Raw genomic sequence first — 472,982 nt, forward strand, 5'->3', positions numbered from 1 at the left:
ACCTGTTGGAGCAGGGATTAGGACACAGACTTCATTCTGACTGGAGCAGGAAATGTTAATGCCAGAAAGTAATTTCTCTAGTTATTACCTAATATACAGTCTTAATGTTTTTTCCTACTCAGAAGTAATGAAGACACCACTACAGCTACTAATACAGTTTATCAACTACTTGGTGCTACATTTCTCAAATATTTTTGCAGATACTATTTTTTATGCCTGCATGAAAGCATGTAAACTTTACTGTCACTATAAAAAGCACTTGTCTGACCTATTCTAAAGTACCAGAAAAGGGATAAATAACTGCAGCACTTTTTCTGTTACAACGCCAGAGTCTTAATTAAATCTGGTCTTCAGGTTATGAGGTATTTTAAACGTACAATCTAGGATCGTTAACAGCTTTTCAGGTCAGATTACAAGTTCTCTTGGGATACTAATCTGTCTTTTAAAGAGTAGTATGACAAAATATTCTGAAGTTCAGGCAGGGGATGTATACATGCCTGATATTTTTAACTGATCATTTCAGGAGGCCATTTCAGGGCTTGACATTTGGAATCTGGGATGATGGGTAGGGAAAGGGAAGTTTCCCAAACTGAAAAATCATTTTTGGACCATTGTTTAATGTTCAGTTTGTAAAAATATATCACAAGAAAAATGGGTAGGGATTCTTTCTCCCTTATGCCTTCAGGGAATGAGTAGTATTTAGAATCTCTGGCTGAAATTCAAGCCTTTTTACCATGTAAATTTTTAATATAAACTCATTGACATGCTTTTTACATCTGAGGACTGAAAATGGATCTTAATGTTTAAGTTGTGGAATGGTATATTTCTTAAATGAAGGGGGAACATTAAAAAAAATAGATTAGAATACCAGCATTAGTGAGCTTAAGGGATTTTAGTATGTAATAGCAAAGTATAGCAAAGTATTTGATTAAAAAAAAAATTAATCTTGAATTGCTAGTCTGTAACTAGGTGCATTCTAATTTAGCAGGTGAATATTCTTTACTTATCGATATATGATGGGCTTTTTGCAAATAGAAACCTTTATCTGAGTCCCACGTGTTGCTTGTACTGATGGGATGTATGCTTACAGCAGCTTACTGCTGCTTTAAAATGTATAAAATATGTTTTGAGTGTTTGCTCATAACTCTTTCTAACCTCCACTTGTTAAATTGTCAGACATTGGTATTTTATCAGTCCGCAATGTAAGTTTAAACTAATGTTCTTAGGAATCCAACTTGTACACACACTGTTTAAAAACCCTCAGGGACAGTTTACACACTATCCTCACTCAATTCAGGTACTTGTACTCTCTTCTTAAACCTAGCAGTGACTTGTATTTTGTTTTGCTTTTCTTTTGACGTGCTGATAGCACATCCTTGATGAATGTCAACTTAAAACTCAGTTCAGGTATCCAGGTATAACTCAGCCAAACGGATTTTAAAGCTGCATATTTACTCTCCAGCACACAGTGCCTCAGACACTTATAGTGGCATTCTGTATATTCAGTTATTACTACTGAGCAGATCGCGTGGGGGTTCCTGGTATGTATTGTAAGAAATTCCTATGTATATTATATAATATGTATTATATTATATACATATATAGTATATATGTTATCTTAAACTTATATATTTTAAAATGCCACTACTAGCCAGCGCAGCTAAAAAAGAAATACATTCCCAGCTGCTTCTGTAACCGGCAGAGGCAGCTTCTTAACGTGGCTCTTGCTTCTCTCTCACCATAACTACTTCTAACCTCAAGCACGGGTCCTTGGCTGTCTGACCTCTACACTCTAGTTATGCAATGTCCTTAGAGAATTCTGTGCACTGGCCACTGTGATGGAAACCAATGGGCCGGGAGTGCTTTGAGTTTATTAGTAATTGTTCTGCCAAAGTTGGTGTTTGTATGACAAGCGTGTAAACCTGTCAGATAATCAGCAGAGGTCCGAGTTGGTAACGGTGCACGTAATCGCTTCCACCTAATTGGTAGGACCGGGCCCTCAGCAGGTGTCTCCTCTCTGATGCTGAGCGCTAATTCCGAACGTGTTGGCACTGAACATCTGTAGTGATGGGCCTCCGTGCTGCGCTCGCAGGGAGGTGAAACTTCAAAATAAAATCTGCTGCTCTGCTCTCGCAGGAATCTGTTGGCAGTCGCAAGTCAGCAACACCTCTGCTTTATTATTTGACACTTTACATCTAAAAAGTCTTCTCTTTCTATTTATGTAACCCATAGTCTTTGAAGAGTATGGAAAATGGCATTTCTCTCTGACCTCTAGAAGTTCAAGTGTCATGGGAAAAAAACAGGAACCCCCCCCTTTACTCTTATGGACCTCATTTCAATATACTGTTTACAGTTTGACGGAATTGTATAATTTAATATTTCTCTTGTACTGTAGTTTATATTTATTTACAGATTTTTTTGTACTGTGTGATTTGAATTTTTTGTTCCTTGCTATGATCAATGTTTTATGTAGTAGAGCACTTATGATCACAAATTAAGGTTTTTGGTTTGATTGCACTACATTAATTTTTTTAATGCAGTTCTGATTTTTTGACTGGACTAAATAAGCTGTGTCTTAATGTATGTGATAAGTACTTTTAAATTTTTATTTCATGTGGTCCATTTATTTTTTTGCATTGTATGTCAAAGCGCTAATTCTCTTGTTGTGCATGTGTAAGATTTAATGGCTCCATTGTATTATTTGACCATGTCATTTTGGAAACACATTCCCAGCTGTAACGTTGTGTATGGTAGTTTTCACTGGATGCTAGACTTTTCAAAACCACTATTCTTCTAATAAATTTTGTTGTGAAAAACTTGAAGGGGTTCCCATTCTCTTGTTTCTAGCGTGCTTCCTAAACGCTTGCACTAGTAAATCGGAGGTTTTTGAAATGCAAATTACTGCAAATAAAGGACCAGGGGAGGAAGTGAAAATAGCAGGTGAAACAAATTCTGGCTGGAGGCTCAAGCTTTGGGGTTGGTGTGCTCCCTTCGTGCCTTGTCAGTGATTAGGATGGGCGAGGAAGCTGCTTGAGCAGCTGGGCAGGGAACGCGGGCGAGAGCTGAAATGTCGCCTCGCAGCAGCCTGCTCTCGTGAACTCCCCTACTCTAATTCACTCTTCCCTACTGGCCACCTTAATTTCTCTCATGGTAAATAATTTATTTGATGAAGAATGAACAGTGTCTCGGGAGGGGAGGGGGGGGAAAAGTAGCCTTGTTCATTGAGCACTTAGTAATGAGCCAAGGTAGAAACCCTGCGAATAAAAGCCTAGCTGGGAACCCTTACCGTTGCCTTGCACGGCTCGATTTGGCTCGCTTGCCATCTCCCAAATAACCCTGTTCCCCTGGGAGCAGCGCCTTGCTTACCGGAGGAGCTTGGACCAAGCTCACGCTATCTGCCTGCTTGCACAGCAGTGCTCTGCTTGCCTGCAGCCCCAGCTCCCCCTGCAAGCAGGGGCACAGCCCCGGCTCCTGGTTATTGGGGAAGGCTCCAGCCCCAAAGGCTCCAGCCCCGCTGTCCTACACGGGTCCCGGGGCAGGCTGAGCGGTGCCACCACGCTCCAGCTGCTGCCTGCTGCAGCCCCCCTTCCCTTTCTGCCCACCCCACTTGGTGTTGGGCTGAACTACTTTTAACGTCATGCATTATTGATACCTAAATGCTGAATGCTAAAAAGTAGGTTACAGGAAGCGGTGTGTAATGGAGGCCACGTGGGTTTGGGCATTTCTGCTAACCTGCGGGCTCAGTCCTGGGGTGATTTTGAGAGCAGCACGGAGGAATCTCCTGGCTTCAGGAGCATTCACGTAGTGCTGCAGCCTGTCTGCTCCAGGCTTCTCTTTTTCCTGACAAGTGTTTTCCTCAGCTTGTGCTGCTGAAATGTAGGTAGGGTTTGCATTTACTAACATCATCTCCAATTCCATTTTTTGGTAAAGATACCTGATTATTACACTACAGACTGACTATTGTATTCCTCGTATACTAATCCTGGTATTAAAAAGTGAAATGCTAAGGTAGCCTCATACTGTCGCTGGCTTAGCTTTCCTTGGCAAATATCATCTAAATAAAAACTTGGTATGATTAGAGGCTACATCTTACACTAGTTTGGGAATAGTAAGTCTTTGTGTAAATAACTCGAAAGCTTGGTGCTGTAAACTAGCATTTATCATATCTTTTCTGTATGTCTGAATGCATCTGTCAAATCTTTGAAAATAGCCTCTGAAAGTGATGAACCATATTCCCATCTGCCATTCTTTGGTGTGTATTACACATTGCAAGCTCTTCCCAGAACATTTTTAATCGACACTTTTAGTCCTGTGACTATCAGAAATACCAAGGGTTTTTTTTGTTGTTGTTTGCCTGGAGGACTGGCTGATGGTCTCACACTTAAGATGAAGTTGTTCAGCTTAAAGGAACGAAGCCTCAAATTAATTTTAAAGTTTTCTCTAGCACAGATATGTGTAATGACGAGAAGGCACAGGATGTTGCAGAAAGAAGCATCCATGCTGTATGCTAGAAGTAGAAAATAAGCATAATTAGCTTATTTCCCTCGGCTTGGTTTGGTTCAGGATGGGTTTTGAGCTGCTCCGTTTTGCTCTTGAAGAGGCATCCACCTCTTCCAAACTTGCCAGAGCCTTCTGAAATAACAAACCCTTCAGATTCAGGTCATTTTCTGCCATCCAGCTATGCCAGCATATGGGAGATGAGAGGCTCTGCTGCTTTCCTCCTTGTGAAGCTGTGCTCCTGGGCTGGGAAGAGCAGAAAGCTTCAGGTCTCTACCCATGGGCACTGGGATTAACCCTAGCTGGTGAGGCCCTTCACCCTAAGGACCCCAAACCCTCGCAGAACCACAGGATAGCCCGAGGTGGAAGGGACCCACAAGGCTCATGGAGTCCAGCTCTCCACTTGGGTTGTGCGAGTGAAGCTGCTTTAATGAAGGAAATTGCCGAGTATCACAACTTCACCTCCTTGGACAAACAGAAGAGAGTCCTCAGTCTGAGCTCAGAGAGCTGCAGTGCGAGGGTTTCTTCGGTTTCTTTAGTGAGACCGATCACGCCGAGCTGTTTCATGTCCCCGAGGCACGACAAAAGTGGGCCTGGGGGGGAGGGAGGATTTAAATCCTCATTCAGCAAGACGTTTCAGCAAGTCACTGATTTCTTAATCGACCGGTTGCAAACTGCTGCACGCCCTTTGGCACGAGCCCAGGAATGAGTATTTGCTAAATTGGGGCTTTTAGTGAGGGGTGAGCAGTAGTTTTGGGGACCTGCTTAGGAATGTGATTCACACATGGGAGAAGGTCACTGAAAAAACTTCTTGATGCTGTCATTGCTGGCGTAAAGGTTAAGCGAAGGTATAGTGACAGGGAAAGTAATTCCAACAGGCAGAGCTCGTAATGGTAGAGGCAAATCTGGGAATATACGGTTTGAAACAAAGATAGCAAAGGGATTAAAATAAAAGACGATCTTTTTAATATAGTTATTCTCAAGGCACCTGGAAAGATGTTAACGCTGCTGGAAGGATCTCAGATAATACCATGTGTGGGAGCACTGCTGTTCCCCTGCTCTGCTTCCCTAGCTGCAGCCTCTGTGATTTAAGATCCAACACATCCTCAGTTGTCTAGTGGGAAACGCAGAAGAAATCTGAATGACTTCACAACCGTGAATTAATTCATAAGTTTCTTCTCACCCAACTCCCTCCCCCCCAAATAAAAAACAACAGACAAGATAACCTTTGAAAGCTGACTTCAGATATCACGAGGAGGGAGCACACAACAATTGCATCTCATCTTCACAAGTCGCTTTTGAAGCAGCAAAATTTACAGATGGCATTCAAAAACTTCTCTAAAATCTCTTGCTTCTTCACCTGCAGCTGTGCTGCAGTTCCGCAGGGGTGCTGCTGGGTGCGCGTTACAAAAAAAGGCAGATTTCTGTGCGAGATGGCTACGGCTCAAATCTCCAGGAATCGTTTAAAAGCTCAGCTAAAATTAGGAACGCTTACGGTATGTTTCAGAGTGCAGAAATATAAGTGTGGCTGCCTAAAAGTGCAAGGTTGCTTGTGCCAAGACACAGCTGCAGGTCCCACGGGACCAGCCGGAGTCCCAGGCCGTATCCTGCTGGAGCAGCACGGCGAAGGACACGGCGGAGGTGCCAGCGGCCACCTGCACGAGCCTGTTGCCAATCTGGCACCGTGCTCCCGGCTCGTGCCAGGGCTCCTGCCTTATCACCGCTGCTGCTGCTGCCTCCAGGCTGGCCAGGTCAGAGCTGGTGCTTGCATCGCTTCTCCTTGCCATGCTGCTGCCCCCAGGTGCAGGTTAGGCAGCCCCATGCTGAAAAGAGGGGCGGTTTGCCTCTATGGGGTTATCAGCAAACTGCCTGTAAAGAGCTGCAGTGCTAAATGGGCGGTTTTGTGCAACCCGCCGCGGTTTGTTTTTTTGGCTGGCGTGCCCCCAGATCCCATCATCACGTGTCCCAAATCCCTCCTGCCCAGCGCACAAAGCGAGGGGCTCGCCCGACTTGTTTTGGAATGGCATTCTTGACTTTGAAAGGGGCTTTTGTGATTTCCTTTCTTAATACCAAACCTTTGGCTGTGCTTTTCTTGTCACTGAGCTTTAGATGAAGGCTTTGACACCGATTGTTAAAAGTTATTCTGACTGCGCGGGGGAAAAATATCGAGGCTAGGAGAAGCTGAGCAGCTTCCCTGTGATGAGTGCATGCGTGGAGTGGCTTCCACGCGTACCACTGGTGTGTGCCGGGAGCTGTGACCCAAACCTGGTGCTTGCTGGCAAATGCCATACCCCCGGGTGAGGCTGTGCTGCTGGTAGCCTCATCCCTGGCTGTGCAAAAAAGCTGGCACCGCGCGATGCTGCTCCTGCTGTTGGCAGAGGTGACCCCATGTCCGTGGTGTCCCCTCACCAGGCGGTGGGACCCTCGCAGAGGGTATGGTTTAATCCCTTTTTTGACTTGCTCGGCATACTATCGAGTCTTTCTGCATTTATAAGTGTTTTTTTTTCCTCGAGTTAAACACATCTCATAGCTAACAGCATGCGGCGAGCAGGACTCAGTTTGGTGTTTCCATCACGTTCCCCTTTTAGGTGAAGGTGGTGCTGTGTTTTCTCTGGTTTTTCTGTGTTTTTTTTTTTTTTTTTCTGGTGTTGTGCTGTGGTCAGGTGTGGTATTTCTGTGAGATGCCTTTCAGGACTTTAAAGCAAGTGGCCGTGTTTGAGGTGTTAGCAGTGGTTTTAAACAAATTACTTGACTTTAAAGGAGACGCTAGAAAAAGACCCTGTAGGATTCTGGTTTTTCATAAGAACCTGTCAAAACAAACGTGCTCTGTTTGTACGTCAGTGCAAGTTTTCTTTTCATTTCTCACCATCAAACATAAGCCTGAGAGCTGAAAGCTAAGCTGGCTTGCTGTGTAATGGGGGTTGTTCGCCAACAGCAAAGGTCTCGTTGGACCATGGTGACAGCCACGTGCCCTCACTGCTAGCTAGAGCTTTAGGAGGCTGTGATTCAGTACTGACACCCAAAAAGCAGTAGATTTTTGCTCCTGTTTCAGGACCTGTGCTGGCTTCTTTCTAACTGGCACCCACAAGCGTGTAAAGTAGCTGTGCCTGCTTGGCTGCTCGTTAGTTCTAGCCTCCGTTCCTATACCCACTGAAATCCTTCTGTTGGTGCCTTTACTTGTGTTTGAGTGTAGAGCGGGTTACAGGAAAAAAAAAAAAAAGGCAAAAATAGCACAACCCTGGATTTAAAATAAATATGCCGTGCAGCGCCTTTACTGATTTAATTCCTAAATTAGGAATAATAATTGGTGCTAAAGCTGCACGTCTGTAACCTAGCATGAAGCGACAAAAGCGGTGGCTCCAACTTGGTGCTGGCAAAGCGCAGATGGATGAGGTGTGGGATTTGGCTCTTTTGTCCATTTTCTTATAGCTGCCTCGTGAAAAAAAAAAAAAAAAAAAAAAAAGGACATTCCCTGTGGGATTGATAGGGACAGTGAGGCCTCAGCAGGACCATCAGAGGGTCAAAACTCCCCAGGGAGTGTGAAGTTGCTGCCGGAGTGCCCAGGTCACCACGAGGAGGGTTTTGCTGCAGTGGTTTTGCCATGTTTTCTGGTGATGGTCTCATTCTGTATTTTCCTGGTCGCTTACAGTGAAGCCGTAGTAAAAACGCCGACATCCTGTTAGCATTGTGGTCTGCACCATCATTACCGCCGTGTGGTTAAGTGCGAGTTCATTTCTCCGAGCTTTCAGGGCTCGTGTAGTGCACTTACTGTTAATACGATAAAAAAAAACGCCTACGGTAGAAGGGATCTGCGAGTGCTTGACGGGCAGCGTGTGCTAATGGGTCAGCATCACTTCAGTTCACCGCGTGAAGGTTAGGGAATTATTGGCCTGCCGGTGGGAGCCGTGGCACCGGCGAGGCGCAAAAGCCGCAGGGACACAAGTGGCGAAGGCACCTCAGGGGTTTTGGCTTTCCGCGGGTCTCACTCCGTCCTCGTGTGCGTGAGGAGTGATGAGTCACCTCGGGTTTTTCCAGAGGATCTGTTCCTTTGGAGGCATAAGTTGTTGATAGATGCATTTTTCCTTTTTAATTTATTTTATTTTCTCTTTATGGCAAACAAGCAATTGATGGTTTGCCATCCTTTGACGGAGAAACAAGCGGTACCTATCATTATGCTGCAGGGAGGAAAATTGCAGAGATAAAGTACGTTTTAACTGCGGCATCCAATTACAAAGGGTGAACTGCCAAAATCGAGGGGGCTTTAAATATGATAAATAACCGTGAAGAAAGCTTGGTACGTTTGCAGTGATAGCCCATTGCATGCTAAACAAGGTGTGCTTCCCTGCCTCAGTTTGCCCTGGAGCTGGATAAATCTCAGCTGCACGGGGGAGATGGGGCCTTTTTGTCCAGCCACTAGCTATGGTTGGACAAGGTTTGGATTTTAGGCTTCCTCTAGCACTGGGATGTGTGAAGAGAGAAATGAAGGAGAAAAATAACCGTGAGCCAGGATACCGGATACCAAGATGAACTTTTAGGAGGCAAACAGACTCCGAAGGAGGGGAATAAGGGAGAGGAATTGCACTAGTGGGTAATAGCAAGGGTTAAAAAAAAAAAAAGGAGATAATGTGAGGGATGTGCAGAGTTTGAAGGGAAGGCTGGAAGGCTGGAGCTGCAGGGGAAGGGGGACACATTAGTGCAGAGGAAGCCTCTCCCCGCTGGAACGCGGCAGAGACATTTCCTGCCGCATGTTTTGGTTTCTTAATAGTTATCTGACTATAAAATTAACCTACATCGTTTAACGGGAGCTGAATGGCAGCTAAATTAACCCACTTTCAAAATAGAACTTGCCGAGCCCATCAGCTCTGCGACAGCCTCGTCCCCCGGGCGTCCCGGGGGTGAAATCCGCTTTCTGTGCCTTAACCTATTTCCCAAGCAGCGATCCAAAGTGTTGCATCAGCCCCAGAGCTGGCCGCTCGGGCCGGAGCTGGCAGATCAGAGGTATCACAGCGCTCCTTCCCCTTTTGCTAGGCATTTTTTGCATGGCACGGTGGGCGCAGCACCGGCACGGGGGGAGCGCTGCTGTTAGGAGTCATGACACCGGTTCTGGCAACAGCGCGGCCTCGATTATCCAAGGCCCAATTAGCTGCATCTCCAGGTTATCTGAAATGGGGTCATATCCCCCAACGTCTGTTAATTGCACCCAAGGCACCCTCTGCTCTCCAGATGCATCCCACCAAGCTCTGGCGGTGCTGAGCACTTTTAGCCCCAGCGCTCTACCTAGCTGCTGCATTTGCTTTTCCACATCCAGGCTGGGGGAGAAAAAGCATGTATCCTGGCTATTTGCAGCCTTAAAGACCCTTGCAGGTTTCTAGAAGCAGACAGTGCCTGTGCATAGCCGTGTGTGTCTGCCAGAGCCGGTGCTGGTGGTGTCTGTGGAGGGGGCAGCAGCTGTATTTGGGGTTTCTGCTTGCTCGCTGCCACTCCACAGGTGCAGCCGAACCCCCACTACATGTGCAGAGCAGTAAGGTGAGATGGAATTTATCCCAGGGCAGCATATCCTGCTTACAAGCCTTAATTTGCAATGGGCTTGGAAGCAGGGAGGAGGCAATACACCTTCCTAATACCGGCTTCAGAGCCAGTGTGTATTCAGGAGCCATACCTGTGGTTCATTCTTCCCTGCCTTAACTGGGTGCTGCTGTCCTTAAAGCATGTGCAAAGCTGTGAAAAACCTTGTGGGAACTCTTTCTGCCCGGCACGCTTTTGTTATCTGTCTCCTGGTGCTGTCTTCTTTTGGCGTGCCTAGCTCAGGGAGGATGCTGCGAGTGCTGCCTCGGAGAGAAACACTCATGGTAATTTTTTTTTCCTTAAAGGGAAGATCCCAGATGTCCTTGGTAATTAGAAAAACGAGCAAGGACAATTCTGGAAAGTCTTTTAAAGCTAGTAGGTAGAATAATGTTTCCAACGTGATAAATTTCCCTTGGTTTTAAAGCAATAGTTGAATGGTAAGGTTTTTAATTAGTCATTAAATATTGTATTAGGAGTATCACCAGTGATGATGAACTACTGCAGAATACGGTTGGATTAGTTACTTGGGAAAGCTGGGAGTGGAGGAAGCAATGACAGGAAAATAAAATTAGACTTATTTGAGTTTTGTTTTTTTTTTTTTTAATGTAAAACGAACTTTGCTTTGTTTGATTTTTATTTGGCTGCAGGTGGAGAGAAGGTTATTTTAAATGTTGAAATGCTTAAAAAAAAAAAAAAAGACACTACTCTGAAGGGTTAAAAGTCTGAATCTGTAATGGAGGTCTGTTGTTTATCCAGTCAGTTGGCTTATTGTACAACCTGGATACACTGACGAATACGTGCAGCTGACAAAAACCCAACCAAACAAAACCCATCTATAACTTCTTACTTCCTGCTTTTCAGCTGAAGCGCAAGCTTTATAAATCCCCAAGCACGTCACCAAGGACAGCGTAAATTCAGGGGCCTTGAAAACTCCGCAGCGATATTTCCATAGTTATTTTGGCTGTGCTTTGCACAACTTAAGCTTTTAATTTAGAGAAGAAGAATGCTTTTCTCTTCGCTAGCTGTTGTGTGGAGCCTCGGCTCTTCCCGTGCTGCTTTTCTATTTTTTTCCAGTGCAGCAAGAATTCCTGTAGCACCCGCAGAGGTGTGAAGGGACTCATTCATCTGTGTGGGGAGTGTTAGGTGCCAGGCATATTTCTGCTGATCGAAATACCGTCATTTAAACCGGTGCATCCAGTATCAGCCTTTAACTGGGGCTTTGAGGGGTGAGCTCCAGCAAACCCTGCTGCAGCAGCATGACGTGCTGCGCCCGGCCCCTGCGAGGGACGGCTGCATGGCAGAGCAGTGCCAGCAGAAGACAACACGTCCCCCCCTCCACCTTTCAAGGCACGAGGCCTTGGTGCAGCTCAGCGTGGCAATGGTTTGAGCAAGATGCTGAGACAGAGCAGGGGAGATGCAGCATGGGTTGCCATTCACCACCCTGCCTTGGGATGCTGATTTGGGGCAGCCCCCTGGCTCAGTGTCGCTGCTCGAGGATGCAGTGCCATCCTCAGCGCCTTTCCCTGCTGGTGCTGGTGCTCCTGCCAGCTCTGCAGGGCTCAGCACTGAGCGAGCTGCTCTCAAGGGGCTGCTCCTCCTCAGCCATCCCTCCTAACAGCCTTCCCACCACAAGAGATGGAGCTCCCACCAAGGCAGCTGAACGCACTGTCTTGGGCATGGGGTCACACCAAAGGGGCATTTTGGAGTCCAGCTGATGGTGAGCATTGCTCACAAGTTCGGCTTCCTCCGTAGTCACCCACATTTCCCAGATCCCACATTTCCCCCATTTCTCAGATCCCACATTTCCAGGCCCCCGCTGGTTTGGGGTGGTGCAAGGCTCGGCCGGCTGGCGCTGCGTCAGCTGTGTGACGGCAGGAGAGGGAGGGGAGAGGTCATCCCAGTAAAAACACTAAATTGGATTTTATAAGTTTATAGCTACGTTTTGTTTCTTTTACAGAACTATAATCCTGGTGCTTAGAGTGGTCTGAAAGGAACAGAAACACTTAGCCTTGAACTTTTGTTCTGCTGCTGCTTCTTGTGCCTCTGAGGTACAAAACATACCTGTAAACTTATAATCCATCAAACTGACGTTCAAGGGCTAAAAAAAGAAACCCAAAAAGGGCACAGGCTTCATGTTCAATAGTGAGAAACTTGGGGTGGGCAAACCAGAAGATTGCAGTTGGCAATTGACAGGTTTTCGGAGACCGGCGTTCCAGGTAGGTTGGTGTGAAACAGCTGCTTTCTTTCTCCCTCTCTTTCTCCCTCTTCCTCTCCTTCCTTCCCCTGAAAATACACTCTGGAATCACAGGCAGGGCACCCGCAGGGCTTTAAAAGGGAGAGGGGAGGAGAGGTAACCCCATGAGTGGGTTGGGAACGCAGCAGGAGCTGGCCCCATAATGGGGGCAGACCCGTTGGGCAGCGCAGGCTGAAATCCAGATGTCTTGGTGTCCCCCCGTCCTCCAGGGCTGCAAATCCCATACCTGCGTGTGCTGCAGGTGTCACGGCAGGCAAACCCGGGGCCCCGTCACCCACAGCCTTTGTGGGGAGCCCTGGGTGCCCCCCAGCAGGGGCTGGGGGAGGGCTGGCTTGCAGCTCCGCTACACAGAGGCGGCACAATGCAAACAGACGTACTGCAGCACGCAGCTATGCAAATAGCTTCAGAGCACAGCACGTTTTCCGAGCGTTAATTGCTGCACCGCGACGGTCGCGTAGCAACAGCCCCGTGTGTCTCTGTGACAGCTTCTGCCCCTTGATTCCTCTGACACCTCCATGACAGGCAGGGAAGGAGCAGGGAGTGGGGCAGCCCTGGAAAAGCTGGGTCTGGGGGGTGGCTCGGGTGCTGGGATGCCCTTGGGACACCGAGGTGTGTCCTGCTGGTGATGGGAGACCAGGCAGCCAGGCCGAACCTGGCTGGTGTGGTGCAGCTCGAGTGGGAGCTCCCCTCACGACAGCCTGGTGTAGGCAGCGTGTGAGGCCGGTGGCTGCAAAGGGCAAGGCCTGCCACCTCGCAGGCTCTGTGGGAAAAGCTGCAGACTGGGGTGCAATTTTTCTCCCTCTTTCAAAGCACGTCCCCATTTCCCATCCTCTGTGTTTCCCTGTTGCTCTTCGGTTCCCTCTGTGCCTCCATCAGCAGGACTGAGGGGCTGGTTGGGGCCTGGGGAGGCACCTCAGGGCTGTGCTTGGTGTACCTCTGATACCCCAAAAAACAAGGCAGCCACATAGGGACAGGCTGAGGAGGGAGCAGATGAGCTCAGGGTGAGGGATCCTGGTCCGCATTTGGGCCCAGTGAGACAAACACAGAAAGCCCTGCAGGTAATGAGACTGCAGACCTGGCGAACGGTGTCGCTGAGGGCGAGATGGGTCTTCTAAGGACAAAGGGCATTGAGTCTTAATGGAGGCACCTCCTTTATCAAGCAGGAAAGATATTTATCTCTGTTTTTCAAATTTACAGCTTAACAAGCTGCGTGTATCTCAGATTAACTCCTTGGAGCACGGCAGGGCAATAGGGTGGCGGTGAGAGCAAGGGGGCAATGCACGCTGAGGCCCTGGGAGCGGGGAGCGCAGGTCCCCGCCGTGGTGTGAGCGGGATGCGGGTCTCCCCCAGCCCCACACACCTTGTCGCCTTCTCTCCTGGGAGAAGGGACTCGATGTACAGACAGCAACCACTTCCCCGTCCTCCGGCATCCCTGCGAGGCGGCGGGGGGGCCGGGCAGGGCCGCACCTCGGCGGCCGCGGCTATAAATGCAGGCTGGCGGGGAAGATGGCTGCCACTCCCCGGAGCTGGGATTTGGGGCAGGTAAGGGGAAACCTGCCGCCATGCACCCGCGGGGGGAAGGAGCCGAGCGGCGACCTGCCTCCGAGCCCTTCCTCTTCGCCTTCCTGGTGGCGCGGGGAAAGTTTTATCTCCATTGTTATCCCGCGGGGCGAGGGGAGGAGCTGGGCTGTGCGGGGATCCTCTCTGGCACAACCCTTCCCACGCAGGGCTCTGGAGAGGGGCTGGGGTGTACCTGGGTGTTTTTATTTTAAATTCACCCCGGGCGTTGCGAGCTGGCAGCGCCAGGCAGGAGCAGTTGTGGCGGCTCCAGCGGGCACGCTTGCCAGCTTGCAGCAGTGAAGGGAGCTGGCTTGTTGCTGACCCAGCACCACGTTCAGGAGGTGCTGGAGCACGTTCGCCAAGCGTAATTTGCTTGGCCTTTCTGGGCACTTTGGGGAAAACCCTGCCCAAGAGGCCTGAAGGGTAAAGCTTGAATTTGGGCAGACTGGAAAGCGCAGGGCTGGCTAGCAGATGCTCGGAGCAGGTTGTTGGCGACAGCCTGGCATTTCTGGGTGAAGAGGAGGCCAAGTGGCCATGCCCAGAGCCATCCACAGAAGCCTTCTCCTGGCCTTTGCTGAGTTTGGGAGCAGCCCCCAGGTTGCTGGAGGTGCCTCCAAGGCAGTGCCAGTCCCCAGCCAGCAGCGAGCCAGCACTGAGCAAGCAGCAGGGGAAGACCTCTCAAAGGCTGGTTCCAGCACAGAGGCTGCCACCTAGCATGGCCATCCCACGTCCCTGGCCTTCTCTCCTCCCTCTCTGTTGTCAGCCTCAGCCGGTCTCCAGCAGGGATGGCAGCCGACACGGCTGCCCACCTCCCGCTGGATTTTTGGTCGCCAGTGCTGGGCGAGATGTGCAGCCTGCCAGCCATCCGCGGGAGCTGCAGCACCTCGCCAAAATCCTCCTTGAAATGCCACACAGTAGCTGGCAGGGGTGATTCACCAGCAGGGGTCAATGAGCCTTGTCAGCCTCCCTTCCTGTGTGTGGGAGCTGTGAATCATCCCGTTGAGGGGAGCAGGGGGAACTGCTTCGCTCCTCGGAGGGCAGCGAGGTGCAAAGTGCAGCTGTTAGTCCCAAACCGGGCTGGCAGAGGTCCCGCAGGGATGGGGAGGGAACTGCCTGTGCTGCTGCTGGGAATGGGCACGGTTTGGGGAGCAGAGCCTGGCGCTGCGCTCCTAATAAGTTTGTGCAAACACTGGGTAATTATCCCTTAACCTCTCCACCAAGAAGTCCTAATTGCCTGTGCCAAGCAGGTAAATGATAATCATCTTTTTAAAGAGGTAGCAAGAGGCAGCGATACTGTATCCAGCAGTGCTGTAGAGCTGCACTTTCTGGGTGACCACTGCAAGCTGCCAGTCAGACCCTCAGCTGCAGAGCAAGTTCATTAAATGGCAGCAAAGCAAAGGTCGGTGCAAATGGCAAGGCACTGCAGCACGGGAAGGTGCATTGCTGCATGCATGTCCTGCAGTCTGGGAACTCTCCAAATTTTGTTCTCTGATTACAGAGGAGGCTCAGGTCTGCTCAGTTTGCCACAGACTCTTCCTTCTGCTGCCTAGAAGGAAGCAGAATTTGCAGATGTAACAGCAGCTCAAGGTGTCTGGCTGCCCAGCTGGGCTGCTGCGCTGCTCCCACAGATCCTCGGTGTGCAGATGGAGCATGCAGATGCCTGCAGTTGTTCCAGTGCGCCCCAGAAGTGTTGGGCCTGTGCATGTTGCAAATCTGATCCTCACCAGGAAGTTCAGGTCTGCTCGGAGCGTGTCACATGGCGCCTACACACTAGTGCTGCCTAGGGAGCCCTCGGCAGAAGTGCAGTTACGGGTCTCGTAGCAGTGGGAGACGAATGGAAGTGCAGTTTGTGTCCTGCCAGCAGTGTGCATTCATGTGTGTGTGTGTGTGCTGGGAACCAAAGGGGTAGCTGCCAACCTCCTGACAACGGGGTGCTTGATCTCACCTGGAGATCAGGCGCGTGGTACGCCTGGGTGGGAGGAGAAGGCTTGCTCTGGTTTTGCAGCATAAACTTCTGTTCCTGGGGACGTGTTACTGATTGCTTCTCTCTTTGTCTCTCTAGTGAGGATGCAGCAGAGACAATAGCAATAGACTCTAACAATCAGCCGAAGTCTCCACTGGAAAAGTTTATGGTCAGACTGTGTACACACCACCAGAAGCAATTCATTCGCGTGCTAAACGACATATACACTGAAGTACAACCGGACTCTGAAGGCCAGCAGTCGTCCGAATCCGAAAGCATGGAGGCCTCCACTTGTGGCTCTGGTTGTAGCCAGCGAAGCACTGAAAATCAGGATAAGGGTGCTACTTGTACTGAATCAAGGCCCCCTTCTTCCTCAGAGCCGGGACACTCGGGGTCTGATGGCTCCCTGCATGTCGCAGGACAAGCCCCGAAGCAGCCCACAGAGCTGAAATCCACGGACAGAGCGGAGAGCCCCAGCCCTGCTTTGAGAAGAGACTTCTCTGACCCTCCCGTTGCTCGGCTTCGTTCTGCCAGCCCAAAGGACAGCTCCACCCAAGGATACCTCAGCACGTTGAACTCTTCCTCCTTGAATTTCCATCACGCTGCAAAGAGCCTGGAAGGGCAGGTTGCTGGACACGAGCAAGAAGCCGGTGTCAGAAAGTGCGAGGACAATAAAGAGCAGATGGCAGGTAAGGCCCTAGTGGAAGGCTATATCTCTGTCAAAGTGGCGAATGTGAATGGCAGCGAGGACAGCTTAGACGGCTGTCTGGGCTCCCAGAAGAGCTCCTTCAGAGCTTTGCCAGAAGAGCCCTGGGATCCCGGCTTCGCAGTGAGCCCCCCTCGCCGAGCTGACAAGGAGAACACTTTGCAGTGCGGCTCGAAAGCATCTTTGCACCAGGACCTAGACGCGAAAGAACAAGACGTGAGACCAAAGCCAGAAAACCACCTGCACGCCGTGGCCAAGGGCAAGGCAGGCTGCCACCTGCACCCGGCCGACAAGGGCCCGCTCGACAAATCCAAAGAGGGCTGGCTGCCCGCCGGCACCGCGCCAGCCGCCCACCGGGCCCCCGGCGGGCACCCCCGCGCCAAGGCGGCCTCCCTCAGGTCCTCCCGCAAGAGCAAAAAGGCCTCGGGGCTGAGGATCAACGACTACGACAACCAGTGCGACGTGGTCTACATCAGCCAGCCCATCACCGAGTGCCACTTCGAGAGCCAGCGCTCGGTGTCGTCGCGCAGGACGGCGAGGAAGAGCACGCGGGGGTATTTCTTCAACGGGGAGTGCTGCGAGCTCCCGACCGTCCGCACCCTGGTGAAAAGCTCGCGGGTGGAGGAGCGGGGCGGCAGCCCGGCACTGCGAACAGAGGCGCTCGTAAGCACGAAGCCGGCTCTGGTGCTCTCAGGGGGTGGGTCGTCGGGGACGGGACGGGACGGGGAGAAAAGGGTTTCGCTCAGGCTCCTGGCCAAAGGAGCGCCGGCCAGCAGAGAGACGAAAGCGAGAGGCGACCTGGGCTGCGTCCAGCGGGAGCCGCGGGACATGCGGGTGCTGCGCTCGCGGGAAGCTGCCGTGGCCGTGCCCTTGTTCTCCCTCTCCGCTCCTCCCAGCCCGCAGAAGGAGGACAGTGTGGCTGGCTCGCCACCCCCAGGCTCCCCCCACAGCGAAGGGGCCGGGGACACAGCCACCCCGGAGGCTGGCGTGGATTCCTCCGGGGACAGCGGCTCCAAAGACGGCGGTGCCGTGCAGGCTGTGAGCTTTGCTGCCCTTCCTGCTGCTGAAGCAGCCATCAGGGAGGAAGATTCCCCAAGCTCGGGCGTGCAAACTATTCCAGACCTCCCTGCCAGCCCAGAGCCGGGGTCTCCCCTGCAGCCCTCTGCTGCTCCGGACGCAGCACCCCTGGCCGATGCTGGCCCGAGGGACCCTGCTGAGCTTCCAGACGCTGGTGGTGCAGAGCCCTGCGGGGTACGTCCCACAGAGCCCTCCCCGCCCTCTCCAGACCTGCAGGCTCCCGAGCAGCCCCCTGCCACCGAGGGCGGGGATTGTCCCCCAGAGCTCCCTGCCGCCTTCCAGTGCGTGGATGTGAAGAAAAGTGTCGATGCTGAACCAGAAGCTGAATTGCTGGGCGTGTTGGGTGACAGCTCCCTCGAGGAAGAGGAGGCTGTGCCAGCCAGCACAGCCCTCCCTGCGGTCTCAGAAGGGGAGGCAGTGCAGAACAACAGCCCGGCGGGTGAAAAAGAGCCTGCTGAAGGGGAAATGCTGCCTGAACCCGATGGCTTGGAAACAGCAGACAAAGACTCTGTCTCTTCCAAAGACAGCCTAGACAAGAAGCGAAAGAAAGGAAGGAGAACGCTCGTGGTGTCCGACCGGCGTCTCCGAAGCCAGCAGTCCCAGTCACCTGTCGAGGGCAGCGCTGAGGACGCTGGTTCTTCCAGCTCCGTGCAGCTTCCTTGCCTTCACATCAAACTCTCCAAGAGTCCCAGCGCCAAGCGGTTCAAGAGAGAAGTGCAGCTGGACGGGGCAGCATCCGTGCACTTCCCAAACGACTGCTTCCATACCACACTGCTCAAAACCAGCGAGGGGCCGAGCACCGGCCAGGCTCCGGAGAGCATCACTGAGCAGCAGCCAGGTGAGGAGAACGGTGTCACTACCAGACAGACCTATAAGAGCATCTTAGCGAAAGAGACTGTGGCAGAGGGAGAAAATTCCTCTGAAGACGACCCCCCTGCTAAAGGTGGCCAGAGTCAACCAGGCGAGACGCTGGAGATGTGTGTCCAGGCTGATGCTGAGAAAACAAACATCCTCCTCCCCGCAGAAAGCAGCGTGCATGCAGACGATGCAGAGCAAGCAGAGGTGAAGCCAGGTGGTACCAGAGCAAAGGAGGAGGAGAGCTCTGACAGCGCCATGGACACGGGAACGCTGGAGAGCTACGAGCCAGCGGCCAGCTCGCCTCCGTGTCCCAGCAGCAGGGCCAGTGGAAGCAAGCATCTTCCAGCGAAGGCTGTGAAGCCCAAAAAGTCAGCCCTGCAGTTTTATAACTTAAGACACACGCCCGCACCCACCGACACTGCAAAAAAGAGCACACCAGGGAAGGAGTCTATGCAAGCAATCCCCAAACCGCGGGACGAGTGCAGTTCAGGGAATGACGACTCCCTGGCGCTGGAGGACGCAGACCTGGCTGACAGCAAACCAAAGTTCATGGAGTGGTGTGCCGAAGAGGAGAACCAGGAGCTGATTGCCGAGTTCAATGCCCAGTACATGAAAGTTCAGAAGGGCTGGATTCAGCTGGAGAAGGAAGTGCAGCCAACCCCCAAGGTGAAGAACAAAGCCGACAAGCTGAAGGAGATTTGGAAAAGCAAGAAGAGGACACGGAAAAGTCGAGGGTCGCTGGAAGTTCAGAAGCTGTCTCCCGTCCAGATGCTGTTTATGAAGGCCTTCAAGCTGTCCGACATCTGCCAGTGGTTCCTGGAGACGACGGAGACCAGGTCTCTGGTGATCGTGAAGAAACTCAACACCCGTCTCCCGGGGGAGATCCCCCCCATCAAGGTCCCCATGCAGAAGTACTCCTCCTCCAGCCTCTACCCCAGCTCGCTGCAGGCCGAACGCTTGAAAAAACACCTCAAGAAATTCGCCGCCGCTACCCCGGCCCGCAACAACCTGAAGAACCAAAAGCTGTGGGCCAAAATCCGCGAGAACGCGGACAGAGCCGAGGCCGAAGAAGCCGTCGGGGCCGGCCAGCCGCCTCCCTCGGAAGCCGGCCCCGAGGAGGCGAGCCAGGACCGGAGCGTGGCGCCCACCCCCAGCCTGCCCACGCAGGCCAGCACCCGCATCCTGCGGAAATACTCCAACCTGCGGGGCAAGCTGCGGGCCCAGCACCGCGCCGCGAGGGCCGAGCGGAGGAGCGACGTCCCCGGGGAGCAGCCGGCCCTGGAGAGCAAGCCCAGCCGCAAGAGCGTGTGCATCAACCCGCTGATGTCTCCCAAGCTGGCCCTGCAGATCAAAGCTGACGCCTTCCCGGCTCGATCCCCGGCGATGGACGGAGCGGGGAAGGGGAGGAAAGGGAAGGGAAGGTGCCTGGAGGAGCCCTCGCCCCGGGCCGACCCGCAGCTCAGCAGGAAGAAGAGGACGCTGAAGGAGAGCGGGGGCACCCAGGAGCGCTCCAGCTCCACCGGTAAGGACAAGCTGCCGGCCAAGAAGGCCGGTAAAATAAAACATTCGGAGGTCAGCGCCAAAGCCCCCGCCACCCGAAAGCAAGCCGCCGTGGAGAGGAGCAGCAAGCTTGCCAAGAAAATGTCTCTGAAAGAGAAGAGAGCCCCGAAAAGGCAGCTGGAGAAGGTGCGGCTCCCCGTGCGGAAGGGCAAGGAGAACACGAGCCGGCGGGCCGTGCTGCCCCCCGGCCATGAGGAGCTGGCCAAGTCCCCGCGGCAGAAGCCCCTCGGGGAATCCTCGACGCGGTCACAGAAGATGGCCAACAAGAAGCCCGGCGCTGGGAAAACCCTGACGAGGTCCATGAAGAAGATGCAGGAGAGCAGCGGGGCGCAGGGCAAGAGGAAGCTGCGGGCGAAAGTTGACTGTTCGCACAGCAAGCGCTCGCGCCTGGACACGAAATAGCGAAGAACCGGTAGCCATGTACAAAACTGTTGTATAGTAGTAACCCTTTACCATGCATTAACTAAAGCTGCTTTTATAAGCTGTAGCAAGCCTTTAAAAATCCGCAGTTACAGGATAACGCCCGTGATTTTAGGCATCAGGAGATGTGTCTCGGACAGAGAAGAGGTCAGCCTGTCTGTCTCTGCTGTTCAGAAGGAAGTTTCTGCAGTTTGAACGTTCCCTGGGTTTTTGACCTCGGAACCAGGCAGTTTTAGTTAAAAGTACAGTGCCTTATTTATCACTTTAAAAATAAAAATAAGAAGCTCGTCTGTGTGATTTGGAGGCTTGCGTTTTATACTTGAGGCACAAGCACTTGTACTGTAGCAGAAAGAAAACCACCTTTGTGCACATGAAGTAGCTTTCGGCAGCCTTTCGGTGCACGCAAACATTTCCCTTTCCTTCAGCGTCCTGCTTCTGTCTGTCTTCTTAGTGGCATTTCAAGCAAAACCAAAACTCATTTTCCATCAGTGAGGGAGAGAAAGGTGAACCTGTCAGCCGTCGGTTCGTTCGTGGCAGCTGCTGGTGTCCCGTCCTGTTACCTGCAGACAAGCATTACCCACTGACTCTGCTGCTGGCCCCCGGCCCGGTCCCCCCGCACCATGGGGCAGGGAGGTCCCGGTCACAGCGCGGTGGCAGAGGTGCTGCCCGGTCCCCGGGGCACACGGGGCGTGCTGGGCTGTATCCGTCTCCGTTTCTGCTGGCTTTGGCACAGGTTGGCCCCGCAGTGCCCTGCTGCTGGGCAGAAATCCTTCCCCATCAGCACCGTGCTGTGCTCGGGTTGGTTTCGTGGTCTCTAGCAGCGTGCTCGGTGCTCGGCTGAAGGCTGGACCTTGCTGCAGACCCACATCCTTCTGGTGCTGGTGCCCTGCAGAAGGGGAGCCCTGCCCCTGGCAGCACATCCACGTGCACCGGTTGCGCAGCGCCCTCCTAAGCCGGGATTCGCAGCCTTTGGAGCGGGGCTGAGAGAAAGGGGCTGGCGTGAGTGTAGTCCTTCCTGTAGTTTGCCTTTCATCCTTGTAGGAACAAGGTGTGGTCGCTTCGCCCTTGCTCGTGTCTCGGGGCTGTGCAGTGTGGAGGTGCTCAGCCCGGCTGAGCCGGTCCCTGTCCTGCACACTCCTCGCTGGGCTCCTCTGCAAACCTGTGCAGCGGGTGTAGGAGCCAGCGGGGTGTCTGGCGTGGAGGAACAGGGTCAACGGTGCCCGGCACCTCGGGGGAAAGCTGGTTCACAATGCACAGTGCTCAGCAGCTGGGGCTGCTTCAGTTTTGATGGCTTTGCCTGCACCTTGCTGCTGCACAAGGTCTCTACGTGAATCCCATCGTCAGCCTCCTGTGCAGAGAGCAGCAAGGCCCGAGGTGGCACCGCTGCAAGGGGCATTGCTTTTCACGTTTCACACTGCTCCCAAATCCTGTGGAAAGCAGCTAATTGTCTTCAAATCTTTCGTGGTACCCACGTAGTACAGAGGACAGAGCGAGGCGTTGGAGATGCGCACCCCCTTTGCTGAGCACCCCGGGTCCCTTACAGGCGTTCCCTTCCCCCAGCGCTGGCATGCACGAGTCTGCTGCACGTTCTTCTCTTTCTATGAAATGGCTGATATAAAAAAAAAAAATCCTTTACCTTTCCTTTGAATCATGAAAGAGTGAGTTAACTCTCCGAACAGTGATGAAGTGATTAAATCTAGCCTGTCAGTCCCTGTACAGATTAATGCAAAGCTATCTATTACTTTAATTTTTACTGCATGGATTATGTATGTCAAACATTCCATCAGAAAAGGTTTAAAAGCGTTTCAGGAGAGGTGTGAGGCAGGAGGGCACTGCTGGCAGTCAGATGACTGCTCCGTACCTTTCCCACAGGTTCTCTCTCCCTCTCGCTTCTCTGCCTGCATCCGCATCTTCCTCTTTCTCTGCTGGGGCAGCTGCTGCACAGACCCGCGGCTCTGGCGTGCCTGAGCCCCCCGTTCTCCCTCGGAATTTCCTCCCTCGCGTGCTGGATTTAATTTCTCACTGCCTTCCACTGGCACGTGCGGGCGTCCTGCTCTCTGTCGTCTGCGCTGCTGGGAGCAGGAGCCGTGCTAGGATGAGAGCTCCACAAAGCTGTCAGAGTGAGGTGGTGCTGGCCTGGCTTTGGTCACACTGGGCACCACGTAGGCATCGTGGTCGGAGCCCCAGCAGCTCGGCCCAGCTCTGGTGGCCTTGACCCAGCAGCTCTGCCCGTCCCTGGGGATGTTGGAGGGCTCGGCAAGATGAGGCTTTCCCATTTGAAGGGTAACGCTCCCAAAATCTGTGCGAAGATGCTACTGAGTTGTAACAGGAGCTGGGCTGTGCCTAGGAGGTGTAAATCTGAATTTCTGTACCTCTTGCTGAGGAAACAGAGGTGTGTGATTTGTGTGTGTGTGCTGCACATCTTGGTTATGCTGGGGACTGGGAGCAGCCCGGGCCACACAGCACCTGGTGAGGCGGCAGGAGGCTGGCTCTTCCTTTTAATTTCAAAATTACGGCTTTTGACTTGAGGAAGGGGTGGGTGACGTGCAGCCATTGCCTGTGGCTGGGTTATTGCAGCCAGCACTGTGGCCGTGCCCCAGCCCAGGTTGAGGTGGGCACACCGGTGCTGTATCGCAAGCTCTGTGAATTGCAGGTTGGTGCAGTCGCTTGGGTTAGCAAGCCACAGATGCTCCCCATCTCTAGAAAAGCATCTTAAGGCTTCCTGCTCGGAGGAAACTCCAGCTCCATGCCAGCCTGCCTTCCTTGCTGCCTCTGCCCTCGGGAGATGCTGTCCCCAGCCCTTCTTCGCCTCCTGTGCACGTTCTCATGCTGACACCAGTTGTAGCTTCCAGGTCTTGCAGGCAGTGAGACTTGCTTTTAACACGCTTCGCGCCTGCTTCTGTGAGTGCTGTGTTTTGGGGCAGGAAGGAGCGATGCTTTAATTTCCTAACAGATCAAAGGGTCTGCGTGCGAGGCGGCCACCCGGCAGGCTGGCATTGCCTGGGTAGCTCCATTCTCTTCATCAGTGCTCAGACGTGAACTGTTGCTCCTTTTCTTCCCAACAGCCTTCGTCTTGCAGCCGGTTGCCCCTGGCCGTGGCTGAGGCCGTGCACTGCTGGTTTCTCTCCGTCCCGCGGTGAGGCACGCGGTGAGCAGCGCTGCTGAGGCGTGGCCCCTGCCTTACAGCAGCGCCTTGCCAGTAAGTGCAGCTTTTACGCAACGAAATGGATGCACGGGGAGTTGCAGACGATCTTAATGAATGGAAGGAAGTGAGCAGCGTGATTTATTGCCTTATTTCACGCGGGCAGCCGCTGCGTCCTGGCTTGCTCAGGTGCAGAGCTGCCCGCGGGCACCGCCGCAGTGCCCTCCTCAGCCCCACGGCCTCACTGCACTCCCACTCCGTGCCACCCTGCTTGCTCCCTCATTCAGGAGGAGCCAAGTGCTGTTACCTCTGCTGCCCCTTTGGCTTCTGATCATGTTCTTGAAACTCTTTTCCATCCCAGCACCTCAGTCCGTAGATCAGGAGCAGCATCTTTGTAGCCCTGCATCTCCACAGGCATCCTTGGTGTCCCTCTTCTGCCGGGTCCCCTCTTTCCTTTGCTCGGTCATCTTCTCCCTCACCGTGTCCTTGGCAGCTCTGGGTCTTCATGCTTCACGTGGCTGGGAGCTCTTCTCACGCGGCCTCCAGAAAGGGCTGGCCTGACTAGGTTTGCTGTGCTGAGTCAAAATTTATTTACCAGGCATGTGTCCATGATGCTCGAGGGCTGCATCCAGAGCAGCTCGAGCCCAGGACGGCTCCTTCCACCTGTTAGACGTCCAGCAGGGACATCCCTGCAGTCAGTTTCTCTGCTGTGGGGTGCGTGCTGTATATCCCAGATGTGCGGTGTTTGTATTCCTCACTAATGAGCTCGTTTTCACACGGGTGCAGCGTGTGGCCGTGTTGCTCTGCAAGCGCTGCCGTGCTACGAGCTCGCAGCACACGTTCTCCCAGGAGCTACCTAGCAGAAGCTGACTCTTTCAAGCAAACTCTGCTGCGTCACTGGTCGTCCCCTTGGGCCAGGACAGCAAGGTGACCCCGTCCCCGTGGCGGGGAGCAGCTCAGCCTCCTGCCTGCGTGCAGCGAGCAGAGCACAGCCTGGCCCGTGTCCCAGCCGCTCGCCGGCACCTCCGCAAACCTCCGCCGGTGTTTCCAAAAGCTCTGCCAGCTCCCGGGAACCCCCCGGGAACCGGAGAGGCAGTCTCAGAAGGACACGGATTTACTGCTGCCCTGCTCTTAAGACTTGCTAATGGACAGTTTCTCTCTCCAGCTCGTGTTCTTGCAGCCTGGCAGCTGCAGTCCCGCTTCAAGGAGACTGAAAGCCGTGTGGTGGGAGGCAGCGGGGGGGGGGCTCTGCCCTTCCCATCGCCCGAGGCCACCAGCTTGGTCCCGGGGGTCCTGCAGCTCAGGTCCTGCCTTCGGAGGGTGCACGAGCGAGGCAGGGGCAGGCCGGTTTCCCCCCCCAGGGAATGCCCTTGACGCTTTTCTTGTAGCTGTAGGTTTTTGAGCAAACCATGAGGGTATGGTTCCCCGGCATCGCGCGCGTCCCCCGTGTGTTGTAGCGTCCGTTCAGCCCATCCTTTAGCTCGGTGGTTGTGAAATGAATCCATCTGTTCTAAGATGTTCTCAGGAGTTCTTGTTTGTATTAAGATCACCCCTAGGCTTAGCGGAAATCACGGTCCCCGGCTCTCCTCGTCCCCTCCCTCCCCCTGGACCCCTCTCCGGTTCGAGAGCACTTCCACCCCTCCCCGGGGGCCGCGGGGGCAGCTGGCGGTTTTGATTCAGGGCACGTTGGCAGCTTCGGGGCGGCCGGAGACGTCGAGAGGCACCCGGGCGGCTTTCGCGGCGTTGGCTCGCCCGCCGGTCCCTCGGACCGCATTGCTAGCCAATGTTTTCTAAGTCTGTTTGTAAGAGTACCTAATTTTAAAATGAAATGTGAATATATATTATGTGTAGGTGCCATGTAAGATAGTGTTGTGCTAGGCGGCAGGATGCTAACCTACTTTTTAAGCTTTTGGGGCAGGAAAAAAAAAAAAAAAAAAAAAGCGTTTTTCTCTCACTTCTCACAGATCTAATATTGTAAATAGTTGTTTTTTTTATATATATTTATTTCATGGGCTTTCCACAGGTTCTTGTTCTGACTGGTGTTGGTTGGCGGGGGGGGTCTCCCAGCTCGTGCCGGGGGGCGCAGCTTGCCGCGACCAGAGGGCTGGCTTATGGCGGGGGGTGGGATGGGGGGGACGGGGTTTTGGGGGGGGAGAACGGGACGGTGGAGGTGTTGGGTTGGTTTTTGTGTCGCATCAGCGTTGAAGCATTAACTCTTCATCTCAGTTTTGATGATGTCAGAGCCGGCCGGAGGCCACGGGGAGGCGGCGAGCTGCCGTGGCCAGCCGGGAGGGCCGGGGGTCCCCGGGGCGGGGGGCGCTGCAAGCAATAAGATTTGTAGTAATAATGTCTGCTTGGATGACCGGGGGGCTCGGGGAGGTTGTGGGGGTCTCTGATGGGCGAGACGGGGGTCTCGAGGAGCGAGAGGCAGCTACCTGACCCCCGGAGCCCCCCGGACGGCCGGGGCAGAGCGGGCAGTTGCCGACAGCCGAGCCAGCTCCGTCAGGCCTTTTGCCTGCCTGCTTGCCGTTCTGCAGTTTTTATTCTCCTTCTAGGGGGGTTGAGGTCGTTTGCGTGTTCGTTTTTTTCCCCCAAGTGTGCGTGGATTTTTTTCTTGCTGTTTTCTGTGTGTGTGTGTGTTTTTTAGCCCCGTTTGTCTGGGCGTGTGCCCTGGCTGCGCCCCGGCCCGTGAGCGGGGTCAGCCCCGTGTTTGTGGTGGCAGGTTCCTAATTTCGGGGGGCAGGGTGGGCTGTACACTGGGCTCCTGGCCCTGCAGGGCTCCCACGAACCCCAAGCATCCTTCGCCCTTGGAACAGTTATGTGGAAAAAGAAAAAAAAAAGAAAAAAAAAGAGTAATAAAATAAAATAAACCCCCCAACCCAGTGCGTTTTTTTCTCTTTAAGATACTCAGCGTTTAAATATTAGTTCCACCCCGATAGCAAACGTTTTTCCTTCACCTGTGTCTGCTTCCCTGGGAGAGTCTTGTCCCTCTGTTTGTCCCTGTATGAATTTTAGACACTGATCTGAAAAGTCCTCCTGTCCGGTACTGTATGTTTGAGCCTAACCAATGTGAACTTGACAGAACAGCGATGGGAGATGGCAGCTGGTGACTGTGCGGGGACCGCGTCCCCGTGCGCTGCGGGTATGGGGAAGTTCTGCGTCTTGCTCGGAGAAAATGAACTGTCTGCTGTGAATTATTGGTTGGAAATGTTGAGAGGGGTTTCCATTAGATAATGTTTACATACCTCACCTGACGAACCTTTGAAAGTGTATATATAAAAAAAAAAATAAAATAAAATTATATTAAGTTGCTTTAAATCAATATGTATAGCTATAAGAGCTGGGTCATTTGAACTTTGACTATGTATCAACTCTCTAAATGTTGACATTTTGTGAACTCTGTGCTCCTGTCTTTTATTTCAGACTAGACTATCGAGGAAGCTGTGTTCTTGTTACAGGTAAAAGGTCCCTGACTCAGATTTGAACTCCTCAAGGACTCCCACCACCTTGTTTTCTTTTATTCCTCCATTGTTGATATTCACCCTATGAGCTTTCTAAAGGTCCGTATTTTATTGCAGCTTATTAAACGTTTCTTTGATATCAAAGTCGCTTTGCTGTGATAACTGGGCGAAGGAGCGGGGCGGCGTGCTCCGGCTCGCCACGAGCAGTGCGAGCCCCTGGCGCCTGCCTGGTGGCACGGCCGTGTGCTGTGGGGCTGGGTGTTTGTACAAATAACCCCAGCTGTCCCCAGAGAAGGGGGACAGCCCCAAAACCGGGACCAGGGCTGCTCCAGGAGCTGCAAGGCCTCATTGTGCCCGTGCTGTCCCCACGCCGTGCCACCGCCTCGCGTGCCCGGCCCGTGGTGCCCCCCCGAAAGATGAGGCCGGGGCTCTGAATGAATCAATGTCATGTTCACGTGGAAGACAACATAGACAATACCGAACATCTCCTAAAAACAATACAGCCTCTGCCAGCGAAAGGATGCTCAGCGCCGCCCTCCCCAGCCTAGTACAAACCAGCGTCTTCAACAGTGACACACACAAACCCCACGGGCCAAACAAAGCCACCGTCATTTTCCTGCCCAGTAGCATCTGTAAACAAAAAGAAAACAGCATTTGTTGACCCCGAACATATAAAAATACTATAACAAAATGAAATACAAATATATATTAGAATCTGTAAGTATTCTGTATAAAGAGATACTTTAGCGGTTAGCTTACAGCAAGAACAAAAACACAACACAACCAAGCCCCGGCAGGGCCACGGGCAAAATGAGAGGCGCCCCGGCTCCGCCGTGCAGCAGAGGGGTGCTGGTGGCAGCGCTGTCCCCGCAGGGCTTGTCCTGGAGGCCAGTGGTGAGCGGGGACGGCGACGGCACCCATCGGCCGGCTGCACCCCGTGCGGATCCGAGGCCAAGGCGCTGGTGTGATGTGGTGGAGAGAATCGGGGCTGCAGCCCTGGGAGGGGTTGGTCCTCCGGGGTGACGTGGTGATGTCCTGCCGTGGAGGTGTGTGGGGTCCCAAGTCGGGCTCGCATCATCCTTGGTCCCCACGGCCATAGAAGCAAGGCTGCTGCAGAGGTTGGGGTGTGCACGGTGCCCCTGGTGCCATGCCAACCCAGCGTGTCCTCCGGCACCACTGGCTGCTGCCGGCAGCTCCCACCTGAGTCCTGGTGGGACCTGTGCCAGCAGCTGGGGCACCTCCAGGCTTACCACGGCCTCAGGCACCTTCAGCATCCGTAAGGCTCGGGCCCTGGCAATCAGCATTACAAACCTGTGTGCCAGCAGCCTCCGAAGGGACGTCCACCAAAGGTCCCCCTGGCACTAAGGGCGCAGTGCTGGCCTGGCTCACAGCCTGCCCCAGCAGGTAGGGCTGGGGACGTGGGGTAGGGGCAGCACCGCCTCCCCCTACACACAGAGCAGCAGGGAGAGGGTCCCGGTGCCCTGTGCCCCCCCAGTGTGCATGGGGCAGGGTGTCAGTGCGCACCAGGCACTGCACAGCGGGGCCAGGACCCCCATGGGTGTCTGCACCCTGCTGCCCGTGCCCCTGCTCAGTGCTCCTGGGTCCATCCTGCTCGTGTCCCCAGCGCTACTGAGCCACCCACCCCCAGGAACCGCAGGGTGTCTGCCTGTCCCTAGGGGCTGCTACTGTGGAGTTGGGAGCACCCTGGGCTCCAGCACCCCAGCCCTAGTGCCATGGAGGGCTGCTGGGACCCAGGGGTGCTGGCTGTGGTGCATGGGCCCCCTGCCAGCCCTGGCTTGCCGTGGCTCACGAGGCTCTGCAGCACCAGGTCCAGCACAAAGTGTTGGAAAGCCCCCAGCTGGACACAAGGGACTGGGCTGCTCGGGGGGACACGCAGAGGGGACACATGCTCCTCTCCGCAGGGGAACAGGCAGCGACAAGGGGAGATCAGGCACAGGGGCAGAGCAGCCAGGCACAGCTCCCACTTGTGTAGCTGCAGTTCTTAAAAAATTCTCTATCTACACATTTGTTTTGTTTGTGTTTTTTTTTTTTTTTTTCTTTTTTCTTTTTTTTTCCAACCCTCTAGATGCAACACATCTACCCTCCTCCGGGCCCGCCAGGCCGGCCGGGCTCCTCCAAGAAACACGGACGGGGCTGCGGAAACGTCCTGGCCCGTGGCCGCGGGGCAAAGCAAGGTCCTGGCATCGGGGGCTCCCCGCCGGCCCCCCCGGTGTCCGCAGCAGCCCCGGCGCTCACAGGCACTGGCTGCAGCCGCACTTGCTGGGCTTCTCCACCTCCTCCACGAAGGTCGCGCCGTTGCTGCACTCGAAGGCGTATTTTCGGCGCCGCGGCCGCAGCCCGGTGCAGCAGCCGGCACCGGCGTCACCGCCGCAGGCACCCCGGCACTGCACCCAGGCCACCGGCCGTGTGGTCTGGCAGATGGCGTAGCCCCGCTGCACCTGGTGGTAGTCCCGCACCGGCTCCCCCCGGCACTCCAGCTCTGCAGGACAGCGGGACTCAGCGGGGTCTCAGGGGGACTCAGCGGTCCCCCCGGCACCCCCACCCTGGCGCCCGCTGCCCCACCACCTACCTTGGTCGCACAGGGTCCCGGTGTAGCCGCTGTGGCACTCGCAGGTGGGTTGTCCCCCTGGGGCGAGGCGGCAGCGGCCGTGGCGGCAGGGCAGGAGGCGGCAGGGGTCGGGCGGCGCGGCGGGCTGGTTGCACAGGGCTCCCTGGTAGCCCTGGTGGCACTGGCAGCTGTAGGAGAGGGCGTCGAGGGGCAGGCACAGCCCGTGCACACACCTGCGGGCACCCACAGCCATCAGGTGCCTGCTGCGTGGCACCGAGACGCACGGCACGGTGGCACCGGCACGGGTATGGCACGGCACGGGTGTGACACGGCACGGCCAAAGGGCAGCCGGCAGGGTGGGGGCACTCACTTGTGCCCCTGGCAGGGGCCGCCGCGGGGCTGGTCGCAGTGGGGCCCGTCCCAGCCGGGCTCGCAGTGGCAGACGGGGCCGTGCGCGCCGGCGGGCTGGCAGATGCCGTGCAGGCAGTAGAGCTTGCGGCAGGGCTCGCAGCCCGGCACCACGCCGGGCGTCATCCGCGTCTTGGTGAAGTCCTGCAGCTCGTTGTTGATGTAGAGGTTGCGGATGCAGCCGTGGAAGCTGGTGCCGTTGAGGAGCTGCCAGAGGCGGAAGGCGGCCGAGTTGACGTCCACGGGCATCCCTGGGGAGAGCGGGGCTGTCACCGTGTGCCCGGCCACCCCCTGCCACCCGCACCGCCCCGCCGACCCCGTACCTCCCACGTAGAGCGGCGCCTCGCTGTTCAGCGTGTAGTGCTTGCCCGAGTTGTCCATGGTCATGGGGCTGCCGCCGTCGATGGAGAGGTTCACCATCTGGTCGAAGGTCACCAGCTCCACGGTGTGGAACTGCCCGTCGTTGATGGTCTCGGCGCTGGCAGGAGGGCTGTGTCACCCCTGTCCCCCCCGGTGTGGCACCGTGCCCGTGCAACGGGGTCAGGGCTGTGGGGATCAGGGGCTGGTACCTGTATATGGCCGAGCTGGGGTGGGTGCCAGGGTCGTAGCTGACCCTGACGTGGCCCTGGTACAGCTCCACGGCCATGTGGTCGCTGTCGCCGTTGTACAGCAGGATGCCGTTGCCCTCAGCCGTGGAGACCTGGGGGTGGGAGAGGTGGGACCCCGCGCCCCGGAGCTTCCCCCCGACACCCTGCGCAGCCACAAGCCCTCACCTGCAGGGTGATGTTGGCCCGGGGCCAGTCCTGCAGGTCGGTGAACTGCAGGTACGTGTCGCGGTCCACGAAGTTGACGCTCAGCAGCTTCTCGCACTTGGGGCCGCCGAAGCCGGGCAGGCACTGGCAGAGGGCGCGGGCGCCCCGCTCCACGCAGGCGGCCCCGTTCTGGCACTCGGCTCGCTCGCAGGGGCCGGGCTGGCCGGCGGCACGGGGCGGCATCTCGCACAGCTGCCCGCTGCGGGGCCGAGGGCGCGCTGGGCACGGGGCTGGGAAAGCTCCCTCCCCGGCACCCCCCACCCCACAGGGTGCTGGCACCACCTCGGGGTTCCCCCCCGCCCTGCCAGCAGCACCAGGGGGACGTGAAGGTGCCAAGCCCTGCCCTGGGGTCCCCGCTGGGGACCACACCACGGGGACGGGGATGGCCTCTCCCCCTACGCTGCAGGGCTGGCTGGCTGTGGTGGCCAGGGCTGGTCCCTCCTGCGCGGTGACACCCCCGTTACCCCCCCGGCGGTACCTGTAGCCCTCGGTGCAGAGGCAGGAGTAGCCGTTCACCTCGTCCACACAGCGGGCGTTGTTCTGGCACCGGTGGTCCTGGCAGTCGTCGAAGTCCTCGCTGCAGTTGCTCCCCACGTAGCCGGGCACACACTCGCACCTGGGGCAGGACGGGGATCACAGCAGCCCCAACCCTACTGAGACTCCCTAGCATCCCTCCCCGGTGCCCCCCACCACCCTGCAAGCTGCAGCCCCCCCCAAAATAAACCCTGATGCAGGCCAGGGCTCACCTGGGCCCCTGGCTGGTGGAGATGCACGTGGAGCCGTGCTGGCAGGGGCTGAGCTCGGCCGAGCAGAAATCGGGTGGCTGCTCGCAGAAATCCCCTGTGGGGCAGAAAGGGGGTGCCGGGGGGTACCCAGACGGGTCCCCACACAGCTCCAGGCCTCGGGGGGCAGCCTCAGACCCCAGAAAAACATAGGGCATGTCTCGTTGATGGGATGGCGAGGCTGTGGGGCCAGCTGGCTCCCTCACCAGTTACCTGTGTAGCGGGCAGGGCACAGGCAGGTGTAGTTGGTGGCCCCGGGCACGCAGGAGCCCCCGTTCTCACAGCTGTGCTCCTTGCAGGGGTCACTGATGGCGTGGCAGCTCGGGCCCTCAAAACCCGCTGCACACAGGCACCTACAAGGCAGAAACCAGCATTTTTGGGGGTGATCCCCCCAAAACCACCAGCACATGACCTTGGCACAGAGCACACGTGTGCATGGGGGCTCCGGGGAGCAGGGCCCTGCACACCCCTGCCCTGCAGCTGCCTGGGGAGCGGCACGGTGCAGCCCAGCTGGGTGCTCGGTGAGGATGCTGAGTTGCCAAGACAACGGGCTGAGAGAGGCCATTTAGCACGGGAGGCCAGGAGGCTGCACGGCCCTCCTCCACCTGCAGCCCAGCGGCTATTTTCGGCTGCTAATTGTGCCCCAGTTCCCAGAAAAGCCTCAAGCATTCGGGGTAGCAAGGGTTAGGCAGGGGCATGGCTGCGGGACCAGGGCCGCATCCTGCCCTGTGCCACAACTGCAACCAGTGCCTGGCAGAGGGACAGAGGTGCTGGGTCTCCAGGAGCGATGTCCCAGAGGAAGGAAGCACCTCGCATGTCCCTGGGCTGCTGGAGCTCCATGCTGCTGCCCCAACACCCAAATTTCAAGGCTCCCCATCCAGCACTCACCTGAACCCGGCTCCTTCCCCCTCCTGGGGCTGGCAGGTGCCGCCGTTGGCGCAGGGTTTGGAGGAGCAGCCGTCGAGAGCCACCTCGCAGTCCCTGCCCTGGGGACGGAGGGAGCGGTGGGAGCGAGGAGGGGGCCGTGGCACTGCGCCCTGTCCCCCCCCGGCTGCTGCAGGCGTGCAGAGCCCCCGTGCTGTGACCCCACACGGCGCAGGGACGTGTCCCCCCCCCAGCTGGGGACCCCAGGGCCATGCTACCTTGTAGCCGGCGGGGCAGGCGCAGCGGTAGGAGCTGAGCGGGTCGTTGTGGCAGGTGCCCTGGTTCTGGCAAGGGCTGGAGAGGCAGGGGTTGCACTTGGCCTGGATGCTCAGGGCTGGGGGCCCTGCGGGGAGGGAAGCGGGGATGTGGCCGTGCTTGTCGGTCACCAGGGATTTGCCCCCAGCAAGGGGACAGAAGCAGCCCTATCGGATGAAATCCTCCACGCGCCGGTGTCCCTCGTGCCCACGGCGCATCGCTGCCGTGCAGGGAGCAGGAGGCAGCCCGGCTCGCCCACGGAGGGCACAGATGGACAGACAGACAGACAGACAGACAGGCAGCCCAGGCGCTGCTCACCCTGGCACTCAAACTTCTTGGCGGGGGTGGTGAGCAGCAGCTTCCCTTCCATGTCGGGGGGCCCGGCGCAGCGGGCGATGCCCGGCTCCTTGTACCCGGTCTTGACCCAGCTGGAGAGCCAGCGCAGGTTGCAGCTGCAGTACAGGGGGTTGGCCCCGATGGCTCTGCAGGGGAAGCAAGGGCAAAGCTGGGGGCCCCGAGGGCTGTGGTGCCTCCCCCCCAGCCCACGTCCCCAGTCCTGGTGCTAAAACACCCTGAGCCCCCATCCCGCTGCAGGGAAGGGCACTTTGTCTGCCACGCCTGGAAAATGCAGGGGGAAATCTCCCAGCGCTGCAGCACGGGCATGCAGTGGGGGCAGAGAAGCAGGGCGGGCGTGAGGCGGTGGGGACGGCGCACACTGTGCTCAGGAGAGGTGCCAGGCCTTGAGGAGGCAGCAGCGGCACGAGCCGGCGGCAGCGGGGCTGTGCAGGGCTGTGGCTGCCGGCGGACGGCGAGGAGGAGGGAAAGGCAGAGGGGAAGGGGTGGCGAGGGCAGGGGGTCTTCCTGAGGGCACCCCAGGCACTGAGATGCTCTCAGCATCTGCAGGAGCAGCTCCTGCAATCTGGAGCAGGACCAGCTGCTGGCACAGAGAGCGGCAAACACATTGCCACGGCACAGCAGATGTGGCACGAGCACGCCTGGACCAGGGCTCTCAGTGCGGGGAGGGCTGGCACAGCGCTGGTACGCCCTGCGAACGCTGCCCTCAGCACCAGCCCAAGGGGAAAGGGAAGCAGCACGACCCCGAGACAGCCCTTTTGCAGGTCTCCCAAGCCTGTGTTCAGCCCTCTGCCTGGAGCAGGAGATACTCACAGGTGGGACAGGGAGGTGACGTCCGCGAAGATGCCCTCGGGCAGGCTGGAGATGTCATTGCCGTGGAGAGACCTGCGGAGAGCAGGGGGCCCCGTGATCCCAGCGCCTCCGGGTCCCCTGCGAGGGACAGGGGGACGTGGGGACAGTGTGGGGCGGCGAGCAGGGCTGGGGCAGGCACTTACAGCAGGCGCAGGGAGCGCAGCCCCTCGAAGGCCAGCGGCGGGATGCACTGCAGGGAGTTGTAGCTCAGGATCCTGCGCAAGGGAAGGAGGAGGCCACACAGCACGGCGGGCACCACGAGAAGCCGCTGCAAGCTGCACGCCAGCCACCCCACATCCTGCCCCCCGGCACCCCCGGCAGCTCGGCCACCCCTTTATCCAGGTGGAGGGGGAGATCCTGGTGTCCCCCAGCACTTTTGGGGTCCCCTGGGGACATCCCCCCGCAGCCCGGGGAGCGCACTTACAGGGTGGTGAGCTGGCTCATGTTGGTGAAGGAGGAGTTGCTGAGGGAGCTGATCCTGTTGTTGCTCAGGTCGCTGCAAAACACAGAGCCCAGGGGCTGGGGCCAGCCCTGCCTCGTCCCCGCCGGCTGCCCACCCACCCGCACGGCTCCGATGTCTGTAGGGTGCTGGGGTGCCCCCAGCCAGCCGTGTCCCCGTGTGGTGGGCAGAGCACAGGGTCCCCGCGCACATCCCTGCCCTCCTGGGGGTGGCACGGCATGGGGACAGCCTGCTGGGGCTCCTGCCCCTGGCTACTTACACAAGCTGCAGGTACTTGAAGGTGGAGAGCTGCCCCGGCACCTGGGTGAACTGGTTTCCATCCAGGTAGCTGTAGGGAGGAGGGAAGCACCTTGGGGTGGCCGAGGAGCACCCTCTGCCCTCCCACTTCTGCGCCGAGCCCCCCACGGGCTTTGGGCTGCAGGAGTAACCCCAGCATCACCTCCCTCCCTGCACCCACGGGGATCTCAGGACCCTCCCAGCTGCCGGGGAGCCAGGACGCACACCCATTTGCACACCCACGGGCCCCACACGGGGGTCCCCGGGGGCAGCTCCCCGGCAGTGTGTGTGAGGCAGACATGTGCTGCCTTTACGCACCCGCCGCCGGCGTGGGCGGCCGCAACCACTCGCAAGGCAAGTGTGAGAGAGGAGGATGTGGGGAGAGGAGGGGGGTGCGAGACGGAGCAGGGGTGTGAGGGGGTGCCATGCATATGCATGTGCACAGCCCGTGCACGGGGCAGGCTGCCGGGGACCCTGCGCTGTGACAGCAGCCCCTGCACACCAGCCCTGGGGGCTCTGAGGCTGCAGAGGGCTCAGCCCCGTGCTGGGGTAGCATTTGGCACGGTCCCCTTGCCCCCAGGCAGGACAGGGGTGCACCCCGACCCCAGAAACCCTGCAGCAGAGTGGTGGAGGAGGAAGGGAGCCCCTCGACGCGGCACTCACAGCTCCGTGACGTTCTTGGGGATGCCCCTGGGCAGGGCCTTGAGGTGCTTGTTGCTGCAGCGGACCACGGTGTCGAGGCAGGTGCACTCCTGAGGGCACTGGGGCCGCGGGATGCAGCTCGTCTCCTCCTGACCTGCACAGGACACAAGGGCCACAGTGTCACCAGGGCACGGCGCGGCACCCTGCAGGCACCCCGCGAGGCTGGGCTGGGTGCCTGGCACCTGCAGCACCCACACCCATCATCTCCCCTCGCCCCAGAGCAAGGGTGCAGCACCGGGGTGCATGCAGTCCTGCTCCTGCACCCGAACTGGGATGGGTGTGTACAGACAGCTCAAGGCTGCCCTGATTTTTGCCATTTTCAGGCAAAATTGCAGTCACAGAGACTGCAGAGAGAAGGGCAAGCAGCAGCCCCAGGACAGCCCTGTGTTATCTAACCCCGCCAGGCAAGGCGCAGGATGCAACCCTGTGGGCTGTGACGAGTTGGAGGAGGATGATTTGTTGTAAATATTCTCCAGAGGGCTGAAAAGCTGGTCTAATTTTTCTTTAAAAAGGGGCTTTTCTCTCAACAAGCACGTTCCCTGCCCAGCTCTGGGGCATCGTTAGGGGAGGGCACTGAGGGGTGGGGGGCCCCCAGCTCGCCATGGGGTCTGGTGGCTGGCATGGGACCAAGGACGGCGCTGGGGCGGGGGGCTGTGAGTTACCTTCCTCACACCTGAAGTCGGGGAAGGCCACGTCCTGCAGCGGGATCTGCCGGAGGAAGTCGGGGTTTTGGCACCGCGGGTTCCCCGTCACGATCTTCCTCTTGCGCAGCCAGTCCCCCAGCCAGGCCAGCTGGCAGTTGCAGTTGAAGGGGTTGGCGAGCAGGTTCCTGCACATGGGACGGAGCCGGGGGGGCACAGCCTGAGACCAGGGGCAGCCCCCCAGGTCTGCTGCACCCCCTGCGCCCCCGGTGTGACAGGGAGAGCCGAGGGGCCGGGACTCCCATCCGCCTCCACCTCCCACCAAGCGGTCTGTGAGCACCCCCGGGGAGGGGGCAGCGCCCCGGGGCCCCCGACGTACAGCGTGGAGAGGGACTGCAGCGTGTCGAAGGCGCCGGGCGCGATGGTGCTGATCTGGTTGTCGTACAGCGAGAGCAGGCGCACGTTGCGCAGCCCCGTGAAGCTGTCGTTGTGGATGCAGCTGATGCGGTTGTTCCTCAGCATCCTGCGGGGGATCAGGGCACCTAACAACCATGCCCGGGCTGTGCACACCGCAGGAAGGACCTGGGTGGCTGGAGAAGCCTTTGCCCACCCCCGAGGGCTGCAGCTGAGCCCAGCCCCAGCTCTGGATACAGCCAGGGGCTCCCGAGCTGGCCCCACAGCGATGCCGACAGCACCAGCCCGGTGGCACGGGCAAAAGGAGCTGGGACACCCCTGTCCCCGTGGTGGAGGGAGACTCACAGGGTCCTCAGCCCGTCCAGGCCCCTGAACATGCCGCTGCGCACCGACTCCAGCTGGTTGACGGTGAGGTGCAGCTCGCTAACGGACGCGGCCCCCTCGAAGGCCCCGTCCTCGATCTCCGACACCTTGTTGTTGCTGAGGTTGCTGCAGGGAGGAGCAAGCAGCAGGCTGGGACAGGGGGGCTCTGCCCTGCCACTGTGAGTCCCACTGAGCACCCCATGAGAGCAGGGGTCCCCCAGGGGGGATGTGTCCCCAATTTCGCACCCCGACATCAGGACCCCATGCGCCTTCCCACCCCCAGGTGGTCCCAGCAGGGCGGTGCCTGCCCGATCCTCACATTTTCTTCAGATGAGGGAGCTTCTTGAAGATGCCGGTGGCCTCCAGGACGGAGATTTCGTTGTTGTTCAAGCGCCTGGGGTGGGCAGCAGGGAAAAGAGCTCAGGAGGTGGCTGCGAAGAGCCTGGCACAAACCGAACCCTCAGCGAAACCCGGAGCCCGTGAGGCTGCGGCCGCGGGAGGGGAGGGCAGCGGCTCTTACAGCTCGGCCGTGGACTGCGGGATGCGCTCGGGGATCTTGGTGAGCTTCAGGTTGGAGCACTCGACCACGCCGGACTCGCAGCGGCACTTCGGGGGGCAGCCCACGTCGCTGTTGCACTCGCTGTTCAGCTGGTAGTCCTCCGTCCCTGCGCAAGGGCAGGGGCTTGGGGGCTGCACCCAGCCGGGTGCTGCTCCGCTCCCCCCGCACCCCAGCCAGCCCAAAATGTGCACCTACGGCCCCCTGTGTGCCCGACGGGGGGGCACAGGGGGCATTATCCGCAGGGATATTTGTCCTGGGAGTGTGGGGTGCTGCACACAGAGCCTGTCTGCACCATTTGTGCCCACAGGGTAATGGCACGATTGAGGCTCCCAGCACCCAGTGCTTCTGGTACCGCAGCACCCAGACCCCAGCAACCAGAAAATATGGGAAAAGCAGGGCCAGGCCTCCGGGTCCTGCACCAGCACCCCTGCCTCTTACCTGGGATGAAATACTGCTCCTTGGCTGCAGAGAGAAAAAGCACATCAGCACCACCGAGTGCACGGCAGGGGGCGGGGGGCTGCGGGAGGGGGGACGAGGACGCCTCTCACCCGAGCAGCGAAACTTCTTGCTCTTGATCTGCCCAATGCGCTTGTTGGCCAGGCGCCGGGGGCTGGCGCAGCGGGCGCCGCTGGTCTCGATGGGGTTGGCGCGGAGGAAATCCGCCAGCCACTTCAGGTTGCAGTCGCAGACGAAGGGGTTCTGGGCCAGGTGCCTGCGCCGAGGGCAGCGGGTGACCGGCAGCCACCTCCTGGTGGCTCCTGCTGCCACCACAAAGGGACCCCGCCGCAGCATCCCCCGGGGTGCCGCCCCGCAGCCCCGCGGGCACTCACAGGGTCTGGATGGCCCGCAGGGAGGTGAAGGTGCCCTTGGCCAGGCTCTGGATCTTGTTGTCGTAGAGCGAGAGCAGCGAGAGGTTCTGCAGGTCCTGGAAGGCGTCCGCCCGCACGCAGTTGATCTTGTTGGCGTTGAGGAGCCTGGCGGGGAAGGCGGGAGGTGAGGCTGGGGGACGTGGCAAACCCCAAAACCCTGTGCCATGCCCCGGCCGATGGCACTGACAGCCCCAGTGTCCCCGCGGAGCATCCCACCGGAGCCTTACAGCAGCTGCAGGGCAAAAAGTCCCCCAAAAACGCCCTTGGGGAGGTCCGTGATCTTGTTGCCGTACAGCACCCTGAAGAAAAGGGGGGCGTGAGGGGTCGGGTGGGGGCGGCACGGGGCAGCACCCAGGGGTGCCACCTCCACCCTGCGCCCGTGCCCCCGGTGCGGGCACTCACAGCGAGTTCAGCGAGCGCAGCCCCTGGAAGGCGTCGGGGGCGATCTCGGAGATCTGGTTGTTGCTCAGGTCTCTGAAACCCAAAGGGACAAGGTGGCCTCACCCTGTTTTTCTTTCATCCCACATCCCCATCCTCCTGCTGGGGTCCTCCCAGCAGTGGCCTGTGGGGTTTGGGGTGCTGGCTGTTTGGGGGCACGCTTACATCCTCCGCAGCTTCTTGTAGGGGGAGAAGGCGCCGGGGGGGATGGACTTGATGCCGTTGAGCTCCAGGCGTCTGCAATAGGAAAGAGGAGAGGTGAGGGCTGCGGGGCTGGCTGAGCCCCAGCACCCCGTGGACGGGCTGGGGGGGCTGCAAGACCCCAGGCTCACAATAAACCACCCCACCGGAGCAGCCCTGGGGACAACTTGCTGCTCGTGGGCAGGGCTTTCTCCAGCAGGGAGGGTGACGTGGGGGGGACCACAATGTGGGGGGAGCACAGAGGGCAGGGGGCAGCACGGGGGGCCGGGGCAGCACCTCCTCCCCCCAGCAGCCTGGGTCTGGGGGCGTCGGCTGCCTCACACGCCTCGCATCCCAGCAGGGGCTTTGCGCCGTAATTGGATTCCCCTAAGGAGATTATTTCTCTATTTACATGTTTAATGCAGCTAAATCCAGGGCTGAACCTGGGCAGTGTGAGAGAAGGGCAAGGCCCTCTGCCCCATAGGGGCACTCTGTCCCCGTGTCCCCCCCGCCTGGAGCCACCCCGTGCTCGCAGTGACTGCAGGGTCCCCATACCCACGGCCCCACACTCACATCTCCGTCATGGTCTCGGGCAGGTTGGCGGGGATGGCCGTCAGCCCCTTGCCCCGACAGTCCACGATGCCGTTGCTGCAGGTGCACATGGCCGGGCAGGAGCCGGAGGACAAGCTGCAGAGCTGGGCATGTGCCCCCTCCGTTTGTCCTGGGGGGGGAAGCAAAGGGGATTGCAAAGGGCTGGGACAGGAGGGTGGCACCTCCCCAAGGAAGGGAGCCCGGTGGCACGGAGCTACGGGTGCACAAGGTCCCGACCCCATACAAAGGGCACGCAGCCCCGAGGGCATGGATTTACACCCCCTTGTCACAGCGACAGGGTGCGGGTGTCCCCGTGGTGTCCCCACACCAGGGCTGGAGCCCGTGGCGCGCAGCTGAGCCCAGGCTGCAGAGATGGGCTGAATCCATGGGGCAGACTTTGTGACCCCATCCGTGTCCCCACCCCGGTGCCCGCCGCCTCCCCGACCCCCTCACCGGAGCAGCTGAACTCATTCTTCTGGATCTCGGCCACGTTGAGGCCGCGGAGCTGGGCTGGAGCCGCGCACTGGGTGAAGAGCCCGATGGTGGGGCGCTGGCGGAGCCACTGCGACAGCCAGGCCAGGTGGCAGTCGCAGAAGAGGTGGTTGGAGTGCAGGCGGCTGCGGGCGGACGGGGGGTCAGCGGCCGTGGGATGCCCCCTGCCCACCACCCCGAGCTCTGGCGGCCCCAATTTCCCCGACCCAAAGGCCACAGGCACATGGAGAGGGTGCGGAGGCAGTCATGGGGAACCTGAGGGCACCTCCCCGCGTTGCCAAGGCCACCTCGCTTGGGGGACGGCAGGGGTGTCCCCTCCAACCCCTCCGTCCCCTCCTGCTCCCCCAGCCCCCCCACTCACAAGGTCCGCAGCTTGGGCATGTGGTTGAAGCTGGACACGGGGATGGACGTGATGTTGTTGTTGTTCAGGGTCCTGCGGAAGGCAGAGGGGGGCAGCTCAGGGGGGGTGAGATGGTCCAGGCGGCACCAACCCCTGGGGGCAGCGGCACCCACCCACTCCCCACTTTTGGGTGGATGGATGGAGAGGAGAGGGAGGGCATGTGGGCTGGGGACTGCAGCTGCCCCCTGGCCACTTACAGGACCTCCAGGCCCCGCAGGGCACGGAAAGCACCATCCTCAATGCAGCTGATCTGGTTCTTGTCCAGTTGCCTACGGGAGAAAGCAGCAGGAGCGTTGCTGGGACAGTGCAGGGCCGCCGGCTGGCTCCCCGTACTGCCCGCTGCCCAGCCGACCCCAAACTCCTCCGTGCCAGCCCGTGCCCGGCCCTGCTGCCACTCACAGGTTCTTGAGGTCGGTGGCCCCGCGGAAAGCTTTCCTGGGGATGGCCTGGATGAAGTTCTCGCTCAGGTCCCTGCGGGAGAAGGAAAATGAGCAGTGCCTGCACGACACGATGCTGTGTGGGATCAGTGTGTCCCCAGGCAGGGTCACAGCACCAGGGATGCCCCAGGGGCTCTGCACAACCATAATTTGGCCCCCAGGGACCTGCAGCCCCACTGGCCACACCGAGGTGACCCTGGGTCCATCCAAGGGGGCTGCACGTGGCTGGGGTCCCTGGCACTGGTGTCCCCTGGCTCCGATGAGCAGAGCAGCAGGGCACAGCTCTGGGAAAACCCTCAGCACTTAAATACCCTGTGACTGCTATAATTACAGGTCCCTGCTGATTAACCGGTAATTACACTCGGTGGCTCCAGCGGGCATTCCCATGGAGCCTGCCCCGCGCTTCAGAGGGCACCCATAATCAGGTCAGTAATTTATCACCGTCCGTGCAATCACCCGCGCTGCGCACCAGGGGGTTGGATGCCCTGCGTGCACCCAGCCTGGCTTTTAACAACCGTGATGACCAAAACTCTCAAAAAGTGGGCTCGGGGGGCACCAGCTCAGCCCACCCCAACCTCAGGGTCCATGGCCACAGTGGTCAGGGGGGACCTGGCCACTGGGGAGTAGATCTGAGCCCTGTGCTGCCATTCCCTCTGCCACCCCGGGGTCCAGGAGCCCCTCTGAGCTCAGCAGACACCGGCACTGCCTGCTCCCAGCCCCACACCCCCAGAGCCCTGCTCCAGCATCCTTTAGGGCAGGAGGCTGAAACCTCGCTCGTGTTTCTCCACTCGCAGCCCTGGTGTGCCCGGGGAGCAAATCCCAGTGCCTGCCTGCAGGCTGCTCGCTTCCAGCTCCTGAGGCACACGCGGCGAGGAGGTTGCAAAACTTACTCCGCGAGGCTTCTCCCCTTCACAGCTTTTCGTGGCAGGCACCGATGAGGTGCTGCCGTTCGGGGTACCGAAGCCAAGAGGGACAGACGCTGGATGCGAGGGTTTCAGCAAGGCCCCGGTGCCGCGCGCACGCTGCCGGCACGGTTACCCAGCTGACAACAACAGGACAAACACATGCTTTGCCTGCGGGATCCTCAGTCCCCGGCGTTAGAACAAGGCCCGGCCCCTTCCCTCCTGGTGTTTCGTCGCTCCCAGCTATGTTTGCTTTACACTTTGGCGCCGAGGAAACAGCAGATGGCACGGCTTCTCCTCGCTCCGCCGCACGGCTCCCCGCACCCTCGGCGGCTGTGCCAGCGCCACCTCGCACCCCTCCAAACACCCTGGCTGTCCTTTCTGGTTTCGCTTCTAGGTTTTTTCCTAAGACCTCAAGTTCAGGAGCTCCTGGTTGCTGAACCCAGAAAATGCCCAAGCAGCTGGCTCATCCACAGCTCCTCCATCCACAGGGACCACGAGGCTCCCTGCACGGTGAGGGCGCAGAGGGCTCCGATCATCCTGGGGGTGTGAAGGGGGAGGATGAGGAGGGGAGAGCAGGCTGTGGGGCTGTGCAGCCTCCCTCCTGTGAGGGCCAGAGGGCAGAGCTGGATGCCTGCACTGCCCACAGCCCGGGTGAGCCCTCTGGGGGGGCTGCAGCCACCCGCTTGCCCGAATTGAGAAGCTCGCACCTCCTACGCTCAGCGGGCACAGTCTGGCTCAGGCTCTCCGCAGCCCGTCTGCAAAGCAGGGCCCCCGCTTGCTCCCCAGGAACATTTCCACCCCTTCCTGGCCCGGCCCCATCGCAGACACCTTCTGTCCCCGCTCTCACCTCCTGGAGGGCTTTCTGGCCCAGCAGATGCCTGCTAATTAGCAGCCACCGTCCCCAGCCCACGGCTGCGAGATGGGGAGGGCGCATGCTTCAATTCCCCATCTCCCAGCGCCTTACGGACGGGCTCTTGAGCCATGTGCTGGCAAGACATCGGTGTTTGAGCACCTGATGCAGCAGGTTGGGGTTTTGGACACTCACCTACTTGGATCTCATCCCCCAAAATGTGACACAGACCCCGTTGTGTGCACGGTGCTGGCCGGTGTGACACGAGGACGTGCCGCGGAGCAGGCGGTGCCCTCGCAGCAGGGCACGGTGGGGGACGAGCTGGGAGCCCCGGCGCGGTGCCAGGCAGGGGGCACGGCCCCCTCGGTGCTGGCAGGGGCTCGGCAGCGGGAGCCAACCCCCCGGCGTGCCGCCCTGCCCGGCGCTTAGCGGGGCGCCCGAGCAAAAAGTGTTCGACATCACTTCCCAGTGGGGAGCCCACTCAGGCAAACAAACCCCGGCAGCCTTAATCTCCGCCGCCAGAGCCCGGCGGGCGGGAGGGGGCCGCAGCGGCCAGGCGGGGAGGCCGGGGCTGTCACCACGCTCCCATTCTCCCGGCTAATCCCGACTTCACACTTTAACCTGATTGAGCCTTGTTCGGAGAGCTGGCTCCCCGTGCGCCGCGAGGGGATTAGGGCCGGGCGCAGCGGGGAGGTAATCGCTTCCTAGTGGGGTCGGCCCCGTGTCCTCCGAGCCCCCCGCTGCCTGCCAAGCGTGCTGGCAGGGCCTGGCAGCCCCCGACACGGTGCTCCCCGTGCTGCAGCTCCCTGCAGCGGGCAGCCCGGCTTGGCAGCATCCTCCAGGGTGAGTTGGGGTAAATGCCGTGGGGTGCTGTGCTGGGTGAGACCTTGCCGGAGGAATCAAGTGAGGGCCACGGCACTATTGAGCAAGGCGGTGTCCTGGTCCCCCCAGGGAGCTGCTGCTGCTGGGGGCAGATGTCCTGCAGCTGCACCAGCGTGGAGCTGGGGGACCGAGGCAGGGTTTTGCCCACCGTGCCACCCAGCCCTGTCCCCACCTCGGGTTCGTGCTCCCGCAGTGTGAGCATTACGTCAGGCTCTTCGATTTTTAATGGGCTCCGCCAGCCCAGCTGCCACGCTGGCCGAGGGGGACGGGGCAGACCGCCCTCCTGCATCGTCCCTGCCTCAAAGTGCCACCCCCGAGGTCACCAGGAGCCTGTGCACCGCCTGCTGCCACCAAGCAGGGCGAGTCCCCCAGGAATGACAGCGGAGGGACAGCGATCCCGGGGTCACCCCGATGCTGGCTCTCCCCGCCCAGCCGCAGCAGGGTCCCCGCTCCGATCTCTGCCTGTCCCTGCCCCTGCTGGGGTCCCAGGGGCTGCTCCTGCCGCGGTTCAAGGGCGAGCAGCTGCGAGGAGCATCCAGCCTGCGCGCCGCGGCACAGCCCTCCCGCGAGCCGGCCCCGCTGGCAGCCGGAGCGAGCGCTTCATCAGGCGGCCCCAGCCGCCAACAATTACGTGCTGAGTAAATCGATGGGATATAATTGGACTATTAAGATCTCATTATCCTCCTGGCTCCCGGTGCCGCAGCTCGCGGCGCGCTGGGGAGACCGTGACCTGCAGCCAGAGAGGCTGCAGCCGGAGGGGCAGCGGGGACGGGGCGCACGGTGACACTTCCATCACCTGCTCCTGTGCCGCCTCTGGGGGTGATCCCTGCACCCCAACACAGGGTCCTGCTGCCCCGGGAGCCAGGCAGATCTGGGTTAAAGGAAAGTCCTTGCAGAGGGACAAGAGGATGGCACATGTTGGTGGCACAGCACAGGGAAGAGCGGGTCCCGCGTGGGCTGCACATCCAGAGCCACGGGGCTCTGCTCGGTGGGGAGGGAGATTGTGGGAACAGGAGGAGCTGGCCGAGGAAAAGAGGGGAGGGTGGGCGGGAGGGGGAATAAAGCATCTGCCACCCACCCTGGAGCCACTTCAGAGAGGGAAACAAGTTAAAAGCAGCAGCTCTAATGGCAGCACAAGTGCAATAACGAGCTGCAAACCCTGCGTGCCTGTCGCCGCCCCCTCCCCACGCCGTCCCTTTGTTCCTGCAACTCGTTAGCTGCGGGAAGGGGAGCGGACGCCAGGCCCAGGCATCGCCACCCACTCCCTGGCACACCAAAACAACTCGAGGGAGTGACAGCGCCTGCCCCAGCCCCGCTGCCTGCAGAGGGACCTGCTGCGTGGCCGAGACTCCCTGGGCTCCAGCAGACGGATGGATCCATCAGGGCTTTTCACCACCTGCACGTCCCTTGCACCCTGCAAGCTTGCTCTCCTCCCTCCTTCCATGCTTTTCCTTCCGCCTTGTCCTCTAGAAGCAGGAACCCCCTGCAAAAACCCCCACAGAGGTGTGGTTTTTCTTCCACTTTCCCTGCAGCCTGCCCCCCCGGAGCAGCGCATTTCACGTCTGCATCGCCTGCTGCTGGGTCACACGAGGCTCTTCCATGAGTGAGAGGGCAGCTGCAGCATGCACAGCGTGACCCCCGTCACTGCCAGGGGGCAGAGAGGGGCGCGGGCAGCAGCTGAAGCACCCGCACAGCCCTGCGGTGGTCAGCACGGGGTCAGTCCCTCCTCATCCCATCATGACCCCGTGCACCGAGGCCAGCTGGACCTGCTGGGTGCCGGTGTCGTGCCATGCCAGGAGCAGTGCCGGGCTCCAGCAGGATGGGAAAGTTGCATCCAGCAGCTCACAGCAGCAGAAACACCCCGACTCCATGCGGCAACGCTCCTCCAAAGTGCAAATGGAAAAGCAAATAGCTCTCCTGCCCAGCCAGCCCCGGCGCTGCGGGGAGCTGGCTGCACCTCTCATTAGCGGGCTTGTCCCGAGGTTTGCTGAGCTCAGAGCTAATTGACTCCCAGCCTCTGAGGGTTTTAATTGCTAATAAGTGTGAAGCCAGCCCTGCCGGCCCTCCTGGATTCCTCCCAGGTGCGAATGAGGCTGAACCAAGCCAAGATCCACGTCCTGGCTGTCCCAGCCTGGCCAGGAGAGGTGCGAGGCTGCCCAGGGGCTCGCATCCTGCAGCTCCTGGGATGGGATGGCAGCTCCAAACCCTGCTCCCAGCTCCAGCATGGGCTGAAGCAAACCCTCTGCCCTGGAGGGTGCTCTGGAACCAATGTTGATCTCCACAAGATCCAGCTGGAGTTATGTGCTGAGATGCCCTGCAAGTCGGCAGTCAGGGGCTGGCTCCCTGTGGAGGAGCGCTCCGTGAAGCCCCTGGCACAGAAACACCACGAGAAAGCCTCTGCCTGCTGCAGGCAGCACAGCTGCAGCCCTCCGGCCACAAAACATTCCTACCCACGAACCTCCTCCTGCGTCCAACCCCTCCTCCTCGTTTTGGGGAAACAAACGAGGTGCCAGGAGCACGCCTGGGTGCTCGCCTCATCCCCACACGTGGAGCGGGCACAGCAGCACCCTGCAGGGCACAGAGCCCCCTGCATGGAGCCCACGGGTGCCTGGGGGGCTCGCACAGCCCGTCAGCCTCAGAGCAATGGAGCAGCCCCTGTCCCTCTCTAAGCTGCCAGGTTAGTTAGTTTTGGGGTTAGTTAGCTTTGAGGCTAGCAATGCGTGGCCTGTCTCTGCTCCAAACGCATCTCATGTCAAGTCCAGGCACCCCAAGAGCCCGCGGCTGGCTGCGAGGTGGGGCACAGCCTCAGACGTGCCTGGATGGCCAGCTTCCAGGTTATCCGTGCGTCCAGTTTGCTCTGACAGCCCCCCAGGAAGCTGACAAGCAGAGGCTGTGGGTTCCCCAGGAGGTCTCTACAATTGCAGGCGCTTCACAGCGGCTGAGCAGCTCGCTGCCGTCACCTGCGCTGTGCCAGAGCACGCAGCTCTCAGGGGGGCCCAGAGAAAGAAGCACACACACTGCTACCGCTGCTCCCCCGTGCCCATCTCTGCCACGTCACGCATCCCTGGCCGCATTTCAAGCAGCTCAAGCAGGGATCGCAGTGCAGGTTCCAGCTGAGAGAAGGGGAATGGGGTGTGCAGGATGGGAGCTAGCACCAGAGAGATGTGCTGGCCCAGGCTGTGCGTGCAGGTATCGCCACCAGCACCCAGCACGGTGGCCCCGGTCTCCTCGGCACGCTGGTGGCTCGCTGCCCGTGGCTCTAGGACCCAGGGAGAGGAGGCATCGAGGCTGATTACCCCTGACAGAGGGGGTCTGGCGGGTTTATTTTTAACAGTTCTGATTGAAGCTGGTTTCCTGCTGGCATTAACACTCCCGCATCATTATCGGCTCCCCGGCTCCCAGCCACCAGGATGAAAGCGGGGATGAAGTCCCCGAGCAGCGGGGTCCTGGCCGCTTACCCTGCAGAGGGAGGATGCCCACACGGACACTTCTGGCAGCTGTCGAGAGAGAGATGAGGGGCATCGGTGGCAGGCTGTGGGGCTGGCACCAGGGGATGCACGCCAGGCAGTGCTCATGCACATGGGAACACTCCCTGTGCAGCCTTGGGACAGTGACACCCTCTCTGCGTGTTGCCAGCAGCCAGGTCCTGGTTCCAGGCACAATCCCATTCCAGCACCCCCCAGCTCCTGGAGGGGGGCACAGGGCAGGGGTGGCAGCCCCTTTATTTTCAGGCTGGGCAATGCAATGCGGAGCGGGTACTGGGGATCCCTGGGGGGCAGAGCTGGGTGCTCAGGGCTGAAATCCTTTTTTTTTTTTTTTTTTTTTTCCCCTAAGAAACAGTCAAATTCCAATGCATGCAGGCTAAAAATACACCCCAGTCTGCCAAGGGCTCTGCCCGCTCCTACATCTCTCGGATGATTCACATTTTGTCGGATTCCAAGATTAAAAATACCAGGGTTTGGAGACCAGCGCGTCTCAAGGAGGTGTCAGAGCCTGGCGGGAAGCAGCAGCAGCCCCAAGCTGCGAGGGGGCACGGCCAGATCCTGGCATGGCCAGATCCTGACATGGCCTGATCCTGGCACAGCTGGATCCTGCCAAAGGGGCCGGGTGCCTATGTGGGAGCTTGCCTCCAGCTTGTACCTCGCGTAATTACGTTCCCGGGTATAAAATCACCAGTAACTAATTAGACGGACCCGTTCCCGCCTAATACGCCGAAAGCCGCCTCCTAATTAAATATTATAGGGCTTTAAAAGCATTTCTGACAACATATTAGGTATGTAAAACACTGCAAATTAGCCGGCGCTCCCACTGAAATCCTGCCAGGGAACAATGCGTCTTGCTGGCCGGGAAGGGATGCGGGACACGGCTCCATGTGAATTGGGAGAAGGGCCCTTTCTGCTGCCTGAGCTCTTCATTAGGGTGTGGGATTCGCAGAGCACAAAGGCTGCAGCCCAGAAACTCCGAGCCCCTGGGCAAAAAGCCCCCGGTATGATCACGGCAGCAGAGGCAGAGGGGATGCCAGGGAGCCCCGAGCTGGTTAAGTGAGCATCGATGCACATTGTCCACGAGCACAGAGATGAGGTCCCAGACACCGCAGCTCGGAGGGGAAGGGGTGTTTTATCCATTATCAGCTCATCCAGCACCACGGGCAGGCACGAGGAGATAGCGGGGAGCTGCTCAGATGCTCGGAGAGGCAATTTCCACCCAGCTGCAGCGCATTTGATGTCGTGTGAAGCCCATTTCACACACGCCACCTGCCTCTGCTTTGCACAGGACACGAGGATAGGGCCAGCCCCTGCACAGCCCCAGCCATACACGAGCACCCCACAGTGCCCCAGCCATCCCGCGGGGCACCCGGAGGTCCCCATTGCACCCATTGCACCCCTCTGGCCAGCAAACAGCTGGGTTTGGTCTCGTCCTCCTGAGAGCCCAGTGGGGATGGAGCTGGGGGCTGTGGAGCTGGGATGCTGAGGGGCTGCAGCATCTCCCCTCCTGCACGCAGCAGCAGCACCGTGGCTGCTCCAGGGCCGGGCCCTTCCCCTAAAAGCAGAGCAGAGAGCAGGAGGCTTGCAAGGGAGAGGGCTGGGAGCGAAGGTAGGGAAAAAAACACCGGGTAATTGCCCACAGACTCGCAGGGTGTTTGAAATTCACACTTCAAAGTTGGTGTCTGAGGGGCCCGGCCTGCCTTTGCGGCACACCGGGGGCGAGTCGGGGAGCAGGAAGGGCAGTGGGGAGAGGAGACCGCTCGCGCTCCCATGGCTCCAGTGCCAGCACCAGGCACGCACTGGGCTGCGCTCACCCTCCCCTGCTGCGGCTGCCAGCAGTGCCCCTGCCTGTCCCTGGCACTCCCAGCCGAGGGATGCAGACCTGAGACCCCAAACCGGGCCAGGCTGTGCACACTAATGCTCCGGCTCTCTGCTAAACACGACAGGATTGAGGGGCTAAGTGCATCAAAGCCAGGCTTTGGACTGGCTTAAAAAGGCACCCGGATTTTAATCTGCCCACACCAGCGACGAGGAGACCCCCCCAAGCCATCTGCAGCCCCCCGAGCAGCATCCCAGCACCTCGCACAAGGCAGCCAGACGCGGCAGGGCTGGCCGAGCAGCTCTCCGGGACAAATTGTCCCCTGTGCACCTCAGGGACAGCCACCCCAAGCCCCTCTGCTCAGCCCCAGAGCACAGGACCCATCCCTCCCAGGGCTGCAGCCCACACCACTGCTTTCCAGGGGATCAGCAGCCTCATCCCCTTTATCCAGGGACAGATTGGGGACAGCGTGTGTCCGTGGCCACAGATCCAGGCACCACTCTCCCTCCTCCAGCCCCGAGACCTCCTGAGCCCCCCTGAGCCTCGCCAGCTGGAAGGCTCCCCCTGCAAAACCCCATCTGCAGGGCTGGGAGATGCCTTCTCCCGAGGCAGCAGGGGGCATGGGGAGGGTGCAGGTCACCGAGAGGGGACAGGACCCACGCAGGGACAGGGGCTGCCATGCACAAAGGCAAGCACAGCAGCAGGGAAGGGGTCCCGCTGCCCGTTTTGCAGCAGGAGGAGGATTTGTGCCGCAAACAGCCCCTGCCCCTCGTTGTTTTGTGTGACTATCTTATCCCTTATCAATAATTCACAGGTACAAACGATAACGTTAGCTGCCACGGGCTGGGAGCCACATGTCCCCGGCGAGGGGGAAGGGGCCGGGGCGGTCGCTATTGTTAATGCGTGTTGCGGGGGGGGGTGGAGGCGGCTTGGATAAATATTTAACAACGTGTCTCCGAGCAAATGTCCATGACCGAGGGCTGAACATGGGTTTTACACAGAGCTGCTCCTGCCCTGCAGAGGGTCATTAGCATGTTAAAAGCCGTCAGAGCGGGATGATGGAAGCCCCTCATGGGAGGACCCCCCCCAGCACTCAGCCTCGGGGGGCTGCTGGCACACGGCAGGGCTTTCCCTGCCAAATTCCCCTCTCCCCAGCACAAAGGACGGGGCTGTGCCCTGGGTGGTGCAGGGGAGCATCCCAAAATCCCGTAGCGAGGGCAGGATGCGGGTGTCTGCCCCTCCGAGGGGGCATTTTGGGTGCCTGGGGTCTGGTGGGTGGCCGTGGCCGCGCATTGTGCAGCGGCGTGACAAAGGGCAGACAAAGAGCCACACACCGCACTGGGGCGAGCTTCCTCTGCCGGCCTTTCTTTCGCCGTGCGGAGGGTGAGCTTTCCGTGTAAATCCCCGGGGCGCGAGGGGAGAATGAGTGTCTTTGTTGGAGAGGCTGGAGGGGTGGAAAAAAAAAAAAAAAAAGAGAAAAGGCACAAAACCCAACCGGCAGCACAAAGATTCGCAGGGCGTGCAAAGAAATTCCGACAGGCACAGGACCAGGGCTGCACCCATGTGCTGGGAGCTTTCCCTCTGCACCCCTCCTTCTGCACACGCTGTCCCCAGAGGACCCCAGGGTGACAATAATCCAGGGGCAGGCTCCCAGCGACAGCCCCAGAGCACGCAGCCACCAAGTCACCCAGACCGTGCACTCCTGTGTCACCCAGGGCAGGGGACATCCAGCCGCTGCGACGCCCCTGCCCACGCAGCCCAGGCACAGAGCTGGCCCTAGGGACCTGCTCCAGGTCTGTCCCTTCCCGTTTTGACCACGGGGGAAAGCAGCACGCTCTCCTTTGGTGCTTCAAAGGGCATCACGTCCATCTCTCCCCCGCTGAGTCTTCAGTGGTTAACAGCGCTGAAAAAGCCAAGTTTATTTCTAGTCTGAATTTGTCTGGTTTCAGCCTCCAGCTACCGAACAATTTTATGCTTTTTCTCTTTATCTTCCGTTAAAAAAAATTAATGAGGTGTGTACAATCAGGCTTCTCCCCATGCAGGTATGCAGAGGCGGTGAGCAAATCCCCTCTCACCTCCTCTCGCACGCACTAAATAGGCCGAGCACTTCATTCTTTGCACGGGGAGGCAGGTTTTCCACACCTCCCATGACACTGCACTTCCTCTCCGAGCACTTTCTAATTTCCCAGTCCCTGTCCCGTGGGCCCTGAGGCAGCAGCACGGTTCGGGGGAGCCCTCCCGCATGGTGACCCCCAGCCCTGTTCTGCTCATCCTCACCCCCGAAGCTGCAACGAGCAACAAGCGGGCTGCGAGCTGCCTGCTAAGTCCTTTTCGGTGTAACCAGGTCCCCAGACGCCGCTCGCGGTCTCGTAGCCGTGACCTACATTTTTTTCCCAGATGCGAGCCCTCGCATGCGGCTGTTTGCCAGCGCAGGTGTTTCGGCAGAGCCGCGTGCCCCCGGCTGCTCCGTGCGCCCCGTGTCCCACCGGCAGCCCCAGCCCCGCTCCCTTCGCCCATCAGCACGCCATCCCTTCCAAACCCAGCCGCAATATCCCACTCCGTGTCGCTGCAGGTGGCTTCTTCCCCAGCTGCATCGCTCACACGGCGCTCACCTTGTGCCCGCACGCAGGCACAGTGTGAGAAACGGAGGTGAGGAGCAGACAAAGCGTTGGCAAAAATCAGTTTTACCACCCAGGAATTATGGTGGGGCAGGAGCAGAGCCCCCCAGCACACTGCCACCGCCACGATTTCCCCGTGAAGTCTGCCAGTGAATCACGTTGTCAGAGATGCTACACTGATTTTGCAGAATATTAATGTTTTCATGGCAATCTCCTTCAGGCAAGAGTAAAATGACTTGCCGAAGTCTCGGTATATCATGTCAGCGCAGTCGCTACTTATCAACCCAATTTGTCAGCTCATCAAAAAAAATGATATCGGGTTTGTTTGACGAGAGCAATTTTCCGTGTGGATTGGCATTAATTATCCCTTAATTCCTCCCTGATTGCCGCCCGTGCCGGTGCTGTAGCTGGGATCGGTGTCGTGCCGGAGGCAGCTCCGTGTCGCGGGGACATGCTGCCGCTCACCACGGCGCTGTCACCACCGGGGTGACAAAGTGCCTGACGTACAAAGCTTGGTGCCCCCGGGCACTGCTCCTGGTCAGGGTCACACCGGGTCCGGGGACCTCGTGCCACCCCAGCACAGAGCCTGGTTTGTGCATCCCAGCCAGGGCTGGGGACCTTTCCACCCCTCCAGCCCCATTTCTTGGGCAGCGTGTGCTGGGGAGGCCCCCGGCAGAGCCAGGATTTGCTTTCTCTCCGGTCAGCCCTCGGGCTGAGGAATGCGGGGTCAGCACCCGCGGGGCTCTGCGGAGAGGCGCTTGTGTGGCGGGGACGCGGGAACGTCCCCTCGCGGCCACGCTATTTATTCTCTCAATATTTGGAGAAGGAAACAAGAGGCGGGGGACCAGGGCTGGGCCAGGATGGGGGGCAGACGGCGTGTCGGCACAAAGCACCCCGCGGGGCTCCTTCCCCTTAGCCCTGAGGGGCTCTTCTGCAGCCCGCCCCCCTAAGAAGCTCAAAGCCTGCTGTTAGCTGTCCTGTGGCACGGGAGGTGTCCCCAGCAGCCAGGAGATCGCGTCACTGCTCCCAGCCATAAAAAAACCCAGAAGCAGTGACCCTGCCCACGGCCCTCGGGGTCCCCATGGGTGACAGCACCCACTTAGCGCTGCCCTTTGCTGGTGCACACCTCATCTCTTCTGTGACCGACGTGCTTCCCATCCCTGCTTTGCAACCGGGGTGACTGAGCCCCAAGGTACCCCCAGAGCCCAGGCGGGGGTGCAAAAGGCTAAATATCATCGATCCTCATGTTATAACCAAGCCTTCCCAGCACAAATTGCTGCCTCGGTGGTGCTGCCGCGGTTGTATTTGCACTGTCAGCTCACCATGGAGCTGTGGCACCTCCAAAAGCCGGACCCACACGCTGTGTTTATCCCCAGCCCAGCGTGCCCGGAGCCTTGTGACCCCTAAAAGGCTCCTGGTGCATCTGCGGGCTGGCCCCGGGCACCGAGAGGCAGCCGGCAGCCCAGGGGACCCTGTCCCCACAGGCACAAGCTCAGAGCATCCACTTGCTACAGCATCACGGCTCCCAGCCCCGGCCGCCTCGCCCCCAGCTGGGGTTGGGGTTGTGAGGCTGTTTCCCAGCCCGGGATGCCCATCTGGAAGCCATTAGGCACCTTTAATCCCCCTCATCCATTCTGGTGCTGTCTGAGCTCCCCCCCACCAACACACACAAACGCTGCCATTCAAGCAGTTAATTTAAACAAATTCTGCCCAGCCGCCACCTCGAGGAGCGATGAAAAAGCCAAACGAAGCAGCTCAAAGCCAAGGGGGGAGAAAAAAAAAAAAAAAAAAAAAAAACTGAAAGAAAAGAAAGAAAAGAAAGGAAACCACTCGGCACGGCGGGGCTGATACCCAGAAAGACCAGCTGCATCCTCCTGTCCCAGCCAGCCACAGTTCCTCCCCTCTCGCAGGCAATCAGATACCATGCGGGCTGTGTAATTGGATGGCGAAGGATGGAGAGAGACATCTTAAAGCTGGGCTCTAATCTCATTAACACCCGGCTGCGGGGATGCTGTGAAATCGCGGGGATGCAGGAATGAGCCGCACGCTGCTGCGCCCACGGGGAAGAGAGCGAGTGAGCCGGAGCGCCCGGAGAAGGAAAATGCCTCTGTACGCACGGTGCCCCGGTTCCGTCCCCACCACGCTGATTAGTAATTAATAGTGCTGGTGGTAATTGCGCTCTTGCTTTAATAGCCACTGCCGCAGACCGGCACGGACCCAGCAAAACGCGCGGCCGCGCGTTTTGCTGGGTCCGTGCCGGTCTGCGGCTAGCGGGGACCACGAGCCCCCTTGGCAAATCCCCCAGTAGGGTCTCGCGATGGATCCAGCCCCCAAAAAATGCATCCCCAGGCCCCCGTTGCCTGGGTGACCCCGCAAGCCCGCATCGCAACACAGTGGCCCCTGGGAAAAAGCATCCCAAGCCCGGGATTTGGATAGAGGGGGGGGAAGCGCCCACCCACCTGTGGGGCTTGGAGCAGGACAAAAGCCCCTTTGAGCGCCGTGCAGAAGCCCCCACAGGGATGGGAGGGCTCTGGGGATGCGGGGCCAGGATTTCTGGGTCCCAGATTGGTGTGGGAGGGGTCTGGGGATGGAGATTCCCCTCCCAGCTCGGAGGTGAGGGGGTATTTTGGGGCTGGAAGCAGCGTTTCCTGTGCTTTCCATCAAAGTGTAATTTAATTCTCTGCTCATCCTCCATAGGATCCCGGAGCCATCATTTCCCAAGCACTCGGAGGATGGCCACGCTCGTCTCACCAGCACCTCCTGGAGCAACTCCTTTGCTCCCCGAGCAGCTCTGCCCCAAACTCCTTCTCCCACCAGAGGGAGAAGGGGGGGCAAGGAACCCACTGCAACCCCCCAGCTGCATCCTGCTGCCCCGTTTGCAGACCAGAAGACAGCGAGACGTCTTCGGTTACAAACAGCTCCCCCGGGAGCAGTAAAAATTAATCCAGCTTTTCCTGTCCTGAAGGGAAGTACAAACGGGGACCAGAGCCTCAGGGGGCAAAGGGGGGGTGCAAAAACCACGGAGAGGGGGGGGAGGCCATGGGGAAGACCCTGTAATCCCCAGGCTGCTGCGGGGCGGTGGGGGTCCCGACCCCAGATGTCTGTGTCTCGCTGGTTAAGTGGGGATAAGCCCGGGATGATAATTAGTTTAACACAGAGGAGGAGCTGGGAGATGAGCCCCCACCTCCCTAAACCCCCAGAGAGGGGCTCCCCAACCCCGTGCTGGGACCCCTCAGCGGTGGGGGCAGCTTCCCCTCGGCAGTGCCCCCAGCCCCCTCCGTGCTGGGAAACGCCACCCGAGGGAACCGCGGGTTAATTAGGCAGCTCTGCACATTGCCACGTCTGGGGGATACGTGTGCGGGGGTACCGAGCTACAATTTGCTTTAAAACCACCACCTCAGACTTCTTTCCCTCATGTCCTGGAAATCAAATTACCGGAGGATGAGTCTGCTCACGATTCTTTGAAATTACTTTGAACCTTTCTCCTAACCGAGCCGTAAAAACAGGAGGAAGGAAATGTTTTTATTCCGCCACCAAAATATACAGACAAAGGGAGCTCTTCTTCCAGTGCTTTTTTAACTCTTTCAGAGGAACAAAAGTGGTTGGGGGGCCGGATAGGGCATATTGGTGATAAACTGGGATGGAGAGGTTGAAATATGTCATTGTGCCGTGCAATTAGCACCGCTGCCCAGCATTAGGAAGATCAGCCCTTGATTTTTGGGTTGTGTTTCAATGCAGGTTGCAAATCCCCTTTTGCTGGAGCAGGGAGGTGAGCAGTGATGCTCTGCAGGGGACAATGATACAAAGAGGGGGCAGCAGCTGGAAACAGCCCCTCGCTTCAGCCCTAAACCCTATGCCTTAATAACTTTAGGAAAGTCAAATCCAAGCCGTGCACCCAAAGCAGGGATGAGGGCGCACGGGGCAGGTGTCCCACACAGCAGCGGCCGGAGGGGGGTCCCAGAGGCAGGCAGGAGAGGGGCGAGCGTGGCGAGGGTGGGAATCTCTGGAGAAATGCCCTGGTGCAGCCGCAGCCCCCCGGCCGCCCGCCTGGCAGCGTCTCCTGCACGGTCACCTCCCCACCTATTAGTGGTGCATTTGTTTCCCCGCGTTTCCTTAGAGCTGTCACGAGCCACACTGACTCTTTGTTCCCGGGGGCTGCGGTGGGGCCTCTCTTCCCCCTCCCCAATCCCCCCTATCCAGCTGGGGGGGGTCTCGCCTCGCACAGACCCCTCAGCCCCCCACTCCTGATTGGTATTCGGGGGGACACGTCCCAGCCCAGCCCCCCCAGCCCCGCGCTGCCTTGCTCCATCCCCGACAGAAGGGTCTTTGTCGGGGAGCGCGAGGGGGTCCGGCACCCGGAGTCGCGGGGACAACAGCCGCGGGGACAACTTGGGCACAGTGACAGCGGGGACGCGGTGCCCGAGGGGAGGGGGATGCTCCCGAAAGGGGCTCCGCATCCAGGCATTGGGGACGGAGGGGGTGACTGCTGCGGGACCCCAGAAGGGGTGCAGGGCATCCACATCTGTGTGCAAAGCGCCATGCGCGTGGGGTGCCGACGCCAGCACCGCGCCGTGCCCGCGGGCCCCTTCCCACGCAGCGGTTCCCAGGCACACGCCGAGCTCCCGGCTGCAGAGCGAGGCGTGGAGCACAAAACCTCACCGGAGGCACCGAGCCTCAGCCAAAGCCCCAGCAGGAGCGGTGTGGGAGGACGGGGCGGGTGTCTGGCACGGGAGAGCCGGCACGCAGCCAGAGCCAGCCCACCGCCTCGGCAGGATTGCCAGCGAGCAGCAAGCACGAAGGAAACATCCCCGGGGTGCTGTGCCGGGGGAAAAGCACCCCCTGTGCACCCCGACCTGCCCGTGCACACGTTTGGCACCAGCACCAGGGCACAGGACCGCTCATCCACCCACCCAGTAATCCCCTAGCCCATGTTCCCATCCCACCCAGTGCTTCTCCATCTCTCCTGCTCCCACCCGGGGCTTTCCCCGAGCAGCGCCGCGAGGAGCGGTCACTGGCACAGTCTCGCAGGCAACACCTCCCACGCGCAGCCAGCCCCATCTGAGCGGGGCCTGCTTTGTTATTCCTTCCCCCGACAGCTCCTTTTTCACTTGTCACCCTGTTTTGCTACTATGCAGCTCACAGCTTCCTCCCGCGTGCTTGTGGTCCTCTCCTTCTGAAGGATGTCATTTGCATTTTCTCGAGTTATTTAACACCACTCAATTTTTTTTTTTCTGCCTGCCTTTAGAGAGGCAATGGGGCTGCTTGGGCCAGATGCAGGGGTGGCAGCGAGGAACCTTGCCCCAGAGCTCGCTGTAATGCAGCCCCCCGTACCTGAGCACCCCGTGGCGGTGCTGGGGACTCAGGTCAGAGCTCCCCTATCGCCCAGAGCTTCAAACACGCCTGGTGCAGGGAGGGATGCCTCACCCCTGCTGTCACTCCCAGCCCCCAGATGGGACCAAAGGGACAGCATCGCTTCTTTCTGCAGGCTCCGGCCACCAGAGGAACACCTTGCTAGGAGCAGGCACCCCCAGCTCCCACAGCATCCCTCATGTCCCCAGCTCTGCCTCGGGAAGCCACCGGTGCTGATTGAGATGTTAACGCTGCTTCCAAGGAGCCCCAGGAGGCTGGCTGCTGCCCTGACAGACGGACAGGGAGCAGGACTGCCAGCCCTTTCTTCCCCCCCGGCCTTGGCGGCGAGCACGGACGCAGCACCAGCTCCTCCACCGTTTTTGCTGGCAGGGGTCTGACGAGCCGTGGCCGGCATCCGAAATGCTCAGAGCTGCCCGTGCTGAGCGCTGCTCCTCTCCTCCCTTGTGCCAGCTCGGCTTCCCTGGGAGGAAACTCGTTATTTATAGCCGTCCTGGCTGCTGGCAGCACGTTGCCACAGCCCACGGCTTTGCCTCCCTGACGATGCACCCGCAGCATCTCCATTCTCACCCTGCTGCCTCAGCCACCCCGGGCTCCTCTCTCCTCATCTCCCCGCCCAGCACCCCCAAAGGGGCTTAAATAGAGATTCAGGGGAAATATTTGAAGGGAGCAGGGAGAAACCCGAGGGCTTGGCTTTTCCCAAGGGAAAACCAGCTCCCACCAGCTCAGGAGAAGGGCAGAAGCGAGCGGGGCTGAGCGGAGATGCGCACGGCTGCCGGGAGCAGCGCGATAGCAGAGGTCACCTTCGTGCCTGGCCGATTCCCCCGGTGCAAGGCGAGATGCATTTTTTATCAGCTCACCACTTCACAGGAGACGTGCCCTTCCCCAGCCCGCCGCGGGGGCAGCCGAGCCCCCCCCCCTGGGCCCACCACGCTTTGTTCTTCCGTCCGGCGCTGACAGTTTAATTAAACCCAGTTTGAGATGGGGTCGCCTGGGTCAGGCGCGCCCCGGCAAAGCCTCAGATCAGCGCCATTTCCAGCCACCGGCGCTGCTTAATGAGTTACCCGCTCGTTACGGCGGGTGTCAACAAGGGAGGCCGTGCAGCCCCCCCTTGCCATCCCGCTGTGGGTCCGGCTCAGCCCCTTCGCTGCCTCCTGCCCCCAGGCTCAGCCCCAGGGCACCCAGGGCAGGATGCAGCCCCCAGACCCAGCCCTTATGCATCCAAATGGGGACGGAGTGGCATGTCCATCCCAATGGCAAACTGGATGGCAGGAAGGGAACTCAGTGTGCACTGAAATCTCAAATTTTCAGGCAGTTTCTGAGCCCACAGGCTGTGGCAGCAGCAGCCCCAGGTGCTATCCTTCCCTTGAGGAGGGGGCACCAGCTCTGGCTGCATTTACTGCAGCCGCCCCTGGCTGAGACAGGCTCTGGGCAGGCGTCAGCCCAATATGCCCAAGTAGCAAGAGAAAACATTCCTCTCCAGGCATCTCACCTCCCCCACGGCCTCATTTGAGGCTCGTTTTCCACTGGCCCTCTCCTGCCATTCCCCAGCTTATTTGTGCCCCGGCGGATCAGGTTTACCCCCAGCCCATTCCATTATCCTGATGCACAAATGCTCTTTGCAGCCTGGATCTGAGTAACTAATTGCAGCTTGCGCGGGGCCAGGAGACCGCAGAGCACCACTGGAGTGGATTAGGTTTTGACACTTGGACCCAGGAGGCGGAAAAGGCCTCTCTCGATCCTGACCCGAGCCAAGGTCCTCCTCCGCGTGCCCGCGAGAGATCTCTGCGAATGCAAGACCATCGCATGGCTGTCACCCACCGCACATTCAACAGATTTGCCCCAACTTCTGCTGCCACGTAACCACGGTGCTGCTGAAGATGCAGCGAGAGGAAGGCTGGAGGATGCTGCAGCACCCAGGCCAGCGCCCAGGCACCCATCCGAGCAGCCCCCTCTGGCTCCCGCACCCATCTCTGTCTGCTTGAGCTGCCGCCCGCCTGCTGGACCTGGGAGCCCCAGCAGCCCCGCAGCTGGAGATGCACACCAGGGCTGGATGTGGTGGGCAGGGCACGGGGAAGCTGGCACAGACACCGGGTGCTGGGAATGGTCTGGGGACAGCGCCCTGTAAGAGCTCTCAATTCCCGTCCCATCCCGCACGGTGTCCCGGCCAGCCGCTGGGGCAGGAAGGGGGCACTGGCCACCCCAGATCCCTTTCAGCAGTTAAATAAGCACGAAGCCTGGTGGAGAGGCTCCGATTTCAGCTCGAGCAGAGCTGATTTCAATTTAGCTTAAACCTGTTCCCCACTGACTCATATCCCTGTAGCCCGAGCCGGCTTTGCCGCAATTTAAGAGTGTCCTTGTGACCTCCCGCACCGCCGCACCAGCAAGGTTTCAGATCTCACCTCCTGCTAAGCCAGCGTGACGGGGCGTCTAGACAAGGTCTGCACTGGCACCCCTTTCCCTGCCATCCCCCCAAATTGTCCTGGGGAACCTCAGGAGAAGGGAGCCACGAGGAGAGTTGGAGGCAGGTCCCTGACGGTCCCCAAGCGCAGCAGCCGGTGCTCTGAGGGACTGGCACCACCTTTTGCTGGGGGGCTGCAGGACCCAAGCCTGCTCAGATTGCAAAAAATAAAAATAAAAAATAAAAAAACATCTACAGGTGCTGTACCAGCAGAGATGGCCAGAAAACAGCTCGAAGGTGGAACAGAAGAGGTTTGACACCACCAAACCATGGGGTGGGAAACGACAGCGGAGCAAAAGGGGGGGCCTGGTGTGTGCCCACCCGCACGGAGGGGTGCGAGGGGCACATCCCCAGCTCCATGATGAGCCACTTTTTGAAAGAGCCCAGTGCTAAAATCCAGGGAAGATGAAAAGGGAAGCATGTCTGTTTGTAAAATAACTCTCTCCACTGTGTTCTTGTTGCGCAACGGGCGGCTGGAGGAGGATGGGCCTTTGCTGGCGCCACGCTACGGCACAGCTGAGCTCAACAAATGCCATTTGATAATTAATTGAACGCCTGTGCTATCAGCTGCCATTACCTAGGCCCATCGCTGGCGCCCGTCCACCATTTCACACATCCCACGCTGGCAACCCACCCGGCGCTTTAACCCTTCATTAAACACCGCGACCGACTCCTGGCACCCGCAGCACCCCCCCGGGGCAGAGCAGCTCCAGAGCCTGCCCCAGGCACTGCCGTGCCTCTCCTGGCAGCATGCTGGCCCATTCGCTTATTTTACCCCCCTCCTGCCTCAGTGGGGACCTGACGTCCTCAGTTCCCAGCTGGGAAGCGGAGATGGAGGATGCCACACGCACAGACCTCGCGTCCTGGCCCCAAATGCCCTGCTCCTGCGTGGTGCAAGCGTCCTCTCCGCGTGGTGCAGAGCACCCAGCCCGAACCACCAGCACTTACAGGACATTGTTAAACACCAACACAACCCCTGAGCCCCCCAGGGGACACCCCTGCCCCTCCAGCCCCCCAGCAGCCCCACGCACAGCCGGGCAGGGGACCCAGGAGGTACTCACAGCCGCGACAGAGCCTGGTTGTGCTGGAAGAGGAGCTCGGGCAGGGCGTGCAGCTGGTTGCGGTTCAGCCGTCTGCGGGGAAGGAGGAAAGGGTCACGGGCTGGGGAGGAGAGCTGCCAGCCCCACCCCGGGCACAGTTTTGGCTCGCTCCGGCGCGCACGCTTCCAGGTGATGGGAGCCAACTGGGCATTAATAGATTTACTCACAATATTGCAATTATATGCAGACAGGGCTCCAAGCTGTTAGCTGCTGATTGCTGCTTAACTGCGCTGTTAACCTGCTGCTCGCTCGGCTCCTAATGTTTGCTCGAGCAGCTCGGGGGTTTTAAGCTGCTGAGCTGTTTTATTGAGTACTGAACTGTAGCTCAAGGCTCCCTGGCTCACACACAGGACACAGCTGATAACAGCGGTAGTGATTTGTGTTTAACCTGCCCCTCACCTCAAAGCATCACAAAGGGCTTTGAGATCTGTAGGAACAGCAATGGGTTTGCTTCCCAAGCCGCTGTGAAGCAGCGATGCTGTTTGAAGCCACGCAGCACCGATGTGCTATGGGTTAAGGCAGAAAGTGCCCGCGGGGAGCAGAACTGCCACCCCGTGCCACCCCCTGCGCGCCCACCACTCACAGCCGCTCCAGCTCCTTCAGGTCATCGAACGCCCCGCGCTCCACCATGCTGATCTGGTTTTCCATCAGCTGCCTGCGGAGAGGGACACAGGGAGAAGGGGTTGGCTTTTGGAGGAGTGGTCTCCAACCCAACCCAACCCAACCCAACCTGACCTGACCCAACCCAACCCAACCCAACCCAAGCTCTTTCTCCCCGCTGGAAGCCCACCATATGCTCCAGCCCAATGTGGGTGCCCGCCAGCCCCACCAGCAGGTGCCCACCAAAGGGCTCAGCACCATCCTTAGCCCCCCAGAGGGGCTGCACGCTGAGCGTGCCACTTGCTGGGGACTCACAGGACACGGAGCTGCTTCAGCCCGGAGAAATCGTTCTTGTGGATGCGTGTGATGTTGTTGCCGTTGAGCTCCCTGGGGAGAGAAGAGGCAGAGGTCAGGGGGAAAGCTCTCAGGAGCCAGCTGGGCACTGTGGCCCCAGAGTCCCCAGAAAGGCATAGCCCAAAGGACAGCAGTGGCCACTGCATTTCTGTGCCCTCAGTGCACCAGCTGGCATCGCTCAGGGTCCACGAAGCAGCACGGGACTGCCCTGCTCCCCATCCTGCCAAACCCACGCATCCCTGCCTGCCCAACTGCACATCATCCTGCAGGGGAATGCAGCAAATGTCTGACGGGCTCATCCCAAATTCACTGAGCCACTTAGAGAGGGCAGGGGCAATAAGAAAGCCGACAACTGGCCCCTGGAGAAGCAGGATGCCTCCGAGCACTCCGCTGCAGGTCACCCACATGCATGAGGACTGGTTTGGTGCTCAGCCACCTCACACCTCTACAGCACATGCCTGTAGGACGAGCACACTTCAAGGGCTTCTGTAACCCTTCTGCGAGCCAGGTCAGTCCCTATAACCCACCTCTTAGGAGAAATAAGGAAAATCCTGCTCCCTCCATGGCTGCTGCCCTGTCCAGGGCCTGCTCGGCACCAGGACACGGTGCACCCTGCTGGCCCGAAGCCCACTGCACCCATCCCTAGCCGAAGTCTGCCTCTGTGGCCATAGCAGGGTACGGGGTCAGTGTCGGGATGGCCCCAGAGGCGTCGAGCAGCGTGTAGGGCCGCCCGGTACAGCCCGCGCAGCCGCGCACCCCGGGGTGCTGCCATTGTCCCGGTGAAGCGGCTGATAATGGCTAATGAGTTCCAGCTCGCCGTTATAGCCCCATAATTACACAGCTATTCAGCGGCTGAGATTGCCGGGCTCCTGCCATTATCCAGCCGTGTGTGTGCCTGCGTCGGGAGGGAGCTGGGGGGGCACGTTACTAGGACACAGATGAATGCAAGTGGGGAATGAATAGAGGCTCCCCAGCCCCGGCGATTAAACCGAGACCCACGCTCGGGCTCCGCAGCCCCCCCGGCTCGCCCTGCCTGCGCCGCATGGCACCGGGCTCCAGCAGGGCTGGGGATGCACGTCAGGGGGCTGCCACCTCCGGGGACTGCTCTGTGCCTCTGTGTGGGTGCCCATTTCCCCACAGATCCCATCCGTGGGGCCAGCCGAGGGAAGGGGGGAACCCCTGCTTCAAGTGTGATTTTCCTCAAATGTCCAAAAGGGTCCGTGCCGAAGCAGATGGCCTCGGGGAGGTCCCCAGGGCTGCATCAGAGGCCAAGAAGAGGTGACAGCATGAGCATGAGCTCCTGGAGAGGGCAATTTCCCAGCAGGACCTCACATCACCTTCTTTTAGATGTATGTTAAACCATAGGCTGCGGTGTGTACGTGGAATTTGGGACATCCCTGGTACCGCAGACGGAGCAGAGCAGAGCCTCGATACGAACACTGCCCAGCCTGCACAGCCCAGGGATGAGTCCCAGCACCAGCACTCCCGGGCAGGAGCAGCAGCCGGAGAGGCAGGGCACACAAAGCAGAGCACAGACAGGCAGAAACATCCAACAGCCATGGACGGGCCCCTCCACGTGCCAAAACCAGCACCTGCCCTCTGCCAGGATAAAGCCTCCTGAACCCAAAGACTCTCCAGCACACGCAGGCACAGGCAGGGACGCAGCATGCTGCTGCCCACCCAGCCCGCAGCATCCTCCCTGGGTGCCCCCGAGCACCCTGGGGTGCCCTGGGCATGGGGTTGGTGGCCATCCCCAAGGCCACAGTGTCCCACGGCCCCTGCACAGCCCCGCTGCCTCGGGGGCTCGCCCTGCGCGCTCCCTGACAACTGCTCTCGGCATCTCCCCATGCCTTTGTTCGGGTAAATGATGGCCTCTGCAGCCGAGATGGGAACGAACAGCAGGTACAGCTTATTTGTAAGGATGCCGAGGCAACCCTGCTATTTAACTTCGGGCCATTTTTTTCCCCCTCCAAATCCCCCTCGGCTCCTCACGGAGATAAATCACGCTCTGCTGTGCCCAGACCCCGGCTCCCTGCGGCTCAGCTGCCGCCGCCGAGCCCTTCCCAGCGAAGCAAACCCCTGCCCTGCCCCATGCAGCAGAGCCTCTGAGGGCTGGTGTGGCTGGGGACCCGCCTGGTACTGCTTCTGGGCTGTGATTTGAAAGCCCAGATGCAGGGCACGCTCATCCCCCTGCAGCGGGGAGCATGTCTGGATGCTGCAGGGGGCTTCCTTGCACCACATCCGCATAGTCTGGGCTGAAATTCGGTTCCCGTCTCCGGACGGCTCGTTCCTCTCCCAGGAATGTGTCCTTTCCCTCTCCGGGGTGGGAGCTACACCAACTCTGTAACAAACTTGCCGAGTGCAAAGGCTGCGGGGTAATTTATGAACCGCAGCCGACACGAGCGGTATTTCCCTGGGCGCTGATTTATCAGGAGCAGGGGAGGGGAACGCTGTGGGGGCAGCGCAGCCCGTTTGTGCTCCGTTACAAAGCAGCAGCTTTTTGGCACGCACACGGCTCCCGCCCTTGCACTCGTCTGCTGAGCCTTGCTCCCCCACCGAGGCAGAGAAGAAAACTGTGGTGCTCCCAGGACAGCCCGAGGCATCTCCAGCATCTCACCCCTCCTGCCACGAAGACCATTGCCAAATTCTGACCCCCTCTCGCTGCAGGTGGGCCCCATCCGTGGCCACCACGCTGCTCCCGTGCCCATGCAGCTCCCCTCTTCCAGCCCCAGCAACCCCCTGGCACATGCAGCCCCCATCCTCTCCATTTTTCCAGGGTAGGACCCACCAGGTCGTGCTCCAGCCGCATCCCTGCTGCTGGCTGCTGCCTCCCACCCGACACCTCCCTCCAGCCCCCAGGCTCCTGCATCCTTTTGGCCAGACCGCTCCTCCTGTTCCCCAAGCCCACTCTGAAACCTCAGCCCGTCCCCCAGCATGCTCGCATCTCTCCCAGCCTGGTGTCATCTGCAAATGTGGCAGGCAGCTCCCCTTCCATCACGGTCCTGCTAATGGAAACGCCGAAGAGGAGCAGACCCCGGACTGACCCCTGTGCTCGGCACTGGGGCACAGAGCAGCTGCAACCTTTCATCCTGTACTTTTACTGCATTTCTCAAGTCTTCTCCAGATTTCACTCAGCTGCTTGAATGCGACGGAGTCCCAGAACAGGCCTGGAGCTTCACAGCCCTGGGGATTTGGTGCTTCTGGTGCACGGAGGGGAGCTCACCACATCTAGAGCCCGAGGAGCGTGTTTGGGGTAACCCCATCCCTGCAAGGTGCAGGAGGGGATCCGGGATGCTGCTGCCTCTGTTTGGGGAGAGGCGCTGGGCACCCACACCGACACAGCGGCACAAGGGGCTCAGCACCTTCTCCTCCTTTTCCTCCCCACCCTGGCCTTGAACTACCCTACAAGGAGGAGCCCACGGGGTTCACCCCCCTAAGCCCCTCAGGGGACGCAGCACACCTCAGCACAAACACCCTCCTAGGAGCCTGCAGGGCCATGTGGCCAAAAAGGGGAGCCCCAGGAGCAGCTGTGTGCTCTCTGTGCTCCTCGCAGGGTGACCACCCCTTGCTGGAGGGGAAACCAAGCCCGAGCGCGGCGCTGGCCCCCAGAGCACAGGGCACTCTGTAAGCCTTTACGAGGTACTAAAGCAGGTTAGCATCACGATAAATTTTTAAGTGCTACAAACAGCATTGATCGTGCCAGGGGCACTGCGGAGCGGGAAGGCTTTTTCTGTTCCTCCTAAGTTCTCTCCGGGGCTTTCATGCCACAGCCATTAGCTGCCAGCAGTCAGGCAGCGCCTGCCCCTCGCACAGCACCGTGGTGTCCCCTTCGGACGAGCCATCCTTCCCCTTTCAGCAGAGCAAGGTCCAACCCAGCCCGACCCTCAGCAAAGCCTCTGCTCACCCCTCCCGGAGCAGCTCGCAGCGGAGGCACCAGGATGAGCACACCCCAGCTGCTGGGTTTTGGGATGGCGACCCCAGTGCCTGCTCAACCCAGCTCCAGGTCCCCTGGAGCACCCCATGCTGGAGCTGGGGCTTCCTCCCTCCATGAACTATCTGGGGCACGGGGGTGCTGCCCGGTGCCCCCCCAGCTCCCTGCTCAGTGGGCTCCCCCCGCCGGGGCCGGCAGCTCGCATCTCTCCCACTCGCAGTGCCGAGGGCTGCTCCTCGGCTGCATCGCTTGAAAAATTAATCTTCCCTTTTCTCTGTTCTTCCTCCTCCTAGCAGCTTCTCTCCCCCATAGGACACTCGCCTCTGCTATTTTGAGCGGCAAGTGCATCCAAAATGCACACCAGGAAAGCAGAAATTCAGCAAAGCTTCGGAGGCTGGAGCCCCGAGATGGACCCGGAGGGACCGGCCCTGCGCCCTGCACTGACGCCACCGAGGTCACCTCACCCGTGCCGCAGACCTAATAACCACCTTGTCACCTAACCAGCTCCTGCCCACGCTGCTAATTGTGGCCTCGTGCTCTGGGCAGGAAAACCTCAGCTCCTGCCACCGCCGCCTCCTGCGCAGGGCCGGCCACCAGCCGCGGGAGCTGGCACCGGGGCCAGCAGCAGAGTGGGAACGTGGGGCTGGTGCCCCACGAGACAGGGCCACTGTTAATGCACAGCTGCTTTTATAGCCCTTCAGACAACACACAGAGAAATGGTTTTCCCTTTTGGGTTCTACGGAAGGTTATTTTGGTAGCGGGGAACATAAAGGGGCTCGCAGACGCAGCGCTAAGCACCACCGGAGCGGGCAGGGAACCATGAAGGACGTGGATGTAAGACAAAGGCAGGGCTTCCTTCACCCACCTCACCTCTCCTGGAGAGCAAACCGGAGGAAGCCCCGCCACAGACAAAGCCCCTCTCAGCACGGGGTGGCGGGCTTGTCCACCTTTCCCCCACGGGACACCCTTCCCCTGCCTGCGCCACCTCGGTGGCACCACGGATCCCCTCTGCTCCGCCGTGCCGCTGGCCGTGCTCCCCGCGGGGTCCCTCGAGCATCCTCAGCCCTTCCATTTTACACAGCGCTGGCTGCCCCACGCTGCTGCTGGCTGAGGATTCATTAAGAAAAGGAAGGGAACAATGAAGTGGGCAGCGTGAAACTCGGGGGAAATGCAGGTGCCACGACGAGCCAGCTGGAGGGGGCGCGTGGTGTACACAGGGTGCTGTGCCATGGCCACCCCACCGCGGTGTCCAGCGCACCGGGGCACAGCCGAGGCATTTGCAAGTGCACGGCAGGGAGTGAGGCTTAGGGCCAGGAGCTGCTTCCCTGCTCGCTCCCACCCCGGCGCAGAGGAGTCGCCGGCAGCACAATGCATCGCCCCGGAGGAGCAAAGTGGCAGCGCATTGAAGGCAAAAATATCTGTTTTAAAGGATGCAATAAAACAGAGCCGCGGAAGGGTTTATAGGGAAGCAATTGCTGTGCAGGGTGAGAAGTGGTCACCAGAGGCCAATCCGACGGGCTTTATTGCCTGTTACCGGTGACTTTCCCCAACCGGGGGACAATAGATCCTGCGCTATCAGCCTCAGCCCCAGTCAATACAAACACGACATAGTTTTTTAAACTAATATTTTTCCAGCATGCAATTCCACGGAGAGCGAGAACGCAGCGTTACCATGGCGATATATAGACAGCATCTGCCTTGGACGTAGCTGAAGGGAGAAATTGGAATAGAATTGCAAATTTCCTCTGTCCGGGAAGGCTCCCAAGGAAGCCACCGCGCTGGGCTGGGCGGGCTGGGCTCCCTCCCCCGGTGAGCCCGCACCCGCCTTGTGCCATCCCGGCCATCCAGGCACGGTGAGGGCTGTGGGGTCATCCCAGCACTGCCCCGGCTGGAAATCAGTCCCGCATCTTGTGCTGGGGCTCTGCAGCCTGCCCGCTCCCCCACACCTGCAGCCAGCCCCCTGTGCGCTCAGAGGAACAGCAAAACCTCAGCCGGCACCCTGGGGAAGGAGGGGTTGGCCCCCCCAAGGTGTTTCCTAAAGGAGCCTTCCCGAAGCACCCCAAGGAGACGTGGAGCGAGGGCTGGTGCCCAACACACGAGCGCTGCGGCCATGCACCAGCCCGGCTGCCGCAAGACATTTTGCTCAGGCAGCTCGGGGAGAGGTGCGTGCATGAATTAAGCGCTCTCCAAACAAGAGCTCGCTGCTGTAATTTCGGCAGCAGATGGGCACGCAGCGCACCAGCCTCGCAGCCGCAGCCACCCTGGCAGCACGCGCGCCCGTTCCCGAAGGCTGGAGCTCAGCTCCCTTTCTCTTTGCCAGCGATCTGGATGCAAAAGCCCCCAGCTGCAGCAGGGGGGTGCATTTCCAGATGGGGCCCGTTTCGGCACGGGCAGGTCCTGAGCTGGGGGAGCAATTCAGCCAGGAGCCCCACGCCAGGCTCCGAGGGGCAGCCACGGGGGCGCAGCAATGGGGCGCTGGTGCTGCCGGAGCCCCCCAGCACACAGGGAGGTGGTGACAGGGGTGAGCGGGGCAATTCTCAGCTGTCAGCTGAAAACTTCAGGAGCCTTGCAAGTGCAAGGCAATCAGGCAGCATTCAGGCCCCATTAGCAAATAGCCGCGCTGGAAGCAGCCATTTGCCGGCGGTGAATTTGCACTGATCCTGCTGGCACGGGGAGAATTACCCAGCTCCCCGACAGGGGAGTCTGCTCCTCAGAGGCGCTTTCAAAGAAAGAAAGAAAAGCAAGCGAGCAGGCAGGGAAGGGAAGCGTGCCCTTCTCCCACGGCTCTCCCCCCGCAGCTGAGACTCGGGGGGCTGCCAGGGGCAGATAGCCCCCAGGGGAGCGTGGGGGGCCGGGACCTGATCCCCGGTGCCACACGCAGCATTTCCAGGTGGGTTTCCCAGGGACAAAGTAGCCTGGAGGATTGTCACCCGTCCTGCCCACCATGCCCCCAGGAGCTGCTCTATCTATCCTGCTTGCCAGAGGCACAGGCACTGTGCCGAGCTCCCAGAGGTTTTGCTGCTTCCCCCCTTGCTGCAGCACAAACCTCTCTGCTCCGTGCCTGCTGCAGGTGCACCTGGGGGTGCGGGCACCACTTGGCTGCCCCGGTGCAGGGAAGCCTCACCTCCACCCTCTGGAGCACTGCTAGGTGGGCACATCACCTTGGGGAGCTGTCCCCACCTCCGTATCTCACTAGAAAAGACCTTTGACAGTTTCTCTCTGGTGTGCGATTCTCCCCTATTGCAGAGCTGCAAAACCTGGGAGAGCTTTGCCTGGGACAGGAGCTTACCCCTTACCCTGGGGTACGGCTACACCGGAGCCCACGGTCACCTCCCCTGAGGAGGGAGTGCTGCCATGTGCCAAGTGCTCAGTGCTTGCAGGAAACAGACAGACTAGTGAGCCTACGAGGCAAATAATCCCTGTTCTTCGAAGGAAAGGGGTGTGTGTGTGTTTCAAAGGCTCAGACCTCATCACTGGGCTCTGCTGCCCCAGCCCATAGAGCAGTGCCTGCAGGTTGTGCACCATCCCCTCCGGGTCTCAGCCAGCTGTGGGGCACTGCAGGATGGCCGGGAGGAAGCCTGGTGCCTCCAAACACTGCGTAAGGCTGCGGCCGTGCAACAGGCAGGCAGCACGAGAGCAGAGACACCGCTGCCCCTTGCCAGGTTGGCACCGCTCCCGCCGCACATCCCAGGGCTGGGAAAGAGCCAGGCAGGGAGGGCACGGGGGAAGGCTCGCTGGTTTCCCAAAGCAAGCCAGCCCTCGGGGACAGAGAGAGCCGTGCCCGGTCCGTGCCGTGGGCTCCCCTGCAGCTGCTAGCTGCCCCTGCTCTGTTAAGCAGGGAAAACTTGGAGGCAAGATTGCAGCTTTATGGAGAACCTGAACTCGCTTACGAGCTGTTCCAGCATGAACGCGCTGCTTGGGGATGGGACCTGCTGCGCGCAGACACCCTCCAGCACCTGCGAGGGCGTGCAACAAAGCTGGAAGTAGTTATCCAGCAGACAACACCCACGAGGGAGCAGCACGTCTGCCTCAGCCCCGCCGGCAGATCCTGCAGCAGCAGCTGCGTGAACGTGCAGGGAACCCGGCGTCACCCGGGGGGACGGGCACGCAGCACTGGGCAGGCGAGGCAGGGTGGTGGACAGCGACTGGGACCAGCTGCCGGAGGGCAGAGATGCCCCGTGGGGCACTAGTGAAGACCCCCCCAGGGGTCTGTCCCCTCCAGCAGCAGGATCACCAGCTCGTCTGAGCGATGCTGAGGTGGGGGCTCACTGCCCACCTCCCCAAAACCTCCTGGAGCAGCTGCTGCGGGGCACACGGTGCTCCCCAAAGGGCAGAAAATGCTGCTGTGCAGACCTTCCCCTAGCTCTGGGAATGCAGGGGAGGGTGCCACGGCCCTAGAGCTCACAAACCAGCAGCCCGCAGCCGCCTGGTTGTTGTTGTGTGCAGTAATTGCTTGGAGGAGGATAATTATGGCGGGAGAAGAGAAAACTCCATGAAAGCGGTGCCCCGCAGAGCTCCCCGCGCGGCGCGCTGGGTGCAGCCCAGGCAGCTGCCACCCTGCCAGGCTGCCTGCTGTCCCTGCCTGCTGTCCCCAGCCGCAAGCAAAGGGCACGTTCACACCCCAATAACCAGGTGAGGCACGGCACTGGGGCAGGAGGAGCGCCGTGTGCCCAGGACACATCCCATGGCAGGCACAGTGCCAGCAGGCTGCAGGGCAGCCCCTGGGCGATGCACCCCCTGCCCCCGAGCAGAGGGGAGAGGCTGGGGACAGCTCTGCTGCCCTGCTGGCAGCAGGGACACCTGCACACCGCGTCTGTGCCCCACGGGAGGAGAGTTCTCCCCATGGGGGTCCAGCCTAGGGACCCAGAGCCCACCCCGGAGGGGCTGATGAGCAGGGAGATGGTGGCACAGGGCTGGGGGCTGGTCTCACTGCGGGGTCCCCAGGGGAGAGCGGGGGGACAGGAGCTGATTCCTGGAACCCAAGCAGCATTTCCAGGCGGGTTTCCCAGGGACAAAGGGGTGCCCAGCACGGCTACGGGCTGGGGAGGGGAGGGGAGGCACCCCCAGGCAGCCCCTCCAGCTGCATGGGTGCCCCGTGGGGACAGCCCCACGCCTCGCGGGCTGCCCGGGGTCCCTCACACCTCCCACCCATGGCCACCAGCACAAACGCCCCCTGCAGCACCCCCCCCCCAGCTCTGCTCCCCCAGCTCACACACGGGGGCTCTCCCACGAGCCGGACCCCCCGCACATCCCTCCCACGGCTGGGGGGGCGGCACACACACCCCGCTCCCCACCTCGACGGGGCGCACCCCACGGCGGAGGGGACAGCAGGGGGGCACCCCACTGCGGGATGCTGCCCACGCCCCCCGGCCGGACCCCAGCAGCAGGACGCACCCCCCGACGGGTTCCCACACCCGAGCCCCCCGGCAATTTGCACAAGCGCTGCCCTCCCCAGACGCCCCCAAACCCTCCCCAACCTCCCCGGGGCCGCTCTCCGGGCTCCCGCACCTCCATCCCCGACGTGCTCCGTGCCCCCCCCGGGTAATGCCCCCCCGGACAAAGGCTGCCGGAGCCCCCGCGGCTACTCACAGGCGCTCGGTGCCTCGGGGGATGCTTTTGGGCACGGCTCGCAGGGCCGTGCCGTGGCAATCCACCGTGGTGCCGCTGCAGGCGCAGAGCGGCGGGCAGGCGGCGGCGGGGGGGCCCCGGCAGAGCGCGGCGCAAGCCAGGAGCCAGGCGGCGACCCGCAGCCCCGCCGGGACCCCCGCCGCCCCCCCGGGGGTCGGGGCCGCCGCCATGGCAGCGGGAATAGGGGCGCTAAGCGGCGGGGCCGCTCAGCATCACCGGGGGGAGCTCGGCACGGCTGGGCAAGGCTCGGCACGGCGCGGCTGCGGGGCGAGAGCCCCGTCGGCGGCACTCCTCACTGCCGCCCCATCCCGCAGCCAGGCTCAGCCTCCGCGCTGGCTCCTCCTTCCCCATCGCCCTGCCCGCCCCGCAGCAGCCCCCGCCTCTCACGGAGCCCCCCTCCCCGGTACCCAGCCCGGCCCCCGAGCGCGGAGCCGTCGGGGGTCTGAGCCCCGAGGGGAGGAATGAGCGCTGGGCTGGGCTGGGTGGGAGAGGCAGGGGGCTGGTATGGGGTGGGGGCATCCTTCTTGTCCCCCCCGTGAGCTCTGAGCACCGTGATCCGGCTCCTTTCCCACCCCAAGGGAGCAGCTCAGGAAATAAAGTAGTGTGAATGTGGCTGTGGCTGATCCTCCAGGATCAAAGAGGCAAAATGTACCTGTTTCGAGGCAAAACATGAGCAAACCCAAGAAATCTTGTGAGCTTGGCCCCAGGCTGCTGACATCCCAGAAATGAGAGTGTTGCATTCGCTCTGGTGCCACCCATTTTCTCCTCTGAGGTCTCCAAATGAAAAGCAGGAGTGCAACCAGGAGGGCCAGGCACCTGCTTTATTAGTGGCACCCGAAACGCTGCCATAACCCCATGACACCAGGAGCTGAGTCGTGGAGGGACACAGCAAAGCTTTCCGAGCTGCCCACAGAGACCTGGCTGCTGGAGCAACCCTGCAGATTTTGTCCTTGGAGAGGAAACCCGTTGAAGGAAGGGATGTGGGAACCGCCGGGTTGCTCCAGCAGCAGGAGATGAGGTGTGTGAGCACGGACACCCCACCGCACACCCCTTCCCCCGGCCAGCAGGGTGTTTGCAGGGCTGGCAGCAGGTCCTGGGGCCAGGAGCAGCTCTTAAATCAGTGGGGTGGTCCACAGCTCCTCACCCAGAGCCAGAGAGGTGCCTGCTGGGGGTCCCCCTGCAGCAAGGACCCCCTCGCACACACAGGACTGGGCGTCTTGGCGCGGATCAGCAGCCCTTCCCCGTCCCAAATGCCGGCTCCCATCATCTGTCTGCATTGTCCTGACATCTCCTTCCTCTGGCCCCAGTCCCGGGAGGAAGCAGCGGCGGGGACGCATGAAAGGGGCTTGTTCCCTGTTGCTACACAGCAGCCCTGACAGCGAGGAAGATGAGCAGCTTCCCGGGGGCTGGGAGCTGACCCCGCGCTGGCACGGCTCTGGCAGGGGCTCCCGCGGGGACCCTGGTGGCAATGGCACCGCAGAGCACCCACAGGGCCCTTGGTCAACCTCGGCTGAATTCCTGGGGGTGCAGGCTGTTTCCTCGCAGCTCTGTGCTCCCCAGAGCTCCCGCTCCTTCCCTCCCAAAATCCCCATTGCCCCGGGGGCTGTGCAGCCAGGCAGAGTCCCCCCAAGGGGACATGGTGTCCCTGCAGGCGCTGTGCCGGCTCTCCCTAAGCTGCCCTTTGCCTCTAACACTGCAGGAAGGCAGGGCAGGACAAGGGATCTTGTTTCCCATCTCTTGCAGCCCCTTGCCCGGGGCAATTCCCAGGGATGTTGCTGGGCTCGCTTACAGCAGGGTCGTGGTCCTGGCAGGGTCGTTATCCTGAGGGTACCCTGGCTCCTCTCCTCGTGCCGGAGCTTCTCGCTCCCTCCTGCCATGCAGCGAGCACCCGGCTCCACAGAGCATCCTGCTGAGCTGTGCTGACAGCCGCAGACAACCCCTCTGCAGCTGCTCTGGTTACAAAAACAATCCCCTTCCCAGGCTGCAAGCACAGCGAGGGCTGAGCAAGCCTTGAGAGGCAGGGGGTGGGCTTTGCACCGAGCCCCCCTCCAAAAACCTCAGCCTGTGGTGCTTTGGCTGCAGCCTGTGTGGTGGGGAGCAGCCCCAGCACAGGCTGAGGCTGGTGAGGAGGAGAGGGAGGCGGCACCGCTGCGAAACGGGCCCAGATGAAGATTTGGGAGGCGATGCTGCAGGCTCCCGAGCACGCTGCATGGGCTGGTGTTAGCCTCGGAGAGCAACAGCTGCCTGGGAAAGGCCCAGGGTGCCGCTGAATATGGATGAGGAGCAGGGAGAAAAATAAAAACCAAACTTTTCTTTATCAGGGGAGGCCTGGTCCTGCCGTCTGCCACCGGGATCCGGGCCAAACTGCTTGATAGAGAGAGAGACCATCTGGATCGTCTGATGGGCTCTGGGTTTGGTTAAAATGAAGCAGAAGCTTTTTTTGCAGGAGAGGAGTTTCCATGGGAAGATCTGGGGAAGGATTCCAGGGTACGCGCCAGACCTGTCGTGCAAAGAGATGCGAAGCAGCTACAAAGCTTCAAACAAAAACTGCTGCCAGCTTTACGCCAACCCCCCCAGGGCAGCACCCGGGCACCACTTCCATCCACCCGGGACGGGCCACGGCACGCTGCTGACCCGCCTGGCCCCTCTGCGTGCTGGGCACGGACAGAGCTGCAGACAGCCAGGATCCGCCGCTCCCGGCCTTCCCATGCGCGCAGCAGCCCCCGGGTGGCTCTTCCAGCAAGCGGGATTTGCTCAGGGTAGGACCAAGCACTGGTGCATGTAAAACAGCCTCTGTGCCTGCCCAGAGCCTGCTCCCACTCCCTGCATCACCACCAGAAGTTCTGCACCGGGGCTGTGCTTTGAGCTCTTCCACCAGCCCAAACGCACCCAGTGTGGGAGCGGCTGCAGGACCCGGCTGGAGACGTGCCGGGACCCCCGGCTGCCCCACGTCCCCCAGGGACCTCTCTGCCATCCGTGGCCACAGCTGTCACAGCCAGCCGGCTCGTGCTGGGAGGGCAGGCTGCCTTTGTCGCTTGGCTTCAGAGGATGAGGCATTGTTTGGAGCGGGCGGCGTGTCGGCCCCGCCACGGCACCTGTTGGGCGTGCGCAGCCGACAATGCCCTTGATGGGTCTATTATGGAGTGGGGCGGGCAGCCGGGGGCCGCTGGGATCACAGTAAATCTCGCCTGGTTAGCAGCAGCAGCAGGCAGGGCTGGGCGTGCTGAGGAGGCACTTTCTGGTGAGTCTCCAGGGATAAGACCCGGCTCCCTGGCAGACACCATCGGCGTCACCCTGCAAACGTGGCCAGCATTGTCCCCGAGACACTGCCAACACCTTCCTGCGAGCGCTGCCAGCATCACCCTGCAAACCCTGCCAGCATCTCTCCGTGAGTGTGGCCCCGCTGACTGCAGGAGGGGGCCGAGCCCCGCAGCCTGGCTTTCTGAAACCACTTCTAGCCCACAAGGAAAACATTCACGCCGAGCAGCCCAGATGCAGCTGGAGAATGCTGTTCCCAGCGCGGCTGGACACACCAGCAGGCTGGGAGCAAGCTGGTTCGAATAAACCACACGCGAGGAGGTGCTTGCGAGGCGCCTCGCACATGGGAGCACTATTGTTCGTGCAGCGTGGGACCGGGGGCTCGGGGTCCCCAGATGCAGGGGTTGTTCCACATCCGTGCAGCGCATGCACACGCGCTCTGCCCTGCTCGCTCTGCCTGGAGCCATCCCTCAGCCCTCCTCAGTGAAGATGCGTTGGAGGGATAATTTACTGCTTAATAGAGTAACTTGCTATTTGCTTTTGCCAAGCGCATCCAGCGTGTTTCTCCGCGGTGCCATAAACTGCAACGCCTCTGCCATAAAACCCTGTCTCCCCGTAGGAGCAGGTGGGCTTTCAGCTGATGACCCCGGCCACAGGGTAAGCAGAGATGCTCAGCTTTGTTTTTGGAGGAAGAAGGCTTGTTCCCACCGATCCCTTCTGCTTTGTTGCGATCCCCCTCCGCACTGACACCCCTGAGCTGGGAAACCATCTAACCTGAAAATAACGAGTGTCTCAGCCTGATGGATGAGGGAGGCAGCAGCTCTGTCCTGATCTTATTAATGAAGACACCCTGGGTGCAGACGAGCTTCCCTCTGCTCCATATTTATGGCTAGCTGGCAGCTGGGCCCACGCTGGGATGCAATCAATAAGCTGCGTGCCCGCGCGGGCTCGTTGTGCTGCCGCAGTGGCAGGCAGCCTCTGCTTTGCTGATCCCAGTGTTCCTCTGCGTCCTCCCCAGCCCTTGCAGAGGCAGAAGCCACAGCTCCCAGAGCCCTGCACACGGTCAGATCGTGCAGGACAGCGTCGCTCAAATCCGCACCCGGTGGAGGAGGCGCTTCAGGGAGCTGCTGCTGCAAAAAGGAGCTGCAGACCCAGAGGTATGAGCCCAAGGGACTGCGCGCCTGGGTCTGGCCCTGAAGGATGACAAGAGGATGCCAGGAGCCAGAAATAACTTGAAAAGCAGAGGGAAAGGGTTTAGCCTGTCTCGTGGCAGCTCTGCTCGGCTGCAGATGAGTGCAGGGCTGTCACAGGGGCTGGAGGCCCCCCTAGGGGCTACCTGCAGAGCTTTGTCCTTAGGGTGCATCTCTCCCCAGCACCCCAAGTGCTGCTCACTCTCTTCTCCCTGCCCTCCCTGTTCTTGTTTGCCTTATTCTTAGCCCCAGCTCCCTCCCTGCTGGGCCCCCAGATGTAGGCAGGGAGGAGAGCAGGTCCCCAAGAACACAGGGTCCATGCCAGCCCCAGGGCGTGCAGGGGTCTGTCCTGCTCCACATGCTGCCAGCCCCCTCTCGCTCTGCTGCAAACAGCCCTGGTGGGGCACAGCAGAGCAGGGCTGGAGGAGAAGCACCCCAGGACACCCCCACATCCCAAACGTGTGCAGGATGGGGCCCGAGAGCTGGTCCAGAGATCCCACATCTACTCGCCTACACAATTTATGAGCTCCAGCACGGAGCTCTCACAGGGGAGATGAGCAAACAGAACTAAACATGGTAATTTATTCACTCCGTGAAAAAATATTAGTTAATCCAAGCCGATGAGATTGTGAAGCCTGATAACTGGCCTGGCTGGTGCCAACATCTATCGCTAGCAGCGCTTGTGTTTTGTGTCTACATCATTGCCCTAGGCAGTGAGATACAGCAGCAGCATGACAGCTCCCAGCCACACATGATAATTTAAGAGAAAAAAACATCTTATTCCATCTCCGAACCAGGGCAGAACAGTTTAAAAAAGAAAATCAAGACAACTTGCAAAAATTGATGTAGATAGCAGTGACAGTCTGCAGAACTTATTTGCAAGTCTGGGCAGTGCACTTGAAGATAAAAACTGTTTAATGAAAGGAAGGATGAGTGCTGCTTGTTTGCTTTGTAATGTCACTGCTGTGCAGGAGCGGTGACAGGCCAAGCCAAACACCCTGAAAGCTGAGAGATCCCCTTCCAAGGATGCACCTTCACCCAGCGTTTGGTCCCGATGACTGCAGCCAAGTGCTGGGGCTGTGGTTTCAGGGACTGAGAACTGTTCACTTTCAGAACTGTGTAAGCAGGCTGACGCTGTCGCTTTGAATCACAGCTGCCTCGGTGCTGTCAGGGAGGCGATATTTGGATTCGCAGCTTTCAAAGCAGCTCCTGTGAGTTTTTGCATCCCTTTGTTCGGCACTTTCAAAACCAGAACTGTCTCCCCAGACTCCCAGCCCTGCTTCCCAGCGCGGAGAAGTCCACCTGCTGCTGCTCCCCGCGCCGCAGGGAGATGGGACACGCCAGTCCCTCGCCACCCGAGCGCAGCCCCAGAGGAGAGCACGCTGTGCTGGAAGCTCACCCCGCAGGAAGGCAGCGCTGCTTTCAAACGGACCGCGCCGCTCGCTTCTCCTGCTTCATTTTCAATTGCATGGCGAGGATGCTAATGAGCGTCTGAGCCACGGCAGGCAAGCCCAGGGCATTTCGAATGTGGAAGAACTTCACAGAGAAATAATCTGCATAAAAATCTGAGCCACCATTATTAAGGAGGAAGCAAAAATGCAAGCAGAAACCATCCTCCCTCAGCAGCCAAGAAAGGAAGGGTTCTACAGAGAAAAATGTATTCATTTGATCCATTATTTATATAAAGTGCTCTTTGTAAACCTGATTTCCCATCACCCTGGATGACAGCAGGGGGGAAGACAGGAAAGGAAGAGGCCCAACTTTCAACCTCCAGGGGAGGACGGTCTGCCCGGGCACCCTGCATCGCGCTCACATCCCGCCTGGGGAACAAACACCAGTGCCAGGGGGGCACAGAGCTGCAGGCAGGCGGCGTCTCCGCACTCCAGGGACAGCAGCGAGGGGGTTTCTGAGCAGACACTGCCTGCCTTTTGAAGGCGGAGGCACCGCCAGGTCCTCACGGTCCCAGAGAAACCGCTTAAGCCACTCAACAAAACCATTAAAAATAAAAGCATTTAATATGGGGTTTTCACATGAACACACCGAAAGGCAGCAGTCTGAAAGGGAACGCACACGGCATGTATAAATAAGAAGAAAGATTACAAGTACTTTGGAAATGACAGACTCTGGGAACGGTTAGTGGCTGCTCTGGGAGGAAGCATCCTTGTGAGGCACCACGGCGCGGGGCAGACAGATGGGGCGCATCCAGACACGACAAAACCCCCCCGGCTGTTGGGCAGTGCGAGCAGTGGGGCTGCTACAACCAAGGGGCCTCGAGGCCAGGGCCCTGCCAGCCACCTCGTGCTCAGCACAGGCTAAAGGCAGGGCTCTGACCCCAGCACCTTCTGTTCTGAGCCTCCTGGGGACGGCCCCGTCTGCAGGCTGCGCCCAGCCCTTTGCAAGGGAAGGCATCCAAGGCGGGCAGAAGGCTTGGCTGATGCACCAGGGATAGTTTATCTCAGGGCTAAGCAGGTCTCAGCTGTGCCAGAAGCCAGCAGGCTCTGAGCTGGAGCTATCCGTGAGGGGTGGCACTGAAGAGGGGAGCTACTTCCCTCCCCTCTGTACAGGAGCGGTGTATTTAGCTTTAGGAGCAAGATTGCTTTGCCAAGCCAACGTCCTCAGAAACAAATACGGCCAAATGTGCCCAGGACAAGGGGGAGAGGAGGGGTGGGGTGAATAAAAGCTTCACCCCACGACTGCCTTTATGGTCTCTGCTAACAGAGCGCTGCTGGGGGCTGCAGGAGCAGGGCTTTGGCTCAGCCAAACACACCGTGCCCTTCGGAGAGGAGCACAAAGACAGCCTGAGCCTCTGGAGGGAACGATTACAGACACATCCGAACAGCACGTACGGCTACCACAGCAAACAGCCTCTGCCTTTCCTGACAGCATCCTTGCCTGCCCAGTCCCTGAAGAACCAGAGCTCTTTCCTTGCTGTGACAGAGGCTCCTAACACCAGCAACTCACAATCCCACACCTACAGCCCCACTAACCCCTACGTTCTCAAGGCAGCTGCTCCACTCCGGGGTCAGGCTGGGGACAGGCACCCCGATAAAACACCAGCAACATCCCTCTAGACATTGCAGCATGAGGCATGTGGCTTTGTAGCTCTTTAAAAAAAATAAAAATCTGAGTACAAACCCATGAATAACTCCAGCTAAGCTGCTCAGGGCTCCAACAGCCCCCTCTGACAGCTCTAGTCATTCAGACTGAAGTCCCTGCTTGCATCCCGATGTTCACACCTCCTGCCACCAGTTGTCTGGGAGAGCTGTCAAGGACAGAGCTCTAACTCCTGCCGGCTGCTGGTTCTTAAAGATTAGAAGACAATTATAATTGGATTCCAAAGATTATTTGCTTCACCAAGAAGGGCTGAGAAGCATTTAGACGGTTCCCTGACTGATTAAATCTGTATTTCACAGCAGTGACCCTGTGTGTCTCCTCCCAGAGAGCTTGCAGACAGGTACTTGGCAGGACTGGCTTACTGGAGCACTCCAGCTTATAACCCCACAGCTGACACCGGCCAGCTGTGGTGGGGGGGTTATCCTGGATCTAGATGGTGTCAGCTCATTTCTGCAGCTCAGGGCAAAAAGCCCAACCTGGCTCCAGCCCTTTCTCCCCACTTAATGACTAATCAGCCAGGCACCTGACCAGCCATCCAAATATCTGAGCCAAAGCCTTTGGCACCATTTGCAGCACATCACAAACAGTTGGAGCCCTCCCACACCTCTCACTGCTGTGCTCTGCAGACAACCACCAGACTGCCTGCCCCAGCCACCCAGAGGCTGTCCTGTCCCAACAGCTTCTGCCAGCCTCCTGTCCCCAAAAATAAGCCCTGCTCCTCTCAGCCTCCCTGGGGAACACGAAGCAGAGCCACCCCTTGCTCACCGGGCAGAGCCAGCAGCGTGGCACTGCAGAAACACGAAGGCAGTGAGCAAGGGCTGCCTCCACCTCAATGTGAAACAGTGATGAGAAAATGAGCCTCTCCTCTTCAATCTGGCCCCTCCTGTGCTCGGGATCATTTGTGCGCTCCGGCCCTGCAGGGACAAGGCCAGAGGGACCCCGCAGGAAGCAGAGATCCCAGCAAGCACAGAGGGCACGGCTCCAGAGGGGCACGGTGAAATGTCAGGATGTGGGTAAAGGCTGGAGTCTGCTGCTCACACTGCTAACAGAGGGAGGGAAGCGAAACCAAGCCAGTGCGTTAAACACCCAGAGCAGAAAGAGCAAAGAACACGATCTCACAGCATTGCAGAGAAAGCTGGGAGTAAAACAGGGCCCCACAATGCACAGGGCTCCCCTTGTAAGCAGCTCTTCCCAGAGCCGGTAGGTCAGACATGCTGCACAGGTTTTGGTTAGATAGTGGTTTGCCCCAGAGTAGAACGAAATACGATTTATGTACAGAACGAAACAAGTCCCTGCAGCCTCTGCCAAGGTCCGGTTTCACGGGCGCTGGAGTGTTGGTAAGGGCTGCAGGCTCCCCGCTCAGTGCAGCACAGTATTCACAGCTTGCGAGGCCGGGCACTCCCCACCCGTGCGTCGGCGCGAAGCCCTTCAGAGGGACGAGGAGTCCTTGGAAAGCAGGTGGGCTCGCATGCGCCTACAGGAGTCCTGGAGCAAAGAACGACAGCCTGAGACACAGAACGCCATGCAGGAAGAGGGGGACACGCTATTATCCCCCTCAGGCACACAGCCCAGCAGGCCAGGTTCTTCCCTCACGGGAAAAACGTGTATTTGTCTCTCTCACCTCTTTCCGGCCCTCCAAAGATTTCAGTTTTGCTTGGGACGTGTGAGCTGGAGATCCACATTTCTGTAACTGGATGAGATAGGGGAATGGGAGCAGAGAGAGGAAATGAAGCATCATCCACAGCCTTCTCTGGGAGCTACCTGTACCACCAGAGAGCAGCTGCCACCCAAATCTACTCTTGGCTTTTCTGGCTCAGGGGACAGCCCTACCCACAGGCAGCTGGCTGTGTGCAACGTGTGAGGGAGGATGTGAGGAGTAAGTGGGCACAAGGCGATGCCCCAGAGCAGCAGTGCAGATAAACCCAGAGGGACAACTCTAGAGGCGAGGCCCAGAGCTGCCACCCACGCCATGGTGGTGCCCTCGTTAGCCCTGCACTGCTCTCCCCACAGCAGCTTCCCAAGGCCTTATCTGATCACACTGAAGAAACTTGGAAACCTTGTCTTGAACAGAGAACAGTGAGCAGTCCCCCGGATCACTCAGATGGCTGCCCGAGTTGCATCCAAACTCCCTTCCACAACTTGAGCAGTTCTTACCAGGTGGATGTTCTCTTTGCTGGCTCGTTTGGGCTCCGGGGTGGTGTCCCTGCTCTTCCTCTCCACAATAACTGGGGTTCCCAAAACCTTCCTCTGCCGTAAGAAGAGAGGGCCGTTGGCTAGGGCTTAGAGTGCAGAGAGGAAAAGAAAAGGAAGGAGCAGGATGCATTGCAGATAAGCAGCTGGATGCTGGGAAAAAAAACAGGAAGCCAGGCTGGAACAAAGACTGCAAAGCAGAACCACCTGAAACACCATGCCACCAGGCTGAGCCTGCCTGGTCCTAGAGAGTCTGGGAGCCGACAGAAGGGCTGGCCAGGAGCCCAGGTTGTCAGAAGCAGGTACATGCTGCTGCAGGGCAGCCCGCAGTGTGCTCACACCTATGCTAACAAGCTAGACTGCATGACCAGCTCCCTGTCGGTCCTCATCTCATCTCAGGAAGCAACCGAGCTCTCAGAAAGATGCACAGTTCCTACAGCCAAGTGTTTCAGCAGAGCATCTCATGGATGATTACGCTTTATACTAGCAAGGCTTATTCTCACCGTGCTGCCTTTTCTCTCCTCAGTGGACCTGTGTTCTCTAGCAGCCAATACTTTGAACAGTCCCTACCTTCGAGGGCATCATTCAAGCCAGGGCAAGGCAAAAGCAGAGAGCAACATCAGAAACTCAGAGCAGAAAGCAGGGCTCAGAGGCTGCCTTTACCTTAATGAGGCCGCTGAAGGAGCGCGAGCGGGTACGTCGTGGTGCCGGGGGTGTGGCCGCTTCGGAGCCAGGAGTGAGAGCTGAAGGATGCTTATTAAACTAGGAGGAAACACGAGGGCAGCATCTTAGTACAGTTACTGTCACAGCTAAGCCAGCCCCTTGCTGCTGCATGCTGCCCTCTGGCTAAACCTCTGCCTGGCTTTTCCACAGCCCAAAATGGAGGAGCAGCTCGTAGGTGCTGGGAGAAGAAAAAGGAAGGTTACGCCTCCCACACAGGACTACAGGGAGCCTGGGTGCAAGGCTGCTTTATGCTCACTACCAGGTTAGCCGTTGAAGCAAAAAGGAGCTGGAGGCCAGCAGCCAGGACAGGTGCTGGCCATGTCACCCAGTCTCTGGAGCAGCAGGTTGGCTGGGAATGCTCACCTGAAACCAGTTCATCCCACTCTCTGCAGGCAAAAGAGGAAGGAACTTCTCCCTTCCCAAGGCAGGAAGCTCAACAAGGCCATGATCAGGACTGGGGAGCTGCTGGCTGGCATATCCCTGGCTCAAAAAGCAGCTCACAGCACAACCTGGTGCAGCAAGCTCCACTGTCAGCCACATCCAGGATAGCCTTCCTCCTCCCCTGCCTTCACAGAGGTCACACTGCCCCTTACACAGCCCAGAACCCATCTCCCCAGCCTGCCCAGGACTAGGAGTAGCTCTCAAGCAGGTCCTACACGCAGAATTGTGCTGACAGGCACACCCCAAAGAGATCTTTCCTCCCCGTGCTACCTGCCGAATGAGCTTTTTCTTCTTTGCAGAGTCAGGCATATTGTGGACATGGCGAAAGAGCTCCCTCAGAGCCGCCTCCGTGCGCTGCTGGGTCTCCTCCTGATGGCAGGAGTCCAGGCGGCCTCGCTTCTGAGACTTGAGGGGCTGCAGCTCCTTGGAGCCAGGAGATGTGAGCAAATCCAGGTCATCCTGGGAAAGAGGAGACAGCAGTCGCTTGCCATGCTTTAATCCAAGTGAGCCACCCATCTGAGTCAGGCTGGGCAGAGTCTCGTGAGCTGCCTCACCCCAGTGAACGCACAGGGCTGTGCTTTCCCTACCCCTCTGCAGCAGCACTGCACCAGCAGGCCCCGTGCCAGGAAGAGGTGACAGCAATACAAAGGTGACCCCATTGCTTCTTCCCTCCCTTCCCGGATGCCAGCTGCAGGAGCCCTTCCAGGCCTGAGCAGAGTCAGTGCAGCTCCTGGCGACACCTTGTCCCTCTCCTGCAGCTATCAGGGACAGAAGCACTTGCTGGAGAGGCGCAGCCACCCCGTGTCCCAGTGGCAGCAGGTAGCCTTTATCCCAGCCCCTCTACCGAGCAGCCTGGCCGTGGCAGCAGATGCATCTGTCTGGAAGGCAGAGCCCTGTGAAGGAGCAGGTGCTGCACGTACTGGGCACAGGGAGCAGGTTTGCTGCTAAAGAGGTGCTGGTAGCGTTCCCCGTGCTTTTGATTAACAGATGCTCCAACTCTGCCCAATTTCCCTAATGCAGTTGCCTGCTCTACCACACCATATGGCTCCCTCCGTCCTGTTCTCTAGCAGATCCTCTTGCACAACTTGGTTTGCTTTCAGTCTCTTTCACTCACAAAGACCCCTTTGTAGCACCACAGCCTTTGCCCTTTCACAGAGGGCACAACTGCTGGCCTTACCTTGGATGTGTGGGCTCTGGACCCCAGGTAGTGCAGCCTGGCACACTCCCGGATGTACGCTGGGGCCTGCAACCACGAGCAAATACCATATGTATGTTTAGTGTGCTGGGCTGTGGGGCAAGGGCAGCCCCACAAAGAGCTGCTCTGCAACCACACCACACATGTACACTGCTGCTTAGGGCAAACAAGACAATGGGATTTCATATCCTCAGTGGAGTCCCTGCTCACAGTTTCCCCTTGATGCATGCAGCCAACACAAGAGGAAAACAGAACAAGAGCTGGGTTCTACGGAAGCTTTGTCCAAGCAATGCCCCCAGCTCTGAGCTGGACAACGAGGGCAGAAGGGAAGCTTTCTCTGGGAAGTCTCTCTGCAGAGGGTAGATGCCTACAGTGACCAGGAAGTCAGGAAACTGTTGCAGAAACACCTCCTTGGAGGACCTACAGACAGCCCCACGGTCCTGTCCTACCACAGCATCCCACTCTGGGCTAGGCTGAGATGCCCGAGACTGCAGACTGTGCCTGTAACACCAACAGGTTGACTGCCACTCGCAGAGAAGTCCACAACAAAGTGACCCGTTGTATTAGGGATGCAGCTCTAGGCAGCACTCATCCAGGACAAGCCCCTTCAGTTTCCCTTCCCTCTCAGAACTCAGAGGGAGCCTGGTCACCAACTGCCCCAAGGAGCCAGGTTTCCCAGGCGGGAAGCAGGTGCTGGGTGTCCAGCAGAGGGTGGTATTACACTGCACCGTGCTGCTGACCTGCCAAGGCACAAAGACCACCTCCCAGCTGGCTGCCTTCTCCTGAAGCCCAGCAAAGGCTCCCTCTCACTAAAGGAACAGCTTCTTGCAGGAATCCTGCTCTCACTTCAGAAGAGAGCACCCAGAATATACCCAGACAGATCCCAGGGGGCAGGGGTAAGGGGCATTCAGTCTCACACAGAAGGTGCACGGAGAGCAAGACCCCAAAGCACACTTACCTTGAAGAGTTTCTGCGAGTGTTTGATCATGAAGGTCACTCCATTGTTTAGCTTTGTGATATTCTCTTGCAGGTCATTTGCTGTCACCTGGCAAGGGGACACAAAGGCACAGCTGTCAGGAGGAAAGCAGGAACTGTCTCTGCTGCCGCCCTTGTTGATTCTGGGGTACAGACACAGACAGTGTCTCAGCAGGAGAGGGGCAGGCAGGGCTCACAGCACACCAGTGAGCAGAGCTCAGAGAGCCAACACTGCTCTGAGAGGAAAGCTCACCATACACCTCAGCCACCCAGACAACTTGGGGGCCACACAGTGCACCCACAGCACAAGCAACCATGCAGAGAGATATCCGCAAGGTTTGTGCAGAGCTGTTACTCGTAACAGCAGGTTTGTGCTGTGCTTTAAGTTTTACTGAAAAAAAGACAAAACAACAACTGTAAAATGAAACCTGCGGTGGGTCTGGACTGAACACGAGGACCGCGTCCTGGCAGACAGCACCACCTCACCATCCCAGCCTCCAGCCCTCACACCACTGATGGTATCAGCACAACCTGCCCATCCTGGTTCCTCCCCTGTAGGCCTGACAAGCCTCTGCTTTCTACCTTGCAAGATCCCACCACCAGATACCGAGGTTCTGCTCACATTTCTGGGCCACAGGATGTGGGGCGCGAACATGAGGGCAAGATTGTGGGCAGACATCTTGTTCTTGTCCTGCTTCTTGGCGGTCTGGTAGAGCAAATCCAGCAGCAGTTTGAGTAGGCTGCGGTTGGGTGCAGGAAGGATCAAGAAGAGCAACTGGAGGGCTTCAATTTGGCGCTCTTTGTCCGGAGTGCTGGTCTTATTTCCCTTCTCATCAAACAGCGTCAAGTCTGCCAAATCACAGGGCTGAACATGAAGGACATGCATTCCCCCTCCGACGGCAGGCTTGTTGCAACCAGTTACCCTTCCCTCTTCACATGCAGGTCTCCTTTGAACTCCTGCACAGCTCTTCGCCCTTTGTATCCCTCCCCAGCTCCCAAACTCCCCACCTGACATCTCAATCTCCCCAAAAAACCCACAGTTGCTAAGAATTTTGATGAGTTGAAGGCACGATGGAGGTTGTTCACATAAGGCAGAATCACAGAATACCCTGGTTTGGCAAGGACCACAAGGAACACTGAGTCCAGCTCCTGGCTCCACATAGGACCACCCAAAAATCAAGGTAGTTCAATAATGTACATGCTCAGTTATTAAGTTATATTAGCCATTAAGTAATAATGGTTTTTAAGTACTCCCTAATTCAGGAAACCCCAGGTTTTAAACAGATGGAGACCCAGGTAACCCATGCAGGCTCTGCTCTTGAAGACATCTTATGCTGGAGAAGGAAGGCTGGGCTAGGCAGGCCTGGTCTGATTCCTTAGGGTGTTCAGCCCCAGTCCTTCCAGCATCAGGTGGAGATGGCAGGAAGATTCCTTCTTACCCTGCATGTAGGATTTGCATTTTAGGATCTCCCACAGCCTAGCATGCAGCTCTTGATCACTACCAGTTTCCTAGCAGGCTGGCTCCATCCCCTCTGCTCATCACTCTTCTGTTGCTCACTCACCTGCAATTTTGAGGTGGGCATGGAAGTGCTTGTGTGTCAGCAGGGGCTCCGGTAATTCACCCAGGAACATCTTAAGCAGGGTGGCCACATCGTTGGAATGAAACTCGCCAGAGTCCAGGTCAATATCTGTACCGCTGTTCAGAGCATCCTTCAGCATCTGCTGCCTGATGCTGTTGCCTGGCACCCGAAACAAACCTTCTGCTCGTAGATCTGTTCAACAGAGGGGAGGAAAAAAGGCTACCAGTTATTCAGAGGCTGATTCCCATCCTCTTACTACACCAGTTCTCTTTCCAGAGCTTGACAGCAAACCTCAGTGAGCTGTATTAAGAGCCACGACTTCAAGCTGACTCCCATAAGCAAAAAGAATACGTGCAGAGGGCGAAATAAATCAGCTTATCTGCTAGGCAATTCTGGGGAACAGGCACCTAGTCCTGCCCACAACTCCTGCTGCTGGAGAACTCGGAGCTTTCCACCCTGCCTGCACCAGAGACCTGAGGTGGGCCAGATACCCCTTGGGACAGGAAGAGAGCAAAACAGAAGCACTCACTTTTGTGCAGATACTCGATTAACTGGGAGACCTGCGCGATGCCTTCTTCCGTCAGCGGTGAGCCGAACACCACCCCTTTCTCTGCGGAACAAAAGATGAGATGTTCAAGCAGCACAGAGCACAGCAGTCACAGATTGGTCCCCACAGAACAGGATCTCAGCATGCAAAGACCACTGCCCCAAAATACTAAGGGTGAAGGTCACAAGGACCCCCCCCAGGCGTTATTTCACAAGCACTCCCAGTTAAGTCACTTTATCTCACCATGCTGTACTTACAAGAGCTTCATCATCCTGCTTCTTACCTCAGCTTAATTACAGTTTTTATCAGCTAAGGCAAACATTCTCTAGCTCCTGAAAAGAAAACAACACCAGAACAGATGCTTCAGTTTTAAAGGGCATATCATCCGCAAGCCTGGGCCCTATGGAAGCAGCAGCGTGGGAAGTGTAGGTGTGACAGCCTGGGCTGCCCAGGTGCCTGACACATTGGCAAACTCCACACTTGGGAAGCAAAGCCCAGCTGAATCCTCACCGTGACTTCTCATGGAGCAGAGCAGAGAACCATGAGACTACAGGAGAGGGGAACAGGCACGATCCAGCTGGCTCATGCTGGCCTCCTTTACAGGGATGGGCAATCCCCACAATTCCTAAATCTGGTGAATCTTTTCAATATTAGCTGCCCCAAGTAAAGTGCAAAGTATCAGTAGGGTGAGCAAGGAAGAACTAGAAAAAAGGGAGAGTAGCAAAGCAATGAGCTGGGCCCTGCTCCATAAGGAGCACCAGCAGCTCCTCTCACTCCCCAGGATTGCTGGAGCTGGCACGGATCAGCTCCACAGCTCCAGTAGGGGCAGGCTCCAGCCCCAAAGGAAGAGAACAGCAACTGAGCTGAAAGGAAGGAGACTTGCATGGGAGGAAGCACTAGATGAGAAGCACGTTTAACTGACAGGTACTTGCTGAACTAGTGCAGAAAACTGCTCTGTCCAGAGGGGGACTTCCCAGTAAGTGTTTATCAAGCAGGATATTTTTTTTCTAACAAATGGAGTCTTGCTGGTGAAAGGCTTTGTCCACCAGATGCACACAGCCGGCTCTGTCCCTCTGAAAGCTCAGCTAACTCCTACAGGCTTCACCAGGAGCAGCCACAGCCCCGTGCACCACTCCTTCCCTCCCATGCACAAAGTTTTTGGCTGCAGGCAGCCAAAGAGCTGCACAGAACACACCATACGTGCTGCCTGGCACTGAGAACTTCACCCAGGTACACAGCTGGTTTGTCCTGCCCTCACGCTTAGGCCTCAAAGAGCCTGCAGATTAAAGAAAAGAATGTTCCTCCCATCTCCACCGCCAGCCTGGCAGCACTGGCCACTTCCAAGGGCTGGCTGGGTGCTTCCACCCCAGCTTTCTGTGGCTGAGAACTTTCCTGCTTGTAGTTGCAACTGACAGGCAAGCTATCCATGCAGCGCGTTGGCTGGGCTGACAGAAGTTCTCCCCCCACCAGCTTTGCCTTGTTTTTTTTCCCCCTCATAGCACATTGGGATGTGACTTGCCTTTGGTCTGCTGTACTTCAGATCTTACTGTTCGGTGGTGTTGATGTTCACAGCATGTGGGAACGACCTGGTTAACACCGTGCACTTCTCCAGCAGCCGTCCTGCACAACTAAATTTATTCCGCCTAAAGAATGTTCCACTTTCTTCCAGGACTTCTGAAATACCTGGTAAGTCACCAGGAACTCCAGCCTCCCGTTAAATCAAGAACTTTCTGACCTCCCTCTGATAAAGCACATGCTCCAGTCTTGCAGGAGAAAGGACAATGTGACCTCCTGATCCACACGTAGGATTTGAAAGGCTTGAGTGCAAAGGGAGAGAACAGTTGGCAAAAAGGTTCTTGTCCTTGAAGAAAACTAAACTCATTAGACATTCAACAGATAGAATCAATAGTGGCCAGGAAGAGGAGAGGAAAATACATCTTCTTGAGACAAGCCTGACAGATTCGATTTACTTTTGAAGTCAGAAGCTGATATCTGAATGAGAATTTGATTCTCAAAGAAACTTGAAAGAAGCGCCTGGAGAATGGATGCTGAGTTACAAAGGCTTAGATGTTATGGCACGACTGCTTCTGAAGCTAAGCAGCAGCATGAGATTGAGTTGCCTGATGCCCAAAGAAGTCGTATTTGCAGTTTGATCAGCTCTGAGCAGTATGGTCCTTGGCCTCTGGCTTTGAAGAAATAAAACCTGTTTGTTCTAGCTGGTCTATAACACGAAGGAAAACAAATGATAGCTCAAAGATGAAACACACAGTACACGAAATTGATTTTCTCCGTAGGCACAAACTCCCTTTTTTCTCAGAGTTTGGCCAGGGAGTTCGCAGACAGAGCTGTCAATGGAGGGAGACACTGCCACTGCAGCCTGGGAGCGCAGCCAGCAGGCTTGGAAACATCTGCTAGCTGTGGCTGCAGGGACACATGGCCAGGGCATGCTCTGAGTGGGGAAAGGCACAGCTCCTGGAGGGAGAGGGCGAGCAGGAGGCGTCAGGTCTGAAAGTAGGCACCAGCAGTGCTCCAGCAGAGTACAGGTAATTAAAAAAAGCTAGAGAAGGCTCACAAACCGCTGCTAGGAGGTTTTGACAAGATCAGGGAAGTTTTCACATGCCCTAAGAAAACCATTCGGCTCAGGTACTTGCTTGCTCCAAGTAACGAGTGTCTGACCATCAGGTGTCCTGCTCTCTCCTGGAACAGGGGCAGGAGCAGCACAGGTACGAGCACAGTCTAACTGCAGTCTGGGGGCAGCATACAGACCTGTTATTCTGGAGCAGCAAGGCAGATCGTGGCCATACTCACTAATTCTCACCTAAGTATGCTGAAGTACTTGATTTACAATGCTTGATTTTCCCCTGCAGTGCTGCCCAGCCCAGGGTGAGCGCTCCCGCTGGGTGCAGGGCAGAAGTCAGCACCAGAAAATTCGGCCTGAGCAATGGAGCTGCAGGGCTTGTCCTGATAAAACAAGATGGAAACTATACAAAGGACAAAAAAAAAAAGACAAAAGAGGCCATACGCAGACACAGTGGTACCCTTCTCAGAGATCCTCACAGTAGCAGAACTGCTCAAAGGAATTAGAAATGTCCAACCCCAGGCTGCCAGCATTTGAAGGCAGCTACCCACAGCTTCTCTGCCAGCAGCCAGTTGGTCTAGCTAGGAAACCACGGCAGACAGAAGGATGTGAGAGGTGCCCAGATGGAGGCAGTTTGTCTAGATGAGAGAGGTTTCACTGAACCTACAAGGAGAACCAGCATCCCCTTGGAGCGTGGGCAGAGGTGGGAGAAGGCACATACACACCTCGAACACCCTGTAAGATGTAACAAAACCAAGCAGGAACGCGAGCCAGTGAACGGGAGAGGATCCAAACACAACTGTGCTGCTCAAAAGCGAAGCTCAGACTTCTGACAAGGAGGCATGCCTCAGAAGCATGATCTCCCAAGGCTGAACCTGGGCTTGAGCAGAGCCAGGCAGCAGAGCTTTGCCACTGGCAGCTGGGACTGAGATGTGGATCGGAGCTGCATTTGGAGAGGCTCTTACCTGTTTTATAGATTTGAGCTGTACAGAAAAGACCTTCAAGACAGCTTTTACAGCAACTGAAGGAGACAGCAGGCACCAAGTAAAGTCAGTGGACTGGAAAACCTGGACATTAATGTTCTTCACAGAACCTGATGTTCTCAACCTTTATTAATACTCATGAAGAGTTATTAATACTCACTCATGAAGAAAGCTAACGAGCTAAGGAAAACAGAGCAGGGACTGCCACAGACAAAGTCAAGCACGCTGCATGCAGAGACAAAGCCACCTTGGCATGCCGTGGAAGAACCTGCAGTTTGTTCAGACACACCTCTCCAGCTCTGCACTATCCACACCAGGAGCACGCAGGGACACAAACACCTCTGTGGTTTGTGCTGGAATCCCCAGGGATCACCACCAGCAGTATCAGGCTCAGAAGAACAGGTCTCTGCTGGGAGTTATGTAAACTATGGGTAACAGAGGATAACTGTCAGCATCACCCTGAAGGTGGGTGCCAGATGTCACATCATGCTCACCTTTGCGTTTCAAAGACATCAAGGAACGAAAGAATCCCGAAGCTGTGCTGTTTGCCCCAGGCAGCTTTGGGTCTTCCTCTCCCATCAGCTGGGCCAGCTCTGCCCCAGGCAGGTCGATGAGCCTGGTGATGTTGCTGACAACCAGCTCTGTGAACACCTCCGGCTTCTCATGGCGCAGCTTTTCCACGAAGAAGTCAGGATTGAAGATGATGGGCTGGCTGCGGAGGGAGGAGTCATTGCAAATGACAAGGTTGCAGATGGCATCACTAGGAAACAAAAAAAAGAGAAGGAGAAAAAAATAAAGCAACTCATCACTTGTACAGCCAGCTGGTGTGCCCCAGAGGAGACATCTGCTGACACAGGAGCTACCAGTCTATACCACCAGCACTGTCTGTCTTTGGTGAGCGTTCAGCACCATGAGATTACGTTTCCCTTTGGAGCTAAAACATTTCTGGGCTGTTTGCACAACGCAGCCATGCCTGGCACTCCACGGTGTGATGGCCAAATACAACGCCCAACCAAAGAAACTCACTGCATCCACATCCTCCTAGCTCAGGCAGCAATGACATCCAACATTTTACATCAAATTACCACTCTTGGTCATAAATAAGTTTGGTGCTGCCTCCTTTCCTCCCAGAAATTCACTCCCAGTGGCCTGAAATTCTAAATCCCAATCTAAATATGTTCCTGGCCAGCTCACACCCAGCAGTTCCCGTTGCTGTCCCAACCTCACTACCTTTCTAGCGACAAATAGGAAGTCGCCTTGCCCTGGGACTCTTTTTAGGACCATGATTTTGTCACAGCACTGGCTCACAGTACTGCTAGGGATCCAGGTGACAAGCTGCCAACATTTTTGCTGTCCACCAGCCACCGTAACTACCCAGCTGTGCACTCCCAGCCTGGAGCAAGCGTGAACCCATCAGTGCTAGGACAAGCCACTTGAGATCAGTTCTGTAGGATCTTCTCTCTGGGAAGAGCCTGGCCCCATCCCCTTGACACCCTCCGTTCAGATACACACTGAGCAGTCCCCCTGAGCCTCCTCTTCTCCGTGCCAGCTCCGTCAGCCCTTCCCCATATGGGATGCCCCCATTCCTTAGCCATTTTAGCAGCCCTTCACTGAACTCGCCCCAGGAGCTCCACGTCTCTCTTGCCTTTTCTTCAGGCTGTTTTTAATCTGACCTCCCAGTTCTCTGCTGCCACCCACCTTCTCCAGCTTGACAGCTTTTCACGTGGCATGGGAAAAGGGATGCACCCGAGACGCTGCTCTGCCGAGGGTTATCTGCAACAGGTACTTAGCCCTGGCAGAGGTTAGGCAAAGCACATTGCCCATGTCTAAAAATAAAGCTATCAAAGAGATCCCGGTTTAATCAGCACTTCACCATGCTCACGCTGAACTCAGCCCGATTTCCACCTACCTCTAGGTCTTTCATCACCACCTTCCCACCACTTTCTCAAAGGCTCGCACACTTCTGAAGCCGTGCCCAGAGGCTGGCACCTCCCTTGCCTCTCCTCTCCCTCTTTTAAGTAAAAGTGAGGATTGGTGTCACGAATCCCCAGTCACAAGCTCCTGCCACGATGCCCCACTTGGCTGCAAAGCCTCCCTGTCCCAGGAGGCTGCCCACTGCCCGGCTCACACACACTGCCTGCTTTCACTCGCTGACATTTCCAGTCCCACCAGCTTTTTCCTTCGAGTTAGAAATGCGCTGAAATCACGGGACACCGGGTGCTCAGCAGCACTTGCGCCGTGAGAACCCCCCCAAACCCTTCTCCCCCCGCCAGCGCTCCCCGCGGATGCCTGAGGCTCCTTCGGGAGGCTGGAGGGGAGGAAGGTCTGCGAGGCAGACGGCGCGGCAGGCTGCCAGGCCAGCCAGCGTTTCGGAGAGCTCCGCAAGGTTCCCAGCTGCACCGCTCGCAGCGGCCTGGGGAGCACGCTGCCGACTCCAACTGGGGGCCACATTTTCCCCAGCACCTCCCAGCGCGTTTTTCAGCACTTTGTTCGACGCCATAAATCAGGACCGAAAACGCATCGGCTCGATCCCCGCTGCCAAAAAGCGGCCGTCCATCAACCCGACCATCCCCGCGTGTCATCACGAGGGGCTGTGACACACCAGCAGTGCCAGCCCTGAGCCCCACCACCCCTCCTCCCGTGGCACCGCAGCCCCCGAGCGGGGTCAGTAGCGGGTGGACAGGCCCAGAGACCCCGCCAGCAGCGATCCCGCTCGCTGTCTCCCCCCAGGGAGGATTTGCAAATACCCCGCAGCGGTTACATGGAGCAGCACGGACGGTCTGCGCCCCCCGGCCATCAGACAGCTCGGTTCGGAGGAAGGAAATCAAACAATGTCATCAGCTAGAGCTGACCGGCGGGACTCCTCTGCGCAGCCGGCGTTCGGGCTGCTCAAGGTTTAGCGACGTTTACTGCGAGAAAAGAAATAGAAAAAAAGTAAATTTCTTACATGAGTGCTGAGAGCTTTTGGAGAGGCATTAGGAAGCAGAGACAGGGGAAAGAACTTGCTCCTTGTTTGCAGCAACAAAAGAAACCTGCCTGTCCCAGCACAGCCTATGCAAATCCCACGCATGCTACGAGACACAAGGGCGCATTATTGGGGCTGAAAGGCCCCCTTGGCACACACTGGGCATCAGCCTTCACGCAGAGACAAAACAGAACAGAAAAGCTGGACAAATTGATTCATGTCTCTTGCCAAAGGCTGCGTAGCTGGAGTTTAACGGCAAATAACTCCTACATGGAAACCGGGGCTCTGAATCAGGAGCGGAGGGCATTAAGTGCTCTCCACCTGTATCTAAGAGGGGTCCACAAAGCAGCCCCAAACCTACGGGTTTGCCGTGAGGAAAGCCGTGCAAACACGTTCCCAGCAGCGGCACCAGCGGGACAATACCGACGTCCCCTACCCGCACAGCCCCGTGCCCAGGAGCCTTGCTCGAGACGCTCCCAGCCCCTGCCTCTCCCACTTTTAGGTCATTTCAAAGGTTAAACACAGCCTGCGAGCTGGGAACAGCCCCGTCCCTTGCCGCTTGCCACAATGGCTGTGCCACCATGTGCCGCTCTCCCGCTCCCGTTCCGCCCGCCGCAGCTGGGACCAGCCCCGTGCGCCCCCATTGTGGCGCTGCGAGGAGCCACTTCGTTCTGAGAGGTCACTTTATTAGCACGGAAAATTTGCCTTTGTGCCGTTATTGCTAATCAAAATGGAAATGCGGAGCACGCCCCCCAGTTTCTGAAGCCCCCACCGGCTCCCCGCACAATAACCCTGCCAATCCTCGGTGCCGCACACACCACAACCTTCGGAGAGCCGTGTGCCCCATCTGCTGCTTTCCCCTTAAAAAAGGAAGATGGATGCACTCTGCCTACACTCAGTTTATGTAACAGCAGCAAAGGGGAGACAAACAGTTATTCAGGGAGGTTTTTCGCTATTTTTTGTCCTTTAGCTCGCAAGTGGAGATGTATTTTTAGCCGCCGTGAGCTCGGATCACTTTCCGACACGTCGAAAGGCAAAATAAAGGGCTAAATACATGTAGCTTCCTCTCTGATCCCATGAATAAAGTCAAATCCCAATGAATAATAAAACCTTGTACTAATAGGGTTGTGATTAAGACAGCAGATTAAAAAAAATGGGCCCTACATTGTGCCGAGCTTCTTGCCATTCTCGCATCTTTCCGGAGCGAAGCCTGTGATCCCGGGCGAGCCACAAAGCAAGCTGTCTGTCACCGCCGGCCTTCTGCCTTCAGGCATGACAGCCCCATCATTTCATGGGGAGCGGATGGCGCAGGAGGTCAAAATCGTGATGGATCAATTAATCCCTAAGGTAACTAGAGCCCATCCGGGGAAATGTCTTGGAAACGAGGACAAAAATGAGGTTTTAAGTGGCAAAACCTGGTGGCTGAACCTGCGGGTAGGAGCCTTGCAAGCAGGCAAATTAGCTCGCGTGGAAGCAAGCTTGCGTTCGGCTAGGTGAGACCTGCTGTTTTAGCAGCTTTTGCAGGTTTTTTTTTTAATTGTTCCGACTCCACGCATGTGAAGGCAGAACCAGATGCAAGCAGCATGAAATAGAGCATAAAGAGAACATGAGCCAGGAAAGGGAAGGAAGGGGTACCTCTGGGGCAAGCATTAGCCGTGTCTGCCTAGCTGGGGAAGAGCTGCACGCTGCTGATGTGCCGAATTGGGTGGGCACAATCATCCCCAGTGCCATTTTGTGCACCTCGCACGGTGTCACCAAAAAGCGAACACCTCCCTCACACCACAGCACAGCCTCACCACGGAGGAGTAACGGGATTAAGGAGCTGCTGAGAATAAGGCAGATAATGGAGGAAAATCTCCCCGTATAATAACCACACCTTTGGGCTGAGAAACAGGCAGGCTACCGCCGAGCAGCGAGCGCGGCGCGATAAGCAGCCGGGGAGCGCGGGGAGCGAGAGCCTCTTCGGCTGGCTGAGCACAAAGGGAGCCGGGATGGATGCAGGCTCGTGGTTCCCCGGGGAGGGAGCAGGAGCATCGCTCCCGCGCCCTGCCGGGGTAAGGAATCAATTACTGAGGCTGGCTGAAGGCCGTGCTCCGGAGCCCGAGAGGAGCCAGCCCAGATTCCGCCACGAGATGAAAGAAGCAGAGTGGAGCTATGCGGAGTCGCTTTCAGAACAAAAGGAAGAGCAGACAAATTATTTCCTACATTAAAAAAAATAAATAAATAAAAATTAAAAGATCCCTAAAGGGAACAGACTGCGGGGCCATGAGAAGTGACTCCGCAGTTCGGGGTGTTTTGAGGACTGCACTTCAGGCTGACATTCTCGCAGGGCAGCCTAACAAAGATCGCATTCAGCCCTCCCATTCAGCGCGGCAGCTCTTCCCGGGGTGACCGATTCTCCTCCGAGAAATGTCAAGAAAAACACGCCACGGTTTCTGCCTCGGGTTGTGCTCGTAAGGCCCGTGAGGGCAAAGAGCCCTTTGTGATGGGCGCAGAGCGCGCAGCACAGCGGGTGCCAAGCCTTGACCGCTGTTCCTAGACTTAATCCGAGCGAGCCATAATAGCAGACACCGCCTGCTTTAATTGCTGCTTTGCTTTCTTCACCCCCAAACAGCTAACACGGAGCGAATCAGCCTTTTGGCTACGGGAATCAGATAATAATATACAATTTAAACAGCAGGGAGGCGGGGAACAAAGCTGCTATTATGCGCCAGCAGCCTGTGCTGGACAACCTGCAACTAAGGCGACGCCCGGCCATCTTTCGGACATCGGGTAAATTGGCCGTCCACATCCCTGCTGCAACCCACAAATTCAAATCCTGCCTCAGCAAAGGCCTTGGCAACATCAGCTGCACATCTGTGGTGCGCAGCCGAGGCAGGCAGACCTACCTGGGGGGATAAAAGGGCTTTGGGGAGTGTGCCTTGGAAGAAGCTGGGAGTGCAACGCGGTACGAGCCAGGCTGCAGCGGCCAGACAGCTTTGTACATGGGAAGCGTTGGGAAATTTACATTTCAGTGTGATTTTCTCCGAGTTTGACCTCAGTGAATTCTTTTATGGCATTTTTCAGAAGGTCCACAGGAAGATCGTGATGTGGCCGAAGCAGTACTTCAATCGGCCGCCGGCACAACATCAGAGCACCCGGATGCCTTCTGGTCCTAAAAGGAGACAAACTGAAAGGGAAGACAAACTCAAAGGCACCCCGGAGGAGCTGCAGGCTCATCACAGCGCTCCTCACCCAGCAGGTGATCCCGCAGCGCGCCCAGGGCTCCGCAGACACACCGAAACCCCGCGATTTTGCATGAGGGATTTGCGAGTTGGTGCGTCTGCCCTAGCGCAGCCTTAAATAAATAACAACCCCGTCCTCCTGCCTCTCGACGCGGCACCAAGTTTGTAAATGTCTTTATTTTAATGTAAGCCCCTCCAGGAAGCAGCTCGAAAGGAGCAGCCTCAGATCCAATCACGGTTTCAGTGAAGCCGGCACCAAAACGGAGCCTTTTCAGGCGGCAGCTGCCTCGCCTCATTACTGCTCCTTTCACTTTTATCGCTGGGGCACCGGGAACCTCAGTCACAGCTGGGGACTCCGCTGTGCTCCGTGCTGTACAAACACAGAACAAAGGCACTACCCCGTCTTCAGAGGGCTAGAGCTGAAATGAATGCTGGAGGGACGGAAGAGAGGAGGAATCCCAAGAGGAGAGGCAGTGCTATCAGTCAGCGTGACTGATAACTCAACTCCGCCAGCTTTTCTGAAGGCACTGTTAAAAAGGAGGGCGAGGAAGGACGGGGGAAATAATCAGGTCACGCTGCAGACGTTTAGAGAAAAGCCAGCTTGTGCACGAGGGCGGCGTGGGGCTGCGCACAAAGCAGCGGGTCCGAGACACATCGTGCAGGGTGCTGGGATGCGGGCAGCGAGCCGAGGCAGCCTGAGAGCCCCCTGCAGCCCCTTCCCATCGCCCGGAGGCATCCTGCCCGCCTTGGAGAAGGTCACCAGGTCCTGGGGCTGGGGGCTGTCACCAGAGGGTGAACACCAGCCAGGCCCACCTAGCATGGTACGTACCCACACGTGCTGCAGGTGCTGCTCCTTGGAAGAGCTGAAATTAGCTTGATTGTTCTTTTAATGCCTCCAGCATTTAAATTGCACAAATTTGTTTAAAAAAAAAAAAAAAAAAAAAAAAAAAAAAAAAAAAAAGGTTAAGTCGCTTTGATACACTTTAAAACACCCATGACCAGTGCCAGCTCCCACCTCAGGTGGGAAGGGTTTGTACAAGCAGAAGCTGGTGCAGCTTTCTCTGTGTAGCTATAACCGTGACACAACGCTGCATCTCTTTTGTTGTTTCCCTTTCCTGACGTGCCATTTGCTTTGGGAACACCGCCCCGCAGACCTGAGTTTTTCAGCAGACCACTTGGCACCACGGCAGGGACCTGCCAGGGCTGCTGCCTCCCACAGCCAGCGCAGGATGTCAAAGCCCTTCTCACCAGAAAGCCCCCGCAGACACCACGGAGCAGGGCAAGGGCCGCGTCCCAGGTTCCAGATGTGTAAAATCCCACAAGCTGGAGCGGCGACGAGGCTCACCTGGATACGTGCCAGCCCTCCAGTAAGCCGCTGACATCTGGCCGGGGCTACGAGGCGCACAGAGAGGCAGGAGCTGCGCCAATAAACCAACTCCCCCAGCCCAGCAGAGCAGGAGCCTGCCAGGGGGGATTTGGGGCAGGCTAGGATGTCAGAAGCTGGATGCAGCCCGCTCCTCCACAGCTCGCAGGGCTGCAGAATGCCCGTGTGGAAGCCCCAAGGAGTCATTCCAGCATCCTGTCTGAACTCCAGCTAAAACAAAACGGGAAACCAATGCTGGCTCCCCCGAGAACACGCAGCCTCTGCAAAATCAGCGCTGCCACGCTACCGCTCGAGAAGAAAGGATGTTTCTGGATGGACTCCAAATTATTAGAGGTTTACAGGCCAAAAGCAAACATATTAGAAGTTTTTGTTAGCCAGCTGGCAGGCAATTATTTAAGCAGCTTATCGCATTCCCCGCTATCTGCAGTTTCTGAACAGCAAAAAATATTTGCGAGGAAACTCTAGATAGCTTTATGTGATTACCTAGCGCAGGGGTGAGAAAGGCCAAGAGCCAGGGAGCGAGGCTGGGACCCTGCAGCCGTGTTTGTACCCATGGCCTCAGCACTGCCCAGGCTCTACACCACATGTTCCCAAGAGGAACATGACTTTGGTGCGAGCACTAAGCACGAGCCATCGCTCCCACCCTGCCGTCTCCTTCCCGTCTGCCTGTGCCTCTTGTGAAAGCCCCACACGCTGCAGCCCGCTGCCCTTTGGGACAAGGGATTCAGCTTCCAGCATCCCGGCTGCACCGAGGCACCTTTCAGCAGCGCTGGTGAAGCCCAGGGGCATTTCCATATGCATGTGAATGCGCACACAGCGCCCAGGCGATGAGTAGGCTGGCAAGGAGACCCAGACGCTGCTCTGGGAGATGTGGGCAAGCCGCTCTCCCCCTTCAGACAAACACACAATCGACTGAAGTGCAGCAGAACAAGGATCCCGTTGTCTGAGCCCATCCCAGGCCCTGGATGGGAACAGGAGGGGGTGTCACATGCAAACATACAGAAATACTGCAAGGGCAAGGCGGCCTTGTGTCGGGGTCGGGGTGCGTGGCTACGAGGGCTGGATTAAACGCAAGGCTGAGCCTCGCCAATTTGAGCGAGGGCTGCGGGGAAGGGAACGTCTGAATAAGCTGCTCCCTGCCTGTGGATGAAAGCAGCCGTGTGTTTGGGCTCGGCTTTCACAGCCAGCCCAGCCCTTCCTCCGTGACCCTCAGCAAGTCGCTTCGACTTTTTGCCATGAAGTCAGGCTTCCAGCGAACATATTCCGCTCTGCAGCAGGACACAGAGGGCAATTGTCCCCTCTCTCAGGGCCTGTTTACGACGTGAGCTGTGCTCCAGCTGCTGTGGGACGCTGCCCAGAGGCTTTTTTCCAGGACAGCCCGCATCCAGGCGGGGGGCTGGACACCTCCCCGCTCAGCCACCCCTGCCACACGGGATGGGTGACACAAGCACTGCGTTGGGCTTTAAATGTACTCCTTGAACCCTAGATGTACTCGTTGAGTTTTAGGTGTATTTCACAGGAGGGCTGATGTGGGAAGAGCCCTCTGAAGGGTCCTGCCCAGCAGGATCACCTACAGCACGTTGCACAGGATGGCACCCAGGCGGGTTTTGGGTATCTGCAGGGAAGAAGACCCCCAAAATCTCTCCGGCAGCCTGCCCAGCGCTCGGTAAGGCGGCGTTAGCACTGCTTGTGTGGAGCTGGAGCCTCCCGTCCTGATGCTGGGCAATGCTGAGCAGAGACGGGGCGCATCCCCTGGGCGTTTTAGGCACTTATATACGCCCCTAAACGCTTATATACATGCCCGGACACCCTGTAAGCCCTCAGGACATTGACCCCGCAGCAGCCGGGGCTGCAGACAGACGGACGGACAGACCGACAGACGGACGGACACCGCCTCTCGTCTCCCGTCCGTGCCAGCTGCCGCCCGCCCTTCCCGCAGGACGAAGCAAAACGGGGAACAAAACGTAAAAAATTTGAGGAAAAAAAACCCCGAAAGCAGCGGCCGCTCTGCCCCCCCCCCCCCCCCTGCTCCTACCTGCGGCCGCCCCGCCCGCCGGCTGCCGGCGCTCCCGCCGCCATTTCAGCTCATACCTGCCGCCCCGCCTCCCCATTGGCCCGCCGCAGCACCCGCGGGCCCGCCCCCTTCCTGGATCCCGCTCTGTCATTGGCTGCGAGCGGAGGCGCCCCGCCGCCGTTGGTCGGTTCGAACGAGCACCGGGCCAACGAACGCGCACGACGGGCTAACGGATACCGCCCCCCCGCGCGCGGGGCACGCTGGGAGTTGTAGGCGGGAGGGAGGTGGAGGGGCGAGAAAGCTGAGGGCCATTTTGCCTGGGGCCGAGCAGCCCCTGGGGCTGGGATGCGGGGGGAGCCCGCACGGCGCCAGGAAGCGGCCAGGAGGCTGCTCGCTGCCTGCAGGGCCGCCACCTGCCAGCCTGGGGCTGTGCGCGGAGCACACAGTACCCGCACACCCGACAGCCCAAGTTTTAGCATTCAGTATAAAAATGTACACGGCTGCCCTCCTAAGGGAACTTTAAAACGTGGTTTATAAGCAAATTGTGCAGCAGGACCTGCCCCGGCCTGCAGAGACAACATGGTGCTGCAGAAGCACCCATAAACCCCAATGCCTACCCCCATAAACCCCACCTCCTGTCTCTGCAGGAATGTTTTATAATAATTGTTCGCCAGCGAGGAGAAATACAAGGACAAAAAAACAACAGACAAGCACTTTTCTTCCTTTTTTCCATTCTGCATGGAAGCACCTGCCTTGCCCCTAGCCACAGTCCCCATTCCCCTGCACACTCGGTACACACAGGTTTGCACGCAGCATTCAGGTAGCTTTTGGTTAAGAAAAAAACACTTTTTAGAAACAGTAAGTGAAAGGGTAGATCAGAACGCTGAGGGGACTGGAAATTAATCTGACAGTTTTTTTTTTTAATTGACTAGATTTCAGCTGGAGTGGTCCCTTGGCATCTTAAACCTCCGCACTTAATTATCTCGCTGCCACTCATTTTGGCATAAACACCAAGTTCCTCTTATGCTACCGCCCCCAGGAGGGTTTCTCCCGTCCCTGCACCTCGGTGTGTGCCAAATCTTTGCACTGCGGAGGCCCAGGTGTGCCAGCAAGGAGCCCCAAGGGCACTGCAGTGTGCTCAGAGGTGGCGAGGGCCCAGCCCTGCAGGATGCAGGAGGGGACAGCCCACAGGGCACATTTGTCCCTCGCAGGGGGACGTGTCACCCCTTGCCCTGCCCCACAGCAGGGCTGCCCTAGGGCTCCCTTGGGACACAGCTCTGCTCCCTGCCAGGGGCAGCTGCTGCTGGGGAGGGGGCTTGAGTCAGAGCCAGCCCCCCCGGGCAGGATGACGTCTCCTCTTCCAGGGTTTCTATTGCATTACATGATTAATTAGCTGATTAACAAGATGTTGTTGTGGAAGAATCTGTTCTCTGGACACCGGCTCAGGCAACACCATCCTCTGTGCTAATGAAACTCTTCTGTTCCACGCAGGCGTGCACTAATTTAAGCAACAACATGCAAATGAAGAACAATACAGTGAGTAATCTGGAGCTTTTAAATGAATTAGCTACAGCCTTCTCCAGGCTCTGTCTCCAAGGAGAGAAGAGAGAGCAGGAAGATAGATGGCTCTGACGGGCCCAGAGCCACATGGTACAGATGCTGGCTGGCTTGGAAGGTGACCCCCTGTCTGTCCCACCATGTCCTGCCCTCAGGGGATGGAGGAGCCAGGCCTCCCCCTCAAGCTTTTAAAGGGATCATGAAACAACAAAAAGCAGAGAAGAGCCACAAAACTGGATTTGCAGCCTCCAGCAAGCAGCCTGCAGTAAGAGGCTGAACAAGCACAATCCGTTTAGCTTGTTAGAGTCTGAAAAGCATTGCAATTCCAGAACATAAGCTACCACAACATGAAATAACAAAAGACTAAAGGCTTCTTAACACAGAAGAGGAAAGGGAAGCCAGATCTGTTCACAAATGCGTGTTCTTTGCGCCATGAGCCATGGGACCTGTACTCCTCCAGCCACTGTCCTCACTTCCATTCTTTTCTTCAGCATGCTTTGGCCAAACCCCATCTTTTGGGCTCGGTGCAGAAGTAACTGAGTGAAAACTGATACTTAAGCCAACCTGAGATGTCTGGGGCACCTGAAGGTTCGGGGTTATTGGTGCTGCTTGGGTGCAGCTGGTGGGGAGGTGGTGAGAGCAGGGGAAAGGCCCACTCAGCTCTCACAGGTAAGACAAAGGGCCAGCCAGTGAGGTTAGCAGCAGCTTTTCAGCCAATTAGAATAAAAATGCAACAAACTCTTCCTGCCTTGCACCCAGGCCTGGCTGAACTGATCAAAGCAGAGGCAGAAACCTGTGACAGCCAAAGAGCAGGCACAGTGCCTGTGTCACAGAGCCCACAGCTGAGGGATCACCCAGAAAAGTCACCCCGTGCTGAGCGAAGGGGGTTATACAAGGAAACGGGCTGCAGCAGAGCACTTTCCACCAGCTCTGGCTTCTCTTCCCAGCCAGCCCCCTCGCCGCTTTCCATGCCACAGTGTTGCTGCTGGCAGCCCCCAGCCCCACCGTGCTGGTGCCCTGTGTGGTCCCATCACCAGGACCAGCTGGGGACGCTGCACCGCAGGGGACGTGCTGAGGGCACTGTTCACAGGAAGGAGAAGATAAATCAAGGCCGGGTGTGAACAAGGGGTGTTTATCAATACAGGGAACTCATTACATTACTTGCTCTCACACACACACAGCTGCACCAGGCAACCCAGCACCTTCCTCCAGGGCAGGGCTCAGGCCATGAGTCCATAGGGTGGCATCCCAAGGGGTCTCCGCTCACGAAGTCCTTGTCCCACGGCTCCTTGATGTCGCAGGGTGTTATCAGGCCTTGGCAGGTGCAGGCAAAGCCTCCAAAACCTCCTCAGGGGCGCCGGTTCTTCAGGTGGCTCTTGCGGCCGGCCTTGGCCCCGCGCTGGGCACCCTTCATCAGGCCCTTGAACTGGCCCTGCATTTTTGCCTGCTTCCTGGGGGGAGAAAGGGGACAAAGGCCATGTTAACGTGGGCACGGGGCACAGCCAGCTCCTCCACAAGGTTGCTCCAAGCTCTGCAAGGAGCAGTGCTGGCAGGGAGCCCCCAAACCCACAAAAAATGACAACAACGAGCAGCATCAGGCCCAGGTTTGACCCCGTTCCCCACCCCGTGCCCTTCCCGGCCAGTCCCACCTTTTGTTGAGCTTAGCCCTGTTCAGGGGGATGTAGGCATAGGGGTCGAGCTGGCCCTTCTTCTTCACATCACCTTTGCCTTTCTGTGGGAGATATCGACGTGGAGGAAGATGAAGCACAAAGGGAGATGCCTACGTCCCCTTCTGGACAACCCCAGCACACGGTCACCCCAAAAACAATATTGTGTAGCCCCTGGGACTGATCTCCCACCCAGGTGATGCTGCAGCACCAGCCACCTGCCTTGAGTGCTGAGCAGGAACTGGCCACCAAGGGCCATGATTTTTTTTTTAGAGGTACCGTGTGTTGGCAGCTCCTCTTGAAGCAGAGATGCCCCCAGTGGTTCCTGTCCCCAGACCTGCAGCAATCCTGCCCCAGCAGAGCCCAAGGCTCCCCTCCCCAGGCCCTGCCACCCCTGGGGCCCTCACCTTGGCTCTGTACTCTGCACCGAAGGCTGGCTCCTTGCCCAGCTGCCGGTGGATCCCAGAGCCTCCAGCTGGAAAAGAAGGAGCGTGTGTGTTGGCAGGGTCTGCCTGGGCATGGCTCCCCCCTCCCCAGCTCCCATGCTGGGATAAACCAGGGCTGGGGGAGCTGCTGCTGACTCCTGCTCCTGGCTGCAAGGGCAGGAGAGCAGCACAGAACCATGACAACTTCATCTGAGCAAAGACCTCTGCTCCAGCTGGCTTGGAGCAGCCCAGCACGGAGGGTACATGGTTAGGGCCCCTGCAGAGCAGGGATGTGATGTGCAATTACCTCTGTACTGAGGGTAGCTCCCAGCCTCTGGTTCCTCATCGTCTGCCTCCTCTCTGAACCGACGCTTCTGGCTCTTCTTCTGCAGGAGGAGGACACGGGGTCCCTGCAGCTGCCTTGTCCTTGCAGCGCTGCCCCCCACGGACCCACGACCTCCTGCTTCCTCCCACAGGCCTTCCACAACCCCCACGCACGCCCCTTGTCCCAAGCCAGCCTCCTGTCCCCTCCAAGCAGCTGGTGTGTGCCCTGTGTTCCCTCTGGCCTCTCGGGCAGCTCAGAGCTGCAGCTCGGGCACCCCCCCGCCTCCCCAGGACCACGCGCCCCACACTCACAGTGCGAAGGCCCACGTCTTGCAGCACATCTGCCACCTCCTCATCCACACCTACAGCACGAGACAAGGGGGTCAGGGCAAGGCACAGGGCAGCTCCTGCACCGTGTCAGCCTCCAGGGCAGGGAGCTCCTGCCGAACCATCACAGGTGGCCGTGTTCCCCCCCAGTCACCCTCTTGATGATGGAGGATGCTTCCACTCATTCCCCCAAACTCCCGTGGATGCACAGATAGGATTAAAAAACCACAGGGAGTGCCAGAGGAGGTTGAGCATAGTTTCTGCCAGCCCACACGGTACCTTTAGCTCCATCATTCTCCATCTCCTCCTCCTCGTCGTGGATGATCAGACGCCCATCCTCAGCCACCTGGAAGTCGTGCTTCACTTTTCTGGACCTCTTGGGGGCTGGCTCAGTGGCTACACATGGAGAGATGGGTCAGGGGCTGCGGAAGGGCTCACTTCCAGAGCAGCCGGACCCCAGGGTCCCCGTGCAATGCACCACCCCCTGCCCCAGCCACCCCAAGGGCTCTGCTCCTCACCCAGCACCCGCTGGGACACATTGGGGTCCAGGAAGTTGAGGGGCTCATCCTCTTCCCCTTCCTTCAGCCACGCCTGCCCCTTCTGCCGTGCTTGCTTCTTCCGCGCCTTGCCTCGCTGCCGTTCCTCCTCTTCCTCCTCCGAGTCCTCTGAGTCTGCCAGGATCTCCTCCATGCTGGGCACACGGCAGAGAGGACGATGGAAATGGCACAAGCCGGGGTGCAGACCCCAGCCCACCCCACAGCACAGCAACCCTAATGCCTGAGCACCTCCAGAGGCATCAGCCGAGCAGATCCAGCAGCATTCCCTGCGTTGGGGCTGCTTCTAATTCACGCCCAGCCCGTCTTTACCTGTCTCCTCGGGGCTGGGCTGCTTCCTCCTCCTCCTCCTCCTCTGTCTCTGCAGCCGCCTGCCTCAGGGCTCGCTGCTTGCGGCTGCGGGCTTCAGCCTTGCGGATGTTGACCAGCACCTTGTGGTACTCGGCCGGCAGCAGCCCCTGCACCAGCTCGAAGCTGCGGGGAGCGCACAGAGCCCTCAGCACCCACGGCGCAGCACCCAGGCCTCCTATGATGCTTCCCGGCAGCCCTCCCACTGCCCCGGGAGCCACCGTGCGCCCGACTCACCCGAACTTGCGGATGAACTTGGTGAAGAGGTTTCGCAGCTTCATGCGGAAGTGGCGCCTCATGTCATCCGAGAGGGCCCCCACGGCTTCCAGCTGCCGACAGACACCCCTGAGATCACAGCCCCCAGCCTCACACCCTTCTGCCCCTCCCTGCATCCCCGCGTGCCGCAGGCAGGGCTGCGGGGAGGTCTCCCTGCTTGGTTTGTGGGCAAATCCGTGCCAATATTTGGGAGAGGAGCCTCCTCGCTGCCCTCTCTGCCACCAGGACCAAGGCTGTGCCCCCTCGGCTCCCAGGCAGGAGCAGGGTATGGCCCCCAAGGCAGCTCTGCCCTGCCACCCCTCGCTCTGGGCTCTCACCATGGTCTGGACGTGCTTGGCCAGCAGCTTGGTGTCCACCAGCAGCAGCACGACCTTGAGGAAGCCCAGGGCAGCCTTCACCACGTCGCGCGTGCGGGAGCCCAGCAGCAGGCAGACGTTCTGCAGGAGCTGCTCCACCACGCTCAGCCCCATGTGATCTGCGACCGCAGCAGGGCTCAGCCCGTGCCCGGCCCCGCTGCGCCCCACACCCCGTGCCCCACACGTCCTCCCCTCACCTTTAAACTCGAAGAAGAGGCGGGTGAGCGCCAGCACGGTGCAGCTGATCATGGTGACCGAGCCCGTGAGCCCCGCGTACACCAGGAGCAGGAACCGCTCCATGGCCTCTGCGAGAGAGGAGCGACTCAGGAGCTGCTCCCCTCGTGCCCCGCAGCTCTCCTGGCCCGTTTTGGCCAGGAAGGGGCCAGCATCGGGGCCAGGCACGGGTCTGACTGCCAAGATCAGAGGGCTGAGGCAGCTGCTCACCTTGGGGAGTGGGCCCGAAGCGGATGAAGGCGTTCCCCATCTCCACCAGCAGCACGAAGGCGTTCTTGCGGGCCCCCGCCGACACCTCCTTGGTGCAGAGGATGACCTGGAGGCACAGCGGGGGGTCACAGCCCCGCTCACACACACCACAGCCGCAAGCCCCCGGGGTCCCACGCTCACCTCTGGGACCAGGGCGGTGACGAAGGGCTCGTGCTCAGCCGAGAGCTGCTTCACGATGTGGAACAGGCACTTCAGCCGCGGCTGGGGAGAGAAACAGCCCGGTGCTGAGACCCAGGGAGGCAGCCCCGTCCCCCGCCCGCAGCAGCTCTCGTTCTCACCCTCTTGGCCGGGGATGCCGCGCTCTTGAGCGAGTCCAGCAGCGCTGCCTGCAGCTCCTCCAGGTGCGAGCGGACGAAGGCCTGGCAGGGGGCATGGGGAGCGGCACACACCTCCTCCAGCACCCGGTACGCCTTCTTCTGCATGCTGCGCTCCTTGCTCTGCGGGGACAGCCAGCGGCACTGTCAGGGTGGCCCCTTGGCACGGCGTCACCCTGCGCCCCCGTCCTGCAGGACGGACACAAGCAGAAGGCGCCCCCCTGCTGACCTGCAGGGAAGGCTGGATGGTGCTGTACAGGGAGCCCAGGGACTGCTCGTCGGCGTAGGGAGCCATTGCCACCACCAGGTCCAGGAGGGAGAGCCTGGAGCAGAGAGCGGTGAGCAGGTAGCTGCAGGGTCCCCAGCCACGCTGGGACTCTGCTTTCGAGTCCCATTTGATGCACGGGAGCGGCAGGTCCTACACGGGACAGCCTGGGTGCCCCCAGTGCTGCAGCATCCCCTGGTAGCACCATTCCCGAGCGTTACCTGGCAAACTCTGAGCTCTCAGGGCTGGTCAGCTTCTCGCTGGCTTTCTGCAGGAACCCGCACACCATCTGCAGGGCAGGCACACGGTCAGGACTCCCCCTCCTGCTCCCCGCAGGCACCGGGGCTCAGGATTGCAGCCCTCACCCGCGCTACATCAGGGCCCTGGCCCCATCCCTCCCCTGCTGCGGGCTCCCTCGCAGAGCCTCCCCGTTTCCCCATGAAACGAGGCAAACCACGAGGTGCCCCTGCCCTCACCTGCGGGTCGGTGATGGTCAGGTAGGCGCGCACGGTGTCCAGCACGGAGCGGCGCTGCGTGCTGCTGCTGCCCTCCTCCTGGGGCTGGCTGTACACGTTGAAGAGGATGGGCAGGAAGTTTTTGGCAAAGCGACCCACTTCTGCTCGCTCCGCGTCTGGGGGTGAGAAGGACGGGGGGGGCGTGGATCAGCGGGGCCGTCAGCCCCCACGCCCCTGCCCTCAGCGGGTCGCTGCAGGGCACAGGACCCCCCGTTACCCCAGCAGAGCCCCCGACCTGTCTCGCAGCCCCGGTGGATGAGGGTGCGCAGGGCCTGGCACACGGTGGGGCGGAGGTCCGGGCGCTCGCTGATGGCCATGCCCAGGGTGCGCGCCAGCCCCTTGAAGGCCCCCAGCACGTCCGTGGGGTGGGTGCAGAAGCCGGGCAGCAGGCTCCAGACCTGGAAGGTGCAGGAAGGAGGGGGAGGCGGGCAGCCTTCGGCTGGGACACCGCTGCCCAGCCTGGCACCGTGGATACACCACGGCAGGTGGGGGGAGGCACCTCTCGTTACCTGCCACTGCAGCGTGTCGTAGATCTTGGACTCCAGGCTCTTCCCAGCCTGGGAAAATTCCAGGGCTGCGAAAGAAGAGGGAGGGATGAGCAGGGAGGCAGAGGTGGCAGAGCCCTGCACTGCCCCAAGGAAAGGAGGGCCTGCAGAGCACCCAGCACCGCACCCCTGCAGCCCCCCCACGCCGCCCCTCCTCACCTCTGCTCTTCAGGGTGGCCGCTAAAGGCAAGAAGTAGCTGGTGAAGAAGCCGAGCCGCGCGCCCTGCACGTAGTCCCGCAGCACGGGCAGCAGCCAGCTGCGGGGGAAATCCAGGTTCTCCCTGGGGAGGGAGCGCACAGGTCAGGGGGAGCACGGGGTGCTGCCAGCACCAGCCCCAGAGCTTGTGCCCAGCACCGTGGGGAGGCAGCGGGGCTGGAAACCAGCAGCCGTGGTGCCCCCAATCCCTGGCTAAGGGGAAGGCAGGCTTGTTTCCCACTGCTGGGGGCTGCACTCACTCCTTGCCATCAATCTGCAGGGGCACAGCTTCCAGCAGCACCTCGGGGCCCATGGCAGCCACTGCGGCCCCCACTGCCTGGTCCACTTCGGCCGTGTAGGGGAAGTGCGGGGAGAGACGCAGGTCACACAGCGACTGCAGGCACTGCGGGGACAGAGCAGGAGGTGACCGAGGGGCCGCAGAGGCCGGCTGGCCCCGCACAGCCTCCCTGCCAGGCTCACCTTCCTCATGATGGGGTGGCACTGCTTCCCGCACGACTCGAAGAAGATCTCCAGCACCTGCAGCACCTCGTCCCACGCCGCGTGGAAGCGATACGTCAGCCCGTCCTCCACCGACCTGCAGGGAAGGGACAGCGATGGGGACGTGCCCAGCACTGTGCCACACGGCCTGCCAGCCCCTCTGGGGACCAGGCAGCGGCTGGAGCCTCGGGACGGCCTCTCCCAAAACCCACAGCCCCCACCTGAACATCTTGCAGAGATAGGAGGCAGGGGCTGGGGCTGACGCGGTGACGGTGCCCAGCTCGTCCATGTGGGGAGCCACGCACTCGGTCAGGAGGTTCTGCAGGAGCAAACGTGGTAAAAAACGGGTTGGTGGTGGGCTGCGATGGGCCAGCCCTGGGCAGAGACCCCAGCAAGGACCAGGGCAGCTCGGCACCAGCAAAACAGGCTGGGAGAGGGGTCCCCAGTCGGTACCTCGAGGGTCTGCGCCGCAGCTGACACCACCTGCGAGTGCGGGGACAGGAAGCAGTTCATGGCAGCCGAGAAGAGACGGGGCAGGTGAGCCCAGCACAGGTCCTTCTGCAGCCTGGGGAAGGACGGGAGGCCGGTGAGACGGAGCTCGGCCTCTCCCCTGCCCGGCCCCGGCCCCAGCCCCAGCCCCGGCCTCTCCCCACCTGCCCAGGTTGACGTGCGCCCTCTCCATGGTGGACAGCCAGGTGAGCAGCGGCTGCAGGTCGCTGGCGCTGGGCACGTAGTCGTACAGCGCCTGGGGGAGCAGAGGGGCGCTGGGAAGGGCGGCGGTGGCAGCAGCCCCGTCCCTCCCCGCCGCAGCACCCCGCACTCACGGTGATGATCTGGGCGTTGAGCTGGGCCGGCAGGCAGGAGGGGCCGGGCTGGGCGCTGAAGAGGCTGTAGAAGGCCTGCATGGCGCAGGCGGTCACCAGCTGCAAGGACACGGGGTCAGGAAGGGCAGCTCCAGGGCAGATCCTTTGTGCTCCGTGCCCCAAAACGGGCCCTGCCCTACCCAGCCCCACGGGAAAGCCCCATCTCCAGCGGGGCAGCCTCCCTCTTCCACAGCAGCCAGGCCAGCGAGCCCCGGCTCTCCCTGGGGTGCTCCACGCTCAGATCTTGCCATTTCCAGGTCCAGCCAGGGGAGTCTGAGCCCCTCCAGGACCGAGCTGGTGGAGCTGGGACTGGGAGAGGGGCTGTCCTGGCAGCCCGGCACAGCTCCAGGCACGGGGACACAGGGACACTCACCACGTGGCTGAGGGTCATGACTCTGAGCAGGGTCTCGCAGCACGTCTTCACCGTGGCTGCAGGGCAGCAGGGCAGCACGTCCCGCAGCAGGGACAGGACGTGCAGGGTGGTGGTGGCCTCCTTGGCACCTGGGGGAGCGGAGCAGCACCCGTGCTTGTGACCACAGCTCTGCCCGATGCAGGGACCCCACGGCAGAGCTGGGGCTGACCCACAGACGTGGAGTGAACTGACGCCCTCCCCCAAACGCTTCTGAGCAGAACAGAACAGACAGAGGGCTCTGCAAACACCTTGAACATCCAACGTCATCTCACGCGCCCTGCAGCTCCTCTCACAGCAACACAGAGCACTGTGCATTGTGCTGTTTCCTTTCATTCCCTGTTCTCTCGTGCTGCAGGGCCCTTGCTCTCAGCCACACACCCCTCATCCCGTACCTCCAGCTTTTTCAATCTCCTGCACGCAGAACTTGGCTGTGGAGGGTGCCGCCGGGTGATGCTCGGGGGCTGCATCTCCAAACATGAACTCACTGCCCCTCAGGACAGAGCACACGCCGTACTGAGCTGCTTTCCGCACCTGGGGAAGTTTGAATAGAGGTGTGTAGGAACCCCGGGCACTGGGAAAAGTGTCAGCCCCTGAAACGAGCCCAGGAGGCAGCTCAGGCACAGCCCAGGGCGCTGGGGACTCACCTTGGGCTTGGTGTGGACGCAGAAGCTCAGCAGGCCGTGGTAGACCTGGAGGGTGACAGGGTAGCTCCAGGCTGCCAGGTCCTGCTTGCGCAGCAGCGTGGCCAGGCAGGACAGGACCTACAGGAGGGACAGGAACATCAGCACCACCCCGCAGAGACCCCCTCACCACCCACCTAACCCCACAGAGCTGCTGCTGCTGCCTCTCCGATACTCACCCACCGCAGGGCAGAGGTGGAGCCGCTGCAGGCCTGCGAGGACACGATGCCCATGAAGGCTTTGGAGGTGTCCGAAAACTTCTTGATGAGCACCGGGCTCGGGACCCTGCAGGGAGAAGGGGCGCAGGGTTGGCAGACCCGCGGGGAACCACGCACCCGGCCTGCTGAGGGGGCAGTGCCAGCCCTCTGCCGGGACAGGGGCAGCTCTCCCCGCTCACCGCTTCAGCACCAGGTTGAGCAGGTAGGAAACAGCAGCCAGCGACTCCGGGGTGTCCACCGCCTCCAGTGTGGTCATCTAGGAACAGAAATAGGGTTTGCACCGGCCCAGCCCTTCCCAAAGCCTGGGGGAAGGGGACAGGGAATCCAGGAGCAGCCCGACAGCACCTCGGCAGGAGAAGGATGCCCGGTGCACGTGTGGGGAGCACGTCACCCCTGCGGGCACTCACCAGCGCAGCAAAGTACTCCGTCTCCGTCTCCTTGCCCCCCTGTGCTCGGATCACCTCCGTCACGGCCGCCAGCACCGCACAGATCTGTCAGGGCGTTACTGTCAGTGCCCGGGGTGTAACGGGCACCCCCGGGCCCCCCAGTACCCCCAGTACCTCCTTGTGCGCGGCGGAGCTGGACTCCCAGAAGCGCTGCACCTTGCTGAAGGTGGCGTTGGAGCAGTCGCTCAGCCCGCTCAGGAAGGTGCCCGAGGACCTCTCCGTGGCGGCTTCACCCCCACCTCCCTCCTCCTCCTCCTCCTCCTCCATGGGCAGGGCCCCCGCCTGCAGCTCATTGTGCAGCTTCACCGCGTCCACCGTCAGGCGGCTCTTCTCTGCCGGGACACGGCACGGGACGGGGTCAGCCCGGTACAACCGAGCCCCGCGCCTCCTTCATCCTCATCCTCATCATCTTCATCACCTTCCTCTTCATCATTGTGCCCCTCCTCATCCTCATCCTCACCTTCCTCCTCCTCCTCCTCCTCCCTCCAGGGGCCCCACGCAGCCCCCTTTCTGTGCCCCCCCCCCACCCTCCCGGTACCCTCCCGTTGCCCCCCCGGTCCCCGCAGACCCCCCAGCCCCTTCAGCACCCTCCCGGTGCCCCTCCGGTGCCCTCCCCGGTGCCCCCCAGTGCCGGTACCCGCCGGGTCCCAGCATCACCCCCAGCTCCCCACAGCACCCCCAGGTCCCCGCAGCACCCCCAGGTCCCAGCAGTGCCCCCCCCCTCCCCGTAGCACCCCCCACCCCCTCCCGGTGCCTCCCGGTGCCCCCAGTCCCGGTCCCCCCCCGGTGCCGGTGCCTCCCCCAGTGCCCGCTCTCACCGTCGGGCCGGCTGCAGAAGCGGCTCCTGGCGGCCAGGCGGTGTCGGCGGGTGTCGGGGTTGCAGTCGCTGCTGTGCCCCTTCCGCCAGCGCCGCAGCTTGGCGGCCGCCCCGGGCCGCAGCCGGCCGCAGCGCGCCATGCTGCCCCGCGCCATGCCGCCCCGCCGCCGGCCCGCTCCCGCTTCCGCTTCCGGCGCCCGCCGCCATTTTGAGGCAGCGCCGGGTTGCCCGCGGGCGGGCCGCGTGTGAGAAGCTAAGCAGGGCGGAGCCCGGCTGCGGCGCGGATGGGTGACCTAATGGGTAGTGCAGGCAAAGGGCGCCGCCCGCTATCGCCGCACCGGGGGGTGAAACATGGACGGCTCCGCACCCCGAGGAGCTCGCTACGCGTTTTGCAGGGCTCGCCTTTCCCGTTCAGCCCCTTCCAACTACGCTCCTCCACTGCGGGGGGGATTTCAGCGTGCGCCTCTACTCGCGTCACTACGGCCGGCCGCGCGCCGCGCCTCGCGGCATTACGGCGCGTGACGTCACCGCGCGAAGGTCGCGCCGCCCTTCGCGGGCTCGCCATGCGCTACGTGCGGCCGGGCCCGGCCGCCCCGCCGGGCTGCGCATGCGCGCGGGGCACTGCCCGGGGCGGGGCGGGGCGGCGCGGGGCAGTCGCGGGCGGGCGGCGGCGGCGGCAGGAGGGGGAGGCGGCGGCGCCATGGCGGCATACCGGCTGGTGCTCGTGCGGCACGGCGAGAGCGCATGGAACCTGGAGAACCGCTTCAGCGGCTGGTACGACGCCGACCTCAGCCCCGCCGGGCAGCAGGAGGCCAGGCGCGGCGGGGAGGCGCTCAGAGGTAACGGCAACGGCGGCCGGTAACGGCGGCGGGGCCCTCCCGTCAGCACGGGGCCGGTAACGGGGCCCGCGGGGGCCGCGCCGTGCAGGCCTCAGCCGGCCGCGCACCCCCTCCGGGCGGCGGGCAGGGCCCCGGTGTCCTCCCCATGTCCCCGGTACCCCCCCCCACCCCCTCCCGGTACCCCTCCGGTGCCCCCCCCGCTCCCCGTTATCCCCCCCGGTTCCGCTATCCCCTTCCCAGTCCCCGTTATCCCCTCACAGTCCCCAATATCCCCCCCCAGGCCCCGTTCCCCCCGTACAGCCCATCCCGGTGCCCCCCCCCCATCCCTTCCTGTTACGCAACCGTCCCGGTGCCCGGTCCCTGCCCCCCAGGTGCCCGGTTCCCGGCCCCCCCCCCCGCCCCGTTAACCCCCGGGTGCCTTGCAGATGCCGGCTATGAGTTCGACATCTGCTTCACGTCGGTGCAGAAGCGGGCCATCCGCACCCTCTGGACCGTGCTGGACGCCATCGACCAGATGTGGCTGCCGGTGGTGCGGACGTGGCGCCTGAACGAGCGGCACTACGGGGCCCTCACTGGCCTCAACAAGGCCGAGACAGCCGCCAAGCACGGCGAGGCGCAGGTGAAGATCTGGCGCCGCTCCTACGACATCCCCCCGCCGCCCATGCAGTCCGACCACCCCTTCTACAGCACCATCAGCAAGGTGAGACACCGTGCCCTCCCCTTCCCTGCCCGGGGAGGATGAACCCAGGGCACGGCCCCGAGGCGAGGGGAGCTGTTAATTATTAGCCCCGTGATCAGCGCTCTGCTGTTTGCTCTGGGTAGAGAGGCTGCAGTGAGTGTCCCCCAGCTGGGCTTGTAGCCACGCAGTCTGGAGGCAGATCCCAAAGGTGCTTTCTCCTGGGCACGTAGCTGCAAGCCAGCTCTGTGCATGCACAGCAGGTCCTCGAGCCAAGAGCTGCTGCACAAGGCCCTGCTGCCACCTTCCCGTGCTGCCCTGCCCCCGGTGTTGCCCCTCGTTGCCTGGGGGTGCGGGGCCATGGTGTGAGCGCGGTGTTTCTGCAGGACCGGCGCTACGCTGACCTGACGGAGGACCAGCTGCCCACGTGCGAGAGCCTGAAGGACACCATCGCCCGCGCCCTGCCCTTCTGGAACGAGGAAATCGTCCCGCAGATCAAAGAGGGCAAGCGAGTGCTCATCGCAGCCCACGGCAACAGCCTGCGGGGGATCGTCAAACACCTGGAAGGTAGGGCAGCCCCCGCTCTGTGCACGCAGGGCTCTCTCTCCCTTGCACTCCCCGTGGGTGACCTGGCCCTGTGTCCGCAGGCATGTCGGAGGAGGCCATCATGGAGCTGAACCTGCCCACCGGCATCCCCATCGTCTACGAACTGGACAAGAACCTGAAGCCCATCAAGCCCATGCAGTTCCTGGGGGACGAGGAGACGGTGCGCAAGGCCATGGAGGCCGTGGCCGCTCAGGGCAAGGTCAAGAAGTGAGGCCAGGCGCGCAGGCTAGCGAGTTAGTAGAGTTGTCCCCCCCCTCTGTCCCCACCCCTCTGTGCACACCCCACAGCCGTAGGAACTTGGAGCTGCAGAGCTGGAGCGGGGAGCAGCTCCCCAGGACTTGGCCCCTTCCCTTTGGACCAGGCTCCCCTCTGCGGGCAGCCTGGGGGTGAGGGGCTGCGTGCACGGGGGTCTGGTGTGAAAGGGAGCCCTCACTCTGCCAGGCAGCACCTGCACCCCTCTATGTTCTGTTCCCAGCCCCTGGGGGATGCTCTGCGCGATTCCTTGCCGTGCCTGGCTTCTCTGCTTTGTTTCCCTGCAGTTCTTGTCACTGTTACTGTAGTTCTGTTGCTTGATTTAGTTATTCCAGGGGCCCGACAGGAGCAGTGGGGGGGAGTGCAGCACGGGCAGTGAGCGGGATGGGTGCCCTCTCCCCCTGCGGGAGCGTGGTGTGAAAACCAATTTGTTTAATACTGCACGGGTGGTTTTGTGGCACGTGCCCCACTGTGCTCCTGTGTGGGACGGCACCCAGCACTGGTACTTGCGAACCTGGGCCTAGCTCTGCCAGCCCATGCTTTAATTTATTGCCTTTGGACAAAGGAGGGAGCGCGTTGTCTGGGAGTTTGTATCTGCCACGTGCTTCCCGCTGCCAAAGCCAACCCTCGCCCTGCTGCCTCGTGGTGGTGGCGTAGATGCCATTGTGCCCCCTCCCACAGCCGTGTACTTGGCACCGTCACTGTGGCCTCCCCTGCTGCTGGTGTAGTGAGCCTGGCCGTGCCCTGGGTCAATGTAACTGTCCAACAGTAGCAGCTGTCTTGTTCCGGTTCAATAAAAGATTAATATGCAATAAATGGTGGTGATTTCTGCTCACGCCGCGCGCTGCTGGGCCACGCGGGGCTCCTGCCTTGCCCCCCCGCCTCCTTTCCGGCTCCACCACGTGGCTGCGGTGCGGCAGTTGCTGGGGCCTTGCAGCTGCAGAGGGTGCTCGGGGAGCAAAGCAGGGCTCTGCAATCACAGGAGAGTGATTCACCGCTGCTCAGCTGGGCTTCACTGGCTCTGGGGTGTGGTGCTCCCCGAGCCCCACAGGCATGTGAGGCAGGCATGGCCTGAGGTGATAACAGCCCTGGGATGAGCGCAGCCGCAGCCTGTGCTGTTAGCACAGGCCTCAAATCCTCTTGGTGCCCCCTTCCCCTGCCACAGGCTGGTTAGCAGCCATTTCCTGACCACTGCACCCCACAGGACATGGCAGCAGCCAAATCAGCGGGGCTGCTGGCAGCCAGAGCAACCCCTCTGGACAAAAACCAAGCAGAGCTCTCAGAAAAAGATTTATTACCTACAGCAGAAATATAAAACCCACCCTGCCCGCCCAGCCTCTCACGCATGGAGCTGCCCAGAGGAGCCCTCTGGCCGCAGCCCAGCCCCTGCAGGGCCCCCGCAGCCCCCGGGGGTGCAGGCTGGGGGCCGAGGGGCCCGCTAGGTCTGCAGGAACTGGGGCTGCACGCGGGCCACCTTGCGGAAGTCCTTGGTGTGCGTCTGGGGGCACTGCATCTCGCACCAGCTGATGGGCACCATCTGCACCCCTACGGACATCACCCATCAGGGGGCTGCTCGCCTTCCCCTGGTGTTTCTCATCCCCGGCAGCCCCGGGCCTCCTCCCACGGCTCGGCAGGATGAGGCAGGGAGGAGGCTGCTGGCTCTGGGAGCCGCCTCAGCAGCTGCTGGTCCCTACCTGCCTCGCTGCGAGCCACCACCACGCCCAGCTCGTTCTCCGCCGTGCTCAGCAGGTAGTTGGACTGCGCGTCCCCCAGGGAGATCTGGGCGGGGGCGGGTTAAGGGAAAGGCCTCCCTGCACGGCCCCCGCGTCCCCCAGCACCGATCCCAGGGCAAATAAAGGATACCACCTTGGCCAGGACGATGTCACCGGGGCGGAAACTCTTGTACACCTCCACCTGTGTGCGACAGAGGGGACACGAGCGGGTGGAGCGCGAGGGCGCCGCTCGCCCCAGGGCAGGCTGAGCGCCAGCAGGGCTGGAAGGGAGGCGGCTGGGATCCCGGCAGCCCCGCTGACCTTATCCTTCTCGGTGGCTCGGATATCTTCCCTCCTGGAAAAGGCGAGAGGGCAAATCCAACACCCGGCCGGCCTCCGCCCGGACCCCTCCCGGCACGGCTCCCGCCCCGCTCTCACCGGATGGTGCCGCGGAAGGCGGAGCGCAGCGGCGTGGAGCCCACGTAGAGGATGTGCACCTTGGCGAAGCGCGAGTTGATGCTGCACACCTGAGGGGGCGACAAGAGGGCCGCGGGGGGGGGGGGGTGGCGGCGGGGCCCGGCCCCGTTCCCCCCCGTTCCCCCCGTTCCCACCCGGTTCCCCCTCAGCCGTACCCTGCAGGTGACCACGGCGCCCACATCGGGCAGCAGCTGCGCCTCGGCGTCCCTCAGCACCGCCACCTGCGGCACCCCGCCGGCCCCGCCGCCCCTCCGCAGGCAGCCGGCCAGCGCCGCGCACACGGCCCCGCGCCGCGTGTAGGTGCCGCTGCCCGCCGCCGCCTCGGCCGCGCTGCACAGCCGCTCCCCCGGCACGCAGTACCGCCGCGCCGCCGCCATCTTGCCGCTGCCCGCACAGAGGCCCCGCGCTATTGGCCGCGGGGGGGAGGGGGGGATGAAACGAGCGCGGCCATTGGGTGGAGGGGGAACGGGGGAGCGCGGTGCTCGCTGGGAGTTGTAGTTCGGAGAGGGTGTGGGGGGGGGAGGGAAATGGCGGGGCCCGGCGCGCAGGCGCCGCTGGTGGGGCCGTGAGGGAGGCATGGCGGCGGCAGGCGGGGACGGGGCGGCAGGTGGGCGGCTGGGGGAACACGGGGCTGGGGGGGGCACGGGGAGGCCCCATGGGGCCTGTGGGTGCCGGGGGGGGCATGGGGATGGGGGCCTGGGGCGACCCCATGGGGATGGGGAGGGGCTGAAGGGGCCTGGGGAGGGCCCAAGGGTGCTGGGGGGGCCCAAGGGTGCTGAGCGCCCATGGGGCTGGGGGTGCTGGGGAGGCCCATGGGGCAGGGGGGGGGCTGAGGGGGCCTGGGGGGGCCCATGGGTGCTGGGGGTGTCCCATGGTGCTGGGGGTGCTGGGGGGTTATGGGGCTAGGGGAGCAGGGGGACCCATGGGTGCCCCATAGGGCTGGGGGTGCCCCATGGTGCTGGGCGGCCCCCATGGGTGCTGGGCTGCAGGAGGCGGGGGGCAGGCAGGGGCCCGGCCGCTCTCAGGTACCCCCTCGGTGGCTGCGGGGGGTCCCGGCCGTGCTGGGTGCCCCGCCGGGTGCTGGGCTGGAGCAGGGGGGCGCTGCCCTGTCCCCGGTGTGCTCCCCCCCTGGGACTCAGCCCCCTTCCCCCAAGTGGGGCGCAGGAGCTGTGGAAGCCTGGGCAGCAGCGGTGCATGTGGGCTGCCGTCCTCGTGTCCGGCCCCGCATGGCTCACGGGGCACAGACACAGCTGACAGGGGTGGTTTTGGGGCTGGGGGCTGCCTCCAGGCGTGCTCCATGGTGCAGCGCTGCCACTGGCACCACGCCGAGATGAGCGCTCGGCCCCAGCCTGGAGCGTGCCTTGGCAGCACCCCGGGGCAGTTGTGCTGGTTAATATTGATGGCCCTGCCTGCGCCGAGCCTGGGGTCCCGACCCAGCAGATCGTTTGCCTCATTTCTGGGCCGGCTCGGGTTCCTCCTGGCTGCAGCACGGCTCCTGAGCAGGATGAGGGGCTGAGCAGGAAGGCGAGCACTGGGTGTGCAGCCTCGCCTCGCCAGGGTCTGCCCACGGGGCTCTCCTTCGCTGGCCTTATCCCAGTTGAGATTCTTGGAGTGGGGCTGTGAGGTTGGGATGAGTGTGGGGCGGCCTCTATGGCTTGGCCCAGAGGTCGAGGCAAAGGGAAGCAGCGTGCAGGTGACACCTTTTGGGGTGAGGAGAGGGCTCCCCTGTTCCCGAGCCAGTGGGGACGTGCTGGGGCTGGGATCACCCCGCTCTGCCAGCATCCCTGCTGCTCCCCTGCCCTGGAACGGGCCCAGCACCCCGGGTGCCCGCGCCGTCTCCGGTTTCCCCTGAGTCAGCCTCTCCGTGTCGCTCCCCGGCCCCCTCTCCTCCGGGAAAGATGAGATGGGACCGGGGAGCAGCTGAGGTCAGGCACGTCGGGCTGGGAGACCCACGGCCCCCACTCTGCGCCTGGAACCATCCCAGGGACGCAGCCTCGCAGCCTGGCCAGGCAGAGCTGGGGCTCAGCTCCCCCTGCTGCTGCTCTGCGCCCTCCCCGAGGCCGGCAGGTGAGGGGCAGCCTGCCCACGCCCAGCCTCTCCTCACAGGCACGGCGTGGCGGGGATGAGGAGCCGGCAGCGGCTGCTGGCAGCGGTGATGCGCCTGCTCCTCAAGTGCCTGCGGCTGGGCCGGCGGCGGCGGCTGGGGCTGCTGCGGCAGGCGGGGCAGCTCTGGCACTACGGGCGCCTCTGCCTCCGCTCCCTGCTCTACAACTCCTTCACCAACAGCGACGTGGTGCTCGACTCCCTCTTCGAGCCGGTCTACTGGCTGGTGGACCACGTCACCCGCTGGTTCGGCGTGGTGAGTGCTGGGGGTGCTGGGGGTGATGGGTCTGTGGGCTGGGCGTGAGCTGTGCTGCTCCAGGAAAGGAGGAGCAGGGGCCTTGGTGTGGGTCCTGCTTTGTTCCTGTGCCTGCATTCTGTCTCCTGAGCAGCGTGGGGCAGATGCTGCCTGCTCTGCTGACCCAGGCCCCTTTCCCTCAGGTGTTCGTGGCGCTGGTGATCGGGCTGACGAGCTCCATCGTGGCCATCGTGTACATCTGCCTGCTGCCCCTCATCCTGCAGACCTACACGCCTGCCTGGATCTGCTGGCACCTCACCTACGGGCACTGGAACCTCATCATGATCGTCTTCCACTACTACAAGGCCATCACCACCTCACCCGGCCACCCCCCGCAGGTGGGCACCGGCAGGCACCAGCTACAGCTGGGCCCTGGGAGCACCTCGAGCACCTTGAGGGCTCCTGGAGGCTGGGCAGTGCTGGCAGGGGAGGCGTGGAACATGAGGAGTAGGGGACAGCGTGGTGATATCCCCTCTTCTGACCTGTGTGCAGGCCAAGAACGATGTCACCGGCGTCTCCATCTGCAGGAAATGCATCGCCCCCAAGCCGGCTCGCACCCACCACTGCAGCATCTGCAACAGGTAGGGCTGCCCGGGCCAGCACCCCTCTCCTTCCCTGCCGCGTGCTGGGCGGGCTGAGCCCCTTCCCCTCTGCTCTGCTGGCTTCTCGCCTGGCCCTGGCACAGCGTGAGGGGCCGGGGGGTGGCTGCCCCTTCCCCAGCACGGTGCTGGTGTTGGTGCTGATGCTTGTGCTGCTCTCCTCCCTCCCAGGTGCGTGCTGAAGATGGACCACCACTGCCGTATCCTTCTGCACTGCCACCCAGCTCCTGGGCAGCCAGCCCCGCTTCCTCCCCCTCTCCCTGCCCCACTCCCCTCCCCAAACCCCAGCCCGGGGCAGGAAGGGTGCTGGGAGCCTGATCCCTGCGGGGAGGGTTTGGACTGGCCGTCCCGCAGCAGTTACAGACCTTTAACCCCAGGGGCAGCCTGGCTGAATAACTGCGTGGGGCACTACAACCACCGCTACTTCTTCTCCTTCTGCCTCTTCATGACCATGGGCTGCATCTACTGCAGCATCAGCGCCTGGGACATGTTCCGGGACGCCTACGCAGCCATCGAGGTGAGCGGGCAGCCCCAGCCCCTGCCCTGCCCCAGCAGACGAAGCGCTAGCGTGCACAGAGGCTGCCTGGGCCCCCCGGGCTGAGCTTGCAGAACAGGGCTGGAGCAGCCCCGGGGGCGTAGTGACTTTGCTCCCCTTCTCCCTCCTCCTGCGAGGCCCGCGCCGCCCTGCTCTGGTGAGGTTTGAGGGGAAAGAGCCCTCTCCTCGGAGCCACGTAACTGGTGCCCTGTTTTCCATCCCCCTAGAGAATGAAACTGCTTGAGAAGGACAGACTGCAGGTGGCTGCCAACCAGGTGGGACATCCCTGCTGCAGGCAGCGCGGAGCAGAGCTGCCCTGCAGCCTGGGTCCTGCTCTCGAGGTGCAGCTCATGGCCAGCGTCAGCCCCCGTGCTCGTCCCGTGGGTCCCAGAGCCGGGCTGGCCGGGCAGCTCCGCTGCAGCGCTGCCTCCAGCAGTCAGGGGGCTGCTTCCCCACGCACTGAGCTTCCAGGGGCTTCGGCTGGTGGCAGCAGCTGCTTGGCATGTGCTGCTCAGGCCCTGCTCTCCTGGGGAAGCAGCAGCACGTACACCTCTCCCCCGAGCATCCCCGCTGCGTGGTGCAGGGACCTGCCCCCTGCCTCCACCCCCTGCTTGTCACTCCCGTGCCAGCTCTGGGGTGGTGTCTGCGTCTCGTGGCTGTTCTGGGCTGCCTCCCCATGGCCCTGGCTGTTGTGTTGGTCCTGGCTCCAGCCCTCTCCAGCTGCCTGATCCCTGCATCAGTAAAGGGTACAGCCACCCCTGCCCGGCTTCGGGCCATCGAGCAGTTTGGGTGACCGTCCCGCTCTGTCCTGTTGCAGACATACTACCAGACCCCACCGCCCACCTTCTCCTTCCGCCAGCGAGCCTTCCACAAGAGCGTGGTGTACCTCTGGGTGCTGTGCAGGTAACGGGGCGCGGGCTGGGCGCGAGGGGGCTGCAGGAAGCAGAGGGCAGCCTGCTCGGTGCTGCCCTGCACCCCACCTCCCCTGGGCCACGCTGGGCTCTAGCACAGCCTGCCCTGCTGCCTCGCGGGCCTCAGGAGGAGACTGAGGAAGGCAGCCCCAGCCCCTGACAGCAGTGAAGGCGTTAGGTGCAACCCGCTGTGCCTTGCTGTTCCCAGCTCTGTAGCACTGGCCCTGGGTGCCCTCACGCTGTGGCACGCTGCCCTCATCACCCGCGGGGAAACCAGCATCGAGAGGCACATCAACAAGAAGGAGAGGCAGCGGCTGCAAAAGAAAGGCAAGGTGAGCGCAGCCCCCGGGGCGGGAGGGCCAGCTGGGCAGAGCCGGGCTTGATGTGCATCTCCCCAACGTGCAGGTGTTCAGAAACCCCTACAGTTACGGCAGCTGGGACAACTGGAAGGTGTTTCTGGGAGTGGACGTGCCCAGGTAAAGCCCCAGGGGAACCCCTGTTGGGGAAGGGGGTGGCACAGTAGCAGGTGAGGGTGCTGAGGGTGAGCAGGACAGAGCTGTCACAGCACCCGAGGGACACAGGCTCATGCTCCTCGCTGCTGCTGTGCTCCCCAGTGCTGAGCCCTCAGCTTTCTCTCCCCACAGGCACTGGCTCACCCGTGTCCTGCTGCCCTCTCCTCACCCGCCCCACGGAACGGGGCTGAGCTGGGAGCTGCCCCCCTGCGTGCGCGAGCAGCGCGTGCCGCTCCTGGCCATCTGAGGGCTGGGTGCCGCAGACACGGCCCTCCCCGCCGGCAGGGGAGCACGAGGGGACCCAAACCCAGCACCCTGGCCCTGTTCCGGCCCGGGGGGCTGCTGGCATGCACTGCTGAGCCTGAGCAGAGACAGAGCCCCGGGAAGCTCTTTGCACTTGGTCGGTGCCTGAACGCCTGCTCTGCAGCACCTCGGGGGCTGCGGGCGGCCCCGGGGAAGGGGCAGAGCTGCTGCTCCCCGCTGGAGCTGGAGGCGCAGCCCTTGCTCTGCACGAGGGGCCCAGCTCGGCTTCCAGCAGGCTTGGGGGCAGACGATGGCCGACCTGCTCCCCAGGCGGACTTTTTAAGACCATCCAATAAATGTGGTTTTGTTTGTTTTGTTTTTAAGGAGCCCAGCTCTTCTCTGTGGTGGGGGGCACAGCAGTCTGGGAGCAGGAGGATGATGATTCCCCACCAGGAGTTAGGGTGTGCAGGGAAGGGGAAGGGCACTGGAGGCCCAGCCCGGGCTGCACCGAGATCCCTCACAGCGTTACCAAACCAGCTCTTTATTCCTCTTGCAGAGGGGCCGCTGCGCACTGTACCCGTGTGCACAGGCCGGCCCTCTCCCTTCACGCAGGGCGAGTCTGTCCAGCACTGTCCCTGGCTGCAGGCAAGCCACGAGCAGCACAAATCCTTCCCTCCCGTGGGTGCAGGGAAGTTGGGGGGTGCCAGGGTGCTGCTGTCTGCTGGCCCCCACGCTCCAGGCAGTACCAGCTCCTGGGGAGGCTGTGCCCGTGGTGTCAGTTGCGTGGCTTGGCAGGGCGGCAGCAGGCCCGTCAGGTTGTCAGCCAGCACGGGGAGGGCATGCGGGGCGCTCACCTGCCCGGGCTCCCCACCAGGAACCTGTGGGGACAGAGACGGTGCTGAGCCACCTCCCCACCACCCCAGCTCCTTCCCAGCTCCAGCAGCAGCCACTCACCATTCCCCCCGTGCTGCCACCGCCTCCTTCCGCACCAGCCTCTTCTTGTCATCCAGGGGCTTGGCCAGCGCCCGGATCACTCTGGCTTTGTAGGGGAGCAGCTGTAGGACAGAAACTGCTCTTAGTGAGAGTGCCGGGGTGCTGGGTGCCCCCCGGGAGCCCCCTGCATGCAGGGGCAGGCAGGAGGAGCACTTACCACGACGGTGGGCAGGCTGGTGAGCGCGTGGGCGCAGCGCAGGGCGGCGATGCGGACAGCCTGCAACACACAGGGGTGAGGGGACGGAGGGGAGAGGGGCGCAGGAACGGGGAGCACGGTGCAGGGGAGGGGCGCACGCACCATGGCGGGGCTGGAGGTGAGGCTGAGGAACTTGGTGACCAGTGTGTCGACGTGAAGGCTCATGATCTGCGGAGCTTCGAGCAGCAGCGGCTGGAGGCAGCTGAGGGTGGAGAGCTGCACCACGCGGTCCGAGCAGGACAAGGCCTCGAGCAGGAGGGAAAGCAGCTGCAGGGGGGAGGACACAGATGTGAGCAGCTCCCAGCCCTGCGGTCTGGGCACCGCCACGGTCCCCCTGCTGGGGCCAGCTCTCACCGTGGGTAGCTCCGTCACCAGCACGGGCTTGGGGAGGTGGTTGAGCACGTGGGACAGGCCCTTCAGGTAGTTGGCCTTCACGTCTGCGGAGGGCAGAGACGGTTACGGGCAGGAAGGAGAGGACGCCGGCTCCGAGCCCCTGGGGGAGGGGGCAGGGGGTGGCGGGGCCGGGGCCGGGGCCAGCTCTCACCGGGGCCAGCCCCGTGGAAGCCCTGCACCAGCTTGGGCACGTTGTCGGTGAAGAAGCGCTGGCGGAACATGATGCGCACGTCGGCGTGGCAGCCCTTGTGCAGCACGTCCGGGGACTCGGCCATGAGCAGGGAGAAGCCGTCGGCCGCGGCGGGGCCCAGCTCCATGTCGCCCAGCAGGCCCAGCAGCTGCGAGGGACAGAGCGCTGGGACGGGGTGCCCGCGGCCGGGAGGCTCCTCAGGGAGCACCCGGCCTCCCCGCTGCCTACCTTGTCCGTCAGCTGGGAGCTCAGCGGGTGGTAGCGCAGCACCAGGGCTTTGGTCACCTGTGTGGGCAGAGCGGAGTCAGCGCCACGCTGCCCCGTGGAGGGGGGAGCCCAGAGGGGGGAACCCCGCTTACCCAGAGCAGCAGGGTGAGCGCCTGCTCTCGGCGCGGCCCCTCTGCGAGGCCGGGCTCCATCCTGTTCACCGCAAGCTGCAGGATCTCATCCAGCTGCTGCCCTGGGGACGCGGAAGGGACAGGCTGAGCCCTTTCCCTGCCACCCCCGTGCCGGGACCCCCAGGCCCTGCCCGGCTCCCTTACCCGCCGGGTGCTTGTTCAGCAGCCCCGCGAAGCACTTGGCGGCCGTGGTGGCTGTGAAGGGGCAGTTGCAGGAGCAGCTCAGCGCCAGCAGCTCCCGGAGCAAGCGTTCCTGCTGGGGGATCGCCACCTGAGAGGGACACAGAGCGTGTCACAGCCTGGGGACACAGCTTGTCCCTGCCTCTGCCCACGGAGCTTGCTGCGGAGCTGGGCGGGACGGTGCTCAGGCAGGACCCTTCTCTCCCCCAACTTACGTCACGAGGCAAGGAGCAGACAAAGGCCATGAGGAGGGCGACCAGGCGCCTCTGTGCCTCCAAGCACTCCCCCTCCTGCGGGGGAAAAACAGCTCCCACATCAACCACGGCCCCTGCTGGCAGCCTGCGCCCACATCCTCACTTCCTGCCCCTGTTCAGTGCCCCCTACGCACCGCAAAGGGCTGGAAGGAGCAAGGGAAACTGTTCTGGGGCAGGAAGGAAACCTCTCCATCCAGGAAGAGGGGCACCACGTGGGCCACGCTCTGGGCAGCCAGCCTAGGAGAAAGGAGACGCTGCAAAGTGCTGCTCTGGGAGCATCGCCACAGAACTCCCCGGAGGCACGGGGCCACCCCCGGGGAGCAGCAGAAGGGAACGCAGCCTGCGCCGTGCCCCACGCCAGCAGTACTCACTCAGGGCTAAGGTGGGTGGTGGCAGCGCTGATCACGGGGACCATGGCAGCCAGCACGTCCTCCTCCAGCAGCGCCTTGCCCAGGAGCGGCTGGGTGCTCTCTGCAGGCAGCAGGAGGGCAGGGATTTGGTGCTGCAAATTTGCAGCTCTGCCCCTGGCAGGGGGCAGCAGGGCCCGCAGTGCCCGCGCCTGCCGGCGGGTGGCAGCAGCAGCGCTCTGCAGAGCCCCAGGAGCTCAGGGAGCCGCTGCCGGCCCCTCCTGGGCTCCAGCCCCGCACCTACCCTGCATGGCAGCCTGCACGGCCATGGCCAGCAGACAGGGCACCACGGCCTGGTGGAAGTACCAGCAGCCCTCCGCGTCCTGCTGGCACTGCAGGGCCACGCGGTGCAGGCTCTGGCACACGGAGATCACCTCTTGGGCACTGCCAGCCTCGCTCCCTGCAGGGCACAGGCACTGTCACACCACCCCATCGGCGCCAGCAGCGTCCCGGGGCTGCCACCATGAGCAAGAAACCCAGCTCCTGCCCGGACACACGGTGCCCTGCTGCCCATTCCAGGCTGCGTTACCTTTCTGCACCTTCCGGAGATGCTGCAGCAGGACGGGGACGGTCTCCCTCACGATGCTGGCGTGCGTGGACACGGCTGCCAGGGCCTGCAGGCAGCGCTGCCGCAGGGAGCGGAGGTCCCAGGATCTCTCCTCCTCCCGCTCTGAGGGGAAAACACACCCCAGGGGGGTGTTAGGGTGGCACCCAGGCCATTCAGGACCCAGCCCGTACCAGGGTAGATGGGGTGCAGAAGCACAGGACTACCCCAAGCCAAGCCCAAGGCTCCCTGCCATGGCTGGGCAGCTCCTCGAGGGCAATTCCAGCTGCAGTCCCTAGCCGCAGCCCTCCCGGTGCCAGCACCGCATTGTGCTGGGAATTCCCCACCAAGGACAGCCACAGACCCGTGCCGTGTGGCACAGCCTCCCTGCTGCACCCCAGCACCAGAGTCATTCCCTTCCCACCACCACCCCTACCTGACTGCAGCTCCTCCCCGAGCCTGGGCACCATGCGCCCGGAGAAGACCTTTGGGTAGATGGGGGCCAGACACCCAGCTGCCTCCATCGCTGCTTCGCTGCCAGGAGGGAAGAGCAGAGAGGGGGGAACGTAAGCAATGCAAACCCTGAGCTGCTGGTGCAGCAGCTGCAAAGATCTGGGCCAGAAGGTGTCTCCAGAAACCCATTTCTCAGCAATCTGCCTTTTTCACGCTACCGGCTAGCAGTGCAGAGCCCCCTGCGTTGCAGGCCCAGGCTTTCTGATTTACAGACCACAAACTACTGGTTCACCCCTTTGCTTTTACACCCATGCCTCCACCCAGAGGCCTCTACAGCCCCTCTCTGCAGCAAAGATGAGTTCTGTTCCTCCTCCCAGAGCGTGGGTGACTGGAGTGCAGCCCTCACCTGCTCTGGGAATCCTCCTCATGCAGGGCGAGCCGAATGAGGTGATCCACAACCAGCTCCAGGTCAGAGGGAGACAGGAAGCCTGGAACAAGAGCCCCAGAGGAATCATGCCCTCGGCCAAAGACAAAGATCCCGGTGTGCTGGCCAGCATCCTCCCCCCTTGTCTGGGATATCAGCAACACTGCAGTACAGACTCCAGAGACAGAAGGAGCCCAATATGAACAGGTGAGAGTGAAATTGAGTGTCCCTAGAGATCATGGCCTGGGTAGGAAGTGCTGCCACTGCTCCTGTGTGCCTACGTGCAGCACGGGTGGCCAGCCAGGGTGTCCCACGGCTCCCAGAACGGGGTGACACCTCCCCCTGCCTCCCCAGGAGAAGTGAGGCACCAACCTTGCAGGGAGCCCAGGACGGTCAGCGCCCTGATCCCAACCAGCTGCAGCTGCACGCTGGGGTCCGTCAACGCTGAGAACACCACAGAGCAGACTGGGGCTCGCAGGGACAGCACAGCGCTCTCATCTGCAGACAGAGGCACAGACAGAGTCATTGCTGGCAGCTGGCTGTCACAGCAAAGCCACCCCCATGGCACTGGACAGACTTTTCACACCCACCCACGCAGGATCCCTGGCACAGGCAGGCGGGCTGCACAACAGCTGCCCCCAAGTCAGTGAGCTTTTGTTCTCCATCAGGGTAGGGGAAGGCGAGGGCAGTGCCAGAAGCCCCCAGGGACACAGCAGGGGTATGTGGGTACCTCCGGAGGGACCAGCAGCCTCACCTTCTTCCACATGTCCCCATTTCTGCTGCAGCTCCAGGAAGCCCAGCAGCATTTCCAGGATTGTCCTCCTCTGGCTGCTCTGCAGGGGCACAAAGGCACATCCCAGCTCACCGTGACTGCTGGGACCCAGCTGCATCTCAGCCCAGTGCCACGAGGCCGGGGTGCCCCTCACCTGCGAGTGCTTGTTGTACTGCTCCAGCAGCAGGGGCAGCACGCTGTGGGTGAGGCGGTGGTAGGAGCGCAGGGAGGCACCCGCTGCTGCCTGCAGGAGTTTGGCACTCGGCCACACCAGCTTCATATCGGGCTCGCACAGATGGTGCCTGCAATCTGAGATGTGCTGCGTGTCAGCCACCCCGGCAGGACCGCCCCTGCCTCGCGTGCAGGGCACAGCTGGTAGCTGGGCTGGGACTCGCTGCTGGGGCACAGCTCTGAGCTGCAGCACGGCCTCCTTGGCAGAGCTGCTGCCTCCAGCTCCAGGCACGCAGCTCTGGGCTCCCCAGTCCCAGCTGGGAGGGAAGCAACTCAATCCAATTTGTATGCCCTACTGTATCCTCTTCTCCTCCCTCCTACTGCCAATTCCCTCGAGAGAATTCCCTCAGAAGCCAATGCTAGCTGGGAGACTCAGAAAGAGAAGAAACAGACTTCAAAGAGAACACGGGGGCAGACATCTCTGGCTAGGAGGATGCTTGCAGGCCTGGCAGCACCCGCAGGCCTGGCTGCTCAGGGCAAGGTAGGTCTCCAAGCCAGCTACCTTGCAGGATGCTGCTAAGGAAGGAGTCCAGGAGGTCCTCGGCGTCTGAGCTGAGCACGGAGCGGGAGAGGCAGGCGGAGAGGGCGTGCAGTGCAGCCAGGCACTCTGCCTCCACCTTCTCGCTTGCTGTCTGGAACACCTGCAGGAGACACGTGGGGTGAGCTGCGTGCAGTGCTGACCCCGGCCGCAGGCTTCACGTTCCCAACACGGGGCTGAAGGGCTCAGGCTGCAGCACGCAGGAAGCGGTGCTTCTAACACAGCCAACAAGCCCCGTGACACACCGGGAGGGGTGGCCTGTCCCCCCGGCCCTGTTTTTCAGCTGGGCTGTCCAAAGCCACTGGCAGGGGTTGGTAGGAGATATGGGGCCCCGTGGATTGCCTTTGTTAGGGGCCCTGCAGCACTCACCTCCCTGCGCAGGGATGACCAGAGGCTGGGGAGGAATTCCTGCAGCTCCTTCTGCCCGTAGATGGCACAACAGGCAGTCTGCAAGAGAGAGAGATAGGAGAGAGGATCAGAGAGAAGTCAGGACCAGTAGGACACAGAGCAAAAACACTGTGAGACAGGAAAATGTGGACCAGGCTCTGCAAGGAAGAGCCTTTGGCTGCCAGACACAGGAGAGGAGCTGCTGCTGGCACAGGCCAGCTGTGGGCAGTGGGGGATCCCTCCTTACCAGAGTCTGCAGGGCATCGAGCTTGGCACTTTGCAGGTCTGAGTCCATCTTCTCAATGAGCAGAGGGAGCAGGAACTACAGAAAGAGGTGGTTAAGGCAGCCCGCTCTGTGCCACACTGTCCCTGGCCCTGCAGGGCTGCAAGCTCAGCCTCTGCCAGGAGAGCACAGCTAGAGAGAGATGTGCAACAGGCAGCCCCTTCCCAGGGTGTCACCCTCCACGTGCCCAGCCCCAGGGACAGGCAGGACACAAGGGCTGCCGGCAGGCTCCTGGTCCCAGTTGTTCCCTTCCCACAGAGCTGCTCTGGGAGCAGCAGAACCAGGAACTGCAGCCTGTGCTCAGGCATGGTGCTCAGGAGCCCGAGGAGCCACCTACCTCAGCAAACTGGGGCGTGGAGGCCAGCACGGCCCGGAGGCTGAGGATCAGGTCCTCTCTCTGGATGCCGTGAGGGTCGTTGGGGGGCTGGAAGCACAGAGAGAAGGTCATGAAACATCAGCCAAGGCTGCATCACCTCATCTCCAGCAAGGCAGCAGCAAGGCCAGCCTACAGGCAGCTTGGCACTGGCCTGGGTGCCAGAGCTGGCAGCACAGCACTGCCCAGCTCAGACTCTTGCCCATCCTCTCCTCCCAGTCCCTGGAGGGGACACGAGACCCTAGGAAAACACCAGGAGGAAGGGGTTATGGCACGGGGCAGACTCACTCACTGGAGTAAAATCAATGGGGAAGTAGCAGGATGTCACTTCAAACAGCTCCTCCACAAAGGGACCTGCGGGGAGAGGTCAGCGTTAGCAGAGCTGCTGAGCAAGGGAGGCACAGCTCTGCCCAGCAGCCGTGACGGGTTGGCTCTGCAGCTCCTAAATCACGTCAGGGACACCGAGCCCTGCTCAGACCTAAGAGCCATCCCTCCAGCAGTTCAAGGAGAATTGATTCCGCCCCCCAACTGGCTCTGCAGAGCAGGCCCAGGCTCACCCAGGGCATAGTTCTTGGCAATGAGATCGCGCACAATCTGGAAGGCCACCAGCAGGTTGCGGGGATCCTTCTCCCCATCCATCACCTGGATGAAGCCAAAGGTGAAGTCAGCCCCCAGGCCCTTCAGCTCTGCAGAAAGAAGGTGCAGGACACGAGACCTCACCAACACAGCACGGAATCAGCCCAGCTTCCCCAGTCCCACGGCCCGTCCAGCTCTCCTCAAGCAGTGCCGCAGAGCCCTCTGAGCAGAAAGCAAGCCACGTTCCCGGCCCAGACAACCCCAGAGTGCTTCTGGCGTCTGCCCCCTCACCTTCCTCCCTGGTGCCCATGAAGTTGGTGATGATGCTGTAGACTGTGTGGCGGTCCAGCTGCAGCAGGGACTGGAGGGAGGAGCAGAGGAATCAAAACAAGCCCCCGTACAGGCAGCACTGCTACCCAGCACCCAGGGGCATGCACAGGCAGCACCCTCACAGCTCTGCTGCTGCTTTGGGGCCTGCAGACCCCACGTACCACGTGCAGAGCGTGCACATGCTTGTGCAACTGCACCTGAACGCGACCATCACTAAATGGGCACACTACCACAGTCACACCTGGGCTCATACACTGCCCAAGGCCTGCCAGCATAAACAGCCTTAAGATGGAGAATTTGGGAGCTGGAGCCACTTAAACACTGCCTGGAGAATGGAAAAAAAGGAAACGATCCCCCTAGGGCTGGTAGAGGAGAGGACAAGGGCCAAACAGGAATCTCAGCTGCCTTCTGCCTCTCGCTCTGCAGCAAGCCATGCTGCCTGAGCTCTGCAGGAGCACTGCTGCTGCTGGATGTGCTACGCTGCACTGCTGCTGCAGGTGCTCGGTCCTAAAGCAGGCGGGCTGTCCCCAGGCACACACAGAGAACAGGGACAGGAGGAAGGAAATGACATTGCTCACCTGCACGTGCACCTCCTGGAAGATGGCTCTGAGCACGGATACTGCTAGCCCTGGGGCTAGTACCTCACACATGCTCTGGAAACAGGAAGAGAAAAGCAATAGGAAGGATGACTCTGTACTTGCAGGACCCTCTCCTGCCCTGGGGGAGCTTGTCACCCTCACAGAGGAGGAAGGACAGGATATCTGTCATCTGTGCTGTCCCCAGGGCACGCAGGGTGTCCTTGCCCCAATACCAGCAGAAATTCACAGCATTCCCCACCCCCTGCGAGGGGACAGCAGGAACAGGAGACAGGGCAATGCTGCGGGGCAGGAGCTGATGGCCCAGCTGGTCTCTGCCCGACACTGCTTCAGCTCGTACCCGTGAGCTGCACCCCCAGCACCCCCCGGAGCCATCCTCGTGCTGTGGGACAGGAGCTCACCAGCGCACGGAGTCCCTGCAGCACCGAGGGGATCACGAGGTGATGATCTTGCAGCCGGTGCTCGTAGAACAGGACCAGGTGCAGCGCTGTCAGAAACAGACCCCGCGGTGCGTTAACCCTGGCGGGAGCTGCTGGGCGAGCAGCGAGAACGTCTCTGCGTTCCCTTGGTGCTGACACTTTCTCCCTCCCCCCTGAGGGACCACAGCTGGCCGCGGCGGGGCAGCACCCGCCTCCGGAGGTGCTGCAGCCACCGGGGCCATGTGCAGCCTGCCCAGACACGTGGCTGCAGCCCCGGGCAGGGAAGCGGCGGCCGCCCGCTTGGCCCAGGCTGCAGGATGTCACGGGGTGGGGCAGGAGCCCCGGCTCCCCCGCGCTCAGCTCCACAACACGTTCCTGGGGCCTGAGTCACGGCCACGGGCGCCTGCACGGCCCGGCCCTGGGAGCGGCGGCAGGAAGCGGACTGGAAGAGCCGGCTGGCAGCATCCTGCGCCCACGGCCGCCGCACAGAGTCCCCCCCCCGGCACGCAGCCTGACGCAGCGCCCAAGAAATGAGCTGCGTGACGAGGGCCACGAAGGGAGACGGGCTGGCGGCCGTGCCGCGGCAGCTCCTCTCCTGGGATGCTCCTCTCCCAGCATGTTCTAATTCCATCCTTCCTTTCCTCTGCCTCTCCTACTACTCCCCTGCCCTCCTGCCAGCCTGCTGGTGTGGGATCAGCGACCCACCAGCAAGGCCCCCAGTCCAGCTCAAGGCCTGGCAGCACTTTTTTGGGTTTCCCTGCTGCCAGCCAGCTGCTCTGAGGTCTTTACCACAGCCAAACCTTCTCCTCACCTCCACGAGTGGGGCATCTTCCCCTCCCACCCCCATCCTCTTCTCTGCTCTCGCCCTCACGCTGATCTCCCCTCCTCCCCAGGCCACAGAGGTCCCCCAGAGCCAACCCGTGCAGCCCGAGGGCTGCGGCGTGACCGGCTGTGTGAGCGATGGCTTTCCTGCAGTGAATCACCACGCGGGGATCCTGACGTGCAGATGTGTCCCCGAGGCCTCCCACCTGGCGCTGAGCACGCCCGGGTACGCGACACCCACACGCTGCCAGGGGCACCAGCTGCAGAGCCAGGCCCAAATCGTGTCGGGAGGGTGGCACACAGGCTGCAGCGTGAGGTCCCGTGTCCCCCTTGGACTTTGATCCTTGAGAGATGCACGCAGAGCTGCCACGGTGCTAAACCAACCCGTCTGCTGAGTGCAGGACAGGCTCTCAGGGCCCCCAGCCCGCCAGCAGCCGGTGTGGGGCGCAGAGCAGCCCTTACCTTCCTTCTCCTGCAGCAGGGAGTGACACTCGAGCAGGACCTGTGACAGCAGCTGGATGCCTCGCCCTCGCGTCCGAGGATCTGTGTTCTCCAAGCAGAACCTGCCCCACGCACGGCAAAAACCCCAGAGAGCTGGTGTGAGCGGGGACACGAGCAGGAGGCATGGCCCAAACAAGCACGTTACAAGCTGAAGGGTGCTGCTCACCAGGCACAGCCCTGCCGATGGCACTCGGGGGGAGCTGATTCCTCCTCCTCCTCCCCAGCCAGGCTGTCCCCAGCAGGAGCTGTCCCAGCTGGGACGTGTTCTGGGGCTCGCTGCCCGCCACAACACCTTCCCTCCGCCCCGGGAGAGCCTCGTGGGCTGCTCCAGCCCTGTCTGTTCCCAAATGGCTCCCCTGTCCTGCGAGGGCACTGATTGCAGCCAGCCTGCCCTGCACGAGCTGGCAGCTCGCACACTGCTCCTGCTCGAGGGAATGTCCCCTGAGGTCTCCTTACCCCAGTGCCTCCACGAGCTGCAGCACAGTCCAGCTTCCATCTTTCACCCCTGCAGAAAAGAGGCAAAGGGAGTGAGCCTGCGACTCCCTGACCCTCCCTTAGGCACAGGGCTGGGGCCAGGGGCTGGGAAATGCACCACGGGCAAACCAGGAGGTGGCACAGAGCTACCCCCCCAGTGCTCCCCAAGTAATCAGACCGTTCACAAGGCAGCGGCCAAACCAAATGGCCCGGCCACTCCCGAACACCCAGCTGCCACGGCTCTGCGCTGAGCAACACCTGCACAAACTCCCTGCAGGCTGGGGGCACGGAGAAACACGGCTTTGTGGTCGCAGCAAGGCAGCGCCGGGACTCCTGGAGCCTGTTTCCAGCTCTGACTCAGACAGCCCGGCCAGGTTGCTTCACTCCCCTCCTGCCCCAACGCTCCTGCAGCTGAACTGGGGGAAGAGTCACTCCCCGGGAGGCTTTGCTAAGGCCTGGCTGCATCCTAGGGGAGCCCTGGAGAAGGGCAGGGTCTCTCCTGCCACCCACAGCCTCGTGCTCGGGCACGGTGCAGCTCTGCCCAGCCCCCTAACCCACACCCCAGGTGGCCGGGGACACTGCTCGTGCCTCATCCCTCGAGCACCCCGCAGGAGGTCCGAGCACAGAGCTGCCTTTTCGAAGCAGCACCTCCACCGAGCTGCCCGTGACCTCAACAGGAAGGAGCGAAGCGTGAGCTCTGCCCGCAGCCGGCTCTTTGTGCTCCTGCGGGCTGGAGCCCCTCGCTCTGCTGCAGCGGGCGGGCTCACCCTGCTCTCGGGGAGCGGGAGGCCGCGGGGCTTTGCCTCTCACGAGGCGACCACAGCAGCCCCAGCAGCAGCACCGCTGCCGGCTCGCGGGGACCCGTGTCCTCCCTGACACCTCCCCCGCCCTTCCACACGCCACACACCATTTCTGCACCTTTTCTGTTCCTCCCGTCTCCCCCAGCCCCTTACAACGTGATGGATCCCTGCTACAGCACCTCCCCTCTCCCTGCTGTTTAATACCAACAACCTCAGCCTCCTCTGATTCTTGTGCATCCCCAGCTGCCCGTGACAGCACTGCAGCCCTTCTCCCAAACTCACACCTAATGCAGTGCTCAGCAGCACACGCGAGCAGCTCGCCGTGCCTCTGCCAACAACTGCACAGAGCCCACGAGGTCAGAAAAACCTCCCCTCTCGCTCAAGGACAGGGGATGCAATGCAATACTCTCTGGCGTGCGTTCTGTGTGAGGTCAGCAGGGCCCGAGGTGCGGGCTCGTCAAGGTCGGTGTGCCCCAGGTGCCATACGGCGGGCGGGAGCTGGGGACAGCTCCTCTCTGCGTGGCTCTGAGCAGACAAAGCCTTCCCCAGGCACTTCTGTAACATGACCAGGGGCGACAACAGCAGCTGTAAGGTTATCTGCCCTTGCCTCTGTTTCCCCCCTCTGTCTCAAATGTGTCAGGGGCTTTGTGCAACTCTTGTGCATGTCACCCAGCTTAGTGAATTTCCTTTCATTTCCTCCAATTTCCTTCCATTTCCCACCACCGGTCAGTTCACAATCCAGCATCTCGGGGTGGGCCAACAAGCTGCTCCTCTCTGTAAGGCAGCCGATGCAGCCCTTCCCTCTCAAACCCTTTCCACAAAGTACCAAAGCCACTGGAAGGCAGACAAGGAAGACAAACGTGCTGCCTTATCCTTAAAAAGCCATCCTCCCGCAGCTACACATTCCTCAGCGTAACGAAGTCACCACACCGCTGCTCCGAGCAGAAAGAAAATTATCCCAGGAAACCAAACGCCCCAAGCCCTGCCCAGAGAGGAGAAACCACAGAAGCACAGCACGAGCCTCGCGCTCCCCTCAGCTCACCCACCCTGCGCCCCAACCTCCCATTCCCTGACCCAGAGCAGCCCTGGCACCGCTGCCAAACCCCACAGCTCCAGCCCCACCCCGTGCTCTGGACCAATCCTATAGAATCCTGCCCCACAGCCCTGCAGCTCTGCTTCCACCCCATCCCCAGCATCCCCGCACCCCTCCCCGTGCTGCTGCCCCACAGGTGCCCCGCAGACCCCAACCCCTCACCCTCAGGCTGTGGCTCCCACCTCACCCTCTGCTGCACACCCCCTGTGCTGCTGCTCCGTCCCCCCCAGCCCCTGTTGCTCAGCACCCCACGGCCACCACCCCAGGGCCTCAGCTCGCCCCCAGCCCCAGGGCCCCCCCCCAACCCCACAGGGCCCAGCCCCAGCCCCAGGCCCTGCCCCAGCCCCAGGCGGTGCCCGCAGCCCCCCCCCACCCCCCTCCCCGCCCCCCCCAGCCCCTTCACCGCCCCCCGCGCCCCGCCCGGTACCCGCCGCCAGCTGCGCGGCCCCGTCCTGCTGCCCTCCCGCGGCGCCCCTCACGATTCCCTGCAGCCGCTCCGCTCCCGGCCCCCCGCCGGCGGCCGCCATGACACCCGCACGCAGCCCGCCGCTCCCGCCGCGCGCATGCGCAGCCTCCCTCCCTCCCCCTCCCCTCGGCCAGCCGCGGCGCGTGCGCACTGAGACCCCGCGCCGCTCTTTCCCTCCCCGCCCGCCCTCCTTCCGCCAGGAGCACGGCGGCCCGCGAGGGACACAAAGCGCCGGGAGGGGGCGGCTTCGCGCACGAGGGCGGCGCCGGTGGCGGCGGCGGCGGCGGCGGCGGGGCGGGCACATGCGCACCTGTGGGGGCGGGGCGGCGGTGGCCCCGGCGCTCAGAGCCGGGCGGAGGCGGCTGCAGGGCGCCGGGGCCCCGCGGGTCGGGAGCAGAGCGGAGCCGGCCCGGCCCCATGCCGAGCCGCCCGCCCCGTCGCCGCCGCCGCCGTCGAGCCCCGCCATGGGCGGCTGCGTGGGGCGGCAGCGCCGGGAGCGGGCCCCCGCCGGGAGCACCCGCAAGAGAGCAGGTGAGCGGGGCTCCGGGCACCGGGGGGACCCCGTGCCGTGCCCCCGGGGCGGCTCCGCTGCCGGTGTCCCCTCGGTGGGGCCGCCCCGCCGGTACCGGGAGGGGTTTTCGCAGCGCCCCGGTGCCGCCCGGTTACGGGAGCCGGGCCCCGGGCAGGGCGGGCGGGCGGCAGCGGGTCCCGCAGGGCTCCTGCCCCGTGCGCCCCGTCGGGGCCGGCCGGGAACGGGAGCCCCGGGGTGCACCGGGGGGGGGCTGCCGGTGTCCGCGGAGGGGCACCGGGGGGCTGTGCTGGCCCTGCTGCCCTGTGCCGGTGTCTGGGGGGACGTGGGATGCTCGGGGGGCACCGGGAGATGCAACCGGAGGGTCTCCGGGGTCGTGCCGGGACGGAGCCCGGTGCGTGGATGCCCCCGCCCGGGAGCGGAGAGCCCCGCGGTGCGCCTCGGGGGGGGCTCCGGGCACCTCGGGGCGGTGCTGGGGACCCCAAAGAGACCCCAAAGAGACCCCAAAGGGCCCCCACGTCGGGGCACGAGGCGCTGGGAGCAGCCCCGCCGCGGGGGTGCCGGTGCCGGTGCCGTCGGGGTGCGGCTGCCGGCCCGGCCCCACCTGCCCCGCGTGGGCGGCCGGACACGTCCCGACCCCCCCGGGCCCCCCGCGGGCAGCGGGTTGCACAACGGGCCGGGAGTAGCGCGGCACGGGGCGATGACGGGCAGGGCCCCGGCTGGGCGGCAGCAATAAGGAGCAGAGCCTCAGCCGGGGACCCCCAGCCCCCCAGTCCTGCTGCCCCCCCTGGGCTGGGCTCTGTCCAGTCCTGGGTGCCGGGAGCCCTGCTGCAGCCCCGCTGCTCGTCCCAAAGGAGCCCGGCCCCATGGGATCCTCCTTCCCCAGCAGCAGTTGGATTGGTGTCTGCCGTGCCAGCCGCCGGGGCGGTGAAGGTGGCAGCGCCAGGGTTGAGCCGTGGGGCACGGGAGGACCTTCAGACCTCCGTCACCCTTAATCCCGGTGTGTCCTTGTCCGCCGCACCCGGCTGGGGACGGTCCTCCCCGGCCCCGGCCACCTGCAGCAGCCGTGGTGCCGGCGGCTCCTGCGCCCTTCAGGCGGGTGCTGCCCGGTGCCCGGGGCAGGTGCCGTCCCTGACCTTGCCGTGCCACGCTGCAAATCCCAACGGCCCCGTGCTGGGACTGCTGAATCGGCACCGCAGGCTGCAGCCGCCTGCCCTCGCTCCTCGGGGATGCGAGCACAGGCAGGGCGCTGCCCGACCCTGCGCGGGGATGCTCAGCGCCCTAAAACAGCCCTCGGGGGCACTGCGCTGTCCCGTGCCCTATGGGGACCCTGTGCCACGTGTCCTGGATGGAGAAAACAGTCGTGTAGTGCTTCGTGTCGCCCCCACAAGCCTCCCGGGGGTGGTGGCTGTCCCCAGCAGCCACGGGTGGCATCGCCCTGCCCCATGGTGGGTGCTCAGCATCCTTCCTGCGCAGCCGGGATCCCAGCTTCCCCCCTTCCCCCCGCAGGAGCGGTGCCGGCTGGCGGCCCCGCAGGAAGGAGCTGTTGTCACTCATTGTCCCCAGCTCGGCTGGGAGTGACACCAGCTCCTTCCTGCCCCACGCGTCCGGCCGTGCCGTGGGGCTGGCAGCACGGGGCCGTTCCCACGGGGACACAGCCTGGCGTGGGGCTGCCCCACAGCTCCAGCCTGCCCGGTGCCCCATCCTGGGGGTCCCGTGGGTGGTGGCACCCGTGTCCCCCGCCACAACAGGGTGCTGCTGGCCTGGGAAGGGGCTTTTGCCACCACCTGGGGTGACATCCCGGTGTGCTCGCCCCAGAAGTCATGCCCCCCCCCTCTGCGGGCTGCAGCTCAGCCCCCGTAATCCTGTTCCCACTCCGGCACACCGGCTTATTTGCTGGCTAATTCCCCAAGCTATAAATACTGCCCTGCCTCGAAGGGCCCTGCAGCCGCCCTGCTGGCCCCCGGCCCATCCTCCCCTGTCCCCAAAATGTGAGGGGGGAGAGCCCTGCACCCTGCTGGGGGCGAGGGATGCTGCTGGGGGGCAGCTGCTGTGCCGGGGGCTGGGACAGACACTGCTGTGTGTGCGGTCCCCACCAGCCCATGGGGCAGGGTGCCCTTCCCAGGCATTAGGGGCTGGATTTTGGGGTTTCAGAGCCCCTCCCTGAGCTGCCGCTGCCCCCCCAGGCCGCAATGAGCCCCTGAAGAAGGAGCGCCCCAAGTGGAAGAGCGACTACCCGATGACGGACGGGCAGCTGCGCAGCAAGCGGGACGAGTTTTGGGACACGGCGCCCGCCTTCGAGGGCCGCAAGGAGATCTGGGACGCCCTGAAGGCGGCCGCCTACGCCGTGGAGGCCAACGACCACAGCCTGGCACAGGCCATCCTGGACGGAGCCAGCATCACCCTGCCCCACGGTGAGGCCGCATCGGGCTGCGGAGCCGGGGAGGTTTGGGGAGCTCGGGGAGGTGACGGGGAGGCTCTGTGGGGCACGCTCGCTCACCCCGCCGTCCCTAGGGTCGCTGACGGAGTGCTACGACGAGCTGGGCAACCGGTACCAGCTGCCCGTGTACTGCCTGGCGCCCCCCGTCAACCTGATCCTGGAGCGGGGCGAGGAGGAGGCGGCGGAGGCGGCCGAGCCCCTGCCCAGCGCCCGGCGCGAGTTCGCCCTCAAGGTGCGGCTGTCCACCGGCAAGGACCTGCGGCTCAGCGCCAGCATGGGCGACACCATCGGGCAGCTGAAGAAGCAGCTGCAGGCGCAGGAGGGCATCGAGCTGGGCTGGCAGCGCTGGTTCTTCTCGGGCAAGCTGCTGACCGACCGCACGCGGCTGCAGGAGACCAAGATCCAGAAGGATTTCGTGGTGCAGGTGATCGTCAACCAGCCCCTGCCGCCCAGGAACTGAGCTCTCCGGCAGGGAGGCCCCGTCCCGCAGTGGAGCACGGGGGCACCTCAGGGATGTCCCAGCCCTGCCGGAGCCACCGGGTCCCCTCCCCGGGGCCGTGGCGCCGCGGTGGCCCCGCCGGGCTGGAGGCACGGGCACAAGTTTGCTGTGGATGGTGTGGGACCGACGTGTGCCGGGGGGCCCCGCTGTGGGGCTGCCCCTCGGGGAGAGGCTGTGACCCGCCAGCCCCGGCCACGAGGCCGGGATCCCGCTGCCGGGGGGCCACGGGGCTGCGCGGAGATGTCTCCCCTCTGTACATAGCCTGTGTATTTATCAATAAAGCCTTTTCATCCTTCAGCCAGGCGGGGGCTGTCCCCAGGCATCCTCGTGTAACGGGCGCCTTCCTTTGTGCAGCCTGAGGCTGTGGCACCCGGGGGTGGCCCTGTGTCCTGTCTGTGAGGGTGCCCTGTCCCCGGCTGTCCCTCCCCTGTCCTCAGCCCGGTCCCCTGGCCAGGTCCCGGCGCATTAACTGTCCCAGCACGGGGCACGCTGGCCTCATCTTACAAAAAGGGAAAGCAAAATCCCGGGGGGCTGAGCAATGTCCCCGGCAGCGGGAACAGCTGCGGGCTCTGCCTGCCGGCCCCACAGCCCCGCGTGCGGGGGGCAGACCAGGTGGTGCTCGGGATGCTCCGGCCCTGAGGTCATCCTCCAAAGCAGCACGGAGCCGCCGCGAGCATCCTGACTGCCCGGGATGGGTGGCACGGGCTCAGGACCCGCGGGTTAACGCACACCACGAGCCAGCTCCATCCAGCCTCCGGAGCACCTCCGAGGGCTCCACGCACCCCAGGTCCCCCCCAGCCCGGCGTGGGGGTCCTGGGCGGCCGGCTGGGTGGGCCGTGGGTTGCTTTAAGAGCTGGCAGGAGGTGAGCCAGGGGCACCAGAAAGCAGCAGGGTGAGCTCATGGCTAAGCTGCCCCAGTCATGTGGAGCAGGCACAGCTGTCGGTGCCCTTGGGCAGCGGGACGGAGGGGCCGGCGGCATAAAGCCCCGCCGCCAGCCCAGCCGCCGGCAGCACCGGGAGCCAGCACCCGCAGTGCCGAAGAGGAGGAAGAGGAGGAGGAGGAGAGGCCGTATCCTGCCAGGCACTGCGCACGGAGCTGCCATGGAGCTGGACGTGGAAAAGGCCAAGGAGCTCATCGACCAGAAGCTGGCGGAGGAGGAGGAGGAGGAGAAGGTGGGTGCCGCGGGCTGCCGGCCACCCCGGGGACCTCAGCGGTGCCCGGGGGTGGCTGCCGGGGCTGCCCCAGGCTCCCAGGGCTCTGCAGCCCCCCCGTGTTCCTGCAGAGGATGAAGGGCGATGGCCCGCGGGAGCCGCCGGCCGTGGAGAGGATGAGCACCCCGGAGCTGGAGGAGGAGAAGCGGCAGGGCCCCCGCAACAGGGGCATCGAGGCCATCAAGGTGAGGGCTGGGAGCGGGGAGCGGGGTGCGGGAGGGAACGGCGGGGGCGAGCAGGGCGCTGCGTGTCCCCACAGGGCCAGGAGCGGGTGCGGAGGAGCTCGGTGGACCTGCGTCGGGAGATCATCGACGTGGGGAGCATCCAGCGCCTCATCGAGCTGCGCAAGCAGCGCCGCAAGCGCCGGGAGGAGCGGGCGGCCACCCCCGAGCCCCCGCCGCCGCCGGAGCCCCTGGAGATCGTACGTGAAGGGGGGCCCCGAAAAGCCGGGGTGCCCTGGAGGAGCAGCACGCGGGGCCCCCTCGTTGTCCCCGCTGCCCCAGCCCTGCCCTGCCCTGCCCTCAGGAGGGTCCCGTGGAGCCGGAGACCTTCCTGCGAGCCGCCGTGCAGGGCAAGATCCGCGTCATCGAGAAGTTCCTGGCGGATGGTGGCTCCCCGGACACGTGTGACGAGGTAGCGCGGGGCGTCCCGGTGCGCTTCGGGTCATGGGGGGGGGGCACGGCCAGCCACCAAGGCGGCACCTCGCCCCCCAGTTCCACCGCACCGCCCTGCACCGCTCCTCGCTGGAGGGCCACACGGACATCCTGCAGAAGCTGCTGGACAGCGGGGCCACCGTCGACTTCAGGGACCGGGTGAGCCTCTGGGCACGGGGCGGAGGTGGGGGTCCCAGGGGGGACACGGGGTGGCGGTGTCCCCCCCGGTGACACCGGCTCTGGGTGCCCAGCTGGACTGCACCGCCGTGCACTGGGCCTGCCGGGGGGGGCACCTGGAGGCCGTGAAGCTGCTGCAGGACCGTGGGGCAGACCTCAACCTGAAGGACAAGGTGAGGGGAGTGCAGCCCGGGGAGGGGGCTGTGCTGGGGGCACGGCAGGGAGGGGGGTGCTGATCCCTTCTGCTGTGTGTGTGTCCCCCCCAACCCCAGCTGCTCAGCACCCCTCTCCACGTGGCCACCCGCACGGGGCACCCCGACATCGTGGAGCACCTCATCCACTGCGGGGTGGACATCAACTCCCCGGACAGGGTGAGTAGGAGGAGCCCTCCACCTCCGGGGGTTCCCAGCACCGTCCCCGTGCCCCCCCCCGGGGGATGTGGGTGCACAGAGCCAGGCTGCGTGTCCTGCAGGAGGGGGACACGGCGCTGCACGACGCCACGCGCCTCAGCCGCTACAAGATCATCAAGATGCTGATCCTGCACGGGGCCGACATGATGGCCAGGAACCAGGTGGGTGCCGCGGGGCACGGGGGTGCCTGCACCCTTCGCTGCCACCCCGGTGCCAACCTGTGCCCGCGCTCGCAGGCCGGCAAGACCCCGACGGAGCTGGTGCAGCAGTGGCAGACGGACACGCGCCAGGCGCTGGAGACCAAGGAGCAGCCGCAGGGGGAGGCCGAGGTCCCCGCCTGATGGCAGCGGGCAGGGACCGGGGCTGGGCTCGGCGCCAAGGAGCGGGACCCAGCTGAGTCAGCCGTGTTAATAAAGCCAGCAGTGAGCAGAGTTTGGCTCCGGCGGGCTGCCCCGGGGAGGTGGTGGGGCCAGGAGGGGCTGCGTGGTGCCCTGACACCGAGCGTGGGGGTGGTGACACCCGTGGGATGGTCACACGAGTGGCTCGGTGGCAGGACTCGTGGCTGCAGGATGCCCAGGTGCTGTTTGTGGTGCTTCACAGCCCCGCCTGGGCACACTGCTGGGGGAAAACTCCAGCGAGGGCTGCTCAGACAGCAGGGGCAGCGCCAGCCCCTCGGTGCGTCCCCAAAACACGTGGTGCTGGGGAGCAGCAGCACTGCTCTGCATCACCAGAGCCATGCAAGGAGGGACACAGCAGCCCCCTTACGAGTTGTGCCGCTTGTGCTGGGCACCGTGCCCCTTGCTCGCTCCCCACAGACGTTCCCACTCGCCCGTGTTTACAGGAGACCCTACAACAACACCCAGAGCAGGCAAACGCTGCTCACACCCCGGGCCTCCCTGCAGTGCTTGCTCCCTTCCCGGCGGGTGCTGCAGCCCAGCTCCAGCCTCCTTAGCTGGGAAAAATGAGGGAAAGCGCAGTGGGTGCAGCTGGAGCCCACCCGGAGGGGTGCTGAGCTCCTTCCGCAGGCTCCTCCTGCAGGAGGGGAGAGCTCGCCCGCTCCCAGCCCCGTCTGCCTGCCTGCCCAGCGGGGCCGCAGCTCCCTCACGTGCCCCGTCAAACATTAACAGCCCCTCGGAGGGGTGGCTGGCACGGGCTGGCCGCAGCACCCGGCACCATGGCGCTCAGCACCCGCCTCGCCTCACCCCTCCGACCAGCCCTGGCGGCTCTGTGCCGGGCAGCCCCCGGGCAGCAGCGGGGGCTCAGCACCCCTCCCGGCCCGGAGCCCACCCTCGACCTCGGGGGCATCTTCCCACCCCTCGCCACCCCCTTCTCGGCCCTGCAGGAGGTGGACTATGCCCAGCTGGAGGCCAACCTGCGGCGCTACGCCAGCATCCCCTTCCGAGGTGAGCGCTGCCCCCGGTGCTCTGTGCGCAGCCCCCAGCCGGGCTTTGCGGGGCGGCGGGCAGCCCCTCGGGTACCTGCCTCGTATTTTAGGGCTGGTGGTGCTGGGCTCCACCGGGGAGTACCCGTACCTGGCCCCCCATGAGCGGCTGGAGGTGCTGAGCTGTGTGCGCCGCGCGCTGCCCCGCGACCGCCTGCTGCTGGCGGGCTCCGGCTGCGAATGTGAGTGTGGGGAGCACCGGGAGCACAGGGGGGACATCCCCACGGGGCGTCCCTCACCCCTCCGCCGCCTCCCCAGCCACCCAGGCCACCGTCGAGCTGACGGTCAGCATGGCAGAGGCTGGGGCTGACGCGGCGCTGGTGGTGACGCCCTGCTACTACCGGGGGGCCATGAGCAGCGCCGCCCTGGTGCGGCACTACACCGAGGTGAGCCGTGCCCGCTGCCCACCCGTGGCTCTGCCCGGGGCAGCGGGGTTGGGGACAGGTCCCCCCCCAGTGTCCCCGTCCCGCTCGCAGCTCCGCCTGGCTGCTCGCAGGTGGCCGAGGCGTCCCCCATCCCCGTGGTGCTCTACAGCGTCCCTGCCAACACTGGGCTGGAGCTGCCGCTGGAGGCTGTCCTCACCCTGGCGCAGCACCCCAATGTCATCGGCATCAAGGACAGCGGCGGGGACGTGAGTGAGGCAGGGGGAGCCAAGGCTGGCCCCAAACCCGTCCCCGAGCCACCCCCAGGACCCCACGGTGGGGACGGGGTGATGCGCGCCCCCAGGGACACCTCTCCTCCCCAGATCACCCGCCTGGGTCTGATCGTCCACAAGACGCGGCAGGAGGATTTCCAGGTGCTGGCAGGATCAGCCGGCTTCCTGCTGGCGAGCTACGCCGTGGGTAGGTGCTGCTGCTCACCTGGGGGCACCGCAGCGAGGCGAGGGGCAGCGACGCCCAGGAGCTCGCTGCCAACCTGCCCCCACGTCCCCAGGTGCCTCGGGGGGGGTCTGCGCCCTCGCCAACGTCCTGGGGGCCCCGCTGTGCCAGCTGGAGAGCCTGTGCCGCCAGGGCTGCTGGCAGGAGGCCCGCGAGCTGCAGCACCGGCTCATCGAGCCCAACGCGGCGGTGAGCGGGCAGCACCCCCCGGCACGGCTGCGGGGTGGGGGTGAGGGGTCCTACAGGGCTGGGGGGGTGAGGATGAGGGTCCCTGGGGGTGTGGGGCAGCCTGGGTGGGCAGCGCAGCGCCTGGCTGGGTTGCCAAGCCCAGGGTGGGAAATGCCAGCCCTCGCGTGCCAGGAACAGCGCGTGCCCTGGCACCGGGCACCCGCCCAGCCCCGGCGTGAGACCTGCAGGGTATTTATAGGCGGTGACGGAGGGAATCGCCGCGCCTTCCCGGGGGCCTCGTCCCACCGTGGGATGGCTCCTGCTGTCCTGCAGGGATGCTAGGTGAGCGGGGACCCATCCCGGGTGCATTGCTGCGCCCCCCTCCCTGCAGGTCACCCGCCGGTTCGGGATCCCGGGGCTGAAGCAGGCCATGGAGTGGTTCGGGTACTACGGGGGGCCCTGCCGAGCGCCCCTGGCCCCGCTGAGCCCAGCCCAGGTGGAGGAGCTGAGGGTTGCCTTCAGCAGCACCGGCTGGTTGTGAGCACCCAGCACCCGGCCCCGCAGCGCCGCCTCCCCCTGCCCCTTCCTGAACCGGGCAGCCAGGGACCACCGGGAGCTGGGGACGTGGCGGGGACACCGGGATCGTGGCCAGCAGAGAGCCATCTCACTCCTTCCTGCTGGACAGGGCTGGTGGAGAGAAAGCTCAGCACCCTGTGGCCACCCTCGTGTCCCCTGGGTGTGCCCCCAGCCCCGCCAGCCCCCAGGAGAACCCCCCCTGGGCTCCAGCTGCAGGGAGCAGGGCCTGCACCCCCCAGCTCCTTGCTGTCCCCATGTGGGCTGGGTGGCCCCGAGGTGTGGAAGCCCACGCTGGCCCTGCCACCCTCCAAAGCGCCGCGAATAAACCTGCCACCTCCCTCCGTGTCTGCGTTTGTGCCCGTGCAAGCAGCCTCCCTCCTGCCCCCAGCAACCAGCACACAGCCCGGGCGTTTGGCAACGTGGTTTACTCCGCTGAGGCCCGTGCAGGCGGCAGCACAAGGCAGGGGCGCAGCAAGGCACGGGGCTGGTGGGGGCACAGAGCGGCAGGGGGGGCTCGGCCGGGCAGGGAGGGATGCCAGGACCCCATGGCCCTGCGAGCCCGAGCGTGCCAGGGGTGAAGGCAGGCACCCGTGGGGACAGATGAGGAGCTGTGCGCACCCTGCCTGCACCCCTGCCGTGCCCCTATCCCTGCCCACCCAGCCCAGACCCCCCCTGCAGCCCTGCCCTCGCCCCTTGCCCAGCTTCTCGCTTGCCATCGCCGCCGTCCTCACCCAGCTCCCCTTTGGCGGGGATGTCCCCCAGGCACTGGGCAGGCTGAGCCCCTCGGGGGCACCGTGTCACCCAGCGCCGAGGGCACAGGCCCCATAGGCACCCTAGGCAATGGGGCCAGGAGCCAGCCCCGGCCCCTAGCCACCCGCCCTGCTCCCCGTGGCACGGTGGCAGCCCCGACCATGCCACCCCCAGCCCCGCTGGCGGCTGCTCTTGTGGAGCTGGGGGCAGAGCGGGGGCTGTGGGGAGAGCCAGGGCAGCGGGCAGAGGGAGAAGGCACCACGGCGGCCTCAGAGCCGCCCTGGGGCACTTGGGTGGGGGGCAGCGGGGTCCGTCCTCCCACCAGCAGGGTTTTGGCACGGGGGCCTGCCCGGCGTGGCAGGGGGACCCCTGGCCCTGCCGAGGGGGTGGCCGGCAGTGCCGTGGTCCTGCCGCCCCGCGGGGCCAGGGCACCGTCACGCCGTGAGGTTGTGGGCAGACTTGGAGGCGCTCTGCGCCCTCTGGATCACCGCCTGGCACTTCTCCCGCCGCAGCAGCTTGTTGTTCTCGAAGAAGCCCTCGTTGCGGGGCACCCCGTGAGAGCCGTCGGGGAACGTCAGGAGCCCTGGGGAGGGAAGGGACGGGAGTCACGGGGTCGGGAACAGCGCACACGGGGGCCAGGCCTGGGCAGACAGGGTGGGACACACCGGGAGGGCAGCACAGCAGGGCAGGGGCGAGCGGGATGTGCTGAGCCGGGGTGGGCACGAGGCCCCGGCTGCACATCCCGCAGCAGCAGGACCCCCCTGGGGTGCCGGGCACTCACCAAAACCGTCCACGCGCCCGCCTTTGAACTCGCCCTCGAAGGTCATGTTGTCGTAGCGGGTGAAGACGCCAACGCCGCAGAACTTGCCCTGCACGAACTCCCCCTCGTACCTGCACGGGGGGCACGGGGCTGGGTGTTGGGGGGCGCACACAGCCGGGGCAGGGCAGGGCGGGCCCTGCGGGGTGCTGAGCTCACCTGGAGCCGTCGGCGAAGCTGAGCACGCCACAGCCGTGGAACAGCCCGTTCTCAAAGTGCCCCACGTAGGCGCTGCCGTCGGCAAACGTCAGCTGGCCCGTGCCGTGCCGGCGTCCTGGGCAGTGACAGAAACAGGGACAGGCGGTGAGAGGCAGAGCAGAGCCGGGACCGGCCTGGCACGGTGGGGAGCAGCCACCCCCGCACCTGCGGGCTCAGCACCGGCCGCCCCATCTCATCCTGTCCCATCCTGTCCTGACCTGTCCATCCCGTCCCGTCCTGTCCCATCCCACCCATCCCGTTCAGCTCCATCCCATCCATCCTGTCCTGTCCATCCCATCCTGTCTAACCCCACCCCATCTTGTCCTGTCCCACCCATCCCATCCCATCCCATTCCATCCCATCCCATCCCATCCCGTCCAGCCCTGTCCAGCTCTGTTCCACCTGTCCTGTCCCATCCCATCCCATCCCATCCCATCCCATCCCATCCTATCCATCCCATCCCATCCTGTATCCTCCGTTCAACCCTGTCCTGTCCCGTCCCGTCCGCCCCATCCTGTCCCCTCCAGTCCCGTCACGTCCAGCCCCATCCCACCCCATCCCATCCCACCCCACCCCACCCAGCCCTGTCCAGCCCTGTCCCACCTGTCCCATCCTGTCCATCCCATCCCATCCCCTCCTGTCCCGTCCCGTATCCCCCGTCCAACCCTGTTCCATCCCACCCGTCCCGTCCAGCCCCGTCCCATCCATGCTGTCCTGTCCATCCCGTCCTGTCCAACCCCATCCCATCTTGTCCTGTCCCACCCATGCCATCCCATCCCATCCCATCCCGTCCCATCCCGTCCCACCCCACCCAGCCCCGTCCGGTCCCGTCCCGTCCAGCCCCACCCCGCCCCACCCCACCCGCCCCACCCGCCCGGCCCCACCTTCCTTCCACTCTCCGCGGTACTCCTCCCCGCTGCAGTACGTGAAGGATCCCTTGGTGAGCGTCATGGCCGCCTCCTCCTCCCGCTCCGCTCCGCGCCCCACCGGGGTCCCGCCGAGGGGCGGCGGCGCGCCCACCCCCCCCCTCCACCTCCCCACCTCCCCACCGCCCCGTCGGGCGGCGCCCCGCCGCCCCGCGTCCATCCGCGCTCCCCATTGGCCGTCCCCATGGCAACGCCTAGCAACGCGGCCTCTCATTGGCCTCCCCTTGCGCGGCTGGGGGCCGGCCGCCGCCATCTTGGAGCGGGGCGGGGCGGTGACGCCATGGCGCCGTGACGGGCCGGAAGCGCTGCGGCGGCTGCCGGGCCGGGATGGACGAGACCAGCCCGCTCGTGTCCCCGCAGCGGGCGCAGGGCCCCGACTACGGCCTCCCGGGAGGGGCCGTGCGCGCCCCGCCGCCGCCGCCGCCGCCGCCGCCCTCCCCGCCCGCTTCCCCCGGAGGCCGCGACCGCGAGCGGCAGCCGCTGCTGGAGCGCGGCGCCCGGGGCCCGGCGGCGGCGGCGGCGGCGGCGCAGGCCCAGGCCCAGGCGCAGGCCCAGGCGGCGCAGGCCCAGGCCCAGGCGGCGCTGGCGGCGCAGCGGGAGCGGAACGAGTTCCCCGAGGACCCCGAGTTCGCCGAGGTGGTGCGGCGGGCGGAGCTGGCCAGCGAGCGCGGCATCTACCCGCAGCGCATCTCGCAGGGCTCCAGCGGCAGCTACTTCGTCAAGGACCCGCAGGGGGTGAGCGGGGAGCGGGGGGGAGCAGAGGGAGCGGGGGCAGCCGGCCGGGCCCGCGGGCACGGGATAGGCACGGGGCCCGTCGTCTTGTGACCCGCCCGGCTCCTCCCCGCTGCTCCCCGGGATCTGCAGCACCGGGATCTGCCCCTCACGGCCCCGTTTATCGGCCCCCCGGAGGCCTGGCTGCGAGGCCGGAGCTCGGGGGGCTGCTGGGGGACGTGTGTGAGGAGCCGCGGTCCGTGCTGCCCTGGCCGTGCCGCCCAGCAGGTCCCCGGGTGCCCTGCCAGAGCGGGCAGGGTGTGGGGCTGGTCGCTGGGGCTCGCTGCACAGGGTCACCCAAATCTCCCTGCTGCCTGGCAGGGAGCACGGTGAGGGCACCCAGGGAAACCCCTTCCCTTGTGCTCCCCTCCCTGGGGGCAGCCAGGGACCTGAGCTGTGCCTTTATCTGCCTCCCCCAGCCGCAGGGGCCGTGCCTTCGTGCTGGCCCTGCTCCCTGTGCCCTGTCTGTGCTGTGTGGTTCTCAGAGCGAGCTGCTGCCAGCGCTGCTCCCCAGGCGCTGTGCTCTCAGGCTCCACTCCCTGCTCCAGGACTGGCATCGCTCCACTGTACCCCTCTGCACTGCGCCGTGCTCCATACTGCCAGAGCTCCCGGCAGGCTCAAACCCAAGGACACGTTGGCAGACTCTGTGGGGCTGATAAGGGGACTGGTTGTCTGTCCCCTCGGGCTCTGCCAGCTCAGAAGGGGTTCTCTGTGTGACCGTGGGACAGCTGACCTGCTCCCTTCCCTCAGGCCTCCCTCCCAGGACACACAGTCTAGCTCCCACCTCCCCTGGGCTGGCCTCTGGCCCTGACACAGTGGGATTGCCCCACCGGGGTGTTGGGACACACGTGTCACGCTTCCATGCTGTGGCAGGAGCTGGGCTAGGGGAAGTGCCACCCACTGTGTCCGGGGCTGGCCGCCCTTGGGGTGGAGAGCTGCTCCTGTGCTGCTGAGTCATCCCGAGGGGGCTGTGAGCCCGGGCTGCTGTGCAGACCCCTGGGGTGCCCGGCCCAGGGGCAGGTGGCCTCGCTTCTGCCCTGAGCCCTCGTCTCAGCTGTGTGGCTTGGCAAAGCTGGCTTGGTGACAGCACGGTGCCTAGCATGGGGCCTCTGAGCCCCTTGCAGCAGTGGGGGTACCTGTTTGGGACCTCCTGTGACCTCTTACATACAGAGCAAGCCTCTCTGTTGGGTCCTGCATTACAAAACTTTGTTTTTTGCTAAGGTCCTCCAGCTTGCTTTCTATTCTAGCCCCATTTTCTCCAGTCAGTTTGGGATCGACCCCATTCAATGGGTTGTGGAGCCAGGGAGCCCTATCCCCCTCTGTACCCCTGTGTGGAGGCAGGGAGCAGCAGTTCCCCCCTGGCCCCATCCCAGTGACCTTTGGATGGTGGAATGTTTACCAGGGGACAGCATCATCAGCGCTCTCCTGTGGGACAAGGAGTGGGGTGAGAGGGTTGGAAAGTCTTTGTGCACTGCCCACAGCACTCTGGGGTGTTTTGTCCCCAGTTGCTCTCAGGGGAGGTGTCTTTTATTGGGGGCTGCAGCAGTCCCCAGGCTCTCTCCCACCCCGGGAGGAATCTCCTGGCCGTGGGGGTGGTGACGGGAAGGGCACGGCAGGGCCGGGCGCTGCGGGAGCGTGGGCTTGGCTGAGCTGTGCTGTTAGGGCACAGCCTGGCCCTGCTGCACGCTGGCTCGGGGCGAGTGCCCTGGCCCTGCCAAGCCCTGAGCGTCAGCTCTTTTCTGCTCACAGAAAATCATTGGCGTCTTCAAGCCCAAGAACGAGGAGCCGTATGGGCAGCTGAACCCCAAGTGGACCAAGTGGCTGCAGAAGCTGTGCTGCCCGTGCTGCTTCGGGAGAGACTGCCTCGTCCTGAACCAGGGCTACCTGTCGGAGGCGGGCGCCAGCCTGGTGGACCAGAAGCTGGAGCTCAACATCGTTCCTCGCACGAAGGTGAGGGGATGGCTGCTGGCACCTCGTCCTGGGGAGGCTTTCACCTGGCTGCCCAGCTCTGCTTGTGCCCTGTCGCGTGGCCCTGCTGAGCTCTGGACCAGGGCTGCTCCTGCTCAAGCCACGGGGAGCCTCGTGCGGGGCAGAGCCTGCAAAACGCTGCGTCCTGTTTCGTCAACGAGCCTGTGACAATTGCCAGCTGTCCCTGCTGACCCCTGTGCTCCTGTCCCCCCAGGTGGTGTATCTGGCCAGCGAGACCTTTAACTACAGTGCCATCGACAGGGTGAAGTCCCGAGGAAAGAGGCTGGCCCTGGAGAAGGTGCCCAAAGTGGGGCAGCGCTTCAACCGCATCGGGCTGCCGCCCAAGGTAGGGCTCCCGGGTCCTGCACGCGCCTGTGGCCGCCCCCCCAGCCTCCACACCCCTCCGTAACGCGGCCTCTCCTCGCCTCAGGTGGGCTCCTTCCAGCTCTTCGTGGAAGGCTACAAGGACGCCGACTACTGGCTGCGACGCTTTGAGGCCGAGCCGCTCCCCGAGAACACCAACCGGCAGCTGCTGCTGCAGTTCGAGCGGCTGGTGGTGCTGGACTACATCATCAGGAACACGGGTAGGGCCAGCCGCCTGCTCCTGCCTGCACAAGCCCAGGCAGGGGCTCGGCATCTCCTCCTGGTGCCCAGAGCTCCTGGCAGCACTGCCTGCCTGCTGCCGGATGGCTTTGCCTCTGGATGGAGTGCGGCTTCTGTGGCTACGCACCACCGTGGCCGTCCTGTTCCAGGAGGTCTGGAGCCAGCTGGGACCTGCCCAGGTGCTGGGGTGAATGTTTGCCAGCTGCAAGGATCTGGGGACACCCAGCACCTGGCAGTGCTGCTGTATCCTACCTGTATCCAAGCCTGTTCCAGGCTGGAATGGGTTTGAGGCGCACTCCAGGGCTCACAAGCTGAGCTCTCCCTCTCTTTCCCTTGAGAGCTGGGGCTCAGTGGCTCTCTAGTATCCAGGGCAGGTTGTGTGGGGGTTGATGTGGCTTCCCAGGCCTGCTGCAAGCTCAAGGACTCTGGGGCAGAGGCTGGGCCTTGAAGTCTGCATAAACCTGCCTTGCCTCGGGGTGAGAGGAGGAGTTATCTGGCAGGGGCAGGCCCCCACAGCTGTTTTTCTCTCCCTGCAGACCGGGGCAACGACAACTGGCTCATCAAGTACGACTGTCCCCTGGACAGCGCGGGCGTGCGGGTGAGCAGCTCCTCCTGGGCAGGGGTCTGTGGGGCTGCCTGCTCCCCCAGCTGGCAGACGGGGAGGGGATTTCCCTGCTGGTTTGGGATTCCAGGCGTGCCGGGGCCTGATCTTGGCTGCTTGTTGCTCTCTGCGGCAGCGGGCTGTGGCCTGGCGGGACTTGGAGGAGGCACCTGGGCTCCGTGGGGGAAACTGGTCGTGCTGTGTGTTGTTGGACTTGTGTATCCTCTGCGGGAGGCCTGGGGGGGTAGCTTTGTTTTCACCCAGCCCAGAGGTGCCCCAGCATTTGTCCACGCCGCTCCCTGGTGGGCGAGGGGCTGTGTTACTGCTGATACTGCTGAGCCCCTGGTAGGCAGGGCAAAGCCCCTGGCAGCGGTGCCACAGGCAGTGGGAGATGGGCCACTCCTGCTGGGCGGCCTGCCCTGAAACTGGTGCTCTGCTGCTTTCCAGGACAGCGACTGGGTGGTGGTGAAGGAGCCCATCATCAAGCTGGCTGCTATAGACAATGGCTTGGCCTTTCCTCTGAAGCACCCGGACTCCTGGAGAGCATGTGAGTCCCTCAGGCTGTGCTGGGGCACCCTGCCCAGCCGTACAGCAATCACCGTCTGTCCTGGGGGCATCTTCCTCAGGGGCTGGAAGAGGCAGTGGCTGGGCTGCCCCTCTGCAACCCTTCCGGGGCCACAGACCCCCCTGCCTCGGGGGGGCTGTAGGAAGAGGGTGCCGGACCTCATGTCCCAGATGCAGGTGGTTCTGTACCCGAGGTCACCTTGCACCTTCCCTGACCCTGATGTCTTGTGCTTCCTCCCACAGATCCCTTCTACTGGGCATGGTTGCCCCAGGCCAAAATCCCTTTTTCGCAGGAGATCAAGGACCTGATTCTCCCCAAGATCTCAGATCCCAACTTTGTCAAAGACCTGGAGGAAGATCTGTATGAGCTCTTCAAGGTGAGCTGGGGAGGGGCTGAGGGTGGCTTGGGAGGAAGAGAAGCAGGGGTGGTGCTGGGGGTTCTCTGTCAAGACAGTGGTGGACAGAAAGGTGTTTGAGCTCCTCACACCATTTCTGGGCCAAAGCATAGCAGGGTTATCCCAGTGCCAGGAGCTGAAGATAAAGTTTTGGGGAGAAGCAGGAAACCTATGGGACAAGAGGGGAGAAGCTTGCTTGGGAAATAGTCATCTCTTGGGTAGTGTGGGACAGCGGGTGGATACTACCATGTTCTTGGCTCTCTCTCTTGCAGAAGGACCCTGGCTTTGACAGGGGGCAGTTTCACAAGCAGATTGCTGTCATGAGAGGCCAGGTAAGGCAAATCGGTGAGGCTCCAGAGCCTCACCCCATCTGTCTGTCTGGGGGTGCTGGAGCGCCAGCTCTGTTCCCTGGTGGGGCAGCTCAGGCTTTGCTCCGTTGTGCTGTGCAGATCCTGAACCTGACTCAGGCGCTGAAGGACGGGAAGAGCCCCCTGCACCTGGTGCAGATGCCACCCGTGATTGTGGAAACGGCGCGTTCCCACCAGCGCGCCTCCAGCGAGTCCTACACGCAGAGCTTCCAGAGCAGGAAGCCTTTCTTCTCGTGGTGGTAGCCGTGGGAGCCGCGGGCAGGGCTCAGCTGCCTCGGACTGGCACTGCGAGAGGAGCTGGGCCGCTCCTGTGGCTGGGATTTGATGTTCTGGGTCGAGCGAGCAGCTGTGGCTGGAGGAACCCGCAGCTGGAGCGGAGGAGCCGGGCGGGTTGGGCATGGTCCCTCTCCGGCTCCCTTGGAGCTGCGTGGTGTGCGTACAGCCCTGCCTGGGGAGGAGCTCAGGGGGAGGTGCGGGAGGTGGCTGCGAGCTGCAGCGTGCCTGGGATCCTGCCCGTGCCTCCTTTCCCTGGCCTGCATGCGGTTCTCAGCACGCCTGCTCAGGCCGGGATCCGTCCAGCCCTTTGCACCAGCTGCCGGCCTTCCTCTTCCCCGCTGTGCCTGCCGCTGGCTCCGGGGCTGGGAAGGCCTGGAGTGGGTTGTACTGCCCTCCCCTTCCTCAAAGGCGTGCTCTTTTTTCTCCTCCTCACTTTCTCTCTTCTGCCCCAACCCCATGCAAGCTGCTTTCCTCAGGGGGAGTTCCCGCTGCCTGTCGGTGCAGCGGGGACCATCATGAACGGCTGTTCTCTGGCTGGGGGCTCGAGGAGGGGATGTAAGGAGGATCCTGCTCTTGCCTGCTCCCCGGGGCAGGCTTGGGTACGGTCTGACACTAAGTGGAAAGAGGTGCTGGCTCGTCCTGCTGAAGAGCAGGCGGCTCTGGGGGGTGCTGGAGCCTAGCCCAACCCAAGTAGGGGTGCAGCAGCCTCGCCCTCACCCCAATCCATCCATCCCACCAGGTCCCCACAGCTGTTGTTGCTTGGCTTTTGCCCCTGCTCCCAGCACAACGCCCTGGCTGCTGTGCAGCCAGTTTCGGGCCAGCCAGCACGGCTCCAGCCTTGCTGTACCTAGTGACCCCCTAGAGGGATGGGGGGGCTGCTGGGGACAGCTGGAGGGGCTCTTCCTGCTATGGGGTGGGAGCCACACAGGAATTAGGGTACTGGGAGCACACGGGGACCAGTGCAGGCTCCTGGCTGTCCCTGTGCTGACAATCTGGTGGGCCTGATGTGGGTGGGCGAGGCGGCGAGCATCCCCTCTCCCCAGAAGCTGCTGAGCTGTGTTGTATAAAACGGTACCGGGGCTGCTGCCTGCGTCTGCTTGCCTTGAGCTGTGGCTTTCCCTGTCGCTGAGGAGAGCTGGGGGTGGGTCTCGCTGCCCTGTTTGCCCATCCTCGGGGGGGTGGGAGGGAGACGAAGGCTGGCTGGGGCTCTGCTGGGGGGGCTGGGAGGGGAAGGCAGCTCACCTGTCTCCTGTGAGCGGAGGGGGCTCGGCCCCGGCTGTGCTGAGGATGCTGCGAGCACAGGGGAGCGGAAGCCAGACCCCAGCTCCCCAGCCAGGCCTGGCTGCGTCTCCGACCGCCCCCACCTGTATTGTTCTAATGCACTGTAGAAATGTATGTAATGTATTTAAACCATGCAACCGGCTGAATAACAGAGCTGCCGTTCGCCTGGCCTCCTCCTTGTCTCAGCGGCTGGGGGGCGTCCCGTGGAGCTGAGTCCAGCGCAGCAGCCGGGATCCAGGATCCAGGTCGCAGCCGCCTCCGCCCCCTTTTATTGCCCTCGTGTCCCCTGCACTCAGCGTCCGGGGCGAGCCTGGCCAGCGCCGCCGTCCCGCAGCCCCCCGGGGCCGGTTCCCGTGCCGCCCGGCCGCTCAGCGCTGCTGCTGCGGGGATCCCGGGGCCGCCTCAGCCCCGCCGCCGCCGGGCTCCGGCTCCTTCTCGGTGATCCTGCGGGGAAGCGGCGGGTGAGGGCTGCTCGGCCCGGCCCCGGTCCCCCCCGCCGGCCCGGCCCATCCCGCACCTACCGCAGGCGGCCGAAGCGCCGCAGCGCCGCCGTCCCGAGCCCGTGCTCGGCCGCTCGCCGCCGCCGCCGGAGCCGCCGCAGGGCCCGCGCCATCCGCCGCTGGCCGCCGTACCGCCACACCAGGCGGGCGCGCTCCTCGGGCCGCTCGGCGCCGCCGCTCCGGAACAGGCTCCGCAGCTGGGGCAGCCCCACGCCCTGGAAGATGTTGCCCGAGGCCCGCTTGCGGCCGCGGGCTGCGGGCGCCGCCGGGCCCGGGGGATCGCTCACCACCGAGGCCGGCGTGCCCATGGCCCCGGCCGCTGCGGGCACCGGAGAGAGGCGGCGTGAGGCGAGGGCAGGCCCCGGCCCGCCACCGGCAGGCGGCGCGGATCGCGGCCCGCCCAGCACTACCGGGCACCGGGCACCGGCCCCCCCCCGGTACCGTGCGGGGCCGCGGAGGGCCCGGCTCGGAGCGGTGCCCGGTGCCCGCCGCCCCGCCCCGTCCCGCCCCGCCGTGCCCCACTTTCCCCCCGCCGCCCCGTGCCCGCCGGCCCCGCGCCCAGACCTGGCGGCGGCCGCCCCTGCCCCGTGCCCCCGCCCCGCCGCCGCCGCCGCCGCGCCCGGTCCCGCTGCGCTCCGCTCCCCGCCGCGGGGTCCGCGCCGCGCGCCCCTTCCATTCACCCGCCGGGCCCCGCCCCGCCCCGCGCCGCTCCGCCAATCCGCGGCCGCCGCTCGCCGCCCCGACCAATCGGCGCCCGGAGGGGGCGTGGCCGCACCGCCTCCCGGAGGGGTGGGCTACGTGGCGCCCGTGACGTCAGCGAGGCGAGGGAGGCGGGGAGCCCCCGGGGGGCGCGGCCACGCCCCTGGGCGGTGCCCGCCCGCGTCACTCCGAGGGGGAATCCCGCGTGACGTCACCGGGGGGACCCCGGCGCGCGGGGTCCCGCCAGCGCCCCGCGGCCCCGCGCCGGGACCGGGGGGACGGGACGGGACGGGACGGGGCTGGAGGGGATGGGACGGGGCCGGGTGGAGGGGACGGGACGGGAGGGACAGGACGGGACGGGACGGGATGGGTTGGGATGGGACGGGACCGGAGGGGACAGGAGGGAGGGGGCGTGATGAGACGGGATGGGACGGGAGGGAGGGGACCGGAGGGGACGGGACGGGACGGGGCTGGAGGGGCGGGGAGGGGATAGGACGGGCCCGGAGGGAGGAAGCTTGACGGGCACGGAGGGGACGGGCCCGGGGGGGCCGGAGGGAGGGAACGGGCCGTGCCCGGAGGGGAGGGGACGGGAGGGGCCGGGAGGGGCTCGGCCGAACCCCGCCCGGCGGCGGCGGGCAGCGGCAGGCCCCCGGGCGTCCGGTGGGCCGTCGGAAGGCGGGGCGGGGGAGGAGGAGAGAGGCCCCGCGCGGGGGGACCGCTACGCGCCAGATGTTTGGCAGCGGCCGGCGGCCCGAATCGCTGCCGGGGCGCTGAGTCCCGCCCGAGCCGCTCCGCAGCGAGGCAGGGCCCCGCCATGGCCCGCACCGCTCCCCCCGCCGCCCCGCCGCCCCCGGGGCCGCCGGCCCGCGGCTCGCTCAGCCTGCACCGCGCCTACCTGCGGAGCCCCCTGGGGCTGCTGCGCCTGGGGCAGCTGGTGATGGGCGCCGCCTTCTGGGTCACCGTGGCGGCCCACAAGTACGAGGGGGCGGCCCACTTCGCCCTCTTCGCCGCCGTCCTCGTCTGGCTCCTCACCCTGGCCCTCTTCGGCCTCAGCCTGCTGGGGCGCTGGGCGCTGGTGCCCTGGCTGGGCTCCCGCTGGCTGCTCACCAACCTGCTGCACGACCTGGCGCTGGCCGTGGGGCTCTACGCGGCCGCCACCGGCATCATGGGCTACAAGGCCGGGCGCAAGAGCTACTGCAACCTGCCGGGCTACAGCCAGCAGTGCCTGTACGGCGCCTACCTGAGCGCCTCCGTCTGCGGGGCCGTCACCGCCTGCCTGTACCTCTTCTCCGGGCTCTACTGCCTGTCACGGCGCTGCCGGGACCAACGCGACATCATCTGAGACCCCGCGGCGCTCGGCTCCCCTCCTCCCCGCGCGTGGACGGACCACAGCCCCCCTTCAGGACACCGTGACCCCGCCGCCTGGCCCCTCCTGGCTGACTGCACCGCGCTTCCTCCGGAGACTCCCGCACGGACGGGTGGACAGACAGACAGACAGACAGAGGCCTCCCCCGAGCACGGCTTGCCCCGCGTCCCGCCGGGACAGCGTGGACACCCGCCTGCTGCTCGGGCCCCTTTCGCACCCCTGGACAGAAAGATGATGGACGGACGTAGGCGAGTCGAAGGACCCGAACGGGATGCCCTCAAGCGGGACCCTGATTTCTGGGAGCCCCGCGGGGCCCTGCCCAACTCCCCCGCCCCAGGCCCCGCAGACGCCCCGTGCTCAGGTGGGTGCCAACGCTGCCCCCAGGGGGAGAGGGAGCCCGGCCTGGAGGAGCCGAGCGAGGGGCAGGGGTGGGCACAGCCCCCCCAGCCCACCGGCAGCCCCTCGTGCCGTGCCCAGCGCTTGTGTTGTTGTTCTCTAATGGAGGCTGAGATTTTGGCTTCCCCAGCCCGGGCCCCTCCTCCTGCCCAGCCTGAACACGTCTGCTTTCTTCCTGCAACTGCGCGGGGCGCAGCCCCTCCCCGCCCCGCAGACACCCGCGGCCCGCTCCGGATGCTTGGCACAGCTCCCCCCGGCCGTGCCTCCGCCCTGCCCCGCTCAGCGGCCGGGCACCGAAGCCTCCGGCGCCGCCAAAGCCTCCAGCGGCTGCCGCCCCCCGGGCAGGGCAGGGCAGGGCAGGGCAGGGCAGGGCAGGGCAGGGCGGGGGGCTGAATGCCTCTGCCCTCGGGGCTGGAGCCGGCTGCCCCCGGGGCCAACGGGGCTTTTGTGCGCAGCTCCCCGGCTCCGGCTCTGCCCCGCGGGGAGGGGGCGACCCCGACCCACCGGGACCCACCGGGACCCACCGGGACCCACCGGGCGGACACCGGCGGCGGGGCCAGGAGCGGCCCCGACGGAGCCGGGGGGCGTCGGGGGAGCACGGCCGCGCCCCCGCCTGCTGAGGACGCGCCCCCTGCGCCGCGGGGCCGTGCCCGACGCCTCCTCCGCTGCCGGGGGGGGCCCCGCAGCCCCGTGCCCGGGCCGGTCCCCGCACGGTGCCCCCCGCGCCCGGTCCCCGCGTACCCCCCGTGTGCCCCCCGCAGCCCCCGGGCTCGGCTCCCCAATAAAGGCTTTGTCGGCGCTGCCTGCGTGTCTGGGCCTTCACTGGGGGCGGGGGGGCACCGGGAGGGGGGCAGCGGGGAGCGGGGAGCGGGGCACCGGGAGCGGGGCGGGTACCGGGAGCGGGGCGGTGGCCGCGCGCCGCCACTTCCGCCCTTCCCCTTGCCCTCACGGGGGCGGGGACTCCGCGCTTCGCCCCGCCCCCTCCTCCCCGTCCTCGCTCTCCGATTGGCGCCGCGCGCGTGACGTCACTCCGCAGCGGGGCGCGCTCCGGGAAGGCTCCCGCCATGCAGGAGGCGGCGGCGGCGGCAGCGGGGGGGGGCGGCGGCGGCGGTGCCGAGGCGGTGCCGGGCGGGGCCGAGCCCCCTGCCCCGGAGCCGCCCCCCGGCAAAGCGGCCGCCTTCGACCTGCTGGGGCTGGTGCGCAGCTACCGGCGGCTGGAGCTGTACCTGGAGCCGCTGCGGGACGCCGCCCAGGCCGTGCGCTGCCTGCTCCGGTAGGTGCGGGGCGGGCCGGGGGCTGCCGGTGCCTGCCGGTGCTGCCCGCCCCTGGCCGCGCCTTGTCCCCCCCCCCGCAGGTGGCAGCGGCCGCTGTGCTCCCTGCTGGCCTGCCTCGGCATCAACCTCCTGCTGCTCACCTTGGACCGAGGTGGGTGCGGGGGGGGGTCCCCGGTGCTCCCCGGTGCTCCCCGTGCTGGTCCCGGTGTCACGGGGCGTAACGGGGCGTAACGGGGCGTAACGGGGTGCCCTACAGCCGCCTGGTACTCGGTGCTGGCCGTGCTGGTGCTGCTGCCCGCCCTGCTGGGCTACCTGCAGGAGACGTGCCGTGCCCGGCCGGCGCAGCGGGAGCTGGCTCGCAGCAGGAGGCACAGCGTGCGCAGGGAGGAGCTGCGCAGCGTGCGCCTGTCCCGCCAGGAGGCCCTCGCCCAGGTCAAGGGCTTGTGAGTGTCCCCACGATGTCCCCTGCCACCGGGCGTCACCCCCCCCCGGGGGGTTATAGGGGTGCCCGGCAGCCTGGCTGTGTGTGTGTGTCCGGGGGGGGGGGTCCGTGAGCCGGGGGTCTCGTTGCAGCCTGATCCAGCTGGAGGGCTTCCTGAGCGCGCTGTGCTGCAGCTGCGAGGCGGCGTACCGGGTGCTGCACTGGGAGAACCCCGCTGTGTCTTCCCAGTGAGTGGGGCCGCGGTGGGCACCCCCGGGTGGAGATGGGGGGGGGTCCGAGGGGCTGTGATTGATGTGCTTGGGGAGGGTGGGCAGAGGAAAGGGGGGGTTTGTGCTGTAGGGGACACTGATCTGCCTCGTCCGATGCGTCCTGCTGCGCCTCCCCAGGTTCTACGGGGCGCTGCTGGGCTCTGTCTGCATCCTCTACCTGCTGCCGCTCTGCTGGGTCATGGCCATCCTCAACAGCACCCTCTTCCTGGGCAACCCCCAGTTCTACCAAGGTGAGAGCCCTCCCTGGAGGCTGTCTGCGTGGGGGGGGCTGGGGAGAGGCCCCCTGAGGCTGGGCTCCCTGCCCTCCTCCTCTCCCAGTGCCCCTGTGTGGGGCTCTGCATGGGGCCTGTCCCCAGCCCAGCGGCTCCCGACGGGTGTGTGGGCAGAGGGGGGCTCAGGGCACGGCAGGGAAGGCTCCTGTGTGCTCACAGCCCTCCTGCGAGGCTCTGACAGCTGCTGGGCGGAGGGGCTGGGGAGACGGGAATGCCCCTGGCTCCAGCCCTGGTCCCCTCTCACCAGTGATGAAGGAGCTCAAGGCCTCCATCGAGCAGTGTCTGGGCACCAAACCCCTCGAGAGCGCCCCGGAGCCTGCCGAGCCCCTGCCTGCTGCCGCCCCCCCGGACCGGACCCCCACGCCCACCAGCACGGAGGTGAGGGGCGGCAGGGCTGGGGCGAGTGGGGTGGGAGCTGCGGGGCCACCGGGGCTGGCTGTGCCTCCGTCCCTCTGCCCACGGGCAGCTTTGGTGTGCCTGGCCTCAGGGCACGTCCCGAGCTACCGAGGGGCTGCCCTGCGCTGCTGGGGTCTTGGCTCAATCCCACTGCGTGTTTAGAGCCTCACCCCACCTGGGGACTCGCCCTATGGGGCTGCTGGGGGGCTCTTGGAGGCGGGGGTCCTGCTGTGGGCAGGGATGGGGTGGGCAGGACTCTGAATCTCTTGCAGGACCTTACCCCTGGCAGTGTGGAGGAAGCGGAGGAGGCAGAGCCTGATGAAGAGTTCAAGGATGCTATCGAGGTTTGGGCCTGGCGGGGAGCAGGTTGGCCCTATAGGGTGGCTGAGAGGGGCTGGGGCTGCTGGGGGGGAGCAGGGTCGGTGCTGGGGAGGGCAGGAGCGGGGCTGGGCACCTCTGCAGCCTGGCTCCACCTGTACTGCCTGTCCTTTTGTCCCATGCTGCGGGGAAGGAGAACCAGCTGCTGGTCCTGGTGAGTAGTGCCTTGCTGGGCTGTGCAGGGGGCGTCAGCTCCCGGCTGCCTGCGCTGGGTTTGGTTTGGTTTGGCGGTGCCTCGTGGCCATGCCGGGGAGCTCCCCGCTTTCCTGCCCGTCCCTGGGGGCAGGCTGTCCCGCAGCCCCCACCGCCCCCTGCTCTGCGCAGGAGGACGACGAGGGCTCTCAGTGCTCAGCAGACTTCGACCTCAGCCTCCCGGACAACGGCTTCATGAGCAAAAACGACGTGATCCGCAGCAAGGTGTCGCGCCTGACCGAGCGCCTGCGCAAGCGCTACCCCAGCAACAATTTTGGTGAGGCTGGGGGCCCGCACCGCGGGCTCTGTGCTGCTCCCAGTGCACAGCCATGCGAAACGGTGTGCTGTGGTGCCTGCTGGGGCTGTGCTGGCACCTCCAGCGGCCTCCCCCTCACCAGGGGGTGTTTGCGCCCCTCCTGGGACGAGCAGGGGTGGCGGGGTCTTTACAGCAGGCGTGGGGGGTCCCAGGGAGCAGAGCTCTGCCTGACCCTGCCCTGTCTGTCCCAGGGAGCTGCACGGGCTGCGGAGCCACCTTCTCCGTGCTGAAGAAGAGGGTGAGTCTTCGGCTTCTCCTCACTGCCCCAGCGAGCTGTTGACAGCGGCTGGAACAACTTGGCTCTGCCCTTCTGCTGCAGCTCCGGCTGCCCTCGGTCCCGGCGTGGCAGCGGGTGACCTCAGCTAAGTGCTGGGTGTTGTCACATACCGGCTGCTGCCAGGGAGCCTTTGTGCCTTGGGAAGCTGCCCCAGGCTCACCCGCACGTGCTGCCGTGCGAGGCGCCTGCTCCGTGCCCTGGTTTAGCTGTTGCTATCTCAGCACTGCCCAGCACTTCCTCATCCCTGCTCCAGATGGGTATTGATGGCTCTCTCCCTGCTGCCTCCCGAGCTCCAGACTCAGGGCTCCCTCCCCTTTTCTCCTGGGTTAGCCTGATGCAGATTTGGCAGTCTCCGGAGCTTGCATCCCTCCAGGGTTACAGCATAGGAAATTGCAGTCTGTAAACCTCCCGGAGCCTGTGGCTGCAGTGCTCTCCTGTGGTGTTAGAGCATACTTGCATGCATGGGCACCTTGTCCTGCTGTTGTCGGGCTGCCTCTCTGTTAGCAGGGCTCTCTCCCCCTCTCCCCTCCAGCCGGGGATGCTGCTGGCAGTGCCCTGGCCCTGGAGCTTGCTGGGCAGCTCCCGGTGCTGCTGTTAATGCCCCACCTCTGTCTCTCCCCAGCGGAGCTGCAGTAACTGTGGGAACAGCTTCTGCTCCAGGTGTTGCTCCTTCAAAGTTCCCAAGGCCGTGATGGGAGCCACGGGTGAGTGGAAGGGGGAGGCGGGCGGCGTGTGCCCCCTCCCTGAGTGAGGGGTCTGCAGCAGGTCGTGGCTGCGATCCCAAGCCCTCAGCGGGTGCTGTGGTGGAAGGGGGGCGCCTGACACCTGCTTTCTTCCTTCCCAGCCCCGGAGGCTCAGAGGGAGACGGTGTTCGTGTGCGCGCTGTGCAACCAGGTGCTCACCAAGTGAGCGCTCACCAAGCTCCTGGGCCCCTGCCCTTGCTGCCAGGAGCCCGCTTCCCTGCGTGGTGTCAGCGCCCTGCCGCAGGACGTCTGTGCTCGCTGCTCCCCCTGCCAGCACGGGGCTGGGGGCAGACCCAGGCGGTGCCTGCTGCTCCACGGGTCCCTGCGGCTGCCCCCACCAGCCCCGTTTGCTCAGGGGGGCTCCCCAGCACTGACTGCGCCCTGCTGAGAGCTCGCCCAGGGCCTGGCTCAGTGATGGAGCAGCCGTCCTCCCTCCTCCTGGCCCTACCTCCACCTCCTGGCAGGGGCACAGCAGCCTTGGGCTCTGTCCTGCCCTTCCTGAGCACCGTGCGGGGTGGGGTGACTGCTTTTGGGATCAAGTCGGAGCTCTGCCTGCGTTCCCAGGAGCCGTGACCTTGGTCCTGGCTCGGCTGAGGCCCTGCTCATCCCTCCCGTGCTCCTTGGCCTCGCTGCCTTCAGGTTTAGCCCCCGTCCCCCTCCCCGTTTGGCTGTAGCCGAGGGTCAGTGAGGGCTGGGCTGCGGCGAGAGCCCTCCGAGTTGGTGCTGCTCTGTGCGTAGTGACTGCTGCTGCTGCTGCAGGTAACGGCTGTGTACATAGGGGATGCCCAATAAAGCTCTTGCCACCAGCCAGACCTCGCCTTGCCCCTACAAAAACCATCCCATTCCCTGGTATCTCCGCAGCCTTGGCTCCTCTCTCCTGCGTGTCTCCCGTTCCCCGGGGCTGGGTGCTGCGTGGAGCTGCTCCTTGGCTGTGCCAGGGCCTGATCCTGGTGCCGGGGGGCGAGCTGCGTGCCCTGCCCAGGCGGTGGTCCCGGCAGCCGCCCGCCCGCACAAGGGTGACCTTTCCCTGCGCCAACAGCGCAGCTCGCAGCTATCCCAGGAATGTGACCCTGGCTGCTGTGCAGCTGGGAACGGCCGCGGCCGGGCCCCCCGCCAGCCAGCTGCAGCTCCCCGGGGGGGCCGGGCCCCGGGGCTGGCAGTGCCCCCACCCCCGGGCTGACACCCACCGGCGGGGGGATGCTCTGGGGGCGCGGGTCTCGGGGTACCCTGTGGTGCGGGGCAGCCTCTGGGCTCCTGGACCCCTTTATCGAGCCCTGCCCTGGGGAAATTTGGGGAGAAGCTGAACTCTGCGTGCCCAAAATGCGCTGGGGGGGTGCTGGGGGGGATGCTGGTGTGCGGAGGGCCAGCTCGGGCCGGGGCACAGGGAGAAGTTACTCATCTTCCTGCAGCCAGCCCTTGGCAGGACGCAGGCTGTGTCCATGCGTGCCCAAAGGCCCCGCAGGAGGAGCTCGGTGACGCAAAGCACAGAGGGCTACAGATAACCGCGGGCTGCGGGAGGGGGGATTTATTTGCGCCCTCCCCGTTCTGCTCTCACATAGCTGCTGCTGTTCATTCCCACGGCAGCGCGCTCGGCAGCCTCGGGCGGAAAATACCTCCCAGCAATAGTGGAGTTTTTCTCCCCCTGTTTTTTTCCACCTTGGCCGGAGCAGAACCCACCTGCCCCTGCGCCCTGCGCCTTGCTGGCTGCGGGGCTGGAGCACACCCCGGGTTTGGTGCCCCAGCGTGGGGCAGGTGGGTAAACAGGGCTGGGGCAGGACGGGGACACCCTGCTGCCCCCCGAGCAGCCAGCCTGGGGTTCTGCTGGCACCCACGCCCTGGGGTGCCCGGGGATGGGGCTGCCCCATCCAGCATCTGCAACCTCCCTGTGCGCACCCCAAAGCTCCCAGCCCTCTGCAGCTCCTGGAGCTGCGGATCGAGCCAGGACCCTTGGCTGCCCCGTCCCCTGCTTCCCAGGGTCCCAAGAGCCACAGGGAGCAGGACCCAGGCTTCTCCGAGGCAGAATAATTTACTGGGGGGGGTCAGGTTGGGATGGGGGGATGTGGGGTGCAGCGGGGCTGGGTTGGAGGTGGGCTCCCCCCTATTGAGCCGAGTGGGATGGGAGGGCTGGGGAAGCCCAGGCAGTGGCTGTGCACCTCCAGGCACTTGGCTGTGGGAGCTGGGGGCAGTCTGTGGGCAGCAAGGAGCTGCCTTGGCTGGGGGGGTCCCTGGAAAAGGGAGGGGGGGGTGATCCACGGCTGGGGCACGAGCTCTGCAGGAGGGGACACGGGATGGGGATGCTCTGGGGGGCTGGAGGAGGGATTGGGGGAGGCTGAGGGTCGGAGTCACATCATCAGGAGCTGGGCAGGGGGTTGGGGTCTCAAGGCAGCCAAGGAACAAGCAGGGAGGCAGGGCAGGGGTCCTGGGGGTGCAGAGCTGGGCGTTCAGGAGGGGCAGGGGTCCTGGCTGCAGGTCGAGGCTCCCTTGAATGCAGCTGGGGATCGCCGGGGTCCTGGGGTGCCACCAGGGGTGCGGAGCAGGGCGAGTGCAGGAGTCCCGGGGCAGAGCCCTAGTGCTGCCCGGCCCCGTAGAGCAGGGGGTGGTAGAGGGGGCAGGGGTAGGAGAACATGAACTTGATGGCGAACTTCATCTCCTTGTTGTGCTTCTGCCAGGGGTAGATGGCGAGGAGGAGCAGGCGGCCGCCCGCCTTGCGGCCCATCACCAGGAAGCTGCCGCCGAGGCTGTCGAGCTGGGGACAGGGGCAGGAGCCCGCGTTCCTCATGTGCAGCACCAGCTTCTTGGTGTCCTTGCGCTTGAGGGGGCCCAGCTTCAGCACCTTCTTCTTCTGGGCGGCCACCAGGCGCCGCTCCCCGTTTTCCTCTGTCACCTCCTTGATGCGCATCTTCACCACTGCGTGGGGACAGCCGGGGGGCACTGCTGGGGGCTCTGCGGGGGGTGCTGGGGGCACGGCTGGGATCTGGGGCAGGTGTCTGTGCAGGACAGGGTGCAGCAAGTCCCTGGGGCTGGGTCCTGATGAAGGGTCTTGGGGGAAATCACTGCCTGATGCCCCGTTCTGCCTGTCCCCCACACTTGCCCTATCTCTGAGGCACCCCAAATCATACCCGGGGTCCAAGGGAAGGGCTCCAGTGGGTCCCCACGGGGCTGTCCCAGGACAGCGGTGCCTTTTGGCCAAGCCCCTACCTGGGCTGCTCCAGGGGTGGCTGGGGCTGTGGGGGGCAGGGGGTGTCGGGGAAGGGGACCCCAGCACTCACCGAAGTCGCTGGAGCACATCTGCTGCATCATGCCATCCGCCTTGTGCTCCATCTCGCACTGCGTGCAGATCCTGGACACTGCGGGGTGACACCAGCTGCGGTCACCGGGGGCAGCTCGCTGGGGACATGCTGGGGGAGCCCCAGGAGCTGTGCCAAGGTGATCGGGGGCACCCAGTCCCAGCACCTGCTTCCCACAAGGGACGGGGAGTAGGGTGACCCTGCTGATGCTCTGGGGCGCAGCGGCGATGGTGGCAGCGGGGCAGAGGGTGCCACAACCCTCAGTGCCTGCTCCCAACCCTGTCTGCCTTTGGGTGACGTCCCTTCCCTGCCCGAGGGGACAGCCACCAGCAACCTGCGTGTGCGAGGGGGCAGCACAGGTGCAGCGCTCGGGGCTGGGTGCTTTGTGCTGCTGCCATGGGACGTGGTGAGGGGAGAGGGACACAGCTCCCGTGGTCACCCCCAGCACCGCTCCCTGCTGCCCTGGGGCAGCTCTGTGCAGGCAGCGAGGGGTGCTGAGCCAGGGCTGCTGCCCCCCTGGGGGCTGTGCTCCTAGAGGAGCAGGGATGTGGGCTCTGCGGTGGCACCCCACGTGGTGTCCCCATCCCCTGTCGCCGTACCCTGCCCCCTTACCTGGCGGCGGGGTGGCCTGGCTGTTCCCAAACTGGACGGCGATGCAGAGGTCGTGGTCGGAGGGGAACTTGGCGCAGTGCAGCATCTCGGGCCAGGGGAAGCCGTAGGACTCCATGACGGGGGCGCAGGAGTCGCGCACCACCTCGCAGAGCGAGCGGCAGGGGTAGACGGGCCGGTCGAGGCAGACGGGGGCGAAGAGGGAGCAGAGGAAGAGCTGGGTGTCAGTGTGGCACTGCTTGGCGAGCAGGGGCACCCAGCTGCTGGCCTGCTGCTTGGCCTCGGCCATGGACTCGTGCTCCAGCAGGTTGGGCAGCCGCATGCGCTTGTAGCCCACGTCGTAGCAGAGCTGCATGTCGGCCGGGATGTCCACGCACTGCGGCTCCCGGCCGTAGAAGCGCCCGCGGGGCACGCTCTCGGGCTGCCAGCCGTAGTAGTCGTAGTGCTGCCCGCCGCCCGGTGCCAGCAGCGCCAGCAGCGCCAGCAGCGCCTGCAGCGCCGTGCCCGTGATCCTCGTGGGGACGCTCGCCCGTGGCATCGCCGCAGCCGTGCCGTGCCGAGCGGGACCCAGCCGGCTGCCTGCTGCCTGCTCCCCAGGCGCCTCCCACGCCGCCCTTTCAAAGGAGCCCGCAGGCCTCGCCGGCAGCCAATCTGCTCCTGCTGCTGGCCCCCCCCGGCCATGGCCCCCCGGCCCCACGCCAGGCCGCTCTCCCTCCCTCCCCGCCGCCAGCCCTGCCTCGCACCGCGGGGTGGGCGCACGGCGCTGCTCGGGGTGCCCCCGCAGGGTGGCTCCGCACCAGGGTGCTTCGTGCCTCCCTGTCCAGCATGTCCCCAGCCTGTCTGCTCCTGGCACGGGGTGGGGGACCCCGGTTCCTGCCCTGTCCCCCTCCCCTGGGGAGACCCCCCTGGAGTAGGGGTGCGGGGTGCAGGGGCTGGGGGTGCAGGACAGCCCGGGGACCCCATGATGCTGGAGCACCCACATGCAGGGTGCCACCTGCAGCCTCTGCTCCTGCTCTGTCCCCTTCCTCAGATCTGGGCTCTCTGTCACCCTATGTCATCCAGGGGCACCCCATTGAGACAGGACAGGGGGGCTGGGGGGACATGCAGACCCTTTCCCAGGCACTTTTGGTGCCTGGGGCATGGGAAGAGCCGGAGCCCAGCGGGATGGGACGGGGCCACATTCCCCCATCCCCTTGGAGATGGGCTGAGCAGGGGGAGCCGGGCTGAGGACCCCATTAGAAACCCATTTTTCTGCAGGGGTTATCTGGGGTGCCCATTCCCCTTCCCGCGATCGATGCCCCAGCCTGGCCAGCGCCCCCGTGCCGCCCCCAGCCCCTGCCCTAATGGGCGGCAGAGCAAACAGCCCACTGCAGGCAGGAGATAGCAGCTGCCCTTTGCCCCGGGCAGGGGGCAGGGACGGTCCCCAAACCCCTCCAGGAGCCATCCGCTATGGGGCCGTGCTGGCAGCCTCACCATACACTGTGCCCGTGCCTGCAGCCCGCTCTCCCTGCCTGTTTCCACCGTGCTGGGCGCAGCACCTTGGTCCACAGCCCCCAGGGATGCTCGCTGCTGGCCTCGGGGCTGAGCTCGGCTCTCCTGGGCCAAGCCCCGGGGATGGCACCGTTAATGTGTAACCACCAGGAGCACGATAAGATAGAGCAGCCCCGTTATCAGGGCTGCCCAGTAGCAGGAGGGGAGGGTGCTGGAAGCCTCGGGTTGTCCCAGGAGGAGTGAGATTGTCTGGGGATAAATGGTGATGGGAAATAGCTAACCGGTGATGGATGGCCTGGGGCAGGGCAGCGGGGAGCTGATTGCTGCGGGCGCTCCGCTGGGAAGGGGCCAGGGAGCAGGAGCTGCAGGATGGAGCTGTGGGGGCGTGTGGTGCCCGTGCGTGGTGCTGAGCCTTGCCCCGAGCCCTACCCGAGGAGCAGCCTTGGCTGGTGGGGCTGGGGGTGGCGGGGGGGGGGACGACAAGGGGCTCCCTGCCAGCCCCTGGGCCCCCCGTCTGTCACGATGCCTTCATTAGAGCCACTGAGTCACCTCCTGGCAGCGAGGCTGGGCTTCAAAGGGTGTTCATAGGGACCGAAAGTAAAAAAAAAAAAAAAAAAGAAAACATGCTTAAAGGACAATAGCTGGGGTGGGAAGAGGGACCTTTGCTCCTGGGGATGTGTCCCAGCTCTGGGAGGCTGTGCTGCACCCCTCAGCCCTGCCCAGTGGGGCTGCCACCCACAGGAGGTGGAGCTGGGCTGTGGCCAGGGGGATGGGATGGGATGGGATGGGATGGGATGGGATGGGATGGGATGGGATGGGATGGGATGGGATGGGGTGGGGTGGGGTGGGATGGGATGGGATGGGGTGGGGTGGGATGGGATGGGATGGGATGGGATGGGGTGGGATGGGATGGGATGGGATGGGATGGGATGGGATGGGGTGGGGTGGGGTGGGGTGGGGTGGGATGGGACGGGATTGATGGGATGGGATGGGATGGGATGGGATGGGATGGGATGGGATGGGATGGGATGGGATGGGATGGGATGGGACGGGATTGATGGGATGGGATGGGATGGGATGGGATGGGATGGGATGGGATGGGATGGGACGGGATGGGACGGGATTGATGGGATGGGATGGGATGGGATGGGATGGGATGGGATGGGATGGGGTGGGGTGGGGTGGGGTGGGGTGGGGTGGGGTGGGATGGGATGGGATTGATGGGATGGGATGGGATGGGATGGGATGGGATGGGATGGGATGGGATGGGATGGGATGGGATGGGATGGGACGGGATTGATGGGATGGGATGGGATGGGATGGGATGGGATGGGATGGGATGGGATGGGATGGGATGGGATGGGATGGGACGGGATGGGACGGGATGGGACGGGATTGATGGGATGGGATGGGATGGGATGGGATGGGATGGGATGGGATGGGATGGGATGGGATGGGGTGGGGTGGGATGGGTTGGGATGGGATGGGATTGATGGGATGGGATGGGATGGGACGGGATGGGACGGGATGGGATGGGATTGATGGGATGGGATGGGATGGGACGGGATGGGATCGTTGCCCTCCTGCTGTGGCAGCTCCCAGGGGTGGGGATGAGCAGCACTGCCCTTCCCCACGCCCTGTCTGCGCAGGCTGTGCCCGTGCCCACGTCCCCAGGCCCCGCAGAGGGCCGGAGGTCTGACACTTGCTCCTGTCACTCGGCGCAGCCAGGCCACCAGCTCCACCACCGCCTGGGTCACCCTGCCCGGCACTGCCACCGGGACGGGGGCTATGGGGGCTGCCCCCTCTGCGGTGGGGACCCCAGGGACAGCTGGCCACGGGGACATGGTAAGGGGACGTGCCCTGCAGGGGGGCTGCCCCCAGCCCTGCCCTGCTCCCCCATAAAGGCACCAGTGCCGGGTTGCACCCAGCACGGAGCCCTGCCCGGCTTGCCCCGCAGTGGGGTGCCAGAGGGAGGTGAGGGCAGGGGGGGCACGGTGGGACCGAGCCATTGGGGGGGCTGCGGGACCCCCAGGGCGGCCAGGATCGGTGGTGGCCACGCACTTGCCCTGCGCCCACACACACTGGCGCTTGTCTCGCAGCCCCAGGAATGCGGCTGGCAGCGCTCCGGGCACAGCTGCGGGGCCGCGGCCGCCCTGGCGCCCTCCCAACCCCTCGGCGGCTCCTGCCCCGGCTCGTAAATCCTGTGAGCACACAGAGCCGTGTGTGTGCCGCTCTGCGCCGCCCGCCCGACCCCCGGCCCCGTGCGGGGCAGGGATGGGGCAGGGACCGCGTGGGGACCCCTGGGCACGAGGCCGGGGGGCGAGCCCCTTCCCTCGCCTTGTTTCTGGGGACGTGGGGACCTCCGGGCAGCGCTGCGCCCCCCACGCTGTTGTGCAGAGGGTAGGGGAGGTGTGGGAGCCAGCCCTCGCCCAGCCTGGCTTCCCAGCAGGAAGCTTTGCAGAAGCTGGGCCGTGATTTTGGGCACCTCCTGCCCAAACCGCATCCCTCCCTGCCCGCTTGCTTGCAGAGCCAGCAGCGCGTGGGACCTGGTGCTGCGCCCCCCTGGCCACACACCCCTCGGGTGGGCACGGCCAGCCCTGGGGACAGCGGTGTCCCCTCCCTCGGGGTGCTCAGACTGCAGGCAGTTTGGGGCAGCGTCCCTCTGGAGCAGCACCTCCCGCACCGAGGGCCACGCTGGGGTGCCTGGAGCTGTTTGCTGGCAGCTCGGGGTGTGGGGGACGTCCCCCCCCATCCTGACACACACCCACACACCTGGTGCCTCCGGGAAAGGTTATCAGCTATCCTCCTCGCCTCCCAAATGTCACCGTTGTCCTCGGCGGGGTGGTGAGCTCACGGCCCCCCCTTGCTGTTCATCCAAGCCCCCCGAGCGCCGTGCGAAGCAGCTGCCAGGGCTGGCACTGCCCTGGGTCCTTTTGAAGTGGAGCCGGGAGCTGCAGACAGCCCCGCTGGGTGGCTGCGGGCTGAGGAGGGGGCTCTGCACCCCCAGATGGGCAGGGGCTCGGTGCAGGATGGGGCTGCGGGGGGGTCCCCTCTAAAGGACCACATCCACCGTGCCAGGAGTGACGGGAAGGTCGGGGTTGCAGGCAGGGGGTGCAGCTCCGTGCACCAGGGGATGTAGTGGTGGCACCCCCTGCTCCTGCACCCCTGTCCTGTGGGGCGGAGGGCTCTGGAGCAGGGAATATCAGGAATAAAGGCAGCTCCTGCAGCAGCCGTGCCCGCCTCTGCTGCCAGGCAGCCTAAAAATAGCCCCCTGGCAATGTGGGGGGAGAAGGGCCGTCTGCTTACAGCTGCAAAGCCCACGGTGGGGCATCAGGCGGGGGGGTCTAGGGGGCTGCGTGGGGCTGGGCAGTGCCATGGGGCAGGTCCCTGACGCTGGGCAAGGCTCGGTCCTGGGCAGTGAGGCTGCACAGCACTTCCCTTGGGACGGCAGCACTGCGGGGTGCATCAGGTGGGCAGAGCCCGGGGGATGCATCCGGGGGCGGCAGGGACAGCTGGGCCCCCCCCGGCTGCTGTCGGCCCCTCGCCACCGCATGGGAGAGCAAACCTCATCTCCTGGCAGGGGAGACATTGCCATGGAAACTGGCACGGCCGCTGCCAGGCGGTGACGTGGTGTGGCACGGGAAGGGGCTGGCGAGCGGGGCCTGGCTCTGGGGGCATCCGGGGACACCCCAGGGTGTGCCAGCCTGGGCCCGTGGGTGCACGGGTGGGTGTGTGCATGAGTGTGGGTGCACGCCTGTGCCTGTGCGCATCCCCAGCTGTGTCCGTGAGCATCCCCAGCTGTGTGCATCCCAGCTGTGTCTGTGCACATTTCTATTTATGTACCAACCCCAGCTGTGTGCCTGTCCCCAGCTGTGTGCACATTGCCAGGGCTGTGTCACCCTGCACCCTGCCCGGTGTCCCCAGGCGCTGTGGGGCAGGCAGGCCGCCCTTCTGCCCCGCACAGGCCCTGAGCTCACGGCCACCAGCCCTCACCCCCTTCCCTGCTGCGCCACCCCCTCCTCCTCCTCTGGGGACAGCGCCTGTTTTCTGCCCGTTTGCCTTCCCTTGGCTCTAATTGAGCTGTCACCGGGCAGAGATAACAGGGAATTCGTTAGCGCTCCCCTTTGATGTCTGCCTGCGCCCTGACCGCAGCCCTCTCTCCGCAGCCGCAAATTCTGCCCGAGCAGCACCCAGCAACGCGCCCCGGTGGGGCGGGCTGCCAGCCCCACTGCCGGCCCCCCCAGCACCCTCCCCACAGCAGCCAGCCCCATAAGCACCCCCAGCACCCTCCCCGGGTCACCCACCCCCCAAACGCCCCCGGCACCCTCCCCAAGGCAGCCACCCAAGCGCCCCGTGCGCCCTCCCCAGGGCGGCCACCCCCAAGCCCCCCCGGCGGCACCCCCCCGGCAGCCGTTTCCCCGTCCCCCTGCGCCCCCCCTGGGGCGGTGCGGCCCCTCCGGGGGTTCCCCGCTAACGGCTGCGGGCGCCCATCCCCGCGGCCTCGGGGCCGGCCCGGGCGGCTGCGCACACGGGGCCGTGCCGGGCCCGCCTCCGCCTCCGCCGCTCGGCTCGGCAGCACCGCGGACAGCGCCGGTGCCGCCCGCCCGGCTCGGCTCGGCTCGGCTCGGCTCGGCCCGGCCCCGCGGACAGCTCCGCTTCTCCATCTCCCGGCCCGTTGCGGCGCGGCACGGCTCGGCACGGCCCGGGGCGCACGGCGCGCCATGGCCACCGAGGTGGGTGCGGGAACCGCCCGGTGCGGGGCTGCGGCGGGGACCGGCCCCGGGGAGGGGACAGAACCGAACCGCGCTCTGCCCCGGGCTGGGGGTCAGCGGGGTGCGGGGGGTGACAGGATGGGACCCGCCTGGGGCTGGGAGCTGGGGTCTGCGCGCACGGCTGGGTGCGGGGCCGGGGTCGGCGCGGGGTGCCCTTGCCGGAGGGGTCCGTGCGGGGCTGGGGTGCGGTGTGGGGCAGGTGGCAGGAGGCGATGGCACGCTGCACGAGGGGCACAACATGCCCTTGGCACCGCCGTCCTCCTCTCCATCCCCGCTGCAACCCACGGCTGGGGGGGCTGCTGTGGGTTCTCATCCCGCGTGGGGTGCCAGGGCTGGCCGGGCCCTGCTGATCCCTTTTGTGCCACCGTTCCCCCGCTGCACGGCCACTGCAGACCTGCTTTTGTGGCCCCCTGCTCAGCTCGTTGCCCTCCTCCTGCTGGGAAGCTGCTGGGGACCGAGGGCTGTCCCCACGCTGCCTGTGACACCCCAGGGGACACACACCACGCACGCAGCAGCCGGTGCACACGGGGACAAGCGCATGGCCCACGCGGGGGGCTCCCTGAGGGAATGGCACTGCTGCCTGGGGACCCTTTCCCCGGCTGCAGCCCCCCCGGCTCACCCCCTGCCCCCCCCCCAAGGTGCACAGCCTGCAGGAGCTGCGGCGCAGCGCGTCCCTGGCCACCAAGGTCTTTGTGCAGAGGGACTACAGCGACGGGACCACGTGCCAGTTCCAGACAAAGTTCCCCCCCGAGCTGGAGAGCCGGGTAGGGAACCCAGCGGCGTGTGTGTGTGTGTGGGGGGGGGAGGGGGGGTGCCCTATTTTCGGTGTCCTGTGGGGCTTGGGGAGTGGGAGAGGGGTCTGAAGGCATGGGGTGTTGCAAGGCCCTGAGCCAGCCGATGCAGCTGGATTGCTGGGCAGTGCCTGGGGCAGGGTGTGAGCTGTCACTGCCCCTCTGCCCAGGGTTTGCAGGACTGGGAGGCGCTGGTGGAGGCTCGGCAGGTCTTGGCATGCAGGGGCCAGGGAGCTGAGACAGCACTGAGCAGGGAGGAGAGGTTTAAGTGGTCCCCGAGGCACCCCAGGGAGCGGGAGGGACAGCGCAGGGGGCAGCTGCTGGCCAGGTTTGTCTTCACTGCAGCTTCTGCCCTAGATCGAGCGCCAGCTCTTCGAGGAGACCGTGAAAACTCTTAACAGCTTCTACGCCGAAGCGGAGAAGATCGGGGGCAGCTCGTACCTGGAGGGGTGCCTGGCCTGCGCCACCGCCTATTTCATCTTCCTCTGCATGGAGACGCACTACGAGAAGGTGCCAATGCCCAGGGGAGGGTGCAGGGAGCTGGAGGGGGGGGCTGGAGGCCAAGTGCGGGCACCCAGGGGCTGCCGGGGTGGGGTGTCCGTGTCCTTGCTGGCAGGCCCCGAGCATCCCCCTGTGCACCAGCAGGTCCTGAAGAAGATCTCCAAGTACATCCAGGAGCAGAACGAGAAGATCTACGCGCCGCGGGGGCTGCTGCTCACCGACCCGCTGGAGCGTGGCATGAGGGTCGTATCCTCTGTGGCAGGGTGGTAGGATGGGGAGGGCATCGCTGGGGGGGCACGAGGGTGAGGGAGGGGGGCAGTGGGCAGTCGGGCGGCGGGTCTGTGGCTGCCGTGCCCCCGGCTGGTCCTTAGCGGTGCCCAGATCGAGATCTCCATCTACGAGGACCGGTGCAGCAGCGGCAGCTCCAGCAGCGGCAGCTCCAGCAGCAGCAGCGGCGGCGGGGGGGGCGGCGCGGGGGGCCGGTGACTGGCAGAGAGTCCCTGCAGGGACTCGTACTGCCGGGACAGCGGCCTCTCCGAAATCCGCAGGCTGCACTACCAGAGCACCCGCTTCTGAGTCCAGAGCGGGTGGGTGGGTGGGTGGGCGGGGGGGGCCCCGGGGGCTGCCCGCTCCCCCCCGTCTGCGACGTGCCCCCCACAGCAGCTCTGCCCCTGCTCAGACCCGCTGCGGGCAGGGGCTGCTGCTGGGGCGTCCCAGGTGCTTCCCACTGAGCCAAACCAGTGCCAAAGGGCTCCTGCAGCCCCCACCCCGGGGTGCTCTGCGCCACTGCCCCCGCCCTGAGCAGCCCCAGCGGGCAGCGCCCCAGTGCCTGCAGTGCCCCGGATGGGGGGCTTAGCCCCGTGCCCCCGGGGTGCCCTGCTCTTGGTGCCACGGGCCCATCGCCCCAGTGCCACTTTGTCTCTGTGTCGGTGCTGTGCGCACCCCACACGCTGCCCATTGCTGCTCCCGGGGGCCCCGACTGCTCCGGCAGCACCCCGCTGTCTGCCCGACCCCGTGTCGTCCCCAGCGAGCCCCCTGCTCCTGCTGCTGAGCCCTCCTCTGCCCCACACGTCCTGCATGCGCCCCTCACCCCCCTGCATCGGGGGTGCCCTGCTCCCTGCACCTTGCAGAGCCCCCCCCTCTGCCCCCCAGTTCTCAGCCTGTGGGGACCCCCGGCTGCAAGGAAGGGCCAGGTGAGGATTTTTGGGAATGGGGGGGGGGGCTGTTACACCCAGCACCCCTAGGAGACGAGCCCCTGTGTGGGTACAGGGTGGAAGTGAGCCCGCGTGGCTCTCCCGGGGCTGCAGGGGGAGGGCTCTGCCCCCCAGGACCCCCCCTCAGCTCGGTCATTGTGCGCGTGGGGCCCCCAGCCCTGCTGTTCCCGCTGGGGCACCCTGCATGGAGCCCTTCAATAAACCTCACGCTTCATCCCCGCCACCTGCCCTGCCTCCTCCTGTGCCGGAGCGATGCCGGGGGCTGTGCTGGGGCTGGGCACCCCCTGGCACGATGGGGAGCACCGAGCAGGCTGTGGAGGCGGCCCCAGAAGGAGGGTGAGCATGGGGGAAAAGGAAAGGGAGCGATGGAGCAGCACAGCCCCAGCAGGACACATCCCCACAGGAAAGGGGTTGCTCGGGTGGCAGCAGGCACAGCCTGCACAGGACCATGCCCAGGGAGGCTGGGGGGGCAGAAGCAGGTTAGGGGGGCTGGCAGCATCCACCCACAGCCTGGGAGAAGCCACAGCAGCAGCAGCAGCATGCAGGTGCCCTGGGGGTGGTGGGGCAGAGCTGGCTGCAGTCCTGCAAGTCCTGGGGAGCAGCACCCATGGGCAAGGTGGGGGAGAAGCAGCACAGCCCCGAGGAGCAGGGACCCTCCCGGGGGACCCTCCAGGCATCTCCTGCCTCCCCCCACAGCCAGGGGGTGCTGGGGGTGCTCCCAGAGCCCAGTTAATAGACAGGGTACAGTTTATTGGGGGGATTCTCCGGGACTGGGGCTGGAAGACTGAGCAGGGTCCGACTCCAAACAGTGGGGTCAATACGTTAAAAAACAAACGGGGGGGGTCCCTCCCCTGCCGGGCTGGGGGGACCCTCCTCTGGCGGTGCCGGGGAGGGGGAGCCCCCCGCTGCAGCGGGGACAGGAGAAGCAAACACGTCGCAGGCCAAACCAGCAGGCACATGGTACGGTATCAAGTCGACGGAGCAAGCGAGCGCCGGGGAGGCGGCGGCGAGGCGAGGGGAGCGCTGGGGCTGCTTTCCCTGGCTGCTGTCCCGGGGAAGGTGCCGCCTTCCCCTGCCCTTCCCGAGGCGGCCGCCCCGGCACGGCGCAGCCGGCGCTTGCAGGGCGGTTCGACATGGAGAGAGAGAAAGAGAGAGAGGAAGAGACAGGCAGAGGGCGGCCGGTCCTTCCGCCAAGGCTGCTCTGGCGAGTTACGGGCAGGGGCTAAAGTGCATAGAGGCAAAGGCAGAGTCCGAAGCCTAGAGGGAGGAGGGCGCCTTGGGGGGGCCAGGGCCAGCTCCCGGCAGAGGGGTATCCCCCAAAAAAGGCCACTTGAGCTGCACAGAGAACGAAAGAAGGAGCAAGAGAGAAAGAGAGAGAGAAGGGGAGTCAGTGGCGGCTTGGGGGGAGGCGTGGGACCAGCGGGCACGGAGGCGAGCAGCTACGGAGCTGGGGTGTGGGTGATGGGGCAGGTGCCCAGCGGGGTGCAGGAGGTGGCCAGGCCCTGGGCAGGGGCACAGCACCATCGGGGGGAGACTGGTGCCCGCCGTCACTCACCCACGCAAGCCGTGCCATCCTCATTGGGCTCGAAGCCCCGGCTGCAGCGCTTGTTGCTGCGGCAGCGGTACCCGCCGTAGGTGTTGATGCACACGGGCTTGTCCCGGGGGCACACGAAGGGGAACTCCGTGCACTCGTTGGTGTCTGCAGGCAGAAAGATGTGGGCTGGGAGCTGCTGCCGGTAGCCCCCTGGCTCCCTCTGTGCCTGGCTGGAGCCACGCACAAGCCCTGTGGCTCCCTGATCCCTGCTGCTCCATCCTTTGTGCCACTTGCCCACGTCCCCAGCAGCCACTCACCTACACAGCGTCCGTTCTCGTGCTGGGAGAATCCCTGCCCACACTGCGTTTGGGGGAGAAGCAGACACGGCCGGGATGGGGCAGGATCCAGGAGAGCCCAGCCCCTCGTTCCTGCCCCTCAAAACTCCCCCTGCACCCCACAGCCAGCCCTCACCTCCAGCGGGGTGGGCACCAGCAGCTCCTCTGTGTCCGGGGGGTAGGGGACCTCCAGCACGGAGTTGGTCTCACTGCTGGCCACGGCTCGCACCAGGACGCGGCCATCGGGCCAGGTCACCTCCAGGCTGCTGGCCTCGTCGCGCCCTGCAGGCGGGCAGCCTGTTAGCGGGGCACCTCCAGGATGGGGATGGAGGGGAAAATCCTCCCCTCGCTCCCACAGCTGGTCCCTGGGTGCTGGGGCTGCAGAGCTGGCCGCTGCCTGGGGGTGCTGGCGGGGTTTTGTCCCCCTCACACCACCCCAGCTCACCCAGCCCGAAGTGTGCCACGGGCTCCATCTCGCACAGGTACCCCGAGCCGCCGTCGATGATGCGCAGGTGGGCGCCGCTGTGCCGCGTGAACAGCACCACCTTGGCCCCCCGCGCGAAGGCCCCGAAGCGAGTGCGGGGGATGACACGCAGCCAGTTGTTGGCAGTGCCCTGCGAGGGTTGGATGGGCAGGGGGTGAGCCAGGAGAGGGGGCAGGGACGGGGGATGGTGCGAGGAGCCCCTGCTCGACTCACCTGGGTGCCCTTGAAGATGGAGATGGGCTGCGCCATGGACTCGCCGTGGGACAGGATCAGGTCCAGCATCCCATCGCCGTCAAAATCTGTCACTGCACCCCCTGTGAGGGCAGGATCAGGACGTGCTTCGTTATGCGGGCACGTTATGGCAGGCACACCCCAGCACGAGCCACCCCTGCGCTGGGGACCCACCCGTGCCCCGTCCCTCGGGCTCCAGCGCATCCCCTGGGTTCAGCTCCTCCACGATGGGGTCTGAGTGCTCTCTGCGGGTGAGCCTGCCGGGCACAGAGGGGGAGTTAGTGCCAGCCCCCATGTCCCCATGTCTGGAAGCTTCTGGGGGACAAGTGCCTGCTCCCCCCTGGAGCAGCTCGGTAGAGAGGTGACAGCCCCGGTGACACCTGGAGGGCATGGGGTTGACAGGGGTGCTGCTGGTGGCTGTGCAGGGTGGTTGGGGGACTGGCCATGCACCTCACATCCCCCACCACTGTCACAACCCTTGGGGATCGGAGAACCCCCCCAGGGGCTCCCAGCTCCCCACAACCACCCCCCGCCCACAGTGGGCAGACAGACAGCGGTGAGGCGAGGGGGAGCCGCCAGGCAGCGGCGAGGAATCGATCCCCACAATTAGCGGGAGCCACGAGCAAGCTTCCAGGCGGCTGCTGATCAGCGGCACGGGGACCCCAGGGGCTGCTGCAGGCACGGCCGCCGCAGCTGGTAATGACACGGGGAAGGGCTCAGGCATGGCTCCTGCTACGAGCAGAGCCGGAGCGGGGGTCCCCTGTGTGCCAGCGGCGGGGAGCGGCACGGCGCGGGCTGCTCGTTTCCCCGGCCCTACCGGAAGAGGCGGTTGGCGGAGGAGCCGCGGTAGGCGATGTTGTTGAAGAAAACCTCCAGCTCCTGGTCGTTGTCGAAGTCGGCGGCGATGACGGTGCGGACGGGGGACGGCATGGAGAACTTGGGGGTGGCGATGTCCTGCGCAAGGGACGGGCAGGGGCTGCCAACGCGCACGGCGAGCAGGAGGCCGCTGGCAAGCGGGGCTCGGAGCCACAGCGGGGTGAAGCTGGGGTGTCCCCAGCAGCGAGGGCTCGGCAGCCCCAGCCCTCACCCGAAATCGGACGCGGCCGGGGGCCCCCGCCTGCAGGTAGAGGCGGTGCGGCCCGTTCCAGTTGCCGTAGACGATGTCCACGCGGCCGTCGCGGTTGAAGTCGGCCAGCGCCACGCCGCGTCCGTGCTGGTAGGGGTCATCCAGCCCTGCGAGCAGCAAGGGGACGGGGAGACGGGACCCTCCCTGCTGCTGTCTCCCCGGGACACCCCTGGGGACGTGGCCCTGTGGTCCCCAATCTCAGCCATCAGCCATCCCCTGCAGTCAGCGGGGCTGTCGGTCCCCGTGTCCCCTCCACCCGGGGTTGTCCCTGCTGTCCCCCTACTCACCCACGGCAGCTGCCACGTCCCGGTACGTCCCGTCCCCCCGGTTGTGGAAGAGGAAATTGGGGCTGTTCTCGTTACCGCAGAATATGTCGGAGGCACTGTCGCTCAGGATGGGGCCCACGGCCACCCCACGGCCCCCTGGGGACAGCAGCCAGGGGTGAGGGGGCCGCCCTGCCCCAGGGGGGTGCGTGCCCCTGTGCCAGTCCCGGTGCTTCTGGGACCCCCTGCGCCCCCTCCTTGCCCATCTCCCTCCTTCAGTCCCTCTCATCAGGAGCTAATTGGGGCTGGCAGCCGTTTGTGTCACTTCCAACCTAATCACTGCCATCGCCATGGTGACAACACTCCTAATTAGTGACAATTTACCGCCACAGAGATGGGGCACGGCGGCGGTCCCAGTGGTGGCACGGGGCACAGGCTGGCACACACCTCTGCAAGCATCCCCAAGCCCTGTGGATGCCACGTGGGGGTCAGCAGGGTGACTGTAGGCACAGGGGGGTCCCACGGGTCCTTCCCATGGGCTGTGGGGCTGCTGACAGACGGGGCAGGCAGGCAGATGCGTGGCACAGGTCATGGCACGGGGCTGTGCCCCGTCCCCTCCGTACCTGTGTACCTGCTGACGCCCGCCTGGGCGGCCACGTCCACGAGCACCACGACACCACGGGCAGGGTCGCTGGCGGCCACGTCCATCTCGATGAGGGCGTGGGGGCCCACGTTGCCGCTGGCGTAGTTGGCGATGTAGATGGAGTACCTGCCCGAGCCCTGCGGCCGGCGGCACCGCCTCAGCGCCCGCCCGCGCCCTGCGGCTTCGCCCTGCTCCTCCCGGCCAAAACCTGGGCCCACGGGGATGGGGTCGGGCTTAATCCTCCCTGCCATGGGGCTGGGAGCTCTCAGAGGTCCTGGGTGCATGGCATACGGGCAGCAGTGCCTGGTGAGGGCTGGGCGAGACTGTGGCTAAAGGCACATGGGACTGGGGATGGCCACCTTGTCACTCTCCAGTTTAGGGCACCCCGTCCCACCAGCTCCCCAGTGGGGCAGGTGCCCCCTCCCTCCCATCCCCACCGCCCTCCTTGTCCCATGCAGCAGCAGCTGGGCCCTGATTTAGCGATAATCGTTTGGAAACAAACTGCTGGGGGAGGAGGAAGAAGAAAGAGCAGGTGACAGGAACATAAATCACCTCGACAGGCGCGTTTATCAGCTAGCGGCAACTGCGCGGACAGGCGCCTGCAGCCCTGACAGCCACCGGCTGCTGGGAGGGGGGGACACCCTCAGCCCTGGCAAGGGTGCGATGGGGACGGTGCCCACGCGAGGGGAGAGGTCCCGGGGGCTGGTTGGGCAGTGGGGGCATGGGGACACCCCCTGGCCACCCTGCCCTGCCCGCTCACCGTCCGGTCCACGCAGGCGACGGAGCGGCCGGCGAAGCGGCTGGCCACGTCCCGGTTCACCTTGTCGCTCAGCAGGTCCTCCCAGCGCCCGTTGCGGAGCTTGAAGAGCTTGTCCGTGTAGGTGGCCATGCCTGGGGGAGCATGGGTCAGGGGGCTGCGCAGCCATCCCCCCCCCGAGCCCTGCGTGCAGCCCCCTGGGACGTGAGCTGGTGGTGCCAGATCCCAGTTTGCTCCCCGAGAGCAGGATTGGTGCGGGGCGCCCCATGGCGAGGCGAGCATCCCAGCCCCCTGCTCACGGCACTGTGAGAGCTCCCGTGGCTCTGAAGTGCCACCAGGAGACGGAAAGAAGAAACAACTCATTAAGGTAAAATGTGTCCCAGCAGGGCACAGCCCCGTAGATTATCCCTGGGAAGGCAGAAACCGCTGTGGTGCCAGGCGCAGGCAGCGAGCTGTGCTGCCCGGCACAGTGCCGTGGCAGTGCCAGGTTTAGGGACAGGCGTGCCGGCAGCCTGGGTAACTGGGGGAATCAGGGACATACCTCTGCTGCCGTGGGATGGGGACAGGGCAGAGCTGGGTTGGAGCAGAGACACGGGGAGCTCTTGGGGTGCCTGGTGCCTGCTTGGGGCACAAGAGTCCCCTCCCAAAGAGGGGCACCCCCAGCAGCTGGGACAGCACCAGCAGGGCAGGATCAGCCCCTGGTTTTGTCCAGAAGGCATGGCTGCTGCCAGGCACACCGGGACTGGCAGCACGACATCCAGAGCACGCATCCCCAGCGGCAAGGGGACACTGCTGTCCCTCTCGGGGTGCCACGGGGAGGGCGGTGGGCAGCGGGAAGCGCTGACTCAGCAGCTGGCCAGGCTCCGCGTCCCGCCCGCGCTGCCATCAATCAATGGAGCCACTCAACTGAGAAATTAACTCCAGCCCGCACACATCCCTCACGCGCCGAAGGTCGCGGGCAGCCGCGCCGGGAGCCTCCCCCCTGCCGGGGCTCACCGGAGAAGGCGTTGTTGGTGTTGAGGAAGTAAACCTCCTCACGGCCGTCCCCGTCGATGTCACAGGCGGTCACGCCGATGGCGTTGCCCTGCCGGTCCCGCAGCGCGTAGTAAGGGGAGCTGCGCTCGTCCTCCGCCACGTTCACCAGCCGGCCCCGCGCCTTGTCGTACTTGAGCACCAGGTTCGGGCCGTTGTACCTGCGGGCGCAAGCAGGAGATGGGTCCCCGGGGGTAGGGGGCAGGAGGAAAGACCCTGTCCTGTCCCCGTGTCCCCTGTCCCCGCGCACTCCCCACGGTGGGCACAGCAAAGAGCTGCGTGGTTTGTGGTGGCCGAGGGACCCAGGCTGCCCTCAGCACCCAGCTGTGGGCCTGCCTGCCCACGGGGAGGGCTCAGTCTGGGCCCCTTCCAGCACATATCGGGCATCCTGTGCCTGCCCAACCCGGGCACCCAGCAGGATGGGGCACAGGTCCCTGCCTGCAGCCCTTTGGCAGGGCAGGGCAGGGCAGGCAGCACGCAGGGCAAATCCTCTCGGCACGCTGCGCCCCGCAGGCTCCCCCCTGCTCCCGCCCTGCACACCAGTAAACAAGTTACACAACGGGCACCGCTGCTTACAAAACCACCGCTAGCTGCCAGCAGTGGCCTGCACCCACCCAGGGAGCCCCAGTTTTCCAGGCTTAGTGCTCCCTTGGGCAGACACCCCCAGCCCCTGCAGGGATGAGCCCCCCTCGCAGGGGCAGCAGGTTCCTGAGCCAACCCAGCAGCTCATGGCCATGTGGGTGCCCAGTGCCAGCGAGGGACAGCCAGGCTCCCACAGCCCTGTATGGGCTCACGGGTGAGGGATTCTCCTCTCCAGGTGAGGGCACGTGTGTGTGCAAGCCTCCCCTGTGGGTGAGCGTGCTGCACACATGCACACCCAGCCCGTGCCGCTGTCCCCACGGCTGGACCCGCTGGCAGCAGCTGCTCCACATCCAGCCCTGCTCTGATGCTGGGGCAGCGCAGCACACGGCTCCTGCCTCCATGGTTCCTGCCAGCCCTTCCGAGCCATCACACCACTAAAGGGCTATAAAAAACCTCCAGCCAATTAAGCGAATCTCCAGAGAGCACTGAGTCCTGTCAGCGGAGCTGAGCCGGCTTGGGGACACGCTGGCGGTGCGCTGCGGGGTGGGACCCGGCCACTGGGAAGCTTCCACCACCCTACAGAGGGTACCTGGCCCCAGAACTGGGCTCAAGGCACCTGTGAGACCCCATGCAGATGCCCTGCCAGCAGGGACACCAGGGCACCACACACCTCCTGCCGGCTGGAGGGGCTCGGCAGGGGATGGGGATTAGCAGAGCTGTAAGCCTTCCACAGTCAGAGTGCTCAGCTGGGCACCACGTGTGATTTTTTTGGAGAAAACAGAGTTTGAGAAAGTAAGGGGATCAGCAGGGATGCTGCCAGCACCGGGACATGGTGCTGCGAGGAGCTCCTGTCCCTGCGGGGCCACCACATCCCGCTGTCCCCAAGGCACCGCGTGTGGGTGCCCCTACTCACCCCGCCACCACGATCTCGAAGTCGCCGTCGGCGTCCAGGTCGGTGACGGCCACGCCGTAGTTGAGCTGCGTGGGGTTGCTGTCGTAGTCGGGCGGCAGGAGGCGGTGGGTGACGGCGGTGAACATGGGCTCGCTGCGCTGCGAGCCCTCGCTGAGCCAGGCCAGGGACAGCAGGCACAGCGCCAGCATCCTGGGCACCTGGGGGAGACCTGCAGCCTGTGGGCTCCCCGCTCCGTGGAGCCTCAGCCCCCCTCTGCTCTCGCACGGGAGCTGCTCTCTCTCCCCTCCTCGCCCCCCATCCCACAGCCCCTCACTTTTCCAGCCCCAAGCCCCCCATGTGCACAGCCCTGCCCAGCTGCAGCTCACCCTCCGGGCTCCTCGGGGCAGCAGTGTGGGGCTGGGAGCGGGGCCGTGGGAGCCCATCCCGTGGGAGGGACCGGGTGCTGACAAAGCTGGGCTCAGCTGCAGCCCGCCCTGCCCCAAGGGGCTGCGGGCACCCAGGATCCTGGCAAGAGGAGATGTGGATCTGGTGCTGGGCTTGGCAGGGGGGGCAGGCAGTCACCTGGCTGGGGAGGTTGTGCCCTGCCTGGGGAATCCTCCGGAGCTGGGAAGGCCACGGGAACACAGAGGGGTGGCTCCGGTGTGCCTCAGTTTCCCCATCCTGACCCACAGAAGGCCCCGAGTTGGAAATGACCCCCCCAAAGGATCATTGAGTCCAGCTCCTGGCCCCACACGGGACCACCACAAATCAGACCGTACACCTGAGTTGTACGAACACTTCTTGATCTCTGTCAGGCTCGGTGCTGTGCCCTCATCCCTGGGCATCCCGTCCCAGTGCCCGACCACCCTCTGGGTGCAGACCCTTTCCCTAACCCCCAGCCTGACCCTCCCCTGTCCCAGCCCCATGCTGTTCCCTCGGGTCCTGTCGCTGTCCCCAGAGAGCAGAGCTCAGCGCCTGCCCCTCCGCTCCCCTCGTGAGGAGCTGCAGGCCGCCATGAGGCCTCCCCTCAGGCTCCCCTTTCCCAGGCTGGTGCGGTTCCTCCCGGGGACCCCGTGGGGCCAGCTCCCCCCGGCCAGCAGGGAAGGTGTGTGTGCAGGGATGTGGCCGCAGGCAGGAGGTGCCGGGAGGAGAGGCTCGATTAACCCGGACTGCGCAGAGCTGTGGCTGCCAGCACTGCTGGCAGGGCTGCGGAGCTTCTGGAGCTGGCTCTGACCTGGCTGTAGCGCAGGTGACAAGCGAGGTGGCACTGGGGACAGCCACCCGTGGGGCACGCAGTCCCCTCTGGGGGACAAAACCCCAGCAGCAGCGAGCTGCACGTCCCCAGCAGTGGGCACGGTCCCGTGAGCAGGAGAAGCCAGCCCTGCTCCCATGGTCTGGAGGGACGGCTGGGTGGCCCAGCAGGGGACACGGCTCCGTGGTGCCATTTGGCTGCTGTCCCCACTTCCCCAGGAGCAGCAGGGTGTCCAGCAGCAAGGGAAAGGGAGTTTTTCCCCCCAGCCCACACGGGCTCACTAGGACCAGCTACCCACACGCAGACAGGGGTGCAGGGCTGCCCTGTGACCCCAAACCCCTCTCTCTGTCCCCAGCCTGCAGGGACGGGTGGCTGTCCCCAGGCAGGGCTCTGCCTCCCCTGCAGCTCCCCCTCTCCGCAGCTTGGCCCGCTCCCCGTGTGCCCCCCCCGCCCCATCCAGCTGCAGGCAGCTTCCCTCCAAGTTGGATGGAGCTTTTCCAGGAGGAAACAATGCTGCTGATTGGGGACAAAAGGGCCCTTCCCCACGGATCCGGTGCTGGGTGCCACAGTGGGGGCTACCCGGCCTGGAGCCAGGCCATTTTGGGAAAGAGGGAGGAAGATCCAAGCTCCTCTGGCGGATGGGAGAGGCCCCGTGCCTCCCAGCATGGCAGGAGCCTCCATTGGGGCTTTGAGGATGCCAGGCCCCGCTCATGCAGCTGGCACAGGGCTCAGTCCCGTTGTGTCCTGACCCAGCCACATCCTGGCTCGCAAGGTGACCCCAGGAGCTGCGGTCACCCCAGGGCACCTTGCTCTGCGTGGCGGAGCCTGGTGGCACCGAGCCGAGCTGCGGAGGACGGGGGCATGGCAGGAAGCACCATGGGTGCCCACACGGGGACAGGGTGCTGGCCCCACAGCCGCTCCATGGCAGGGACGTGGCTCAGGGCCCTTCCATCCCCACGCATGGCCCCCTCCAGGAGGATGGGATGGGGCCGGGGTAGCAGCAGGGTGTGTGGGACCAGGAAGGGGGCTCTGGGGCAGGCAGGGGGTTGCACCCCACAAACCCCTCACCACAGCTGGGTGATGATATCCGCAGGGCTCCTCATGCACGTCCCCGTGACCCTCAGCACCGGGGGACAGGAGCTGGCTGCCCACACGGCCACCCCATCCCATGTGCCACCGTGGCACCGCCGCCTGCCGTGCCGCACGTCCCAGCGGCGTCACGCCCCACCACTGCAGCAGCATCCCATCCCGGGCCACAGCCACCACCAGCACTGCTCTAACACCGCGTGACACCGCGCAGCAAGGGCCCCGTCACACCCCAAAGGCACCTCAGAGCGGTGACAACACGGTACCATGACAGTGCCCCGTGGCACCCCGCTGCCCGTGTCCCAGGGACGTGGTTCTGCCCCTCCTGCCACCGCTGTGCCTCCCAGGGCAGAGGAGGGCCGGGAGGTGTCCTGCAGACTCGCTGCCCCTCTCCCACGGGGGCTGTGGTACCCCGGGGATGCCAGCAGCACCCCTCCCATAGCACCTCGACCCCAACCAGCCCAGACCCTGCAGTGCCAACACTCCAGCTGAAGCCGTGTGCCCAGGTCCAGGCTCAGTGCTGCTCCCTTCCATGCCCCCCTTGCAGACCCTGGCCCAGACTCGCATCCCACCAGGGGGGCTTTTGAGGGGCCCAAAGCCCTCAGCTCCTGCCTGTCCCCATCCCTGTCCCCTCCCATGCAGGACTCCTCAGCGCCGGACCCGGCACGCTGGGGCTCAGCCAGCAGCAGCTAATGCAGTGTGGAGACGAGCAGTCACCTCAGCCTCGGAGCTCAGCCCGAGGGGACACCGGGTCCTTGGGGGGCTTGGCTGGGGCAGCACCACCAGCCCCTTCCCGCACAGCCAGACACGCCGAAACCCCTCTCCCCACGCCCCCCACCCGGTGGGAATGCCCCCGAGAGAGGGGCTCCCCCTTCTCCCCTCTGCCCCTCGCCACCGCCACGTCCCCAGCGCCCCCAAGCGCACCCCGCACCCCCACTCCCCCTCTCTCCCCCCCCAAGCCCACCGGCGACCCCTCCCCACAGCGGCTCCCAACTTCCCTCGCCACCCCAAGTCCCCGACAAAGTTACCGGGGGAGGGAACCGGGGTCGGGACGCGGGGGCGCGCCCCCTACTCACGGGCGCGGGGGGGTGCCCGGTGCCCCCGTGGCGGCGGCGGGGGGAGCGCATCCCGCAGCGCCCTCCTCGCCGCCCGCCTCCGGCTCCTCGGCGCCCGGCTCCCGACGGCTCGGGCCGCCCGAGCGGGCTTTATGTAGGGCCGGGGCGGCCGCGGGCTCGCCAATGAGAGGGGCGAGGGGCGCCGCTGCCAATGGAGAGCGGGGAGGTGGGGCTGCGCCGCGCTGATTTACTGCCCGAAATTGCAGTGGAAGCACGGCCGGGCAGCGCCGCTCGATACGGAGCCGAAATATTACGGGGGGACCCGCTGGGGGATGCGCCGGGAGCGTGGCTCGTAACCTTCACGGGGCGGTGGCTCGACCCGACTCATCCCATCCCATCCCATCCCATCCCATCCCATCCCATCCCATCCCATCCCATCCCATCCCATCCCATCCCATCCCATCCCATCCCATCCCACCCCACCCCACCCCACCCCACCCCACCCCACCCCACCCCACCCTGCTGACCCTGAGACCCCCGGGGGCACAGGTCCGGGTGCTCAGGAGCGGAGCCCCCCCAGCAGGCAGCCCCCATGGAGATTTCCACCCCGGCGATTTCCACCTGAGGCACGGTGAGGGACAAGGGATAGATCTGCCCTGTCCCCTCTGCCCTGGGGACAAGGACAGTGTGACTGTAGGCAGGGAGGTGACAGGGAAGCCCCCGAAGCTGCACCTGAGCACTCAGCATCATCCCCCTGCCCTCATCTGTGTGGCCCGTGGGTGCCACTCTGCTGCTGCCACCCACCCTGGGGGGGCCTGGATTAGCTGTGCCCTGTCGGGCAGCATGTGGCAGGGGCCTCATCTCGACCATACAAGTCACGGACTTGCCAAAACCTCACCAGCAGCCACTGTGGGACTGGGCACAGAGCTCTCTGATGTGGAAAGGGGCTGTGGCAGGGATGGGGACAGCACTGGCGGGGCACTGCCTGGGTCACCCCACCACAGCACATCCGCAGGCAGCTGAGGATACAGCCACAGCACTTGTGCCATGAGGCTGCAGGAGCCCACGGTGGTCTGGGCTGCTTCTAGTGGCAGCTCTCGTGCCCTGCTGAACCCCTTGTTTCTCACCGGAACGTGGCTGGCTGCAGCTTCTGCCTGTTTGTCCCAGTTCTCCTCTCCCTGCTGGATTCGAGAGCTCTCAGTCCCGGTGCTTGTCTCCCACGGTGGTGCTTCCACGTGAGCATCAAGTACCCCTCCACTGCATTTCCAGCAGCCTCTCACAGGGTGCCTGCCTGAGCAGCGGGCTTCTGCACGGATGCCTTCAGTGGGTCCCCACGGCTAGCAGGATGGTGGCCAGGTGTGGGAACCTGCTGTGGGGCACTGCTTTGGGGCAGGAACCACTGCTGCCCTCAGTGTTCGCCGTGGAGAGGCCAGGATACCAAGCAAACCTGGTGTGAGGGTGCACACATGCGTGCAATGCTGTGCTCGTGTGTCCTTGTGTGCCCCAGAGCTGTGGGCGCGCTGTGCCTGCAGCCTTGCACACGTGTGTGCACTCGGGGCAAGCACCCCCTGAGCCCAGTGCCCTGCTGAGCCGTTAGCTCGTCCCCGGTTTGGTAACCACCCCGCTAATTATTCACACAAACTCTTCCAACACCCTCCTGGCGAGCAGCAGGTACGGAAAACAAACACAGGCAGCAAGCCAGCTGCAGCACGCCGTGACTGTGAACGCACCGTCCACGTGGGGCCTGGGGCCCTCCCCATGGGCTGGGACATTTCTCTGGGGGGACAAGAGCAGGACCACAGCCGTGGTGGCCATGCTCCGGTCCCTGCGCCCCGTGCTGGCTGGGGACACGGGCGAGCATCCAGGAGCTGCAGAGGGGAGTGGAGGGTGGGCAGGAGATGAGCCGGGCTGTGCCGGGGAGGCGAGGCAGGGCGCACGGCACAGCAGGGAGCCTGCCTGCGCTGGGGACAATGGACAGGAAATTAGAGCGAGGCGGCAGCGAGACATGCTGCGGGGGGAAGGGAGCCTGAGCTGCACGGAGGGCTGCCGGCAGGCTCAGGGAGGCTCTCTTCTTCTGGTGCTGGGACCAGTGGCCCTCGGGTGCTCGCCCCATCCCTGCCGACCCAGCCCCTGGCTCCCTGCAGCCCTGTGCCTGGTGGCTCATCCCCCAGCAGGACAGGAATCAGCTCGGGGCCAGCTGGGTTCATGGCCCCCCAGTGTGTCCCCTCCAGCAAGCCCCAGGTGGTGCAGCACGGACTGGGTGCAGGTGAGCAGAGCAATGCTGACTCCAAGCACTGTCCTCCAGGACGCTTTCCTGGGGCTGGCGTTGCTCTTTTTGGAGCATCGTGAAGGCCGAGGCACCTGCACACAGCCCGGCGAGCACACAGCACCCACACGCAGCGTGCACCCTCGTGCATGCATGCAGTGCAGCCTGCCTGCAGCACCCTGTCTGCACACACCCCGTGCACACACACATCCCGTGTGAGCACCCAGCACAGTGCCCCAGCACCCGTGCAGCCTGTGTGCATACCCAGCATGCACACCCCATGCACACACTGTGCACGCTGCATGCACACTGCTCCTTGCTGCATCCCCTGCCCCGGCCGGTGGCTGCCAGCACAGCTCGGGCAGAGCCTGCCAGGCCTCTCCACGCACCCTCGCTGCTTTTTGACCGTAGAAGAGGGCGCATGATGTCGCCAGCAGCACGCTGCAGGATCCCTCGGCTGCTGAGCTGCCCCTGGCTCCTGGCCCCGCTTCCTTCTCCGGAGGGGGCTGTGCTGGGACCTCCCCGCTCCGAGGGTCTAATTTCCACCCTAAATGTATTCATGGATAATTTATCCCCAGTTGTTCCTGTGCTAATGTTGTCTTTTAGCTGAAATAGCTCTTCTCCTCCCTGGCGTTTACCCCGCTGATGTATTTATAGTGAGCGCTCTGTTCCCCCGCAGCCTGCGCTGTGCCTTGCACGAGCCGCCGGCCTCCCGCTGCGGGTCCCCCGGGCTCTGCCTCCCCCAGCAGCCCTGCGACGTCTCTGCTCCTCTCCTCCCAGCACGGGCAGGTCCCCGACACCCACAGAGGGCCACAAGCGAGTCCCCAGCCCTGCCAGCAATGCCTCTCCTGGTGCCTCCTAGGATGGCTGTTGCCTCTCCCATGACCGCGCACCCCTCGCACGGTGGCTCACAGCCTGTGGGTGATGGATGCCCGCGCTTGGCAGGCTCCTCGCTCCGTGCCTCTCCTCCCTGCTGTCCCCTCCCTGTCACTGTCCCACGGCACTCGCCTGTCCCAGGAGCACAGGGGCTGCTGCCTCCCACCTGTGACATCCTCTCGGCCCTCCCTGGGTCCCTTCCTCCTGCCAGCCAGCCTGGCAGCCCCTGGCGAGGTGCTAACACTGGGGCCAGGTCAACCCTGAGGTGCATTTTGCCTCGTCTTCCAGTTCCTTTCATCACGGGCTTGCTGTGCTCCCTTGGCAGCAGCAGGGCACGGAGGCAGTGCCCCAGCACCCTGCCCCTGGCTCTCCCCGTGCCCAGACCCGCACGGCCCCCAGCCGCTCCTGTCCCCGTGCGCAGTGCCCCCGGGTCCCCACGTGGACTCTTCCTGTCGCCGGGACATCATTAGAAATGTTAATTATTAATTATCACTAAAAGCCCTTTTTGCTGCATTGCTGTTCTCTGCCGATCTCTCTGCCCCGTGCTGCCTGTAACCGGATCTGCCCGCGATCGGCTCCTGCCTCGCGCTGCCTGTCCCTGCTTTCCCTCCCTACCTGCGGGGGCTCGGGCAGGGCACTGGTGGCAGACGCAGCCCCTGTCCCCTGCAGGACGCTGCCCCCTGGATGAGCTGGGCTTGTCCCACCTGGGGACATGGAGGAGGTGTGGGACCGCCCTGCCCCATGCCAGCAGAGGGGACACAAGGCTGGGGAGGGACCCGGCGGGTGCTGCCATGGGGCCTGGGCCCATCAGCTCTCCTTGGGCAGGGCCATGGGGTCCTCCTAAAGGGGGCACGGGGATGGGGCTGCCTGGCTGGGGGGGTCTCAGTAGGGTGGAGGACTTGGGCTGTGCCCAGATGGGGAAAAGGATACGAAGGCTGTGGGGAAAGCTGGGTGCTGCCAGCAGCCAGCTGGGGCTGGCAGGACCCGTGGGGCATCGGAGGAGCCGTGCAGCTGTGGAGAGGCAGGGAGATGTGTGGCCTGCCCCGCTCAGCGTCCTCTGCCAGGGCTCCTCCAGGATTTATCAGCTCCAGGTGGGGCCCGCAGATGGATCAGTTCAAATTGGGGTCCACCAAAAGCAGCCAGGTTCCTGCCCATGGGGCAGTGGCTGTCACCCATGGGTGGCAGTGCCACAGCCAGCGCTGGGTGAGATGTGGATGGAGACCCAGGCACTGCTGACAGGCAGGAGTCACCTCCTGGTAGCATCCTGGGTGCCTCCTAGGGACCACAGCCACATCAGATCGGGCTGTGACAGTGACAACAGGGGCTAGTTTGGGCCAAGGCACCGCCTGTATCCTCCCAAGGCATCTCTCCTGCTTGTCCTGCCCATTTCCCAAGAGCCGGGCTGCCCAGGTAGCACGCTCCCCAGCCCAGAGGTCATCACCTACACCCCCACACTGCTGCATGGCCATCAGGCACGGTCCTGCTGAGCAGGCTGGCAAACAGGAGAGTGCAGGGAAGGAGACAACAGCGATTGCTCAGGAAGATTGCGCTCGGGGGCAGGCTCCCGGGGGAGCGCAGGGAGGAGCACCCAGGCTGCTCCAGGAGCGGTATTGATTCCTGCAGCACAGGCGCTGCTTTCCCTGCCCATTCATTTTCGATGTGCCGGAGAACAGAGGGAGCAGGAGGGCCCCACTCCCCTCCCCAGGCCAGACCTGTGCTCCCAGGGGCACGGTGAGGGCTGCCGGCCCGCAGCCCCATCGCCTCCCTGCCCGCCAGCCACCAGCAGCACCGGCGCCTGCCCGCAGCGTGGGATGCTTCCTCGCATTATACAGCGCTGTCACGAGCCGCCGGGTCCCCAGGTGTTTGGTGCAATAATGCAAAGCAGATCTAATCTGCCCCAGCCCCGAGCTCTCCGCAGTCCCCTCCCCTGGCTGCTGCAGGCTCCCTGGCCAGGCGTCGGGGAGAGCTGGGGTGCGGGCGCACAGTGCTGTGATGGGCGATGCCCTGTGTGACCCCGTGTGCCCGCTGCAGCTCCCAGGGCTCTTCTCCATCAAAAGCACTCCGCGAGCACTTGCTCTGCAGCAATAAATCAGCCGGGTGCTCACAGGAGCGTGGGCCCACGTTGGGCCCCCCGGCACGGTGGGAGCTCAGTGCCAGCTCCCGGCTGCGCAGCGTGACCCATTTATTGCCCGGTGTTTCCACAAGAAGCCCGACACGCACAGCTCAGGGGTCACGGGTCGTCCTGGCAGCTCTCCGGGCTGTACCTGGCTCTCGGTGCCCCTCCTGCTCACAGCCTGGCAGGGAGCTGAGGGGAGCCCCCCCTGCTGTAATGCACCGTGTGTGTGTCCAGCTGGCAAGTTCTCAGCACACAGGAGCCCTGGGGCCGTGGGTGGGTGACCAGCAGCAGGGCTCAGAGGCAGGGCTGGGGGAGAAGAGGCTGCTCGGGGAGCAAGGGCAGAGCTGAGGTCGCCTTGTTTCCACCTCTCCTCCCCGTTCCCATCCCTGGGGCTCGGCGCAGCACAGGATGCTGTGTGCAGGAGCTGGATCAGTCTCGCCTCTGATCGGAGCCGGATCTGGGGCTGCCGACAGCCCCTTTCTCTCCCGCGCTGCTCCTTTCAGCCTGTGCCTCCCCGCGGCCCCGGCTGACGCAGCTGCAGATGAAGAGACAAGGAGAGGCAGGCAGCGCTCCTGGCCCGCTCTGCCGTCCCCTGGGAGGCACAGGCACGGCAGCTTCAGATCCAGGCTCTGGCAGCAAGAGCAGCCCCGCTATCAGCAGAGAGCGGCCGGCCGGCTGCCTGAGCTGTGCGGGGGGGTTAAGATGCCCAGGCAGCCGGGGCTGGGGTGCAGGTGGGGTCTGGGACCCCTGGTGCAGAGCCGTGGGGTGCTGCAGCTCCCAGCAGCGCTCTCCCCACCTGGGAAGACTCCCAGGACCCCTAAGAACTCCCTAGCCCAGGAGAAGTGGGGGCACGGCCATACAAAGCCCTGCACCCCATGCTGGGGCGGCCGGCCTCGGGGCCTGGTGCAGGCAGGGTGGCAGCACACGGGGTCCCTGTCCCCTTGTGGCACTCTGGAGGGGGCCACAGTGTCCCTTGCGGGAGGCAGGAGCACACCAGGAGGGGACACCTGAGGATGTCTCCAGCAAGGGGGGGGGTCCTCCTGCAGCCCACACCTCGCAGCTCTTGGACCACGCTGCTGCTGCCATGGAAACTGCCTGCGGAGCATCCTCCTGCCGCTCCGGCCAGGGAGACAAGGCCACCGCTGTCCCCAGCATCCCCAACATCCAGCCAGGGTGCCACGACACCCTGAGCGCAGCCAGGGGCACCCAGGAACAGGCACTGCCCCAGCCAGGCAAGCCCAGTCCAGGTTTTTGGGGTGGGCTGCATGGGTTCAACTGGGTGCTGCGGGGTGCTGTGGTGGGGTGGGGGCACCCCAGGAGGGACGCCCCGGGTGAAGCAGTGCTGGAGAGGCCTGGGAAGTGCTGGCAGGGGCTGCCTGGTGCCGTTCCCAGACAAACCCAGCTCCCACGTGGCCAGGGGCTCCACGCTGCTCGGCCTCCCACAAACATAAATCATTTTCTAATTTATAACATGAATAATTGATTTTGCCTCCGTAGCTGGCGATAAATCTCCTGTGCGCACATGCATAAGAAAATAATAATAATGAAAGCGATCAGGAGCTGCTGCCATCGATTACCTGCAAGAGGGGCCACGGTCCCCTCTGGGACATGGTGGGCTGGGGCTGGGGCTGCTTCCGAGGGGCGCCGCGTGGCCCTGCTCGGTGTGAGCCTTCCTCATCCTGCCCTGGGGCCACGTGGCTGGCAGGGACGGCCCTACACGTGAGAGTTTTGCCCAAGGGTTGCCCTGCTCAGCTCCCAGCAGAGATCCCGCAGGGCTGCGGTGATGGAGCAGAGCCTCCTTGTTCCCCGCTGTGCCCAAACCAAGGGAAATAAAAGGAAAAAGGCATCATCGCCTGGGCCTGCCACCCAGCATGGAATAACCAGGTCCTGGTGCTCAGGTGCCCCCGGCGCTGAGCCCTGCGGGCTGTGCTGGCACGTAGGGGCCGGCACGCAGCTCCGTGTCCCCTGGGCTGTCCCCTGCCTCCAGCAGAGCCCAGCCGGTCCCCATGCGCCCCGTCCCTCCAGCTCGGGAGTGCTCGGCAGCAGCGGTGCCTCATTAGGAGCTGAGGCTGCGCCGCTCCCCGGTGCACTCCCCTGCCGCCCACGCCAGCGGCGAACGCGTGCGAGTGCCGGGGCCACGTTCATTATCGGCCTCGCTCCACGCCAAACCCCAGGCAGGATGCGGGGAGGCGCAGCCCAGCGCAGACACCTTCCTTCCCTCCCTCCCTTCTTCCCTCCGCCCCTTCATCTGGGCCTCCGAGGCGCTGAGCACCCCGCAGCAGCAGGCAGGATGCGGCTCGAGGGGCGCCTGGTTGCAGCCAGCAGCGCTCCCGCTGCCTGCGTGACGCTCACAGCTAATGGGGAATCAATGGCAGCCTCCCGCGGGGGCACGGCGGGCAGCGCTGCGGGAAGCGGGAGCCCTGCGCCCACCGCTCCTGCTGGCTACGGAGCCCCGTGTCCTTGTGTCCCCATGTCCATGTCACCCCGTGTCCGTGTCACCCTGTGTCCGTGTCACCCCATGTCCTTGCTACCCCGTGTCCTTGTCACCCTGTTTCTTTGTCATCCCATGTTCTTGTTGCCCCCATGTCCGTGTCACCCCATGTCCTTGTTGCCCCATGTCCTTGTGTCCCCACATCCTTGGCACCCAGTGTCCTTGTCACCCCATATCCTTGTTGCCCTGTGCCTCTGTCACCCCATGGCCTTGTCTCCTTATGTCCTTGTCACCCCATATCCTTGTGTCCCCATATCCTTGTGTCCCCACGTCCTTGTCACCCCATGTCCTTGTCACCCCATATCCCTGTGTCCCCATGTCCTTATTGCTCCATGTCCTTGTCACCCCATATCCTTGTGTCCCCATATCCTTGTGTCCCCATGTCCTTGTCACCCCATGTCCTTGTCACCCCATATCCCTGTGTCCCCATGTCCTTATTGCTCCATGTCCTTGTCACCCCATATCCTTGTGTCCCCATATCCTTGTGTCCCCATGTCCTTGTCACCCCATGTCCTTGTCACCCCATATCCTTGTGTCCCCATGTCCTTGTCACCCCATGTCCTTGTCACCCCATATCCTTGTGTCCCCATGTCCTTGTCCCGCTGCCCCCCAGCACAGCTCTGGCAGCACACCCCACTCGCCCCTCGGTGTTCCCATGCCCACGGACGCCCTAAATTCCAGCACCGACGACCGTCGGGGGGCTCCCGGGGGAACACAGAGCCCCCATAACGGGGAAGGTGCAGCCGGGCCAGCAGTGCCACCCGCTGCCGTCTCCCCCCCGGTGTCCCCGGCGTCCCCGCGGTGCGCCCCCGGCGCGCTGCACCCCGGCGGCGCGGTGCCGGTGCGGGTGCCGGTGCGGGTGCCGGTGTCCGGGGCGGTGCCGGTGCCGCACTACAGGTCCCGGCGCACCCCGCGGCGGGACGGGGCGGGCCCGGCGTGGCGGAAGCGGCGGCGGCGGCGGGGAGCGGCGGGGGACCCGGCGAGGCCACCGGTAACGCCCGCGCCGAGCCCCCCGACGGGCGGCCCCCGACGGGCGGCACCCGCTGCGCGCACGGGCACCGGGGGGGAGCCGGCCGGGGGCGAGAGCGGCCCGGGGGGGCGCCCCCTGCCCCGTCCCCGCCGTCCCCGCTCCCGCTGTCCCCTTCCTGTCCCCTGCCCCGGCGCGCCCGGGTGGCTGCGGAGCTCATCCCGGCCCTAGAGCTCCTGCTGCTCGGCCCCGTTCCTCACCCTACGGGGCTGGAGCCCCCCGTGGGGGCGTCCCCGGGCTCCGTCCCCCCTGCCTCAGGGGCTGGTGCTGTGCCTGTGCCACCCGGCTCCGGTGTTTTGGGGCTCGGTTTTGGGGCTCTGCCACCAGCGTGCCCCTGGTGTGTCCCGTGTGGGGGTCCGGGCGTGTCCCGCTGTGTCCAGGTGCCCGGCGCTGCCCGGCCACGCTGGTTTTGCTTCCCTGCAGCTGGCTTTGGGAGGCCCCTGCCTCATTTGCATTTTTCTGGTTAAAAACGGCAGTTTTGCCCTTTTGAGTCATCTTTATTTTTGAGCCGTCATTAATTTTCCCTCCCCTCTTATTTATTTATAGCCCTGCTCACTTTTGTGCTGATCCTGCCCAGGTATATTTGGAAAGCCCTTTGTATCCCCCCACCCCCTCGCCTACTAACTCCTTCTGCTTTTGTGTTATCCTTTTTTTTTTTCCCCTGCAGCTGTTGAGGGACGGTATCGACCTATAAATCACCTCCTGCCTGAAACGTCCCCCTTCTCTTGTTCCAGGTATCTCCTAGGAGCATCGGGAGCGAGAGGCGTGATTGAAATCTCTCCCTTTTCCCCGTGTGTTTCCCTTTGACAGCCCGCTGCTGTCGGCGCTTCGCCGTCTCCTCGCGTGGCTCGTGGCTGGTGCTGTGCCTGGAGCACGGCCCTCTCCCAGGAGCAGGGCACGGAGTGGGGTGGGCAGCAGCCCCCTGCTCTCGGGGCGCTTTGCTTGGTGTCCCGTTGTGCCAGCAGCTCTGTGCCATCGCGTGTCACCCCGTAGGCAGCCCAGCCTCACCCTGCCAGGTACCCAGGTCCTTCTGTGGCCTTGGCACCTGCTGCACGAGCCCATCCTGCTGGCCTGGAGCTCTGCTTAGAGGGGGAGAGGTGTGGAACAACTGAAATCTGTGATGGGAGATACCTGGGAAGCCCTGCAGCTTCCTAAAAGGGCGCAGGGAGGTTGCCGGTGGGGACGGGCAGCCCCTGTTCCCTCTCTGGGTGCCAGCGCCGTGCACCAAGCAAGCACTTCGAGGTGAGCTTCCTAATCGGGGCTGTTTAAAATCTCCTCGTAGCTTCGTTTTTATTAGTGGTTGTAGGATTTTTTTCACCTGAGCTGCGGCAGGCAGTAAAGAGTGACATTGCCAGTGTGCGAGCTGCGCGCCGAGGCTGCGTGTGGTCCCCCAGGGGCACTCCCCAAGCAGCGCTGCGAGCCGCGGCCCCCGAGGTGTTGCCGTTCCCTGCCCGCCGTCAAGGCTCTAAGGTTATGTGCTCTATCGATGGCAGTATGGATTGAGTGGAATTAGAAACCTCGAAGGCTAAAAATACAGCGCCCTGCCAGGAAATGAGGCAGCCTGCTGGGAGGGCGCTGGGTGGCACTTCAACTTTTCCAGGAACTGGCACGCTGCGTGCGAGCCCGACAGCCCGGCATCCGTGCACGGCCCTAAGAGAGGGAGGAGAGGAGCGCTGCCCGTGCACGGTGCCGGTGGCTGCAGAGGAGCAGCACGGGCCGGCACGGTGCCCGAGCAGCTGCTCAGACCTCACAAACTCGTGCCGGAGCCTCGTGCGCCCCAGCCGAGCCTGCAGGGCGCAGGGGAGAGGAGATGCAGGGCGAGCGGTGACTTGGTCCCCAAGTTTGGGATCTGTGGGGTTGCCCTGCCCAGCGTAGTGTGAATGAGACCTGCAGCCAGGGCTGTGCTCTGCCTCCCGGAGCGTGAAATCAGTCGGAGGTGACGCGTGGCCGTGGCATCTGATGAAGTGTGTAATAGACTGGGGGCAGGAGCTGTGCTGCCCTTAGGAGGGAAAAAAAAAACCCAAACCCTCTGTGCTGCGGTTTCCCTGGGGGGCTGCTGGGGGCTGCTGCAGCCTCGCTGTGCTCGTGCTTTGCTTTGCCTGGAGCTCCCTGTGTGATGTGCCCCGGGACAGGAGCTGCCTGCTGCATGGCTGCGGGACACTGCTTGTCCCTGGCAGCGCACGGCCGCGCGGGGAGAGGATGCTCCCAGCACTGCCCGTCTGGCTAATGCTCACCATCTGCTCTGGAGGGTGAGGCAAGGTGAATGGCAAGCTTTCGAGGAGCCCATAAATCCTGCATGCAAGGGCTTTTCTTGGAGGTGACTTGGGATGTGCGTGGAGCGATGCTGCTCCTGGCTGTGCTCCCTGAGCGGCGCTGGCACGTGCGGTGGCTGAAGGAAACGGAGGGCATCCTTGCTGGGCAGCATCCCAGGGCTGGAAATCCTCGCTCACGCTGGGGAGCAGCGCTGGTGGGGCTCAGCAGTCCCCCCCGCAGGCTCAGCCCCCTTTGGTGGAGGGCAGCAGGAGCAGCACCAAATGCCCGGGGTCCTGCATAGGGTGCAGGTCGCACGGTTGGTGTGGTGGCACAGCCACGTTGTCTGCCAGGCCCGGCTGCTGGGGGCATTCCCCTGGGGAAATTCCCTCTTGGAGAGAGTGGAAGCAGCTCTGCAGCCCTGCAAGCGAGGCGAGTGGTGGAGAAAGCTCTTTTCCCTATTTTTTAGCTATAAAATGCCCCTGCCCCATGACTGTGCCTCCGAAATGGCATCAGCTGTGTGGCCTCGCAGCTGGGTGCTGCTCCCCGTGGGCAGGCAGACGTGGCTGGAAGGTGTTTGCTGAGGAAGTGTGTGTCAGACAGCCTTGCGTGTGCCAAAATGCTGATGGCCGGGGGCTCCCGGTGCCCCCTCCCCACCGGCACACGGCTAGGCTGGGCTGCCGCTTGGTGAGAAAATGTATAACGCCTCGGGGCTGAAAAATGACTGACCCAGAGCTTGGACGGTTTATAGGATGCGTTGCTTCTTTCTCAGTCGATAAAGATAAAGGGGACCATTCTGCCAGCAAAATTAGTGTATCAAAGAAGGGAAAAAAAATGACAGGCACCGCATATGTTTCTGCAGCGAGAAAAATGGTGGGGGCAGCAGCGCCCCGGTGCCCCCGCCTGCCCCGCACCGAGTTCCCATGGGGCAGGCAGGGGCATGGAGCACGGCTCCTGGGGAGCACCGGGGCTGAGCCTTGGGGTGTGGGGTGAGACCCCGCTCAGCGGGGGCCGTGCTGTGCTGGGAGGTGTGAACAGGGGGCAGCCGGGTCTTTGCTGGTGGTTTCCCCGCTGAAGCCGCCGAGCCGCCTGCTGTCTCCGTCTCCCCGTGCCGGGCTTGCTGGCGGTTTCGTGAGAGCCGGGAGAGACCCATCCATCACGCCCGGGCTCTGCGGGGAGCGCTGCCTCCATCCATCTGTCTGTCTGTCTGTCCGTCTGTCCATCCGGCAGGCACGGGCTTCCCGGCTGGCCGCAGGGCACGGTGCGCTCCGGCTGCCCGGCACTGCCGGCTCTCCGAGCGGGGCCACGGGCACCGAGCGTGCCACCGCCGGCCGGGGCCGCCCGTCCCGGAGGCTCGGCGTGGTTCACGGGGAGGGGAGAGGAGCCTAATGTACCGGAGGTGCCGCGGAAATGAGAGCCTTGGACGGATTCCTGGCCCTATTGATCCGCCGGCAGTTTATGCATCCTGACATTCATAATCTCGGTAGGCTCTGATGTTCCAGATTAATGGGCCCAGGGGCTGTCCATCCGTCACTTCACATTAATTACTGAAGAGGTGTTTTTCCAGTGATTTACCTGACAGCGGCCCGTGATGAATACCCCTAAACAGAGTGGGCAGTGATTAATCACGGGGCCCCGGCCCAGCCCCGCTCTGCCTTCCCCTCAGCCCCAGCACAGCCCCCCACCCCATCCGTCTCCATAAACGCTGCCTGATGCATATTTATAGGGGCACAGGGCCTGGCAGATAGCAGCGCGCCCGGTTGTGCCAAAGATGATGAAAAATAAATCTCTGCCGGGATGGGGCAGCCTGGGAGCCTGGCACAGCCAGGGCTCCTCGCCAGGATGTCCCCGTCCCGACCTGCTCAGCGTGCTGGCACCGGGGATGCTGTCGGGCTGTGGGTTTGTGTTCAGCCCCGTGGGCAGCCCCCGTCCCCTGCCCAGCTCCTCTGGCTGTGCCAGTCCTTGCAGCAGCGAGTCCTGCCGGTTGCGAGGCGCTGCAGGCAGCACGGCTGCCTCTCTGCTGGCTGCCTTTCAGCTCGGCCAGACCTTCAGTATTTGCATCTCAGCTCCTCTTCTCACACCCTTGTGCCAGGTCCCCGCTGCAGCTCCGTCTCCGTGCGCGACGCGGTCGCTGGCTGCCCCTCGTCCCCGTGCTGCAATTCCTGGTGCTCCAGGGATGGGAGCGCTGGGTCTGCCTCCTACCTGCCCACCCCGCTCCGGTGCTGCTTGGCCCGGGGGCTGGCCGGGGTGCGGGTGGCACTGACGCTTCTCTCCTCCGCAGGCGGCGGTGGCACCATGCAGCCGGAGGCGGAGGGCGGCCGGGCGCGCCGCAGGAAGCCCGACATGGCGCTGTATGTGCCCAAAGCGCGGCGGGAGAGGGCGGCGCAGGAGGCGGCTGCGAAACACCGGGAGCCTGAGAAGCAGCGCCCGGCGCTGGACGTCGGCCGGGGTGGCTCCGAGGGGCAGAGGCGAAGCCCCGGGGCCAGGACGCACGTGGGCAGAGCAGCCGGCAGAGAGAGCAAGGCGGGCGCTCGCCCCAAGGAGCCCCGGGCAGCCTCCGCTGGGGATGGAAGGGTACCAGGCACGCACAGCCGGGGCTCCAAGGCTGGCACGGAGCCGGGAGGCAGCCCGGAGGGCCCGGAGGCATTGCCCAGTGCGCAGGAGCCAAGCCTGGATCTGAGCGCTGCCCAGCCCTCAGGCAGGCAGGACAACGCATCTCAGGATGCGGGGCTCAGGGACCGAAGCTGTGGGGTGATGAGGACGGTGCCGGACCCGCTGACCCCACAAGGTGCCCAGCCTGGGGCTGCGGGGGTGACCTCAGAGCCTGGGGGTGACCCCGATAGCCCAACGGCAGCTCCGCCGAGTGAGGTGTGTCGGACAGAGCCAGAGCATCAGGGGGACAGCTCCCCGGAGCTGGGCAGGGACCTCTCGGAGTGCCCGGCACAGGGTGCCCTGCAGCAGGCAGGGGAGGGCAGCTCGGGCAGTGCGCCCCAGCTCAGCTGTGAGGGTGAGGGTCTGGAAGCCCAGAAGGAGGAGAAAAAGGAGCACGGGGTGTCTCTCCTTGCAGGGCAGAGCGAGGGCTGTGCCCCCGGGGAGGAGGAGGAGAGGCAGGGAGGCAGCGCCGTGCCTGCCCCAGGAGGAGCTGCCTGCGAGGCTGGATGCTCGAGGGGTGGCGTGGGTGACGAGTTGGTGCCACCGGGGCAGGGCGCAGGCAGCACAGCCCAGCTCCTGCCGGAGCACACGGGGCAGCTGCCACCCAGCAAGGAGCAGAGCGCTGCCGATGCTGGGGATGCCGCTGGGGAGGGTGTCCCTGCGCCCCATGGCAGCACCGGGGCTGGGAGCAGCGTGCTGGGGGCAGAGAGTGGCACCGGGGAAGGGGCTCCCCCGGGAAGCCACGAAGCCCCGCCGTCCCTGGAGCTGCTGTGCCGCGGTGTGGAGCGGCTCTCGGCCGGGACCTGGGCTGAGGAGCAGGCACAGGCGGATGAGGATGAAGACTCGCTGCAGCAGCACCGCGAGGAAGAGGAGGAAGAGGAGGGAGGTCCTCGTAGCGGCTCCCCAAAGCCAGGGCAGGCCAGCACCAGGACCCAGAGCCACGGCAGCCCGGGCGGCGAGGAGAGCTGGGACGCGCTCTTCAACGATGACGGGGACTGCCTGGACCCACGCCTGCTGGAAGAGGTGAGCTCGGCGAGTCGGTGAGCGTGGGGACAGCCGGGGGGTGGCTCTGGGCTCTGTCCTTGGGGTGCTGCCTGGCCGTGCAGCCTGCTGGCACTTCCAGCCACCCCCAGGGCACGAGTGGTGCCAAAAAGTCCAGGAGGGTGCTGCTGGGAGCTCCTCGCCCCTGCCTGGACCCGTTCCCCTCCTGTCCGTCGGTGCCAGAGAGGCCCTGTGAAGGCTGGGGGGGATCTTCCCTTTGCAGTACATAAAGTGCACCCAGTAAAACGTGCTCGAGAGCCGTAAACTGCAACTGCACCCTCGTGAAAGCAGGGCTGGTAATAAAGAAATGGGCTGAGACGTATGGGCTCCCATTGAAATAGCAACATGAAGTTTCCTGAAAACTACATCTTCTTAATCAGCTGTGGCTCATTACCATAGCCTCCTGTAAGCGTGTGCCTAAATTTACTACAATTAGCTGCCTTGCACTGGGAGCCGTGCCGTTCTCCTGCCGCTCGCAGGGAAAGCTCGGCTTCTGCAATGAGCCTGGAAATCCATTATTGCATTTTAAATCAGCGGCGTAAAGCTGGTAATGTTCGGAATGACATTAATGGACCCAAAGTAACAAACAGCACTAATATTACAAACGAATGTCCAGCCCTCGCCGAGAGCAGGGCTCCGAGAGGCGGACGGTGCCGATGATAGGGGTGTGCAGAAATGGGATTAGCTCCGGGGGGTGTTCCCTGGGCTTGCACGGGGACGTGGCCGTGCCGTTCTGTGGTGTGGCCGTGGGATGCTGCGGGCAGTTTGTGCCACGCAGCGCCAGTGCTGGCTCTGAGGAGCTCTGGAGCACCCCTGTTACACCCCCTGTGCACTCGCTCTGAGTCCGGGTTGGCCTTTCCAGGGAGCTTCCCCAGATGGGTGAAAAAGGACCCGAAAAGGGGATTTATCCGTGAAAAGTTGCCGTTTTTCCCCCTCCACCCTCGGAGCCTGGTCGCTTCCCGATGCCTCCGAGCTGCTGGGAGGCAGATGCGCCTGCTTGGGGAGGGTTCGGGCTCTTGGGGAGATGTAGCTGTTGTTAATTAACTAAAAGGACAAGAAAATTAGTAGCGTTCTTCGTCATAACTGAATCCTTATGCGCTGCGGATAGCCGGCAGAGAGCAAGATTTATGACGTTCTGTGTCGGGAAGAGATTTCTGATAGCAGACGGCTCTTTAATCTAGCAGGAAAAAACATAACGAGATCCACTGGCTGGAAGCTGGAGCCAGCTGAAGCCAGACTCGAAGCCAGGCGCACGTTTTTAACACGGAGGGTAATTAACCGCTGGAACAATTTCCTTGCAGCCTTGCTGGATTCTCCGCCAGCTTCCCGAGGCTAAACCCGAGCCGGGTGTCGGTGTGTGAGGGCCCTGCTGTGCCTCCCCGGGGCTCTGCCCTGCACGAGGAGCTGTGGGGTGAGGACAGCGCCTGGGGCACTGCGTGCTGCTGGTAGCACCTCTCCAAACCCGTCCCTGCAAGGCAGGGGGGTGGCTGAGGCACCTGAGTGTGCTCGTGCACCTCTCAGCACCTGCATGGTGCTGCTCCGCGCTGCTCCAGCTCACCTCTTGGAGCAGGAGTGTAAGCAAGGTGGGACGGGTCTTTGGAGAGCAGCAAGCCGTGGCAGACACAATTCATGTCCTGGGGCGTCCTGCCTTGGCCATCCACGTCCCCCAGCTCTCCCTAGAGCCTGTCCAGTGCCGGGGGAGGGCAGGGGACCTGTTGGGCCGTGCCTGGTGTGCAGCTGAGCCCGGCTGCCAGCCGGCTCCAGTCCTTGCTGCCCCGCCACACTCGGTGATTTGTGAAGGTCAGGGACTGTGCCGGCACTCCGCGCTCCGGCTCTCCAATCATCGGCTCGGTGCCTGGCGCTACCCCAGTGCCCTGCTCCCTCGAGCATCACGGCAGGGCTTCATCCTGCTGCCTCGTGTCCCCCGCAGTGGGCAGGGGTGCTGGAGCCCAGCCTGCTGAGCCTCTCGGCCGATGGGAGATGGTCCTGCCCGGCAGCGCTGGGCTGTCCCGCAAGCTCCATAACTCAGCTCCCCCCTCCGCCGGCATCCAGCCGGCCCGGCGGCACCCCCTCACCTGCCGTGAATCCATCTTCCCCATAAAATTGTCGGAACGAGCACTTTTTATTGACTGAGCTGCCCGGGATTTATGGACTCTAACCTTCCAGCCGTGGTGCGCTCCGCTACGACCGCTCGGGGGATCGGGCTGGGGACCCGGCTGAGTTATGTGCCTGCTCCCCCGCAGCGCGCCGCAGCCCCTTTCCCCCTGGCACCACATATTTTGGGAAGCTGAGGGGCAGTGAGTGGTGCTGGGGGGGCCCATTGGCACTGGTGCTGCCGGGGCACAGGGGAGCGGGGTGGCTGCGTGCCCCCGCCGCGTTGTGCAGCCGGCAGTGGGAGGCTGATGCCTGTATTTTAAAGTGAAGGTTGAAAAATTGGAGAGGTAGAAAAGAGCTACAGCCGTCATCTTTTAGGGCTGGAGAAATGCCCCACTGTGAGATACTAAACGAGCACAGCCCGTTCAGCTTATCCAGGCGAAGGCTGAGAAGTGACTTGATTACCACGAGCGAGTGCCGTCACGGGGAGGGGACGCCTGGGACCCAGGGCTCCTGAATCCAGCAGAGAGGCAGAACGAGAACCAGCGGCTGGAAACTGAAGCCAGACAAATTCAAATTAGAAATAAGGCATAAATTGGTAGCGGCGCAGGTAGTTAACTGGTGGAACTGGCTCCCTGGGGGCGCGGTGGCTTTCCCGGCGTGGTGCTGCTGGTGTCTGGCAGGCGGCGGTGCGGGGAGGTGGCACGGGGCGCGCTGATCCCCGTGCTCATGGTGGGGTTCTCCTAATGGGAAAAGCAACCACTTGGTGTGAGCGTCCTGGTGGCTGGCTCCCAAAGTCCCACTGCTGTTAATCCAGCAGCAGGGCTGGTGTGTGACACCGGGGTGAGAGCCTGGGCAGTACTGGCCATCCACCAGGTGCTGCTGCTGGTGCCGGGGTCTCTCAGCACTGTCCCTCTCCCACCCCGCAGCTCTTGGGGGGCCAGAAGCGCCGGCAGAGCCTGCAGGAGCCCTGCTTCGACTACTACGGGGCCGAGCCGGCCGCGCCGGACCTCAGCGATGATGAGCTGCCCCACGTCATCGAGATCTACGACTTCCCCCCGGATTTCCGCACCGAGGACCTGCTGCGTGTCTTCTGCAGCTACCAGTGAGTCCGTGGCTCTGCCCGGTGCTGCGGGCTCGGCGCCGGGCCCCGCTGGCAGCACCGGTGCCTTGCTGACCCCCAATCTCTCCGGCAGGAAGAAGGGCTTTGACATCAAGTGGGTGGACGATACGCACGCCCTGGGCATCTTCTCCAGCCCCATAACAGGTACTGCTCCGAGCAGTGGGGTGTTCGGTGGGAGGGCAGAGGGGGGACGTCCCCTCCTGGCACTGTCTGGGCGCACCCCTCGGCTCAGCCGTGCCCCATGGCAGTGCGGGGCTGCCTGGCAAAGCACCACCTTCCCTGCAGCACGCGATGCCCTCAGCACCAAGCACCTGATGGTGAAGACTCGCCCGCTGTCCCAGGGCACCCGGGCGGCCAAAGCCAAGGCCAGGGCGTACGCCGGTGAGTGGGGATGTGGGGGCACCCCCAGCGCGCCGAGCACCCTCATCCCGGTGCCCTGGCTGGGCTGGGGGCTGTGCCAGCCCCCTGGCTGGGTGCCCACGCTGACACCAACTCTGCTCTCCCCCAGACTACCTGCAGCCGGCCAAGGAGCGCCCCGAAACGTCGGCCGCCCTGGCACGGCGCCTGGTGATCGGCGCCCTGGGGGTGCGCAGCCCCCAGACCCCTGCCCAGCGGGACGCCGAGCGCAGGAAGCTGCAGGAGGCTCGGGGTGAGCTCTGCCCCCGGGAGCCTCTCCCTGCGCTGCCGTGGTTCTCTCCTGACCCCGGGGAAGAGCCCTGGGCAGCTGGGGGGTGACGGGGGCTCGGGATTTACCCAGTTTGTCCCCGCAGAGAGGAAGCGGCTGGAGAACAAGCAGCGGGAGGATGCCTGGGAAGGCCGGGACTGAGCTGCCTTCGCTTTCAGCCCTGCTGGAGGTGCTGCCGGGGGCCCGAGCCCCCCTCTGCAGGCAGGCACCTGGGGATGGAGCTGGGCCTGCCGCTGCCCCATGGGATCTGTGCAGGATGGTGCTGGGGCACGGCCACGTGGTGCTCGAGGGCTCTTTGGGGCCGTGCAAGCGCTGTCCCCGTTGGGTGCCACCAGCTGGTGCTGCCCGTCCTGCCAGGACAGGGTCCCCTGGTGCTGTGGTGGCAGCCGGGGGGACGCGGGGAGCTCGGCGGGGACAGCGCCGGCCATGCATTGCGGGTCAGCCACGGCCATGCCGGGCCTTGTGAACGAGAGTGTCTTTTATTTTGCTAATAAATACCATTTATTTTGCCTCGCCTGGCCTCTGAGGAGGGCACACAGCAGCGCTGGGTGCCGAGCTTCTCCTCCCTGCATCTCCCTTGGCGTGTGCCACGTGTGTGCCGCGTCCCCCAGCCTCTGCAGGGGCTTTCCCCCCTGCGGGGCGGTGGGTGAGCGGCAGGAGGGGCAGGGAAGGGCTGGAATGTGCTGGCAGGGCCCCTGTTTACATGCACGGCCCCGAACAGCGGGGCCCTTGTTGGGCTGCGGGAAGGGCGGCCCCATTCCCACCCCGGCCCCGTTCCCGGCCCCGTGTGGGGCTGTGATGTGGGCTGCGCACCTGGGCCCGGCGGCGGGGGGCTTCCTGCCCTGCCCCGCAGACCTGCCTTTCTCCCAGGGCCGTGGTGCATCAAAACCCTAAAACCACCCCTGCTGCCCCACAGCCCCCAAAACTCTCAGGGTCCTTGTCTGGGGGGCTCTCGTGCCCGCAGCAGCAGGTTGGGAGTGCTCCTGCTGCCTTTCCGCCGCCCGTGCCAGCGGGTTGTGTGTTTTGGGTCACCTCGTGGCAGCCTCCCCGTGTCCCCTGGCTGTCCCCCAGCTGGGTGGCGGAGGAGCTGGTCGTGACCCTGCGGCGGTGGCTGCTGCCTGCCCCTGCTGCCAGCTGGGAACCGTCTCTGCCGCGGCTCTTGGCAGCGAGCGGCCGGGTGGCTGGGCCAGCGGAAAGTTTCCGGGCGAGAGGATGCGCTCACACGGAAAGCATCTTCCCCCGGCACGGCGGGGAGCAGGGGGAGCCTTGGCCGGGCGAGCCTCCGGCGGCACGCGCCTCGCCACGGGCCTCGCTCGCCCACATCCCGCAGGGCTACCAGCACTTGTGGTCCTCCACGTGCGGGGACAACACGTGTGGAGCCTGTCCTGGCACTGGGGGGGGAGAACAGGGGCTCACAGCCCCCCTGTCCCAGGCTGGTGCAAGCTGGGGGCATGGGGATGGGGTTTGGGATGGGGCAGAGCGGAGGTTTGAGCTGCCAGGAGGGGTTGGCAGTGCCCAGAGGCTTGCTAGGTGGGATGCCCATTTATATCCTTAAAAAAATAACATATGCTGGAAACCACCCAGGGGAAAGAAACGGAGCAGTGGCACGTTGTCCCCTCTGTCCCCACCTTGCCCTGAGGAGTGAGAGCTCCCAGGGGCAGAGCAACCCCATCCCTGCTCCCGGGGCTGCTCTGGGGCCGGGGAGCTGCCAGGAACAGCCTGGGAAAGCCCAGCACAGGCTGCAGCCGTGGCGGCCGGTGGGCTGGCTGCCGGCCCGCGCTGCCGCAGAGCTGGCCGTGCTGTGCTGTGCTGCTCTGTGCTGCTCCTGGGGTCAGGCAGTTCAGGGACAGGGTGCCCCGGTCTGCGGGCACTGCTGGCCGGGAGCTGGAGCCGCCTGGCACCGGCCCCACGCAGCCTGCAGGAGGGCTGGTGGCCCTGGGTGGCAGGGAGGGGACCTCCTGGGGGCAGGATCTGTCCCTGCAGGGCCCAGCTTTGTGGTCCTGGAGGGGAAGGAGCGGGGAGAGGGGACGTGCATGGAGCTGGGCTGGGCTGGGCTGCGAACCGGCTACGTGGCCCTCTGCCACCACACAGCACCCCGTCCCATTGCACAGCACCTTTATTGAGGACGCGACTGCTGCACGGGTGGCAGTGCCCGGGGCCCGTCCTGAGCCCGGGGGGGCGGTGGGGCTGGGCGGGCAGGCTGAGGTAGTCGTCCTGGGGGGCACCAGGTTCCCCCCCGTGCGTCCTGCTGGCAGCACAGGGCTCGGTCCCTCTCTGGTTGCGATGCTCATTCCCATCCTCTGCGGCAGCATCAATAAATACAGAAGGCTTCGAGTCCCTGAGCTCAGTCGGGTGCTGCCACGGCCGGGACACAGGCTGGGAGGCCCCCGGGTGCCGGGGGGGCAGCGTGGCGAGGCAGGGGCTCACACGAGGTTGTTGGCCAGGCGCTCCTGCCGCTCCAGCTCGCTCACCACGTCGGCGCCGTAGGCATCGCCTGGGGAGGGTGATGGTGGTGGTAAGGGGAGTGGGACCTGCGGCACCCCTATCCTGGGCATTTCCCACTGCCCCCCTCTGCCCCCGGCCCTCCTTACTCGTGTGGCAGCCGTGCACCCAGACGCGCTGCCCGTCGTACTTGCACTGGCACCGCATCACGTTGTTGGAGAAGTCCGACTCGGCCACCTCGTGCTTGGGGTTCACCACCACCTGGGGAGGGCAACGGGCACGGCTGGGGGCACCTAGGTTGTGCCACCGTGCCTGCCACGCACACACCACCATGGGGACACATGGGTGGCCACGAGAAACCCCAAAGCAGGCAGTGGCGTGCACCCAGAGTGCTGGTGGTGCCCACAGACCCCAGCCCTCATCTCCTGTTCCCGTGTCTCCCCCAGCCCCTCCGTGCCCATACCTGGAAGGTGTAGCTGCCCGGCGGCACGTCGGTGATGTCGATCCACTGGCAGTCGATGTCGTGCCGGTAGGTGTCCCAGCACCCCACGCTCACCCCCTGCTCCCCAAAGTTGGCGCAGGCGAAGCGGCGCTGGAGCCCTGGGGACAATGGGGGGGAGGGACATGAGGAACGGAGGGGCTGGGGGGGTCCCCGCGCCCTGTCTGCAGCTGCCACCTACCCTCGGGGCAGTTGGTGTCCTCCAGGCAAAAGCTGGCCTTGTGCCCTTCGGCCACCTTGGAGCCGTTGAGCGTCAGCAGGTCGTAGTGGGTGAAGACCTCGATGCTGTGGAAGTGCCTGCGGGGACAGGGGGTGAGCGGGGGCCGGGGCAGGACAGGGAGCGTGCGGCCGGCCCCGACGCCGAGCCAGGAGCAGGCAGCACCTAGAGGCGAGCGGCTCCGCACAAATTACAGCCTTGCAGCCAAATAAAGCCCTAATGACAGTGCCGGCCCGGACGCTGCTAATTACCCCGGGCGGGCCGGCCTCTGCCAGGGTGGGGGCCGTGTAGGAGGGACGGCGCCCAGCAAGCGCCCTGCAGGGCACCCGCCCTGGGCAGGGGGCACGGGGCTGCCAGGTCCCCCCGTGGCCAGCCTGGCCCTGCGCAGGGACAGCCCTGGGACGCAGGGCACCCACCGGTGGCACTGGTGCCAGGTCCAGGCGTGCCGTCCCATGCGGGGTCGGAAGTCGGCTCTGCCCAGGTTGTGGATCTGGGAGGAGAAGCGCAGCAGGCGGCGGTGGCCGTAGGGCCACTGCATGCTGTCGGCCGAGCGGGAGAGGCAGCGCTCCTCGTGGGCGCAGTACAGCAGCGCCAGCGGCCGGTCCTCCAGGTAGGCAGTCTCCTGCACCAGCTGCGCGTTCATCACCAGGTCCGGGGCGTCTGGCAGGGATGGGAGCGGTGGGGACAGAGCTGGTGGCCACCAGCCTGCGCCACCCCGGCCGCGCAGGGCTGTGTCCCGGGAGAAGGACGGGCGCCCCGTGGGCTGCCAGGTACTCACGGGCGGTGCAGCTGACCCCCGCTGAGAAGCGTCCCCCGCCGCTGGGGCAGTGCACGGGGCCGTGGCGCTGGCACTGCTGGAGGGCCAGCTCGGTGCCCGAGCAGCGCACCCCGCTCATCAGCACCTCGGAGGCGTCGGGGCTGCCCGCCCAGTACCAGGTCTCCTGGGCAGGGGGGAGCACGGCGCTCAGACCAGCCCTCGGCTCCCCGGCACTGCCACCAGGGCTTGTCACCGTGTCCCCACGTGCCCCGTCCCAGCTGCTGAGCCATCCCAGCACACCCAAACTGTGCAGCTCCTCGCGCCGGGATCCAACTCACCTGCAGGGCATGGCTGGCAAAGCCCAGCCCCAGCTGCCTGCAGACGACCATGGCCTCATTGAGCCCCCACTGGGCACCGCACACCGCGCCCCACCGCAGCTTGCCCTGCACCGGCACCAGCACCTCCACGACGCCCTCCTCGGGGCTGCGCCCCCCGGCCAGGCGCACCTGTGGGCAAAGAGGGGCTGAAATGGAGCGTGGGGCAGCCCCCCAGCCCCCTGGGAGTGGGTCAGGTAGCACCATCCATGCAGCTGAGCCTTCCTTCCACCTTCCTCTTCCTCCCACAAAAGCACTTTCACCACTGGCTCATCCTGAGGATCCCACACCAGCGTGGTTTGGGTGGCTCTGCCTGTCCCCATCCCCCGGGCCACACTCGGAGCATCCACACTGGGTGGGGGCTTGGGGTGCTGGGGCAGGGGCTGTGCAATGGGGCCGGGGCTCAGCGGGTGCTGGCGGGGAGGCAGGGACTGACCTGGCTCTGGAAGTCCATGTGGGGCACGTGGCAGCGCACGGCCGCGTCGTTCTCGTGTCGGCACCCGCTCTGCTCGGCTTCCTGGAAGCGGCACTCGCCCAGGGAGCGCTCGTGGCCGGTGCAGCGCACCTCGCTCATGTGGATGGGGCCCAGGCCTGAAGCAGGGGGGGGACATGAGTGCTCCTGCCCCTGTGCCCATCCCAGATCCCCCCACACACCCCTGGATGCTCCAGCAGTGCGCAAAGGGCTTTTCCCTGCGCACCTCCGAGCCCAGCAGCGCCCCAATTCCTTGCCCCATCTCCCGCCTCACCTTGGCCCATCCGGGCTCCCACCAGGGCTTGCTTTGCCGTCCCGTAGCCCAGCTGCCGACACACCACGCTGGCCGCCACCAGGTCCCACCGCTTGTCACACACGGTGCCCCACTGCCCGTGGCGCAGCACCTCCACCCGGCCCTCACCAGCGTGGGCGCCCGCTCGCAGGCGCACGGGGAGGCCCTGGCACGGGGAGCGGCCCCATCAGCGGGTGTAGGGGGGGTGCCCGGGTGCTGCTCGGCCCCAGGAGCCTTCCTTAGGGGGTACGGGGCCGTGCTGGGGCTTACCTTTCCCTGGGAGGCTTTGCGGGGAGGTTTCTTGCCCCTGCCCTTGCCTTGCTGGAAGGCAGGGCCAGGGATGCAGCTGACGACGGCGTGCATGCCGCGGGGACAGGCGTGCTGGTGGGGGGCCTGGGGGGCCAGCTGCGTGGGGCAGCGGGCCAGGTGGGGCTCCGTGCCCTGGCACTGCACCTGGTGCACCCAGAAACTGCTCTTCTGGCTCAGGTTCTTCAGGCTGCCGAGGGAGAGGAGCGGGAACAGAGGTATTTCGGGGGGAGAGAGGCTCCCCTGCAGGTGTCCCCTGCCCAGAGCCGGGCCCTACCTGGAGCTGGGGTCCTTCAGCTTCATGTTCCACAGCTTCCTGCAAGGAGCATGGATGGAGGTCAGGGGGGGCTCAGCACCCCCACCCTGTGCCCCTGCCCTCCCCAGCACCCCATGGCAGCAGCTGGGGCTGGAGGGTGCTCCCATGGCACGCTGGGGCCCTCTCCCTGGTGGCAATTCCTGCACTGGAGCTGTGCCCCGGCAGGACAGCACGACGCCTGGCACCGGCAGGGGCTCATTATGGGCTGTATTTATAGCCCCAGCACAAGGCTTGGCTCTCCTGTGCCTGCACCCACGCTGTGCAGGACAAAGTTGGGGAGCATCCTGGCTGCTGCCCAGCCCAGCTCTGCCCCCCTTGAAGCCCCCGGGAAGGGGGCACAGGCATGGACAGGTGCCCCACACACCCAGCCGTGAGCGCACCCCTTCCCTGGCACCCCCCTTCACCCTACTGACCACCGTGCCCCAGCTGCATGTCCCAGGAGCCCCATGGCACGTCCCGCCAGCCCGCTGGCACCCTGCCCCACGGCTCATCCCATTCCCTACCGGTAGAAGTTGGTGTTGACGGGCTTCTCCTGGGGGAAGCCCAGCATCCCGCAGACCACGCGGCTGTTGTTCCTGGTCCAGCCGGCGTCGCACACCTGCCTCCAGCGCCCGTTGTGCTTCACCTCCACGGCTCCCTCCGTCACCGGCATGCTCAGCTTGGCCCGCGCCAGGATGGGTTTGATCCGCACCTCCTCCAGGCTCAGCCCCGGTGCCTGCGGGGTGGGCACGGGGGGTCCAGGATGGGACACGGGGTGGAGGGTGGGGACGACGGGACCTGCCTCAGCCCCTCGCCATCCCAGTGGGCGCCTGGTCCCCACTCACCTCTCCCAGCAGACCAGGGGCTGCGGCCGGGTCGGGGCTGCTGTGCAGGCGCTGCCCTGAGCACACCACGCCGGTGTCCTCGCCGTGGTGGCAGTCGCTCACGCCCCAGCCGTTGTGGGAGCACTCGGCCAGGGAGGACTCGCTGCCCCCGCACCTCACGTTGTCCAGCCAGATGGGGCCTGGGGGGACGGACGCGGGTTGGGGGTCACCGCTGGTGGGACCCCCTCAGTAGCACGGACCCAAGAAATGCCCCCCTTCAGGCTGCCCCCTCCCGCAGCACCCCACACACGTGTCCCCCAGCTGCCCCTTACCTTCCCCCTGGCCGTAGGTGGCACTGTGCGTCCAGGTGATGGCCGCGGTGTAGCCCAGCTGCCGGCAAGCCACGGTGGCCGCGTGGAAATCGAAGCCATCGTCGCACACGGTGCCCCAGCGGCCCTGGTACAGCACCTCCAGCCGGCCCTCCCCGGCTGGCCCCCGCGGCCCCGCCAGCCTCAGCTGCAGCCCCGCCGGCTCCTGTGCAGCGGGCACCACCCGGCACAGCAGCAGCACCAAGGGCAGCAGGATGGGGCTCGCACCAGCCGGCATCGCCATCGCAGCTCCTGGTGGTGGGATGCCTGGGGACAGCCCGACTCTGAGCCCCTGGGGAGCACAGCGGGGTGGGGAGCTCCCACAGCCCCCCCGTGCCCCAGCAGCGTGGTGTGGGGGGGATGTGGTGCCCCCTTGCATGGCAGGGGCATCCCCGACCCCATGCCGTGCGGGATGCAGGGGTTGTTCCCTCTCCATCCGGCACACAGCCCTGTCCCCATCCCCACACCTCTCCCCCTGCACCCCCAGCCCCCCGAGGTGCCCGAGCCCCCCCGGGCCAGCCCAGCACTCACCCTGGGTGTCAGCACGGGGCAGATACGGGGCAGGCAGCGGCGTGGGGACGCGGTGCTGGCTCCTGCTGGCCTCCAGCAGCTCTCCTGCCTCCGAGCACCGCCTGCTGCCGCTTTTATGGTGCGGCGCGGTGGGACGCCCCGGGTGGGGGCCCACGCTGCCCAGCCCAGCCCCAGCCCCCCCGCACGCAGGGCCCAGAGGCTGGCCCTGCACCCTGCCCCCCCCCAGCCCCACTCTGCCACCCTGGAGCAAAGCCACCTGTGCCCATCTCCAGCAGATTTTGGGGGGTGCAGAGCACACATGGGACAGCCCCCCCACCATAAGCCTGCCCCCCCCGGCCCCAGGATGAAGCCAGGACCCCCAGCTGGGGCTGTCCCCCCCCCAGCATCACTGCACCGCGGGGCTGGCCCCCAGCCAGGCAGAGCACGGCTGTGCCGGAGGTGGCAAATTGTCCCACGGGGGGGTCCCCAGGAGGACACCCCACGCGGTGGCTGAGGGGGGTGCTTGGACATGGGGTGGGCGAGGACTTGGGGGGGGCACTGAGCCCAGCAAAGGGAGCCTGGGAGGGGCAGGGGGCAGCACCTGGGCTGTCCCTGAGCCAGGCTGGCTGTGGGGGTCCCCAGGTGCTGCCCCCCCCAGCCATGCAGACAGGGGGTGCCCCCCCAAACCAGCCCCTGGGGCACCCCGCCGCCTGCGCCCCGCCGCGGGACGGGGATAAACAGGAAGCGCCTCTGCCCCGGCCGTGGCCACCGGCTGGCCAGGAATGTGCCGGTGGCTACCGGGTTGTTTGTTTGGAGTTAAAGCAGCCGGTTCCTGCCGGGACGAGCCAGGAACAACACGGCCGGGAATAGCCCGTGAGCTCATCGCCACGTCCCGCCAGGGCCCTCGGCACCCCCCCGGCACCCTGCGTCCCCACGCAGGGCACCCTCACCCCCACCCTGCTCCTCGGCTGGGCTGCTGGCATGTGCTGCGGCATCTTCTGGGGGTGCCCGGGGAGGATAAAATGCGGATTTGGGGCCACGGGGGCCACGTGGGCTATGGGACAGTGTCTGGGCTGTGCTGCAGCCACGGGACGGCGGCCAGGGGAAGCCCTGGGGAAGGGCAGGGCTGGGTCCAGCAGCGGAGCTCGTGACTCACGGAGTCACCACGGCTCTCGGTGTCTGGGTGTTTGGGAGCTCAATTGCCTGAGTGTGCGGCCAGGAGCCCCCCCTCGGCTCCCAGGGGATGGCTGCAGGTGGGTAGGGCCACCAGGGTCCTGCTCCCAGCTCTGCCCCTGCTCCTGGGGGGAGCGAGAAGAGGGCAGGGGGGGCTCCGAGGAGCTCTCGGCACCGTGCCCTGCCACGGTCAGGCTGGGGGGCATCCCCTCCTCGCTGCCACCCCCAGCCCAGCCCTCGGGGCTCGCCGGGCACCGGCACCTGCGGCAGCTAAAAATACGGTGCTGCAGCAGGGCAGCCCCGGGCGCGGGAAGCTGTGGGCAGCGGGCGGGCGTGCGGGGCTATTCTCAGAGGGCTGCGGGCCTATTCCTGGCCGGTCAATATTGATTCAGCCAGCTCAGGTGCAGCAGCACAGCCCGGAAGCGCCGTATTTAGGGCCCGGCGGGAGGAGAGGCTGGGAGCTGAATCGGGAGCATTGTCCCCGGGAGGAAGAGGGCAGGGAGAGGATGTGAGCTCTGTCATCTGCTGCGAGCGGCGCCCGGCAGCGGCACGGGGCAGCGCGTGGCACACCCAGCGTGGGCTGCCTGAGCCGGGCTGCTTGTCCCCGTTCACCCTGACACTCCGGTCCCCTCCAGCAGGGCCCCAGGGGCTGCACCAGCAGCAGTGCAGGTGGCACAGCGCAGCCCACGCTATGGGGACACGGGGTGGGCTCTGTGCTCACACCCCAGGACCAATGAACCCCATACAGAGAGCTGAAAAACCATGGGGAGAGGGCCAAATGCAGAGCCCCTGGCTGTGTTTATTTCTGTGGGTGCCACAATGCCCAGGGAACCGGGGGGGTGGGCTGGGGAGGGGGTCAGCCCAGGTCCCAGCAGCCTGCCCCACACACACAAGGGGTGCTGCTGCCAGTGCTTGACCCGCTGCAGTGGTGGGAAGCAAGGTGGGGACGGCAGGCTCTGCCTGGGGACAGCAGGGCTCACTGCAGCCACATCCCCATGGAGGTGAAGTCGGCGTCACCGCTGCTGTCTCAGGTGCTTGAAGTCCCCGAGAGCCACCCGGGCTGCATTGCGTCCTGCTGCTCCCATCACGCCGCCTCCTGCAAGGCAGAAACAGGGCACAGTGGCCCCAGCAGCAGGGGCTGCACCGGGGGGGCTGCTCTGCCTCACCGCCAGGGCTGAGAGTAGCAGAGCTCACACCTTGTGCTCCCCTTGCCCCTGGTCCATGCGCCCTGCCCTCCTCCTGCAGCCCCTCGGGGTGTCCCCAGCTCCCAGCCCTGCTCACCAGGGTGTGCTCCGCTCCCACACAGGTACAAGCCTGGAACTGGGGACCGGTAGCCTGAGTAGGATGGTGCTGGCCGGGCAAAGTACAGCTGGTCCAGAGACATCCCTCCGTGGAAGATGTTCTGCAAACGGAGCCCGGGCTGTGTGAGGGGGCTGTGCCTGGCTGCTTGCTGTGCTCAGTGCTGAATCTGCACGGTACCCACCCCACCGGGCAGCCCGAAGACCCTCTCTAAGTCCGGGGGTGTCAGGATGTCCCTGCCGATGACGGACGCCTTGAAGCCTGGGGCATAGGCTTCGATGCAGTCGAACACTAGGGAGGGACGGAGGCACTGGCAGGCAGCTCAGGGGCATGGTGACCGGCCCCTGAGCACGAGGGTGGCTGTGCCTGCAGCAGGGACCAGCGCTCCCGGTGTTACCTGGCTCCGTGCACATGCTACGTACCAGTGTCTGCATACGCATTTCTAGCCTGCTCGTCCCAGGGCCGCCCACCCGCCAGCTCGTACGGGGTGTACTGGGTGAAGAGGGACACGACGTGGCAGCCCCGCGGGGCCAGCCCCGGGTCCAGCGCCGAGGGGATGCACAGCTCGATCATGGGCCTGTGGGAGCGGGACTGAGCCACCCCAAACATCCCCCAGCACTGCCGTCCTGCCCCTTCTCTGGACACCATGGGCAGGGAGCGAGGCGGGGGTCTCCTACCTGCTGGAGGGGTGCCCGCCAGCAGCCTCGGTGTAAGCCTGGTGCAGGAGGTGGGTGCCCTCGCAGTTGAGGTGGATGGAGCACTGGTGGTGGGGCAGGGGCTGGCCATTGCGGGCGTTGGGGGCAGCCAGGAAACTGGGCAGGCGATCCACTGCCACTGGGATGGGGGGAGGAGACCGGGGTGCAGTCCTCCGAGGAGCCCTGCAGCCTTGTGCTGGTGTGCCCCCCAGCTGGGATGGCGGAGGAGGCAGCCCCCTGCACCTACCGTTGATTTTGGTGACGGGGGAGCGCGTGTCAACACACCGGATCCGCTGGGTGAAGTCCTCTGGGAGCTGCTCCTGGAGGGGGACGGGGGCACCGCGGTGATGGGGCCACCACGGGGCAGCCCAGCCGGGGGGTGACAGCCCACCGAGCCCCGTGGTGGCCCCGCGTGCCCCATACCTGGGGGGTGAGCTCCAGGAAGGTGATCTGGGGGGAGGCGTTGGACAGCACCACTTTGCTCCTCACCTCCGTCCCGTCCCGCAGCACGACGCCCTGCGCCTGCCCGTCCCTGCCCAGCAGCACGCGGCTCACGGCCTGGGCAGAGGGGAAGGGGCCAGCACCTCACCCGGCTTCTCCCTGGGGCCACCGGGCAGCCCGTGGAGGTCCCCGTGCCCAGAAACCCGGTACCTTCTCGGTAAAGATGTGTGCGCCCCGGCTGGCTGCTGCGTGGGCGATGGCTTGGGACAGGGCCCCCATGCCGCCAGCCACGTAGCCCCAGGCGCCGCGCCGCCCCTCCAGCTCGCCCATGACATGGTGCAGCAGCACGTACCTGCAGGGATGGGGACAGAGCTCACCCAGCCCCCGAGCCACTCCGGCAAGCCTTGGGGACACGCCGGGCTGAGTGGGGTGGCCTGGAGGGGATGGCGTGGCTTTGAGCCCCAGGGAGGGGACGGGGCCCTCACCCGCTGCCAGGGCTGTGGGGGCTGCTCATGGCTCCAATCACCGCGTCGGTGGCCAGGGTTGCCTTCAGGGGCTCCGACTCAAACCAGTGATCCAGGATCTGGCCCAAGAGGCAAGGAGAGAGCTGGGCTCAGGGCTGGGCTGCAGCCGGGTCCTCGTGGGCACGCAGGGATGTGGAGCGGGTGCCAGGAGGGTGGCTCTGTGCCACTGCAGCCGGCACGCACCTTGGAGATGGGGGCTGTCAGCACCTCGTAATAGCGGGGCAGCTGCCGTCCCAGTGCCAGCCCTGTGGGGAGAGGCAGCTTTGGGGTCTGCACGACTGCACCAGGACACAGCCACTGGCACCTGGTGGGGCTGAGGCCAGGCAGGAGCCCAGGTGCAGGCACACAGCCATTGCCAAGGGGATCCCAAATGTACCTGCCCGCAGCAGGGGCTGCAGTGCTCGCAGGGATCTGAGCCGCTGGAGCAGGGAGCCCTGCCCCAGGGCAGCTGTATCCACAGGGGGCGCGTCCAGCAGTGGGTCAATGGCAGCCACCAAGCGCCCCATGAACGCCTCATACTCAGGGTAAGCCTGGAAGGGGACAGCAGGAGGCCAGAAGGGACTGAGCCATGCTGGGTGCAAAGGACACGCCGCCACGAGCATCCCTGCTGCTCCACGGGGCAGGGCAGCTCCTCGGGGCTTTATTTGCCCCGGTCCCCGCGGTACCTGAGCATCCTTCTGGGAGAACTGGGCGATCTGCTGCTGGGTCTGGGCCATGTCGTGCCCCAGCAGCAGGGAGCGGGGCGGGCTCCTGTCCTCCAGCAGCGGGGTGAAGGAGTAGGGGTCCCGCGGGAGCACCCTCAGGCCATGCCGCTGCGAGACACGGAGGGCAGTGAGACACGGAGGCAGCAGTGTCACCCTGCCGTGTGCCAGGAGGTGCTGGTGGCCCAGCTGGGGACGGGCACCGTACCTGCAGCTCCAGCTCGCTGTAGATCTGCGGCCGCAGCAGGCTGAGCAGGTAGGATGCCCGGGAGAACTTAAAGCCTGGAAGATGCGGGGTGGTGAGGGATAAAAGGGGGCAGGCAGGGACCAGGAGGACGTAGGGCACGTGGGGATACCTGGCACGATCTCCTCGGTGACGGCCGCGCCGCCCAGCACGTGGCGCTTCTCCAGCACGGCCGTGCGCAGCCCTGCCCGCTGCAGGTAGGCAGCCTGCGGGGAGCGTGGCATCGTGCTGCATGTGGCACGTCCTCCTCATCCCGACCACCTCCCTGACCACTCACCAGGGTGGTTCCCACTTCCCAAACCTGTCCGGGAGCCCCCAGCCCCTGCTCTTGCTGCAGACCCTCCCCAGCCCCACAGCGTCCCCAGGGTGAGCGCTCTGCCTCCGGTACTCACTGCCACCAGCCCGTTGTGCCCTGCAAGGAGAGACGGAGGGGAGCTGAGCCCGGCTGAGCCAGGACAGCCCCATGGCACAGCACATCCCCCCACATCAGGGACACAGGCACCCAAATAACAAGCTCTGAACACTGTAGGGAGTATTCTCCTCAACCCTACATCCCTGGGCCCCAATGGGGCAGGGTTGGTGACAAAGGTGACAGATCCCCCAGGTCTGTGCTGACCCCTTAGCCAGCAGCACGCCGGGGTGTTGCAGCACACACCCATCCGTGCCAGCCCCCATGCAGCTCCCTGGCACAAGCAGCATGCTGGGGGCCGCCCCATCCCCACCAGCTCCTCGCCCTGCCTTACCTGCCCCGATCACCACCGCATCGTACTCCTGCTGCAGCCGTGCTGCGGCCCCGCTGTGAGCCAGGCGCCGTCCCCGCAGCCCGCGGGCAGCACAGCCCGTGCCCAGCCTCGCAGGGAGCACGGCCGCCATCTCCACACCGTGCCTGCAGCTCCTGGACTTTGCTTCCACGGCCACACTTCTCACGGGGCACGGGGAGGGGACAGGGGGCCCAGGGCAGGGGACACCTTGGCACAGGGCCGGACGCTGCGTCCTGGGGCTTGCGGGAAGGCTGGGCAGGACGCGGTGCCCACAGCAAGGCACCAAGCCCCGGCCAAGCATTGCCTGGGGCGTGCAGGGAGGCTGGGGAGAGGCAGTGTGCAGGGCCACATCCTGCCAGGAGCTCAGCCCCCCCGGAGCAGCTGGGAAAGGGGCAGCCTGAGGCTGGGCTTGGCTCTGGATCCACAGCTTGTGCTCAGCGGGGCAAATTCCTGCCCGGCAGGATAGGGCAAAGGCCCTGCTGCGGTCCAGCGCTCCCCGACCCACAGTGCCCAGCCTCAGCTGCACGGGGCAGCGGCTGCACGGCCCCGGAGCTGTGCAGGGGGAGCACCAGTGCCTGCCCAGAGGGCTTGCACGTGCACCGACACCAGACGTGTCTGGCGAGCACATGGGCTGCCTCGGCTCTGCCGCGTGCTGGCTGCCCAGCTCGGCCCCGCCGTGCCCAGGAGCTGCACGCAGGCACAGTTTGCATCCCGTGCACCCCATCCCTTCGGGACCCTGACCCCATCAGCCCCACATTTAGGGGCGCGGGGGGGGGGGGACGGGGTGCACCCCGTGCCGTTCACCGCGTAGGTTTGGCTGCAGCGTTTTGTTCTCCGGCCAAAGCCAGGCAGCGGGGCCAAGCCAACGCCATAAATCCTGCTTTGGAAACGCGCTTTTCAACAAGGCCGTGATTTGCCAAAAAGCTCTCAGCCCCGCTCCCGGCCCGTCCCGGGAGGCTGCTGGGTGCCAGCCAAGCAGGCGGGGAGGGGAGAGGCGGGCAGCACAGCCCTGGCCGAGGAGGGGGAGGCTGCACGTGGCCACCCCCAGGCATGGCTGGCCGTGCACCCAGCTCACGTGCACCCCCTGAAAGAGCAGCACGAGCAGACGTCCGCACCCCGCTTTAATCCCGGCCCCGGGGGCGGCTCAGAGCAGGGGGATGCGGGAAGGCTCCCAGAGGCGCCGGGCCAAGTCGCAGGCCTGCTGCACCACCAGCTCGGAGGGGATGATGCCCAGGTGCACGGTCAGCAGCTCGTAGCACTTCACCACCTCTGTCTGCTGGTTCTTGCTGTAGTAGCGCAGCAGCTTCCTGGGGGGGGCAAAGTTGGGGTGTTCTGCAGGGAATGGGTCTGCAAAACCACCCCCTTTTGGGTCATCTTCCCCTAGAAAGCCCCTGCCAAGGACATCGCTGCAGCCCCAGGACCGCAGCCGCAGGCTGTGTGGCACCCAGCACGGGTACCCCCCCGCTGCCCCGTCCCAGCAAGGGCAGACACCGGTGCCAAGCAGCAGGGCTGGGGGCTGCCGACCTGTAGTAGTCTCCTGCCAGCATCCCGATGGGAGCCGAGTCGTCGGAGAGGACGGGCACCTCCATCACCTCCAGCTTGTAGCCCTGGGGACGAAGACAGCAGAGGGCAGGCCCGTACCAGGGAGGGGAGGAATGAGGGGCCCGGGGTGCTGTGAGAGGGGCTCAGCCCCATCCCACCCCTCCTACCAGCTCGTTCTCGAACCAGAGGAAGTAGGAGCAGCAGTAGTCACCGTCCTGCAGCATCAGGGTTGTGTAGCCCTTCTGCAGGTATCGCCGGGCCAGCGCCACCAGGGACCAGACCTGGGGGACAAGGGGCACCCGCAGGCTGAGCACCAGCAGCCTGCACAGCTCTGGCCCCACTCAGGCGCTGCTGGGCCGCATCCTGCCCATACCTTGCTCTTGACAAACTCAGCCAGAGGCCCCTTGCCCAGCTCCGAGCTGGACTTCTCCGCCACGCTGAGCGACGGGGCCATCATCTGCCCGGCCGTGCGGTCGACGTAGATGAAGTGCACCAGGCCAGGGAAGTCCTCCAGGTACGTGGGGCTGGTTAAGGGCGTCCAACAACCTCGGTGCTCTTTTGGGACAGCCCCCAGGCCTCAGGAAAACCCCCCTGACCGCCTTCACCTTGCCCCCATGCCCACCTCCGCCCTCCCTGCGGGGGTCCCGGCCCTGCCGAGGCGCGGTGAGGGATATGACACCATGGTGATGTTGCGCCTGCTCTTCACCAGCAGGAAGTCCCGCCAGTCCAGCAGCTTCTCCCTGCCGAGGAGAGGTGCGGTGAGAGGCCAGGACCCCTCCCCAGGGCTGTGGGGCAGCCCCCCGGGGGTGCGGGTACCCCCCTCACCTCATCAGCTTCTGGGCACGGTCCCGCAGGCCCTGCGACAGGCTCTGGCTGGCGGAGCTGAGGAAGAGCTGGCGGTACACGGAGCAGAGCTGCCGCTTCACCATGCCCACAGCCTGCAGCAGCCTGGGTCGGAGGACAAAGGGGACACGCTTTTGGTTTGTGTTCAGCACAAAAGGGAAATCCCTGGGGGCTGCAGGCATCCCCCCCCACCCCGTACTCACTCCAGGCTGCTCCCAGGCTCGCTGCGGGAGAAGATCTTGTTCTTGAACTCCACCCAGGCGTTCTGCAACTACAGAGACAGGGCTCAGCGCCTGGCCAGCGGGACAGAAGGATGGGGTCCTTGCATCCCCGCTCCCACCTGGACGTCCTGCCCGCTCAGCTTCTTCACAAACTTGTCCATGCGCTGCCGCAGCTCGGCCAGGAAAGGGAAGCTGCGGGCGGCTCCCACCTCCTGCCCCTCTTCCAGCTTCTTCTCCAGCAGCAAAAACCCATCCAGCAGCTGGTGCAAGGTGACGGCCACGTGGGTCGTAGGGCCCTGTTGGAGAGGAGGGAGAGGGGTGAGGCAGGACCCAGCCCAGCTCTGCTGCCTGCACCTTACAGCTCACCTTGGTCAGCAGCACGAGGGAGATGCCCGGCCAGAGCGGGAGGCAGTGCATGGTGTGGGGCAGCAAGGGGCAGTAGCCGTCCCGCATGTTGACATCCAGGAAGATCCTCCTGGGGTTTGAAGCTTCAGGAACCAGGGGCTCCAAGGTCTGGAGCAGGTCCTCTGCCACCTGGGCAGAGATCAGGGATGCTCAGCCCCCTGTGGGGACGAGCCAGCCCGCACCAACCCAGAACCTCCTGCAGGGACACGGGGGCAGAAGCAACGTCCTGAGAGCTGCAGCCAGGCACAGCCGAACTGAGCAAGCTGGAGGGGCCACACAGCAAAACATCGGCAGTGAGGGAAGCGCCCAGGAATCCCGAAAGAGCAGCACACAGAGGGGAGGCTGCTCGTGAGGGATAAGTGGCGAGGAGCAGAGGCAGCAGAGAGCACCATGCCAGGCCTGGGAGGCACGGACCCGGGAGCAAGTCTCTGCCCACACTCACCTGGACATCCGCAGAGTCTGCATCCCCAGCAGCCGCCGGCTCAGGGCTCTCGGATGAGCTCTCACTGCCTGCAGGGAACGCAGCAGCTCCGCTCTCCCTGCCAGTCCCCCACACCTCCCCAGTCCCCCTGTGGGGCTGCAGGACCGGTGCACGGCTCCTTCCCAGCCAGGCACTCACCCGTGCTGTGTCTGCCCGGCGAGGGCTGGGGTGTGTAGTAAACCTCGGGCGTGGAGAGATCGTCTGTGTCCTGCCAGCCAGGAGGGGCTGGATCAGCCGTGGCCTGCAGGCACAGCTCCGGTGCGGGCAGCACCACCAGCATCCCACGCTGCAGCTCCCAAAGTCCCGGGCCCTGGGGCAGCCACCCACTCTCACCTGATCGTCTGACTCCTTCTCTGCAGCTCCGTGGGAGCTGGGGCTGCTCACGGGGATGCTCTCGCTTCTCTTGGGTCCGTGAGGCAACACCTTCCCTGCTTCAGACTTCCGAGATAAGAGGAAGAAAATCAAGCCCTGGCCCCCAAGATGTCAGCCCCCCAGGGGCTCCCCAGTCGCTGCCCAGCACCTGGGAGCCGAGCTCCTCCTCGGCGCTCTGGCTGGGGTACAGGTCCTGCACCAGGAGGATGAGGATGAGCAGGTCGGCGGGGCGGATGGAGCTGGCATTGCGGCTGCGGAACGGCAAACGGAGGGGTCAGGAGGGGTGGTGAGCTGCCCCGGGAGGGTTGGTGGGGCCGGGGCTGGGCGCACCTGGAGTAGAAGGCCAGCAGCTTGGTGTGCACCAGGAGGAAGGCATGGCCCACCTCGTCCCCGCCGCGCTCGGGGCTGGCGTTGATGTACTGCACCACCTGCCTCTCCAGGAACTCGATGCACTGCTCGCACAGCTGGGGGTGGATCAGCCGCTCCACGGCCTGTGGCATGGCAGGGAGGGGGCTGAGCCCCCCCAGACCCAGCCACACAGCCCCAGGGCAGGCCTGGGCTGCTCCCTACCCCCGTGCACCCCAGGGCTTGGGGGGCTCCCTACAAAGAACCCTGCCCCAGATGCTGTGACCCCACGCAGCATCACACCCTGCCAGCCTGGGGGGCATCCCTGGGCTGTGACCAGCAGGTCCCAACGCACGGTACCTCCACGGCAAAGCTCTGGTCCTCCTCTCGCAGGCGGAGGTAGGTCTCCAGCAGGCCCCGCAGCAGGCTCCAGACGCGCTCCCGCTGCTCCGAATCCATCGGCCGCAACCTGCCATGGCCCCAGAGCATGAGCCACGCGTGGGACATCACCACCCCAGGCGGGTGGACACCCCCAAACCCAAACGGCAGCCCAGCAAAGAGATAGCAGGAGGGGATCCCACTGTATGGGAGGGTCTCAGCTACAAGATGTGCTCCCAGCTGCCCCGTTTCACAGCTCCCTGGACCCCCATGCCCCAGCCCGCCCCGTCCAGTGGTCCCCGCTCACTCCTTGCGGATGAGGTGGGAGTCGAGCGTGACGAGGCCGCAGTGAGCCTCCACCAGGCGCCGCAGCACGAAGAGCGTCCTGCGCAGGTCGTCCTCGCTCTCCGTCCCGTCGCCGTTGACTGCGATGTACAAGCAATCCCCAAACTGCAACACGCAGCGGGGTCAGACCCGGGCTGGACGCCCCCCTCCCCGGCTCCCCCTGCCCTGCTCTACCCTACCATGTGCAGGACGTGGAGGTGCTGCCCGTGCTCGGCCCTGAAGCAGGTGTAGGTGTCCGACAGCTTCTCCAGCAGCGCCGTGCAGGAGATGATGAGGGGCGCGAAGAGCGTGTTCAGGCTGTCCTCCACCGCCGGGCCCTGGGGCGCACGGCCGGCTCAGCACCCCGGGACCCCCGCACCCCCTGCCCCATCCCAGCTCCGCGCCCTGCCCCTGCCCCCGGTGCTCCCCGCCCGGTCCCGTCCATCCCGTCCCGTCCCGTCCCGTCCCGTCCATCCCCGTCCCGTCCCGCCCCACCTGCACGGCGGCAGCGGCGGGCGGCTGGAGCCGTCGGAGGAAGGCGGCATCAGCCCAGTAGAAGAGCAGCTCGGCGGCGCTGCTGGCGATCAGGACGCACCGCATGGTGCCCCCCCCCCGTGCCACCGGGACCCCGCAGCACCGGGACCCCGCGGCTCCGCCCGCCCCGCGCCGCTTCCTGCTCCGCCGCCCGTGGCCGCCGCGCCCACGCGTGCAGCGCCCCCGGTGGCCCGGCGTAACCCTGCACGGCCGGGACCGGCTGTGCCCCGCTCCCCGTGCCGGTGCCGCTCCCGGTGGCGCTCCCGGTGCCGCCCCGGGATGCTCCGTGCCGCCCCGCTGCCGCCCCGCCGCGGACAGAAGAGGCCGTGGCGGTGGACAGCCCAGCTTTATTACCCCTCCCGTCCCGTCCCGTCCCGTCCCGTCCCGGTGCGTCCCGGCTGCTCCAGCCCGCACCCCCGGTACCGGCGGGCAGCGCTCCGCCATCCCCGCTCGGGCCGGGAGCTCCCCGCCGCGGGGCGCGCACCCCCTGCCTCCGGGCTCTCCGCTGCGGGCCTCATTAATTTAATTACCAACATTTACAGCCGTGGGCCCGAGCCCTGCCCGCACGGCCCGGGGCAGAGCCGGCCGCCTCCTCCTCCCGGGCCGACCCGCAGCACCCCCGGAGCATCCCCGGAGCACCCCCGCAGCATCCCCGCAGCATCCCCGCGCTGGTCCAGGCCGTGCCGCGCTCGCAGCGGCCGAGCGGCAGCAGAGGGAGCTGCTTCCATGCGCTTGCTGCGAGGCTCCGGGGAGGGTGCCCGCGCTGGGCTGGCCGCCCACGGCGCCTCCGGAGCGGGGCCCGGCCCCCAGCCCTCCCCGGGAGCCCCGGGGCTTCTCGCTGCGGCCCCGCTGCCCCCCCCCAGTTCGCCGTCGCAGCGGCTCCGGCCGGGCAGAGCGGAGCGTTTTTGGCCACGGGTTGGAGGAGGCTGCCGAGGAGGAGGGCGTCCAAGGGTGCGAGGCCGAAGGGCGCGGTGCGGAGCCCCCGCGGGGCCGTGCGGGCTGCCCAGGAGGCAGCGTGTCCCGGGGATGTGCGTGGGGCAGGAGCGGGGCTGCCGGCTCCGTTCTGCGCCGTGGGCTATCGGTACCGGCAGGCCAGCGCGTTCACGTTCTTCACCACGTAGAAGCTCATGGTCAGCGGGGGGATGACCAAGGTGCGGCCGGCCCGCAGCGGACGAGGCTTTAGCTCGGGGAGGGTCCCATCGTCCACCATGGCCAGCGGCTGCCCGTTGAGCTGCACCGACCTGCGGGGCCAGAACAGGGTCAGGGCATCGGGGCCGGGGTGGCGGTGGCGGAGCCAGCCGTAAGCGTGGCACTTACTTGGAGTGGAGCCCGTCTTTGCCGTAGGGCTGCAGCAGGTACTGGTGGACGATCTTATCCCGCAGCGTCCCCGCCAGCTTGATTTTCTTCCGGGAGCGGTGCAGGTTGATGATGTAAAGGGTGATGGACCCCCGGACATAGTTGTGGCTGCGAAGGGGAGAGCGGGAGCTGAGGGGTGTGCTGGCACGTGGCCTGGGGGTGTCACCTCTGAGAAAAGGGCTTGGGGGTGTCTGTGTGAGAACCAGCCTTCTGCAGCCACCTGCATGGGATGCTGCCACCCTGGCTGCCCCTCCATGGGGAGATGCCACCTCCCCATCGTGACACCTTTCCAACCATCCCCTGCTCTCCTCAGCCAGGGGTGCCACAGCTCGAGGTGGTGCTGTGCTGGTGCCCACAGCAGGGGTGGTGGTCCCGGCGCAGCCCCCCAGGGCCTCGCAAGGAGGAGGCTGAGAACGGACAGGAGCTCTGTGCGTGAGTGGCGTCTGCCCCCGCTGCCCCGGGCACTGGACTGACAGCTCCAGACACTGATCCTCTGTCCCTGCCTAATCAGACAGCCCCAAACAAAGGCTATAAAGCACTTTGCACCTGTCAGTTACTGGACAAGGTTTCCTACCGAGCTGGAGGCATGTTGAAAGCATCTGGACTGTGTAAAGAAACAGCCTCTCCTCCTCCACAATAGCAACTTGTGTCTGCGGAGGAGGTGGCTGCTCCCCCCTGCTCGCTGGGGCGCTTTGAAAGCCCTTATCAGCGAAACAATAACCAGGCCGGGCTCCCCGGCACTGCGGCCAGGCGGGTAACCCGACCGACCGGGGGGCCCCTCGTGAAATCCACCCCCTTGATCTCTGCTGCCGGGGCTGCCCCGCAGCCACCGCTCCGTCCCCCGCCGTCCCCGTTCCCAGGCGTGGGCTCCCCCCGGCCCCCACAGACCCCAGACCCCCTCGCCCCATCCCAACTTACTTGTGGTAGCTGGTGCAGTGGGCGTAAATGCGGAGCTTGTCGCGGATCACCCTGCCCGGCCGGGGTTTCCTCTGGAGCCCGGCCACGTGGATGGCCAGGACCTTGGGTCCGATGAGCCGCTTGTAGAGCAGGGACAGCCAGTAGTCCTGCGGGGCAGAGGGGACAGTCAGCAGCACCAGCCCAGGAGAGGCTGCTTTCCCCACTTGCAGCCTAGCAGAGTTTGGGGCTGTTTGGGTGAAAATGTTCCGTGCCAGACATCTGCCTCTGGGGTGAGCTTTTTTATTTTTTTTGCACAGATCAAGCCAAAATGGCATAGCAGTTTTTGGGAAGGAGATTAAGGAAGGCATACATGGCTTTGCCCACACCAAGAGACACCGCTGTCCTCTAAAGGAGCCTGGCTTTGGCTGGGCTGTGGGGCTCGGAGGGGAGCAGCACCGGTGCCATATCACAGTCCCATGGACCCGCACGTAGCCCAGCTGCAGACCCACACTGCACACACGTGGGACGATGATGTCTATGAAGTCCGTGCCTTCACCGAGCACACAGGTCCCCTTCTACCCCACTCTCTGTAGCCCCAGAGCTCTCCCATGCTCTCCAGCTACGTTGATGGCACGCTGACTTGGGGAATGCTCAGGGCGCTCAGTTTCCCAGAGGAATTTCTCCTCTTTTAGATCCTCCCTTGGAGTTAAGCACCCATGACCATAGCGCGGGGAAGCCAAAGCGCTCAAGAAATGGGAAACGTTGAGCCCCTGCACACATGCCTTAATGATGCAGCCTTTAATTACGTCACCACATACTATTTTTTCCCGCAGGGCACGGCCTCGCTCAGCACACAGGATGGGCCCCAAGCCCCGGGGAGGGAGGCGAGGCTGTGCAGTGACGGCGGCCGCCGTCTGCAGGGCCCCCCACTCATCCGCTGCAGAAGCTGGGAGGTGTGCGGTAAATGAAGCAGGGTTGTGGGAAGGGAAGGGGCAGTCTCAGGCTGCAGTCGCTGGGGCTCGGTCCCTGCCACTGCTCCAGGCACCGCGGGTGACACCGGGGACACAGAGCCTCTGCTGCGTGGTGTGCAAGCGGGGTCATGCTTCTTCCCTGGGTGCAGCCTGTGGGAGCAGCCCCAGAGTTCACCCACCTGCTGGAGCAGGCTGCTCCGTGCCAGCAGTGCCGCCTGTCCCAGCATAGGGATGTCCAAACCCACTTCCCTTTGCTGGCTCAGCTTTAGCCACAGGGCTGGAGGAAAAGCCTCCTCCTGCCCATCTCTCGCTGCTCCCGGCCAAAACCACGGGGCTTTGTGCCACACCAGCCTTGCCAGTGCTTCCTCTGCAAACCCAGGGCCCCAGGGGGGAGGTGAGGGTGTGGGCAGAGGTGAGCACATCCCTTGTGCACCGAGGTTTGGTGCCTGCCAGCCTTCCCCCATCGCAGGAGGCTGCTCACCCTGCTCGGGCGTGCTGCTGGCAGGATAAGCAGCGCCTGGCGCACTGAGGGCTCCCCGGGGAGCCGTGCTGGTTAGCAGGCGTCGTTACAGATGAGTAATTACCCGGGTTTATGGCGAGGCCAAAGGTGAACACAGATCGCGGTGTTTAGCCCCACGGTCGTGAGCTGAAAATAAATGAGTTCAGCGCCCCGAGCTACCTGTTAGCTCAGGCTCTTAATTCTCCCTAGCAGCCCGGTGGGGTTTCTCGCCTCCTCTGCACATTCCCAACAGCGAGATGCTGCCTTTGCCTACAAATTATAGGGGCGACGGAGGCCACGGCCAGGGACTCAAATTGTCTCCATGGGGACTTGGTGGCCACCCTTGAAGATTCGGGTGCAGCTGAGGAGCACGTGCAGATGCCACAAGACAGTAAGGCAGTGAGCAGCAGTGAGCTGTTCTGCACAGCGTGGGATGTCTTCAAGGCAGAGGGAATTATTTTGGTGCAGCCATTGCCTGTGGGGTAAAATGCTCCCCTGAAAGCTGTGGCTTAGCAGAGCCCTTGGTGCCACAGCTTCCAACTGCCCTGGCAGGGATGCTCAGGGCGGTGTGGGGACTGATGTGTCCCTCCAGCACCTGCACGAGGAGAGGGAGAGCAGCGATACCCTGCTCTGAAACCTATGTTTCGAGAAGGATGTGGAAATACCAAAGAGAGTTCAAAGGAGGGCCAGAAAAATGACCCAGGGGCTGGAAGAGGAGCCTTTCTCTGCAGACCCGGAGGAGCTCGAGCTATCCAGCTTGCTGCAGGGAAGCGCTGAAGACAGCTGCAGCTTTTCGCGTCATCGCAAGCCCGCTTGCGGCAGGGGCCAAAATCATGTTCCTTGCAATAAATTACCAGGAGCTGGTGACACTGAGTATTTGGATGATGAATTGCACACGCACCTAGCATGACGAACACAAAACCACTGGGCGCGGGCACTTCCCCAGCTGCTCTGGGGCCGCTCTGACCACTTACAGGAGCGAGCCCCAATTAAAATCCCATCGGGGCTGCTGGGCACCTGCGGCTATGGCTCCTTTTCTCTCCTGTTCAAATGGTTACCAACTTGGGAAGAAGCTGGTCTTGAAGCCCATCTTGGTGGCCACCAGGGTGGCTTTTTCCCCTGCCACATGCCCTGGAAGTTCTGCCACCTTGCAGTGAGCCACCAGAGCCTGGTGCAGGGAGCCCTGCATGGAGCGGCAACGTCCGGAGAAGTGCTTGGCTCCAGCCAGCCCCACCGCGGGGAGCACTGGGGTTTTGGAGTTGCCGAGGGCTCCTGCTGTGAGCCATTTATACAGCTGTAACGTTAGAGGAGGAATAGCAGAAAGGAATCTGGTCCGCTATTAGTCCCCAGGGATCCGAGGGAGCTTTCTTGCTTTAATTACTTTGCAGACCCATTAAGCAGTGCTGCTGCTACAGCCCTCCCTGGAGCTGCAGGCGAGGAGCACCTGAACAAAGCCGCCCTGCACATCAGGAGGTCTCCTGGCCGGGATGGCTGATTTACGGGCAGGAAGGGCCGTTGTCTCACGCGGGCTGATTTGTGGGGCTCGGGCCAGCCACATCTTCTGAGTGCCACGGGGCCAGCGGAGGCCCGAGAGCTTTCCACCAGACAGAGAAAGCCCAGAGGGTCCCCCTTTATCTCTTTGCACGTTTTAATTCATTGCAGGAGCTTTTAGAAGCTTAAGCTTTTGGAAATGTGGCTGATTAGCCAGCCCTTCAGACAGACCTGCTAACCAGATCCTCCTGCCTCCAGGGCCGCTACGAGGGGTGCAGGAGCGTATCCCTGTGATCTGTCCTACAGGCAGCAAAGCAGCTTTACAGCCTGTCTGAGTGTGTCCAACTGCGCAATCTGCACATGTGAGAAGAGGTTGCCATAGCCTAAAAACTCGAGTCCCAGACCTGCAGCCCCTCTGCAAGCAGCAGAGGCAGCTGGACACCTGAGATGGACACTGCTGACCCCACGGTGCCCAGTCTGCCCCACATCACCGTCAGCACTCACGTTTTTCTCCTCTTCCCCTTGCTTCTTCCCTTTTCTAAACCCATCCAACCTCTTCCTCTGTCCCTCAGGCATGCTCAGGTTTCCACAGCCTGCTCCATTCCTGCACCACAATCTGCATTCTTACAGCCCAAGCACCCTTACGGAGATAAGGGATCTGGCTTCCCGCATCTCGCAGGACAGAGGAGCTCGCCCTTTCATCCCTCTGCTGAGCCTGATGGCTTGTTTTTGGCAAAAGCACCTTCCAGGGAAGCAGTGACCGTGGTTCGGGAGGCTTGGCGGGGTGGAGAAGCCGCCACTTCCCATGGAGCCCGTTCCAGCAGCTAAACATCCGCGCTGTTAACAACCCTTACTTTCAGCTTGAATTTGTCTGGCTTCGGCTTCCAACCAGTGGTTCTCATTCTTTCTTTTTCCACTAGATTAAAGGATCTTCAGCATCCAGAGCTCTCTCCCTGCGGAGGTCCTTGCATCCTGTTCAAGACGCGGCTGGTTGCTGCTCCAGCACGGCTGCGCCGATGCAGCTTTTAACATTACACATGTCCTCGGCGTGCTTCTTGGACGGTGCTTCTTGCCCAGCGCCCTTCTGCTGAGGAGCAGAGGGGAGCAGGTGGGCACCAGCTGCCCTGGCCAGGGCTGGAGCATCTCCACGGGGCAGGAGAGTTGCTGCTGCGGCTGCATTGCCCACCCTGTGTGCTTATGGGGGCTTCTTTCAGGCTGGCTCCTGTCCACCCCTGCAGACTGAGTATCTCCTAGTGGTTAGGGAAAGGAAAAGGCCACACGCTGACGTTAAGGCAAAATCCAGGCTGCGAGTGTGGCAACCATGGGAATCACTGCTGAAAACTGATGGCACAGAAGGGAGAGACTGCCTGGGCATGGTTGAAGCAGCCCTTGGTCAACGCTGCCCTTTGTGTGCTGTCTCCTAGCAAGGCAGCTCCCTCCCGGCCAGCAGAGCATCTGGAGGAGCAGCCAGACCCCTCTTTGTCATCACCTCTCCCTAACAGGGTCCAGGCCATGGAGGCAGCAGGAAGGGAGCCGAGCTGCAGGATCAGATGTGTTGGGAACCAAATGCAAATTGTTTTGCTGTTTTCTGTTCTTCTGCTGCTCTTCACCATCACGCTACCTCCCTCTGCTCTGCTGGCAAGCGCGCACTGCCCTGGGGAGCGCCTTGCTGTCCCCACTGGTGGGTGGCACGGGGTGGCTGGGCGCACAGCATGTGCACAGAGGGGCTCCTCGCTGCACGTGTCCCACAGCCCCAGCGTCTGGGGGCCGAGCTGCAAGCAGCAGTGTGGCTTTGAAGCGTTTGAGAGTCCAAGCATACGCACTTCAGAGGCTTTTTTTTATGGCGCACGAAGAGGGAAAGGCCCCTTAACCCAATGTGACAGCGAGCAGAGAGTAAGCGCTTTAAATCTGTCTCCTTGTTTGCAGATAAAAGGAGCCTCAGAGCAGGCTCAGAGGTCCTGGAAGACTGAGTGCAGGGAGGGCGGGGATGAGCAGGGGATGCCGCAGTCCTTGGCACATGGCACAGGGCTGAAGGCAGCAGAGGGGTGCTCAGCCCCTCGGACCTGCACTGGGCAGCCCCCACCCGTGGTTTGGGAGCTCACTGGGGACGTCTGCAGGGCACCATTTCCCCTCTGCCCATCAGAGGACAGCTCTCTGGCTGGAGCTGTGCTGGGAGAGCCCTTCCCTCGCTCGCACTCGATCTGCCTGGGGTTTCATCCCTCGGTCCCGCAGCCATAGCCCACGTCCCACACGAGGCATCTCCCATCCCTTCCCTGTCTGCAGGCGTCGCTCGCGCGAGAGCCCGTGCTCCAGTGTGCGGGGCAGATGGGGGTGCCAGACACCCGCGCTGCAGATTTATGGCCCTGAGGAACAGCTTCCATCTGTGTGCGAGCTCCATTGGACCAGCTCCCTCTCCCCACCCTCCGTCACTCCCTGCCTTGGGACGCTGCCTTCCCCTCTGCCTGTGCAGCGCCCAGCGCCACGCGGCCCCATTCGGGCGGCCCCGAGCTGAGGGTCCTGGACCCTGGCAGCGGGGTGGCTCAGTGCTGAACGTGCAGACGGGTCAGTGCTGTGGTGTGGCTGAGCCCCACGGCCCCACAGCCAGCTGGTGGGGCTGGGAGGTGGGAGAGGGAGCATTTGCAGGACCCAGATGCTGGGTCTCCACTTTGCCCTGGGGTGGGTGCACGTGGTCATGGGGCAGTGGGGCCAGGCTGGGTGCAGGGGGAGAGGATGTGTCCCCCACAGCCCTGGCTGGGGGCTCCCTCCTGTGCTGCATGAGGCAGGAGATGCTCTGGCCGGGGGGAGGCCAGGACCTCCAGCTGCACGGAGCAGTGCCGCCAGCCAAGGCAGCTCAGCCAACGAGCGCAGCGGGGATGTGTATGTGCTGCAGGCAGGGAGCACGGCCGGGAGCCCTGCTCCCAGCACTGGCACTGGGTCTACCACCTCAATGCCAGACCTGGTACAAACTCAGAGACCTCCAGGGGCCTCCACCCTCCAGGACAGACAGTAACTTTCCCATCGAGTGCCTGTGGGCTAAGCAGAGGAGGTGAAAAATCACCCGCAGCATCCCGGCCCCGGCAGGCAGAGCACTGTGCACCGCTGCGCTGCTCTCCCAAGGACGCCATCAATTCCCCCACAGCATTACCCTGTCTGCTGCTGCTACAGCTGAGCAGGCAGCCTTTGCCATCGCTTCACCCTGCCAGCCCTGGGGCCTTTCGCATGCCTCTGTATGCTGTGTATTAAGGTTACAGACAGAGAAGAAGCTTTAGCATCTACCTAAGGCGGGAGAGCCAAGTGTCGCACCATCTACAGTCTTTGGGAGAAGGTCTGAGAGGGGCCATGTTATTGGGAGATGTAAGTCAGGATTTCAGCTTTGGCCTTCCCGTGAGGCTGGAATCGCTGTGGCCCTACCCAGAAACATGCCCCAACTTCTCCACACATAGCTATAACCTCACAGCACTTCTCCCTGTGCATTAAGGGAACAGGAATCAGCAGTAAGGATGGGTAAAAAAGAGGGGGGTGCTACATGGAGGAGCATCTAAAAGGGTGTTTAACATGCTCTAACAACCCAAAGAGAGAGCTTGCACTTACCTGGGGGGGCTTTGCAATGGAATAAATGCTTTGCATCATTCAGGACTGTTTCAGAGTGATATTAGACAGGGGGAAGCATTACGCACAGTGTGCCTAAAAAGAGCATACAGCCACTAAATGCCAGACGGGCTTTTCAAACTCACTGCCCTGTGAAGGGTGAATGTCAGCGGGCTGCTGCCCTCGCTCCCTCCACTCTGTGCTCCCACACACGTTTGGATGGGTTTAGGTGCGTGCAGACAGCCTTACATACGGGCCAGGGGCTCTGTGTGAAGGGCTTCTCAAGCACGTGCCACGCAGTCAAGCCCTGATTATTTTACGGCTGGCTGCCCCAGTCGCTCAAGAAGAAAAAGCTCTCCAATAGCTGAACAAATTCCCTCAGAAATAACAAGGCATTAAAGCACTTGAGATCAGCTGCATTAAGGTCAGCAGAAGCATTCACATTCCCCAGGCTGATCTCATCCGTGCCCTGTCCAGGCACTTCGTGCCAGCCTGTTTCTCCTGTTCAGTACCCCAATAGTCCCAAGAGAAGCCCATTGGAGAGGGTGGATGGGCACCTGGGGTGACCTGCATCCTGAAACTCCACTGCCCTTCTCTCAGCAGCCAGCTAACTCACACCCAGCCTGCTGCTGGAAAAGCCTTTGTCCCGGCCGCTGACGGGCAGATTGGGTTTCAGAGCCCGGTGACCCCGCACAGGTACATCCAGCCGCTTTCATCCCGCTGATAGCTCCCACGGGAAAATTGCAGCCGCTGCGCCTCGGTGCAGGTCACGGTCTGGTCTCGCTGGGCTTTTTTCATGTCTGCAGCTTTGAAGCCCAGCACCAATTTGCACCTGCTCGTGGCTCTTTTGAAGCATGGGAAGGGGCCTGGGGAGCAACACTGGCACTTGTACAAAATCACGGTGCTGCGAGGTGGGAAGAGGATCTGCTCTGAAGCATGTGGGGGAGTGAGGAAGCGGCTGTGAGGGGTGTTTAATTTATTGGGAAAACTACCTTTAAAACAACGGCACGATCTACTCTCAATACCTTCATTGTCTTTGCCAGCCCGGGGTTTATTCCCTGAACTCCTCCCCTGGCGCTGCCCTGCAGCAACCCCATAAATTCCTTCCCGGGGCGTGCAGAGCACCCAGCCGCCCTGCCAGCTTCTCCGCTTACAAGGTGGGGGATTTACTAGACCAAAGGGGGGAAAAAAAAAAGGAAAAAACAAAAAACAGATGAAAAGGAAACCTGCTGCTTTTAAAAGGCTTTTGCATATGCTTTCTTTATTAGCACCCTCTGCATGGGAAGCCCCAGCTGCCCAGGAGTTTTTGAAGATCGAGGGATGCTGCAGGGCACTGCTGAGAGCTGCTGCCCCGTGTGAAGCCATGCGTGCCCTTCAGCTCAGTTTCAGAGCCCTGCAGTGGGGGCTGAGGCTCCAACCCTGCTGTCCCCAGGCCAGCAATGGGGCTGGCACTGATCCTGCCGCGTGCACCTGCCTGGGGCTGTCCCTCAGCCCGTCCCCGTTGTGCCCTGCTCCTTGTCTCCCATCCTAACTGGTGCCACCACGGTGTCACCATCCTCCCTGCCACAATCCCGAGCCCTGGGCACTGGATGAAGTTCCAGGCACAGTGGCAATGCTCCCCCATCTGCCTCCAACATGCTGCGCTTGACATTAACTAATGCCTCCTATTAACACTGAAGGGAATGGATCTGGAAAAATTCATTTGCGAGCTGAGTTCAAACAGGCCACAAGCAGAGGTGGATCCTCAGCTGTGCCCTGGATCTCTCTGTGGTGAAGCCAGGCGTCTGCGAGAGGGGTCAGGGACAAAGGCAACACATTGCTCTTTGTGCAGGGAAGAGAAAAACCAGACCGCCCCCCCCAAAAAAAATACACATCAAGAAGGGTGCATCTCTGCGAGTGCCCCCGGGCAGACCTACCGGCAGGGGGTTGAAGTTCTGGTCCACCAGGTGGTTGTGGCCGTGGTCGAGGAAGGAGTGCCGCACCACCACGTCAATGCCCTGGCTGGCCAGCAAGCCCAGCGTGTTCAGCCACCTGCAACCGGGGGGAGCAGGGAAAATGTTTTCCAGACCAGAGCCTGTACCCTGTGCTCTGGAGAGATGCAAATGCCCAGGGAGCAAAGGAGGGAGTGAACACATGCAAGGACATGAGGCTGCAGTGGGAAGAGGGCACGGGTGCTCCTGAGCTGGCAGAGGGTGGTAGGGTCATGGGGTGCAAGCCCCGGATTTGGGGAGCTCAGGTCACAGCCTCTCCTTCCCTCCCACACCCTGTGTGCACATTGGGGGTACTGTCGTGGGGTCCCCAGCAGCCCCCTCACCCACAGAGCAGCGGGGCAGACAGGTCATAGGGATGCTACGGAGAAAAGAGCAGCACCCAGACTGCTGCTGGGGCACGAAGCAGCGTGCAGGGGGGCTCTGTGCACAGGGCTGACCCCCCGGCTGCAGCACCCACCCAGGTGGCAGCGCCCTGGTGCTGGGGAGCGGGCGGTACTCACAGGAACCCGGCCGCATAGGAGTCGGAGAGGTTGTTCATGCCGCCGGCCGAGGTAGCGCCAATGCCTTCCAGCCAGATCTTCTTGCCCGGCGTGTAGGTGTTCACGACCTGTGCAAGAGACAAAGGCAAGCACGAGACCTCACTCCTGTGCCCCGGGGAGGGCATGGTTTGCTGTCTCCAGCACGGGATGGCTATGTCCAAGGTGGGGACTGTGTGTTGGCACATTGGCAGCGTGTGATGGGAGGGGATGTGGCTGCCAGCATGGGAGCACCCACACGCTCTCTGCAGCATGGGACATGGCACCACAGCCAAGCACGAGAGCATCAAGGGCTCAAGAATCATGGGCAAGTGCTGGAGCCCCTTGAAGGCATGGTGGGAACTACAGTGGCTGTCCCCAAGCATGGCAGCACCACGGCTAAGCAGGGACCACTTCACCACCTGTAGGGTCCCTGGCACAGCCGGGATGTCCATGTCCAGGCACGCTGCCACCCCTCAGAGCCCCAGCGAGATGCTGGGCACAACGACACAGCTCAGGTGGCAGGAGCTGCCCTCTCCCAGCCCGAACAACCTGCGGCACCATGCGACAAACCCTCTCCTTTCTGACAACCCCGCTTCTCCAGGCCGGGCCACGAGCTCCCTCAGCCAGATGTCTGCAAGCCCCACGGCCCGAGGAGCGCGCTGCGCAGCCTGACGGATCCTGCCCCATTAGTGAGGAGTGCTGGAATGTGCTGGATGGACTGGGATCCCTCAAAGCTGTTAAATACGCCAGCTCTGGGCTGCCTCCCACTCACAGCCTGCGAGAGTCGACATCCCTGACTGAAGCCCCAGAGGTGTTGGCATCCTGCCTGTAATTATCTAAGCCCGCCACCTTCCCCAGTCGGAGAGGAAGCAATAAAACAGGGAAGTGGACAAGCCCAGCTGCTCTAATCAGCCCCGGCAGGATGCACGGACTCAAAGCCAAGCTGGAGGCTATTAGCACCCAGCGCTGTGCTTTCGCTCAGCCACACTGGCATTCCCGAGAGAGCCCTTCCCTCTCCCAGACCCGATGGCGGGCAGCTCCTCGCTGCTGTGGGCTGGGGGCTGGATGGGGACCAGGGACCCCCAGAGCTCGTGCCCCATCCTGCCGGGCTGTCACCACCCAGCTGCCCATGAATGCACCCTGGCTGTCTCCTGCCCTTCCCCATGGTGGCCCCATAGCCAACATGGGACACATGCCACCGGTTCCATGCAGGAGCAGGGTGGGGTGATGCCCCGTGCTTGCCCCCATGCCCATCCTGTGCTCCCTGCCATGGGAGGATCACCCGCATGCCGGGCTCATTCCCAGCTTGTGCTGGAGGACTCGGCAAGCAGCTCCTCTCCCCCAGTTTTGCTGTGCCGACCATCACATCCCCTTTCCCGGGGCCTCTTCGAGTTGTTTACTCATCCTATGGTCTCTCCCTGCAGGAATTACAGCAGCGTGGTGACTGGTATGGGATGAAAACCTAGACAAGACAAGCGGACGGACATGTCCCCTAGTCCTTAATCACCTCCCCAATTAATACGCGTTCCTCATTAGCTACTGGATTGGCAGCTGTGCTGGCGAGGCCACAGCCCTGGTGCCTACAGCAGACAAAGCAGGGACCCCTCGAAGCCCCCGTCCCATGCATGGGGGCTCCAGCCGGAGCCATCCCTGGCCGGCGGGGACGGGAAGGCTCACTGCACGCTGCGCTAGCCAGGGCTGCGGGCTGCGACACAGCAACAGCTGGGTTTTATAACACAGTCAAAACACGATCACTGGGGGAAAAAAACAGTTGTTCATAGTGACCGTGATTCTCTGCTAGCGAACATCGCCCTGGAATTGCAGCAGTCACAGCGTCGCAAGCAGTGCTTTATGCACGGGCAGAGAGCAGGGATCAGGACGAGTCCTCTCCTGAGCCACTGCCCTGCAGGCAAGGCTGTGGTCATCATCTGGCTGATTTGGTTCCTCCTGGTCCTCTCCTCTTCCTGGGGAGCATGGTTTGGAGGATACTCACTCTATATGCTGCTCCCTTTTTGGATGGAAGACTCCAGAGAGTGGACTGCTTTAGAAAGGCTTTGCACAGCAGCGCCTGCCCACATGTCCAGCCCTCATCCTGGCACACCTTCCCTCCTGACGCCCTACACATCCTGCTCGGGGCTGGCCGTGGTGCTGCCCCATCTCCCCTCCTGTCCCTGGGCACTCCTGTTGGCTGCCCCCGTCCTTCCCCACGAGCACCTGGGTGCTGCGCCAGCCCCACGGAGCCCCGAGCGGTGCCAGGCTGGGGTGCTGAGCTGCAGCACCGTGGGCACGTGGCCTCTCGCCGTGCAGACCCTTTGCACTCACGCACTTTCTGGATTTTCCTGATCTGGTCGGACAGCGTGTCTAGCAGGCGCGTTTTCAGGAAGTCGGTCACTTTGGCCACCCGACCATCGATGTAGTAACTGGAAGGAAAAAAAGAAGGCGAGAGTCAGACCACTGGCAGGAGCTCTGCCCCAGCCCACATCCTCCTGTCCTGCGCCAAGAAGCCTTTTTCCCTCAAGGAGAGACCCTGCCTGTACCCTTTGTCTGTGGCTGTGTCTAGCAGATACTTTTGGTCTCTGGAGTGGTGTGAGGCGGTTGCACCCTGCATACAGAGTATTACATGCTGCAGAAACCACGGCAAGTTTTGCTTATCTATTGCTGGTGAAAGAGAGATGCTGGGAGCAGAATGCAAAGGGACAGGAGCAAAACACCAATGGTTTTGCAGCACCTTCTGCACTGAGAGCCCACAGAAGGGGACTCAGACACAATGCCTGTGATAGCACACCTAGGATGCACCTAGGAGCTCCTGGGCTCCCCTCTGCAGGCTTGGTGCTCTGTCCCCTGCTCCTCCAGCATCAGCTACACCCAGAAGAGCACTGACAGCACCCAGGGCTGCTGAAGGACCAGCACCCTCCCCCCTGCTTCCAAAGGCACATGCACAAGGGGGCAGCCTCCTTGTTACCAGGAAGATTGCTTTTATGGGATGTCAAAAGAGAATACACATCTAATGGCTTTAAATGGAAGGGCGATCACTACATAGACACCCAGGAAGAAGGATCCCTAACAGCAAAACACTCTCTGAGACACACTGGGAAAAGGAAGTTCAGGGCACCCTGGGAGGAGATGGAGGCACTGACATTGCTCCTGGAGACCATCAGACTGCACTCCCTTCTGCTCTGAGCACCAGCACCCTCCTGGCTAAGCCCTGCCAGTGTTTCTGAGCAAGGACTGGTGACATTGGGGTCCACAGGGTTGGGATCCAGGGCACCAGTGCAAACCCTGCTCCCAGTACTTTCCTCATTCTCCATCCCAGCACAGCCCACAGCCGTGTGCCCCTCTGCAGAAAGGCAGCGTCCTGCCCTGCATCCCCCCTGCAGATGCTGCAGGGAAGTCCTGCTCCTGCAGGGATCCCTGCTGGCCTGGAAATGGCACAGAGCGCTTCCTATCCAGCGGGCTGGTTCCTGCTCTCCATGTGCTTGCTTACATAAAACACGGCTCTAGTGCTGCCAATCATAATCTGAATCAGCTGTCTCCAAGTGTGGGAGGAAGGCTTTGAAATGCCTCAGTGCTGGCTCCTGGCTCCGGGATATAAGGTGAAGCAGGCTGCCCTGGGGTGCAAACGTCCCTTGTTTGGAGGCTCCTGGTGGAGTGTCCAGGGCTGGCACCTCTGTTGCCACACGAGGAGCAGTGGCACCCCTTGCAGCTGTCCCAGGGGCTGCTGGTGACACCAGGACACCTGCTGCAGTGTGCACTGACATACCCCAGGGACAGCCGTTTGGCTGATAAATGGTTTTTGCAAGAGCAGCTCTGTGAACTTCCCCCCCCCTGGATCCGCAGTGTGCAGCAGCGAGCCCCGGTGCATGTCGGAGCCGTGCCGGGTGATGCAGGAGCAGGGGGATAACAGTGGCTGGGGGGGGCTAGTGTTAATCTGAGTTATGTGGGTCCTTCACCCCTTGCACAGCACCTCAGCAAGGAGGTGATGGAGCAAGAACCTTACAGCACCTGTACCTGCCCCCATGGGTGTTTTCAGGGCACGCTGGGGAGCGGTAGGGGGGTTTGCCATGGGCTGCCCTACCGCCCTTGGCACTGCAGCTGGAAAAATGGCAAAGAGGTTTCCTCAGGGCTCAGAGCTTGGAGATAAACACAGAAGAGTGCAGCTGGGCTTTTTGGTAACACATCTTGTGGGTGATGCTGCTGCAGACAGGTGGGTACGTACTGCATGCTGCCCTCAGTGTCCTGGGGTCTGAAGAAAGGCAGATTCCCCTTTCAGGAGGTGCCTGCTCCTTCACAAGGTGATTCCCATGTGACAAGCATCTCACCCACAGTGAGACCCTTGTGAACACTGGACAGCCTGGTGCTGAACGTTGCTGTCTCTCTAGGACCAGGACCAGCAGAGACGAGAGGCAGCAGCAATGTTTCCTTGCAGAGACGCTGTCAGCAAACCCCTCTCTACGCGGGTGCAGGAAGGTGAGGGCAGGAGCCCCCCCAAAGGATGCTGCAGCCTAAATCAGCCTCAGCCTGAGCACACGGCACACGTGCAACATGCACATTCGAATGCTCAGAGAGGATTCTTGCCTCTCACTGCTCCGACCCAGTGATAGGTAACAGGGTAAGCTTGGAGCTGTGCAGGGCTGCAGGGAGAAAGCAGCCAGCACTGGCCCAGAGCAGGAACGAATTACAGCTCAGCTTGCAGATGCCCTAAACACCAAAGGTCTGCTCTGCAAATCCTCTCCCAGGTGCGTGGTTCCAGCTGTGTCCCGCAGTGAAAGTCAGGATCGTGCCAGCCAGACCCCGGCTTCACCCCAGAGTTTTGTATCAGGGGGAAATAGGGAAGAAAATTTTGGCACATCTGTGCTGACTGCAAGGGCAGAGATTATCTCCGGGTGGGGGGCTTGGGAAGCGCTTGCCATCGCTCACCGAGCTGCTGACTGCCGAGAGGACAGCGGGTCTGAGCAGCAGGCAGCCAGGGGGCTTACAGAGATCACTTTTTAAGACAAAATTACAAAGCAGTGGACTCTGGGGATGGCAGATGTTTGGATTTTACTACAGCACTTAAGAACTGAACAGAAACGATTTTTTGGACTGCTGTGGACAAAAAAAACACACATCACCTGGGCTGAAAACTGGCTGCAGGGCTGTAAAAGGGAGGTTGTGTGAAGTGGGAGAGGATGGAGTTTGTGAGACCTCAGCCCGTGGGCTCAGCTTGTAAAACCAACGCAATCTCAGAGCCCAGAAGAGACCCTCAGAAACCAAAGGCAAGCTGGCACCCTCTGGTTGGATCCTCCTCCAGCAAGGTGTGCTCTCACCTACAGCTCTGCTGCCAGCAGGGGACAAGATCTCAGCTTTAACCTTTAAGACCTGGGGCAGAGTTACTCACAGTTATTTCACACCTGCATTAACCAGCCAGAGAAATTGGGGTTGGTGCGGGGATGAAAAGCAGAAATCAACCTGCTTTGATCCCAGGAAATCTTGCTAACAGCTCGCCCCTCGGGGCAGCAAGGAGGGCAGCACCGTGGCTTTGGGTTTTTACATGGAGCTTGGAGACAGTCCCAGGATTTCTCTGAGATCGCCAGAGACCTCTTGCAGATCTGCCTTGCAAGTTTTGGGACAACAACAAGTCCTTTCAACACCTCCAAACTGGTTAGGAGGAAAAGTGGCACCAGTTGCACAAGCCCTGTGAGAGGAGAGGTGTGGGTGTCTGTGCTGCTTTGGTACCAGGGAAGTACACTGATGACAGGGGGGTCATCTGCGGCTGTAGGCTTAGTGGCACGTTAGTGCATTTCCTTTAGAGAACCTCAGCTGTCAGCTAGGGCAGCACAGAAATCTGCACAGAACGCAAACAAGCGACAGATCCTCAAAGCAGAAGAAGCGAGCGTTAGGCGTGGATGATTCCCAAGAGCACAGGCTGCAGCTTTTCTGATATTCACAATGACTCAGTGCACTTGACTTACAACAAAACAAAACAAAAAACCCATAACAGCCACAACGCTCCAACCTTCGAAACCGCCAGCAGCAGCTGCAGAGCCCCGGCGCTGCCGAGCACGTCCCCGGGCAGCAGCAGCAGAAACAGCACCATGCACAGGCAGGGGCAGAGGCAGCACCAGGGCTGCAGCCCCCCTGCTGAGGTCTGAGGCCAAAGGACATGCATGGTCAGGTCCCCCCCCCGAGCAGCACGGGGTCTGTGGAGGCTCAGGGAGAAGCAGAGCAGCTCCAGCCCAGGCTGATGGATGGGTTCTGGGTATGACATGGCACCGGTGCTGGTCCTGAAGGATGCACGGGCACAGAGCACATGGTTTCTCCTGGTACAGGGAGCACTAGGTAGTGCGACTGCACTCGGGGCTGGCTCAATGTGTCCCCCAGTTCGATGCTCCATCCCTGCAGACAGGCTATCTACCTATCCACAGGAATACAAGGGCCGGCTAAGGAAAAGAGGGATGGAGCAAATAAAGTCTGGATGAGACATATCTCTGAGGAAGGGCCACGTGCAGCCTCCTTGGGTGTCCTGTACATCGGTGTGCTGTACAGAGCCAAGCCCATTGCAGAGCAAGGGGTACCCCACTGCTGGAAAACCCCCTTCAGATATACCACAGGAACCCAGGAGGGGCTCAGCACAGTGTGCTGGGGGAGGCCCCACTGTATCGCCCCGGAGGCAGACACAGCATCATGGGCAGGACCCAGCAATGGGGTGAGCCACGGCCTGTGCCAGCACCCCGTGCCTGGCCCTAAAACCTAGCTGCAGCCACAGCCTGGGAGCAAAGAAAAGGCAGCAGCCCACCAAAAAGCACTGCAGGGAGCACAATGGGGCACGGCTGAGCTGGAGGTGCCCCGGTGCCGGAGAGGGGCTGGCAGCACGCCCCTGCCCTGCCACCCCTGCGCCTCCTGCCACCCCTGCAATGCTTTTCTGGAAGGATCCGCAGCTTTCTGCTGGCACCACAAGCACCGAACCATACTTAATGAAGGCAGTGCACTGGCTCCTGGGCAGCTGGTTTCGTTTACCTCCCCTTTCATTTTAAAGAGAAACCTTTGCCCCTATTATCTGACCTCTTCTTCTGTTGCAGCTAATTACATTAAAGCCCACTTCCCAAAGCTCAGGAATTTCCGGATCTACTTTGTTGCCTGCCGCTACGGGGAGAGTCTGCTCGGAATTAGGGCCTGTCGGGGACACGAGCGGGGCCAACCCGGCCGTCAGCATCACACCCGGCTGCCACCAGACCGGGACACCTCTGCCGACACGGGTGGCCCCGTCCCTGAGCATCTCCCCAAAGAGGGGCACGGGTCCTGCCACCGCTGCCACCTCAGGAGCATCTCTGCCTGAATATTCCACGTATCGAGGCCAGAAGGGATGTCATCCAAACCCAACCCAATTAAAGCACTTTAAGTAGCATCCCACGCATGTCTGTGTGCTTGGCACCGCTGCTTTGCCATATAATGTGGGTGAGTTTCCATCCTGGAAGGTAACATGGTATTCTCCAAAGATCTAAAGGGACAGCTGTCCACTGGCTTTGAAGACGTGAGCATTTACCTTCCCCACAATTAATGGGGATTTGAGTGCTGCACAAAGGGAATTTGCCCATTAAATTAGCTGAACTTGGAGCCCTGCACAGCACTTGAGATGGAAAACCAGCCGCGCAGCCACGCACAGGAATGGGCCCAAGGCACGGCTGCAGGTTAAGGAGGCAATGAATCTTGAACGTGTGCAGGAACACCGAGCTCCGGAGCAGAGCCAAGAGGAGATACAGCTTTGGGAAGGTTTCTGAGCGGTGGAAACGTGCTTCCAGAGGCAGAGGGGGTCTGCAATAAACCGAGCATTTACTCCTAACCAAACATAAACTAAATTGCACGAGAAACGCCAAAACTCTCCGAGCCACTGTCAGTCCCACCTGCCACACCCTCTGCTAGTGGAAATTCCCTGAGCATTTCTAAGCCATTCACACATCCCTCTCCAGCAACACATTACTTCTGAAGAGGGAGGCACACATGCTGAGTTACATATGTAAGTGAAACCATACTAAGAAAGGCTGGCAAGTCTGCTTATTTACACCCAGTGTCACTTCTCTGTCAGATGTATTTCAAGAAGAGGGAACAGTCGTGTGTTTTCGCACAGATGATAGGGATCCCTGCAACGTATTCCCCACTCAATTCCCTCTCTGGATGGAGCACAACCTTTTCAAAGGAATAACAGATTTGACAAATTTATTACCAATATCCCGGGAGGACGCTAGGGTTTGGAACAGAAAGGCTCGTGCTTGCAGTTAGACAGCAGTTCAGTTTCCTGCTAATAATTTTCTTCTTGGATACAAAGGACCTTGTTTTGTTTTGTTTTGCTGTTTGGAGCAGAGGGATGAGACACTGTTTTGACATTTACTCATAAACAGTACAGAAGCCCAGATTGGAGCCGTGGCCATTGCCAGTCCTCACAAAAGCATACGGGTGCAACCCTCCCGAGCTGGAAACCCGGGCCGGGGGAGAAGCAGCTCCCGTGCTTGGGTGGAAGCTTTAAGCATGCCGTGTCCTGGCTGCTCTGCCTGCCTGCAGGGGCTGTGCCATCCGCCCTGCCTGCTGCACCTTGCCCTGCTCCTGCCAGGAAGGGTTTGCAAGGCGTCGTGCGGGCAGTTCCCTGCACGCCGGGCTGCAGTTCCCCTGCGCGAAGGCTGGACGTTTGTTCCTGCAGCTCATCCAAGGGCTTGGCCCAGCCATCAAGCCCCGTTTCAGCAAGCGAATTCCTGGACTAAGTAAATGCGATCAGCACATCGTGTAATCATGAAAAGCAAACTCCCAGCTGAGACATAGATCATCATTGCACAGCGTGAGCCTGTAAGTAACACAAATCCTGCTCCAAGCGCTCTGCTACCCCGCTGCCCCGCTCGCACCGAGCTGCTGCTGCTGCAGGGAAGCCGCACGGCACAGCGCCGCAGCCCCAGCTCCCCGAGGAACGGCACCTGCCGGGTGCCAGCCGGCTCCACGGCCGTAAACCACTCTCAGACGCAGACGTTGCTTTTGCAGGAGGCTCCCAGGCTCACGCAATGGCACAGAGACCCCGGGTGCGCTCACAAGGTATCCTTGTGTCTTAAAAGCCTCCGAGCTCTTTTCTGCAGGTCTCCAGATGGGTTTGTGAGAGCAAGTGGGATCTGCAGGAGTGGAGCAGATGCCTTTGCACCCTGGCCAGGGAGCCCTGAATTGCCATGCTGCTCTGCTCCAGCAACCCCCTGAGTACCCCCAGAGCGCTGGCTGCTGAGGACCCACCCGGGAACTGAGACCCCAGCTCCTGTGCCCAAAGTACCAGAGCAAATACAATTTTTTAGGAAACAAAGGGTCTCACCCTGTCCTCTGCTTCCAAAGGAGAGTGCCCTCAGCTTAGCTTTGGGCCAGTGGTCATGGGGAGGAAGGAAAAGGGCTCCCAGGCAGTCCCCTGGCTCCACCACATGCATCTTTTCCCTCCCTCTCCTCCCCACCCCGTCCAGCACCCCAAGCTGTGGATGCAGCGCTCCACAGCAGGGCTTGGTTTCCTGCGGGCAGGTGGTTTTGGCCTCTGCCTCATGCACAGTGTTGGAGGTGGACACATCCCCTCCTCTGTTCGCTCCAGAGGCCCCAGAAGGAGGGGCAGTGCCTCCTTTTCCTATTTAAAGGCAGTGCAAGCACAGCAGAGGTGGCTCCCGCGATCTGCCCCCTTCCCCACCCAGCCAGCCCATTAGTCCTGCCCTGGACGTGGTCAGATCGCTGTGGTTAGTGCAGGAAAGCAGGAGGAATGGTGAATACCTACTGTTGCCAGGTAACAGCATCCACCGTGCTGCCAGCCACTTTCATGAACCTGTGGGAAACAGAGGAAGAAAGGAAATAAGCCCAGTGTTGTTACAGGCGTCCATAAGCACGGGGGCAATGCGAAAACAGCCGATGCCCATCCTACACCACAGGATCCCAGAGATGGTCACCATGCTCACGGTGTGGTCAGATCCTTTCCGATGAGATCTGTGCATCCTTTAACTGAAAGAATAAATCATATTTAATTCAAATGCTTGTAGTGAGCACAGCACTGTTTTGGGGCAGGTGGGGGTCTCTCTGAAGACAGCAGCAGTTAGGGACAAGGTCTTGGGTATGTAGTTAGTTCTATGAAAGCAACAGCTTTCAACACTGATTAGAGAAAAAGCTTTAACCGCCCATCTTAGAAAGAGACACTTCTTCACCCAACATGTATTTAAGATGAGGGACCCCTTCCTGGACTCAAGCTGGGACGGGGAAAATTAGTGGGATTAAAACCCAGCAAAGCTATTAGATGCAAAGGTGCCACCCCCAGCTCGGGAAGCCCCTGAGCGTTGGAGGATGGGAGGAAAGGCTGGACAAGCACTGCTACATGCTCGCCTTGTTCTGGTGTTCTTTTCTGGGCTCCGTTTTTTAGAGATCAGGGGATTCATCCACCAGTTTGGCCAAGAGAACCTGATGATGCTCTTTGGTGCACGGAGATCCAGGAGCTGCTCCAGGGAAAGGAGCTGCGAGTCCTACAGCCCCTCCAGGCCTGCAACGAGGGTGGGAGGGAAAGGGGGAGGTTTGTGGGGAGAGGGAAGACCTCTGATCAGAGCAGCTGGCGAGGCAGGGAACAGCAGCAAGCTTTGCAGCACACGAGCCTCTAATCAGGTCTGAAACAAGAGCAGCAACTTCAGCCTAAATATAGCTCGGAAACAATCATTCCGACTTTAAATTAATGACGATGGTCAATTACAGGCTGGGACAAAAGGGCAGCTGGACCCTGTGAAGCATAAGAGGACACTGGCAGAGGCAGAGGTAATAAATCCCTGTGGACAGGAGGGAAGAGACACAATTAGAAATGGAAAAACAATAACACGCTGTAATAGCGCTGATGTGCTGCTGCTCCCGCTGCCCAGCAGGGCGGGGGCTGTCAGTTCCCAGGGTTGCTCCTCAGTGCTGCTTCGTGTCTCTCCCAGGGCCTGGTTGGAGCGGTGGCACTGGGGACATCTCCCCCCAGCTGCACAGGGAGGGAGCACAAAGCATGAAATCTGTGCTGCATGCACAGGGTGTCTGGCTTAAGGGGAAAAGGGGCTTCTGTACCCATCTCCATGGAGGTGCCCCTGAGGCTGCTCTTCTGCAAAACTCACCCCTTGCACACCCACCACACCGGACTTTGTGCAGGGACTGAAAGCAAAGCAACCCCCCAACAACAGCCAGCACCCCTGGAGCAGAAGCATTGCTTCTGCCTGCCCCATCTCCCAGGGAAAATAATTGACTTCTTGTTAATAAGCTCCTGGGAAAATTTTGTTCTAGGACACAAGCAGCATTCTGCAGACCAAAGGCTTCAAAGAAAAGGTCCTGGATTGCTCAGTTTTCCTCTTCTATCTCCATAAAAGTGAAATAAATTGAATATTTCTAGTCATTTTTAAATCTTAACGTAAAAGATGCATATCTAGCTCAAATTTTGATTTCTGGATTTTTTTTTTCCTGTTTCTTTTTTTCTGCCTTTTTATTGAGATTTTCACAGAAAGAAGATCAAAATGTCCTGCTAAAGCTTTGGGCCCTGCCTTAATGATGGAGTTGTGCCTGGGGCATCCCAGATAACTTGGGTGTTGGCCTCTACCCTCCAAAGGGAACCGGGATCAGCTCAACAGCCAACAAGCTGTACTGCTGGGGCTGGAGATGAAAGCCTGGGGCAGGTGGAGACCAAGTGATGCACAGGTACTTGAATATCTGCAGCTCAGGAATACAGATGTTAGTAATCCCTTTATTCCTCTAGCACCTGTACTGCTCGAGCCGTGGATTTTGAGGCCAGTGAAGCTCCGTACAGCCCTGCAGTCCGACCAGTGCTGGCACACGTCTGCCTGGGATTTCCTGGAGCGCACGATGCACACATGTGCAGCACCACGCAGGCAGAGCGGTCCAGAGGCTTCCGGCATGGATCAGCTCCCCTGCACATGTGCCGCCCAGATGCTCCGTGCCGGTGCAGTAAATCTGCCATCCTCCCGAGCCTGGGCTCTGCGAGCACCGACAGACGCCACGGTGCACGTGCAGAGAGTCACCCCCTAGGAGCAGAGGGACAAGCGTGGGGTGGCCGACCCCAGATACTGCGATGTGGTTGGGCTTCCACACAGCAGAAATCCCAACAAGTTTCAGCATCCTCAAAATCTGGTGGGGCTTGGATCAGACACCCAGAGCAGCTGGAAGCCCAGAAAGGAACTGCTGGTGTGACACAGGGCAGCACCCTGAGGACAGGGCAGGAGGGCTGCTGCACTGCCTCTGCCCCCAAACCTCTGTGCTGTGAAACCCCACCTCGTGTCTGACCTCTTAGAGTACCTCCCCAGGCATCTCACAACCCTCATCTGAGCGTGGGCACGTCTCGGGAATACATCTCTTGTCCTGATCCATTGCTCGCCAGTCCCCGAGCACCCACTGCAACCTTAAGCAAATTGCTCCCATGGTTAATTAGCCTCCAAGTGTGTTATTCCTCATCTGAATGTGTCTGGTTTCAGCCTCCAGCCACTGGAACTTCCTAGGATTATTCCTGATACATTAAAGAGCCATCTGCGTTTGGAAATCTCTTTCCCATGAAGGTAATTGCAGATTGTCAACCTTGACATAAAAAAAAAATAATAAAAAAGTGATCCTGTAACAGAGAATACAGCTGCAGGAGGCAGACAAATCACCACCTCGCAGCCCCCAGGTGGTTCAGCATGTCCCGGCTCCTGGGGCTGGACATAAGAAACGTGGCTTATTGCATCTCTTACTCCTTGGAGTACTGTGAAAGCAAACTGTGCCAGGGCTTTGACACCAGAAGAGCAGCTCTGGAAAATGGGGCCAGCGTCAGGCCCTGGAGTGGAGCACGCTCCCATCTGCACTGATTTTTCTGCCTTGCCACCCTTCTGGTAAACCCAACAGGGCCAGCACCCATTCTCTGGCTCCAGCACTAACTGCTGGAGCAGCCTCTGCACATACAGCTGTGTCCTCTTTGCCATCCTAAGGCCTGCCTGACTATGGGTCTCTAGCCCAAATTTTCACCCAATAAACTGAACAAATTGAGACCTGAGGGTGGCTGCTATAAAACAAACAAAATAATCAGGTGCGCCTTTATCTGCTGACTGTGATGGGGAAAAAAAAAAACAAACCCACATAGTACAAGGTTTCCAGAAGCACAAATACCTGCAGCAGCACTCAGAGATCCCAGCTGCTGCAAGGACTTTGACCTGCATGCCAGGCTTCAGACCAGACTTCCCTCTGGGGAGCAGAGCCCACTGGGGACTATGTAAAAACTTGCTGTGATATCACATTCTCTTTCTGCTCAGCACCACCTTTCTGCAACCAGCAGGATCTGCCTCAGGGCTGGCCAAGCCTTCTGGCAGAAAGAGCTTTGGTGCGGGCTGCACCACCCAGCTGTGCGATCTGCTCCCCAGGGCTCCTGGGGCTGCATCGCACCACACCACTGGCACGTATCCCCACCATCAGTTTGTCCAGTCCCTTTCTGATCTCACACTGATGACAACTCCTGCAATGCCATGCGCGCTGTGTCACAAAGCCTTCCAAAGCTTCCTTCCAACCCGCTGCCTGAATTGTAGGAGAAAGCACAGCCCACTCAATCTCCTCTCACGTGGCAGACGTCACACACCTCCGCACACCCTTGGCTCCTCTCTGCTGCCTTTCTGGTTCTATTACATCTTTTCTGAGATTGAATGACCAAGATTGTAGATAGCAGCCAGGATGAAGGTACGCCATGTATCTATGCAGCGGTATCATCTCATTTATGTCTTTTCCTACCAGCTCGTTCTCCCTATACCTGTGACAGCGATTTTGGCTTGCCAGCCAGATCAAATTTCAGTCACAGAAATTGCCTTGAATCTTTCCCCCTGAAAAAGCAACAGCTAGATCCTTTGCTTATATCTCAGATCTTCATTCCTGCTGTAAAACCAGCTGCAAAATGCCTCATCACGTCCCTCACGTCTCAGTTCAGTGCATTTATGAATGCCTTCATTCACAAGCTTAACACTACCCAAATTTGAGTTTACACTGCAGTGTCCTTCCCTTTGTATCATTAATTCCTGTCCTGTGGCTTGCTTTTTTTTGCATAAAATTCCTGCTCTCGACCTGTTCAATATCCTGGTACAGCCTGTGCCACAAGCCTAGCTGTAGTTTAGAAAAGGGTGAAGCTGCGGTGCTTGTGTGGCAGAGAGGGCAGAAGCCCTTGTCAGCAAGAGGACAGGCCAAATACCTGTGTTTCTTCCTGAAACCCACTATCTGTGGATGCATGGAGCAGGGCTGAGGGTGGGGAGGTGTGTCCCACAGCCACGTGCTGTGCTCCTGTGCCCCATAACCCACCAGGCACCCCACCACCAGCAGCATCTTTCTTTGAGGGCAATGGAAAATATTCCCACAGGGAGCACATTGCTCAAAGAGGCTGGCCTCAGGCATCAGAAGACAAGATGCCAGCAGTCTCCTGCCACTGCACCTCTAGCCACGGCAGAGGTCACAAGTCGAAGCCTGTGAGTGTCCAGTGGAGACTAGGCTCCTCCAGCCGAGGAACAATAAATGACAAGACCCCCAGCCGTATCTGTCCGGACACGTCAGCCTGAGATCTGTACCAAATGTCGTGAGCTTTAACACATGTCAGCATCTCTTCTTCCTAATAGCTCTCCCTCGTGTTTCTGCTCTTCCAGCACTGAAATTGTGATTAAGCGATGCATTAACCTTTGTGTCTGATTCCTGATCTGCTGTTAAAATCTATGTTAATTCCTTAAAATCCCACTTTTTTTTTTTTTTTCAAACTCTGAGCAGTTCTGGGATGCCTATACCTACAGACCCTGTAGGTAGCTAAGGTGGTCTGCTCTCCAACAGCTCAGGCTGCATGAATGGTCTAATTAACACCTCATCAAACTCAACCGTGAGCTGGGTCTGGACAAATTCCCCCTTGCACCTGCACACTCAGAGGACACGGTGCCTACCCTCCCGTGCAGCAGGGCCACAGCAGTGCTCTGGCACTGCAGAGCCCGTCCCCGTGGCAGCAATTTGGGGCTGGTCTGCAAGATGGGGCAGCCCAAGGTAGTACTGGCATGCGTGGTGGCACTGTGGCCACTCTGAGCCATTGCCCTGGGCAGGGTGGTGCAGGAGCTCTGCAGCAACAGGGAAATGTAATTTTATGTGGTGCTTGGCAGTGAGACTTTTCTCTGGGTGTTTCAGCACTTCAGGTAGCTCTGGAGTCTTTCCCTGGAGAACATCTTCTGTGTTCTACTGCTGGCAGCCATTCCCTGGTTCTCTCTGAACTCTCCCTTCCCAGTTCAGCTCACTTCCACCCCACCAAAATTCACTCCTGCACTTTGTGTAACAGGGCACTGCTTGCCTAGCAAGCCAGCCGCCCATCCTGTCTTCTGCGCGGGGGTGTCTCATCTCCAGCCTTAGTGCTCACATCACAATCTTCGATCTGGCTTCTCTCTTCCTAGCTGGTTCACTTCTGCTGTTGACCACATTTTAAAAATAAAATACCTAAATTCCTAAATTCCTCCTCCTCTCTCCTGTCTGCTGGCTTTTTGGGCTCCCCCAGGATCTCCAGGGGCACGCCTTGGCTGTGCCAGCTCCAGGTACAGGCTGTCACATCCCAGCTCTGTACAGTTCCTGCAGCAGGCAGGCAGCTCTCGGTAGCACAAACCCAGAGTACTGAAGAGACCTTGGGGAGCTGCTAGGAGCAAAGCTCAGGCTCTCAAGCAGCTTAGGCACTGGGTTTTATTTGTCTGTCTTATTGTAACTCTGGTTCTGAATACTGCAAATGAATGTTTAACCCTGTGTCATCACTTAATTTGCCATTTAATTAAGGCCGTGGAGGCACATGCTGCTTGCCACAGGGACACAAGGATGTCCCACAGGGGAGAGAAGCACTTTGAGCAATGGGAACCAGTGTCACCCTGGTGGGCAGGGATGGCAGTGGGGTAGTAGCATGCAGCTCAGAGGACGGGTGTGCTCCTTACAGCTCTTTTAGACTAGCGTGGAGGTCTGGAGAGCCCCCTCCACCCGGCTCACACCCTACCTCTCACAAACCTCCTTCCCTTCCATCCGAGGCTGGGTTGCTGCTGTCCTTCCCACCCCATGGCACACCACAGCCCTGCTCCCGGGTCACTTCCCCTTCTCGGAGAGCTGCTTGGCTCTCATCCCCGTTGTTTTCCTTCCTCAGCCTGCTCCTCCTGGCGCTAATAGGCTTCCTGCTGCTCGAGGCTGCTCCAGCTCTTTGCAGCGCCCTGAGCTAACCCTTGGGGCTGCAGCCAGCAGTGTGCCCGTGTGGCATCAGCGTGTCCAGGGCCGTGGTGCCGGAGCTGCTGTCAGCACGAGGGATGCTGGCGTCGCAGCTGGGCCAACCAGCTTCAGGGGCTCCTCGTGCTGCTGCAGCAGAGCTGAGAATCTGGCCCTCGCTCCCTGCCTGCCTCGCCGGGGACCGCATCAGTGTGCTGCTTATTGTTTCTGCCAGATCATTCATGCAGATGTTAATGAATGCGAGACCCAGCTTTGCTCCCAGCAGAGCCCCTTCCACACCTCCCCCTGCCCAGCCCTCTGCGCTGGAGTTTCTGTTTACAGTCCTGCAGGGAATTTCCCCTCTGCTGGATGGTCTTCGAGCCCCCACGGCCCAAATTCCTGCTGCCAGCAGGCTCCCACACCTCCCTGGTTCCTGTAGCTGTCCAATGTCACCTCCAGGTGTCTGAGTCCCTCTGTCACCATTCCTTCTCCTCACTCTTCTCTCCAGCCTCCCGACACCCAATACCTGCCAGTTGTCCTACCCATTACTTGAAGCAGACAGCACACCCACCTCCCAGCATCTCTGTCAGATCCTGAGTGCCGTTTTTACCTAAAGGGGTGAAAAATAAACCAAGAATCTAAAGCCTGAGGGTCAGAATCACCAATTGGAATCACAGGGGTTTGATTCTGGGGCGTGCTGGCTGGAGCAGCACCGCAGCACTGAGTGGTGCCCAGGTACAACACGATAGGCAAGCCTTTCCTCGAGGGACAGCGAGAGGGGAGAAAAGGGCATGTCCCAGACAGGTCATGAACTCTGCTGGTGAAAGGGATTTGAATCTCTGTGCCACAGTTGGGAAAACAGTTTATGTAGCCCGGTCAAAATCAATGTGAGTAATGATGAGAAATAATGCTGTGACAGTGGCTCTGTGCCACGCATTGTCCCCTGCTCTGTAGGGCTTGTCTGGGCTAGGAAGGACCAAAGGGCTTGGGCATCAGAGAAGGGTGCTACAGGCTCTCCCACTGCACAGGTGGGGAAAGCATAGGGAGAAGCTGCCAAATGGGATGAGTGAAGTGTCCAGGAGCCAACATACATGTATGCACTGGCATGAGGTGCCAGGACCCACCTCCTGGCACTGAAACCTGCAGGCGTGTGGCAGCCCCCAACCACATCCCTGCATTTTCTTCGCATCCCAGCAAGGCGGGCACCTCGTTCTGTCTGTAATTTCCCCAAAATCCCACCAGGGACCTTTGTGAAAGCAGACAACCACATCCCCAAAGCCCTGGTGCAGAGTTGTCTGAGCTGTCCTGGCAGCTGCTGGGAAGCCGAAGAGCTTGTCCACATGGCAAGGGCTTCAGGAGGGTTTTCTGGTCCCTTCCGGGTCAAAGCAACGTCACTTACCCTTCCAGGAGAGCGATGACATTCTTTCTGGGTCTCCCGATGTTTGGCCCGTAGAGGTTTGCTCTGGAATAGGTGCGGATAAGCTGCAGCAGGCTTCTCAGCTGGATGTAGTCCTTCCCCAGCTGGCTGCCGTTCACCGAGCGGCCGATCAGGGTCCGGTAGTTGTTGGGCTCTGGGCAAACGAGAACAGACAGGCACGGCTTGCCAGCTCTGCTCTCCCATCCCCAGTGCTGGAGAGTGCTCACGTGCTGTCACACAGGAGCAGCCAGGAGGGGCTGGGATGCTGTGGGGCTTCTCCTCCTGCGACCCTTAGGCTGTGGGCTGGCAAGGGACCTGCACGTTGGTGTCATTCCCCTGTCCCCATGGTGTGCCTGCACCCCTGGCACAGCAGCTGCCCTACAAATCCATGCAGCTGCCGCTTTGCCCGCCCCAGGACCAGCTGTACCCAACCTCTGGGGCAGCAGGAACATTTCTTTTATTCATACCAACTGACCCAAACTTCCAGCTGAGGTTCTAACACAAACCAGGTCTGTCTTAGCACTACACTGCTTTATAGCAGGGACCTCCAAATCCCTCTGAACCAACTGGCCAAGTGTCCCAGGACCTGCCAACACCCCTTCCAAAGGGAGCAGGGCTCTGCTGCGGTGTGCTGCGCCCCGGGGCTCCCCGTTCCCACACCCACCGTTGCCCAGCTCCCAGGAGATGTTGTATTTCTTGCTGGCACTGTACTTCAGCAGGCTGAGGGCGTTGGAGCTGTTCCAGGAGTTGTTGGGGTTTCGGCGCAGGGCATTCAGCGCAAAGATCAGGTGGAGGCCAGAGCAGTCAGCAAAGTTATAGAGTTTGTCTAGAGACCTGGCTGGGAAGAAACAAAACACAGCTTGTAGTTCAAAGGAAAGCAAGATCCGGGGAGGTTCAAACGATCCTCCTGTCCGTCAGGCCTCGGCTTCTGTGTGGCTGAGCAAGGGTCAGATGCCATCCCCGTGAAGTCTGTAACCACAGACATGCACCTGACCTTTGAGACCGGGGTAGGATTCCCAGCATGGGCTGAACAACACTTGGATGCCCTCCACCACCGTGTCGGAGCTAGGGGCTGTGTTACCAGAGTCAAGGGACTTTGTAACGTCCCTTTTCATCTGCTCCTGGCAAGGGAGGTTCAGCTTCTCCTCTGCTTATCCTGCCTGGCAGTCCTTTTGGAGCAGACCTCTGCAGAGCCTGGGGAGGACAGGAGGAGACCTGCAGGAGGAACCACCAGCGTGGCAGCCCTCTACAGCTCCTACAACCCATGACAGCTGGGCCACAGCACGAGGGACACGGTGACAGCCGTGAGCCTTCTGCACCAGGCAGGATGAGCACACGCAGCCCTACATCTGCCTTCAGCCCGTCACCTCTCCTGGCCACCGAGAGCCTCAGCAAACATGGGGCAGTCCCCGGGGTCTGAGATGAATGAGCTGATTTTTCAAGTGATGCTTTAGGGGGTCAGGGAAATCAGTTAGCTGAGTGGTTAGTGTTTAATGGATCACAGCAAAGGCATGGGAAGAAGAAAGGAAAAATGTGGAAAATAAATAATCCTCGTACAGCCTTTTTTTTCCCTAAACGCTACTGGTTGTTTGAGCGAAAAGTAGCTGAGTTAGATTAACCTAATGTATTTATCCCGCTGGCTCAGGCATATTAGCTGGTTTTCTGGATGTTTAGTGGATTAGAGACAGATACAGTTACTTAATACTCATTTACTTCAGACCTCCAGGCAAAAAGCTGTGCTTGAAATGGAATTGCTATGGAGAGGATAAGACAGACACCTCGACGGCAACACAAAGACAGCCAAAAGGTGTCACCTGCAGCTCCCCTGATAAAAAAGAAATCTTTTCACCGTGCAGAACAGCCCTAGTTCTTAAATGCTACAGGAGGAATTTTGTTCATCATTAGGAGTCTCTGCAGAGGACTGGGAATTGATTTTCCATGCATCCACCAGAGGAAACAAGCCGTCTGTTCAACCCAGCCCAGGCCCTGCCACTGTGAAATGATATTTTCCCCATGACACTTGTTTCATTTCTGCGCGCCTGCACACAGAGATGCCACATGTGTTTCATGCTCTGCCACGACTTTCCAGGCTGGAAACCTCCACGGAGAAGGGCAGAGTGCTGGGGAAACACACAGCTCTCTCGTGACTGCTCCCCAAGTATGCACCAACCTGCAGAGCACAGTAAGGCCACGGAGAGCTGGAAACACTGTCAGACACCTCCGAGTCCTATTTGAGCCATCAGGCAGGTCTCAAGCCCACTTATCTCCTTTACCCTGGATGGCTGCTGTAGGATGGAGGAGATCGGGAAGCACCAGCTCCTCCGGAGGCTTCGGCAGAGCCTTGATGCCCTGCTGGCACAGGTTGCCCAAAGGCCCTTCAGTCCCACCTCACCTGGCCACCCCACTCTACATCTCCATCACTTTCAGCTGCAGTTAGGTGGGAAGAGCTCTGTCATGGGTGGCTAAAGCACAACAAGAAGCATATTTAGTAGACTTTGAGTGATGTCCAGCCCTCCATAAGTACAAACAGGGCCAAAAGAAATGGCTATAAATATTTTACTGCCATGACTAGGGATGGCCACGTTACTTCTGAGTAATGAGAACACAAAGAATCACAGTATTATTAACAGCTGGCTAAAGCTCACTTTGAATTCTGGATAATTGCACCATTTTTTCTTCATCAAACACAGAAAATCTTCCAGGAATTTAACCTTTCCCCAGCTAACAGATCATTAGGCAGGGCTTTCACAAAGCTTTTCAATAGAGAAAGCCATTGTTGTACCAGAATGAATCTTAATAGAGCAGAACTGGATTTATACGATGCTCTCGCTGCCCCTTCTCCCCCTCTGCCTGGTGCACGTGCACACACTCAGAGGGAATAAGGTAAAAAAAAATAAAAAAGTAAAGAAACCTGTACACAGCAGGATAAGAAAAAGCACTAAAACACCCGATTCTGAGTGTGTAGACTTGAAAACCAAGGCAGTGGTTCCAGTTAGCCATAGTGATGTTATACTGAGCAGCATGCAGCAGGAACAAGCAGGCAGAAGCTTTGCACCTCATGGCATGAGCACAAAGGAAATTCAAAAGCTATTTGGGCCTTGCTGACCCTTTACATCCTCGGTTGCAGAGGCCTGGACACATCTAGAAAGTGAATGCCATCCTACAAGGCATGGGGCTGACTGGCAATGAGTGAAGATCTGCTCCCACTGCTGCCCTCAGCTGAAGCTCTGCACAGGAACTGGAGATTTTGGCTCTTTGCCTGGACCTCTCGCCCTGCTCAGAGGGGGACAAAGCAGGAGGTGGTGTCTGTGAGGCCACAAATGGTGGTGGGGCTCATGGGGCAAGTACGTTCTGTGAGATCGTTTCCCTTTTTCCTCCTTTTTACACTGGGCTAAATTTTAATGTTCTCTGATGGATGGATGGCACTTAACTCTGCGGCATGCCAGCACAAAATCTGAGGCGTATTAAAACATCTCTGGCAGTTTAAAATAATTGGAAAGCGTTTCCAGTCACAGTTACTGGATTAAACATTATACTGGAGACTTGATAGAGAACATAGCCTTGACTGCCTTTTGGTAAGAGGGACAGTTCAGTAATTTCTGGGTTTGAAAGTCTTCCACATTTTTTAGTCTACTTCAGGAATTCTGCTTTGGCAGGGCCCAGCAGAAGTGGGAATTCGTGTGTGCACTGAGAGGAAGGCTGAGATCTGGCGGAGGGGTGCGGAGGGGTGAGGGGCACAGCACAGCATGGCACGGCACGGCATGACACGCTGGGGGCTTTCATAACCCTGGGAAGCCAACCAGAGGATGGGGGAGAAGAGCCTGTTCTTGCTCCATTCCACTGCTCACCACGTCTGCCCCATCCCTCCTTCCCCACCACCTCCCGCAGGCACAGCGTGTGCCAGAGCACCGCACTCCCTGCGTCCTCAGGTTAGCTGAGAAAGCACAGAGGGAGTGCTGAGACCGAGCAAATGCGCAACAGATGAGACCTTCTGTTTATAAAGCAAAGAAATGCAGTTCTAGGAATAACGATTTCAACTAATCACGGGTAGTGCTCAGCTCCGCATTACCCATAAATTCTGGAAAACGCCTGGAGCATCCCTGCAACAGGCTCCTCATGCCAGCACCAAAGGCAGCAGCATCCCCTGCCCCTCCAGCACCCCGCAGGAGATAGCGGAGTGAAGGGGTTGGGAAAGACCTGGCAAAGAGCAAACAGAAGCCCACGGAGAGCTTTGCAGGGAGGGGGGCACGAAGGGCAGGACAGAGTGTTCAGACAGGAGATGAGTAAGCTGGGGAGAACGATGAATGGAAAAAGAAAGGTATTCCCACTGACAGAGGAACAAGTGGGCACATGGAAAATTTATTTACAAATAAATTGCCACCATAGCCAGCTGAATCCCATTTGCACTGGCTCTCTCAGGCTTAAAGTCCTCAGAAAACCATGTGTGTGGCAAGGACTTGATGTTTTCTTAGTGAATAAATATGAATCAGAAGATATGTAACAGGCAATCAGAATAACACCAGCCCCATGGGAGAGGTCTGCAAAACTGGCTTGAAATCTTCCCATGGCTCCTGTCCCCGGGCATGGCAAGGCTTTGGACAGGGAAGTCAGACCTCCCCCCCTGTTCACAATGTGCACGGTTAGAGCACCACAGAGCAGCCTTCATCACCACCACTAGATCAGAGGAAAAGCCTCATCCCCTCTGTCCGTACACACCATAACATCCAGCTTGATCCACACAATCACAGGAAGATTTTTCTATTCAAGCTGTATACTCAACTATCCTTTCAAAGTTGATGCTTAAAGCGAATTTTAAAGCTTTCGAGGCTACCAAGAAACCCACACAGTTGCTGGAAATTGCATTCTAATGATGACCATCCCAGCTGGGAAGCTGTTTGGTTTTAATTCAGTCTTCTGAAGCGTTTTGCTATGCAGTAAAACCACACGGTGTAAAGATGCTCAAGAATTCCCAGGCAAAATTGCTGTCAGGAGGGAAAAGTTTGCTCGCCTCAGACAGACGGACATTTCACCTGAAATGCTCCCTCTACCTTGTGAAGCTCCTGGTGTCTCCCAGAGAGGACAGAGGTGTGCAGAACCACCCCTTGCTCTCATCTCACCACCCAGGCTTCTTCTTTGTCTTGCTGGCAAGCAAACACTGCAGGCGTCCTGCACCCAGGGCAGTGGGGAGTGCATCCCAAGGCAAGGTGCAGTGCTGATGGTCTGCTCTGAGCCACCAGAAGTGCTTTGGCAGAGCCTCACGGTGCTACAGAAAGGGGATCTGCTTTAACCCCATCTGAGGAATACCTGGAAGTTGAAGGGACTGGCTTTAATGCTGCCCGCCAGTAAAGCAATGCTGCGCGCTGTGTGTTAATGAGAAGCTGGATTTCACATCCAGCTGGATGACAGATGGGGGATCTGGGGCTATTCCCCCCGGAGTATCGAGGGGGCTTTGTTCCAAGGGAATTGTTGTCATCATCCCTGGTCTTTAAGCAGCTGAACATTGACCCTCGATATTCATTCAAGTCTTTAACTAGATATTTTATTTCGTTGCCAATCCAGAGGTGATTATGCTGACCACGTGAGCTAGGTTTAGTCCATAACAGCACCGTACAGAAATAGCAGTCTGGGGGCTTGGTGTCAATCTCTCGCCAATAAGGAGCTTGGCTGGCAGCCATGGATTGTGGGCTGAGTTCCCAGCTGGCATATAACTTGGAAGACAACCACGAGGTCTGGGTTCAATATCCAATTGCTAAGGAGTCTGGCTGACAGCCTCATTTTGTGGAATGAATCCCAAATTAATATAATGCTTTTGATACCAGACAAGGGGCATGGCCTGCTTCCAAATGCTGTAAGGGCTCAGATAAAAGCCGTAGGCATCGGGTTCAGTGTGTAAATGGTATCGAGGTCGGATAACAGTCAGGATTGGGCTTAATCCTTGGATGGTGAGAAAAAGGAATGAACCCTCAGCTCTGCCTTCATGCAAAAAGGAGCTGAAATGAGCAGAATAGCTCTGTTTTCCATCCTCACACGGTAAAGAGCTCACAGGACAGTAATGGTTTCTAGGAACAAGTGTATACTGACATGGAGCTTCAGAAGAGATGTGGGATCTGGGTTCAATCTCAAAGTGCTGTAAAGCTCAGATAATGGCCAGAGGGGCAATTTCCAAACCCTCTGTTCCAGCCTGGTGCCTGGGCAGGAACCAAGATCACATTACAGCTAGGAAAGCTGTTTTCCTGTGCTGCATAACTTGGAGATTTAAGACATTTTCCCTTTTTGATCAGGATGAAATCCAGCATCTTCAGAATTTTCAGAGAGAATTAGAGGTGGGCAGCAAGAAGGCTACAGGTTTGAACAGAGCAGAAGACCAGAGCAAGAGAAAATGAGGCTGTGGTCACCACCTGTCCACATCCACTACCTCAAATCATTGAGCTTAGCCATGGAAACGGCTCCAGAGAAGACAAGGGCACAGATCTTCAGCATACCCTGCAGTACTGGCACTGGGCCCCCCGGGGTCACTGCAGGAGGCAGCTCATTCCACCAAGAGGCAGCACCAACCTGCCTTGCACTTATTTCTGACACTGCTTGCACAAGGCACTGGTGTGAAACACTGTGTGCAATGAGAATTCACTCTCAAGCCTCACTTGTGGAGTTGCTCCCTTATGTAGTTAGGATATTTTGCTTGAGGTCTTTCAACTCCATATAAAAGAAAACTAATAAAACTTATGTAAAATATACAAGCACCACTTTGAGTGGGCATTTAAAGCTGGTCTGTTATGCAGGAAGCCTTTCCTTAACAAGGTTTTTACCCAAAGTAATATTGTCCCTGTTAAAAATGTCAAATTTGATGCTCCAGTGCAACCTCCTCTCCCTCAAAGAAATTCCTGAAAATCTAACTCTGGTCCCTGGGACTCAACTTGAGCTCCAAAGTCCAAATGGAGTGGACCACAGAGGGCTGATCTCTGCAAGCACTGCTATAGAAAGTAAGTCTATACTTACTTTCTGTAAGTCTATTCTTACTTTCTGTAAGTCTGACCTCCAGCTAGCCAATATCTTCAGCATCAACCACAGATTTGGGGTAAAGCACCCTGAAACACCCCATAAGGACAGCAACCACCCCTTCCTAATGACCAAGGGAGCAGCAGACAAGTGCTACCACTGCCTGTGTGGGTGGTGTTTTTCTCTTAATCTCCATGAAGCTGCCCCGCAGGTGCTGGGGAGCTGTCACAGCCCGTGGGACAAATCTGCCTTCCCCTGGCTTCACCTACGGGTGCAGGGCGAGCAAAGGCGCCAGTGCTGGGAACACAAGTGCAGATATAACCCAGCTCGGCTGCCAGAACGTTTGCTGACAGAATGACTGTTTTATATGGCTATAAGAGCAGCTATAAGCGCAGCTGTCTGAAAAGCAGCAAAATCTATGATGTGTGTTTCTAAATCCAATGACAGCTGGCAGTGCTGCGCTGCAGCTCATTCCTTCTTTTACACAGTTTAGCTAAAACACTTCTCCACGATCACCCCAATTTATCAACAAACAGCAGTTTCTGGAACAATTTAAAAGCATTCCCAAATAGGCAAGAAGTGGTCAGCTCTTCAAGCACTCAGCGATCTGCGAGCTCCCAAATAGGCAGGCAGCTGGGGGTGGATGGGGAGGGCTGACAGGAGGAGCGAGTGACCTCCCTGCCACCTCGCAGGGGGGACAGGGCTCTAGGTGACACAGGGGGCTTAAAGGTGTTCTCAGGTGCAGAAAAGAGCCAGTTCTGTGCTGCCAGGGAGGAGAAGTGACATGGCCACTGTCCCTGTGTGGTGTGGACAAGACACAGGGACAAGCATTGTGCCTGTCCCCACGCCCACCTCCTGCTGTGATGCTGGGTGCTGCAGACACCATGGGGACCCATTTCCCTGCGCAAAGCTGCTCAGCCAAGGTGCACCTACATCACCATCCCGAGGTGCCATCATTGCAAGGCTGAGGTTTCCTTTACACAAGCTTTTTCCTGACAGTGCCTTCAGTGCTATCACTGTATCAAGAGGATGAATGTTTTCAGCGCTTTCTTCTAAATGGTGAGCTGCAGCATGTGCTGAGCAACATCCCAGGCACACTTGATCCCAGGTATCAAGTGCGTTTTTAACGTTCATTTAATCCCATCAAAACGCCTAACCTGGGCAAGCTGTGCATCCAGACCACACATTCCTGTAAACCAGGCTGGCAGCTCCAATATCGTGCTCTTGCTTCACTGCCTGATCTGCTGTCATGTGGCAGATGCACAGCTCGCTTCGGAATAGCCTCGTGCAGGGACGTGAGCCAGATCCACCCAGCAGCATCCGCGGAGCCGCCACGGCGCAGTTCCACACTCAGCTCCCTACGTCTCGTCCCGCGGCTGGGGAGAGTGGGACTCGACAGCCACATTAGGAAGCTTTAGCTACCACATCGGGAACAAATTCAAACCAAGGATTTCAGTGTTGCCAAGTCCCGACATGGAAAAATCATGAGTCAAATTCCCCCAAATCATGGGACTGGCCCAAGCACCCTGCTTTGAACAGAATTTTCACTGCTTGCTGTTTTCTAAAATGTTGGGAGCGTTGTAGGACATCCTTAAGCTCTTCTACCACCAGGAGGGCTAAAACCTGGTTTGGTTCCTTTTTTTCCCCTGTAAATTGTGTTGTTTTACAGGTTGTTTGTGTTGGCCTTGCATCCCTGCGGGCTGCCTGGATGGCAGGGGCAGGCAGCGAGCTGAGATGCTCTGCCCTTCGTAAGGGATCTGCGCCTGCCCAGCTCCCCTCACCATCTCCACGTATGCAGAGGGGAAAACCAGAATTCAGAAAAATCAGGTTGTTTCACACTTTATGAGCCTGAATCTCCGTTTCCTATTGTGCATGGAGCCTGAGGCACAAGGCACCTCTGCAAACAACCAGCCCTTGTCCTGGCCCGTCTCCTGCCTGCCGACCCCCTTCTTGCCATCCCATCCGCCTTCCCCAGCCGCTCCAGCCCAGCGGAGCAGCTGATTTCCCCGGGAGGAAGAGGGAGTGACTGGGGCTCTTCGCGCACTTTGTGAGCTGGGCATCTGGTATTTTTCAAAACTCTAAAACATTTTAACTGAAAACTGTCCTGAAAAAAAAAAAAAAAGAAAAACAACACAAAAAAACACCACACCACCCCACCAAAAAACAACGCATAAAACCGGAAATGTTTCAATCTGAAATCCTTAATTAAAACCACACTCTTTAGTACATAAAGAAGGAAGTTAAAAAAGAAATGTACTTTTGCACATTACAGACAGCATTATAATAAACACAAAGCACTGCCAAGAAAGAGGCATTTTCAAGGCTAAAGTAGATGCCTCCAGCTGCACTAAAATAATGTCAGAGGGCTTGTCCACATTACGAAGTGTCATTGCATTTGAACACGATAGCGAACAACCAAGCTGGATGGATGGGGAAGACAGCAATTATTGGCGCGGGCCGCCAGCGCTGCGGCGAGGACCATAACCCGCTGGGGTCTGTGAACTCCTCTGCCTTCCCACAGATCCCAGACCCCGGTCTTAATCTGTAAAATATTTGAAGGAACTGGCCCCGGCTCTTCCTGCTCCTCCGCTCCGCGCCGCGGCTGGGCTCAGCAGATACGGCTCAGCTGGAGGGACCCGGCTTGGCAGGAGTTCTCCCCAGCTGATCTTTGGGGAATCTTGTACCAGAGCACACAGGGTGGAGCCTGAACCCGATTTTTGAGGCACAGACAGAAGGCCGGAAAAGACCGGTGTCACGAGCCTGACGCCCTGCTCGAGGCAGCTCAGAGAGCATGCAAGTAGTGCAGAAGTCAAACCCGGTGCTTCAGCAGGACGGAACTGAGCTTTCATAAAAGTATCCATTACAGGCTTAAAAACTGTTCTGGGGAAATTGGCCAATCCCCATAAACATGTTGCAATTATTTCTTAATGTCCATGATCAAAATAAGCACCTGGCTTCTAGTCCAGCCTTACCTGTCTTGATCCTAGTGACTGGATCTTGCTATATGTACCACTGCCGGCTAGGATTTTGTTTCTTTGGGGTAGCTCAACTTTAGGAGCAAGCCACACCTAATTATATTTTCATTAAGCAGTATTATTTGCAGCTCTTCTGTATCTTCACAGTATGGCAAGTTCTCCAAAATTGCAACCAGTTCGGTGGCTATTTGCTGTCCTACAAGTCCTACCAAGTTACGTCAACAAACCTCCACTGCGCTTGACATCTAGGATCACCTGAAACAATATTGATGTGCTTAGGGAGGACAGAGAGAGGATGCTGCAAAAAGTAGTGTCTGTGTGAGGAGGGAGAGGGCACTGAGGTAACGCCCTCCAACCCAGCAGGACTGGAAACTAGGTCTGAGGGGAGCCACTCACAAAAGCTGCTGGGTGCCTTAAAACCAAGGCTTAGGGTACAGGTTGGGGGTAAGGGAAATTGCAATCGGATCAGAGAAAAACTCAGAGTGAGAATACCAGGACAGCCTTTTGATCACATTTTATGTCTATACATAAAAACCAGGAGAACGGAGAATAAACAGGAAAGCTTCAAAGCCCTCATATACAACTACAACATTTAGCCTCACCCATACTACATGGAAACACATTGAAGGGCAATATAGGTATAAGAAGATATAACTTGCAGGGGAAACAGAAGAACAGAACAGGAGGTTGTTGGGTGTTTTTTTTTTGGTTGGTTTTGTTTGTTCTGTTTTTTGTTTGTCTGTTTGTTTCGTGTCTGTACAAAGAATACGTTGGGCTTCGAGCAGAGGTGAGAAGCAGGCTCTTTGCATGTCCCCAGGAACAGAGAGGCAGACAGAAAGTTGATTAATAGTCCAAAACTGGAAGCAAATTTGAGGGAAAGTGCCTACAAAACCACAAAGCTCTGCAATTTAAGATGGTGAAGGAACAAGAAGAATGGATTAAAGATAATGTATTAAAAAAAAAAAAGGCACAAAAACAAAACCAACAAATTTGAACAAATTCAGGGCACAGGTCAAGAGGATCTCTGGGGAAGAGAGTTTAAGACAGCATTTCCCAACCAGTGAGACATGGAGAGGCAACAGCTGTGCTCCGGGTCCAGGGGAGAAAGCAGCACAAAGAGCAGCAAAAAATACCCTGGAAATACAAATAAGAGGAAGAAACAGGAAAATATCAACCCATAACTCAATGCAAAATAGTAAACAATGTATGGACATATAGAAAGCTCTTTGCTTTGCTTTGCTTTTCATAGAAAAAAATTACTGTGACATGGTTGTTAATCACGTTAATTTTAATTGTGAAACAGAAGCAGATCTGAAGAGGGAAGGAACAGATGAAATACGAGTTAGGATACCTAAACCACAAAGTGCTCAGTTATCACTATAAAGTCTGTGTGAGATTGTTTTGCCAAACACAGAAGTTTCATATTTATCCAATATATACTTTTTCTGCATTTTCACTGAGAATTTTGCCATTATCAGCATTCCCTCTTGCAATAAATGCTGCCCTCTTAGCCCTTTACTGAAATGGCTTTACTCCTGATACGCTTGGACTTTACTGATTGCTTTACTCCTCTGGACACAGATGCATTCCCTGATACCCTCTGCTTCCTCTCACAGGTTGCCAGCATTTCAGGGGGAATGCATCTCTTCCAGCTTTACTGCAATAGATGTCATCAGCTGAGCTGCTTCTCTTCACCCTTTTAAGGTGAGCAGGGAAGAACAGGCATGACTCCTACTGAAGCAAGCACCCAAAGTGTCTTGGGTGGACTCTCTAGGGGTCTGTGTCCCTCCGTCTCCCTGGAGGGCAAGCCAAAGCCAGCCAGCCCTGAAGATCGATGCTACAAAGACGTGGACTTGGATGGGCTGAATGCTACATTTCACAACAGCCACTGCTGCCAGCACCACTCCTCTGCATTAGTTAGCACATCCCCGCTCTCTGTGGAGATGGAGAGGGGTGCTTGTGCAGCCTGCCAGGACGGTAGCTCCAGACACCATCCATTAATTGTACAAGCATTGTAGCTAGAGGTGGCTGTCAAAAATGCAGGGAGCCACGCAGGAAGAACAGGCAGACGGGAGCACAGCTCACCCATGAAACCTGGGGCTCAGCTGAACACACAGCAAAAGGCTCTGCCATGAGTTACTGCAATCAATGAATGGATTTAGATGTCAGAACTTATGTTAGCTCTTTTCCAGAGAGACCCTCTGCATGTTTCCTACCACGTTTGTGTACCCAACTGCCGAGTGACCTACAGCACTGCCCTCCCTCCTCCTCCTCCTCTCTTACTACTGCAACACAAATCCTCCAACTGAAAATACATCATATTCTGGAGCTAGAGTCATATTAAAATTGAGTGTATGAGGTGCTGGATTAAGCTAATGGTATCATTGGCTTGCCTTCTGGGAGAGGGATCTGAGATTTTTGCAATGTACTTGTCAGATTTTTAAACTTTCTCAACTAAACAAATAACCACCACTAAGCCTCTGAAAGGGATTCTGCCCCCAGCCAGATGAGAAGGCATTTAGAGACAATTCTTGGGGATAAAGGTTGATCTAAAGAAGCAAAATTTCTCAGGGTTTAAGTGCAACTATGTCACTGGTTAAGTAAACCGTTATCTTTCTGAATATTGCATAATCTCTGCTGAAAAAATAAATACATGGAAAATAATAAAATCAACTTATTAAAATATATTCCCTAAAACTGCATGGCGATTTCTAATTGAGTAACTCCACCTGAGAACTACATCCTCTCCAATCACATATGGGATATGCCCACTGGCTCTCACCTTGGTTAAATGGGAACCATGTGGATAGCATTAGGAGAGGGAAGTGCAAGAAAAGGTGAGCCCAGCGAAAGGCAGATGAACGCACCATGGCATGCCGAGGAAGATTAAAGGGAGACAAAAAAGGAAGGCTGAAAACTTTTGACAGCAGAGAACGGGGAAGTTTCCGTATCTGAGAAATGCTACAATCTTGCTCTGAGTGGAAAGGAAGGTGTTGGAAGTTGGAAGAAAAGACTAGGGCTTGTCCTGGGAGGAAATGCTTCAAAAGCACTTATTTTTCAGCTTAGCAATGACCTTGCTCCATTTATTGCTGAGGTCTGTGGATGCTGGAAGCCTGATCCTGCAAAATGAGGCTGGCTGTGCATTATTGTACAGCTGATAAACGTTACACTTTTGGAATTGGAACATATATTTATGCTCACAGCACTCAGAAATGACTCAACAGATTCTCACTCAGATTTCAGGTCATCTCCTCAAGCCCTCAGTCTGAAACTTTAGCATAAGGAATTCCCATTTAAACAGAGATCATAGGATAAAACCATAAACACTCAAAACAGTTTTGCAATTGCCAACCTGGGTTTCAATGTGCTCTTGTGCTATATTGGCACCAAGGGGACAAAAAAGGTGAGAGGACAGGAACCAGGAGGTGAGGCCAGGCACCGGGAGCACCTCCTGGAAAGAAACTGGAGGGTGCAAGGATGAGGGCAGCAGTGGCCACAAACTTGGTAGCCCCAGCCTCTTCCCAGCAGCACTGACCCCCAGGCCAAGCACCATCAAGAGCTGGTGGTGGAGCACTGCTGAGCAACAAATCTCTGGCCACAAAGTGGCTGAAGAAGGGATGTGAAATATTTCGTTTGCATGTGCACACAAACAGGTAACTACATTTTGAGCCTTTTTGGCCATCTAATCAAGAAGTGTCAAGTTCAGCACTTGTGTTAGAAGAGAATGTGGCAGCTTGATGAGCATCAAGCTGATGCTTCAGGCCCTGGTTAATGGTGACGTTTTTCTGGTGAGCTTCGCTGGCACTCCAGCATACTCAAGTCCTGGCACAAAAAATGTAACACAAGCCTGTAACTATCAGAGGGGCCTGGAAAGCCTCATTAGCTTGCTGATGGCCCCTCACCCTCATGCAATCTAATCACCAAAAGGTCTGAGCAGAAGGGAAACCCAGTCCCTGCCGTGCCCTGGAGGAGTTTTGGCTGTGCTATTGATAGCCATGCTGCAGGAGGGCATTGCCTGGGGCACTGCACTGAGAGCTGGTTTCTAATCCGTGCATTTCCTGCATACCCCATTCCTTGGCACAAGAGGTGCTGCAAGTCCTATCACTGATGATTTCCCACTTCTTGAAGGATGGAGATCTGCAAAATTTCCTTAGCCTCTAATGGCTCCTTCCCAAGGACAGACTCGCTAGGAGGTGCAAGCTATTGGCAGCTCGAGGGCCCAGAGGAGCTGTTGACCGTGTTTAGGCCACAATCCAGAGGACTTGATTTCATCCAGCATAAGTGGAGCTGTTTTATTTATTCTAGTGGTCTGATGGCAAAGGAGGAGTGCTCCCTGGCTGCCCACGACAGCCACAGCCCTGTTCCAGACATGAGGCCCAACACATGGCCCTGCCCCAGCAATGCTGCTCATGTGGGCCGGGTGCCCGTCCTCACGTGCCACCTGGATGTGAGGTTTTGGCAGGCCCATGCTGCCTCTCCAATCCATTTTTCTGCCTTGAGAAACATTTATTCTTCTCTTAGACCTTGTTGCCTGGCCCCATCAGATAAGCTCCTGTGGTTGCTCAACCTTAACAGCTCCATGTCATGCCAGAGGGCCATTCGAGGCCTTTCCTGTACCCAGCAATGGCCAAGAGCAGATGCATGAGAAGAGCATGAGAGGTGCAACCATGCACCTTGTTCCAGCAGTCTTTGAATCCCTGTAGACTTTAGTCATCTCGCAGCCTAGTTGCTGGTGTTGTGAAAACTGCTTCTTCACAGGGTGCCCTCCATGGCCTTCACCAGGACAGAGACCAGGAGGCACTTTCCTTCCACATCTCTACCACAGGCAGAGGGTCTGGTGTACCTTCTCTGTTAGGGAAAGTAAGGGTTTGAGAAGCAGCAAGTGGGCAGAGAAAATGGAAGAGCATGAGAGGCACCCATCACAGAGATGTAATCTGGTGGCAGCTCTGCCACCGAGGTACAGGGCAGAGCACTGCCGCAGGAAAGCACTCAGCATTACAGGACATCCGGATCCCTACTTCATGAATAAAAGCAATAGCAACAGCAAGGAAACAACGGCAGCCCCAGCACTTCATATGCAACACGAGCATGACGAAACTCAGCTCGGAGTAACCTGCTGTCCCATCTAAAAGTCTGAGAGCAAGATGTCCTAGTTCACACAAAACAGCAAGTGTGCTGAGCCCTCAGAACAAACCCACGCCAAATTATAAATAAAGATCCAAGAAGACTTGACACAAATACTGAAGCAATGACTAGAGAAATGACTTATGAAGTGCACACTGAATGCCTGCAGGGCTGACCAAATGGAGGAGAAGCTTTTAAGAACTGCAGGAGCTTTCCAGAGGAACAGAATCTAAGGAGTGCCAATTTGTGTCAAAGATTTTCCATCTGCACATAAATAAATAAATAAGGAAGATGGAAGCAGACGAGGAGAAGCCTGTATTGTCCATCACAGAGCCCTATGTGGGTGTAGCTCCTCCAGTGCAGAGCCTGTGCTGGACTCCAGTGAGACTGAAGCATTGCAGATGGCCTGCGGTAGACATCTGTATGGAGCTGAGTTATATGTTATAGGTCTAATTCTGCCTCCAAAATTAATACCATGTTCTCTACGTGTCTGAACTACTCTCTGGACCCACACAGCATTCACCTGCTGGAGAGGGAGCAACAGTATCCCTCTGAGGGATGGGAGACCAGTGAGAACAAAGGGGCAAGAAAAGAAGACGCAAGACAATAAGTAAAGGGGACAAAGAAAACATCAATCAGCCAAGCCATGGTGTCTTGGGTCCCATGAACTCCCACAGCTGTTAATCACAGCTCGTCGGCACAGGGACACTAGTCTTAACATCCACGGGGTGGTCAGCATGCCCACAAGGGAATGGAGAGAGGGATGGCAGGCAAAGAGGAGCGAAGGCACGCTGGAGAGCGCAGGAGGGAAAAACGTTTGGGGGTTTATTTTTCACACAGGATTCACAACATTCCTCAGAAAATTTAATTTTGTCGTCCTGTTCTTGTTTGCTAACCAGAACCAATTTAATTTTAAAACAACACGCAGAGCCAACGGGGGGAAAACATTTTGCAATGGCTCTTCTCTCCCACTTGGAACAGCCAGAGCAACTTAACTCGTTCGGCTCCTGCAGCCACCACGCCGGTCAGCCCGTGGGCCTGCCGGCACAGGAGGGAATTGGGGACTCTCCGGCGCCGGCAAACGATATGAGGCAAATGGCTTTTTTAGAGCAACTTGACAAATCCCACCCCGTGCATCTGCAGAGGCTTGAGGCCGCGGCAGAGGAGAGCAATCTGTCGTATGCAGCCTCTTCCTCTCGCCGCAGGGCTGCCCCAGCTCCCTGGCCGACAGCTCGCTCCGTGGTTTGGGGGGAAAAATGGTTTGTTACCACACTTAACAAAGAGCAGAGAGCTCCTATTCCTCTTCCGCTACCAAGAACACGCACGTTTCTCATATCAGCATGCGAGTCTTCTGTGGTTTTATGCCTTGTTGTGACAGTTTGGTAAACAAGCTGATAAAATCAAGCACTTTTCAAAGGCAAGGTTAACACACTCATGTGCAACCTGGCTTGTCAGAGAACACCAGAAACTCCAAACACATTGCTTCTGCTTACCATCTGCATGAGCTTATTCAGACTAAAATAACAAAGTGTGTTTCCTGATCTCCATCAACATAAATAGAGCCATTAAGCTGCAAGGGTGTTTACATTCTAGAAAATAGTCATTGCATTCATCCTGATTGCTCCCCATCCCGCAGCCGCAGCTCTGCTGCAGCCCCACACCAAGCACGGCTGGTGCCAGCCCCAGCAGCCACCAGTTAGCACTGGGCAGCAGGACCCACCACATCTGTGCCTCAAAGCCAACACGAAACCTTTCACAAATATTACATGTTGCCGTCCAAATTTGGCTTTATGACTAAAAACAAGGAGGCACTTGAAGGATCCAGTTCTTCTTGTTGTAGTATCTGGCAGGCAGAAGTGGGAACGTTCACATTTTTAAACGGAGCTCTTCTGGTGGGTAAAACTGTAAATGTTAGAGCAGCCCTGGAGCTTCCCGGCAGCGTGCTTACAATATCCCTGTCCTCAGCATCACACACACACTGACACTACAACGCAGGCACGTAGAGGTGGCACAGCCCCTGCCCCAGGGGACATACATCCTGGAAGGGGAGGGGACCGGACCATCTGTGAGCATCACATCTCCGAACACTGAAGCCAAAAGCTGCGCTCTTTTTTGGCTGAAGCAGTGCATCTGCTCGCTGAGAAGGGCTGGGAGTGATGTGCCCCAGCCCACATGGAGGTCCTGCCTTGGTGGCAGGGCACTGGCAGGAATGTATCCCCATGTCCCCATGTCCCCACAGCATGTACATTGCTGGCCGCTCTCCCCTGCCGCTCGCCTCCTCGCAGCCCCCATAGGTGTTCCTTTAATTGCTGAGACCATTGTTTTCTCTTGGCCTAGCTTCACCTGCAGAATTTTAGAAGAATGAGAATTCCACATTTGGAAATAATAACAAAAGGATAAAACCGGGCAAATAATCTTGCAGGCCAGGTCACACATTCCCGTTTTATTAGACTCAAACCCTCCTGAAAGAATTTCCTTGTATCTGCGTGTACGAGCTAAGCGCAAATATTTTCTAAAGGACATTCTGTTTCACAAAATGGAGGGGCTCCATTGCTGTAGGAGTTACATCATAAATTATCCATTATAAGTTCAGCAAGCTTTGTCTTTGCGCTGTGTAGCATAACAGCCCTGGACCTGCCCTCTCTTTCCCGCTTGGCAAGCCAACCCCACAGTTTCACGGTCCCATCAACAACGTTCTCCAATGCAAGGCCAGAAAGCTCCGTCTGTCTGTATCGCTGCTCTTCACAGCTTTTGTCTTTGTCTCAGTCCCAGCTGAAAATATCCCTTCCCTCCTTTGCATATGGCTCTTCCCTACCCTCTCCCTCTGCTAGCAATTAACTCTGGAGGATTCGGGAAGCAGAACGAAAGACAAGGTGGAAGGCAAAGTTGTTTTGTTCCCCACCATGCCGACAGGGACAGATCTGCTCAGCCCAGCTTCGTGCCCACAGGCAGCCTTCAGCAAAAAGCCTGCACAACGCAAATATGGGTGAGAAAGAAGCGAGTATGAGAGCATTTGCTTCAGCTGCTGATGTTCTGCCAACCATGTCATACGCAACCATTTAACAACAAGGCTCGTGAAAAACTGCACATGAATAGCTGCTTTTACCTTGAATTTCAAGGCATTCTAGCTATGCAAGTGCTGTTTTTAAGAGTAGAAAAAATACATTTCTTTTATTTGTACATGAGCAAGGGTGAGATGGGACAGCACACACTGCAGGAGTGCCATCACCCTCAGCACAGCCAAATGTCCAAAGGAAACATCCTGCCGTGCCCAGAGCTGCTCATCCCACACCAGGAACCACCTTGGGTCCAGAGCTGTGCACCCATTGGGAGGGAGGCTTTCATCACAGCCTGTAATTAAGGGAAAATGTTAATGTTACATGTTAACTTGGACCATAAGCTATCCTGGGTGTTCAGAGAATTTAAAAAATGCAAGTATTTTGATAAAGCTGATCAGTTCGTATACCAACTTTAATTCCAAATAAATCAGGGAGGTTCAACTTTTTTATGCTGAGATACTGCTGTAGAAACAGAAAGCACCTCAGCAAATCTCGGCTATGCTATAGGCAGGCACATGTGAGCATTCAGCACCTTGCATCTTTCCTTCTGCATCTAAACTGGTTAAAGAATTACTCAACAGTTTGCATAATACACCCTAAATATCCTTACAGCCCCACAGATTCACTTTGGGGGGGCATTGAGTAAAAAAAGGATGCCTGTGGCCTGACTGTGTATTATAATCACATCCAGCCCTCTTCATTTGAGGTGTATGTATCAAATATCTGTCCAAACAGGAAGGACGCACACACGGGATAGTCAGAACAGCCGAAGCTCACGCACTTGAGAGGGAAAACATTTCTCAGTTGTGCGTGGGTTGGCTCTGAGCATCAGGAAATGCATGGGAGACGATGCCCAGTGGTGGGGCGGTCTCATCCATGGGACGTGCTTAGGCACATGGGGATGGGATTATTGGGAAAGGGACATTTTGAGGACAGGACTGGGCAGGAGGCCACCCCCTGCCCAGGGTCGGGTCCTGCTCTGAAGCCACCCAGCCCAGCTGCAAGAGGCGAAAGTGGCAGCCTCAGTCCGTTTTCAAGCGCGTGGCAATGCTTCATTGTCAAAAAGATGGTGCTGGCCAGAAATGTTACTACATTATTCAGCATTAAGAAACATTTTCCACTTAAGAACAGACACAAGTTTCAAGCCAGTGCAAAAGCACCCTTTCAATCAGTAGTAACAATGGCATCATTCAGTTCTGCTGATGCTTCAGCTGAGATCGGTACTTCTGCCTGTATGGTTTTAATAAAAGCAGCCAAATAATCCAGGGATGGACTCTCTAGAAAGCCCTACGGAGGGTTTGTGTACTCCAAACTGGAGCACGGCATTCATGGCAGTTAAGGTGGTACTCATGAGAACGCAGCCCCCCGGGATAGAGATGTTCCCGGCACAAGCTGAGGCAGTGCAGAACTGTATGCAGACAAGCCCCAAGAGAGGGGGAAGAGAATTATGGAGTGTTGAGCTAATTAAGTTCACAGCCTTAATTATTGGAGCACTACAGCTGATAATGCAAAACCAGCCTTGTAAACAAGCTTCTATTTTCAGCCACTCATGCCAACAACTTTCTTCTGAAAGCATCTGCTGCAGCATTCAGACTTGTCCCATCCCAGGGGCACGTTCTGGAGAGTGTAAAAAGGCGTTCTGAAGTGCTGCAGTGTCAGGTAATTAAAGCAAAAGGGATCTTGACAATTCCCACTTTTAAACAAATAATGAAAACATGATGGAACATTTCAAACTCATCTGTGGGGCTGGATCACGCATGGCTTAAGTGCTGGTTGCAAAAAAAAAAAAAAAAAAAAGAACATGGGAATTCAGCTTTATATATGACTTCCAAACTCATAACCTTTAGCTTCTCTTCAGAGCATCCTCTCCCGAGCTGGGAGGAACGAGAGGCAGGGTCGCACGCAGCCCCTCCGCCTGCCTCGGGAGAGCACAGATGGAGTCGCAGCCTCACACCTTAAGTGGCCTCATCCTTCCGGCCATGCGAAAACTTCTGAGAGGCTCTGAAGCCGGAGGAACCATCGCCTCACCTTGTCTGACCTCTTGTACATCACACGCTATAGTATTTCACCCACTTATCCATGTGCTGAGCCAAATAACTCAAATTTGGCTGAAGAGTGTTTTCTATAAAAGCATCCAGACTGAATGTAAAGCATTACGAGATGAAGAAGAGAAGCCACCTTTTTTTGTCCTCTTCCCTCCCCATCTCCCCTTCTTAGGTAGTTTATGCAGACAGTTAAATATTTGTGTCCCATTTCTAATTGGAATTCTTTGGTTTTGGCTTCCAGCCTCTGGTTCTTGCTCTGCCTCTAGCCATTAGATTAACAGACTCTGCAGTAAATTATGAAGTTTTTTTTTTTTTTTTTTTTCCCCAAGAACACACAAATCAAGTAACTTTTTGGGCTTCTTTTTGATACACCAAGCTGCCTGGGTTTGTGAAGGTGCTCCCTCCACACAGCAAGTCAGTCTCTCTCCATCCTGCAGAGCACCCTCTGCCTGCACACATCCAGGTGAAGTAGCAAACTGCTCGTCTTTAGTAGATACATGCCTCAGCTCGTGCATGGGGAGGGAGAAATGAATGAGGACAGCAGACTGGAGATGGCACCAAACTGTCCTGCGGAGTGCTGAGGTTTCCAAGTCAGCAACATCTAAAGCACCATTCCTGTTCACATGAATGCTTCACACGTCAATGCACAGAAACTAATCCTTGGACAAATCATTGCTTACGAAGGCCAGAAGAGGTCATCACATCATCTAGGTTACCTTGTGCATAGCCAGAGCCAGGTACCTCCCAGAGACACCTTAATCAAACTCAGAAATGTAAAAAAAATCTATTTTTTTTTTAATGTAAAACATGTACACCAGATTTCCTATCCACTTCTGATGTTACTGCCCAGTCAATGAAGGGTTGAATGTTTCCTGGTACAGGGTTTAGGCAGTGATGTGAGGGTTTGGGAGCTGGGGCAGCTGGAACAATCTGTTGTGAGCTGTCAACATGGGAACAAAGCCATCAGCTATGTGATGGGATTCCTGGGTGTTAAAATACATTTCACAATTCCCACAGCACATGGTGATTTATAATTTGCCCAATTACCCATGTCTCTTTGTGGTGTACAGCAGAAATGTTAATGAGGGAATCAGAGTGGACTAAAATGACCAGCTCTCCATCATGGTCATGTGTGCTGTAATGACAAGAAGCACATTACAATATTCCAGTGGCCATTCAAGGGGAGCAGGGCTGGGAAAATGGAGGAAAGAGGTTAGAAAAGGACCTTATTAGAAAATCACTTATTGCTGCTGTGAGTAGCAGTCAAAAGAACAGGGGAAACCAAGACACAGCACTTCAGTCCTGGGAAAGCAGCAACGGCTGATGAACCAGCCTCACAACCCCCCCAGTATCATGGCCTTGAGGGCAAACCAGACCTTTAAATGACAGTGCATTTCACCACTTCTTACCTTTGCCCTACCACTGTAAATCCACGGGGTCGGGACGGTTTACAAAATAATGTGCCACTTAAGCCCTGCCTGGTGATAATCCGGACCCAATGACTCTCCACTGCTCACCACATCTGTCCCACATCCCTTGGAGAAGTCATGCAGAGGGGCTGCAAGCCCACTGCTGTGTCCTCATTGCACAGAAGTGGGGGTCCCCTCCTGGGCTAGGACATGCTTATGTTATGTGCATCTTCTGTTTCACTGCACCTTCCAACTTAACTCTGGCCAATCCACTACTTTATTGCAAGGACTTAGTCATTAAGCAAGTGACAAAAATTGGCAGGTTGTGGGAAAAATCTTTTCTGGAAAAGGTTTTTCTCAGCTGCTTGAAAAAAGCCACGATAGCAGGGAGAGTGGCTAAGACGCAGGGGTCACCAGGATCTCGCTGCCGTCAAACTTTCACAGGCTCTCTTGGACCTCCAAAAGAAGCCACTCAAGAAACAGGGGCAAAATCAGAGTAACAGAGCTGTGCGCCTTCTTCTTGTTAAAGCAGAGGTCAAACACCATGTGATAAATAAAAAATAAAATACAAATAGAGAGCTGCTTTTGTGCGTATCTTTTATACAGACAGGGTGTAAGGGCTAGGGATGGAGAAGCCCTCGCGGTCCCTGACACAGCTCTTCCTCAGCACTACAGGGAGGTGCCAGGGACACACAGATGTGATTGTAAAATCAGGTGTGGTGGCAGGGACAGGCCAATTATTTTAATTTCTAGCATGACTTGTAATTAAAAGAAGCAGTGAGATTAATACAGCCAAAGTGGTTAGGGCATCCTCCTCTACATTGCTTCAGTAAACACTTCCTTCAGACACCAGGAGGCACCAGCACCCTGAGAGGGATGGAATTCTTGTGGGTGATGCTCCTGGCTAATTTCTAGGTATGGATGCGTGCACTTTTTCCAGCTGAGCAAGCACCACTTCCCCTTAAGTGTGAGACTTGTATTTGCACGCAGCCTCCCCTACCCCTTTATCTTATCGCAGGCTTTCTGGTGTATGAACATCTGTACCAGCTATCAGTTTTTCCCCTCCGCATTCCTACCCAAGACTTGCACCTGTCTGTCACCCATCAGGAGTTATTTACAGTAAAACCTTCTTTTTCTCCCCAGAATATGACAACCTCCCTGTGTGTGCATCATTCCCCAGCAAAACTGCAGCAGCAGCCACATGCGCAAGCAGCCACTGGCCATTACTGCAACCACCAGCCCGAGGTGTCCCCTTCCCATCATCATTATCCCTAGACATTGTCACACTTGAATTGCAACAGGGAGACAGGCTCCTTTGTATATGATGCTTGGCTTACTTTTGAGCATATAAAATCTCCTGTCTGTGGTTAGTTACACACCAGGGCACCCAAATGCTGAGCAAGCAAGCAGGCTGCACATCTGACATGATGAGAGGCACCATGGCAGCTACGTCCCCACAGTGCACATGGTGTATTTGGGTGTTTGTCTGTACTTGCAACAAGCCAAAATGAGGACACACCACAAAACCTGGCATTATTCTCTCTCTCCTCTCTTCCATCACACTGCATCCAGTGAGATAAACCCCTGAGGGATAGAAAACCACGGGGCCCCAGGCCCAGCCTTAACACTGGCTGTATCTAACTTTTTGTTCATAAACTCCTCCATCAGTGGGAATTGGGCTCCTTCAGTACCCAAGAAGGGAGCTACAAGGGAACATGTTTTCTATGTCAAGAGCTGGCAGTCGAAACAGCACATCCCCAAACAGCACCGAATTAGTGCTGGAGGTGCTTGTCCCTCGAGAAGCTGCTCCGAGGAACCCACACCATGCACAGCCCCTGCCAAGGGGGGTCCCAGCCTTGCACACAGGCAGGAGGTAGCACCAATGTTAGGGCATGCCAAAGCACACGGTGCTGCGCTGAGCCTACAGAAAGCCACCAGAGTGGATCTGCCCTGCAAGGTCCCAGTCAAGTGTTTCTGCAAAGCATAAACCCCTTAAACCTCATGTTTCTGGAACTTAAATCTGCCATTTTAAAGTGGCTTAAACGTGATGTGAACACTAATAAAAACACCATCCACCAGCCCTGCTGCTGCAAAGCAGCTGGGCTTTGAAGTTGGATAATTCACTTAGCAGGAGCTCAGCCTCACAGTGCTCGCGAACAAGGACAGGGGGACTACAGGAGCATCGCTAACAGCGAGAGCTAGCTGGAAGAACTGCCAGGTTGTTTCTATTTACTGCTCAGGGTACTAACAAGTCCAACAAGGAGAAAAGCACATGTACTTCCCTGCTACAAAGGCAATGTGAGCAGCCCAAACGCATGAGGTAACTCACACACAAGCCTTTTAAAGCAGCGCTTGTAACCAGTTCTGGGTTCTGGGACAGGGTTGCCCCAAGGGAACAAGTGGCTACGTGACACAGAGCCCCTCTGTGGGATTCATGCTCTCAGGGACTCACTGAGGCTAAAGCTTTTATTGCATTTTTACTTTGTTTCAGGGCTGGATAATTTTATGGCCATTAATAGCACTTAGAGCTAAGTAAGATATGCCTATGTAAAGGTAATCGAATGTCATGCATGAATCCAGAAACCAGCAGCAGTTCGTTCAGAGAGGTCTGAGCGAATGGCGAAATAATTATCTTTGCAAGGAAAGAGGAGACGTACTTATATATTAGCAATTAGCAATACGCACTTGCACATTAGCAGCTATACATGGGCAAATTAAGCGAGGTGCTTGGAGCTGTGGGCACGGCTGGCTTGAGGTGGGTACATCAGCATCTGCCAGGGCAGGGCACCCTGCCTAGCTGATGGGTAGCGCAGGAGGGGATGGATGTGACCCAAGCTAGGCATTGCCACTGTGGCAGCCGGAACTTCCCTACGCTGACAGAGCAGAGGATTAAACTCTGATTAAATCAGAGCAAGATGTGCTGTCCCCTGCACCGCAGTAGGGTCAGTGGGGCACCACAGGGAGCACAGCAGAAACCACAGCAGCTGAGCACCTCCTGCTTGCACGTTATCGGTGTAACTGATGTCCACTACAAGGTTTTTTTCCGGAGAGGTTTCCTGAAAGGTTAATTAGTGTCAGACAGCATCAGAGAAACACGTGGCTGGTCTGTCTGGCTGAACAGAAGTAATGACTGAAGGTTTGTTTGTGAAGTGACCTCCACGTACTGGTGCTGCACTAAATCATCCTCACCATCAGTTTCCAGCGTGGAGAAAGCAGGCTGCGGCTACGGGAGGGGAGGTTATGTACAGGATGCATTCCTGCACCCAGCTTGGGGACACCAGCCTCTTTTTAATAGCACGTTCTCCTGTACTACATGGGCCCCTCAAGTGTCTTGTGCTGAGGATGGAAGTGAAAGAAATGGGACAGCACTCATCAGAAAAGATATCTGAATAGAGGCTCTTTGATCACGGGGAAGGGAAGGCAGGTTGTGACATTATGTGGAAAATGAACCCCTGAGAACCACCTCATTGCAGGGTGAGGAGCAGGCTTTTTTCCCCAGGCAATGCTCCACACAGACTGCCTAAAAAAAAAAGCCACAGAAAAAGCATAGACTCCAGCAAATTAAATGTAAAAGCATAATAAAGCAAGTCAAAAAGATTTTAAGAAACAACTTACTAAAGCCTTAAAAACTAATAAAAGCTTTTTTTCAAGCACATCAAAAGGAGGAAGCCTGCCAGAGAGTCTGTAGAGCCAGTAGATGGCTGAGGCAAAAAGATAAGGCTACAGCAAAAAGCTAAATTAATTCTTGGCATGTGTGTGAAGGAGCTTAAGAAGGTTCCCACAGCAGAGCCTTTCTCTCCGTGGGATGAGCCAGAGGAATGTCTCCAGCCGCAGCACCAGCAGAGGTGCAGGGGCTTGCAGAGCCGGGCAGGGAAATCACAAAGCAGAAATGTTAACTCGCACCCGTGTGAGCTTCCCCCCGCTCATCCCCCTTGTAATTAAGCAGAGGAGCTCATTACCAGAGGGGCACTGTGGGTGCCACAAGGCTGGCTGAACTCCCCGAGCTCTGAGATGAAGTCGTGGGAAGAAATGCCCCATCAGCAATTAGCACCGAGCTGGAGGTGCTGTGCTGGCGTTTCTGCACGCCTCCTGTTCAGCTTTCCATCAGAGGTGAGAGGGGCAGGAGACCCCTCAAAGGGAGGGAGAAGCAGCCCCAGAAGGAGGGGAGGCTGTAGGTGAATATCAAAATGAGCCTCACCAACACCCTGACTATCACTTTGGCTTTATATTTTATTTTATTTTATTTTATTTTATTTTATTTTATTTTATTTTATTTTATTTTATTTTATTTTATTTTATTTTATTTTATTTTATTTTATTTTATTTTATTTTATTTTATTTTATTTTATTTTATTTTATTATTTTATTTCATTATTGAGAAAATGCCCCAGTAAAGTTCCAAAACCAGCAGAGTTGGGGAGATGGTGCAGTGAAACAGGCTGGTCTCGGGGGGGTTCAGAATCATTTTGCTGTGGGTGCTAGAGGTCAGGGACTGCTCCTGCAACCACCCTGGATATCCTCGGTCAGAAAACTTGAGCCACCAGCAGAGGGGAGCTGTGTTGGTTCCAGTCCCTGGCTGCTTCCAGCACAAGCTTTATGTGATTTGGTATTAAGCACATTCTGTCATCACCACTCACAGGGCTCTGCAGCCCAGCTATACTACCATGGATGATGAAATTAGGACCGGGGTACACATCCCCAGCAACACTTTCTTGGCTTTGCAGGGTACCTCCCAGGGGAGCCTGCTGCAATGCTGTCTGTGACAGAGCTGTATTATTAAATTTAATATTGTTTTTGTGGGAAAATTGCAAATATGGGAGCGGTAGAAAATTGAGAGGGTTGGAGGTGGAAGTGTGTAGGCTATAGAAAGGTGTTGTTGTGTAACTGGACTTTTTATACACTCATGGTCATTAGAAAATAAGAAAAAAGTACCCAGCTATAACTGATTCTTCAGAATGTTTCCACTGCTGAGCCAACATGTCAAAAAAAACACAAATGCTGCGTGCAGAGCTGGGCAAGCGGGGACAGGGGCAGTGCCCTGCAGTTTGGCAGCCCAGCTCCAGGTGCCTCCAGTGCACGGCTTCAGGACAAGGACATGGAAAATACTAAAATACCTCCATAAATGAACTGAAACACCGATTTTGAGTAAAGAATTTTCATTGGCTGCTGAGGACTCAGTAAGAGGTGGTGCACGGGGAGAGCTGCCTGGCTGCATCCTCTCGTGTGCCCCTTCTTGACCTGGTGGTTGAAATTTTCTCTGTATGAACCCAAATCCTTCAACCCCCTGGAAAATTTCAATGTTCCACACAAAAGACAGCCTATAGATTATACATTCATATATTTAGTTTTAAAAAAAGTCAAGTCTCGCTTTCTCTTTTTCACTTAGACCTCCTTGGGGCAGGAAATGAGGGCTTTCAATTTGGCTCTGACAAGGGGAAATTTGCAGATGAATGGAAGATGGCTTTGCTCCTAGAAAAGCTGGCATAACTACTCCACAGTGAGACACCAAAGAACTTCAAGCTATTCAATTTATTTTAGTGACAGATAGTGCGTCAATCACTGCTTAACCACCGGAATATGTTAAAAAGATTTTTTTTTTAATTATAAGTTACACTTTAATTTATCAAAGCCAGAGCAATTTTTAGACACAGAGAATGAAGCAAGACAAATGTATGTACTAGAAATAAGCCTCCTTTTTATACATACATACACTGAAGGCAGTTAATCATTGGAACAATTTATCTACACTGTGGAGGATTCTCCATCACATGTTATCTTTTTAATGCAAGAATAGAAAGTTTTAATAAAATCTGCTCTGGTTCACCAGGAGTTGGGAGTTTTAAGTAGGAATTTCTGAATAAGAATTTTTGTTCAGTGTTATTATGCAAGACAGACAAGATTTTTGTGTTAGTGCCTCCTGACCCTAAAAGCCAAGAATGACTGTAATGAGAGAGGTTTCCCATTAAAGGAGATATTAAGGGAGTTAAATTATATTTCTTTGAACTATTCTGAAAATTTTTGCTTTGATATAGATATTCTTATTCAGTCAGTGTTTATTTAGATATCAAAAGGTACTGAAACTAATCACAAGAGTTTTTCTTAATGTATATTCAATATAGCACAATAGACTTAGTGGAGGATGTAAAATATCTGAAGTATATTAGGAGTTTAAAAGCCTGTAAAACTACGGATTACTAACCCAGTGCTATGAATGCATTTGGGGATTTGATGTGATGTTGCAGGATATTAATTTCCACCCCCCATCACCGCAGCAGGGTGAAGGGAAAGCTCAGGTCCCTCTAGCAGCACAGACAAAACATTAGGAACCCAAGCACTAATTTCTTCTGAACTCGCAGATCTCTGGTTGCACGAAGGTCCTTCCCTGGTCACACACGTCCTTTGCTAATGCAAACAACCGCCTGCGAGAAGGAGTGCTGAACTTTGAATCAGAACTAAAATAGGTAGAATAGTCAAGCATTAAACTAACCAGAGCTCTGGATCAAACTTTTCCACATTACATTGAACTCCGGCTTATGCACACCACACACCCTCTTTCAGTTAACACAGACTAAATCAGATCTGATTCATATTCCAGCTAAGGATCAGCTCTTAATTCCCTCAAACGAAATCCAGACACAAGGTGCCCCACGTTCCTGCACCGCACGGATTCTTAAACATTTTCTTCCTTCGTGTACACACCCGGGACACATGCGTACACATCATCGTGGTGCAGGCAGATACACAAAGATGGCTTTTCGCCAGATGTGCTCCTCTATAGCAAGACATAGCAAGCCTCCTGTCTCATCCCTGCTTAGCTAAAAGCAATCCACATTTGAAGTACCCGCAAATAGTCCAAAAATGACAACAAAAGTCAGGCATGGCTCACAAAAGCCAAGCTCCTAGCAGCTCCCTAGCTGCCAGGCATGCTTCTGTGCCAGCTATGGTGTAACCTCTTACATACTGCCACAGTGCTGGTAACAAACCTGCCCGAGACCAAAGAGACATAGTTTTCCATCAACCACTCCACAGCCAGATGACCCTGAAAGGCAGGATTCACCCCAAAGCTGTCCCGGTCAGGAACTGCAGAGTCTGATGCAGTCCTTGCCCCACCGGCAGGGAGGGATGGGCACAGCTCACCCTTCTTGGCTGTCTTCATTAACAAACACTTCACACATGCCACCAGGGATCAAAGGAGACGTGTTTGTTTGAAACCCCTCTGAACCGAATCTGAACAGCAAAAGTGAAATAATTCAATGAAACTATTGAACAATACTGGATTAGTCCCTTTAGGCTTCCTGCACGATTTTTCTTCCTGGTTTGACAGAAAACTAGCTGTACTTATTCTTTGAATATGTTTTTTCCATCCACTTTGTAGAAATTTCATCCAAACCAAGTGTCCTTGGATTGTTTATGAGACAAATGCTGCCTCACAGTCAAAATATATCACAGTTACTATTACCTCCCCAGATCAATGGATGTCAAAACAGAAAACAAATTTGTTCTTGACTGGTCTAGGTTAGACCGATGTTTCTTGTCATCTTATCCTCAAAGTGCTTTTAAATTAGTTCATAATTTTCTCTAGCATCTTCCTCATTATCAAAGTCAAAATGATCAGCTCATAATTACCCAGATTTCCATTCTCAGGAAAGAAGGATGGTGTTTGTGCTCCTTCTGCCAGGACACAACCCATCTTCTACGGACTGCCAGGCACAGCTGTGTTGAGGCAAACTGGATTAGCTATATACACTCTGGAGCATCTTTTCCTAGCCTGGTTTCCTGCCCCAGCCATGCACAAGCCCCACACTCATGGACGTTTTTTCCACATGTTCCATACCCTCAGCAGGGGAGATGCTGGAAAGCTGGGACACCTCAGCAAGGCTGCCTTTGAGCAAGCCTTGCTTGCCCTTAAACAGCGCCCAGAGCTCTGCTCAGCACCACACAGGACTGGTTCTTGCATCAGTTATGAGTTGCACACTGACGCCAAGGGCATGGGAGACCTGGGGAAGTGTCCCCATGCACCAGCAATATCACTCGGCCACCTCAGCCCCAGTGCCAGCAATGACAGCCTGCCAGGCTGCGGGCTGCCAGCACAGGCTCACCAAGCCCTCTGGTCCCCCCGTCTGTTTACATGTGCTTGTCTGAAGTTGGGGGGAAAAAAGGAAAAAGGAAAAAGAGGAAAGAATAAGAGAAAATGAGCATTTTAATTCCCCAATAAAATCTATGCCACAGTATGAGTCATTGTTTGCTTTTTTACACTAGTTGGGAAAGGCCTTCTGGTTTTAATAACTAATACTGCTGAGTTCAATAAAAAGCACTTAATTTAATTTAATCCAAACCCTGATTAATGCCAGCTTCCCCTGGAATTTTATCTTTGTTTTAATTTGAGTCACTATGTTAAAGAAAAAAAAAAAAAGACAGAATGGGATAGAAGTCAATTAGTTCCTGTGCTTGTTTCTGGGCAAAGCACTGGAAAATGGAAGATTGACAGGTAGGGGCTAAGAGTCTATTTTCCCCCCATTCCTTGGGCTGACTTTCCCCTAAAAACCTAATGTTTGCTTAGTCTTAAAAAGGGAAGCTTAACGGCTCACAGCTCAGTTTGGAAAATAAAATATTCCGGGGCCAATTAGGATCAGATTTCTTTGCTGGAACTATATTGCTTTTAATGTGTTAATATTCAAGAGATATGCTACTGTTTAATTGGACACAGAGAGCCCTTAAAGCTCGACAGCTCTAGCATTAGAACAGCCAGCCTCATTCATGGGCTCTGGAGTGGATACAGAAGGAAATAATCTGGGATAAAACCTTGATAAGAGGTTTTCATCCTTTCCCTACAATTGTGCGCACATATGTTTATTCAGATTCATATCTTATACAAATAACCGACACTAACGATTTTTTTGTTTGGGCTGGAAAGCAGAACATCCAAGAGCTAGGAAAACCTAGTACACGAGCTGCTGATAATTCAGTTCAACACCCGCTGCGGACGCAGGGGATCAGCTCTGCCCAGCATCACACAGGAATCCTGTGACAGCGCCAGGGTTAGGATCCAGTTCTCCCACATCCCTCACCAGTGCCTTAACTACAAGTAAACATTCCCTCTCCTCCTGCAGCCCTCTATCTTGTGCTGCACAAGGAATACGCCAAGGTCCTGCCAAGCCAATAGTTTTTAATTACATGATCACATACTATTGTAATGCATATATGCAAGGGAACTGAATTAAGGTCGCATGGGCCTGGGTATTTTCTAGCGTTTGTGACTGATATCCGCAGCTTTACAGGGAAGGTTTTGGACAGTGTGTCTAGGAATACTTGTCACGACAGAAACTGGAGAAGTAGTGAAATCACACGAGCATACAGGACAGCTCGCGAACACCAGCAGCAGAGCGTTCACTTAGGACCTTAAAACACCAAGGCAGACCTTCGTCTTGTCTGCAAAGAGCCAGGGCTGGGAGCAGGAGGCTGGAGCAGTAATTACATGGCAGACACTTTGCCACATATGTGTTTCAGGTCTTTTTTTCTCCCCTCTAGGCAAGCAGGGATGCTGGAAATTAGCGAGCGTGAGCTCTCTGCTGTGCTAGGGACACTCGGCAGCGCTCTGGCGTAGGCGGGCACCACACGCTCCTTCTCGGTCAGATGTCTGCCTGAAAAAGTCCTAACTGTGTGCGTGTGCTACAGACCTGTAAAACTATAAACACGTGGAGCAGAGGGGCGAGACTTGGCTGGATTTGCTTGCTCCCAGCTTGTCCCATCATCCCCAGCTGAAGGGGCTCAGCATGACCACTGCAGCAACCCTGGTGGCCAGCAGCAGTGGGACGGAGCCGTGCTGGCTGGCACCCTTGGGTGCACCCTTGGGTGCAGCCCTTCCTGCTGGGCTCCTGCACTAACACCTTTCTCCTGGCCCTGTTGGAGGTTGGGGGACCAAGGCCAGCCAGGGAGGATGCAGGAGAACCTGGCAGCTCCCCCCAAAACACAGGAGGAGCTGCAAGACCCTTCATCCAGTGCCTACCCTCATCAGGCACCCTGGGGTCCCCCCCCGCAGCAGAGTCCTACAGCAAGTCAATTCTTCCTGCTCATCCCTGGGAGAGGGATTTCAGGCCATGCTCCTCTATCTTCAAAGAAACCCATCCCCTGTAGTTGTTGGGCAGTCCTTCTCTAATAAAAATTAAGCAAACAAATGTAATAAAGAGTTTTATTCAGAATAGAGGCCAATTTGCTACTAATGGCAGCATTAAGGTCCTAAAAGGGTATTGAGTTACAGAGCAGTAAAGCCACAGAAAACAGCCTGTAGTCCTAAAATAGCTACAGGTGCCAAAATTAAGGAGGACAAAATTACCAGTCTGGTTTCAATGCTGGCCTGAAAATACTCAACACAACATGAAAAATAAATGGCAAGTGATTGTTTTCATATTAAGAAGAAGTTGTTTGAACATTAAAATGCATTTCATTGTGTAATTTCTATATTTGCTCTGTTCCGAAAACAGGGTTCTTCACTTAATAGATTAATGAGATGACACAAAACAGGGGGGGAGGTCACGTATAATCAGAGCCCTTTCTGGCAGTGTTTATAAAAGCCTGCACTCTTTAGCCACCCCGAGAAAGAGCACACCATACTCAGCACTAAGTGCCTTGGGAGGGACCGAGCACCTGCATGGCTCGACATGTACAAGGACCTTAAAATAAACCAAAGCTGCCTCGGCGTGAAGGATGGCCATCCTTCTGGATGACAGAGAATGAGAATTCCTGTCAACTGACCTCCCACCTCCGAGGCGGTGGGGAAGAGCCGGCCATCGGTAGCATCACCATTCAGCTGGGAGGAGTGTGTGTTCCTCGCCCAAAAATGTGAAGTTTGGACTCAATGTGACAGCTGCTTGCACAACCACATGAAGCAGCATAATGGCACGTGAAAGAAAAGGTCAAATTTACTAAGTGTTGAGGTGTCATCAAAAGCCACATATTACTTCAAGATGCACCTCCAGCAGCAGAAAGCCCATCCACCCATGGGGAATTCATGAATTCCTTCCAGCCCCGGTGGAAATCACTGATCCACACAGCCTTGCATAAGACCTGGCTCTTTTTCCAGCTCTGTCCTCTTTTAAAGAGCCAAAAAAAGAAAAACAAAAAAAAACCTCTAGACCAGCATGAGCTTCTGGCAAGCCCCTGTGCTTTCCTTCCCATTTGCAGAGCCACGTGCATTACCTGTGGGCTGCTAATGCAGTGCCATGGCTGTACCCCACCTCCCTCAGCTCTCTTTTTGCTCCAAACCATTGCTTCCAGAAGCCTGATGCTTCCCAGTGGGATTTGCCTGCCAGAAGGTGGTTAAACTCAGGCCCCAAGCATCTCAAACCTGCTCAGTTCCCTCACCTCTGTGCTTCCCCTTGAGCAGTGCTGGTGGGGGCTGCCTGCACGGGGCAGGAGCTCCAGCCAGCAGCACCACCTGCAACATCTTCCTCACTGCCATCTTCCTCGCTGTTTCCTGCTACTTTCTAAATAAAACTAGTACAGAGCCGCGGCCAGCACAACTGTCAGCAGCAAGAACAATGTGCTAAGGCAAGCACCAAGGCAAACAGAGAAGCCATCAGGCTCTCCGCAGAGTAAACACGAGCTAAAACCCGGAGTCGCATAAATCACAGGGATGCTCCAGGGGGGAGGATGAAGGGAGGGACTCGTTTGTCTTCCAGCAGCCCCAGAGGCCCCTCTGAGACCAAAGCAGCTCGGGCAGCGGTGCTGGCAGAGTGCTGCCCAGCTTGGCCAGGGAGCTAGCTGTGGGGTGGGCAGTGGCACGTCTGGTCCTGGGCTTGCCCAGGAGGGCTTTCAGGCTCACGGCCAGCTTACACTGCTCTGCTGCGGTGGGAGAGCTGCAGCCAAGAGGCAAAACCCCTCTGCCACGTCCCCTGAGAACGAGAAGTGGCTTTTGCTTCTCCTTAGGCTGCACACCACAGGGCGCTTCTGAGGGTGGATCTGCAGCCCCAGACCACAGTGCTGAGGTTCAGGTGTGGTGGTTTGACCTGGAGAGGCACTGTGGTCTGGGCGACTCTTTCCAGGACACAAGCCCTCTAAACACCACTTATATGGGCTGAATATCACATATAAAGTCATTTCCATAGCAGTTTGGGTTTCCATACGTGCTTAGGCTAGAGGCACTGCACAGATGGACTTCACCATGTCTTTTGCAACACGCTTCTAAAATGCAGGAGAAAAGCCATGCACATTAAGGTCTCTGCTCCTGATGGCCCTTGTTCCCCTGGAGGGTAGTCACTCCATGTACCAACAGCAGTGCTGTGAGAAGAACTTGGTATCAAGTCTCAAGTTCTTCACTTGGCAATTTAGCAGCTACTCCCATTGTAAGTTGCATGACAGGGAAGCAGGAGATAATCACTATGCTAGAAAATGAAAGGGATGCCAAAGTTTGAGCCTAACACAAGAAGTCCCTTCATTCTCCAGCTTGTTTCTCCTCTTGCTGCATTGTAGAACCCTTGTGGTGTACCTGGGTCCAGTTCTGCCTGGCACTAACACTTAATAAAAAACATCTGTTGTACACTAACTGCAAAATGCATGCGTTTTTCTTTTAGGGGCTGCATGCGTTCTTGACTTTTACTCAACACTTCTTGGATGTCTTGGTGCTGCAGCACCAAGTCACATGAGTCAAAGACTCACCCTGCCATCAGGCGTGGACAAAATGTGGCACAGAACTAACTTCACAGAATATCCTGAGTTCAAAAGACCCAGAAGGATCATCAAATCCAACTCCCAACTTGTGAGAGCCCCTCAAGGTACATGGAACAGGACTTGAAAAAGTTAATGTTAAGAATTAGTATCGAGACTTAAAGCACAAGCTTTTTCATGTATTGAAGTGCCCTGTGAGGCCAACATTTTCAGAACACTTTAAATTCATTAGTCATACAAGACGAAGCATTTGGGAACAAATAAACATTTGCTGAGGGTAGTGGAAACAGGGGTTGGCTGTTTGTACTGAAGAGCAACTCTTGTGCCCAACTTTTCAACACACTAGCGTGCTCTGTGTTACATATTCTCAAGTTCTGCTCTCCATTCATGTTTGGCTTTTGCTGAAACTTTGGGCTTTGCACAAACAGCAATTGTGCAAAACAGTACATTTCAGTATTAAGCTCATTTTAAGTTTTCTTATAATTTCTGCCTGGCAAAATGTACACAGAAAATAAAGAGATAATTACAATAAGCTGCTCAAACAGTAACCAGCAGTTATTTCTTAATTCAGTAGTCTCACTGCGTGCATGTCTGAGCTTATAATATCCATGAGCACTGCATGTTGGTTTAACCTATTTTGCAAAGCTCAGGAACAGGGATTAATTTAGCTCCTTTATAAGCATCTCCAACAGCTGAATACACTTTCCTTTGAAGACATTGTAGGCAACCCAGGAGTCATTAAGGCAGTGCCACATATGATGTTTTTGATACCAACATAGATAAGGCAAGTTACAAACGTTTCATGAAACAGATACAGAAGGAAATGCTTTTTCTTTTTTCGTATAGTCAGTAAACAACCAGAAGAGTATTATTGCTAATTGCTCTGAAATACTAGGATTGAAATATTCATTTTAGATTAGCCATATACTTGTGCATTTTCCTTTGATCCTCCTGCTATCCCCCCTTCACAAAGTGAGTTTAAGTCCAGGAAAGTTCTGAAAAATCATTTTAATAGCAGTTGCCAGTGGTTGTGTTCAAATCCAGTAATGTATTCCTCAAATGCAAGAAATAAGAAATATGAAGTCTGTAACCCACTTTACATCCCAGTATAAAAACTGTCCTTAGTTGCTGTCACTTCCTTGAAAGGACACATCCATAGCCACAGTCCCTGGTCAAAGCAGCAGTGCTACATCCAAGTTATGCTGAACTACAGGACTTTTAATTCCAGAGACTTGCTGGAGCTCTGCTGCCTCTTCTGAGTTTTCCTATTTCTACGTGTACACTTAGAGAGTTATTCTTTTCCTCTGTCCAAAACTGATAAATTGAAAAGCTGTCCACTTCCAAATCTTGCTGCCATGGGGAGCTCATGAGCTTTCGAACAACAGCCAGCAGATCATCATGCACTTGGAGGAGACTCCAGAGAAACCAGAGAAAACAGGAACTTCCTACCCACAAAATTCCAGAGAGCTCATGCAAACAGACCAAGTTAGAAGCCACTTGGGATGTCCATAAAGCCATAGCAAGTGGGAGGCTACACCTCCAACCACCTCCCTGCAAAGCCCAAAGCCTGTGGGAGAGCATCCAGGGTGCTAAGAGACATGCAGACAAGCCAAGTGCCCTCCCTCCTGTGCCCTTCTGCATGCAGCCTCATCCAGCACAAGCCACATTGGCAAAGGATGGGATTTTCACTGAGCACTCTCCTGTAACAGAAGCTGTGAGAGAAATCCCTCCCACAGCTCTTCAGTGCTGGGTTACAGGCAGGAACACTGAATCACAAATGTGTTTCTGTAAGAGACACCCAGGACCTGTCTGAGGTCCACCCTAGCCAGATACCTGCTGCTCTTTCCTGGCCCTTCAGGAAAGAGCAAACCTGGGATTTATGAAACAAGAGAAACAGCCAAATTCAGAAATAAAACGTGCTGCATCCTGCTTCTTCAAGGCAGGCTACTTCAGCAAAGTCCTGAGGAGGTCTCCAGCAGATGGATGAGGGTAGGACAGGGAGGTTATGTCTGTGCTGGTAAGTGTCCAGGGACATTCCTGGCACCAAGCCCAACTTACACCAAATAGCCCATGTCTACTGTAATTATCTAACAGCCTCCAAAATAAGTTTGTGCGGCCAAATGTTCCAGCCACGATCCCACACCCAGGAATTGCTTGCAAAAGACAGGCTGGCATGGCCAGAACCGTGCTGAGGACTGCTAACGTGTGGGCAAGCTGCCCTGGCATGGCTGGATATGCTCCCATCCAGCGTGCTGGGGGAGTACTGCAATCTGTGCACGCTGAACAGCACACATCCCCTACTGCCCCAAAAAGGTGAGCAGTTTGGTGAGAAACCACAGTTGATCTATACAGCCAGAAATAGTTGGAAAGTGTGCATCACCAGCGTCTCTCATTCCTTCCCACCCCAAGAGGTCAAGGGAAAACAGGGCAGAGAAGAGGGATGGAAAGTGCTTGAGGTGCACATGAACAGCATGTTTTGCAGCATGTTTTGAAGAGTTTGGCACTGGTAAGTGACCTGATTTTTTCCCTTCATGCTGTCCACATGCACATTCATAGTGTTGGAAGCCCTCACGTACCCCTCTGAGTCACATTGCAGGGAAAAACTCTGGAGTCTTTGCAAGGGCAAAGCACAGAAGGCTGCTGTGCCAAGAGTTGTGTCATGCCCAAAAGAGTGAGACAACACAACAGCACTTGGCAAAGACATGAAAAGCCCTGCGGGCTACCCAGAAAAAAACAAACAAACAAAAAAAAAGCACTCTAACAACATGTAGGTATCTGTTGGTGTCTGTGACAACCCTGAACATATGGGCAACACCACCAGTTATTCAACCTTGATGCACCTGCACCAAGTCCTGACACAACCTGCTCCTCTGTGCAGCATCCACCACTGAGAGGAGCTCGGTTATTTGAAGTATTGCCACAGAAACTAAGAAGGAAAAGCGTTTATGCAGAGAATGTTATTTTATGTAAATATGATACAGGTGAAGACAGAAAGGTAGGAAGCGGTCCATGGCACACAATTCAGGGATGCTGCAAACACACAGCAGTTTTGACACGCCAGATATGCTCTGCACAGCCCATTTGATGCCTTGCTGTGCATGTACCACAGTAGCTCCCAGAGCATGAGAACTCCACAGTGCATCTGGGAGGCAGGGGCTTGGAGAGCAACCAGGCACCTCTGCAGGGATTCAGTCCTCCCACAGGAGAAGAGCACCCATCCTGCCCATAGGCATCAAGTTCCTTAGTGGGCAATGTTGATGGGTAAGAGCAGTTCTGTTTGATAATATCAAGGTCGAAGCTAAAAGCAGCAAATTACGATATGGAGAGTTATAAGATGGTAGTATAAGGGATGCACGGTCAACAAATGCCAAAATATAATTACAGTTTACTGTTTGCTGGTTTCTTCCCTGTGGTATCACCCAGTCATTCAGGTTGAGGGTGGGCTGTAGCCAAAAATCCTCTTTCCAAACAAGCTCTGAAGATATAACCTGAGCTTGGAATATTGCCTGCAAGTATCTGCTCTCTCATTTCAAGTAAAATGTTGGAGGGAAGCGAGTCTTCAAGCAGTTTCTGGTCCCTCCTACTCTTTTTCTGGTTGCTCACTTTGGTGACAGTAACATACAAATTTCGCTATTTCTCTCCTCTTCCATCATCTGCTCAGAAGTGCACTCTGCTCTAGCTCACACCAACAATGCTGTTCACACTTCTGTCCAAAAAACCCTGCTTCTACTTCTTTCCACACAGAGGCCAGGAGATAAAGATTGCTTGTTTCAGCCCAATCATTTTTACTGTGGTTTCTTTCGTTTTTTTTTTTTTTTTTTTTTTTTTTTTTTTTTCTGGTTGGCCTTCTCAGCACAGAAAACTCTGCTGATGCATTAAACTTCCAAAAAATGCCATTACAATCAAGAAATAATTACCTTCAGCAAATCAATACACCTTCAGCAGCATGCTGAAATGATGTTGCATAGGCAGAATAAGCAGTGGAGTTAGGAGGGGGCATCTGGAGCATGTCCAGGTGGGCAGGGACCCCGTGGGGTTAGCCCCAGCAACCAGCGCACTGGGTTCCTTGGGGCACCCATTTCATTTTGCTCCCTCCACCAGCACCGAGCTCCTTTGCAGGAGCTCGAGGATTTTTAATCACTCATCTGAGCCCAGGGCGAGAAGAATGAGGCAGGAAGGAGGATGCACAAGTCAGGAACATCCCTGCCCGTCCCACAGCCCAGCGGGAGGAGACTGACTGCCAACAGTTCATACAGAGAGGGGTGTGCAGCGAGCCATCGGCCATGACCTGCTCCACATCTCCTAGTGACAATCGAGCTGGCAAAACACTCCCTGCTCTGCAAACATTGCCCTGGGTGTCTTGCGGTACGTTAATCACCCTGCGTAAACACAGCACCGTCTTAACCACCGCCCGGCACATCATAAATACAGCGGGCTGGAGCCGGCCATTGGTCACTTGTCCAAGGGATGGTGCTGTAAATTCAGAGAGCAGGAGAGCCTGCACAGGAACAGCCCAGGAGAGAGCGGGAGACAGCTGTTTCATTTCTACATCTTACAGGAAAATATTTCCATGAAGTGTAATGTTTGGAAAATGTCTAACAACCCGGTTCATGCTTTCTACAGATTATGTGGACTTAGCATTTCTGTTGTCTATACTGGGATAGATGAATAGAGAGATAAAAGGAGGCATGAAAATATAAGACACTTGGAATGCAGGAGAATCTACAGAATGTGCGAAAAATGTAGGAAAAACTAAATAAAAGGAGAAAAGACAAATGAGATATCATCAAGGCAGCAAGGGAAGGAACAAGGTCTCAGTTCAGAGGTGGAATCATTAAATGACAAGCGAGGCAGCTCTCGCCTAAAGCCCACACGATTTTTTAGCCCTGGAATTCACTAGGGGGAGTGTGCACATGAGGGCGAATGCCAAAACAAATCTGTTCCCCTGGAGAAGAAGGGAATATCCCGAGAGTTTCATCCCCTGGAAGGGGGACTCAGCGAATCAGCGGCTGGTGCCTTGGCCATAGCTGACAGGAGCCCTGGCACACCACACAGTGAGAAAAGCAAAGCAGTTTTGCTCGTTTTTCAGAGCTAGGAGTGAACATTGTGGCTCTTTTCTGCTGCAAAGAGGAGGGGAACACAGAGACCCCTGCAGGGACCCGCACAGAAAGTGGACAGAAATGGTCTGTAAGTAATCACAGAGCGCTGGCATGGAAAAAGAGTTTGAGGCTCAGGACATACCCAGGATCATGCCTCCTCTAAGCCAGGACATGACAGAGTGCCTTCCTACTGATTCTGATTGAAAACACCCAATTTTCAGAAGGGAACATAAAGGCCTAGCACAAGCTGGCTGGGATTTCTCAAGTATGCATGTCTGTATGGAGCAGGCTGTGCATGTGCAGCAAGCCTAATCCCGCTGGGGATGTGCTGGGCTTGGACACACGCAGACCAGCTCCTCATTGAGATCTTGCATTTCCTTCAAGCACACTAGGAGCAATCGTATAACACACACACACTTGGTCCATCCAAGGCTCCCCAAGAGGTTCCAGTTCCAAGAAGGCATCATCAGTTCCCGGACAAGCAGCAGCTCAGGGCTCCCATGCATGCGGGCACTCCTTACATCTCCAGACGTTTGGCAGCCGCTCAGGACTCCTGCATGTGCGGACACATCTGGGCTCCCCAGACGTGTGCCCGTGCAGAGCTTCTGTACATGCAACATCCAGCCTGCAGGGCGCAGTGGTACTTGAATCCCCCCAAACCTGCCTGGGCAGGAGGACACATCTGGGGAAACGGAGAGATGGCTGGATGAAAACCAAAGAAGCCCAGGAGATGGAGGCGGTGGAGGAAGGCAGGGGCACCACAGATCAGCACAGCAGCCTGCATCCCTCCCCTCACACCTTCTGTGCTTACACCACCTGGGGCCAAACCCTGCGACATCCAGGGGGTGAAGGCAAAGGCTCGTGCTGCTCCTGGACTGCCCTCCTGTTCTTGCGCAGAGGAACAGGAGGCACGGAGTTACTCCCAGCTCCCCAGGGACTTCCAGAAATAACACAAACATAACATCTCACACCAGCTGGCCAAGAAGACTAAGGAACAGCTTGAAGAGGAGCCAAACCTCCCATCCAGTTCTCATGGCCCCCTCCCCCAGACCCAGTCCCTTTTCTGGCACTACGGCATCCTCAGCGTTCAGCCCCCAGCAAGCTGCTCCTCACAAGCCACCATCATTTTGACAGTCACATAAATAATTGCAACTAATCCAACCCCCTGTTTGATGAAACTGTGTATTCTAAACCTATTTAACGTAGATGTTGGTGGAAACAAGGGATTATTTGCACACACTTCAGCCCTGCTCCCAGGGCTGTCCACCACATACCCATGAAAGCATCACCCTTCTCCATGCTCAGAGCTCCTCATTAGCCCCTTGGATCACATTTTACTGATGTTTGCAAAAGACACTCTCCAATTAAAGCAAGTGCACTGTTTTTCCCATGAACATTAGAAAAGATGTGCAAAAAATAATATATGTAGAAAGCATTTTCCTCTCGAGTCAGTGCAAAAGGAGGCTGGCACACTCAGCAGTGTTTGGGCTGCATGTAAATGAGCCAAACAACAACATGTTTCAAGATGAAATAAGTCCAAAAATGAATTTTAGAAGGACAAGCCCCTTATAAAAAGACACCCTTTGCAGCAAGCGGTCCTTTCTGCTGGGCAGAGCTAAATTAAAAACATTCCCAGTCCGATTCAGCCTGTAAGGTTCCTGTCGTCTTCTGTCACACGTTATTAAACAGATCAGAAACAGGATCTGGGATTACAGAACAGACTGAACTCAGGACTTCAGAAGACACCTGTCCTATAAATAGGAATCATTTACCAATTCAGAACACCACACATTTTGGCAACCTATCAGCCAATAAAAGCAGAAGCCCCAACACCAGAATTACCCTAGCACTATTATTTTAAATGCAGAATAACGATTTACGTCATCCTGACTTAACCCCTCATTTCCCAATTTTCGTCTAGCATATCTGTGCTGAATCTCCCCCAGCATTTATCCTTCCTGTAGGAAGCCCACTATTACTAAATCTTTTGAAGTTTCTGAATCGAGATTAATAAATAAATAAATAAAAACCACACAAGAATAGCAGCAGCAACAAAAGCAGCTCTAGGTTTGGAGCTGTTTATCTGGAGCTACTGATTTTTTTTTTTTTTTTTTTTTTTTTTTGCCTGTACCCCACACCCCAGGGTTTCAGCTGTGAAACTCTGAAGCCTGCTTCAGTTGCTCCAGACATCAGACTTCCAATTGCAAAGTGCTTCAGAAACACCAATTAGTGATTTTGCGCGGGCTCCGATTTGTTGACACTTGGGTTTCTAGGAAAAATTAACAAAAACACGTGCAACAGCCTACATAAGGAACAACGCAAAGCGCTGCTTCCAAACAGGTGCAGCCGATTATCTGAGGCAACGCTGTGCCTGAAAAAAAAACCACCACTATTTTCTTCACAAATTTTAAGAGCACTAAAAACTTCCAGATAATGGGAAGTCCCTGAAGCTTTTAGAAAGTGTTTTCTCATACTCCATACCTGGTATGACAGCTGCTTCTTTGCAGCTATGGGGAGTTGTGGTTTTCCATTTGTGAAAATTCAAGTGAAATCTATCATTTTTTGGAAAGAGTCGAAGTCCTGGGGTTCTCAAATATCTTTACAGGTTGAACATTTGGAAAAGATTCAAGACTCCAATCAGAGCTTGAATATGTGGAAATATTTAACTCTCTAAGAAACAGTATATAAAATAAGCTGTTTCTCTGCTTGATGACTATTTCAGGATTGACTAATGACTTGTCATGGTGCCAAACACCACGGAGATGGCTCAAGAGGATAATTTCTGAAACTTGAATTTGTAGCATTCTATCAAATGAAGACTATTTCTGTGTCAAAACCCTAGATCTGGGAATTTATATATAGCAAGATCATAAATGAACTTTTGGACACCAAAGTTCAGAAGTAGCTCTACTACACTTATTCAATGAAATATCTGCTAAATCTTTTTTTTTTTTTTTTTTTTTTTTTTTTTTTTTTTTTTTTTTTCCTGGGGAATGAACAAGCTTTAAAATAAAGCAGGAAAATAAAGACTACTGTATCAAACGCAGGCCCCTCCTGGGGAATCTCTTGCATTTCAGCTGTTTGGGCTCTGGATCTTGGTCTGAGGAAGGACCTGATGGCAGGATGACTGCTACCCCACTGTCCTGGTCAGCCCATCAGCTCCTCTCTGGGGGACATTATGGCAACAGTGAGCAGCTCAGCTTGCCTAAATCCAGCCAACTCTGGCCAAACAACCCAGACATACACTTGATCTTTCTTGGAGTGCACATGATGCCAAGGCCAGACAGGTTTTAGCCTAGGCAGGGGCTAAACTCACATCCTTGCTCAGCCAGGACAATAACCATAGTCTGACCTCAGCATCATTCCCTGCAGGGTGAAGGGCCCATTTGGCCAATTTGCTAGCAAAGGCTAATTAATTCAGTTGGGTATCAGGGAGCAACAAATCACTGTGATCAGCTCTTCTCTAATGGGCACACTCACATTACACATTTATTCGGATTATAAGAATGGAAAGGGCCATTAATATAACATAGTTTTGCTTCCTGTTTGATAGGGGTTAGAGGAGCTAACCTAATAATTACCACACCAAATCCATAACTTCTGTCTGAAACAGTTTCAGCAAGAGCCTTGATTTAAGGCTGACTGATTGTTAATTCACCTCATACCTAGGTAGAAGTGTTCCAACATTTATTCTCAGCATTATAAATCTGCACATTATTAGCCCAGGGTTGTCCTGCACAAGGCTTTAAATCATAGGTTCTCTTTGTGCCTTTCCTTGCTAACACTTCAAGCTCTTTGCTCTGAGCTCCTTCTTCCCCTTGTTGGTGCTTGTACGCTATGATCAAGTTACTTTTTAATTTTCCCTTGGACAAAATAAGGAGATGAATCTCACTAGAACCTTGTCGGCAACTCCATATTTCCAGGATTTGGTCACATTTATTGCTCTTTTCTGAATATTCTGTAACTCAACAGCATCTTTTCTTCCGTAAAATGGACAGGAGAACTGGACTCATTGCTCAGTACTGCCTCACCAATGCCATTTCCAATGTTAAAGCTTCCCATTGACTCTTCCAGGGCTCCCTTTGGGCACAGGGAGGAACAGAGCCTGTCCTCCCAGCCACTGCTGCCCATGCCCACCCCGCTATTTGCAGCATCTCCTTTTTCATTATCAACATGAGATCTCCAACTCCTTTTCATTAACCACTTCCACCTCACAAATACAGTCTGTACTCTTTGATCCTGTAAAGACCCAATTTACATCCAGCATCAAAGTACACGGACATGTAAAACTCAGATACCACTCCCAGACTCAGAGCTGGCTAACAACAGAAGCCTGCAAGAGCCAGGCAGCAGATTTTCCACCAGTCCCCTGACACAAAATGCGACTTAATTGAGGGCTTTGGCACTGAGAGCACAGAGATACAGCAGGTGTTAGAGCAGTGATGTCTATTTAATATCTTACAGTTTTAAAATAGCCTTATACTCATCACTAGCATTAGCGGGGAGCCGCACCAGCTGGAGGTGGTGTCATGTGGGGTTTCCACCAGTGCCCAGGGCTGGAGCAGAGCTTGACACTGACCAGGCAGGGAGAAGAGGGCCCGAGGTCTGATTAGGAAGAGAGGCTGCACAGCATGATCGCAGGGAGCACAACAGGGAGGATGAGAAAGGAAAAGCCATAAGAGTCCAGCAGAAGGGCCATGAGGCTATGATGAAGGCAAATATCCATCAGACCCAGCTGAGCCCTGGCAGCACTGCAGCTGCTGTGCAGGGAAAGGGGAGAGGGAGCAGGTTATGGGGCCACAGAGAAGATGCTGCCCTGTGGGAAAGGCAGGAGTGCTAAATGAGGGAGATGAACATGGAGTTGCGTTTTGGACAGGCTGAGGAGAGAGCAGGCAGCTGTTCATTGTGGAGGTTACATGGGATGTACAGGGGTGGTGGGTAGGATGGGGAGGATGTCCTTTGTGGGGCATTGCCACCCCACAGGAGTGAGCTGGATCCAAATCAATGTGGCAACCTGTAACACTGGGGATGAGAGACCTGAGAGTGGGATCTCATGTGTGTGCAGCAAGGGTGAAGCTGGGGGCACTGAACCCAGCCAGGAAGGGAGGAGAGCAGCGTGGAAGATCAGCCATCACGAGGAGCTCCAGCACTTGGTTCCTGTATGCCAGCCTCACAGAGCACAGAAGACATCTGTGGCACAGGCCACTTGGCCAACAAGACAACAGAGACTTGGCGAGGGGGATGGAGACATCAGTTAAGTGCCACGCATGTAGAGTCATGACATACATGTCAAATCCTAGAACGCACCAACTTGGAAGGGACTCACAAGGATCATTGAGTCTGACTCCTGGCACCACACAGAACCAAACAAAAAAAAACAACCAACCAACCAACCAACCAAACAAAAAATATATATATAAACACACACACACATATATATATATATATAAAACCACAGACTATCCCAAATAGGTGCACAAAATCAGGCTGCTCTGCCAGGCACTAGTGCCAAGCAGGCCGGGCAAAGGGCATCTGCCCCTTGTACCCACCTAAACGCAGAGCCTCTGGAGGTACAATTTCCACTTTAACTGCTATACACAAACACCTGTGGTTACAGCCTCCTTCTGACCCAAGGGCTGTCACCGTGCCCAGGTTCCTGCTCTGTACAGACAACATAAAAAGGATTACCCACCCAACGAGACTGTGGGTGTACATGCCAGAGATTGACAAGGAACAGCTATCCAACATCAAAAGGTTTCCAGAAGGACCTTCTGCATTTGGTACAACTATTACTTTGTCAGACATCTAAACAACTTATTGGACTGTGTCGTTCCCCACCTTCCTTATTTTTTCCTTCCCATTAACCTCCAAACAAATCCCTGAGCTGAATCAGTTTCCTCCATTTAGAGGCTCCACTCAAATTGTTTCTAGGATTCCCATTTTTCTCTTTCTTTTTACTTTACAAATATATAAATAGTCACATCGTCATACGAGACAAGTAGAGACTGACTCTTATGGGTAAAAAACAGATGTTTCCCAATCTTCCCTAACAAAGTAATATTTTATATATGGCTCTTCAATGGATTTATAGCCAATGAAGGGATGTTACTACATTAGCTCATGGAGGGGGTGGGTGATAAAAACTGGAAAGGAAGAGCCAGACAGGGAAAAAAGAAGCTATCCAGAGCGCTGCAATTGGAGAAGCATGACAAATGGGCAGCACAGTTTTAGAGGGCTTCGACAGCAAGGCAGATTGCCTGGCTGGGAGTGATTGTCCACAGCTGGAGCATCGCAAAGACCATCTGGTATTTCTTAAACATGCTTTCCCCAGGTGATCCGACTCTTGGAGTGCCCCAGCAAAGAGAAGAAAAAAGGACTGCGAGTCTCAGCCCCATTTCCAGGGCTACCCTAATTAGTTAATAGAATTATAGTTGAATTGGTTTCAGTTTCTCCTACAAAACGTCTGCTTTTGCCACCTTCTCAACAGAAAAGAAAAAAAGTACTTAAATTCATGGAGTTTCTTATTTCTTCAAGAAAGTCAATGATTGTGTCTCTTGGCACAGCAACACAATATAAAACTTAATGAAGTAAAAAGAGATCCAAATTTTCCTTTGAACACCTTGCAGCCTCTCTCTTCTCCCACCACGTTCAGCCGTGCGGGGCATACATTTCCACAGGCTCCCACATTTGTCTCCCACCCCTGGCGCACCCAGCCCCAGCACGAGCCTCTGTAAAAGCAGACCGCAGACCGCGGGTGGAACTTGGAGAACCTCCTGTTTCCAGGATTTTGACCCTTTTCTCAACTTGGAAAAGAGTTAAAGAATTTGATTAACAGTGCATGCCACAGGCTCCTGTCCCCACGGCGAGGGGCGCGGGCAGAGCAGCAGTACAGGGGTGTTCACTGCATCCCTCACGTCCCCCATCCTGAGCCAGGAGCACCAGGAGCCACTAATGAAGAGAGCAAGAGAAAGCAGTAAATAATAAATGAGCGGACAGATGGAAAAGGGGTTAGCATGAGCAACCGGAGAACAGATCCTGGGAAGCCAACCGCGTTCCCACCAGCAGGCAGTGCCCCCACCGAGCAGCACAGGCAGGAGCCCGGCTCTGGCTGCAGCTCCTCACCCCCCACGCCTCTCCCTTCTCCTGTTTTCTCCACGTCTGAGCCCAGCCACGGAGCACGGGGCTGTCAGATGCATCCTGTACACCACAGAGGAGGCAACCACCCCGCGGACATGCAGTCCTGATTTCCAGCTGCAAGGCTCTCCAGCAGCACATAAATACCGGTCCTGTTATTTTTCTCGGGGAGAAAATATGTTGGGATGGTGGCTGGAGCATTAAACCTGGTGATACTCCTCCAACTGCAGCACGATTTGTTGCTGTGTCACAGTTTGCTAGATTTTTTAAATTTATTTTTTAAACTGCGGAGAACTTGGCACACAGTCTGTCCATAGAGGCAGTCTTGGCTCCAAATGGGCACTGGAGAAGAGCTAGTGAAGCTGGGCACGCTGAACATAATACCAGCCAGAAATACATTCATGAGGTGCTTCAGCTTCTCCAGGCTGAGAAAAATTCTATAAGGAAATGATTAGGACAAAAAACTGCATGAAAGACTATTTAAACTTTAAGTGTTTTAGATGGCCAAAAGCAGCATATTCCAGCACCAAAAAAAAAAAAAAAAAAAAAACAGGGAATTTTGGATGAAAACCCATCCTTAAAAAGTGGCATAGACAGCTAGAAGAGCCAACAAAATAAGCTACAATTATAAAGCTAAAGAAATATCAACCAATTGGAAATTAAGAAGAGTAGAAAATTTGCGAAGTATTTAAAGACGTGAAGAAAAATATAATATCTTGCAGAGTTATTAGTGGGAATTTAAATATAAAAGAAAGGGAAACATGAACAGAGATATAGGTCCATTATTCTGTCCACATTACAAAATTACTGACTAAGCTACAAAAATATAAATACAAGCACTTTGTTTTGGAGGAAAATATATGATGATGAACTAATAAGATGATGTACTTCACAGTTTATTAATAATTGAGAGATGTGTTAGATAACATCTGCTTTAGATAAACACAGTTAAGTCATCCGCCCTGGATAATTTGCACCTCTGAGTATGCTAAGGAGATCTCTGACCCATTGACGCTAATTTTTAATAAATCTTGGAATGCCAAGTAATTCTAGATGGGTAGAAGAGTGCAAACCCTGTGCTGGTATTTAGCAGGACAGGCTAATTGCCTGGGGAATTGCCACCAGTCAGCCTGGCATCAGACCTAGATAAATTAATTAAAAGATAATTTGACAATCTAGCGATAATTCATTACATTCATGTCTCAACTAATTGCCAGCCAACATACATCGTACAGAATGAAGTCCCATCTAACTGTTACAAGTTGATTTAAGAACTTGCATTAATAAGAATAACTCAGCATAAGTAGATGGCGAGAAGTGGCTGACACAACAAAAACATTCATAGCCCGCTTCTGACCCCACATGACTCAGTGTTTTTATCAATAATTTAGATAAATATAAAATCCTTGGAGGCAGCGTGCAGATAGCACAAGCAGGTTAGTAAATAACGAACAAAACAGACCGTGTTCACCCTGCGATCCGATTTGTATGGCTGCATGGCCACAGTCCAGCAAGGCGTGCTTTAATGCAGCCAAGTGCAAGATAATACACGTACGGGAAAACAATACGGAGCTCGTATCGACAGGATGGAAAAGTCTGTCCTGCAAGGCCACAAGACAAAGGAGGAGCTACAACTGGAGTTTTGCAAAGCGGAGCTTGAGGAGCCAAATCTGTTCTACTTATGAAGAGAGAAAAGCAAAGGAGTGCCCCAAGTGCTGCACGTAGGCGCTGCACGGGGCAGCGAGAGGCAAAGCAAGATCACAGGATCCTGTGGCTGGAAGCCAAAGCTGGGCCCAGGGCTGGCAGAGGGAAGCCATCAGCAGCACAGGGAGCAAGAAACATCCCATGAGAAGACCTGGATGATCCTGGGGCCCGGCAAAAAAAAGCAGGGGTGAAATTCAGTCACGCAGAGGGCAGGTATAAAAACTCTGTGTAACATAAGAGTGGAAGGAGCCCAGACACTGGCACACTGGGGGTCTGCTTCAGGCTACAAGATCAGGGAGATCAGAAGCATGGGCTTATTGGGAGCATCTGAAATACAGAACCCGCTGGTAATTAGGGACCTTTAACTGCCCACACATTTGCTGGGAAAGGAAGACATCAGACACAGTCTTGCATCAAGTTCCTGGAATGCATCGAGGAAAAAATTGAGAGAGGAGACAGGAACAGCACTAGAAAGGAGGCTCCTCGAGATTTGCTTCTGATCAACAAAGAACCAGCAAAAGTATGAAGGTAGAAAGCAATGTGAGAAAGGCAGTCCGAATGAGGGGGTTTGTACTCATTAGGAATGGAGGGAAAGTAAGAATAAAAGCAGCCTGTTGTGAGCTGAGCTGCAGCTTGCTCCGAGGACTGGCAAGCAGGATTGCTCGCTGAAGGAAAAGGGAGCTCAGGAAAGATGGTATTCTGTGAACATGCAGCTAGATAAGGCAAAAAAGCAAGTTTGGGAGGGGAAGAGGGGTATAATGAGAGCTAATCAGAAACCCCCAACGACCTGCAGCACACGAAGGAGAAGTGGAAGCTGCATCAGACTGGTATGGGAGAGTACAAAGGGAGGGCACAAGGGAATGGGGACAAAGCGAAAGAGCCAAGCGTTCAAAAAAGAAACTGCTCACAGCAAGGATCATGAACGGTAACGAGGAGACATTTGATAACTACATTAGTGGGAAGAGACAGACCAAAGAGTTCATCACCTCCTGAGCAGGGAGAAAAGGTTAATAGATGGTTTTATGCCACTGAACACGCCACAAGCCCTCCTGAAGCTGTTAGTGCGTGTCAGCCCTCCCCCCTTCACACAGAAATCTGTTTTCTGTTAGGTTTATGTGTTTTCTTTATTCTCCACACAGCACCCAGAAAAAGCTGGTTCTGGTAATGACATTACATATTAAAATCAACAATTATAGTTACATTATAAGATACACAATTTATAAAATATTTTCTCTTATGAGGCTTGTTAAATAGGATGGTAAATCGAATTTAATAAATGCAAAATATGCTGTAAGAAGTCACATTCCCCACAGTTACAAAAGAAATAACCAAAACAGATAATGAGAAAGCCAAAGTGTTGTTTAACAGACTAGAGAGTGTCACCTGAAAAAGAGATTCACCTTCCTGACCTCTCTCACACACACACACCGTCAGCACACAATGAGTTGTAAAACCACTAATTAGGGTAAGAGAAGGCAGTGGTCCCAGGGGGGTGGCTTGCAGCTGTCTCAGGAAGCAGAGAGGTATAAATTGGGACACAAGAAAGGTATTTCACAATAGCCAACAACTTGCAGAGCTGTGCACGGAGACAAAGCTGAAATGTTTCAGTGCTTTTGTTGGTTCAGACTTCATGCAAAATGATAACAGACCACAGAGTTAACGCAATTAAAAGCAGCAGAGTTCAACTGTGAGCTATAGTAGAGAATGAGCAGAAGAAAGATTACTTAAATGTGATGTTTCTAAATGGGCCTGAGGTCCGTCAGCAACTATCTTTGAAAATTTCTGGAAGACAAATGAGGTTTCAGAACACTGCAAAATGGCAAATATAAGTGGCTATGTTCAACAGGTTGAAAAATCAAGGAAATTGCAGGCCAGTCAACATTACTTCAATTCCTGGAAAAAAAATTTGGAACAAATCATCAAACAACCCATCTGCGAGAAAGGGCTGGAAGTAATAGCCATGCCATGTGAAGCCAACCTGCTTTCTTTTTGACATAGAAAAGGGGTCTCATATGTGAGATAGAGGCAACAGATGTTATATACCTTTACTTTAGTGAAGCTTTAACTCCAGTTCTGTATAATGTTTTAATTAGCAAATTAGGAAAATAGAGTCTAGATGAAATTCCATACGGGGAACACACAACTGGCTGGGAAACCGTACACAAAAATGCAGACATGAACAAGCAGTACCATGCCAATAAAATCCACGATTGTACAGGGGCACACAGACAGGAGTGTCACGCAGAAGACATTAAATAATCCTGTGGCTCTTCTCAGTCAAGAAAGAGCTTGGCACAACACAGCTCATTTCAAGGCAAGACACTTCAAAAAAAGCCCAGACCAAGTGGAGAGAGCCCAAGGGACACCAAGCAAACAAGAACCACAAAAAATTTAAAGAGCGCTGAAAGGGACCTCAAGAGGCAGAATCAGCCACGCATGTGTCATTCAAATTGAAAATAACATGGCCATGAGGAAAGAGCAGAAGAAAGGCAGTCGTTCAGCGTGCAGAACAAAAGTCTTAGGGGAAACATGATAACAAGCCTCAAATATGCAAGAGATTTCTGCAAGGAGGAAAGGAGCACTGTATGCGGCTCTGCTTGTCCACAGGGAGAGGACATGGTGTAACGCGCCTAAAGCGAAGCAAGAGATTTTAGAAACCTCAACCACACAATGATATAAATAATTACATCCTAGAGCTGACTGCTGCAGCAGGGTATGGACTCTCAGTTGCAGGAGGCTTAAGATTAAAAGCCACATCAGTTAAGTCTGTTAATGAGGATGTCCCAGAAACCAGCGCAATGCTGGTGCCCTGCCACCGAGCCCTGCAGCCTGCTGGCTTCACACACACGCACCCGGGATCACAATATATTTCAGCCACACACCAAATGCCCTCGGAAAGCTGTGTAGAGAAAACAAACAGCCACTTCATTTCAGAATGAGCTCATATAAACAGCTGATAAAGGCACAAACCCACTTGGTTACAAGAGAATGTTTTTCGTGGTGAGCTTGCCAGCACCACCCCCTCAGCTCTGATGCTGACATCTCCGAAGACACCTGCAAGCCATCTTCAAAAGGGACTCTGCCAGTCACTATCTACAGCCCCAGCACAGATATCACTTTTATGACATATTACAGTTTTTCTGACCCTTTCTCCTGGAAAATCCTTCTGTTTCAAGGCAATTATATTCTCCCCCATCAGAGCTAACAATGTAATTGCCCCCCTTTTGCTGGCATGACTCCTCCACCAGTACCTCAGTTGCGTTAATCAATGAGATGAACTCAAGAAAAATGTTTTCAATGTGTATTTAGCTTTGAATGTTGCTTTTCTTGTGTCAGCTCTGATAAAAGGTTTGAGCCCCCAGAAGTCCGTCTGCTTTTCCAAAAGTATTGGCTGGTCAGATAAACAACACTACCTCTCCTTATACACCTTTCCCTGAGCAGAACCCAGGTACAGCTGATTTGTCATGGAAAAGGCTAGAAGATGCCCTCTTGAGGTCCTTTTCAGATCTATTTTATATGATGCTGTGGATAATGTGTACACCATAATGGTCTGTGATGGAGATGAGGGCAGGCAGCTTGATCTGAAGTCAATAACCAGCCTGTTACCAAGCCTCAGAAAGTGGGAGAAGGGGAGCAAGCACAGCACCAAGCACCCTGCCACAGCACCCTATAAAAGAGTGTTGATACACAGAGCTGCTGTGTGGATCACATCATGTTCAGGCTGGTCCAAAATAAGGTGTCAAAAAGGGAAGAAAGCTGCACTTACCTCTGCAAGGAGCCCAGAGACCCTCCTGGGTCCAGTCTCACAAACCCCCCCTCCAGCCCTACAGGGTGTCCTCCATGGAAGCTGGTTATAAATTGAGATAAAACTATATGTCTGGGGAAACTGTACCAAAAAACAATCTGAGCAGCCTTTCTGTCTGGCAGACAGGCACCTAAAACACCTTCAGCCCCTTGCCCCACTCCCTGCACAACCCCTTGCAATGTCAGCCCCCAAAGCACCCCCCCAGCACCCCACAGGAGGGCTGTGGGCCCTGCCAACACCTCCTGCTCCAGGACCCCCATCTCCCAAAGCAACGTCCCTCAGCAGGAATCACAGAACTGCTGGCCACCAGGGGAGGCCCACATATGCAGGAAACACAAAAGTCACAGGTGCTTGACCTGAGCCATGCAATTCCCTGCTGCAGCAAGCAGGGCTCTTACCATCACCACGGGAGACGATAAAGGCATAGTGATGTATAAAATATGGCATATTTCTCTCAGTGGGGCTGGAAGAGGCTCAGTGAGAGCCCTCAGTAGCGTGGGAACACGTGTGGTGGGCCAGGAGCTCTGTGTACCTTGGGGAGGTTCTCCATCTCCTCTCTTGCTCCCTGCCTTTAGGGGCCGTGTCGCATGATGTGGCAGGGTGGGGGGCTCCCACCACACACCCTGAGGTTGTTTTCCTGTCTTCCTGATGCAGATGTGGGGTGGTAGGACAGGCTGGAGAGCTGTCAGCACTGTTCTCCTGGTGCAGGGAAGTAATCTGCTTTGCAGCTTCGACCAGAAGGCAGAGCAGAAAGAGGAGACGCTTTTCTGCTGTTCAGAATGAGGAGGGGGGCACTATTTTGTTTCCTCGGGATGGGAACTCCTGAAGGCAAGTGTACTATTTATGGTTCATCCCTGTATCTTGGGAAGCTCAGTTACACTTAACACTTCATGCAAATACGGGAGGGGACAGTTTCTCACATATGTCTATTGACCTCCTGTGCAATTCCCTCTTCCATTAGGCTTAACAGGCTTTACTTAATAGCAGTACAGAAACCAGTCTGTGTGGTGCAGACAGTGCAGATCTCCAGTTCTTCAAAGCACAAATGCAGGACACCAGCCCAGCACAAACTGGCACCACAGATGGAGGGTTTCAGGCTTAATCTGCCAAAGCTCTGCCTGCTACTGCTCCACTCTTCCCTCAAGAGCACCACTAAGACCTGCATGAACTGAGTCTCCCTGCCCTGGGGCAGTTCCTCACACCTCACACACTAACAGCACAATGCTGTGCGGTCACCAGGGCTCCAAAATCCCCTCACTGTGACCTGGACTTTTCTCCTGAGGGCTGCAAAGCAAGAGAGCCTGCTGTGAGTCTTGCAACTTCCACTCCTGCTGATAGGGGCTATAAAAGAAACACCTCCTGCTCTGGTTAGCTCGGCTGGGCAGAAGCAGAGAGGTGTTTGTAGGGAAGGGCTGAGCTGCAAGCAGTGGTTTCCAGAGGGCAGGCAACTCTGTGCACCCTCCCTGCTCCACCATGGGCTGGCCCGGCAGCACAGGAGATGCTGACGTGTGAAACGAGATACCTATCTCTGAGCAGCAAGGGGAGGCAGCAAAGATTAATAAGCCTCAAAATGTTATACAGCATTTAAATAGCGCTGTCATGGATCAAAGACTATCACTCATCTCAGGCAGGCAGGCTCGGTAAGCCTGGAGAGATCACGTACAGCAAACAAATGCAAGATGCAAGAGAAAGCCTGCAGACAGGAGCAGAGGAAAGCTCATACTTGTCCAGAGAAATTGAAGTGGCCTAAGCCAGAGTCCAACATGTGTTCCTAGAGGAACAAGAGCCAGAAAAACTGCCTGGTTTCACTCAGTCTCAGTTGTGTCTTAGCACAAAAAGCACATTTTGCTTTAAGACAGCCTCTTACCTTGGAGGTACCTGCTGCTGGGAGCAGCTCAACTCCCGGTGCAAGGACACAACCCTGCCTGGTGGCTGGGACAGGGAGCCCGCTGGGGACTATGTGCAACTGGTGGCTGTATTTGGAAAAGCCCCTGCTTTACATCAGTGCCCTGGGGACTGCAGAATCATGCTCCTCCCATTCTAAGATCTTTCATTCTTAAAGACATTGGGATACTGCATGGAAGTGTGATGCCAATACCACTTGCCCACGCTTGCGGTATGGGAGTAAGTATTCTCATATGACTTTGGGCACAACACTCCATTTACATTCCTTTGGTATAACTGAAGAATGGCAGGAACTAGCAGGAGCAGGAGCCCCTTTTACACAGAGGCTCGGGGCTGAATATTCCCTTGCTCTGGGTTGGACACTGGTGCTCAGGGTTGCCCACAGTGTATGCACTGCATGAGACCAAGTGACTCCTGGATGCAGCCCTCCAGGGGAGAACCCTCATCTTCAGGGATCCCCCAGAAGCTCCATCCCTGCTCACTCATCCCCTTCAACATCCCTTCCCAAAACAGGTCTGTGTCCTCACTCCCGAACCTCTCCTCGTGTACCTTGCTGCCGACCTGGGGACTTCCTCCGGCACCGTACAAACACGTTGTGCAGGACAAAAAGAAGTCCTTAAGCAAACTCTGGCTGATTGAATTTTGAAGGTAAGGAATGCCCTTCTGCAACAGATGTACAACCCCCTCTGCCCACCCCAAACACCAGATCCATCACGGAGAAGGGAAATATTTACACAAGTTAGTAGAGTTCCAGTTAAATATTATGCTTAGCTGTCTAGAGTCCATGTTCTCAGACTATGTCTATGAAATAAAAGATTAAACTTCATAACAATTATGAAGTTGCTCTGCTCACATTCAAAGGGAGTTAAAGGACATTAAAATAGTTCTTTGGGTAATATTACAGCGAAATTGTTCTCTCCCTCCTAGAGAGTTGGAGCTAAAACCTTGTGAACTCTCCTGTAAACACACTTGGAAAGGCTAAGAGCTGAGCTGATAACCAGGTAGCACCTCTGCTCCGCAGGTTCCGTAAAGTATGTGAGCAATGCCTGAGAGCTTTTGAAGCAGGGAGGGAAGGAGGATAGGGGAGAGCAGCTTCTCTTCTCGAGGGAAGTTTGTTTAGTGGAAAGTAAGCAAGTTGTCAGGGGAAAAGCTGACAATGTTGATTCCAGCAGTTGTACTGGGAATAAACAGCCAAGTGGATTACGTTACAGGGAATGAGAAACGGCTCTGAGGATCCCATTTAAATGCTGGGCTTTCAGGAATGATGCGATTCAGCCATGCTCCTGGCCCCAGTGCCCACCAGCCCCCGGAGCTGAGCCCCCTGCGAGCCCCGGTACAGCCATCCCTCCCCCGGGGGGGTCCCTGAGAGGTCGGCACAGCCGATGTCCACAGGGGTGCCAGGGCTCACAGGGACAGGGGATGACATGGACCCATGCTGGCTTAGGGCTGGGGGCTGGATGCGAGGCTGCACAGCACCCGCTTGCCTCTCCCAGCCAGCTGCGGGGGCCGCCACGGGGTCTGCCAGCACCCCCCCAGCCAGAGCACGGGGCCCTCCTTCCCGTAAAAATGGGATGCCTCCCTGCCTTCCACAGGAAAGGACCCAGCAAGAGGGGAAGGGGATCGTGTTTGATTTATTAGCCTCTTCCTCCTTCTCATCGTCTGTGGCTCATCCAGCTGTAGTGATAAGAACAGCTATGAAAGGACACTGCTGGCTGCTGGGATCCCATCCTTCTGCCCACTCACTGCCTGAAGACATCAGTCCTTTACAAGCACCATTAAATGTGTATCCAAAATGTGGCAGTCTCCTCCATCCTTTGAGATTGTGTTCCCTGGATAATACAAACAGTTGCCAGAAAAAGAGTATCCTCTCAGCTCTGTCTGGGCCATTATCCCTTTATATTTGCTCTTTAATATTTACTGGGTTCACACAAAGTGCATGCTCTGAAAAAAAAAATAAAAAAATCAGCTGCAGCTTAAAGGACTCCAAATTTAGTAATTGCTGCAGCCCCACCGACACGAACAGTTAGCAGGGAGATTTCTCCAGCACTTCACGTGCTGTGGTATTCTGCTTAGGTCAGACTGCGGAAAACCTTCTGTCCAGAGGCACCAAATCTGGAGTGTCTGCAGAGGTGCCAGCTGCAGAGGCCTTATGAGTCCACCATAATTTCCTGCAGATCCTTTCCCTCCCAGAACCCAGTAATCGTGGTCAGAAAGGGAGGCAGCCAGCGAGATGCTGATTCGTACCGAGGTGAAGCACCCGAGGGTTTTAACACACCTGTGAGTTAGCAAGAACTAGCCACAGCTCCTGGCTCCAGAGCTGGTCTTGCAGCCTTACCTGTTAGTGTGAGGTTGCTGTATGTGTTTGAAAACTGCTCCTTTAACAAAACCAAGTGCATCTGAGCTGCCTTTTCCCTCTGTAGCTCCAACATTATGTCAGGATGCTGGGCGATCTTACAGCCTTTCTGCTTATCCAGGGCAATGTCACTGCGAACAATGTCTACAGCAAAAGGGAAAGAAAAAAGGGAGATGGCCAAACCTCAGCTTCCATTTTCACCAGACGCTTGGATCAGAACCAGCCAACATGACAGCCACACAACCATCACTCAGCATGAGCAACCCAAAAAAAAGGGTCCAAACCCCTTGGATCCACCTAGCCAGTGAAACTCCTCTGCTCAGGTCTCCTTTTCTCCCACGGAAAGTTCAAGTCATTGACTTTAAGAGGCTCACACCACCTTCCACCCCTTCCATCCATCACCTGCCTACCAGTTGAGCTCTTACTACTATGACCCCTCCCTTGCTAGAAAGTGCAGATGTCTCCCAACAATATTTATATTATGACGCTGTTACTGGTATGTTTAACACTAAATAATGAGAAAAGACTAAATCCTGTTCTGGTGACCCCCATCTTCCATTTACTATGGCTTGACAAAGACAGCAAAGAAGGCTTTTCCTTGCCCTATCTATCCTCACTGCAGCTATCACAGCTGCAGTTCACTCAGCATGGCTCTTTGAACAGGTCTCTACATACTTCTAATTCCTGACATCCAATTCAGAAGGCAGGAAGCTTACCTAACAATTACCTTATCTTCATATGAGCATTTTTAAAGTCATATTGTGGAATAAGAATGTGATATTCCCTCTCCTAGAACAACTCACCTGCCAGGGAAATGCAAAGCTGGGGATAGCAGGGGAGAACAAGAATCAAATAAGATGTGGCCAGTCTCTAAACAGGGCAGGGGTACAAAACAGTCTTTTTGAGACCATTTTCTGAGCTGAAGGAACACTGTAATGTGCTCAGATCCAGAGGCACCATATGTTGTACCAAATTCTTACAAAACCTTAGGCAGCCAGCAGTGATAAGGAATGATGGAAGTTGGAGTCCTTCCATTGCATTGCATGAGGTCACCCTTTGCGTCACAAGGTTGCCCTTTCCTTGGTTTAATTCCCATCTAGCTAGAAGTTTCCGAAGGAGCTTATCATCAGAAGAGAGACATTTCTTGCTCCACATGCATTCTCCAGCTCCATTATCATTATGCACATCAAGAAACACCGAAACTGTTTCCAATAGCTGTGCTCCTGTCTTTCAAGGTGTCAAGCCTGAGGCTGTGCAAACCTAGGTTCCAAACTCTGCCTTGGGCTGACAGAGAACCCCCTCCGATGGTGACATGGAGGGCTGGAGGCCACATTATCTGCGTTGGACCAAAACAAGTTTGTTCCCTATAGGGATGGAGGGAATTTCTTCAGGTCATGCCTTGTGGGTCAGGACAAACACTCAGCTCACCTCCACACCAGGCAGGAGCAGGACTCCAGGCCTGCCATGGGGGCCTATAAGAGCCTGGCCAACCTGCTGACTTGTTTGCTGTCAGATGATGAGGAACTGAAGGCTAGGAGATCCAGCAAGGGGATTTGGAGAGGACAAGCCATTTCTGTGAGGTTTGCAAAGACCCCAGAACAGTTTTGATGGGTTTGGTGAAAAGGCAGACTGATGTCTCCTCCGGTGGGACAAAAAGCTTCCTGGATCAGAGAAACTGTGAAGAAGGAGAGATCTGCAGGGTGCCAATGTGAGCTCTTGGTCCTGCAGCAGTGGCATAGCCACATTCAAAGAACACAGCCCTCCTGCTCGGGCCTGCTTTCGCTGCTCCTAAAACCCAGACCACAGCCCACATGGGCCCAAAAGGAGGAAGCAGTGGCCTGGGACCTTGGGCCCTGTCGCTGTGGTCAGAGGCCAAGGCAGCACCTTGGAGAGTGCAAGGAGACATGGCAGCAGTCCTGTGTGACACCTCCACCCCTCTCTTTGGGGACCACGGGTCACAACAAGCACATGCTGGGGAAGGGACAGCCCTGCATGCACTGTCTCCAGAAATGAGGGGCAGGAGCAGTGTTTGGGTGCCTGTCCTTAGGTGGTGAAGTTGCTGTAATAGGAAGTAGCACGGGGATGGCAAACCCCATTGAGGCAAATCCCCAATTATTTTACAGAAGCTGAGTGCTGATGTGGTGAGGGGGGAGCTGTGAAGGGCATGGAAAGTGAGGACACTCTTCTGGAGGTCAGCTTCATGGGGTTCCCAGAAAGCTGCCACTGCAAAAGTGCAAGAAGCAGAAAAAAAGGCATTTGGTGGTCCCTGCTTCTCAGGCACAAAGGCCCAAGAGATTTGCCCAAGACCTACATCTGGAGGTGGAGCCCACGCTCATCATAGCTGCAGATTAAACGCTGGGTGGATGCCTGGGATAGAGGGCTCCTCAAAGGACTCAATGCCTGGTCACAGACCAGCAGCATCGAGGGAAGAGGGCTGGCAGGGCACAGCCACTGTGAAAACTCAAGGGAAACCTCAGCAAGAGCAACCCAGGGAAAAGGACCCATGGCCAACAAGTCTGAAAGTAAACGAAGGGGAGAGATGCGAGGAGAAGGAGAAGGAGAAGGAGAAGGAGAAGGAGAAGGAGAAGGAGAAGGAGAAGGAGAAGGAGAAGGAGAAGGAGAAGGAGAAGGAGAAGGAGAAGGAGAAGGAGAAGGAGAAGGAGAAGGAGAAGGAGAAGGAGAAGGAGAAGGAGAAGGAGAAGGAGAAGGAGAAGGATCTCCCAGGAGACGCTGGGCAGCGCAGTCACCAAACAGGACACTGCCTTCTGGAACGTGGAGCAGCAATAAAAACAAACACCAAAAGTCGAAATGAAATTAAGAAAGGAAAAAAAAAAAAAAAAAAAAAAGAGAGAGAGAGAAGAAGAAAAATACCCAGCACAACAAGAAACCAAGCGTCTCTTGCCAGAAGTGAGAGAGAAGAACTCCAGATGTGAGAGCCCCAGAGGACGCCAAATGGTTTCCAAAGCCGGCAGCTCTGCCTCGGGAGGGAGCGGCCGGGCCGGGCCGTGCCGGGCCGTGCCGGGCCGGGTCAGTACCCTGGCCAGCTCAGCACGGCTCGGCTCGGCGCGGCTCTCCCGGGCGGGTCCCCGCGGCGCAGCCCCGACGGGGCGCTGCGGGCCAGCCCCGCTCCGGCGGGTCCCCGCTCCGGCGGCGGCGGCAGCGGCGGCGGCGCGGTGCCGGGCCCGGGAGCCTCCATGCGGTATGCCGGGAGCACACCCGTGTGGCGGCCAGGTGAGCTGCGGCTGCCCGGAGCCGCCCGCAGCATCGCCCCCCGGCCGGTCCCCGCGACAGCTCCCCCCTGCCCCGCCCGGAGCTCCCGGGACCGGCCGAGCTCCTGGCGCCCCCCCCGAGCCAGCCGCTTGCCCTCGGGGCTGGCGTGAAGTCGCTGAGGCTCCCGAGCAGCCCCCCACGGACGGGCGAGCCGGGAGAAGCGGTCTCATGGCAGAAATCCAGCAGGCACCGGGCAAAACCTGAACCCATTTCGGGTTGCCGGGCTTAGAGAATACCTACTTTTTAAATGAACGCCTTTAAAAGTGCTTTAAAACTCAGATTGGTCTCCCGGAGTTGTCATAAAGAGCCCACTGCCTGCGAAACGAGGAGCACGGCTTCGATGTAGAAAGCCTAAAGATTTCTCAAGCCAGAAGCTGCATCCTCACCGTGTCTGTCTTCAATAGGCAATCCTCTGACAGATTCGTCTCATTCCTTTCCTTTAGATGGGAAAATTCCCTGACAATGAGTTCCACAAGTTATTTCGCACTATATAAAAAATCATATTTGTTTGTTTTATATGTAATAATTCCGCTGGATGCTCCTTATTTCTTGTGTAATGAAAGCAAGGAAATAATTATTCCCAAATTGTCTTCTCTGCATGCCTCTGAGTTCATAACATTTATCATATCATCAGTCATTTTTCCCAAGCTGAAAATACACTGATATCTGTGTCTGAAAGCTGTGATTTTGACTGCCTCCATCACCTTATCCTACACAGATGTATTCCTTGCACGGGTTCGTGTGGTCCCACTATAGCACAGCATGCTTATAGCCTAAGAATGCTCTCAGTGGGTTTCTTTCCTAATGCTTCCTAACAGTGATTCGCTTTATACTTCCTTAAGTGCATTCAGAGAACAATCCATAATAAATTCAAAACATTTTCCACGAATGGCAACAGCCAATTTAGAACCCAGTTGTATAGGAAGTCGCACGCATTTCCCCTGTTCACATTATTTTGCATGAATTATTTCTAATTCATGAGAAGATGTAGCATAGAAGGAAATGCAGAACTTTAAAAAAAAAAAAAAAAGTAATGTTTTTTAGAGAATTTAGGATGCTTATTAGAAACAATGAAACATATAACCACAGGAATCTTTTGTCTCACCCATATAGCAGCAAATGGCTAACTAATCAGGATCTCATTGTTTGATTGCGCCATTTCCTGCAGTTATAAAGCAATTTTCATGCACAATTCTTGCAAAACAGTTTGAAATTTTACAAGAAAAATGGAGATAGACAGTCGGTCTTTGGAAGCACCTCCTGCACAGAGGTATCTCCCTTATCTCATGAAAGGTGATTTCTGTGGCTGTTTTTTATTTCCCAGGAAACAGCTAAGCATGGGGGCTCCTTCCACAGAAGCCCCCGCCATGCAGAGCAGGTTGTGGATCTCTCTCCGTGCTTACAGCCCCTGGGACCCAGTAGTCAGGAGGCTGCTGCAGAGCTCCCACCAAGATGTGGAGCTTTCTACAAGAGCCTGGCAAATCCCAGAGCACCAGAGGCCGTCAGAGGATCTGCTGGTCTTTGGGACAGAGTGTTTGCAATGCCTGAGCTGCTGTGAGTCTCCCAGAGGAGCTGTGTTTTAAACACTCAGAGGGTGAAAAAGCAATTGTTTCCTCTGTGAGCTCGGAGAGGACAGATGCCTAAGCTGCCGAGGGACACAGGCAGACAAACAGGTGCTCTGGGAGATCAGAAACAGAAGGTGGTTCCTTGAGTAAAGGACAGCTCGTTTGTTTGTTTATTTTTACGGGGACAAAAGGATGATTCAGCTCGTTGGGATACACCTGCTGCACTCAGAGCAGTTTTATGAGCTGGTGGAGCCAAAGCGGCAATCCCAGCCACAAGACAATAACCCTCACTGCTCTGCTGTCCTCATACCCCCGGTGACCCTCATCATCCTGCTCACTAAATCCACAGAAAAAACAGGTGCCTTATTTTCCCGAATTAGTGTTCTGCTGGTTTGGCAGATGATCAGAAAGGTGCCAGAGCCAGCAAGGCAAGCAGCAGCAGGACACAGCACAGAGCAAAAGGAAGGCACTGGGGACCAACACTTTTGGTGGCAGACACCCTAGGGATGACCTTCACCAGGTTCAGGAGGCAGTTTTGTCAAATTTAATCTGACCAAGACTGATGCTGCCACAGTCCTACCTTTCACTGCACTCTTTCCTTTCTTAGCACTTGCAGTCACACATTACATGGTTAAGGCAGCTGCACTAGCTGGCGTGTAATCACCTCTCTGCCTTTCATGTCTGGCCTGAACTGACTCTTCACATAAATTCAGGCTCCAGATCCAGCAGACAGCAGGAACATGCCAGAAGGGGCAGGCAGGTAGGAGCAGCAGTGTGCTGGCACACACCTCTGCATCCTTGACCAGTCATTCCCATGTTCTCACCCTGAGAACTTGGGGTCCAGGTGAAGGGAAGTGCCACTTGGCAAAAGGAGTAACTTTAACAAGCCCAAGTGCAGGAGGTAGAAGATGCCAATTTTATGCTGAAAGAATATAAAGGAATCCTCAGGTCAGTTAGCAGTTTACTGTCTTCCTTTCAACACAATGCCTAAGACTTTCACACATATTCTAAAAGCACAGCATCCTAGAAGCAGACTGTGCAATACAGACTTGGCACGGGTGGAAGGTGGAATCCCCCTGCTGAACAAACCTCCAAGCTCAGGTGCGGTGCCAGGTATAGAAAGCTGTCTGAAGGAGTGGATCCCAGACTGAAAGGATGCCCACAAAACCCAGTAGCCAGGATTACACAGCACAGCACAACGTTTCCCGCACTATATGGCAAAATCTCCTGACTAGTATGGAAGGCATAAGGAACATGTCTTTTCCCAGGTTTTTGTGGTAATTGGCCATTTTTCCAGATGCCCTGTATCCTCTCCAAAAAAGGAAATAAAATAGAAGGAAGTAACTTACCAGCAATTAAGAGAGTATTTTTGAAATGTGTTGTCCATATGCACTTCAGCTCCAAAACTTTCCCTACGCACTACCTACAGCATGTATATGTGCTCCCTTTCCCCTCTCCCTCCCACGACCCACACAGGGCCACACTGTTGGTGTGTGGCAAGTGTCTTTTGGTCTTTTCTCAGCCACAGACCCCCAGTAGGCTGTGAAAAGATGAAGAAGTCCCAGAGGCCATGCACTTGGGCCAACACATCTTGAAAAATTTCAGTTACAAGAAACTCCTCTTTTTCCCTTGAGTTTTCCTTTACAGCACATATGCACAGAGGGAAACTCTAAGCAATGTTTATGTCACCGCAGGTTGTCCAAAACTGGTCTCTTTCTCTTCGAAATAAGAGGCAGTTGAGGACAGGAGGCTTCACCTCAGCCTACCAGGCTCATGCTATAACACCAGCGGGGAGCTTCCAGAACAGGCTCTAGGATTAGGATGGCACCTGTAGCACCCCTTGCTGAACCAACAGAAGAGACACCAGCTCTCCAAACCACCTGCCCGGGGATCAGACGTGTTCCTGTGGCAGGAGAGAAGCACCTCCAGCTAACAAAGCACAACTCTCAGCACAGCTGGTGAGGAAAAACAAACTCAGTAGGGCACACAGAGAGAAGCTGTATTGAAGGGAGACGCAAGTCTCTTGGGTCAAAACCCTTGCACCTCTTGACCAAGTGTCAAAAAGTCCCCAGTACAGCCCCACCTCCTGGTACCAGAGTTTGGCACACGATAAACTGTTTTTCTATTGTAAGCAGACATCAGGCAGGCCAATGTCATACCCCAATATCGGGGGCTTAGAGACTGACTGTGCAAAGCATGGGCTACACGGGTTGGCAGCCACCCAGTGCGCACTGTGCACAGGGATTTAATGTAACAGAAAATTCAGATAACCTTGTGATATTCCACAAAGTTCAGGGGATACATACGGACATGCTGCCATCAATGGGAACCCCATGCCCTAGGGTGCACCTAATCCATTTTTCACAGGCACCTGCTTTTACAAGTTCCTCTGTCAGGTATGAACAAATCTGCCACCAGGTGATGGCATTTCTGTGCCAGCTTTATATGCAGCGCCAAAACGAGTTGCCACACGCCCTCTCTGTGGGCACTGCAAGCTGCCGCCGCAGATCACTCACCGCTCTGTTACCCTAACTGCCCAGACATGACGGGTCTGGGGCGGGGTGAGGCTGCTCGGGGTTACAAAGGAAGGATGCCATACACACCTGGTGTTTTACAATGCGTCCAGGTCCGTGCTTCCAGGAAGAATTTGTGCAAGAAAAAAATGACCCCAAAGCCTAAAGGGAATGCTTTACTGCAGGAAAATGAAGTATACTTTAGAAACAAGCAAAAAGAAACCACTATAACCCTTGGATTCGCCCACACTCTCTCAGGGAAAGAATTCAAGGCTGTAGAATAAGCTGTTGAACCACTAAATTACCACTGGTGAATCCATATCAGTTATGGACCTGAGCCCAGTTGTTCCAGCCCCACGCAGGTGGCTGAACATGAAGAGGAGGTGAAACCAGGATTGTAAGGTACTACAGAGCACTCTGCTAAGGGCTGGGTCTGTTGTGCCAAACCCCAACAATTTTCCAGTGGCATTTGCCTGCCTGAAAGCTGCAGACCTAAGGAGGCAAGGCAGGAGACTGACCTGTGCTGGCACCTCACCTGTGCATCAGGGGGCCTCCAGGTACACCCTAAGAAGGTACCATCTAAGCTGATCCCTGATGTATCTACTCCTGACATACAGCCTCCAAAAATTACACAAACATCCAGCTCTGTGAAGTGAATGGCTACACTTTGGTGTTTGTCACTGTGTGTGTTTGAGGGTGGGAGGTGGTGCTTCCTAACCCAAAGCACCAGTGCCAGGTACAACTGTAAGGTGCATTTTTGCCCTTTGGGTATAGGAGAGAGAGAAAATTAAAAAGGCAGGTGAACCCAAAGGAAGACATAGGTAAAGACAATTTTCAAAAGGTGGAGGTGTGCATGATTTTAACAGTTTGAGAGGGAAATAAATGTAAGTTTACACAGAGGGAAAGAGTTGGGAGAACCTCTGAAAATTTCAGATCATCAGAAAGGTGAGGCACTACAGGGATTGAAAGACGATCAAAGGCAGCAGTGAGGAACCTGATCTGGAGGGCAGTGGGGTAGCAGAGGAGGATTTGCTGTGCAAAAATCCCTGCCTGGAGATTCATTCAAACTCTAGTAAGCATTGCCATTGTGCAGAGCATCCATGAAGGATGCTGCAAAGCAGCCCTGTTGTTGCTGCCTGCATGAATGTCCCAGCCAGCGCATTCAGGCAGCGCATGAGCATGCAGAGGTGCAGCGTGAGCACCTCTCACAGAAGGTGCTTGCTAGTTCTCAGAGCAGCCTTGTGTACATGCCCTTCACCTCTGCCTCTCAGCCCTGCACATTACTGAGTTGTTGCAGCTGCAAGGAGATAGAGGAATATAAGATGTGCGCTTCCCTTCCAGTTATGTGCGGGCCACGTGGAAACACAAAGCATGGGAGCATCCATGGGGGCTGCAAAGAGAGAACAGGCTCTGGGTTCACAAGCCTGGAGTCTGTCTGCACCCACAGGACAAACGTGAAAAGAGACAATTGCTCAAAGCAGAAAACAACTGAGCTATGACTTGTCACACCACTAAAAATCACCAAGGTTATGTGTCAGGCTTAGACATTCACAGATTTCTTTTAATCACTCTCTTTTTTAACTAACCAAGTCCCATAAATTCTTTCCCGCACCCATGCCACTAAAGCTTAGACAAGAAATTTCAGAAAATAGTTGCTGGCCGAACAAAAGCACACGCACAGAGAAAACAACCCAAATCACCCCAGATAACTCGGGAAGGGGGAAGGGAACTAGCTGGCTTTCCCCATGCTCAGATACTGATTGCCATCTTTTTCTGTGCTGCCTGCTCAGCTCACAAGTTCTTCGAAGCAAGGGCAGGGTTGCACGTTTGTGCATGCCCTGAGCCCAAGCAGATCCCGGACAAGCCACAGATGAGGGAACGAAAACCAGAGCAGCGCTCCGAAAGGAGAACATGGCTGCTCAGATCCAGTACAGTGGGGCAGAGAGCTGCAGTGGCATCAGGATTTCATTTTGGAGAACTGGATCCCTCTAGTGAAGCACTCGGTGCAGCCTCAGCACAAAAAGATGAGAGCTACTAGCAATTCTAGCCCCGGAGTTTGCACACAGATCTTAAGAACAAATAAGAAAGCTTTGCTTCCAGGCAGGAAATCCCTTTTACCACACCTTTCTGATTTACACTGATGCTTGATACACACCACATGTGTCCCCTCCTTCCCTCACCCACATTTGCAATGGTTCTGTTCCATATTTAAGTGATGAAAAGTTAAGACCTGTGGTTACAACTTCTATGAGAAGCTTCATTCTGAAGGACTGCTACATTTCAACTTTATTGCCACGAGGCTAACTGAAAAAAAAAAAAAAAAAAAAAAAGCTTTCAGTCCTTCCCTAACATGAAAGCTGTTGTGAAGACATTTAATAAGTGTAAGTTCTCTCCTGCAAGTTGTTGAAAAATTGACCTTTGGGCTGAAGTAGGAAAATTTATTCCTACAAATGTTTTGTATGAATCCCATCCACAGTTTTATGCGCTACACTTAATTCCTCCTATCCAAGGTGGCTGCGGCAGGGTTGGTCAGCAATTGCTCCACAAGTTCATCTCAGTAGGCAAAGCTTACAACAAACCCTTCACGGGAGATTTGTTACGAGAAGGAAAAGTAAAACAAGTTATAACATCGGGACTGCTCCGGGTCAGAGACCAGGCAAAAGAAGGAGCACACAGACTTACCCACCTGCCTGCGTGTGGGACTAGAGGGACGCTCACCTCGCCGAGATCAGACATTATGAGGGGGAACAGCGGGAGGGAGAGCCATCAGAAAACTGGCAAACGCATCTGCTTTTTCCATTCAGCACTGTGCTGCTGACTAGATCTCTGCAAAACTTCCTCTGTTCCACAGAACTGCCCACTGGGATCTGTCTGGCATTAATTGGCCTTCAAAATTACTTATGGAAATATCTTCAGCTAATTTTTCTAAGTCATAAGTAAGATTTTTATTTTATTTTTTTTTTAAAAAAAGGCAACGGAGAAAAATCAATAAATTCTTGCATGCGGACATGGTATTCTGCTTCTTGAAATAAATGCCTGAGGATGGAGACTCGGCCCTGACTTTTTTACCAAGTTCCTTTGTGCGAATTAAGGGCCACAAAAGGTGAAAAACTTTTGTGCAGCTGCAGAGCCGCCGGGGAGGAGGGCACGAGAGCGGGGAGGAAGGGAGCAGAGGAAAGCCGGGAGCGAGTGAATCTGGGACAGAGCCGCGGTGGCACGGCGGGCTGGACGGGGAACGACTCCACCGGGCACCGACGAGCGGCGGCGGCAGGCGGGGACCGGGCGGCCCAGCCGCCACCGAGCCCGGTTGTGCGGCGGGGAGCCCCGGGCGGAGAAACACGGGAATGACGCCAGGGTCCCCGGGGAAAGGCAGGGATCCCCGAGAGCACCGCAGGCTCCGGGCAGGGCGGTGCAGAGGCAGAGCGGGGCGCGACCCGCGGTGACCCGGGGACCGTCCGGTCCCTCTGCGGCTTGCGGTGCCGTGCGGGAGCGAAAGGAGCCGGGGGGACACGAAAAGCCCCGCTCCCCACTGCGGGCCTTTTGTTCCCCGGGACTGGCCCCCGCCGGATACTCCGGCAACGGGAGGGAAGGGGGAGGATCCCCCGCACGGTGCCCGGAGGGCAGCACCGCCCGGGCACAGCACGGTACGGCACGGCACGGCACGGCCCCGCCTGGGCGCACGGCGCTGCCGGTGCCACGGAGCCCGGGCAGGCGGAGCGGGGCCGCACGGTGCCCGCAGCCCCCCGGAGCCCCCCGGAGCCGCGCCCGCCCCCCGTGTACGGCCCGGCCCGGCTCGGCTCGGCCCGCGGCGCCGCTCACCGTCCTCGTAGTTCTTGAGGTAGTAATCGGGTCCGGGCCCGCCGCGGCTCTTGGCCGGGTTCTTCACGTTGTGGAACTGCAGAAAGTCCGTCCTCTTGCCCGCGAAGCGCAGGAAGGCGGGGGCCAGGCCCCTCGCCAGGGTCACCAGCCGCCGGGAGCTGGGGAGAGGAGAGAGGGGGCTGAGGGGGCTGCGGGACGGCCCGGCCCTACGCGCACCCGCACCGGCCCGCTGGCCGCGAGGATCCGGGGCTCGCCACGGCTCGGCCGCCCTGCCCGGCACGGCACAGCACGGCCCGGCACGGCGCGGAGCGGAGCGGGGACCCCCGCAGCTGCGCCCGGCTGCGGGACTTTGCGCCGGCAAAACGGTGCGGAGAGGGAGCGGGGCCGCCCCGCCTGGTGGCGGCTTGGAGGTCGGTGGGACCCGGCTGTGCCCCCCTCCCGGTACCCCCCGGACAAGTGCAGCGGCGTGGCGGAGGCAGCGGTGCGCCCCCGCAGCCGTGCCGTGCCGTGCCGGACCGTCCCGCGGGCACGGAGGAGCACAGCGAGGCGGAGGCGGCGGCCGACGGGACCCTCGGAGCGGGCGTGCGGAGCCCCGCTCTGCCTCCCCGACTTACCCAGCAGGGAGGGAAGGGGCTTTCTGGCCGTCCCAGCGCCTCCAGGCCGCGGCAGCTCGGCGCAGCTGCAGCCCGGCTCTGCCCCCAGCACGGGGCTGGAAGTCCCGGGGAGCGCCGGGCTCTGAAGACCTGACCGACACCCCCGCTCTCCGCCCGTCGGGACCTGGGGAAGGCTCGGCTCGGTTCGGCAGGCGGCCCCGTTCCTGCTGCTGGTTGTTTATTTATATATTATTTTTTCCCCTGTGCTGCCTCGGCCCCATGTTGTGCTTTTTTTTTTTTTTTTTTTTTTTTTTTTTTTTTTTTTTTTTTTTTCCAGAGGGGCGGTTGTTGGAGCGAGGGGAGCACGACATTTTTTCAGTCATAACTGATAAGTCTCCGAAATGCTTTCTCCATTGCAAACATGTGCATCTTAATGGAAACCATGGCCTCGCTCCCTCCGTCACAACAAGCGCCGCCAGCAGCGCGGAGCCCGGCGGGGCTGGGAGGCTGAGGCCGCCGGGGCGCCCCGCGGGCGGCGTGGGGAGGGCGCCGGGGGGCTCCTGCCTTACCTTAAGAAATCGAGCCAGCCATCATGAATGATGGAGGGGTCCAGCTGCAGGGAGAGGAAATTCTCACTGATTATCCTGACAGGGCTCTTGGTGTTGACATCAAGGAGAATGAGAGTCCTTCCCTTCACACCTGGAGATTTCTCCACCGGCAGCGCTCTCCTGTCCCCGGCCTGGGAGGGCAGCGAGAAGGTGGCCATGAGGGCCAGCCCAGGTGCCATCAGGGCTAAGAGCCCGGGGGGGCAGGAGCTGGGACAGGGCATGCCGGAGAGCAGGAAACCCCTAATTAACTCGCTGTCTGCAGGGGCTCGCTGGTGGCTAATTGTCCTTATCTAAAGTGTGGGGCGCTCTGCCTTTTTTTGCAATGTTTTGGTGCTGGTGGAGGGGAACTCACGCCCCTGACCAGCCTTTCTCGCAGCCGGTGCCAAGACTCCTTGCAGCCAGCACCGCCCCTTTAAGAGATGCAGGCTCCAGACATTTTTAACTTTTTGAAGGTAAGGGGAGGCTCCTGGTTTAACCCCCTCGGCTCGGGGCCCGCCGGCCCGCCAAGACGCCGCCAGCACCGAGCTTTCGCTTTGCCCCGGCTCCGCCGCGCACCGGCGGCCGCTTTCCGCCGCGGGAGCTCCCGGAGCGCGCAGAACCGGGCCGTAGCCGGGACACCGAGACACCGGAGAGCTCGGCACCGGGACCGGAGCGCAGCCGCCCAGCGCTGTAAGCAGGAGGTAAGGCAGCGGCGGCGGACCGGGTAGGGGAGAGGGGAACCGGTCACCCCTAAAGGCACCAGCCGCGGGGAGAGTTCGTGCGGGGCTGCGGCAACCGGGGCCGAGCGCTGCCGGTTTGGAGGGACCCGACGGGCGCGGCGGGAGCCCGGAGCCCCCGTGCTGGAGATCCGGGCTCGGCTCGACCGGCGCACGGATGCCGTGGGGAACCGGGCCCCTGGGAATCGGGCCCCCGGCCGCCCTCTGGACCCGCCGGTGGCCGACCCACGGCAGATGCTCCCGGTGCGGAGACGGCCGAAACTGCAGCGCGGTTCGACGGGACCGCCGATGCTCCCTGCTCCGGTGCCAGCCCGTGCGGGACCGGGGCGGCGGGGCGAGAGCCGCTGCCGAGAACCGGGCCGGAACGGCCCGGGCTCGGTGCGCAGTGGAGGTTTCGGCGCTGGGTGTACCGGGCAGGGGGCTGCCGAGCTGCCCGGGGGGCGATGCCTCATCTCTCGGTGCGCCCGTCCGAAGCGGGCATCCTGCCCTGCCGGCTGCCGGTTCCCGGGCAAGCCCCGGGCTCCCGCACACCGGCAACCGGCAAGCTTCGGGCCGCGTAACGCGCCCTACCTGGGCCTTTCGCCGCCGGCGTGGTTCACGGGGCCCCGGTGCCGCGGAGAGGGGCCGGGCCCGGTGCGGGTCGCACGGAGCTCCCGGTGCCGTCGGGGCCCCGCGCCCCCGGGGATGGGGCGCCCGCAGCTGGAGCCCGCAGCACCATCTGCTGGTCACGGGCCCGGCCCGGGGGAGCCGGCACCCACCTGCGGCCACCCCTGCGCCGGGGGGTCCGGAGGTGGCAGGGCCGAGCGGTGCGAGGGCACCGGGCACACACGGCTGCCTGCTCCCGGTGTCCCGGGCCCCGGGGAAAAAACAGCCGGGGGCGACCACGGAGGAAGCACGGAGTGCCCGTGCGCTGAGAAGTAGCGGGGGGAAGGATGAAGCATCCCCCCACGCACCCCGTTCCCCGGCAGGAAGCTCCGCTGGGGCTTAACGGGAAATGCACAAAATGGGATTTGTCGTGGAACGGCCCCGTGAACGCGGCCGGGCTCCAAAACAGCCCGGGAGAGGCCTCCGGGCACGCACACGGTGACAAAAAGCAGCAAAGGGTGCCCCGGCGCCAGGCGCGGAGCAGCGGGGACTCGAGCGCTATAGAAGTAAGAGGATCCGGGGGAAAGGGCTGTGCAATTTCAGCTGTGCAAAGCCCTGGCATCCCGGGACAGGAAGAAGGCAATTTAAGCTTGGAAATTTGTGTTCGTCTGCAAACAACTTCAGTTTTCAATAGCACTTAACCGACCCGGGACATGGAGCCTCCAGAAGTTGCTCGGTTTTGGGGTCACCGCCAAGGAGGGACACGAGTTTCTGAACCATCGCCTTGCGCTTCCTTGTTTTTAATCTTTCGGTTTGTTTGTTTATCTTGTTTTGGTTTTCCGTATTATCAAAAGACATCAGCAAAGCTCCGGTGGCATTTGTTGGTCAAATAAGCACTGCAGTTGCAGGCCGAAATTTCGTGTCCTGCCTCCTGGTAAGCACGGCTCTGTTTTAAAACGAAACGCGAACCCGTTATGCAGCGAAGGACAAGAAAGAAAACAATTTACCCCGCTTAACCTTTTCCCTTACAAACAAACCGCTTCGGAGGGGAAACGTGTTTACTCCGAAGCGTCCCCCGCACTTACTCCCCGCTCGGAACGCAAGCTGCGGATGCTGGGAAGTGGTTTATCTGCGGGGCCGGCCCCGCCGGCACGGAGCAGCAGAGCACACAAAGCCAGCGGCTGCCAGCGGCTCGCACACCGCCCGGGGGCTCGCCGTCGAAGCCCTCCCGACGCCGCTCACCTGCGGCCGGCGGAGGCACGGGCAGCCGGGAGCCCACCGGGAGCCCTCCGGGAGCCCACCGGGAGCCCGCAGCCGGGGCAGCCCCGGCTACCGGCGAGGGAGGAGGCTCGGTTGTTCCTCCGGTAGCCCGGGAGGGAGGGAGGGCGGCTCGGCTGGCGGCGGAGGGGCTCGGGCTCGAAGCGCTGCTCCTTTCTTGGATTACGGTAATTGCTTTAGAAAGCCTGGCTAGCATTAAAAAAAATAAATAAATACAACCCTATCTATAAAGATTTACTCGCGGTTTTGGCCATTTGGAAATACATTTCTCAATTTTCCATCTACTCTGAACTTGCTGTTTTTAATCTCCAGAATAGTCATTGGGAAAGAAAACTGTGGGAGGAGAAGCATTTCTATAAAGAGTTTAACCAAAGCACATTAAATATTTTCCCAACATCACCAAATAAACAACAATTCTCCAGCTCCCAATAAACTATTTAAAGCATGTCATATCATCTCTTCTGCTCTTGCCAATGTACTTTCCTTCTAATTTATAAGCCGATTAGAGCAGGGGCCTGTCTTTTTGTGTATATTTGCAAAATGTCTGGCACCCTTTCAGTCAGTCACAGCTCACAAACACTTAAATGTGCATTTAACGTTGTTATCATAGGTAGTTACTGCATTTTTTTTTCCTCACTTTTCCACAGCTACTGCCTGAGAAAGTGCTTGTTGTAAATGATCTGGTCAGTTGCTGAAGGCTTTCTGCAAAGGAAACCTCTTTGGATTTCAGGGCTGATACAGACAGAAAAAAAAAATAAATAAAAAGGAAAAAAAAAATAAAGAAGAAAAATTAAACCGGGATCTCTGGCTGTATACATCGACCCAAAAGAAAATAGGAAAACCTCCTTAGGAGGAACATTTTTAGCTCGCTAGAAAATAAACGTCTGCTCATAAATGATGAAAGTTATTATCATCAGAGGATGTGCTGTACCAAACAAACCTCCATTAGGCTAGGAAGAATAAAAACAAGCTAGACAGCCTTTTTTAAAAAAAATCATCATGTCTTTGATTCCCAAGATATCAGCCACGTCTGTTTCTGTAGTGCTGTCAAGTAAACCTGAGTTATGGATGCTCTAAAAGAAGCCAGCAAGGAGAAAATTCAGCTAGTGAAAGTAAAGAACGGGATCCATAGATAATTTACCAAAATATCTTTTCTTTTCAGACTCTTAAATGCCTGCCCTGTACCATGGCCTGACTTACTTGTTTTCCCCAGACAATTTCTGAGAACAGCAAGGACAATGAATGTGGTCATCAGACCCCGTAACAGCACAGCAGATTCTTTTTATTGAGGTTTTTGCTCTTTCTGCACCGCTGTGTCCATCATTTTCACCACAAGAGCCTTAATGTCTGGAATGCAACCTCCTAAAATTACCAGTGCCCAAAGGTGGGTGCTGCACAGCCTGAACTCCACTGCTGAAACAATTTTCTAGCGTGTTGATGTATCATGTCTAACCTGAGCGAGCAGGCAGAAGACAATTGCTTGATTTAATGCAGTATCTGTGCATTACTCTTTAATGGAGGTGTTCTGTGAAGTTCTGTAACAAGCAAAAACATCTGTCTGGGCTAAGACGAGTGGCTGGCTAGGGAGCTGAGCGACGGCACAGGGAAAGCAAGCCTACTGAGAGAGCTTCCTCCTTCCATAAGTGCAAAAGGCAAAGCATCAATCAAAACCCACCACCTGGGCAGGAAAAGCACATTTGGCAATGCCATCTTTTTGCGTTTTGCCAAATCTAGCCACAGCACAGTTAATTAGTGACTCAGTAGCTGCCTAATTAAGAGCCCCATAAAAATAAAATTAAAAAAAAAAAAAAAAAGGACAGGAACCAAAAAGAGGCACCAGTGCACGGGCTCTCCCTGGCTGGGGTACACAGATGCCACAGAAAGATGCATGAGATACAAAAGGACTGAAGTTGGATTTTAGGCAGCTGCTGCTGAAGTCTTTTTTTTTTTTTTTCTTGATTTCTAACTTTATTCCCAGTTCTGTGAACAGCTTGGTACCATGTTCCCTGCTAGAATAAATTGTTTTTATTCTTTTCCTTCATCTGCCTAATTTGATGCATGGTTTCAGGAATACTCTGGCAAGCCCAGGGTACCTCAGCCCTGCAGATCTGTCTCCGGAGAGAACGAGCAAGCTCCCAAAGTGTCTGACTTCCAACAGGTGTTCCGAGGATCCTGAAAGCTGAGATGCACCAACTGCACAAAGCTGTGAGAACTGCTCTGGAGGTGGTGGAACCAGGTGCTGTCCGGGCCCAGCAGCCAGAAATCCCTTTTGCCCAGTGCCTCTTCAGCAAGGAGGAAAAAACAAAACAAAACGAAACAAAACAAAACAAAAAAAAGGAAAAAAAAAAGTGGGTAATGACTGGGAATATCTTCTCCACAAGTAACACTGCCTTTTGGCAGAAGATGCCCTTTAGACCCATGAATATCCCTGTGCTAATCAATGGCTGGGTCCGAATTAGCTTTTGTCTTTCATATCTTGAGTAGAAGCAAATGTGGCAGCAATTCGTCACAGCCAAGCAGATAGAGGACAAACACAATAGGAGACCCGTAGCTCTGCAGCACTCCAAAGATCACAATAGCCTCATAAACATTTTCCTCAAACTGAGCCCAGCCCCGAGGAGCAGAGAAATGGGTAGAATTATCCTCATTTCACATCCTCATGTGAAAGAAAAAGAGGAGAATACGCCAATTTAACAAGCCTGAGAATGAACACAAGCAAGTATTTGTCCCACCATCTGTGAGGAGATGATAGAGGTGAAGGAAGAGGGAATACAGGGGGGATGGTAGAAGTTCACAGAGACCTTATATTTTTCTGGAGAGATGCTTCACATTCCAGCAGCAAAAATGAAGGAAGCGGACATGAGGAGTAGATCAGAGAGGGGAAATAGGAAGATGGATGAAGTGCAAGGCTGGAGGAGCAAACAAGTCAATTACAAAAAAGAGGAAGGGGCTGTGTGCAGAGACCAACGAGGAGAAGGAGCTCAGAGGAAGAAACAGCAGCCAAAACACTCTCCAGTCAGAGGCACTGCTGGGGTCAGGGAGGCAGAAACAATCAGAATCTGTCAGGTAATTATAAAATTGTAAAGCTCTGTCCTCTGTGTCTGTCTGATTATGACATCTCTGCCACCAGAGTCTGCAGCTCTGTCAGGACAACTGAACACTGCCCTGCTACAGAGATGGGAAAAATCAGCTGTGTCAAAGCTCCAAACTGGTGGTCTGCAAAGGGAAAACAGAAGAAAAGTGTGGAACTCATGGCTAGAGAGCAAGAGAAGGAGCCACTGAGAACTACGGGTTGTGACTGAAAAGCACATAAGTAGAAGAAGGAGAAGCAAAGTGAAATGCTGGCAGTGTAGAAGCAGTGGATGCCCAGGAAGAACCCAGGAGATGAAGAGGATCAGATGGGAAAAATGAGCACCACAGAACAAGGACGGAAGGCCAGCAGGTGCTGAGGTATGCTAAGGGAGCCATGAGAAAATGGGCTGATGCTGGATAGACCTCAGACTGACCCTCTGTTTCCATTCTCCAGTGAAAGCTCTAAAATAAATCCAGAAAAAGGAATAATTTCAACATACAAATTTCAAAACCAACAGTTAAGTTCCTGACCTACTCCTCTTTAAGGTGGTGGTGGAGAGAGGAAGGTCTGCAAGCATCACATGTCAGGCTGAAATACATAATCTGGAGGATCTTTTTGGGGTTATCCAGCCATGCAAGAGCATGGTCTGCCTGCACCTTCACGTGGTTCTGGTACAAACCCATCCTTCCCACTGACCACCAACAACCACATAGTTCCTTCTCCCATCTTAGGAGCAAGGGGACAGGAGAAAAAAGTTGCACAATGACAAAGAGAAATGAGAAGTATTTTCACAGCCTTTGAGGCAACACAGCCTCACCTCAGCACTGTTTCAATGCTGGCAGGTCTGCAGAAACAAGGGGGAAGGTTGCAGGGGGGGTGCGGTGTCCCTAGCACAGTAACCTCTCAGCTAGAAACAATTGCAAGGAAAGAGCACGTATCCAGGCATCTCCTTTGTCCTTTCTACCAGGATCTGGGTGTTGTATCATTTCTTCTCTCTCCAGTTTCCCTTCTGTTAGCCCTTTAGTAACAGCAACATGGCGAAAGCTAAAAATAAAGCAATATAAGCAATATAATAGGCATGCAATTGCATGTCTATTTGCTTTGAAAAAATGATGCTTTATTTCCTGTACAATGGAAAGTACAGTTTGATGTTACAACTATTGGGTTTTGACTGAATGCAGAAATTTGACTTGAACAATGACATTTCCCCCTGTATTTAGTATTACCATATGTCCCTGATTATATATTTAAGTTGCCGAAATGAATTAAATTTCATGGCTTCCCCAAGTTAGATTCTCTTGGAGTGGACTGTCTTTAACTATTAACCAAAATACTTGGAAAACACTTTAAATCAAAACAGCAGACCTTTTGGTATCATTTCAGGGGAAAATTGGTTATCGCAAACCAAGCGCTTAACATGTCAACATCCAGAAGGCTGGGTACAGCTCTGCAGGCCTGCAGTAACCATGTCCAGGACACAGAGAAAAGGAGTTAATTCAACACCACAGCCTCAGAAAGAGGAAAAAATTGGAGCTCCTTTGCCTGGGGTCTTATTCCTTCTGCTTCAGAAGTTATCATATATCCCACGTCTCAGTGCTTGTTTCACTTACTTGGGTAAAGTATCTTCTCTCGGCTGGCTGCAGAGCATTAGTGACAATCATGTTGCAGACATGTTCCATGAGAAGCCAGCTCTGTGCTTGCTAGTTTTCTTCCCACTTTCTGTGGGGGGAAGTAAAAAAAAAAAAAAAAAAAAGGAAAAAAAAATCCAGCCTTTCTTTACTCCTTCTGTTTCCCATCACGATTTGGAATTGCTAACATTTCTATCCCCACCAGCAGTCCCCCAGTGGCTCCTCGCCCCTTTCTGGAGGACCAGCGGACACCAGACCCCCTGGGCTCTCCTCCACCAGGAAGGAAGCGAATTGCAGCCCGCAGCCTCTGGGACTCTGACTTCAGACCTCAAAGTCAAGTTGATCTGAAGGGGCTTTACCAAACTCCCCATATCCATGCTTCCCTCCTCCTCCCGGACCCGCACTGTCAGAGCTGGAGGAGGACAGCTGTGATCAGGGGTATCCCCACAGGCAGGGGTCGTGGACCTTGAGAGCTGCGGCACAGAAGCTGCAGAGGGAGAAGGTCATTATTGCTAATTGAACAGCAATGTCACAACAGAGAACAGGTAAAAGGAGGAGACTGTAGTGTTCGAAGAAAACGAGGGCAGCCACATGGTGCTCACCGAAGGACTCAAGAGGCAGGATGCAGCCAGGACAGGCCTCAGTGAGAGCCTTGGAAATTCATGTCATACTTTGCCAAAGACTCAATCAATTGAGCATGTGCTAAAGCTCAGTTTGTTTTGTCTTATTTTGAGCTTTGGAAGATATTTCCTATCTTGAATCATTGAACATGCTCCAGCCACACACCTGCAACTTCTGGAGTGCATCCTCTCGGCGAGAGGCTGGCTAGCACGTCGTCACTTATGCAGGTCAAATCCTACTGAAAGCACATCAGACCACAGCTTTCGCACCAGTTTACTTTTACATGGAGCACATGTAAGCTAACATCTGGCAGGAACACAACTATGTCCTGAGCTAGATGCAGCTCATCGCAACAGATGGTGTGTTTGAGACTGCAGGACCAGGGCAGCTTTGCCCCGAACCGAGCATTCTTTCTCCTCCACATCTTTGCACAGAGTTGAGCTCTTGCCACAAAAGTTTTGCAGTCCCCTTGCCTCCTAGGCTGCTCCAGACCGTATGTAAAACCCAGCCTGCAGGTCACTGCCTGGTCCAAGCTCCAGGATTATTTTGCTCCCGCAGAGGCATCTCATTGCATGAAGCAGGATCCTGGCACGACTATACCGTGCATTGGTGTAATGTGAGGTTAGCAATACTCAGAAGCAGCTGCCACAGACAGTGCTGCCAGTGAAGGAGGAAACTACCTCGCCAACACACACGGTAGCTCTGCCAACACACACACAAGCAGTCTTGGTAGTTAACGATCTAACAAGTTGCATCTGCTGCCCGCTTGGGGGCAAAGGATGGAGCAGTTACCAAAGAGCAGCCTCCAGTGCCACTTCTTCGAGCCTGAGAGTTTCATCCTAAAGGGAGAAACGTACGGAAGAGAAAACCTGACAGCGCACATGGAAAATACAAGACGTGACCAACCGCCTCTGCAGCCTTACAGAGTTACTGCCCGAGACTTTTCGTCCCAGGGTTATTTTGCCAGTAGAAGCACGGAGAGAGATTGCCACCTTGTGGTTCCTCCTCCCGCAGTGCCACGGCTCCGTGCGCTCGCCCAGAGCAGCGGTGTGCATCCTGCCGCCTGAGGATCTCCGGCGACCAGGGTACTACGGACAAGAGCGCTTCCCAAGCACCTACTTAACTAAAGAAAAGGAACCCCGCAGTTCGCAGCCTTCAGTTCCTACACTGGGAAATCCCTCGGGAATCTGCAGGTTAATAAGGATGAGTAACCACTGACACAGGTACCTAGCTTCCAAACGCTGACACAAAGCGCTGACAGGGGTGCACAAAACCAGATTGTCTTTATGATATTCTCAGCATAAGGTTTTTGGACATTTCAGGGCTGGTGACAGCCTGCTGTTGCAAAAATATGGGGTAGTGTCAGACAACGGTTCCCACATGGCCATGATAGGGACGGAGCAGCCATGTGCTCACCCCCAGCACTCGCACACAGAAAGGCAGGAGCAGACTGAACTTCTCCCTGTCCCTTTGGGTACTGTTTAGGGCAATTTATGAGATCTGTTCCTTGGGTGGTACAAGTTCAGCCCAGGGGAAGGTCTGGTAAAGGAGGTTACGAGTTAACCTCTGGAAGTCATGCCCGAGTAGAGCACCAGACGGTGCTCCTCCACTGGAGCTAGGGAGGTAGAAAGGGAAAACCAGCAAGAGCTCGTGAAACAGCACAGAGCCCCCATGAAATCCCAGGGAATTAATCAATTTGGGGAAAAAAAATAAAAAATAAATTAGCTGCCTCTTATGCAGAGGGGGAGAGTTTCTCCCAACACAGCAAGGAGCACAGGTCTCCCAGGTAGCTCCTCATGCCTGTGTGCCTGCTGACATAGTGACGCACAAAGTGGCCCATTTTCATGGGTGTGAGGAGGAGGCAGCGCTGTTAAATGTCAGCACTGATTCACCCCACCAGCCACCTCCTATAAATCCCTCACTCGGCCCTGCCCAGCTAAGGCAGGGCTGTCTGGCTCTGCCTGAAGGCAGAGGGGCTGGTGGTGGGGCTGCAGGGCAGGTCCATGGCAGCAAAAGCCTCTTGTGGCTCCAAGGGGGGTCCCCAGCACTGACGTGCTAATGTCACACAGTCTCTGCTCCAGTCTCACTCCTGGCACCAGGAACATGGGCAATGTCTCTTGCAGGTGGTCTGGGCTTCAGCTTCTCCATCAGACCTAGAGCAGGGTGTGGAAGGATGCAGGCTGTGTCTTGGGTCACTGTGGATCTGGGTGCCTTCCCTGGAACGACAGAGTGGGGAGGAATAATAATGAATAATAATAATTTGGGGGGAACTCCATGATGTTTTCTGACTAGCTTCTTGCTTTGCCATTAGTGAGCCTGTCAGAGATGTAAGCAAAAGACTCTTTCCAGTTCCTGAGCCTCTGCTTCAAGGCTGTCCTGGGTGGTGGTCCAGGGAAGACACAACAGTTCCAGCACTAGGTGACTTGTTAGCAAGAGTTAATACCCCTTAAGTAAATGGGGGGGGGGATATTCAGCACATACTTCTGAAGCTGATAAATCACTTTTGCATACCACACTCTCCATCAGGTCTAGGCACGAGAATAATGTCTGTTCCAGAGCAATACATTTGTTTCCTAGCAAGACCACAAACTTAAAGCTGTTCTCCCATTAAAAACCAATAATAACGATGCCTCCCACAGGAAGAAGAGAGATGAAAGCTGAAAAGCAAGACGCTCGGGCCTCAGCAGACCGCAGGGGGAGGCCGGCTGCGAATCCCTCGGCAAGGCCACCGTGCTCTCCTGAGGACACTGAGCCGCTGAGCACCGGGGGGGCGCAGCCAGCCCCCAGCCCCGCACCAGCCGGCTCCCCCGGCTCCGGGAGCGGGGCTGCGCTCCGGGGCATCCCCGGTACAGCCGGGCCAGGGGCCGCCCGCAGCGGGGATGGCTGAGCGGGGGGCTGCCGGTGCCAACCTCCCCGTGCCACGCGTGGGCTCCGCGCAGCGCGGCTCCTCCCGCCGGCTCCCGGTCGCACGTGGCGCGGCGGCTGCCCGCCCCCCGGCCCACGTGTGCCGCGCCGCGCCGCGCCGTGCCGCGCCGTGCCGCGCCGTGCCGTGCCGCGCCGGCTCCCCGCTGCAGTCCCGGTGCGGCGGCGGGCGCTGCGGCATGGCGGCGGCGGGCCCGGGGCGCGGCGGCGGCTGGGGCCGGAGCCGTGGCGCCGTGCTGCTGCTCTTCTTCTCGCTGTCGCCGCGGCCGCCGGCCGGGGCCGCCTGGCTGCTGGGGCTGCGGCCCGAGGACACGGCGCCGGGCCGGGTGTCCCTGGAGGGCGGCGCGGTGCAGGCGGCCGAGGGCAGCCGCTTCTTGCTGCGCCTCTACTTCCAGCCGCCCCCCGAGGGCAACGGCAGCCGCGGGCCGGCGGGCGAGCGGGAGCCGCGGCTGGTCTTCATCGAGGAGGCGGCGGCGGCGCCGGGGGGCAAGGCGGCGGCGGGGGCGGCGGCGGCGGGGGGGGCGCGGGGCCCGGCGGAGCGGTGCCGGGAGCGCAGCGCCTGGGCCTCGGACGTGGAGGTGGTGGGGCCGCTGCGCTCGGGGGGCGCGGCGGGCTCGGCGCTGGCCGAGGTGCGGGTGCGGGAGCCCCGCAAGGGCGAGGCGGCGGCGGCGGCGCCGGGCGGGCGGCTCTTCTCGCTGTGCGCCTGGGACGGGCGCGCCTGGGCGCACCACGGGGCGGCGGGGGGCTTCTTGCTGCGGGTACGGCCGGCAGCCCCCGCGCTGGGCGCCTGGCTGCTGCCGCTGCCCGAGGCCGGCTGGCTGCGGGCGCTGGGCGCCCTGCTGCTGCTGGGGCTGTCGGCGCTGTTCAGCGGGCTGCGGCTGTCGCTGCTGTCGCTGGACCCGCTGGAGCTCCGCGTCCTGCGCAACAGCGGCTCGGCCGCCGAGCGGGAGCAGGCGCGGCGGGTGCAGGCGGTGCGCGGCGGCGGCGGCACCTACCTGCTGTGCACGCTGCTGCTGGGCCAGGCCGGGGCCAACGCGGCGCTGGCCGGCTGGCTCTGCGCCTCGCTGCCCGGCGGAGGGCCGGCGGCGACGGCCGGAGGGCCGCGGGGAGCGCCCTGGCTGCCGGTGCTGCTGTGCGCCGCCGCCGTCTTCCTGGGCGGCGAGGTGCTGCCCTACTCGGTGTGCTCGCGGCACGGGCTGGCCATCGCGTCGCGCACCCTGTGCCTCACCCGGCTGCTGATGCTGGCCGCCTTCCCCCTCTGCTACCCGCTCAGCCGGCTGCTGGACTGGGCGCTGCGGCAGGAGCTGAGCGTCTTCTCCACGCGGGAGCGGCTGCTGGAGACGCTGCGCGCCGCCGGCCCCCACGGCGACCTGGTGCGGGAGGAGTTGGCCATGGTGCAGGGCGCGCTGGAGCTGCGCACCAAGGTGGTGGAGGACGTGCTGACGCCGCTGGCCGACTGCTTCATGCTCCGTGCCGACGCCGTGCTCGACTTCGCCACCGTCTCCGAGATCCTCCGCTCCGGCTACACCCGCATCCCCGTCTACGAGGGCGACCGGCGCGACAACATCGTCGACCTGCTCTTCGTCAAGGACCTGGCCTTCGTCGACCCCGACGACTGCACCCCGCTGCAGACCGTCACCCGCTTCTACCGCCGCCCGCTCCACTGCGTCTTCAACGACACGCGCCTCGACACGCTGCTCGAGGAGTTTAAGAAGGGTGAGGCTCAGCCCTGCACCACCTCTGCACCCCCCATGGTCCCTGATCAGCAGCCCTCCATGGCCCACCCTGCATCACCTCGTGGTGGGACCTGGCAGGTACCGGGGATGCTGGGGGGAGTCGGGCCCTGCATGTGCTGCTGTGGCGGTGACCTTGGTGTCCCCTGGGGAACCAGCCCCTGGGTGGATGGATGGAGGGCCTGCGGTGCTGGCCATGCCTGAGATAATGGATACTGTCAGAACCTTCAGCCCCAGAGGCTGCTGTCCCACAGGTGAGGCTGGCTCGCAGGGCCTGATGTCACAGCAGGGCTGGCATGGGGCACAGCACCTGCCCTGCATCTCTGCCTGGGCAGGGCAGCACTCACTGCTCTCGTCTGCATGGGGGAGTTTGTGGCAGGAGATTGCATCTCATTACTCAGCTCTCACATTTTCAGCTTAGCAGTGAGAAGCAGGTCTAGAAAGTATTTCCATGCAAGTAGTTAAAAGGAGGAAAAAAAAAAAGCCTAAACCCTTAGAACAAGCTCTACTTTCTTTGCAGCTGCGATGCTATTAATAATGCAGCAGCTGCCAGCAGCTCCAGCGGAGGCTGAGAGTTGTGTTTCATTAACCCTACCTTGAGAATACACACAGCACGCATTTTCTTTTCCCCACTGGGAATTGTGAAGCACTTTGCTGCGTGATGTTCGGTACGTCATACCACGGTGCGTGAACCTTTAAGAAATGGCTGCAGCAGTGACATCCTGCGTTATGTAATGCACGATACACTCGGCTCCCCGGCTGCCTGTGGCCTCTCTGCTGCAAGCAGAGCTGATCATGTGAGAAGGGCCAATCTGGTCCATCCCAGATACAGAAGAGCCTCTCTGTGAGTCATCCCCATGCTAGTTTTTGGAGCTAGGGGTCACTGGGGGATAGGATGTTTCCTGCACACTGGGAAAATCATCAGCTACATGCAGGTCAGCATCCTCTCCGGAGATGCACAGCATCACCCCCAGCACCGAGAAGGATTGCAGGGAGAGGAGTGTTGTGTGGCACAAAACACCCAACCTCTCTGCCCCGCAGCATAACTGGGGACTCCCAATGTGGTGCAAACCAGCAAACCCCTGTTTTTAATAACAAGGCTGAGAGCAAAAGCATTAAGATTGCTCTCTGGGTTCAACCTTGATGTGTTGCAGGAACTCCCCCCAATACCTCTCTTAACACAACCAGCAGTGTCTCCTCCTCCCAATTCCTCACGTGCCTTGCAATTCTTTCTTAACTCTGTTTTCCTGCATGATGCTACAATGTCACTGAAGTTCATGTGAGATCCCTACTGCCTCTGCCTTGCCTAGAGAGTCAGCTGTTACCGAAGATATCAGACGAGGTGGGCAGAGTCTCCTCATCAGCTTCCCCTGCACTTTATCTGATTTCCTTTGATGTATCCAAATACTTTTCCTTCCAGATTTGTTTTACAGCCCGGTACCCTATGGATCAATAGATCTATATAAATGGACTTGTGGTTGCTCAGTTCCCTGCCCTTTGCTTATCCTCCTTCCCCCTCCTCCTCTTAGCTGAAGATGTTTTGTGTGTGTCACTCCCTCAAGTGGCAGGCGCACTAACAAGCCTTGCTACCAGCCTTCCGCTGCCCCCTACTAGCCTTCATCCCAAATGAAGATTTTCCAGCCTTCTCCAGCCTTGCTCCATTAAACTCTCAGTATTTGGTTCGGGTTCTTCCTCCCCTACATCTGTTTGCCATCATGGTCTTCTGGGGCATTTTGCTACAGCACTCATGTAGAGCTGTCCCTAGAACTTCTTTCTGTTCCAATCTCATTTCTCCTTGTGTTTCTTTAAATCACATGACTGAAAAGTCTTGCTTTTGGCCTTACAACCTAACTCAGCTTGGTGTTTAGCAATTCCAGTTCTTCCCCCATGTCTTCTTATCCCTGGGTGTTGCTGTTCTCTTCCAATTAATCTTTCTGCTATTTGCAGACCTCCTGTTTACCCCCAGTACCTCATATTTGTAGATGTCCACCCCCAGCCACCCCTAGCTCAGGCCTGAACCTCTCCTAAACTCTCATTTCCCAGTTCTCAGCACAGGCTCCTGCTTCAGCTCCTGCTCCACCACAGATGTTCGCTCCCAGCTGCCTCCAGTCACATCCACTGCTGTCTCAGGCCAGTTCACTTGACTATTTAATTTCGAAAATAAAGATTTCCCATTTGTAATTAAGAATCTTAATCACTGTCTCATTTTCTGTGTCCATGTGAATTGTGTTGAAATATCTCACTTGATCCAATCGAGATTGCCTTCCCTGGCCAGGTCTGCTGTGACACCTCTAATTAGCGAGCAGGTTCGTTGCTTGTTGGCTCAGTGAGTGGTTAATGAAGGCATTCATCACTTCACACATCCAAGGTGTCAGCAGGACAGCAACTGCTCCCACTGATAAGGCCCGGTCTCTTTCTAGGAAATTAAAGTCTCCACTAATGATGGGCATTGCTAACCAGGTCCCCAGGTTCGTGACAAACTTCTAGAGCGACCCTTCTAGATTTCTTTTCCTTCTCCCGTGATTAACACTTTTGGTATCCTTTATTTCTTTGGGTTATCGCAGTGTTTATACAAAATACCCATCACGTTTTGTATCTTTCTTTCCTCGATAGCAGTATATACTTCAGGATCTGCGTCTCGCTAGTGATTAATGTTCTGCCACATGCACTGTGCCTATAATGTCATTTTTTGCATAATGCGTAAGTAACATTCAATTTCACTGCCTGAGCTCCTTGCCATAGTACACAAACATTTGTTCTTACAGGAAATGTCAGAGTATGATTAAATACAGCACTTTGTGACTCTTGCTTACACCTCCGTTAGCACTTTCCCTTTTCTCTCTCCCCTCCTACTCTCTGCTATCATGCTGCATTAGCCTTGTTTACCTGATGCATTTTTCTCTCACTGTGCTATCCTAGCTATGAAGATTATCAGTTTTCTCCCCCTTTCTAGTTTTCAAACAGGGTTTGAGGTTTTCCTATATTAGTTTCTAATTAGTATACTAGATTAGTATGCCCACAGATAACTGTGTTTGAGCTCAATTCCCTTCAGATGCGCTGATGTCTGCCTCAAGTTTCACCCACACACAGCAGAGTCCCAGAGTCCCCCTTTTTCCCGAGCAGGGCTTGGGGCAGGTGCAATTACCCTGCCATGGGGCTGGGGAAGGGCACTTCTGGCCTTTGGAGCATCCAATTTCCAAAAACGTGTAAACCAGATAAAAACAGCAGCACACACTTCAGTAGTACCTGAGGAGCTGGTGTGGTTGCAGTGCCCAAGAGCAGCTGTGAGCTCCTGCCCCATCACAGCAGAGATGTGGCCAAACCCTTCCCACCTGCTCTTTCACAAGCTTGCTCCTGGCATCCTTTGATGCCTGCCTCCTGGAGAAGGATGGTTAAACTGGGGGCACTGGTGGGAACTGGGACAAACCCAGAGAAGGTTGCAAACAGCAGCAGAGGGGAGAGCTGGCCTGCGAGAGGAACAGCTTGGGCTTCAACTCGCAGCCTGAGAGAACAGGTCAGCTGCTAAAGCTGTGTTGGAAAATGGCATTACAGCAGCGTGGGGCAGCTCCAGCTGATGGCAGGAAATGCTTGCGGTTTTGGCTTGATCTCCTCAGTCATCTCAGAGTACCTGGCTTTATTCTAGGCTCACAGGAGGAGTTACCTCATACACCAGGAAAATTGCCTCACCATATTTAACAAAGTAAGGCAAGGTAGAGGGGCAGGTGAGGTCCCAGTAAGATAAACTTCACCTGAGGAGAATTGAGCTAGGAGGAAAGGTTTATGCACACATTCAGTGTGAAATGCTGCAGGCAATGCAATGCAGTCTGCTTCCCCTCCACCCCCAGAAGATAACCAAAGCAATGCATGGTGCACCTCCAGCCCTGTGGTCTCTGGTGTAACTCCACGGGGAGCACTTCCCTGAGGTGCACTGCCTTGTTCCCTGTGTGCCTTTGGGAAGTCACGGTCTCTGCCTATTAAGTCATTTATGGATTCTGCTGGCACATTTCCTGGGGGTATTTCTATATTCAGAAGTGGTACCTTTCAGCAAATAACCTTCCCTTGTCAGAGGAACGGCGGAAATTTGCTCTTACAGTCATCTTTCTACAGTAGGCCAGAGACTGAGATGCAACTCAAATTATTCTTCAGTGGTTTGGTGTCTTTTAAAAGACACTAAAAGACAGTTCTCCAAAAGCAAGCTTCCTGGCTTAGCAGGGAAAACAGCCTGTTCTGTCAAGGACAATTTTGCCCTAGGGTCTGGCTTTGCTCTTAAAAAACAATCCACAGCCTCTATTATTAATAGATTTCCACAAATCGAACGTAGCTGGAAGAGGTGCTGTGCTCAGGCTTGCCAGGAGTGGGGACCGGTCCCATTTCAGCTGCTTTTCTTACTGCCCTCCTCCTGAGCCCACAGTCACCACGAGCACAAATCTGGCCTGAGCTTTAAACCAACCTGTAGGAGATTTTTGCGAGTGGGACTGTTGCTGTCTCGGACATCCTGGTGGGATGAAGCCCTACCCTCTGCAGCCAGTTGTACGAGCTGAGGAGCCCGTTGTCATCCAGGACCCGTCCCATCCACGTGCACTGAGCAGCGATCGCCAGGCTGGGAGTGGGTGAGGTGCTGATACACAAAAGATGGTTTCAATGACTCACGCTGCGTCTCTGCCTGAAACATTACTTCAGTTTTCCCCAAAACACCATGCAAAGTCTCATTGTGTGAAATGCTGTGCTGCTACACCCCGCCCTAGCAAACCCGAAACCAGTTTGCCCTGGGGAGGCATCCAGCAGGGCCAGAGGGGAGCTGTGTCCTCGGGAGAGGCACCCAGCTGCCCAATGCCCTCTGGGCCTCTTGGGAGCTGTGGGAAAGAATGAAGTGTTCCATGCTACAGACACCATGGAAAACAGTTTTGCAATCAGCCTTTTGGAAATGTTTGGGTTTTTAGCTTGAGTCTTAACACCCTTGTACGCTTCCCTAGCTGCAAGGAACATGCAAGAAAAGCATTTGTGGACAGGCAGATTGAGAGCCAGGAGGCCAGAGCCCTCTTGTACAGCAGATGGAAGATGAGACTCCGTGTCTGGTCTAATCTCCCTCTTACCCTCCTCATCTGTTTTGTCAGCCATAAGCCATCAACTACTCCAAATAGCTTATGTCCCCTCTTTCCCCCAGTTTTTCTTAGGATTAGGAAAAGCACCACAGCGGAGTTTGAGAAAGGCTTTTGTACTCCAACAAAGACAGAAGCAAGCAGATGAAATTCTCATCCCTGAGGAAGTCTGGATTAGGTTAGGATTCGTGGTTTTCCCCTTTTATAGGGCTGATTCCCCACAGAGCCAGGCACCCTGCAGCCCTGCTGGGCATCTCCCTGGTGCTTAGGTGCAGACACGCGTTGCCTCGTGGAGCAGCTCCTCAGACATGTAGCTTTATACTCGATGCAGGAGCCTGGTGACACAAGAGCACTCTCACTCAAAGTTTTCAGCTCAGAGTCCCCAGTTAGTTCAGATACAAGTCTGCAGAGAGGCACAGAGCTGCTGGCAGCACCCCCAGCCTAGAGAAGAGCTCTGATGAGAAGCACACGGAGAGCAGATTTTAGTTGCATTGTAGTTGTTTCTTGAATCCAATTCACTTAGCAATTACTATTCTTTTGCTTTCCATTTTGTAGCTGTAAATTATTTGTGGCTTGTGCCTGTACCTTGATTTCATTGGAACAGCTTTAGACTTCACAGTAAAATTCACAAAAATAAATTTCGTACTCAGAGCGCTCATCACGTGGAACAAGAGACATGACTGAAGCATCTTCAACATTCCTCTGGCAGAGCACCTACATAAAGAAATGATAAGGAAGTAGTGTGGGCTATATTTGCAGCCAACAGCACTTTCTTTCCCACAGGCAGAGGCATTTCCATGTGTTCAGACTGTATTCTCCCGTTGGGGAGGATGCTTTGAGGTGGATCTATGAGCCCAAGGTCATTTAGGTACCAGCAAAACCCAAGGCTCCTAAAAATGGGTATAAAAGCTTTATATATCTGTTCGGATACTTGCTCCTTCCGGAAGCTTTCAGCTCTTTATATTAGCTCTGCAATTTTGCGTTTTGAGGCATTAACTTTTCAGAGAAGCTGTTGTTTGAGAAGAGCAGATTTCGTGTGGCTCATAAAGAATTCAGCACAGTTGTATCCCGTGCTGAGCAGACACTTAATCACCTATAGACTTCCTGTGTGAGAGCAGTCCTGCCGAGGCCACTGGAGCTATTCACACAAGTAAAGTTAATTGTCCGTTTGTTCGAGCATTTGCCAAGCCAAGGCTTTGATTCTCAAGAGTTTCCCAGTGCTTTCTTGCAGCAGTGATCTCCCTGTAAAATTTGCATGTGACAGCCTGCTAGCGGTGGAACAGCTCGCCCTTATAACTCATTTCGCTGGAGCTATCAAGCAACAATTACAAAAGCACAGTTTTTGGAATCAGTTTTACAGATCTTAAAGCTGGTTTAGATCAAGTTTCTTGTTTTGTTTAAGTGATTTATCGCTCTTCATTGTGCTCCCACTGCAGCCGACCTGCAGGGTGGTGCTGGAGAAGAGACTGCCACCCTCTGCTGTCCTCAGCTGCATCCCCATACCACCCTCCTTCCCTCAGACACATCTTTCACCTCAAAACATGACCCAACTTCTGCCCTCATACCTGCTCCAACAGCCACTGCCTGTCCTCTGGCCAAGCACAGCAGCCCACAGCCAGGCAAACACCCCCACATGTAGCAGCACCCCCAGCCAGAGTGCTGGCACACCTTGCTGCCCTCCTGAAAGGACTTTTAAAAAAGCGATGAGAGGAGATGCAGAACCTAGCAGGTGTGGGGGCAGCAGTTAGAAAGTGGTATCGGGGTCCTCGGGGGGGAATCAGAGGCTAGGTGGGTGCAGCTAGAAGCAGTGAGAAGTGCTCCCGTCTGGCTGGGAGGGAGGTGTGGGTCATTTTTGTGATACCAGCATCAGCTGGCTGGGCAGGGGCTGAGAGCAGGGCTCTCCTTGTGGGGCAGGAGCAGCCACAGGAGTTGCAGCCATTTTCCACTTCTGGGTACCTGCTCTGCTTCTAGTGTGGGTGTTAGCCGGGAAACCTAAACCAGAGGGTTTATAGCATGGCTCTGAGTGTTTATTTTCTGTGAAAATAAAGAACCCTTGAGCACTCTAACAGCCCTCCTGGCTCTGCCCCCAGTGTGGTGAAGCCCTGGGTCTCCTCCCAGCACGGTGGTGCCAGGTTATTTCTAAATAATCTGATTTGCTGCTCTGTGAGCGTGGGGCTGGGATCACATTTCTCTGTGGCCGCCCTAGAGTAAATTACAGTGTCGATGTAGGTGTTTGGCCAAAAAAAGAATTGCCTCCATTACTCTCTGACTGCCTTTAAGTAGCACCTAAGCTTTTTGTAAGGGTTTGGTGGTTTTGGGTTGCATGTAAATGTCATTAACAACAAGCTTTTGGCCAAAAGAAATAACTTTTCCCCTCTCCTCGCTCACCCGCGGACTTGTAGGAGACCAGATGGCCCCAGTGTTTGGGAGTGGGTTTTGGCAAAGGAGTCATTTTCAAAAGTTGGACTTTGCTGAGATGAAACGTAGCTGTTGCTGCTGTGCTGCAGCCAACTCTGCTTCTTTTTGCTTTTTAAGTCTCGAGTCGAGTTGCTTTATTACCCGCCACACAGACAACGTGCACAAACCCTTGTGTGAGGTGAGGGAAATAGCCTGGCTAGCAGAACGTACCAAATTCTCAGTGCCCCGAGGCTATTGATTTGTTTTGTAAAATGCATCTCCAGCTTTATGGGAAGAACAACAGTGCTACTTGTGGTGATGTTATGTTCTCATTTCTAATTCTGTAGGCGTGGGAGGCAGCGAGCTGCTCTCTGAAATCTTGCAATAAAAGCTTGGTATGAGGAGGAGGGAATTTATACTGTGGAAAATGCCCAAGCTTTTTTTCTGTGAGAAATGTATAGTGCTGATCTTCGTCTGAGAAATAGCGTTTGCTCGCCTCGGATCCAGGGCAGGGTTGTTTGAAGGTCGCATGTTCCCCAGAAGGACGCGTTTGGTGGGGCTCCAGGCTGCCCTGGATGCAGAAGTCACCAGCGGGTGAGGAGGAACCTCTGCAGTAGGCAGGAGCCCACCCACATTGCATTCCTGTACCCAGATAGTGGTCCTGTCCCCTGGCCCAGGTGTAAATGGGAGAAGCAGATGCAGAGGTACAAGGGAAGTGCTCCCCTTTCAGGTAACCATTGCTGCTCAAGGAGCTCAGCTCTGCATCTCTGGGGGGAAAAAGGATGTTTTCAGCATTCCCAAGGGCCCTGCAGTGCCCATGGGAGCGGTAGCTTTGTGCAGGGCTAGCACCAGGGAAACAGAGAAGAAACAGAGGGGAAATTGTTGGATGTGGTACTGATGAAGGACATTTTTAGTGTTTTCAGGAAAAGAAGAGGTCCAGAACCTGTGCGCACTGCTGCAATGTATGGGAGCCACAGTGAGTAGAGCTGGCAGGTCTGAGGTGACATCTGAGCTGGAAACCCAGGAGTCGTGCAGGGCTTGGGAGTTGGGTTCTAGTCAGGCTGTTGAGCAGGAGCATAAATCAGAACAGACAATAAGGGAAGGGAGAAGTTGAACGAGTCAAAACTGCTTACAGAGAGCAGAGCTGGACATGTGAAAGCAGATAGTGATGTTTAAAGTATGCCAAAAGCAAGAAGCCTGAGAATGTGTCAGCACAGCTGCCAGCTTACTGAGGGCAAGCGAGGAAGCTGAAATTGTGATTGAGAAACATGGTGGCTTCTGAGCAGGAGCCACCATCCCTGCAGCTGAAGGCAGGTCCTGCTCCTGGCCTGTGTAAGGTAACGGGGTGCTGTCAGGGCAGGGTTTGGAAAAGACGTTCAGCTGCAAGCCAATTGCTTGAAAAGGGCTCAGCCTCCCCATCCAGATGGTTCACCCAAGAGTTCGGCAGGAGCCGAGCTGAAAGCTGCAAACAAACATATGCATTTCTGCATTAAAACCAGCTGCTGTTCAGCTGAGCTGGAGGCTTTGCCTGCGTTTTAAGAAAAACTTTCGGATCGGTCCAGACAGTGATGGATAGAAAGATGAGGGGGAGCTGTTCCTGGCAATTTGGTAGGAAAGATAATTAACAACAGAATGAGAAAACACCAGGAGGACGAGGGAAACCAGTAGAGCCCAAGGACACGCTCACCTTTCTGTCGGAGGACACTGTCTCCTTCCTCAATTAGAGCTGTCTTGTGCCAGCGAGGCAGTGGGTAAGCAAGATGCAGCTGGCACAACGTACGCACAAGAGGCTGCCAAAGAGCTAAACAGGGGGTTTTGCTCATTAAAGAAGGCAAGCAGCCCCAAAGAAGAGCTGGGCAGACTACTGCGACACCCCCAAGGCATCAGCCTGACAGTGGCTGATGGCTCCTTCTTCTTCTTCTCCTCCTTCTCCGGGGTTAGCACAGCCGGGGTGGGTTTGGGTGATGGGAACTGCTTCAAGGTGTGGCTGTGCACCCCACCCAGCCCTGTCCTGCCAGCCCACGGTGCTGGGGATACTTCACATGGGGTGGGGGTCTCAGTGCTCTCCCCCGGGGTGGGGGTCTCACTGCTCTGCTCTCCCACCGCAGGGAAGTCCCACCTGGCCATCGTGCAGCGAGTGAACAACGAAGGGGAAGGAGACCCGTTCTACGAGGTGATGGGCATTGTCACCCTGGAGGATGTCATTGAGGAGATCATCAAGTCCGAGATCCTGGATGAGACGGATCTGTACAGTTAGTGTCCCAGAGCAGCTACTGTGGTGGTGGGAGCCCACAGACAGATATATGGGAAGGAAATGGGCCAGAGCAAATTGTGGTCCTTCCCCAGAGCACTTAATGGGCATGGTGGGAAAGACGAGAATGATGGAGAGATGCCAGTCAAATGCTAGGGAGTCTTGAGTGCTTGAGACAGACCAACATCAGACTCATGCCCGAGACAGAAGTGTGTTTCACCAGGGAGCTGCTCCTGGGGCCGTGATGCCCAGCACTATTTGTCCACCCCACTGCTGCCCCAGCCCCACCACAGCATGAGCAAGACGAGCTCTGCACGTGGGTGCTGCTGGCCTCTGGGGGTAACTTCCACTCTTTGCCCACAGCGGACAACCGCAAAAAGGAGCGTGTGCCCCACCGGGGCCGCAAACCCCAGGACTTCTCCATCTTCAGGCTCTCGGACAGCGAGATGAAGGTGAAGATCTCCCCCCAGCTCCTCCTGGCTACACATCGGTTCATGGCGACAGGTACCTTGCCCCAGGGGATATGCGTGACACAATGCGCAGCAGTGGGTGTTTGGGGTCCTGCATCTCCCTGCAGCAGGACCAGGCACCCCTGAGCTGGTCCTCATTTGAGCTTCCCACCACCAGCAACAATTCCTGCTTGCCTGGTCCACCCCAGGCTTCTCTCTGCCCTGCCAGCACGGTCTGTGTCTGGCTCCCCTGTGCAGGGGGGTGCTGGTGCTGTGGGGAGGGGGCTGCTCAGCTCTGTGGGTGGCAAGTTCCCAGCACCCCACAAAGTCCTGGCCCCGCTGAGCCAGCCTGTGGTGCCTCCCCTGCAGAAGTGGAGCCCTTCAAGTCCCCCTACCTCTCCGAGAAGATCCTGCTGCGGCTCCTCAAGCACCCCAACGTCATCCAGGAGCTCAAGTACGACCGTAAGAACAAGAAGGCTGCCGAGCATTACCTCTACCAGCGCAACCGCCCTGTCGACTACTTTGTTCTCATCCTGCAGGTGCGGGGGCAGAGGGGCCGGGGAGCCCCCTGCTGCGTGGTGGCACGGGGTGGCCCATCTCGCCTTGCTCTTGGCTGCTTCTGCAGCAGGGCTGGCTCTGGGGTTTGTAAAGGATGCAGAAATTCCCGTCTTCTTGTAGGGTGGCAGGGACCCCACAGTGGGGCAGTGGGTGCGGGCATGGGGGGCCCCGTCTGAGCACGTTTCCCTCCTCCTTCCAGGGAAAAGTGGAGGTGGAGGTTGGCAAGGAAGGGCTGCGGTTTGAGAACGGGGCGTTCACCTACTACGGCGTCCCTGCCATCATGGCCATCGTCTCCTCGGGTAAGGGCTCCGTGGGCCCCCTCCAGCCCTGCCCTCGCTTCCATGGCTGGGAGATGGAGCTGGACGTGGCTACGGGGTGGGATAGTACATGGGACCCCTCCTCTGCGACTCATGCGCCTTCAACTCTCATTTCAGATAGCGACGTGCGGAAAGTGGGCAGCCTGGCTGGGTCCTCCTTCCTGCGTAGGTATTTGGGAGAGGCTGGGGCTCCCACACCTCTCCGGCTGGAGGGGCGATGGGCTCGCACCCCAAAACAGCAGCTCTGGCTCTGCTGCGGGGTCAGAACTCGCTGAATTCAGACTGATGGGAGGTGCAGGGAGGGAGCACTTGTACCTGGCACAGGACATGAGCATGGTTCTTGTGTGTGCCCTGAGCCAGGAGGCAGGGGCAGAGGCATGGGTGTGCAGAGCTTGCACCAAACCCCACAGAAACGTGAGCGTGAGTAGCGGGTTACAACAGGGAATGCGGACATGAACCCTTCAGCATTTAACCACTTGTTATTAATTAACCCTGGTTACGTAACCTTTTTATTGCCTGGCTATCTTTGGTGTCAGCGGCCAGGGCAGGCGTGAGGCGAGAGCTGGCCTGGACCAGGGGCACAGCACGGGAGGGTTGGGCACCGAGTGCCGGTGTTATCGCCCCGACCTTTGCTCCCTGCTGGCTGAGGTTGCTCTGTCAGCGCCTGGTGCTGTTGCCACTGTTTGGACATTTATTTGCAGGCAATTTGGGACCAGGGGAGGACACAGCCAGGCGTTACTGGGGGAGGAGCAGGAGATCAGAAGGAGGAGGCTGTGGGGCAACCTTTCTGTGGATTTTGGCTTGGAAGTAGCTGAAAACTATTTGGCAGAGGGCTGCCAGAGTGTTGCAGCCCTGCTCTGAGCCCAGTCAGTGGAGGACAGGCAGCGTGCAGGGTGCCAGCATGGGGCTTCTGGGCAGAAGATGCTTTCTGCCTCCTCTGTGGCTCCAGGGGGATCTGTAACCATGCAGAAAGAGCCTGGCAGGAGCTGGTCCCGCCTAGCCTTACCTTGTTCACAGCACTGGGGTCTGTGTCCCTCCCGGTGTCCCTGTTCTCAGGGCCAGCGAGTGCCTCCCCCCAGAACAGCCCCAGGGGGTGTAAGGAGTGGGAGCTGAGAGGGTGAGGGGAGCCCAGCCTGGGGCTGCTGGCACAATTCTCATCCTCATTTTTCCTCTTGGCCTGTCCCTCTCCTTACCACCTCCTTGTGCCTTGCCTGCCCCGTCCTTCCCCCCACCCGTCTCTTGCAGTGCCTGTCTCGGTGTCCCGTACCTTCGCCTTCAGCAGAGGGGACTCCCTGGCTGGCTCACCAGGTAATGGTGCATGGCTCAGGGAAGGGGTCCCTGCGTGTGCCAGGCCCTCCCGAGCTCCCGGTGACCCTGCAGCACCCCACAGCGGGCAGCCCAGGGGCACGGGGAGCTGCACGGGTGCCTCACCCCCCTCTGCCCATGAAGAAAGGGATGGGGGCAACTGGGAGCCAGAGGTGGCTTGTTTTTTTTTTTGTTGTTTTGTTTTGTTTTTTTTGCTGGGCGGTTTCCATAAGTTTAAATTCCTGCACGTGCTGCTTGTGCTGAGTTTTCTGGCTGCTTGCTGCTGCTGACCGCGGTTACGCACAGCTCTGCGTGCACGCTGCCCTGCTCGGCTTGCTTTCCGGGAAGCCAGGTAATAGAAGGGCGTTCCAGCAGCACAGTCAGCACAAAAAATGGTGACATTGCCCGTGCAAGGAACAAGCTGCCTTTGTTCCCTAATAAATCACCGGCCAGACAAAATCCATCACGCTGCGTGTCAGAGGCCATCGGTCAACGTGAGTGACGGGCCAGCTGGCCTCTGCAGCCCTGCTCCCATCGGGTAGGACACCCTGCACCGGGGACACGTGCCTGCCTGCCTGCCGGTGGGGTGGCCCCAGGAGCACAGCGCCCTGGTGTGCAGAGGACAGAGAGGACCCCCATGAGGGCTTCCTCCAAGGGGGATGAGCCAAAGGGCACAGCCTCTGGAGGTGACAGGGATCCCCTGGCCCCACTCCAGCAGCAGAAGCCTGCTCGGCAGCACAATGTTTTCCTCTCATCCTTTCTCGCCCCGGCCCTCCCTAGTGAACCGGTCACCCTCGCGGTGCAGTGGGCTCAACCGCTCCGAGTCCCCAAATCGGGAGCACAATGACTACGGGGGCAGCACCACGCAGCTCTACAGCAGCAGCAACAACATCTACACTCCCGACTACTCCGTGCACATCCTCTGCGATGTCCAGTTTGTCAAGGTACGGCTGGGCTGGGCTGGGCTGTCCCACCCCAGCCCTTCCTGCATCCCTGGGAGCATCTTGGTGCCTGCAGAACCAGCTGAGCCACGAGCGTGTCTCTGTGTGCCCAGGTCACCCGGCAGCAGTACCAGAACGCACTGGTGGCCAGCCGCATGGACAGCTCGCCCCAGTCCCCCGACATGGAGGCCTTCGACAGGGACTCAACCAAGGCTTCGACTGCTCGGGGCACCCCGCAGACACCCAAGGAGGATGCTACCGCCCTCCTGAACGAGAGGAACAGCATCATGTGTGAGTCACCCCACGGACACCCCTTGCCTGCCACGTGTGCTTGTGCCCCCATCCCTGCCACCATGCCACCCCGCAGCCTCACCAGCCCCGTGACCCCGCAGGCAGCCGGCCCGAGGGGCAGCGCAGTCCCAGCGAGTCTGTGTGCCTGCGCATGGAGGCCATCCCCTTCATCCAGGAGGAGCTGCCTGAGCACGAGGACAGCAAGCAGCAGGGTGAGTCCGTTCAGGGGCAGAGCCCGGGGGTGGCGAGGCCATGTGCTGCCCCAGGGCGCTGCAGCCAGGCTGGGCTCTTGCAGACAGAGAGTGCTGCGGCACCGGGCTGGAGGCAGAGTCCCCGGGCAGGGAGGCTGGGACCGGCTCCTCTCCCAGCAGCAATGAGGAGACCCTGGGCAAGAGGCTGCTGAGATCGCTGAGTGAGTGACCGACCGGGGAGGGAGCGCCCCGGGGTGCTCAGCGCCCTTCTGCCCAGGTCTGAAGCGCGTAGGGCTCACCCCCCCAACCCCCTGCACCCCTGTCCCTGAGCACCCTCGCCCCCAGCCCTGGGGCACCCCCACCCCAGCCCCCTTGGTGCCACTGCTGCAGGTGGGCGCAGGCAGCGCCAGTCTCCGGAAGGTGAGAAGGTGCCAGAGGAAAGCTCCAACCTCGCCCCGCTCATCACCTGAGCAGCAGCGTGGCCGGAGCACGGTGCTGGAGGCCCACGTGGACCAGAGGTAAGAGCTTGGCCATCCTTCTGGTATTCCTCCCCCAGCAAGGGGCAGGGTGCTTGGTTTTAAGAGTGAGAAAATCAAGTTTGCTGTTGTTGAAGCAATGTGGGTTGGAGGGCTGCAGAAAGACCCACTCAGAGCTGACATGGGTAAGGGCAGCCCCATGCAGGCACATGCAGCTGGGGGCTGGAGCAGGGGCTGGGCACGCAGCAACAGGGTCCAACCACCCTCAGGGATGGAGCAGAGGTTGGGGAGAGAGCAGAACCCCCAACTTGTGTATTTTCACAGATAGGAACGTGTCTGCATCCATGCCACTGAGCTCGGTTGGGGTGCCGCAGGACCGAGTGGCATCAGGGCAGGCTGTCCGTGTGTCTTCCAGGTCTGCAGCATGGGGGTCTCCCGCCGCGAGGCTCACGTCCAACAGCAGCAGGTCTGCACTCGCTCGCTGCCCACCCGCCTGCCCGCGCCGCCCCTCCCTGCAGGCCCCATCCCCAGGCGAGAAAGGATGAGCCCCTGGGGGAGCTGAACCACCCAGGCGGCAGGGACCAGCTCACAGCAGCCCCGGGGCCCTTGCCCAGCTGCTGCCTGGTAGCATCTGGTCCCGAGGAAGAGGTGGAGGAAGGAAAAGGGGAGAAGCGTTCCCTGCGGCAGCGCAGGGAGGGGCGGCCCGACCCGAACTGCCCTCAGCATCATTGCCCATCCCCATCCCCGCGAGGCCTGGAGCCCCTCGGTGCCGGGTGCTGCACGGACGTGGTCTCCGCCATCAGGAGAAGATGCTTTTGGGGGGGTGCCACGTGCAGCTCAGGGCCCCAGGACACGTTCGTGCCGTGCCCGGCGCCACGCACATCGCAGCACACGCTGACCATCGCCGCAGCCCTCCCCGGGGGGGGACGGCCGCTCCACGCCGCGCTCACCCGTCCTCCCCGTGAGGGAGGCTCGGGCCGAGCCCCCAGGGGGCACAGGCCAGGCCGTAGTTTTTGTAGAAGCTGACTGCAACGGGGATATCAGCATTAAAGGTGATTTCTCCCCGAGTGAGGCCCTGTCTGCATGAGAGGGGGTACGGGAGGCACATGGACACCCTCCTAGGCCAGGGGGCTGGGTCAGGCTGGAGGCACAGCAGTGGCCCAGAAACCCTCACACACATGCGCCAAGGGAGGAGGCAGATGTCCAGATCAACAAATCCTTCCCATTTTCCCCCTGCCCTCCATGAACACAGGCTCCTGGCCAAGGTGGGGGGGGGGCAGGCCTTCCCTCAGACCTGCCACCAGGCAACCTTCAGCAGCACAGGGTCAGACCTTATAGGAGGACTGGGGCAGGAGAAAGGAGTTAATGATCCGCCACCACAAACACAGCAGTGGGGTACACGTGCTGGAGCACGGCCTGACAGATAACTAATCTCACGGTTCAGCCATGGGTGATAAAACCTCAGCCAGACTAAGTGCACCCCAGCCTGGGGACTGCCCTGCTGAGGAGGCAGAAAGTAACTGCCAGGAGGCCAGAGGAAAGCAAGGGCTGGCAAACAGCCGACCCCAAGGGCTGAAGGGAACAGGGTCGCTTCGTCTGAGCTGGTGAAGGAGGTGGAGAGGAAGTTTTCACACACATAAAAAGCCTTTGGAAAAAGAGAAAAGGAATAATCTGTTCTCTGTTGCCATGGTAAGTGGGATAATGGTAATGAGCTTACACCACAGAGAAGGAGAAATTTAGGTCACTCATTAGAAAAAAGAAGCCGGGTAAGTGCAGCAAAGTGCTAGCACGGATCACGTGGGTGGGCCAGGCTCCACACCTACAGGTCTCTAGGAAGTAGAGCCAGAGGTCGGGACTAACACAAGTTGGTTTCTTGACTCTTTCTTGTGCAATCACCCCTGGAAGTCACCTGTTGACCATCATCACCCCCACTGTGGGTGGACACCAAGAGGAGAAAAAGCCCCCCACCTGTCCCTCTGCACAAAGGCTGCTTCTGCCTCACTGACTTGTGTGATGTGAGCCACTGATAGAAGAGGGACAGACACACTGGGGCACACGAGAGCCCTTGGCCCAACAAGGGGAGCAGTAACAGGGGCAAGGAAGATTCCTGAAGGCCATAAGGCATTCTGCTTTGTTGCAAAGACCCCTGACAACCAAGAGGCACACTGCAGACACAGGAAGGAAACAAGGCAATTTCCCCCTTTGCTTTCTAAGCTGCAGCACAAGCAACATCCATCAGGACGGTAGTGACTGTCACTGACTAACCCTCTTCCCCTTTCCTCGTCAGGGTTTTGGCAGGAGTCTGCCGTATCAAGGTGGTAATGTCAGCTCCCAAACAGATCTGCAAACACAGAAGCAGATGGTCCCCGCTCCTTTTCAGTGCCAGAAACCCAGGCTGTTGCTGGCAGAACCCACTGAAGCCATAGGAGGTGGTAGTTCACCAGCAGCGTGCTGACAAGGGGAAGCAGGAAGGATCCACAGCCCAGGGAGAGACGGCCAGATGGTGGGGTAACACGCGAGCATCCAGCAAGGAAGCACAGGCAGACAGGGCAAGCTGGACAGCACAGTGGCAGAAAGAGGAACAAGACAGATGTGAGAAACTGGTCAGCTTCATGTGGAGTCACAGGGAGCTCCAAACTACACTCTTCCAATGGGCTGTGCTCCACTGAGTAGTAACCGTGATCATCAGATATGACACACTGCAAAGAGAAACAGAAACCCTTGAAACACAAGGAGTGAGACAGAGTAGACAAAGCAAGATGCTAAGACTTTAACCTCAGCCTGGAAGAAGCCAACACGGCCTGAAAGCAGCAGGGTACAGAGGAGTCACCTTCAGTGCTGAGCTTTCCTGTGCTAAGTGGTACAGCTCCGCAGCGTGGGCCCTTCCTCCAGCAGCAACCTGCTAACACTGGGAAGACATCACACAAGGCAGGGGTAGTGTTCAGAGATGGAGGTTTAATTTTCTGTCAGCAACACAAAGCAGTTATTACAATTATGAACGTTTGCTCGCATAAGGCTCAGAAATTGGTAGGGGAAAGCCAGCAATGGCCTTGCCCCTCCACAAAATACTATTGAGTAACATTAATTCACAACCCGTATAAGCCCAACTGTTGGGCTGTTATCCCATAGCGCATTGCACTGGCACTGGCCTTAGCCTAGATCAAAACAATCAGTTACATGGAGTTGATTTGGATGTGCTAAAGATGCAGCTCTAAGTGCCTGAAGACCAGGCTACTGTCAGTCAAACGAGAGCCAAGGCAGCTCATGCTGCCCTCACCTCCTGGGGCACTGGCTTAACGTATTGCAAAGAGTATTTCAGGAAAAAAAAAAAAGTCATGATTATCCCTGATTGAGCTACTGCTCCCATCTTTATTAAACCCCAAGAGGTGTGGACAAGGCAAGCTCTGAGCACGGAAATACATGGACTACACACTACAGCTTTGGTGACTTTGGTGACTTCATGTAAGTTTGCTTGTTCCTGTGCTTCATTGGATTTTTGTGACGGCTTCATGGATGGACTTGGCCACATAGTCCAGGTTCTTGGTAGTCAGGCCACACATGTTGATGCGCCCGCTAGCCATCAGGTAGATGTGTTTTTCCTTGATCATGTACTCCACCTGCTTAGCTGGGGAAGCAAATGGACATCAGGTCAGAGCAGTAACCCCACAGCCCAGAAAAGCCCCAAAAAAACAGGCAGGGCTGCTTAAATCTTCCACAATGATCAAAAGACTTCCAGCGCTGGCCGCTGAAATGCTGATGCTTAAGCCCTGCCCTGCTACAGAGGCAGTGATACCAGAACTCCAGCAAGGTCCCCAAGAGATCCCCGCCTGGCCTGATTCAGCCCATTTCACCCTTGATACCGCTTCCCTCTCCCAATCCTCCTTTCCCCTCCCTATGGCAGCACCAGGGCACTTTGTACTTACGGTTCAGCCCCGTGAAGCTGAACATGCCGATCTGGTCCGTGATGTGGTTCCAGGTGCCCGGGGTCCCCAGGGACTCCAGGCGAGACCGGAGCTCCGAGCGCATCAACAAGACCCGATCTGCCATCGTCTTCACGTTGTCCTTCCTGCAGCAGGCAGAAAGCAGAGCGTGAGGGCAGGCACCTAGCTGGTTTGGAGCATGACACTTGTGGAGGCAGCTTCCCCTTTCCCTCTCCTGCTGCTGACACCTACCACTCGGCAAAGAGCTGTGGGGACGTAAGCGTAGTCGCCACGATGCGCGCTCCCTGGGAGGGAGGGTTGGACCAGGTGGTGCGCACGATTTTCTCCATCTGGGAAAGCACGCGCTGCACGTTGTCTGCGTCCTTCCCCACCACGGTCAGGTTTCCCACACGTTCATCTGTGGATGACCCAAGAGACGTGAGCCATCGGCCCCACGCGTCGCTGTGAAGCAAGAGCGCTCCCCCCGACCCCTTTCCCAACCCCGCACGCCAGCCCCATCTGTCTGGGTGTGGCCAGCTTACTGCCGGACACTCACTGTAGAGACCAAAGTTCTTGGAAAACGACTGTGCACAGAAGAGCTCAAAGCCCTCGGAGACAAAGTATCGCACAGCCCAGGCATCCTTGTCCAGGCTGCCAGAGGCAAAACCTTGGTACGCCGAGTCGAAGAACGGAAACAGGAACCGGCGCTGGAAGGAGGAACAGTGTTAGAGGGAAACCCCTTCCCCACAGCTTTCACTTCACCCCCCGCTGTCCCCATTGGGGGACAAATGACCACTGAGCTTCTGGGGGAATACAAAAAGAAGCATGGGCTAGCAACACCAGACTAGTGGATTTTCCTTTTACTAGGGGCAAAAAACGATGAAGACCAAAGTGGCAAAGAAATGGTCAAATGTAGGAGAAAACTCCACTCTGGAGGATAAGGCAAGGCACAAAGATATGCTGTCTTATACCATAATGTCCAGCACCTGTGAAAAGCAGGTGTCCCTGGATGATCTTCCCAGCCTCAACACAGCCCATTCCACTGAGTTTGGGCATAAAAACTTGGAGGCATGAGCAGAACTGGGATGCTTGCATCCTCTGAGCCCTCTATCCTTACAGCACAGATGAGCAGCATCCTGTCAGCCTCTCCCTTCAACACCTGCCCCGTGGGACTCTTCCAGCCCCTGCTACACCTCGTGCCATTCCCTAGAGCTCAGTTTTGGCTGCAAGTCCTCTGGCTGGCCCAAGAGCAACCCGTCCCTCAGCACAGCTGTAGCCCCACCAGGAGCCCATACCTTCATGACGGCAGCAATCTGCTTCCACTGGTCTGGAGTGGGGTCTGTGCCCGTCGGGTTGTGCGCACAGGCGTGGAGGATGAAGATGGAGAACTCCGGAGCTTTCTGGTGAGAGAGCGGGTTTCGGTCAGACGCACTGACAAGGCTCAGCACCCACAGCGCAGGAGGGCTGAGGTGCTCTGGGCAACCACAGTGCTTTTAGCAGAGATGCTCTGACAGCACAGGACCACGCTCAGCCTGCCCCACACCAGGTATCCTCACCTCCATGTCATCCAGCAGCCCCTGGAGGTCCAGGCCCCTCTTGGCGGCATCCCAGTAGTGGTAGGTTCTGATGTCTTTAAAGCCAGCATCCAGAAACACAGAGTTGTGGTTCTCTGGAGAGAGAAATCGCGTTTCAGAAAAGTGAACTCCACCTCCCAGCAAGCCACCTACTCCAGTATGCCCCTAAATTCCCCCAAATACAGAGACAATTCCTTCACCCAGAAGAGGAAGGGCTTGCCCTCACCCCGAGGAACCCCACCGTGCCTCCCTTGGCCACTGACCAGCACTCACCCCAGGTTGGCGAGGAGACATAGACGGGGGTGGCCGTGTTGTTGGTGCCGTTGTACCACCGCCGCAGGAACTCCGCGCCGATGCGCAGGGCGCCCGTCCCGCCCAGGGACTGCACGCTGCCGATCTGCAACGGGGGGCTGGCCGTCAGCACACGGGCACCCAGCGAGGGGACCTGAGGTGTGATTCCTGCGTCCCCCCACCGGGAAAACCCCCTCCTTCAGGGCTCCTCAGCACCCAGACCCACCCCGATACCTCTAACTTTAGGCTCCAGTTTTTTCCTGGAGTCTTTTTTTTTTCTGTTCTGGAGGTTTTTTTTCCTATTACTTTGCGGCACAAAGATTCCCAGCCAGTCTAGAAGTTGCCTATTACCGGGAAGGTCGGCTGCTACCCGACTCCAGATTCCTGGGGGGGCAACCGTTAAAAACGGCTGCGACAAATCCCGGGCACAGCCCGGGGGTCCCGCCCTTCCCCGTAACGATGGGGGGGGTTCATTGGGGTGCACCCAGCCCCTGCAGCCCACCGGGGCCGGAGGAAACCCTCAAATCCTTCCCAATGCCATACCCACACCTCTGCCCCCTGGGGTTCCCGGTGCCCTCCCGGTCTCGGCACCCTCCCGGTCCTGGTGCCCTCCATGTCCCGGTGACCCCCCCGGTGCCGGTGACCCCCCCGGTGGTCCCGGTGCCACCCACCCGGTTCTCCTTGATGGCGGGGCTGTCGTCGCCCAGGGCGATGCGGGAGGCGTTGGCGCGGAACTCGGGCAGCCCGAGGATGGGCAGGTACTCGTGGTTCAGCTTGCCGTCACCGGCGATCAGCTGCTCCACCTTCCGCACCACCGGCAGCACCCACGGCTGCCCCTCGTCCGTGCGGTAAGCTGCCGGCAGGGGGGGAGGGAGGGAGGGAGGGCTGTCACCGTGACCTTTACCGAGCCGCGGGGGGCAGCAGCAGCAGCAGCAGCAGCAGCACCGCCGCCAGCCGCGGTCCCGCCGCCCCCCTTCCCGTTACCGGGAGCCCCCCGCCGCGGACTCACCGCCCACGCCGAGGTTGACCTTCCGCGAGTCGGCGTCCTCCCGGAAATCCGCCGTCAGCTTGAACACGGCGACCGGGGGGGCTCGCGGCACGGAGGCGAAGATGGAGGCGGCGGCGGCCATGGCCGGTGCGGGGCCGTGTGCCGGGACCGGGGCCGGTGCCGGTGCCGGTGCGGGGCGCTGCGGGCGGCCTCTGGAGGAGACGCTCACCTTCACGGCCGGGGCGGGGCGGGGCGGCCGCGCGCCTCCGCCAATCAGCGAGCCGCCGGGCCCCCCGCCCCCGCGCCCTCCGCCAATCAGCGGCCGGGCCGGGCGCCGACCGGGAGGTGGCGCGGGCTGGGAGGGGGGGAACGGTGGCAGAACGGAGCGGTCGCGGTGACGTCAGCGTCGCGGTGACGCCGCGCCGCCGCTGATTGGTGGGATGGCCGCGAGGCCCCGCCCCGCCGTGGCGCGCGGCGGCGCGCCGGCGGGAGTCGGTGGCGGGAACAGTGCCCACGCGTGGGGGCGCCCGGAGCGCGGCGCGGTGCGGGGCAGGGTTAATAACGGGGGGGAACGGGGCGGGGGGGCGAGCTCCCGGCGGCACCGCGGCCTCCCGCCGGGGCCGGCAGCCGCGGCTGTGCTGGGGGGGGACGGTAGAGGGCAGAGCCGGCCCGTGCATCGCCGTCGCCCCGCCAGCAGCCCGCCGCGCCTGCGGGGCGCCAGCAGCGGAGCCGGCCCGGGGGTGTCCCCGTCCTGCTTCCAGCCTGCCTCGCCCGGCGCTCAGCTCTGACCCCCGCCACTCGGTGACACTGATGGCCTGGTGACACTGCCGGGTGCTGCACAGCACCTAACCCTAACCCTAACCCTAACCTTAACGCGAACACTAACCCTAATAAAACTCCTACCCACAACCCAAACCCTTCCCCGAACCTAATGGGGAGCACTCGGGCTCCTTGGGGTCTGTGGACAGTGCTAATGCAGAGGCGATGAGCAGGGAAGCAGCAGATGAGAACAAGAGCACCAGAGGTAAAGGCGGGTAGCCCACCTCTGCTGGGTTATGTTTTTGGCTCAAAAGGACCAAAACTATGTGAGTGGGAGGGAGGCTGCGAGGGGAAAGGCCAACCAAGGCTGCGGAGAGCTTCCCATTCCTGGAGCAGACAGAAACGCAGGGGAGTCCCCAGACTGGCAGCCTCGCGCTGCTCTTACTGGTTTCTAATCCAACCGCTCTCCCAAGAGCGCTGGGACGCTTGGGGACAGGGCCAAGCCCTTTCCCAGTGCAGTGGCACTGCCTGCTGAGCTGGCTGTGCCAAGCCACTGCGCAGCCACTTGCTGGGGCAGGCTGAGCGGTGCCACTTGCAGGGAAACAAAACAAAACAAAACAAAAAAGCTTTTTCCCCAAATGGCCATGGTTTCGCTCCCCTCCCTCTGGGACTGCCGGGCAGCCCAGCAGTGCTGGTGTGCTCTGTGCCGCTGCCCGTGCCTGCGAGGCTGGGGTCGCCGAGCTGGCAGGAGTTACCGGCTGGTGCGGCGGCTGCCCCCAGCCCCGCCGCTGTCGCGCGCCCTCGGCTGCATGGTTTGGGGCTCCTCTGGGAACAGATGCAGGAACGAGATAGACAGGCACAAAGGAGCAGGCAGCCGGGTGGCTGTGCGTTAGCAACATCCCTCTGGCCCTGTGCTTTCATCTCCCCAGCCTACACAAAGGGTGCCACCAAGACGCATGGAAAAGCAAGAGAAACATGGGAGCCGGCCCCGAGGCAGCCCTCCCTTCATCTCCTGCCGCAGACTGACAGCCAGCAAGGACCTGCCACTCAACGTGAAGGCTCGCACACCTTACCCAGAGCGAAGCAGCCCCCGGGCGTGCACCGCACGCAGGCACGGCCCCCCGCGCTCAGCCCCTCCGGCGGGGGCACGGCAGCCAGCACGGCTCCCGCACAGCTCAGGCACCCCAGGGACGTGGGGACCGCTGCCCTCCTGCAGCCTGGAGCCCGTCCCAGGGGACTGAGGCTGGGCACAGGCAGGGTGCAGGCAGGGGCAGCATCATGGCCGTTCCCACCGGTGCTGCGCGGGGCCATTTTCCCAGCCCTCCTCTGAATACAGATGTTTTCTCAGTGCAGGATCCAGACAGAGGAGGGTAAAATGTTTTCATTCCAAGCTCCCGGGGTCAGGTCATGGTTTGTCTAAATGGCTTTTGTTGCTGTAATTATCAGATTAGCTGATCTCTGGCAGCGCGTTTAGGGGCAGCTACATTAACTGTGGATCCTGACCCCCCTGTCCCCACCAGCACCCTGCCCAGCTGGAGCAGTGGGTGTGCAAAGCAACAGGGTGGGATCGGGGGTGGCACAAGAGACATGGGAAAAACCTGAGCTTGATTTGGGGCTGGTACCCAGCACCCAGGAGCAGCCGGCATCTTTTGGGAAGACTCCAACCTGCAGTGCACAGCTGCTGCAGAGCCCCGTCCCAGGCACCTGCCTGCTGCCACTGCTGATGCTCAGCATGCAGGCACGGGATGGAGGGCTGGTGCTCTGGGGGGCTCTTTGGTGAGTGAGCAGGGGCCGTGGGGAGGACAGCCTCCAAGCAGGCAGGGAGCTCCGGGAACAGGAGCGTGAGATAGTAGGCCAGACGGGGAGACAAGAGAGCAGGGCGAGGGGCAGATAAAGAGGGATCAGGAGTTTCCGGCCCCCGCCAGCCCCTCGCTGGGTCCGTCTGTCAGCACCTCTGAGTGCTGATGGCACTGAGCCCCGAGGCAGCCGGAGCTGCCGGCCCCACCACGGGGCACCAGCAGAGCCTCGAAGGGGCCCCGCTGCTGCCTTCATGCTGAGCCCCAGCACCGGCAGCTGCTTGGCCCCTGGCATGGCCAGGAGTGGACACTGCCCATGCACAGCCCCCAGACACCCCCGCGGGTGCCCCCAGTTTTTCCATCAAAGGAATTTGTTAAAAAGCAGTTTCACTGCATTTCAGTTTCTGAAGTCTAATGGTGCCAGAGCACAACGTGCTGCTAAACAAATGCTTCTCCCAGGAGCAGAACATCTACACCTCCTCTTTTGAAGAGTGCTTCAGCCTCCTTAAATGTTTCAGAAAATTTCAAGAGCAAAACGTTGCCTAAAACACCATGTTCCTTCAGGAAGTGTTGTCGTCAGTAAAATAGAATTATAAAACTATTACTGGGAGGTATATTCCCAAAGTTTTCCTAATTCCCACCATGAAAAGCTTGGCTAGCTCCAAAGCCAGGCTCTGGAAGCTGGAGAATAACTCAGTGCAGCAATGACAAGGCCAGTGTGCTCCCGAGAATAAGGGAGAACACCCCCAGCTGGGCTCCAACCTCTCCTACCAGCTCTGGGAACAGCCACAGATTCCAAGCACCCACCTGCTGGCAGAGGGCAGCAGAGTTGCCCAGAGACTGTGGTGGTTGCATGAGCCACACAGATAATGAAGCCTAGCGCCCTGGGGCATTGAAGATGCTGTCCCAAGAGCGCAAAGGACCAAATGGAGAAGGGACTCGGTTATTGGTCCCCAGCATCCCCAGCCCCAGGGTGGGTGAGAAATCGCTGTGTCAAGGCACGGAGTTTCGCGCAGCTGGGGACGGGGGGGACGGAAGCACCCACGGCACAGCCGGTCCCAGCTGTCCCCTCCGGGCAGCGCCTGTCCCTCTGCCTGGCCAGGACGTGGTCAGGGGAGAGGAGCCCGGCTCCTTGCAGGGCACCCCGTGCTGCGGGTAGGTTCAGGACCCTGGTGTAGGAGCAGATTTACTGAAAACAATTTATTTAATATAAAAAAATAATTTTCTTATGGCATTTTGGCTGGCGTCAGCCAAGCGCTTACTCACCCGGGAATTCAAACAAAGGCAGCGCTGGCGCCCAGCCAGGGGGTCGGGCGCTGGGTGGTCGTGTCCATCCCGGCCTCGGACCCGCCTCTGGGTCACTTGTGGGCTTGTGGCATGATGTCTCCATTTATTTATTGGAAATGTTTGAACAGGAAATGCTAATGGTTTGAGTTTTGGAGACAGCTGGAGGGGTCCGGCAGGAGCTGCTGGGAAGGGGAGGGTGTGCACGGATGGGGCGGCTTGGGGAAGAAGGGGTCGGTGCTGTCGGTGCTGCTGATGGAGACCTGTCCCCTCCTCATATTTGGGGTGGAAGACCCAGCAAAGATGAGGCTGGGGATGGCCCTGCCAGCTCCACTGTCTCGTCCTCCGCCTCTGACCTCGAGCACCCATGCAAAACGTGCGGCACTGCTGCTCCCAGCACACTGCCCTGCCCACTGCCCACAGGCAGGGACGGCAACCACGGTCCTGCAGGTCCCATCCACGTCCCTCAGGGCCTGGTGGTGCCCGCCAGCAGAGGAGGGATGGGATGTGAGGGGTGCCTCCCCCTGCAAGGGGGTCGAGAGGTTCCTCCGCAGCCTGGCTCTGGAATGGGCTGTTCCTGCGTTTGCTGATAACAGAGGAGGTGAAGCCTGACCCAGGAAAGCAGGCAAGATCCGCAGAGATAAACTCCCTGCAGCAAGACAAAGGCACTGACCTCTGCGCAGCCCGAGCCGCCGCATTCCCACAAGCACAGCAACAATTGCCCAGGAGCAGCAGCGAGACCTGCAGCGAGCCCCGCAGGGGCACCAACACCTCCTGCAGCCTTGGCTTTTAACCACCTCGGCTGCAGCTACCAGTTGCCCAGGCAGGGGCAGCACAGCGAGCCCCTGGTTATCGCTCGCTCTCCATTTCATGGCGCAGCGTGTGCGGCGCTGCCTGCCTTGCATGGACAGAGAGCACTTGCACCTCGTAACCAAAGGGAAACTCCTCCTGGGCAGAGCATCCTTTGGTCCAGCTCCCCACGCCCTCCTTCTCTTTTAGCGGCCAGAGCTCAGCCAAGCAGGTGCTCACACACATTCCCCACCTCACATTTTGATGCATATACCCATTGCTTTAGTTCCTAGTCCTAAAACAGCAGAGGCTCTTGAGCACTGGTGCACCTTGGGGTGTGCTCTGTGTGGGGGCTGTGTGTCCCCTGGCACCCCGGCGCACCCTGGGAGGCTGAACCGCTGCCTCTGCCAGCCCTGCTTGGGGCCCCGAGGCTGAGACGCCGGGCACCCCCGTGCCTGGCCCTGCCACGTGTCCCTGCTGCTCTGCCAGCACTGCCCTGAGACAACAAGAGCTGGAAAAGGCAGAGGCGCTTAATGGGATTTGCAGAAGCAGCCAGCTCGGTTACACGCCTCATGCCTGTTGTCTCGGGCATGTTTTTAAAATCTTTATCTCTGCATCATTAAGCACTGATCTGCATTTGAAAAGGCTCCCTTCGGTTCCCTACCTCTGAAATGAGGATAACTCTGCTTTACCTCATCGCAGGGTTACGAGGATAAACAGATTAAAGGCTGCGAGATATTGTGGCAGAGAAGGTTAAACAAGACCCTGTGACAGACAGCCCACGGGCAGGAGCGAGCATCAGAGCGAGGCACACAGCACAAGCCGGCAACCCACCTCTGTGCCATGCAAATGACCCCCAAATCCCAGTGTCGGGCTTGCCACCGGCTGCCTTCCCAGGACACGGTCCTCTGGCAGCCAAAAGCCAGCCGAGGGACTGCTCCCACGGCCAGACACGCACCCGCATCCCAAGTTTGGGAGCAGGGAGAGCAGGGGAGGCAGTGTGGAGGAGAGGTGATGATCAGGAGCTAGAGGCTCAGGGAGGACGTCGGTGGCACAGGTACAGCAGAGAGGGCACCCAGGGCAGAGACAAGAGTGGGGGAATGTGCACTTCTCCAGAAAGAGCTGGTGGGGGAGAGGATGAGCCAGACAATCACTGTCTGGAAAGTCTCACCCGGGTCCCTAGTAAAATAATGGCACAAATATTAAGAAAAGGAGCTCTGTAAACATCTAGAGGATAATGAAACCATGAGCTATAAGCAGGATGGGATTTGTAAATAAAGGATCGTGCCAAAAACAACAAGCCCTCCATAATTGTTTTGGATAGAATGACAAGATTAGTGCGGGAATGGGACTCGGCGGATGTCATGAGAGGAGACCTGGAAGCACCAGGTCTGTCCCCCCTGCCTGGCCATTAAAGAGCCCCCAGCACATTTGGGCAGGTTTCGGTGGGCTGACCTGCTGGGGCGCATGCAGAGGTGTCCCAGCACCGTCCCACTGGCAGGACTGGCACCTGGGGACATACCTGCCCTCCGGAGCTGGGACCTGCTGGCGCCTGGCACATGTCACTGTCATTTTTGCAGTCGCTCTCGCCTTGGCCACCTCCGAGGAGAGCAATAGCCCAGCCGTGGTGCCATGGATGGGAGAATAAGAAACAAAACTGAGTAGGGCTAACGGCAGGAATATAATGCTAGCACTTTCCATGCTGTACCCCAGGTTTAGGCAAAGATTTTTCCTTTGTGAGCATCAAAACGGCACATTCTCCAGAGCTGCAGGGTTCCTTTGTGCACTGCAGCATCAGATTTTTGGCCAGACTTGCAGGTAACATGCATGCGCCTCCTTGCAACCAGACCTTTGAAATGCAATGCTGTGAAAACACAGAAGTGCCAGCACGGCACAGACCAGGCACAGCCAGTTTCGATGTCGCACTAAAGGCGGAGCAGGAGCCTGGCCAAAACGTACCTGGTGGGAGAAGGGGCCAGCCCCCAGGCCCCTGCAGAGCACGGGGCCATGCTGGATAAGAACCGCACTCTGGCAAGCAGCTGGCGGCGTTCAGCACGCACTGCAGCATATACTTACAGCCGCGCACAAACCGAGGGTGAAATGCACCATATATGGTGAAGATATTATTAGTTCATAGCTGTCTTAATAGGATCTTCTTAGGAATTCTTGCTCGAAAATTAGAAACAAACAGGTTTCAATGGGGGACTGAAGTGTGGACACAAACTGCCTGAAGGACCAAAAGCAGCGGCTTCGAAAGAGCAGCGAGCAGTGAGGCCGTGGATATCTCACACAGGTTTCTGCAAGGTGCTTAGCCTAGCATCGTACAGCACTCTGATCAAATATTTGTCCTAAGTAAAGCCAATTGTCAAGAAATGTCCCTCAAGGGCTCTGGCTCTGGATGCAACCAGACTGAGGGGCAGCACGAACTGGCTGCTGGCATCCTGCTGCGGGACAGGGACACAGAGTTGCCTGCTGTGACCAAGTCAAAGCAAAACCTACGTGTAAGCTTGATGTCAGGACCATGAAGCAGCTGCAGCCTGGGATGTGAAGCCAGGAGCATGGGGAACAGGAGCTGGGATGTGGTGTCCTGCATCCAAACACAGCTTGGGATAGGGGGGCCAACCCGGAGGTCCCAGGCCTGGCCTGGTGCCCCATTTCAGAACCTGCAGAAGATGTCCTTTCCCCTCACCATTTTCGTCTCCCACAGCACCCTCACAGCCAGACTAGGGCTGGAAGGGGAGGGGAATGTGGGTTGAAAACTGAGAGCAGCACCAGCACTGGGGAGACGGTGGCATCTCCATCTTCAGACATTTCCAAAATTTGACTGATGGAGGCCTGACCAGCGGGCTGTACCGCCAGAGCTCCTGAGGCCAAAATTATTCTGTGAAATGAGAGAGGGTGCAGAAAACAGCCACGGAAAAGACACAAGGGCAGGAGAATGCACCCCACAGTGACAGAATCAAGCTCAACCTGTTTTCTTCTTAAAAAAGCTTAAGAAATTTGACTGCTAGGCACAAGTACTCTGATAGTAAGAAAATACCATGTACCAAAGTGTTTTTATTCCAGCCAAAAAGGCAGAACAAGAATCAATGCCTGGAAATTAAAAGCCAGACAAAGCTGCATAAGAAATAAGACATGCATTTTCTGAGCAATGCTGATTAGCCGCTGGATTAACCATTAGTCAGTAAGACAAATCTCTGAGCTCCCTCACTTCTCCAGACCAGATGCTTGAGTGAAAACCCAAGTTATTTGGATCCCAAAAGAATAATAAGATGCAGCACTTGGGGAGATCAGAATAGGTGATCTAATGACTAACTCTGCTCTTAAACATCGTGAGTAAAAACGTATCATGTTTTCAGTACACACACAAAAATTCACATTGCATGAACTTGGCGTAAACACGGAAGAGTTGACATCTGTGGGCCCGCAGATGGACTGGGGCAACTGTTGTGAGCCCTGTTTTACAAACAGCAAAACACCCAGCCCACGGACGACCCACTGAGGCCTTGTGGTGGGAGTGAAACCACGAGCGAGACAGGAGCTTGCAACACCATGGGTCTGTCACCAGACAGATTCACAAGCAAGGCTGGGTCTGCCCTAGGGTGCTCTGGGATCCCACATGTAGGCACATGGTCAATCGGATGGGGAAGAAGAGGTCCCTCTGTGTGTAGGGCTTGGTGGGGACCACATGAGGCATATGACCTGTATGACCTTCCCAGGAGAAGAAGAACCACAGAAATGGGGAAAAGACTGGATTTATAAAAATAAAAATGTAGAAGAAGAAGTGCTTCAGATTAAATAACAAAAATGCTGATGGAGTTGACGGAAACCTGGACGGCATCCACAGCTGAGGAAAAACACACCTGGCAAGGACCAGTCCCGAATAGACTGGCTAGAGGCAAAATGATCTTCTCTCTTTCTAGTATCCGTATTCACAGAATCATAAAAAATAAGCCTGGAAGGCCCTCGAAAGGTCACCCAGCCTGTCTGCCTGCCGCCGAAGGAGGCAAACCCTTCCTGGTGGAGGTTTTGTCTAAACTCTGTCTACAAGGAGCCGCTAGTGGTGAAGGCAGCTCCCAAGAAAAACGAGTTTTAATCTCCTTTGCTGCAGTCATTGCAGGGTGAGCCCATGGTTTCTCGTTCTTTCCACCCTGAAAAAAAAAAAAAAAAAAAAAAAAGGAATAGCCCATTATCTCTTGCTTTGTAGCAGAGCTTTATGCATTTGAAGACTTTTATCTTATTTCCCTCCAGTCGTCTCTTCTTGATACTAAGCTACCCTGGTCCTTCAGCCTCCTCCAGTATGTCATGTTTTCTGAATTTCTGATCACTCTTGCTCTTCCCTGGGCTTCCTCCCAGAACCACAACTTGAGACGCTCAGCCCAAAGTGGGACCCAGCACTCAGGCTGACACTTTTGAGTGAGGCAGGATTACATTGGGTGTCCCACAAACACCTTGTTTATATGTCCCAGTCTCACTTCGCTCTTCTCACTCAGGAGAACACTGCTGGCTCGCACTCCCTTTGGGACCCACCATCACCTCCAGCTACCTTCCCACCAAGCAAGCTTGCTCATTTCACAGTTAGTGGGTGTGCAGTTGATTTTCCCCAACTCAAAGAAAAGCCTTATTTTGTTTTTATCTACAGTTTTCTTTCAGATTTCTCCAGTTCGTCAAGAGAAGCTGAGCTGCACTCTTGCAGGCCCTACCAGACTGGTGTTGCTTGAAGGTGAAGATCCCATGAAAGCATTGGCCAGGCCTATGTCCAGAGCAGGTCCCATCTGAGGGTTAAACCCTGGTAACTCCCCTTTCAACACAGTTTTCCAGACAGTTTTGCTTCAATGCATACTCGTGTCCATCTAGATCTCATTCATTTAGACCGTATTCCTCTCCCTTGCCCATGAGAATTTCATGTAGGAAGGGAACCAAAGTCCCGTGAATGTCGAGACTGAGCACACCTTCTGTTTCTTCCCTATCGGCAAGCATAGATATCCGCAAGTAGAATAAAATTCAGTTGTGGCTCTTAGGTGACAGCCAAAGCTGCCACTTACTTCGTTATCTCTACTTGCATGTCATGTCCCTTCATGATGTATTTGCCTGTCTTCATTCTGTTTATGCAAATGTCCCATTTTTCCTTTGACTCTGCACCCCTGGTCTTGAGTAAAGCTCAGGAACTTGGAAAGATGCAGAGGTTCGTTTTGGGAAAAAAAAAAAAAAAAAGGAAGAAAACTGCTCAACAACAACAAAATCCTCGGAACTCACATGTTTATCCAAATTCATCTGAACCTTCTGGGGACAGTGACTTTTTAGGGTAAAATGAAAACAAGTTCAAGTGAGTTTTCCATCCCTGCGACCGTACGGTGATTCCAGCCAATCTGAAATAATTTTCCAAGAAGATTTCCTGCAACCCCACAGTGATTAAAGGAAATAACATTGTGAATAAAGGGACATTCTTCAAAGTCAATGAAGGAGCCACAATTTGTACGTTCTCACAGAGGGCCGGAAAGCGCCGGCGCGAGGTGGACCTTGCGGCATGTGGCCCCCCAGAAGGAAGAGGGTGGGATGTCGGGTCCGTCCCTCTTCCCCGGCCAGGGGTTGTGACCGGGCTCCTCCCGGAGCCGGCGGTGAGGGAAGAGGCCCCCGAGCTCCCCATGGTTGGGGACGAGAGGCTCGGTGGTGGCGGGTGAGCATCCAGCGTGCTCGGCATTTGTTTGCCAAAGAGCCACAAGACCCAACAGGCCCTCTCCAAAGCGGGGGTAATGCAAAGACCACCACACATCCTTCTGCCCGGCCTCCATGCTGCTGCCTCCATGCCTGGAAAGCCCCGCGCCTCTCTTTGTCTGAACCAAACCTTCAGCACGTTCGCCCGGCCGGGCTCCGAGATTGACAGGGCAATGTGAACGGGCCCGAAAAGCCACTTTGGTGGAGGCGAAGGCGCCGGGCAAGCAGGGTCCTGCCCGCTCCACCGGCTGCAGCCCCTCTGGCTGGGGGCTGCGGGAGCCAAGCAAACACCCCAGGAAGGGCGAGGGAGGGATGAGCACGCGCCCAAAATGGCCGAGCCAAGGGAAATTTTAGAAGCCCGCCTTCCTGGCTAAAACAAAGAGAAGGGAGCGCGGTGGAGGCGAGGCAAGCTGGGGGGGGAAGGTGAGAGGGGGCTGCCTGCAAACCCAAACATACACGCTTCAGTTGGTGCCGCGTAATAAGGGAATTAGATAATGAGCTTACTGCGGCACGGGGACGAGTCCTTTAGAAATATCATGGCCACCTGGGGAGGCTCGCAGAGGAGCCGGGCGGCCTTAAGCTGCAGAGCTGGGAGGATGAGTCCCCACGGCCCCAGAGCCAGCCTCGTTCCCTCCTGGCCAGCCCGTGTCCATGGGGCGGGTGGGAACCGAGTGAGAAGAGCTCACAAAAAACATCATTTTGGAAAAACCCGTCCACGGGCTGGGGCTGCTGGGTGCGGCCAGTCCCCAGCACAGAGCGTTGCCGCTGCAGCAGTGATGGATGTGTCGGCAAACCAAGGAAATCAACAATGTGGATTTTTTTTATTATTATTATTTTTTTCCGAGCCGTTCAATACAGCTGCATAAAATCCGAGCTGCAAGCGCGTTCAAATGTAAGTGCATGTGAGCACGCTGGTTTGAACTGAAAGCGGGTGAGAGAACGTAATGTTAAAAGTCACTTAGAACAATGCAAACATTAAATATACAAATACTCATCAAATGCTTCTTTAGAAAGCGGTTTTCAGGCAGCAATCAGGCAGGGCTGCAAAAAAAAAAAATTGTTTGCTGATTAATAAATAATAACGAGTTTAAACTCATTGAGGAATTTGTGCACGACGTGGTATTTGCATGAATTAGAGAAGGGAAGTCTGAACGGCACTGAAGACATAACACTCCTCTGAAGAAAAAAGGGAAAAGCAAAAACCTGAGCCAAAAATGAGGCTCCACTTGAAATAAAAAATTACTCCCACAGCAGTGAGAACAGCACCCAAACCCAAATATTTGCTGAAAAGTTGGAAATTTAGAATTTTTATTTATAAGGTAGAATTATCGTTACTAAAAATGTGAAAAAATAAGTTATGAAAATTACTGATAATTTTCTTGCCTAAAATGAATTCAGTTGAAAACTATTATACGGAAAACAGAGCTTTTCATTTAACTTTTCTATGGGATTTTTTTTTTTTTTGAAATTATTTTTTTAATTAAAATTTTGATTTTTTAGTTCAGTTTCTTAAGCCAGAAATTCGATCAAAATGTGGAAACAGCGTGTTTTTGTGTTTCCATTGTCTCCTTTTTCTCCCCAACCCTGAAGCTGCTTGAAGAAAGCCGGACATTTGCATGAGATTTCCTCCTCTGTTTTCTCATCTTGTTTTCGCTATGCTGTCACTTTTCTAAGCGTTTGCACTCTTAGAAAAAGAGAAAAGAAAAAATAAATGCGATGTCATTTGCTCAGCTATTTCAGAGCTATAAGAATAAAATCGCAGAAGAAAGAATAGTAAGAATAATAAAAGATTTTTAAGATTTTGGTAATTTTTCAGCTGCGATAGAAGCAATTTGTTCCTGTGTAGAAAATGCTGCAACTTCCAGCCAGATGAGGTTAGGTTTGTGTTTGTGCATGTGAAATTCTTTTCTAAAATGTTGAATTATATTTTTTTTTTTTTTCAGGGAAAAAAAAATCCAGGGCTGTTTTCTGGGGCTTCGATTGGCTTCCCCAAGCAGAGCATGGCAGAGTGGGGCACTGGGACAGTGCAGGGTCAGAGGTGCCACAGCTACCTGAGGGCTTGGCTCCTGCAGAAGAGGAGCCCAAGCACTGTCCTGCGGTGCAGTGGGACGGAGCAGCCAGACCCTGGTGGTGACAATGCCGGGACAGAGCGGGTGACCGCAGGGGAGACACAGCTGAGGCTGGGAGGTGACAGCAGACACGGGGACAAAACCCTGTGGGAGACACCAGGTACGGGCACTCACACACCTGCAATTCAGCAAAAAGTGAGGAAACCCACCAAAGTGGGCTATGGAGAAGGAGGGTAGATGTCCCCACGCCGTGCCGTTTGCCTCTGTTGCTGTGGGAGGTGCCCTGGGGACACCCCGGGTCCCCCAGCGTGGGCAGGGGCCAGTGCTGGGAGCATCGCCCTGCCCGGGCCGGGGGCTGCAGGCCAGCCCCTTGCTCCTTCAGCCTCCGGTCCTTTCCCAGCTCCCCACACCTCCTCCTGCCTGCCGCGGGGGGGCTGTCACTCCGAACAATAGTCAGCCAGCGTTATTTATTTTCTAAATAAATCAGCGGGTCCCACGCCGAAGGGCTGGAAAGCGGCGGTTGAGATTAGACCCTCCCCGATCCCCGGCTGGGCCTTGAGCCGCTGTCAGGGCTGCAGAGAAACAGCAGCGAACTCTCACGCAAATGGCCTATAAAAAAGGCCCCTGTCAAAGGCACCTTGACCTGCAGGCTCGCTTTGGTGCTGGGCTCCCCAGCGGCCCTCCCCTCCCCGGGCTGCGCTCTCCTCGCATGATGTATTTCCCCTGCCTTTTTTAGAGCTGCATTATGTTAGCTCCAGGAAACAGCCTCTTCCTTCTTATAAACACAGCCCTGGGTTACTGACCAGCGGCCCTGCCACTCCACAGCCACTCTCTGTCCATCCATCACACCTCGCTGTCACCCTGGCAACATATCTCTTGGACCGGTCCGGCTCCAGCGATGGGAGAGGCGGGGGGGGGTGGGAGGGTGAGCGGGGGGGTCACATACACAGAGCACAATTCCAGCCTGCTGACTAATTCCCTGGAAACCCTGGGGCTGCACAATGAGAAAGCCTTTCCGAGGGTTTCTCGAGCGTTACTGGAAGGTCAGCCGAAGGTCGGCGCAAGGACACGGCTCCGACTTTCCCCGCCGTCAGCAGGGCGGGTGCGCGGGGCAGCGGGGGCGGGCGGCGGGGGTACCGGGCGCGCGGCGGGAGGGATGTTTGGAGAAGGGCGCCTGGGCCCGAGTGGCCCCGCGGCACCGTGCCGGGCGCTGGGGACGTGCCTGGGACGGGGCCGCCGGGGTGTCCCGGCAGCCAGACAGGCGTCAGCGGGACGGGGAATGGCCGGCGACGTGGCCCCTTCCCGCCCCGTGATGGCAGGGATGGGGAAAGGAAGAGCTGCCTTAGCCCCGTGCTGACGCCCAGCCACCTCTGCCATGGTCCGTGCGCCCAAGGATTAGCGTGACACCGTTGTAAAGGTTGTTGGCAGCATTGGTGGAGGTGACCCAACATGGCTGGCTATGGGCTCCAGTGCACTGGGACATGACAGGCACAAAGATAAGCCATGAGTCGCACCAAGAAAGCCAGCTCTGCCAGCATGGGGACAGGTTTTGGATGAATCTTGGGCCCATCCAGCCTTTTGCATGTGTGCCTGAAGCACAGCAAGCAGGAGGGGTCACCCCGTCCTGTTCCCAAAGTGCCACCCATGCCCTGCCCCAGGCACTAGGCACACCAGCATCACGACCACCTGGTTGTCCTCCCAGGCAAGCCATTGCCTCGGAAACAAAATGCCGTTGGAAGGCAAGTATTTGTGGTGAAATGGGAGGTGTCTGCTCTCCAAGCAGCACGGCCCGGCTTCTGCCCATTCCCAATGCAAAGATGGGAGTCGGATTTACATGTGGAAAAAAAAAAAAAAAAAAAAAAAAAAAGCAAGCTTTTAAGGACACATCGTCACAAACCCAACCCGAAGCCCCACAAGGGCAAATCCTCTCTAATCCATGCTCTTCCTTAGAGGTGTAAGTGGAGTGGAAGGGTGGAGGGGGGATTTAAATCTGGAAAACTGAGTTCCCCATCTCTTAGGACTGGCAGAGAGCCCACTGATAGACTAAAAACAAGTCTGCAGAGAAGCCTGTGTGGGATAATCCGGCACTGGCCCCAGAGGGGACAAGAACAATTAGGAATCCTCTCTCAAGCCTCCACTCCAAGATAGAAAAACAGTTTATAATTTCATCCAGAGTTGTTGTTAGAAAGTTCTGATTCATCGGGATATACTAACAATTCCTGCGCAGTAATTACGAGGAGAATTCATTAAACTAACTCAGAGATAAACTATTAACAGAGACCTTCAAATCTCCCACCTGCCTGCCTGCGTGAGGGACCCAGGAGCTGCTCTGTTTGTGCAGCAGCCACTGGCGAGGAGCTGTCACAGGAGGAAGCAACATGAGCCGCAATGGCAAAACGCGAAAACTATTTTAAAGGAAAACGAAAGAATGGGTGTTTATTAAAAGTGCGCGGACCGAGTGCACGCTCCGCAATTAACCTTTCCAGCCACAGTAGCCAGACAGGGAGCTGTTTTCCTTCGCTTCCCCTCAACATGCCGCAGTCTCCACCCGTGGCAGCCGTTCCACTTCCAGGGAAAAACATGCCACGGCACCGGGAGCTCGCCTGCAGCTGCCTGGGGAAACGGCGTGCAAAACACCCTCCATTCGAGCCCTCCATGCCGTGCTGCCTGGGGCTGCCCACTGGGAACAGCGAGGATGAGGTTCCCCTTTCCTGCTCCCGCACCCCGGCTGCAGGTAGGCGAGAAGGTTTCTTGGAGGAGGTGGGGTGTTTGTGCTCAGCGCCGCCGAGCTGTCTGGTGACGAGTTACCAGCTCAGAGGATGAAGCCCTGCAGGGCCCCGGAGCCCCTAGGGGAGTGCCACCGCACCAAGCAGTGCCACTGCCTCTGCACCGCCTGCGTGCACCCCAAGGAGAACTGCAGCACACCCAAACTTGCAGCATGGTTTCTGCTGAAGGAAGGCTGGATTTGGTGTGCTTTCGAAGCCTGCTTAACCCGAGAACACCCTGGCAAAGCCACACCGTGTACACGGTGGTGCACATTTACCAGCTCTGGGGGCAGCCATTTCCAGGATGGCCTCACCCGCATGGGAACAAGCCCTGCCTGCAGCCGTAGGAATCTCGATTAAGCAGCGAGAGAAGTGGGGACTGGCTGCCGGGGAGATGCCCTAAACAAGAGGAACTTATCGGCTCTGTTTCCAAGATGAGACGTGTCAGCACCTCGCACAGATGCAGCCTGGCTTCTCACTCCTCACAAACATGCCTGTGCCGAGGCACGAGGCTTTCCATGTCTCGAAAGGACGCCTGCAGAAACAGCCGCGGAGCGGCTTGCGAAATTTCTTCTAGAAAAGGCTTTGCTTGGGCTAGGAAAAGCACTGCACCCAGAATGCTCCGGGGGACGCCTCGGACGGGAACAGGAGCCAGCGTGCAGCTGCGCTCACAGCGCCATGTGTTTGTCTGGGGACCGGCCCCGGCGGCGGCGCGGGGAGGTCCTGAGCCGGGAGGAACACCGAGTGCCGCGGTCAGCAAGGATCCGCTCGGCGAGTACACACACAGCAAAGCCTGACACGGCTAATCCCCCCCTGTTTATTATGTAATAAAACGCTTTCCAGACCTGTTAAAATTTAATTGGTTTAATCTGAATTGTTCCATTTTCTACAGCGCATGCAAACACAGAGCCTGACCCTGCCACTCTCGTGTGAACCGTCCCGCTGGCTGCGGTGGGAGCAGGATGAAACCCGCTGACCTCAGCAGGATTACGTGCATGAATCAGAGCTGCAGGCCTGGGCTCGGAGCTGAAATCCAGTGCCGGGCAGGCCGCCAGCGCAAGGCCCAGGGTCCACTTACGCTCCACTTAAGCCCTATGGGATGCAAGTGGTACGCAGACCTGGGGATGAGAGCAGCGAGCAAGCCTCGTGCTGGGCCTCTGCTGAGGGATGAATTTCAGCCCCGGTTCTTAACCTCATGGACGCAAGCATGCAGCAACGGCTCCCGAAGCACAGAGCAAAGGCTGCGGGTTTTGCTGGTGTGCGCGTGTTTGCGGCGGTGTCCTCCAGCTGCAGCCCTGGCACAGGAGCTTCTTGTCGTATGAGCGGTAAACTGTGATTTATGACAGATTCTCCTCCAGAGGAAGAGGTGTTTGACAACCCTCTGCACGTCCACAGTCGCAGGGCCATGTTGTGCAGCAGGGTGGCTTTGTCAAGCCTGCATATCCTTTGTGAGCAAGAGAAGCCGAATCAAAGGAGGCAGGAGGGGGTCCTTGGTGCTGACATTTCCTATCCTGCATTGCTTCATTTGTGGGATGACCTTTACCTGCTCCTGTGGTTTGGCTCTCACTGAGCTCAAGATGTCAGGCTCCTGTTTGGAGCTCCACCAGGGTCTGAAATAAAAGGCAGCCTCCTCTTTGGTGTCCAAATCCACCAAGATTCCCTTGCTGCAAGGACCACCACCCTTGTGAGAGCCACTCTTATTCCCCAAAATGCCAAGTGCTGAATGTTACACAGAGCTACTGGTATCCAGCACCACCCTGGATCCCTCAAATCAAGCTCCCAATTTTGAAACTTAGGTATTTCTCAGGACGCTGGAAACTCTTGGTATGACCCTAAGAAAAACACATTTCACATTGAAGTATTGTTTGGGGAAATATTTCCAAAACATACATCTCTGTGAAGCAAGTGTAAATCAGCCAATTGCAGAGCAAGAACATATTGAAGAAAAGCAAATCTTTGCAGTGACATATTTCTCCAGAAAATGGGCATTGCCTGGGTGGTTGTTCTTGGCAAGAGTAAACCAGGGGGGTTCCCAGGAAGGTGAGAGGCAGATGCAGGTGTCAACTGGCAGGCCCAGTGGGCAGAAGGGTGCAGACATTCCTGGTAGGACCGGGACAGGGCAGTGGGAGAGGAAGGCAGCACGGTGCTGGGCAAGCGCGCAGCATCTCTGGCCGGGACCCGGCTCCTCCGCCTGCAGGAGCCGTCCGCTTTCTCGGGGATTAAAGAACGGATTTCGTTTGGAACAGGAGTGGAAAGGAGTCATTGCTGGGAAAGCGTCGCGGCTGGGATAAAAGCCGCTCTTTATCCCGGGAGGCGGCGGGCAAGGGGCCGTGCCAAGGCGGGCGCGCCAGGGGAGCGCGTCCCGGCCCGGTGGCCGCAGGCGGGGCCGCTCCGTGCCCGCTCTCCCCGGTGCCTCCCGGGGAGCGCCCGCCGTCGGGGCACCGGGCTCGGTGCGCGGAGCCCCGCGGGGAGGCCGGGGCCGTGCCGGCAGGTGGCCGGGGCGTGCGGGGCCGCAGCGGGGCCGGGAGCTGCGGGGCATCGCCGGTGCCGTCCGGCGGGCGCTGCCCCGGGGTCCGCGACCTCCCCGCGGCGCGTCGCCGGCCCCGCCGTGCGGGGGCGTCCCCGGAGCGCTGCGGTTCTCACATAAATCAGGGCCGAGCCCCTGGGAAAGGGCCATCCTTCACCGGGCGCTGCTGACAGAGAACGAGAAACAGACGGGCCCTGAGATAAACCACGGCGCGGAGCGTTTACACAAGGGCAGGCTCTGTGTAAATAGAGCCGGGCGCGGGGGGCAGCTCCCGGCGGCGCGGACCCGCACCGGCCCCCGGCCCGCGGGGCTCGGGGCTGCCCGGGGCGGCGGGCAGGTGGGCGCAGCCCCCGGGGGTCCCCTCCCGCAGCCCCCCGGGGGTCCCCTCCCGCAGCCGTCGAGGGTCCCCACCCGCTCCCCGCCGGAGCCGGGGCCGGATTACCGTGTTTGTTTGTTTACGGCCATTAGCGCGGGGCCGGCTCCAGCACTCGGCACCCGCGAGACTAATGGAGCAATTAGCGGCCCCGCGGCTGATAGCATCGCCCCGAGCGAGGCCCCCGGGCCGGGCAGCGTGCTACCGGGCCGCCTGCGCCCGGGCCCCGGCGGCGGGGGGGCTGTGCGGGGCGGCTCCGCCCGCCAGCCACGATGTGCAGGGCTGCTGCCCCCCCGCTCCGGGCCGGGGGGGGCTCTTGGCTCCGCCGCAGCATCCGCACGGCGAGCTCCATCCATTACAATAATCCCCTGTCTAAACAGAGCGCAGGAGCGGCCGGGACAACAAGGCCCCGCTGTAAACAGAGCTCAGGGGACGCCGCTAATGATATAAATAAAATAACCATTAATAGCCCGGTGACCCCGGCCCAGCCGGCTTGGGAAAGCCCCGGAGCCGCATCCCGGGGCTGACGCCCGCCGGCAGGTACCGGGGCTGCGCCCTCCCCTGGGTCCCGTACCGGGACCCCGCCGCTCGCCCCGGCCGTGCCCCCCGGCGCCCCCCGCCCCGGTGCGGACGGGCCCGGGCAGGGCCGAGCAAGACGCGGCCGTGCGGGGCCGCTGAGCTCCGGCCGGAGCCGTTTCCTCGCCTTGCCCCGCCGGGAACCGGGTCCTCTCTCAGCCCGCCGAAGCGGGCCCGATCCGGCCCCACCGGGACAAAAGCGGGGGCGACCGGGTGTGCTGCCACGCGTGTCGTGTCCCGGCTGGGACCTGCCCTGTCCACCCGCGACGCCTGCGTCCCCCGAGCACCCGCCGGGGTCGGCAGCGGCAGGAGGGAGCGGGTCCCAGCCGGGCCGGCCCGGCGGCGGCAGGGAAGCGGGTCCCGGCGGGGCAACCGCTCCCGCCGCCTCCGAGCCGCCCCGGGGAGCCAGTCCCGCCCCGCCCGGGCTCCCCGTGCCCGCGGGCCGCGCCTGGCGCTCGGCCCGTCCGGGGTGCAGCTGCGGGCGGCAGCGCGCTGGCGCCAGGCGAGCCCACGGGGCCAAGGAGCATGGGCAGAGCCGTCCGGGCCCGGTACCGGGCCCTCGGCACGGCGGCTGGAAAGTCAGAAGCTGGAAAACACCCCTAATTCCGCGTCCACCCAAAAGGGGCCCAAAAGGCCGAGCACCGCTGCCTTGTCTTGCTCCGCTCCTTGCTTTTGCCTCTGCCCCTATCCCTGCCCCTGCCCCGGGCTCCTGGGAGCGCGGCCCCGTGCACAGCCCCGGCCCTTCGCCGCGCCTCGGCGAGAGCCGCCGACCGGGAGCGGGGCCCTGCGGCGGGCGGGAGCGGGCTGAGACACTCGGCGGCCGTGAGAGCCACGCAACGCTCCTCGGTACCGGGGCAGCGGCCCGGTACAGCCGGGAAGCCGTGCGCGGAGTCGGGCCCCGAGGAGGCCCGGCTACGGCGAGCGCGTTTCCCGGTCCCCCGACCGAACCGGTAGGGAGCGGGAAGCGGCGAGGAAGGAGAGATTTACTGCGTGGGCTTCGCGGCGGGGAGCGATCCGTTGCGCCCGGGCCGGCTCCGGCTCCGCCGGGGGAACGGGAACCGGCCCCGCCGCGGGACCGTGAGCACCGGAGCTGCGGCGTCTGCGCGGGACCTGCACCCCCGGCCCGGGGCTGCGCCGCCGGTAAATGCGTTTCGCCGTTGCGGTGGGACACGAGGAAACGAGGGCACCGACAGGGCCGGTAAATGGCGGAGCCGCCGCCCTGTAACGACCCGAGAGGGCCTCCCGTGCAGGCCCCGAGCAGCCCCGGTCCCGGGACACTCACCTGCCCGCCGTGCGCGCCCGGCTCCCCGCCGCCTCGCCTCGGCGCCGATTCGAGCCCTGCGGGGCGGCAGGATTTTAATCACAACGGAATTTCCCACCCGGGACCCCCCGCCCGACACTTGGCCCGCCCGGTGCCCCCGCCGCGGCGGCTCTGAGCCCTTCGAGCTCTCGGGGGCCGCGGGGGCCCGCCGCGGGGCTCCGGCACCCCCCGCCCCGCCGCTCCGGTGTGCTCGGCGGGGAGAAGGCGCAACTCCGGGGCCGGGGGGGACTCGCGGTGCGGAGGGGCTCGGCGGGCAGAGCCCTGCTCGCCCGGTGCGTTACCCGCCGACACGGCGGCGTGGCGGCTCCGCGGAGCCGCTGCCCTCCCGTTACCGGCGGGAGAAACGAAACGAAACGAAACAAAACGAAAGGAAACGCCGAATGGCCCGGGTTAGCGTTCGCTGCCCTTGTCCCGCTCCTCCGCGGCTCCGGGCTGCCCGCCCGCCGCGGCCCGGCCCGGTTCTCCGGTGCCCGGTGCCGGCGGGGCTCCGGGGCCCGATCCGGCCGCGGCGGAGCAGGGAGCAGGGCGCGTTCCCGGGGCGGGCGCGGTGCGCGCCGGCTGTGGCCGGCGGTGATTTGCCTCTCACGGGGGACCTGCGGGATAACCGGGGGGGACCGGGAGACACGGGGAGGGTCGGGCTACGTGTACGTCGCATGGCTGCTGTCCGCTCGGGACGCGGCGGGCACCTCCCGGCAGCGGGGCACTTTTGGAACCGGGCGGCCGGTTGTGCCCGCGCTGTCGGGGGGGCCGGGCCCCGGTTGTGCCGCACGTGTTCGCCCCTCCCGGGGCCGGGCCGAGCCGTGCGCGGGCAGGGGCCAGCGGGGCGCGCCGGGGCGGGGGTCCCTACCTACCTACACGTGCTTAGCACTGGGAGGCGCGGCGGCGGCCGCGGCTCTCTCCGGGGTCCCCGACCCCGGCGCACGATGCCCGAGCCCGCGGCTGTGCCCTGGCGGGAGGGTGCCGGGCCGGCGGGGCGCTCTCCGGGGAAGCGGCCTCCCCGAGCGCAGCCTTAATACATTGCTATTTCTGGCCGGGCGGCCGGAGCCGGGCAGGGGGCCGGCTCTGCCTCCCCCTCCCTCCAATGGCGAGGCCGCCCCCGGCCCCCGGCCCCTCCTCGCCGTGACGTGCCGGCCCGGGGCAGAGGAGGCTCCCGAGCCCTTGGCTGTCCCTGCAGAAGCTGTAACAAAACGCAGACCCCCAGCGCCGGGCTAATGGAGGCAACTTAGACAGGAGCAGGCGCGGCCCCTCGTCTCTCGGCGCTGCCTGCTCCCCCCGCACCGGGCGCGGCGCTCCCCGCCGAGCCGCAGCCCGAGCGCCGCCGGGCCCGCGGGACTCCCCGGCCGCTCGCTTCGCTGCCCCGATGATGTTACCGAGCCCCGTCACCTCCACCCCCTTCTCTGTCAAAGACATCCTCAACCTGGAGCAGCAGCAGCAGGACCCGCACTATGGGGCCCAGCTCCCGCACCACCTGGAGCACCACTTCCACCCCGCCGCCTGCCTGCTGGCGGCCGCCGACGGCGCCCGCTTCTCCGACGGCGAGGAGGAAGAGGAGGAGGACAAGCTGTCCTACCTGACAGCGCCCGGCGGCCAGGCAGACGCGCGGATCTCCACCGACAGCTACGTGCACGCCGTGCTGCGCGGCTCCTGCGAGGCCCCCGGCCCGGGAGAGGAGCTGGACCCCGCGGCCCGAGACCCGAGTGAGTATCGGCCCCGCCACGCTCCCGTTCCCCGCGGTCCCGACGGGGCCGCTCCCGTTCCCCGCCTTTCGCTCCGGGTCGGTCGGCACGGAGCCCCGGTCCCGCCGCGTCCCCCGAGCACCTCGAGCAGGGGCTGCGGTAATTCGCAGCCTCCGCGGCCCCGGGAAACGCTTCCACCGGGCCCCGCCGCGATCAGACCCCCGCTCCCAAATTTCGGGAGTGAAGAGGGAGGGTGAAACGGGCCGGGTTAGGCCCAACCGGCGCCCGGTGCGGCGGAGCCCTCCCGGGGAGAGGCGGCGGGCAGCAGGTGCCCGGCTCCAAGCACGGCGCGGCCCCGGGGCTCGGCCCGCCGGTGCCGCCGCGGTTCCTCCGCAGGCGGCCCGGAGGCGCGGAGACGCGGCCGGCCCCGCCGCCCGAACCGGCGGCTCTCAAGCACGGTGCCGGTGCCTGGCCCGGCGCTGCCTCCCGGCCCGAGCCGCGGTTCCCCGACGGGCGCGCAGCGGCGGGGCACGGGGCACGGGGCGGTGCGCGGCGCGGGGCTCCCGCCGCCCGGTGCGGCCCGTCGGGAGCGGCGGCGGCCGGCGTGAGCGAGGCGCAGCCGTGACCTGTGCTCCCCCGTGCAGAGAGCTGCGCCCTGAAGAAGCCGCTGGACGCGGCGGAGAAGCCGGACGAGGCGGAGAGGCCGAAGCAGCGGAGCCGGAGGAAGCCGCGCGTCCTCTTCTCGCAGGCGCAGGTCTTCGAGCTGGAGCGGCGCTTCAAGCAGCAGCGTTACCTGTCGGCGCCCGAGCGGGAGCACCTGGCCAGCAGCCTGAAGCTCACCTCCACGCAGGTGAAGATCTGGTTCCAGAACCGGCGCTACAAGTGCAAGCGGCAGCGGCAGGACAAGTCGCTGGAGCTGGGCGGCCCCGCGGCCCCGCCGCCGCCGCGCAGGGTGGCCGTGCCCGTGCTGGTCCGCGACGGCAAGCCGTGCCTCGGCGGCTCGCAGGGCTACAGCTCGGCGTACAACGGGCCCTACTCCTACAACGGCTTCCCCGCCTACGGCTACGGCAACGCCGCCTCCTACAACCCCGGCTACGGCTGCACCTACCCGGCGGGCACCGGCGGCGCCTCCATGCAGGCCGCCTGCAGCCCGGCGGCGGCCGCCGGCCCCTTCGTGAACGTGGGCGGCCTGGGGGGCTTCGGCGGCGGCGGCCAGCCCCTGCACCAGGCGGCGGCGGGGCCGTCCTGCAGCCAGGGCGCACTGCAGGGCATCCGGGCCTGGTAGCCCGCACGCACTCAGGGCCGGGAGCGGACAAGGCAGCACGGCCCGGCGGCCCCGCAGCGCCGTCGGGAGCCGCGCCGCAGCCCTGGACCGAAGGCGGCGGCGGCGGCGGAGGGGCGGCGCGGCGGGCCCCCGCTCGGCCCGGGACCGCGGGGCGGGCCGGCGGCGGAGAGGAGCGGAGCGGAGCGGCGGGCCGGGGCTGCCCCAGCTCCCCGCGAAGCGCCGCCGCCCCGAGGTGCCGCCGCGACGGGCGGCCCGGAGCCGGTCGCGCCGCGCCAGCGGAGCAGCTTTGCTTGTAAAAAAGCCGACGGCGGGGCCCGGGGCTCCCGCGGCCCCTCTATCTACTCTGTATCGGTTACTGCCAGCGCCAGCTCGCGGAGTCAGTCAATAAACCAGGTGCAATATCCGCCGCCCGCTCCTCCTTCGCCCGGCGGCCGGGGCCCGGCGGGGCCGGTGCCCGGCGGCGGCGGGGCTCTCGCAGCGCCGTGCCCGCGGGGCAGGGCGGCCGGGCCGGGATTGTGAGCGTGCCAAGGCGCTGAATGGGGCCGAGCAGCTCAGAGCCGGCCCATTGTGGCCGCCGGGCCGGCGCTGAAAGGAGCCGCCGAGGAAGGTAGCGGGAACAGGCGCTTATTGGATTCGGGAACAAAAGGTGTGGCAGGGAGGCGAGGGACAAAGGGGCCCCGGCGCCGAGATTGACGGGCCGCTTTGCCCCCCACTGAGGCCCAGGCCCGGCGCTTTATGCGCGGGGGCTGCAGAAACGTGCTGGGTTTTGTTCCCCTTTCTCTGAGCGCAGGGGGAGAGGAGGGGGGTCCGCGGGCCGCTGATTAGGGCCGGCCGGGCCGGGCAGCCTGAATGCCGGGGCATTATTGCTACATGTTCAGCCGTTTCGCTCGGCTGCAGGGGGAGGGGGCGGCCGAGACCCGCAAGCCCGGCTGCGGGGCCGCTCCCGGCCCGTCCCGTCCCGTCCCGTCCTGTCCCGTCCCGTGGCCGCGGGGAGCGCAGCCGCGGTCCCGGCCCGGGCGAGGCCCCGCCGCGGAGCCCTCGGGCGGTGCCGGCTCCGCCGTGCCGCTGCCGTGCGGGGCCCAGCGGCTGGGCGGCTGCGGAGCCCCGTGGGCTCGCCCCGGCGGTGCGGGGAGCTGCCCCGCAGCGTCCCGCACGTCCCTCCGGCCGCGCCGCCGGTGCTCCGGGAGAGGTGTGCAGCCTGCCCGGCCGCAGCCCGGGAGCTCCGTGTGCCTCCCCTTGCCCAGCGGTGCCCACCGCGTCCTGCCCTCTGCCCCACGCGTGTCCTGGGCTTTGCCGCACGCCACCGCACAGCTCACGGGCACGGGCGCTGCTAACACCCGCGCTGATATATACATTTTTTATTATTATTACTATTTTTTGCACCGTGCGAGTTAAGCGCGCACCGTTGGGAAACCACCGGTGAAATTCGCAGCTACAGCCCCGGGCTACGAGCAGGCTCCAGCCCCAGCCCTGGCACAGCTCGGCTCAGCAGCCCTGTCCCGCGGCAACCCCGCGGCCGGGAGGCTTCGCGGGGCCGGCGCTGGGAGAGGATGCGGCACGCCCAGGCGATTGTTTGCTGGATGGCAGCAAGGTGTCGCGGGAGAGGAAGCCCAGGCTCCGCTCTTGGCTTTCGGAGATGAGCGGTTAAGGCCCCGCGGTCTCGTGGGTAGAAACAGGATAGCCAAGAACAAAGATAGGCAATGTCCTCCCTCCGCGGCAGCAGCAAGCTGAGATTTGTCTCTGCCGTAGGAAAGAGCTGCATTTTCCTCCATGTACTGCCAGACTGCTGTTTGCAAAAACAGGGGACCCCGTGCGAGTTCACGCCTTGGTGAGCAAGCTGGAGGAACGGAAACCACAGAACAACCTCCTCCAAAGTTGGGGCGTGTGAGAAGAGCTGCCTGCTTTGCACAGCCCCTCCAAGTAAGTGATAGATGGTCAGAAACCCACGGCACCCCCAGCAGCACCCAGAGGCTCTGGTCGAGATGCACACACCTACAGCCACTCTCTGGAGCGCGGCCACTCGAGCAAAGCACAGGGCGCACACACACACACACACGCCCCATGGCCGTGCTGCAAGAGGCAACGCCAGGCAGTACCGGCATGACGAAGCACCAACAGCCCCAAGCATTGCCGTAAGCATGAGTTTAGTCTCATGGGCACCCCACTTATGCCCGGTGACACCCATGTGTGCTCCCCAGCCCTGCCATCCCCACTTGGGGCCAGACCAGCACGCAGCTGCTGCTCTTCCAGGGCCTAAGGGATGCCAAGAAGCCTGGCTGCAGGCTGCTGAGGCACGGTGGAGGGAGTTCCTGGATGTCCACCATAGCAAGCCCCGCTCCTGGATAGATCCCAGCTGTCCCACCAGCTCAGGCTGGGGGAGTGGGAGGGGGGCAGGGGCTCGGTGGGAGGGATCCAGCCCCCCGAGCTGATGGGGAGGATGGAGCGGCCAGCGGTGCTGGGGAGCTGGGAGCGGGGCGGCGGAAGTGAAGCGCTCCAAAGAGGAGGAACAGCCGGCGGAGGCCGGTGGGAGGGAGGTGGTGGGAGACTGCAGATTGGCCAAGCGGCCCAGGGAGGAGAGACACAATGGAGGGAAGTCGCTGCGTGGCCACGCTGGAGGCAGCGCCCGCCCGTGACGCACCTCGTCCCATGGCGCCCCGCGCCGAAGCGGGGCGCTGCCAGATGCACCCGAGGCGAGGGGTGCAGACCATCGGCGGGACTCCCTCCTGCATGGTCCTGTGGTGGCGGTGGCAGGGCTGGAGGAACATCAAGGAGGCAGAAAGCCATGGTCAAGGGGTAGGGGTCGTGTGTTGTTCCATGCCGCTCAAACAGGGATTCACTGAAAGCGCTGGTTGATTCTGGGCAGGGCTGAGGTTGCCCAAAACACCGCGCTGGCTTAAGGCTAAGGAGGGGTTGGGCGAGGAGGCCAGGATTTAACCACCAGACCTCAGGTCCACTCCTTGCATGGGCTCAAATTCCGATTTTCATCCAGGCTTCCTAGCCAAGGAGGAGCCCATGAGCTTGCCTCTGCCCACTAGGCTCTGATGACTGCCAGGAAGGGGCTGCTCAAACCCCAGTCGCAGCTGGTTTCCTACGGCCTCTGTCCTGCTCAGGATCACACAGGAGCAGCACAGCTCCCTCTGGAGCACTGCAGATGTGCTCCGGTTTCCTCTACTTCCCGACATCTTTTTCCACTTCTCCCTTCCAAGCCTTGTGGTCATCTCCTCCCTCGTGCACTTCATCCTTCCCGGTTTATGGTGTGCTTGCAGGCATCAGCGGGGAGCTCGCCTGGGCACAGGGCGAGACATGTGGGGGCCCAGGCTGCCTGCAGACCCCGTTCTAACCCAGGCACAGTCACTGTGGCCTTGGCGAAGGGATCTGGGGACCCCACAGGAGCCCTCAGTGCTCTGAGGGAGTACACTGGGAGCTCCCCCCTGCCTACACAACGAGGGGTTGCTGCCCAAGCCCTCCCCAGTGCTGAGAAAGCTGTGGCCAGCCATGGATCAGGTAAATAAATTAAAATATCAGTGGCTGTGCTGTGCAGCAAGGCTCTCTCACACCACTTGCCTACCAGCACAAGCGCCAGGGAGTGCCTGTTTTTCGTGGATGAGTTACCGATGGCCCCAAACCCTTCCGAGAGCCTGCCCAGCGCACCGCGAGATGGCCACGCCTGACTTAGCAGCGGGGGCTCTTGCATTTTTCAGCCTGATCCCTGCACTGTAAGAGAGGGCACAGAGCTGCTCCAGGGGGCTGAAGCAACCCACCCGAGGAGGCCCCATCGCCGTGCGCCCCCCAGCACAGAGCTGTCCAGAGGCCACCATCCGGAGGCCACCCGCACCCCTGGCCGGCTGGGGGCTGCGCAATAAAAAAGCCGCGAGCGCTTTGCAGGGGTGCCGGGGCTGCGGGAGCCGGCCGGGACCCCCGGGCGCCCCCTCTCCCAGCTGGGACACTGTCACCGGCCTGTCCCCAAGCGAGATCCGCCACCGCCACCTACCGGCAAGCGCACGGGGCCGGGCTGGGGGCAGGCACCACGGTGTCCTCGTGTCCCCGCGGCTGGGTTTGGGTTGGTGCTGGGGAGCTCAGCACCTCCCCTAGCCACAGCCGTGTCCTTGTGCCCGGCCGCTTGCTGGCTCTGTAAGAGCCGGGGAGCTTTAGCCCTTCACCCCAAAGCGGTGCCGGCCCCCCCCAGGCTGGCAGCATCCCCAGAGCCTCCCCCCCGACCCCGCTCTGCCCTCAGCCTCCAGGCACCGCGCTGCCCCCGCGGGTCCTGCCCCAAGGACATCGAGGACACGGAGAAGGACATCGAGGACATGAAGGACAGCGGGGACGGGCGCTGTGCGCAGCCTCTCACAGCTCCGGGCTGCAGAGGGAGCTGTGCCCCTGCTGGAGCCGCGGCCCGATTTTGGCCCAGCTCCCTGCTCCTGTCCCTTATAGCCCCTGGCAGGGCTCCAGGCGACGGGCTGCCAGCCTCTGATGGGCACCCAAAGGTGCTGGGGGCAGAGAAGACGGCTTGGGTTTGCATTTCTCCTTGCACACTGTGCTGTGTTAAACGTGGTCGGTGCCTTGCCCAAAGGCAACGTCAGCACCTGTGCCATGAGCACCCCGGGGAAACAAGGGTCTGAAACAGCCCCCAAACGTTCCCATCACACAAAGACACAGTGAGAGCAGACCCAGCCATGGGATGTCATGGGTGGCTGTCTGGATGGCCTCTTAAGTGCCCACAAAGCAGGTTTTCAGCCTTGGCTTTACCTTTCAGGCTGTTAGGTGAAGCCTGGGCTCCCCTCCTGCCTGCATCCCCACGATGTACGGCAGAGCCTGGGACCTGCACGGGCAGGGGTTGTCCCCCAGCTGCTCCAGCAGCAGCAGGGGTCAGCAGGCAGCCTCCCAGAGCCCACCAGGGGCAACGTCTGCTCTGTGTCCAGGCAGCCGCAGCTCCTGAGTTTACCACCGCTGCAGGGCCGTGGGGTCATGAGAACTTGTATAACTTTATTGGGGTCTGACAGAGCCCTGAGGAATCCCAGAAGCAGCGCAGCCGGGGCTGGGGGAGGCTGTGAGGACACCCCCCTGCTCCCCGCAGGCGCCAGACACCCCCCTCCTGCCGAGCAGGGCTGGCAGGCACCGGCTGCCCCATGGCAGAGAGGTTAGGGCAGGAAATTTTGGGGTACTGCAGGGTGCAGGCAGGGATGTGGTGCAGCAGTGCAGAGCCCACATCCCCCTCCTCTCTGCCACTGAGCCAAACTGGCAAAGGGGTGGCTTGGACTCAGCACCCAAGGCTGGATTTGCTCAGGAGCCCCCCAGGCACAGGACAGCCACGCTGAGGGGATCTCCCCATTTTGCCCTGGGGGAGAGGAGACCCCTGGCCCAAGCAGCTCATCCCCCAGCCCTGCCCTCAGCCTGCACTCAGGCATCTCGAGTTACCCCAGCGGGCGGCTGGGTCTCGCTGCAGCTCCAGCTACTCCTGGCAAGGCAAGTGGGGGCTGCCCGAAATAGCCTGGGCTCGTGCCACGGCGGGGCTGCCATGCCCCCAAATCCATCACCTGGGGCAGGGCTGGCAGCGCTGCCCCGCTCTGCCCTGCTCGGGGGCTGCAGGGTCGCCCCCACCCAGCACCAGCAGCGGGATGAAGCTGGAGGGACAACGGGACATGGGGACGAAGGACAGCAAGAGGCTGGACGTGGCTGGGGATCCTGCAGGGGGGTGAAACGGGGTTGTCTGCGGAGCTGCGATGGGCTGAGCGCGGCTCCCTCGCTGGAAGGCCAAAAATAGCCTGGTTACTCAGAAGAGGCTGTAGGAGGGATTTCACATGAAGCACAGCCAAATGCCGAGGAGGCCACAGGCCCAGCCTCGTGCAGCGGGGCTCCAAGGAGGTGTCACCGGACCCAGGAAGGGCACCCAACCCCCAGCCAAGCCCCCCAGGGGGAGGCAAAATCCCTTCACTGCAGGCAGGGGACGTGTTTGTGGGGATGCCACCACCATGAGCAGGGGCTGGAGGTGCTGCTATGGGGCTGGCTGGTCACTGCAGGAGCCTGCACCCGGGGCTCACAGCACCATCATCACCGGTGAGAAACCAAGAGCAGCAGCCTTCCCCAGGAGGTGTTTCTGGCATTACCCGTAGTGGGAAAAACCCCACAAGTTAGAGGGGCTCAGGGGATCAACCAGACACCCTGCTAAGAGAGGTGGCAAAAGTGGGACTTCTGTCCAACTGAGATGGACCCAAACGCACACAGTCACAGCAGGACCGGGGGCTGACCAGAGGACCTAAGGAAGCCTCATCAACACAATTAAGAGACAGCCTCTGCACATCCCTGATGCCCAGTTCAGGGTTTCTGACAATGTACGCACACTGGGCTTGGTTTGAAGCCATCTCGTAGCGAGGAGCACCCAGCTCCACGTGCTGCAGGGAGCACCAGCAGCAAGCACGCTCCCTCCTGCCCTCCACGGCCCATGCATGGTGCTGGAGCTGCTCCTCGGGCCAGCTGCTGGCCCAGGGCAGAGGTTCAGCTCCGAGGATGGAAGGAGACAGCAGCAGGACTGGGGATTTTTCCACTTTTCCATGGCTTGGCCACAGGGGATGTCTGGAAAGCCCCTGGATGCTCCCATGCAGCACTGAGGTCCCTGCAGTGCCACCACCCCGGGGCTGCTCTGCGGGCACTGGCAGTGCCCTGCTGCTGCTGGGTGAGCTGGCAAAGCCCCAGCAGAGCAGGTAGGCCGTGGCCCGGTGGGAGGAAGCCAAGATCTCCCCTGTGCCGTGCTGAGTTATTATACCCCCCTTCCCGGGGGTCCCGCTCCCTCCCCCAGCCTGTCTGCGGGCAGCTGTTCCTGGAAACGCCCCTCCTCATCCCGCAGTCACCTTCACTCATGCCTTCGCCCACTGACATTTATAGAGCCTCTTCCAGCGGCCGAGGGGTTTAACAGCACGAATCTCAGCCCGGCCCCTGCCTGTGTTTATGCCTTTCCCTCCGAGGCATCTGCAGTGGCCCCGGTGCGAGGGCTGGAGGTGAAGCTGCGGCTCTGCTCCGGCCCCGAAGCGGCTCTGCTGGGTCGTGCCCGTCTCCTGCTGCCTCACTGCTGGCAGAGCCCAGCCCCGCGCTGCCCGCTAATCCTCCCTGGGTCTCTCCCAGCCTTTTCTGCTGCTCGGATTCCTCCCTCTTGGGTGGAGGAGCCGCAGGGCTGCCAAATCTTGCAATACTCGGGTTATTTCTTAAAGCCCCAGCTGTTGAAACGGTGGGGAGACCGGAGGCTCACCGGCTTCCCGGTGGCTTTTGTTTCTTTAAGGAGCGCCTGATCCTCCTGGCTGTGCAGAACAAGCCGGGCACAGGAGCCCACAGGGCACAGGAGCCTGCAGCCCAGGCGGGGAGCAGCAGGCAGGCACGCAACCACGCAGGGCTGCTGCCAACCCCGTATCCCCTCCGCACCCAGGGACACGCAGAGCGGTGAGGGCAGAGCCCCCAGCACCCCTTGTGGGGCAGCCCCGAGCCCCCAGGGACGCTGGCAGGCAGCACATACCACGGCTGTGAGCACATTTCCTCCAGGGAGTTATTCCAGGCATGGCCCGTCCGTGGGATGGATGCCCCTCCTGCAGGCACGCAGGGAGCATCCCGCTGGGGCCAGGCGTCCCCACGGCACCCCACAACGGGATCCGTGGGCTCTGTAAGGCGGTACAAGCAAGCAAGGCATCAGTGCTCTGCACGTGGCCCCGTGGTTCCGCCTTGTTGGTCCGAGCTGGGTGGGACTCCGACAGAAATCAGTGTCAACATGGCTAAGAAAACAGTTTAAAAAAAACAAAAAACAAAAAAAGGTAATTTAATATTATTGAGAAAATATTGTGCAACTGTGTTTGCAGGGTTTTAAAACACCCATCAAAGCACAAACTGGTCTACCCCAAATCAGGAGGCAGGAGCTGTGCTGAGCCCCGAATCCCCTATATCCCTTATGTGAGGACAGTGCAGAAACCCTCTGAGGGCTCTCCAGTGTCACCCAGCACTGAATTGCTCACTGCAATTCAGGCTGCAGCCATGCCCGGCTCTGCTCTGCCCCCAGCCTGGCCAGTGGGGCTGGCACACGGCCCCAGGAGGGGAGAGGCTGCAGGGGAGAGGCAGGATGATCCCCAGCGGGGTAGTGCAGGACCCTCGGCCTCGCTGCTGTGAGGTGAAGCTGCTCTGAGCTGCCCTGTCCAGCCTCGTGGCAGCAGTGGCACAGGGCTGCAGTAACGGGTACTTGGCAGTACAGAGACTTAGCAGAGGGCTGGGCTGAGAGCACTGCGTTCCTCACGGACTTTCTTCCACCATTTAACGCCTTTCTCCATCAAACTGCTGAAAAAGATGTCCTGCCCTTCACACAAGGACCTCCAAGCATGTGGGTGAATCTGCCCGCTGCTGCTCCCAAGGCCCTGGCAGACAGCGTCCCACCCCCCACCCTGATGAGAGCCACAAAAAAAGAGCCCAGCGCTGGGCAGTCAGAAGGGTCTGGTGCCACCCAAGAGCAAGAAGGGGACGCGGCCATAGAGCAGAACTGTTTTTATTGGAGGTGTCAAGAGCAGGAACATTAACAAACCTACGACTCCCCTCCTCAAGTGCCATCCTTCCCCACCCACCACCACCACCACCAGGGCAGTCAGCGTCATGTGTGCGTGCTACAAGACAACGGCAAGGCTTACACTTTGCTTCAGCCAAAAGCCAGACAAAGCCTCCAGCATCCCCGGCGGAGCCGCTGCCCCCTCCTCGGCGACTGAGCTGAGCTGCGGCCCCGCCAGCGGCAGGGCAGGACATTCACCTTCCCCTCCAAGCAGGGGTGAGCTTTGCAGTAGAGGAGGCTTTTGTTACGGGAAGGAGAGGAGCACAGCTCCACCGAAGTGCCAGGGGACGTGACCTGGGCTGCAGCTCCCAGCAGGACATCTCTGAGGGCCCGGGAGAGAGCCAGCCGTGCAGCTGGAGCAGAGCTGCAGCAGCCCCGGGCAAGAAATGGCGTTGCTGAACCCCGAAGGGCTTTGCCGCCCCCTCTCTTCAACACAAACCAAACCGAAAGGGAGAGGGTCAGGAGACAAACCAGGAGGGGAGATGAAGCAGGTCTGGAGTCGGGTTCAGCTCTGGCTCACTTCCCAGCCCGACGCTCTTCCTGGCGCTTGGTGAGGATGTACTTGAAGAACTCGTACACGGACCAGGCGATTGCCGTCGAGGGCATCTGATAAATGACTCTGGCCTGGACCCCTCTGAAGTAGGCAGTCACACCGCCCACCTGGTACACCGTCCTGAAGGCATTGGCCATGCCTGTGATGTGTCCGCTGATGTTGGAGCTCAAGGCCAGGGATTCCTGGGTGTTGAGCAGCGTTTTGCAAACGTCCAAAGGCGTGGTGGCAGCAGCAGCGACGGCCCCTGCGCAGGCCCCGGAGACCACGTGGGAGCCTGGGTTGTACTGTCTGTGGGGGTTGAGCTGCTCCTGCAAGAACTCGTAGGTCATGAAGTGAATGGCTTGGAAGGGGATGTTCATGGTGAGCTGGGTGGTGTAGCTGCGGTAGAAAGCTCCAGCCCCTTCGTTGCGCCACACAGCCCGCACACAGTCCGTCACGCGCTGGTAGGGCGAGTTGTACATCTGCATCCGCTGCTTGACCACTTGGGACAGGCGGCAGCAGCAGCAGCAGCAGCCGGGACCCGGGCGCAGAGAGGAAGAGGAGAGAGAAAGGGTAAGGGTGAAGGCAGGCTCCCTGCAGGTGCTCGGCACTTCAGTCACGCTGGCTCAGGAGCTAAAGGCACACAGCTCCGGCCAGCAGCGTCCCGGCAGGGCTAGGCCAGTTTTCCATTTCCATCTGCACAAGGCAGCGCCGTCACAGCACCACCTGCACACCCTGCAGCCCGCTCCAGGGCACGTCCCAATGGCCAGGTGTAAGGTTTGCCACCCGACGTGTGCACCCCACGCCACCCACCTCTCCCCACCTGCCCCTACCGACACACTGTGCAGGCAGAGGAAGTCCCCTGCAGTTACTCTGTTATTTCCCAGATTTCTAGGTCTGTGTTATCCTGTCCCTCCTCGGCCACCCCAATCTGTAGCATGCCCGACACAGCCACCCCGCGGCAAGAACCGGACACCAAAATCCCCCCCCGCAAAGGAGCGGAGCCCAGCACAGCCTCCAGCTGCCCGGCCTCCCCTAACTTAATGTGTCCAGCAGGAGCTAAAAACGGTGCGCCTACAAATGCTACAGCCAGGGTAAGAAGAGTAGCTCCAGGCAAGGAATGACAACCGACCAGCCGAAGCAGCTGCCTGCTCCCGAGGGGCAGAGCCCAGTGGCAGGCAGGAGGAGGCCTTGCTGCCGGCAGGGGGTTCTGCAGGAGCGACACAGCCTGGGTCAGCTGGAGCTGGCAGCGGGGCTCCTGGCCAGGGCTGCCAGGCTGCGGGCACGGCCCCGCTCAGCACCGTGTGTGGTGCTTGCCACCGCAGCTGCTACCGCGGATCTTTACTCGCCTGCTGTCACGAGCCTCCCAGTTGTACGAGGAAGGAGTCTGTTCATCGCTGTCTGTACTCATTATCCCTCCCCCGCTCCTCCCGCCACCTTCACAGACATTAATTAATTAAAAATCTTTCTCCTGTTTCCAAATCAAGCTTAACAAAGTCAGTGCCTTCCAGACATTCCCTAAGTTATCTTTTCTCCAGACTTCTTTAAGGTGCCTTTTGTCCCTCAGCGCATACCTAGAACCATATCACATCTTCCCAAGGAGCTTTAACCACAGCCTTGTCTGGTTTCAATGCACTTGGAATGACTTTGAGAGTAAGGATCACGTCTCTCTTGCTTTCTCTGCTGCTCCAGCTAGCTGGCAGCAGCAAAAAACCTTGCCTCCCTCCCTGCTCCTCCTCAGCTGAGGTTTGCTGTGCTCCCCAGAATGAATTCCCTCCACTTCCCAGCTTTGTAAGTGGCAGCCACTGGGCTCCTTAAATGCAGGCTATGCTGACCCCCAAAGGATCCCTAGGGTCAGGCGAGCAACAAGGACAGAGAGATGGGGGCAGCCCGGGCAGATCCCACTCCTAGACCCCCGGCAGGGCAGGCTCATTGTTACCTTCTGCAGGGTTCATCGCCGCGTCGTGGAGCAACGTTGCTACACACCCGGCTGCACCTGCAAAACAAGAACTGCCACATGTGAGGGGAGGAGGTGGCGAGAGACCCCGGGGCTCCACCACGACCCCGAGTCCCCCGCCAAAGCAAAGGAGGAAGTCCCCCTGCAGAGGAGGGCGAGATCCAAAGGCAGCCTCCATCTCCTGTCCGGAAGGCGGGCTGGTCCTCAGCAAATCCCACCCGAAAAAGAGTTCAACAGAGAGAAGAAGAGGAGCGCGACAGTCTGTCAAGTCTCATGGGCCGGCCGGGACTCCCTCACTCCCAGCCCTCGCAGGCCACCGACTCGCAGGGGTCCCACAGGACGAGGGTGGCTGTACCCAGCACCACACGGGAGGAGGAACCAGACAGCATTTTGCTGCACACCCGCCGAGGACGGGACTTGCCCAAAAGCACCACAGCACCACCAGCCCTGACCCCGCTGGGCGGGCTCCTGCACCACCAACCCACGCGGCCGCGGCCGGTCCCCGCTCATCCATCGGCGGCTCCCATCCGCGGGCATCCGTCCTTGGGGGCCGGCGGCTGGCCACTGACCTGCGTCGAGCCACGGATACCTGGGAGCAGCTCGGGCGGGCACAGGAGCAGGCGGAGGCACGAGCAGCGCTTCGCCCGGCACCGCTAGCTCGCGGCTGCAGAGAGCACAGGGCTTTAGCACATCCCTGGCCCCGCCACCCCCGCGGGGCTGCCTGCCCCCTCCCCGCCGCCCCGCAGCCCCCTGCCCGCTCCCCTCCCCGCCGTCCCCAGCCCCCGCTCGCCCCGTGTGCCTGGCGGGGCCCCGGAGGAGGGCGGCGGGGCCCCGTCGGGACGAGTACCGTTGGCCACATGGCTATTGCCCCCCGCGTGGATCACGTCGCTCAGTGTCTTTTTTAACTTCTCGTAGCAGGCGAAGTAGAGGGCGTGCGCCGGGCCGGCTCCGGTGGCGGTGATGTTCATGCCCCGCATGGGCCTCCAGACGCCCTCGGTCCGCACGATGCGCCACAGGGCCTCCAGCACGTTCCGGTAGCGGGCGGCGGGCTCCGGCCGCAGGCTCTGCATCCGCGTCTGGAAGGCAAACCCCGGGCGGGACGCCCGTCACCCCTGCGGCCCGGGGCTGGGGCAGCGGGGGGTGCACCCCCGGGACCGAGCAGCCCCGGTAGGGCACCCCCGGGTCCAACCCCTCCAGTACCGATCACCCCCGGTCTGACACTCCCGGTACCGATCACCCCCGGGTCCCATCTCCCGGGCCCAACCCCCCCGGTCCCAATCGCCCCCCGGTCCCACACCCCCGGACCCTCCCCCTCCCGGTTCACCCCCCCCGGTCCCGCCCCCCTCCCCTCTCTCCTCCCCCTCCTGCGCCCCCCAGGCCCTGCCCGGTGCCCGGTTCCCGGTGCCCTCCCCCCCCTCCGGCACCTTGACGCAGTCCACGGGGTACATCACGCAGTGCTCCATGACGCCCGCCACGGCTCCGGCCAGCATGTGCGTGGACACGGCGGCGCCCTGCGGCAGCGCCTCGTAGTCGGGGGCGGGCGGCGAGAGCGGCGAGCGCGGCTCGGGGCCACCGGGCGCCGCCTCCACCTCCTCCGCTCCCCCCCCGCCCCGCCGCGCCCGCCCCGCGCCGCCGCCGCCGCCGCCCATGAGCAGCAGCAGGACGCGGCCCGACTCCGCGCCGCCCCGCGCGCCGGGGCTGGCGCCCGCCCCCGCGCCCGCCCCCAGCTCCATGGCGCCGCCGCCGCCGCCGCCGCCGCCCCGGCCCCGCCGCGCCCCGCCCCGCCCCGCCGCCCGGCCGGCCAATGGGCGCCCGCCCGCCCCGCCGGTCCCGCCGCCCTATTGGCCGCCTCAACTTTTCGCCCCGCCCCCGCTCGCAGCCCGTTGGCCGGCGGGCGCCGCGACCTTTGGTCCGCCCGCGGGGCCGGCGGCCTGTTCCGCTCCGCGCGGGGACGGCGCCGCGCTATTGGCTGCGCCGCGCGTCACTCCGCGCCCGCGGCGCGTGCGGTTTATTTGGGCGGCGCCCATTGGCCCGCGGGGCCGGCGCCGCGATAGGACGAAAGTACGCGGGTGACGTCACGCGGGGGGGAAGAGGGAGCGGGAGGGAGGGCGCGACGGGGGGGGCGTGGCCTGGACGCGAGGAGGAACCGATTGGCCGCGGTGGGGCAGGGGGCGGGGCCGGGCTCCGCGGGCGCCCATTGGCTGCCGGGGGAGGGGGCGCTCGGTGACGTGGCCGCGGGGCTCCGGGGGCGATGCGCGGCGGGGGCACATGGCCCGGTGAGAGCAGGGACCGGGACCGGGACCGGGACCGGGACCGGGACCGGGACCGGGACCGGGACCGGGACCGGGACCGGGACCGGGACCCTCGCCCTGCGCCCTTCCCCGGGGCTCCTCCGGTGCCCGCCCTGATCCCGCGCTCTCCCCGCAGGCTCTCCGTGCCCTGCCCGAGCCGCTCCCCGTGCCCGTGGTCCCGGCCGCGCCCGGTGGCGCTGGGGCTGGCCGCGGCCGCGGGGCTGCTGCTGCTGCTGGCCGCCGCCGCGCCCCGCCGCTGGGCTGCGCCGCCACGCCGGGGAGAGAGGTGAGTGCCCGGGGGGGGTAGGGGGGTGATACCGGGGGTGGTGACACCGTGTGGGGGGGGTGACACCGTTCCCGGTGCCCGCAGGTACCTGTCGCGGCTGGAGGAGCTGGCGGCCACCGACACGGAGGACGCGGCGCTGAGCTACGGCGTGGTGGTGGACTGCGGCAGCAGCGGCTCCCGGGTCTTCGTCTACGTCTGGCCGCCGCACAACGGCAACCCGCACGACCTGCTGGACATCCGCCAGATGCGGGACCGCAGCAGCCGGCCCGTGGTCAAGAAGATCAAACCCGGTACGTGCGGCACCAGGCGGCACCGGGCTGGCTCCAGGGGCTCGGGGCTCACGGCTCTCGCCATGCCCACGCAGGAATCTCGGTGGCGGCAGCGGAGCCGGAGCGAGCGACGCCCTACCTGCGGCCCCTGCTGCGCTTCGCTGCCGCCCACGTGCCGGCCCCGAAGCACAAGGAGACGCCGCTGTACGTGCTGTGCACCGCCGGCATGCGGCTGCTGCCACAGAGGTGAGCGCGGCAGGGAACGGCTGTGGCCACGGGGAGGATGGGGCAGGCACTGGGAACGAGCAGCAAAGGCTCAAGGAGGGTTGGAGCCCGTGGGGAGGGAAGTTTGGGCAGCACGGGAGCCTTGCAGCCTCCTCGAGAGGAAACGCTTTGGTTTGGAGCCTGGAGCGAGCAGCTGTAGCTTCTTTCGTTTGTTTCTTCCGGAGGGTGCTGGGGCGCGCTGCAGAGGAACTGCTCCTCTCCCTGCTGCTTCCGCGGGGAGCAGCTCTCGGGGGCTCGCCCGGCCCCTGACCCCCTCCTGTGCCCCGGCAGGCAGCAAGCTGCCATCCTGGAAGACTTGGTGCAAAACATACCCCTGGAGTTCGACTTCCTCTTCTCCAAATCGCACGCAGAAGTGATCTCGGGGAAACAGGAAGGTAGGAGCTGCTGCTGCCACCTCCGCTGCCTCGTCCTCGTGCCCTAGCCAGGAGCACGCAGAGCTGGCATCAGACGCAGCCACGCCGTGGGTGGGAGCATTTGCGTTCTGCCTGGGGGCAAACCCCTTCTGTCCCGCCCAGGTGTCTACGCTTGGATCGGCATCAACTTCGTCCTGGGCCGCTTTGATCACGAGGACGGTGAGTGGGGGAGCAGGCAGCACCCGGCCCTTTGGTGGCTGACCTCCGCGGTGCACGGGGAGGAGGCACCAACCCTGCCAGCGGGGCAGCAGGGTGACAGCAGGGTGACAGCAGAGGGCAGGAGCCGCCCCGCTGCCCCTCGCTGACACATGGCTGCGGGTTGCAGAGGAGGCAGCAGTGGTCACGGTAGCGGTGGGGGACCAGGCGGAGTCCCTGGTGCGGAAGCGCACGGTCGGGATCCTGGACATGGGGGGCGCCTCCCTGCAGATCGCCTACGAGGTGCCCAGCTCCGGAGCCTTCTCCTCCCCGCAGCAGGTGTGTACCCAGGCGGGGGACGGCGCCGGCAGCAAACCCAGGGCTGTGGCTGATCGCTGCCCTCTGCTTCCTCAGGAGGAGGCTGCCAAGAGCCTGCTGGCGGAGTTCAACCTGGGCTGCGACGTGCAGCACAGCGGCCACGTGTACCGCGTCTACGTCAACACCTTCCTGGGCTTCGGGGGCAATTTTGCACGGCAGCGCTACGAGGAGCTGGTGCTGAACCAGACCCACGCCCACAGCCGGTACTGCTGCCACGCCTGGAGGCGCCCCGTTGCGAAACGGGCACCGGGGCCTTCCCGGCGCTCGCTCCCCCTTGGATTTGCCCCAGGAGCCGCCTGCGGTGATAACGGCTGCCACGGCCACGCTGGCAGCAGCGGGGTGCCAGCAGCACGGGCTTGGGCCTCACGTGGCACCCGAGCGCTGCCCTCAAAGCCTGGCAGGTTTATCAGTGCCACCGCCCGCTGCCTTCCCCTCCTCCAGCAGGGATTCCCTCAGCACGTCGTCCCGTCACGTCCCCACCTCCAGCTCTCTCCTCACCTCTCATTTCTTGCTTCTTCCCCAGGCTGCACGGCCAGCAGACAGGGCTGAGCGCCGAGACCCCCTTCCTGGACCCCTGCCTGCCCGTGGGGCTGGAGGACACGGTGACGAGGGGCGACCGAACGCTGCACATGCGCGGGCGAGGGGACTGGCAGGCCTGTGCCAAGCTGCTGCAGCCCCTCCTGGGGGGGGCCAACAGCAGCCAGGACTCCCTAACGGGGGCCTACAAAGCGCCCATCGACTTCAGCAACAGCGAGTTTTATGGCTTCTCCGAGTTCTTCTACTGCACCGAGGACGTGCTGCGCCTGGGGGGCTACTACAACGCCCCCACCTTCACTGCTGCTGCCCAGGTGAGCGCTGCCCCGACCCAGGGGACAGGGAGGCACTGTTATGGTGCTGGGAGGGAGTGGGGGATGTTCCTTGGGGCTGAACCCCAACTTCTCCTTCCCCAGGAGTACTGCAGCCAGAGGTGGGAGGTGCTGACCCAGCGCTTCCGCGGTGGCCTCTACTCATCGCATGCAGACGAGCACCGAGTGAAGTAAGGGGCTGTGGCTGTACCTCTGGGGGGCCCTGGTGGGCTCGGCTTTGAGTCCAGCCCTGCAGCCACATCTGGCTGATGCTCCCGTGTGCTGTCCGCAGGTATCAGTGCTTCAAGTCAGCCTGGATGTACCAAGTCCTTCACCAGGGCTTCCACTTCCCCCCGGACTACCCCAGCCTGCGCACGGCCCAGCTGGTGTACGACCGGGAGGTGCAGTGGACGCTGGGCGCCATCCTCTACAAGACAAGGTTTCTGCCACTCAGGTAATGCAGGAAGGAGGAGAAGTAGCTCCGGGGCTGTGCGGGGAGGGGTGGCAGCAGGACAAGGGCTCTCAGCAGCACTCCGTACCCAGCACAGCTCCCCCTGACTCCAACTCTCCTCTCTGCAGGGATCTCCGGCAGGAGAACATCCGGCAAGCACACGCCTCGTGGCTGCGCCTCTCCTTTGTCTACAACCACTATCTCTTTTTCGCCTGCATCCTGGTCGTAGCGCTGGCCATAGTCCTCTACCTCCTGCGGCTGCGCCGCATCCACCGGCGGCAGCAGCTCGACGCGCTGTGGCTGGACAAGGTGGTGCTGCTGCCGCCGGGCCAGGCGGGCGGGCCGTGACCCCGGGGGTGCACCCGCTGGCCAGCTGCACCTGCAAGACCAGGACTGAACTCCAGCCTGGGCTCTCAGGGCTCGGACACTTCCTTGAGGACCATCTCAGCTCTGCACTCCGTCATCTCCTCCTCAGAACCAGGGACTGGGGGACGAGGCAGCCCAATGGACAATGGAGCCCTCCTCTCAGCCTCGCCCCAGTCCTAATCTTTGCATTCCTTGGCCTCTGGCCTTCACCTTGCTGCAGGGGGTAGAGAAAAGCCTTTTGCTGCCACAGCAGGGTCGAACTGCAGCCCCTGCTGGTCCCTGGGAGAAGCAGGACTTCCCTGAGGCAGCCCAGTTGGGGCTGCAGCCTGAAGGACCAGGCTATCCTGACTCAGTCCCCAGTTTGCAGAGCAGCTTGGTGAGGAGGTGCTGCAGCCCGTTGCCTAGGCTGGCCTTTCCCCAGGCTGGTACAAGCATCAGGGCTCAAAACATTACTGCAGGAACCCCTGAGCCAAAAGTTCCCCCGAGCTGCTCTGCTGGGGCTGACCCAGCTCCGAGCCTTCCCTCTCGGTGCTGTGCTGTCTGCTGCAGCCTCCCCTCCCCAGAACAATCCTCCTGTAGTTTTAATCGGTACCCAGGCACAGCACTGAGGGCTCAGGGACTGTTTCCCAAGGCCCCACCAAAGCAGGCTGTGCTTCCTTTCATTCCTTCCCTCCTAAGCATGGGGCATCCCACAGTTAATCGGGCACTAAGTGCAAGGACCAGTGGTTCTTGCCCCGTGAACGCAGGCTGGGCCTGCCTCTGGGGCAGCCACCTCACTCCAGCTGTGCTGGGGGTGCAGGGGGGCAGCTCAGGGCTGGGGCTGCCTTCTGCATCCCTCTGTGCACCAGCACAAGCCCTGTTCCTCTGGGGCTGGAGTCCGGACCAACCAAAACAAGCTCTTTACTTTTACTTGAATTCATCTATGACCATTCCTGTAGCAATAAAAAAAAAGCCTTGAGCCATCCAGCTGTTGTCTTGTGCTCTAGAGTGAGATCCAGCCAGGGGGCTGCAGGCATGCCCGTGAACCCGCAGCCCTCTGCCTGGCGTTGGTTCACGTGGCTGGGACTTGCTGCTGGTGTGGGGCAAGGGAGGTGCCTTGGTGCCAAGAGCTGCTCTGCACAGCTGAGCTCACTGAGCAGCTGTGATCCTCCCAAATAATGCTGCCCACCTCTTTCCACAGCACACGCCATGGTTTATCTGTGACCCTGGTCCAAAGGACTACCATGCAGGTGGCATCAAGGATAAGATCTGTCCTGCAGACATGCTGCCACCTTTTCCTCAACAGCTGAGGATCCCGGCCTTGTTCTCACCACAAGAGCAGGGCTAGGGGTGATGGGGGAAGGGAGACGATCAGAACAAAGCCCAGACTTCCTCTGCCTCCAAGCAAGTGACTGCTTCCAGCATCACTTACTAAAAGAAGGATTTATTTCCACAACACAAACTTAACACAGACAAATAAATAAATACAGATAAGTTATATCTGATAAATAGGGGCAAGGGACAACTCCATAAGTTCTCAGAACATGGACATGGGTAGGAATGATGGCAGTACCTAGACACTACTGCAGCACCCTGGCTGCTGGGGCAGGAGATGACAGGGCCCCCCTCCAGCCCCAGGCTGCCAGGCAGAGCCCCCGGCCCCACACCCCAGCACCTCCCGCATCGCACCCCTGCCAGCCTGCATCCTCCTGCGGCGCCAACCTTCCCTTCTCCTACCCTCAGCAGGGACCAGGGTGGCTGCAGCCAGGGACTGATGGCAGGGAGGTTGCTGCCTGCAGGAGCTCCTCATCCCGGCCAGGGGCACTGCCTGCAGCCAGCAGGGATGCAGAGCTCAGGATGCGCTGGGGCTGTGGGTCCGGCCTCTGGCCCAGCACCTCTGGGGGCTGCCTGGGACGGGAGGGGAGACGCTGGAGCAGCAGCGGGAGCTGGGGGAGGAAGAAAGGGAGACGTTAGCACCGAGCTGTGCCCAGAGAGAGCTCAGGTGGGGGTGTGCTTGGCTTGCTGAGGCACAGCTCGGATGCAGCACCCCCACACTGGGCTCAGCACCCCGCGGCCCCACAAACCGAAGCAGCTCCCACCCGCAGGTTTTGGGGACACGTCGGCCGTCCCTGCCCACTCACGGTGACGACGGGGGGGCTCTCCGTTGGGGCGCGGGGCTCACTCCCAGAGGAAGCGCACGTACCAGACGGTCTCGTTCTTCAGCTGCGGCCCGAACAGCGGGTTGGCCTGCGCCAGGATGGCGATCAGCCAGCTGCGGACAGACGGGGGCCGTGAGGCGCGGGGCTGGGAGGGGAGGCAGGAAGGGAGGGAAGGAGGCCGGGAGGGCCGGCTGCAGGCCGGGTACTCACAAGAGGTAGCAGCACACGGCGGTGGTGACCAGCATGGTGATGATCACCCTGCGGAGACAGCGGGCTCAGGGCGCGCTGCCCGGCCCCGTTCTCCCCGGTACCCCCCGGTTCCCCCTCGGTCCCCCCCCCCGGACCCCCGCACTCACCCGCGGTTGGGCCCCTTGGGCACGAACCAGGGGGCGGCGACGCCCACGAGCCCCCAGAAGGCGGAGAAGAGGACGAGCGGCAGCGCGAAGCTGTGCGCAGTCATGGCCTCCCCGCTCCGCTCCGCTCCCCGCCCGGCGCCCAATCAGCGCGCGGCGCGCCACGGCCCCGCCGCCTCCCATTGGACGAGACGCGCGGGGAAGCCCCGCCCCTTTCCCACTGCGCCGCGGCCTCAATGGGGGGGGCCCCGGCCTCAATGGGGGGGGCCCCGGCCTCAATGGGGGGGGCCCCGGCCTCAATGGGGGGGGCCCCGGCCTCAATGGGGGGGGCCCCGGCCTCAATGGGGGGGGCCCCGGCCTCAATGGGGCCCCGCAGCCCGCGCCTCCCGCCCCTCAAGCAGGCAGACACCAGCGGCTGGGTGACAGCAGCTCCTTTATGGCACACAGCCCGACCTCCGGCCCCGCCGCCGCGGTGGTGGTGGTCACGGTGGTGGTGGTGGTGGTGGAGGTTGTGCCTCCCGGCCTCCGCGGTCACTTGGGCAGCCTCCGCAGCTCGGCCATGAGCCACAGCGCCACGCTGAGCAGCGCCAGGGAGCCCGACTGGTGTGTGGCGGCCAGCGGCGTGGGGACGTAGAGCAGCAGGGTGCTGATGCCCAGGCCCACCTGGCAGGAAGGAACAAGCGTGAGCGTGGTTGCTGACACAGCACTGAGCACAAAATTTTGACAAAGGAAGGCCCACAACCAGACCTCCCACCCTCCAAATCAGCCTGTGCAAGCAGTGCCACCTCCCAGCTCTTCATGCAAGCGAAGATCTTGCACCGCTTCCGTGATTGGGAAGGGTCTGTCTTGACCACCTTTTGCAAAGGAAATAAAATAAGAAGTACCTGCATGCAAGCCACAGCCAGTAAGGAAGCCACTGCTGTCCTGGTCCTGCGAGGGAGCGGGATCTTCCGCGAGAAGAGGTACAGCGCCGTGATGGCTGTGACTGTGGCAGTTCCCTAAAGAGGGAAATGAGGTTGTAGTGGGAAGGAAGAACAACCGCCCTTCAAGAAAAGTCCAAAGGAAAGGGGTGCAGATGCCTTTGGCTGCACCTTCCGTAGAGCAAAATCAATTCTGTGATCACTAACTGTAGGAACAGTTCATAGCCAGGACCAAATCCTGGCGTTCCCATGCCCCCCACCAGGTTAACCCTGAAATTTAACCCAAGTTACGGAGAATTCAATTTTTCTCTGAATTAACGCTTTACTTCCCAATGGCTTTTCCTCATTTCGTCAATGCATTAGGCAATGTTTTTGCCCTCTCTCCATCTGTCACCTTGACAATTAAAGGTGGAAGCTGTCAGCTGGAAAACTGATCTCATTTTCACCACTCAGCCACAGTTCACCAGCATTATCTCATCACATGTCACACCAGATTCCTCTTCTAAATCACTTAATCCTTCCTTTCAGTCTTAGTGATGGCTTAGCCCACAGCAATGCCAGCAGCATTACTTAATATCCAAATTGCTCTGAGCTTTTTTCCCCACAAGGCACTGTTGGTGTAAAGGAACTTGAGAAATGCTAGAGGAAGCAGACACCACTCAGTAGCGAGATTTCCAAGTTTTATTTCAACACAACATCCACAGACATTTCCGCAGCGAGGGCTACCCTGATCTGCAGCTGATGTTATGGAAAACGAGACACAAAGAAATGACGCCTGTAACTTGGGCAGGAAGACATCCTTAAGGAAGGAGACCACATTGGAAAAAAACAAATGAGTGCTAACCTCCCTCTTTCTTTGGAAGCAAGTCGGTGACAAAGCTCTCAGGACCTCAGGACGCCCTGGATATCACTCACACTGACAGAGCCACAGCCCAAAGAGGACAGCTTGGCTGTACGAAGCAACCAGGAGGAAGCAGACACAGCAGGAAGATGGCACTTACCAAGATCCTGTGATCGAACTGTACAGTGGTAGGATTCTCAAAGATATTTCTCAGCGTGGGGGAGAAGGCAAGAAGGTCGTCTGGGATCCATCGTTCCCCCATTTTGGGGAAGGAATTGTACACAAGGCCAGCGTCCAGCCCTGCCACAAAGGCACCTGCAATTCCAGAGCAGAGAACAAGGCTGCTGGACGAGGTACAGACGGCACCCCAGGCACAGCTCTTAAGGGCAGCCTGACGCAAGAACACAGCCTGATCCTGAAATTCTCTGGGAAACATATCCAGAGATCACACAGCAGCACACAGGCGGTGCGGCACATCTCTGCCTGCTCAGAACTTCCCAGTAAGTGAAGATCTTGAATATAAATGCCCTGAAAGGAATTAAGTTTTCCCAGAGAACAGTGTTGTTTTTTTTTTGCAGTTCCCAGTAGGCCAGAAGGGAAACAAGGCAGAGAGAAGCAAGCCATGGACAGGACAGTGGTATGAAGCGGCCTTACCTGAAAGAGCCGTAAGAAAAACGAGAGCTGTGGTGCCATGAGCAAAGTGCCTCAGGCGCACGAGCTGACGGGTCTCAGGTAACTGTAAAACAAAGTGAAAAGAATTCAAGAAAAGTGTTTCCAGTGCTGTTTGCAGCAAGTGAGGAAAGCTTTCATTGCATATACAGGCTGACAGGTTGGTGTGTATTTTACAGGAGGGATACAGGGGGCAACACACAGCACAGCCACACTTCAGCAGTTCCTCAAAACCACAAGTAATCAAGTCCAACCTCATGCAGAAACTGAAGTGTTAGCATAAATCATTTAATCCAGGCAGGCGGACACCTGCCTGAGCTTGCAGGAACTCTGAGACTAATCACTGTTGAGTGTGAGTATAACAGTCCAAATCAAATGAAACATCCCATAACTGTCAGCAAATATCCTTCCTACAAGCTTCCAGGAACAGGATAAAATGGAAGTAACCATCACTCCCCACACCCTTTCCTTTACCTCACATCCCCCACCCTTCAAACGTTACGCTGTGCCTTCAGCTGCTGACGCACCCCCTCGTACCTGGTGTCGCGGCAGCAGCAAAGAGAGCCCCGTCCACAGACTGGCAGAGTACAGAACCAGCGCGGAGCCGAGATGCGCTGCGAGGCGGTACTGGCTGACCCGAGGAATGTCGTAGGAATCTGGCTTTTCTTCCAGTCCACTCTTGACCATGTACCAGCCCAGCAGCCCCTGGCAAAACAACAGAGGGTGAGAGCCAGCTCCCCCATCCCATAAAAGAGAAAGTCAGAGAAACATAGGGGTCAAATAACTTGTTTCTTCCATCCTGAACCACCTTAACAGCACTGACCCCCTCCTCCGCCCAAAAATCTTTCATTAACCCCAGTGTTTTGACTATGCTCAGTCAGGGAATGTTCACAGGAGATAGCGCATCTATTCCCCATGGCTGCAGAGCACTCACCTGGAAGCACACGAGCCCGCAGAGTGCAAGGACACAGCCCTTCATGGGGCGGCTGAGCCAGCCCTTCCTCCAGAAGTATGCAGCTGGCAGGATGTAGGCCAAGCCCACGACACGGCCCCACATGCGGTGTGAGTACTCCATGTACCAAATGAACTTGAACTCTGTCAGTGTCATGTCGTGATTCAGGCTGTTAGGGGTGTTAAAACAAAGAACTGCTTAATGTGGTGGCACTGTCTGGCTTCCCATGACGAGGGATCACCTTCTTCCAGAGAAGGAGGTGACAGTGATGGAGGGTGACTGCATGTGTCCACCACCAGATACACTCTGCTCGCCTTGCTGATGGTATTAGAGGGCATTCCAGTTCTCGTGAGAACTCCCAGTGCTGCACAGCCACAGGAGCGATGCTCCCAGCCCCATCCCACCTCCGAGCGCTCACATTTTGAACTCAGGGAACTGCTGGTACTTCTGGAACTCCGCTTCCCACTCCTGCTGCGTCCTCGGGGGTTTCATCTCCTTCACCAGGTGCCAGTCGACCATGGAAAGGCCGGACTCTGTCAGCCTGCAAGCAGACACGGGTCACTCCCTGAGTGTTATGTTACCGACAGCCGCTGGCTGTAGCGGACTGCACTGAGAGAGCTGGGGAAAGGGCAGGGAGCTGGGGGAGGCCCGGGGACGCCCAGAAACGCCTGCAAATCATCCCCAGCTGCCACCCCCGGCCCTCTCCCCTTACAGCCAGGGCCGGAGGCAGGTGCGAGGCTTCCACCTCACGCCCGATGCCGCTCAGCGGGGCCCCCCCCCAGGCCGGGCCGCCCTCACCTGGTGACGCCGCCCAGCACCACGGCCCCGGCCACGGCCCCGCTACAGGCGAGCAGCCACCGCCCCACGGCGGCCGGGACCGGGGCGGGCGGCGGCGGCTGCTGCTGCTGGAGGCCGAGGAGCCGCGCCCGGGCCCCGCCCCCGCCCCGCACCGGGCCCAGCAGCCGCGCCCCGGCCCCGGCGCCGCGCAGCACCCGCAGCATCGCGAGCGACCCCGGAAGTGGCGGCGCCGGAAGCCGCGGCGAGCGCTTCCGGCCGTCACCTGGGCGTCACCATGACGATCCCGCGGCACGTGACCTGGAGCCAGCAGCGACCCCCGCGCGCCGCCAGCGCAGGTGAGGGGAGGGCGCGGGGCGAGGCGGGGGCGGGGCCCGGGGGAGGTGGGCGGGGCTTAAGGGGGAGGGGGCGGGGCTTCCTCCGCCGCGCGCGCGCTGCGGCCTCGCCCCCTCGCGGCCCGGGCCCGCGCCCTCCGGCGCGGGCCCGGGCCGCGAGGGGGCGAGGCCGGAAGCGGAAGCGGAGGAGGCGGAAGCGGAAGCGCGGCGGGAGCCCAAGCGGCACGGAGGACGCCGCCATGGCGCGGCCCGGGCTGACGGCTCCGCTGCCGCCCCGCAGGCATGGAGGATGGGTTCCTCATGGAGGTGTGCGTGGACTCGGTGGAGTCGGCCGTCAACGCGGAGCGCGGAGGTGAGGCACCGGGGGCGGCACCGGGGGGGTGGCGGGGAGGACGGGGCCCGCTGTGAGCCGCTGTGAGCCGCCTCTCCGCAGGTGCCGGCCGGATCGAGCTGTGCGCGGGCCTCGTCGAGGGAGGAACCACGCCGAGCATGGGTGAGGCCCCGTGCCCGCACGCGGACCCCGCCGGTTCCCTCCTTTTCCCGATTTCTCCCTTCCCCAGTTTCCCCCCTCCCCCTGGTTCCCCCCTTTTCCCGGTTCCCTCTACCCCCGTGCCCGTTCCCCCCGGTACCCGCCCCCCGTGCCCTCCCCAGGTCCATCAGCTGGGCCAGCACCCCCTCCCTAACCCCCCTTTTCTCTCTTTTCCTTCCTCTTCACCTCTCTCTGTCCCCTCCAGGCCTCCTGCAGGTGGTGAAGCAGTGTGTGCGGGTCCCGGTGTTCGTCATGATCCGGCCCCGCGGCGGGGATTTTCTCTACTCGGACCGGGAGGTGGAGGTGATGAAGGCTGATATCCGCCTGGCCAAGCTGCATGGGGCTGACGGGCTGGTGTTCGGGGCTCTCACTGAGGATGGGCGCATCGACACGGAGCTCTGCACGGCGCTGCTGGGTAAGAGCGTCCCTATCTGCGAATGCCGAGCTTGGTGTGGTGCCATCGTGAGCAGGTGTCATAGTTCTGTGTTGCTGTTTGTGGTGCTGTGGAAGGCACTGTGTAAGTGCCTTGGTCTGCAGGCTTTGTGTCCTTGCCCCTCTCTTCACTTTTTATCAGTATCACGTACTGTCATACCTGCAGCATATTAAATAGGTAAGAGGAACTGCAGATCAAGAGCTGCTGCTGCTCTCTCCCTTTTTCTTTGCCCTTTGTTCTTATTCTAAAGTCCTGTGACAAACTGTTAGGCCAGACCCTCAGCGTATAGCAAGAGAGGAATTTGCTTCCACATCTTTTCCATTAGCTACGTTCTGAGCCAAAGAGCACTGAGCCTTTCTCTGGTGGCATGGAACTGGGATTTTTGTGTGAGCATGGAAGTGGTGGATGGAGTACAGCATGAGAGAGGGATCCTGCCAGCATTTGCATCCATTAAAGCAATGAGGTGCTCTGCTGGGCCCAGAGTTTTCAGGGCAAGAGGTGGTTAGGTTTCTTTTTGTAGAAGTAGATAACCTTTACCTAATAAATTGTTGAGCACCATTGGCAAAGTTTGTTATGGACTGATTTAGAATAGAAATTAGGGGTAGTGAAAGAAATGAGACAAATCATATCTCTTGCTTTCAGAGAGCACTGGTCCTGTCCCTTTTCCCTGGTAGATGAGACAACTTCCATACTTAGTTCCTGCAGAGAAACTCTTGTCTGGCAAGAGTAGAGGATTTTTTCCCAACCAAAGAAGCTGGACAAGGAGGAGCAGCTGTAGCTGTGCGGTTCCCAGCAAGTGCTGGGAGTGTTCTGAGCTCCCCAGAATGGGCCTCAGAAGCCTTTTTCCTCTTTTACCTTATTTACTTTTCTGGTTCTAGCACAAGGGACTCTCCCTACCAGCCCAGACTGACCATGTGCCTTCTTATTGCAGCTGCGTGTCGTCCCCTGCCTGTCACATTTCATCGAGGTGAGTCACCGGGCACAGGGCCCTATCATGGACCAGCCTCTGCTCTGCTGACGGAAGGTGGGGCTGGGAGGTAGCTGGGCTTAATGGATGTTGGTCTTCCTTTGGAGGTGGGGGAAAGCTGTGTGTGCTTTGCAAGAGTACGCTGTGGCTGTGCCCTTTGCCCAGGAGGGAAAAAGTCCAGGGGGTCCAGGCTTGGTGGCAGTGTCACTGCCCTGTGGGGGGAGGAAATGTTGAAATGTTCAAGGAGCTGAGCGCTGCAGCCCTGCTGCGAGGGCAATGTCATAGCTGGGAGCTGTGCCTCCTTGCAGTGGTGATGAGCTGGGAGAAGGGCCCTTCCCATCTCCTTTTCTCTCAGCTGGGGGCGGGATCAGGGTTTGAGCAATGAGCTGAGTGATTCCTGAGCTGTTCCGTTGGTCTCGTAGCCTTCGACATGGTGCATGACCCTCAGGTGGCACTGGAGACCCTGATTTCTCTGGGGTTCGAGCGTGTGCTGACCAGCGGCTGTGACAGCTCAGCGCTGGAAGGATTGTCTTTGATTAAGAAACTTGCAGAGCAGGTGAGTGTTCCCTCTGCTCCACTGGGTCACCTCTGCTCCTCTGGCTTCTTCTTGGGCATTGCCTGGAGGCAGCTCCTGTGTGGTAACCCTGATTTCTGTGAGGGAGCTGCTGTCCAGGAGCTCTTTCCCCCCACCTCTGATTTGGCTTTAGTCTGTTTTTCCAAGTCCCTGTGGGTTGGATCCCTGAAGTCTCCTGCAGCAAGGGCTGATTGGGCTGCTCTTGCTCATGAAAAGGAGGGAGGTAAGAGTCGGTTTCAGGACAGGGCTTTGGCTGCAATTTGGGGCAGCAGTGCCCGTATGAGCTGCCCTTTAGGGCTCTGATGCTTAGAAACGTGGCTGGGAAGCTGCTGCTGTGGTTAACTCGCACAGGCAGCAGCGTGAGGGCTCTTCTGGGGTGTCTCAGTTCCTGTTAGGAAAATGCAATATGTTTATGAGGGGTAGTCAGGTGAGATAGAGGCAATGGGAAATGGTGACGAGTTGCCTCAGCTGTAAGGCTTTTCTGCTTTTCTTAGTCAAAATGGGAATAGGACAAAAAAGATGGGTGAGAGTGTGAATCATAACCTGTGGTGGCATTCGTGAGCTTTCTGAGGGCACGGTACACAAGCTTTCATTGCCACCACATAATGGCACTCGGGGACATGGTGCTGTGGCAGTATCACTAATATGTTTCTCTTCTTTCAGGCAAAGGGCAGAATTGTGGTTGTGCCAGGTAATTATTATTATTTTTTTTCTTCTTATCTGTAACAGGTCCAGTTTTCTCTGGCTCCTATTCCTTAGCCCCTTGCCCTGGGTTGTGCTGCCTCATGGGGCTTTCTGAGCCCGGTCCCCAGCAGGGAGGTGCTCCTGCCCTGCTGTGAGTAAAGGCCTCAGAGCCTGCAGCTGCTGCTCACTGAAGGATCTGGGGACAGTTTTAGATCTGTGGGAGAGCAAGAACCACGGCTTCTCCCATCTCTTCACAAGCGCCAGGGTCTCCATTGTCCCAAGGGCTCTTTCCCCCTCTGTGCAGATGGCACTCATCCCTTAGCGGGTAGATCCCAGGGGTGATGGAGGGTTTGTGGCGGTTCTTTCCGTGCTGGATGTGACATAAACAGGGATTCTTCCCACCAGGGGGTGGCATCACGGAGCGCAACCTGCAGAGGATTCTGGAAGGCTCTACTGTTTCTGAGTTCCACTGCTCTGCTCGCTCAGCCCGGGACTCAGGGATGAAGTTCAGGTAACTGGTTATATTTTGACTATTTTCTCGCAATCCTGTGTAAGGGAAAAGCTGGATTCACGTGAATATAAGTTTGTAGAAGAGGTGTAAATTTCAAACAGCTTTCTGGGTGCTGATTGTGCTTTTGTGGTTGGGATCGTGATGCCTGGCTCTGTTCTTCAGCGTATGCATCCAGCGGTGCTCATCATCTGGACTCAAGCTCCAAGCACAGCCAGATCCTTGGGGCATTCCCTCTGCTACTGCTGCCCTAGGGTTTGTGAGTGTGCGTGTGCTTGGGAAGGCAGGTTCTGGTCTAGTTGCCTTTGACCTTTAAAACTGCTGTGTGTGGCTTTTGGGTGGCCTGTGGGAGACACCTCTGTGCACAGTGGGGAATAGTTTACATTTGATCACAGGTGTGCGCTGAGTTTCTGTAGGTGCTTTTTTTTCTGTCCTTTGAATTATTCTTCGTTCTGTCACTGTCTCTCATCTTTGTTCTGGGTGGGACTAGCAGGTATTCCGGCAACTGCTGACACTGGGGGAAATGGTATCTTTAATGTCTCACTCACTTAAATCACTTAAATCTCACTCACCTGTATCACCTGCAGCTAGTAACCAGTCGTTTTCCTTACAGAAATCCAAACGTTGCCATGGGAGCATCCTTCTCTGCCCCTGAATACTCCATAAAGGTGGCAGATGTGGCCAAAGTGAGGACCCTGAACGCAATTGCAAAGAACATTCTGTAGTGGAAGGAACTGTGCTGGGACAAGAGCGATGAGACTCCAGGGTCTTCCCTGCCACATGGACAGATGTGTACCGCTTCCGTCCTCAGGCTGCAGAGGATGCAAACTAGGTGACGAAGCCTGATGTCTCTTCCCTTGGTTTCCCCTGAGTGACCAGTCCCTGGCCTGGCTGGAAACTTGGCGTTGGCCATTTTAAATAAAAGGACTCATTTCTGGACGTTGTGGCAACAAGCTGCTCAGCAATACTAGGGGAAGAAGGGAGCTGAGCACGTAGAGGAGAACGACTTGTGTAGCACTGCATGTGATTGTCAAATAAACACTGCAGCTGCTCCCCTCTTGCCGTGTTTTTTTTTTTTTTTTTAAATTTAATTTTACAAATAGAAGTGTGTGATCTATTTCACATAGTTCAGTACATTGTGCTTTGGTGTCAGTTTTAGATAGTTACTGTGAATGGAGTAGTCCACATGAGCTCATCTGTGTAATGTGAGGCAGATTGCACAGGAGATACAAACATTTACCAGGGGCAAGGTAACGGCAAATAAACACTGAGCTAAAAATGTGACTAAAACCCTAGTCATGCGTCAGGACAGCTAGGTCTGAGAGCAGCAGAACAGAGATAAGCGTCGGAATTAGTCAGCCTCCGGTCACACCAAAGGAGAAAACAATCACATCTAGAATCTAGAATGCCAGGGAGGGAAGCATCATAGTCACAGCTGGAAGACAAGGCCTGCTGTGCTGGATAGCTGGGGATTAGAAATCCAGAAGCTGCTAGATAAAGAGAAGCACAAAAAAGCTGTCGATACGTAGAGGTGACAGAGGTGATAAACACGTGATGTACACAATGGGAAGAAGTCTACCGACGTGACTGGTTAGGTGAGCTAGTTGGGAGCCAGCTACAGAGTGAGAGTGCTTGAGGGGGACAGGGAGTAGATAATGAGATTCCTTGGGAAGCCAAGGGGCTTTTCTCAGGGAGTTTCCAGGTTCTTTTCCTGACATGAAGCACAAACCATATGTTTATTCTTCAGACAGTGCTCGGGGGGAAAGAGCCTGCGGAGTTACTGTTGGCTAGTCAGAACTGATGCCCCCGACAACAGAGATTCTTACAAAGTGTAAAACTTCAGTTTTGGGTTCAAATTTGTCTGCCCATCTTGGCTGTGGCATGCAGTCAGGAGAATGTAATATCTGAAAAGGTGGCAGCAGCATGGAATGAGGTAGTTGAAAACCTGTAACAAAAAGACTACATAGCTGCATCTCAGAGGACACATCCACCTTTCACGTGGATCCAACAGAGGTATCAGTGTTTCCCAAAACATGTCTCAGGAGCATACGTGGTATTTCTTAACATAAGAGCTGTGAAACAAATGGCTGCTTTGTGTGCATCGCAGCCTTTTCCAGCACTGGCTGATGTGCAGTCAGTAGGAAGGATTCCAAGTCAGAAGGAATGGTTTCATGCTGTAGTTCAGGCCACCTGAGTTCATGGAGTGGTTTCATGTATGGATATAATCACTGTAGTTCTGGACACCTGAGTTCATGGCTTAAGTTGTGAGATTTCGTGAGTCACAGTGGTGATTAAGATATCTTGGAGGTCTTTTCCAACCTAACTGATTTGATGATTCTGTGTTATCACAGTGGCACGACTGTAACTCAGTGGGAATGTTCTGCTGACACAGCCCTCTGGTATCATACATGCAGAGTGCTGTTCAATTTGCGTGAAGGGTTTTTGTTTGTTTGTTTTTTAAAAGAGACTTTTGAACTCAAAGTGCTTTACCATAACAAAGCAGAGAAACAAACTCCTCAGAAAGGGAGATGAGCAGCGAGGACTGGACTAATTTGCAGATTGCCTTGCAGAAGTCTCCTTCCCAGACCAGATTGGGTGAGACAGGCAAGAAGGAGCGCTGCTTTTGAAAATTTAAGTTATAAGATGTTGGACCACATGTGGGTAAAAACGGGGAGCACAGAGAAGTGTGGTATTGTTGGCCAAAGAGTAGTTAACACTGCTCAGAAGGTAAGGTTGTGAGCTGGAGTGACAGGAAAGACCACAGTGTGGACCACAGGGTGATTCAGTTCAGTGATTTCTTGTCTAACACATCAGGTTGCTGTTCTCATCAGCAGTACATTGGTGCTGGCCTGGAGGACATATCACGGGTTAGCTTTCCTAAAAAATAAATAAAGAAATTGAAGAGGATTTAATCAGACAAGGCAATAATAATTAACCAATCAGTTAGACATTGGACCTTCCTCTGCTGTTGATGGCAAGGGGGCTGTTCCTGAGCAATTACTCATTGTATTACCCTTGACTTCTGAGCTATTAAATGAACAAATGAGACAGCAAAATCCTTTCAGTCCCTGTACCTTTCCCTTTTACCTAATGTTCCTCAAAAGCTTGCATGACAAAGCAAATCCTGTTCTAGCCTTAGGAGAGCACCATCCCCACCTGGCCCTTTACCTCCACCTGTCTAAGTAGGAGGGGGATGACTTAGTGGCAGTCCCCCTCCTCGGGAGTGGCCCCCTGGCTGTCTCAGGTACTGAAGGTTGCCTTAGAACAGAGATGGAAAATGGTTTGGGTTTTGTGGTTGGCCACCTGCTGTAACCCACAGCTGCATGCTAGTGAGCACAGGGATGTGGGAAAGGGAGAAGCAAAAGGAAAAGTTGGGAAAATCTCCAGGATCTGCGAGCAAGAGGGTGGCAAAAGGAACCTGGACCCTGGGGGCTCACAAAGGCCACTGCAGCGTGAGGGCAGCTCAGCTGCCGCACTCGGCAGGTTGGCAGGGCTGGGCGCTGCTGGTGTCCTGGGCATCCCTGCTGGTGGGGGCTGTGAGGAAATGCTCCTGAGGCACCAGTCTTTGCTTGACTTTCTGGCAGCATTCAGCAGCCTTGTTCTGGAAGGAAAGATTTGTTGCAGCAAGGCAGTGTTGTGGTTGTGCACAAGCCTGTCTGTGTACACCGGCGAAGGCTGTGGTTTCAGAGCAGTGACCATGTTGTGCAATGCTGCACTGCAGAGCCTGCGGCGGCTCTGTGACAGCAGCTTCCCTTCCTTTTCTTTCTTGGGGCTTCCTCTTTTCCCTTCCCTGGGGCTTGTGTGGTTTTCCAAGGCCCTTTTGGTCAGCGCGTTGGTCTGTGGCATTGTGCAATGACACCAAGTTGATAATTAACTGAGTACCATCAGGGATTTTATCCCAACACCAGCTGAGGGTGTGTGGGGACTTTTATCCCGCGTATCCACCCAGGACTCTCACAACCGAGCAGAGTGAGGAGAAGGAGCTGCCGTCTCGTCTCGCCTGAATCAAGCCATGTCAGCAGCCCTGGAGAAGTTCTGCGGCTCTGTCTTTTGGGTGAGTGGCTGCATCGGGGCCACCATTGCCTGTCGGGGAAGGATGCTCAGTGGAAGGGAAGAGCAGTAAATTGGGAGAGCGGGTGTGGAGGACTGAGGCTGCAGTAGGATGGAAACTGTGGGTAGGAGCCCGAGAAGTTCTGGCTCTTGTGCTGTGAGTCAGGTGAGGGTCAAGCGATCCCGAGTGACCTGGCTGTCTGTCCTTGCCAACAGAATGCCTCGTACCTCACTCGCCCAGATGCTGACCTGCCGGAGTGCTTCCAGAAGACTGTGCTGGTCTGGATCCCCCTTGGCTTCCTCTGGGTTTTCACTCCATGGCAGCTCCTGCCCATGTGCAGAGGCAAAGAGAGGAAATCATCTCTGACCAAACTCTACATCTTCAAACAGGTGGAGTGGGGCTGAGGGGGACACGGAGGGCAGGCTGGAGCAGCCTGGGATGAAGGGGTGGTGAGTGGAAAGCCTCTGGGTTGGAGTAAGATGAAGAATGGATGGATGGAAGGTGTAGGAAAGAGGGAGCAATGGGCTGGGGGTACCCAAAGGGCAGACCATGATGAAGTGTATCTGGGACAGAGGAGATAACAGGGCTGGGATGCGCAGGAAGGGCTTAGGTATGTGTTGTGGCCTGTGATCCTGTGGGTTCTTGTGCTCTGAGCTTAAAACGATGGCAGTGCTCCTGTGGGATGGCCCTAGAAAACTGTCCTGGCCAGGTATGGGTTGGAGGGGTGCAATGCTCTATGGGGCTCGGTGCTTTTCGTCCCATTGCACTGTCTCCCAGTGGTGCCCAGTGCACCCGCTGGGCTGGCCCTCCCCTCACGACCGCTGCCCTCTCCACGCAGGTGCTCACTGTGCTGCTGGTGCTGACGGCGGTGGCAGAGTTGGTGCTGGCATTTCTGGAGGACATGGGGCTGGACTCCCCGCCAGCTGTGCAGTACACAAACCCCAGCCTGTACATGGTCACCTGGGTAAGCGCTAGCTGGACGTTGTCACCAGAAAGACAGGATGTGACTGCAGGGACGAGCAGCAGAAAGCTTCCATTGCACAGGGATGGGGGGAAGCTGCCTCTGCAGGGAAACAGTTGGGGAGATGGGTAGGGAGCAGCCCTCAATATGTATGGGAAGTGCCCAAGGGAATAGGCTGAGGGTGGGTGTCTGGCTGTGTGGTGCTCCCTGCTGCTTCCTAAAAACTGGGGCCATAGCTGAGCTTTCCGCCAGAGGCCTTAGTGACATTTCTGCTTTAAGGAAGATCCCAGGCAGGGCAGGATGGGGTGGTGAGAGCTCTGCACTAGGCATAGCTACGGGCAACGTGGCAGCCAGGCTGAGCACAGGGATACATCAGAAAGGACTTGACTGCTCCTCAGGTAAGTGATGGGGGCCAGCCCCAGAAACTGGATGCAAAACACTGGATTTTTATTTATTTTTTTTTATAACACGTCTCCAGCAGGCACAACCTCCCAAGGGGTCTGGGATCAGCTGTGCTATCTATAACCAGCCTCGTGCCCTGCAGCAGCAAGGGCCCCAGCTGCGTGTCTCAGCAGCCGGGCTGAGGGGTGAAGCTGCAGTAGGGTGAAGTGTAGGTCAAGGAGGGAGGAGTACGGGTTTCACGGGACTGATAGCACAGTATGAGCATCAGTCCATGGCATGCTGCTCTGATATCTCAGTTTCCTGCGTGTAACTGCTGAATTTTGTGGGAAGACTTGTGAAGTGCCACAGAATTCCTAGGGAGTAAAGATTTGTGATTAAAGTTTTGTGATTAAAGTTTTGTGATTAAAAATCTGTGATTAAAGATGTGATTTATGAGTAACGATTTGTGAGATGTGTCCTCTAGGAAACTAAGGACATAGAGGCTGTTAGCTGTGATAGAATACGTGCAGAAGTAGCAGATCTCTCGTAGAAGTTATGAGCTGTTGTAGCAGTCTTAAAGCCATAAAACTTAGGAGCTACACTTACAAGCAGACATAACACCCCGGTTTGCTAACAATTGCTCTTTTATCATGTCATTTGGTTTCATTTGGTTTTACATGCTAAGTTTATGAGAGATTTTAATCCGAGGGGACCGCTCAGAGATACTGCCCTGCCTGGGTCTTTGATCTGGCTTTAATTCTAGGCTTTGAGGCAACATTCAGGAGACAGAGTGATGTTCAATATTCACTCCTCACCGCAAATCTAAAACTCTCTTAAAAGAGAAGTAGTGCCCTGCTGTATCGTGCGCCTTCAGACCTTTTTTTTTTTTTTTTTTTTTTTTCCAAGAGGAGTTTGATCTTACGTCTTTCTGAAATAAACCTTTGCTCTTTGCATTTAAGTCCAAAGCTCCTATAGGGCTGGCAGCGAGCTGAGTGTCTTCAGGATAGTGAATCCCAGAAGACCATGTCCTGGGACACATGCCCCAAAGGCACGTTTAAAAGGAAGACCTAGTCTTGCTGCCCTGCCTGAAGCTCAGACCGATTTTCCTTCTAGTTCCTGGTCCTGCTGATCCATGACACACGCCGGTTCTGCCTGCGCAGGGACTCGGGGATACTTTTCTGCTTCTGGATTCTGTCCCTGCTCTGTGGGATATTACGGTTCCAGTCCCTCGTCCGGAGAGCACTGCAGGTCAGGTTTGGCAGGAAGCTGGGTGCTTCCCAACAGTTTGGTTTTGTCCCCAAAGGAAGTCCCTGCAGACTTCACCCCCTGACTAGCTCTCAGTGGCGTCACTGGGGTCCCAGTTGCCCTAAGAACCTTGGGGGGCTGGAAGAGGCCTGAAGACGAACTGCTCTTTAAAATCACCCACTCCCTTTGAAGAAGCATAAGCTCTCTGGGACCATTTTATCCCCTTTTGGACTTCCAGGAGGAGGTCAGGGAGAAGGAAAGAGGGGTGGTGAAGGGAAGCTGAGCCAGGGACCGAAGCAAGTTCTGCAACTGCTCTGTTGGGCCTGGCTTGTTCACTGTCCTGGGGATGCTCTGCCACTGAGGGCTTGGTGGGCTTGAGGCAAGCCCCAGGATTCACTCTGGACTCTGCACTCTTGCAGGACTCAATCTCCGATGTGCCGCGGTTTGTCCTTTTCTTCATCTCCTATGGGCTCCAGCTGCTGCTCTTCCTTCTCTCAGGCTTCTCAGACATTGCCCCAGAAGCAAAGGAAATGACAAACAAGGTATGAGGTGCAGGCAGGAGTGGGTGTGGGACTCGGGGTGGCACATCCCGGCTGGCTTTGTGCAGGGCAGGGTGGGCTGCCTCAGGCTGCAGAGATGCCTGTGTGAGACTGGGGGATGTCAGCAAGGGGCACAAGGAGATCTGGAGCCTGCAGCCTGGGGCACCTGCATGTGTCCCCAAGGAGGAGGCACTTCTGGCTGTGAGGAGGGGTTCCTGGGGCTGGAGCTGGCACTGTTTGAAACCTCTGGGGTTTCTTAAGGGTTGGGGTGCCAAGGCAATTCTTGTCAACACCATCTTCTCAGCACTCATGATGCCTCAGTACCCACTTCTCTTTGCTTTGTACCCTAGAATCCAGAGGTGACAGCCTCCTTCCTGAGCTCCATCACCTTCGAGTGGTACAGCAGGTGAGCAGGGCTCCACAGGAGGTCTGGGCTGGTGAAAAGCAGCAGTGCTTTAGGGCTGGGCCAGCGCAGAGAGAGACGTCATTTTCAATGCTGTCTGTGCAGCCTGAGCTCAGCCCCCTCCTGCCTTGCTGTGCACTGGTACCTGGTGCATGGGGCCCAGCTTTCAGGGAGCAGCAATCTGCCACAGCTGGGACGTGGCACAGAAGTCGCCCAGCTGCTTGGGAGCAGGAGGAGAAGCTGCAGCCATACCAGGCTGTGTGAACATGAAGCAGGGGGCTGGCATTCTTCCCTCTGTTGGGGCCAGACTGGGTGTGAAAGCTCTCAATTTGCAGCACGGACTCTCATGCTGATATAGTGCTGGAGACTTGCTAAGGGGAGATTTCTCTGCCCCACAGGATGGTTTACAAGGGCTATCGCAAGCCCTTAGAGATTGAGGATGTCTGGGACTTGAAAGATAAAGACAAGATACAGGCTATTTACGGTGCTTTTGAGAAGAACATGAAGACTGCAGTGAGGAAGGCCCAAGCAGAACTGGAGATACGGAAACGCAAAAAAAGACAGCGGGAAAGTGACCCAGACCATGGGAATAGTATGAGCAAGGCCCAGAGCCAAGACATCTTGGTGATGGTAAGTCCCTTCCCTCACCTGTGGGAATAGTGTCAGCTCCCTGTAGCCCCAGTGCTGGGTTTTCCCCACTGTGATTCTGTGGGGCCCTTGGCAAGGATGGGGTGACCCATGACACATCCTTTCCAGTCCTCAGGAGATCCCCTTACTTTTGAGAGAGCAGGAAAGTCTCCATCCTCCTGCCCTACAGAAGGGCAGGAACCACCCTCAGGTCTGCAGTACGAGCAGCTCCTTCATTCAGGATAACCTGGTCTGGGGGCTGTGGAGCTGTCCTGGAAACATCCTTCCAGCTGCAAGAAGCCACACAACCCACCCAATTACTTCTGTGTCGTCTTCCCTCTAGGAGGAGAAGCAGCCAAAGAAGAAGAAGAAGGGGGCCAAAGGCCCTCACAAGGATTACCCCAGGGGTTGGTTGATGAAAGCTCTTGGTAAAACCTTCTGGAAGAACCTCCTGCTCTCAGTGGGTTTCAAACTGGTGCACGATGGACTTGTGTTTGTCAGCCCCCAGCTGCTGAAGTGAGTCATTCCTCTCTCCCTGTCCATGCACTCTCCTGACCTCGCACCCAGCCCCACCACATTCTTCTGTGCACAGCTCCAACCCCACCACCACAACACACACACCTCTCCCAGTCCCACACCCTGGTGACTTTCTGTGCCCTCGACAAAGATAAGAGAAGGTCTTGGGTTACAGTTTAATGAAGAACCGAGCAGATCTGAGCTGGCTGCCAGCTGCTGAGAATGAGGTCTTGCTCCCGACATCCTTCAAAATAGTCTCCCTAAGGCGGGGGGCCCAGCTTGCTGTGTGTCCAGCCAGCTGTGTGGGGCAGGGTCTCTGTCACTACCCTTGTGAGGCTGCTCTCCCTCTGTTGGTCTGGAGCATCCTGCCTGGGGCTGTCTCAGGAGGGTGGGTGTCTCATGGCCCTCTCTGCCCTCCAGGCTGCTGATCGCCTTTGTGTCGGATGAGGAGGCATTTGCCTGGCAAGGCTACCTGTATTCCATCCTGCTCTTCCTGACGGCACTGATCCAGTCCCTCTGCCTGCAGCAGTACTTCCACTTGTGCTTCCATCTAGGCACAAACGTGCGTGCCAGTCTCATCGCTGCCATCTACAAGAAGGTTGGTATGGTCCCATCACCACCCAGTTAACTTTCTCCCAGCTGGGCTGGGGAATCTGGCATCTGTTGCCTGCCCAAACAACTTGGGGTAAACTGCTTTGATGGCTACCAGGGACCAAGGAGAGGTTTCTCTTCAGAGCAGTGCAACACCTAGGGCAGCTGCCCCTGGTATTCCTGTCCTTGGATGTGTTGCTTTGCTCCCAGCGTGTCGCTGGCTCCCTATGTGCACGCTGTGACGAGAGCACCCCTGACCAGCAGAAAAGCACCAGGAGCAGTTTCAGCCTGGCCTGCTAGTGCCCTGCTTTGTGTCATTCTGCTGGCTGCCAAGCTGCTCCCAGAGCCCTGCAGTGACTGTTTTTTTCTCTTTCCAGGCACTCACCATGTCCAGCGCCACCCGCAAGGAGTCCACGGTGGGAGAGACTGTGAATCTGATGTCTGCTGATGCCCAGAGGTTCATGGACATGGCCAACTTCATCCACCAGCTGTGGTCATCCCCCCTGCAAATTATCCTGTCCATCGTCTTCCTCTGGGGAGAGCTGGGCCCCTCTGTCCTGGCTGGCATTGCAGTCATGGTGCTGCTTATCCCCATCAATGGGTTCCTGGTTGCTAAGGCCAAAGCCATTCAGGTCAGTGGTGGGGGCAATATTCTCCCTGTCCTCCCACTCCAGAGGACTTCTCTTGTTCTCCCCACTAATTTTCCACAATTCCTTTGCCTGCCTTGTTATGTTGCAGATCTTTCCCAGGCTAGGAAGTTTGACTTGGGCTGGGGGGGCTGTAGCTTAATCCAGGGGGGGATGAGCACCTGAGATATGCAGGAGGCAGGTGAGATCAATCTGAACTTGAACAGGTGTGAGTGCAGCCTGGAGGACTGAAAGCAAGATATTACCAACCGTAACATAAAGCTCTAGATTCTGCATCATAACAGGGTGTTTTTTTTACCAGAATGTCCAGAGCCCCAGGGAGCCAACATCCAGCTTCATGGCTTCTCTGGGATCTGGAGCCCCCCCCTTCTGTTCCCTGGGGCAGCACAGGTGTATTTCCAAGGGTGAGCTCTGCCTGGTTTAGATGCTGACACAACCCGTGGCTCTTCTCTTTGTAGGTGAGGAACATGAAGAACAAAGATGAGCGCATGAAAATAATGGGTGAAGTCCTCAATGGAATCAAGGTGAGCAGTGGAGCTGCACTCGTCTCCTTGGTGCAATGTAGCAGAGACAGTGCACCCCAATAACCCTACAGCATCAGAGTTACTGTCTGGCCTGGGGTCTCTGGGGTGGCCAAGTCTCAGTCTCTAAATTCCCTTGTGAAAGGCTGGCTGGAGAGAAGCCCTGGGTACCTGGAACAAGACTTCAATTACAGAAAGGGTGTCCCAGGGATTTCCTGGACAGCCACGGTGGTGAGCGTGCTGCCATGGTGGCAGAGGCTCACAGTGACCTGTGAACCAAGGATGGGGAGTGGGAATGCTGTGGGAAAGTGCTCAGAGCCACGGGGAATGCGGTGGGCAAGCAGGCTTCTGAGCAAGGTGTTGGCTGCCAGTGAGCTGGGTGTGAGGGTGGGCATTCCCATGAGGTCAACACCTGCTCACCCTGGTTGCCCCACAGATTCTGAAGCTTTTTGCCTGGGAGCCCTCCTTTGAGAAGCGAATCAACGAGATCCGGGCACGTGAGCTGAAGGACCTGCTGAACTTCACCTACCTGCAGTCAATCTCTATCTTTGTGTTCACATGTGCCCCCTTCCTGGTGAGTGCCGAAGGGCCTGGGGAGAGCTGCACCACCCTGGGAGCTGGGCCTGGGCTGTGTTCGAGGGGGTGGGAGAGATGGGGAACCTCGGCTGAAGTGCAGTGAGGGGGAGCAAAGGGGCACCCAACCACACTGATGGTGGCTTTCTCTGCTGCTACCTGTCCCAGGTGTCCTTGGCGAGCTTTGCTGTCTACGTACTGGTGGATCAGAATAACGTCCTGGATGCACAGAAGGCCTTTACTGCCATCTCCCTTTTCAATGTGCTGCGCTTCCCCATGTCCATGCTGCCCTTGGTCCTCTCTTCCCTGGTGCAGGTCAGTGCCCACGCAGTGCAGGAGGGTCTCGTGGTACCTCTATCCAAACCAGCACATGGGGCTTGGATGTGTGATGGACCTGGGCCCTGGACACCCAGGGATATGTGCACAGGATTCTGCTGGCAATAGGGTGGGAAAAGACTCGTGTGTGACACAGGCTTGGGGCTGAGAGGTGGGGGCTGCTGCTTGGGTGAGCGCTGTGTGTATGTGGTGCTCTGCTTACGGGGCTCCTGGCAGCCTACCAAGCCATGCCGTCCTCTTTCTACCGTGACAGACCAATGTCTCGACGGCGAGGCTGGAGCGGTACCTGGGTGGAGAAGAGATGGACACCTCAGCTATTCATCACGACCCCATTTCAGGTAGGCAAATCTCTGTGTTAGTCCCTGTGGGTCATGGGCTGGCCCAACCCTGCCCACTGAGCAGTGGGGCCGTGGGGCAGTAGGGGCTGAGCTAGTTTGGAGATGGAGCTAGGGAGGTGGGAACTAGACAGAACCAGGTGAAGGGCTGTGCAGAAGGGTTTGGGGGCTGTGCAGGCTGGGTTTGGGGACGTGTGGGTTGGGATCAGGGACAAGGCAGTCCAGGGCTTCCTCAGTCCTGAGGTGTCTTTGTGTTGGCAGGCAGCGCTGTGCGTTTCTCGGACGCCACATTTTCCTGGGAGCAGGATGGGAATGCTACGATAAGAGAGTAAGTGCTCTGTGTCGTGTGGGGCCAGAGGGGTGGGGAGAGGGTCTTTCTCCTTGGAAAATGTTAGCTGGGGGCAGCAGTCACCTCTTCACAATGCTGCTAGAGGTGCACCCCTCAGAGGTGCTCCTCTGCTCTGTGTTGGTCCTGTGCCGGGGTGACCTGGTAGTGCTGCTTACTCCACACTTTTGTCTTGCAGTGTCACTCTGGACATCAAACCTGGGAGCCTGGTGGCTGTGGTCGGCGCTGTGGGCTCGGGCAAGTCTTCCCTGGTGTCAGCCATGCTGGGGGAGATGGAGAATATCAAGGGACACATCAATATCCAGGTGAGAGGGCTGCGGGGCTCGCAGGGGGCAGCGAGGCAGGCACTGGGTGACCGTGCAGCCTCCCAGGTCAGGGACCAGACTGGTACCAGAGGGGCTCCAGGACAAGGACCAGCTGTGGGAGGGGGCCGTGTTCAGGCTGGTGTCCTGGTGATGAACCTTTTCTTGTGTCTCTCTGCCAGGGCTCCCTGGCCTACGTCCCCCAGCAGGCCTGGATCCAGAATGCCACGCTGAAAGACAACATCCTTTTTGGGTCGGAGCTGGATGAAGCTAGGTATCAGCAGGTCATCAAGGCCTGTGCCCTCCTCCCAGACCTGGAGCTGCTGCCCGCAGGGGACCAGACGGAGATTGGAGAGAAGGTATCAGCCCTGGGCACTGTGTGGAGAGGTGGGGGTGAACAACTGTGGGGCAAACACATGCAGCAGGAGAAAGAGCCATTGCCCTGTGCCAACCCAGGGCTCACAGAGGTCCCTTCCCTTTCAGGGCATTAACCTGAGTGGGGGCCAGAAACAGAGAGTCAGCCTGGCCCGGGCAGTGTACAGCAATGCCGACATCTACGTCCTGGATGACCCCCTCTCTGCCGTGGATGCACATGTGGGCAAATACCTTTTCGAGAACGTGCTGGGGCCAAAAGGACTGCTGCAGAAGAAGGTGAGCACTCGTGTCCTTCTTCCTGGGACTAGGACAGGTAGAAATGACCCTGGCACTGTGTTGGCCGTCCAGGGAAGGCTGGGGTTGCTTGCTTGGGACAGAGAAGGGATCCCCCAGCTTTCCAGTAGGTGGGAGAATCCTTGTGGATCCCCAGAGGGGTGTGGAGAAGCGAGGGGTGCCCTGTGTCCTCACGGGCAGGTAGTGATCAATGGAGAGGTCCCCAACTAGAGGACAGAGAGCCTGCAGGGTGCAGGCTGGGGGGCAGGGGGTGTTCTGATGCTCACTACCCTCCAACTGCAGTGCCGCTTTATTGCAGACACGGATCTTGGTGACACACGGTATCAGTTTCCTGCCCCAGGTTGATAACATCGTGGTGCTGGTGGCAGGAGCAGTGTCTGAACACGGCTCCTACAGCACCCTGCTTGCAAACAGGGGGGCCTTTGCCCAGTTCCTGAACTCCTACGGCAACCAGGAGGAGGCTGCAGAGCAAAATACCACAGGTACTGGAAACTCTACTGGGCAGGTGAAGGGGCTGTGTGTGTGTCTTGAGACTGTGAAAGCCCCATGACCCTGTTCATTACTCTGGCCTGACTCTGTCCAGTCCAGGCCCCAGCTGTGGCTGCTGTGTGTCCTTCCCAGCTGCCCACAACCAGCAGCTCAAGGGCTTTCTGCCAAAGATTTGCGTCCAGGTATTACTGTGAACAGCCACCAACGGATGTCTAACGCTTTACTGCCTTTTCAGGTCTTTTATGTGTATGGCTCCCATAGTCTTATGAGGCAACAAGCTATGCACTTTAACAATGCTGGGGTGAGAAAGATCCTTTAGTTTCTTTTGAGCGTGGTGTTGGATAATATTTCATCTTTGTCAGCTCCCCCAGTCCTACGGAAAGGAATGACACCAGGTCAGGTAGATGCTTGCCCTGCCCAGGCTCAGCCCTGGGTAAACACTGATAATGCAGTTGTCCAGCTGAAGCCTGGCTATTCCCATTTTGTCCCCACAGGATCCATCTCTCAGCTCAGAGAAGTGCTCCTAAACTGGAGTGATGTGGCCTACTGGGTCCCGCACCTCCTAAACTAGCACAAATCTCTGAGGCAGAAGGCAGCACCAGGAACTGCCTCTGTGCAGGCCTTTAGCCCTGCTTTCCTTGCCAGCTCTCCCCCCACAGTGGATTTCTTCCTCCCCCTGCTGTGGTGGGCTTGCAGCAGGGTTGGAAGAGGAGTGATGTGTGGCTGGAGGATGCAGCCTGAGCCTGGAACAGGGGGTGGAGATGAGTGTATGCTCTGGTGCATGGGATCTTCTCCTCAGTGCCTGACCCTGCCTTTCTTCACCCCTGTGTCTGTAGCTGTTGCTTTAGAGGAGGCTGAAGAGCAGAGAGATGAAACTCTTGAGCCTTGTGTGGAGGAGGGTCCTGATGATGTGGTGTCTGCGACGCTGAAGCGAGAGGCCAGTGTCCATCGGAGAGAGTTCGTTCGCAGGTGGGGACTCAGCCAGAGCTCTCAGCGCTCTCCCCTGGCTCCTGCATTGCTCTTTAGGAGACCAAAGGGGCTGTGGGCTTCACTGGGGGGATTCCTGCAGAGAAGGGACTGGGAGCCTTCCTGTCAGCTTCTGCCACCAACAGCTAGGCTGGGTAAAGAGCATCTGATCTTGCCTTTACTTGCATCGTTGTGCCACAGCCTCACCCTGTGGTCTTCTCTGAAACTCCTTCTGCTGGGCTGGTTCTGCTTTTGGGGCCAAGGGCTCTGATTTCATGGCTGCAAATGCCTAGGGCTTCCACAAAGCTCATTCAAAGCTGTGCACGTCAGGACACTTATCCAAGGGGGCTCCAAGGCTGGTGTCCCAGCGCAGCACAGGGGTGGACCCCCAGGGGAGTAGGAGCCATGCAGCACCCTGTGGCTAACGGTGCCCGTCACCTCCCTGCAGCCTCAGTACAAAGAGCACCAGTTCCTGGAAGAAGTCCCAGGAGGAGCCCCCTAAGAAAGTGAAGGGCCAGCAGCTGATCGAGAAGGAAGCTGTGGAAACTGGCAAGGTGAGGAGGATGGCAAGGGGGTAGGAGGGACAGTATAATGCCCTGGCTCAGTCCTGCAAGACCTTGGCTGTGGCCCAGAGAAACCAGCTCCAGCTTTCTGTGGTCCCATTGCAGCCAAGTGGCACCGAAGGGGACAGTGCTGCCTGGAGCTGGTGGCCAAGGTGGCCCTGGCTGGGGGACAGGCTGCCAGTGCAGGGTGGTGGAGGGAGGACGTGTAGGGGCAGCACCATGGGCGGTGGGGAAGGAGAACAGAGACTGTGTTGGCTGTTCCTGGCTCGTGTTTGCTACGCAGTAGTGATGTCTGAACTGGTCCACAGGTGAAATTCTCCATGTACCTGCGGTACCTGCGTGCTGTTGGCTGGGGGTATTCGTTCTGGGTTGCCATGGGCTATGTTGCACAGTACGTGGCCTATGTGGGGACCAACCTGTGGCTCAGTGCCTGGACTGATGATGCGGAGCGCTACCAGAACCAGACCTACCCCGTGCAGCAGCGAGACCTGAGGATCGGGGTCTTCGGGGCACTGGGGGTGTCTCAAGGTGAGTGTGGGGACACAGGATCTGCTCACCTCAGTGATGTGGCCCAGCAGGGATAAGGCCTGCAGCCAGCAGTGTCCAGCTGCCTGCTGGTGCCTTCCCTCCTGCTTCTGCCTGGACTGGGTACAGATACGAGCATGAAGTCAGAGCAAACTGACCCAAGAAGACTGTGTTGCCCTCTTATGTTGAGGATCGCAGTCTGTAACCAGTTTGGAGATGTTGCCAGTGCCCACAGCCTTCCCAAAGGGTTAATGTTCTCCCCCTGTGGTGGGACACAGTTACTGGGGCTTCCCAAGATGAGGTGCAGGATTGGCACAGAGGGTCACTGCAGAGCATCTTGATGCCTCCTCTCTTCTCGGTGTGCCCCATGAGCCAGAGGGACTGATTTGGGGCCAGCATCACACTCAAGCCGGTGCTGACCACCCCGTGCTCTCCTTACAGCTATCTTCCTGCTCTTTGCAACTATGCTGTCTGCTCACGGCGCCGTGCGGGCCTCCCGCATTATGCATCAGCGACTGCTCAGCAACATCCTGCGTGTGCCCATGAGCTTTTTTGACACGACCCCCACTGGCCGCATTGTGAATAGGTTTGCCAAGGTAAGAGAACAATCCCCAGAAGGTGTTTGTTCTGGCCGGTCTGAAGAGCATTGGGTGGTGGCACATCCCTGTTGAAGTTCAGCACTGCACAAATGTGCCCAGATCAGGGCCTGGAAGGGAGTAGAAGGGTATGGTGGATGCACGGCTGCCTATGAGGTAAACCACCTCCTGGGCTATATTTAATAGCAGGAGATTGGACAGCGGATCCCAATAAATTATTTTCTCTTCTGTTCGGTGCAAGGGAGGCCACGGCTGGATATTATGTCCTGTTTTGGGGTCAAAACAGGACACCCAGCTAGAAGAGGGATGATAGCCAGCTGGAGACCTGGGTACACCTACGTGGACCTGGAGCCAGCCCTGTCGCTTTTTGTTTCTGATGAACAAATACGTGTGTTCCTCATGAACTGTATATGTGTGAAGTCTTTGGGTTCCTTCCTCTCTCTGGGGTCACTGACTGCTTCTCCCTGCTTCTTTTTACACTGTAGGACATCTTCACAGTAGATGAGACCATTCCCATGTCCTTCCGCAGCTGGCTCTCCTGTTTCATGGCTATCATTAGCACATTGCTCATGATCTCCTTGGCCACCCCATTCTTCACTATCATTGTCATTCCCTTGGGCATCTTCTACTATTTTGTGCTGGTGAGTACCTGGTACCTGAGAGAAGCTTCTGCCCTGCTCGGAGCAGTACCCTTGTCGCTGCCAGGGTTTGTGTGGATAACTGAGCTGTGTCCCTCATTTCAGCGCTTCTACATCTCCACGTCACGCCAGCTGCGGCGTCTGGACTCTGTCACCAGGTCTCCCATCTACTCCCACTTTGGTGAGACAGTGTCAGGCCTTTCTGTCATCCGGGCCTATGGACACCAGGAGCGGTTCCTAAAGCAGAATGAAAGCACAATGGACATCAATCAGAAAAGTGTGTACTCCTGGATTGTCTCAAATAGGTGAGTTTGCTCCTTCTGCCACAGCACTCTGCATCCAGGGGCCTCGGGTCCTGAGATAGGTTCCTGGGATGCTGAAGTCCTCCCTCTTTATCTCAGGACATGCTCTGAGAGTCTGCACTGGGGGAGCTTGGGATAGGGTCACTGTATGTGGGAAGGACACCTTTTAGGGTGACTGTGAAATGTAGAGAATGGTCCCTATAAAGCATCAAGAGCCTGAACAGGTTGGTCTGTGCTGTTGAGGACTGTGATGCTCTTGCTGGGTTTTGGGAAGAGGCTGGTGCTTCAGGCCAGGTGAGGGTGTGATGGGGGCACTGCCTGCTGCTGGTATGTGTCTGGGTAGATGTTCTGGGTGTGTGAGGTTTGTGTAGCTGGGTTTCCTCTGATATGGCATTACCAACACTGGAAGTTACATGTGAGACACAGGGACTGCCAGATGTGGTGGAAGGGCTTGCAGAATTAGCCACAAACAACATGCGGTGTAGGGGCAGGTACCACATGTATGGTGCTGAGCTCAGGGCTGCTGGTGGGATGCTGGTCTCACTGGTGGGCCCCATGCTGGGGCCGTGTTCTCCCTGTGCAGGTGGCTGGCCATCCGTCTGGAGTTCGTTGGGAGCCTGGTGGTCTTCTTCTCTGCACTTCTAGCTGTGATTTCAAAGGGCACTTTGGATGGGGGCATTGTGGGTCTCTCTATCTCCTCCGCCCTCAATGTGAGTCAATGAAGGCTTTTTCTGTTCCATTTCTGGGAGCAGCACCCTGATGGCTCTGGGCTGGCTGCATCCAGCTCTGACATGTGGGGAGGGGATTAGCTGGGGTCTCCCTGCTGGGGAGGGCAATCCCTGGGAACCAGTTTGAAGCCAGGAGAGCACACATCCCAGTGTGAGGGATATGCTAGCTGCTGTGGTCAGGAGCACATTCTCTGTGGATCAGAGACACTGCAGCAAAGCTTTTGAAGGGCTGGGGAAAGGGGGCTGTGGCTGGTGAGAGGAAAGTTACGGGCTGCCAGGGATGCTTGTGCCCAGGCTGTGTCCGTGAGCTCTCAGCTGTTGGTGGGAGGTGGTTGTTCTTGAGTACTGCTAAGCTCTGTGTCATCTGGCGCTGCCATGCAGGTGACCCAGACACTGAACTGGCTGGTGCGGATGTCTTCAGAGCTGGAGACGAACATTGTGGCTGTGGAACGGGTACATGAGTACACGAAGGTGAAAAGAGAGGTGAGGAGACCAGGGTGTGGGCAAACACCAGCTACACAGCTCGGTGCAAGCCAGGACTGCAGGGTGCAGCCCCCTAACACTCCTGTGCCCCCAGGCTGTGTGGGTGACAGAAAAACGTCCTCCCCAAGGCTGGCCCAGCAAGGGTGAGATCCAGTTCATTGACTACAAAGTTCGTTACCGACCTGAACTGGAGCTGGTTCTTCAAGGGATCACCTGCAATATTGGGAGTACCGAGAAGGTGAGGACCTCTCTGCCTGCAGTGCACCCTTTCTTTCCCTAGTGATGCTGTTGGTTCTGCTCTCTTTGTTCCAGTCTGTGGACTGGGGAGGGATGGTGATGTCGATGTGGCTCCTGGGGACTCCAGAGCTGCAGGGAAGGGACCAGAGGAGATAGTCTGGGAGGTGGTGGTTGCAGATGCTTACTGGGTGTGCTGACACTCTGTGGCTTCAGCCTGCATAAGCCCCACTGCTGGGGGAGCAAGGTTCATGGCTGCAGCCAGCACAGGCCCTCTGGTAGTCCGTGGTGCAGACAAGCCAGCAAAGCTGCCTGTGGGGATGGCACAGAGGACCAAGACGTGGGGAGACAGACCCTGTCCTAACTGGATGTGGGGCTGGAGGGCTGCAAGGTAGAGCCAGCTCCACACACCTTCCCATAGGAGTGGAGGGAGAACTGGCAGGAGAAAGGGGGGATGTGCTGGGGAGCAGGGGGCAGGGGGGCCCACCACACCAGGAGAAGAGCACTTGTCCTGTTTTCCTCAACCCTGCCAGCGGGTCTAAATATTTGCTTCCACAGGTTGGGGTTGTGGGCCGCACTGGGGCTGGCAAGTCCTCCCTCACCAACTGCCTCTTCCGGGTGCTGGAGGCTGCGGGAGGGAAGATCGTCATCGACGGGGTGGATATCGCGACGATCGGCCTCCACGACCTGCGCCAGAACCTCACAATCATCCCCCAGGTGAGCTGCATCCCACTGCTGCGAGGCCTCCCCAGGCTCTGTGCCCTGGGTGCTGCGGAGAGCCCAGGACCTGTGGGCATCCCCTCGCCTCCACCCCTGCCAGGAGCAGGCAGCAGGGCGAGCAGCCTGTGGCCAACTTGGGGTGGGCAGTCCTGGAGCCATCACCTCTGCTGAAGGGCCATGGCAGACGTGAACACGCTGTGCTGTCCCTGGCAGGACCCCGTGCTCTTTACCGGCACCCTGCGGATGAACTTGGACCCCTTTGACCAGTACACTGATGAAGAAGTCTGGAAGGCCCTCGAGCTGGCTCACCTGAAGAAATACGTGCAAGACCTTCCCGAGAGGCTGCAACACCTTGTGAGCGAGGGAGGGGAGAACCTGAGGTGAGCAGAGGAGCTGAGGCATGCCCCGGCTGGTGGTGGGGTCAGGGTGGCGTGTGCGAGTGGGCTCGCAGATGCCCTGCTGGTCCTCAGCACCACTTGTTTGCCTGGTAACTCACGTTCCCCACCTCATCCAGCGTTGGGCAGAGGCAGCTCGTGTGCCTGGCCCGGGCCCTTCTCCGCAAAGCCAAGATCCTCATCCTGGACGAGGCAACGGCAGCTGTAGATCTGGAGACGGATCACTTAATCCAGACAACAATCCGGAGCGCGTTTGCTGACTGCACTGTCCTTACCATCGCCCACCGCCTCCACACCATCATGGACAGCAACAGGTAGCATGGGATACGGGGACTGGGGCTCCTAGGAAGGGGAGGGAGATGCCAGTGACAGACACAAGGTTGTAGTTAGAGAAGATGGGGTGGTTGCAATGACCAGGACAGCAATATACAGAGCTTCCAGGAAAGCAGGACAGAGAATGGGAAGGAGGGCCATGCATTAGTGGGGAGTAACATTTTTGGGACCCTTTACAGCAACAGGTCGTAGTGGGGTTGTTGACACCATATGCATTTCATCCCCTAGCACAGGGTTGAGAGCCCTCACCTCTGTCCTGAGAGGTGAACCACCTAATGGGGTTGTAAGAGGAATGTGTGCTGGTGGGGCTCTAGTTCTGGTGCCAGCAGCACCGTTGGCTCGGATTGTGGGAGCTCAGGTGTTCTTGTTCCCTGCTGCCAGGGTGATGGTGATGAACGCAGGGAGGATTGTGGAATACGACAGCCCTGAGGAGCTCCTTCAGAAGCAGGGCGTCTTCTCTGCGATGGCAAAGGATGCTGGCATCACGAACACTGAAACCACCACGCTGTAGGTGGAGCGGATGTAAGTGGAGTGGAGCAGCGTGCCGGTGAGCAGCTCCCTCCTGCTTGGACTCACCAACCTGGCACCTGGATCTCCCTGCAGCTGGACTGCCTGGGAATTTGTGTTTCTGCAGCTGAGAAGTGAAAGGGAGAGAGTGGCTTCTCTGGCTGTCAGGGACAGAAGATACGGACTTGAGCTGTGACCCTTGCTGCCACACTCAGCCTGCTGTGCACAAGGGTCTGGAGCTGTGTAACTTACTGCAGTAGAGAGGGGAAAGTTACATCAGGCAGGGAGACCACAGCCCCTTGTGGGTCTTAGTTTTTGTGTTCATTGTACCAAGGGAACCTAGCTAAAAGATGCTGTAGCATTGTGGAATGAAATTTACAGTTTAATCTAAGAGTGGATGTTATAATTTATTTACTTCTTGTAACCATTTCATCTTCCAACTAAAAGTCTGATGTTAAGGTATGCTAAATGAGCCTCGGTTTAGCTTAAAGCTTGGCAAGTGTGTGGGGGAAGCTGGTACGCTGATGTAATGCAGACACAGATTGTGGGAAGTCCAAATCAAGTGGCACAGGTACAGCAGAGCAAACAGCAGGAGGGATGCAAGCCTCTCAGCCCTACCTGAGTCATGTAGCAGCACAGCAGGGGAAGAGGTAAGTGCAATCCCTTCATCTTCACAATGATCTCTGCTGTGAGGGTTTACTAGTGCCTGAGCTGCAGCTGGCACAAAACACCAAGGCAGAAACATGCTGTGCCCTACTGAGAGGGAAATGGCTCTGCAAGATGCACACCAGGTCTGTGAGCTCTGCTCCCACCCCACTCACACAGCCACGCATGCACCAAGCGCTCCTCACATCTCTCCTGACACTTGCACAGGTGCTTCCTATATACAAGGGCAAACGTTTATTTACAGAGCAGCAGTACAGGGGACACAAACACTGCCCCGAGGAGAAGGGAGCTTTCCTCCTTCAGGACATGGCAGCAGCACGTAAGACACACCACCCCACAAAGGGCACTGCATCCCTCCCAGAACACAAGCACCATCGCCAGTGCCCTGCAGCAGGCACAGGTGAGGCACTCCTGGTCAGAGCCCCGAAACATGAGGCTGCAGGACAGGTTGTGTTTTGCCTTCCGCCCTGCCCCAGAGCAGCCCTGCTAGAGCAAAGAGGCAGGTCTTGGACACTGGAGACACTGTGCTGACAAGGGAAGATGGTCTTCAGGGTCTATGGCTCTTCTGGGAGCTGAGAACCCAATAGCCTGGAAACCCCCCCAGTAGGGGTTTCTAGTTCTAAGCTAGAAAAGCTTAGAGAGGCCCCAGCCCCTGGGAGACCAGGCACATGGACACAGCACCCATGGGGGTGCTGCTGGGGGTGCTCCGGAAGGCTGGGCTCTGAAGCTGAACTACTCACAGCAATCCTCAGAGCAGCTTCCTCAGGCCAGCACAGATGTCCCACCCTGACGTCCTGCACAGCCAGGATAGACCAGGTTCCTGCTGCTGCCAAGAAGGCACTGGGAATGCGTTCACAGGTTGCTTTTAACACTAAAGAGGGTCTCAGCAATAGACTTCCACAGTTTAAATCCACAGCAGCTCAGCCTTGGTTGAGTCATTCCCTCCTGGGGCATGGCCCCATGCTCTGCTCCCCTGCTCCTGGCTGGAGGCAGGAGGCTTGAACAGCACGGGGTGACAGCAACTCACCCCTGCCCTCAAGCAAGCCGCCTGCCCTGCCAGCCCACGCTTCCTCCTGTCCATGGCAGCCAGTGTGGTGGGGCTGGAAGCACTGCAGGGCTGCAAGGAGGCACAGCCTCAGCCCCCTGGGGTGAGCAGCGGAGGCTGCAGGGCCCCCGACAGTCCCAAGGCACGGGGTAGGGGCTCCTGCCCCCTCTCACGTGTACTCTGTCTTCCGGATGTAGCTGGAGGGCACATAGCCCTGCTTGCCGTGCGCCTCGGCCAGCCACCACTCTCGATTGCCTGTGATGTCCTCAAACTGCAGGATCCTGAGTCTCTGGTTAGCTGACACGCTCAGCTCGTTGGTGTTTCGGCCTTTGAAGGTGTAGAGTGCGTAATAGACCTGCTGGGCAGAGGGAGGCGTCGGTCAGACAGGCACTCAGCACAGCCTCAATGCTGCACAGCACAGGATGTGTGCGCAGCGCTTTGCAGAAAATCAAGGCACAGTCAGAGCTGCCCCCACCCACCCACCCACCCACCCATTTACATCCTTGGTCTGTGGCTCTGCACATCTCCACCTCAGCCCCTTGGAACAGAGCAACCTCCACCTCACTCCTCTCCCTCATCATGGCCAGGATGATTCAGCCTCCACTCAAGCGAGAGGAGGGTCAGCCCTTGGCACCCCGAGTCCCCCGGGCAGCTGAGAGCTCACCTGGTTGCCCTCTGGCTCGCTGCTCTCCAGCCCGGAGTCTCTGTCCTCCACAGAGGACACAGGCCTGAGCCGCGCTTTGGCGGGGTGCCCATTGCGAGGGCCAGGGCTGTAGCCTGGCTCAGGGCGGCTGTAGCGGCGTGGAGATGTCACCACACCAGCCTCCAGCCTCTCCGTCCTGTCACCAGAGCTGAGCTGGGGCACAGAGGGGGAGTCCGTCTGCGAAGGGGTCTGCGGGGATTGGTACGGGTCTCCTGGGGAGGCAGAGTCCTGCAGGGGTTTCTGAGTGAAGGCCACGGCTGCCCCGCTGGGGCTGAAGGTCAGCGTGGTGCTGCTGTGCGGGGAGGAGCTGCTGTGCTCGGACTCGTTGGAAGAGTGGCTGCCCACAGAGACGTCCGACTGGCTGCGGCGCGGGTTGTAGGGCTTCAGAAAGGAGCTGTACACAAAGCCCTTGGTCACTGCGGAGAGGGAGAGGAAAGGAGCTCAGATCAGGGATCTGGGGGACCAGAGGAGAGGAGTCGCAGCAGGCACCGAGGGCAGGAGCAGCCACCTACCCCCATTGTCTATGAGCCAGCGATTCTGGCTGCCCATGGGGTCCTTCTTCTTGATGACCCCCACGATGTCTCCCTCCAGCAGCGAGACATCCAGGTCTTGGGCAGCATTGAAATTGCGTTCTGCCTGGAAGAGGCTATCGGGGGAATAGCGGGCCAGGAGGGCAGCTCGGATGTCGTCCGACTGCAGGAGGTAGCTGGGCTGCAGAGGAACAAGGTAGGCATGAACGCTGTCCCAGGCTCCCCGGTGAGCCCTGACACAGGGCAGAGAGGACTCACCAAGGCACCGAGCGGCTGCCGCCGGGCAGACTGACGCTCCATGCTCTTCCTCTCAAAAGGCTTCTTGGGAGCTGCCTGGGACTCTGGGAAGAAGGTGAAGGCCTGGAGCTGCTGGAGGACCCGACTGTGCTCCTCCTGGAAGACGGCAATGAGGTTCCCCTCTCGGCCAGACACCTTCAGCAACTGAAACCAAAGCAAGGTCACAGTTAGATGGAAGCTACTGCCAAAAGTAGCCAAAAGCTACAGCAAGGATCATGTCAACTCCCAGGCCAAAAGGGGCTCTGAGCCCTGCCTGTGACTTGGATCAGGCCCAGATCTGCAGCTCTGTCTGGATACAGCTCTGCACGATCCCCACGCTGACGGCTTGAGGTACTCCCAGGCAAATGCTGTCTTGCCACTGCTCCTGAAGCAGCCAGAGCACAAGTCCCACCTCCACCATCTCCCCACACAACTGCATCTCAATCAGGCAACTCCTGCCCTGACAGGATCCCATGGGAACCCTCCCTGAGGCACTTAGGGACTGAAACAGCAGCAGCAGCTTCCCCTGTAGTGAGGGAAAGCTTGGGGAAAAGCCCTGTGCAGAGGTTAGTGCTGCACTGAGCCTGCAGCACTGTCTGTGCTCCAGGAACCCACCGACAGCAGGGGTCTCAGCTCCTCCAGGGCCAGGCGCACGAAGTCACAGTGTGCCTCTGCGTAGCCCCGCACACAGCTGGCAAAGAGCTCCTTGGCAAAGCACAGGAACTTGGGCAGCTCGTCCAGGAGCTGGGCGTTAAGGGCCTCGTAGTTGTTGCGGGCCGACTGCAGCTCCTCCAGCGTTCGCTTGTCCTTCAGCTTCTCCGCTCGCTCTGTGCAGTTGTGGAAGTCGAGGAGCTTGTCAAAGCGTTTCTGCACTAGCTTGTGAGGCCCCGCAAACATGCTCAGCAGCTGGTTCAGCGGCGAGCTCACCAGCCGCTCCGTCCGCTCTTTCTGGTGGGCAGAGATGCAGGGAGCAGGTGAGATGAGGTGCCCTCTCCTGACATGCCTCTAACAGCAGCTGCTCGCCCTCTGCTACACAACCTCCCCAGGACAGCACAGGGTCCACCTTCCTGATGGCACCCTACCAGAGTTCCAGAAATCCCTTCTAGCACATAGTACACAATAATCCTACATAAATGTGCTAGCATGGAAAATGCTAGAGGAAGGATGTTACACTTCTGGCAGGGCTGAAAAAAATGTGTGCCTAACAGGCATGCTCAAGGCACAACCTCAACCCACAGCCATCAAAGCTCTCAGGAGGCAGGAGCTGAATGGGGGTGCTCACACCTATTTTGGGCTGCGTTACCCGTGCAGCCACCCACGGGTGGGAGAGCCCCAGAGGGGTGCCTGCAGCACGCGAGGGCACAGGCTCACTCACAAAGTTGGAGAAGAGCTGGTCGCTGATGAGCCGGTTCACTTTCTGGAACTGGTCCAAGTCCCCGCTGCCTTTCTCCGTGCACAGGTCCCACATGCTGACCGCTGCCAGCGCCTTCATGCAGGCTGACTCCTGCACCAGGGACATGCAGTCAGCACAGCCACGCATACCACCCAGGGGAACAGGGCTCCCAGGGCAGGCTCACGCTCCTAGGGCAGCCCAGACCCCCAGGGGCCAACCCTCAGGCAGGGCTGAGGTCAGAAGCATAGCCAAGTGGCACTGCAGGTACGCACCACGCAGGCAGGAGGGGCAGCACGTGGCGAGCCCCACATCACACCCAGACTCACCCGGACGTGCTGCAGGTAGAGTGAAAGGTCCCTGATGAAGGACTTGATTAGCCTCTCTTGCATCCGAAAATTTTTCTCTGTCTCCTCAAAGGCTTCGTCCTTCAGCTGTGGGAGAAAAGAGCTCAAGGGAGGCAATGCAGGAGTCTCGCACCTCCCAGAGTGGGAGATGTGGGGCCTCCTGCCCACAAACCAGGGAGCAGAGATGGATGGTTCAGACCCTAAGCTCACTCTGCCTTGCTGGCCTGGATGAGAACTATTCCCTGGGGAAGGGATGTGGGGAGTCAGTAGGTATCACCACCTCCTTGGGCACCACAGGGTGTAAGTGTATCTGGCAGGTGATGCAAATTACCTGGGGCGCAAAGCCCGTGAGATGCTTGAGGTGGCTGCTCACACGGTTGGATTTTTTGATGATAGAGTGGAAGTTGAGCTTGGAGATCTTTTCCATGAGGCTATCTTCATCCCCTTTCCGGTACTTCAGCACTAAAGAGATTGAAGCAGAAATCAGAACCCTTATCAGCACAATGTTAACATTAAATATATATTCTCATCTTATCGTTCTTGTTTTCATTTCACGGCTATGTATTCAGCAACTGCATACATTTCATATCACTGTATCACAAGAAATATGTCAGATGTATACTACATTATTCTTTGCATACTGTATCTCATGCTTAGATTTTTAAAAGCAGCTCTCTTATGGCACTGCTGTGAGGGTGCAGTTTCTTGAGGTCAGATTCCCTCCAGGACCATGCAGTTGACAGACTCCAACTTCACCCACTCTGACCCCTTGTACCCCAGCTCTACCCAGCTCCTCACCCAGGTCCTTCCGACGCTTGTACTCGTTGATGTTGACGTTGATTTCTTTGACAGCAAGGAGAGCAGCTGTGAGTGGAGCCTTGTCAGGGTGAGACTCAGGGGTGGCGCTCAGCAGCTCCATCAGCAGCAGCGGGTACCGCATCACCCTTTGCACTGGCTTGATGAGGAAGGAGCCCAGGTTAATGTAGTTTGTGCAGCCCCTGGGAAGTTGGGACAAAGAAGATGCAACAGGTTTCAATCCAGCTCTGCCCCCTTGAACTGACCCCAGCCAGACCCAGAGGACCAACACCTCCAAATCCACTGTACTTCCTAACTCAGGCCACCCTCACCTCCAAACCCACTGTGCTCCTGAACCCTCAGTGATTTCAGATCAGCCCCAGGTTTCCAGACTTCACTCAAACCACGTGACTCTTCTCAGCCAAGACCCTCTCCATCACCAGACCCACTGTGGGATCCCACACGGGTATAGCTTTGAATGTACCAGAGCTCCACCTGCCTCAGACTCCATCCCACCACCCTACTGCTGGATCTGGCCTGCAGCGCAAGACAGACTGTGCTCAGGACTGCAGCCAGCACGGGGCTCTCCTTCCTCCCTGGAGCTGATGGCTCCCCAAACCTGTTTTCAGCCCAAAAGACCTCCCCTCGCCTCACCACCTGCCTGTACCACCCACCCATTGCCACTGCTGCAACCTTGCTGCAGACAGGACCCCCAGACATGCGCCCAGCCGGTGGCGGGAGGTGAGTCACAAGGGAGCAGCCAGGCCAAGACAGACGGACAAGCGGGGACTAACAGGAAGGAGGCACTTACCACTCACTGTACAGGCTCCTGCCGGCCCACAAAGTGCCAAAAAGCAAAGAAAAGCAACAGGTTAACGGTGCAGCAGGCGTGCACTCCCGCAGCCAGCTCCCTCCCGCAGTGACAGTGACGCTGCCATGGCAGCTCTGACCCGTGGCAGCTAGAGACGTGGCAGATGCCGAGGCAGGCAAAGTGGCTCATTTCTTCACCAGCCTTGGTGGCGCAGGGCTTGGGGAATAAGAACTTTAAACCCAGGGCATGCTGCCTTCTCCCTACTTTGGTGACCCTACAGGTGGGAGTCCCAACCCCTGTGCGTTGGGGCAGACGGGCAGGGATGCTGGGGAGTGAACCCCCTACCCCAGCCTGATGGCCACCACCGCCAGAGGCTCCAACCTGAGGCTATCCAGCAGGTCCACCAGCAGTTTCTGGATCTTCTCATCTTTCTCATAAGTTTCCAGCAGTGCAATGGCCTCGTCATGGTTCTGGCAATACACCCTGTAGACGCTCTCCAGCTCTGCACGTTGTGCCAGGAACACCGGCCCTGCACACAGCAGCGAAGTGGGACGTCAGTGTCTCCAGGCCCCTCTTGCCTTCCACAACCACGCTGCATTCATGGTGAGACACTCTGTGTCCCCCTTCCACACACAGCTTGAGAGGACATCGTTACAGGAGCACCCAGGATGCATCCTTGTCACCCTCAGCATGCCCACACATCCTGCGTGCTTCACTGTCACTACAGACCGGGTGGTGTGGGCAACTGGGGACAGAAATGCGAAGCTGTGCACCAAGGGCATGTCGTGATAACTCACCAGGACATGTTCACTCAGGCTCTGAGGGGACTGTTTCCCTAGCTGAAGAGCCCCAGAGGGACCCCAGGAACCACAGGCAGAGAGACCTCAACTGATCCATCTCTCCAGCGGGTGACTGGTCAGTGGCAGTGGAGAGCCACATGAGGAACACAGGCACAGGCTGCCCAGGGCCTGAGTTGCCTGTGCAGGTGTGAGGAGTGGGGCTCTCTTTGGGGAAGGAGCCAGGGGGAGCCATAACCAGCCCTCATTTCTCAACACAGTGACCCATGGGGCAACACAGGTCTTCACGGCTTCACCAGTGGACTGATAAACACTGACAGGGACCAGCAGGGAGGAAATGCTCCCATGACTTAAACTGCTCTGTTCTGCAACCCCACTAGCAAATCACATCCCAGCCTGCTGAGAAAAGGCAACAGCAGAGTTCATACCAATGGCATCTGAAGCCTCCAAGGTGGACAGCAGCTGCTTAGAGAAGCTTATCACCACTTGGATGTTTCCAAAAAGACCCTCAAAGTCTACATTCTGCACCTGGGGAATGGAAAGAGAGATGTCCTAGATGGGAGAACATGACCCAGCCAGACCCAACAGCTACCCCTTGCCCTCCTGCAACCCACCAGCCCTCAGCTCCCCATCAGCCCCTCAGCTTGGCCTGCTCCCACCACAGTGACTGTACTCACTCCCTCGTCCTCACTGTGCATTGAAATTCTCCCTCCTTATGCGTACCACCACTCCTCTTTCCCAGCAATTTCATCCCTGCCTTTGTTCACCTGACATTCTCCCTCTCTTCCCACCAATTCTGTCACAATGCCAGGACCCCCTATTTTCTTTCTCATGACAATGGATTTAACCTACAATACAAATGACGAGAACAGTTCCCCGCTCCACCCAGGAAATTAATCCATGATACTTGCTGCTAGCTTTCTTGCTCTCAGCAACAGTGGGAGCTCAGCAGGATACCAAAACAAATGGGATATTTCTATGAGTGCAAGGAGTAACATGAATCACCCTACTGCCCCCAGCTTATCTGAATTTCCCCTGTGGGTTCCTTTGCTGCTCCAAGAACAAAGCAGACTCACTATCCTCACCCCACCCCATCAGTGCCACACTGTAGCCTGCCCCCACACTCCTACCTGTGCCTGCTGCAGGGGCACCATGATCCTTTCCACGCACATCTCCAGGTCTCGGATGTAGTCCCTCTCTGTCTGGAGCAGTTCCTCAATAACCTTGGACCTCTTCTCCAGCATCCTGTTCTCCGGGCTCTCGGTGGTAGCGGAGGACGTCTCCAGGGATGGTGTCTGGGAGGACAGGAGGGTCATCTCTGCAAGACAGGCAAGCACGATCAGCATCCTCCAGCAATACCTGGCCTGACCCTTGCTGGGCAAGGCCAGGAGACAAGCAGCAGCTGAACTGTGCCCACAACCTGTGAGTCTGCCAAACACGATGTTTAGAGCAGGGCCAGCAGGTTGCCCACAGCTGCTCCTACAGCCTGCCTCTACCACCAGCCCTCACAGCACCAGTACCGCTGTACTGGGGACCCAGTGCTAAGTGCTGCAGCACAGGGACAGCTTGCAGAGCCTGTTCCTGCCCACCCCGTGCCAAATCTTCAGTTGTGGTAATCCAAATATGCACCGGCCACTTCCCTGCTGCTCCTGGCACAGGGGCCAGCAGACTGCAAGCCACACAAACCTGTCCCAGGCCTGTGACGCCAGCTGGGCCCTGGTATCCCGACGCACAGCCCTCTCCTGCCTCTGCCCCAGCAAACTCTCGGTGGGGCTGAGCCCTGCTCTCCTCCTCACCCTAGCAGAGAAGCGGCCAGCTGGGGCCTGGCTATGGCAGCCTGGCCATGGCGGCCGTCCCCTCCCCTGGGGCTGGGAACAGGGTCCCCATTCTCCAGCTCCGGGCCATTTCCATCTGAATAGCCGAAAAGGCCTCCAGGCACCCACAATGGGGCTGCCGGCGGCAAAGCCTGGAGCTGGACCGTGACGAGAAGCACTGGTGCGAGGCCAGGAAAGCCTTGCTGGGGTGCAATCAAGGTGGCCAGGACCCACGGCCGGCACCGAGGCCAAGCCCTGGCGAAGCTGCAGGTGGTGGGGGGACAACGTGAGCTGCATAGGTCAGAGGCATGGGGCAGCCGCGTGCACCCCACAATGACACGGGTGGGTGCCAGGCCAGGGAGGGTCCAGTGCCCCCAGCACAGCCCGGGGACGTGCCCCATGCCCAGGCCCACCGCCCCCTCACAGTCTCCCCACCTGGCAAACTGCTGGCGTGCGACACGGGGAGCGCTGTGCAGGGAGCCCCACGTCTGGGGACTCGCCACCCTCCTCCTCTTCCCTATCCCAGGCACAGGCTGCTGGTTTTCCTCCTGGTTTTCGGTCCCACCTGCAGCTCCCCCGCCAGCCCGGCCCCCTCCCATTTTCATTCAGGTTCAGACATTTTATCCCAGCGGATTCCTGGGCCCCAGCAACTCGGTACCCACCTGCCTGCTGCTACACCAGGTGCCCCCCCCGGCCAGAAACACGGCAAAAGCAGGGCCCAAACTCAGCCGGCGAGCCCTCCCAGCCAGGCTCTGGCCCCAAAACTCAGCTCTCCTTCATCTGATTGCTGCTTTGCAGAACTGGCACCCATGGGGCCCGCAGCCCCTTGCAGCACACCCCGGCCTGCCTCGGATCCGTGGTTTTCAGCAATTAGCTGATTTGACAAATGCTCCCCAGCTCCAGCTGTCTCCCACGCATCGCCAGCTGCTGCATTTCACCGGGATTTTATCAGAGCTGCGGACAGGCCCCCAGCTCTCATATTTGTATAAGTATTTTTGCAGGACAGGCACGTCCAGATCCCCACCTCCCTGACCTCTCCTGTTGCAAGCCTCAGGCAACAGCAGGCCGAGAGTGGGGGGAACACAGCACTGACACCAGTCCCAGCCCTGGGAGGCTCCACGTTACCTGGGGGTCTGGCACCCACCGCACAGCCCCTGCAGACCCCAGTGCTCCCCACCACCAGGTGCTGGGGCTGCCGGGCCCCACAGGGTAACCGCAGTATCCAGCAATGGTGTGAATGTGGGATGGGAAATTGAATCACCCAAACCGATGGCTGCCTTGGCTTCCCCAGCCAGCTTTATCAAACCAAACGCAGCAGGAGCCTGTGAGGAGGGACGGGGAGCAGACGCCGGGTTTTGTATTTACTCACTGTTTGCATTTGCAAAGCATCTGGGAAGCTTCAGCTACAGACCAGACCCTACCCTGCAAGGTCCTCTGCAAACACACCACAAAGGTGTCCTGCAGGGCCACGGCACTCTGAACCCAACACCAGACAAAAAAAGGACAAAGAAACACTCTGAAAATGTCCAGCAGCTCTCTGCAGCTAGAGGCTCACAAGCAGTAGAGAAACAGAAACAATAAATGAGTTATTTTAAAGTTGTTTTTTTTTTTTTTTTTTCTAAAGGAATGTCATTTGTTTTCCAGGAAAGCAAACTCAAGTGGCAGGGCAATATGGAAGAAGCACGAAGGTGTTAACTGAAATGCAAACAGGTGAGTGAAACCAAGGCAAGGTGGGCGTGTGAGCTGATACCGCCCGTCCTGAATGAGCTGACAAAGCATGGGGTGGCCACAGGAAGTCCTGAAAATGAGCCTGTATTCAACAACAGCCAGAAATGACCCGTGAATATCCCGAGCTGGAAGGGACCAACAAGGATAATCAAATCCAGCTCCTGGGAAAAATAAATTTGATTCAAGCTCAAAAGGGAAAGATTAAATTTTCAACGGCCAAAGATTTGAATTTTGCATTTATCCACATGCAAAGTGACAACCACCCTGCCTGAACTTTGCACAGGAAATCTCGGACTTTACCGCATTGCCTAACAATCCTGCTGTGCTCCCTCATTCAGCTGTAGCTATCTGGCGGCTGCAGGAATAAATCTGACTGCAAGGAAGATCTTGTGGGCAAACCAGGTCCTCGGATCCTAGCTCCTGGCATTTCCAACAGCTCCGTGCTGGAGAGCTAAGGGAGCAGCAGCAGGCACCTCTTCTGCCAGCCCTGCCTTGCACAGCCCTGCCCTAAGCAGGGCAATGTCCTCTCTGCACCCACTTCAGACCACCGGAGTGGAGCCGGGGATCCCCAGCACCACAGCGGCTCCCCACGCTCCAGCGAGCAAACCCCAAGCACAAAAACCTCAATCAGGCGCCCTGAGGCAAGGCTTTGGTTGACACTCCTGAGATTTCCAGCTCCACAACACCTTTCCTCTGCAAGTCTCAAATGCCTGTCCGGGGAAGGAAAATTAAAACCTTTCCTGCACAAGTTTTAAGCCCATAATGGTCATTAGTGCAGCTTGCCTGACCTGGCGCGATGCTGTATGCCAGTTCCACCCACTTAAACTGTGTCAGTGTTTCCATTATTGTGCCTGTGATTTCCAAATACTCAAACAAATTAATTCCCCTCTGGCCTTCTTGCCCTTTCTGAATACTTCAAGATTTATTTAAAAACAAGGCAGCTGCAGAGGACGGCTCTTATGACTCTTGCTATTTATCACCAGCCCAGCATCCTCCTTCAGTCATGAACTCAAAATGCCATCCTGCTTCTTTCCAAACACTCAGAACTCAAAAAATACAAATACAGATTTATTTTTTTTTAATACTTGGCACTCCCACCTGATTGGTGCGGACAATTTGCAGGACTTATCGTATTTAAAAACTCTTCTTTTTGTATTTTATACCATCTCTTTTGATTGCTGTCATTTTCTTTTTCTTTGTTTGTTACATTTTCATATATGTCTAATTGCAGTATTCCCTAAATGAGGCTTATTAAGCTTTTAACTAAAATCACCCTCTTTCACAGCTGTGGGTTTTGGTCATCTAATAAATACTTTTTTAACAAATTCCCATTTAAATATTACCGCTCTACCCAAGCCATCAGTTCTGGAGGCCCCGAGACACCACAGCTGGATTGGTCTCCGTTACTCTGCAGGAATGCTACTGGTATTTCTAATGAAGCCACCAAATTCCAGTCCAGTGACAAATTCATGTTTACCCATGATACAGATGCCAAAAGGGCATTCAGAAATACTCTTCCAAAATCAGTGTTCTCAATCACAACGTTTAGAGACTCTAATTTTGTTCTCTTCCAGCTCTCGCATGAGCTCTGAGATATGGATCTCCAAAGGAAAATCCCTAACAACATTTTTTTTCTCTGTCCCTTTTGGGCTATTTGTGACAAACGAGAGCTCTTTGCTGCTTTGGCAGCCTGCGGCAGTCTCCCAGTTGCTCCTGCTTCTGAGCCTTGCTGGTCCACCTGCTGGTGCACGGAAGGCCCAAGGGCAATGTGTAACACATCTGCTGGCAAACAGGCAGCGAGGTGTCGAGGTGGAGCACACTCCCACCTCCACCCTTCCCGTGGAGATCATGTTTTTAATACTGCAATCACACGGCTCAGGCTGCTCGTCTCAGAAATGCCACTTTTGTTGACATTCTTCCAACCCAAGAAAACGTCCAGTTCTTACAACCGAGCTCCTGGTGTGAGCACAGGCACAGCTAAGAGCTTAGCTCCCTGCCCCACTTTGTGACCAGAGTTAATCCATGAGCACAGACCCAGCAGGATTTGCATCCATCCCGCAGGGCCCGGCAGCTCTCCCAGAGGGCCGCATCGCCTCCCCACTTCTCCTTTCCAGGGCTCACCTGCCAGCATCCCCCGTCACTGCGTGCTCCCGTGGTGCAGCCTCGAGGGCCCGGGCTGCTAACCCTGTCCGGAGAGGGATGTGCTGTCCATCGGCAGCTACGGCTGTGGCTGGGCACCCTCTGCCTCTGCCCGTGCCTCCTAAGCCGAGCCCAAGGAGCCTCAGCACCGAGGACGAGCCCTGCGCAGGCTCGCTCAGCACCAGCCTCCGAGCGGAGCTGCACCCGCCTGCGAGAGTCCAGCCCCAGGCTCAGGGCCCAGCAGAGGCAGGCGGTGACTCAGGACAAAACAAACCAGCTGCAAATATTCGAGGTATGTGGACGCCAGGAGGGGAGGGGTTACTGCCGAGCAAGAGAGGAGAGGGGATGAAACTAGGGCGGGGAATAATTAATCCGAGCGAAACGCTGAGCTCCCTGCCAGGAGCACGATCTGCCTGGGATGAAAACTCTCACTCTGGACACAAGTAGTTGTAAGTCCACAACACAACATATCCACTGCTCCAAAAGCAACAGACTGAATATATTCAGTGTCTCACTGCTTAGGAGCAATGAGAAAAATCCAAACCCTAAGGATGAGCTGAACGGGAACAGACTGGGGCACTTCTCCAGGGCCACCAGGAGGTCTCATCTCAAAGGTGTCCCACGTGGAGCCTACTGGCTCCCTCATTGTACCCTCTGAGGTCCCGTGGCACAGGTGGACTTGAGCACACAACACCAAGCTGCCGGGCTCTGCCAGGCTCCTCGCTGCAGCAAACCACACGCTCAAACCTTGGAGGATAGGGACTAACAAGATGCTCACTGACAAAGACAGGTGAGAAGCTCTCATGGTCCTCCCGGGCCATCTCCCTCCCGGCTGTCCCTGCCTTCCCTGCCCTTACGTGCCTCTTGGCTGCCCTCTGCTACCATGGGCTCCAACGCTGAGGCAGGACGTCAATAAAAAATGACTGTGAGCAAAAACAGCAAGAGAAAATGGAATGAAAACTGGAAGTTCTTTAAAAGGATGTTTTAGGCAGATAATCCAAACAAACACTGTTATGCAATCAAGAAAGAGAACAATACCCGTGGAAAATTTGTCTCGGGCCTGTTCTTCGATACAGGCAGCAGATACAAACACATGAATGAATATAGAAAAAACATACAATAGACAATAGATATTGGGAAATTTCAAGTACAGAGAAATAAGAAGAGAAGAAAGATATCAAGACAAATCCATGGATGGCAGAATTAAGAATTCAGGTTTTGTTTTTTAAATGAGGGAATAAAGTGCTACTTTATAATCCAATTTTATTTTCACCCAGGATAAAAGAAATACTTATAATGATCTAATCCTATAATAAGCAGAGAGAGTAAAATTCTTGATAAGATGATGGAAAAGCAAAATTATACAAAATAAATATTCTGCTTCTTTCCACCTCAAAAGCTGAGGTAAGACCTCGCTAACTGGCACCTCAAAAACCCATTGCCAATGGAGAATATCTAGAGAAGAGGACATTTCTGATCACATTCTCCGCAAACTGAATTTAGAGTTGATCCTATATAATATTTTCAAAGTAAATGATTTCGTAGGATCACACACAAGGTTTACACATATTAGTCGATAACTGAGCCAAGGTATTTTGGACAAGATGGAACTACTCAAACCAAGTAGGTTTAACACAGACAAATGCATTAATGTATTACTGGGGATAAGAAATGCAGCCACATGCAGGGCTGTGTTCTAGGGACTAATGACTCTGCTCAGGTCATCTGAAACTCAGCACAAGTTCCCAGAGCGCTGCTGCAGCAAAAGCATGTGTAGGGGTCTGCAACAAGGGATAGGAATGCAGCAATGTGCTGACACCCACCTAGGATGTCTCCTGCTGCTTTGAAGTCCACTATTTTACAAGTAAGAACTGAAAAATAAGTGAAGATCGGGAAGAATAAACACTGACAGGTCTTTCTGTGAGCCTGTGCCATGAGTATTTTAAGACCATTAATTACAAAGACCTGAAGACTGAAAAATTACTGGTAGAACCGAAGGCTGGTAATTACAGTACCTGTCTGAGAAAAAAATACCATCAACTAAAAAGCTGTAATTTTGTAGAAAAAGGTTGGGGGTTGAAAGCTGAAATACAACACATTAACATGCAAAACATTCAAGAGGGATGGTGAGTAAGCAGCACCGCTATGTCAGGAGGAGTCTCCTTCTGTTGGAGCATCAGGCAGACACATCTGAGCCTCCTCTCGAAGAGATGCTCTAACCAAGTAGCTGTCACTGGGCTGCACCACAGAGAAATCTGTGAGAAGTGTAACAACCCAGCTGGTGGAAAAGATGTCCCCATGTCATCCCTAACAGGGCTTCCAAGTTCTGAATTCTGCTACTCTGCAGAGAGGAGGCGGTGGCTAGGAGAGCAGACAGCGTTGTAAAAAGCACCTAGAGGTACACAGAGAAGGAAAAGCAGAGCAGACTTTTCCTAGCAGCAGGACAGGAAGGTGTCTGCTGCCAAGCACTGTGGGATGACTTTTTGGAAGGCTCACAGGTGCTGGTGAGGTCTTACACGGAGTCAGTGCAGCTACAGGGGTTAAGCACATTTGCCAGGGAGGCGTGCTGCTGATGCTGGCCAGGGCCCCAGTGAGGCTTGAAGAGCAACACAGCAGGGACCTGCAGCCATAAACAGGCTGCGGGACAGACGGAAGACACCTGGAGCCTTCCTCTCTCCCTGTCCTGCTGTGGAACCAGCGGTGGAGCACGGTGTGTGGTTTCCCTAGGCCCAGCTGGGAGCTGCCTGCAGTATTTCCCAGGTGCAGCTCCCACAGGCCAGCCCCTGCCCCATTTTGAGCCTCCCAGGGCTTTGCAGGCTGCTTCCCTCCCCACTGTGCTCCTGGCCCCTCCTAGCTGCCCTTTGAACCTCCTGGCACTGCAAAACCACTCCCTTCCCTTGCCCTGGGGACACAACTGAGCAAAGTCCCACCCTGCCAGGGCAGCCGAGAGCACAGAAATGCAGCCTGCGGAGCCTGCTTAATCAAAATACCTCCAGAGAACAGATTTTTTTGGTAAGCTGATAGCCAGCCGCAGCCTCCAGCACTGCCACCTAGGTGGCTGCTGCGCTGCCGTGCTGTTTGCTCCACGCTTCCACCCCCCTGAAGGAGAGTTCAGTTCACGTACAGGTGCCTGAGCTGGATGCAGAAAGGGCGCAGCAGCCAGCAGGTCCTCAGACACACCATTACCTGACGGGGAGGTCAGGCCCAAGGTGGGCTCCCTCCACCCAGCCTTGCTGTCCCTGCCCCAACACCTACTCGTGACCTTGCAACAAGAGAGCAAGCCCCACAAAGCTGCTTGCAGCCGTGTCACAGCCGTGCCGTCAGCAGTGTGTCTGGGCACTAGGGCAGGGTGAAGGAACGCCCCGGGCCACCGCACCGGCAACTCCCAAGCAGTTCCCTGCCTACCTCGCTTCTCCTTCCTGGTTTGTACAAACTCCGAGTGCCTCAGGGTGCTGGGAGCCGTCCTCCTGTAGAAACTGTTTCGTTGCAGCAAGGAGCCCGTCCTGTTGTCTTCCTCCACCTCCCAGATGTGGCTCCAGTCTGGCCTGCCTGTGCGTACCCTGGAGCGCTCTGCTCTAGCATCCAGGGCTGCTCCTTCTGGCTCCCCACAGCCGTCGCAGTCCACGTCCCATGTCCTTGACTGTCTGTAGCAGGAGCCTGACTCCAGGCTCGTGCTGCTGTCTCCCGAGGACCAGGCTGCAAACGCAGGAGCTTCGCAGCCTCCAGCTGGATCGCTGCGGTGCGTGACACGGCCTTTAGGCTGCCTGTGCTGCTCCAAGTCTTCTTGGGCTGCCTGGTCCCTGGCATCTACATACTGCCTTCCCTCCTCCCTGTACCCTCTAGAGCCCCTCCTGTCCCGCCTACGCTGCCTTTCCCTTTCCCCATAACGTCCTTCACCCTCACTGTAGTCCCTGGGGTCTCTGTCCTCCTTATAGCACCTTCCCCCTTCCCTGGACTCTGCAGGGCCTCTATCCTCCCTGTACCGCCTTCCCCCCTCCTTGGACCTCCCAGGTACTCTGTCCTCTCTGTACCACCCTGCTCCCATCTCGGAGTTGCAGTCTCTGTATTCAACACCCTCCCTCTCATTCACCCTGTAGTTTCTATCCTCCGTGTCCTGGCTTTTGCCTTTCCAAGCCCTGTCTGTTCTCCTGCAGTCCATGTACTTGTCGTCTCCCTTCCAGAAGCCTTCACAGTCTCCATTCACGCTCTGTTCATCCACAGAGATGCCCTCCTCTCCCTCATAATCATCCCAGCCTCTGTCTGCTCCCTCCCAGTCCGGGTGCTGCCTCTTCGCCCTGGGTCTCTCATTCCAGCGAGCCTCCCTGAGCAGCATGTCCACCCCGGTGACGTCCCCTCTCCTCGCAGCACAGCAGTCCTCGTACTCCCAGCTGAGACGCCGAAGATCCTGCCGAGGATCCTCCACGCCGTATTTCCTCCTGGGATAAGTGCACATCGTCCTCCTGCTCCCCGAGCCCCGGCTGGGGCTGGTGCCGTTTCTCCCCTCCGCTCCGGCGCTTTCTTCCCAGGCGAAAGGCAAGCAGCACTTCCTGAAACCAGCCCGCAGGAGCAGGACGGGGCCGTGCCCAATGGCTCGGAGCCCCAGCCTCCTCCACCTGCTGCCCAAGGTAATCAGTAACCAGCCCAGAGGGCGGGAGGGAGGCTGTGGGGAGGCTCTCACTGCACAGACCGGCTCCACAGCTTTGCCACAGCCAGCAGTCTCCCCGGGGCAGCGAAAAGGAGCACAGTGGGGCACCACCAGGCCATGCCCTAAGAACAACATCCCCGGGGAAGGGAATCAGGTGCGTGCGAGACCGTGGGAAGCCACAGACCAAGTATCGAGCACCAGATCTTGACGCAACCTTGTCCTCCACGCCTTCCTGCCGAGCCCCATCCTTCTGCCAGCCCTCACCCTCAGGTGAGGAGCAGCAGGAGATGAGCAACACTCCCCAGTTTTCCATACCCCAAACACAGAAGCTCCAATAAGAAGCCAAGAGATGACCACAATGTGCCCTGAACAGACAGGAGAGCCCATGGAGGTCATTTGTGCTTCAGGTTCTTGTAGCACTTGTACGCACAACTGATGCTTCCAGCTGGCAGAAGGCAAAATTAAAACCAACACACCCTCCTGCTCCAGCTGCAGGAGGGCAAGCATTAATCCTGCCCAAGTCAGGTCATTAGCGTAACTTCAGTGTACACACAAGACATGCCGAGAAGCAACCTGCACATTTTAAACACGTATTTTAGAAGAACACATCCTTTCTGCTGTTCATTTGGCTCCCCGGACGACAAATGGATGGGCTGTGTTCCCCCAGGACTATGCCAGCCCTATTTTGTGTCCTTAGGTAGGACACTGATCATAGGACCAGAACTGCTTCTTCTAAATCCTCAGGTTTCTTAAAAGGCTGAAAAATCCCCTGGGACTAGTAAGGGGATAACTTGACAGGCAGGATGTCTCAAGCCAGTGCGTTAGTTCCTGCCTAAAACTTTCAGTTTCAGTAACGAACAAATTCAGCAGGACCTTCCTCTGTCAGGAAGCAGTGAGACAGCAGGAGACGTGTCCCAGAAAGATCCATCCCGGATTTGCCTCTTCCTAACTCCAAGCCTCGAATCTTCCAAGCATCCCTCTCACACCCCACTGGTGTGGAGGCTGCGTGTTACCCCGCTTCCCCAGCGCACTGACATCATCCTTCGCTCCCGCGTGCTCTGCGTCACACACGATCCTGCAGCAACGCGCCTGGGCCCCACACTACTGATTAAGTAGTGGGAGGCTGGAGGCACTGAAATCAGAGTGAGTAATCCCAAGGCATGAGCTGACATTTCACTCCACCTCCCGCACGTAGTGCCCACATTTCCTGCGCATCATGAGTTTTGGTAAGAGAACAGCACTGTAAGAGCTCCTGGGAGAAGCTGTGGAAGGGACTGTGGGAGATGTACGCTTCCACTTTCTCTATTGTATTATGAAGTATAACAGAGGTAACAGCACTGATCTTTGTATCTTACCTTTGGGTTTTCAGAGTCCAAATGTGCCCACATAAAGCACATAAGGCAGCCTTCTTCTCCAAGTGCAAGGCAAAATCACCGTAATTTGTAGTGCCACAGGGTTTACAAAAACAAGCAAAGTCAAGAATTAAAAAAAAATGGATTAAAAGACTGGCTCTAGCAGTGGCTGTATGTGGCAGGTGCCACCTGTCCTACTAAAGCACCCCTACCCCCTGGTGCCGCAGACTCACCTCTCAGCTCCTGCAGCTCCACGCTGAGGCTCTCAATGTTGGAATCACAGAAGTCCAGGTTCTCCAGAGTCTCCGCTCTCACCAGCTCATCCTGCTGCTCCTCCAGCATCAAGCTGAGCTCAGCACGGGTCTTCCCGTAAGCCTCCAGGTCTCGCTCCACCTCCCCGATCCTCGTCAGCAGGATGGAGCAGGGGGAAGCTGCTCCCATCTGCATCGTGTCATCGCGGCCCTCCTCTGCACGCTGCTCCTGGGCGCTGGGCTGCAGCTGCGGAGGGGCCAGGCTCCTCCGCTGACTGCTGGATGGAGGCCGAGGCGCGGGCCGGGAGGGCTTCACCGAGAAGGACAGGGACCTGCCTTTGGGAAGGCGGCCGGGCTGCGAGGGCACGGGGGCTGTCGCGAGGGTGCTGGGCCGAGGAGGGGGTGGCCTCAGGGCTTTCCTCCTCTCCGGAGGCTTGGCGTGGGAGGCAGGCTCGGGAGAGCCACGGACGATGTCCTTCTCTGAGCTGTAGTCCAAGATGGAGAAGTGCCGGGAGACCTTGTCCTGCTCAGCACCGGTACTCGACAGACTCTTCTCAAACTGCGCCAGCTGCTCTGTCAGTTTGGAGTCGAGGTCTGTGCAGCCGTCCCCCTGAGCTGTGAGCAGGGAACATTCCCCCCAGGTCCCAGACCAGGTGTCCGAGCCCACGTGGGCACCTCCCAAGCTGGAGGAACAAGATTTGGACTTCTCCTGTTGACTGTCCACCCAACCATCCAAGTCCTGGGTGCTGCTCTGGTTCTCCTGGGGCTCTGGTGCTGCCCAGCTATTAGGAGGAGAAATGACCTGGCTTCTGCAAGTGTCTGGTGGGGAGCAGGGAGCCTGCTGGGGCATGGCAGGACTGTCTCCATCGTGCTCAGGCAGGGCCTGAGGCTCCAATCCACCTGCTTGGCCAGGCTTGCTGCTCTGCTGTGGGGGCAGCTGAGCAGAGGGATGAAGGCCATTGACTGTCTTTGTGCAGTCAGAGGGGAGGGAGTCTGCTGTGGCTTTGGGATGTGGCCCCTGGAGTCCTGTGTCAGGAAAGGCCTGACACTGTCTCAGATCAGAGCCCAGAGGACCCTCCAACCTCTCTACCATGTGAGACGTAATGGTGTCAGACACAGGGTGTGCAATGGAGCCATCCTCCACATCCCTGCCATCCTTCCCTGGCAAAGGAAGAGCTTTGGAGCAGGCGCTCTCCGGGTCTTGCTGGATGTTTACTTCACAGCTGACTCCAGCCTGAGGATCTCCAGCCCCCACCTTCTCCCTGCAGGGGTCGGAGGCTTCCAGTCTCACAAATCTGTGTGGGAAGATGCCGCGTTTCCCCCTCAGCTCCCCCTCTAGCCAGCCATCCTCCAGAATGCCCACAATCCGAATCCTGTCACCCACTTCAAAATCCAGTTCCTGGGACTCCAGGGCTTGGAACTGGTAGAGGGCAACACCATAGGTGCTCCCTGGCTCCTGCCCTCCATCTTCTCTGCTGTCCTCCTCCTGTTTGGTGGGCACCTCCACTGTCCCATTGGTGTCACAAGTCCCTCTGGGCTCTGGATCTTCTGAGGTTCCTGCTGCTCTTAGAGGAGTAAGCAGCTCCACAAAACCCTCTGGGAAAATGCCCCTCTGGCCTCGGAGCTCCCCCTCGAACCAGCCAGGCTCTGGGATGCCAACAATATTGATCACATCCCCTTCCCTGAAGTCCAATTCCTCCTCCAGCTGAGCAGACAGGTCCATCAGGGCCCGGGCTTGGCCCAATGAGTAGGCAGGCACCTCCAGGAGAGCACTCTGGGACAGCTGACGGCTCCGAGTTGAAAGGCACAGCTCCCGCACGCATGATGAGGGGAAAAAGCCCTTGGAACCCCAGCTGCTTCGGCCCTGGAGCCAGCTGGAGGCCAGAGAACCCCCCAGGATCACCAGGTCTCCTGCAGGGAATGAGACACACCAGTTCAAAATTGCCCTCGTGATTGCTTCTCACCTCCTCTTCCTGCCTCCCCATGTCCTTCTTGGCTGTGGGTAAGGTCTGGCACTCTGCTGGGTGTTCTGGGGATGTACCAGAGCACAGACTGAAGGTAAGGCACGAAGCACTGGCAGCTTCATGCACACACATAGCTAAGTTACACAGTTATAGCTCCATGACTTTCTAGCTGCTGTGCCATGAAGTTGCACCAAAGTTTTGATTTCCTTCCCCCAAAGTCTAGGATTTGGGGATTGGAGGGCAGTTAAAAGGCAGCTGTAAGCCTACTGTGATCACACAACTCCAGTATTTAGAGTTTCAAGAGTAACAATAGATCATAAGAAACTGGCATTGGAGGGAGGCAGGGACAGACACAGAGTCCACAGAGGTTTTGATGTGACCCATGTCATGGGGTATTAGAAAACTCCCCTCGCTCCCCTGCCACTGTAGGCAGGATGCTGTGCCAAGGCTCACCCTATGCTTCTGGTAGGACAGCAGGGGTGTATGAGATGCAAAGCAAAGGAAGGGAATGGTGATTACCTCTCTGCAGTGACAAGCTCCCTGGCTCTTGAGATGTGAAGTCACTGGTACAAACAAACAGTTTTTCTCCCTGCTTCATAGGGGGAATATCCACAGGTTCCACAAAGCTGCTAGGAAACTGCCCTAAAATGAGAAGCATTTGTCAACAATGAGTCTTTTCTGTAGCTCACCACAACTCCCTCCACCCTTCTTCCAGACCCTTGGGATCTATTCCTCTTGCTAAAGGAAAATACTGTGCCCCCAGCTACCCAGGGTGCCTCAGCAGTGTGGTGGAAGAGGAATGGCTTTGGGAGGCAGAAATTCCTCGTATTTTAAATGCTTAGGAGCTAACACAGAACAAAAATTGTGTGCCCTCGGTTCACTCCAGGCAACCAAGACCATGAGCAGAGTTTCTGGGAACAGACATATCAGGTTTTCTCCACTTTCATTGCCTGAATCCCAACCCAGGGACACGATGAGGACTGTGAGTTCCACTAATGCTGGACCACAAGACTTCTGACTGGGCACATCCACCTTGTGCTCCTCATTCTGCAAGGCCTGGCCCCAGCATGGCCTCAGTGCAAAAGTCAGGCTGCCACTCTCAGGAAGGCCACATCTGTGAGCCAGAGGCAAAACCTGCTGAGGCTCTGGTGACCTTGCCCATTTTACCACCCTGTGCAGCTCTTTCACCATGGTACCCACTGCAGGATGCCCAACTACTCTGAGCATGCCACAGCCAGACAGTGCTGTGCACAGTTGGCCATCACAGGACTTCACCCTGTTACTGATTTCAGCCCTGGGAGAACTGGGTATGGCAGAGCCCACTGTAAAGCCCCCTACAAATGTCATTCCTGTCTTTTACAATCCACAGCAAGGAGAAATGATGGACTATGGGCTAGTACCACTTCCAGAATTCACTCATTATAACCACTCAGTGGTTGCTCCCTGTTCTCCAATAAAACCTGGAGACATCCTATCTCGGACACCCTGCACTTTCCACCAGGATTAGGCAGTTTGGCATCTGCTGTCATCAACCTGAGGTAGAACCAACAGTCCACAGGCTTCTAGTTTCAGTGGCTTCCTTCAGAGTTTTAACCAACTCCACCTCTTTTTCCATGTCTGAGTTTCCTGTTCTGTACATGGAAACAACCTAACACTGTTAGAAAGGAAGCCACAGAGCTACATTAATTATTCCGCAGAGTATTAAGCATTATTATTGGTAGGCTGCAGCACCTACACAGCTTTTAGTAAGAAGTGCTTTTTCAATCCCCTGCAACGTTAGCTTAGAAAACTGGGCAGAAAACTACGACAGCTGTTCCAATGAAAGGCAGGAATGCAAGCTGGTTTTGAGTTAAAGGTCATTAAAAGCCATTCTGTTTGACTTCGGCACGTTTCTTTATCTTTGAGCTATGATACGCATCTGTTTATTGTTCCTTCACAGCGTCATGCTCTTGAGAACAAGCACTTCAGTTATACTGAGAGAAAAAACTGTGGTAAAGAAGCCGCTGCTGATTTCTGCAGAAGTAATTTGTGCCCAGTGGCTTGGGATCAGGCATGCACTCATCCAGTGCCATTTATCAGCTATGTGGAGCACAGGGGAAAAGCCCTCCTCTGCACCTTTGCTCCTGTCCATCTTTGTTTTAAGCAGAGACAGGCGCCTGACAGCCCACAGCTGGTAGCAGAGCCCAGGCTGCAATAGCAGCCCCATCTCCACGGCCAGGCGTGGAAGTGCAGCCCTACCTTCACGCTGAGCAAAGAGTCAGGCTTCTGCTTTGAAGTGGCCTGGTTTTCATCTCCCTGAGAGCTCACACATCTCAACGTCAGTAGAGATGAGAAAGAGCTGCTTACACCAGGACGGCAAGACTAAGTGTTTCACTCAGAGCATTTTGGTACTTCAGAAGTCTCTCATGCTCTTCCAAAAGTTTAGCAGACTTGCACACTACTGTAGGCACCCTGGTTTTGGTCCCAGCTTGTCCAGGAAAGTGTTTTAAAGCAAAAAGGAGGAAGTGGGGCTGAGTCAGGCCTCTAGGGGGGACATGGATTCTGTCACTGAGCGTCCCACTGACTTGAACTGACAAGGTCACTTGGCGCTTCCACCCTCACTGCATCTGTTTCCTCTCTCCCCTTCCACTCCACAGCAGGTCAGCGCATAAACTAGCCAGGAAACGGCTGTCCCACACAGAGGATGTAGCACCTAGTGCTGTGAAGCTCCCATCTCAAGGAATGACACACCACTGATCTCTCTCAAAAGAACAAGTGAGCTATCTGAACACCTGACGTGCAGCTGGAAGGGACCCTGCACCCTCAGTCCCAAGTGAAGCCCAGTGAAAGCTCTGGTACAACAGTTCTGGTCCTGCATGCCCCAGTAGCAAAGCACTGGCCAGGGAAGGTGCTCACAGTGGATGCTGAGCTGGCAGGTGGCAGCCTATGGACCCAGGGGCAGGCTCTTACCTGTGACACCTTCCTTTTTGCCGAGGAGCCAGAACTCATCCACCACAGCCAGCACCTCGATGACATCTCCCACGAAGAGGGGCAACTCCTCAGAGACACTGGGACAGAAATCAAAGACCGCTCGTACCACAGAGCCAGCCTCCATTGCGTGGGGTCTGCAGGCTGATTGGTACCTAAGGCTGAGACAAGAGAAGTCCGTTAGTGGCAAGAAAAGCCTTAAATTATCACAAACGTTCTCAGAAAAGAAAACCTTTCCTGAGCACAAGAGGCAGGGGCACTGAGGGGGCCCTGTCCTAAGCTCAGTGAGCCCTTTCCCCATGCAGCCAAAGGAGGGGGGGTCTCCAGCAGTGCAGCCCCCGTGGTCCTGCCTTATCTGGCCTCTCTGGCTACCTCTGCCAGGACACGTTTGTGCTGTACCAGGGAGAGAAGCAGCAAAAAAATCTAGAAGCAAATTCCCGTCAGGAAGGAAGCGAGAGGAGGGGAGGAAGCTCCACGCTTCCCTGACACCAGGGCAGGCCCAGAGCGTGCTGGGGCCTCTGCGGGCAGGCAGCGGCCACCACTGCACACAGCAGCCGAGCCAGGACACCTCTGTGTCGCCTTTGCCCTGCACCAAGCAGCCTCCCCAGCGAGGCCCCACGCTGCACTGAGACAGCGGCAGCCCTGCAGCTTCACCAGGCTGTCCCCTCTTCCCTTACCCTTCCAGGAAAGGAACTGAAAGGTGCCTCTGTCCAAGACTGTCAGGAGCCCTACGATGTCAATGTGCACGGTGAGCAGTCACCCTCCCAGCGCCACGCAGAGCTGGCTGTGCACGCAGCATGGCTATGGACCAGCCACGTTTCTCGCTAGCAGCAGAAAAAGCAGGGCGACAACACACAGCAACACACGCCACGAACAGAAAGCTGTGCATGTCCCACCTGAGCCCCGGCGAGGCAGGAGCAGGGGAGGCTAACACGGAGAGGAGCAAAACAGCCCTGCTACCCAGGGGCAGCAAACTTCCAGCCAGAGTGCCAGCAGGGGCTCCGGCCAGGGAAATGCTTTCTGCTGACGGGACTGCTCTGTTTATCCAGGCCGGCTCACCTCCTGGGAACAAAGCGGGTTTGTGCTCGGCAGCCGCAGCGTCCTCAGCACGTCCCTGCCCGCCCCCAGCCGCCGCCAGCATGGCCAGCTCTCCCACCACCCGCACCTCTGTTCCTGCCGTCACCCCTATTGCTCGCCGCTGCCTTACCCCTAGCACGTGAGCTCCTTGGGGCACAGGCTGCCCCTTTGTTACCAGCATTGTGCTGGCTGAGCAAACAAAGAGCCCAATATCCAGCAGCCGACAGCACTTTGCCACCAAAAAGAGATGAATGGACTGGAGTGAATCGGGAGCACAAAGAGCTGCAGTTCAGGATAGCAGGAACCTACTGAGGCAGAAAGAGCAACAGTATAAAAACATGACCATGTGGAGCTGGGAAAAAGATGGAAGAGCCCTCAATTAGCTTGGAAATAGTAAAGACAAGAAAGCAGCCTCACGCTGTGTGAGGTGGGGTGGCTGTGGCACAAGGACCTGCTGAGCTCAGGGTCCTAAAAACACTTGCCATATTCTGAGTCTGCACACTTCACAGCCGCACTGGACAACAGATAAAAATAGGCAGGTGAAATTGCTGCCTCAGGGTAGGTTCTCCAGGATTATAGTGGGATTTCTGCCATTTCCTCTGTCAAAGGGGTAACGTAAGAGTGGTCTGAGGAATGCAAAGATCACAGCATGGACCCTGCGGACCCAAACCCTTTACAGTGGTCACTGTGAGGACATGGCCTTCCTGCTGCCTGGGACCCAGTTACTTGCCTGGGAAAACAGCAGCATCCCTTCCTTAACTCACCTGGAGCTCTGGGGACTCATTCATTAAAAGTGCTCTGTTTCAAACGAGACAGAAGATTGAGAGAGACAGGCACACCAGCAATTGTTCTGACACATATCTATTAACTGCACTTAAAATAAAACACAACTACTAACATATTGATGTGAAAAGCAATCCCTGAGAGCCATCCCATGAGGCAAGGAAGCATTAAGCAACTTCTGAAACAGCCCCAAAAATCCCAACAAGCCCATGTTCCCTCAGCAGGACTGAGAATCAGGATCATTCCCTGACAAAACACACGACTCAGTGGGACAGAAGAGTTCAGAAGCACTGCAGATATGGCAGATTAACAACAGGAGGACCCAGGGAAACTGGGCGTGCTCTCCTTTAGCTCAGAGATTAGTGTCTCAGAAAACAGAGAGCAATCTAACAACGACACTAATCCAGCAACTTACTTCTGAGATGCAGGAGTCCCTGACCGACTGTTGGACGAAGGGAAGGGAGCAGCCACAGCCCTACTGCCACAGCGCAGATGCTTCAGCTCGGAGGGATGCGAGTGTCAGCGAGCACAGGGGTGGCTTGGTGCCAGTGCCAGGGACAAGAGCCAGGAGCACACAACCTCTCCTGCGAGGTTGCTGGGGATTTCTGATGAGCCCACACAGGTCACTGACAGCAGTGGCCACTCCTACCCGTATTCCAGAAATACCTGACACTTCTTTTGCACATCCTTCTCTAAATTGCCCTGCATACACCACCAGACCAGCCCCTTACCAGCCAGCCAGCAGGGAGTGTAAGCCCCTAAAGCTGGTCCTACTGGGGCAACACCTCCCAGGTCACTCTGTCCCTTGGAAGTCCAGGGCCAGCACCTGGTAAACCGTCCTCTTCCAGCAAGGGACTGTGAAATACCTCTGAATACTAGGCTGCTTGCTGTCCTTTTCCATCCATCCAAGTCTAGACAGTATGCCCCTGTCTTTGAAAGCAGTGGATCAGTCTTACAGGGCTTGCTTGCTCCGTAACATGATTCGAACACAAAATATTATGTTTTCCAGGGTCTTGGCCTTGTCTTACTTCACAGAGTGCTGACTGCCAACATTTTCTCCAAACCTCCACCTAGAAAAGGAAGCCTTCCAGCATCTTGCAGACCGGGAACTTACTGAGTCCAATTCCTCAGCTTTAATGGTGGACACGAGCTTCTCCCAGCTCCAGCCCAGATCTGCCCGGTGAGAAAAACATCCAGCAACTGCTCGTGCAGGGGCTCCGGCAGGAAGAGCAGACTGCAGGGAGAGCAGGGCTCCGCCTGTGATCCCCAGTGAGTCACGGCTCCTGACTGCTGGCCAAGCACCATCCCCTCTCACCTCCAAGGGGGGCAATCCCTCCCAGCCAGGGGGAGGGAGAGCTCCCCCACAACTCAACAAACTCCAGGACTTCACCCTGGCAGAGGTCAGGGCTGGAGATTGCAGCAGAGCTGGAGCAGGACAGGATTCCTGCCTCCGCCTAGCTGCAGATCCACGTCCAAAGAGAGCCTCACTGTGCAAGTATGAAGCTGTGGCACAGCAGCGAACTCAGCCCACTGAGAACACGCTGTCTCTGTCTCGGTGCCTGATCCTGAGCAAACTAGGTAACGTGTTCCTGGCGCCCAGCTGCAGCCCGCCCGGTGCCCGGACACAACAGCTTTGTGTGGTGAGGCAGAGAAGCGAATTCCCAGGGCATTAATCACTCCTCCCAGCCTCCCCACATGCATGCTCAGCACACATCACCTTGGTGGAAGACAGCCTACCCCTTCTTGTCATTAGCTCTGGAGTATGTCTGGTCCAGTGTGGGCTGATGAAAGGCCAGACTGGAATGAAATGAGAGCTATTAGCTCACTTACAGGATTGTTGTGAGACCTTCAGCGCAGATCACGCCACGGCAGCCAAGAGGAGACATTTACACACTGACTCAGACAATTTCTCTTACCCTCCTCTCTCTTTGTGGCTGAGATTGGACAGGGTAAAATGCCTCAAATAAAGGACTCACCAGCACAACAGTGAACTATTACCAGGCACTTGCTCAAAGGATCATAGCTTACATGGAAGCGGACCTACTGAAGCTGGTGATACGAATGCCCTTTTGGGCTGTTTGATCGTAAGGATGAGTAAATTGATTTCTGACGAGTTTCTGTAGCTTCAAAACAGGAGTTCTCTCTTCCCCGTTTTTGCTGAAGCAAGGATTTCAAGCACTTAAAAAATAATGCAGTGACACAAAGAGATCATTTTAGGTTGATTACAAACAGCATTAATAGCCCCGGTAAAAGGAGAGACTCAAAGGCTTTTGAGACAGCTAATCCAGTGGTACACCCAAAGCGTTGATCAGATTATGAGATAAAAAGCAATAATGAACAGATGCCACGAATTTAGCAGCAAGAGAACCAAACTTGATGGGCAGCATCCCTACCTGCCTCCCTCCACATAATACTTCTCAGCTTCTTGCTCGAGCCAGTGCTGTTAGAGCTGGCGATGGGCAGCACTGCAGCACAACTCACCAGCACAGTAACCAAGAATTTAATATATCACCAAACAGAAAAAAAATGCAGCGCAGGCTTCCACACGCACAGTCGGTTTGCACAAGCGAGACAAGTATGTTCTTGTGCAGCAGATGTCTCAGCCTCTTTAAAACTGAGAGCCAGCCTAAGCAGTAAGCCAGGAAGGAGTCTGATTCCCAGAAGTGCACAAAAGCCAACTTTGTCACAGAACAATTAAAGAATATTAACAAATGCTGCCAGTGATCTTTTTTTAAAATTTAAAAATGCCATGCGTTTTACCTCTGTCTTTTCACGCCTCCTTCCCCTCACTGTAACGTAATGCCTGGTCGCCGAAAACAGAATCCACCCCCAGAAACAGCGATACCCTCTGCCTTGCTCAGCTGCTGGCTCTGGCTTCCACAGGACAGTTGCTGCAGCGCTCGCTGTGCAGGAGCAGTACCTAACGTGCAGTGGGCAGAAACCAGAAGTGTCACTTGGCCTCTCACACGACTGTGTCAGGAACAGCTCACTAACTATGTGCCGAGGCATTTTCCCTGCCCTTTACCTCTGTTCCTCCCACTTCCCCATGGCCTCCAAATGTGGCCACCTCTCCTCCCTTCCTCCTTACCCCGCTGCATCTGCAAGGCCTGCACAGTCCTCAGCCATGCTTCAAGGACAGGACATTGCCCACTCTGGAGCACACCCCGAGCACTCACAGGAGCCTTCGGAGCTGCCAACCGCAGTCACCCCCCTGCTCCGAGCAGAACGTGTTGCTCTGCAAACTCCCGGAGGTCCTTGCTTGCCTGCACATTCCCGGGTGGGACAAACAATACCCCATTGAGCCAGGCCCTGGACGTGGTGCCAATGCAGGGACTGAGGAAAACTGCAGAGCCACCCCTACAAACCTCAACAGACCAGACAAGACAGCAAGCAGGGCAAAACCAGGCTTAATGGCGCAAGAAAGGAGCCTTCTCCCGCCGGGGCCATGCGGACTGCTGCAGCCTCTCGTTAAAACATGCTGTTTGTCTGCACAGATCCCACAGAGCCCCCCCGCTGAGCTTCTCGCAGTGGGAAACACGTGATCTCTCTTACGTCCTGCCATCTCCAGACCCCATATGGCTCCCAGGAGGATGAGGAATCTCCCCGCTTTAAAAAGAAATAGCTTCATTTCCTTTTAAAACTGACATACAGAAATCATTACAATAAATACACCAAGGTTGGATCAGCAAAACCCCAGATCCAGGATCACCAAGAACAACGGCTGCTTGAGCTCTGCCTTCCCCACAGCACGTGTGCGACAGTTCAGGGCGTTTGCCACAGGAGCTCTGCGTGTACCAAACAAGTCACCCAAACCACGTTTTTTTCCCTCCAGCTGGGCACTGGCTGTCACAGTGCCGTCACCTGCTCGGTAGCGGGACACGGCTCGGTGCCGGCTGGCAGAGTTTGTGCGGGGTAGGCGTAGGTTGGGGAGGAAGGAAGAGGAGCTCGTGTTGGGCCAGATGGCAAGCGAATGAAAGTCATCTGGAAACTTGAGCACAGCATCAATTTTTAATGCAAAGCAGAGCACCTTGCCAAAACATGCGAGCAAGGACGCTGCGATGGATACTTAATCTATAGCATTGTGGCCCTAAGCACACAAAGGCCAGAGCACCAGCTCAAGAGGTAAGAGCTTCCCCAGTTCTAGCTATACTGTACTGAGTGGCTGCTTCACAGACACCCTTACCAAGTCCTGTCTTCTCCCTCCCCGAGGCACACATCTAAAATGATACAACGTAGAATAAGGACCAGACAAAATCCCAACAGCAGCACCCCTTCTGCCGTGCAGTACCTGTGCCTGGGCTCCTGCGGGTAAGCAGTACACAATCACAAAATTAGTCATTGTACCTTGAGTACGTACCCAAAACAGGTTGAACTGGGGATACAAGGACATTCCTCAACACCTGAGAGCTTTACTTTGTACCCTGACCGGTATTTTTCAATACAGCTTTTGAACAGAAGTCCCCAGTGATGCTTTGGTTGTCGGGTAGGGAGTGCAGAAATATGGGAATTACTCATTTGAACTGGAAGCTCTACTCTTTGCTCACCTTTACTCCCATTCTACGCTGCTCACTATCTCCAGAGAAGCTAAATCCCCTGGGAGGGACTCCATTGATACCTGCTATGATGTGGCCCTAACCCTTTTCAGAGCCTCCAAGTGCTCCTGACAAGGAAGCAATATAGTTTATGCCCTAATACAAAGGTTTTAAAACCAAAACAAACTAAAAGCTATGCCACTCAGAAGCGGGGTTAAGCAATCATCATGAATTTACAATTCATTAGAAACACATTTTTGTTGGAGGTTGAGGGGAAATTATCAGTTAAGGTAGTGAAATGCTAAGCACAATTGAGAGCACCCCACCCAGGCACACATCACTGGCATTACAAAGTCCGTCTGAACAGCCACCCACTGCGAGGACACCACAGCCACACAGCGAACCCTGCGATTATAGCACAGCCACGCTCCCCAGGGCAGCGAACACAACTGGGGCTCTGCAGGGCCACGAGGCTCATGCCTTTCCTCTCCTGTAGGAATTCCTCCCGGCCCCTTGCAAATTTAACATGTTTCTAAAATCTTTATACGTACATACAAGTTTTCAATGTCACTGCTAATCCTAAGAGGAATGGCAACAGAGTGGGTGCAGTGGCGTGGCAGCCAGGCATCAGGGAAAGTGGGAAAAGGGCACTGGGAGCAACTGAAGCAGCTGGAGAGAGAACTGAAACGTTGTCCTTGGCAGAGCAGAGGATTTCTAAAGAACAGCAAAAGAAGCCAGCTCAGAGATGTGGGCTTTAACTGTGCTATACAGGGCCTTGAAAACAAGGAGGACACATTTAAACACGATGCCCAGCATGACTTGCAGCCAGAGAAGTGAGTCAAGATGAGGGGGATGATGGTGACGTCTCCCAGCACAGTACAGAGGCTGAATTTGGCAAAATACCTAAAAAGCTACAAATTCTGTATCTACAAACTCTTTCAGACCTTTTGTGGATGTAAAGACAGAATCATAATGGAAGCGGCGAAGGAGAGAATGGCAGAGGCAAGGGGAGAGCAAGCTTTTTCAGCAGAAAGTCATGTAAACATGAAAAGCCTCAAAACAGATGTTACTTGCAATATGTATTACACAACTAAAGGCTTGCTAGGTACTGTGCAAGGAGAATGAGATGTGAAAGGACTGGTGTGGGGGAAGTACTTCGAACACCAGCAAAGGCAGCGGAGCTCTTTCACCTCAGAGGCCAAAACTGTGTCAAGGACGGGGTCAGCTGCGGCACTGCTCTGCTCAGCCTGCGGCAGCAACAAGCTCAGCCCCAGAGCTGCAGCCCCTCGGAGGGCGTTCAAGATGCAGCCTCCATGCCCTGGCGAGGCCACTGCGGGAGGCACTGCCAGCTTGCCTCTCTTAGAGTACCAGGCGGTGCTGCCAGGCTGGCAGCAATGCTCAGCGGTTGGCATTTACTAGAGCGAGAAGGGGAGGAAACTCTCGGAAGTTTCTCTTCCCAGGCTGGCACGGGCAACGTGGGTGCTTGCAGAGGAGCAGCTGGGGAAGGCACGGCGCTGCACCCTGGAGCTTTCAGTCCCTGCGTGGGCACCTGTGCTGCCCCTCGTCACAGCATCACCGCTCAGGTTGCTGGAGCTCACATGCCTGTGCTGCTTCTCCAGGACCAGGTGCTCCCCGTTAGCAAGCTGGCAGTGCCAGCTCCCTGCAGGTCTGCTGCCACACACACCCTCACCCCGAGACCCCACCAGCCGCACACACACGTTTTAAACCACCCCACCCCGATGCCGCTCGGCCGGGCAGCACGAAGGCAGGGTGGGAAGCCGGGACAACCCAGCCACAGCCCAGCCGAGGGGCGGCCCGGGCCCACCGAGCGGCACCCCCCGTGCCCAGGGACAGCCGGCACGGCCCCGGGCACTGCGGGGAGGCCGGGGACGGGGGCAGCCCGGCCCCGCCGCCTCCCTGCCGGGGGAAGGCAGGGCAGAGACCGAGGGGCCGCAGCGGAGGCGGGGGCCGGGCCGCGCCGGGGGAGGCGCAGGCCGAGGGGGGGGCGCAAAGCGGGGGGAGCCGAGCGGCCGGAGCCCGGCTCCCCCCGGCGGGTCCCTACCTGCTCCCGGCCCGCTCCGGGCGCCGCGGCCGCTCCGGCCCTGCGGGTCCCCGCTCCCGCCTCCGGTCCCCCCTCCCTGCCCCCGGCTCCCCGCTCCGGCCCCGCGGCCGCCCGGCTCCGCCCGGGCCGGCCCCCAGCGCCCGCCCGGCCCCGCGGCCCGCCCCGCCGCCCGCCCGCCTCCGCACGGCCCGGCCCGGCCTGCTGGAGCTGGGAGGCCGCGGCCGGAGCTGCTCCCCGGGCAGGCCCCGAGCCCGGGGATCCCCCCCCGGTGACATAGGGACGGCCCCGGGGCAGCCTCGCGGCGCTGCTGGAGCAGGAGCAGCCCCCGCAGCTGCCCGTGCAAAGTGCTTCGCCTCCTGCCCCACAACGTGTTGGTGCCTCGCAGGCACCGCGGGTGCCAGGGCTCCGTTCCCCGCTGCTGCCTTCGCCTGGGTGTCTCTCGCTGCCTCGTGGGCAACAGCCGAGGAGCGGGGCTGCACCGTCCATCTGGTGCCGTCTCGGTTTTGCTACGAGGAGCTGGCTCTGGCGGCTTAGCCCCGCTGTAGGATCCCCCAAACGGAGAACAACAAAGAGCTCCCGGCAGAAGGCAGCAGCCGGTTTGTGCAGCACACAGAGGGGCGCACCGCGCACAGCTGGTCCCGCGCTGGTTTTCCTGGCAGGCCGAAAACGCCTCCATGCCCCAAGGGATACCCTCCCTCAGCAGCACGCTGTGAAGCCCCGAGTCTCAGCCTCCAGCGCAGATATCGCAGCTTGACACTTGTTTGTGCATTTAGCTACACTTCTCCATGGCAACCTCCGAGCTCACAGCTTGGCTTGCCACCAGCTGGGAACAGGGTGCGCAGAGCACGGCGCACGCCCCGCTGTAAAAGTCGTGTTAGTGCGTGCACAGGCTCCGAGCTGACTCCCCGTCTGCTCTGCTGGTGCCGGGACCCACAAGGCTGCCACGGCACTTTGCTGTTGGCAGGGGGCCCGGGGCTGCACAAGGAGCTGGGTGCTTTTCCCTGCAGGTATGGTTCTTCGTGTGCACTTTGCTGGAGCCGAAGAATGGACACCAGACCCTGGCACTGAGTTTTAAATGTTGTCCTCTGAGCCTAAAAGCTCTGCTGTTCTTGCCAGCTGAGAGGTTTTGAGCCAGGGTACTCCATCCTTTACACAGAAAGAACAGCCAATCTGCTCTAGAGGACTGTAGCCCTGAGTAGCAATGGGAAATAGTCTTCTGCCTCGACAATGGCCAGTGCTGCCCAGCGAGGTGTAGTGTTTACCCAGCAGTGTAGGAGCAGAAGGACCTGGCAGCTGTGCACAGCCTCCTTGGAAGCTCTCCCGGCTCACAGCATGTGACCAGCAAGAGCCAGGAGGGGGACCTGAACTGCACACAGTTAAGAGTGAGCTCGGTGCAGCTCCACAGCTTTCTTCAGGGCACCGTAAAATGACCGCACAGGTGTCCGTGTTCACAGGGCTGTGAGAACAGCACAGAAATGCAGCCAGGGGATAAGGGTGGGTGGTAGATACAGTGGCACCTGTGGGTAAAAGCACAGAGTCCTTTGCAGGCAGCAGCGCAATCAATCTAAACTCATACGTGCCAAGACAGAAATAACACCATCCAAGGAAAGCTGTGAGGCTTTTTCTGGAAGCTGAGTCCCAAACCACTCTTGCATATAGCAACAAACCCTGAAGCCTGTAGGGCTCTGAGACCGCCCAGCTTTTCCTGATAACTCTTGCACTGGACTAACTGAATGCATTTGGGCAGGTCTGTGTCCCTCTTCTTTTGCCTTTGCCTCCACTATTACTTATGTGGTGGCTCTGAGCTTTTCATTGCTATCTTCACTTCCAGCCAACCCTTTCCTTGGCTTTGAGTTCAACTTTTCCAGTGTTCCAGGAAAAGCTATGCGCTTTAAAAAGAATTGTATATTTTTAGCTGTAAAATGTGTCCCCCTGTATGTCTCCACTAAGCATTTTACTGACTGTTCTTCGTACAATCATCCATTTCTATCTCTCTTGTTTAACCTCAGCACTGCTGGACAGTCCATCATGCCAGTCCTCCTGCGGCCTTCCAGGTCACGGCCATGATCAAACCACCTCTGCTGACATCCCCAGCAAAGATGCCTCACCTTTCTTTGAGTTCAGCTATTTGTACTTTCCCTTGTTCTGCCTCCTTCATGCAAGCCACAGAAAAAGGCTCAGAGGAGGGCAGTGAGGATGCTCAGGGGTACGGGAACTGCCAGGCAGGCTGGGACTCTGCAGCCTGGAAGAAGGACGTGAAACCATTGCAGTGCAGATGTGTCTGAGGGTTTAGCATTGTTTTTAGACCATGCTTCTTGCAACACTTGGGACTAAGTTCATGGCAAGCCTTTGGGAGGCGGGCTTGACAGAGTGCTGTCTCGGAAACATTTTGTAACTGTGTTTTCACGTGGAGAGCTTGGCCATGGCCAAGTGGAGCCTTACCAAACTGTTCAACACAAAAATATTCAGAGCTGGGAGGGGATTGTGCTGGACAAATCCCAGCCCAGAGAGAGTTGCTTTCAAAACAAAAAGGTTATGTCTTGTAGGAACTGTTTTATAGGGCAAAAAGCTTTCCATGGAGACTCCAACTTCGCTACTGTGCCAACAACCCCACAGCAGCCTGCCAGAGTGAGTGCAGTGGCCTCCTGGAAGGCCTGTCCTGTTCCAAACAGAAGAAATCCCCCTCCTCCGACTCTGCCCTGGAAAGCAAGGGGAACCGAGATGGTCTTACATTTTCTAGGACCACAAGAGGGCAATATGAGAGCACCCTGCAACCAGCAGGCTCAGCAAGGCCACCTGTGACCATGCTGGGAGGGGTGCCTGTGGCATGAGCAGCTCCGTGTGCGCAGCGCATCCATCCCCCTGCCCAGGGACCACATGGCTGATCTAGCCAGCAGTGCAACCAAGGTGGGATCCCAGCCTGCTCCCTAGTAAGCCCTTTCCTTGCCCTCAGCTTCAAAGATGTCCTCGGAGGCAAGCTGAGCTAGTGCCGTGGTTGAGGGCAGGAGTATATTGCACATGGTTCAGATGCACGGTGACAGCAGATCCTTCAGCATGCAGCGTGGGGCCAGGCTGGCCTCCCTCAAATTCTGTTGCATGGTTGTGCACCTACACGAGGCTTCAAACAGGAGGGTCCAGCCTCTGACATGAGGCTGCTGGGCTTGGCCACGGGAAGAAGTGTTAAGACACAACAGAGTTTGAATGTCTCAGCCTCACTGTCCTTATTCACTTCCTTCCAGATGCCAAAAGAAAAAAAGAATCTGAATTCAGCTTTGGTTATGAACATGGAACTGGCCACTGTCTCTGGCCCACACCAGCCTGTGCAGACCAAAATCACTCAAAGCCATGGTAACATGCAATACTGCTTCTGGCACTATTTTGCAGTAGCCTGACTAGATACCCTCTGAGGGACAGTTTGCTCTGCCTTTCCAAGAACAGACACGGCAGAGAAACAGCTTCTGTTAGGCAGAGGTACAAGGGCGTGTGTGTGCTGCTAGGGCTGAAAATGCCGCTAGCATCTTGCAGCACAGACGGGGGAGGATGCGACAGTGAGGGATGAAGTGCAGAATACCACCTGTGCAGTAGGCTGGTAGAGGTTCCTCTCCAGAGATGAAGTCTCAAAAGAGGAGGAGCAAGCAGATGTCTGGGGGAATGTCCTGGAGAGGCTTGAGCGATGGAGAGAGCCAGTGCAACAGAGGGGGAGCTCAGGATAATCAGTCATACAAAAAGAAATTGTAGGGATGCATGTGTTGGGACTGTTTATCCCTCTGGAGTTATTTATTTACATGAAGAATGCCAGAAAGATTTTGCCTGCTTAAGATACTTTTAGGGTGGAAATAGCTTTATTTCCACTTTTGCTTCTACTTCAAGCCTGCCCAGACAGGGCAAGCAGCATTTTAAGACCCAGCCTCTAGCACCCCACCTCGCTGAACCTTGGATCATACCTTTAACCCCATTACAGCTCAGTGGCTTGCACTGTGCGGCCCAGCACATCGCCGGCAGTCATGCATCCGGATTTCCCTGCTGCACACTGATGGAACCAAGACTCAGACAAGTTGTCTCAAAGGACCATCAAATCACCTGTCCTGCACTCCTACTCACTTGTCAGACCTCACCTAGCTGCTCCTGTGCTCAGACTAATTGCTTGTGTTGGCGCGAGCAGACCCTTCGGAGAGCCATCTGGTTTGGATCTGAAGACATACGGAGACAGGATAATCCATTGCTTTTGCCGGCATGTACCGTTTCATCCTGTCTAACTATAAATAATCCAAACGAGCTACCAGGAAGTCCCATCTGCACAGCAACAAGGATGTAACATCACTAGCTGGGCGCTCACCTTGGAGCACCACAACCCAATGCTGAATTCCTCCTTTTGGCGTTCCACGCAGCGACAGCTGTGCTACGCATAGGACACGCTGTGTCCAGAGCTGGGCACAGAGCTGAGCACCAACTGCTTTTAAACTGACCTTCCTCTAACTTCAGGGTCTGCAGGCAGCAACCATCCTTACCTGAGGGAGAAGCATGGTGCTCACACCCAGAGGATGAGCGCCAGGATTCACGTGCCCTGCTAGTGAGGGCAGCACTCGCCACCTGGAGTCATTCTCCCTGCTTTGCACCAGTGCCTGAATGTCTCACACAGGCTGTAGCAGCTGATTCCGGGTGTGCAGGGAGCAGAGCTCTCCTGGTTAGAACAAGGGCAGGAGGGCAGCTCCGCAGCTCCAGACATGCTGCCCGGGGGCCCGCAGCCCAGACGCATTCTGCTGTGAATGACTTCACGATTTGCTCAGGGATTAAATACTTCCTCGTTTAATAACCTAATAATTCGGGCTAGTTTCATGCTGGACTTTTGGAAAGTTCACTGGCTGCAGTCTTCAGCCAGGCCTCATACAAAGGGCTTCCCTCAGCTCCCAGCCAAGTGAGCTGTCCTCATCTCTGGGTCCCCCGGCGGGTGGCTCTTGGCACTACTTTCTTCTGAAGGGTTTTATTGTTCGTGCGTGTGCCTGAGGCTTTACGCTCTGGGGGCTTCCTCACCACATCTTGTTTGAGCTGGAAATGCACCTGGAGAAAGAATAACAACCGCGTAACACAGTGACTGTGCCCTGCTGGCTCCAGGGGTCTGCAGGACCTGCCCCGGCTGACTGTATTCTAAGCTAACTCATGGCCAAGACAAGCGTTGCCAATCATGGGCTCAGTGTTATGATACAATGGGAACTCAGTGCTTAAATCAGCTGGAAATATATATTTTTTTTCCCTGTGGAAAATACTGTACCAACCATTGGCTACATTTCTTAAGCAGGTAGTTGCTCTTGTGGCAATGCAATGTCCTAGGATGATTTGGAAGATGACCTGTGAAAGGCAAGCGATTGAGCTATGATCCTTTTTCATCTTTTCTCACAGAGAATGAAGAAAAAGCTTTGCTTTGCATTTCTGTAAATGTTTAATCCACAGAATGGTTAGAACAGACAGACCTTCTCAACTGCATCTTGTTACCTGAATCCTGCTTAATCACTCCTGCAGCGACAAGTGACTTGAGTAGATCCAGGCCAAAAAAAAAAAAAAAATCCACAAAAGAAACCCCTGTCCAACCAAAAAGGATCAAACAAATGGCTGTGGGGTAGCAGTGGAACAAGGCAAACAAATGCAGTCACAACAGGGAAGGGGCAAAGGGACCTGGGGAGATCTGCAAAATGAGACCCTCAGGGAACAAATCTGTCTCCTACAGAAAATCTGTCTCCTACCGTGGTGAAGGGAAAATCTCTTACAAAGGAAAGCAAAAAAGCAGGGTGCTAAACCTAGCAAAACAAAGGCTAGGACTGGGCTTGACAGCTCTCTATAAATACATCAGGGAATAAATACCAGGGAAGAAGAAGAGCTATTTAAAGCATAGTGTTGGCATAAGAACAAATAGGGACAAACTGACCATAAATAAATTTAGGCTGGAAATTAGAAGGTTTCTAATTCTGAGAAAAAGGCAGCACTGGAAGAACTTCAGAGGCTGGGTAGGGTGGGATGAAGAGACGGAGGGTGGGAGAGCCACCACAGTGTATTTAAGGCAGGGCCTGAGCAGTGTGTGCAGAGAAGCACATGGCGTGCCAGCATGCTGCAGCTGGGGGGTTCTTGCCAGTCCTCAGACAAGACCATGCCCAAGGTCCTGCTGCATTCAGAAGGCAAGGGCTGACCAACCACTGTTTTTATAACCTATTTTGAGTTGTCCAGCCTGCACTTAGAAGGGCATTGTAAGAGCTGGTTTCACTTTATCTCCCAAAGGAGATAAACTCCCAAAAGAGTGTTTGGCTGTTCTTTGCTGGCACCTGGTCCCCACGGCAGCTCTTGGCAGAAAAAGGGGCAGCCCTCAGCCTCTTGCTGCCTGTCTGATGATTGATCCCAGGCACGATGCAGATGGCAGCAGAGCACTGAAACCCACAGAGCAAAGGGGACAGCACAGCCTCAGGGAACAGACACTGCCTCTAAATCATCATGTCCTGGAAAGTGGGGATGTTGGAGGAGAGCTGAAGAGCAGCAGCCCCAGCCAGCCAGGGGCTCACCCCATGCCCAAGAGGCAGAGGGACACAGGAGACTTTTTGAGGCACCCTTGTGACTACACAGCCTGACTCACCAGTGAAGGTTCAGCTGGGCCCACTGTTGTTGTCACTGTCTGGGGCTGGTAGCCCTCTGCAGAGGCTGTGACAGTGTAAGTGCCAGGCAGCAGCAGCCGGAAATAATCCCCCATATCGCCTGGAACACAAGGTGAGAAGAGAAAGCACTCAGGATGCATAGATTGCAGAGTAAAATATATTCTAGTAGCTCTTAATGAGCATCCTTCCTTGAGGATGTGTAGCCTTCAAAACCCAGACAATTTTTGGCCTTCCTTCCAAATCTGCTGGCTCCTGCAAGGCTGGATTCACGCAGGAAGCCTGCAAGTGATGCCTCACTAGCGCCACGGTCTGCAAGGAGACACCAAGTGAAAGGGGACAAGGCAGCAGTGCTGGCTGTGCCCTCTCACAGGGAGGGTGCAAATTCGAGCGCTCGCTGGTCACACAGAAGCAGGCCTAAGACCATTCACGGCTCCAGTTTGACTCCTTATGCGTAACAATATCTTTAATGCCTGTCATATTCAGTTTTGCCACCTCTGTTACCAGCAGAGTTGTAATCTCTCACCAGGTTACCGCTCCCCTGATTCTTCCTGCACAAGGAAGCCCCAGGAGCACTTTGTGTACTGCTGGGGCAGGGACAGGGGGGCAGGGGGCTGACAACAGTGAGGGAGCAGCATGTTGGGGATTACTTAGAGCATCTGAACCCATGTCCATCTATGGAACTGCACGGGAATCGCAAATCTGAGTCAGCCTGTGCATTTTGGCTTAGGTGGGCTCAGCCTGGCTGGGAAGAGGTGGGGGGGGATCTGCTCACAGCCTGCAGCTCCTTGAAGGACAGCTACAAGGATGGCGGAGCCAAACTCCTCCTGGTACACGGGGCAATTATCATGGATGGCAGCTTGGTAGTGTCAGGGAGCACGGCTTCACCACGAGGGTGAGACAGATCAACAGAAATTTCCATCCTAGGAGGTCAGTGGGGATCAGATGGAGAGAGAGCAATGTCAGACCAGAGCCTGTGCTGGGACAATCCTGCGCCCAGCAGGACATTGGAGTGGAGACACCAGCATGGCCTTGCAGCTGGCTGGCGCAGTAGGAGTGCCACTCTTACTGTTAGAGTGCCACCGAGTCACAGACCTATGGCCAGAAGTTAATTTTGATAATTCCCTAGTCTGACCTCTGGAGAACTGCAATATTGGCTGTTTTTTTTTTTTTTTTTTTTTTTTTTTTTTTTTTTTTTTTTTTCCTGCAGCCAGGCTGGTTGGAGAAGGGTGATTATGAAGACGAGGTTAAAATCAGCCAGCAAATGAGAAACCACCACAATTCAGATCAGCTGAAGTGGTACTTCGTTCTCAATCTAAAATTGTTTGGCTTGAACTCCCAGCCTTTCATCTTGTTCTGCCATTGTGTCCTTTGCTATCAAGTATTTGAGCTCTGGGTAGACACTTAGATACTTGAGCAGATTATTCCTTCAACCTACTCTTTGGTTATGTACAAGGGTATTCTCTTCTCTCTCTCAGATAATACAGGACTCTGAAGTCCTTGACAACAAGGTTTGCTTTCCAGTTCTCAGCTCTTTCTTCCCTCAGCCCTCTCCATTTTTGCATTTTGTCCCCACATCACCCAGCACTATATCCCCCTTGTCTTGCCTTCTATAGATTATACATTAGAGGATTGCTGCTTAGCTACATCTTTACCCTGTCTGTTCAAACAGTAGCTGACATGATCTGTGGCCAGTGTACCTACACTTTAACAGACCATTACAGGAAAGGATGACATCAGAAAATCCACTTCATTTTTTTCTCACTTCCTAGACCACGGTGGCATCCCCTGAGACCCTGGCCCAGCTGCCTGTGAACCCAACTTCTCCCTGGTCCGGCAGGCACAGGCAGCAGCACTGCCCTGCGCACTGCTCATTTCTCACAGCTAATGTTTTTCAGAAGCAAAACATGCTGAGCAAAATGCTCACTGTGGCCTCACTCCCCTCCCACAAACCCAGACAGCCTCTCAGGGGGACACCACGTAAGGGGATTGGAGACCCACCGGAGGTAACGTCATGGCTGATTCCCTGGACAGAAATGACTGCTCCTGCAATGCCGTTGTTGTTCTCGTCTGACACCATCCCTTTGATGCCCTGGTGAATCTGCAGGGAGACAGTGCTGGCTGGGTTAAGGCCCTCCCTTTGCTCAGGAGGATATTTCTGGATGCTGGAGGAAGGCAGAGCTCTGGGGACACCACCACTTTTCCCCATACCCCTGGCTGTGCTGGTTCTCCCCAGGACTAGGACACAACAGCCACCCCAAAGCCCACCAGCATCCCTTCCAGAGCACCCAGCAAGGTCCATGATCCCCTCCCTCCTACCCCAGTGCTCCCAGTGCCTGCTGGTCCCCTACCATCAGGGCTGGGGCCTGCTGGGACCTGCAGGAGAGGGGTGTAGGTCGCAGGACCACCTCCTTACCTCCTCAATGAAAGCAACAAGTGCCTCCCGGTTGGCCATCCACTGCCGCTCCAGGTCCTTCTCGGGGGGAAACTTATTGCAGCTCAGCTCCAGGGTGATTTCAAAGCAGTTGGTGTAGAGGTAATTGAAGTCTTGCATGCCTGGAAGAGGACAGCCATGGCCAGGGGAATGCAAAGCCCCTTCCCTCCCCATTCCCATGTCCCGGGTGTCCTGGTACATGTCTCTTCCACCAGAACTGCTCTGCTCCCTTTCTTTGCAGCTCCTTCCCCTCGTGGCTGCCCACCTCTCTCCTTCAGGGCTCTATTTCCCCTTCCATCTCTCTGAGGTACAACCACCAGAAAAGTGCTATCAGCCTTCCCTAAGTGTCTTGCCTATCCCCTGACCTCTCTTCAGCCCTGGGCCTTGCTGCGGCGGGTGCTGCCCAGCCCTTACCTTTGCTGAGTGAGTACCAGGATGCCCCGTTCGTGATGCCATCAGCGAAGTAGTCCCCACAGTTCCAGCCGCGGTGCATCCAGCCGTGGGCATACGAGTACGTCTTGGCCAGCTGGAAAGACCGCAGCTGGCAGTCACACAGGAGACAGCTCCTGCCTTTCACTGCCGTGAAATACAACCTGAGGTGGCCAGGACCTCTAGGAAACGTAGGCAGGTGAAAGAGCAGGAGGAAGAGCAGAAATGTGGCAAGCTGAGGGCTTGCTGATGGCACAGACAGCTTCTGGCCTGCTCCTGCTGCCCCCCCACAAAAGGGAGGAGTAAATACAGGACAAAAGCTAACTGGTGTCAACCCTGATGCAAATATCACATCTACCAGGGGAATTTTATTAGGAAAGAGTTTGGGCAACTTGTGTTTCTGGCATCTTCATATTTATTGCCCTTATCAAAGATTGCTGTTTATTTTCAGATATGAAGGCAGGGTTGAAACTGGGACACTGGATCCAAAGCCTGTTCTTTGTGTAAGACAAAGTTTAAGAGAGAGTGGTGCTTCCATTTTCTAATGCACACTCTATTCCTTGTGTTATGGTTCAGATGCTGGTATAAGCTCACTCTGTCAGCACAAAAAGTTACTTCATTGCATGTCTGACTTCTGAGGCTGAGTGGGGACCACCAGCCTCAGCCCCAGGCTGCAGGCTTTGTCTGGCTTTGCGTGTAGCCCTGCTCCCAGTGCGCCCTGGCAAGCCCTGTGCTCCCCAGGAAGGCTGACTCCAGCTCAGACATTTTTCTCATTAGCTGTTCTAACGCAGACTTGCTCATTCTCATGCTGGTTTCTGAGTTTCCTAATGGAAGCAGTGACTGAAGGCACTGTTTTCTGGGACAGCTGAACAATGGAGAAAAATGAAAGGCTCAGCTAGTCCTAGCAGGACCAGCAGGATGTACCAACACTTTCCCATCCTCACCTTCTGGAACAACTTGTCGTCAGGGGTGGGTGTGTTGACAGTGCGCCGGTGGCTCCTTAACCGCTGGTCCTGAGACTTGTCATAGGGGTAGTTTGCCACCACCGCTCCACCGTGCAGGTTGGCCGACAGCACGAAATTGTAGCTGCCGATCCACTGAATCACAGCCAATGTCTCCGGCTCCACCTGTGAGGAGAAGAAGGGGTGAACTGCGACAAGGGGCAGGCCCACGTTGGTTTTCTGCGTGCAGAAAAGGGCCACTGTATCTTTTTCAGATACAGCATCCCAGGCTGGTACCTGGCTTTTCCAGTTGTCAGGCAGTGGGATGTGGTGATTCGGCCCGCTAATTTCCCCGCTGTAGTACATGAATGTGTTGAGGTCAGGGAAGTTGCGGTTCAAGTCCACACCGTTGGCGTTGTTCCTCCCTGTCAAGTACCCAATGCTGTCTGGGCCCTGCAGGACAAAGGTGCGTCGTGGGGGTAAGAACAGGGTGGGTGCAGCAGGGACTGGCCGTCCTAACAGTGCTTTGGTGGCTTTGAGTTGTAGCACAGTGGGCAAAGCTGATGTGCAAGCATCCACCAGCACCCACCACAAAGATGTCCCCTTCCCACTGCCCCAGAAAAGGGGACCCCGCAGGAGCCCCATCTGGAAGGGCTTTCGGCCCCTGCCCGGCTGGAGGCGGCGCTCGCTTGCCTGGTACCTGCTTGGCAGCCACTTCGTACCCGTCGGGGTTCATGGAGGGCATGATGTGGATGCGTGTGTTGTGGAGGAGGCGGGTGATGCGCTCACTGCCCCGGCGGTACTCCTCACACAGGAACTCGGAGAGCTGCAGCAGCAGCTCGCGGCCCAGCACCTCGTTCCCATGCATGTTCCCAACGTACTTGAACTCCGGCTCCACTGCAGAGAGCAACACAGCAGCAGCACCATCAGCTGTGACTGGGGTACGGGGAGCCCCTTCCCACCACAGGGAGACACAGCAAGCCTGAGAGACCCCCGGTAAATGATAAGAAATGGCCCTTTCCCTTGGAAAATGGAGGTGGCACAGAGGGACTGGGGGTCATGGCAGGAGAGCTGCTGCCCCCAGCCCTGAGGTGCGGGGGGCTGCTGGTAGGAAGGAGAGGACAGGCCATTTTCTGCTGCCTCTGCCATGCGCAGTTTGCTGTCAGTACCTCTCACCCGTGTGGCACATTCCTGGTCGGCAAGCTTTAAGGAGATTTTCATTCCACCACAGGATAAAATCAATCCCTGGCCCCTGGCGAGCTATGCTCTTTCACTGAGAGGCAGGGTCCCCACTGATTCCATGCGTGTGGGAGGCAGCAGAGGTTTCCCCTCTGCCTCCCCTTCACCTGCCGCTGAGAGGATGGCTGGGGGCTTCCTCACCCTCCAGAGACAGGGAAGGGAGCCCTGAGAAGCCCTGAGCAGCTGAGCTGAATGCTTATCAAACCGCCTCTTGGGCAGCTCTGGAATGAGCAAGAAGGCCTCTTGCCCCCGGCTTTTCTAAAATTAGAGTCTGCAAGCAGAGACTCACTGCTCTGCTGAAGAAGAGGCAGCACCCATGAGGGATGGGGTTAATCTTTCCCTGCTCCAGAGGCTTTTAAAGCAATTACTTGCCAGAGAATAAATGTCCAGTTGCAGGCTGCAACCAGCACCAGTAGGATGAAAGATACCAGGAGAATCCAGCTAAAAAGGGAGCCCAAGTTTCATGTGACAGGGTAAGGACAAAACAGGGCATCATTACACATGTTGGGCTGGCAGAGCTCAGGACTCACTGTGAGTTTTTCAGCCACCAGCAGCGATCCCCAGTGTCCATGATAATGCTGGGGCAAAAGACACTGCAGCCCTGCTTGCTGGGCACCTGCTGCTTCCAAAATCCAACCAAGTTTCCAGATGTGCTGACGACAGACTCTAAAACAATTATAATTTTGGCACCAGATTTTCCTTTTCCCTGTTTGTTGCCTGTGACCTTTGGATTGCCGTGCCTTAGTGAAGGACGCTGCGGGTGGGCAGTATGTGTTGACCCGGTTAGATTTCAGGAGACATGAGAACTGACTTAATTAGGTAATCCAGTTATTAAATCGATAAAAATGTCCTGGGGTTATGTGCAGCCTTCATTTAAAAAAAGAAGGTCTCAGCAGGGACTCCTCCTTTGTTTTGTTTGAGTCTGAGGCAGGATTTGTCAGCCTTTTTCAATTCGCAGACCCCTAAACTTTATCCACGTGGACACACAAGCCCTAATTCCTGCATGTAAGCCAGCTGACTCAAGGCTTTACTTTTTGGAGTTACATTCCATGGCCTTCAAAGGAGTCCACAGATTCCCCAAATTCCCATGCTACAAGCTGGTAGCACCCCAGAAGCAGGGCCACAAGGCCACGCTGCCAGGGCTCTTTGCACTGAGGACTAGGAGCAGGTCAAGCTGAGTGTCTGCCTGGGGCAGGGAGACCTCGGTCACCTCCTGCAGCCCTCCCAGCTGCTCTGCTGTGGTTCTGCCAATATAAAACCCAGCACAGTATTGCCAGTGCACTTTGCTCGCTCCTTGCTTTCAATCAGCCCCCGATGTGCTGTGGGGGTGTCCAAGGTCTCCCTGGTGCTGCGTGGGTTTCACTGCACGGTGCTGGCACGGAGCTGATCGTGGTGGGAAGGCTCTCACCGTGCTGCCCAGCACTCCTGGCAGCGATGCTTTGGGCTGCAGGAAGGTGTGCAATGGGATCTGGGGGGGATGCTCCACTGGGGGGGGGGAGGGGTGTGCAGCAGCAGGTCCCGCTCACCCCTATAGCACTGCCGTCAGTTTTCCACGGGACTATGACTTTTCCATGCACCCTGCCCAAGCTGCAGGAGCTCGGCACCACCTCTGCTGCGCAGCCCCGAGGAGCAGGGACCAGACTGTTCCCCCCCAGCGCTGCCTGCTGCTGCAGGCCGGGGGGCAGCTGCCACCTCTCCCTGCAGCTCGAGGCTGGCTTTCGGGCAGGAGAGGGTGGTGGAGAAATTGGCGTGCTGGGACGACCTCGCCTGCGTCAGCCCGCGTTTAAAACCCACGGCTCCGTCCAAAGTACGTGCCTGGGCCCCGCTGCGGCTCCGGCACGCTCCGTGCGCGCACGCAGCCTTTGGGAACGCGCCCCCGGGGACCCTGCCAGAGCCCCCCGGCACCTCCGCGAGTCCTGCGTGCGACGGGGGCAGCCCCCACCCGTGTCCCCACGGCGCCGCGTGGCAGGAGAGCAGCGGGACCGTCCCGTCCCGTCCCGTCGCGTCCCGTCCCGTCCCGTGCCGTCCCCCCGTACTCACGGGGCTCGTGGATGCCGGGGTAGTCGCTGAACTCCAGCACGTAGAGGTGCCGGCCCTCGACGCTGCGGCCGATGCTGTAGACGCGGCTGACATAGGGACACTCGCTCTGCACGCGGAACAGGGCCTGCACCATCTCCTCGTAGCGGTGGTGGACGAAGCTGACGGCGGCCGCCACCTCGAGCAGGAGCAGCGCCCCCGCCAGCGGCCGCAGCCCCCGCGCCATCGTCCCGCGGCGAGCGGCGGCGCTCCGGGTCCCCGGCTCCCTCCCGGCCCCCGGCTCCCTCCCGGCCAGGAGCTAAAGTGCACGCTGGAACCAGCTCTTTCCAGTTCCCCCGCCGAGTGCCAGCCCCTTGCACCTGCGGGCGGGGGGCGGCGGGAGCGGGGGCAGGGATGCTCCCCCCGGCCGCCCGCTGCCGTCGGGGAAGTTTCCCCGCTGCGGCTCACTCATTAACCGGACGGCAAACAGGCCCCCGGCGCCCCTGGCTGTCACGGCAGAAGAAGAGCAGGGCTGGAAAACTGGCTGCGGAGGGCGGCGGGGCTGCCAAGCGCACAGGCGGGCGGGGAGCGGCGGGGGGAGAGGAGCGGGGAGCGGGCGGGGGGCGCCCCGCGGGGCCGGTTCTTCTGGGGGGAGCTCCCCAGGTCGCCCCCCGCCGCCGTGCCCACGGGAGGTTGAGCCCCCCGCGTGGGGGGACAGCCCGGCGAGGCGAGGGTGGGTGCCCCCCAGGTCCCCGAGGCTGCTCTCCTGCCCCATCTCCCGGGGAAGTGGGGGAGATGCGGCCCCGCCGCCCCGACCCGATTGGGATGGGGCCAGGATCGCTCTCCCCGTGCCCTCCTACCCGGGCAGCCCAGCTGGGAGGTTGCAGGGGGAGCAGGGGGCGGTGCGGAGCCTGCTGTCGGATGCGCAGCCCCCTGCTCGGGGGTGTAAGCCCGCCTGCTGAGCGCCCTCCAGCACCCAGCGGGCAGCAGCACAGAGCTCAGCAGCCTTCAGGCAGCCGAAAATGCCCCGTCTGTTTGCAGAGATGCAGACTGTCTCTGGATTTGGAGACATTTTGTCCCCCATCCCTCTGCCACATCCACGCTTGCCCTAGCGGGCTGCAGTCACCCAATGGTCCTGCAGCTCTGCCCACGGACAGGGACAGTCTTGCTTTGCAGTCTTGCCCCGTGGGGCTAAAACTCCAGCAGTTTAGCTGCTCTGACCCGGGTGTTTAGTAGGCCATCTCTGACACAGAGCCCAAGCCCTGCTCTAGCAGGCAGCCAAAGGGTTCGCCATCACACCTGGGCATGCCAGCAGGAAGGCTGCTTTTGCTGACATGAGCATGCCGTGCTGGCTAGTGACCACCCTGGAAAGGAGCTCCTCCTGCCACCTCCCCTTCCAGAAGCAATGGGCTTCTCAGCATACTCAGGGCTGTTCTCAACAGCTACCAGTCCTTCTCGTGGCTCCCCACTGCGTGGCTCTAACCTCTGTGACAAAGATTGCTTTAGCTGCCTCTTCCCCAGCAAAGCCTCCTCTAGCGGTGCTGCCTGGCACCACTGCTGTCCTTCCTGTCCTCCACATCCACTTGGGTTGCTGTCCACCTTTCTGCCACAATTTCCCAGAAGGAGCAGTGAGAAAAACAGGGAGGCCTTGTTTATAGGTCAGGGGAGGTTTGAGGATCCTTGTTTGGATATGGGGTCTCTTGTCTGCACCCTAGGACACTGATATCCTGGTGAAATCTCCCATGTGGGAATTCAGGACGGCTCACTCACCTGGGGCCATGGGCAGAGCAGAGAGAGACCGTGTTCTTGCCCGAGCGATGGGCAAGCAGCATTTTGAGCACTTGTCCTCGTGGAGGGGGGACAGCCTATGAGCAAGGTAAAGAAGATACAGAGGAGAGGGAAAACTGTGTTGCATTCGCCTACAAAGCACCTGTGCCCTGTAGCAGCGGCTGCTCCAGCAGCTTGCGCAGCCAGGTGGGTGTGCAGTGATAACGTCAGCTGTACAACACACCACGTCTGGTGGGGTTTTGCAGGGCTGACAGCCCACGCAGTGGTGGGAATGCCCTTGCCTCCTTCACATCGCAGCTCTCAGGGCTGCTGGGTTCCCGTGGAGCCGCTGCTACGCGTCTTTCAGCAAGCCAGGCAATGCCAAAAGGGTGGGCAGCTTTCCAGTGCTCGCTGGTGTTACTTGGCAGCCAGAGAGCATTAGGCAGGGCTGTAGTAAACCCGCACAAGCCCCATGTTTGGGCTGCCTCCCTCTCCCCTTTCTCCTCCCAGGCTGTTTTCAGTGGCCTGTGACAGCAGTGGCGGAGCTGGAGCTGCAGTGCTGCCAAGGGACACATGAGAAAAGCGTGCACTTTCCTATGGAGACAGGGTGACGCTGACGTGAGAAACAACAAGAAAAAGAAATGGCAGAATGCTAGGTCCTAAAAAAGAGCCATGAGCAAGATTTGGGGTGGGTGGAGAATGCATCTCACGCACTACTGGGTCTGGAGAATTACTCAGCGTTATCCATAGCACAGGCATGGAGGCAGCCTACAACCAGGCAGCAGGTTTAAATCAAACTAACAGGAATCATTTTGCACACAATGCACAATGAAATTACCTCATCGAAGATGAAAGATAAATTAGAGCAAAAGAGGATCATGTGAATTAATGGAGAACAGGGGCATCTATGGCTATTAATTGTACAAGTCCAGATGCAATTACTTGATCACAAGTTTCCCAAACCACTGACTGCTGGAGGGGGATCACACTCTTTCTCCAACTATCCATCTCAAGCATCACCCACCGCACAGCTGGAACCAATGCTGATGCGCTGCACATCTGATCTGAGCTAGCGTGGCCCTCGTTGCAGTCTAGGAAAACAGCACGCTAATGAAGCTTTGAGCCAATAATAAATCCTGACATGTTAAAAGACACTAATGAAAGCAGAAACAAACAATGGAGGACATTAGCTCTTAGAAACAGCGCAGGAAGTAAACAAAGACATAATCTGGAAAATGCAGCGAATACATCTGGGACAAATCATCCACCACCACCACCCCCCATCCCAGATGTTCAAAGACGGAGAGACCTTGAAGCAGGAGGAGAAGGGACGGCACAAACAGGAATGTGCTGTGCCA

General features: G+C 58.9%; 35 protein-coding genes across 54 annotated transcripts; 16 read left to right on the plus strand and 19 right to left on the minus strand.

Moving 5' to 3' along the window:
- The first annotated feature begins 12,047 nt into the window (after positions 1-12,047).
- LOC309880220 (uncharacterized protein) lies at positions 12,048-25,677 on the plus strand. Its single transcript, XM_082764844.1, has 2 exons — positions 12,048-12,278; positions 15,939-25,677. The coding sequence occupies exon 2, from the start codon at positions 16,006-16,008 to the stop codon at positions 20,440-20,442; it is 4,437 nt and encodes a 1,478-aa protein (XP_082620970.1). The 5' UTR covers positions 12,048-12,278; positions 15,939-16,005; the 3' UTR covers positions 20,443-25,677.
- Positions 25,678-28,845: 3,168 nt separating this feature from the next.
- SLIT1 (slit guidance ligand 1) lies at positions 28,846-71,029 on the minus strand. Its single transcript, XM_082764847.1, has 37 exons — positions 70,803-71,029; positions 61,244-61,315; positions 60,912-60,983; positions 60,290-60,361; positions 40,804-40,875; positions 40,602-40,673; positions 40,366-40,437; positions 39,966-40,129; positions 39,495-39,642; positions 38,907-38,978; positions 38,706-38,777; positions 38,531-38,602; positions 38,265-38,408; positions 37,983-38,146; positions 37,873-37,896; positions 37,396-37,540; positions 37,195-37,269; positions 36,858-37,001; positions 36,478-36,621; positions 36,120-36,286; positions 35,419-35,551; positions 34,739-34,807; positions 34,444-34,515; positions 34,163-34,234; positions 33,981-34,052; positions 33,132-33,295; positions 32,777-32,901; positions 32,523-32,620; positions 31,848-31,987; positions 31,599-31,692; positions 31,331-31,468; positions 30,814-31,051; positions 30,610-30,740; positions 30,364-30,518; positions 30,003-30,291; positions 29,654-29,865; positions 28,846-29,563 (listed from the first exon to the last, which is right to left on the minus strand). Exons 1-37 carry the CDS (start codon positions 71,009-71,011, stop codon positions 29,316-29,318), a joined length of 4,626 nt encoding a protein of 1,541 aa, XP_082620973.1. The 5' UTR covers positions 71,012-71,029; the 3' UTR covers positions 28,846-29,315.
- Positions 71,030-77,326: 6,297 nt separating this feature from the next.
- ARHGAP19 (Rho GTPase activating protein 19) lies at positions 77,327-99,299 on the minus strand (the record flags this gene model as incomplete). The annotated part of the gene is given in 13 exon segments (XM_082764387.1): positions 77,327-79,888; positions 80,025-80,093; positions 80,558-80,650; positions 81,257-81,355; positions 82,028-82,216; positions 82,935-83,000; positions 83,911-83,997; positions 84,550-84,776; positions 85,490-85,699; positions 86,037-86,117; positions 90,110-90,375; positions 99,224-99,270; positions 99,273-99,299. Coding segments are annotated over 13 exon segments (1,518 nt in total). The 3' UTR covers positions 77,327-79,831.
- A 2,575-nt stretch (positions 99,300-101,874) lies between these two features.
- RRP12 (ribosomal RNA processing 12 homolog) lies at positions 101,875-111,556 on the minus strand. Its single transcript, XM_082765318.1, has 34 exons — positions 111,311-111,556; positions 110,607-110,824; positions 110,454-110,537; positions 110,226-110,302; positions 110,008-110,113; positions 109,793-109,909; positions 109,541-109,679; positions 109,110-109,237; positions 108,698-108,796; positions 108,527-108,618; positions 108,327-108,438; positions 108,095-108,192; positions 107,856-107,970; positions 107,636-107,778; positions 107,339-107,460; positions 107,144-107,208; positions 106,870-107,032; positions 106,596-106,750; positions 106,341-106,408; positions 106,084-106,177; positions 105,819-105,977; positions 105,661-105,741; positions 105,481-105,586; positions 105,234-105,341; positions 104,998-105,155; positions 104,642-104,733; positions 104,369-104,530; positions 104,021-104,193; positions 103,782-103,898; positions 103,488-103,537; positions 103,159-103,237; positions 102,834-102,901; positions 102,409-102,491; positions 101,875-102,210 (listed from the first exon to the last, which is right to left on the minus strand). The coding sequence occupies exons 1-34, from the start codon at positions 111,462-111,464 to the stop codon at positions 102,108-102,110; spliced, it is 3,888 nt and encodes a 1,295-aa protein (XP_082621444.1). The 5' UTR covers positions 111,465-111,556; the 3' UTR covers positions 101,875-102,107.
- Positions 111,557-111,961: 405 nt separating this feature from the next.
- PGAM1 (phosphoglycerate mutase 1) lies at positions 111,962-114,498 on the plus strand. The gene is made up of 4 exons (XM_082765319.1): positions 111,962-112,148; positions 112,574-112,848; positions 113,211-113,391; positions 113,472-114,498. The coding sequence occupies exons 1-4, from the start codon at positions 112,010-112,012 to the stop codon at positions 113,639-113,641; spliced, it is 765 nt and encodes a 254-aa protein (XP_082621445.1). The 5' UTR covers positions 111,962-112,009; the 3' UTR covers positions 113,642-114,498.
- On the minus strand, positions 114,329-116,249 carry EXOSC1 (exosome component 1). 2 transcript variants are annotated; one of them, XM_082765321.1, is made up of 6 exons: positions 116,027-116,249; positions 115,833-115,921; positions 115,716-115,749; positions 115,549-115,596; positions 115,377-115,461; positions 114,329-115,227 (listed from the first exon to the last, which is right to left on the minus strand). In XM_082765321.1, the coding sequence occupies exons 1-6, from the start codon at positions 116,246-116,248 to the stop codon at positions 115,121-115,123; spliced, it is 585 nt and encodes a 194-aa protein (XP_082621447.1). In that variant the 5' UTR covers position 116,249; the 3' UTR covers positions 114,329-115,120. The 2 variants fall into 2 exon arrangements, with proteins under 2 accessions (XP_082621447.1, XP_082621446.1); XM_082765320.1 differs by having other exon boundaries at positions 115,546-115,596.
- A 178-nt stretch (positions 116,250-116,427) lies between these two features.
- ZDHHC16 (zDHHC palmitoyltransferase 16) lies at positions 116,428-121,205 on the plus strand. The gene is made up of 11 exons (XM_082764217.1): positions 116,428-116,478; positions 117,978-118,230; positions 118,413-118,607; positions 118,762-118,850; positions 119,040-119,068; positions 119,252-119,385; positions 119,631-119,678; positions 120,221-120,306; positions 120,523-120,646; positions 120,720-120,790; positions 120,959-121,205. The coding sequence occupies exons 2-11, from the start codon at positions 117,994-117,996 to the stop codon at positions 121,071-121,073; spliced, it is 1,128 nt and encodes a 375-aa protein (XP_082620343.1). The 5' UTR covers positions 116,428-116,478; positions 117,978-117,993; the 3' UTR covers positions 121,074-121,205.
- A 583-nt stretch (positions 121,206-121,788) lies between these two features.
- Positions 121,789-134,227, minus strand: MMS19 (MMS19 homolog, cytosolic iron-sulfur assembly component). 2 transcript variants are annotated; one of them, XM_082764216.1, is made up of 31 exons: positions 134,124-134,227; positions 131,786-131,834; positions 131,291-131,391; positions 129,989-130,074; positions 129,570-129,644; positions 128,953-129,022; positions 128,643-128,771; positions 128,378-128,439; positions 128,050-128,136; positions 127,677-127,751; positions 127,412-127,489; positions 127,007-127,145; positions 126,428-126,582; positions 126,256-126,334; positions 125,874-125,999; positions 125,484-125,565; positions 125,061-125,158; positions 124,610-124,750; positions 124,325-124,480; positions 124,045-124,144; positions 123,808-123,910; positions 123,635-123,709; positions 123,384-123,510; positions 123,201-123,301; positions 123,070-123,126; positions 122,803-122,989; positions 122,613-122,695; positions 122,361-122,525; positions 122,220-122,279; positions 122,024-122,124; positions 121,789-121,947 (listed from the first exon to the last, which is right to left on the minus strand). In XM_082764216.1, exons 1-31 carry the CDS (start codon positions 134,221-134,223, stop codon positions 121,920-121,922), a joined length of 3,075 nt encoding a protein of 1,024 aa, XP_082620342.1. In that variant the 5' UTR covers positions 134,224-134,227; the 3' UTR covers positions 121,789-121,919. The 2 variants fall into 2 exon arrangements, with proteins under 2 accessions (XP_082620342.1, XP_082620341.1); XM_082764215.1 differs by having other exon boundaries at positions 126,256-126,582.
- Positions 134,228-134,473: 246 nt separating this feature from the next.
- On the plus strand, positions 134,474-137,963 carry UBTD1 (ubiquitin domain containing 1). Its single transcript, XM_082765428.1, has 3 exons — positions 134,474-134,693; positions 136,878-137,105; positions 137,206-137,963. Exons 1-3 carry the CDS (start codon positions 134,627-134,629, stop codon positions 137,589-137,591), a joined length of 681 nt encoding a protein of 226 aa, XP_082621554.1. The 5' UTR covers positions 134,474-134,626; the 3' UTR covers positions 137,592-137,963.
- A 115-nt stretch (positions 137,964-138,078) lies between these two features.
- On the plus strand, positions 138,079-140,501 carry ANKRD2 (ankyrin repeat domain 2). The gene is made up of 9 exons (XM_082765481.1): positions 138,079-138,803; positions 138,914-139,027; positions 139,102-139,263; positions 139,368-139,475; positions 139,556-139,654; positions 139,747-139,845; positions 139,945-140,043; positions 140,145-140,243; positions 140,319-140,501. Exons 1-9 carry the CDS (start codon positions 138,531-138,533, stop codon positions 140,421-140,423), a joined length of 1,158 nt encoding a protein of 385 aa, XP_082621607.1. The 5' UTR covers positions 138,079-138,530; the 3' UTR covers positions 140,424-140,501.
- Positions 140,502-141,241: 740 nt separating this feature from the next.
- On the plus strand, positions 141,242-143,474 carry HOGA1 (4-hydroxy-2-oxoglutarate aldolase 1). The gene is made up of 7 exons (XM_082764159.1): positions 141,242-141,485; positions 141,577-141,705; positions 141,782-141,909; positions 142,020-142,154; positions 142,269-142,365; positions 142,457-142,590; positions 142,961-143,474. Exons 1-7 carry the CDS (start codon positions 141,257-141,259, stop codon positions 143,108-143,110), a joined length of 1,002 nt encoding a protein of 333 aa, XP_082620285.1. The 5' UTR covers positions 141,242-141,256; the 3' UTR covers positions 143,111-143,474.
- A 102-nt stretch (positions 143,475-143,576) lies between these two features.
- MORN4 (MORN repeat containing 4) lies at positions 143,577-145,929 on the minus strand. The gene is made up of 4 exons (XM_082764160.1): positions 145,795-145,929; positions 144,872-144,986; positions 144,677-144,786; positions 143,577-144,478 (listed from the first exon to the last, which is right to left on the minus strand). The coding sequence occupies exons 1-4, from the start codon at positions 145,859-145,861 to the stop codon at positions 144,330-144,332; spliced, it is 441 nt and encodes a 146-aa protein (XP_082620286.1). The 5' UTR covers positions 145,862-145,929; the 3' UTR covers positions 143,577-144,329.
- A 186-nt stretch (positions 145,930-146,115) lies between these two features.
- Positions 146,116-152,529, plus strand: PI4K2A (phosphatidylinositol 4-kinase type 2 alpha). Its single transcript, XM_082765196.1, has 9 exons — positions 146,116-146,571; positions 148,357-148,557; positions 148,790-148,921; positions 149,006-149,159; positions 149,715-149,776; positions 150,227-150,326; positions 150,587-150,720; positions 151,011-151,070; positions 151,188-152,529. Exons 1-9 carry the CDS (start codon positions 146,164-146,166, stop codon positions 151,347-151,349), a joined length of 1,413 nt encoding a protein of 470 aa, XP_082621322.1. The 5' UTR covers positions 146,116-146,163; the 3' UTR covers positions 151,350-152,529.
- Positions 152,530-152,589: 60 nt separating this feature from the next.
- AVPI1 (arginine vasopressin induced 1) lies at positions 152,590-154,869 on the minus strand. Of its 2 annotated transcripts, none has more exons than XM_082765200.1 (3): positions 153,728-153,747; positions 153,185-153,482; positions 152,590-153,107 (listed from the first exon to the last, which is right to left on the minus strand). In XM_082765200.1, the coding sequence occupies exons 2-3, from the start codon at positions 153,469-153,471 to the stop codon at positions 153,032-153,034; spliced, it is 363 nt and encodes a 120-aa protein (XP_082621326.1). In that variant the 5' UTR covers positions 153,472-153,482; positions 153,728-153,747; the 3' UTR covers positions 152,590-153,031. The 2 variants fall into 2 exon arrangements, with proteins under 2 accessions (XP_082621326.1, XP_082621325.1); XM_082765199.1 differs by lacking the exon at positions 153,728-153,747 and adding an exon at positions 154,758-154,869 and having other exon boundaries at positions 152,591-153,107.
- Positions 154,507-156,426, plus strand: MARVELD1 (MARVEL domain containing 1). Its single transcript, XM_082765198.1, has one exon. The coding sequence runs from the start codon at positions 154,677-154,679 to the stop codon at positions 155,202-155,204; it is 528 nt and encodes a 175-aa protein (XP_082621324.1). The 5' UTR covers positions 154,507-154,676; the 3' UTR covers positions 155,205-156,426.
- A 246-nt stretch (positions 156,427-156,672) lies between these two features.
- On the plus strand, positions 156,673-161,006 carry ZFYVE27 (zinc finger FYVE-type containing 27). Its single transcript, XM_082765197.1, has 11 exons — positions 156,673-156,897; positions 156,979-157,049; positions 157,155-157,341; positions 157,472-157,567; positions 157,727-157,839; positions 158,129-158,259; positions 158,550-158,621; positions 158,980-159,124; positions 159,355-159,401; positions 160,063-160,144; positions 160,285-161,006. Exons 1-11 carry the CDS (start codon positions 156,689-156,691, stop codon positions 160,347-160,349), a joined length of 1,218 nt encoding a protein of 405 aa, XP_082621323.1. The 5' UTR covers positions 156,673-156,688; the 3' UTR covers positions 160,350-161,006.
- Positions 161,007-162,749: 1,743 nt separating this feature from the next.
- Positions 162,750-164,794, minus strand: SFRP5 (secreted frizzled related protein 5; the record flags this gene model as incomplete). The annotated part of the gene is made up of 3 exons (XM_082764375.1): positions 164,083-164,794; positions 163,453-163,530; positions 162,750-163,090 (listed from the first exon to the last, which is right to left on the minus strand). The coding sequence occupies exons 1-3, from the start codon at positions 164,615-164,617 to the stop codon at positions 162,750-162,752; spliced, it is 954 nt and encodes a 317-aa protein (XP_082620501.1). The 5' UTR covers positions 164,618-164,794.
- A 2,564-nt stretch (positions 164,795-167,358) lies between these two features.
- Positions 167,359-172,190, plus strand: GOLGA7B (golgin A7 family member B; the record flags this gene model as incomplete). Of its 2 annotated transcripts, none has more annotated exons than XM_082765028.1 (5): positions 167,359-167,415; positions 170,981-171,106; positions 171,491-171,643; positions 171,779-171,880; positions 172,016-172,190. In XM_082765028.1, 5 exons carry the CDS (start codon positions 167,359-167,361, stop codon positions 172,118-172,120), a joined length of 543 nt encoding a protein of 180 aa, XP_082621154.1. In that variant the 3' UTR covers positions 172,121-172,190. The 2 variants fall into 2 exon arrangements, with proteins under 2 accessions (XP_082621154.1, XP_082621155.1); XM_082765029.1 differs by lacking the exon at positions 167,359-167,415 and adding an exon at positions 170,279-170,303.
- Positions 172,191-174,070: 1,880 nt separating this feature from the next.
- On the minus strand, positions 174,071-184,192 carry CRTAC1 (cartilage acidic protein 1; the record flags this gene model as incomplete). Of its 2 annotated transcripts, none has more annotated exons than XM_082765027.1 (15): positions 174,071-174,183; positions 174,404-174,547; positions 174,700-174,742; positions 174,854-174,999; positions 175,163-175,331; positions 175,415-175,515; positions 175,607-175,689; positions 176,250-176,386; positions 176,520-176,665; positions 176,846-176,980; positions 177,445-177,601; positions 178,225-178,355; positions 179,218-179,414; positions 180,749-180,945; positions 184,142-184,192. In XM_082765027.1, 15 exons carry the CDS (start codon positions 184,190-184,192, stop codon positions 174,071-174,073), a joined length of 1,950 nt encoding a protein of 649 aa, XP_082621153.1. The 2 variants fall into 2 exon arrangements, with proteins under 2 accessions (XP_082621153.1, XP_082621152.1); XM_082765026.1 differs by having other exon boundaries at positions 180,749-180,970; positions 184,107-184,192.
- An 8,649-nt stretch (positions 184,193-192,841) lies between these two features.
- Positions 192,842-203,249, plus strand: R3HCC1L (R3H domain and coiled-coil containing 1 like). Of its 3 annotated transcripts, none has more exons than XM_082765396.1 (7): positions 192,842-192,860; positions 197,428-198,821; positions 201,863-202,038; positions 202,130-202,200; positions 202,342-202,437; positions 202,565-202,705; positions 202,827-203,249. In XM_082765396.1, exons 2-7 carry the CDS (start codon positions 197,442-197,444, stop codon positions 202,880-202,882), a joined length of 1,920 nt encoding a protein of 639 aa, XP_082621522.1. In that variant the 5' UTR covers positions 192,842-192,860; positions 197,428-197,441; the 3' UTR covers positions 202,883-203,249. The 3 variants fall into 3 exon arrangements, with proteins under 3 accessions (XP_082621522.1, XP_082621521.1, XP_082621520.1); XM_082765395.1 differs by lacking the exon at positions 192,842-192,860 and adding an exon at positions 196,215-196,629; XM_082765394.1 differs by lacking the exon at positions 192,842-192,860 and having other exon boundaries at positions 196,955-198,821.
- Positions 203,250-204,891: 1,642 nt separating this feature from the next.
- On the minus strand, positions 204,892-209,831 carry LOXL4 (lysyl oxidase like 4; the record flags this gene model as incomplete). The annotated part of the gene is made up of 14 exons (XM_082765429.1): positions 204,892-205,235; positions 205,333-205,444; positions 205,647-205,783; positions 205,864-205,979; positions 206,316-206,559; positions 206,678-206,840; positions 206,995-207,162; positions 207,467-207,621; positions 207,777-207,960; positions 208,065-208,290; positions 208,378-208,416; positions 208,920-209,131; positions 209,241-209,419; positions 209,552-209,831. 14 exons carry the CDS (start codon positions 209,829-209,831, stop codon positions 205,165-205,167), a joined length of 2,286 nt encoding a protein of 761 aa, XP_082621555.1. The 3' UTR covers positions 204,892-205,164.
- A 2,208-nt stretch (positions 209,832-212,039) lies between these two features.
- Positions 212,040-217,036, minus strand: PYROXD2 (pyridine nucleotide-disulphide oxidoreductase domain 2). Its single transcript, XM_082764729.1, has 16 exons — positions 215,918-217,036; positions 215,567-215,586; positions 215,287-215,380; positions 215,139-215,212; positions 214,895-215,041; positions 214,606-214,759; positions 214,413-214,474; positions 214,191-214,288; positions 213,916-214,057; positions 213,688-213,822; positions 213,512-213,584; positions 213,247-213,403; positions 212,992-213,146; positions 212,754-212,860; positions 212,552-212,672; positions 212,040-212,366 (listed from the first exon to the last, which is right to left on the minus strand). Exons 1-16 carry the CDS (start codon positions 216,657-216,659, stop codon positions 212,284-212,286), a joined length of 2,364 nt encoding a protein of 787 aa, XP_082620855.1. The 5' UTR covers positions 216,660-217,036; the 3' UTR covers positions 212,040-212,283.
- A 2,352-nt stretch (positions 217,037-219,388) lies between these two features.
- HPS1 (HPS1 biogenesis of lysosomal organelles complex 3 subunit 1) lies at positions 219,389-221,480 on the minus strand. Its single transcript, XM_082764730.1, is given in 10 exon segments — positions 219,389-219,456; positions 219,566-219,635; positions 219,761-219,865; positions 219,948-220,050; positions 220,130-220,158; positions 220,160-220,290; positions 220,505-220,613; positions 220,830-220,972; positions 221,047-221,184; positions 221,342-221,480. Coding segments are annotated over 8 exon segments (816 nt in total). The 5' UTR covers positions 221,447-221,480; the 3' UTR covers positions 219,389-219,456; positions 219,566-219,635; positions 219,761-219,807.
- A 280-nt stretch (positions 221,481-221,760) lies between these two features.
- HPSE2 (heparanase 2 (inactive)) lies at positions 221,761-319,250 on the minus strand. Of its 2 annotated transcripts, XM_082765330.1 has the most exons (12): positions 318,918-319,250; positions 317,756-317,913; positions 306,571-306,732; positions 250,982-251,155; positions 250,300-250,471; positions 242,452-242,499; positions 235,018-235,111; positions 232,674-232,780; positions 232,099-232,213; positions 223,655-223,800; positions 222,698-222,844; positions 221,761-222,621 (listed from the first exon to the last, which is right to left on the minus strand). In XM_082765330.1, exons 1-12 carry the CDS (start codon positions 319,175-319,177, stop codon positions 222,456-222,458), a joined length of 1,749 nt encoding a protein of 582 aa, XP_082621456.1. In that variant the 5' UTR covers positions 319,178-319,250; the 3' UTR covers positions 221,761-222,455. The 2 variants fall into 2 exon arrangements, with proteins under 2 accessions (XP_082621456.1, XP_082621455.1); XM_082765329.1 differs by lacking the exon at positions 306,571-306,732 and having other exon boundaries at positions 318,918-319,240.
- CNNM1 (cyclin and CBS domain divalent metal cation transport mediator 1) lies at positions 319,245-346,843 on the plus strand. Of its 7 annotated transcripts, XM_082765328.1 has the most exons (13): positions 329,665-331,495; positions 341,117-341,260; positions 341,623-341,763; positions 342,078-342,247; positions 342,466-342,565; positions 342,701-342,748; positions 343,829-343,891; positions 344,669-344,832; positions 344,943-345,120; positions 345,222-345,332; positions 345,416-345,532; positions 345,702-345,829; positions 346,203-346,843. In XM_082765328.1, exons 1-12 carry the CDS (start codon positions 329,737-329,739, stop codon positions 345,779-345,781), a joined length of 3,075 nt encoding a protein of 1,024 aa, XP_082621454.1. In that variant the 5' UTR covers positions 329,665-329,736; the 3' UTR covers positions 345,782-345,829; positions 346,203-346,843. The 7 variants fall into 7 exon arrangements, with proteins under 7 accessions (XP_082621449.1, XP_082621450.1, XP_082621451.1 ...); XM_082765323.1 differs by lacking the exons at positions 344,669-344,832; positions 344,943-345,120; positions 345,222-345,332; ... (1 more) ...; positions 345,702-345,829; positions 346,203-346,843 and adding exons at positions 319,245-319,636; positions 324,666-324,985; positions 325,992-328,080 and having other exon boundaries at positions 329,497-331,495; positions 343,829-344,551; XM_082765326.1 differs by lacking the exons at positions 344,669-344,832; positions 344,943-345,120; positions 345,222-345,332; ... (1 more) ...; positions 345,702-345,829; positions 346,203-346,843 and adding exons at positions 323,358-324,985; positions 325,992-326,222; positions 326,445-328,080 and having other exon boundaries at positions 329,497-331,495; positions 343,829-344,551.
- Positions 346,844-348,722: 1,879 nt separating this feature from the next.
- Positions 348,723-352,805, minus strand: GOT1 (glutamic-oxaloacetic transaminase 1). Its single transcript, XM_082765292.1, has 9 exons — positions 352,582-352,805; positions 352,244-352,425; positions 351,555-351,678; positions 351,264-351,376; positions 351,003-351,107; positions 350,264-350,414; positions 349,960-350,125; positions 349,711-349,853; positions 348,723-349,412 (listed from the first exon to the last, which is right to left on the minus strand). The coding sequence occupies exons 1-9, from the start codon at positions 352,700-352,702 to the stop codon at positions 349,273-349,275; spliced, it is 1,245 nt and encodes a 414-aa protein (XP_082621418.1). The 5' UTR covers positions 352,703-352,805; the 3' UTR covers positions 348,723-349,272.
- Positions 352,806-373,723: 20,918 nt separating this feature from the next.
- Positions 373,724-375,892, plus strand: NKX2-3 (NK2 homeobox 3). Its single transcript, XM_082765293.1, has 2 exons — positions 373,724-374,231; positions 374,855-375,892. Exons 1-2 carry the CDS (start codon positions 373,895-373,897, stop codon positions 375,493-375,495), a joined length of 978 nt encoding a protein of 325 aa, XP_082621419.1. The 5' UTR covers positions 373,724-373,894; the 3' UTR covers positions 375,496-375,892.
- An 8,105-nt stretch (positions 375,893-383,997) lies between these two features.
- On the minus strand, positions 383,998-388,301 carry SLC25A28 (solute carrier family 25 member 28). Its single transcript, XM_082765482.1, has 4 exons — positions 387,978-388,301; positions 387,401-387,629; positions 386,536-386,592; positions 383,998-385,098 (listed from the first exon to the last, which is right to left on the minus strand). Exons 1-4 carry the CDS (start codon positions 388,284-388,286, stop codon positions 384,581-384,583), a joined length of 1,113 nt encoding a protein of 370 aa, XP_082621608.1. The 5' UTR covers positions 388,287-388,301; the 3' UTR covers positions 383,998-384,580.
- A 493-nt stretch (positions 388,302-388,794) lies between these two features.
- ENTPD7 (ectonucleoside triphosphate diphosphohydrolase 7) lies at positions 388,795-393,232 on the plus strand. Its single transcript, XM_082764277.1, has 12 exons — positions 388,795-388,829; positions 388,981-389,130; positions 389,215-389,420; positions 389,495-389,645; positions 389,955-390,058; positions 390,200-390,256; positions 390,423-390,571; positions 390,647-390,813; positions 391,134-391,458; positions 391,561-391,646; positions 391,748-391,909; positions 392,035-393,232. The coding sequence occupies exons 1-12, from the start codon at positions 388,822-388,824 to the stop codon at positions 392,252-392,254; spliced, it is 1,785 nt and encodes a 594-aa protein (XP_082620403.1). The 5' UTR covers positions 388,795-388,821; the 3' UTR covers positions 392,255-393,232.
- A 414-nt stretch (positions 393,233-393,646) lies between these two features.
- Positions 393,647-395,026, minus strand: ATP6V0E2 (ATPase H+ transporting V0 subunit e2). The gene is made up of 4 exons (XM_082765000.1): positions 394,767-395,026; positions 394,621-394,668; positions 394,393-394,523; positions 393,647-394,197 (listed from the first exon to the last, which is right to left on the minus strand). Exons 1-3 carry the CDS (start codon positions 394,868-394,870, stop codon positions 394,430-394,432), a joined length of 246 nt encoding a protein of 81 aa, XP_082621126.1. The 5' UTR covers positions 394,871-395,026; the 3' UTR covers positions 393,647-394,197; positions 394,393-394,429.
- A 128-nt stretch (positions 395,027-395,154) lies between these two features.
- COX15 (cytochrome c oxidase assembly homolog COX15) lies at positions 395,155-399,327 on the minus strand. Of its 2 annotated transcripts, none has more exons than XM_082764997.1 (8): positions 399,206-399,327; positions 398,564-398,686; positions 398,128-398,314; positions 397,731-397,898; positions 397,179-397,260; positions 396,685-396,839; positions 395,648-395,761; positions 395,155-395,426 (listed from the first exon to the last, which is right to left on the minus strand). In XM_082764997.1, the coding sequence occupies exons 1-8, from the start codon at positions 399,217-399,219 to the stop codon at positions 395,295-395,297; spliced, it is 975 nt and encodes a 324-aa protein (XP_082621123.1). In that variant the 5' UTR covers positions 399,220-399,327; the 3' UTR covers positions 395,155-395,294. The 2 variants fall into 2 exon arrangements, with proteins under 2 accessions (XP_082621123.1, XP_082621122.1); XM_082764996.1 differs by lacking the exon at positions 399,206-399,327 and adding an exon at positions 398,944-399,176.
- CUTC (cutC copper transporter) lies at positions 399,210-404,226 on the plus strand. Of its 2 annotated transcripts, XM_082764998.1 has the most exons (9): positions 399,210-399,278; positions 399,556-399,627; positions 399,709-399,768; positions 400,010-400,219; positions 401,169-401,204; positions 401,627-401,760; positions 402,442-402,469; positions 402,868-402,973; positions 403,584-404,223. In XM_082764998.1, the coding sequence occupies exons 1-9, from the start codon at positions 399,218-399,220 to the stop codon at positions 403,693-403,695; spliced, it is 819 nt and encodes a 272-aa protein (XP_082621124.1). In that variant the 5' UTR covers positions 399,210-399,217; the 3' UTR covers positions 403,696-404,223. The 2 variants fall into 2 exon arrangements, with proteins under 2 accessions (XP_082621124.1, XP_082621125.1); XM_082764999.1 differs by lacking the exon at positions 399,709-399,768 and having other exon boundaries at positions 399,241-399,278; positions 403,584-404,226.
- Positions 404,227-406,895: 2,669 nt separating this feature from the next.
- On the plus strand, positions 406,896-423,898 carry ABCC2 (ATP binding cassette subfamily C member 2). Its single transcript, XM_082764421.1, has 32 exons — positions 406,896-407,024; positions 407,237-407,410; positions 407,860-407,985; positions 409,477-409,611; positions 410,028-410,150; positions 410,498-410,553; positions 410,949-411,180; positions 411,521-411,693; positions 412,114-412,291; positions 412,662-412,916; positions 413,390-413,455; positions 413,889-414,026; positions 414,194-414,340; positions 414,615-414,699; positions 414,958-415,024; positions 415,221-415,347; positions 415,527-415,703; positions 415,828-415,995; positions 416,312-416,495; positions 417,339-417,471; positions 417,917-418,022; positions 418,340-418,559; positions 418,998-419,152; positions 419,638-419,793; positions 419,896-420,095; positions 420,676-420,802; positions 421,202-421,303; positions 421,398-421,541; positions 422,096-422,254; positions 422,471-422,637; positions 422,772-422,966; positions 423,367-423,898. Exons 1-32 carry the CDS (start codon positions 406,983-406,985, stop codon positions 423,494-423,496), a joined length of 4,647 nt encoding a protein of 1,548 aa, XP_082620547.1. The 5' UTR covers positions 406,896-406,982; the 3' UTR covers positions 423,497-423,898.
- Positions 423,899-424,362: 464 nt separating this feature from the next.
- DNMBP (dynamin binding protein) lies at positions 424,363-456,214 on the minus strand. 4 transcript variants are annotated; one of them, XM_082764422.1, is made up of 17 exons: positions 456,167-456,214; positions 447,695-447,873; positions 445,265-445,387; positions 442,764-444,692; positions 431,983-432,170; positions 431,281-431,380; positions 430,437-430,584; positions 430,056-430,073; positions 429,248-429,447; positions 428,781-428,911; positions 428,432-428,536; positions 428,088-428,216; positions 427,328-427,660; positions 426,695-426,877; positions 426,419-426,617; positions 425,868-426,322; positions 424,364-425,561 (listed from the first exon to the last, which is right to left on the minus strand). In XM_082764422.1, exons 2-17 carry the CDS (start codon positions 447,837-447,839, stop codon positions 425,373-425,375), a joined length of 4,575 nt encoding a protein of 1,524 aa, XP_082620548.1. In that variant the 5' UTR covers positions 447,840-447,873; positions 456,167-456,214; the 3' UTR covers positions 424,364-425,372. The 4 variants fall into 4 exon arrangements, with proteins under 4 accessions (XP_082620550.1, XP_082620548.1, XP_082620551.1 ...); XM_082764425.1 differs by lacking the exon at positions 456,167-456,214 and adding an exon at positions 448,609-448,631; XM_082764423.1 differs by having other exon boundaries at positions 424,366-425,558.
- Positions 456,215-460,964: 4,750 nt separating this feature from the next.
- On the minus strand, positions 460,965-470,394 carry CPN1 (carboxypeptidase N subunit 1). Its single transcript, XM_082764297.1, has 9 exons — positions 469,882-470,394; positions 467,303-467,499; positions 466,900-467,055; positions 466,606-466,788; positions 465,647-465,758; positions 465,215-465,354; positions 464,800-464,899; positions 462,783-462,901; positions 460,965-461,224 (listed from the first exon to the last, which is right to left on the minus strand). Exons 1-9 carry the CDS (start codon positions 470,102-470,104, stop codon positions 461,093-461,095), a joined length of 1,362 nt encoding a protein of 453 aa, XP_082620423.1. The 5' UTR covers positions 470,105-470,394; the 3' UTR covers positions 460,965-461,092.
- Positions 470,395-472,982: the final 2,588 nt, after the last annotated feature.

This window comes from Aythya marila, assembly GCF_965140915.1.
Source record: "Aythya marila genome assembly, chromosome: 7".
Taxonomy (NCBI): domain Eukaryota; kingdom Metazoa; phylum Chordata; class Aves; order Anseriformes; family Anatidae; genus Aythya; species Aythya marila.

Excerpts from the sequence above, each read along its gene's own strand:
- LOC309880220 (XM_082764844.1), top strand. The coding sequence starts at position 16,006 with ATGGTCAGACTGTGTACACACCACCAGAAGCAATTCATTCGCGTGCTA.
- SLIT1 (XM_082764847.1), bottom strand. The coding sequence starts at position 71,011 with ATGGCGGCGGCCCCGACCCCCGGGGGGGCGGCGGGGGTCCCGGCGGGG. Across the intron at positions 40,876-60,289 it reads AACCAGGCTCTGTCGCGGCT|GGACCTGAGCGAGAACTTCA; the intron begins GTGAGTACCTCC and ends CTTCTCCCGCAG. Across the intron at positions 38,409-38,530 it reads CTTTTTGCCCTGCAGCTGCT|GCTCCTCAACGCCAACAAGA; the intron begins GTAAGGCTCCGG and ends CTTCCCCGCCAG.
- RRP12 (XM_082765318.1), bottom strand. The coding sequence starts at position 111,464 with ATGGCGCGGGGCAGCATGGCGCGCTGCGGCCGGCTGCGGCCCGGGGCG. Across the intron at positions 105,342-105,480 it reads CTTCGGGCCCACTCCCCAAG|AGGCCATGGAGCGGTTCCTG; the intron begins GTGAGCAGCTGC and ends CCTCTCTCGCAG. Across the intron at positions 102,211-102,408 it reads AGGGCTAAGCTCAACAAAAG|GAAGCAGGCAAAAATGCAGG; the intron begins GTGGGACTGGCC and ends TTCTCCCCCCAG.
- PGAM1 (XM_082765319.1), top strand. The coding sequence starts at position 112,010 with ATGGCGGCATACCGGCTGGTGCTCGTGCGGCACGGCGAGAGCGCATGG. Across the intron at positions 112,149-112,573 it reads CGGCGGGGAGGCGCTCAGAG|ATGCCGGCTATGAGTTCGAC; the intron begins GTAACGGCAACG and ends GGTGCCTTGCAG. Across the intron at positions 113,392-113,471 it reads GATCGTCAAACACCTGGAAG|GCATGTCGGAGGAGGCCATC; the intron begins GTAGGGCAGCCC and ends CTGTGTCCGCAG.
- EXOSC1 (XM_082765320.1), bottom strand. The coding sequence starts at position 116,248 with ATGGCGGCGGCGCGGCGGTACTGCGTGCCGGGGGAGCGGCTGTGCAGC. Across the intron at positions 115,922-116,026 it reads GCGCCGTGGTCACCTGCAGG|GTGTGCAGCATCAACTCGCG; the intron begins GTACGGCTGAGG and ends TCGCCCCCTCAG. Across the intron at positions 115,750-115,832 it reads GCCTTCCGCGGCACCATCCG|GAGGGAAGATATCCGAGCCA; the intron begins GTGAGAGCGGGG and ends CGCCTTTTCCAG.
- ZDHHC16 (XM_082764217.1), top strand. The coding sequence starts at position 117,994 with ATGAGGAGCCGGCAGCGGCTGCTGGCAGCGGTGATGCGCCTGCTCCTC. Across the intron at positions 120,307-120,522 it reads TACCTCTGGGTGCTGTGCAG|CTCTGTAGCACTGGCCCTGG; the intron begins GTAACGGGGCGC and ends TGCTGTTCCCAG. Across the intron at positions 120,791-120,958 it reads CTGGGAGTGGACGTGCCCAG|GCACTGGCTCACCCGTGTCC; the intron begins GTAAAGCCCCAG and ends CTCTCCCCACAG.
- MMS19 (XM_082764215.1), bottom strand. The coding sequence starts at position 134,223 with ATGGCGGCCGCCGGCGGGGGGCCGGGAGCGGAGCGGCTGCAGGGAATC. Across the intron at positions 126,583-127,006 it reads CCTTAGCAGCATCCTGCAAG|ATTGCAGGCACCATCTGTGC; the intron begins GTAGCTGGCTTG and ends AGCACATCTCAG. Across the intron at positions 123,911-124,044 it reads ACCACCCACCTTAGCCCTGA|GCTGGCTGCCCAGAGCGTGG; the intron begins GTGAGTACTGCT and ends CCTTTCTCCTAG.
- UBTD1 (XM_082765428.1), top strand. The coding sequence starts at position 134,627 with ATGGGCGGCTGCGTGGGGCGGCAGCGCCGGGAGCGGGCCCCCGCCGGG. Across the intron at positions 134,694-136,877 it reads GAGCACCCGCAAGAGAGCAG|GCCGCAATGAGCCCCTGAAG; the intron begins GTGAGCGGGGCT and ends CTGCCCCCCCAG. Across the intron at positions 137,106-137,205 it reads CAGCATCACCCTGCCCCACG|GGTCGCTGACGGAGTGCTAC; the intron begins GTGAGGCCGCAT and ends CGCCGTCCCTAG.
- ANKRD2 (XM_082765481.1), top strand. The coding sequence starts at position 138,531 with ATGGCTAAGCTGCCCCAGTCATGTGGAGCAGGCACAGCTGTCGGTGCC. Across the intron at positions 139,655-139,746 it reads CCGTCGACTTCAGGGACCGG|CTGGACTGCACCGCCGTGCA; the intron begins GTGAGCCTCTGG and ends CTGGGTGCCCAG. Across the intron at positions 139,846-139,944 it reads ACCTCAACCTGAAGGACAAG|CTGCTCAGCACCCCTCTCCA; the intron begins GTGAGGGGAGTG and ends CCCCAACCCCAG.
- HOGA1 (XM_082764159.1), top strand. The coding sequence starts at position 141,257 with ATGGCGCTCAGCACCCGCCTCGCCTCACCCCTCCGACCAGCCCTGGCG. Across the intron at positions 142,155-142,268 it reads TCAAGGACAGCGGCGGGGAC|ATCACCCGCCTGGGTCTGAT; the intron begins GTGAGTGAGGCA and ends TCTCCTCCCCAG. Across the intron at positions 142,591-142,960 it reads TCATCGAGCCCAACGCGGCG|GTCACCCGCCGGTTCGGGAT; the intron begins GTGAGCGGGCAG and ends CCCTCCCTGCAG.
- MORN4 (XM_082764160.1), bottom strand. The coding sequence starts at position 145,861 with ATGACGCTCACCAAGGGATCCTTCACGTACTGCAGCGGGGAGGAGTAC. Across the intron at positions 144,987-145,794 it reads CCGCGGAGAGTGGAAGGAAG|GACGCCGGCACGGCACGGGC; the intron begins GTGGGGCCGGGC and ends GTCACTGCCCAG. Across the intron at positions 144,479-144,676 it reads CGGGCGCGTGGACGGTTTTG|GGCTCCTGACGTTCCCCGAC; the intron begins GTGAGTGCCCGG and ends TTCCCTCCCCAG.
- PI4K2A (XM_082765196.1), top strand. The coding sequence starts at position 146,164 with ATGGACGAGACCAGCCCGCTCGTGTCCCCGCAGCGGGCGCAGGGCCCC. Across the intron at positions 150,327-150,586 it reads CCCGGACTCCTGGAGAGCAT|ATCCCTTCTACTGGGCATGG; the intron begins GTGAGTCCCTCA and ends TTCCTCCCACAG. Across the intron at positions 150,721-151,010 it reads ATCTGTATGAGCTCTTCAAG|AAGGACCCTGGCTTTGACAG; the intron begins GTGAGCTGGGGA and ends TCTCTCTTGCAG.
- AVPI1 (XM_082765200.1), bottom strand. The coding sequence starts at position 153,471 with ATGGGCACGCCGGCCTCGGTGGTGAGCGATCCCCCGGGCCCGGCGGCG. Across the intron at positions 153,108-153,184 it reads CGGCGCTTCGGCCGCCTGCG|GATCACCGAGAAGGAGCCGG; the intron begins GTAGGTGCGGGA and ends GCTTCCCCGCAG.
- MARVELD1 (XM_082765198.1), top strand. The coding sequence starts at position 154,677 with ATGGCCCGCACCGCTCCCCCCGCCGCCCCGCCGCCCCCGGGGCCGCCG.
- ZFYVE27 (XM_082765197.1), top strand. The coding sequence starts at position 156,689 with ATGCAGGAGGCGGCGGCGGCGGCAGCGGGGGGGGGCGGCGGCGGCGGT. Across the intron at positions 157,342-157,471 it reads CTCGCCCAGGTCAAGGGCTT|CCTGATCCAGCTGGAGGGCT; the intron begins GTGAGTGTCCCC and ends GTCTCGTTGCAG. Across the intron at positions 159,125-159,354 it reads CTACCCCAGCAACAATTTTG|GGAGCTGCACGGGCTGCGGA; the intron begins GTGAGGCTGGGG and ends TGTCTGTCCCAG.
- R3HCC1L (XM_082765394.1), top strand. The coding sequence starts at position 196,989 with ATGTCCCCGTCCCGACCTGCTCAGCGTGCTGGCACCGGGGATGCTGTC. Across the intron at positions 202,039-202,129 it reads CGTGTCTTCTGCAGCTACCA|GAAGAAGGGCTTTGACATCA; the intron begins GTGAGTCCGTGG and ends TCTCTCCGGCAG. Across the intron at positions 202,201-202,341 it reads CTTCTCCAGCCCCATAACAG|CACGCGATGCCCTCAGCACC; the intron begins GTACTGCTCCGA and ends CCTTCCCTGCAG.
- PYROXD2 (XM_082764729.1), bottom strand. The coding sequence starts at position 216,659 with ATGGGGTGCACGGGATGCAAACTGTGCCTGCGTGCAGCTCCTGGGCAC. Across the intron at positions 213,585-213,687 it reads TCCTGGAGCTCACCCCCCAG|GAGCAGCTCCCAGAGGACTT; the intron begins GTATGGGGCACG and ends GTCCCCCTCCAG. Across the intron at positions 213,404-213,511 it reads CCCCGTCACCAAAATCAACG|TGGCAGTGGATCGCCTGCCC; the intron begins GTAGGTGCAGGG and ends CCCCCATCCCAG.
- HPSE2 (XM_082765330.1), bottom strand. The coding sequence starts at position 319,177 with ATGCCCTGTCCCAGCTCCTGCCCCCCCGGGCTCTTAGCCCTGATGGCA. Across the intron at positions 317,914-318,917 it reads GGCTGGCTCGATTTCTTAAG|CTCCCGGCGGCTGGTGACCC; the intron begins GTAAGGCAGGAG and ends TCCTCTCCCCAG. Across the intron at positions 242,500-250,299 it reads GTCATCGCTCTCCTGGAAGG|GTTCATGAAAGTGGCTGGCA; the intron begins GTAAGTGACGTT and ends TGTTTCCCACAG.
- CNNM1 (XM_082765328.1), top strand. The coding sequence starts at position 329,737 with ATGGCTGAGCGGGGGGCTGCCGGTGCCAACCTCCCCGTGCCACGCGTG. Across the intron at positions 342,749-343,828 it reads GGCTGGGTCCTCCTTCCTGC|TGCCTGTCTCGGTGTCCCGT; the intron begins GTAGGTATTTGG and ends CGTCTCTTGCAG. Across the intron at positions 344,833-344,942 it reads GCGATGTCCAGTTTGTCAAG|GTCACCCGGCAGCAGTACCA; the intron begins GTACGGCTGGGC and ends CTGTGTGCCCAG.
- GOT1 (XM_082765292.1), bottom strand. The coding sequence starts at position 352,702 with ATGGCCGCCGCCGCCTCCATCTTCGCCTCCGTGCCGCGAGCCCCCCCG. Across the intron at positions 351,377-351,554 it reads TGTCTCCTCGCCAACCTGGG|AGAACCACAACTCTGTGTTT; the intron begins GTGAGTGCTGGT and ends TTCTCTCTCCAG. Across the intron at positions 350,415-351,002 it reads AGATTGCTGCCGTCATGAAG|CGCCGGTTCCTGTTTCCGTT; the intron begins GTATGGGCTCCT and ends TCCTCCTTCCAG.
- NKX2-3 (XM_082765293.1), top strand. The coding sequence starts at position 373,895 with ATGATGTTACCGAGCCCCGTCACCTCCACCCCCTTCTCTGTCAAAGAC. Across the intron at positions 374,232-374,854 it reads CCCCGCGGCCCGAGACCCGA|AGAGCTGCGCCCTGAAGAAG; the intron begins GTGAGTATCGGC and ends TCCCCCGTGCAG.
- SLC25A28 (XM_082765482.1), bottom strand. The coding sequence starts at position 388,286 with ATGGAGCTGGGGGCGGGCGCGGGGGCGGGCGCCAGCCCCGGCGCGCGG. Across the intron at positions 386,593-387,400 it reads CAATAGCCATGTGGCCAACG|GTGCAGCCGGGTGTGTAGCA; the intron begins GTACTCGTCCCG and ends CTTGTTTTGCAG. Across the intron at positions 385,099-386,535 it reads GGCGATGAACCCTGCAGAAG|TGGTCAAGCAGCGGATGCAG; the intron begins GTAACAATGAGC and ends GCCTGTCCCAAG.
- ENTPD7 (XM_082764277.1), top strand. Across the intron at positions 389,421-389,494 it reads GGTCAAGAAGATCAAACCCG|GAATCTCGGTGGCGGCAGCG; the intron begins GTACGTGCGGCA and ends ATGCCCACGCAG. Across the intron at positions 391,910-392,034 it reads ACAAGGTTTCTGCCACTCAG|GGATCTCCGGCAGGAGAACA; the intron begins GTAATGCAGGAA and ends TCCTCTCTGCAG.
- ATP6V0E2 (XM_082765000.1), bottom strand. The coding sequence starts at position 394,870 with ATGACTGCGCACAGCTTCGCGCTGCCGCTCGTCCTCTTCTCCGCCTTC. Across the intron at positions 394,669-394,766 it reads CCCAAGGGGCCCAACCGCGG|GGTGATCATCACCATGCTGG; the intron begins GTGAGTGCGGGG and ends CTGTCTCCGCAG. Across the intron at positions 394,524-394,620 it reads GCCGTGTGCTGCTACCTCTT|CTGGCTGATCGCCATCCTGG; the intron begins GTGAGTACCCGG and ends GTCTGTCCGCAG.
- COX15 (XM_082764996.1), bottom strand. The coding sequence starts at position 399,146 with ATGCTGCGGGTGCTGCGCGGCGCCGGGGCCGGGGCGCGGCTGCTGGGC. Across the intron at positions 397,261-397,730 it reads TGCTGCTGCCGCGACACCAG|TTACCTGAGACCCGTCAGCT; the intron begins GTACGAGGGGGT and ends TTTGTTTTACAG. Across the intron at positions 395,427-395,647 it reads TGGCTGTGGCTTGCATGCAG|GTGGGCCTGGGCATCAGCAC; the intron begins GTACTTCTTATT and ends CCTTCCTGCCAG.
- CUTC (XM_082764998.1), top strand. The coding sequence starts at position 399,218 with ATGACGATCCCGCGGCACGTGACCTGGAGCCAGCAGCGACCCCCGCGC. Across the intron at positions 400,220-401,168 it reads GCTCTGCACGGCGCTGCTGG|CTGCGTGTCGTCCCCTGCCT; the intron begins GTAAGAGCGTCC and ends TTCTTATTGCAG. Across the intron at positions 401,761-402,441 it reads TTAAGAAACTTGCAGAGCAG|GCAAAGGGCAGAATTGTGGT; the intron begins GTGAGTGTTCCC and ends CTCTTCTTTCAG.
- ABCC2 (XM_082764421.1), top strand. The coding sequence starts at position 406,983 with ATGTCAGCAGCCCTGGAGAAGTTCTGCGGCTCTGTCTTTTGG. Across the intron at positions 414,341-414,614 it reads TCCTCTCTTCCCTGGTGCAG|ACCAATGTCTCGACGGCGAG; the intron begins GTCAGTGCCCAC and ends CTACCGTGACAG. Across the intron at positions 415,704-415,827 it reads AGACGGAGATTGGAGAGAAG|GGCATTAACCTGAGTGGGGG; the intron begins GTATCAGCCCTG and ends CTTCCCTTTCAG.
- DNMBP (XM_082764422.1), bottom strand. The coding sequence starts at position 447,839 with ATGGAGGCTGGCTCTGTGGTACGAGCGGTCTTTGATTTCTGTCCCAGT. Across the intron at positions 445,388-447,694 it reads CAAAAAGGAAGGTGTCACAG|GGCAGTTTCCTAGCAGCTTT; the intron begins GTAAGAGCCTGC and ends TTCTCATTTTAG. Across the intron at positions 430,585-431,280 it reads GGAGGCTTCAGATGCCATTG|GGCCGGTGTTCCTGGCACAA; the intron begins GTATGAACTCTG and ends TGCTGTGTGCAG.
- CPN1 (XM_082764297.1), bottom strand. The coding sequence starts at position 470,104 with ATGGCGCGGGGGCTGCGGCCGCTGGCGGGGGCGCTGCTCCTGCTCGAG. Across the intron at positions 467,056-467,302 it reads ACGAAGTGGCTGCCAAGCAG|GGCCCAGACAGCATTGGGTA; the intron begins GTACCAGGCAAG and ends TTTGTCCTGCAG. Across the intron at positions 466,789-466,899 it reads CTGACAACTGGAAAAGCCAG|GTGGAGCCGGAGACATTGGC; the intron begins GTACCAGCCTGG and ends TTCTCCTCACAG.